This window comes from Excalfactoria chinensis, chromosome 13 (assembly GCF_039878825.1).
Source record: "Excalfactoria chinensis isolate bCotChi1 chromosome 13, bCotChi1.hap2, whole genome shotgun sequence".
Taxonomy (NCBI): domain Eukaryota; kingdom Metazoa; phylum Chordata; class Aves; order Galliformes; family Phasianidae; genus Excalfactoria; species Excalfactoria chinensis.
In genome coordinates this window covers 6,399,123-6,883,804 of record NC_092837.1, presented here as the reverse complement: position 1 = coordinate 6,883,804, position 484,682 = coordinate 6,399,123, and the positions used below count along the sequence as shown (strand labels likewise).

Here is a 484,682-nt window from a genome sequence, read left to right as displayed (position 1 = left end):
TGCTCCTGCTTTGAGGGTCTTTCCTGAGTCTTCCCATTCAAGAAGGAGACATAATGGCTTGAAGCTGCATCAGGGGATGTTCAGGTTGAATGTTTGGAAAAACAGCTTCTCTGAAAGGGTTGTCAGGCATTAAAGGGCATGATTCAATGGGCATGGTGGTGATGGGTTGACAGTTGGACTAGATGGTCTTAGTGGTCTTTCAGTTCTATAGCATACATGTGGCTCGCTGAAGCGGCAAAACAGCATTTGCAGATCAAACAGTAAATAGACTATATTTCTTTGCAAGAGACATAATCCCATTTCTTTTCCTTGCTATGCTCTACCTGGACATTCTCTTTACAGTATTATCACCGCAGTTTGTAAAGAATGAACGTGTCTCCAGTTGTAAGCAAACAGCTATATTGTACACGGGGACTTGAGAGTAGGAGCATTTGCCTAGTTCTATGTTTTTAAAAGTTGATTTATTTTTTTTTCCCCAGCAGAGTAACACTTCAAGGAGTTCTGCAATTAGCATTGCTAATGTTCCAGGGTGGTAACAGCCATGCACAACACAGCCTCTCTGGCACAGCACTGATGAATTGTTAAGAGGAACTGATTCACTTTGCTAAATTAGAACTGATGCCATAGGCACTATGAATGTTAGCATCCATGTAATCATGCAAAGTATTTGTACTTTTATCTACGTTAAGCATGGTACAAGTGTACAAGACACAGAGGCTGTCAGAAAAACACCCACAACTTACCCCAAAGAGAAGTTTCTTATCTCCTTGGTTCCCAACATAAAAAAAGGTGCAGTGACAAGTTCCACACTCTGTAAGGGTAAATCTACTTTTCATAGCATATCATCAGGCATACAGTAGAGCAGGGCATATGGTTTTCTGCTTATTAATGGGCAGAGCTGGTTTGTTGTGCTGGGAGCAGGGCTCTTTCTGTTGTAGTGTGAATTATGCAGTCCAGGGAGAGCAGGAGCTCCTTGAAGCAAGACATGAAGGTAACTGTGAAGCCTGAGTAAGGAGTTGGAAAAGTAAAATATGACCCATATAATTGATATAAGAGGCAACAGGCACAACTAACATACCCTTCCTTCAGATCTCTGGCTAAAGTGGTGTTTATTTTTTAGTGTACCTTTTCCATTTGTAGTCACGTGCTTGTGGTGAAGCACTGAACACTGCAAGTCTGTAGTGCCATTAGATTCAAAGTTCTTCCCAACTGGGGGAAAAAAAAGAAAGTTTAATTTTAATAGTTTAAGAACTAAACCATCCCACGTGTTCAGAGCTGCCAAAGGAATAGTAGAAACAAGGCAAAATATATGAGTTCATTTTACAGCTGTTTAAAGCTTTAATCTGAATTTAATTACTTTTGGGGTGTGGGGGTGGTGGTGGGGGTGTTACTACAGAACACTGAATCTTCAGCGCTTCCCAGTTTGAAAGTGACTTCTCAGAGAAGAGTTTCTTAGGAAGGGTTTCAAGGTCAGTCACAGTTATTTTTAACCAAAAAGAAGGCTGTTGAAAAAGACTCTGATCAACAGAACTCTTGCGTTTTCACTTGGGTTTCATAGATCCATTATAGAAGACTTAGTTCCTTTTTCTAGCTCATTACTTACCTGAGAAGCTTCAGTCCTATCCTCCAATAGGTGCGTGACCTTTGTATGTTAAAACTTTTCTGGGTAGCAACTCCATTCATATAAGGAGCACCTTCCTCCAGCAAGCCAAACCTTGATCTGTCTAATACAAGCAGCAAAACCCCACAGTCCTGGGAAAGATACTGTTTGTTCATTATACTTGAGAATTCATGGATATTTCATTACCGTTAGTGTGGTTCTGGGTGTCAGTACCAACCAGTATTAGTGTCCCAGCAAGGTGTTGGCTGAACTGGAGCTGAAGCCCTTGGTTTAAGGTGCTCTGCTGTAGCATGTTCCTTCAAGTGATTTAACAGTTTGTTTATTTATTTATTAAACATAACCAAGATTGGCAGGTGGCTGTGATTGCTTGGCAATGAGCTTTAGCTCCTGTAAGTCTTGCCTTCATAGAGTGGTAAAGTTGTTTATTATTCTTTCTTATGCTACAACGGGGTGAAATGTTTTGTTAGTCATGAAGTCAATTCTAAATTCCAGAGAACTATTGAGGAAGAAGTAATTTGTAGGTGACCACAAAGCAACAGCTTCTCCAGACTCTGAATTTTTACAGCTTTCCCCATTAGGAGTTTGTCTTTTTCAAGTGGGAGCCTGGATATGCAGGAAAAAGGCTTTCTGTGTCTCCTGTGTGGATTTGGGTCAGCTCAGGAGAAGCAATGAAGGTCAGCTGAGGAGTAGCTGATGTACATGGGAGGTATTTGATTTGTATTGACTATCATGAGTAGTGTGAGCTCCAATGTGTGATTCAGACGGGAAGCTGCCAAACTTCTGTGCCAACGTCTCAGTAGCAACAATAAAAAAGAAAGGAGTAGAGAATACCACAGAGAGCAAGCTCTGGAAATAATCCTTCACAGTGTGACTTTATAAATTGTTATACAAAGAGGGAGCAACTAATTGAAGCATTGTTTTCCTAACAGAAGCTCACATTTTGCTCTCAGTTACATGTCAGCAACTACACTACAGTAATTGGAATAACACCTACGGCAGTTCAGGTACCATGGTGATGAGCGCTAATAGAGACTGGTTAGATAAAGCAGGATGCACAGATGACAGATTGGTTCTGATAAATGTGTTTTAAAAGTCAAAAGGATGTTCACCTGTGGTTTCCTTCTGAACCAGACACTAAAAAAGTTAGCATTATCAGGTTTTCCTCTGAACCAGACACTAAAGACGTTAGCTCTACAAGACTTCTGCCCAGAGAGATGTTCATTTGCAGGAATACTGTTTTCTATACTTAACGCTTCAAAGATCCAACTTCTGTTTTCTCTGGCATCAACAGAGCTTTTACAGGTGTAAATTGTGATCTTGGTTACAAAAGCTCATTTATTATGGGAAAGGTAGTCAATATACACTTCTACCCCATCTGCTCCATTGTAATTTTCTAATGAATACCTTCAAAGATGTACGGGACATAAGCTTTCAGGTTAGCATCCAGGTGCCATTAGTCTGTTTCTAAACCACAGCTAGGAAATCTGCAGGTAAACCTAGCTCTGTGCATGTCTCAGCACTATGAGTATTTGCTGAAGATCTGCTCCCCAGGCACGCACTTCAGAGGACAGAAATTGATTTAAAAAATTCCCTTTTATGTTTTTTTTTTTTTTTCCCTGCTAACATTTAATGAGAATAACAAAACTATTCCTAACTTCCTGTTTTTCTTTTCTCAAGATATCTAGAAGCAGCTATTAGCAAGTTTAATCATTTAAACTTGTGATTTTTCTATGACAAGCCAAAGTTGATTCAGACTTTATTGTCTGAACTTTATTTCAGAAACCTAGGGAGTTAAAATACTGTTTCTTGAAGGGAACTGGGCTGATGTGCCCAGAGCAAAAACCTAACTGGTTTAGATGCAGAAAAAGCAGCCATTGCATGCTTGCTGAAATCCACATTATCTGCTCAGAGGGAGCCTTGCGCAGCATCCACAGAGGATCTGTGGGAATCTGTCTAGGCAGTTCAAAGAGAGATCATTTGGACCTCAAGCACTGAGATTTCTTCTCAGGTGCCCACTGAAAAGAGGTGTTTCAGCCTACTGGGGCAGCAGCATCCCCCATTGTTTCCCTCCTTCCTGCCCTCAGTGCCAGTGTCTCCCACCCAGTGCTTACTCAGCAAGATGTGCACTGGCTGATGTATCTCTTGATTTAATGAAGTGCTGCATCTTTCACTAGCAGATTACACATCAGTGTCTACAAAACTGAGGCTGGGAAGAGCATTTCTTGCAGTCACTTCGAAGTCCTGACCGAGTTGCTTGGCTGCTAACCTGACCTGGTGCTAACCCAGTACTGAAACACAACAGTGTGTTGAATTGTGATGAGCTTCAACCAGTTTCATTTAGAAACCTCCAGAGGAGGTAATGAAATGTTTTGGCTTCATACAGCTGAGCAGTGTATCAAAGCTTCACTCAGTGCAGAAGTACTGATGCTCACCCAGAAAATGGAAGTGTTGACCTATACGTAAAAGATGCATGCTGGAATTTTTAGAAATCAAAGTTTATGAGAGCAATTATGTTTTTTATTTCTATTTTTGTAGGGAACAGGATTAAAGTCACTGCCTGATGGCTTCAGCTGACAGCTGAAACTATATGGTCTGTCAGCTCTCCTTCTTACAGGTGAACAGCCGCATTATCAGGATCTGTGCTTTTTGTAATTGTTCTGGGTAAATGTAGGTTTCTTTTCTCCTGGTCAGTTAGCACATTTCAGAACAAGTTCCAACAGGACTTTTCCTTCAGGACACCAATATAAAAGCCTTCGAATTAGACATGGTGGAAAAGAGATTGTCTCTTCATAAAGGTCTCAAAGCTCATTCGATACAAGACTGGAGCAAAAGATAACTGCTACAGGCTACTTGCCATGTGGGCACTGCTTCATTGTTTTTATTCTTCTGTGATTTTTGTCTGAACGTTTTAGGCAAACAGCATTACATGATGCTCGGGTTTGTTGCAATCAGAAGGGGGCTGCACTCACCCATGCAAAATAGCTTTAAGTGTGCATTTCGCTTAGCATCATAGATACTTGGGAGGGGTTCTGTGTTTGGGTTATCTGAATCTTCTTTGTGCTATTTTACTGTGTATTAGAGAATATTTCCCTAAGAAATCCCAGAAGAGAGCTGCAGACAGAAGTACTGAGTGGAATTGTTGACTGAATCTGTCTCTCCTGCTCCCCAGGAGCCTTAGTTCTCCAGCTCCTCACCTCTGTGGGACCAGCTGCTGAAGTGGCTGTGAGCTCAGGCGGCATACAGTTAGCTTTACATGAAGCATCTGCATGTAAGGGATGTTTCAATCTGCTGTAGCCTCTCTCCTTGCACATAATCAGCCTTCTCATCTTGAGGGAGATGTGTCACCATGTCATGTTCTTTCTGTGCCAGCTCTCTCTCCTGGAAGACTGGGACTTTGTCCATCCCATTTTCCACAATGACTGTAATCCTGGCAGTGTTTATTCAAGCATGGCCCTATTACAATTAGAGCCAAGGGCTTTAGACATCCAAATGATGCCATTGGCAGAGCTTATGCTCCAACAGTGAACTGCCAGAACCTCCTTTATGATTTCAGCAGCCTCTTCCCAACCAATAATTGAACTGCCTTAGTGTGGTCTCGTATCTAAGTGGAAGAAAAGGCTCTTTCCAGCCTTAGCTCTGACTTTCATAGGCCTCCATTGCTCCTTCAGCATACCTTGTCTTTGGGTTTCTTCATGACTGAACAGCCCTTCTTTTCCTTTTGAAGCTTTTAAGCCCTTACTCCAGGCACAACAATCAGCTATCTGAATGCTGGGTGAAGTCCGGAACAGCAGCATCAGAGCCAGAATAGAAAAAGCTTTAATTCCTCTGGAAAGTCCTCTCTGTGCAGCATGTCACAAATCCCTCTCCAAATCCATCTCCTGCTGAGGAACAGAAAACCCATCCTGTTCCTGCAGGAGCTGCTCTCAGCCTCTGGTGGAGGCTTCAGAAGCAAATGCCACACTTTAAAACCTGAGTGCTCCCAGCACAGCCCAGCCTCAGCACTTTTGGCTCAAGAAATGTGATTTCATCACTAATTCTTTCAGCTATCTTCCTGCTTGCCCTTCCTCTTTGAAGGGATTTTTACTCAGGTCACCAGCATCCTAAGGCTTAAATTGAAATAACATTCCCTAGAAAATGTGTGTTAAAGCAAGTTGATAGTAATCTAATGCAGGCAGGCCTTTTCCCTGTCCCAACAGGCCCTTAATGCCTGTTAGTTGCCCTGTTTCATACTCATTTGTAGCTCCTAGTTCTCATTAATCAGCATTGAGGAGCAGGTCATGGGTAGCAGGGATGATGCTTGGGAGGCATTCACCAGCTCTGTGCCCAGCAAGGACTTTCTGCTCTTTGGGTGGAAGATGACTGAATTTCCCATGCCGTGTTTCACATCTTCTATGTGTTTAGTGTAAGGAATGTAGTGAATGAGGAAGGTCAGGGCATTTATCACTAGAACACTGCAGCCATGTTCAATTTCTCACATGCATGCTGAATTCCAACAGTGAGAAATCCTGAGGAGCAGAGAAAAATCCAAGATGAGAAATCACCGCCTGATGAATTTTGCTTTTCAGCAAGTATCACTTAGAGTAAGCTACTTTTCCAATTGTTGACAACCGTGTATTTTATGAGTGTCACATATGGCCATCTCAACACAGAACAGACTCGAATGAGCTGGGCAGTCTGAGGGTCACTCTGTGGACAAATCCCCTAAGGAGAGCCCCGTGTTCTAGTCCAGATTTGGCCCAAATCATGCAGGCAAAGAGCAGTTCCATCTGGACTTACCTCAGTGTTTCTGGACTTGTACACCAGGCATTGCCACGCTGGCATTTACCCATTTGATTCAGTATAGGTGCCCACCTACCTGCGCTCCTGTGGTTGGCTGGAAGTGGTGTGAGGAGTGGTATGGGAGACTGCTTGGGTGAGATGAACTCTGTGATTGCTAATTGTCCATTTGTTTGGGATGGCAGGAGGTGGATTTGACATTTCTGATCTCTTTTTAGTCTTTCCTACAGGAAGGAAAGAATGCGTTGCAGCTGTCAGCCTGCCGCCTGCTACATGATGGGCTGGTGCAGGCAAAGTGCTTCTCACCTAATGGTTTTTGATGCAGTGAAATGAAAACATGTGAAGACAGGTCCTTCTTTAATATGCAATTAGGGGTCATTTTAAATGAGCCATGCAATGTTAATGGAATTTAGCAGCTTATAAGTGTTTTCTAATTGAAAATAATTCATTGTAACTTACTGAATGCCTTTGCTTATGCCTGCCGTCTGCATTCCTGCACCTTTTTATGCTTATCTTGAAGTCCTTCTTGCAGTCCTTGTGTAAAGCAGTGATGACAATATTCTTCTGAGGGCAGCAGCACAGGGTCCTGGGGCTCATTAACCCGTCCTTGGAGCAAGGCTCTCCCCTCAGCCTCAGCAAAGCTCCTCCCCTTGTGATTTGGATTCTCCAAAAGGGGAAGCCTGGAGAGCACAGGGAGAGCTGCAACCAAAGAGAGCTGGCTCCTGGTACTGAGCAATGGCATGTGACAATGCAGAGGGGTGAGAGGGTACTGGTTACACCAGGATGCAGTTTGCTAGGAATTGAGGCTTTTGCCTTAAACTTAGTGTGCAATTCATCACCTGCACTGTGCAATGTCTGAGCACACGGTGCTCCCATTCCACCCTTGCTCTGGGCAGGGCTGCGCTGCCGCCTGTGTTTCCTTTGCCAGCTAAACCATTCATTGCAAACGAGTTTATAAATAATTCACAGCATGCTGCATTCTGTGCTTCAAAGTTCATCGTGTAGGTGGTGGGCTGTAGGAAGTGGCAGTGCTTCTTTCCATTCTTTTCTCTTTGTTCATTGTGTGTGTGTGTGCAGAGCTCGCCCAGCATTCAGAACCTAAGGTTTCACTGTTTTTCTGATAGCTTCTGTATTGCAGATTACAGTCATTTTCAGATTTGGTTATTATGGTTCAGAGCCGTTATGTTGGGAAGAAAATAATCTTTTGAGATAGGGGTTTACTGGAATACCCAAATGCTTGTGGAAGGTGCTAGAACTGACAGAAAAATAACACATCATTCTGAAATGGGCTTCCCCAACCATCTGCAAGCATGAGTTATGCACATACCCTTCCTAAGCAGGCTCTTATTATTGCTAAGCCTGCTGATGCTGGAAAAGTTTTTCAGGCTCTCACCCTGTGTTTAGCCATCGGCTGCTGCTGGGATGGATCACTATGGCAGGTTGTTTGGGGAAGGGGCATGTTAAAATTAAAGCACCCCTTTCACAAGGCCCAGTGCCAGCTCTAACACTGCTTATTACAGCCCTGGGGCCTCATTTTTTCCTCATCACAGTACTGGAGCCCACATACATATGTCATATGGGGCACTATGGTCTCACGGCCTTATCTTGCTCCTCCCAGGAGACTTCTTGCTCTAGGTGTCCTGCTCTGGGGCACTCCACATTTCCTCAGCTGCACCCCAGACAGAGCATCATTTCTTGACACATGCACGTACAGTTTCTTGCCTTTTATTAAATTTAGTTAGATGTACCCAATCAGGCAAAGCAGATCTAAGAGCTCAGCATGTCAGAGCCTATCTCAGTTTAGTGGAGCATCCTATGGCTGACTCGGTGCGTTCAGCTGCTAAGCTCACCTTGTAGGAAGAGTTTAGGGAAACAAAGCAAATTTATTCTGTTTGAAAGGGAGCTGAAAGCAGCGCTGAGGTCTGTCTGTCTACTTGGGGCTTATGCTGTCACGTGTTGCTTGCCCAGAGAGGTGGTTGGTGACCCCATCTCTGGAGACATTGAAGGTCAGGCTGAGCAGAGTTCTGAGCTGTGGGTATCCCGGTTTGCTGCATGGGGGTTGGACTAGATGGCCATTAAAGGTCCCTTCCAACTCAAACGCTTCTACAATTCTATGCGTGGGCACTGAGCTGCTGAGGAAGGTGAGGAGGAAACAGCAGCCCTCAGAGGAGTCCAGCCCTAGCAGCAGCAAATGGAGCCAAATGAGGTTATCTGAGAGATTTAAATGCAGTCTTGTGCTTTTCCCACCCCCTGTACATCCACTGAATGGGGCCCAGCACAGGAGTCTGTGCATTCCTCAGCAAAGAGGCAGTGCTGTGGCTGCTGCCTGCATTGTGGTGTTTCTTTTGAGGCAAGCAAAGCCCAAAAGTGGGGGGAAAAATGTCCCCGTAGGTGTGAAGGGAAAAATAGCACAGCTGGTGTTACACAAGCTTGATTGTGTGGTGGCCAGGACTATGTGAGAGGCTATTCACACACCCTGGTGTTAGAAAGTGCAGATCATATCAGTAGTGTTTATTACAATTGCCTGATAGCATGAATCAAATATTTAAAGGCTGCCTCCACTGCTTCTGACTGTAGATTGACTGCAGAAGAAAGCCAGAGGTTGAGCTGCCGGCCGCACTTCTTCTTTTTTCTCTATTAAATGAAGCCATATAATTTTCCTGTGGGATACATTTGGCACTGGAGCTATTTAGGTCTGATCCTTCATCACTAAATTCAAGTGGATTTTTTTCTGTCTAGTTTAGGGATGGAAGAATGAAGGTCACAGTGCTGGAGAAAACCTGTTAGAATAGAAGTACTTCTCATTGCTGGTTTTTGGACACTTCATAAAAATAAAAATAATCACCCTGATTTAATAACTGAACTTCAGCAGCAGCGACTTGGCTGCACCGGATGGATGGAGATGGGAAATACAAAAAACTCAGCTGCACATAAAATGTTAAGATGTTGAAGTTACCATTTTACAGAGTATTAATCTGGTTTCAATTATTCTTTTCTGCTTTGTTATTTTTTTTCTCTTTTTCTGCTACGGGAGGGGGGGGATAGAAAAGAGACAATGAATTTCCTATAGGGACAGAAAGGAAGAATGGGGAAATACTTCTTAAAAACAGAAAGGCACCAAACCTGGGAAGAAGTTGCATTTTAATAATTATCCAGGGAGTGGGTTTTGCTGCTCGTAAGGCTGAATTCCATAAGTAGTTCCTGCTTAAATCACAGCACGTGTACCAACAGCTGAAGGGAGTTTGCTAATCCCAGGGAAGGATGCAACCACTGCCTGCCCTGGCACAGCACTGCATCACCTGCTGCTGCTGGGAGGTCTCTGGCAGTGTGGTGCTTAAATGGGGTTAACTTCTGAATTACTTTGCTGTCAGTCTGTCAGACACTGCAAACTCAGGCCAAGAATGGCAGCTGAAATTCAGCTGAAAGATGTTTGTGATGTTTCTTCTTCTTGTTTTAATAAACTGCAACCATTCCAAAACCCAGAGAGCAAGAGAAGGGCTGTGCATGTCCACCAAACAGTCCAGAGTGAACTCATTTGCAACCTGGCAATTGGCTTCTACAACACAGAGCCCTACAGCCTGGACCTTGGCAATGCTCAGCTGTGATAACTAGGCTCAAACTCCTTGCACTTGGAAGGCATGCACATCTTATCAGCTGGACTGAATTCTTGCTATTTGTTCAGCTAATGAGCCCCAATCAATGCTCTCATTTACTGACAAAATCCAGGCTGAACAACTTCGTATTTAAAACCCAGCTCCTGCAAAATGTGCTCGCATGTGATTGCGTGGCAAGTACAGAGTCTCCCATGAGTATTTGATTAGTTATCCAATTAAAATAAAACTGATGGATCATTAAAGCAGCACGTTGGTCCACTGTGCTGTGGGTTTTTTTTTTTTTTTTAATTATTGTGGGGTTTTTTTGCAGATAGACTTGAGCTTATGCTCCCCACACTGTGTAGGCAGGGGCTAGATCCTGGGTCTATATACCTGTCTACTACCCAAGGTGGTAACTCAACTTCCCCCATCATTTCTACCTCTAAAGCATTTTTTGGGGGAACGAATACTTCCAGGGACTTGAGGCTGTGAGACAGATGGCTGGTATGACCCAGCCTGGCATATCACAGACTGAGATCACCAATTCCAACCACCTACCCACTACCACCATGCTCAGTAAACCATGTCTCCATGTATCAAATTCACCCTTTTCCTGCATACCTCCAGGGATGGTGATTCCAGCACTTCCCTGGGCAGCCTGTTCCAATGCATTTCTTCTTTCAGAGAAGAAATCTTTCCTAGTAATATCCAAAATGAGCCTTCCCTGAAGCAACTTAAGGCCTACAGAGATACACAGACACATACAGACATATCCTACAGACATACATACAAATGTCTGAGGTCTAACATACATTTCTCATGCTCAAGGGAACAAAAATACTCAACAGCTCTTTCCTTCTTAACAATCATTATTTTATTAATATATTTTACAAGATTGCAGTTGAAATCATTTAAATACAAATTTCTTTTTTTTTATACAGAAAGTGTAATAAAGTTAAAATAGTTCCTTGTGTAATTCATAGCATTATTGCAATGCTTACAAAATTTTGCATAGAGTGTGCAAGGATTGATGTTATTTGATACAAAAAAGCTTTATATTTTCCCACACAACCACACACATACATAAATTAAAAAGAAAAAAAAAAAAAAAGCCAAAGAAATCTGAATTTCCTAATGAGAACTGTGATAAGACTTTAGAATTTGTTTGTCCAGTTTACAATATCAAGATCATTGGTGGCTATCAGAGTAGAGGTCAGACAAGGTATTTAACCGTCATCACAGATGAGAACTGCCATTATCACATGGAACATGCCTTTATGCTGCTGCTGTGGTTGGATGGGGTTTTGCTTCAGCACTGAATGTTGTTTTGCTGTTGGATTTAATTGTGTGGAGCGTTTGTTGGGTTAACATTCACAAATCTATTGGTGTTAATACACAACAAAACTAAGGAAAATAAGGGGCAGGGAAATAATAAAATGAAATAGAATGGATCTGAGTCAGATCCAGCAGATCAACCCCTTCCCTGCACCCAAAGCACTGCACAGTGCAGAGCCAGACTGAGATCTGGCTCATGGCTCAGGAATAGCTCTGATCTAGGGAGAAATCTGTGTGAGAATGCTATCGCAGAGCCCTTCTTCCATAAATGTAGGGTGAGAGTGGTGAGGGCTCAGTTCTGCTTTGTAAGAGGCTCTGAAGGTCAGGATTTGTTACTCCTAACTCTGAAAACCCCCAGAAAGGAAATTCCTGCAGAAAGTGCAGCTCCAACCAAATGCACGGGAGCAGAAGAGCCCCAGCACCTGCCTGGCCTCACGGCAGCTGCTGCCTTTGAAGTGAAAGAAGGCTTCCTAGAGCAGCAACCAATAACCACCTCCGTGACTGCACCCACACATCACCTATAAAATCACCTGCATTGCTGCTGTGTTTTGTTATCTGGTACATCAAGAACAGCACTGACAGTGACTGCACAAGGCCAGAGGAGGACCCAGCTGAGGCCCAGAACTGAGGTTCTTGCTCCCTGGGTACTTGGAACAACCCTGGAAGGAATGCAGTCAGAGTGCTGGGGTGTGTGTGGCGCTTGCAGCTCAGAGTGGGAGAAATGGCAACAGCAACATTCTTTCAACTATAATCCAGCCTTCAATAGAAATAGAGACGCCCACTATTAATTATTCTTCTGCTCCAGCATGAGCCTGCCTGACGATGTTTCAAGGACTCTGTTATGATGAAATCCTTAAAAGAAGAAAGAAGCTGCATTGCTTTAGAAAGGGATGATGCACTGAGCTGTATGAGGCTTCAGGAAGCTTTATCTCCTATCAGCAGCTAAGCCTTTCTAATGGGGTATAATGTGTGAGTACGATGCAACTTTAAATTCTGGCTCCATGCAGAGATGCACACGAGCTGTGCTTTACAGTGAGCCTATTCCTGCCATGGTAGAGCTGTTAAGAAAGGGTGAGGTTCCATTTGGGATGGACCTGGTGAAAAGCTCCAAGCCGTCCTTTTTAATCTTAGAAAACAATGACCTTTTTACTAAGATCACACGTTGTTACTCAAAGCATTTGGGAACAGAGAGAAAAATAAACATAAGGCTTTTGCACAGACTTCTCTTTCTGACATTTACTGGCAGAAAGCTCAGACCAATCAAATGAGACATAAACACAGTTGCATATTGCTCCACAGTGGAGAAATCCTTCCTACTTCCAAACAAACACACACTCACCCCATCCAATGAGAAGAGTGGACTCAAAGGAGATCTGGCTTCCTCCTCAGTGGGGAGCCCACTGCCACCCACCTAACCCCAACCCCAGTCACCTTGTGGCAATGAACTGCACTGAAGTGAGGCTTTTCCTGGAAGTGACACCAAGGCTGACTTTCCTGCAGAAATTAACACCTTTAGCACATCAGCAAGTTAAGGGACTTACTTGCATCTCTGGTTTAAAGTGACTTGGATGGGAAATCTTAGCAATTTATTATGATTATACCTTTTTCTTCACTCAGGATAAAAGTCCCGCAGCTTTAACTATCCATCTTTCCCTGTATAAAGAAAGTGTGTCCCTTTACACGTGGGCACAATGCAATTCAGGTGGCAGGACAAGAGAGTTTTAAATGATAAAGCCTTGGGGCTCTCTGTGCATAACCATGTGCCTCTCAAGCACAGTAAATTTAAAAGCTTTCTAAACACAAGCCACTCACTGTAATTTCCATCTGAGCCCCAAGCCATTGTGCATAGAAACAACACCTTAGCCATCTCAAGCAGCCCAAGCTGTAAGTGCTTCCATTGACGGTAATTCCACTGTGCAGGGAGGATCAAACACAATTGCTACCATATTTAACAAAATGGATGTTATTAATTTAAAGTATAACAGTGTAAACAGACAAAGCAGTTTGCTGCATTACCATGATTAAGGTGATGTTTCTCACCATTTCTTCTCTCTCCCTCCTGCCCGCCTTCTGTATTGCACTCCTCTCCTTCTGAATAATCTCATCACAGTCACATCAGCGTTCAGCTCTGCTCCAACCGCAGCTGCAGACTTGGCTACATCAGCTGTGAAAACACTGCAGCTGTCATGCAGAATTTACCTAAAAGGCCTAAATTTCACCTTAGTGCCAGTGCCCCACGCTTGCTGATTTGGGTCTCTGGAAGTGTGAGGTGACACTGGGGGCTGCAGGCCACCCCAACACAGAAATACTGCTACCAAAATATTACATAGCAATTTCAGAGCTGATGAAAAAGCTTAGAATGGGGAAAATGAAAATGCTACAGTGATTGCACTCCCCAACAAGAAGGGCAATGAGAATAAAGGAGCTGCTGTGTTTGTTTGAGGAGCACCAATCCCTGATTGCCAGAGCTTGACAGGAGCACTCCCTGCATTTGCTCAGGTGAGTTCTGGATGATGACATTTCCAAATTTAAAATGTCAGCCATTAAAAAAAAAAACAAAACACAACAACAACAAAGAAAGACAACAAAAACCATCAGCCAAACAGAACAGCCCCAAACTTTCTTGTTTTTATGGCATGCACTTTACAATGAAATCATTTCAGCACAGTTTCTCTTCCTCACTGAGCAGGGTGACTGCGAATTTCAAGGACTGAAGACCTGGATGGTTTCACGGGAGCATCCTGATCTTGTGTGCATCCTACCAGCATCCCTCATCTGCTGACGCTCGAGTGCACAGCCAGCAACCATTTCTTCAGTTGAATTACACCCTTCAGCCCAGGACAATCCTCTCTTAACATTTTGGTTATTTCCACATGTTTCCAGGTAAGCTTACCTTCTGTACACACCTAAAGAATTTCAGGTTATTTCCATTCCTCTCCATGAAGGAAATTAAAGGCTTACTGCTGCTGTATGCTCTCATATGCATCTGTGTGATAAACCTGTGTTTTTCCTGCCCAGTTCCAAAAAGCACCATTAAAGTTAATGTATTTCAGGTGTGAGGGCAACCAGAGAAAGGATTCATTTCTGTAATCTTTGGTCTTTGTCTCATTGTCTTTTGCAATGTGAAACTTAAAGCCATAACTGCAAATATAAAGAAAAATGTCTTTTGTTGTAAACAAGTGCATCTAACCACGTATATGTGTGTGTGTGCATTCATGCTATGACAACAAAAGGCCATCTGTCATTGCAAACTGTGTATGATGCAAACTGACCAGACATCTTCACAGGTTTCCATAGGAATCCCTCCTCAACCTTCAAATAATTTCTAGGGAGGGTTTTCTTAATTCAGATAATGTTTAGCTGTACTGCAGGTGGGACTGCTAGGTGAATGCCTTAAGCTTTTTTCTTTGTGCACTGTGATACTTGTGATTGAATGAGGAAAAAAAAACCCAAACTCTTAAAATCCAGGCGTTTGACAGCACATGACTGAGAGAAACAAATACAAAACACTTTTGCACATGCTTTTCTAAACATGAATACCTACAGAGGTCGCACACCTGTTTTCACAGTTACTGGCCTTCCCTTTTCAATGACTTCCTTTCATTTTAACATTTCTTTGTACTCTGAAGCCACCCACTTCACTGACGACCAGGTAGTATACTTCAAAACAGTTTAAAAGCCAGCAAAAACAAAGGTACGAGGAGAATGGATGTGGTTCTATCATCGGTATTAGGATCTCTGCTTTTCATAATGGCAAAATCTTTCTGCTTTATGCTCACCCTCCCAACTCATTACAGCAGAGGGGTCACGCATGACATATGCATAAGGTACTGGTGTACAGCTAAGCACTGACAGTCAGTACTGAAGTGTGGCACTGAAAGCAAATTTAACAAGGTCCCCAAACCCTGTAAAGGTAAGAGCTACAATACATAAAAGCATTTATCTGGTTGCCTAAGGAACATTGACACTGGTATCACAGTCTCTTGATTAGCATTTCAATGTTTGCAATGCACATAGCTGCAATGCAGGATCTTGCACAGTGCAGTCAGAGTTCAGCTCCACAGCCACCACAGCTGCTGGCACTGTTTCCTCTGGCATCAGTGCCCTGAATTCTCACCCATCAGGCTCCTGCCCTAGCTCGGGCCACAACGTCATTGGCATCTCCTCCTCTGAGCTCAGCATGAACAAGTTCACCATCCACCCCAGCCTTGCCTTAGCGTTGAGAGGTAAAACTAAACTCTGATATGAGATAAATGTCATCTCCCCTCATAGCAAATGCTCAATTGAACTAAATTGCAGGCCCAATTCATAAAGAAATACACAAACCCTTCCTTGTTTTTGGCATTTATCAAGCAGGTAGAATGTATGTACAAAATTCCAGCTAGGGATGTTTCGACTTGGTTTGCACTCAGGGAAAACCAGCCCATACAGGTAAAGCAACTGTGAGTGGTTTCTGGACAAGGCAGGAAGAAAACTGAATCTTCATCATCTGCCTCTCCCAGCAGGTGAGTTACTCACACCACAACTGCCCCCAGACAACAAACTATGCAGTGTGAGTTGGCTGGATGTGTCTGCATGCTTCTTTTTAAACAAAAATGCAGTTTTCCCCTGGATCTCATAGATGCAATCCTGCTTGCCCTGGTTTGCCACTCACTGAACAGCAGAGGATTACTTACATGGCCAACTCAAGAGCAAGCAGCATCATCTCAACCACAGTCTTAAAACTGAAGCGATGGTCAAATGGTTTTCAAGTCTCTGCATGGGTTCAGTCTCTAGGCACACAGAAAATCATTTCACGCTTTTAAAAATGGAGACAAAACTGTAGAATATATTGAACTCCTTTGCCTAAGCATAATTAAGGTACCCACTGTTCACTTTCTGCAATAAACAGTAGTGGCACAGAAGAGTAAGGCTGTTCTCTAACAGCTTCCCCCCATACATTCATACCAAAATTAATATCCTTATGCAGTCTCATGGTCTTCCCAAGTTGTGAGGGTGCTTACCTCATCCAAGATCCCAGCAGAAAAGACCATCAGGTCAAAGTGAAATTGCAGCAGAGCAGCCCAAGTTTGCCTGGGATGAGGACTGACCACCAGGCACTGGGGATCAGAGTAAGGGACTGGGACACAGCATCCTTGCTGGGCCACTCCTTATGCTCAGCCCCGTGCTACCAACTAGCACTGATACCTTCAGGAAAGGGAAAGTTAACCCAGCTTGTTTTCTGTACAGGGCACTCCTCCTGCAGCATGCATCTTCCACTCATGTGCTTGCAAACATGGGATTTGTTTATGAATTGGGCCATGCTTGATATAGTGTTTGTGATCAGTATTAATTGAAACAGAGGAAAAAAAAAAAGTCCATAGCAAATGTAGGATTATGAATGGGACTTCACTTGTGGTCCCAGAGGTAACATACACAGTATTTTGCTATATTTAACATGGTAAAAAGAAACAACAGTATCACTCTTGGTGCCCCTACAGTCTTAATATATTTCATTAATATCTGTTTTAAGTTAAGTTGCACAACCAGTTCCCAAGACACCCTCCTGCCCCTCCCCCCAAATGAACTAGTTTTTATAACAAGATAAATATGATGTGCTTCTCCTTGCTGAGTGCATTGACTTAAGGCATAGGCACAATTCCCCTCTTTGAACAGAGATGGTATAGTCCTGTGTCCCAATACAATTGTTATCCTGGGTGACCCTTTGCATTCGAACATTGAATCAAGATAATAACTACAGGAATAATTCATTAATAAATAATTTGAATTTGTTAATTAATCTGAAAGCGGCAGAGAAATATGTGTAGATAACTCAATCCTCTTTCAGAAATAACTTTTATGGAGATGTTGCTTTGTTGGGAAGCAACATCCAATCCAAACGCCATGGATATCTTCCCATTGAGTCCAGCCAGTTTTGGATCAGGCCAGAATCAATCATTTAAAAACATCAAACCCTGGTACTCTTCAGACCACATGAAAACATGTGGAAATATGTTTCAAAGGAAAGGGCTAAGTTATTTCTAAAAATTACTGTCAGGGACATTGTATCTCGAAAACTGCTTAAAGAATACCAGCTTTGCTCAGATACCACTAGGGATGGGCACAGATCTGCCATATTTGCACAAGGCAATATTTTCAGTAGCATCTCAGTATAGAAACCTTCCTGTCCTCATGAGATTTACTGTGACTTGAACCCTTTTGTGCCAATTAGTACATTGGTTGCTAAACGGCTTTTACATGCATGTGGGTGCAGTTATGGGTCAGAATTAAAAGATCTGGGCTCATTTCAGTTCTTTTTTTTCCCCCCCTCAAAATTTAATCACTGGAAATAATGCCACCAGATCAGATTTATGGTTTATCCTACCTGCAGTAACTCCTGGACTTCAGTAAGGAAATCTCACCCATGAAGAGATTTGACCACAGAGATTTCGGGGCTTGAATTCTAGAGGAACCAGCATCCAAAGCCTTTGCTTTCCAGTAATCTGAATTTGTCAAAATCTTTCTACAGTCTTAAAAAAAATACCTATTTCACTGTCATCGTCTCTGACATTCGCAATCTCCACAAAATGTAAGTGATTTTGGACTGCATGTCCTGAATAGAAGGAGGACAAAGATTCTAACATAGCACAGGAATTATACATCAAATTCAAATGAATTTCTATGTTTCTATGGGTTTAACAGGTGATGGTCTTTGTTTCTATAGGTAATTGATGGGTAATTTCCAAATCTTACACCTTCTCGGGTATTTTAGATCATTTCAAAATTATAGGTGGTTACAGAGGGTGTGTAGGTTGATCCAGGACACCTGTTAACTGAAGTGACTCGATTTTTCTCTTCTAGCCCAACTTTCATAACTTTTTTCCTTTCAAGAACAAATACAATGCTAACTTTGTTAGCACAGAGATGACTTTAGGTTGGGGTTAGAGCTGACGCGTGACATATGAATAGCACAAGGCATTCATTGCAGGTACAGGCAAGAATCAAAGCCCTTCAGAAAGTAATTCAGCAAGATTAGGACTTTTCTATAGGCAAAGTGCAACCCATCTCTCCCAACAGGGAGCCATGCTTCAGGTGAAAATTAAAAGAGTGCAGTTTAACTCCAGGTGTCTTGGATCACTCTAGGCAACCAGTACAGCACATCTGGCTGTTTTGTCTTCCTCACTGCACCAATTAAATGGTGCAAAAACAATCAGAGACGCTACTCTCGCTTTAGTATGTTGGTGGTTCTACATTGGTTCCAGGGTCTACACCAGCCAGCAATCCCATTACTTTTAGGACATGGTCAAAAACAAGGGGTGATCATTAGACTGTACTGTTACAGAAGGGTCCAGGGGAGCATCGAGCCCGATTCAGTAGATTGTACCAGTAAATTTTGGTGTGGGAAAGAGAAATGCTACACAAATGTAACAGGGTCACCCTGGGATTCCTTGTACTGAAACATCATTTTACACAGAGGATATATATAATTTTATATATATATATATATTTTATATATATATTCACACACACGCGCGCACACAAAAAAAGTCTTTGATAGGCTTTCTGTGTTCTAGTAAAAATAGTTGGCAGCTGCAATCTAGGAGACCAGAATTGGCTTTTGTGCTGCCTGCGATACCCCACTGCAAATTGTCTCTCAAAGGCAGACGCTTGTATTTATCTGGCAGGTGGAGCTAGTGCCTGCCTGAGACAGAAATAACCTCCCATTGGGGCACACACAGAGCTCGTAGATTTTTTGCCTGGACCCTGCAGAAGAGGAAGATCCTTGAGGCAAGTTAGGTAGTTTGATTTTTGCAGAATTCAATGTTATCTGAAGTCGGAGGAGGAGAGAGAGAAAAAAAGAGAGAGGATTAGTGAAAAACTGTTATTTTTGATCTTGCTTTTAAGGAGGCCTCCTCTGGACAACCGAGCTGCTACAAAAACTGGGTGGTCAAGTGTGTGAAGCTGGGGAAGGGCTGACATTGGTGTCAGTGAGCCTACCATGAGACCTCCACTCTTTTGCTGTTAATCTACGTTTTCTTGCCTTATTGCTTCCTGGGACACCAGTGTGTGAGTAAAGCCCTGCAGCACCCAGCAATGTGGTGGAAGTGCCCTCATCGCTTGGTAGGCAGCATGATCAGATCACCTCCATGCAATGATGAACCCTTTCCTGTGGACTCCTGGCACTCTGATCTCATTTCCAGTCATGTTTGAAGGTTCACAGCACTCATTTTTATGTGTACATGTAACACCTTTATGTATATTAGTATTATGTATATTAGAAATTACTTGAATGCCATAACAGAACATAAAAGCAAATACACAAAGGAGGCTTTCTAACGTGACTGAGAAGAGCACAGTAAGTTAACCCGATGGAGCTTTGGGTGTCCCTGTTCATTGCAGGGAGGTTGGACCAGTTGGACTTTAAGGGCTCCTTCCAACTCAGATGATTGTAGGATTCTCTAACCTACAGCCCAGAATATGACAGGCCAACTGACACTGGCTGACTCTTATCTTGCAATTACAGTAAAGATCACTTCAGTTTTAGTATGCAGCCATCTGATTGCCTGAAAGAGACAGGCCAATATTTGTTGTTAAAAAACAAATTAGCATTAAAAACATGAAGGCAACTGCTTGCAGTCATGAAATGCCTTGAATTTCAATTGCAGTATATTAGGTAAGGGTTTTATTGCTATTTTTGTTTTGCTTTGTTTTGTTTTAAACTCCTCGCCAGGGGGATCTGGAATATCTTAAAATGCAAATGTTTAGAAATAACAGAAATCGCAGTAAGAATCTCAGTCTGTGAATCACTGAGGACACTAAGATAGAAAACAGCAGGAGGCTGTACTGAATCTCACATCCTATGGGAAGCCTCTAGTGAGGCTCTCCTTGCTCTCCTTGGGTTCCCATCACCCACATCCTTTGGTGCCTTCCACAGCTGTGGCAGAAGGAGGGGATGAGAATGGGTGTGCATGTTCTCCTGAGACACCAGAAGAGGTTTAACTCAACACCTCTTTTAGTTCTGTTCTCTTATCAGCTTCAGTTATTTTCTCTTTCCCTTTAGAAGTTTTCCCATTGCAACACCCTGTGTCTCCTAATGTTCACATTCTTTCCAAAATGAAAACATCAGCTATAAAAGCTTTTCGGATCAATATGGGTGAATTAAGCTCTTCTCATAGAAAATATGTATGATAAAAGATTTAATTATGTTGGCCACGTAAATCCTGCTTTAAAGTGACAAGGAAACAAAGAATTTAGGAGCGCTGTGTACTTTACTGCTGCATAAATTTGCCTGAACCACAGATGCTATTATCCGAGCACTTTAAAAATAATGAATTAGCCTTCTCCACAGAGTGAGCCTTGTTTGCATATGATATGTTCAATCACTGCTAACACAACCTGTGCTAGGAAGGTTTCACCAGTGCTTTTAGAATAGTATCATGGTTCTATGACTTGAAACTCGTTTTTCAAGTGCTAAGTGAATAAGAAGGTTATAAATCTGCAGAGATCTGTAGCTTGGTTTGTGTTTGTCAGAAAGCCTGACGCTCTTTGCTTACCTCTCCATCTTTGGATTCCAGCCTGAGCTCTGTCCTGCACGTGGCTTTCAAGCTGCCAGCCTCAGCATTGATCTCGATGCCCTTTGGAGCCTCCATCACCAGTGCACGCGTGGGTGACTCCAGTCTGAAAGAGAAGAGGGTCCTACTGAGCCTGGTGGACTGAGGATTTGCGTGTAACCTTGGGGTGTGGTCTTGATAAGTACTGCAAGGCAGACTGGCACCATCCAAAGTTCAGATTCACAGCTGGTTCAGTCAGCAGAAAGAAATCACGTGAGACAACAGAATCATAAAGGATGGAGCAGACCACTAAGATCATCTAGTCCAACCCCAACCCACTCCCACCATGTCCACTAACCCATGTCCCTCAGTGACGTCCACCTTCTTCCAGAACAATTCCAGGGATGGTGACTCCACCACCTCCCTGGGCAGTCTTGTCCCAATGCCTGACCACTGAAATCTTTCCTAATACCCAACCTGAATGTGGTAAAAGATGCCACAAATCCAATCTGCCAGCATTTCACATCAGCTTTGCTGAGCTGTAAATGCTAGAACAAGAAGCGAGGTGCAATAAAGCTTCCACTGTGATTAACTCCCTCATGCAATAGCTCAGCTTTGTAACTAATGAATACTAACGGGGGATATTAGCAAAGCAAGATAGCTACACAGAGAGCGCAACCACTTTTCCTCCTCAAAGCACTGCTAAGCAGGAGCAAATTCATTCTTGTGACTCCCTGTAACGTGAAGTATTTAAAGGTTTAATGACATAAGAAAATGGACAAAAGGAAAGATGGAAATACCCCAAATTCCAAGTCTCCAGTGCTGTGCTCACATTGCAGTGCTCACAGCAGCACCCTCCCCAGCGCTTCAACCCCTTCTAACTCTGGTTATGTGAGGGAGATCTGACAACCCCATTACAGCTCTGGCTAACACAGCCAAACCTTTTAGTTCAGGCAATTGAGGTTAATGCTGTAAGATCTGGAAGTCAAGGTTCAGTCTTTCTGGCTGATTATTCATTCATAGGTCCTGCATGGTACTTGTCTATTCTCTTCTTTATAAAACAGACTCTCATTACTTTCTGTATTGAAAATAACAATAAAAATTACTTCTCCCTCTTTGGCAACTCCTCCTTGTTGACTTTATCACAGCTAATTTTCTGTACCATCAGCAAATCTCAACTGTGAGCTCACCAGCTAAAGCCAGACAGACAACTTGAACAAAAGATCCTTTGCTTTGGGCAGCAACTGCAGTCACAAAACCAAAGCACGAGGCTGCACGCACCCACCCAGCTCTCCTGGGTATCTTTTAGGATTTGACTGCATTACTGCAGCAGTACTTCAGCTGTTTCTCTGCTCTTCACGTACAATCATTTGTGCAAGGCAGTGTATTCTTAAATGGACTCCTGCTGGTACCGAGACAACATTAAGAGAGACTGAGGGAGTTTGGCTGTATTTATTGCAGCCAACAGTTCAATAAAGCAGAGACACAGCTCACTCTGTGTGGCACTTTCCAAGTTATGACCTTCCCTCTTGCAGGTGTCTTCACACTGTTGGGTTTCAAATACCTTTCCCTTAAAAGCCCAAACTCATCCATGATTTCCTGGCTGACTCAACTCAATCTAAACGTCAGAGAAGTGAGGCACAGACAGTGAGCACAGCCTCATAGTTCCCATCCTCTGCACAACCATCCTGAGCTGCTTTTTGTTTGCTTTCTGGAGGGAAGTTACATCCCACATAAACCTTCTTCTGATCCCTCTGCTGGTGTCAGCCCGTGGCTGTTCCCTGCACAAGGAACTGAAGGTTAAGGCGGATGCTGCTACTCATTTTCTTTTTCTTTTTCCTGATTGAATTGCAGATGGCATTGTGGAGAAAAAGCTTGCAAAGAATGATCGACATTAAATAGTGTTACCTCAAATAAGAACCTCTCTAACCTTCCAATTGCAATAACTGCCTTTCCAGTATCTGTTAGAATTCCTTTACAGTAAAAATAGAGCACAAAGCCTTAGTGCTCTGGCACATGCACTCTGGTGGCTTTCATTATGGTGGGAGAACGTACTCTGCTTGCCCCACATTTTCATTGGGGGTTTCTGCCCCTTGCTGTTCTCACCCTTGGTGGCACATACTCCATTACTAAGGACCTTCCGTGTGCACTCAGCCCCAGGATCTCGGCTGTAGGATGCAGGCACATGTTGCGTCCTGCTTCTGCTGCTCCACAGTCCTCCAGAGGAGAAGCAGACCCAGGTCTTAAGTCACTGTGGCTGCATTCACTAGAGGTCATGCCCAAACCAAGGACAACTGAACTAATATGAGGATAAAATAATTCCCAAGAGCCATGGCCAGGTGACTCTTCAGCATTCTGACATCTCCGTGGCTTCAATTTCTTTCATGCCTTGGCTGTCTCAAAACATTTGTTCATCTGTTAATCTTGTAGCTCTTCTGGCCATGGAGAAATAAACCTTCTAAGTGCACAACACTGATCAGAGACCACAGTGCAAATGAACTCAGTTACAGCAGCAGCACTCGATTGCTGCCCTTTATAAGAGCAGTCTCCCACTCCCACACCAGTGTTGTACTGGAGAGAGCTAAGGAATAAGGAATCAGCAAAAAGCATCCTGTGGTGTGGGATCATACAGTGAACAGGAGGGGATGTTCTACTTCCAGAACCTCCCTTACGCACACAATCTGAGCTAAATTCCTGCTTTGAATAAGCAAACAAGCACCTAGAAGTTTAATAGACAACACTACCTCCACAAGTGGAATCCTACAGGCAGAAGAACAATATCTTCAAAACACTGATGAAGCCCCATGCAATTTTCTACATATCCTAATCCCCACAGAGCTCTTGTGCCACGGAGGCACATACATCCCTCTTGAGCATCTCCTGATAGCCCATGGTGTAACATGGCACCAGCACACAACACCAGGGTTCTGCTCTTTGCAGAACCACGTGTCTTTCTTAAAATCAGCTGAGCCAAACCTACCTCTATTTCTCCTATATTACAGGCTCAGACAGTTGCAGTCTTGCTGACATGCTGCATTAACCAAACCCCATCCCTTCAACGTTGCAAGTATCATTTTGAAGCCTGGAGCTTTCATATTTTAGAACCTTAAATTAACAGCAACAGGCAGCTCTTCCAAGAGAGCTTGCAGCTCATGTAGTTTTGCACTTGTACCATGAGTTTGGAATTCTACTCTTTGTAGTCTCTTGCAAACCTGTTTGACAATGGTGTCACCTGTCTGCATGGGACATTTGTCCCAGTTTATCCTACTGAAAGCAAGGACAAAAAGGTCCTGATAAAATTGTCTTTGGCATTAGAAAGGTGTATGATTGCAAAGGGCTTTAATTGGATTACTTTCTGTTTCCTAAATTAATCCCTGAGACATCTGTCTTTAAATCAGGAGCTGAAAAATCCATGCAGAGCCCCAGAAAGGAGCTGAGGAGTTTTTGCTCTAGGAGCATTGAGAAATGTTTACCGAATACTTTCATTTAAAGCAAGCATTTAAGAGACACTCTGCTTTTAAACCTAATTCCATCTTCCAGAGCAGAACCAATCTGAAGACTAATAATGAAAGAAAATGATTTAGCGATGAACAGATAATTTGTTCAAAATCAACATTTGTTTTTCAGTAGGATACTCTGGAGCTTTCAGCAGGATTCACATCTCCCAGCTAGGTGTAAGCCCGTACTTACAGCCCGAGGCTGCAAAGGTGGCTGCATGAATATAGATTGTTTCATTACTTGCTCCTGCTCTTGAATTGCCATCCCACCAATTGGCACATAAGCTCTTTTTTATTGACTGTAGGTGCTGCTTATTTTTTCTCCGCTGTCTTGAGGACCTCTTTGACAGAGCTATGCAAGTAGAGGAGGTTCGCTGCTATGCAGAGTTACACCCATTTCCAAACGTGATGAATTCATAACTGGGATAAAATGATCCTGCCACTGCCAGAAAGTTGTTCCTGTCCTACCTACAGCCTCTTGTCTGGGTGATGACCATGAAAACCTTTCTTATAGCTCCCAGGTTGCCAAGCGAGCCAAAAATGTTCAAGTAATGGGATATTCAAAACTACTGAAGAAGCCCAAGATCCACTTACTACACTAGGTGTTGGGTACTTCTGAAAAACTCCATTGAGTACCTAAATACCATAGCAAATCTGACCCTTAATAGTACTTAGTTCTGCAACAGAGGTAATAGCACTTCGGAGCTCCACCGGGAGAATGGAAAAGTAAATAGATGAGCAGTTGTGAAGCAGTTACATACTGTAATAACTGAGGTCAGGTAAGTACCATAGCCAAAGATGGATGGCAAATGGATAACTGATGTTCCCAAAACTCTGGTATTAAGCTCTTACCTTCATCAAAAACACCGTTCCTCCCACTGAGCACACTCAGCCTGCACAGCAATGTGCAGGGCGATGAATGCAAAGGAAGCCTCTCTCCAGCTCACCATGCTTAATGGACAGTGCTAAATGTGTCTCTTAAGCCCTTTTACTCAAACCTACCACCAAAGCACTCTGATTTTAAAGAGCTGTAATGGCATATGTGCATCCCACACTGAAGCCCACTCCTGCTACTGCTGGAAATCCTGTGTTCCTGAAAGCCAATGAGACAGCAAAACTTTCAGTGCCATTCCTCCTTGGTTTTGAAAACTTCAGGAATAATTTGAAGGAGGTCAGAACTTGGGTCTGCATTGCGGTTCAAGTGAAATTCGTTGGAAAGATCATTACTTACCCAGACTTCTAGTTTTTATTTCCTTCACCATAAAAAGCCACATTAATCACCCCAGCAGCGTGGATTACAGTTCCTTCCTCAGCCCCACTGGAATAATCCATCTTTTGCCTTACTATTATGAATGGATTTTGGAATTTGGGGAGAAAAGGACATACCAGATGTTAGGGCAGTACCACCAGCAGCTAGGGGCTGCTGCTGTGCTTCCAATATTGTTTATATCATTTCCTTAAAATAATAAAGGACAATGTGAATATTTCCTGAGGAAAATACTCGCCAGAGTCCAGCTCTAATGCAAACAAGACTTGCAGTTTGCTCATAGAATACAAGGAATGGCCTCGAGCTTCAGAAGTTCTTGTTCCTAATGTAAGATTTTCCTGCATTAGGCACAAACTTCATTTGCAGTGTGGAAATGGAAAGAGAAGTTTGCTCTCAGGAGGTGAGGAGCATATGATGCAGCAGTGTGGTAACATGAGCTAATTTAATTTTGCTTAGAAACCTCTGGACTGAGAATAGAGCATGTATTACTGCAGCTGTAGCCCATTATTTCTAATGACTCTAATTATTTCTTACGGTATCCATCTGACCAGCTATAAGATTTCACATTGAGCATAAAATTAGCCAATGTTACCACTGTGCCTGCTTACATCTCATACAATTGGTAAATTATGCTAGCAAGTAAATGTAGAGCTCCATCAATTTGCTGGTAATGAACCAGTATCTCAGGTTGAAATTTGCTTTCAGTTTTAATGCTATTGTTTCAATGAAATCAATGGGATCATCCATTCCCAGTGACTTATACTTCTTACTCCATTATTTGTGTTATCTTACATGAATCTATTTACAGAATAAAACACAATAATTTACTCCTCATTAATTGGAAGGTAATTAGCTTTTACTGAAGAGCAAAGGAAGCACGTTTAATTTCCATTTCCAGAATGTTTTTAAATGTTTTAATTGCCTTACGTGTGCTTGGAGTGGAGCAGAAAGTTCAGGAGGGAGAACAAGGACTGGGACTCATCTGGTCAAAACCTTAACTGAAGTTCAGCCAAATTCTTGTAATCTTATGAGGAGCAAAAGGCTTTGTCATGAGCAATACCCATCTGCCCTACGTTTCTTTCCTACTGGAAGGGACTGCTATTCCATGAGAACAAAACGAGCTAAAATACAGCAATGGCAATGACACAAAGCTTAAGGTAAAACAGGAAAAGAGCAAAAGTAATAGTAAAAAAAGAGACCTGGCCTTAGAGTGAGAGTTTAAAAATAAAAACAGGAAAACAAAATCTCTCTCTCTCATTCCTAATCAAGCCACCAAAATTTTGAGTAAATACGTTGTCACATATGGCACAGCACAAAAGCAGCAAGCACTCTGAAAGCTCACAGAAGATATCATCTCTAATAATAAGATATGTATCCCCATTATTTATTCCCTAGCACTGACATAAACCTTGTTTGCAATTATATTTTAATGAAGCACTCCAATTACTGTTTGAATGAGGACATCTGATTACAGTCTCAATCAACATAAATAAATCTTGCTTATGAAAGGTTTCCAGGGTATTTTCTTTAGCAACATTAATTACAGAAGTAAACAAGAATATATGATTATCATGGCACCCAATTGTAAATCCTGGCTATAGCTGTAAATATTCCTTAGTTTGACAGCATGCATCACAATACAGTTTCCAGAGTCTATGCTGCAAATCTGTTAAATGACAATCCCATTGCAGCCTTACTCTGAAATAGATTTTTATGGCCACATCTAATTCCTAATAAGATCTAGATTCTTTCAGCTATCACCCACAAACTATGGTTAATTCCTAAAGAGAATCCAATTAAATCTGCCAGAGACTTGACAGGAGCAGAGGTCTAATGATGCTTTATTGGAAATTACAGTTTTCTAATTGAGCCAGAGATAAGTCTGGTTCAAATGGCAAGGAGGACAACAACTTCACTTCTCTGTATTTGGACAACAGAGATGCTAAAGAGATTTTGTACAAAGCTGAGTGAAGAGAGAGAAGAAGGAATGGATAAAATAATGTGAATTACCCTTGTGTATAAATTATGGATGAAATTTAGTATTTCCTTGGATTATGATGCTGGATGAACTGTCCTGCTTGGGATGTACTAGTGCTGCAGTCCCTGATGAATGAATGCGTGTGGGGAACAAACCTCCCCTTTTGCTATCCTGTCGGTTCTGACCATTTCCTTCTGCAAAAAGGAGCAGTTTAAAACCATTATAGAACAGGTCAAAGCCAGCATTAGGAAGATGCTTAGCTAATGTTGAAAGATTCAAACAGGTCTTAATAAATGAGATAAATGGGAAACCACAGGAGACTGAAGGTGTGGCTCACTGGAGCCCATTGCTGTGTATTCAGAGCACTAAAAGCAATAAAACCAGAGAAAACATGGAGGACTCAAAATACTATTGCGAGTTCTTTGTGAATATTTATCAAGATAAAGCATGGGAATTGCTGAAGGAGATGAAGGAGATGTAATTACGTGGGTTGTCCTAAATGTTTTTTGTGTTTTTTTGTTTTTTTTTAATTATCTTTTTAAGCAATCTCTAGAATGGTATACAGGAAGAAAAATATAGTATTTAGAGGACAAAAAAAGAGAGATCAAATGTAAAAGATCAAATTACTCTAGAGAGAAAGATGTAGCGCGTAATACTATTGAGATCTGGTTTCATTATGAACTGGAGAAGTGGTGAAGGGTAGAGACTGTCAAAGAACAAAGTACGAGATTAATGTTTTACGAAGTAGAGGTATGGCTGAGAAAATTAAAATCATCCGGATAATTAAAAAATGCTGTTGCTTATAAATCAAGGAAGGAAATTATCATAGAAATTGGGAGACAGTCAAAAACGATGTGTGGTAAATACAGAAGCAGTTTAAGATGATGATGATGCATTTTAGGGGCCTGGGAAGGGACTGAGGGACGCAAAATGCATTCTTCCTATTTTAATGATGACGGCAGCGATGCTCTCCTCACCCGGTGGGCTGCAAGCAGATTAGTCTCGTTCTGAATCCCCACTGTGCCTGACAGACGTGAGCAGAGAGCTGTCTGCAGGATTCCCTCCGTCCTGCCGTGCTCAATCTTTCAGCCTTAATTGATGAGCTCCGACATCCAGAGCCATTACAGGACCAAGTGGTGGGAAAGTGCAGCACAACCAGGGCAACAGCAGAATCACAGAATCAAAGAGGTTGGAAAAGCCCACTGAGATCAGCAAGTCCAACCTCAACCTACCCCTGCTGACCATGTCCCTCAGCACCACATCTCTGGAACACCACCTCCCTGTGCCAACATCTGCTTTTTCAGAACAGAATTTTTCCCTAAACATGGAACGGCCAGGGCTGTATCCAGAGCTGCACAGCCCCGTGGGTGCTGATGTCAGAGGCACACTGCCAGTTTCTCAAGGAAGAGGAGTTACCAGCTGGGAGAACAGGAGTGATTAATAAAAGCACAGCAGTTGTAGGTGAGACTGAAGAGATTCAGCCAGACCACAGCCCTATTTATTAATATAATTAATGCCAGGAATCAACCATAGGAGACACCGTGAGATAAAGAAGCAGAGAATCTGCTTTGGTTAGAGGAAAGGCAAGGAACAAATGTCTTTTCTTCTGGAACGATAAAAGAGGGATAGTAAATGACATTACCACTGAGTGGTTGAGTAAGAGCTGGTAACAAAACCACTGCTACTGATGCTACTGGCTGGAACTTTACAGACTCTCATTTCTATTACAGACATCTCAACAACAAGCGTGGAACAACATTACACACCCTGGGTCAAAACTAGTAATGGTCTCAGGCTGGCAGTTCCTTCACGGAGGCTCATTAACTGCATTATGTTAATTGCATGCAGTTTCTCTGTGCTCCCAGCAGGGCCAAGCGACAGTCTCAGGAGCTAGACATGCCCCAGCTAACACATAAAGCACCATCTTCTGTGTGTTGGCTATACCTTCTTATGTAACTTACTGCAGCAAAATAAAACAAATTGAAACAAAACAAACTCCTCCTCCTGTTGGGTGCATTAATGAGAACGCTCATTTCACACATGGAGAAAAATAATTACTTTTTATGTTACTTTAATTGCCTAAACCAGAAATGCATTTTCCAGAAACAAAGGTTGGGCTGGTGTAGGTTTCTAATTACAGGTTGAAAACTTCTAATTAAACAGCATTAATTGGAAGAAACCTTTTCAGCCAGCATTACAGAAGAGGCTGCTAAGATTAGGTATTATCTTGATGCACTGTCACCAAGCCAGCAGCGAAATAAAGAAACAGAAACAGCATGGTAGCTCCTCAAGTCACTGGCATAGCTTGATGCCTAGTAGTGGGGTATGTAAAAGCATGCTGGCCTCAGACCTCCCATCTGCAGCTGTGGGCTGAGCAGTATCATGTCAGCCCAGTCCTACCACCCTACAGGGCTACAGTGAATTGGCACTGGTCAATGTGAACGGACACAAACACTGCATTAGTTTTTGGAACATGTAACAAAATTTATGTTGGCTTCTGCATGGCTGCAGGAGGACAAATGCCACCAGAGCTGGCATAATATTAGAAAATCCAATGGAAAGATGGAACTTGGGTCAGATAAAACTTGCTAGATTGATCCATTTATTAACCTAACATACATAGTGCTCCACTTCGGGGAGATGCTCATGTTCAGGGAAGGCAGCAAAATATCACTGAATCAATTTGGGCCAACTCTGCACTACTTTCAAGGCTTGCTCTTTTCTTCCACTTCAGAAGACTTGCATGAGGCAGTTGTTGTTTTTTAATCTTCTTGTTGTGCAATCCTGCTCAGCAGACCTGCATGTGGTCACCAACAGAGAAAACACTTTCTGGTGGTAAACCAAAGTACGTGTACAACACTGGCAAAGGTGCAGCGCTATGCAAATACTGCAGTCATTATCATCAGTGGTCTGCATGAATTCTTCTACAACAGGACTGCTTTATGAAGAGAAGAAACATTGCTACAGATACCCATTATTATTATTATTATTTGAAGTCCATCTATCATAGGATTTTTACTTGCCACTTAGTCAGACATAAGGGAAAGGGTCAGACAGATTAAAATCTCATGTGAACAGCACACAGGCTCAGACTACAGTGCTTTCTTCAGTGATGATTTACTTTTTCATTGTCTTGATGATTTATTCTGTTCCTTCTAAAAAGATTGGACTTAACAGTAAGTCATTTACAATGAGAAATATTTATGTGAGATAGCAAAAGTAGAAAGGATTTGAAATGGTAGAATACCTGTTGGAAAAAAGGTATGTCTGTGTGCATCACGTACTTGGTGGTATCCTTTGAAAGCATGCAGTGAATTCTGTAAGTGGATTTGAAGAGCTTATTTAGCATGACAAATTGGCTACAACCTGGTGGCTATTTCTGAAAATGCATTTATAGACCTTCTGACACTGATACTCCTGTGGTATATCCATTCATTGTACAGTCAATTTATAATGATTCCACCAAATTAAATCTTTATTAACAATCTTATTGACTCTGGCTTTGACTTTTGGTCCCCCCTTTAATTAACTGCAGTAATGAGACAAGCAATATCCAATGTAACAAGTGAGCAAACATTTTGTTTTAAACCTGCAGTTCATTCCAAGCAACTTCACAAAAAATGAAGGCTGAATTGCTATATGCTAAATGTCAATTTTCACACTCTGCTGAACTCTTTCTGAAGCTTGTCAACCACAAATCTGTAGTCATTTCCCCCCCTCTGATCAGAGCTTTATAGAGCCCGTAGCAGGTTTTTAGTAACTTTTCATTTTTATGCAGGAGTACCATTTGCTGTCCCCAGTATACTTCACAAAATGGCAAATAGGCATAATTTGTACATCTAATGGGATGCATAGGTCAAAGTTGCAGCCTCCTTCACAATTTGCGCCAGGAATACAGTTTTATGTTGGCATACGTTAAGGTCTCAGCAGTGACCCAAACTCCTCAAATTACTTCCCAGGAATACTGAACCACCCAGCTTTCTAGTGTGCTGGGCTTCTGCTCACCCTTTGTGAGTCTCAGCAGATTCTCAGACTTGCTCCATGACTAGAGATGCTTTTCATATCTGCAGGAGAAATTCCATGCCTTGCTGTCTGGCAGACACAAAGCAGCTCCACATAATCATGAGCATCCACACCCTTCCTTGCATGGGCAACCGTGACTATGCATAGAGACACAGGACTTGGCTGTAGTGGATCAGTTCACACAACTTCTCACATACAGCTATTTGATAAAGTTAGGGAAGCAAAGTGGGATCACAGACCACACTACTAGGTTAGGATTCTGAGTGATGTGGGTATGTGAGTACGATGGCAAGATGGTTGGACTTCATGATCTTTGTGGTCTTTTCCCACCTTAACAATTCTATCATTCTATACCACCACTGAGCAGGATAATAACTAGTATTAGAGATACTAAATTCCAGCATATAACAGCCTGGAAGTTAGATGCTTGCACCTGTATAAAAACTATCTAATCTGACAACTGTCTTTGAGAAAAACAGAATTTTTCATGAGTATCCACTGATCTGTGATTTCTCTTCACATTACAGCACTGGTTCACAACCTGTTCTGATAATTCAGAATTTTTTCCTCTGCGCAATCTATAGCATTCAACAGAGAATACAAATACATGAGAAATGAACACTCCTTCTCTGGAGGAATGCAAAAAAAAGTCCAAGATTTCTGAGGGGCAGAAAAGGAGAGCAGGGACCGGTGCTCTGTGGGGCCAGTCCTGAGCTGCTACTGTTTGGGCATGGAGGAGTTAACAGGGCAATGGGAGGGACGGGGGATGTTTGAAATAGTTTTTCCTCCCAGTTCTTTGAAAATCTTCAAGACATTTGAGATTCACAGCAAGTTTCTTGTTTTCAAAGAAAAAATAGGTTGGGAAATGGTGCAGAGAAGAAAACAAAGGGATTGTGGAGGTGGGTGGGGAGAAGAATGAACTAGAGATAGAAAGAGATCAGGCAATTAAAAAAAGCCAACTTGCTGTAAAAGAGAGTACAGAGATGTCTCCAAAGGGACTACTTTAATTCCTGAGTATAGGATGTTTTGCAAATTCTAAGTGTCAAATTCTCTTTAGCTAAAAATGAAACTGATTTCTGTTTATCTTTTCCATATAATCACTCCTGAGTACAACACACATTTCAAGGCACAATTTGGCAATTTTTCAAGAGAGAGATGCTGGACAGTATTTTTCTTAACAGGGAGACGGGCTGAACTTAGTGGCAGCAATTCGACAGCCAGACTAGATGACCTGAGCAGTCTTTGCCAACCTTAGTGATTCTATGATTCCCAATGGGAGATGACCATAATTACATGAATGCAGAGAAGCAACACCCCTGCACTTCTTCATCTGTAACACATGGCTACCGGGAACTCCAAAGCAATGCTGCTTTGGGTGCACATCTCAAGAAGCTGCAATCCTTGCTCTTGGCTCTGCCTCTGCCAGCATCCAGGCTGTGAATTACTGACCCTTGTTTTAATGCACAGAAATAAGTCCTCTTGCTTCTTAGCTCGACACAGCAAAAAGAGAAAGCATTCAACATTTATTAACATCCACAAAACTCCTTCAATACTTTATTGGGCAAGTCCACATTTTCACACTCATAACCTCTCTTGTATGACTCTGTGCTTTTTTTTTTTTTTCAGATAACAGAGACAATTACAACTACTAACGGAGCAGGTCAAGCAGACATTAAATGAAATGGATTAACAAAAATAAACTCGGTATCTCTCAGTGTAATAATTTTTTCCTAGAAGAAGTTTTTATCAGGAAATTTCATTTCCTTTTACCTTACTTTGTTTTCTGAAAAAGAGAGGCATGCAGATAGGACTGACTTTGTGGTTCAAGCACTGGAGTTCTATTTCCATCTGTGTGATGAACTGCTTTTATGACCCTAGGTGAGCACACTCAGTAATCCTTGGGGTTACTGCAGTATAGGAGCAGTGGGGATGGCTCAGCACAGCCCAAGAGAAATAAAACACCCTCCTCTCCAAAACAGCAGATTGGTACAGGCAGCTCCTTGCTGCTGATTTCTCCTAGTGCCCAAGCAAACTCATCTGAAAACTTTCTCATGGAAACTGCCTCTTCCATTGCAGAGCATGGCCCTAAGCCACTGCCTCCACCAGGAGCTTCACCAGATGGTCTCAAGTGGTGGGAATGGCCCCAGGTACAGAGATATAACCTGACTTCCTAAGCACTGCCTTTAAAAGAAGTCAATAGAGTTACCTTGGAAACATAACATGGGAAAGGCAATTGGATTCCAAACCTTAAAAACAACTTTACTTCTTTTGTCTAGCCAAAAACACTCAAAAAATGTGCAAAAGAAAAAACAAATCATGGTCATTTAACCACCATCAAAAACAACAATCAAAGCTGAAAGGTGTAGGGTTTTGTTTTTTTCCTCTCCAGAATTCTTTGTTTTTTCTCAATTGCCTGCACTCTCATGGTATCTCTCAGCAGTCAAATTAACACTATGTATTGATTGCATGCTTGGTAGGCAGCAGGAGAGAAAACAAACCAGGCAAGAACTTAATATCTGTTTGAGTTCCTTGAGCATGTGTGGAATACGGACAGCCTTTTGTGGTGGCCACTACTCTGCTAAAGCTTTTCTAGTGAAATTACTATTGTTGTTTCCATGGGTGTCAGTAAGCAAACACTGCCAGGAAGAAGCTAGGGTGTGCTTCTACCCTACCAAGCAAAAGATACGATAACGTCTTGTATCACCTGAGAGCATCACTCCAACAGGTTTCCAAATGTTACTTGCTTCCCATAGACAAAGAAGCTTCACCTGCTCAAGTTGGCACATTGCATCCCTAACACTGGAACATGCATGATTCAGCATTCCTTTCAACAATCCTATGTACCAGCAGGCAGGATCATTAATTCCTGCTCCAGATCAGTGAATCCAGTCCTCATGTGCTGGCCCCAAGGAAATGAGAACTCCTGAGTCACCTCCATGCACCATACAGAAGAGCCACATTTATCACTGGACCTTCCAATCCAATCAGTACCACAGCCCACTTATTAACATAACTGGGATAGAATACTGAATTGAGTCAACTACTTGTTTGGACACTAAATACCAACGCTGCAGAACAGAGCTCAAAGAAATCTGATGCAGACAGAGAAAGAAACAGATACAGAACCGCTGAGTCAAGGAAGGAGCTGGTTAGAAAATAGCAGGGAGGGTGATAATTGAAATTTTCTTTCCCGTGTTTCAAGAAGGAATGTGTGACACCTGCAGTTACTCACATGCTATAGTACGGGCAGTCTGAGGAGGAGTGCTGACTGTGGGGCCCAATCCCTGGTTGGGGAATTGCTATGGATTGGCGCCAATTTCACATATTTGGAGAGCTTCCCAAAGCTGATAAGATAGACACAAGCAAAGTGTTTCCTCTGATCAGTTTTAGTGTCAGCTCTTGCAGAATTCCCCATTGCTGATTGTCTGCGGAGGGTCACAAATTCCTTTATGTAATAAGCCTTTCAGAAAAATATCTGAAATATTTAAAATAACTGGGCCATTAGAATAGAGTGAGGATTTGCAAATATATTTACACGCCTGCTGGCTGGTCTTTAAAATTCTGATGTAGCATCTTCCTGCCCCCAATGCACATGAACTGCACATAATTATATCTTCATGTAGTATTTGCTGCTCGACCTTCTGGCCCAAGTGATTTCCATTCTGACGTAATTTACATATGGTCTGATTTCCAGTTGATCCTGTGTGGTGCCCAGAGTTAGACTCAATGATCCTTATGCATCCCTTCCAACTCAAGATGTTCAATACCACATCAGTGCTCAAGGGGAAGGAACCTACATAATCCCCAGACTCAGTCAACTTCAGCAACGGGGCACTGAGCTCATGCAATTCTCTCAGTCGAAGGGAGAAGGAAACAGTTTCCTCTACAAAATTTGGCCACTGCTAAATAATTACTTTTCTGTCCCTTAGGTATTAAGCTCACCACAGTCCTTTCCTCCTTGCACCAATTCCAACAGACCTTAATTTTCTTCCTGTTTATTATTGTAGAGTAAACCATCAGGTATAAACAACATTTACTGTCACCCTAAATACAAGCATTTTTCAGTTTATCAGTAAGAGAAGTTCCCAGTACCTGAGATGCATCCTTGGGGACCCTGCAGGGTCTGGCAGCACGCAGCTCCCCATTGGGTTTGCAGAAAGAAACCTGGGGCAGGTTTCATCCAGCACTGGAAATGCTGACTACTCTCAGTATGTTCCCATAGATGACAGTATATGAAACATCTATCCCCTATAAAGGATATCCTTTGTAAGGCAGTCACATCCTAACAGTCATGCTGCTTTAACTGTATTGCTCTACTTAGTTATAATGTGGGGAGAACTTAAGAAGACATAACTGGACGGGCCTGTTTTAATTGTTCCCACGAGACCTATACTTTGTGACCTCGGACATAAATATGAGCTTTGATTGCTGTTCCCATAGTGACTGGCAGAAAGAACACACTGGAGGCTGGACTGGGACTGCTTCAAGCATGCAAGCAGCTACTGGAAATTATTAAGTTCAGAAGCTCTGGAGACTGTAATGTCACTGCAGGCCAGTCAACCTGGAAGATAAACACTGCTGGGCACTATGGAAAAGACTTATATTTGTGTTCTGCGAAGAAAGTGGAATTGGCTGCACTACAGACATTTGGCTTGGCAAATGAGTCCCCTTCTGAGGGGAATTTACTGGTCCTTTCTACTGCAGGAGATGAGAAAGATACTGGTTGTGCTTTCTGTGCTGTACACAGTTACTACCGAGGAACAGCCACCAGTCCTTGGGCTCAGCTGCACTCCTAGGGCATTCTGTACCCAGTGCTGCCAAAGGCTTTGTGTGGGAATGGCACACTTTTGGCACTGTACTCTGAAAGAGCAAAGTGCTGGTGGATGCACTCAGACATGCAGCTTGTCCTGCAGCTGTGACACCCAGCTCTTGCTCTCACTGTGATTTGTGCTGTGAATACAGAAATAGAATTCTAAAAGCTCTAAACTCTCTTATTTCAATATTAAAGAAAATGGTAGTTTCTGGAAAAAAAAAAAAAAAAGAAAAAAAGAAAGAAAAGAAAAAAGAAAAAAGCATGGATACATACTGATTATGTATAAAAGAAGCTCAGAAATATTTGTATCAGCTGAACACACAGCAGGAAAAGTATAGTGGTACTAATAGCAAAGCTACCAGTACATCTGAGTGCTGCGCTCACTGCCTGTCCACACACTGCTGGGCTGTGAGCTACCTGCAGCTGCATCAGCTCACTGGCCACTGGGGGCTGGTACATCACTGAAGGAGGGAATTGCCATCTGGTCAAATCCAGCACTGCCTGTAGATCACTCCAAGTTATAAGCCTATAAAGCCAGACATCCTCAGAATCTCCATGAGTGCATTGAGATTTGACACTGGAAATATGGTTCACTACTGGAGTTGTTCTAGCATGCAAGATAAAGCTACAGTTATTCAGTTGGATAGTGATGCTGAATCTATTCTGTCTGTATACCTTGTATACTACCCGAAGTCTCGTCTCCAGTTTATATACTTTAAAATCCTCAGAAACCACTACTGCTGTAACTTTAATGCCAAAATAAACCAGATGAGACCATAAAGAATAAGTACAAAGAATCACTTCTCCCTTTCTACTCCTCTTTGTAACTTATGCACACAGTTCTGTAAAAATAAAACGAACAACCAACCACAAGAAACCAATGTTAATTCTAACATGCTTTGAAAATGATGTGATCTCTTAACAGAAGGAGCTCAGTGACATGGCCCAGGGAGATACCACTCCATTCTCATGCAACAATCAATTATCCACACCATGGCTGAGACTAGTAAAACCACCACATACAATACAGATACGTTTTGCTTCACACAGAAACAGAGAACTAGCATGCAGGTAGAGGAAAGCTTCCTCAAAGAGGTGATTATGAAAGCAACGTCTTTTGGTATTGCCCAGACATCTGACATATTGCAGCCCTCAGAGAAATGCTTTTAATAGAATCAAAGAAGCTGGAGAAGACCACTAAAGTCACCAAGTCCAACCCCAACCCATCCCCACCATGCCCACAGACAGTGTCCCTCAGCATCACATCCCCACGGTTCTCCAATAGTCCAGGCACAGTGACCCACAACCTTCCTGGGCAGCCTGTGTCAAAGCACCATCACTTTTCAGATAAGAAACTGTTCCTAATTTCCAACCTGAACATCCCTTGGCAATAATAATAATAATATGCATCAGAGAACTTCTTCCTGCAGAGCACCCACTGCACTGACACTGCTTCCCCTTCCACAGGGCATCAGTTCACAAAGTACGATGCATCATCATTGAAAGTGTCTATGTATTTATTAGAGGTTATAGCATAAAATATGCAGGCACCTTGAAATGTATTCCAGGCTGCGACAGCAGTCAGAGTGACTGAATGCATGTCAGGGGTTTATGATGAACTCTGAAGCATCTTCATTTCAGAGGAAATATCCTTTTATATAGGCATCTTTTATTGCTTGATTTATTCTTTCTATCTGTAACTAACCTCTAGACTCAAAGATTTAGCCTCCTGGTGTGATGTTGCTTGAATGCCATGAATCTCAGAGCTCTGCAAAACACTCTGACAAAGTCATTGTTTGGTCCTCTCCCACTGTTCAGAACAGAGGGAGAGATCGAACTGAACTAAGAACCCATTGAATTGAGATATTTAGTAGGAGTGTAGGTGCATCACTACTTCATGACCTACATGAATACTTAAAGGCAAATTATTTCTTGCAGGATACTGTCATGTAATACTAACAGCAAACTCACATAGGTGGTCCCACGTTACCAAAGTTTCTGTACTTTTAAAAAACAACTAAGGAATGAAGCCAACGCTTGCATTATGACATACACCTAAAGGTTTGGATTTGGGGAAGAGTAAAAACACAATGCTGGAAACTGTCCAGCACAGCACACTCAGGACAGGCTTTCTCATTCTACTCCCCACTCAGTTCCTCCTGACCCACAGGAACAAGAACTCATCACCTGGTACAGAGCATTTGGAGGGTTTAGGCAGAAAGCTTATGAAAGACTTAGCTCTTGTACCCACAAAGAACCTGCCAGAAATGTCATCTCTAGTTATTCAGACATATATAAACCAGTCCAAAGCACACACAAATGTGATCCTTCTGGAAGCACTTGGGTTTCCAAAAGGAAATCCTTCAGGTTTACATAAAATCTGCCATCTTTTTGACACAGATCCTCAGCTGATTCAAGTATGATAGGAGACTTAATCACAACATGAATTTATTATAAACCATCTGACATGAACACATTTTTCACTCAATCACACCTCGTGCGTCATAAGAGAATTTCATTGCATGAACCTTAGCAAGCAATTATAATCTTTAACCTCTGGCACTGCATGAGAAGACACTGCATATTTTCTACCAAAATGAACAGTTCTAATAACCTTTCATTAATATCCATTAATATAAATTAAATTTAAGACACCAAATTCTCAAAAAAAAAAAAGTTATTTTACTTCTATCTTTTACAGTGTTAGTACTTAAGGAAGTGGACAGGACACGACATTTTTATCACTGCCACACAGTTCAGCACTAGCAGCATGAACTCTTTCTGTCTTGCTTTCAGCCCTTATTAAATGTAAGCAGATTTTCTCTGAGTTCATTGGCAGGGAACATCGCCTTACAGCAGCACATCTCCTCATTATCCAGCCTTCTCAGCTGTTCTCAAATGCACCAGGAAGCTATTTCCCCCTTGCTTTACAATCTCTTTTATGATCCTTGATGATATGAGTTTTGGGGTTTTTTGGTTTACTTTCTTGCTTGAATCCCCAGTGTCACTTTATGACATGTCCTCGTCCAGCCTTCCCATGCTCACCCTTAACGACACGAAACCAGAGGAAGAGAATGTGTTTCAGTATTGTGAAATGCAAGAGAGAACTTATGAACCAAGGTCAATTCAACACAACGGACAGAGAATTGCAGCTGAGATGCAGAAGTTTCAGCTGGTGAAATAGCTGCTGCCTGACCCCCATTTGTGTCAGTCAAACCCAAGGGAAAAGCTCTTCTTTTTCCACAGCCACCACCCACGCTCTGAGAAATGTCTTCCTCCCCTCTGGAGAACTGAGCTGTGTTTCTGAAAGTGTTTTTCAGGCTCTCTCAGAGACATTCACCTGCTTCTTGGCTTTCATTGGGTCATAATCACATTTCTGCTTCCTCATTTCCTGCACAGATCCAGGATCACACAGCACCGTGAAACACACTGTTTATAATTTTGACTTTTTCTATCCAAGGACACCAAGTCCTTGTGCAGCTGGAGTGAAACACTGCACTATTCTACTTGCCAGCAAAGCCATGTGCATGTATTGTTTTATATATATATAGAGCAGCCACATCAACTGATGAAATAAATAGTGACTGCCATTTTGCTCTCCCACCTTCGACACAACGCTTTCACATATTTGGCATCCAAGAACTGTTGCTTTTTCCCAGCTGCTCACACCAATCCCAGTCGAGCTGGGAACTGTCAGCAGGATCTGGGAATCAGACAGTGAATCAGATGGCCTGAGAGCTTGCCCAGGATGGCCCAACTGGCCACCAAGACTAGCTCTGTAAAGGATTCTGTTTTCTGAGCTGAATCTGCACACATATGTCCAATTCTGGCCCATGGGAGTTGACACTGTTTGCCTAAACAGCAAAACAGCAGCCTCCAGGGCAACACGCATTATGAATTGCAATGATGATATGGCAGTGCCTTCTGCAAGCACCCTGCAGAAAGCAAACCAAGCCCCCTTCTTGGTCTGGTACTGTTCTGCTGCCTGTTGGCCACAGGTTTGATTGCTAAGTCACATCTAGAGATGGGCTCTCATAACTTCAAACACCATTTGATAGCAAGGAATGTCATTCCTTGAGTGTGACCTCAGCAATGCCATTTGGAAGGAAACTATTATTTGAACTGCCAGAGGTGCTATAGAAGCCCATGGGATAAAGCTAAACTGCAATATAAAGGACGGATTTATATAAAACATAAGGAGCAGGGCAGCAGCAGCCACCACACACTCAAATGATAAAATCAAGTTGTGAAGTAACAACACAGCCACCATTTTTGGCTTAGAGAAAACAGCTGTATTCCACGTGGTGCAAATTTGGACTAAAGAATCCCTATGCATGGTGAATATTTATGACTTCTCTTAATAAGATACAAAGCAGTGTTTTCAAAAGAGTCTCATTGTGGTTAGAAATACATTTTTCTTTAATATGGCTCCACAGTCACTATAAATTCCTGTCTGAAGTACAATTAATGCCTTCATAGAAGTGTTCTTTTTGACCAGGATGGGCTTATACAGCTAAAAGCACCTCCCTCATTCACACTCAATAATAACTACGATTGCCTCAATACAGCTGAGCTCAGGCACGAGCACTAAGCAAAAGGAAACAAAACCCTGAGGAGCTTCTCACTCGGGTAGGAAAGCATCCAATCTGCCCTTCCCTATTTTGTTCAGGTTAATGAGAAGTCTGTGTTAAGCACACGGGTTTGAGGAAGTTGGTTCACAACCACAGCAGCCAAACCCTGGCTGGGATTCCCACGCCATGCTCATGGTGCTGCAGGCACTGACATACAAAGCCTCAGCAGGGAGATTGCCCTTCTTAAAGGCAAGGACTGAGCATGGAGTGCAGTACTTATATTCAGCCTACTTTGCTCTTCAGGTTTTAGAAATGTAAGATACACAGCTGGAGGGAAATATAAAAAGACAGAAATATTCAAGAAAGCCAGACATCATTCTACCAAAACGCAAACGTGGTGCTCAGTGGATTGAATTCCTCTCATTTATTTAAGGTAAGAACTACATTTCAAGGAAAATGTGAGATACTCAGCCATTCTGAACATGAACACATCCTAAATATCACACAGTTTTCAAAGGAATTGAACAGAGGATCAGGAGCACAGGTCGGTAAGGTGCTTCCTTTGCCTCTACTTCTCCATTTCATGTTCACTATCCTTGGTACAAATAGCTCTTTTTCAAGAGCAAGTGTTACAATAAACCAACAGTTATTGAGACTCTCACAAAGCATTACAAATCACAGAAACACAGAATCCTTTGAGTAGGAGGGGACTCTTAAATGCCATCCAAGTCCCCTGCAACAAATAGAGACACCCACAGCTCCACCAGGTGCTCAGAGCCCCACCAGCCTGACCATGAGTGCCTGCAGGGATGGGACATCCAGCATCTCTCTGCACAACTTGTTCCAAATGCCACATCTCACAGCAGCACACCATCTCTCAGCTACCCCACAAGGACACAAAGCTGAGAAGGCTCTGCTGCAAGGAAAACATGTTGCCCAGCTTGCGGTGAAACAAATGCTGGCCTGCCGGCTCTTCTCTCTGGACAGTTGTCTAATGATTGCTTTTAGAATGCTTACGGCTGCTGTTAGTCAATAACCTGCAGATCCCATTACAGTCAACACCACAAAAATAGTCCTTAGAGTCTGCAGACCTGGCGCTCCTCCTAAGCACAAGCAATAAGTTATGCCACTCCTGAACACAGTAGCTCTGCTTAATCATTAACAAAATATAAACATCTGTATTATAGAGGCTAGGGGGTGTTTTTATTATTTTCTCTTCCAAAACACATCACCTCAGGGAGCAGACTGAACTACCAGACAGATACATCATGTTAGCGGTGTGCCGCCACATCCTTTTAATCAGAGCACCATCAATATTTTGTATTATATGAATAACTAATTAAGTTTCTCAACTTATTTCCACAGATGTCATTGCAAAAATCTATCTGAGGAATGTCATGTGCACTTGAGAGAAGGACAGGCATTGTAATTAAGTATTAAGCCATTTGACCACTATGAGTCTGCCATGAAGTGTGAAATGGCTATTTTTAAGATTTCTAAGACATTTTTAAGACCTCGCATTTATTAGCATCTATGTTCTACCCAAGGTTAGCAGCGTGCTGCACAGAGTTAAAAAAAGCAAAAACAGTTTACATTTTTGTTATTTAAATGGATGTCTGTGTTTATCCAGCTGTACACAGATTGCTAACACCAACTGGGCTTCTCTCAGGTCCCAGAGGACATCTGGCCTACACACCTTTGTAAGCAGCACTCAAACAGATGCTCTGATTACAGAACAAGTGATATTCTGCTGCTGAAATGGAACGACAATCACAGGTGTAACGCACCTTGGCAGGACACCGATCCTGTATAAACAAAAGATATTCAGCCCGAGATAACAAGCAGGAGTGATTATTAATATCTCCCAGAAAAAGATTTTGTTTGCATTAGGAACCACTTGCAGAATTAATGCAGAAAGCAAATAATGAGCCAGCCTGTACTGATGCATGCAGGAGCCAGGAGAAATTTCTCTGGTCTCAGACTAGAGAAAGGCAATGAGCACACATTTGCTATTTTACTGCTCAATGATATACATAAGGAGAAGAATCTTGTGCATTCTTCAGCCAAAAACGAGAGAGACTTTCACTGCTCTCTACCTCATACACTGTGCCATTTGGCAACAGTTTAGTTTAGAAGTCTGGCCCTTCCTGCCCTATTCTCACAATTCTGCTTTTACTGATAGGCCATGCTCCTGCTGCCACAGACCTACACTTACACACTGGTGCATCCAGAAAGAGCCCCACAGCAGACCACAGGCTGTTTAATCACAAATTCCAGTTACTGTTTTTGCCTGGTTTGAGCCTATCTTACTTTTTTACTCCAGCAATCAAAACACCTTCCTGCCAAACTCACCTTCCTGCCAAGATGGCCTTCACTGTTTATTAGCCCTCCTTGAAATGGATCTGCCTGTCAGTGGGCAGCTCCTGTTAGCAGCACAGTGTGCAGGGCCATGCCGTGATTTATACAGCTGGGAAAAGTCAGCAATGCTCTGTCAGTGCCTCTATCATTTGCCAGGTGTGTGCCTCCTGATTATCTGATCCATATCTAGGCATCACCTGCTAAAAATAGGGAAGGAAAGAAAGCTAGGAGCTAAATCCCCATCTTGTGCTGGGTGTGAAAAGGTGATAGCCATTAAGAGCAAGTATACTGTAGCAAAAAGAGGGAGCAGCAAGTCTCCTCTGCAACAGTTCTATTTTAACAGAAGGAAAACACCTGCAATCATCTGCCTCCTTAACCCCAAGGCTTCTATCGAATGCACTGTGTGAAGTGCTCAATATATCATCCATAAGAAGCCTTATGGAAAGACTCCCTTTGACCTAAGAGGACTGTGGTTTGTCTGCTCTAACAGGCGAATGGCCAGCAGCAAGAAGGCATGTCAACAGCACGAAAGGCCACAACAAAGCAGCTGCAAAATCAGCACAAGTTCTGCTCTGAGAAAGTCTCATTCAACATGAAGCGCTTGAGGAAACAATATTTGCCATGAGAAAACTGTCAGATCACGTGTGGAACCCTAGATTAGCACATCAGGAGTGATGAGGACTTCTGACTTTCAAAGAACCTCATAAGGGTCCACTTAAACTAGCTTGAAGTTTAGAAACTAGGAACCTCTTCTCTTGTTTCAATTGCACGCTCACAAGTAGACACTGGCTTGGTGGGGACAGTGCTAGAAACCCTGCCCTTGTAAATCACTATTACATTTTGTTACAAAACATGGAAAGTAAAGCCCATCTCAAGGCAAAAGCATGTTGTTTTTATGCTGGTAGGACTCTACCAAAATCATTAGGTTTGCACAAGGAGAACAGAGAACAGAACAGCTACTGTAATGCTATAACACGATGGAAAATACATCAATAATAGAAAAGAGGCACAACCCTAGACTACAGCAAATGAGAACAAGCCTAAGTGCCGCACCAAGAGGTGCAGAAATAAAGAAGGAAAAACTGCTTACCTTTGGAAAGCCTCAAATAAGCAGCGATCTCCAGCAAAATCCCTCTGCTTCCACTGCCAACCCCTAAGTGAGGTTTGGGAAGGGCTGGATCCTGGCTCCACCCCTTCCAATCACTCCGGAGCATTGCATGCACCTGTGTTCCCCTGGGCTGGCCCTGCCTTTCACCAGGTGCTCCATCACTGCTTCAGGCTGGGACTCAGCATTTCTGCTACAGCACCCTTATCAGCAAATCAATCTGAAAACAACACCAGTATTTACAAGGCTAAATTGACCTTTTCTCCCTTGCTGCCACCTCACAAGAATTCCCAGTGTTTGCTATAAGCTAAACTATATTTCAAGGTGACATGCTGCTCTTCACAAATGGCATCCATTTCCCACCAAACACTTCCTCTTTTATACAGCTGATTTTTTTGTGATTTTTGTTCCTTTGATCTTCATGAATGTAATGGCTTTTAGACAGAAACATTATTTGTGTTTGTTCTTATTGAAAATGTCTCTGCTGCTTTGTGAAGCACAGCTGAGAGAAACCTTAATTTGATAAGAATTATTATTTTACAAAAAGAGCACTGCTGCATTAGCTAAGCACTGTATTTAAATTGCTTTTTGGTACAATGGGTCTCACTTGGACTATTTGGATAGTTCAATACTGTACATGGTAAGGTAGAATTGCACTAATAAAATCAAACTGCAAGTGCATTTCATCTGTTATTTGGTACTTCCAGTGCTTCATAATTAACTCTGGTCAAAAATTACCCCTTTAAGCCCAAGAGATTAATTCTCCCTTAACTATATTTGTATATAACAGGAAAAACAAACATCCCTTGGTTTCCCAGCCTTGGATGAGTGGTTTATGGTGTTGTTTAACCTACAATAACTGTGGATGAATTCCAGGTCTGTGATTGCTGCTTGTAAAGTGAATTTCATGCTGATTTCTTTTTATTTAACTCCAGGAACATAAACACCCTAAACCAGGGTTTCAGCAATGCTCACAGTGCCTGGCCTAGCACAGTCTGGCTGTGAGGGAGATCCCCATGCTAGGTCTGAACAAGGCAGGTTGAGGAAGCACATTATTGGTGTCCCAACAACAAGGGTCCACCAAGCCCAGGGACAGGTGCTCATGTACAGCACCAGTTCAGCATACACCCTTCCTTCATGTAGTAGTTTATCATTCTTTTGATACTTTGTTTTAATATTGGACCACTCTTTAATTATGCTCCCACCTCCAATTATTTCCCTTCACCCCTACCCATCAGCTGGTCTAGCCCTCTCCTTGATGGATGTCTTGATGGCAGTGAAGGCACTGATCTTGTGATTGTCAGACAGTTACTCTCCTTAACATATACTGCCCTCTTGAAAGACAAATGAGGAAGCCTGGTGATTTCTGTCAGTGTCAAGGAGAGGTTCTCAAGACAGGCTCTTACTTGGGCTCTATTAAAACAATCCAGTGAGAAAAGAGCATCTTGAAGTCAACCTTTATATATAGGCAACCGCAAAGATAGCAACTTGCATTACAAAGACTTGATTATTACAAATATTTAATGTCCCAAACAAATCTCACAAGTCCTCTCTCTGAACTGTTTTGGGATGATGCTCAGCAGAAATTTTAAGCCGTCCAAGAGTTTGAAAATAATTCGAATTTTTTTTTTCTTTTCTTTTTACTGTTTTTGATTGGCTTAGAACCCAATTAGCAAAACATTTAGGAGTCTAAAATTACTTGCACAGAATCACGAAATTGTTTGAGTTTGAAGGGACTCTTAAAGGCCATCTGTTTGAACTCCCCTGCAATGAACAGGGACAACTACAGCCCCATCAGATGTTCAGAGCCCCTCCAGCCTGATCTTGAATGTCTCCAAAACAAAGCATTTATCACCTACCTGGGCAACCTGTCCCAGTTCTTCATCACCCTCATCATGAAAAAAACTTATTATAACCAATCTAAATTTCCCCTCTTTTAGCTTGAAACCATTTCCTCTTGCCCCATCAACCTGCTAAAGAATCTGTCCCTTTTCAACAAATAAAAACAGAAAAATGTTCACAAAAGTGTATTAAATCATTTTCCATATATTTCTACTCTTAGGTCACGACTAAAGAATACACTAGATCACAAAAAGAAAACATAAACCAGTAATAACAGCTACCTCTGCATTAAAGCTGGCAGTTATAAGCTCTGCCACTCCTACTACAACTGACATCGGGCTCTGTAGGATTCTTTTTTTGGGGACACGTGAGCCTTTCTATAGCACGGAGGTCGCTGAAAACCTCCTGAGAAGACTCAGCAGCGAAGTCCACACCTGGGTCAAAGAAATGCCAAACCAATTCTTGCAGCCTGACAACCATCTTATGAGTGTAGTGTGTAAGAAACATCTATGCACATATTGCCACTTCATTTTTCTCCATCTAAATCGCTGCAGACAGAAGTATTTTAAGAAAGGCACATACAAAAAAGGGCCACACAGAGCATGCTGGTGTGCCAGGAGGACAGAGACCTTGTCTGTCCCCAGGAAGGTGACCACCTTGTAGCGCAGCTGCTAATAAATGAATTAAACTATATGAACTGAAGGTCGTTCATCAGCTAAACGAGGACAGAAAGTCTATTGAGAATGTATGTGCCATCATCGCACAGAGTGTGTCAGTCTTTGTGGTGTCTGTGCATGACTGGAGGCCTATGGGATGGAGAAGAAAAAGAAGGGAAGAAGCAGAAATGACTGGCACAGTGGCATGCTGCCTGTGTTGAAGAGGAAATCAGTCTGTCTTTTAAATAGAGGAAGAAGGGAAAGGAGACATACAGATGGTATGGCTCCCAGTGGTGACAGGAGCAGTTGGTCTCCTCTCCTTCTGTTAGTGACAGTTGTTGTCACCTTATTTTGAAGTCTCCTAAAGAAGAGGTGGGAGTCACTAAGCTACTGAAAAGAGAAAATGGATGAAAAATGGATTGTGTAACTAATCTTAACCATTTGGTCTAAGAGCAGTGATTGAGGCTGGTGGCACTGGTGACAGCCCACAACAGCTGACTGTGCACCTCTCCCAGAAACTGCAGCCTAAGAAGGAAAGAAAGGTTTCCACTATTTCTTACAGAATAAAGGTCTTTTAGAGTCAAGCCAGCTACTGAGTACATGTTTATACCAGCTCTGGACCCACTGGCAGCCATCTCACTTGGGCCTGTTTTACTGCAGCATCTTTTAAACCAGGCTTAAGGACACCTTATGCAGAAACAACGCTATCAAAATAGGAAGGTACATAAGAATGTCCCCCAGAATAAAGTTCCTTTATCTATGAAATCTGTGCTGCACCCAATATGCACTATTTCACCTACGAATGCTCCAACAAGCTTCTGTATATGTAGAGAGAGAAGAAGAGCTCTTGATTTGGTGAGGAGTATAGGATTTACTCTCAGGAAACTTTACTTTCTCTGCACAGTGCTACTCACATCTCTTTTCCCTTCAGGGTGGCAGAAAAAAAAGCATTTATTTTTGCAAAGATAAAATTTTCAGAAGTGTATGAAATGCTTTAGGACCTTTCTGGCCCTTTTTCAAAATAAATCCTACTTTCTTTCAAGTATTTTCCCTTAAAAAGGAAAAAAAAGAAAACAACAATTTTTCCAAGGATTTTTTTTTTCAAACAGTCCTGGTTTCAAAGACAGCCAGTTACCCAGCAGCTCTTTACAAGAGCAAGTAAAATCACAAGAATTTAAAGCAGATCAAATATCAGCCCCTTGCATGGATACCACCATTAGTTTGTTTCAATTTCATTTAGCTTAATTCTCTTTGGAAAAGAAACACGCTCAATCAGATTAAAGCTGCTTTAACTCACATTTGCCCCCTTTAATGCAACACCTTACATTTCTTTGGATGGAAGTCCCCTCCCACATTTAGAAAAGTCTTAAGTAAGCAAAAACTTGGACCTAACTCACTACTGGTAACAGGATCTGATTGCAGGGTCTGCATTTCTGCAGGACAGACAATGCTGGAGAGTTTTCATTGTGCTGTTACACCCCATAACTCAGCACAGACGCCAGTACCTCCCTGTACACCCAGGAGAAAGATTTCTCTGTTTCTTTCCAAAGGCTGAGCCCACAATAAGCAGAGCATGTTACAGAGGAGAAATGGTGCTCTCATCACCCACAGTTGCCTTTAGCTCTGCCATATTTAGACATAAACATGGAAGATCCCTTCTTTTCCACGGCATCCCCTTGGTGATGCCATCCAAAGCAAAGCCCCAAGTTCCTGTGCAAAAGCAGAATTGATGCCCAGCAGTATGCGCAACTCCAGCAAGGTGCCACTGAGTTACCATTAAACCATATTCCAAAGTTTACCTTAGTTCCTTGAAGGGGTCTGCCCTGACATTGGGAGTTTCTATAGATTTAGGGAACACTGTGCCTTCTGCTCCTGAAATCACAAAACAAAACAGAAGACAAATTGTAAACATTATAAGCTGTTATCAGGGGAGTGATTGTTAAATCATACCTAGGTGCAATTTTAACCTGACCCCATTTCCCCATTGCCTGACCCCATTTCTCTCTCACACACTCCTTTTGTCCCCAGGAAAAGCTAAATCCTTATCACCTGAAATTAATTGTCTTGATTACAACTGGGATTTGCCTGTAAGCTGCACATTAGGCTGTAAAATGTGTGTCCTGAAATATGGGAAGTGTTTGCTGACCCAACCGATGCAGGGAGCTTGGAACAGATACCTCCTTAATAACCAGTGCAGCTACATCTCTCACTAATGAACCTGGCTGCAGGTCATGAAATTATTTCTTTTGCTGGGTTCTGAGAGACTCTCAAAGGAAAACCAAATTTTGGCTCAATCACTGCAGGCATCTCTTGGGTCAGGCTGTGCTGTTGCCATTTCTGCATCAGGTCCATGAATGAGCCATGCTGTGTCTCTTTAAAAAGACCTGCTTTCCAAACTTCAGTTCTAAGCCAAAAACAGCCCATAAAATAAGCCTTTCCACTGTCTAATTGTTCTAATTTAAAATGTGCATCTAATCAGCACTGTTCTCCCTTCTGCTTCCAGCCACTGAATGTTCTTATGTCAGTGCATGCCAACCAACAGGCCCTGCATGAACACAAATCTTCACCTTTCTCCTGTAGGTATTTAGAGATGATCTCCCAACCACCACAACTTCTTCAGTTCTCCAAAATGTTACAGCCTCCTACACTGCGATCACCAATCATTCATGTTTTCCAGATTTCTTACTGCCATTTTCTGAACCCATTCCCCTTCTAAAACATTTTGCTTGAGACCTCAGCACAGGACACAGCAGTCCCCAGGGGGTGTCACTAACGCTCCATGCTGCACTATGCCACTTACCGCTCTCACTGAAACATTCAGTGCTAACACATCTGTGAATGATATGGTCTTACCCATGGCAGTGAACAAGAAATTCATGTTCATGTTGTCTAAAGCTTAGCTGCCTACCCAGGGAACAAGTCTGACCTACATTCCTACATCTAGACCTACAGCCTTACATGCATTTGCACTGTGACCAACTCATCGTTCATTATCTGCGTTAGTCACTGCAATTTCAGTGTCTGCACGCAAACTGCACCAAGTGGCATTTTTAAATGTCCTTATTTTTTTTTCTTTGATAAAGCTTCTGATGCCAGTTACAGACCCTGATGGGATCGTTTAGATATGTTTGAGATTGTTTTTAATATATGCTATTAATATCGTTACCCATGAGCAGACTGGAAGATGATGCAAAATGTGAACACAGCACCTTTCTGTAGCTACTGTGATAAGGGAGAAACACTCACAGCTTCACTGTCTTTGCACTGAAAGAGACTAACGAAGCCACCCCAATGACTTAACAGAAAAAAAAAAAAAATGGAATGAAAGTAATCACTCGTAACATTTATAAAACAAAAAACAACTCCTTTTTAGCAAAACAAAGTAATCTCAAAGATGACAAAAGCAGTCTAAAGTCTGAAGCTTTATACTTGGGAATTGAAATTGATCCCATGGCACAGTACAGATATTTAGCTCTTAAGTTAACTATAAGCCTTCATCGTTACAAGTTGTCAGAAGCGGCTGCAGCTTGCCAACCATGAAGGTTATTATTATCTGATCTGTCCTCTCTCAACAGTTTCCAAACAATTTAAGACTCTGCTTATCCACAAAATTGCCTTGGTTATTAGCTTTCCAATGAAACTTATCAAAAGATGTAGCCTGCACATGTTGCATAATAAAATAATGATTTTTGAGGTGAGGAAGATGAGAAAGTGCTGCGGAAGAGGTGCGGAGAGATATTCTTGCATTGCTCAACAGGTAACTTTGTTTATGCCAGCAATTTTCATTCGTTTTTACACACCAAGTGTAAGATCTGCAAGTAACCAGAACACCTGCAGGATAAGGAGAACTGGCATACTTCTAATGACCTGGAATGTTCTGGTCTTTCATTGTTTCTTTAAACACAGTAAGCAACTCTGGAAGCAAAGCCAGTAGAAACTCCAACACAGTTATTTCAGGAAGACTGAAAATAAAGAAGCCTGCCCTTTGTTTTTTTTTCACCCATCCCCTGATTTTCCTTTCCCTTCACACAGTCCTTAAACCCTCTTCTTCTGTGTTCATCATTCCCAAATCTGTGGAAGAGTCCCCTATGCACTAGGAACAGAAACAAGACTTCCAAACCTTTCTGCTTCACTCCTTCGATACGAATTAGATGTGAATGCCACCGGCCTTGACAGCATCAATCCTTATTATTCCCTCTTAAACACAGGAGATCTCCCACAGGGCTGCCTGTCCCTGTCACCATGTAGGACAGCAGCCACGAGGGATGCTGATGAGCCAGGGCTGCACCATCCCTCCCTTGGCTCTGGCTGTCATCAGCTGAGGGTCTCTGAGGGCTGGCTGTCATCCAGCCACCAGAGAGACACCAGTAAGCATTTCTCACCTCTCTTTTTCAACCTCATCATGATTTTACCTGTTCCCAGTTCTCTACCAGGAGGCCCACAGTTGGACTAAATGCTCTGGAGAAGTCTGCTCTTTGTTTCACCTTGCTGCCTGATGATTTCATGGGAGGCTCATTCTGCCCTGGACTCTGAGAAATCGTAAATAACAAATGGATGAAGAATCCATTCTTTTCTATGCTACCTGTAATTTTCTATACTTGAAAATGTGCCCAATTCTACCACTTCTCTTTTTTCCATGGATAGGCTTGGTCTCTGCCTAGGGGATCACCAGCTCCCCCTGTGCCTCCATATGACAATAAACATTTGGAAAAATTCAACTATATTAGACATTTGTGCCAAAGTTTGGCCCTCAACCACTATAGAAGTCCCCAGCCAGGCAGTGACAGCATCAGTGTTGGACTGTGTTGAAAGTGAAATCTTTAGGCTGGAGGAAGTGACCTCATTTAAAATTTTCACTAAAGGCCTTGGCACAAAAAGAAGGAAAGTTTGAGGGAAATATGCTGTTGACACTGAATTAGGCTGTCCTGGCTCTGCAGAGGACTGGGCTGTCACGGAGAAAAGAATGAGTAGCCTTAGGGAGTAGAAGACGAGAGAGAGGGTGAAATATAAAAATAGGAATCTAAGGTCATGTGCTTAGAGAGAAATGAGGATTTCTGCTCCACGCTGGATGCTCCCTGAATGGGAACGTCCCATAAAGAGGCCATGGGCTACTCATGATTCATAGCAGTAGGAAAGGGCCAAATGAAAGGCAAGCATGACATTAAACTGAATGAGAAGAGGCAAGACTAACAGGAACATGGGAACGAGAAAAAAAACTGGCATTATTTTAAGAATAACCAGTGAATCCTTGAGTTGAATTTTATGTAGCCTCCAGCTCATCCTCACTTGAGGAGAGTGTGCAGAGAGAAAACACTGTCTGATTGCAGGAACTGAAAAAGCCTGCCCTACAAAAGAAGGCTAGAAAGACTAAGTCATTTAGTATAGCAGCACAACGGTGAAGGAAGGATAAGAGTGCTGTGTATAAACACATTAGGAGGATAAATAACACAAAGGAAAAAGAACTACTGGCTATAGGCCAAAGTTGGCATGAGAGCAAATAGCAGTAAACTGGTTCCACATACATTTAGGATGAAAAAAACAGGTTTTTTCTTTCTTTTTTTTTTTTTCTTCCTTTTAACAGCTTTTTACAGGAACAGCTTTTGTCTACAGTAGATGGGACTGACAACCCAACAGACTCGACAAACTCATGATTACAAGGTGTAGGATCTCAAAAGCAGGGAACAGGATTTGCACGACCAGAAGCTGTTTTACCATCATGCATTCCCACAGGCTTATTTTCATTAATATCTACCCAAGGAACGCTGGGTTTTGGCAAACAGTACTAATGCACAGCTCCAACAATGGAAGACTCAGCTGCTGCAGTCTCCCTTCTCAAGCAAAGATACTCTATCCGTCTTCCCCTTTTGCAAAACATAAAACAAATGTAAATTAAATTTACTATTGTGTAACACAGCTTCTGCTTCCTCAATTATCCTTTATTAAAACGTTTGCTATCCAACATGAAAAATACATAATATAAAATTTCCATTTCATTACCAAGTATTGAAAATTTTTTTTTTCCTTATGAGACTTGCTGCTGCTAAGGGCAGCTCACCTGCAAACAGCCAAAGACATTTAGAAGAAAACAATCATATAATCTGTATTTAAACATACTGTATCATACATCCCTAGGCAATAAACTGTTCCTTCTCACAGTATTATATCAGAGTGACTCCTATTAAAAGCCATACCTGCTTGATTCCCTCTTCTGACACTCTCTAATTTACCACCAATAAATGTTCATAAACAGTTTGACTGAAAAATCCATACAGCCATTTCAGCTTTATTTTAAGTTCCATTTAATGTCCCTCAAAAATGATTTCATCAATGTGTTTCCATTAGCTGGTTCTCTGCCCAATAACTTAATTCCACACAATCAGTCAGAAACTTACAAAGCATATGACAGCATCTACCTAAAATGTTCTGAATCACCATGAAGATTCACTCAGCAAATGCTTTCCCCCCCCCTCTGCCCTCGTATGTAAACAGAGTGAGAACAAAAACCAAGAACCTTAAGCAAGGAAACATTCAGCATTCAATCTCAGTGGACTTTATGCTTTTCTTTTTTTATTTCCTTCTTTCCTACTCTCTTTCTTTCATTCAATCCTGCTTCTTTTCCCATCCCCTTCCCCTTCCCCTTCCTCTTTCCTTTTTCCTTTCCCTTCCCTTTCTTTCCTTCCTTTCCTTCTTTTTTTTCCCCCCTCTTTTATAGCTGAAAACAAACATCACAGGAAAACAGGCCTGCCAAAATAAGACCCTGCAATATCTTTAGTACTTCAGGTATCTTAGAAGCCAACTGCCACATCCAGGGGACAAGTCTGGCTGTGGATTGGACCACTGCAAGTGAGCTGCTGGAGTTATAACCACCTTCTGGATCTCCCCTTGCCCCCCTCTCTCTTGATCTTTGTGCTTCTGGCAATCACCTTGCTCTATAATGTGAATCTAAAACACAGCATGAAATTTGGCTGGTTAAAAAATTAACCAAGTTTTAGATTGAAATAAAGCAGAAGCATTGTGTTCAGTATCTCCATCTTGGTCTGTTGAAGAGGGTCTTTGAAATGCTAGCTCTCTTCATCCCAATTTGGAATTGGCCAATCGATCTCATGAGCTTTGTGACAAAAGACTGGGAGATTACAAACACACCACCAAGGCGGAGGCTCTGGTGTGACCTCAGCAATGGCTGGATGCCAGTAACTCTGTAGGAGAGAGAGGAATTACAGAGGCCCCAAGGAAGATGCAAAATCTCAACCGGAACATGCAACTTTTAACCACTATCTGATCCAACAAGGCAAAAGAGGGAACCAACAGTTCAACTTTCCTAACAGCTTCTTGCTTTTCATGTGCCCTGCAAAAGCATCTGAGCTGCGTGACTCTGTCCTGGCACCATCCCTAGCACAAAGGCAAGGGCCCATCCTGCTCCCCTGAGACATAACCAGGCTCCAGCCCCTGTGATGAGATCCTGATCACACACTGCTCTCTCTACACAAAACTGTTGCTCTAGACATCCACTGCCATCAGCTGGAATAGGGAGAAGAGCTCAGACACAGCGCACAATAGGTATTTTTGGACTAGTGATTGATGCTCCTGCTGTCAAGGGTAGGTGGCAATCAGCTGAACAGCACTTGGGGGTGAACAGAACACAGAGGGAGAAAAATCAGGTTTCCACTCAGGTGGAAATGTATTTGGTTAGTTATTCCCTACATTCCTGTTTTTACTTTTTCTACACAACAGATTACTTTCCCAGTTTGTGCATTCTTTAAACAATAATGCCCACATTCACAGTACATTTTTAGAGGTTGATAGCACTGCTTTATAATGAAACTGGGACCTCAGAGCCATGTGCCAGATTTGTTGATTAGGTTGACTTAACTTTATCTTCACTTTAGAACACTGCCTTAACATAGCACTGTGCAAACGAGGGGAGAAGGAAAAGGATTTGCAGCGATTCTTTTCTTCTAGCTAAGGTCAGTAGAGAATGTACAGGGTGCTGATGATCTCCAGAAACTACTTCTGTTTCCACAGTTATTGATCAGGGCACATTCAGCAATTTGTACATGAAAATACCCATCTGATAAGGTTCTGTTTTCTGCAGATCTCATTGGGGTAATATGTGACAGTCTCAGAAAGGTGTCTGGGCAAACAGGTATTCAGGAAGTAAATCCAATACAATACAGACAGAAATGATTTGCGCCCACTTCTTTTAATTCCTTGCTTTAAAAGCCTTATTCATCCCTAATTTACGTTCTTAAATGGATGAACATAGTAATTGCTGTTGCTCCCCTTGAATCCCATCAAATCTGAAATCAATGAGGTCTATTTCAGGGCCCAACAATAATAGCACGGCTAGGTTAACCCACTGTGCTGAACAAAAGCCATAAAGCTTTGTTCATATTTCTTTCTACTATTGGATAAAAGTGGTTCCTTGCAGTGGTCTGTCTGCATACCTATGTGCCAAAGCGTTGAGGAGTTGTTCAAGGACAATCTGTGTAAGGAATTGCATACACTACCAACAGAGGTGTTTTTAATAGAGATGCAACATAAATTATCTAGAATCTGACACCAAATATATTTTCTCTCTTTCATTATCTGTATCCAAGGATATCCTAGGACTTAGGGATTTGGACTTGGCACTAGATATGCACATGGGGAATGAGTCAGCCCTTAAGCATTGGGCTATGGTTGAGTCAGGCCAGAAGGTCCTTGTGCCTCCAACACTAACAGCTTCACGGGATGGAGGAGAAGCAGTTCTCTGACTCATAGTGCAGAGAAATAGATGAATCCCACTTTTAAGCTAGGACACGTGCAGACAAAAGGATGAGATACAAGATCTCAAACGAGCACACGGGTGATGTGTGTGATGTGTGTGACTATAGACACGCGTTGAACTTGCAGCCTAGCTTCAGTGGTTGAGTCCCTGACAAACATAAAGGGAATAACTGAAAAGAACAGGAGGGCTTGTATCCAAACTGAGAAAAGACATGAAGAAAGCTTGCTACAACCTATGCCGACCTCTGGATATTTCTGTCTCATCTAGTTTTGGGGTCCTTCAATACTTTTTCCTGCAGGTCAACAACAGCAAAGTCATCACTGAGCTCCTCTGAAGCAGTTCTCGGCATTCTTGTGTAAATTTGCAAAGAAACCCAGGAGAGCACCTGAAGTGAGAATACCCAGTGGAAATTTATCAAGGAGAATGTTCTTTTGGCTTCAGACAGATCAGGTTGTGAAGGCTAGAGGAGGCACTCAGGAAATAAAACATAAATCTGCCACACTTTTAAATTTGATTTTGGTGTTTGGTGAGTGTACAGTATGTTTCTTTCATAATCCTTGTGACATTTAATCAATATTAATCTGATGGCGGATGATTCTTCTTGTTCCTTAAACAGGATTAAGGTAACGCAATCTGAACACACGTTTCAGCCTGGACTGGAAGCCTATACACTTTACATAAATGCTATCCTTTTTGCCTGGAATGTACTTTGAAGCAAAAGCAAACAGAAAAAAAAACAGGTATTTGTATTTCTTCCTCCTGACACACATTGTTCTGCCCAACAAAAGACAAGTTTACAAACTGGATAAGTGGGTTTTGAAAAAGAAGGGCGATGTTATTTGAATTCCCTGTTAAAAGGAACAGACAACAGTGCTTAAATAGACCTACTGCCCCAAAGGCAGCACAGTGATCAGAACCGTTCATTCAAGGCCAGCATGCTTGTTCAAGCTGGGGTCATTCTAATTTCTTGCCTAATATAATGGGAGACTTTTTTTCCTCCCCAGACTATAGGAGAAAAGCAAATCCAGTTCAAGCACATCCACTTTTGTTATTTTTAAAAATAGATATGGTTTCTGAATTGTTATTCTATTACTGCTGATTGCAGATTAAATCGGTTTTTCATGCCTGTTAGTGTGATACAGCATAATTCCTAACTGAGAGCAAGAAAGAATTTTCTTGTGGCTTTAATCGCTGACCGGAAACATTTCCCCCCCCCTCCCCACCACTCTAACTTTTGCTAAACATGATTTTTTCCAGCACTACAGCTATGCGATGAGAACAAAGAGATGGGATGAGACTCCACTGCCATGAATGAAGGCTGCAGACAGTGGAGGCTGCTCCCAGCCACGGCAGAGCCAGCGCTCACATCTTTTATCTGCATTTGTCAGCACCTTTCCCCAGCTTTCTCATCCTATTCTCCGTTCCTTTTCTGCAGGACCAGTGACTACATGACAGCTTGGCAATTGCTCCGGGACTGTATTAGTACTACTGCTTAATTACCTAGAGAGTGAACAGTGAATGTTCATAACTGCTTCCTGAAAAAGTTCATACATCTTCAGCAAAAGGTCAAATGCCTGTCCAAGCCTCGTGAGCAGCACAGCTAACGCGGTCATGGCACACTCGTTTCTCTTGCCAGGAGCACAGAAGGGAGCTCGGAGCAACTGCTGCGTCCAGGTGTCTCTGAAGCAGCCCAAGTACGCAAGAGCTCATTTGCAACTGGAGGAACTGGGAAAGGCATCTGACACAGTGCTGATGGTCCAATGTTTGCTTCCAGAAGCACAGCATGGAGCCACAGCCATGCTTTGGCTGCACCAAGCCCTCATGGAGTAGGCTGCAAAATGCAACTTTTCAGCTGCTTTTGCACAGGAAAAAGATGGAGGTCAAAAAACGTTTCAATCTGCTAGAAATGAGTACTGCAGCAACATTTCTCCCTTGAAGAAACTACCTACAGACCTATAGAAAGGATAGGTTTTTTCAGGAGAATGTACAAAATCCAGACACAAAGACTGAAGCTTGCCATCTATCCCCAGGCACAGAGTTGCAGCAGACACTCTGTTAAGGCCAGAAAGCTCCGTTTCCTCTTTGGCTCTGCTCTGATTTCAACACTTGGCTACAACAGTTACTCAGTCTGCCATAAACAAATCAGCAAAATACCATTTTGAAATCATAATGGCTGCTGTAAAGGGCAACTGTGCATGTTCTGACCCATAAATAATCACTTTGGAAGAAGGGTGCAGGCAGCAAAAATGGGTGGTAATTCCTGGAAGTTATTGTATTTCTAGCTTACACCACACTCTAAAATGACTAGAAACAGTCAAATGGCTTTGCAGATTATTTTCATGAAATACAACGAACCCTGAACTCATTAAAGTTACTCTGCTGTAAATACTGCAGCAAACATAAGCTAGAAAGAATATGCCACAAAGCTACAAAAATTGTAACATTAAGGAAATGTGAACAGAGTTCTTTAACCAGGCTGGAATTGCAACAGCAGTTCTGCAGGATTTCTCTTTTCTTCCCTTCAAACTCATTCAAGGCTTCCTACAGATGTTTGTGTATGCGAAGCTTTTGAGACAGCTAGGCAAGTCTGCACAGACAAATTAGTTCACCACACTCATATTAAGTGCTGGTTTTTTCCCATTTAAATCAAAAGTGCTGCAAATTGTTTTTAAAATAATCCTTCCTTGAGCACTAAAACTCAGCACTTGTGAATAAAAGGTGCAGCTACTGGTTGGTTACTTGAAGGGAGCGCATGAAAAGCGTTGGCGAGGCTGAATACTGGGAACAATTTATTCTAAGAGAGAATGGTGACAGGTTGGCACAGGTTGCACAAGGAGGTGGTGGGGTCACCATTGGGGTGTTAAAGAACTACAGAGATCTTGCTCTTGGGCAGTGAGCATGGTGGGATGGGCTGACACTTGGACTAAATGACCTTAGTGTTCTTTTCCAATGTTAATGATTCTATGGTTCCAAGATCAAAGGCATCTTGCAGTCAGCCATGGTACTGGAGAAGGCTGCAGCGTGTGGGGTGAGTGGGTTGCGTATCTGTGGAGGAGCTCCTGCAGTCCTTACAACACTGGGGGACAAAAGTCAACCTACTCTAGGTAGGGCTTTCCTCATAACCTCAGTTCCTCATATTATTGCATGATTCTACAAGAAAAATACAGTGAGAATCACATTTACCAAACAACTAGTGTGGGAACTGTTTGGGAAGCAATCCTTGCCTTCACCTGTTGGAGGTAGGGGATCTTATGGTTTTGAGATTGCCATACCTTTACCATAAGGAAGAAAGATAATCTTAAGAATGGTTAAAAACCGTGGCTGATGTGTAACAAGGCAGCCTGCAGAAAGGCATCTTTGCTGTTTTTAGCTCAGCTCATTGCAATGCATGTGGATTCCCTACAAAGCTTAGCCAAAACAGGAAAAAAAAAAAAAAAAAAAAGGTTTATAAATCCATCATAAATATTAAAATCCAGAGGATACTGGCAAGTTTCCCTGAAAACAAACTTCAAGAAATAATCTCAAAAAAGATGTCATGGCCCCTGGGAGAAGCGATGCTGGCGTGTCATCAGATGCTGTCTCATAAGGCTAAATTAAGCATCTGACCAGATTTTAATTTCTGTAAAAACTCGTGCTAATTTAAATTGCTTTAGATTTAATTAAAAATGCTTTTGTACAGAGATAATAATGTAACCCTGTTAATTAGTATCAAGTGGCATCTAGAGGGCATATTTAAAAACTAATCTGGAGAATAAATAGAGCTAATTAACAGTCAGAATAATGCTTTATGATTGTCCTTTGTTTATAAATGCAGTAATATTCAAGATGCTTATTAAATGAAATTAGTAATTAATAAATATTAATTTTAATGCTCTTTAGTTAAAAGAGTATTTCTTCTGAAGTATTTTTCAATCCATTTGAACATGTTTCAAGTCTTATGGGGGAGTAGGCAGGAAAGGGAACCGCTGTCTGACGAACCACATGGAAATTCAATTAGAAGCAGCTCATTCATCTCCCATAATGCAGACTGTATGGGTTTGCAAGCCCGCAGGGGATACTGAGTAAGGCATGAATTTGTGTCTACTTGTTCCTTGCCAAAGCAGGCACCACCCGGGCTGTCCCAGGGGAAGAGTGGCAGCAGAATCTGCCTTCAAGATCTTAACACTTCGAGAGCAAACAAAGAGTTGTGGTTCAGAGGGATGAAGACTGCTCTGAGTTCTATTGTAGTATTGTTTAAACGTGATTACGTGCTCAATTACTGCAGAATGGAGGACTGTGTAAGAAAGCAGTGCTAGAAGTGATGATGTGTTGCCATCCTCTCCTTGGAAAAGAGTGGAGGTGACGGCTGGGCAATTGCATGCACCCATAGACGAGCTGAGGAGGAAAAGGGCAGTCCAGATTTGGCAGAAGACTCAGTTTCCACACAACTTTTTGCAGGCAAACATCAGCTCCTTCTGAGTCAGCTGCTGGGCTTTGAGCAGGGCAATGGGAACATGCACTGGTTCTGGAAGAGCTCATGTAGATGTCATCAGAGCTCACCATGGCTGAAAGGCTGAGAGATGGCTCTGTCCTCAAACAGAAGTTCCCATTATCCTCCAAGCTCACCCATGACAGCAAACTTGAAGGGATCTGCTAAACCAAATACCATCACTGAAGTAGTGCCCACCTGCACTGTGCATGCAAAGAGAATCAGCTCTCACTTTCTGTATTGTTTAGTGGTTAAAAAATCAGAAATATCCACCCCTCCCCCCCAAAAAGAACCACAGCCACTCAAACCAAAACAACAACAACGAAAAAAACCCAACCATGAAATAAAAGGAACTTTCATTTGGTAATTTGCATCCACATAGTGCAATTTTTGAAGCCTCATCAAATGCAACATATGTCCTACTTTTATCTGCTTGTTATCCATAATGCTGTATATTCCCCCCCTTTTTGATGCCTTGCTCATGATGAAAAACCCTTTAGCTCCTCAATGCTGTGTCCATTTCAAAAAAAACAAAGCTCCTCTTTTGTCATGTCAAGGCTTCAACATTACTTTGTAGAACAAACTTTCAGAATCTACTTTGAAGAGCACACAAAGAAAAAGTAATTATTGTTAACAAGATTAAAAGCTAGCCACAGGTCCAATAACTGATGCTCTAACCTCTGCAAGATGACTTTCATGCCAGATTGCAGACACACGCTTCCCTCTCTAACAAGTACGTGTTCAGCCATAACAAGAACAAGTTGAGATTATTTACATAGCGTAGATAGATGTCAGCAGACACGTACCGGCGGCACCTGAGATCCCAAACACCAGAGAAATGATCAAAAGAATCTGTCTGTGTACTACAAGTTGGACTAGCCTCAAGTGCAGACAAAATCACTGGAAGAAATATGAACATATGGTATAACACTTCCCAGCATGGCAAACAGCCATGGCAACCACTTTTGGAGATATAATTAGATTGGGGAAGCAAAGCTGGAGAAAAACAAAGCCAAGCATGAACTCTGAAAGCATTTCAGCTCAAGGTCGTTGAAATATTCGCCATGTAACATCATCTGTGATAGCATTCTACCTTTTCTTTTCTGATTGCTCTTCAATGCCAAATAAACCCTGAGAAACACAGTTGAAAATAATAAAAATGAAAGTGCACTACGGCGGTTAGTAATACTTCTGAAGCTGTTTATTCTGGAGACTAAAACAAGGCAGGAACTCAAAATAACTATCAAAAATAATTGCTCGTTTCTCCAGAGCAGAAAGCAAATAAAAGCAATGCTTTTGCAAGTATGTAATCTGGAAAGGAGCACTTGTGACTTGTAAACAAAAGTTTCTGTATTTTTTCAAAGAATCAATGACATAAATCTATCTCACTTTAAAGCTTCCAAATAAACAGTTAAGATCATTGCTCTTTGAATTCGTCTGCCCTGTGCAAAGACTGCATGATTTGGGAGTTCAGAAGGGCGCCGTGTGAAGGGGATTGGTGGTACACATGGATGGTGACAAATGCTCCCCAGCTCTGAAACACTGCATGAATCTGGAATGGTCCTCTGCAAAGTTTTCTACTGAAAAAGATGCTGCAGAATTTTCCAGCCTTTATCCCATGAAGCTCAGCTAACTTGGCTATACCTGATGACTACACCAGCCTACTGCGTACCAACAGTGACTTGCAATTTGAAAGAGCTACAGCTACCCTTTCTAGATACAGGAAACCATCTGGAACAGCAGAACACCAAACAGCGAAAAAATAAGGGTTGGATATGAAATCTCATTCATGATGCACAGACTCTTCAGCCCTCAATTTTAAGCTCCTTTATATATACATAGGGTTCAGTGCAGGGGAACTGGACTAGGTGATCTTCAAAGGGCCCTCCCAACTCAAATGATTCTCTGATTCTCAACTAACAATACACTAACACACTAATTAAAAATACAACATACCACCCTAAGCTCCTTCACTGATCCCTCTGTTTTCAGGAACTTACTAGAGAAGTAAGGAGGCCATGGCACTGATAACATTGAGTTTCTCCTCCCATACAGGGGACATTTAAGCATATCCCTGAGCATAGCTGGAGATGGCTCAGAGATGAACAACGTGGTTTTATGTCTGGGTAAGGAAAGCTTAAGCAATATAAAGGCCAGCAAAGTATTCAGAGAATGCGTACAGGATTTTAATTTATACTGACTTTTTTGCTGCAGGCCTCCTCTGCAGTGTTTGCTTTAGGATGGAGGAGAAGCTGCTGATGAGTGGAAAGATTGAAAATACTAAACATTCCCTCTTCACAGAGACACTGGTTGCAGCCATGGAAGCAATGGTACAGTGAACCCATACTGTTCCAGACCCAAGAGAAAGTCATTTACTTTCCAAAGCTGGTCTTAAGGTTGTTTTTCTGGTCCAGATAAAACACTTTCAGGGATTTTTTTTTTTTCCAGAAGGGGAAATAACATGTTGTGTAAGTTAAGAAACTCCTCAGATAGAAACTCCTGGCCATTATGTGTCTGGAGAAGATTCAAAGCAATAAAGACAGTGAACAGCCTGCATCCAATAGAAGCTTTCCACAAGTGTGAAGGAAAGTCAGGCAAAACTCTTTCAAAATTTGAAGAGGTGTATATTAAAAAGTGACTTAGTGAGTAATCTCTTACCTAAAACTCTCAATCTCTCTGCTCCGACTACCACTTCGTTGTCATCTGCAGAAAACAGCAATTTTCCAGAGAGGGTTTTCACCTCGAATTTTTGGCTGTGTGCTTCCACTGCTTGGGGACCTAGAGAGAAGAGATTTAGTACAAGCTTTGAGGCAAAGAGGAGGAAAACCACGTAACAGACTCCATACATTTAATAACCCCATTTGCTGAGATGACTCTAATAGCTCTGCAGACACAACCTGCATCCAATACAACAAGCAGTGATGCCTGTGCTTTACAGAGGGAGACCACACCATAGGGAAGGACACCCAAATAACCCTCAACTATTTCTACTTATGATGTTTTTTAAAGCTTAAATGTCATTAAATTGCCATTAAATATGGCATAACTGGGAAATTTCTAACAGAAGACTGAACCACAAATAATAGTGATTGCACCCAGCTACACTTTGAGAGCAGTGGTTCACCTTGCTTGGGCTTGTGCTGCACTGTAATAGATTCCTGCTTTCATGCCTGCTAAATATGATACTGCTGTCATGCACAGTCCAATGAAAAAAAACAAGCACTACACTAAACACAAAGAAACAACAGCCAGAAGCAGCACTACAAAAGTGCTTTGCTTTAAAGCTGCAGTTTAAGTTTGGTCCCACCTCCTCAGGATGGTCAACCCTGGGACCACTGCCCTCCTGGCACCGCAGAAGGATGAGCCACGAAGGGAATGGAGCTGAGCCATGTGTAGGCTGAAATGAACAGCATGCTCTTCCACATCTCAGAAAGTTTTTAGACAAGTAAAACTTTCCCTCTGAGCGCTTATTTTAATTTCACTGCTTCTCCCGCAGGCTGCTGCGCAGCGCAGAGCTGAGACCCTCTAGGCAAAGTATGCTGTTGTGGAGGCTGATAAACATCAGCTGCCCAAATGCAATTCTGTGCAGGACTCAAACACTACAAAGAGCAGACCTTCTGTTATCCGACCTCAGCTAAGCTTTGCACAAACTGTCATCTTACAGCCTCACACAGCCCAGAACAAACCACAGCCTCCCTGTAATGTGCTGCTATGCAGGAAAGTGACCAGGCTTTGCTTTACTTCTGCCACCTGCCTGATGAGTCTCATTTCTCCAAAGTATTTTCTTATAGGCAGTTTCTATCTAACCCCATTTGTACTCAGTGTTTGCCTGTATTAGCATCAGAGCACACGGACTCACGTGTGCAATCTGGACTACAGAAAAGTGAGACCCCTGTATATCTAATTCTGCAGAAACACTTAAAGAACCTGCAGCCACCCTGAGAAAGTTAAATACTTTCTGAGTTTTAAATTTGATTTATATCTTGTTAATTAACTGCCTCCATATTCATCATTGCAGCACATGCTATGTGGGACCATGCTTTCCCCCCACTTTTGAATCAAAGCTGTTCCAAACACAGAAATGCCCTCAGTGACCAGGATATCACCACAGGGACATCACAAGCTGACTGTGTCCTCCCGAGCAATCCTGAAAAGGAGGCGCTTAGGGGAACCAAATAGCCTCCTGTAAGTATATGCAGAACCAACAGACTAAACAAGTTATGAACATGAGAATCTGAGAGTTTGGGGTTGAATTTATTCCCTTCCTCCAGGCAGTTTTCATGCATGCCACTTAAACCACTGCTTTCTGAAGCTGCATATTTAATTATTTAATACTGTGACTAGAGGCCAAACTGTTATTTAAGCAAACCAAACAACTCAGCCTCATGCAGAAACAGCATGTTTATGGATTACTGGCTCTGCTATGCAGCAATACTTCTCCCAGTCCCCAGATGAATCTTAGTAAATAAATATCTATCCTATATCATATATACATATTAGTATTTAAAGCTCTTTCAACCTAAATAACACATGCATCCACTCAAAGGCTGCTGTGCACTGGGGACTTAAGAAACACTCATTTATCCATCAAACATTCTAATGCATCAGTGTTCTTCATCTGAAGGAGGGCATAAAAAGCAATAAATTGCTCAGGGTCCAAACCCAGCCACAGTCAATCAGCAGAGTTCCCAAGATCTTAGGTAAGCTAAAAGAGTCTCAGGAAAATCCTATTCCTGCTAGGACAGAGATGTCAGCCTGCATGTTCTTCTTGACCCTGCAGTTGTACAGCTAACCTTTCTGTCTCTGGATTGGCTTTCAAATGAAAACGATGGTCTGCTTCGTTATCAGACAGCACCAGCCAGCTGCCTCTCCAGCACTGCTTTCATGTCTCTACCTTTGTTTCTACAAAGCAGAGCAAAGTTTCCATTTGTTCTTCACAAAGACACCTGGTCTCCCCTACGGCAAACTGTGTGAAGCCAGCGCAGCATCCCACAACACACCTGCTTTCATCTCTCTGTAACAACTCCATGCAGCCTTTCCTCCTCCTTACCTGTTACAAGGCGAGTAAGGACTTTTGTCTTCTCATTGAGGATGTTCACTGTAACGTTTCTGGCAGACTGGAAGTATAGTGGGTTGCCCTGGAATGAGACCACAAGAGCAAGCATGTGAGATGAGGACAGCAGCATGGCTAGGGATGGGGTGAGGTGCAGGTTCAGCTGCTTGTGCCCTTGTGTTGATCTGTGTCGGTCTCATCATTGCACGGTAAGGACATAACCCGGAATACAAATGAGCTTATCGAAAAGGAGCAGCCAAAGGTGCCCAGAGACAGGCAAATTTCCTTTCCCACTGCTTTCCACACTGCACACAAGTATACTGGTGTGAGGGGAGTTCTCTGAGACTCCTTATATTTGTGTCAGTTCCTGATCATGGAATCATTAAGGTTGTAAGAGACTGCCAAGACCATTTAGTCCAACAGCCCCTACCAATATTGCTCACTAATCCATGTGCCTACGCACCACATCTCCATGTTCCTTGAACATGTTTATTGTCCAAGATAAAGTCATAGTCACGCCTCCGTTTGGCTCAGAAAACATCCCAAAGACTACCCTTGTTTTAGGGAATGTCAGCTTTATTGGCATTATGTGCCACCCAGCTTTCTATTTTAAGATGTGCAGGTGATGATGGACCTGACCTGAAGTTTGTGGTATTTTAGGAGGCTGATTAGAGCAAAGCATTTCAGAGTCAAATTTGCAATATTGCACATAGCCTCAAATGACTCCAACCCTATGTACATGCACTGACACGTATTGTCATGCCCAGGAAGCTGTGAATGAGAAAACCTTGCTTATACACACAAAGTGCCTTTGGTCCCAGAGCAGTTATGAGCCACCCAGCACTTAGAACCATCACCATGCAGACTGGGATGCTTCAGACCAAACCCATCCCATCAGGTCTGGAGACAGAATCACAGCATCATCAAGGCTGGAAAAGATCACTAAGATCATCTAATCAACCATCAACTCATCCCCAGTGTGCTCACTAAAAGCAACAAGACATGAAGTCTTCCCCACTCCTCACCTGACCACACCAATTTCTGCCTGTTTTTCACATTTATGCTGTAAATACACCACTGAGAAAGGAGCTAGAACAGCTGTTAACACACTGGAGCCACACAGCTACCTGGCACCATCCAACTCAGGTATTTCTCCCACAGCGCAAAGACAAAGGAAACCCACAGCGAAAACCATCTGGCCCCTTCTGTGTGCAAACACATCCAAGACACCTGGGAATTTGTGTTTCCTCCAGGCAGCTCCAGTCCTATGGCTGGATTATCAAGGGCTATTAGCCACCTAGGGCACTAACATGGGGTGAGTCCAACTTAAATCAGACACAAGTCTAAAGTGTGAGGTAGAAACTCACTGCCAGCAGTTCTTTGTGATGTCTTAAGCAGGCAGCTGAATAAACTCATTAATCAGCTAAGCCAGAGGATTAGCAGAGGGGGTGCAACAGCAAGAAAAACAGCAAGGAGATGAAAATTCTATGCCCATGCACTTCTTATACTGCACTTTCTTCCCACTGTTTCAAAAATCTTTCTATTAAGAACGAACATTCAGGACAGGGTGTGTAGGTCAGGCATGTGCTCCTTGCATCTCAAATTTATAAGGAATGTAATTAATATTTGTATAGATGTTTTCTGGGTCACAGCAAAAGAATTCGGCTGTTTGTATACGAAGTTTAATAGGAGCACAGGGACGAACTCTTTGGAGTCATGCACTGGAGCTTCAGTTGCTGGATGAAGAGTTCCCAATGAAAACGAAACCGTAAAACTCACCCCAAACAATGTTACATGTGCACAAATATTTATGAGAATTACATCAAGGTCATCTGGTCCAACTCCCCACAATGAGCAGGGACATCTACAGCTAGCACTGACTAGCAATAACAAAAGCTTCCTCTGACATTAATTCTCTGCAGCCCCTGCCAGAGAATCTAATTTGATCACCACTAGAAATAGCAGTTTACTGTTACGCTTTCATTTTACATGTATAGATGAAGGATATTTTAATGACAAGATAGCTGCACCATACATAAGCCAGAGTCACAGACAGTACTGGAATCTCTATGAATACTTCCATAGAACAGAAAGGTCACATTTTTGACTTGCACCATTTGACTTTTTTATGGAGTTAAGCAAGTAGATAAGAGTGTTTGGAAAAGGCCAGGAAACCTCCTAGGCCAAATTAAGGCAGGGAAAATCATTCAAACCCCAAGACTGGTTAACTTTAAAACTCCGCTACTAATCTGCCTAACAAGAGATTCACTATAGAAGCACTACAACACAAGCCAAGTGTTGCAGAAAAAAAACCAAACTGCCGTAAAGAAGGCTTACAGGGTGAACTAAGAGCTGGTATCCATGTAAGAAAGACTTAAAATACATAGAATCACAGAACCAGAACCTGAAATGTTCATTCCAGCACAGTCATCTCATTCACTGCTTCAGAGCTCAGATTCATGCAGCTTTCAAAAAAACCAAGATTTCTCTAATGGTAGAGTTATGTTTTTATTGGTCTGCAGAGAAGGACCATTTCAAGCACTTACTGCAATGCCTGCCCTCATTTCCATAATTCGTCTTCCATTAAGAAATGAAAACAGATGAGAAAAATTAAATGATTCCCCTTTGCTGAAAATTCTGCAGATTTTGTGTCCATCATCTTCTGTTTACAAAGGTAACAACATGACATGAGTTTACATACTGAACTCTTAAAATGTTTCCCATTGCAAGCTTAGTGATGAATGCCAGCTTCCTTCAATCACACACACAAAAATTAACAGACTAAAGCATTAATTCTTTCTTAAAGTGGTTAGAAATCGTAACTGAAAAGGGGAAACCTTTCAGTTCTCTTAGCATTTCATGTTATCGTGACGTGAATTTAAGCATTCTGGTCCACTTCAGCAAATGGAAATCTAGATCAATAAGGCATCATAGACTCATAAAATCATTAAGGTGGGAAAAGACTGCTAAGATCATCTCGTCCAACTGTCAACCCACCACCACACCCACTATCCCACAGCCCTCAGTGCCTGTAAAGGACCAACAAAACCGCAGTCTGACTTACTGTGGTGTGCTTGGTATATGTGTTGAAATCACAGACCTAAAGTTAGATTATGAGCACGCAAGAAATAGACACAATTGTAATTATAGCACTACAAGTACATACCACAATATACAAGATATACCATATTTCTGAAGTATAACGGGCAATAACCCAGATCAGAGTCTTTCTAGATAAATGATACGAAAGGAATTACACATTATGTTACTCTTGGACATGATGCAAAGAAAACTGAAGTGAACTGAAAGCTGGATGTAATGCTCTTTTGAGTCTAGAAAAATAGAAAAATGAATCTTTCTCTGATTGTCTATCAGTGTATCTGTAAGGTGGAATGATACAAAGATGGTAACAAAGATGATGACAGATATTCAAAAGGTTATTTATGAGGAAAAACTCACCGATATGGACTTAAGGGTTTTCTGTAGGTATGGTGGCAGGAGAATGGTTGGACTAGATGATCTTATAGATTCTTTCCAACCTTGTGATTCTGTGATATGGATGCCTTCATGGGGAAATACTGAGGCAATCTCCACCAGGTAGCAATCTCCAAGAAACACTGCCCTAGTGGTGGTCAGCCCTTAAATGAGGTCTAGAGTCGAGCTCCACCCCTTCTGGGAGCACAGCTAAATTACTCTCACCAGTACTCCCACAGCTGACCCAACACTTGCCTCAGCTGATTAATCAGAGGTTCGGGCTGTGATTTCCCATACAGTGTCTATAACAGCTTCCACTCAGTTCCTCTGGAAAGCATATTTTTGATAAAAGAAATCTAGTATTTCAGATCACACAACAATATTTCCCTGCCTTCATGCTATCTGATGTACTGAGAAATCTCTTTTTCTGTCATTTGCACTTCACTTCTATCACAAATACTGTGCTAAGGTTTCCCTGCCCCTCTCTTTAGCTCTGCTCCCAGTCCAGGTACTGAGATTAACATGCTCCTCATGCTTGGATTTGGTTGTTGAAACTTTAATCTCCTTACAGTGGCCATCTATGAACTTCACTGCTGCGGAGTTAGCAGAGCTATAGCTCATGTTCAGGTCATCCTATGGCACTGCACTGAACCACAGTCTCTCATTTAACTGCCTGTGCAACTTGCAAATTAAATTAGCAGTCACTCTTTTCTGACACCATTTTACACCACAGGTTCTTTCAGCACTCACTTGGATCATTCTGCCGAAGAAACAGAGCTACAGACATTGATGGGAATGGGATAAATGTTTTGCTTACTTCAGATTTTCTTATTTGCTTCTGACATGTTTCAAGCATTTTCCTTTTAAGATGCTGACCCTGCACTGGGTCACGATTCCATTCATAAAACCATACATTCATTAAGATTGGAAAAGACCACCAAGATAATTAAGTCCAACCACCAACTCACTACCCATGCCCACTAACCATGTCCCTCAATTTCTGGGCACAGCTGAGGCTGGGATCCTTTGAGGGATCCACTTCCAGCCCACCACAAACCTACTGTTCACCTTTGTAGGAAATCTTATGTAGCAAACGCTCATCATTCCGATTGTTACACCAACACTTCTTCATTAGCAGACTCAATCATAACATAAACGTATACTGAAAAGAAGCTGCCACACCTATTCCATAGATTAAAATGCTGAGCATAAGCTGCAGAATGAAGGATTTGAATAGTTAAAAAATATGTCAAAATAGTGTTGCTTGCTTACCCACTAAGCAGGGAGGTATTCAGTAAAACACAGAAGACTGAAAAAGGTATCGATTGATTGCTAGGCTAAACACATGGCAAACAAGCCTTAACAGCTCGCTGGGTGTTTTTCTCTGGCTCACTCTGGAAGAGATGCTAAAATTGTATAGATCAGAGACCAAAAGAGAAAAAACACTCTGGCAACCCTCATTTGCAGCTGAAGCAATCCCAGCTAGTTCAGTCTTTAAGGAAATTCAATAACAGATGTTTTAGGGAATTATTCAAAATATGTGGAAATCTTTTTAAATTTTAACAGGCAATTTAAAAATAATGCATCACAATCAATGTCTTTCTATCTTGGGTGGTTAAAAGCAATAGCTTTGATTTGATCTTACGGATTCAAAGAGTCTGCACAGTAATTGCATATGAAGCTTGTGGAAATAATGAAAATGTTGAATTTCCCGCTGGCTTGAAAAACATAATGAGAAAAATTAAAATATTAAAGCTTTATCCACGTCGGAGAGGAAAAGTCTGGAGATGCCACTCAGAGCACCATTTTCTCAGTGACATACAGAAGAACCCCACTGCTCTCTACATAGCTGGGCTGTCAGAGGGCAAAACCTTTTCCTGGAGAGCAAGTGGGCAGCCCTCAATGAGAGCAGAAGCATTCCTTCACCTGGCTGAGAGCCACAAACAGCCCCTTTGCTTCTCTGCACTCTTAAGTGCTGCTTTAAAGAGCTGCTGATAAAGTATTTGTAGGGGCTATAACAAGCGCATTCCTTTCATAATGTCCAAATAGTCCTACTATTACTGGTACATGTAATAACAGTACTAATAACAGAGCTAACAGCAGTGATACATGGCCCTCTGAATTGTGTTTCCATGGGTAGGGACAACACTAAGACACACACAAGGAGAGGGGGTCAAGTCTCAAGGAGGAAGAAATCCCATTGCTGCTGGTGCAGCTTCTTGTAGACACTGAGTTATAAACTGCTTGCAAACATCACTCCTGTACAAAACCTGGGATGAGCAGAGATTTAAACTGCTTCCAAACAGCACATTCAAACTGACCAAATCAGTGTCATGCAGTGGTGCTGCAGCCATTTAATTTCCCCCCAAGAAGCTCATTATTTTAAGATATTCGATAAATATCTGTATAATGCTTAATCTCTTCTCTTAAAAGATCGTTGGGAAATCCTGACAGCAATTCCTTGTGAAGACAAGGACAGAGGAAATGGACTGGAATAACCAAGATATAACCTGTAGCTTGTCTGGGCTGAATACACAAAAAGATAAACAGCTTCACCCAGAACTTACCTTCAATCAGATAAAGGCATGTCTGCTGGCAGGTAGTATAAGTCTACCTTGCCCTCTGCTTTGGCTCTACTTGCTTTCTTACTGGACAGAAAGCAGCAGAGAGTCATAGAATCACAGCATCACTAAGGTTGGAAAGACCACTGAGACCATCTAGTCCAATTGCTGACCCATCCCTACCATGTCCACTAACTGTCCCTCAGTGCCACATCTCCATGTTTCCTGGGAACCTCCATTTACAGTGAGCCCAGCACCTCCCTGGGCAGCTCGTTCCTGCTAGAAATCTCCAGTTTGTGACTGATTTCAAATCTCAGTTCCCAGATGACTGCTGATACAGATAAGATTAAATTAGTATCACCGATACACTTTCCAATATGACTGCACATCCATCAGAGGAAAACAACAGCAAAACTCTCACTGCAAGCCACTAAACGCAGTTTTGTAACCACAAAATGTCCAGAACCCTCTACAAGCACAGATCAAACAAAGCAGTCCTGGACTCGATCCCAAGCGTGCATTGCATTCACTGAGTCCTGCCTTGCAGCGTGCCTTGAAAAGCTCAGGGCTGACCCCAAAAGTGGAGGGGTGAGGAAACAATCAGGTAAAGAAACCTTCAGAATTCCCTAGAGATGTTGCTGAGCACAAACTGGCACCTCCATGAGTCACAGCAAACCTCACCAGAACATCGCACAGACATCTCACACCTGAAAAACAATGGGCAGCATCTGCCTTTGGTTGTGTCAACAAAGTCAGGAAGACAAACTTGGGAGTATCCAATGAACCCCTGAAGTCCCACTTAGCAGCAGCCCGGCTTTCATCTGTATCAGCTGAGACCTTGCACTTCATGCCAAATTGCAAGTCAGCCACCACTGCTTCTATTTAGGTTGCAATACAAACGAAAAGCAACAGATCCTCCTGCTTCTGATAGAGCTCCTCACAATAAGAATGGGATTTGTCCAGGAGCCTTCTGGAGCAAAAATGTAAGTCACGTAGCTAAATCCCCAGGTGCTAGATTGAAAACATCCTTTAATATTATTTGAACATACTTTTTGTTGTTTAATCATCGAGTCTCTGCTGATCTTGACTTTGTCCTTCAAATGGCTGAGTAAAATGTTCATGTAACTAAATCCCTCTTTTAGTAAAACTTCTGATTTGACAGTGTAAGCTTTTCATAACAGAATGAAAGGAAACTGTGGATGGAACTGATAACAAACAGATTAAAACGAAAGCTACAAATGCCCCCGTACGTGTTGTATTTCGTTCTAAAGACGATTTCTATAAAGAAGGAGGCATTCGGTCCAGTGCAGAGGTAACAAAATATGGTCTGTACCCTCTTGTTCCTAGAAACAAACTCTTTCCACAAGTGTCATGCACCCCCATCATGTAGCCTGGATCAGTGGCAGAGCTGACACAGCCCTGACCTGCAGTTGGCACTTGGGGACACAGATCCAGAAAGTCCTGGGTTGACTCAACATGCTGTATTCTAACCTCTGATATTTCTTAAAGTATTCAAATGCTTAAAGCAAAGTCCTCAAGTCCCTTCTATGCAAACAAACTATGGTCATGTTTGCAGAAAGATATACTGTGAAGCTCAGAAAAGTTAAGTAAAAACACTCTGTTCCCACCCAATGCAACACATTTTAACGGCATATGTACTACACACATTAGAGCTTTATATCCAGTACTACAGAGTCCCCTCTTTTATGGCACTCCTTGAAGTTTTTTTTTAATGACGGTAGGAACAAAAGATAAATTTCCCACTGCTGCATTAAAGCAATTACATCTCTGACTCTCCTTTTAAAGTGCAAAGAAGGCAGGTCTATGATGTGAGATCTAAATGACTAGATTCTGCTTGTGGATGGCTACCCAAAAGGTTTTACATCCTTCAAAGTGATTTATTTTTGGCAGTCCAGGGCTTCCTCTCTTCAGAAGAAATCCTGTAACGATCTCATGAACACAACACTAAGAGTGCATGGCTGCTTCCTCAAGATGCTTTATCAGCTGCGCAGCTGATTAAGCCTGCTGACACTAGAAACAACACCAAATAGATCCCCAAGGGATTACATCTGCATCAGCTTCTTTGTCATCCTTTTTTAAAAATTATTATTATTATCTTTTTTCTTTTTTACTTTGCTGGCTCATAATACAAAGAAAAAAGCAGACGTGATGACATCAGATAGACATACACATAAAAATAAAACGCAACTGTGAGCGTTGGAACTCTGTTCTGTGTCCATAGGGGTGGGAAGTCTAGATTTGTAACATCTGAAGGCTGCTGCAGTTCTACAAAACTTTCTGCATTGGCAAGGGCTCAGCTGAGCGCTGCTGCCTGCCTGGGCTGGGACCTGAAAGGATTGGATGCGCTGCAGAAGTCCTCCAGCAAGACAACCCTACACAGCACCCGAGGAGAAGAGAACAGTACGGATTATACAGTGACCAAACAATTCCGAAAATGCTTTGAGCTCTTCACTCCAAGTTCACCCGATGGCATTATACCGGAGGTGATCAAAGGTACTCAGAGGATTACCGCATTGCAGGGAAGCAGCTCTCCCTCATACAGACTAAGCAGGACGAGAGCAATTGTAACGCTCTGAAACAGGACAGCAGTGGCCTTAGATTCTCAGCACATTTATCACCACTTCCCACTGGAAACTAGCTGAGCATTCGTTATTGCAATTTATTTAAAACTTTCTAACCACAGAGGCTGCTCACATCAGACCAAGAGGGAGCTCACACTGACCCGATCCTGTACACACAAGATACAGCAGCAGCACGACTATGGCTCTGAGCTAAGTTACAGCCTATTTCTGCCTTGGGCTGTCCTAGCTATGGTCAGACTCTAGCGGTGACAGATCTCCTGCTGATACCCTGTATGCATGCACTGGGCAATAAGAGAAAGGGAGAGAACTGAAGAGAGCTCTGCTGAGCTTTAAAATATTCTAAATCATCCAGCTATATGACTACCACAACGCTCATAACTTTTACTCCAGACAAGCGTTCATGTATTTTCATTTTTATGGTCTTTCTGGTATGCCTGCTGTCTGCCTTAGACTTCTTTTAAAACTACTGGTAAATCATACCTCAACCTGTATATACGGCGTTTAAAGACAATATTACAATTATACAGAACGAGTGGTTTCTGATTTATTTTCTCTTACTATCAGCGTTACTTGGACCATAGTACAACCAGAATCTCAGTCAGTCACTGAACTGAATATATATATATGTACACTTTTCAGAGTACATATTGTTACTACAAAGAAAGGAATGATAATATTTTCCAAAAGCCTGATTCACCAGAGACACCTGGGTTCTGCAATGCTTGCAGTACTTCTGAAGTGCTTTGTTACCGCATTGTATAATGTCAATATATATAGAGAGATTTTTCTCCTGTATGTCTACTAACATGGATACTGCTGAGCACTGGTGAGACAAGGGGAAATGGTTTCAAACTAAAAGAGGGGAGATTCAGGAAGAAGCTTTTAATGATAAGGGTGGTGAGGCAGTGACACAGGTTGTGTCCAGTGGTGCTCCATCCCTGCAGACAGCCAGGGTCAGGCTGGAGGGGCTCTGAGCACCTGATGGAGCTGTGGGTGTCCCCATTCAGTGCAGGGGGGTTGGAACAGATGGTTTTTAGTGGTTCCTTTCAACTCAAATGATTCTATGGTTCCTCTGAAATCTAACTTTCCTTTGTGTTGGGTCATGGATCACTTCTGGTATTAGGTTATAGATGGCCATGCCAAATTATGTATGCATGCACAACGCAAAACACAGGCAAAATCCTCACAGAGGCCCCTGATGTTACCAAAATTCAGATGCTGCTAATAAGAACGGGATACACTTCCATCTGTCTGGATTGGGAAAAGGAATTCATGAGGCTCTGATTCATCTGCAGCCATATGCTGATACACAGAAAATACTCATGGACACATAGACATATGCAAGGTAGCCAGCAACAGAAATCAAATCAATCACAGATCACAGCATGCGATTTGCCTAATTATGAGTAGCACCTCACATTTTTTATCGACGCAAAAAGCACTTTGTGAATGAGCAGATGGCATTGCAATGGAATGGCACCGTCCTCGACAGTTGCAGATGCAGAGCATTTACACAGCATGCTGAAAAAATGACACAACACAAGCTGCTTCCTGGGAAAAAAGGATTCAAATTGAACAAGTGTCACCAAACAAAATACACGTATTTATTGATGTTCTGAACTTATCTGATCCAGCCTCTCTCCTCAAATCAAATACACACGCACAGGCCAGGGAGTGATGCTATCTAGACATCATTAAAGTCTCTTAGATAGAACTGTCACGTGTGCTGTCTAGCATAGAAAAGCAGAGATGGAGACCAACTTGAGTCTAGTTCCAACCCGCAAACAATTTAAATCCACACAAGCAGAATCAATAGGAAGAAGCCCTGCAGAGAAAGCAATTACACTGCAAAAGCAACTACATTACAGCCCGGCTATGGCTGGAAGGCAGGATGCAGAAGGCCATCCTCGCTGCCGTGATTACCCAGTGGAGCTCTTTCCAACACATCTGGTCTGTGAAGTGACAAGGGTCAGCACGGACACGTTCCCACAATCAGAACATTTCTGCTTCTGGACTGCTGTTACAATTACAGGGCTCTTCAAGATGAGACCTGTCCTCCAGGTTTGCCATGAGCCAGGGGCAAATGTTGGTCTGTGCATTGGGAAATAGGTTGGAAGGGCTCAGTGTGCCCTGATTTCAATAGAACTGTGAGAGTACTAAGCTCATTTCTTAGAGCTGCAATTATTTATTAACTGGAGATTACACACTTGCTACCTTACAGGACACAAAGAAAGATCATGTGACCATTCCTGGAGACAGAAAATTCAGGTTTCTATTCAAATTCCTGCTTTCATTTGTGGTTTATCTGTTTTTTCTTTCCTCTCTTTTTGCTTCTTTCCCCCCACCAAGCAGTTCCAGGCACATACTCTAGTGTGACAAGTTTGAAGCAGCTACAAAATGATTGATGAAAAGCACATTTTGGCCTTGTTGTGGGAATGCTTTTTGTACAAAGACACTGAGTTAAATCTGTAGGAGCATATTTGAGAAAGAAGGACACAAAGAATGGCTAGGCCCATGAGTGTGCCTCTGATAGGAAAGTAATTTCATCTGCTTTAATTATGGTGAGGGGTTTCTGCGCTGGATATATATTTGCACACCACTTTGTTTCTGAAATGATGGATACTTTGCTTTCAGAAGGATGTTCTGTCTATATGCATGACCAGACAGACACATCCCTGCAGGAATAAACACCAGGGCCCAAACCATGACCTGCAGTGTGGTAACGTACATGTGTTAGTTGTTGTCAGACAGGAGGGAGAACTGCAAACCTCCACCCCAGGAGAGGCAGAACATGGAGCAGGCAGGGCAGCACAGGACCTCAAGAGAGAAAATGGCAGATGCAGCTGAGTATGTGACGTGACGTTGAACTGATATGGAGGAAAGATGCTAAATCCTGCTGGACGCTGCAACACAGAACACGTGCATCTACAGAGATAACATGACAGCAGATATCTGACCAGTGGGACATTGCATGAGCAGTAACAGGGAGCTCTGTGGTGAGATTTGACTGCATCTTGCAGCTGCCATTCAATAGACACTCTTGGGTATCAACTTCAAGGCTAAGAGAGCAGAAGAACACACGGTATTGCTGATGAGCAAAAACACATCCCCAACTAACAGCCCTGGGGGCCAGGGAGTGGCACTTCAGAAGAAGTCAGGCTCTCAGATAGAGCAGCAGATGCTCTTTCTATGCCTGGAAGAAGACAGGAAGATTGTTTGGGGAAATGGTGAATAATGGCAAATGCAGCCAAAGAGATGAGGATGTGTAAAGGTAAATAGAGCACAGGAGACATATGAAAGCCCAGACCCAGCATTACTCTTTGGGCAATCAGCAGGGTGGCTCAGTCTGACTGGCTGTTGCCACAGAAGACATCTGCCTCCTGACATTTTTATTCCTGAAGTTCCTGCAAAACTCCACAGGAACAAAATGGATCAATGAAGACATCCGATCAGTGGCTCCCAACAGGAACAGGTGCAGGGAGGGTTTTCTCTGCCTTCTCCTCTTCCTCCTACTAGAACTAAGCTACGTTTCCCAGAATGTTGCATAATAGATAATGTTGCAGAGAAACAGAAAGCCTGCTGCCCTCCCAGCTGCGTACAACATCAAGGTTTATCATTTATAAATAACAGTTGGGATCTGAAGGAAACACACATAGCATTAGTCACTTTATAGAAACTGCTGGGGATTTCAGGAATGCAGCAACATTACAGATCCAATACTTATTATATGGTCTCTATGTAAAAAGTGAAGGATGTCCTGCTAAAACCTGAAAAGGACAGACTCTGAACATTGAGCCAAAGGAAGCAGAAGACTAAATGTGTTTAGGTTCATCCCATTAATGACAGCCATGGCTCTCTGGAAACCAAGTCACCAAACAACCTCAGGTTGATCACTTAATCTTGACCTCTAACAGCAATTTGTGTGCATTTTGATTATGGGTTATCTGGCCATTCCCTGTGTGCCTTCACCTGTGTGAACAACACATCAGTTTATTTGCTTCAAGGAAAATATCAATTGCTCTAAGGCAATAAAATGCTACCTCTACTTTGTACTTCTAACCTGCAAAATAAACCTAGGAAAGGAAAATTTGTTCTTGCTCTTTGAGATGAGCCCAATCATAGGAAAAACAACAGGATTTTTTTGGCTAAAGAACTGTAAAGCTTGCTGGACAAGCAAGCCTCATTCTGTTGGAGAAATGGCATCTCTTCTCCTTCGATCAACCTGATGGTAATTTTATTTGTTTCTCTGCTTTTAAATATTGATGCCTTACAAAGCTTCTCATTACAAAAACACATCTTACTCTTCAGCTGTACTGCCTTGGGCTACAATCCTGTCAGATTTCATCCAAGAGGAAGGCTCAGCTTGTATTAGTTCTTGAATACGACTTCCCTGGCACTGTGAAGAGTGATATGGATGATTCAGTGAACAGCATTCTTCTCTCTAAAGCGGTCACCATCCATTCATGGTGCCATGGGCGCTTTTTTGGCAACTGCTATTGGTTTCTCAGCGCAGAAGCAGAACTTGGGCATTAACTGCCTTTATTCCCTAAATGCTCCATGACAAATTCATCCCTTGTCTAAGTCAAGAGAGAGACAGGGGAAAGGTATCGTAGGTATCGTGTTTTGCTCAGTAAGAAAATGGACTAGAAATACTGTATCAAGCCTTAACTGGATAGAAAAGAAAAAAGTCTAAGTTATAAAAGCCACTTTCTTTGTATAGTAGTGGACTACAGATGAAGAATACAGAATAGTGTCCAATATTGATACTAAGCAAATCCTGGCATACATTTACTCATTGCTTTCATGAACAGACTTACAAATCCAATTTTGCATTGCATAACTTGGAATAAACTTTAAACACAACCTTCCTTTGTAGACCATAACAAAGAACTTTCCAGAGGAGGACATCTTCATCCTTAAATTACTGTAGCTTCCATGCCAGAATCTCAGTGTCTCAAAGGGAAATGCTGCTGTATTCACTCACTTCCAGACTTGCTCAGCTTCCCTTACTAGTATGCTAGTTCTAGCAGGGAAACAAATGCAAAGCTGCATGACGCCACACCTCCAAATATACTGTTTAACCATATCAGCTTTTATTTGAAAACATCTGCCAGCTCTCCCACTTGAGGCATGTGATCCATTAAAATGAACGTGCACATGGAGACAGGACACCTCACACAACTCCTCAGCTCCTGCAGGAGTACGTGAGCAAGCCACTTAGTTTACCCTCATCCCTATAACCTATCCCACTCTACCTACTGACAGCACAAAACCCCCTGGGAGGTGCTGCCTTTGTGTTTGCACAGTGTCTGGCTGAATGGACTCCCACCAGTGGCTTCACTACCATACTTATGCAGCATCCGTAGAAAGCATAAGGCATGATCCAGAGAAAAAACCAATGTACACTTAAATTTCTGCATGAGAATAGCCATACCAACATCAATGAAGTAATCAACATCTGTAAAGAATGCATATAATTAAATATCTGGTTAGACTGAAGACCAAATCAAGGATTCACTGACACACCAGAACACCCGTCTCTGTGACTGGATTTCAAGCCTCTTTTATCACCAACAGTGCATCACTAACCAGCATGGGACTGTCCCTTGCTGAAAGACATTGGTCCAGGGGAGCAGACAGCCAGGCACAGCCCCAGACAAAGAAAGATCAAAAATAGAGATGTTCCAGCCAGGGAGATATTAGCAGCCAAAGAAATCTCACTTTTACTTTCAAAAGATACAAGCCAGTTTTTCCAAGAGCCTCAACCAATTTGTCCTAAAAGAACAGGAGCAAATTCAGTGTTGTTCTTGTTTTACCCTGAGCTCCTTCTCCAAATCCAACATCTGTCATCTAGAAGCAGAACAATCAGAGAAGCTCTTATTACTGGCAAAGGAGCTTGTAAATGAAACCTGGAAGGTCTGATTTTTGCTTCCTGTTGCAAATCAAAGAGCAGCCAACTGAACTGTCTGTAAAACCCGTTGTGTGTGCCTGCACTTGCTAATGACAGCACAGCTTGTCTTGTCAAGTAACACTTGCCATATGAAATACATAACTTTACTTCTGAAACAGTTCTGACAGCAGAAGAGTTGCAGAAGTGTTTGCTGTCCTGTGGTAAGAGGACATGAATCTCTGCTACTGAGGCTTCCTAGAAACATCAGAAAACACCACTCTGTTTCTTTATAATTGGATCTCACTATTTGCCTTTTAGCGCTTCCTCTATCATTCTATCTTCTATCTACACTGTATGAAGTTTTATTCCTTTTTGACTTTTCAGTATTAAGAAGCTGCTTATAATTCTTTGGGATTTCCAAAGCAGCCACGATCCTGACTGTCAGCAGCCATGTCTAGACACTGGAAATCCTTATGCTCAAAGCCTTTGCACACGGGAGAGAGAAATACAGCAGTACACAACTGCACCCCTTTCCCTGAGCAATTTCAGGTGCTTTGGAAAGCTTACCTCCTTCTCAGCCTATTGTTTCTTAAGATGAAATCTGGATTGTGTTTTGGACTGGAAATTCAAGACTACTCTACAAAGGCCTCCAATCCCATGGGTTGGTTCAGGTTACTAATTGTCAAATGCCAGCATAGCTTCTCTATTAACAGTAATGTCTGTCCAGTAAGAACAGAAGGCTACAGAACATTACTGATCAGAAAACACCACTCTGTTTCTTTATAATTGGATCTCACTATTTGCCTTTTAGCGCTTCCTCTATCATTCTATCTTCTATCTACACTGTATGAAGTTTTATTCCTTTTTGACTTTTCAGTATTAAGAAGCTGTTTATAATTCTTTGGGATTTCCAAAGCAGCCATGATCAGTAGGTTAGACTGATGTATCTCACATTCAACTCCAAGTACTCTCTCATAAATAATAATAATAATAGTAATATTAAACACAGAAAAATAAGGATGGTGTACATCTCCCACAGGTATGCATGTCTGTAGGAATAATGAGAGTCCATAATAAATGGCTAATTAAGAGAAATGAGCTTCATACAACCTTCCAAGTTCATTCACAGAGGCAGCACACAAGTTGGAGATGCTGAGCCTAAGCTGAAATAACAGACACCGAAACTGTTGTGCGAGCTGGAGGACAGGAAGAAACTGCCTGCCAAATTCATTCAGCTCAGCCATTTTTTCTTTCAACTTTAAAATCGATAAATCCATGTCTTTTCCTTTTCCTTTTGGAGGAATAAACTAAATCAAATGTTCATTCCTCCCTAGGTTCTAGTGCCTGTGCTCTTGTCTCAAGGATCACGACTCAGCTAAAAACACAGCCTTAGTTGATTTGCAACATTTCTCTGGATATACAGCCCTAACACAACTCAGTCCCGCTGTCAAACTCTTCAGAGCTGAAATGTTCTGGGATCGTGGTAAAAATGCAACGCAAAAGCTCTGAGAGCACAGAGCATCCAGCCTTAACCTCACAGCTCACTTTGAGCTGCGGTGCACATCGCTTGTTTTTATGACCACTGAGTTCAGCTGCAAATGTTTGAAATGAAAAGGGGAAAGGAATCAGATCAGAACAGCAAAACAAACACGATCTGAAGATCACCCACACTTCACACAACCAACTCAAGCAGAGAAATTTCACCTATTGAATGGAAAAAAAAGTCATTCAAACTCAGAGATCATTTGGGAAATTCTCACTCTCCATTTCTGGCTTCAGGGCTGCAACAACTGCATGGCCCAAACTGCCCACCTAGAAAACAAAAACACAGCAAGTGCTTATCCAGTCTGTGAGCATAGATTCTTCTGCAAGGACCACACGGGGTTTTCCAGACACAAAATCCCCACTGATGTTAAGACCAGAAAGTACAAAAGCATTGTGCCCAGGGTTAGTTTAGAGGTGTGCCCATGATGAAAATATAGACAAAAGCCAAGGTAGGTAGCCCACTTGGCACAGCTGATTGACTTTAATAGGTGTTGATTACATTGCTCATATTGCATGAAATTAAAAAGCTTACAAATGTTATGAGCCATTACCCTTCCACTTAAAAGAGCTTATGACATGTTAGAAACATTTAATGAAACCCTTCTCAAAATGCCACAGGCAGCCTCCACGAGATTTCTGCTTTGAAATAGAAGTTGTAGAGCTATTTCAAAAACTTAGCTTACTTCAGAGCTTCCCCTCTCTTTCTTCTGTGGGCTACTCAAAGACATTTGGCAGCTGGTGGGATGCTTGGCTGCCTGTTGTGCTCTCGGTGTGCAGCACATCACACCAGCTCGTTAGCCAAACAACGGGAAACACACAAAGCAAGATGTATTTCTGGTGTGACTGGAAGTACTCCTTCTGCCAGCCTGCAAAATTTCCTTCTAAATTCAAAGCTAAGAAACTTCTGGCCAATATCACTGTGAAGCTAGGGAAATGTTTTCACGGTTGCTGTAAAATTTGCTTAAACTTACACCTTTTTAGCACACTGAAAATATCACAGTAACTGCCCCCAGAGCTCCAGGGCAACCAAAGTTCAACCCAAAGTAGGCTCTGGATTTTATTGCTTGAGAATGAAATTTATTAAGACGAGAGCGTATCAGGTTTATAAATCCCACTGGATGCTCGCAGCCTACTGCCATGCAGAGATTCAAATCTGCTTCGGGTGGTGATGGCAACAGTGTCTGTGCAGCAGGTGAGGGTGCTTCTGTCAAAGTGATGCCTTTTCCAACTTGCTCAGCTGCTTCTGTTTATTTTTACTGCTTTGTCCCTGACAGAAGAGCCCCCCTTGCTCCTCTCTACTGACAGGACAAGAGGGAAGGGCCTCAAGCTGCATGAGAGGAGGTTCAGGTTGGAGATTAGCAAACATTTATTCTCAGAAAGAGTAGCGATGCAGTGGCACAGCTGCCCAGGGAGGTGGTGGGGTCACCGTCCCTGGAGGTGACACTGGCACATATGGCACTGAGGGATGTGGTTCAGTGGGAATGATGGGGGTGGTGGGACTTGGAGATCCAAGAGGTCTCCTCCAACCTTAATGAATCTAAACGTCTGTGATAGTGGACGCACAAGCACAATTCAGGCTTGAGTCTCGAACAAAGGCTTTTGTTCCAAAATCACACTGGCACACGTTCTAACAACAAGGTATTTGGAACACTGCCACAAGGGATAAACAGGGAGAATAAGGAGTGTATAGCTTTCTTCTGTTGGCTGCACCATCACTTGCAGCATCATCCTTTTTTTAACTACCAAGGCTTTTAAAAAATGTTTTAGCATCTGCTGCCAAAAATCAACTGAGAGAAACAGAAAGCTTTGAAGATGTAATTAAAGGAAGCATGCTGCTTCAGAAGCTGACATCGGACAGTGTGAGTTCTGCCTACCTGAAACAGTGCCGTCATCCCTGAAGCAACTGAACTGTCCCTGGGACCAATGTCCCCATGGGCTCATTCTATCATCATGTACATGAGATTGTTCTCTTCTCTGAAAGGTTGGTCACTAAGGGAATAGCAAATGCCAGCAGGGATGATGCCAAGGATGCGGTGTGCAGGGGCTGCTAAGTGACAGCCACACAGTGAGACAAACTTCATTTCCACCCCATGATGGTTTCAGTGAGCGTGCTGAAATCCTTAAGCACTCTGCTGGACCAAATCATTGGGAACTAATTCAGTACCCTCTTATTGCTCTGTAAACTCTGACAAAGGAGGAAAAAATGCATGATTCTGTCCCGCTCCTCAAAAAACAGCAGCCTTCTTTCATGCTATCTACCTGAGCCTTTGCAGAAAGCAAGATTTCTACCACACAGTTTGAGCTTCTTACAGGGCTGCAATTATCTTGCCAACTGCACTGCCTCACCTCATGGGTGAATGTTGCTTTTTAATCCAAATTAGTATGTTGCACTGTTTATAAATATGTACTTGCAGCTGTGAGGCAGGTATGCCCCCAGAGAGGACACGTCATCGTAAAGCCCAAATACGTGGCTTATTGTTTTTTGGTGGGTATTTTTAGCTTTGGGGTAGGTAGACCTGCAGAGCAAATAATACAGAAAAAAATAGCTGCATTACAGAGCTGCTCCCATGCTTTAATTTATACCACTCTTTTTCCAGATCTGAATGTAGTGAGACAAGTGCATTGGCAAAATAATTATTTACCAGTCTTAAAAGCTTCCTTCAAAATCTCTATCATTCACATACTGGCTGGGGAAAATGAAAAGCACAGACAAGCATATTTGATGTACTCGCCAGTCTAGCTTTTATGCTGATGAGAACTTACTAAACACCAGTAAAGGGAATAGCAGTTATCAGCCCTAATTCACAACTGTGAAATTTTTGGGCCAAGCAGATGCCCTTGCAGAATCCCAGCCAAGAGCTGTGACAGGCCAGACCTCCCACTGCAGGCACCAGATATTTCCTTTGGCTTCAGATGAGGCTGGGATCGCTCCAATGCTCTGAGCAAGCACTTGGTTCTCAGCGCTGTGGTCCCATGGTGCGTCCCACAGTGAGTGTGCCTGGGACCTCTGGCATCACCCAAAGAAAGGAAGACATCAGTAGGCACCATACTGTGCACCAGGCTAAGAAAACTGAAGCCTGGGTGTAAAGGTTTGCACACTGAGGCTTTTTTTCCCCAGTGATGCACCCAAAATGAACACTGGAAGGGCCAAAGCAACCTAATCCTATCACAGCAATGTCCTTCTCAGGCTCCTGAAGCTGAGATTATCAACTCACTGGTTGTCACAGTGTTCCTGAGGAAGTAATTCACTTGATTTTACAGTATAATCTCAGCATATGACTTTATGTCTGTTGTTACTGGAATGCAACACACACACAGCCTGCTCTCTGTCTCGCCCCTTTTAAATTACTCACAGACCTGAAAGTCCTCGAAGTGGCAAGCTTCAAACACAACTGCTCTAAAAAAAGCTAAATCTCTGCTTACAGTAAGCTTCAAGGAGTCTGCTCATTAGCAGCTCTTCTGAACAGAGGCAGGAAAATTTCCATGTTGAAAGTTCAATTCAGATGAAGGCAATGAAAGCTGCAGACCACCAAACTGTTATCATTGCTTTCCAGCACATAAAATTAACAATTTGTGCTGCTACGTGCAACTTTCAGTCAAAGTTTGTCTGATTTATAAGCAAGCAGATGGTTCACACGATAGTCCACAATAAATTACAACAGTTAGAAAGACAGCTACATTTTGAGATTGACAGTGCAGCTGAGCTACAGATGGGTTTATAGATGACCTGTCCAATTTTTCATAATCTCCATAATTTATGTGCTAGTAAAGAAATGTGAGGATTCCTAATGCACCTTCTTGACTAAGTACAAATCACTTTTATTTACACAGGCAATACTTCATGGTCCAGTTAACTTCCTAATTAAAGACAGCAAGATGCTCATGTTCCATGCAAGTGGCATGGAAAACACCGTTTAGTTTGCAATATGTTCAGCTGGGAGTTTAAGATGCTCTGATCACTCCAGGACAAATGAATGCATCTATCTAATTTCTCTAAAACAAGACTACAAGGGTGCAAACACAGCTACCACCAGTTGCTATTCATCAGTCTCCAGATAAAATTCAGGCTCATGCAATAACAAGGTTATATTTATATGCAGGCTCTTGAGTGTACAGATGGGTCCTAATCCAGGAGGAATTATAAACCAAGTGTTACTGAGCCAGGGTTTAGGAAACAACAGAAGCAGATACTTCCTATCTTAAGAGAAAAGTATTTGGGGGGGTCATTCTTGAATAGGTGAGGGAAAAGGTGAGTGAACCTGGAAGGTCACTGCTGAGAAGAGGTGCTGGTGATGCAGAAAGAAATGCTGGAAGCAGCTTCTAGAAGTCAGTTCAGGTCTGTGGTTTTAATGACCAAATCTCTCACATGGGACCAAATGACTTCAGTACAATCCTTCTGCTAATATCTTTGAAGGGTAGGCCAAAAGAATACCTCTGTTAGTACCATAAATTGCATGCCACGGTGCCACACATTCATTCTTCCTGGCTGTAATTTCATTTGCAATGTGTTGTCTTCCAAAAGAAGTGCAGCTAAAAGCAACCAGCTACCCCAGAAAGCGATCAAGGAGGACAATATCTACTGCACAAATCACAGAAATAAGAGGTTCCCAAATAGCCACAGTCTTTTGGGATGACACTTCAGGGCTTTTCCTTCTGCCCAAACTTCAGCCTTACCTTCCTGCTAAATTAATTTGAAAAAGAAATCCATTTGAATTGGAAATCCAAAACTATCTTTAAGCCTGAAGGCACAGCTCTTAGGAAAGCATCCCTGGGACTTAGAAGAGGCACCAGTGACAAATTCACGCTCTTACCAGCTATCAGTCACAAAGCACGACTCCTCCCCTGTATTTCCATGCAGCACCATGGTGCTCATGGGGCCCCTCCATCTTCTGCACAGAACAATACCAAAGCTGGCATATTTTTTTTTCTGATAATCTTTTCAAAATAAGCAGTGTCTGAAAGTCTTTTGAGCTTTAAATAAAATCATAATCTATTACTGTGAATAACTCTTAGGTTGTTTAAGCACACAGAAAACACTGCATGTCAGCTTATTTCTTTACTGTGATTTGTCTCTTACACTGTGCACGTTTAAAGCCACATCTCTGAAAACCCAGGGAAGATTACTATGGAATTAGTATGGATATTCATCTGTATCAACACTGAGTTTGGCACTTATTTTAGCAGCATTCATCAAGCTCTAGAGCTGCTTTAATGCTTCCTTCCAACACAATACTGGCTCATACTAATATGCTCTAAGCAAATATTGTTTCAGGTAATCAACAATGCTTTTAAATAATCTTTAAGTGTCATTCTTTGAATGCAGCCCTTTGATTTGCTTACAAGAGGCCAGGTTCACACACAGCAAGAAAGCCTAAGTTGATAGAAACCAACAGGATTGCTCCTGTTGTTTCCAGTTCATTAATTATTCCAGCATTACTATGAGCAACCTGAAATTCAGCACAGGCTTCTCCAGTTTAACTCCACTAAGAAGTTGGAGAAACTACAGATGTGGTTTATGCAACTAAATAGTTAAAACAGCCTCCAGGATTCATCAACTGAAGTGAGCAGAGAGGCTCTGACTTGCTTGGCTGTAGATCAGCTCTTCCTGGCTTTGCTGTGCAACTGCAAAAAGACTAATCCTGGAGGATGGATAAAGCAAGGAGCACACACAGAGGTCTTACCTTATGTTTTCTATTTCTTGCATTCATTAAGCTGTCAGCGGTGAGGAAACTCGTTTCATTATCTCAAGGAGGAGACACCTTCGGTCCCCCCACCTTATTAAAATGTAAATCAGTATAACGGTACATTTAAACAGTAAACTCCCTGTAGCAAGAAAGGGTTCTTAGTTCTCTCAGTAACCAAATACTATTTTCAGCAGTCTAACTGAAGGAAGAGAAATGCATGTAGCAATTCTTCAGTCTATTTATCAGACTCACTGCTGCACGTTTTCCACACACTTTATACTATGGAATGTATGACATATAAGGTTTTATGGTTCTTTTTTAATTCAGGAATGAAAACATTTATAGATATGAACGTTTTCCCATTAACTTTTCTTCCTAAATGATTACACTTGTTGAAATCAATTCCTAGCCATCTTACAGAGGTTACAACCTTCAATAATTAAATCGGATATTGTATTGGATGTTACGTTGATTATGCTACAAATCCCAATTTCTACAAGACCACTGAAAGGCTGAGATAAAAAGGCTGTTAACTTTATTTAATTAGCTATCTGCCATTGTTATCAGAATGGGAGGCTGTTATCTGACTCAACACTTCAGATCAGGAAACAAGCTAGGTGACATCTTCTTAGAAGGATTCTGGAATGGATATGTAATCTTTTCAGTTATTTTACAGCTACTCAGGATAAACAGGATTGCATTAAAAACAAGAAAAGGTATTGACAGACAGTGAAATGTTACCATGAAAATGCTATTTCAATCACACTTGGATTCTTCCTCATTTTCAGTTGTTAACATCCTTGCCACTTTTGTCAAGCAGTCTCACCGAGCAGCGCTGAATTTTAAGCACGCATAATTTTAAAGCACAACATGAAACAGGACTGAGCACACAGAATGGGTTTACTGCACCAGCTAACAGATCAGACCCTTCTCCTAAGGCATCAGCTCACTCCTCTCTGCAGAGAAGGTACAACTAGTTAAATTTGAGCTGGAATTCATGACTGCCTGCTATCCCTATACCTCAGAAACATTAGGTCTTTCAGTTGAGGGCTGCTTATGATTTATCCTGATTGGAGTCACAAAGACCACGTGAAACCTCAGAGGTCCATGGAGAATTTTAACTGTGTCTTACATCAACTAAATCCACAGGTACCAAACTTGCAGCTGCCCAGAGGATGCTGTATCTTGACAAAGTACCCAAGAGACACCCCCTGTCTCTCTCCCCAAATTACGTTTGTATAGAATGGCCAAAGTAATTTATCCAGTAATGATACCACCCTGCCACTTCAAGGTTTCTTAGACTTCAGACTGCAGAAATGTGATTATTCCTTTCCCAAAAACTTACTGGTCTCGATCGGATTTCTTTGGCGTAGAGAGGTTTCAAGAATTCTGAATCTCCTTCCAGCTTCAGTCCCTTATCTGTGATTCTCAGGTTCCCCATTCCATCCTAGAACACAAACAAAACAAAACAGCCCCATTAGTTACAATTATTAAATCCATCAGGTTGTCAATAACTGATTTCCGTCTCCTATTGAAGAGAACATGGAAAACACTGGGAGGTGCCAGGGAATGCAGTTATTTGTGTTATCCTTTTAGCCCTGTTTCTGTGAAAAAATACAATAAAATCCATTGAGAGCAACTTGCAATGCCCCCCAGTAAATCATTTACACAGATGAAAGATGCTCTTTTAAGCCAGTCATCTCCACTCAAAGAGATGCAGCGATGCTCTGCGTTAACAGGAAACTATTCACTGCAATATTCACCCTGCATCTACCTTCTCATTCACGGCAAATCCATACAAAGAACATGTGATTAATTTTACTGAACCGCATATAGATTAACATGTGATTACTTTCACTGAACTGACCGAACAAGTTTTGGCTACGTAGGATTTGTGTGTCCATTTTCTTTTGAAATTGCTTAGTTATGTGTGCCTAAGATGTAACGAAACATCTGACAAACCATAATAGCAAAATATATACATATGTCAAAACTTTGTATGAGTTTTTCATACAGTTTCTATTTAGTAAGACGGGTATATGGATACATTGGCTCAGAGTAGAATGGGGCCCAACTAAAAATGTTTCACTTTTAGCTTGTGAGAGAAAATCACATCTTTTAATAAGATGCAGGATTTACATTCATTTAGGCTCCAGTTGTATAGAAAGTTCTGTGTTTAAGAAACATGATGTTTGTGGGGAACTGCAAAAGATAGATGTATAATCAAAAGTACTTCAAATGCAAGGAAGAGATGGAAGGGGAGGAGAGGGGAGAGGACAAGAGGAGAGAGGAGATGGAGCAGTTCAATTGGGGCCTGCAAAGATCAAGTCCAACTGCCTGACCACTTCAGAACTAAGCAAAATTAAAGCATACTATTAAGAACATTATTCAAATGTCTCTTGGACACTGATAAGCATAGAACATCCACCACTCAAAGACACATCACGACTCAGCAGGGATGCTGGTCACTCACCAGGCATTCCCCTGTTCCAACAAGAATCAGTCCCAGGGTGTTCCCTGCCAAGCAATGATCACTTTCCTCACAACACAATGACTTGTGAACAAAGGCTTAGGAGTGCTGGCTGACTGACTGGCTGCAGTCACATCATTTTGAAACGAAAGGTGTAAGCAAACTTTAAATAGAGACATACGCTGAAAACATTACTGACTGCTGAAGGGCGGGGGGAATGAGAGATGGGTCATAAAGTGCCAGTTGCTAGATTTCCTGCCCCAGCTGTAAAATACTGGCTTATGAATTCTGGGTTGGCGATGGCACAGAAGGGGGTTCATTTATCTCAAGCAAAAGTACGAAGAAAATGAGTGAAATATGATTATGCGCCAAAGAGCCAAGATTAAATTTTGATAGAGGTATGCTTTGCGATTTGAGTGAGCGGGAATTATTACTGCTATCTGCAGACCCTCACGTGTTTTGCTCTGCTAAAAAAATCTAAAAAGTCTTTCCCCAAGTAGACATTTCAGTGAGATTACAAGCCCTGAAGGCTTTCACGCTGCAGGATGTTCTCCAATGTCACATGGGTAGGTATACGTCACACCTAGCTGCAGGAATGACCATCTCTGCAGGTACCAATCCTGACTATTCACAGGGCTCACTGCTGAGCTGTTGTAAAGCAATACTCTCCACCAGTAACTTGGACTGATGGCACTTGTCATCACTGAGGCTGTGGTAAACCACCAAGTTCAGAGGATCACAACTACATGCTCAGTTATAACAGAAATCCAGTATTCCACTGTGTTTCTCTTCCTTTCTTCCCTTCAGCTTCTGTTTCCAAGTACTCCCCCGTGGGATTGTTATATATTTATAAAACACATACATGGACTATATAACTCACAGCTAGCTGGTCTTATGCATCCAAAAAAACACATCAGGTCTATGGGACAACGTTCAACAAGCAGAACTTGAAGAACAAGCAGAACACATTTGTTTCATATTGTACAGGCAGACATATGCTCTTAAAAATACAAAACCATGGGGTCAGAGTAAAGAAAGCACTTCCCCATGTTATTCTTCTCAGCCTCTGACACTGTCATTCTGATCTCACTCACCAGACGTTACCTCCTTCTCTCCATGGTGTTTGGGGTCAGGACACAATGCTTAGCACTGACACTGACTATCACTACCCCTCTAGTGTTCATACCTCTTCTGATTGGAAATGACAGCTTTTTGTAGTGACATTCTGGATCAGCAGTCAAAGAAAACACACCACACAAAGATTGTAATCTGAGCCTAAAGTGAGCGGATATTCCTAATTTCTAACAGTATAATCATTATGAAATAGTATTCCCTTATTACTTCCTATTAGAAAATATCCTGCAGCTTGCAGCATGATACAAAGGTACCAAAAATACAGACATATTCCAAAGAAATCATTGCATGAAAGACCACCCTTCATGTGCTGCTTTGGGTAAAGCATCTTCCTCCTCCCTACAGTATATGGTTTAATAGAAACTAAATATCATACTCTGCTACAGCGAATATATATATAGCACCAGTGCTATGAAATTTCATGGACCTTGACCTATAAAATGTAGCAGGAAGCTGGCTGGAGTGACAGAGACCATGATTTTTTTTATTAAACACTGTGTGATGATTGGTATGTATCCTTATCTGCCACTATGATCCTTGTGAATAAGAAGAAACTGCGTGGTATCGATTATTTGGTACACTGATGTCCAACAATCTCTGTTTCTCCCCTCTTTATTAGCGGACTCCTCAACAGGGATTGACTGACTTCAGTGTGCAAGCACAAACCAGCTTTGTGGGAACTTCCAGGCTAACTGCTGGAAACCAGCAGGCAAAGAGTCAGGAACTTTCCATTACCTCCTGCTTTGAATTATTCAGTTTTTTGGTAGAGCAAGGAGATAACTTCCACATTACTTTTATTGCCTCAGCCACCTCTCTTTTTATACAATGCCTTGTAATGGGCACGCATAAAAATTTATGTGCTGTCACCGACTGCTCCGTGTTAAAATGGGACAGCAATGGTAAAATCCCAAATAACATAAATGTCATTTTGGCACTGCTGAATGATGGAGGACTTTCTTTTTTATTAGCTTGAGAGGCAGCTCGGTTTAACAACCAATTACAATGGATACCCAGCATTGCTGATACCTGAGGCTCAGGCTCTTTTACCTCGAGGTCAGCCCTGGGGCCATATGCACAGGCAAAGCCAGGCTTTTTTGTTTTGTTTTCCTTTTTAACAGCTGTGGGTTACTTTCTACTTTGTTTTTAACTGTACGGTTGGTAGCAGGGAAGTTCAGTTGGCAGAATAAGAAAAAGCAGCCAACCTGACCAGAGATATATAATTACTGTGGAGAATACCTGCAAATTGCATTAACTGTACCAACCTGGGCTGCTGTGGGGGATTTCCACAAGTGTCTGCCACCCATGGTAGCTCTACTACATGAGGCTGGGCTCATGTCACAGCTAACCCACAGCACACGCTTGCTGCAGCCTTTGTGCCGTGATGCTCTGTTCTTTACAAACCATACATTCAGCCTCTCACTGCTCTGCACTTCCTCTGGTATTTCTGAATATAGAAGGAAAATGTGCTGTTTACTGTTCTATTGCTATTGTCCTAAGGATTTTCTAGGGATGCCAGTGATGGCAAACACTATGAGCCCTAGCTGTGTGCTGGCCACCACCAGCCCAGTGTGTGTCAGTGCTGTGGGCTGCTTGGTGAAAAAGCAGTTTTCCTGCACCTCCATCCAGAACCAGTTTTCTACAGCGGGGTTTGTCTCTGCATGGCAGGGAAGGATTTGCTCCTTTTACTGGGAATAAACCATAGTTATGTTTGGTAGCATCCTGTGGGAGAGAATAATCTTTGGAGCCTGCTCATGTCAGATGGCTGAAACACCTGATTATTGTTGCTTGTATTATTGATTGCTGTGCTCTGCATCGCTTCCAGATATGTGCAAGTTATTACACAGCTCAATACATCCGAAGTTAGGAGGAAAAAAAAAACCAGCAAATGCAGGTGACCTGTTTTACCTCACCTTCCTCGGAAGATTTCTGTGCTCTCCCACCTCTATACTGACATTAATTTTTCCAGTTTTCACAGACCTAAGGAAAGTCTGCAGAGATGCACTTTGCTGTCAGTTCTTCACAACCTCAAACACCTACTTGGCTCTAATCGGATCTGCTCTCATTCCTTCTCATTTTCTTCACTTAATTAGTCATTTTTGTAAAGAGACTGCTCTCTAGCTGAGCATCAGCACAATCATTTTCCCGTAGCAGCCAAGAAAGCCTAAAAACCTACCAGTGGGATCAGTTCTGGAAAGTTAGGGCTGGTTACTGTCCTGAACAACTTAAACCTCCAAAATGAGGAGTGTGACAGCTTTGTCATGAAGCTTTGCTTTGAGACCTCACCTACCGGCTCATGTAGGCAGCAGAGAAAACAAACCAACCAACGTAGTGTTACATAGCATCTCTGGCATTACGCTGTATGTACATCCATGCTTTGAATTGCACCGCAAGGTCTCACGTCCACATCTGGGTCCCAGCTCCCTACTCTTTTGTATCCTTCTGGCCTCAGGCATCCTGTCAGATATCTTGCTGGTAGTGCTTCCATGTGAAGATGGTGGGCACAGCACAGTGGAAGTCCACTGAGACATCACAAGGGGAAGGAAGGTGACCCCAAGTGCCTATGTCTTCCAGTCCGTATGTCCTCCAGGGAAGGAGGGAGTCATACAAGGCAAAGATAAAATATTTGCTATAAATTGGTACCCTAAAACAACATTATAACTTACAAGACCAGCAAGCAAGCAGACAATTCACAGAAGGTTCCCTTCAGAAGTCTGTGACAGTGGGTGAAAAGACATCTCTGTACTATCTGGCACAGCAGCAATTGGTCCAAAGGAGAGATGGAGCTCAGTGAGCAAGGACCAACTGTGGGAGGTAGCCACTGAAAAATGACCCCCAGAAGCTGCTGTTAATGCTGTATGAGCTATGAAAACACTTTTACTTACTTCCATCATTTGCGATGGCCACAGAGAAGTCAGATGGCTGCTGACTTGCCATGGAATTATCATAGAATCACCAAGGTTGGAAGAGACCCCCTCATGAGCCTCCTCTTCTCCAGACTGAACAATCCCGTTTCCCTTAACTGCTCCCTGTAAGAACTGTGCTCCAGACCCCTTACAGCTCTGTTGACCAGGGCCTCAAGTCTCTCTTGTCTTTCAAAACTGAACACAGCAATCAAGATGAAGCCTCACCAGAGCTAAGTACAGGGGGACAATTGCCTGTTCCTGCTGTATGGCTGATACAAGCCAGGATGCCACGTACAAAGATAAAAACTGCCTGCAGACCATTACAGTGATATAAAATTCATCCCAAACCAGGTCTACACAAAGCTCAAAGCCCTTCTTTCCAAGTGGAAACTCTTAGTTTTGTTAGTCACTCTGTATGGCTACAGACTAAGAGGCAGAAGGTGCCTCCAGCTTACTCTGAAGGGGAGTACGTGACAGAGTAACATGAAATTAACAAGGAGGGCATCCATCTATCCATGTGGCTCAGTGTCACAATAACCAGCTTGTCCTTAATATTATACAGAGGAAAACATGGCACAACTCGGTAGCTAGCAAATGTGAGCAGGAGTGCTCAGGGGACACAACCCCACTACACAGTCACAGTGTCATGAAGGACACCTGCCATGTGCATAGTCCCACAGCACCTTTCTCCTCTATCACTTCCTCCCATACTGACCAAGTGCTCATCAAAGCCAGCGCTATTTATTATGAAGATTTCTTCAAGAGCTGCGTGCAGTTTCCATTTAAACAAACAAACAAAAAAATGCATTGACTTCAGTGGAGGTTAGGAGAAAAGTCTTAAGCAGCAGAAAGAACAAGTTACAGCTGGCCAAAGGGACTAAATCCCAAACCCTTAAACAATTCCAGACTTGTGCTGGAACCATTTCTAAACAAATCATTCAGCCAGTGCTTGAAGAAAGCATAGCTCAGGATTTACTGCATATTGCTGGAACTGCTTTGGGCAGGAAGTATTTCTTTTCAAAGGGAACTCCAAGTGAGTTTACACAAAATATGATGATGTGTGGCACAAAAAAAAGCCAACCAGGATTTCTATGAAGTAAACCACTCAATTTGAGAGAACACTTTTGCAGTGAAAAGGATTAGCAGATCTTTTGGGAAGATGATTGTGAATCCCGATGTTGTTAGAACAACACAACCTTCACTTGCAAAATTCCTCTCTGGGATAATAATTTTCCCTTTCCATTGACACAGCAGGGAAGAGTTCACATTGGTCCTTCACGGCTCCCAGCTCCCTGTCATAGAACACCTTGGTACTGAACCATTCTAAAATGAACCATGTTCTCTTGAGCATTTTTTGCTCCAACAAATACCAATGTGTCACATCTTGAAGTCAACATATATTCCAAATGCGTTCCTTGAATTCTCTGTCTTTTTCAGTCTAGCTCATTACCATAATTATGCTAATTAGAAGGGAATAGTCCCATCCTGTGAAAACTTGTGCTCACTCAGAAGTGGAATAAAAGAATTCTCTTCTCATAGGAACAAGAGCTCTTCTCATAACGCAGAGATTTAATAATAAAATCTGCACATAAATTCACTGCAGAGCTGGAGGGGTTGCAGAAGCGGGCTTTATACATTACGGTCTAATACTCCTGAATTACAATAATCTGTCAATCACCAAATGAAGGAAAAAACCAACGCTTCTTTTTCTAAACTATTAAGATCTTGGACAAAATATCCTCTGTAGTATCACTCCTTCAAATTGTAACAAGGGTCAATTGAACACATCTGTCTTTATACTGCTGGAAGAAGCTTCCAGGGAGAAGGAGGGTATTTTTTTCCTCCTTTATTTGAGTGAATCTCTCTTGAGGTTTCTACTTACACTGTGGAGTAAGGTGTCTGACTAATCCGGTGTTCAGCAGCTCCCACTGACCAGCACTGAAGCTGGCAGATTAAGGTCTGAGTGTGAAAAAGAAAGTAACAGCTCTCAGAGAGTTTCTGGAGGTGAGCCCTTGAAAATGAGGCCAATTATTGGGTCATTTTTGTCCGATGTGAATGTGCCAAAACAACTCAGGGGCACTAATTAGAGCACAATATCAGATCTGCTCAAGGAAATAAAGCTCACACAAGCACACTGTGGATCCAAACCCCTACCCAAGGCCCACACCAACACCCAGCTTCCCAAAATACAGAGAGAGGCAGAGCAGGGCTGGGCTGTTCCTGCAGTCCCATCTATTAGCACATTTGACAGCCCCATCTCAGCAGACTGATTTACAGGCTGTGAGGACACCTGGAGGAGGTGCCTCCTGCACTGACCTTCTCAACAACCACTGTACCTGCATGATGTACTTGCTGCTATGGCAACATCCGGAGGTAGGATAATCATGATGCGAATCCATATTTTCTGTTGCTTCATTTACTCTCCACAACTATTGTTTCTTCTGCTTCCAAAAAGCCAGGAGAAAACAGCATGGATGGAGAGGAATATTTTCAGCACACCCCAATTAATCATGTCTGAGCGTGGATTTGGCTAACAATAGGCATTTAATGATGACCCTGCACTTGGAACATAATGGCCCCAGGCTACTTCTGCATTTTAGGGAAAGAAAATGGCAATTCAGTCCTCCTAGTGCCCAGATTGCTCCCTGGGCTTGCTCCATGCCAGCTGCTTGAAGCTCCCCCAAGGGGCATATTTTCTAGATGCCTTTGGATAGCCGGGGTGGACTTAGAGCTCAGTGCAATAGGATTAAACCAAAAAATAAATAGGCTGCCAAGCAAAACAATAAACAGATATGAAATAAAATATACTTCCAAAACGTGTCCCCAACCCTACTGATGTAGGGTCACTTCAGGGACTGTCCCAGTGATTATTGTTTTTTAATCAAGTCTTGGATTTTCAGTGAGAGACAGAGTATAGGACAAATTCAATTTAGTTGTACAGATAGGTAAAAAGAAATTTGCTTTGAAATAAAATTCACTGTGTTAAGAATCGATAGTCCTCTCGTTAAGAAGCTGCCTTCAAGACTAAGGAACCAGAACGGAATTTTTTAAGCTGTATTTGTCACAAAAATATATGATTTAGCTCTCTCACTATCAGAATATACTGAGAAATAATTTAAACTGTCTTCCAGTCTTATCTACAGTGTGTATGTGACGTTAGTGGGAAGGCTCTGGGGACAGCAAAGAAATGAAAGAAATGAAAGCTCTTCTCCCAGAGAGGCAGAAATAAGTATATTACTTCTATTGCTTTTTGGACAAATGGCAGCCAATAACTATTCATAGCGGGAAACACATGGGTACGGTTAGGGTCTCTCATCTTCATTAATGGTGGGCAGAGGATGACTCGTCATCACTTAACTCCTCCCAAAACTCCCAGCTCCAGTATATTTAGCAGCAGAACTGACACAGAGCTGCTAACACAACTAATACATGGCGCACACATCTGCGGGTGGCATACACACCTGTGCAGATCATCCCACCATCATACAAGAAAGCTGTGCTAAAGGAGGAGCCTCCCAAGGTGCCTCTCCAGCGTATTCCTGTGTCAGTCCTACAGCCAAAACTCTTCATACACTCTTCTCCTAAGAAACAACGGGTTAATTTAGCAACTTTCAAAAACTACCTTCAGATACACCCTTTTTTCCCCTTCGGTTTGCACTGCTGTCTCCTTTCCAGAAGACCCACTGCACTTCATGCCATTGCTTTCTTCAAAACATTTTAGTGAGCATCTAGAAAGCCTTCAGCAGAATTAAAACAGTTTACAGAGCTCAGGAATAAGCAATGTGCTGTCAGGAACTCCAGTCCAGCAGCGCCCTGCCCTGCAGGATGACGCTTCCTCACATAATTGACCAGAATTATCATTATGGCTGTTTGTACTTGCTGAGCTGTGAAGCCACCAGAAAACATTGAGACTGTCCTCCTGCTGTTTGTTGAGGCAAAAAAAAAGTCTTTTTTTTCTAAGCTGAGCCCATGTGTAGGCTTTTTAAAATTTCATATTCTTTATCTTATTTATCAAGTGGGGCTTATTGAGTCATAGGGGACTTCTGCTGATGCCAAGAGATTCTCTTCGAAGTCAGGAGCGTGGTATTATGTGCTCCAAATAGCTAGGAATGACATGCAAAAATATACAACTGCCACCCACTCTGATTGCAAACTACAACAAAGACAGACATGGTCCCCTTTTCCAACGCAGAGAGTTTTAAAGTCACAGGAAAGTGATTTTTTTCTTCCTAGCGGGCTTTTGCTTTTAGAGAGCACAGCTCTGTGTGTCACTTCACTACAGAAATACTCCTTATTCGGGGACGTTTGTATTTATCCCCCTCCTTCTGTTCCTTTCTAACACAATGCCATCACGAACAAATTGGGTGACTCACAGTCTGCATTCTTATTCATTTATCTGCTATATGCAACCTTACTGCAGCTAATTTATAATAGTAATTATTATTATTATTATTTTACCAGCACCAAAATCATCCAAATAATGATTTTTTTTTTAATTTATTTTTTTTTTCCTCACAAGAAATATTGCCTCAGACGTGGATTTCTTCTCTCATGAACCACTTCTGGCCCTCTGCTGGGCCATGTGCATTTTGGAGGGGATCTGCTGGGCATATTTTTGCAGTGACACCAATGCCTGCTTCCTCCAGCATGACAAAATGAGCACGAGTAAGGAGCACAGCATACTGTAAATGTAAAAGCAATGTATTCTCCAGTGAGCATCGCCAAGGTTTGGCAGAGGCCCTTGGCATCTGGTTCTGCTCCATGGGGAATCTTTCAAAGAAATTAAAGAAACAAGTTGCAGAGTCAGGCTCTGAGGCAGCCAGAGGCACCCTGTGTCTCTCCAAGCACCCCAGGCAGGGTTTGGGAGAAACTCAGGCTTTTCTTACAGTTTTTTGTCCACTTTGGTAGCTGGCGTTTGTCACTGCCAGGATAAGAGTTCTCTTTCCAAAAGAAGAACCTCTGTGGGATAATGACACATGATTGCTAAGCATATTTGGTTAGGGGTCTAAAGTGCACTAGAAGGAATTTCTGTCCCTTAAGAGAACACAAAGCATACAGCATCCAGAACCCGCGCTGCCCCAAGCTATGAGATTTCAGCAGCGAGGAATCACAGAAGCACAGAATCTCCAAGGCTGGAAAAGGCCTCTAAAATCATCCAGTTCAACTGTCCACCTATCACCAACACTGCCCACTGACCCATGTCCCCACATATCATACCTCCACAGTTCTTGAACACCTCCAGGGTCAGAGGGCTGGGAGCTCTGCACCATAACCACCTCCTCCCATCTCCATCCACCTCAATCCTAAACAAGACTTCACGCTGCTGCTTTGGCATATTTGACCACTTCAGAGAATTTAATGTGAAAATACTCAGGGACATAGGACATATTTTTCCTGGGCTACAGATAAGAATGTGGTTTCAGGGAGCTTAAATAGCTCAATGGGACATTTTGGTGACTGCTGGAAATTTAGTACCTTATGATAAATTTGGGATATTAACAGAATATTGCCAGAAGCAATATCTTATTGACAAAACTGCTAGAAAGTTCCAAAGGTAATAAACAAGGAATTGAGATGGATTACTGGTGAAGTGCTTTTGAATATGTTATTCTTTGTCAGCTGTTGGATGCACTGTGAAGTCCTTATGCACAAGGGTAAAACTGCCCAGGAAAATATTTCTTCAATGGGACCATCAGTGAGAGATACCATAGGAAGAGTGGTCAGTGATCTTATTATTGAGGGAGATTTATAAATATCAGTGTTACAATTTATTGTTCTCACTCATTATTTCAAGTTTGTTTTTACTGACACAGTAAGAAATGTACAGTATACTGGTACAGTTATGAGGAAATACCATGGATATTATCTAATGAGGTTTATAAAAAAAAGAAAGCAACTTTTTTTCTTTCAATTAAATAATAAAAAATGAAGCCTTAAAGGCCTTAGCAATCCTGGCAATAAGTGCAATCCATGGCATACTTCTGGGAAATCCTCAGTCAATATTTTTAACATGGGGAAGGGGAACAGCTCCTGAGAAAATGCTCCTAAGTGAAGTTTGCAGCTTAATGGAACAGCTTCTAATCTATGAAACGTTTGCAGAAGCTTCTCACTTTAACAGTAGAAGTCTTTGTAACTTAAAGAAGACCTTATTTAAGAACAAACTTGAAAAGATCTTCTTGGGAGCTGAAGATCCTTTATATATCTTAAGCATAGTTGGAGTTATTCTGGATAGAATTTTAATTTATGTGAATGCTGAAAGAACAGAGGGAATATCTAAACAGGCAGACACAGCCAAAGGAAAACAAACATTAAAACACTAATTATACAGGCACAGGGAGCAAGGAGTGTTTCTGTCATGCCAAAAAAAAAAAAGAAGAAGAAAAAAAGAAAAAAAAGAAAAGAAAAAAAAAGAAAAAAAAGAAAAGAAAAAAACCTGAGATTCAGCTGCAAACTTGTTAACAACCCCTGTTTTCAAAGCTTACTTATGCTTTTAGCACCAGTACTTCAGTGGAAGTATTGAAATTTGCAACAAGAGTATGGAAAGCACACATAATCTGCCTCTGGCTCAAACCCATCCATCCTTCAGCGTTCCTCTGACCTCAACGTTTTCTTTTTGTTCCAGATTGGTCACCTCTTTTCATTCCTCTGCAGCTCTACAGTGCTGCAATACAGGTGTATCACTGATCTATCTACTATAAGATCATGCAGTCACTTTGTCAAAGTCCTTTTAAAGGTGCTCTTTTTTTAATTTAATTTAATTTTTTAAATCCTTCTCAATAGCAATGACAGGGTAAGAAAATTTCTGTAATTTAAGATAATAATAGCTTCGCTTATTAAACATCAGACAAAGTATTTCTGGAGAAGAGAGAGAATATAACATTGGTAAATAGAGAAAATAGCAGGGTATAAAATTCTTAATAGTCATTAATTTGCCTCTTCCAAGACAGCTCCCTGAACGACATGTAGGTGAGTGAAATGAAATGCATTAATTGCGATTGCAGAATTGAGCTCAGAGCCCTTGTTTGGGCATCAGCCATTGGTGGGGCCATGCGGCTGTTAGTGCTTGGTGGTGACCTCATGGCTCCCTGCACAAAACCACACCACGTGGTGCAGATTTCCCTACATGAGCCTTCAGCTCTTTCATTCATCACCGTTTCATTACACGCCTTTCTTTCCCAGCGAAACTATATGATATTCAAAAAGGACTTTGAAGAATAAAGGCAGCTCCCGTTGAATAAACAGCACAGGTCAGTGGGTGTACAGAACTTTACTGGGATCTTGCAACAGTTCCTCATTTTCACTGTATGAACTGAACTTCACTTTGCTCTATCATTAGAAGTAATTGGTTTGCATGCACAGCAGCTATTTTTTTTTTTTTTCCTAAAGAATTTCCTGGTAGAATAAAGCAAAGATTCCTAAATGACTGAAAAATCCTTATTTATCTCAAATCACTGGATAATGCAAACAACTTATCTATACATCAGCTTTTTAAGTTCTCATCTGGCCACTGACTTTGTACATTACTAGTGTCTTGTTAAGCTCGCTATAAATGTTTCAGAAGGGATTATTTAAACTTGTAAGCTCTCCATGCTTTGGCTCCTGTTATCTTTAGGACCGTGTTCAAATATTTGCGTTCAAGTTCCAAGAAACATCTTATCTGCCCCTGCAATCACTCAAGGAATTTCAGCATAAAACTGCCTTCTGTTTTCTGAACAAACAGAAGATATTTGGCAATCAAGTTTTCTTTCAGCTGATAAAATCAGACCCCCAACTCACTGTTCAAAAGCCACACGTTCAAGCATTCACCTCCACAACAACCTGACAGTGCCTGTGCATGGCACTGCTGAACTGCATTGTCTTCTCTGTATTGTCTGAAGTTTTGTGGCTCTCCACATTAGTTCAACTGGCTCACTAACAGAACGTGAATTCCAATTCCTGTAACTCGAACTCCTGTTTATTGCTTTCCATTTTGTAGTTAACAAAAGCTTGTGCCATAGTTAATAGAGGTAATATCTTTAATTGCTTAGCTATGAAACACCAACAGCTGTTTTGGATTATCTACAGAATCTCCTTTGGTTGGAATAACCACAGAGATGAATACTATTAACTCAAGTTAATTAACATTCCTATTTTTTCTAGCATGGGTATTCTGTAGATGCTTGCTCAGCAAAACAACCAGGTCTGTTCCTAATTGTGGCTCGTTCTGGGCTGATCCATTAACTGTTTTGTGTCTTCTCAAGAATGCATGTTCATTAACTCAAGTTAATTGCTATTCAATTACCTTCAGTTATAATACGTCCCTGAACTCTACTGCAAAGAGACCTCCTAGAGATTTTGTATTTTTCAAGTGTTAACTGAGCCATACCGCATGTTGTTGGAAGCTGATTCTATCCAGTTTTGAAACAACAACTTCCACTTATGCTTCAATTGTTTCTTAATAAGATTTTTTCAAATCACCCTTACAGGTAATTGTAGCGGTAAAATTTTGTCCTTGCAATCACATTATGATAATTATTATTACTGCAATGGCCAGAGATGTTTCCTGCAACAATTTATTCATATAACCTCTTTGTTTAGGGAGAAAGGATGGCATATCTTTGACCTGATTATCTCAGAATGCAACTCTTATGACAGCAGATATTTTGTAAATTTTAGTGCTTTTCTTAATTTCCAAGTATATTCTAAGATTTTACCACATCATTCTCTCCAGAAATTTCAAAAAGGAACATTACCATTTCATACAGTTTGATCTTTTGGCTTCCACTGATGGCCAAAGCTTTTCTTTTCACAAACTATAGCAATTCAGATAAACAATAGCATGGAACAATTGACAAAGACCTCAGTCAGCCATCGCAGCAAGAAGCTAAAGCTCTTTAATAGCAAAGCACACCAGAGAGAATAAGTAACACTGGCATCCCTCCACCACATGTATTTAAAAGAATGGAAATGATTGATATCGTTGCAGCACTCAAAGAGAAGACAGGACTTAAGACAATGGCCTTAGGGCACAAATCCTTAAAGACAAGAACAAATGCAAAACTAATTTTTTACTTTAACATAATACTACCACTAAATGCACGAAAAAAAAAATAGCTGGAGCTAAGACTGAAGACAAAGCTTTAGCAATAAATGTTTGTGAAACCCACTGAATTTCATTTGCATATTTCTACTCAATACATCCTCCTGAACTAACAGCACCTTTTCCTGGTCACTTACATCAGACAAGGGAAGAATAATTAGGAACATCTAGAGTTGTTACATCAAACAGGCGCTCTACCTAACAACCACCTCATGAAAAGCTCTTCGCCCCACAGGAGAACTTTATCATGCCATAAACAAAGCAAAGATATCACAATATCCCTCATAATATTCTTTCATCTCTGCCAAGAAGATATTTGCATATTCTGCAGGCTTTTTTATTTATTCCTCTGAATCAGTGAAACTGTTTTTTGGCAGCCGGCAGAGCTCCCAGTCATGGTGCCTGTCAATCTGATAAAGATCCTTGTTTTGGTCTACTCAGCATTACTGGGAAATGGGCAGAGGTGGCATTATCAGCCCTGAGTACACTTCTGCATAGTAATGGTTGCCTGATGGGCACACTGCAAAAAAGGACCTTACTGCTGTATTTACTGTGCTCCCCTTGCTGGGACATTATTACACAATGAAGATGCTGCAGCTCCAGGGGCTGGAGAAGTCCTGATATGAAGGTCAGGAGCAGGCTCATGTTTTACACCTTCCACCGATTGCCTTCCTACTGCCATTGAGCCTCAGTATCCCTACCCATTGATATTATTCTCCCCCTGCCCCCTTACTGGTACAGTAACAAATTCTGGCACTTCTAGTGCCAAACAGAAAGGACAAGCCAATGAGCAGCCACACCAGGGCTGTGCTGAGCTGCATGGCATATGGTTAACACTCCTGAAGTAGCCAACATGCAGTCAAAACTTGCACTGAATTTCACACAAGGCTTCTGTCCGAATCAGTTTTTGCCAGCCTCTAATATCAGCATAATAGAAAGGAAAAATCTCTCGGATGTACACAGCCACTGACCAACATGTCCACTCCTTGACAGTACCTGGGGAAGCAGGAGGTAAGCGATGCCAGTGCAGAAGGTACCACCAACCATGCAGTTCTTGGGGAAACAATTCCCAATGACTTCCCCCACGTGAGGCACTGGGGGTTGCTCCAACACCACAGACTTAGTTACCTTGTAGTTTACAGAACAATCAGCAATGACCTTTCTTAAAACGATGTATTTCTTATTAGTGTGAAAATATATTCAAAGATGACTAGAGACTTGGTACGTCAAATATGAAGGCTGCAAACAAAGCCCAAAGGATATGGATTTTCTAGAACATGCTAGCACCCATCACCTGAAGATCAGGCCCCTACAAAAAGGCTGATCTTGGTCAGGTAGAAGGACCAGACACCATGATCATAAAATCTTAGAATCACAGAATTTTAGAAAGGCTTGTGTTAGGAGGACCTCAAAGATCATCTACTTCCAACCCTCCTACCATGGGTAGAGCTGGAAATTAGGCACCAGCTCAGGCTGCCCAGGGCCGCATCCAGCCTGGCCTTGAAAGCCTCCAAGGATGGAGCAACCACAGTTACTCTGGGCAGTCTGAATCAGTGAATTGAACTGACTGATTTGAAACGCGGATATATTTCACTATACAAAGCAAGAACCCACTGTGAATTTTCTCATACATCTCTTCCAGGACAGCTCTGCCCACATGTTCCAATTACAGAGCCTCTGTTGACACCTCACGGTACAGCTGTAGGATAATTTATTCATAAGCATTTTTGAAAACATTGTACATTTCCAAACAAAGTCGTGCATGCTGTTGATTCATTTCCTACAAATTAGAAAGCTTCATCTTCATCCCTCTCTCCCAATTTTAACTTTCAGTGTTTTAATTGTTTCTTCCTTCATTGCTAGATCAATATCAATCATCGTCCTCAGTTACCAGAAATTGCACCTTCCTGAAAATTATGTTAAATTTAGTTGCTAATGAAAACTGTTTACACTGTTTAAACACAGAAATGAAACCTCTATTACAAACCATAAAAACTGTTAGTTGTAACAAGAAACTTTAATTTCTACCTCAATCTCCTTTTCACCATCTGCTGCCCTAGAAGACCTATCCCGGAAAGCATGGACTAAAGAAACAAACAAACAATAAAAGGGATAATTGCTAACTTTACTTCACAGCACAACAAACATTAAAACAATTAAAATAGTCCCATTAACCGTTACACTGAAAATTATGTTATAAAGCAAACTAGTCCATGTATGCCAGCACATGTCAATATTCCTTCTCTTCAGCCATCCTCTCAAACAAACAACCAGACATCCTGTACAGACATAAAGAAAAGTGGAGTCTGATTCTTGGCACCTGATGCTTGCCATCCTCCCAGACGGAGTAAGGCAAAAAAAACCCCATCCATTAAGATAAATATCACAAACACATTCTGTCACAGAAATAGGTGATAATTCACAAGTCTTATTAGGGGCAGCTGAGGAAACTGGGATTGTTTAGTCTGGAGAAGAGGAAGCTCAGGGGAGATCATATAGCCTTCTACAGCTGCCTGAAAGGAGGCTGCAGCAAGGTGATAGTTGGCCTCTTCTCCCTCATGATTAGTGATTAGATGAGAGGGAATGGCCTCAAGTTGAGCCAGGGGAGGTTCATGTTGGATGTTAAGAAAAATGTCTTTTCTGAAAGAGTAGTTGGGCACTGGAACAGGCTGCCCAACAGGTGGTTGAGTCACCCTCTCTTCAGGTGTTGAAGAAATGTTTGGATGTTGTACTAAGGGATGTGGTTTAGTGGAGGAATATTGGTGGTAGATGGATGGTTGGACTGGATGATCTTGGAGGTCTTTTCCAACTTTGGTGATTCTATGATTCCTCTATCCAAAGCTCTGCGCAGTTCATTAGATATATTTATAAAACATTTTAAATATTAATATTTAAATAATATTTACTCCAGCTACTCCCTCAGAACCAGTTATGTGAAACACTGAGATTGCACCTCTGCCCATCATTCAGAGTTTTTCTCATGGGTTGCCATGTATCTTTGTACAATTACAGACACAACCATGTTCTGGGAATGCTGGATCAGAGAGCTTCAGTGTCTCCATGTGGTGGGATGGAGACAGCTGAGGGCAGACTACTGTAGGCTTCAGAGTAACAACTATTGTCAGGATACAGCAGAAAAAAATCCAGTCTCCTCTTGGAAACCTCTTATTCACACAAAAGCTTCCTTCATAAACTCAAAATCTAAGTAGTGCATGGGGGAGGGAAAGGAAAAGGCCGAAATAATCACTAAACTCTAACATTTTATTTACTTTCTGTGCTGCAGAGCTCAAGTAAACTTAGAGACTCATCTTTCCTTTTTATTGGGTCTAGATGAGATACAATCAGATCAGGTAAAACACTCTGCATTGTGTTTTACTTCTTAACAGCTGAAAATCTTTATTTTCTGTTTTTTCCTGATCTGTCCCCAAAGAACACTCAACACATCCTCATCAGGGTTATAGTACGAACTAAACTGTTTCATTTGCGCCTTGCACATCAGTCATGTCCCAAGGAAGCCCAAGAAAAATCGGAAAAACAGAGCCACACTACACTGCTGCTAAAAAAGTGCCATGAAGTAAGGAGCTAATGAGCCCATTTGAGCAATAATGTGGTAATGTGGTTTACGCCATCTGGAATGCAGAATGAGCTTCTAGTTCACCCTGCTTTCTCTGAGTCTCACCCTCCCCCTGTCCCAGCTACATACACACATACATACATACACACAGCTGTACCTTCAGAGCCTGAAGTAAACCCAGTGACTTCCACAGACAAATCCATGGATTTGTATATAATTATGTACATACATCATCATCATCATTATTATTTGAAAAAAAAAAAAAAAAGAAATTGTACATTAATAAATATTTCATTCCTTTCATAATCTGGACAAGCCTACCTTTTAAGTCAGCTCATTTGCTACTTCAGCTATCCTATTCACCTTCATTTAATGCATACATGTTCCTTTGACTAAATTAACATTTTTGTCTGCCTAATTCCCCTGAAATACCTGTGCTGAACCAATCTATAAGTGACTTCATTACTGTTCACAGGTCCATGTTTGGTACCCATCACTGTCAGCTCAACAGGTGAGGGATTAGGAGAACATTAACTCTGCCTTTTTGGCTTTTCAGAGCAACTGTTGCACTTTTACTGCAGCCAATCCTGGCTTTCAATCGACCTGGCAGGACAGTGACTGATGTTTTAACCATGTGGATTCATTCATTAGTGCTCATTCGACTGGTTGGCCAGTCTGCGGTTCTGAGAGACAGTTGAAACATAATAATTAAGCCTCACCAGCTTAATTACCTTTTTACATTCATCCCTTATCTGGTACAGTTCAGGAGTAATGACAAACAGAAAATATAAATAAAAAACAGTTTATCCAGACCAACGAGCTAATAAGTATGCTAACCAGAAGATGCATCGTTGCTTGTCTAAGAACATAAGCGAAGTTGCTTAATAGGCATCTAAAGTACATTGGCTAATGAAATCATATTGGAGCTAATGAATCTATTTAATTGGGTCAGGCAGCTGCCACTAGAAACAAGTTAGTGAAACCAACCTGCTAATACAGTCTGCTGAGACAGCTAGAGAAGGCCCTTGAAGATGATTCAGTAGACACTACTAATACTGGGACTAGTGGTTATTTGCACAGTGAAATCATGTTGCTTCTTCCCTGATATGCTTCTCTTGAAAACAATCCTCATCCTCTTCCACAATAATAAATAAGTAGTTCTAAACAAGAAATGTCAATGCAAAATTTTATAATGCAGTAAAATTAGAAATAAATAATAATAACAAAAAAAAGAAACAATTATTTAAAAAAAAATAAAATCTAAAACACCAACCTATTGTCCACATGTCAGTAAACCTGCTGGGTTTACTCTTACTGGACTCAGAACCCATCTAGAGTGAGGGTAAACGTGTAGCTGAAGTTATGTGTTAAAGAGGATGTGCTGGTAAAGCCAGAGCTCAAATCTGCAGTGAAAGTCTGCACTCTATGCTTGGTGTTTTAGTCTCTGGAAAGCCTGTGCCAATGAAGCTGCTACAGAACAGTATTTATCTCAGACATTGACTGCTTTGGTCTTTGTTTTCACTCACCTTCTTCTTTTGCTATCCGTGACGCTGAAGTCTTGTGTCAGAGATAATAAAAATTTTCAGGTGTCTGAGGGTTTCTATTAAAGGTCCATTTGACTTTTTTTCCTGTGTTACTATGGAGTATTTTCTTCCTTTTTCTCTTTTCAATTCCCAGTAGTTGAGTCAATATAAGAGAGAACCAAGGCAAGAAAGGTTGGGCTGTCTTTTTCCAAGATATTCCTTGAATATACCAACACAGGACACAACACAGGGAAGTGAGGCCATGCCCATAGACACCCCACTGAGACATTCACCCACCTGCAGCACATGTGAACCTCATCTCATTCATAAGAAACCTCTCAATAGGAAGGCTTGGTCATACGGCTTCCTTGACACCATTTATCCTGACAACTGAAGAACTCGTGAATACATTTTTCTGTTAATGATTTTATAAAGATCTAGATAAACAACAAATATTAGAACATGTATTTTATCCAAGTTTGTTCTTAGCTTTCCAAACAGATTTTTTTTTTTTTTCCCTTCCCAAAATATCCTTTTGAGAACATTTGGGGTTTGTTTTCATTTTCAGGCTCTGCTGAACTAAGCATTTGATTCAGGGAAAATAACAGGTTTGAAAGAAAGGCTCTGGGAAACTTAAACATAACAGATGCTTATTTGCAGACAACTGACTTAACTGAACTGAAAACCCCAGCCTAAATCCTGAAAATCATAAATGTCGGCCAGCTCGAAAAGAATAATAACCACTTATCAATATGGATGCACTCTGCATATAACAGAGTGCTCAGATTATAATATTCATATAACTGTTCTCGGTTTGCTTCTCCTGAGCTCTCAAATTACAATGGGCAGTGCCACATTTCATTTCCCAGTGCGGCGAATTGGTAGTTCAAACTGAACAGACAGGCCCTTTACAAGCTGGTTATTTCCTTCCATCGTCAGGTGAGCATTATTTCCTTTGGAATCAATATACAGAGAAGCTCATAGAGGATATCCCTAGTGGCATAAGTGGCCAACAGTGGGCATCTCTGCAGTTTTCAAAAGAGCCCGTTTAACCCAGGCTGCCAGCTTACACTTCATATATCTCAATCTTCACATCTTTGAAATTACAGAATCTGTGTGATCAAAGTCAAGTCTCAGGCAAAAAAAGAAAAAAAAAAAAAAAAAAAAAAAAGGCTCTCTGAAACTTCAAAGCCGCCCAGACCAGGATTTGGCTTTTCTGCTTGACCACAACCAAATAGCCTGAAGTCTGAAAAACTTCAGCATCATAAATTGACCAAAAAGTACGGAGCTGAGAGAAGACAGGCATTTTAGCAACAGCTGTGAAACTTCAGCTTACAAATCAGCATCAAGTGATGCTATCTTATACTTTCTTGCGCTCTTCTCTGTATCTGGGTAAGGGAGAAGAAACCTACAAGTCCAAATAACTTGGACACATTTTTGCCCTTCATTTAGAAATCACATTTTGTTCTCTGTATTCCTGCCCTTTCAAAACTGGGCCCGGATTACCATCGTAAAACATGAAGCATCCAAACTTTAGGTGCACAGCCTCAGCAAGGTGTTCAGGTTAACGCTGCAGCCAACAAAAATAGAAAGCAGTCACCAGAGGGTGATTCATCCTGCCCAAGTCAGATGCCTACTATGGGATGTACTAAAACAACCCTCTCTTTGGGTACCTGAAATTTGGCAAAGGAAAATTTACATCAGTCTAACATGTCATTCTCTAGAAACTAAGCCAATGAGCCATCCAGTGAGCAGCATTTACAGCAGTGCATTTTCTGTTTATACTCCTAATTCTACTTCATCACACATTTAAACTTGTCCAAGACACACTTAGAGAGACTTTTTGCTCTTTGATTCCCTCAAGATTTCTTAAAATCACAGCCAAAAGCCCAAAGAGATATTAGTAGATTTTAATTGAATTCATTATCCCATTCATTGAAAATTATCTGAGGTAATCTAGAACTTTGTTGTTGATCTCAGTGGGAATCTGGTTGAACATTTTCTGGATAGACAAGATGAAAGGCAACGAGGTGTCTGGCTAAGGCTGTCTGGAAGTTTATGGGTTGCATTTGCAGGTAGTAAGATCCTATAACTACTGGATAATACACCGTATGTAGCTTGTTGGGCAATAGAGTGTTCTCCAAAGTCTAATGAAAGCACTCAGCAGTTTCAGTGAGATTTTATGCACATTTCTCAAGACAAAACATGGATGTTACAGCTCTTAAAATATTCACTGAAATTTGGGAGAACCTTCTTTATTAAATACTACCTGATGTAGATGTAAATGCTAAAAATATCTGAAAAGATGAGAATCAAGCATCAGTCACCATGAAGAGAAAAATCAATTTTGTATAAAAAGTAGCTCTATTCGTCTTAGTTGTGCAACAGAAGAAATTAATTCGTTCACTACATATTGCAAAAGGGTTGTTTTTATCATGTTTCATTTGGCAAGCCAGGCCACAGGAAAGAGACAAAGTTATTGAATGAGATGGAAGGGAAAAAAGGAGGAACAGCAGCACAGTAAGAAAAAAAAAAAAAAAGGGAGACAAGGAGCTAATAATGGCATGCTCAACGAGCAGGCAGGAAAGCAAGAGAAGACAAATCACTACATGGTCAGAGAAGCCAAGGAAAGAGATCAATATAATATATAGTGTGGGGCACAAGGCAGGAAGAAATGCGATGTATAATGAAGGGAAGCATCATTAGAGAACTGGGTCAGGACTGTACACTCTTTGCTCTGCTCTGGCAACACAGAGGGATTCTGGCTGTTGCTGGAACACTGCTGAGCCAGCACAGCCAAATCCCAACCTGAGAACACAGCCCTGACAGTCAGTCTGGAGCTGCCTGTGGCCCGCAGAACCCAGCTTGAGCTCATGGTACTGCTGCTCAAGCCCAGCCTGACCAAAGGATATTTAGTGCAATGCACAGACCAGAAAAAATAAGGGAACAGTAACACAGAGGTGTCCCAGCAGCCCCACGCACCCATGAAGGCTGCAGGACTTCTCAATGCCCTTGTCATAGGCTGGGGACCAGCCCTGCCATCTGCTTTTGCCACCACTTCCTGAGATATGGATGAGACAAGAAAGGCATCACAGATGAGGAAGGCTGAAGGGGCAGTGGAAGCCTGTAGGGAGGGCTGGAGTTTGTCACAGCTGGTGAAACTCACCAAAGCACCCTGATTATTTCAGCTTGGAGAAAGCAAAGTTGCTGTCTGGGTGTTGTTATCAGCTATCCTGGCAAAGAAGTCCCATATCTTTGAGGGAATATAACAGATTTAGATTTCATGGGTTTGGGCTACTTGCCTGCTCCTGAGTCAAGAAGCTGCGAAATGTGGACACAGTCCAATACTGCAGACCTAAAAACAACCGAACTAGTCATCCTTCCCAAGAAGAAGCATCCAAACAATACCATCATTTAAATACTACAGGATAGACACCTGGAGGTACCAGCCCTACTGGAGCTTCCTCAGCTGCCCTTCCTTGAAGTAATACTGGGGAAAACAAGGCACTCCATCAAACACCATGGGATAAAATAACATTGAATAAATTCAATGTTATCCTCATTCAAACATGTTCATGAAGAATAGAGGGTAAAAATGAATACATTTTCACATGATTATGTTTTCTAGGAAGAGTGAACTTACAGCTTGAATATCACACATCCTGCTGCGAATACAATAATGCCATTGCATTTAACACAGCTTTCCTTTACACTCATGCTCCTTCCCATTGCCTCACAAAAATCATGACGTTATACTCCTCTTTTTCCAATAGCCTTTACCAGAATATCCCTTAAATTCCTAACAGAGCAGAGCACTCCAGCACATCCTATTTCTGGTGGTGTCAACTCCATGGAACAGGCAGCCTTATAATGTGTTTACTGCTGGTAAGTAACTGAACTTGAGACCAACAGCACAACTCCATGTGTACTGATGAAGTGCAGTCTCCATTGTATCAACACTACTATCAGAAATCTGACGCTAAGAAAGAACTTCAATAATATTTTGTCTGTTCTGTGACATTGACATTCATTTTTCCTGCCATCACAGCCTCACTTCTACAGTCTGAGTAAAAGTAATATCCCTTGGCCACAGGGCAAAAACTTTCCTTCTACACTTCTTTAATGTATGGTACTACAGTAAAGAAAGTCAGTGAAAATGAGAAGGCACTTCGTGGAAGTGATTATCCTTAAAGTTAATGTTTCAAACTCTTTTTAATATGGTGTAAGTAAGTGAAGCTTTGCATCCAGAATTTATTAAATAAGAAAAGTTGGGCTTTACCAGCGCTATCACAACCCTGAGGTCACAGCAAGAATATAGTCTATACTTTTAAATTACTTTCTTTTTTTTTCTTTCTTCCTTATTCATGGGCAGCTTGAGGCGCATGGCTACATGGAAAATAAAAGTGATGGCCTGACAGAGATCTCTGAAAAGCTCATCCAGGTATTTCACTATCCGCACTGACACAGGGAAGAACTGTATCTCATGTCATTTGCAGACTCCGTTTAATCTGCCAAAACTCCCATTAGTAATTACTTTCATTATTATCCCTGTCCCCCAAAGGCTATTAGCTTTATCAAGTAATTGATAGTTCTGACTGTCCCCTCTCAAATGTTGCAGTCTGAGAGAAAATCAGATGGGATGCCTAAGTGCTGGATGCTTTAATCTAGATGAATCCAAGTCTAAGTCTCTATGTGCAATAAAGGCTTTGGCACGCAAGCAAGTCAGCACAGGAAAAGGGATTGGTGAGGGTCTACCAGACCATTTACCGTATTTCCATCTTGTGGTAAAAGATGGGTAACTCTCAAGAGTATTCTGCAGTTAAACACAGAGTTCGTGTAACAGAAGTTATGCCAGATTTGCAAGATCTCAGTTCAGCCATAAGCATACTTACCTAGAATTAGACTTTTGCTTGGCTAAATTTTGTCACATGTCATAAGAACGAAAAATCCCTCAGCCACATAAAAGGAACAGCACTGCATATTAGATTGCAGTTCTTGCTTCTAAGCGATTTATGAAGAAACGTCTCCCTTCCTTCCTGGCTAAAAGAAAAAACTCTCACAGTTATCATAAAGTAGCTCAGAGTATTTAACAATTATTGATCTCCAAAGGCATGTTTAATTTCCTTCATTTATTGAGCCACTGGACAATATTTACATGTTCCCTGCTCTCATTGAGCTGACTGTACTTTCTAATGCTGCTCCTAAGTTCCCCTACTTAAAAAAGTAAATACTTTCAGTTACTTTCATTATAAGCACATTGGAGTCATTAAAAGATTTAGAATCTCCTGTATTCATCTCTCTGGGTCTGAGAGATACCATCTTTGGCTGTACAGTCTCTTCCTTTCACCCTGAATTGTAGACTCAAAGTTTGCAGGTTGCATTCAGCACCCATCCACGCTTTTGTCCTCCCCAGCGGTAGTCAGAGAGATCAGGCAATTAGTGTGACTAACGAACAATTCCTCCACATGATGATGGGTTGTATAATAAAAGTCTCACATTTTTTTAGACTCTGAATAACAACTCTTTTGTAATTTGCATGGCAGAGAGAAATGCTCAATAATAATGACCACGTATATAATAGGACAAAGACCCACATTCGAGCTCTTATCGCCTGTTCTAACTAATACTCAGAAAGATGATTAAGATGGAACACTGAGGAAAAAAATGAAAATGTGCACAAGTTGTGCTGTGATTTCTCTTCTCATTTCTGCCTCAGTGATTTAAGATCACACCAAAAGATGAGGGCTAATTAAAAGTCATACATTTTCTTGCCTGGTTTTCAGCATTGTAAGCTCACTGAGCCTGGCAAAACATTTCCTAAAGGCCACAAAAAAATCTGAAATCCATCCATCAAAGAAACAATAGCCAGTCACTAATTGATTTCCGATTCCATATTCACCCTAAATTCATCCACGTGTTCTCACATAAAGCAAAAATTGTGTATCAGATTCACTTCACCAAGTTTTCCCTCTCCTTTGGGATGGCGCACAAAAGCACATCAAGGAAAAGTCACCATAAATCTCTGGGATACTGATACTACACCAACCTACACAACATGTTCTCCTGTATCACAGAATTACAGAATGCCTCGGGTTGGAAAGGGAAAAGTTTTTTTAAGGACTTCACAACAAAATTGCTGTGAGCTGCACACAGCACAACACCCTATGCATGGCTCTGTGGGGGTCAAGCCCAGCCCAGCACTTCAGCTGTGCTCTGGTGGAGAGTAACCCTAAGCAAAGCCCAACACAATTCAGAGTGTGCTGTGATTTCAAAAGGCAAACCCAAGTTTGGAAGCATGCTGTGTATGGGGGAGATGGGACAACCTCAGTCCTACAGATACGAGAACAATTTGCTCTTTTTTTTTATATATATATACTGAATGTTCTTGGCATTGTTTTGACAAGATGTTCTGAACCTGCCCGTGGGCTGCCCATGAGACAAGCCCTAGTTAGCATTCAAATGACTGTTTCTGAGTGTCACTTGGGACTATTTTGCCAGAACCACTTTTTGTTCATTAGCATGATTTGAGCTGCTGCCACAGTTGAGGGGAAGCTCAATGAACATCTTTCCAACAACAGGACCCAGCTGGAGTGTAACCTTCAGTCTCAAGCACTGCCCAGCCTGTGGGCTGCACAGCCCCAGCACTTACACACACACACACACACACACAAAAAAAAAAAAAAAAAAAAAAAAAACCAACAAAAAAATCCCTGTTTAAAACTCTTCAGCCACATTATATTATTGTGTTGTTTTTTGTGTTTTTTTTTCCCATTACACATTGTACTTTCCTTCTAATCTGGAAGCCACTTGGAGTTGATGAAAACAAAACCCAAAACAACACCCCAATGAATGCTTTTATAAAGAAATATCATGTTTCAACTTAGAATTCTTGATTTTCTAAGAGAGAGTCAGCAGGGATCTGTTATAACTTCAGCATGGCGGCTCTCATACCTCAGCACTGCGATGGGGGCAATATTTCACACGGGCAGCCCCTTTGGCATACTGCAACCATTCATGCATATATAGCGAATTTGAAAGGCAATGACATATTTATACCACAATTAAAAACATGCTTAGCATTCCCTCAAGACACCTCCCTTCCCAATTACTTCTTGCTAAAAGTGCATTAATCTGCTGCAGCAGCCCAACCACAATAAAGACGACAGTTGTTGCTGCATCTGAAGTTTAATACTGAGTGTGAAAACTGATTCCAGATTTCCATAACCTTGAAATGTCACCACACATGGATGATACTTATGCTTAAGCGCAGCACGCTCTTTCAAACAGCCCCTTTAGAAGTCCTCACACACAAACACAGCCCCGTGCTTTCTGGCAGTAACACATTTCACTGCGAAGTGTGCGAATCCATTTGCTGCAGGAACGCGATAAACAAAACGTGAACGTGTAATCATGCAGCTGGGAGGAAAAGCAATAGATGGGGCAGAGAAAAAGAAAGCTGGGACAAGGAAGAACTGACAAGACAAAGTAATTTCATGCTAACCTTATCACCACACTAAAAATCTATGTATCTATGGAAAATGAGTTTTGCTACACTGCAGCAAGGCCACTTCAACTCACACCTGACCCACACAGCTGCTCAGAACTCTGCTGAAGCACCACACCTTACCACACAGAGACACTACAGACCAAGGACCAAATACCTGTGACACATTCTGCCACTTACAGCACATATAAATCATGCTTTTGCAAAAAGAAACCAGAACTCATCTTGCCTTCTGCAGCTTTTCTGCACTGAAACCCTAACAATCTCCATAGCCATATTATGGTTCTAGACCAACGCATGATAACATGCTGCATCACTTTGCAGCTGGTTTCTGTGTACAGCCACTGCTATTATCTTTTGCTGAGCTACAATAGCTCAGCTGACATTGGGTGCCAACAGAACCCGCTTAGTGACAGCTCAGCTAGTGATCAGTGCTGCAAATCGTTCAGACTGGTTGGAGCTTATCGAAATCCGTCTTCTCCAGAGCAGCCTCCAAAACATGACTAATAGGCTGATTGTCCTCCAACAATATCTATCTTGGTTCCTGCTGTAAAATAATCAATTACACTAAATGGAATTATTTATACGGAATACAAAAGTAGTTTGGCTTTGGTGGAAGTAATATGCTTATCAGATGGATTAAGATCTAATAGGCTTTTCTCTCTGAAAGTAAAGCTGCTCCTGATAGTCTATCAAACCTCTTATGTAAATTACATTGCTCTTAACAATGTAAATTAGATAAAAGAAATATATTTTGTTTACAGACCTCAAGTAACAAGATTTTTAATTTATTTTAAAGCTGTGCCAATAGAATCAACAACTGTATTAATGAAGTGAACTTGCCCTCGCTTATTCCCAGTAATGAAACAAAAGCAAACTCTGCAAAGTTTTTTTTAATATGGAGACTCCAAGAAAATCAAATATTTATGTCTTTGGTCACAGCAAATTAATAAACAGTTTCTCTGTCACGGGAAAAGAAGGCAATAGCTTCCTTAATGCATGCCTCTGCTGGAGCATTTTCTCCAGGGTGAGGTTCCAAGACAAAGGCTGCAGGGAAGGGAGAAGAAAGAGCTGGTGACCCCTTAAGCCACCTTGGTAAACACTACCAGCATGTAAGGATGTCAAATTAGCCCCTGTATGGGTATTGCACAGATAACTGACAAAATGCAATTCCATAAAGTCTTGCTCAGGAATAAAGCTAAGAACATTTACTCCAATTTTCAGTGGCTGTTCTCTTCTTCCTACAGCCTTCCTTCAGAAAAGACAGCAGAGGAACACTTGCACTGCAGCTGAAAAAAGGGGAAATGTGTCTTTGGGGATATATTACAAGCACTAAAAGCACTCTTCATAATACCTTGATTACTCAAAAGCCTAACTTAGGAATATATTTGTATTTAGCATATGCATACATTTATATTTAGCAAAGGGAGTAGTACCTTAACAAAGCCAAACACTGGATCTGCATAGGTCTGAAGCACAGGATGAGAGACATTTGTAGATTCATTTTCAGTATTGGGGTAATACAGCACAACTGCAGTTTGGCTCTGTATGCCTGTTTCACAGCTCTGGACTAATTAATTACACTTGGCCCAGAGCTTGGCTAAACAAAAAATAACAATGCATGCTAAACCAAGTCTTAAATATTTCTCAAAAACCCAGATGACTTCCTTTATGAGATGCAACTAAGCATTTCTGCCAAAAGAGAACAAAGAATTTACGATGCCATTCAGATCCTAGTAACTACTGCTCTTACCTGAGAAACACAGAAAGGAAAAATAAATCCCTGGCTTGATTACGATTCACCGCGTGTATCAGTGCTCTGTATCATGGGACCAGAGTATCCTTTTATCTGTGTTATTCTTCAGGACAGATTGAATAATGACAAGTGGAGTGCTGAGCTGGAGTTCGCTCGCAGATTGGTTAACATCATTTTGTTCCCAGAGCAACTCTCATCAGCTCTTATCAGGAGCTTCCCAGAACTGTTTGAAAGTTACAGGTGGCACATTGAGAAAATTAATTTCCCTGTCCACCTCCCAGTATTGCCCAAATTCTGTTAGCCTTATTCACGTGAAGTAATTCAACCACCTTCCACGAAGTGATGCTGTGTTTTTGCCTAGCTTACCAAAACCAGCAATCTGTAATTCCTATAGACTTAAGCAGGGTGCATTGTCCATTAGATGCACAGACGCAATTTTATTTCATATTTAAGCACATTTTGTTGTTGTTGTTGACCCTTCATTTGCTTGCAGCAATGAGGATCTTTGTTCACTACTGAATCACAACATTAAGACAGAGCCCAGCTCGCAGCTGCTGCTCCCCATGCTGAAACCCCGCAATTGGCACCCACTGAACTATCACATTCCCCACCCATGGTGAGATGCATAAGGGATGTTTTTATGCTTCAGGAAATGCAACCTGCTTCTATTTTCAAAGAATGTAGATTTTCTGAGCTCACTATCAGAATTAGGAAATATATACATGAATCAGGTTCTGTTCCACTCTTTCATGTCTACCCTGAGATTTCGGCTCTATAAATGAATCAAATAGAAATGATACAATCTGAAGCAGTTTGTGCAATGGACTGACCAGACACATAAATTAAGGGAGAAAGTTTTTGGATAAAAAGAACTTCTAACTCAAAGCAAAGGCTGATGTAGCCTTTAATACCGGGATTCTACAATGAATATAGGCTGTATGATCAAACTGTATGCAGGAAGAGCAACTGCCATGAATTTTTAAGTTCATGTGCTGTTTTTAATCACATTTAACAGAAAGCTGCTCAGTGATTTCATTCCTTTTCTGCTTCACTGGAGACTTTAGTGCACAGCAAACAAAAACAAACTCAGTCTCAGCTCTCAAACTTCCAGATTTCAATCAAACAGTGGAGTCACCATCCCTGGAGGCGTTTGATAACCATGGAGATGTGGCACTGAGGAATGTGGTCAGTGGAAATGGGCTGGGGTTGGACTTGGTGATCTTAGAGGGTTTTTTCCAACCTTTACAATTCTATGGAAACTACTCATGGCCTCAATGAGAAATGCTTTCCAACCTTCTGCATAGTCTTAGTCCTGGGACTGTGTGGAGATCCTGTCTACAGCTGCACCCAGTTGGGAATGGTGCACCCAGCCAGTCCTCAACCCTGTGCTGTCAAAGGAGTCCAGTTTGAAAATCTGCTATTAAAAGCATTTAAGGCAGTTTGGGTCTCTGTGACGGAGCTGAGAGAAGGAATTATTTGTGCCTTTACGCCAGCAGATCTAAGGCAAGCAAGAAATCATCAAAGGCAAAGCCTCTCCTAAAGCAGCTCAGCACTCCTGACCCTCGCTAAAGCCTCCCTAGGACCGGTCGCCTCATTGATCAAAGCTGCACATCAGCCCATAGTCTGCGATACACCCACCTGGGCAACAGTAGAGAGCTTATCAAATAATTCAATGCTCAGTTTTTACTTTCCCTGGGTTTAAAGATGTGTGCATGTGTGTTTAATTTATAAGCTGGAGGCAGTCTTATTAAATAAAATTTACAGTACTTTACTGAGAACAAGGGAAAAACACTGAGGCTGCAGACCTCCCCAGCACGGATGCTGAACAGATGTTTTCAACGTCTATTTGCATTTTGAACTGAAATTAAAGGGCACAAATCTCAATGGATTTAAGATCTCTGCCAACAATTTGTGAATACTAACAAATGGCACCTAATGATCCATCAAGACGCGCGGTTTTTCTGTCTTTTTTGAGGGGAAGTAAAAATTTAACTAACAGAATGAAATAAAAGACAGAGGAGTGAAAAAATATCAAGTAATAAAATCAAGAACTTAAAACAGGATCTTAAACCCGAACTACAAAGCTTGACAGCTATGCAGAAGTCTGACAGCAGAGATAGGGTTTAATATTCTCACATATGAGGGAGCTTTGAATCTCATTTAATTTTATCAGATTTAGAATCATTTGCTAGAGGCCAGACAGCCAGCTAGTGTAAATCAGTTGAGCTCCATTAACTTCTACGGAATTACAGTTTCCAATTTACATCAGCTGAGAACCTTGCTGTTATGCTACTATTATTAGCTGCTATTTATAACGCAATTGTACCTACAGCCGTCATCTCAAAGATGTGGCTCAACAGGCTCTCTGACATCGCCTGCAGACATTGGAAGACTGCTCCTCTACCCCACATTGCCCAGAACAGCAAAGTTGAATCCTGCACTACTTCCTCCATATTCTACTGAAAGGATCAGTCAGACTGGAGACTACAAGTTAATATAAAATCTGTGCCTAGTTTTGCTATTATGTATGGATATATATTTAAACACAATAATTGCAGATCCAATAATGACAATATAAATGATAATGTACATTATTATGCAATTGTTCTCTCTTCCAAATAATCTCATGATGGTAATTTGCAAGGGATTATGAAGCAGGGGGGAAAATGGACCAGAGGAATGATATAAGGTTACACAGCAGGCCAGCCATAGATCAACATTACAAAACCATGACAGAAGGGTAAAGGGAGCAACCAGCACCACCAGTATGCCAACTGGTGTCACAGTCACAGTTCTTCACAGTCTGTAGGGGATATTTTCTCCCTGACTCTGCAGGGTATGCAGAAACAAAGGAGGATATGTGATTGGATGTGTATTTGGTCCACTTCCTTTGTTCACTGCTCGACATTCTCACAAAACCAAGAAGAGCTTTCTCTCACCCCACCTGGATTCCCGCAGATCCTGTTTCTTGCTCAGATTTGTCTCCTTTTTCTGCAACACGCTGTGAATGCAGACCCTCATCATAGAGTTGAAATCCCCCTCAGAGATGAACCAGGCTTTTCTCCGCAGTTTGGTACTGCTTGTTCCCCACATCCAGGCAGTGTGGGAGGATGGAGACTGAGATGCACAGATTTGCTAGGACCAGGAGGAGGTAGGCACAGAAGAGACACCAAAGGAACTATCATTCCCATTAGCAAATGCAGCATGAGGCTCGCAATCTCATGGCACGATCAAAACTTTGCAGCATTTTTAATCAAAGCAGCCTGTGTTCATTCCCTGGTTAGCTCCTGTTTTGAAGCTGAACTTCCCTTAAGTTCAAGGGCTCAGGAAGAGAAATCTGGTTCAGAGTTTTCTCTCTTTTTTTTTTTTTTTTTTTTCCTTACTTATGAACTCCTACTCACTAGGCTTCAATCTCACAAAGTGTTTAAGCTTATGCAAAGTCTCTCTGAAGCAAACGGGACTGTTCACACGCCTGAAGTGCAGTCCTTTGCTGGATCAGGGTGGCAGCTCACTCCTTGTCAGTCTTCCCGAGCTCCATGCATTCTGTTCAAACATTTTCTAAGGTACACGGGTTAGTGTTAAATATAGAAAGCCCTCTGTTCAGTTTTGCTCTCCGAGGCTGACACGCTGCTGAGCTGTGCAGCAGTGCTGAGCCCAGATCTGCAGAGCTCAGGGCTGCTGCTGCTCACCACGATGGAGGCTGCTTGGAGGAAGGTACAAGGCAGTTCATCTCCAAACTCACGACTGCTAAAAGAAAGTTTTCTGGTAGGGACCAATAACTGGTACTTGCTTACAGCAAATATCACATGAGAACATCTTATTCTGCTCCTGTCAGTAAGTCGGCCAACTACAAATCCTGAGCTGTTTGCTGCTTTTTTTGCTGCTCTCTAGGAGCGTGATTGAGAGCTCTGTATAGACTGATCAAGCAACCCATTAATATTTCACAGCTAGGCTCAGGTTGACTGGCAGTAATTATTCCACAGATTACTTTTTCATTTGAAGTGCAGCTGGTCATCCATTACTTTCTCCACAGCTTTGAAGGTCCAATAATTCCAATTATTTTTATCAACTGGAGACAGGTAAAGTAGCTCTGTAGAAATCTGCCCTGGCGTAGGCACTGAGTAGGTAGGTGACTGGAAGCTCACCGCCTTCATATATTCATTTGTGATAGCCAAGATGTTGGGGCACAGTGACAAACTCCCTGATTTTCTAGTCTCAAGCAGAGTATTTATTCTGTCTGTAAGAACCTCTACCTTGGCCTGTCCTTAAGCTGGTAGCTGCTCAACTCTCCTGTCTGCTATCTTACCATGGATGGACAAGGCTGGACCATCAGCTGGTTTTCCATTCACACAGAAGCTAGCCAAGTCTATTGTTGTACAATAGTTGTACAAGGCTACGATGGCCAATCTCTTTCCTAAAGGCCACGCAGTGTTTCCACAAATCAGTTGTCTCATCAGTAATGTAACAGTCTGGGCAGCACCATGGGTTTTGAGCTTTTGGAGAACTGTACATGGCTGAATGGACACAATGGTGACCATCACACACTGAAGGTGGCTGCTGAATCCAAAGTTTGAAATGACGGATGGCTTTCACAAGGCATCATGGCATGAATTGCCTACACTGTTCAAAACAAAGCAAGACTTTCAAGCTCTCCCACACCTCTTGCCAGCTCTCCCTTTGTGTACAGCTCCATAACATACGTATAGAACTTGAAATCTGCACCAGACTGAAAGCTGAAAGTCATACCAGCAGAAAGGTTTCACCAGAAAATTGGCAATCAGATCCAGTCTGCAAGTATGCATTTAACGTTGGAAACATTAGCTGGATTGAACCTGACTGCTGATGAGTTATTCTTCCTGGCCTGACTGGAAGGTCATAAACATCCCTGATATTAATGGTCTGGTGGAAGTCAAGGCTCCATGAGGATGAACTGTTCTCTCCCCATTTCTCATCCGCAGAGAACTTTCTGCTCCACTTGTTCGGCAAGCAGGCACTTTGAATAATGTGGGAAAATGCCACTTACCTATTCATAGGGTTCCTCCATCTCACTGCTGCAGTACTGCCAAGCTTGCTTCAGGACAGAATTTGATTCCATACCTATTTTTCTTAATCTAAAGGTCTGCTTAAGAGATCTGTTCTACAAAATGATACTGCTGGTGCTCACTGCTCTGCTCTAAGAGCAGGTACGTTTATTCATCCCTTTGGTGGGAGCGAGATTGCTTCTCCTTGACTCAGTGGGAGGGAAACTTCTGCAGTTTTTTCATGCCATTGCTTGAACATGTGCACTACAGTAGCTTCGCTTATGTTAGGACCAGGATAACAAGACTAACAAAGCAAGGCTGTAGGGATCTTCCTCTTCCCATTATTCTGATCAAGTTCCTTCTTCTCCCCAGTGCCACCCACAAGTGACAGAACGTGTGTGCTAAGTATGCTCTTCTCAATGTCTCTGTGTTCTCCTACATACTTCTCACCACGTAACTCCATGCTGTACTAGACACAGGCAGTGAGGCTTCAGAGAGGAATGAATCCCACAGGCAGATTCAGAGAAGTACATCTGGAATCTTCTCCAAAGACTGCATTGCAATTCCAACCTCAAACCTACACCACTGAAGATGCTTGGGACTGCTCATACACTGCCGTGATGTGAGAGCCTGGATTCTCCTACACAGCACCGTGTGGAGAAATATCTTCCTAAAGCATGGAGGCCTTTACAACCAGCAAATCTGGCTTTATGTGGGCAGGTATAGCACTTTCCTGAATGCTGAACTGGATTTTCCACCTCAGTTGGAAGGCTAAAAATCCACTTTGCCCAATGGTGGTGTGAAATAAATGACAGTCTTAGCTGGAAGCCAGGCTTTCTTATGCAAGGCACCTGAGACTGTTCCTTCATAATGCATTCATTTAAAACACGTGCTTTAAGAAATGCCCTTATTTCAGCTCACTGACTATGAAATACATGCATAACATTCAGTAAAGTTACGAGAAGATAATTTTATTGCCTATAACATCCCATCTTACTGAGTCCCTTAAGGCACACTCCATAATCCACCAAGCACAGGAGTATCCCAGTGGGTTATGTCGACATCACTATGTGAGAAAAGAGCAAGAGAGAGTTCTGGGAACAGCTGGAAGCACTCTGCACTGCCATGCTCAGCTGTGCAGGGCCCTCCTGGGTGGCATGCACCAACACCTGCTTTATCCTGAGCACGGCTGCTGCTGCAGGCTCCCTGCTCCAAGAGATGCTTTCCAGACACAGCCACAGGCTGAGCTCCCAAGCTTGCTGTCTGGAGGAGCAACAGGTTTTCTACTGGGAGTCTGCTCATCCAAATGATTGCCTGGCTCTATCTGGGAAGCTAGGGCTATCAAATATTTAACATATTGAACGAAAGCACTCTTAGCTAAGAGGAATAGCAATTAAAGGCCTGCTGACTCATCATGTATCAAAGGGGAAGCGATTCAGTAGGGAACAGAAATATTCTGAAGGAGTCTGATGCTGGCAGTGTGCTAGGCCAGGAATTCCTGTCTAATGACATTCCATACATTCCATACAAGATGAGGACAATGTTTGCTTAAAATCCCCACTGGGGAACTATATTGACAAGAGAGAAAAGACAGAAAAGAAAATGTGTATTTTGCTGCTTATAAAGAACACATCCCTCTATTCTACAATAAACATGGCAGAAGATGGCACTGTTACAGTTTTAGGCACGTGAAACCTGTCTGTACACAGCAATTTAATATTCTGGAAAACATGCTCTTTCAGCTACCTCTGCAAACTTACCCACTTCTATGTACAAACATCAGATACATTTGTCATATTACTGTAGGGCCAATTTCTGCCCAGTGTCTGAAAGAAAAAGCATCGTGCTGCTTGCTGGCCCTGAATCAATGACTTGACTCTGAAGGAAGATGTGCCCAAGACTGATCACAGATACTAGACCTTAAGGTTGGTCACATCCAATTTTGCTTGAACAGAAGACTGTGTGCAATCACTGACTTACCATAATGACAACACTTAAGGAGAAAGGCTAGAAAGCAAATCTAAGCTCCAATAAAACTCACAGACGAGTCTAATGAAAGTAAAAATGAACCTGCAGGCATTATTATCCATATGATCACAGCTGCTGTGAGTGCACAGATTCTGTAAATAGCAAGGCTATCTGAAGTGACAGGGAACTTTCTGCATTTTATTGTTAGGAGACATTAGAAGTCTAAGAAATGGGAAAGTTCCTGTAGCTGATGATGCTGAACAGGTCGATATTCTCTATACACTTACCTACAAGTGCGTAGAAACGCTCCCTGGTCAGCAGCAGAGCAAGCAGCAGCACAAGACTGAATCCAAATCTGTTCAGTTACCACGTGGATACCAACCTCCTTGCTGCAAAACTGTGCTTAAAAGCAAGTAAACGCATAAGTTAGAACAGGTCTGGTGACTTACAGCTTACCAGCCGTTCTTTTGGGAATTGTCCCTCATGCCACCACGTGGTTTACTTTCCCAAACATCAGAGTGGAAGACAAATGAACTTACTCACTGCAATATCAGCCGTGTGATTTACAAACCACATGGGCCAGTCAAAGCTGCTGTTTGCTCTCTGCTCCAAAACATCCCTCCACTTCCTTTTCCATAAACCTTCCTAGTGTCTGGTATACATCCCCACACAATTACCCACCTGTAGAAGCAGCCACCACGGCAAGGTCATTTAAGGGAGCCTGTGTCTCTCAGCTCAGGTGTACATTTTTAAGTTTGGCTAACCTTAAAGTGCCCCTTAAGCACATACCACTTCAGCCCTAAAACACATAATCATTAACGATTTAAAGCAGAAAGGAATTTAAGTGAGTTAGATATCCTGTAATGGGCCTTTTGACTAGGGCCATTAAGAACATTTTGGTTCAGTTCAGACATAATTTATCATCCTGAGTGGAATTCACCTGAAAGGCAGGCAGCAGCTTCATCTGCTCCTGTAGGGCTTTCCTTAGGAAAAGAAAGAAGAAAATAATGGAAAGAAAAAAAAAGAAATAATAAAAAAAAAGAACTCCATTCAGCTTTTCTGCTTTCCTAAACAGCTTAAGGTTATGAATGCCAGACAGCTTCCAGTTAGGCATTTACTGCTGTCTTTAATAGCCAAAACCTATCAAAAACCTCCCGAGGCTAAATACAGAGGAGAGAGCAAAAAAGTAATCATTTTATACTGCAATCCTAGCTGGGAAAAACCTGCTGAAAGGAAGGTTAAGGTGCTGCAGACTGGTCTCCTTTCCCTTCCTAACTCACCAGTTAGTTAATTATGGCAATGCAGCCTGTAGGCACTCAGGTCACCCGCAGCAGCAGCCAGGCTCACCTGGACCCCAGCATTAATGCACTTCTGGATAGCAACAGTAAATTAAGGAAAAGGCACAGCTTAGCTATTAAACGGCAACACAGCCATAAAATAAGACATTTCAGCATATAGATGTGATTCTTAGGCCGGTGTCAGCTCATAGTGATGCTCCAGTTATTCGTTCAATAGAAAGTCTGACAGCCTTCATAAGCATGGCTCATTCTTACATGGGGAACGTGTAAAAATGCTGATGCATTATGCTGCTGTATATAAACATGAAAAATAGCAAAGGTAAGCCAGAAAAGGTTTAAGTCTTTCAGAATTTAATGGAAAAAATATCCAGCCATCTTTCTGAATGATTAGGGAAAATTACATCTCTATCAAAGAACTGTTGAAGGTAACAAAAAGCTGCAAGGGTGGACAAATTCCTGCTCCATTCAGGAAGTCCTGAACACCATTTCTACAAAGCCACAGTACCTTTGTTGCCCTCAAGTCTTAAATGTTGCTTTTTTCCTACACAGATGAGCACAGAAAGGGAATAAAATGTAAAAGACATCTGAAATACAAAAATGCCATATTCTCACTTGACACCACAAACAGACCAGTATTACCTCTCTCCACTCTTCATATTTTACTGATGTGCATGCCACCACATTTCTTCATTAAAGCACACAGCCTATCCTGGCACTTTATAGCCAGGCTGGCTGACATCAGCCCAGGGAAAGTACTGCACTGAAGCAGGAAGGCTCACTCCCTTGATTATACCAAGATGCTGTTCGATGCCTAACTTGGCATGGCTGTGTATCATTTTTAATGGAACTTTGGTCAAGGAAAACAGGAACTTATTCCTTTATCTCATGAGCACTGCAAGGAAGGGAACCTGCACTCTGAGACTATGGCTGATCAAAAACTTCTAAAAACTCTAATTTACTCATTAAAACTCAGTGGAGACGACTGTGATCAGATTCCTACTGCATAGGATAAAGAAGGTGGTGCAGAAATATAGATTGATCAAGGGACCACAGTAATAAAGCACACACCACATCCCTTGAGACCAACCCTGTGGCACAGAGATGGCAATGGGCTACTGCCACATGACAACAGCTGGAATGCAATTGCAAATACTCTGCTCCCATTTATTTATCTATTTTTTAAATCATTTTAAGAGATTTTCACAGGGTGCAGGCAGCTCTGGTAACCGATTAGTGTTTATTGCTAAGACAATTCATAGAGCTTCTATAAGCCAGAAGGAGTCACGCTGGGAGATCTGCTTTTTGCTCTAAATATAGCAGCACAAGAAATGAAATCCAAGTGGCAGATTTCAGTGGGATTTCCCAGGGAGAAATGCACTGCACACATGGCTCATTAGAGACCTTTAAAACAGAAACAAGAACTACAGATTGCACCAATGCAATCCCTTCCCTGTGCTGTTACCAAAAACATTTTGGATGAATGGTGGTCATTTGCCCATCATGAATCTCATCATCTCTCTACGCTTTTAGTACGTATTTCAGACAACTCATCTGATATGAACATCAGTGATAACTGGCTGAGCTGTAAACTCGGCCATTCAGCTTCACATTTCTTACTGAATGAATTCACTTTAAGAAGAGAAAAAGGAAAGAAAAGCCAAGTACAACAGACAACTGGTTTACTGCCAGTTACTGGGATTCATGAAGCACTGGTCCACAGTTATAGACTCCTGTGATATCTTCCAGAGCTGGGCAGCTGTTTCTGTAAGTTTTCAGAGCAGAGATCTCTAGCTCTTTTCAGCCACCTCCGTGCACAGAGCTCTCTCAACCCCTTTTCTGTGTTCTGCAGTGCATAAATTCCCACAGTGTCCACGTATTTGTTTTAAACTGACATTCCTAACAGGTAAGTGAAATCCATTTAACATGTCAACCTGTGGACTATCACTAACCTAAAGCAACAGCAACAACAACAACAAACCAGCCGGGGTTACACTCCTCTTTCCAATTGCCCACATACTGTCTATATTTCAAAGTTTACAACCGTCTCTCCTTTTACAGCCTGCCTCCAGAGCCACAAACACTGCCACTGCTTCCCCTCTCATTTATACCTGTGTAACCCAGAAGCAATGCCATGGTCTGACAGCGCTGTACGAGGAGAGCTGAGCCATCCATCAAGTGGCTGGCTACTCCGTATTTATTTAGCAAAGTCTGCAGGCAATGGGGAATTCACCAACTTCCCAGCTCCGGGCTCTGACCTCACCTGTAGAACAGATCTTTTTCCCCAAAGTGTGAAACTCTTCCCTCGTGCAGAATGCGGCTGTTGTATGGACCTGTAATGCCTTCCATTCTGGTGACTTTATTACTTCAATGTGGAATGTAGCCATAGTGCTGCTCCTGTGGGCTTCCCAATACCACCTATGGCAAGGTTTCATTGCGGCCTAAGGCTCCCTGTGCACAGCACTGATATCTAAACCCTGGACTCCTAACAGCTTCTCATTCTCATTTAAAGGAACAAAAGGACTGACTAGGCAAACTACTGCAGAAAAACTTCTATTAGAGGAAAGGTGCAATGGCAATAAATGTGGCTCCGCTGGGAAGAAGAAAGAAATTAAACATCTGCTTTCTAACACACAGGATTTTTCTTGTGCAACATATGACAGTGAATCATTTATAATACTAGCAAAGACAAATACCTCTGGTCAATAGGTTTTGACAAGTAACTTCAAATAAAGATGAAATTTACTCTATAATCTACACTTGCTGGTGGTGAACTGAATCATCGTTCCTCCCAGACAATGCAGTTTTCTGTAAAACCACAGCAGAATTGTTGAGATCCACCCAATCTTCTTCTAGACCAGCCATCAGCTGCTCAGCCCGGTGTTCCTCTCCTTCCCAAGACTCAAGGCTTTGCTGAAAACCTAACAGTCTCATCTGATGACGTGTCTCCATAAATACGTCCTTCATTCCTCATTGGTTTGTGTGCACAAATACATAATTAGCAGGAATTCCCTTTCAAACACGCACGAGAAGTAAATACTGTAAAAGGTATTAGATCTCTTAGTTTCCCAGAACAAAAAGCTTTAACGCCTTGTTGTGAAGGACAAAGTTTTTGTTGTCAGAAACAAGGCCACCTTATTAAATAACCTCAATCAAAATCGCACCTACACACACCTGTATGACTTGCACCTACATGAAATACATTTTAGGGCCCAGCATACTTAACTAAAACACCCTCTTATCTCCCCCAGAATAAAGAGTTGCTATTTGTAAACATGCCTGCTAAGAAGTATCAAAGGAAGATCCCACGTTTTCATGTATTTAAATGCAGCTGCAACTTGGAAAACTGTAACAACTCTACAGCTGACCAACAACAATGTTTCCATTTCTGACTCATGTAGCCCTAAGAGGTTGCTCTGAAAGATTTCGGATACAGTTTATGTTTTACTGTATACTATCGAGACCTTGTGCGATATGTGGTGCTAATGAACAACGTAAGAACACAGGATAGCAGAATGTTTTTCAACATTGGTACCTTCAGCATGAAGAATACATAGCAGAAAATGGCCATACCTGCTGCTGCAACATATACACTAATTTCTGTCGTGCCTGTTATCAGATCTGTAATAGGAAAAGGGATTTTAATAGAGCAGAGGGTCCAAGCAGAGTAACTGTGCTGCCAGAAGTGGCATGAAAACACTGAGAGCTGTAATTAGGCAGAATGCACAATTCAAGTGCCACACACTCATGTCTGATACAGTGCCTCATGCAATGTCATGCCTGCCTTAGGCACAGCGCTCGCTGGGATCACTGGGGCAACACAGCGATGTGGAGCACTGTCCATCCTCAAAAAGACTTCCCAGTCCCACTCACTGACATTGCCACCAACTGCCAGACTACAAACGTATTGTGAAGATGATCAACATCCTTCAACAAGAATGCATGGTGCCCATCGGCTTTTCATAAACACACCACAAGCCTGGCTTTTGAGTAATCAAATTGAATCTTAGCTGGTTAAACCACAGTGAGGAATGCTTCAAGGGTCCCTCAGTCACCTTCACTGCACAAGGATAAAACAATTTTCAGAGACCCTGTGTATGGGAGGAACCTTTCTTTTTTTTCTTTTTTTCCCCATGGTGGGGTGGAAACTCTAAAGACTTCCATTAGAAGCAATTACTGGAGATGCAGAGTCTTCTCTGAGGTTAAGCCGCCCTTCATTTTCTCAAGAGAAGCCTTTAATTAAATGCAAATAATCACAAATTTCATATAGCAGATTGCCATAATTTCACTATTAGTTACTGGATCTCATTTAAAGAAAGGAAAGAGGTGGGCAATAGCGCTAGGTGGATGAGAAGTAATGAGAACTCAAGGGGTCAAGGCTGAATTACCTGTGCAAATCTATTCCTCTCCTATAAATCTGTCTGCAACCATATCATTTCAGTGTTAACAGGTCGTCCTTCATGCAAGTGCACTGGAGTGTAGTCCCATAGAAACTTGGGCCTCAATACAAATAATTACCTCACTCCATCTTACCATTGACCACAGCGGCGAAGGCAGGATGGGTAATGGGGAAGGTGTAATTGAAGTGGAAATGACCAGAACTAAAATGTAAGCTGTGATGAATTCAAATGGTATATTCAAGCTCATCTCCATAGCAAAGCTGTGGAAGAACAGGCACATAGAATGGCAACATCCAGCAGTGAGTACTTCAAAGACATTTATCAAATCAGGGATGGGAATATATAGCAGAAAAGATGCATCCAAGAACAGGGGAGATAACATGGTGTCTGCAGAGGGAGGGGGGGAAGCTGCAGTCCATAAAAGCACAGGTTCATAATTCTGTTCACAGAACTGTTAAGGCTTTAGAACATCTTCTGAACACTGCATAAGGTGAATCATGGAACTGTTTGAGTTGTAAGGATCCTGTAAAGGCCATCTGGTCCAACTCCCTTGCGCTGAACAGGAAGACAGCTGCATCAATGCTCAGAGCCCCTTCATTCTGACCTTGGGTATCTGCAGGGATGGGGCACCACACCTCTCTGGGCAACCTCTGCCACTGCCTCACTGCTCTTATTGCAAAAAACCCCTTCCTTCCTTATATCTATTCTAAATTTCCCCTTTTTTAAATAGGGTAAATACACGTAAATATAGGGAGTATATGCTACGCTTTGCTTACTCCCTTTCTCCTTTAATTCAGTTAAACAGAAACATATCACAGCCAACCACAGAATCACAGAATGGATTAGGTTGGAGGGGACCTTAAAGATCGTCAGGCTGCCAACCACTCAGTCAGGCTACCCAAGGCTCCATCTGACCAGCAGCAATGAGTCTGCAAACTGGAGCTCCATGAAAAGACCTCAAGTTTCAGACGCTCTGTGCTTTGCATGGTAACTTACAGTGGTGGCAGAGCCACTTCCAGCCCCATTCCACAGACCGTGCAACACCAAACAGTAAGAAAGAATTTAAGCAGCAGCTTTTTGAAAAGCTGATGCCTTTCCAGTTCCAGGCCAAGCTGGAAAAGGCACAGAGGCTCCACCAAGCAGCTCCTCTGCCTGAAGCAATCACCGAGAAGAGGTGCTTCAGAAGAATTCTATTTTTGGTAGAGAAATGGCTGCTCGGTGTTCAAAGCTGAGAAGGTCACTGCTCTCTGACGTGCAGGGAGTTCAGGAGGGATGTCAGGAAACTCAGAAGGTTTAAAAAACAAACAAACAAACAAACAACAAAAAACCACCAACAAAAAAGCACACTGAACAAGCGAAAGAGGATTGGAGAACCTACTACATGGATCAGCCCTGGTACGTCACTTCTGTGTGGCTTCCCAAATTAAATCATTTCTCCTAATGTACTGTGAGAATATGGGGAGGGATCAGATTGCGAGCTATTCAGACGACTAGCTGATTATCAGCATTCTAGCAGTGAGCTTGTTTTTGTTCTTCCTCACATTTATAATAATACCTTTTACATGTTCTCTAAGAGACAAATCTCCTTCTGCTTCAGAACCGCCAGTCTGAAGATCTTTTGTTGGCACTGAGAAGAATGCTAATGTGAAATATCTTATTTCTTCAGATGAAAGAGAAGCTGAGAACAATCCCCTCCAGAGGGAGGTGGCAGAAGTGGGATCTGGGATCGAGAGTTTATGACTCACTTCCCTGCACAGCCCACCGCATCCCCACTGCTCATTGGGTCCTGCAGGGATCGATGGCATCACAGCCATAAGCCCAATATTGAGGTATTCCTGTCACCTGAATACGTATTTCTTTTCAGAGGTTTTCAAGAGGATAAGTGGCTTAAAAACAATAGAGAAGTGAGAGCTGAAAGCTTGTACAGAGATGGAAGCACAATAGCACGAGCCTTGGTTCTTCATGAAAACCAAGCCACTAATATATTTGAGGGAAAAGAGCCATCAACCTCTACAGCAGGCTGTATGCTACAGCCTGCCTCGTGCAATAAGCAAAGAATAAAAACAAAGAATTACCTAATGATTGCTACGTAGCACGTACCATTTGGTTTAGAAGTACTGGTGGAAGATCCACCATCTTTTTCGTTTCCATGTCATATCTGTAAGCAAACCTGATGCCACGGCAGAAGAACTCAGAGGTTTAGCAGAAAGTACAGACAGTGAGGAAAAAATATGGGCTCCTTTCATCGCTGTGCGCTAACAGGAAGATGAAGGCCTTATGTGCTTGTGCTGGTTGAGAGGAGACACTATTAGGATAATAAAAATGACATATTGTCAGAGACTGAGTTTTCAAAGGTGCAGCACTAGAAGAAATCGATGCATTGTAACTTAGCAAGTGATCAGGACCAGAAGCCTGACACTGTGGGAGATGCAACGGTGGAAGAACCAACCTTGCAACAACATCAGCAGTATCCTAATAAAACTGTTCCATTCCGGATTCCAAAAGAGTGAAGCTGAAATAGCAGAATATGTATCTTTAAAGGATATATAATCCCAATCGCTTTTCATACAGAAACAGAAACTTCAGGTCTCTGAAAATGAAAAGCAGAACATTATTTTACAAATCCGAGAAGAAGGAAATTTGAATTTGGGGTGCAAAACTGCAAATAAAAAGCATTACAATTAATGACGGATCCACTGCAGACATCAGCATTTTCACTGCTTTCTACAGGGTTAAGGATTTAATCTATAGAAACTACTTCACTTAACAGTACTTTAACAGTACAGTCACTCACAGCACTGCTGATTCTGTCAGATCCCTACAAGATTAACATCTTTATATCAGAAGATGCGGTCCATGTGAATGAGAATAGAAAGGAGAGACAAAGCTCTGGGGTAATGTGGGCGGTCTCAAAACAATTACTTGTTTTATAAAAGGAGTAACGTGAATTAAGATGGAAAAGCGCACAGTTCTGTGTGTATGAAGGAGGGGGAAGAAAAAACACATTCACTCTTTCCTCAGTAAGGATATAGTAAAATTAATTCTAATTCTAAACAATTCAGCTGACCAATTAGAGCTGCACTACAAAGCAGAAGCTGAGAAGCAGAGCAGATTTATTTCCCATGTTGGCTTTAGAATTGCACCTAAAAAGACCCCAGAGAAATCATGAAAAGGGAACGTAAACTGCACAGTCATTATATTCTGAGGCAATTTTTAATTAAAAAAAATAGAACAAAGTCTGTTCCTTTAAATCATTAATAAAAGAATCCAGCCTATTAAGCAGATGAGCTTTCTTAACTCAAATCCATCTTTACTGCTGCGTTATTACCCAACTGTTTTCCTGTAATTAAAATGCGGCAGGTAGTTTACACACAAGAGGGAGTAATTGTATCGGAAATAACTGCTCATAACCAAACTTTAAAAGCTTGTTTTTCATATCAACTTCTAATAAAGAAAGCGAGATAATAATGATATTTAGCACTTTTGCCACCTACAGCAGCATTCCGTCTCTAAATTGTTAGCATTTCATTCAGCAATGCTAAAATACACCCCTCGAGCTATGAAGATAGCCTGGCAGTCATTTGTTCCTATTCCTAGGCCCTTCAGAGGGATCTGGATAGGCTGGACTGCTGGGCTGAGGTGAATGGGATGAGGTTCAACAAGGCCAAGTGCCGGGTCCTGCACTTTGGCCACAATAACCCGATGCAGCGCTATAGGCTTGGGGCTGAGTGGCTTAGATGACTGTGAAAAGGAAAGGGACCTGGGGGTGCTGGTTGATGCTCAGCTGAACCTGTGCCAACAGTGTGCCCAGCTGGCCAAGAGGGCCAATGGCATCCTGAACCTTATGCTGCAGGATCCCAAACTGTGTAGTTCTGGAAGAAGAATTTGAATGTGCTGTAGGAACCAATCTGAACTCAGCCTAATCAGGACAGGAAGGGAAGGTCCCCTTCTCTCTGCATCCCAAGGGAGATGGAGAGAGCCAGGTCATTGCCTGCCAATATCTTTGAGGCATTGCCTACAAGGTGCATGCTCAGCTGGCATAAGCATTGTGTGTGGGTTTGCTCAGATCTGAAAGCAGCACATGCCCTCCCACTTTGGAGGAAGCTGTTAGCTTTTGCTCTTGAATTCCCTTGCAGAGTCAAAGACTTTTCTGTAGATTTTGCTTTGCATTATTCTTAGAAGGCAGTTCTCCAGGAATTTTGAACCTTGCAAGGCAACCTAAGGGTAATTATTTATTATTACCTAGTCTGGCAGTATTTGGCAATACATAGGACTGCAGGCTGCTGTACGCAAGCAGCTTCTGTTCCAAAGAACACACAATTCAAACTGGATGGACAGAAACACCATGTCAGAGCAAAGAGCCCTCAGCGGCTTGATTGGCAGATGAGTAGGTGGGCTGTTGCCACTTAAATGTAGCCCCAACAGATTAGAGACACTCAGTGCATCGTAAGCAAGTACTCTACAGTGTGTGCTCATCTACAGAGTCACTGGCAATCCTAATGACTTGCATCACTGGATGCTAATGCAGCTTGACTATGAAAAGTATGATCATTAAAAGCTCTGGTTCAAGCCCTGTAATTAGAATGGCACCTACAAACCTTGAGGGGCTCAGCTGAGCTCTGCACAGCTTGTGGTTGAGCAAAATACACATAGGACACAGCTCAAACTGCCCCAGACCTGCAAGCTGAGAGGGTGAGCCACATACACAGCCCACAGGCATTTGTGTTTTCTCCCCAAACCCGTTATGTGTAAACCACATACCAGGCTCGTCCAAGATCCTTAAGAGCTGGAGTACCTTTACCTATACATCATCAGAAAGTTTAGTACTGGATTCTACCTCAATTAGGTTAGGGCACCTTCAGCGGGCATTTGGGTTTCAACCCAAATTGGTGGCATCAGTCCAGATTCATTCTGTGGTTTGGCTTAAAAAATCAAAGTATAGAGGTACCAACCTCCACAGAGCTTCCTGCAGCATAGCTCCAATGCAAATGAACTGGATAAATGGACCTGACTGTGTGAACCAGCTGTGGAACAGGCAGATGATATTTCGGGTACCCTCCAGGTCTGTTTTTCATACAGCTTGTGCCAGGTAAAATCATTTAGAACAAATCGAGGATCAAATACCACACAGGGAATGAGCAACTGCAGCATGGCACAGACCTGGCTGTGACCAACTGGCCCCATACAAACACAGCACCGCTTTGACAGCCCCACATAAGAAGCCAAAGCAACACTTAAACTTACGCCTTGAATGTTCAGATTAAAGCAAAACCAGGAATAAATTAGTTATGCCTTGCTCATTAAAAGCCACAGACTGGAAACTTATGCTTTGATTTCATGGGAGTTTCCTTACTGAGTGTGTCACAGGGCACGGAGAGGGGAGAGGAAGGGAGTGAAGAAAGGGAGCTCAGGGCTTGACATGGAATGATGGGTGCTGCCCAATGTGCCATACAAACCCCATGAGGTGGTGCTTTTTTCCCTCTAAGATGGACTTGCTTCATCCCCTGCCTTCTCCACACCCCATTATCAGCATTTAAAACACCCCCGAGTTTTTTTCCTGAGCAGGTTTGCTGTGCTCATTAAGATACGCTGAGCACTTACTGGCTATAATGAGCACTCATTAAATTCCAGTAAGTGCCAGGACCATCCTGTGGAGCTGAACAGACTCGGGTTCTGGGAGAGATCACGGGTTGGGAAGATATTGGAAGCATTACATTTTCCATAACAACAAAACTATAAAACTTCCCCCTCCTTTTTTCTCTTTCTTTTCTTGCTCTGCAAGCACTTGGGTAACTCAGACCTGCTAAGCAGCATCTATTGCTTACTGACTGCTCAAATCATTCCCCTGCCCCAGAAGGCCTCTCAGCTCCTCTTATCAGAACAGGAACAAATTAAAGATTTTGCGTATTTGCATCTCCTCATTTGAGAATATTTGTACGTTTGTTATTTAGAGATAAAAGTCTGCTTCTAAAAATTCACTTAGTGCAGTGATTTTCTCAGCCGCAGGGAATGGTGCAGGAGGAATTGCAGAGCAGGATCCAGAGCAGCTGGTGAGGCTGCAGCAGAGCAGCACCATGGGCTCAACGCTCGTCAGGATCACATGCCAGTCAACAGGAACTGGCTGCTCTATTCTTACTAAGCTGTTCAGTCACGTCATTTGGTCCCAACACAGCACAGTAGTGCCATAATTGTAAGCTGTAGGAGTCTCAGATAGACATCTGCTGGGCTCTTACCACTCTTATAGTGGGGCCTTACCAGTTCCAGCTTGGAACAACCAAAACCTGGTTGTAGTCTGCAGGTCCAACTTGGAGGAAGCAACCAGCTGCACGGAAGAGACATCTCCTTCTACCAAAATGCATCCCCATGTTTCTTATCTGCAGTTCTTGCCCCAAAAACTGGGAGCTGTGCTTGGACAGGTAAATGCCTTGAATTTTTGTCACAAATATGCAAATAATTCCGACCCATTTAGTAACAGATCTTTTCCCGGAGAAGACCAGAATCAGAAATTCCTACTCATTTCTCCTTGACTGAACACAATCTTTTGTGTTATGGCATGCATCTCACTACTGCTCTACATTCATAGTCACGAAATGACTTAGGTTGGAGGAGATCTTTAAGATCAGCTCTTCTAAGTCCCCTGCCATGGGCAAGGCTGCCAACCATGAGAACAGGCTGCCCAGGGCCCCATTCAACCTGACCATGAATTTTTTATTTTACAGACTAATGCACTTCAAGAGACCAAGGTGCACACCTTTTACTTGCCCCGTTCTTCTGTTTATTTCCCACTGGCTGTATCAGAGATATACATCCTGACCAGCATGCCCACACCTATATATCATAAAGCAGTTCCCACTGCTGTGCTACAAGTATGGATTTTCATCCCCCAAAGCTGTTCAGCACCTACTGACATGAAAACATACAAATGAGCTAAGAACAGACACAAATACACTTTACGCTGGACTAATTCCCAGTGAGTCACAGAGAGTAAGAGACTATTTAAGGAAACTGAATCAGACAACAACTTGAAGATCAGCGCATCCCAGAAAAAGCCAGCATACAGGCTAGGGAGGAGACTGCTGCTGGAAGGGAGAGGTTTTAATCTAATGACCGTATATGTCAAAATGGCATCAATTTCATAAGAATAAATAACTGGTCGGGTTAAGAATTAACTGCTCACTCTTCCAATCACTCACAGCTTTTAGAGGATTACTGTTTTATAACTGCTTGCTCTCAAAGCACACGTGTATCACAACGTTCTGCACACCTTAACAGCAGACCAGTTAGAGAAACTAACTCAACATGTTCCCCCACCACTGTACTTAGCTGGATACAGTAAGTCAGAGACTGTTTACTCAACTTCTCAAGGCTCATTAATGACATAATGCTGGACACAGCTGTTCAGGGCTTTGCCAGACCAAAGCACAGAAAGAAATGCTGGGAGACTTCAAACACACTATTCGCATCAGAGCCTGGCTGGGAAAGTCCTTGAAACTGATTTGTGTGATTTTAACCTTACAGCTCTCTCATGAAGTAAATCCAGGATTAAAGCCTCCAACTTAATTTCTCCTGAAGATCCTAATGGACCTAAAATCGCTCCACCTGACCAGGGTGGCAACGTCTGCTTTGAAAAAGGGGGCATAAATCATTTCATTTTCACTCTGCTTGGCCAAATTACCTACTGAAAAGCTATGGCCTGCCTTACATGCTAGCAACTTGAAAATAGGGTGTGCCTGGTTGACCATGTCCTGACTTTCTGGCATGTTGAGCAAGGAAGACAAAGTTCACTCAGTAATAAGAGGCACCCTATATTGTGCCAAAAAGTCTGAGCTGAGCTAAAGTGGGCGCTCTAGGCCCAGAAGACACCACCTATCCCTTTGCAATCTATTTCCCATTGCACATCCAGATTTCCCATGCTCAACCTCAGCTCAAAGGTGGCAAGGATAAGCTCCACCTGAATGCCACGGCCAGAGAGCCACTCCAGGAATGTTTCACCATGCAGCTCCTTGGAAGACGTTTTTATGTAACTTTCCTTAAGAAAAAGGCAAATCAAGTTTCACAACTGCTCAGCCATGGAGAAAAAGCAAAAAAAATAATAAATGTGTACGAGAAAGGCTTAAACTCATCCCCATCCCCCAGTTAAAAATATCCCCTTTTATTAATTTTAAAATGCATTATAACTGAATCTTTGGGAGGCTTTATATAAAGAGACTTATGCATATAATTATGTATATACAAATAAGCGCGTGTGTGTACGTGTATATGTGTGTATATATATAGAGTGGATTGGAGGAGGAATGTGATTCATGATGCTGAGCTGATTCCCCAGCCTGGCAGTCCTGCAGACAGCTCTGAGAGTCATCCTCCAGCAGAAAAAAAGACTGTTGGATAAATTTGTGCCTCCCTGTTGCAGCAGCTACCCACGGCAATTATACCACCCCATTATTGAAGCCATATATGAATTCATGTGCAGAGAAGCGACCATCAACCCCCATCATCTTCCCCCCATCCTTCAGGGGAACCCCTACTACTTACAATTGTGAAGTTCATAACCTTCAGAATCCAGATGGTCATAGCAAGGTTCACCAGGATTAAAATCATTAGGAGCAGCACAAAGAAATAGAGGCATCTCTTCCTCCAGCCATAAATCCCAACTTTGTATACTTGGGGCCCTTCCGAGGTCTGCATGGTGCTCCTGTGCGCGTACTGCTCCTGAGGCATCTGAAACAATCACACAAAAATAAGAACATGGATTAAGCAGCAAGACAAATCCGATGATAAAACCAGCTAAGGGTTTGTATCTGTGCCTTTTTGAGGTTTGTGGAGGTTTTGTTCTTCCTTTTTCTCTCAGAGTTTACCAGCTGGGCAGCACCTCCTTCAGAACCTTACTCCTGCATTAGTTTCCTACTCACTGTATGTAGTAACACACTGTAAGAGAATTTTATGCATTAGATGTGTATATACATTTATAAATACACATAAGCACACTGTCTAAAGGTATCCTGTGGAGATCACTCTCAAGTGACTCTCCTCACCACCCCAGGTTTTGCAAGGCTGGCACTCCAGGGCCTCGAAGGATCCGGAGGGGAAAATTCTGCATGCATTTGGTAAAAGCAGTTGAGTTCAGCAGTTTGTTTTGAAGATGCAATATTACTTCGCGGAAGCTTTAATTCAACAAAAAATCACCTCAAATAAAATCACTCCTTCCAGACAATGAAAAAATAAAAAAAAAAGACAAAGTAGAAATGTTTGACTTTTTCTCCCCTACTTTCTTAACTGAACTAACCTAAAACACAAAGTTATCCTAAAAAAACTCACCCAAGTGTCTCCACAGATTTAACAAGGACGCCATGGGCAGGCAGGCATGGCATGGCAATACAACATGAGAGCCAAGAGCAAGGAAAGAGAAAAGGAAGGAAACTCAGCACAGAGAAGAGCAGAAGGGCTGTGCAGCATGGCAGCATCCCCAGGACAAGTTTGGGTTTTGCATCCTGGTCCCAGCTTGCTGACGGCAGTCAGGGATCTGGCTGCTCCACTGCGGTTAAATGGCATTGCAGCCAGTGGGGACAGTGGGCAGCAAATGCACTCAGGTCTGTGCTTATGGAGGTAGATTTTGTCCCACAAAAGTATTCATCGCCTTCTTGCCCTTCAGTTTGGGTTGTTGAAAGTCCCTTTCATATGCTTTTCCCAGACATCAGTTTCTTACATTGCCTCTAATAATGCGCTGTCTGCTGAGTATTCAGCATTTAAGACTCTGGGCAGACAAAAAAACCACCAGACACATTTCTGTGATACCAATTCAACATCAGGGGCTTCTCCCTCAGAGTATTTGGCATCAATGTTAGCATTCAATGAATTACAAAATTCACAAAACAAGAGGAAACAACGCAGGTCTCTCTCTGCAGGAGTTTGATCCATAAGGGCAGAACAAAACAATGGTAGAAACAAGATGCTCATCGACACTGACTTGTGCTTGTTTGTTTGCCATTAGTTTCATGTTTTTTTCCTTATTTCTAGGCAAATGTGCAAACAGCATGTAATAACAGTGCATGGTGGGCGGCAGTGCAGAGCCCATTGCAATGGAAGTGTCAATGGAAGGTGATTTTCTCCCCAGCACAGCTCTTCTAGCAGCACTGCACTCACCATGAAGTTAGCACTTTCTCTTTGTTGCCCCAACACTCAAGCCCACACACTTAAGAAAGGGGCTGCCTAAAGAACAGGCAATCTTTTTTCCCTTCTACATTTTGTAAACCTTTTGGCAACTCTGGGAGTGCTAGGACGTGTGTTTGCTAACACAGGTTGCTGTTATCACACACAGCTTAGGGGGATCAGCCACCTTTCCCTTCCTCCACCTGTTTTCATCACCGCTGAAGTGCAGCCTCAAGTGCTATGCAAGTCAAATCAGGCTCTAAATTCTCCTCAGATGCCTGTCCTGAAGTGGACACATAAAGCAAAGCTGACTAAGCAGCATGCTGAGAAGGACCATGCTCCTGCACAAAAGTGGGATCCAAAAGCAACCTTCCTTCCTCCAGAAGATGGAGGATCCCACCTCCCTCCTTCCTCAGCAGTTGTGTCCATCCCACACACTGAAAACAATGGCTGGAAAACAACAATACACACAGTACTGCTATCAGTTTCCTCTCCGGTCTTGGAACCTTTGCAAGTTTTAGGAACTTACATCCTTTGGGCAACATTCCACCAAGCACACCAAGGAGGTTGGATGTTGCACAACAGTGCAGTGCTGCTGTTTTTTTCAGCTTTCTCATGTGGTCTAAAAAAAAAACCCAAAAAAACAGCTGAGATGGCCACAACCCATGCCTCACTCAGAACCTCAGAACACGTGAAGCTACCATACTCTGGGGGAGAAGCCAACAACTGCATGGCAGATAGGATGTTCTTACTGCGGCCCACCTCAGTCAATTCAGCCAACTTGTACTAAAAAGTGCATCAAAGAAGGAAGGCATGACATGTAATCATAGGAAAAAACCCATTAAGATCATCTAATCCAACCCCAACCCACCCCCACCATGCCCATTGACCCTGTTCTTGATACCACAACTCCACGGTTCTCAAACACCTCCAGGGACAGTGACCCCACCACCTCCCTGGGCAGCCAGTGCCAATGCATCTTGCTGAGACAAAAGTTCCAAATATGCAACCTGAATCTCTGCTGTCTGTATTAACAGCAGCTCTCTATGGAGTAAGGGTACTCACCATAAAGCATTTTTGCTGTTCGTGGGGTACCTGCCCACACAGCCAAGGCTTGAGCAGACCCTGAGCTATTAACAAGGGGAGCAAAGTTGCTCACAGCAGAGCCTGTTTGGTCTTCGCTGCTGCATCACTCCCAGGTACTAAGTCAGCAACTGTAATGGGGAGGCCTTTGCAGTGCAGTGCTTGCCAGAAAAGAGAAGCCATGGTGCAAACATGTGCACTTGGAGAAAACCACTGCTGCAATCACTCAGCTTCTGTGCGAGGGGAAATCTTAAAATACAATAAATTATGATTTCCACTACCTAAGGGAAATTATAACAACAACCACTGTACAGTCACAGATTTTATTGCCTAATATTTTAACAGGGGATCCTGGAGAGCACATATTAAATGCAGCCTCTCTCTTGGAGAATACGAATAAATTGCATCTCCAGCACTCTCAAATCATGAAATAAGTCTGACCAATAAGAAATAGTCTGAAATACTGAGCACAAAATATCTCCTTATTGCAAAACTTGTTTATTCTCCCCCTTGCTCTCTTTTTTCCCTCCTTTTTTCTTTCTTTATTTTTTCTTCCCCACTTGTAACCGCAAGAATGGAGAAAATGCCAGATCCAACTGAGGCAAAACTTTGCAGACATCAAAAGAATTTATAGGAACAGAATATAACCACAAAAAAGCAACTTGGATCCACACAGGAGCCTCATTTTGAGAATTTCTCTTGTTCAAATAAAATATTTAGCTCACAGCTGCCCTAACAGAGACAGAGCAACCAAAGCACTGCAACGTGCATAGTGAACATGACCTAGTAATATGGCATACATTATTACAAGAAAACAACATGGGAATCATAGATGGGATGTTGTTTCCATGTAAACTCTCAGGCAAATGCACTTGAAGCAATATAGGATCTCTCACAAGCCCTTCCTCTGACCTATGACCACCAAAAGAAAAGCTCATGTCTGTCATTCTCCAGCAAGAGAAGAAAGGATAATGGACATCGAGTGCTGAGGTGGGTTAAACAAACGTGTAGAAGATGGGCTGTAAGGTACCTACATAAGAAACAAGCTGCATCCACTGTCAGTAATCCACTCTGTGAGGGACAGAGGAGTGTGCTAGTCATGATTTACGTTTTGGCCAATTCTTTTCTAACATTATAATGATACAGGCAGCAAATTAGGCACCAGAAATTACTGTGAAAGGATATCCAGTGGTTTCATTTGCAGAGCACCCCTTCCTTTTCAATTACCGAGCTAAGGAGAACGGCTGCTAGCTGCTTAATGGGGTATTAGTTTTTGCAGGAAAACATTATAAATGGTCACTCGAACTCATAATAGCCAACAACCAATGCTGAAACAAACATAAGAGAAATCTGAAGGAGAGATGCTCCTTCCAAAAGTCAGAGCTGCATGTGTCCACCTGCCATGGGAAGGCACACATGCACCATACTGGCGTGCCACTACTGCACGTACAGCATGAGAAATGCTGCCTGCCAGGTCTTCACAGTTTAGCCACAGACAGCATTACCATGACTACAAAAGCAAAGCCTAACACCCATGTAATTTGCCAAGGAATAAGTTATTGTAGAATAGCTGTGGCAATGGGTGGTGATGGGCTGATGGCTGCTGATGGGCTTTCCCAACCTTAATGGTTCTATGACTGTGTGTGTAGAAAGCCTCTCACTCAAGACACACAACATGGATTTCCCATTCATCAGGTAAAGTATTTTATATGCACAAGAACAAATAAACATGTCTCCCTTGCAAACACTGCAGCTGTATCGTTTCTTGGACACGTTAGCTTTGGAGGCTCATTGAAAGCTATAAATGAGGTGAGGCACATTGAGAGAAATCAGAGATGTTTCTGTGCCATGGGGGTTTTCTGATCAGTGCTTAAATCATCTTTGTTTAGTAATTGGATAATTTTAAGCTGAAAGATGATGCAGTTGAGGAAGATGGCTTCTCCTTTATGAAATCTAGTGCTGAAGACGTACTAAAGCAGGGTGTGTGCAGGTAGGGGGACACAACAGGTTTGGGGAAGGTGGCATCTATTTCCACGTATTTTTTGCCACAGTGATTTCCTTACATTTGATGTGGAAACAATGAGCCTTTACTTAAAGGAGGCCAAGGGGTGGCCTGTCAAAATAATCAATTTTACATAAGGTGAACATAGGGCAGCCAGAGTCTGGCATTGTAAATGCACGGGTGTGTTTGCACAGAGCTTGCTGCCTGCCTGCATATAACTGAGGTATAACAGCTTCATCAGCAAAACAAGAGCATCCGACCCCAGGCTAAGTACGGTGAGGGGATTACATTTCAAGAGATGAGAGAGATGGGTTCAGGCTCCCTTGGGCTTGGACCTACCTCTCCCACATCTGCCTTCAATTTGTATACATATAACCAACATCCTCTTCTGTTACTCTCTTTGCTTTTTGAAACACAAACCTTTGCTTTGGGGCTAAATCAGAGGTGCTCTCCATCATATCACTGGAAGGCAATGTACTTGTGCTCACTAGCTCTAAACACTCTGTGGATTCAGCCTCTTTACTTTCTCTGTCTTTTAAGTGTACACTATCCACCAGGTTCAAAAGAACTGACATTTCTGGAGTGCGACTGAGGACAAAATTTGGCAAGAAGAGCAGCATTTTGAGCCTGCCATCAACAAGACATTTCGCCTCTTCACTCCCCATAAAGCTCTCTCCAGCTCAACGCCCCCAGGCCCATTGTTCCAGCAGCACCACGACCCAAAAGTAATTTATGACACTGTACACCAATAAGACCACAACCCAAGTCTTCACAAAAGGATCTAGACCAAGAAAAGAGTTTCTGCCTTGCAGATTGGCCAGCAGTCTCTGAGCACTGAGAAGTGGCCCCAAGGATGAAAAATTTGCTGGGGATGTTAAATCTTACGCAGCGTTTTTTCCGCCATGATGGTTTAAACCACGAACTCAAGCCCCTCTAGTGATGGCTATGCCAGAATGCTCACAAGAACTGCATTCCCCGAAGCTGAAATCTTAACTTTGTGCTTGTCCCTTTGCCTCTGTATGTTGTGGGGAACAGGTTCTCCCAACGGCTGTGAAGACCATCACCACTCAGCACAAATCTCTTAGGGGGCACAGCAGTATGGCCAGAGAGACAGAAATTGGAAGGAAATGTCTTAAGGAATGTTTTCTTCTTTTCTGACTACCTGTCATCACAGTGCATCACAAATAGAGTTTTTCAAATATCTAGCCTGACTCCGGCAAGCAAAAGTACATCAACAAACTCTGCTTAGTCTGCACAGTTCACCAGTGCATATTCTGCCTGGTCCACTAGGAAATACCTTATTTTGCATTCCCACCTCTGAAATATCACTAGGAAATTGGACTCAGTCAGCACAAGGAGCTGGGGAGACCTTGGGGATTCATCTGCTGATAAAGCATCTCCAATCTCGATCCCTCAGCGCTCCAGGCTACCCCCTACCTCTAATGTCTTGAGAGCTCATGTTATTTTCCCAGTCACTGGGGCTGACAGCACTCTGACAATAAATGTGCTTGAGGATAAGGGCACCACAAAAGCCTCAACTTACAACCCAGTGGCTTTGAGGAGGTGGACTGAACAAGAAGCTGAAGTCAGGGCATCTCCTCTGCTCAGATGCTGCTCTACATTCACACAGCACTTAGAACAAATACTATAAACATACCAGAGCTTGCCAGAACAAAGCAAAGTAATAGGCAGCTCCATCTCTTACAGTCTCTCCTAGACAAAAGGTGATATCTTATTCAAAAATGCTGCAAGAGTCTGTAAGCAACGCGGTTGCTATTGCTTCTCTTCTCACCAGAAGACAAACATGTCCATTTTCTTACAAAAGTTTCTTCCAACTTTTCGATTTAGGTTAGCTCCCTTGTCCTGATTTTTTTGGAGGGTCAAAATTAAGGAGAACATGGAAAGGGAGACAAACAATTCTGCAATGAGTTCTCTTATGTATTGAGCAAGTCAGCAGAGAATGTCTTTCCCCAAACGCTCTATGATTCGCAGCAATACATTCACACTGCATGCAAACAGCATCCTGGATTTTCTGCCTTCGCACAGCACTTCCTTTGCACTACTCTAATGATGTGAAGCAATCATAAGCCCGTGTCCATCAGTGCCAAGTTCATAAAGCACTTTCCCACTGGAGTGCCTCAAAGCAGAGTGAAAAATGTGAGAACTCCACTGAAATATCCCAGCAGCAGGTGTGACTATGGGCGGCTGCAGGAACAGCACAAGGGATATAATCAATTGAGCTTGAATCACTACAGGAGGTGATACTTTCCAGACCTCTACCCCTGCACACTCTCTCCCCACAGTACAAAGAAAAGAGATATGGCTTGTAGGAATGTGCAAAGCAGGATCAGTAACATGGATTTACATGGCTGGAACCCAACTGGAATGGCACAAAGAAAGAACTGTGGGCTTGAGCACATGCCAGGACCCAGAGTAAAGCCTCTGCAGTGATCCTGGATATATGCTCCTACACGTTAAAACTTGTTCTTCTGCCTCATTCCTCTATTTAATGTGTTTACTTTGCTCATGCATTTGTGCACTTGTACAGACACACTTGCTTTATAGTTTGCTCTTGGGAAGGACCAGAAGAAGGAATGCACATATTAGGGGGTGCCTGTAGCTCTCTTATCTGTATACTTGCAAGGTGGTGAGACCCTCAACTTTCACTTCATAGATTTAATATATTTCATCCACAGGTGCACATGGATGCATGCGCTCTTCAGTTTCTTTGAATACAAAACAAAGCTTGAATACTGACTCTGGTGGGATGCAGAAAGGACACATCCTGCAGAGTGAGACCCAGGAGCAGCTGCCAAGGGTAGGGAGGAAACTGATATCTCTTTCATGTAAATTCAGCCCATTTACAAGACAAATGCGGTGGCAATAAGATGCCCCAAACCTCTTTCCTCCTTCACTTCCATGCCACAGAAAGTTTGTATTTGGGCAGACAATATTCCCTTTAATGATCCAAATCTACTGAATCCCACAGTGCCCAGGCAGAGTTTGCTATGGATGCGCTTCTCAAGCACTACACGGAGAAATTATGTCCCACACAGATCTGATGGTGGCCAATCTCACCTTGCCACTGCGTGCTCTGAATCACCAATGAGAATGACACTTTAATGCTTAACACGCAGTCCTGCTGTGTGCAGGAAAAGCAAACAGTAGATATTCTCCCACAAACTCAACCAGGAACATTTAGCACTGTCCCACTCTAACATTTCATATCACAGAATCATAGAATGGCTTAGATTGGAAGAGACCTCAAAGATCACCTGGTTCCAATGCCAAGCGCTAGAGCAAGCACTAGATCAGGATGCCCACGGCTGCATCCAGCCTGACCTCAAACTCATTCCTTGTTGCAAAAAAAAACCCAAACTACCCAACAGCCAAAGAAGTGCATTTTCAACACGTCAAATAACACTGCTGTGAATATCCGAGCAAGAGGCACTGGCAGAAGCAGGGAAGTTTCCAAAGCTCCGAGCAGTGAACTGCTCCCAACACCTCCATCAGCCCTGACAAACACCGTACCCAACTCCTGCCATATAAGGTATGGATATCTCTGCCAAGGCAAGCTGAGCTTTAATGCTGCAACTAAGAGGATGAGAGAGAGTGCACTGCCTAAATCTGGCAGGTTCCAAAGCAGGGAGTGCTCTTTATCATAAATGTTTCCTAAGTTATTCGGGAAAAGAAGCGTAAATGGGAAAAAGAGTTTGCAGCCACTAAATCAATGCTTTTTTTTCCCTTCTAATCTGCTGTCCGTGCTTTCTGACTGTGCTGCCTGCTGCAGTTTGCTAGTGCTTTATAAAACACAGAAGTAACACGCATAGAAATCACAAGGCAATGACTGTTGCTGAACCACTGCCTCTCCTCACAGCCTGTACCAGGTGACAGGGAGTTAGCAATTGCCATATAGCCCCAGACAAACACGTTTTCAACCCACTGAACAACTATATATGCATGTAACTCCATTTGTCACGACCGAGTAGCATTTCTCAATAAAATCTCAGTGACATACGGTTTGCAGCCAACCCTCCAGCAGTTTCAGGTTATATGCACACTTCCTCCCCAAAGGTAAAAAGTCAGGGATGATTCTGGCACAGTGTTCACCCCGCCAGAGGCGCAGCACCGGAGCTGCTGTGCAGAATCGCTCCTGAAGCAAAGTTAGCCAGAAACCAACACCCAGCCTCCAACTCCTCCAACCCTTCAGCAAATATGCCACAGCCCCACACTCTCCACTTTCTCTCCAAACAAAGCTCTGAAAGCAAGAAGCCTGTTGTACGAGCACAAAAGCAGCACAGTGAATGCACCCGGTGGCTCCAGGAGGGAACGCCGCGGCTCTTACCTCTCTGTTGGTGGGAGATGACAGCCCGGAGCTGTGCCAGGGGATCGGAGGATGCCGTGCTACTCCCCGAGCTGCACGAGGCCTGGCCTGTGCTCATGAGCTGCCCCTGTCAGATTTTCCAGCAGCAGAATTGCAGCCAAGTCCCTGCCCATGCCTGAAGAATTTCCTGAACAGCATTCCCGTTCTTTTTCTAACTGCTTTGAAACCACACTGTCTGTACTTCAATAAGGCTTTGTCAGGCCAAGTTACAGCTACTGGTCTGGCTCCAGATAGCAATTGAAAACACATGTGTTTTGCATTAAAAGCCCCCTTCTCTGTGCACACATTCATACACAGACACCCCTTTCTGCACTCTGCCCGGGACTCTGCATGCCTTGCATCTGCAGCTCGTCTGCTAAATTCTAGCCATTTCTGTTAAAAAGAAGAAAAATGTTATGTTGGTAGGGATATATTCTCTGGGAAGAGAAAAAAAGGGGTTGGGAGGGATTCCAACCCATCACGTTTTGCAGGTATCAGTGGCTGCGTGTGCCCAGGTTAACAGCCAGCTTTGCCCAACCCCAGCAAGCACGGAAACACAGGAAATAAAACTGCAGTTCACCACCGCTCTCCTCTTACCTTTGCCTCTGTCTCTTCCAAAAATTGTGTGAAAAGAAAGCGTATTTTTAGCATCTCTAGACTGAGTTCAGCACATCAGGACTGGATCCTAATCTTGACACATACTCCTGTATCTGCTTATACTAAAAATAATACAACTATTTTTGAGTACTTACATCCCTCTCTGCTTTTCAGCTGTCCTAACCCTTTACAAATATTTTAAGCACCTTGCATCTCTTTAAAGAGATCTTTTTTAAAGAGCTTTAACATTACTCTGGCGTTGGCTTAAGGAAAAGAAATAGAAGATGCAGTCTTATACCTTTCATCAGAACGGGTCCCAGTACTTAATATCTGTAATCATTTCCAGGCAGCACCATGGGTCGAGGGAGCAAATGTGAGCTCGGCAGCTCAAGGTGCCCTGTGTTCGGAATGTGCCCACAAAGCAGAGCTGGAGGAGATGTGGAAACACACATGGATGTTCCCCTTCTTCCACCACAGCTAAGTCCCACCAAGGATGAAACACAGCAGCAGAGTTGTCAAGGTAACAATATAGAAAAGAGACAGTTTAAAGAGAGAGAGTTGTGTTTTTTCCCTCTTAATGTTCCTTTTCAAAACCATACACTCCACTTCTATCAGGTTATTCTGTTCAGTGATTTACAGAAGTGCAGTCCAGATGAAGTGTTTACAAGAGACAAATGCAGCTGAGATTGAAAATAATTGAGAGCCTTATGGGTGGCCTGATCCAGAGCTCACCAAAGGCAGTAGAGAGAGCCCGCTGACCTCCATGAGCTTTGGCTTTGGTCCATAGCAAAGAGTCATCAGGAAGGAGAGATCCACACCCAAGAAGTGCTCATCTCTTAACTCCAGCAAAATGCCACCTGCTGGTTGGCAGTATCACCCATATGCCTTGGCAGTCTGCATGGCCAAACGCTGGCAACCTGCACTAGCACCTGAACTGCATTGACTTCAGAGGGAACATACACCAAACAAGATGCTGCTTTGCAGAAGAAATGACAATAGGAAACCACATGATCCTTCTGCCTCAGTTTGCAAAACTATAAACCAAGCAAAAGGCATGCATGCAAGCCACACATATACAAGCAGCGGCAAGAGCATTTCAAATTTAATTGCATAGTTTGTGAGGAACCCATTTATGCCAGAACAGAAACCACAGACTCTTGGATTGCAGATTGGGAGAGCAATCAACGCAGATAAAAGAGAGCCTCCTAAACAAGCGACAATGGTAATGATGAGATTCTTTGGCTTGGCAGCCAGCAACGGCTGAAACCACCAGTGCCTGAAACCTTCGGAGTCCTTTACTGTAAATAAATTAAAATAGAAAACTATGAACTGCAGATTCACTATAACTAGGTTTTCAGTTGTACGAGACAATCAGGCATCTGCAGAGCTATTTGCAAGATGAGAGCAGAGCGGCTCTTGACTTCTGCCTTAAATTTCCCCACAGTCTTTGTTCAGCAAACTGGTTACATATGGTGACAGGAGAAACTTCAAGGGATCAATGCCTGTTTTAAACTGAGCACATGCTTCAGTGCTCTGTCGCCCAGGGCTTCTTATGGCAGCCTGACTCTGGCAGGACTCAGATCATTTACCACATGGTGTACGGTACTCCAAACTCCATCACTTATCTGTACAAATACGGTCTACTGGTGGTTTTCAAATCTTTCTCAGCGTGGATCTCTAAATATTTGCCAAAGGTGGTGCATACCCCTTTAAGAAACTCCCAGTGAGGGATTTCTATGTCCCCTACACAGAACTCTCTCTTTCTGTCACTTTCCATGGTTTCCTGGGGAATATCCTCCCAGACATCTGCAGACCACAGGCTGCAAACTACTGCTGGAGATAACTTAATCCCTTATTAAAAATGTAAATGATCTCCTCTGTTTATGTGCCGTACTTACCAACTTCAGAATATTTATACAAGTTAGTATCACGTTGGCAGGTAGATACACGCAGAGGTGACAGCATTAATATTGCATTTTTTCCACTGGCATAATTAGTAGGCCAAGTCTATAAATATTTACATTAAATCTGTCAGGCATCACACTAACCTCACTGATAACTTAAGGGTGTCTTACTGTAAACTGCATTAATGTCTAACTATTTTGTCATCAAGTAACACATAAAATACTCCTTCGAGCTAAGCCGTTTCAACTAGGCTGTTTTTATCTCTTTCACATTTGGGTATGGGGTTTAAAGATGCTTCAAGTATCAGAACCATTGGCTCAGGGACTGTTCTTTTTTCTATCTTTGAGCTACCATTTCTGTTCCTGCTGGTGCCACTGATACCAATATACGAACCTTGCAAGCATAGAACTGAAGTTGATGTCGACACAACTATTTGCATAACTACTATTATTTCCCACTTCTGGCAGGGTTATGAGGATTAAAAAATAAACTACTAGAGCACTTTGGGAAGATAGTAACAAATTAACCCCCCAACCAAAGGTCCAGTATATTTGCAGCTCAAGTACTGCAATGCATAGGAACTTCATTTTGTGAGGGAGATCCATGAAGTTCTGCACCGTGAATTTTGTAAGACCTACAGCATGCACAGCATCGTCTCTATTTTTGTGTGGGCACTGCAGAGCAGCAGCCATAGCACCAAATTCCTCAGAGTTCAGGAAGCATCTGGACAACACTCTCAGATGTACAGCCTGATCTTTGGCTGGCCCCATGCAGAGCCAGGAGTTGGACCCAATGATCCCTATGCGTCTCTTCTAACCTGGTGTTTTCTATGATTCTATGACATGCTCTTCTCTACCACACTTTTCTCCACCGTTTCACAGCCATGGATCCATTGGATGTTTTCCAGAGCACCACATTCAGATGCCACCAGAACTGAGCTGCTGGAGCTCTGGGTACCCTGCAGCTTCCCACTCTTTGGCTTCCACCTCCCCTGCACTAACCCCTAGGTGAGGAGGTGAGTTCACCTAAACTCCTCATTAAGCCACTCAGCATTAAGAATCTTGGTATGCAAAGAGAACAGAGCAAGGCCTCAAGGAGACAAACTTGGTCACACCAATTTCTAACACTGGCAGAAAGGGTCCAGAAAGAGGAAAGCTCTTTCTCCAGCATTTATAACTAACCTACAGTTTGCCTTCCGGCGTATTCCAGATGTAGCTGAAAATTATTTAATCCTTACCGTTGACTTAGCAATACACAACTAATTCTGTTTAACTGAAAATATCTGTTTGCATACAAATCAAAACTCATGGGATTTTCATGCCACGCAGATTTCCAGGGGCTCACTAAAACATTCCCAGCACCTTCCTATGAACATCAGTGCAATGCAAACACACAGCAAGTATCAGCACATAAACACAGGCGTGTGTGCACCTGGAGGGAAGGAAAAAGACAAAATGAAATGTGAAATATCTGAAGGAGATAATTAAGCAATCCCTCGTTTGCAGTTTTTCTCTAAATGACTTTTTTAATCCATTAAATCTCTTGAAATATCACAACAGAATAAATATAAACGTTCACATGTTTTTAAACTCTAAATTGAAGGAAATTATCCACATAATAGTTATCATTTTAAACCATCCTCAGCCTCAGACGCCTGTAACAGATCTCCTGCGTATCCATGTGTACAGGGAGAAGCTGAGGCTTATTTGAGCTCCATTTCCTTAAATGCAGAATTAAGGTAACTAATGGATTGGAAAGTTAACTACTTGGGACCAGGAACAGCAGCTGTAGGAAGGCAGCTGTGGGCACTCCTCATGGATTTGCCCAGCTCCGAGTGTTCAAATGGGATACAGGGCAATGTGATGAGAAATGGAGAGGAGGAAGGTGAACCTTCAAATTTGCTAAGGTAGTGGTGGTAATTATACAACAGGAATGGTCAGAGGGGGAAAACCTTCCTCTGTGTGTATCTGTGTGTGCAGGGATGACAGGTCTGATTTGATGGCAGGGAGCAAAATCTTACTGAAGGGCTGTAGATGTGACTGAATGAAGGCACAAGGGTCATCAGGTAATCACAGACAGTGCCAAGATGAGCTCTCTGGACAGGTGAAAAGGAAATGGGAGAAAATGAAAAAGCAGTTGTGTGTGGGTGGGTGTGTGTGTCTGTTAGGAGCCTGTTGCAACTTGAGCTGGAGACTGTGCACACAGTGGTGAGCTGCAAGAGCCAGACCTGCAGCCTCTGCATCCTCACCCACATGTCTGCGTCTTCAGAGATAGATATGGGCTTGTTTTTGCAAGGAAGCTCTAACAGTAGGACTAGTTATGAGATGCAAAATCTTCTAATTCCCTGAAACTAAAGGCACAGAGATGAAGAGGTCTAATGCCTTACAGCTCTGCTTTCTGAGGCAGGCATTCAGGATTCTTTGAGCATCATGTAGATGGGAAATTCCATTAATGGCAGAGGTAACCCTGAAGTAACCTTGCTTCACACAACACTGGGTTATATAGATGTGAGTTATGAATTTCACCCCTTCTGCTCAGTGGGAGTTTCCAAACAGCAGTATGACAGTGATGGAAACAAACCCCAAAGTCTCAATTCCACAATCATTTTATAGGCAAGTTGAGGAACAGGTCAAGACAGCAGTCAGTGCCTCTTATATGAGGCTCAAAACACAACAGAAGTTCAGGTAAAGAGGTCAAGGAGGTTAGGAATTCAAGTAACAGCTATGCCAGAATAACAGCAGGCTCACACATAATACAGTAGAAGTTGATGTGTGTCACCTGTACTGAGAGTAACCTACTCCAAACGGCTATTTACTCCTTGGGATCCTGGACCTGCAAACTCCCTGAGCCCACCTGCAGGTTGTAGTGCACCTAATCAGAGAACTGTGTGCCACATTCCTTTTTCCACAGAAAGCAGAGAGGTATTTACCCACCGGCCGCAGAGCTGCAGCCAGGAGCACATCCAGCTCCTCCCAGCACCACTGTAATTATTCTGATGATTTCAGCCATTTGCAGGCTCTTCTCAGAAATAATTTAAGGCCAGTAGAGCTTGTTAATAGGTACAATGGGAAAGTGTTCCTTTTCATTTCTCTGGTAACATTAATGTAATTATCCTGAATCATTCTCAAACTACGTGGGCTGCAATTTCAAGGCAATATTACTATTACGGAGCCCTGTTCTTCCAGCCAGCATGTGTCATACTCCCCATCCAGAAGTTATTTATCAATAATCAGAAAGGTCTTCATTTACAAACAATAGAGCCTCTTCATTTGCAGCATGACAAGGAAGCAGAACGGGTGCTGCGAAGGTGTACAATTTCCCTGGCTGCTCCTTTGTCTGCGAGACTGGCATAAGAAATGCAACACATTAAAAATAACCATGAAGATTAATTTCATACAGACATAAGAGCAAATACGCAGTTGACCAGACCAATAATTATTCTTCTATTACAGTCTTAATGGTATCCAAATTTATTACTCTTATCTGAGCAGACTCACCCTTGGCTCTTTCAGACACAAAGCTGCTCTCTAAGCTGCAGTCAGATGTATGCCCCAATGAAGGCAAATCTTCACTTTAGCCATCTATAATCATCACCTAGGGGGAAGATTCAGTTTTTCTGCCCTATCTTGTTGTGGTAGGGATTTTTGGAGAATGTCTATACCATGCTGCCTGCATAACGCTTAGAGTGCTTGATGCACAATAGGTGTCCTATTATACATCGCTAAGTTTAACACCACTGAATGCATCCAGATTTGGCTGTACAAAACAATCCTCATAGCCAGCCTATCTCTTACAAAGCAATTAGCAGGACTCTTGCAGAACACCATGAAGGCAGGTTGTTAGTCCATAAACAACTCTGGACGTTGCCACCCGTTTTAATGAGCCGTAGAGGGTCAGTCTGGATATTAAGTCTGTGTGATTGCATGAGCCCCCCCGAGATGGACAGCAGTGGTCTTTGCAGAATCATTAAGGTTGGAAAAGACCTCTATGATCATCTGGTCCAACTGTCCACCAACCACCAATGCTGCCCACTAAACAATGTCTCTCAACACCTCCAGGGACCATGACATCACCATTTCCCTGGGCAGCCTCTTCCAGCATCCAACCACTTTTCTGAAGAAGTTGTTCTTAATATTCAACCTGAACCTCCCTGGCACCACTTCATACATAATATCTGAGCCAAAGCTCAGATAATATGACATCAGCCATTCACCATAAGGCTGAAACGTGCTGAAACATCCACACTACGACACAAAACAAGGAGACAGCAGCTCTAGTAATCCAAATGATGAGTAATCTCTGGCCAAAGTTTGGAAATTCTTTCTCTTTGCTTACATTCTGCAGGAGGTGATAAGATACATACTGCTCATGACAGTACGCAGAGACTTGGATGTAGCAGAATGAAAAATTATTATGCTTGCACATAAATAAAAGCACATACAGTCACATATTTTGAGTTTCAACAGGAAATGAGGGGGAAGCTTTAAAAAGCAAATTAATAAGAACATAAAGCTAAACTGTGACTGTGTGGAATGTGTGAGCCAGAGGGAAGAAAGAAAAAAAGCAATGGTCTGAGAAATAAATGCTTGTTTGTCTATCAGTAATCACGCCTGACCTTCAACTCTGCCAGAGAATTCAATATGGTACAGGCATATCTGTGAGGATATTCACTTCAAGGACCATGAAAAGGCCATTGTAGGAATAATTCCAGGCTCAGGCTTATCTACAGAAATCTAGCCGATGGCCCAGCAATCTCAGCATCTCTATTTAGGTTATTGGCAGGATGCCACAAAGGGTAAGAAACCATTTGATTGGGAAATCCCTTTGTTACCACAGCTATTACCTCCTAATATCTGAGAAGATTCCTTATGCCTCCCCACACCTGACAAGTTTCTTGAAGACTGGATTTGGGTTTTTTCCCCTATAGTCCAAGAGTAGCCATACATCATTTGCACTTGGTCTACTGTTCTCTTTCAAATATCTACTTCATTCAGCAGCCGGTAAGGCTTAGCTCTCACTCTGCATCAGCAAGGGCTGCTGATCCTTCCAAATCTTTGGGTGACTCAAAGACTCACCCCAAGGAAGGCCTCCAAAATGTTTGGACGACAAAAAGAAGAGAAAAACATCCTGCCCTTTCATCTGCAGAGCTGAGAACCTGTTCTTGGCACCTTTTTTTTTTCACTCCTAGAAGATTGTAATTAATGTCTCAGGTTACCCCTGAGCATCCTCCAACTGTGCTGCAGAAATCTTCACTGCAGAACTGAAGGAATGGAACAATTTTCACCTTGTAACGTTCGTTTCTCTCTCACAGACAAATGACCGCTTCATTGTTTGATTCCTTCTCTTAAGTGAGTGTACAAACCCTACAGTTTGACAGCAACAGAATCTTTTTGTCTTTAGTAAGACACGGGGGAAATCTCGTCTCATTCGTACATTTTGGAGTGAAATTTTGTCACTGCCGTGATTAATGTTAACATCATTTCTGCCCTAAATTCTCCATTCTTTCAGGATAAAAATACCCTGCTGGATTCCCTGATACCGTTCAATAAGAATCACAAAGGGACTGAGGGCAAGGAAAGAAGCAGAGAGAGAAGCTTTGTATCTTGCTCTCAGACATATTTTTGAGCAAAGTAGCCGTCAGGAGCTTAAGAGTTGTTCCTTTCTAAAATCTGAGAGACTTTACCTGTCCATTTTTCTCTCAAAATGACAGGAGAAAGTTTGTCTGGGTGCCTCTCAAAGAGCAGCATAATTTTCAAGCTATCCATCTGCAGTTAGAGGTTATCTCCATGCAATCACTAACTGGTAATTAAAAGAGTTTACTTGATTTTGTGCCTAGGTGGCCTTTTCTCATTGGCAGCAATGCCCTGCCTCTCAATTTCTGTGGGTTACAGGTGTACTCGAGCTGGAGCAGACCTTCCATCCACTAAGGCAAGAAATACAGAAAATGATAAATCCCTTCCACACAAAACCCACTTCCAAATGCAAAGATGATCTAATGAAAGGCTTAGTGCTTTTGTAACTCCTCGCCTTACAAAAGATCAGCGTGAAGAGAAATAAATGCTGGCACTTATCCCCAGTTGTGTATGAAGACGTATATATATATATATTTAAGTAGGATGCTACTTAAGCAATGCTTAATGTGTTGTTACAGTGAGCGTAAATATGAATTCTGAAACACCTCCTATCTGAGAACACTGGAGGTTAAGTGTTTCTAAACATGCTGCTCCAGTAGGTGAGCATGTGCCCCTGGTATGAAAGTGAAAGAGCAGTGCCCTGCATTCCCACCAGCGCCACTCAGCAAAGCTTCCTCCTTTCACCCCTTCAGCTATTTATCATCATCACAGAAAATGTGAAGCAACTTCACGCCATGTTACAGAAGTCTCCATCCCTGCTGCCACGCAGAGGTTAAACCAGTCTCCCTGAGAAGGAGCAGCCAAGTCAGGGCATTTCTGTTAGCCTAAATCATCCAGGTAGTTAGGCTTTAAAGGACAGCGGGGGCAGGGGGGAACGTGTATGTTTGCAGGGAGCATGGAACAGTCCCTAAATTTATGGATTTACCATCCCACCACATAAACCTTCTCCCACAGAAGGGCCCCTTTTCACTTACCTATTTTTATTATTGCTCAGCTGGAATTCCACAGCAAATCTCTCAAAGGTTAACAGTCCTGTCCAGAAAGCACAAGAAGCAGCCCTGCTACTGTCTATGAATTTTAATGCTCTCCATTACAACAGGTATGCTATTTTTATACCCGATAGCAGTCTACAGTACAGTACAATACTTTGCAGTATTTTGGTAACTGTGTAAGATATGACAGAGGCCAAGGAAAGGCACAATAACAGTTGTAAGAACCTGCCTGCAAATATCAATAGAAGACCACTGTAAAGATGGAAGAGTAGAGAGTGAGGAATTAACAAACCAGGGAGATTCAGAGGAACTCCAGCAGGGATACTTCCATCTGCCAGCTTTAGGAACCAAATAAATCTCTCGGTGCAGCAGGTCTGCTTCTATTACAGACAGATGGCGACCCTCATGTGAAATTAGTCCATCTCTCTTTGATAGGTTTCAGAAAGCCCCATTGCTGTCTTCCTAAGAGAAATGACACCTTCATGCTGAAAGTTACAGGTTGTTGCAGGCAAAGGGATAGAAATACACCCACACGCTTTTCTCATCTTCTGTACACTCAAGCTGTCCATGTATTTTGCAATAAGGGATGCTTGCAGGCGCTGAGACAGCTCTCAGACACGTGCTCTTTAAACCAACATGTTTTAAAAGATATTAAAAAAACAAAACAAAACAAAAAACTGGCTACCAGAACGTGCTCCATCTTCTGCTAATTCATTGAATTGTGCAGTGGATGAAGTCTTTAAGTGATACTTCAGCCTCCTACATCTCAGCAAAGGATATCTAAACACTTTATGAAGTGATATTGTCACCGGGCCAAAGTCAGACCCTATCAGTTGGTGGTGATGCACTGAAACCCAAACTTGCTTAAACACTGGAATCAAAGCATTTACTAAACCAGCCCTTCTGAGTCAGAGTAAGAAGAAGCATAGCACATCTTGCACCAAGGTCCAGAGTGAGTTTAGCCCCATCTATTCTAAACTATTTGCATTCCTATACTTATTCAAACCCAAAGAGTCCTTAATGATGACATCTGTCACAGCTATGTGCTGGTATCTCTTTACAATTTTCTTAACTACTTCACTCTCAAGAAAATGTGGTCAAAAATGCAAGAAAATTATGCTAATGATTTGCACAAAATTAGACAGATTCAACAAAATCTGCCACTTGGCATGTTTAGCATCTATACACTCTTAATACTAAATTAATCTCAAAGAGATATCTGTATTATTTTACTGCATTGCTATCAAATGCATCTCATCTGGCAAGCGTCATCTTTCATCAGCAGACACTTCTTGGGAAATATTTAAAATCATTATTTTCTTCATAAATAGTTCTCTAACACTCCAGTTTTCCCTTCTATTATTGTTCATAGAATCATAAATGGAGAAAAACTCTAAGCTCACAAAGTCCAACCACCAACCCATCCCTACCATGCCCACCAACCACAACATTCAGTGATCTATCTGCCCTTTCCTTGAAATCCTCCAGGGATATTGACTCTATGGGCTTCGGCCTGTTCTGAAAAGAAACTGATGATGGAATTGGGGATTTTGGTTCAAAGCTCAGCATTGGGAAGGCTGTCTATCAAGAAAGGAAGAAGCCTTATTTTCAAAGTGGAACAAAGGTTTGAGGGGGGGGGGGGGGGGGAGGCGGGGGAGAGGAGTAATAATGTGGCCCACTGTTCCAAATGTCTTCAGCCAGCACTTCTGAAAATTTGCTCAAAATATCAGCTGCATTATGAAGCTAAAGACAAGAGTGAATATGTAGACCTCAGCAAAAAAGACTTCTTAGCTAGAGAGCACTGATGAAGCTAAAGCTACTGGTAGACTCATAATCCTGACTGCCATAATTCACCTGTTGATGAAATTTCCATCCCCTTATCCAGATTAAAAAACCCAACATCGTTAGGAGGAGGAGACAGGCAGAAATAATTGCCTGTTTTCCTATGCAAAATAGCACTTGTGTTATGGAAGTCCTATTAACTTCCATGCGAAAGCACAAAAGCTGTCACTGAAATTAGCTAAGAATGCTTACGTGCATAAAAAAAGAGAAAGGATATTTGTGAAGCTTCTTTCCACTGTCACAGCAGAGCAGCCTGAAATGTCTTCAGCTCTCTACATAAGAACCTCCATTTACTACTCTGAACACAGAATCTTCTTTTCTGCATGAGAAATTTTTCTTCCTTCAGAGTAATGTCCTCATTTCTAAGTCAGAAACTGCATATAAACAATGCAGAATGTAAGCAGAATTTCAAAATTCTGAGTCAGCCTAAGATATCAAGTTTGTTTTCTTTGCAAATGATTGATGCCCTGTAGGAGATATAATGATTACATGGCACGAGGAAGGGGGGAAGAAAAGGCATGTACAGTGATACAAGCATTTAATCAAAACATAACCAAAACACCAAGAAAATAAATGCTTTGGAACTGCTCAGACTGAATACGACAGCATTATTATCTGTAAACTGAATGAAAATAAAACCCCTCCAATAAGAAAAGAAATCAAGAAATTTGTTATACACTAATGCCATCTACCAGACATCAGTGGAAGTAGCAGGAAAAAAAAGTCAAATGAAACAGAGAATGCAACAAATATCAAGTAAGGTTGTGTTCATATCCACAAGCCTTTTCTCAACAAGTTGTCCTGCTTTTCCTTTTTTTCCCAGTATGGACTTCAGAGCATTTGTGAATGGAAATACTTATCACTTCTTCTACTTTGCAAGGCATCAGAAAAAAACAACAGTTTTAAATTCCCCTTCCAAACAACTCTGAGGCATAAGTTATGTTTGCAAAACTTAGAATTATCATTACTCTTCCCCCAGACATGGCCACTCTTCTACACAAGTGAAAAAACACAATGACAAAAACAACTTATTTTGTATCAAATTCCATGCCATCTCATTGCTTCCTCAATCTGTCTTGGTCTTGAAATTGCAAAGACTGCTGCACAGGGCTTCTTCTTTGCCCAAACCTTCTCTAACCACTGATCCAACCCCCATTTTGTAGATACCTTCAGATCATTCATTAACTCCTGCCAGGAAAATTCTAGACGCTTTTTAAGTTCTTCCACTCAATCACCAGGTCTTGTCTCAGGGTTTGTTTCCTCTGGCAACATTTACAGCCTCTTGGAATATTCTTCTAAGCCTATTTGCAAAGGTTTCAGCTGGTGTTTTGGGACTTGCTTTATGTGTGTTTTTATGGATTTTCAAACATGCAGCCTTCAGAACAAAGCAGAAAATCATGAAATCAGTTGGACATTAAACTCTAGTTGTGCTGTTAAGCTATGCATAATAAAAGCCAAAACAGATTTAAAGCATAGGTATAATTTTACAGTATAAGTCCATAACCGTGCCAAGAAACAGCAGCCATGACCCAGGCTTTAGCAAACGTACTTTTAAGAACTCAAAGCTGGTATCCTTCAATTTTCCTTTTGGACGTCCACCAGGAGTAAACAGCAGATGCCTGTTTAGCCTCAAAACAGGGAGAAATAGATGCAGCTACAAAACCTGACAGTGCAGTGCCACAGACACGGCCTCCATCTGCTCTTGTGGGCACAGGTACACACTGAAACTGGGAGCCAGACACAGCTGTGTTTGAAAGCAGCAGAGAATGAGGCGGACTGAACCGTTCTGAGAGAACAGAGAATGTTCCAATTTTAAACACATCACTATCTATGCATGTGTTATTTCTTCCACCACCTTGCTTCTTCCTGCAAGTAAACTCCCTCTAGTCTTGCTCAAAACGCCTTCAACTTTCAGACCCTAATATCTTTCCAGGAAAATGCTTCATCAACTGTAACAGATAGTAAGAATCCGGTTTTTCACATAAACACATTCACACCACTGACACCTCTTTACATCGACTGTTTGTTTTTAATTGCTGTAAAGATGCTTTCCAGAACTATTTATACATCCCACCACACAAATTCTGCAGTATTCAACTCTCTCTGATCTCCCAGAAGGACAGAAACACGAGCTCCTAAGCCACCACATTTAGTCCATCTCTGCAATGGAAAGGATCACACACAAAAAAAGCCATTCTGAATAGCCACTGATTAAGAAATTGCAACAGTGCTGAGAGTTGCAGTTGATTCAAGGTGAGAGGAATCCTGCTGAGCTGGAGTTAGTTGGCAATGCACAAAGAGGAATTTCCATGTTGTCAAAACTCTTCTGCTGTGCCTGATTCTGGCATTATTTCCTACCGACTTGTTAAGAAAAAATGAGCCCTAATCACTCTCCTCCGGCGCTCCCTTTGCTCCCTGGATGAATATTCTTCAAGTGCAAATAAAATGTTCAACAGCAGCAATTTATTTTCTGTCTCTTGCAAAAAGAACTGCAGGTAACAAGGCTTTTGTATTGCGAGCTGGCAGCAAGTGGGCCACAGCAAAGCCTCCCTGCCAGGACTGCATTCCCCTCCTTCTCCTGTCTTTGGCCATCTATGAGGTTATCACCATAAGGCACCAGAAGGCCACATGAACTTGGCAGTGATTTCCTGTGTTTATTATCATCTCCGCTACTTTAAGTGCCTTCATGGCTTTAGGAAGATATGTCCATGCATGAAATTCAGACATGGAGATCCAAACTCTTGCTCTTCATCACTAGATGCACCATACTCATAGGAAGACCCAGAAATAGGAATATCTGCATTATTATTATGGTAATAGCCTATGGCTTAAACAGCCCAGATCAGAAGAAGGCACACCATTACATAAGTTTGAGTTTTTTGTTGAACCTCTTCCCTCTCTCACTATTTGCTGTCTCTGTTTCACTTGGCTTCCCCTTCCAAGCATGCTGGCAGCAGATGGGTTAACAAGAAAATTATCTGGTGGAAAGACATTTCCAATAAATCAGTAGATAGCAAAAGGGAAAGAGTACTTGAGTAATTTTTTCTTCCCACAATTTCATTATGCTCTTGGCTTTAAGCCATCACAAGGTAAATCACCCAAGTTATGTTGCATAGCCATTTCTGAAAGGACAGTTATTTAAATCACAGTTCAAACTACACCTCTTGTTCTGAATGGAGGATCCTGCTTATTCTGCATGGCACTTTATTTCCACTTAAAAGTTTTGAAAACAAGAGTTGAAGTCAAAACTAGAGTTGTAATGTTGCTGCAGATGGCACATCATGGCATTAACCTCAGTGCTGCCCTCACACTCCTCTCTCCCTCCTGTATGAAGACTGACAGCAACACCCCAGCAAACAGCCACACACCACCACCTTCTTTTGCTCCCTTTTGATAACATGCATGGAATAACGCTGGCCAAAGAGGGGATGATTATTCATATTTTCTTTATCTGTGCATTCAGTACTAAACCCTCTCTAAGTTTGCACATCCATCAGCTTAAGTTCACTCATCAGTTATTGGCTCACAGTTCCCCAATGAACAGAGATGTCCAGCATAACACTGGAAAGATTCTTCCAATTTGAGTCTTCCAGAGTAAGAAAATAGTGATTGCTGGCAAAACTATTACAGTTTTGACAGAACTTGGCACTTGCTGCCCTGCACTGGGGAGCCACAATTACCAACTGCTTAAGACCGCCCTGTCCCACTCCCAGCACCAGCATCCTGAGCCCAGAAACAGAATTTCCCCAAGGAAACATCCTAGGAGGGTTCACAGAATCATAGAACAGCTTACGTTAAAAGGGACCTTATGGATCATCGAGCTCCCAACACCAATCAGTCAGCTTTTGTTCTGTCTTCTTCTCTAGGTACACTGTGCCCTTCTGACATGTTCTCAGTTCACAATGACCTGCAAAAGTACTTTGGACACCACAGAGCTCACCAAGAAGGATATCAGAAAGATGATGAGACAGCACGAAAGACATGGTAGGAATGACACAGTCTGCCCCAAGCTGTTGTAGGCTCCTGAGAGCTGCTAAATGCCTTGCTCTACCTGACATTTCTTTGTGCATTATCTCGTATCTTCACTTTGCATTCTTGAACTTTAATTAGTTTAACAACTTGCAGGGGACTTTTTAAATAATATTTTATTTAATCAACACGTTTTTCATTGTAATATTTGGTTGCAGGAGAAGAACACGCTAAGATAATGAAAAGTACTGGAGCAGCTGAAAACTTAATTAAAACACGTAAAACTTAATTATACATCTCATCATTGATTTTGTCTGGAAAAGCTGATATAGCAAACAGGAAATCAAAAGCAAGGAAGTCATGTAGAGAATCACTGATGCAAAAGTGATATATTAGCGAAAAGAATATGTTCCTACTGAGAACAACCATTCACTCCAGGCCCACAATCCAGCACTGAGCTGAATTCCACCTGACATCACAAAATTGCCAATCAAGCATCAATAAGGAGGCTGATTAAGGTGAAGCCAGAAGAGCAGGGAATACATAATACTGCTATCATGTATAGGATTTTATGTGAGACCAGTATCATGTGGTTACTAAAGACAGCCTCTTGGGTATCTTTTTTCTGCCTCTGACACAAGGAGTTCTGCAGCACAACCATGAAATACCATCCCTCACGCTCTGAGCTGATGTCTGGGTTAGGGCTGCACACCGCAACAAGGGGCCACTTGGCAATGCAAAGATTGTAATTCACCTTAGCTGCCACACTAAGCTGGACCGAGAGCACACCTGCTTTCAGTCCCTAGTGTTAGAATGGCAAGGGGAGCAGAGGAACTGAACATTAATGCTATACCCTGGCAAAATTACACAGTGTCCTCTATCTTAAATGATAATTTTCTCTCCCTCTTGTCAGTTCCCAAGCTTGTTTATAAAGTATAATTATATCCTATTTCAACTTACATCAGTAGAACCAGTTAATACACCCTTTTAATAAAGATCACAGTACAGAAGGCCAATCTGGGAGCACCATAAATACTATCAGGAGTCCTATCTTTGGGTAAGTTACTTAACTTCTGAGTCTAAAGCATGGAATTAGGAAAATATTGCTTCATCAACCTCAGCAGAAAGATTATCTAATATTATCTAATATTTATTAAGTGCTCTCGTATCTTCAAGACCACAGAAACATAAAGAAGTACTGACCCAGATAAGGGTTAAAAGCAAAATCTTTCTCTCAGTGACAGCTTAAAATGACCTTGTAATGTTAGGATTTCATTCTCTGCGCAAAGGAAGATCTGTCAGGTCCGTGAGCCACGTTTTGCTATGACTGCAGACGACTTGGTATCAACAGGAAAACAAGGTTAGTCACTATCCAAATGTCAAGAGCTGCCAAATCAGCGCTTTGATGAAATGTCAGGAATACTAACACGGTTTTGGGTCTGCACAGATTTAACACTGCACAGCCAAAAAGCAATCTGGTCACAGGAAAATAGGAAGAAACTGGCAGCAGTGTACACATTATGTACACCTCTTCACTTTAAAGTGAAGCTCAACAAGCTGAAAAACACAACAGAACAACACACGTATTTCCACTTCTGCGTTTTAAAGAAGGCTAGCTCCCCTATGTTGCACAGACATGAGTACAAATATTCTATTTAATGAGACAACCTGAAGTACTCAGCATTTGATCCAACTTGCTACCATGCCTTATGCAGGAAGGTGCCTGCAAAGGGAGCGTTCCAGGCACAAGGCTACTCAGAGGAGTCAGAACGCAGTGCCTTACACAGCTGAATGCTGGAAGGGCAAAAAGCACATTCCTTTTCTGCATCCAACAGCTGGTGAATAGATGCCTGTAACGGAGCAATGCCTGTGGCCAGGTGCCTGCACAGGATGCTCCCCTATTGCTTGTGAACAGCGTAACATTTTGCTGCAGAGGAGCTACGATATTTCCCAAGTGGAGCATGTTGACCAAAGCCGACTCAGTTGTTGCCAAACTACTACTGTCTCTTGCAGCTGACACTACCATCCATACGGTCTAGGTGATACCCTGCAAAACTCCACACGCATCATCCTGTATTGACACATAAATCATTGTTTCTAACACAAAGAAGCCGTTATGTGCAAAGAGTAATTTTGGTCTCACATTTTATCACATAATTTAAGCCTAATTATTTACCCAGGACCACACACACACAGAGAAAATCACGCTGTGTTATTTGCAAACCCAAATAACATCCCATTGACAGCATGGCAATGTTTCATTTTATAATTCAACCTGGTAAGCACTTCCACAGGAGGGAATATAAAAGTACCTCCTGCCAGGAGAGCACTGCCAGGTCTTTTACAAATACTACAGAAGTTTCCCGAGCAGGTGGCCCATCAAACTCAAATAATTGATCCATGTCAGTTAGACCTGGAAGCTCAATAGTACAGCACATCATTACAAGAGGCAACATAAGAAGAAAGTCCATGTGGTTTCCCCCGCAGCAAGCAGTTGAAAGGAAACAGAAAAGCTCTGCTATCTTTTCAGCTTTGTGCACGCTTCCCTTGAAGTCTTCAGGGAAGAGCAAATACTGATAACACAGCTACAAGCCCCTCCCCTAAGACTCATTTATTTTTCTGGAAAAAAATCTAAGAGTGCAGCATTATTCTCTATTTCTTTATGGGAAACAGTTCAGTGAAGGAAGAAAAAAAAGATGACTCTTGGCAGGTTCAAGTGGTGCCACATAAATGGCCCATTTCCCTGTAATGCAGTTTTTGCATGCAGTTTTCATCTTTTCATCACCACTGACAATGGCACATGTCTATTGGTGGCACTGACATGACTGCATCAATCACAACCAGACTAATTTGGTTATATATTTTCCGTAAGTCTTAGATGTCCAGCACTATGGCTCCCTTGGGACAAGCAAAGTCATTCACTAACTACACTACCTGTGGGTCAGTCAGAGACCACTCCATTACAGAGACATCAGTACAATCTAGCAACCACAAAACATCTTTCCTTTCTTATGTTAAATGCCTTTGTTCTTGAGTTGGTTTGGAGACACCATCAGCAACACCACATACAGTACTTTCACCAATGTTTATACAAGTAAATTCCAAATACCGTGAACAGAGCAGCAAGCTAATTAGGTTGGATACTGCTTGGCTGGCAGGAAGAGGATGGTCAGAGATGCTTCTCCCTGCCAAATTTTGTGCCAATGATCCCTCAGCTGGGTCACATCACCCTTTGGACATTCCTGGTCCTCTCTGCTACCTAATGGGGAATTTCAGGTGCTTGTGCTTCCAACCAACCCTCTGACAATATGCATAATATTAACATGATGAAATGACATGGAGCCTTTATTTTTCAGATAGATATAATAATACTTAGCTATTTTCAAAGAGAACAGTAAGGCCTAATTAGATAATTAAGATGAAAGTGCCTTCAAAAAGGCTATGTACACACAAAGCACTACTGTATTATTATGTAGGCAGGCATAGGGAGCTCTTAGAAATTTTCTAGCAGGTTATTTGTTGTTCTGAAGAAGCCTTTTTCTGCATACCACAGGAGGATAATTATTATCATCATCGGATTCACTTCCTGTTTTGTTGCATCCACCCATCAGGAATGCTGTTAAAATGTTATTCCGCTGCAGCGAAAACACTGCTGTTGGAAATTTAGTTACACGTTTGTTACTGGAATCATCATTATTTAGATCTAAACGGTACCAGTAATTTCCAGCACTTTTTATGTGCACTTCCTTGTAATGGGATTTGTTTTTTTTCTGAGTCTGTTGGAATATTACAACAGACAGAATCTGTGAACTTGAACCGCATGGCTGCACAGCTGATTTTGACACTACCACACATCCAGGAATTTACCTCTTCTGTGCACTGCATAAATATACCGTACACAAAAATTCAATGAGTTATGATTGGGCCCATGGAAAGCACGTCAATAATTATGCCACTCTCCACTAGAAATGCTTTGTATGAATGGTGGTACGTGGTACTAGAAGAAGTTGGCCAAATATGCTCACTTATGTTACATGAATAATTCTGCATTCCACAAAAATCCCCTCTCCCAAGGTAGGTGAGGAGGATTTCATCCTGCATCTCCTGTTGTTTGGTTCCCTTCCAACCAAATTTCACATGCTGTGATCCCATTCAGCTCAGGATTGGGCCCTGAGCCACTACATCAATCATGTTTCTACAGAAGTTTAAAGACCATCGGGCCCAGAAAAGCTGGTTTTCAGTATCTGAAGCACAGACAATACCAATTCCCATTTAGAAAAATTCCTCTAGAGAGCATTATGTGTGGCCTGCTCTGCTACGGGATAGAGAACCAATAGGTCCATTTGCCCCATCAGCATAAAGAGTCTTTCACAACTGCTTCCTATCAACAAAAGCAAGAGTTAGAGAACAAATTCATTTCAGACTGTTGAAACAAAAGCACTACCAGGAACCGCCACCACCTCCTTACAGCTTCCAACAGTCTGTATCTGTATTTATTTATTTATTTTACTATGAAGAAACCAATAATGCAATGTATTCCCCAAAGAGAAAATATCTATAAACCTCATTCCAGATAATAAATTTAATTTTTAAGTCGGTTCATTTTGATCAGTCTCCATTATTCTGTTATCAAACCGGGCAGACAATGTATATCTACCCAACTCCAATTGAGTGGAAAACCCTCCATAAAAGAACAGGAAGGAAATCTAAACAACATCAAATATTTATATCATGGGAAAACATCAAGAGATGTTTCTTTTGCAGCTTGTACTGTATATGTTTTACATGTAAATTAAGCTGAGTGGTTCCCCTTCGTAGCTTCAAGCTGTTGCTAACGCTTCTTAGATTTTTCAGGCAGATAAATATTGGTGAAAAGTGTTTTATAACCTTTATACAGAAGATTTATGAATACAAGTGAACTAGAAGTCTAATGTGCTGACATGTGGCCCTGGCGCAGTCTCATTATGGAGTCATTTGTACCCCTGGTTTAATTGCTGTTGTTTGAATGTAAATCATTGTATCCTCTCATGCAGTTCTGCCAAACTTGATTTTAGAGTTGAACATATCAGTTCTCCCAGAGTTTGTGTGGCTTACACCAAAACTAGCATTAGCTTACAATAAAACCAGTGCAGCTTTGGAAGAGAGTTCAAAACACCCTGTTCCGCTCTCTTCCCCAATGCAAATTGGCAATGCTGCTTCCCAGCCTAGCTCTAATTATAAAAATAATCTGTTTGCTATTTTTAGATGCTTAAGCATGTTGCTTCAATTCAGCCCTTGTATTACTCCTACCCAAACAACAGAGAAATGCTTGTACATGACATGAGGTGAACTGCAGTACCTCCAGCAGCTGGCAAATCTCATGTCAGCAATTCATTCCGATTTCCAAACAGTATTACAATACATTAATGCTTGGGATGGAAATTGGCCAACACAGTTTGAATGCGGTACTTAAGCTATGACATTTTCTATTAGCAAAAAAAATAAATGTAAGCCAATATTGCAATGTATTGTGCATACAGCTAGAGACAATGAATGCAATGGACAGCCACTAAGTGAAACCATGGACCTGGATCTGAGCAGATGACAAAATCTTGCATTTTTCTTACCTGCTTCCCACCCCAAATCTCTGGCTGACTATAAAAGGAAACTGAATTGGTTCATATCATACCATCACCAACTATCAGCAACACCATCACCCTGCTGGATATTTTCCAAGCTCACGTGCTACTGAAAACTGCACAATGTTTTCAAAAGAAGTTACACACATCTTTAGAGGGCAGATCCACGGTGGCCTAAATACAACTGCAGGCTCAGAAAGACCTTGTGAACTACAAACCGTCACAAAGAAGGAGCATATGGCTTGGGAAGGATCGCTTCATCCATCCTGTTTACTGGTTATATTTCAGCATCACTATCAGTGACAGGCAAAGAAAAAAGGTTGTGGACACGAGCCAGATTTGTGCGATAGTTCTTATACATTTCATATCCCAGGACCTCTGGGGGTAACCCTTCCATGAGAGGATCAAATTGGAAGGTGCTCTATAGGGCCAAATGGCAGACAGTCCTGGGCAGAGCTCAGCCCAGTCAACCTGAATGTCTGTGCCATGGGTCTGAGATAGGAATTTACCTGCAGCGTTTTTAGACATCTTAACAGAGAAGAGGGAAAAGATCCTCTAGCCCTGACCTGTAAATCCACATCTGCTTTATGAGACGCATGCTTAAGGCTCATTAATGTGTCTTATGACAAAGCCACACATAAGTATCTTACTAAATTCACATGGATTTATTGAAGCAACTCAATAATTTATACAACAAAAGTCTAAAAGCATGAATTTCTCTTGTTTAACCTAAAGGCATCAGCTTTGGCTGACAGCTATAGAAGTCTTTTCTGGCTCAGACACCAGGGAAGGAAGAAGACACATGTTCATTGTGCTGTACTTGATAGGTACCTGTCATCTCTTTCCTTACAACTTCAACCAGGTAATGACCTTTAGCTGTGCTCGGTACAGTCACATTTGTAAAAACTATACGTATGGAGTACACAATCCTTTTCACAGTCAGCTATACAGCCTAGCTGGGATATTTTCTTCCCTCTTGAGGTTTCTTGTTGCAGTTCACTGTGGTTTACTCTGCAGCAGCCCAGCCCTAATACAGATCAGACTTGCTGGGTTTCCTTTGGAAGGTGCTGCACTGGAAAGAGCAGTGCAGAATGTACTGCATCACACAAGGTTTACATTGTGCTTGCTTCAAGACATCTTCAGAAAACAAAACATTTCAACATGGAGTTTTGGCAGATGTATGTCCAAATTCTGAAAGGGGGACAGAGAAGCCTTGAAAAGCAACAAGTATAACCTGGCCTATTTGATTTCTTTATCACATTCATTCTCCATTATGCAATGTATGATGCTTGCAGGCCTGGCACCTCATGGTGTCCATCAGGACAGGGAGCAGACCCACGGCATGCAGAAGCTGTGCTGAGAGAGCTGGCCTGGCTCAGACAAGGATGTGGGACAGCTGAAGGGAAGCTTCCTGCAGTGCCTTCAGCATCTCCCATCAGCATTTTCAGTTAGAATTTCACAATTCTGCTGATAAAATGAAGTTTGATGGAGGAAGGAGGAAAGAAGATACCCTGAGCAGGTACAGTTGAGGTGCTGACCGCAGAGCATTGACTTATTGTCATTTTATGTTCGTTTTTTTAGCAGGGAAGGTTGAACTTTGTAATACAATACAGGAAAGAATAGCAGTATCTGCTGAGCTGGATTCTGTTCAGAGTTTAAAGGGACTACAATGATCTGCACTCACTGGATACCCAATCCATGGTTTCCATAGCCTACTAGAATTTAAACCATTCAAGCCGCAAATGACCTTTTACCAAAACAGCCTAATTGCAACTACACAAATTAATTTTAAATTGAACATATTTTTACTGTATATATATTCAAAATGTAGGGAAATATAATTTAAAGAATTTGGACTACAATTACTTTGTTATCTCCAATATTTCTCTCTTTTAAATGAATAACATTTGCAGTTCATATTTGAAAAGCAGGGCCAGTGGTGGGAACAGCATGTTTTGCTCCTGACTAGGAATAAGCAGCAAGAAATGCACCAGATCTGTCCCCAGAAAGCAAATTGCTGTTTTGATGTTAAATCTTGCAGAAGGGAAGAGCAAGTAAAGCACCCAACTCCACATCAACTATGGTGAGAAATCTCCTAAAACATCTTGGTTAACCAGAACATCCAACTTTGTCCTACTTTATCCTGTATCTGGTGTCAGCAGGGCCTTAGGCTGAGTGCAGAACCACAAGTTACTTTACTCAGATACAACCTCTAAAGAGACCACAACACCAGGCATATTTATCCTGTACTGCATTTTTCCAGCCCCCCCCCCCCCCCTTTTTTTTTATAATATTGGGTAGTTGCAGCACATGCAAGATTCCACACAAGACAGGCAGATGCCAAACGCAGCAGAATGAAAGAAGAGGAGCAAAGAAAGTCTTATTTATGTGAATCGGGGATTTTGTGCTCAGAAGTCCCAAGAAGGGAGGCAGAACAGCCAAGGTTTTGTTGGCTTTCAGTTCTTGCTTCCTTGAAGAACACTTTTCTGAGTTCTGCCCTTGATCCTCATTCTTGCCCAAAGAAATTCTGTGCCCCTAAAACAGCATTTTTGATGACATTACTGTCCTAAGATAGAGAAGGGCAGAGAATAAGAGCAGCCTATAGAACATTTCGATTTATCTCCCTCCATTCTGGTCAAAGAAACAAAACTTCTGGCAGCCACACTGAGGAACAGGTGTACACTTTCATCATCACCTCTTTCCTTGTAAGCTTGGCCAAGTGGGAAAGGAGAGCAAAATCCCCGTATGAAAATCACACAAGACTGCCCCCACCCCAAATTTAGTGTGGGAAGCAGCACGTGAGCTGGGATAAGCAGGCTTTAAAGACCTTTAGCTGGCGATTTAATTCCCCATTCCCAAATCCCTGTGATCTCTGTGACCTGAGCACCCACAGTGAAGCACAGCCCAAGGGAAAGACTGAAGTCTATTACTCCAGAAAAAGTGCTTCACCCCCTTCTTGCCAGCACCAGCATTATCTCCATGCGGGGTCCATCACCTCAAGTACGATCGATGCTTAAAACGTTTGAAAACAGGACTGTCACAGCCCGTGAAACACACAGGATCTAATGTCTGCAGCAGTACAAAAGCACTGTCTCCAGAGCACTTAACATAATGACAAGTCATGTGAGAAGGGAACATTTTTCTCCACGCTGCCAATTACATTGGCTCTGCTGATGGAGCATCTCTATCCCAGCATCACACACAGAGTCCCTCTTTGCCTCTGCAGCCCCAAGAGCTGTGAGTCCCCAGTCCTCACTTCATTTATTACCAGAATGATCATGCTAATTAACCTAAACTGCACAGGGAAATTTCAACTGTAGGCAATGAAGTCTGCTGAAGGCATCGGGGCATCTCCCAAAGAAGAGTTCTATGCATGGCAAAGGATTTCACTTCCCAGCTTTTGTTTTAATAACTTGAAATTAGCAAAACCAATCATGCAACCAAGTGGCACTCTCCTTAATTAAGGAAGTCAATTTAGAATCAATAAAAGGGCAATTAATCTGTTGATGGCAGCAGCTCTGAGTTATGCTTATAGCCTCAAAGAGCTGACCCTGCGACCACCAACACTTCACCCAGGGCGTGAAGGTTTCCACATGCTGATCTATCAGTTTATGACAGACACCCTGTTAGAAAATGCACTGATAAGCTGTCAGGGAATGCTGAGTGAGAACTGAAATGAAAGCATTTGTCTTTTGCAAAATTACTGTACTTCATCTTGTTCTCGCTTTGGATTCCCTTAGAGGTACAAAAGCTTGCTGAAGAAAGGATTCCATGGCATGCAGCCTAGGCGCTCTCATTCAGTATAGCAGGCAATCATAGAATCATAAAGGCTGGAGAAGACCACTAAGGTCATCCAGCCCAACCATCAACACATACCCACTGACCATGGCCTTCAGTGCCACATCCACGCTTTTCTTGAAAACCTCCAGGGACTGAAGATCCCACAATTCTTCCATGTGCCCCCCCTTCTCCTGCACAGCTTTGTGCCACAGCGTAGCAAGGGACACCGGTCCAGGGCACAGCAGCTGCGTCACACTGTGTTCAACAGGAGCCAGCAGCACATGGAGCAGCTCTTCATTTTCTAAGGGTTTGCTGACAGCTCTCTGGCAGGTTTTAGAGGAGCACAGAATTTAGCACAGTCCCTCTGTCCAGGACAGCCTCTTCCTTTCAGTCTTCTGCAGAGATCAGGGAGTGCATGTTTTTCAAGGGGAAAAAGGAGGACAGGAGATGGTATAAATCTCCTGGCTCACTTCCTCACACACACCTGGGCGCAGATTGCTGTGGCACAAGGAGATTTATGTTATCAGTGATACACACAGATTGGCACCAAGAGGAATAACTTGGCTTGCTTAGGACCAGACTTCAGCAGCTCGTGAGGCAGCTCAGCCCTGCAGAGGGCAAACGCAATGAAATTCAGTAAAAGAGCAGAGTTGGCTTTGTGGTGTGATTCCCTCTGCAAAGACAATCCCTCTGACTTCACTGCCACTTCATTACTTATAGAAGAAAGAAGAAGGGGCTACCAGAGCATGCTATAATACCACACTCTGAGCCCTTGTAAAAGTATAATATTAGAGAATCTGTTAAGCCAGACCCAGTGTAAGCAGGGGTGCAACTAAGCTGCCATCCAGGGGTGATATAAGAAGCTTATCTGCATTATTCAGCACTACAATCCACTGACAACTGCAACAGTCACTATAAGAAATGTCTTACTTCCTCCACCATATCCCCACCCATCTGTAGCTATTTACAACACTCATCAGTCCCCAGTACAGGTGTTGTTTCCAACCCACGCCACAGGAAATGGGATGACTGACCTCTAACCATGTCTGTGAACTCTGTCTGGATGCCATTTCAGTTCTGTTCTCTCCCTGGTCTGGGGCACTGAGCTGGCATTTCCTCTCCCCAAAGCACTCTCTCATCTTTTTGGTACCTCCCTTTGCCTTTATGCCTAATCTCATCAATTTGAAGTCAGGCATTCCACCTCCACTAGCAGAGCTCTCCGGTGTGAGCTGACTAACAGACATTAAATTGTTAGTCCAATGCTCTCTCAGAGCAAATGTTAATAGAAGCACATCTCCAGAACTCCTACCAGTGTTTGCCCTGATCTTCCATTACCCATCTGTCAAAGCCCAGCTGTCAGTTATGAGTTTAAATGAAAGTTCAGAGGCACCTGTTAGTTTCCAAAACAACTTCTGCCTCTCAGGCCTCCATTCAGAAGAATGGCTGTGCTTGCCAAGTACCAGCATTTGAAGTGCTGGCAAGAGATGTAAATGGGCACAATATGAACAGGGAACACTCAGGCAATTCATAAATACCTGTGGGCAAATAAATCATGGCCTCAAAGGTGAACGCATGAAGTTTGCTCTGCAGCTCATGGCTTGGTGGCAGCCAGGTGTGAAGGAGGACCATGCAGAGAGCCCTCACCCCTCCTCAGAAACTCCCTGCTCTCTCCAGAGGCCCCAACTGTACAGATCTGAACGTACTGTTTGAAGTACTGACATATGAATTTAGCCCTGCAGAAAGCTTTGAATAGCAAGCAGTCTCAATGGGAAATCCAGACCCAGTAAACCCTCTGCGAGGCCCTGGCAGACCTCAGAGGAAAAGTGACCTTTGCTCAAGCAACTGGCAAGCACAAAACATCAGTCACAGCCTAGCACCAGGTTAACTTTGCCAAGAGTTTGTATTCCTGCTGCAGGCTGTTACTCCCATATATTTCCAACCATTGCAGCATGTTTTCCGATTGCTTTCAATGGCTTGTTTCAATTTGAATTTGAATGCCACACATACACTGAAAAGTAAAAGGAAACAGAATACAGTCTGCATCTTTCTGGTAATTTCTGAGTACTGACAAATGGCAGTGCATGTCACAGTGTGTCTTTCAGAAGGGCAGAGTAGGACTGATGCCTTAGCAGACATCCTAGAAGTCTCCTAGACTCAGAACACCTTCACTTTTCTCACAGGCATAATTACAGCAAAACATTGCCTACAGATTTCTATTTCTGATGTTCTGTTTTGAATAAATTTCACCCATGCCAAGCTAAATAGTTTCTGGCCACCACATCCCAGCTGTACATTGAAACTGGTCAGAAAAGTAGTTTTATAGTTAAATAACAATTTCCCGCACAGAAATCATTTCCTAGCTCCATTATTTGCTATCAGCTGGCCACTCCGTGCTTCAGGGATTGATTTTGATACCCTGAATAGAAATGCTGTTCCCACTTCTGTGCCCTGTTACCAGATGCTTGGCAGCTCAGCTCTGCCTTGTCCTCAACCCTGTGGTTCCATTCGTAGCACCTATCAGTGTCCCGATCCACTTTCACCTTGGCTTAACCTTCATCCCACCGGAACACTTCAAGCAGAGTTAAAAGCCAGCCTGGCAGTTGTTCTTAAACAATCTAAGTATGCAAAAATAAAGAAGGAGTCATCTCACAGGTAGCACTGTGCATATGCAACAGGTCCCTCAGAAATCTGACTCATTCCTTGTGCCAATCTCTGAAACCAGACCTAATAAATCACCATATGGCTATAAGCCAAGCAATACATCTTTCTCAGTGGATGGCAGAATACAAATGCAATAATTCATCCTGATTATGTTGTTTGATTACCGAGACTTAGAAAAGGCTCAAAAAGAATGTAACTTTTAATTATGCCACTTTATGGCAGTTCATCGAGAAGGCAAAACTCAGGGCTGTGCAAATGCTTGCCTCATTCCTGATAAAGCCTAAAATATGTTTTGGTGCCTTCCATTGCCTCTGGGCACAGTCTGTATTCATTCTTGAAGATCTCACTGTTGATTTGCTATATTTTGCTACTGTTACCCTGGCAACCCTATGCTACACAATGATCCAATTTCTTTGTTTCTCTTTTAACTGAGGAAAAAAAAAAAAAAAGTAATTAGATACTTCCAAATAAACAACACCTGGTACCTAATGAAAACCCATGTGAAGGGTAACATGGTTGCCGTTGTGCAAATTGTGGTTGACCAAGAGTTGCAAATAAACGCATGCCAGAAGCACCGCATTTCCTCTGCATACATTATGCTGAGCACAACTGCATATTTCTCTCTGGGAAATCCTTGACATAAACGTGGTGGCATAATGCTGAAGGAATAAGTTGGAATATGAATATACAGTGGATATTTAAATATGCTTTCTGTGTTTAACTGAGGGCAGAAATGTCCCTAAATGGGTGGGATGGGCATTGGTTTTTTGTTGCTTTTTTTAACACTGAAGACTAATTAATATATTTATGCAAACCCAATGAGGTAACTTCACACAGGCAGTAACATACATTTGTTTTGTCCAGTGGAACACAAATTGCTTTTAATATGCCCATCTCCTACACTACACTGAAACATTTAGCAGCATCCATCACTGAAGAAAAGCATGATGAACCCAAGACATCCCATGCTTGGAGTAATAAGAAGCCCTCTGTTCCTAGAGCCATAGCAACAGGAATATTGTGGTCCTTTCAGTCAAATTCTGTTTCCCATTCCCTTTCTGGTTCTTTCTCCCCCAGACCATGGTGAATATTTGCATGTGTAAGAGCATGAAATAAGAAGGGCGGTGCACATTGTATAGATCCTTCTGAGTTCACTTATGAAGGGACAATGGAAAAGGTGAGAAAAATCATGAAGATAATGCTAAGAAGACACACTCCAGAGATGCTGCACAGAGAAGAGCAAAAGGATTTCAGAAAACCTTGCAGATGGAGGAGTGAGAAGTGACAACACTGCTATAAGCCTGGGGGACACAGGGCGGCAGCGGAGCTGTCAACATTAATGGGAGGAGGAGGAGGCTGGTAGGATTTTGAAGGATAGATAAAGGGTTCAGTTTTAGAGCTGCTGGGCTTCAGTTGTCAACAGGACATCCAAGATCTGCTGAGGAAAAGCAAATGGCAAGAGAGATGTCTATGAACCATCAGCTCAGGATGGCAATTATAGCCTCCATGCCATGAGCTGCTGTCAGCCCCTCTCCTGCTGCATGGGTGGAAACTCCTGAACACTTGCCATTTTCTACCCAATTTCCGAGAGGAATTCATACAATCCACAGTTTGTGTCCACCTTCTCATTACATTCATGTGGAAATTAAGCAGTTTAGCTTCCAGAAGGCAGGATTTATCCAGGGTGTGCAGGCTCTGTAATCCCAGCACCCCTCCCACAGCCTAGAGCCACACACTGAACCTGCAAGTCACAAGGAGCCAACCTCATTTCCAGGTTTCAGACCACCAGGCCCAGCAGCCAGTTGTCAGATTGGACAGATGCATACTTAAGAAGTGTTTTTAGGCAGTCACCCCATGCACAGTAATTTTAAGAGCAAGCTGATTAGTGTCATAGTCAAACCAGGCAGCATTTCAGGCATCCTGGGATAGTTTTCCTTCCAGGGCAATCTGAAGCATATCACTTTATTAAACATTGATTTACAAGGACCACACTATGTTGTTAACATCCCCAACATCTGATTAATCCTATTTTTTTTCTGTTCTGTCTCAAAATGGCCATAGTCTCACAGCTCTTCAGCACTCATGCCAAAGAGGAAAAAAGCAAACTGATTTATTTATGTGTAACTTCCCACCTAGATACAAATCACAGCCAGCAGACCAAACCCCCACACGTTTGGTCTGCCCACATGGCCTCATCCAAACCCAACACAGTTACTGCAGGATTTTGTAGCAGATCATATCTCCAATTCTCTACTTTTTTGGCAGCCAAAATGCCAGAGGCAACCATCAGCCACTGCCCATACCAAGTTCTGTATCTGTGCATCACGTTTCCCTGGAGCCATTGCAATACAGCAGGACCATGTGATGCCTTTATTAGAGCTGCAGTGCATACGTTGCTTTGGGCTGCTTTCACATTGCACAGCAGTGCTAGGAGAAGAAAGCTACAGTCCTTTGAATCAAACATCCAGTCACCAATTCCAGTGATTGAACGGCCCTTTTTATTCCATGTATGATTTGCTCTTAAAGTTTTAAGAGGTAATTCCACATACCAACTTGATTCCAAAAGTTTAGAGAGATTTAAAAGCAAACATTTTTTTCCTCCCAGTCTGTGAATGGATAGTGAAATGTGTATCACTAACTCTGTCACAAGATGAAGAGTGCTACCTTAAGGTACAACAGTGCACGCTGACCAAGATCCTACAACTGCAGCCCTGGTACCTCCATCGCCAGGGGACTCCCCCTGACCCACTCCCCCAGCCTCCAGAGTAGGAACCCAGCACCCTGCTCCCACCAACACTGCACAGGCTCAGATGAACAGCCTGATCAGTGTGGGAAAGGGAATATTAACCCTGAAATACTTTTCTACCTGCATTGGTGAAACAGAGCCCTATGAAATATCCTTGCAAGGAAACCAGAAGAAGGAATGTACACAGGGCTTCCAAAATCCTTTAAGCACCCCACTGCTAAGCCTTCCATCCAGAAACCTTTGCCTCAGACACTTCAAAACCGCATCTGTGTCAGGTAAACCATGCTTGAGAAGAAGCCCAGACTGCTTCAAGTCTTCTCCCCTTGAGAGCACACTGCCCTCCTGTTACATAATAGAGAACCACCTTCCCTCCCAAGTTCTCGCTTTTATTCCAGGGAAAGGAATACACATGGGTCGCGTGTTTCACAATATTCCTCAAGGGGTTCTCAGAAAGATCTGATGCAGGAATTCTCCCTGGGAGAACTGGTACACAAAGCCAAGCCAATTCCTCTGAAGCACAAAACAAGCAAACAACCCCAACACGTAACTGTGGGCAGTGGGTATGGATTTTAGATGGATGTCACATTTCAAAGCATAGCTTAATAGCATTTACTGTTCAAAAACAATCCTGTCTTATTATTATTTTTAGTGTATTTCTCAGACTTGTCATTATATACTTCTGATTTACAGTATTAATGCCAGGCAACTGTGTTGCCCTTATTCTTCCCTGCAGGGTTACGTGAGAATATTCTTTAGAGAGAGTATCACACTGGGCTAAGGTTAAAAAACAATCAAGACATGTAGCAAGCTCCAAGGTGCCTTCCCATATCTCTGAAATATAAATGATTCCCTGGCATAAGAGATTCTGAAATACACAGCCATAAAGTCAAAGCTCTGCTAAGCAAATAACAAATAAAAGTGGAAGCTCTCTTTCCAAAGGCTCTGAATCACACTGACAGCTACGGTATGTGAGAAGCTGAAATATTTCCCAAAAAGCCAAAAGCTGTCAATGGAAAGCAGCAAAGTACCGGCCAATTCCAACGTTTTGATTATAATTCACACAGAAATACACATTGTGGGGACAGAACTACAACTTAGAAAAATGGCAGTATGTGTTTCTTGGAGACTTTTATATCCAGGTGCTAACAGCTGAGAGTCTTCCACTTCCATGCCAACGACGATCAGTTACTAACGAGTACCATCTAAATAATATCCAGAACATCAGGGAATTTCCTCCTGTGTCCTGAAAGCAAATGCCACCACTGGACATAACTGGTCAAAACTCACTGCCTCCCTTTGCTTTAAACAGTTTGGTCTGATAACAATTAAAGAACAAAGTCAGCATTTGCAGAAATCACCGAAGCTGGACATGTATCAGTATGAAATACCTGTGTTTCAACATTCAAAATGAGACCATGAGACTCATTTTTCTCCGATAAGAAAGTTTCTATTTTGGCAAAAAAGAGACAAAGTGATTTAAAAAAGCCCAGCAGGACAAACCACCTCTTAAAGACTCAGCAAAGCACACCACGACAGTATACTTGAATATAACAGATTCTGGTGATAAAAGCTAGTCTTGTGAAGACATCACCGTTCGTGAATCAAATACATTAATTTGTATTTCTCTGTGCAGATGCAAATTCCTCCACCCACAAACAAGGCACAGAGGGAGCAGTCTGAGGAACGTGGGTAACTTCAGCACCTGTGCTCCAAGCAAGCATGCTTCCCTGTCTGCCTGAAAGCTAAAGGAAAGAAAGGCAGGCAGCAGAGAACGCTCACCCAGCAGGTTACTGTGCAAAGCCACATGTTTCAAAAGCAACCTACAAGGAGACCAGAGGGGCAAGGCTCAAAATCTTACAGGCAAGGACAGGCACGGTTTAGTGCATCTCATCTGCATCTCCACCCAAAGCAGCAGGAAGGAGTTTGCAGTCGTCACGTTATCAAGTCTGCAGCCATGGATTTCTTGCAGACTCCAAGATTTCTAAGGGGAGCAGCAGCAGGCATGCTGGTTCTTGGAATCCACACCGTGCCTGGTATGCATGTGGTGGGCACAAACCCAGGGATGTCACCCAGGAAACTCACTGAAGAGCAGAAATATTGATCTGACTGGCCATTGGCTGGACAGCAATCACTAACACATGGGAAGAATAAATACGCTTCTATACCTTCTTTAAACCTCGGTTTCTGTTAGTTCGACCTATGTCACTGCAATTGTCTTTTCCAGTTGTTTTGTTTTTTTCCCCCCAGACATACAAAGCCACCTTGAAGGTGAAGTATTTGCCAGGAGACATAAAGAAGTAATGTCAAGGGCCTGACACACAGCATGAAAGACAACATGCCAGACCCTTCCTAAGTTCTGAAACGTAGCCCACCAGGCATGTCCAACAATTTCTCTTCTCGTTTCAGTTTCCACAGGCAGTTTTTAATTGCCATGAATTTGACTCCATTTTATTTTTTTTTCCTCCTTCTCTTTTTCAAGAGACTGAGAATAGAAGCAGCATTATATTCTAGATTTCATAAATCAAGCTAAAGCTGTATAGCCGCATCTCTGCTAGAAGTGTATACAAGAGATTATGCAGATCATTAGACAGCTAACTTTAAGTGCTGTATCATGCTGAAATGCCCATTAATCTATGCCACAAAGGAAATGCTCCATAGTAAAACAGCAATCAACCTGATTTGTTTCATGGAACCCCACAACATTTCCAGAGGAAGTGCAGAGCACAAGATTGTATTTAACTCCTGGCAAAAGCTTTACTCCATATTTTCTGTAGTCCTCTACAAGCAGCATCAGCTGCCAGAGGGACAGGCTCGAGAGGCTGAAAGGCACTTTCAGCACAACACAAACACAGCACAATGTCTGTTAACATTCCATAGGTAACCATTTATCAAGCCCATCATAAAATCTGGCAAGTTTCATATTAAAAGTGTCAGAATGAAATAGGGAATATCTCGAGTGAATTAAAAAAAAAAAAACAAACCAAAACCACCCTAACTGCAAAAGTAGCCCTTGTAATCATGTGCAGCCCTAACAGACTAAGAACTAATAGACACCAGCTTCATTTGTCACTGGCAGTTATAATAGATCTTGGTTACATTGCACACGTAATTAATTTTATACTTAACTCTGAATTCAAATTTGCTTTCCAATCTTCTACATGTAACAAAGACAGAGCTTTGGGAAACACTGTTGAAAATATCCTTTAAAAGAGAAGTACCAGGGGCCCAAAATACAACTGGAAACCACCAAAACCTTGCAGGCATGAAGAGCTTTCTCTACGTAAGTAATCTTATAGTAGATGGACCTTTTTGATTGCATTTCCAAACAGAGCAATGTTTTGTGACTTAGTTTTACTAGACCTTATCAAAACAGCACAAGGAACACTTCTTTTTATCTCAGCTGTTGATAGTCTACCAGTATATCAATAATCTGGTGCGGACTGGTTTGCTATGAAGTCAGAGATGTTGCAAAGCAAAACTGTCCTAAACATATGATCTGTGGATGAAATAAAACCAAATCTGTGCAGGAAAAAAAAAAAAAAACAACACCCAAAACCACCAAAAAACTGTCATTGGCACAGGAAGATCAATAAAAAAAACAATTATAAGGCTGAATACATTAAGCTCAGTGCAGTCATTCCTGACAGAAGTCCTACTGTTGGTAATTGCATGTATTTAGTCTTGTAATTGTTAAAAATATCACACTGCAAGTATCTGATATTGAGATTCTGTTTCTGAAAAGCCATGGAAAATTCCCAGTAGAAATCTCAAGTTTTGTTTTAACATGAGTTCCTGTAATACTTTATTCTTTGCTGCTTGCTCTTTAACTATTTATCACTTCTGGATCAGAGATCTATTTTGCAGTGAAAACAACTTCCAAATCACTGCTCACATGCTTCTTTACCACAAGAAATGTAAGAGAGCAACTGAACCCCACTCCTCTCCCTAGGCTCCCTAAGGACTCTAGTGCAGCACATGTCATACAGTGAAACGAGTTATCTGCTAAGGCTTGTGTTTGGTACGCTGTTGAACCGAGCCACTGCTTGTCCATTCTTCTTTCCAGCACAGAACTTTGAAACTAAACATCAACACACGGCAATCCTTAAACAAGGAAGAAGTTACTATCCCTGCTCAGCACTTCCACAAAGCAGCTTTACCAGCCTCCAACATGAATCAGTAACTCGGGGGAGTGAATGATAGCTGATGGGATCTCCTGTAACTAATTTTCTATTCCTCTTAGGTAGACTGTGAACGTATCTAATCACACAAATCTCACAAAAACCACGTTCCTTGGTAAGAACTTTGAAAGTTGTACATATTTATAAATCTTCAGAGAAGTTGTCAAGAAAAATTTATTGCATCGCATCTAACTTTACAAACTTGACCTTTTTGGTGTCTGATGATGTGAGATGTTCCTCACAGAATGTTGCCTACTTGTCTAACCTTGGATTGAAAACCTTCCCTATGTTAACAACCCATTTAACACAATGACGTTCTTCACACAGCCCTTCCAGATGCCTTACCCAGCTGTATCTCATGAAGTCTGGATAAAGCTGATAGGTCACAGTCTCAACTCATGGCCCTTAACCCAACAAGCCATCGACCCATTCCCCAGAGCCTAAGAATTAGGTCAGAAAGGTCAAACCTTACAACTACACTACAAAAACCTCCGCTGCACAATCATTCCCAAGCACAAGAGGAGCACGAACAAGAACATACTTTAAGGCTGGCAATTTGTTTGCTGTCCAAAATGAGGCATTCCCTCCCATTCAGGAAGGTGTGTGAGGCACAGGGCTCTGCTCCTACTCTCCTGTGGCCTCATTAGCAGAGAACTCGCAAGCAGAGCAGCCAAGCGGCGTCCCAGATTTCCACCCGCCAACTCTGACATTTATAAAGCACTTTCTGTCGTGACAACATCAAAAACTCTGCATTCTTTCAAATCTCATAATAACTCTCAAACACCCCCAGCACAAGGCTGAAAAAAATATATATAAAAAATTGAAAATGATAAAGATCTTATTATATAAAACTGGAGGAATGATAGGATTCCCCTATCTCCAGTCTTCCTTCGAGTTCTGCACTACACTTTGCCTTTGGAACACACTAATCACATTGCCTCCTGGACAGGGCTCATTTGCAATCACTGCAGTCCTTCCCATCAGCTCTTCTGCCAGCAACTTTCTCTGTCACTTGTGGCTCTCAACCATCTACTCCTCTGATTATATTTAAATGTCAGTAGGAAACAACTCCGCTTTGCATGTTAGAGCATCACCCTCCAGACGGGCTTAGCAGAAGTTGTGTCAGGACTTGTAGTTTAAATTACATGTTCTGAGTTGTATGAAAGGATCATTTTGTTTTATGGATTTTGCCATAAAAACTATTGATCAAAACAATGTTTCTCATGTGCTTGTACAGCAAATTGTATAGAAGTTACCAGTGCAGACAGCCACTTCAGCTGGTACATGTTCATACATGTTGAATTCTTACACTCTTCTTCATTTACAATTAGCTATTAAATTATTGTACCTCATACTATGGCATTCTCCCTTCCTCTAAATGGCACTCTTCTGTCATCTGTGGTGTGCTGGGTTTCTCCTTGCAGCCTCACGTCCAGGGGTGGACCTTGTGGTGCTACCTCTACACCAACAGCATCAGTAATCATCGGGGGCACCTTGTACTTCACATCATTATTAATCCAGAGCGACAGCACTGAGCTTCACCTATTTTTGCTCTGACTTAAGAGCCAAGAGCTTGGCCAATACGTGCATTAACAAACACACGCTGCATGCTGAAGGCAGTTAAGCTTGACCAAAGCAAGGGCATTACCATCTCAGCTCACAATGTGTGCACTGGGGCACAGAAAATGCTGAAGGAAATGCTAAAAGCAGCCATAAGGTAGCCAGTTCCCTCAGAAAGCCTCCTCCTAACTCCCAGCATTAATGACCAGATAATCTTCCAGAAATTGAATATCTGTGTCCTTTTCTACTTTCTTCGTTGCTGTACTAGTATCAAGCCTTCGATTTTGTAACCCCAGATGCTCTTTTAATCTATATTAATTCTCAGCTTTCCTTGACTCTGGTTAACTTAGGCTTGAGAAATCTTCTTCAGCTTACCTACTTGTGATATTGCTGAGAATAAAAAAGACAGCTGAATACTTGAGACAGGCTATGATTCTTCTGTCTTCTTTTAAGGACTCTATTGATAGTTCCTGGCTTAGTATGCGTGACAGAATCCCTGATGTACGTGTGAATCAAAGCAAAATAATAACAGGAATATATATAAGGACAAAAGGAATGACTTGAAGCTTCTGGGTTGGAAGTTACCATTCAGTTTTGTTAGTTATTCCTCGCTGGAATTCAGTTATATGTATTTTCCTTCAGTTGATTCATGGTCCTTTGCTTTTTTTTCTCCCCTTGTTTATTACAAACATAAAACAGCCATTACATCCAAGCTGTTCAAAAAACATACAATTGAGAACATTTCAACAATAAACAATGCTTGCAGATGTACGCTATGGAAACCATAACCAAAAAGCAAAGACTAACTCTTCAAAGCAAAGAAATCACAGACAAAATAGGCAGGAAACAATTTAAAAAACAATAAACCACAAACCACCATTCCCAACATGCTTAATAGCATTCCAGGGCTTTATAAAAAGTAACGATCATCAACCATGAGAGCAGACTTTTAATTAGCAAACGGATGTACTCTAAAGAACAGAGAACCACGTTACGTTGTTTTCAGAGTCTCAGGTGTGCTTATATACGACCAAAATGAAATCTTTCATTCATTCCTAAGCCGGGCCTCTGCATGCAGCATAAAATACAAGTTCTTGTTTACATAGCTAAATTGTGATTAATGTGCGCCATATGGAAGCACGGTCCAACCCCAGCAAACAGTTCTTTCTCCACAGAAACATGTAATGGGTTTGTGAAACGGGCAACCTGGCTCTTGGTAGGGAACAGCACAGAGGATTACAGCAGAACATTCACCAATGGGCTGGCAGGTTTTAAAATAGCAACACTAGCAATTAGAAGAAATACAATATAAAACTTTAACTAGGCAAAATAATTTTGCAAGCAGTGCTTATGAATGTAGTAGATAATCAGGACAGGTACTTAGGACATGGGGATTATGTGTGGCTTTTCATTAATACAAAGAAGGCGGGCGATACTTCATCTAGCAAATTTCAAAATGAAACTGAAAGATTAAGCTAGCATGTTAATCTGTATCAGAAATGCACAGGAACGTATAATTAATGCATTCTCCAGGCTGCTTGTGGCATGACAGAGAATGCCAGCAAGCAGATCACCAGCTTGTGTAATCTAGCACAGTTCTGGGTAGCAACAGCAACGCATAGCAGCTAAAATCGCTCTCCCCACTGCCCCAGATTTAAACAGCTTTCACATTAACACATTCTAACTGCATGTCTTGGCATACAGTTGGCACAGTTAATGGTAAAGGGCAGTTAAGGGCATTCCCAAGAGGCAGTACTGTCATTTAGCCTTGTGAGGAGAGCAACACCATCTGTATTCTAAGTAGTATCTGCACTTTTGCTCTGTTATCACCTATGTTGGCTCTGATGCTGGAGCAGATGCAAATTTCTGGACCCCTACTAAGCCTCACTAATTTGAAATAAACGATGTAGAAACTTGATTGAAAGGGCAGAATAAAATCTGTACCTATGGTGCATACTGCAGAGAAGAAACTGGTTCCAGAGTAATTAGCAGAAATAGATTTCATTTTTTATTGTTATTTTTTCCCCAGGGTTAATTGATACAGGAGAGATCCTGAAGCTGCCATTTGCTCTCGAGCTCTCGGATCAGAGAAACACAAGTGGTACGGCCTACTGTGTCACCTCCCCATACAACGCAACCATAGCATGCACATGTTGACTTCAGGACTGAACATATCCTACTGCTTTACACGCCTGAAGCAACTGTTTTTTAGGGTGTGTTCTTTAAAGTTTGTTTTCTTTTGCAATACGATAGGCAGAATAAAAGAGAAAAAAAATGGACTAAATATTAATTAAATCAACCTTTCCAGCTCTTCACAAGCAAAAAAAAATCGTGTTAATCCTGAAACAAGGGATAAATTCATAGCTTACAGCGTTGAAAAGTCTGTATGGTTTATAAGAGTGCAGCACCAATAGCTTAACCAATCTGTGTTGAGCTGAGCCAACTTAGACGCTTTCTGTAAAACCACAACTTTTACTTCCCTGTCTCTTTTGTAGTGCTAATCATGGCTACTGAGCAGCTAAAAGCCAGGTCAAAACGAAGGCCAGCGGGTTTGATACGAGATTACTCAGCTTTTGGAGCTTAAACCCCTACTTGACCTGTGACTGAACAGCCACTTATCCTGCAAAGCATTCAATTTCTGCCAAATTTTGCCAGTTGAAAGAGTTTTATAAACAAATGCATCATTAACAGCTCATTCATACAAATCGTTAGGAAAAAGGAAACAACAACAACAGCACTCAGAAAACAAGAACCGTAACAAGTAAGCTCTAACACGTTCAAATAACTGACATTGATCTAGAATGCATTTATTTTCCTTTCTGCATTAATAAAATCTTCCAAGACAGGCTACATTTCTAGAACTGAAACAGCCCCATAGAGAGACTGTCTGGTTTCCTGCACCCTCTCTATAGACTTCCAAGGACTGGTGTCTATGGAGGAGTAGATAACCTGAGATACGGATGCACAGCAGGGGAGCGCTGCATCGGCATTCCCACCTGCGGGTCAGCATTCCCACCTGCAGCTTGTTGAGCTGCCTGTGATAACACAGAATAGAACAACAGGATTGTCTGAGTTGGGAGGTACCCTGAAAGGCCACCTGGTCCAGCTCCCCTACAATGTATAGAGCCACTCACAGCTCCAGCAGGTGCTCAGAGCCCCTCCATCCTTACCTTGGGTGTCTGCAGGGACAGGGCATCCACCATTTCTCTGAGCACCCTGTGCCAGTGGTTACATCTGTGACACAGTTTCACAATGTTGTCCCAGTACCTGTTTCAGGTTTCCCACTATCAGCCAATACTCTCTCAGTATAATGGTTAGACTGAGTGGCTGGAAGCTTGGGCCCAGCTGGCGCCTCTCATCAAACTCAACTCAGGACTGAGCTGCTGTTCCTGAAAAACTTCTGTGGGATTCTCAGGAAAGGAGCACTGGAGACAAAACCAAAGCTATTTCTTGTCCCAAAAAGAACATTTGGTCCGAAGTTAAACTATACCAAAGCCACTGTGAAAATCACACCTGAGACTGCTGTGTTCTTGAAGCTTTGCACAGTTTCACTTAGCAGATCATGGATTTGCACATGGCCTCATGCTCCATGCAGAGAAAACCAATGGCTCAACTTGGGACTGCTACGTGCCCCAGTCTTTGCAAAGCAGTCAGGGCACAAGCACATCCAACCTTGTGGCTGCTGATTCACCCTGTGCCTGGTCCCTAGCTGGTGCTGCACCAAGCAGCTTCACCAGACCACTGCTCTCAGCAACCAGAGCAGAACAAGCTTCATCTGAGGGATTTTTATACACTACGAAGGCCAGAAAAGCCTAAATCAACCAACAGGCTTGCAAAAGTCTGCTCCATATTGCTTCAATTCTTCTTGCCTCTTTTTCTTCCCTCATATTTTTCCTTTCTTTGCCCTGCTCTGATTGGAAACTCATTTAATTGTCAACTGAGGTGACAAATGTCCTTTGCCTCAATGCCCCTTCCTCAGTAACGGATGCTTCCTTTCTGTATCACTCCGCTTGTAGAATTCATTTTGTTAATTAAGAGATGGCTGCATTTATCATTTCCTAATTTTTATTTTACATCTTTCAAGCTTTTCTTTTTTTCCTCTTGGCAAGCACTACTTGTGCTATTTATTTTATACACTGATGTTCAAACATAAAAAAAAAATATCCTTTCCTCAAAAAAAAAAAAAAAAAAAGCATCAGCTTTTCACTTCACGTTGGTACCTTAGCTAACTTTCACCTGGTGTTGCTATTCCCTTTAAAACAGGGACGTATTCACTTTGGGTCAGAGTGAAAAAGAAGGATACGCATTTATGTTTTCCTAAGAGGCCAAAGACAACACGCTGCCTGCTATGGCAAGAGTCAGTGAAGTTGAAGTCATCTGAACTGAATTAAAAAAACAAATAATTTGGGGGGGTTCAACAGCACATGCCAAAGTTTTTGCACTGCTACCTCCTACACCTTCCCTCAGCACTGCAGCACCATTATAAATAGGACTTTCTCCTGCAGGAAAAAACCACTTACTAGAACATTACAATAATACCTGTTGGTTTTTTTCCCCCCCATTGTTTTCAGTCTGTTCTCCTCTTCCTTTCCTTCCCACTCTCCTCCATCAATACTGTAATGATAGCAAAGCAGAAAGAAGCAAATGCATTTCAGTGCTATGTTTGGTAGACAGACAAGCAGAACACAGTTGGCATTGACAGTATTTGGGATTTCCTGGCAGTCTCCCAGACAGATGCTAGCTGGGGTCAATGCTAGTTAACCCACAAATTCAAATGAAATGGAATACATTCAATCTCTTCGATCTGCAGGCCTTATAATATCTGCCATCATCTAGGTTAATAAGGGTGTCTAATTGAATTAAGATAGCGATTGTTTTGATTTAGGTTTGCATGGTTAGCAAATCACACTTCCTGTGAAAATGGCACTTAAAGGAGAAGAAAGCATGGTTTCTGTCTGGAGCAGAGAACCACCCACACTCAGGTCCTGCAGTGCCCAGCTGGAAGCTCCCATGAGCTTTTCCAGGCCCAGGACATGACCATTGCAGCACTGTTGTGGCAATGAGCAGCCATCTCACTGCACAGCAAGGACTTGAGACATTGCAGAAGGTTCATCTCACTTTACATCTATAATGAAAGTGTCACTACTCGGACAAGTGACTTAAATATCCTTGACAGTCAGTGGAGACAAAGAAGCCTTTCTAGCATATGAGTCATCAGATCCATTTAGATGCATGCCTGGAAATAGAAGCATTGTGCCTCAAGAAAGGATCTGTTTCTGCACGTTGATTGTGATGGCGATCTCTCTGATGAGGTCAAAAGTTGGGACCTTTACTTTTGGGAGATGTCTAAATTAATGAGGTTAATCCCACCCCTTGTGTCCAAGACCATCACATACATTAGGAAATATGTGACCTGCTAGATAGGGCCCCAGAACATGAAATATCCTAATTAGTCTAGTTCTTCAATCCACCTCAATCCCAGTGTTAGGGCACTTGTTAAAAGGAAGAAAAAAATATGTTAAAATATGATTCAATGTATTCTCCTATAGCTTCAGCTTTTGGTGAACCTCTGTGCTAACAGGGTAGGTCACAGTACAGCCAAAATGTCACAGTAAATGATCTCATGAGGGAATTACATGGGTCACTGAAGGAAAGAGCCAAGAAAAGAATTTTATACCTGTCACTCGCTGTATAAAAACTTTAGACAGTCAGAGCAGATGCTCTGCTACATACCCAGAAAAGACAGGGAAATAAAAGAGGAAGGAGGGAAAAGAAGGCAAAGGGAGATTGTTAGTCTTCTATGAAATACAAGATGATTAAATACTGTCAGGCTTTAATCCCTGCTGACAAGCAGAGCTGCATGAGAGATACGGGTTGATTAATTACAAGGAAAAAAGGCTGTGGCATAGGCATATGAGGCAGAAATACCAAAAGGAGAAATGACTTATTTATTTATTTTTAGATAAAAGATATTCGCTAATGAAATGAGCCACTCGGCTGGATCTAAAAGTTCCAGCCCTACACCTCGCTGGAATCAGAGATCTCTTGTCTGAATTTGCCTTTCACAAGTGAAGTGAATCCAGGACATGAGTAAGGCTTCCTAGTCAATACAATGACATTTATTAGTGGTGTTGGCAAAGGACAACCCTGGTAAGGCTGGTGCAACATAGCACTGCAGCAACAGGACTCATGGCGAGAAGGACTGATGCGGGGCATTTCTTAGAGCAAGGTGTGAAGGTTTTGAGAAGCCAAAATGCCAAGAGATGCAATTCAGTGGGTACCGACCGGTAGGGAACAAAAAACCAGCTGCCATTGCTTTCTGCCTTCTTCTACATGAGCCATCAGTATTTAGGAATGTAGTATCTAGGCCCTACCTAGGTCTGGTATGACACTGCTGAAGTGAGCTTTTGTCTTGCAGCTTCAGTTAAGTATTAAAGAATAGTCAAAATAGAAAGGAAATAACAACATTGTTCAATGGCACATTTTTCCTATATCCTAACAGGGGAAATAGCTCATTTGAAATAATTCATTTTAAAGCTGAAAAAAATGTAGGACACATTCCCATGCCCTAGGCTAAGGGAAGCCCAACTGAGATAGCATCTGCTACAGGTTTATCTCATATATACTAGTAAACTTCCCCAAATTAAAGCTGGAACCATCAAGCAGTTTGAGCTGCTGAGAAAGATGCTGTAATCAGGCATCTTACCAGGAGTGAATGCATCTTAAAACAAAGAGACTGAACAACGTCTGCATTACAGCAGGCATTCAAAAAAAGTTTCTTAAATCTGAGCAGGAAGAACCAGCTGTGCACTTTCCCACTCCTGATTTCCAAGCAGGAGAATCTGTCCTTGCTGAAGGCACCACCACCCATGAATCCACTGCCTGCACTGGGCTGTGCGGATTTGCAGAGCTCACCGCCAGCACGACCATATGCTTGCATGTGAGTCATGTGCAGGCAGACTTATGACTTCCCACACTAGTGGTGGTGTGTTGCTGCCTGAACATGCTGCGCGTCTGGACAGCTGAAAAAAGAAACCTGTTTGGCTTGGTTTTGCCACCCCACGGATTCGTGCAGGCCCAGGACCTCCAGAGCTCCATCTCTCCTGCCAGCAGGATCAGAGGATCACCTGCACACACTGGGTTTGCCTTAAAGACACTTCTATCCTCTCTGAGCAACTCAGACTTTTCAGACACCAGTTCCAACACCAAGAAATAAGAGAAGATGGAAAAATCAAGGAGAAGGAAGACACCAGAGGGGGGAAATAAAGAGAGACTGGAAAACAGAGACAATCTGTTATAGCCCCGTCATTTCAAACTGCAAAATTTCAGTCTGCATGCACCACTGATTCAATTACTGTATACAGCTTTACCCTTCAGCAGAACTAGAATTACAGAAAAACCATTTTTAAAGGTTAGTGGGAGAATTTTTCGTTGGCAATGACCTGCTTCAGTAGGGGCACACCATGCACAGCAGTAACCGTATCTGCCTTACTCCTCCAAAACAGATATTTAAATCCATTTGGGGCTACAAGTGACATATGTCTGGTGATCTTAATCTACTCCCTATAGCGAACAAAGTCAAGGAACAAAATCCTTTGATTACCAGTTGCTGCGCAGAATACTGAACCTGACATTGTGAAGCACATTTTACTAGAGAGGAGCTGATCCCTACAGCATGGTTAGGAGTATATTTAAAGGGAAGGGAAAAAAAAGTAAAAAAAATAAAAAGGCAATCACAGCTATGGGGCTGGCAGATCAAAGGGACAAGGTTTAGAGCTCTCTGCATGGGGAACTCCACTCCTTGTCTCACAGTCATGCCCTTTCCCTCTGAACCACTTCTCCTAAGACTCCTTTGTTGTTCTGGCTAATACATAGGTACGTATACTTACATTTCAAGTATATATACTTCAAGGCTGATATTTTGGGCTATGTGGGACACACCTGGTGCCAGATGTCAGAGAAGACACCAAAGGGGCACCTCCTCAATCCTGTCATGAGTGCAATTTAAATCACTTCCCTAAAGTTCTTCTAAATAGCATAAGGAGAGAAGTGCTATTCTGATGAGAAATGAGCGAGGTCGTTCCCTAAGTATCATTTCTAATCACATAACTAATGCTAAGAGCACTGCCAGCATTTGCTAAAGGTAGAAATGCAGATTATATTCAAAATAACTTTTTTTTCCTCCTCAAAACAGTGCATTTCTCCATTGTGTTCCATGTACCAAAGATAAGACCTCAAGCATGCGGAAGTTCATCCACAGTTCAGACTATTGAAAATGGTCTGATAAACATTCTCTTTTAAATCTAGGAAGACTGTGTCTATGCTTTGCCAAAGAAGAGCTTTCCAAAGGGAGCAACAAAAGCATCTCTGGCAAATCCTGCGCCACGTGCCTTCACTGCATCGCGAGGAGGGCTGAGGTCTCAGAATGCCACCAAGACGGAGAAAAGATGGAATTATTGACTATTTACATAATCAGCAACAATGAGACGAGATACAGTGAAAGCAGCGCAAGCATTACTAATTACATTATTCTTAACATAGCCCACAGCGTTCTCAACCCAATACAGAGTTCTCCATGGGATTTTTCTTAACTTATTTTTGTTGTTGTTAATTGGTTAGATTATAGCCTTCCAAAAACTCTGGGCAAATGACAGCTTATTTCCTCAAGAAGGCTGCAGCACAATTGGGCTAGTGAAACACCAAGATCGTTTCTGTGGAATATATTCCCATTTCCCATCCTAATTACTGACAGATTAGTTAGTGTTGCTGGAATTACAATAATTTGCCTAAGCAGCAGGTTTTTAAATATAGATGGAAATTGTATTCATGAGTCCCTCTTCCACGCATTATTCATACATACTATGTGTCTGTTTACTCTCCATGCATGAGTGGCTATTTTGTCCCTAAAGATCCAAGGTAATGTGATAACAAGGATGCTACAAGCTCATACACACTTCCATATATTCTCACTTGAAAGCATTTGCATTTACAGGATTCTCATCACGCTAATGCATGTCCTCCAGCTGTCATCCTGTTGCATTCAATGCTAGTAGTGGTGCCTTCCTTCTCCCAGCTGTACATGCACCTGCACTTTGGGTGTTGCTAAGTCTTTCATTCTGCCTCAGACTCCTTCAGAAAAGATAAAAACTTTCACCCACCTCCCTGTTGGAGGAGACAGGTCAGCTGGAGGAGTCATCCCAGTTCCAAGCCCCAAGAAATCCCAGCACAGAGATGGAGGTCCTGTGCTCCTCCACTGACAGCAATTCCCCCAGCCCAGGCAATGAGGCCAAAGTCCTGAAGCAACCACTCCTAACCCTGCATCGAGCTCACTCTTTACAGCCATACCTCCCATGTGATAGAAGCAAGATAGCCCAGCAAGCTCTTGACTGAACAGCCTTTTACAGCTTTTCCCAAGTATTAAACTGCTTTGTTTTGTTCTTTCCCCACATCCATTTCGGCCATTGTAAAAATCACTTTTTAACCCTCACCGGAGCACAGAGTGACAACCAGAATTAAAATCAAGCCATTATTTCCCTGGACCATTACGAAAGCTCAAGTCTAATGCTCCTGATCAGCCCAGCATGGTTCACTGGGTTGTAAACGTGTGCTGGTGCTGTGCTGGATCATGCTGGGTCCGCATGTGCAGCATGAGTCTGCCTAGGAGATCAGGTTGATGGGAGATTAACCAAGCAACCACAAAGGGAAATCAGCTGCTGAACTCCAACCAAAGGCCACAGGCAGCCGCATGATTCATATTTTGAAAATCCTCCTTATCCATCAGGCTATTCTAAGGAACAAGATGGGTTAGAAATACCTCCAATTAAAGGGAAAACTATATTAAGTAATTTAGGAAGAGAGTTCACACCTGTTAGAAGTCCAAAAAATGAGCTATTTTCACTATTCTTACATTACTTTGTCCTGACGAATAGGCCCATTTGGAACAGCAGCAGTATATTGTTCCAGGATCAAGCATTCAGCACGGGTAATACGAAAAGGACAGCATTACCACTTCCATTTTACAGGTGGCACAATAGGAGGGCTCAGCTGACACCTTTCCTATGGTGACAGAGAGGATTACATCCTGGGAAAGCAGAGCCCCCATTCCACCTGCGACTGCTGAGTAACACTTATGTATGGAGGCAGCAAGCAGAAAATATTGGCGGGAGCCATAGTGTGGTAATGCACAAGTGTGACAGGAAACCTGAATAATCTCTTATCTTTTGATATAGAAGCAACAGGGGCCCAATTCAACGCAATATTCCAACAAGTTTGGTTAATGCACCAGAGACTGCTTGATGATAATTTTGCCTGTTTCCAGCAAACAGACCTTTTGAAGTTGGTGCATGTGATGTCAGTTCCATTTTTCAAAGGGGCAACTTGACAGCTGTGTTGGAGATAATCAAGAAACCTGGGGGCAATTAGGTTTGAATGCTGTGACAGTGGGAAAGTATATCAGCCTCCTCAGTGCAGCCACTAGTTTCTCTGGAAAATGTTCTGTAATAAGGCACAAGGGATAGCATCATTTCTTCACTGAATATTCCTGTGATTTTGTTGTTGTTGTTGTTTGAAACCATGTAAGGAATTACGCACAGATTTGCAAAGCCCAGTCACAGCTTCACACCCTGCTTTAGTTCAAGTAAACATCATTATCGTTATAATCTCGATTAGACAGAGAAAAGGAAGTTGTGCAGACATCACTGTTTTATACAAACTTAAAAACAAGTATGACAGCAGATGGTGCTGACAGAGGGCACTTTGATTTCTCTGCTACAGCCATAGCTAATACAGGAACGTGTGGGTCACTGGTGTAGCCCCTGACTGCCTCACACCTGGCAGACTATCCTTCCTCCCCAAATGCCAGGTAAGGCTGATGGAGAGTTGCTGGAAAGATGGAAAATCCAAAGCACGGAGATGCCGGTTGAATTATTCACAGAAAATTTGTTCCAGAAACAACTACTCAACGTGGGTTCTGTTTTTCCATTCTGTTATTTTCTTCTGTTGGTACACTGCAATTTCCCATTTGTTCACAAACATTTACGAGTGTATCCTCTGTGGAAATTGAACATTCAAGGTCTGCTTGGAGCACCGTTTTCTCCCGATGCAGCATCTGTAGCTCAGATTGTTACAACGTCAAGAATGAAATGGACTTTGCTATGCCACAGAAATCTCACCGGTAAGTTATTGCCTGAGCCTAAAAGCCCATATAATAAGTCATAAAAATATGTATTTTCGTTACATTCCAGAGCAGTTCAGCAAAGCAAAGGTTTGGGGAGTTGGACCATGACACAGACTACTGACGTGCTGCACAAGGGAAAGACAGAGCTGAGTGCAGAACTGTCATCCGTCACCTCCCTGAGCCCTGCTCTTCCATGCGAAATGCAGCTGGTCCAACCCTCCTTGTGCTCATGGTAAAAGCACTCTTATAGTTCTCCTTTGCAGCGCCAGGAAAGCTATCTGAATCTTTGATCTTTTTGCTTAATGGTCTTGCACGGAGAGAAAATGGAAGGAGAAGTAGCTCAGGGTCAGGGGGGATCATGCCTGAGCAATGTACTGGGGGACAAGAAGAGAAGACCACCCCACCCCTTCCTGCTGTAATCCCCTTCACTCCCCACACCCTCGTGATCTCAAAATCAACTCCAGCAAGTCTTTACAATACAAAGCAGAGCGGCATCAGTTTCAGCAGAAGTTCTGCAGCACCCAGAAAAGCACTGACTGCACAGTGCCCCAGCCAGCATGCCTCACCTACCAGAAAAAGGCACTCAGACAACCATCCAGCTCCTGACAGCTTCCAGATCCTTCTCTCCTTCTCCCTTAAGACTCTAAGCACTCGTAACAGTACCAAATACAAGCTCCAGCCAGTATTGCTTTACATTCAATTTGCACAAGTGTAAATTGACTACTCAAGGCACTGGAGAATCAGCTTTCTTCAGGAGCCAAAGGTGAAGTGATGCTCTGTTTTCAGTTGTACAGCCTCTTTTCCTTAAAGCTCCCTGCGTGATACAAACCTGCTGCCCTTTGCCTTCCCCTCCCAGGAAGGTGAAATGAGATTTCCATACCACCACCTCCACTGCTACAACACATAGCACCAGATTTCTAACAGCAGAGTGAAGGGGGAGAAAACAAGCAACTCATGATGTAAGACTACCTGTTCATTCCTCTTCTTCCCTAGTTCTGCGCTCAGACTTAATGCATGACATAGTTTGGTTTGATATGCAGGTCACTCAGACATTCTTCTCACACATATATCAGGTGCTGCTGGAAAATGTGACCATTATCCATCAAGTCCTTTGCTTTAGTCAGCTTCCAGCAGAAGAGTAATAGATGCACTTGTGTTGTCACATCATCGTTCGTCCAAAATGTCAAGGAAAAAAGCCCTGAACATTAACAACTCCCTAAGGAAATCAGTTCTAAAAAAAATAGTTTAAGAAAAAGTGAGGGAGATGGAAAGAAAGATGCAGAGCATCCCTTTTTCACGCAGAGAAGAGCAATTACTAGCTGTATTCCACACAAGACAAAGAGTACCAAAACTGTGGTTTTACTTCTAATGAAGTTTACATCGTGTCTGGAGAAAGCAACATGTAAGCATGTTGGTTTTAATTTCCAGGATCCAGAATTAGAAATGATCTTCTCTTTGAATATCATGCATTAAAAGAGACGTATCAATTTGATGGGTAAGTGTAATCTCTTCCCAAGGCGCTTGCATTAAGATTCAAACAGCTCAGGTATCAGGCAGCACAAATCTTCATAGACAGTAAAGGAAAAGGGGAAAAAGCAGAAAAGAAAATGATGAAATCAAAGATGACAAGAAGCAGCAGTCAAAGTCAGGAGGAAGAGAAGGTTGGGCACACAAACTAATCAAGGTGACACAGTGGTATTTTCCTTGTGCAGCCAACTTCTATGATCTACTTTTGAAGGACCTGCTAAAGTTAAGAAGGACTGAAGCAAAGCTTCAAACCTTTTAAAACTGGGATATAAAACATAGAGGGGAAAAAAAATAAGATATTTCTCTGCTCAGATGCAGGGAAGGAAAGACATACTGAATGGTGGAGAAAGAACACCTGGTCTAGAGCAGCCTGATAGTAAATTTTGGTAACTCACTCATATCCCAAACCAACCTGATCTGGGACTACAGGAAACCCTGTAGAGAAGCAGCCCTGAATGCCTCCAGGGATGGGGCACCCACAGCTCTGGGCAGCAGTGCCAGGGCCTTGCCAACCTCTGAGTAAAGAATTCCCTCCTAACACCGACCCTCTTTAAAGTCATCAATTATGTCCAAGAGACATGATCATAAAAAAACAGAAATAGAACAGAAGTTAGACAAGGCTGCAGGAATCTGTTTCCTAGATGAGTAACATCACCAGCTCAGCTACCTACAGCTGCTAAATCCTTGACCTCTCAACTCAAATGTGTGCAGCCTAAGCTGCAAAATCTCCAAACTGGGACCTTACCGCTCCTGTCCAAGCTTTGTGGATCTTCAGACAGGCGAGGTATGGCCACAAGCAGCACTACAACTTCCCTCCAATTCCTCGACTGGGTTTGCATATTACTGATAAGTAATTGATATACAGGAAATGAATGCAAGGCCTGGGCTACGTCTGCTCCTGCATACAAATACAGACAGCTGAATAGGAATCAACAGCAAACACTGCAGCCCTGCCATTCTTATGGCATTTCCAGTACGGACGTGCTTAAAATATCTCAACATAAAGAGTTTCACTTTGTACAAATGATGCTGGCGTGAGCGTTCGTTGCCATTTCAGAGAGGAAACTGCAGAGGGCTGAGGGCGTCAGATCAAAACAAAGATAACATTATGCAAAGACTACTCTGGATGAGAAAGCAGGGAAGAGAGAGGCTGAAGGGGCAACACAATAAGAAAGCAAGATAAAGAGAAAAGGCACAGAAAGGCAAGCACAGCTCTCCACACATTCAGCTGTTAGGTACAATCTTCCTATTTTCTCCCCTGAGCTCAAAAAAAGCCCAACGAAATTAATCTCTGCACACAGCCTAATTTTGTATTTAGTGCCAACTTTGTGCCCCCGACAAACTCCTGCATGGCGTGAGATGCAATACTGTAAACAGGCTCATTTTTGTTACTTTATCAAATTGTGTTAACTTTCCCTCTGCAGCATTCCGAGGCTGGCAACACAGAGACGTGCAAGAAATGTAAATCACTCCCTTTTGATATGATAACCATAGCAGTGAATTGCATCCCAGAAATCAGCTCAGGATTATAGCTGAGAACTCGCTGAAAGGCACTTAGCTGTGGCTTTGTGCCAGAAGGGTAAATTTCAGCTGGCAGGTCGGCAAAAATGGGCTCAGGACTCAGGAAAGACGAACAATACATAACATGCAGCTGTGGCTGCCCAAACCTCAGAGCCAGTGGCCTCTGGGTCAGTATATAATTAAAGGATGCCAACAGGTGTCAAAAACAAGTGTATATTTATGTATGCAAATGTATGGGTGAGGTATATTAAATATGAATAAGCACCTAGGAAAGCAACAGCTAGCAGGCTGTAGGATAAAATCTGCCAGCCAGCTACAGATGCATACATAAACAACCACACACGAAAATGGCATATCCTGCATAAAGCTATTTGTGGCAAAGCCCATTATTATAATCATTTTAATCGTGCATTGTTTATTAAACAACTTATCAGTTTCAGAGATTTGGTGAATGTTGGAATGCAAATTATCAGAACATATACGTGAAAACAAGGCAATTACTTACAAGTGCTACTGCTAACAGCTACCTGTATTAAACCCTGGACCAGGACTCTGCTGAATGAGGTACTCACAAACACACAACTAAAAAGCTGTCTGAACCCTAAGGAATTTGCAGCTCTTACAGAAAAGAGGCAGCAGATGGATATAGGCAGAAATAATCAAGAAAGAGCAGTTAAACAAGTCAGGAGCTAGACTGAGCAAACCAAATCCCTGACTGCTGAGAGCCTCGTACAGACATCACAACAAAGAAGAGTTTTGATCTTCAGTGTCCCACAGCACGCACAGCTCAGAGCACCCCTCATCACCACTGCTCTATCTGCCATCCTCATGCTTCCTGGCAAACATGTCCTGCTCATCCACTACACTTCATCTTTTAGAATGAAAACTCCTTGGGAAAAAAGACTATCGTATGTGTATGACCTCACTCTCCAGCCTCCAGTGTGGTAGGGTTCAAAATGGACATAGAGGTAGGTAGAACGGTTTAGGAAGGACATTGTTCATTAATAATAATATATTCTTTTTTAAATAACTGCACCAGAGTTTGTACACAAATCTAAAGCCAAAATTACCACACAAGAAAACACATGGAATATTAGCGGCATTCATCAACGTTTGAGCAATAGTACCTCCTGTTGGTTTCTATTTTTTAATTTTATTTCTTTTTCTTAAATTCATTTTTCCCTTGACACCTCCCATAGAGCAACTGAAAGAAAACACTGCTTTGAGTCAGCGTTCGTGCAAACTTCACTCAGTAGAGTTCGGTGTGTCCCACATCTGTTAACGGTAGCACTTTTTCCAGTAAGATACAGCAAGGCAAGAAGCCAGTTCCCAGGTAGTGGCAGGCTCAATAAATGGTGGCTGCAACTTCCACTCTCAAGCATGCAATGTGACAGATTTTCCAATACAATTCAAACTTCAGAAGTGGGAAAAATAGCATGTAAATGGACCTTGCTTGCTCTTAAATCACTGCTACCAAACCTGAATCTCTTTTAAGCCCAGCAATTTAAATCAGGCCTATTTAACTTGCAAAGGTAGGTCAGGTTTTATTGATCACCCCCAGTACTAATAAATGCGCTCTTAAAAGAATGAAAGCGATGACAGACATGAACAGCCTGGTTGCTAAAGGCTCACTAGAAATAAGAGACAACGCACTTACAGCCTTCAAGCTGTGTTTTTATCTGTGTAGGTTCTATATGCACCAGAATGCCATATATATTGCTTGCTGATTCGTACCAGAAAGTTAAAAGGAACAAACAAACAAAAAACCACACCAAGACCAGATCCTTATCGAAACAGGGGTGAGGAAGCACTTCTATTCACTACAAACACAGCCGCAAACTTCCACAATACTGTTAGAGCAGCACGAGTGCAATTACCTTCTCAGTTGTTCTTCCTCAACTGTTTTTAATGCAATATTTCTGCATTTCCTCCTCAGTGTCCATGCTATGACCTGAATGTTGAACTATTAACAACTGGTGCTAAGAAATAAGGCAGGCTTATTGTTATGCATATTATGGCATTACCTAGAGGTGTGCTTAATTAATCAGAGGTCGCCCTATGCTTTTCAGAGGACCAGAAAAGAAGCACGTTTGTAACACTGATTAAATGTTTAAATGAACAAATGCAGGCTATTGGAAGAACTGAGATGCTAAAGGAGCGAGACAGTAAATAAATGGAATAAATATATATGACCTCGTTGTGGGCCAGCAATCATCATCATAGCAGATATAGCAGAAAATAAGGGAAAGTTATAGCAGAAATCAGGGAAAGTTTAAACAAAGATTTGCAGCACTTTCCGCCCATATGGACAAGTGATATCAGATACATCACTCCCATTCCAGTTACTTAATACTCATTTTTATGGCTTGAAAGAAATTCCGTGTCTGTAAATATTACATTTAATCCCATTTAAAACAAATAAACCATTGCACTTAACATGCTATAACAGAGAAAAGAGTTTGGGATTTGTACAACTCAGACACGTTCTTTAATCAACCCATATCTAAGTTTACTCTTCCACCTAATGAACAGGGGAGGTACATGAACAGATTCAGTACCCAGTATATGCTCTGAAGCTATGCTGTCAAACAGAATCAAAGAATCACCATGGTCAAAAAAAGCCTCCAATATCAGCTAGTCCAACCGTCCACCGAACACCAATGTTGCCACTAAACCATGTCCCTTACTATCACATCTAGATGTTTCTTGAACACCTCCAGAGACAGTGACTCAACTACCTGACTGGGACAGCCTGTTCTTCCTAGTATCAAACTCAGTCTCCTCTGAAACAACTTGAGGCTGTTCCCTCTTGTCTTACTGCTGGGCACACAGCCAAGCATCAACCAACATTCCAGGTTCTTTTTCCTCTGCATGGTCTTCCAGCTATTCTGCCCCAAGCCTGTTGCATTTTCTAGCATAGCTAGAAATAACATAAATCCTAATCACCAACTTAAAGCAATTATTTGCTGTTTATTAGCCTACAAAGTAAAGGCTAATAACTCTTATTTTAGCAGATAAAGTCAAATTACCTTGACTGAAGCTGGTTAAGTGTTCAAAGACAAACAGCTATGGCCTCATTTGCTTTTTGTTATTTCTGATGAAACATCAGCTCAAAACTGAAAGATACCTGGTAGTTATTTAGGCAATGGGAAACTTGGGCACTTATTTTCCAGGAAACATGGCCTGCCTGACAGCTCTTAAATGAATAAAAGTGATATTATTACAATTATCATTAGAAGAAGATGTCCCTCATCAAAATGTGTCTGGATTTTAATTGACAAGGTCTGGGTTAATGCTGTGAAAATGCCAATGAAAGCAAAGCCTGTGGCTCAAACTAATTGTCAGCACTGAGCAACCTCAACCTCTAACCCACCACAGATTTATCACTCTGCGCACACTGTACTCATGACAAGAAACGTTTGAATTAATCATTAACAATGAGAAATTCCTCCCAGACAGAAAGCAAACAAAACACAGGGCTGCCCACCACCTTCCCTTGCACTGGATCCAAGGAGAGGTGCCTGTAAGCCTTCCTAACGAGAAATACTTTTTTGCTGTTCTTTTCTTTTAAGACCATCGCAAGAGAAACTTCCAGTGCTCCTGAAATGAGGAATGAAGCATTGGTCTGAATGAGCTGCAGTGCACACATACAGCCCAATGTCCTTCCACTTCCCCAGCCACCATCCCCAGCTAATGCCAGAGCTGGGGAAAGACAACATGGGGTCACACATGAGCACAAACACCACTGCCAATACTACGGGGTTTCTTTAGTCTCAGTAATGCCTACACAATTGGTCCACTGTCTGACAGTCCTTCCTATGGACTCATCCCAAATGGTTCTCATTCTGGATTACCCAACCCACACTCATCATTGAGACCACCCCACCTGCTCACTGCGGGCAGCTCCCACTGTGGCCACTGGAAAGAGTCTAGATAGCAGGCAGCCCAGTGAGCTTCCAGCCTCAGGGCACTGAGCCACACTGGTACAGAAATCAACTGGCAATGGTACTCCAGCTTTGCCACCATAGTTTCCAGTGCACCAAAGGTGATATTCAGCTCCATACACAGTTCCCTGTAGATAGCTGTTGCCCCTTCCTAGTAACTAGGAGGCAGAGACTGCTGGCAGCACAGGGACACCCTGCTCACTTCACTGCTCCATTTCTCCTTCCATTCACACCAGCTATCCTGCCTTACTAATTTTCCCTGTTTTCTATATATACACACCACAGTAACTACAAGCTGGAAACCTCCCATTAAATGATGCCAACAAGAAGTCTCCATTCACAGCTAACGTTTGGCTGTATACGTTTGCTCTCCTTTCCAAATGTTTTCAGTATGTTTCAGCTTCCCTTCATTAAATATATTCATAATTAGTTACAGCACATCTAAAAAACTTGTACAAGAGGTTTGTGCTTCCAAACACAGATCACTTGGCTGCAAAAAATCAGTTCAACAGCATCAGAAAGTGGTCTGCAGTGATCAGGAGGTAGAAGTTCATACAGAGAAAACTGGGAGCCACACCATGGGGGTTGGACTTGACTTCTAGCAGACAAGAATTTGACTCATATTTGGCAAGCTGATTTCTTAGGCTATCACTCTTCAGCTAAATACCAAAATAGTCAGGAACTGTGACCATTTGTGATGATGATCAGTACAAAGCGGAAACGTCTGGTATCTTAACCGAAAACTCAATCTAAATATTTTTTCTGGTCTAAAGAATCAAGTAAGGCAGCACAGGAGATCCATAACACTTCACATCAGTTACTGCTGTGCTCTTTTTTCAGAAGTTGTCAGAGCTTTCCAAATGTCTAACGCGTTCAAGCTCTTTTGTGCACCATGCAGAACTAAGGAAGGGCATCTTTGGCACTTCAATAAATTGTGCTGTGTCGGTTCTGCAGTGCTCAACTAAAACTAGCAGGACCCAGCATGCAATTATGAGACCAGAATGGCTCCCAAAGTACACACGGTGCTGAGACTTCCAGCAATTATTTCTGTGATCCTTCAGATAGAGGTTGTTCAGGGACAGAACTACTCCTTTAGGTAATTACATTCCCAGGGCTATATGGGGCCTGTCAGACGTTCCCCTCTCTCCATCACAGGCCAGTTTTGTGGTTCGTTATAAAATAAATATGTCATCCTGATGGGAGTTTTCTCAGTCATTCTCAAATGCAGAAAAGATAACAAGCTGCGGCTCAACCGAATCCAAACACAACCAAGTCACTGCTACACAGAAACACAGCATGTTGCTTCCTGACTGAATACTGCATGTGGGACATGAGTGACTTCCCTAGCAGAGACTTTATCAGCTAAGATGTGCAATTAAGCTGGCGTTTGTCCAACAAAAGGTAAAAATGACTATTCGGGTGGTGTCGCACCATAAGCAGAGCAGTGAAGGCTCTGGAGCATCCTGAATGATCAGTCCCATGTGTGACATTCTCCACCAAGCTTTGCTCTGGCAAAATTCCCTACTCGAGGAGGGAAATGCAGCATTCTCATTTCGTTTCTGCATTACTGGATGTAAAGCTTGGAAAGCAGAACTGCCTTAACCACATGGCAGGAGGATGGTAGTTCATAATTAATTTTCCACATCAACTGTTGGCCGCCCTCCTCTACCTCTCTGCTAGGCTGCAAACTGCCAGTGGATACTCATCCAAGAGCAGATATACCACAAAGCAAAAAGCATGATTATTATTAGCTGTGCTTTACAGAGCGGGCTAGCCTAAAATAAGAGGTAAGTGAGCTGGGGCAAAGGCAGCCCTGCCTGAAGCTGCTTCTCATCCAAGAGATGCAAAAAAATAAGGGGAGAGAATAGCAGAACAGGGAAGATAGGCAGACAAGGGAAGGTTGCAAGCAGATACAGAAATGTGTTCTAAGAAAAAAGCTTTCAGCCATTCAACTCCAAAGCACCTGCAGCCCAAAGAACAGCCACCCCCATTCAGTCCAGTTTGCCGCCACCTGTGACATGGCCCACAGGCTGCCAAGCAGCTCAGTAGTGGAAAAGGGGCTCCAAACTTCCTCAGCTTCTGAAGAGAACAAAACTTCCCTCCCATTCAGACCTTGGTTAAAATTTTCCACTCCTCACACCTGAAATTTCTCAAAGACCAGAATGCAAAGTAATTAAAAGGAGGCTTTTGGTCCTTCCAGGAGAAAATAAACCACTGCTTCATCACCAGAAGGCAGAGCTGCGGGCTGACAGCTCAGAACAAGCTCTTTTGTGTGACTTTGGGCAGATCCTTTGACTTCTCAGTATTTCAAGAGCACAGGTAAAGGACTACTACTATATTACTGTTCTGTGATTGATATCTCAAGAATTCTATGGCAGTTTCGGAGTTTCTTATTTTCTTTCAGAAACCCAACTCAGTTCTACTGGCGCTATCAGCTTTTAATTCATTTTACACCAAGATATTTGTTATCAGAAATTGTGCTTTGATATGTGTCAGGTTGATGGATTCAATAAAAGCCCTGTCAGGAGCAGAGCTAACAGAGTGGTGGCATCAGTGGAATTGATACGTTAACAGCTAGTCTGCTGATCTTGTAACAAGACACATAAGCATAATAATCATTTTATTTCCTAACTCTGGCAAAATTGTTCTGGTAAACACTGGAAAACACTTGATTAAAAATTACTCAGAGAAACACGCTCATGTGTGGTCACCAATAGGAAAAAGCCATGCGTAAATGTGATCCCATACACAGCTCTGTATTCCAGTTTGGTGCTGAAAATTCAATTGAGAATAAAGCTTTTATTTTAAACTTAACCTCAGGAATTCAAGCAGATATCCCCAGCTAATCCAATCAAGTATTTCCTTTGATAATACTGGAGCAGAATTTTACTACCATTTTCAGATGCAGCCAGTAGATCTCAGATGCACCCCTCATCAAGCCATAGGAAAGCCACATTATGGCTTATTTTGACATCCACACACACAGACATGAAAACCAGTGTTTGTTTCTGATTTCATAATATAGGGTGTGAGAAAGGGTTCAATGCACAGCCAGAGGTCAAGAAAGGCTTGTATATACCAGCTACCCATACTGTCCCATCTGCACTGTCCTACAAATACCACTTCCTACCTTGCGATGAACTACAGAGTATTTGAGTGGGGATAAAATAAAAGGGGGGGGGATGTTGAGATTTTTAAGAAATAATATTACAGTTAAACAAAGCAAATGGAAAAGTTCCAGAGAGATTCATCTGAAAGAGCTGGATTACACTGAGGATTTATGTCCATGTAATAAAGACAATTAATTGCCACGAGATCCATAAAACATTAAATGAACATAGGTTGGTTTTCTTCTTTCTTTTCAATTTTTCTTGCAAGATGCAATTTCTTCATTATGTCTAATTGCTACTTACAATTCTTCTCTTATACATTTATTGAATCTGTTTTTTTGGCAGAACTGAACATTTTACTAACCAGATTCTACTCACCTAGAAATAAGCAATGCAAGAAACAGCACTACTCTGCATTTTATCCACAGATGAGATAAAAATAATTCCTTACACAAGAAGAATGCCATTGCCATTAGTATTGTTAAAAGGGGATCCGCTTGTCTCACGTGAGTAAACATGCTGCAAAGATGAATGCATTCATCTAACACCATTTGGGCATATGCTGCCATTTCCAGCAGAGATACTGAGGAAATGTGGGTCCTGATGTCCCTTGGTGTTACCATAATCACTTAACTCACCACATGAAAGAAACTGGCTCAGGTCAAAGCAGTAACCTGAAACAAACAGATCTCTACTCAATTCTGCTTTGCCACATAGCACAGCCAAGGCCATCCCTGCACCTCCAGCTGAGGATATCAAACACAACTTCTGCATTGTAGGTGCCCACATTTATTGCAGCAGAGCTGGTCATCTGACCTTTAAGAATCTCTTCCAACTCAAATGGTTCTGTGATTCTGTGACTCATGATCACACGCAAATCACAGATGCTTGCTGCTCAGAACTAACTGTTCCTTATCCCCATGTTATGACTGGCGAATAAGTAGCACTTCTGCCTTACAAGAGCATTATAGGAACAGATAAAGTTGATGGTAGTCAACCATTCCAGTAACACTGAATAAACCCCATGTTTCCTTAGAGGCTTTCAAGACAGTCTTCTTGGTTTTTTCCCTCCACTAACACTAAATATGGGTGTGATATTGCTGATATATTTTTGCCTCAAGAAACCACTGCTGGTTCAGTCATGAAAGAAGTCCATACCTACATGTTAAATAAAAAACAATACCACCACCTGATACCGCTTTATTAAGATGTGGGAGCCAATACTTCAAGAAGTTTTGTTCTTTGTAGGAATATTTTTGCCCCCAACAAAATAACCTGACTCATGTAATAGAAACCGTAGTATCAGAGGCTACATGACATAAAATGCTTCTACAACATAGGACTTTCTAAAATATGTTCCCTAAGTTCTGGCCCCCATTTCTTGTTAAAAGATGAGTTGCAGTCTTCCTTGCTATGTTTACAGCAGAACAAAAGAAACATTCTTGTATGATATAAAAACTTGAATACATACAAAAGCTACAAGAGCCACACAGCGAAGAGAGTATGCAAGATTATGCAAGAAAGGGGTATTATTACTGTCCTTGGCAAGCAGCGAAAATACACCAAGCACAAAAGAATGCATGGAACCGTATTACAAATTGAGTACTTCTGCACTGTTTGCTTTCCTCTCCAACCCTCTGAACTACAGAGGAAAGCGAAGCACAACAAGCATGACTTTCAAAATGCAGACGTCTATCAACAGGCATACATCATCAGCAACAGAACACAAGCATCAGTGAGCATTCTGGACATCAAGCACTTGATATCAACATGCACCCCCTCAAGCTCAAGACTCTAGCAAGACTTCAGTCTTGATGATTACTCTCCACATTCAGAGGGAGAGCAAAGATTATTTACTGAGGCAGTAAAGACATGGCACATATATAGCAATAAAAACAAAGGTTGCTAACTTCCCATTTTTATCAGATGTGGATACTCAGAAAGAACAAAAGCTGGTGGAAAATGACATACCTTACCAAACATGAATGTTGGACTCAACTCATTTCAGAGCAACGTTGGCGTGAAGGTAAGTTCCTCAGGACACCACCAAACACTATTTCTTTCTCAGCTCCCCAGAGGGTCCAGCTCACACCTCTCCTTGTCACTGAGGCAGATGCAATGTCCTCCGGTACGTCAGAGCCTCAGCTGCGAAAGATGCTGTTCAGAAACAGGAAGGAGAAGAAGGTGTGGCATTAAATTCTGGGGTCAGTTGTTTGGCAGATTCAGAGCAGAGCATAAGACAACATCTGATAGAAATAAAATGTCAAGGCAGGACAGAGCCTGTGACAATCCATCACGCATGGCACCTTTGGAGGGCAATCTCTGAATGCAAGAACTATGGTGCAAAGCTATTCTTGCCTTACAAAACTTTAATAGTGCCACTGCACCATGAAACGAATGCTAGCTTGGCTGCATTTTATTCTAGTCTGATATACTAAGAAAGTAAGTAATACATTTCTCCATAGGGAATGTTTTAATTCATTATAGCATTTTCACAGAATAACAGAACTTTTATATTAAAAGCAATGACACAGCCTCAGTCTTAATACTTTGCACTGCTAAAAACTGCTCTCATTTAGGAAATTCAAAGCTTCTCAATGGGCAATTACATTAGGTTTTATAGTTAATGGGAAGCAGTGACTGTCAGCCCAACGCTCAACAACATGTTCCTGAATTCAATTGTCAAAGACAGAAAAGCATCCTAATGATTTCTGGGAGGGTAGGAAATCTCTATCACCATGTTTTCTGGCTTCCTATCACAGACCACAAGCAGCTTGCAACAGCATCCAAACTACCTTAGAGAAGCACTGGGAAGTTCAAACATTCATATGCCCATTGCTGCCATTGCATTCATCACCTCTAATCCCTCTGGACTGCCCCAAACCAAAAGTCCATACAGCAATCATTGTCACACAGATGAGAACAACCAAGTCTATTCACTTTATTTACTCCTTCATTTCTTGGCACACTGCAGACCTTCTGCACCACTTGAACTCAGACAAGGACAAACGTGAACCTTCACAGCTTCTGTCCTCTTCCAGGCTAACTATCAAGCCTTTGGTTGCAAACGGCACATGAAAAATCAGATTGCCAACTGGAATGGTTGCTAAATGACTGATGGCTGCAGAAAGGGAAGATGCTGCAGCAGCTTAACCTGCAGGTAGCAGCAAGACCCAACTCCACCTCTTCAAAGGGATTTCTGTCTCTGGGGGGCCACAGTTACAATGACTTTTTCATTTTTCTTCATAAAAGCCTAACACAAAAGTCATGAAGCAAATCAGTTCTGCATTCTTGTGCATTAACTATAGAGTCATCTGAGTTGAAAAGCAGAAGGAACAACAGGAGTAGGCTGTCAGTGCAAACTGAGTGCCAGTGCCCGGTCTCAGTTTGGAAGAGATGCGTTTTTGAAAGCTCCTATTTAGAGTACAGCTTGCCAACGCTCATCTGAAGCAAATCTCTTTGGTAAGAATTTGGCACATTGTCTTAATGCGCCGCTATGCATGCCCTTGGAGTTTCTGTGCTGTCTGAATTCCTGCACTGCTGGGTGGACCATAAATTACAGCACAGGCAAGAGAGTGCACTTTCAGCTCTTGGCAAAGACAAAAAAGAAAAAAGCTTTCCACATCTAACCACTACCATTAAGAGACTGAAAAAAAAACAGCAGCACTAAGCTGGAAAATACTGCCACAGATGCCAGCCAAGCATCTGTCCAAGTCAGACTCACACTGTGGGGCAATACAGATGTGCAGTGATGCTGGAGGGTGGGAAGTAACAGGAGCTGGGGCAACGAAGGAGATAAACAACTTTGGTCTCAATAAAATGCAGTGACTATATAATATTCAAGCACATTCCTAAATTAACAGAGTTAAATGTATTAAATCAGTCTTCAAGTCACAGGAGCAGGAATATAGATGTTCTCATTAATCAGAAAGACAGACAAGAGTTTTCCAGTAAAAAGCAAATTTCTCTTAGAGAAGTTTCAGTCCTTTGCCGAAGGAAAGCATGAATTACACAAAATGTCTGCATACTTTAGATGTAACAAATCAGATCAAGTCTCAAATTTGAAGACACAACTTCTATCTTAAAATGTCCTCAGACCACAAATCAATGAAGGTTAGGAGACCATCCCAAAGGCAGCCTTGCTATACCCTCTGTCCTGTTCTTACACTCAACTGCAGGCACCAGCTATTTGTCACTGTCAGGGCGAGGACAGGAGCCAGCCAGACCTTTATCTGACCCAGTACAGTCATCCTTGTCTTTGGGTGTCATACAGCTCAAGGTATGGACCTTGTGGCTATAATCATGCATAGTGAGATGTATACATGATCATAATAGTGAGAATATGCAACTTTTTACAGGGCTAAAGGAGGTACCTACAAGCTGAACAATTTATTGGTAAGTGCAATTTACTGTACAGCATGTATTCAAATTACTGTTTGTCTCTTCAAAAATTAATTACAACATAGCTAACTGCAATGAGGACATTATTTGGGCCTGAAAAAATTACATATTTAAGGAATCCAATGACTTAAAAGTCTGAAACTGTATATCTTGTCTTACAGTTATTTTGTTTTTACTCCTGCTGTGGTCATTAGAAAATCAAAGCTTTGTGTGTGTGCAGACCCATATGGATTCATACAACACTCTAACATACACAACACGTGTGCATGCAGTCTCCTTGCTCCCCTTTCCCTAGGGCCACACATAGGCAAACACACAAGACTAGTACAGGGGAGCTCTACTGGTAGAAGCATTAAAAAAGTTGTGAAACAGGCAGGGAATAACACAGGTTTATTGCTAGACATTTAACAAAGTCAGCCTCTTCCATAAGGGCAAGAAAAAGATCCCAGAGCAGACTCTGAACACAGCAGGAAATAACACCTATTCATTAGCAGACATATCTTCTAATTACAGCCTTGGACATTAGCCCCCGTACGGCCGAGTAAGCAACAGCTGTCGCATTTTGCCCGTTCCTCAGTATCAAACTCACTGTTTTCTAGAGAGCTTCAGGACAAATATAGCTTAAGCAACCCCAACACACAAGCTTCAACTGAAAGCAAAGGTATTTAGCTATCTCAGAGGATGCTCGTGACTCCTCACAGCTCATATCGTAATGGAAATTGGCTCTTGTGTTTTACTGGATTTGTTTCTCTGCTCCTGTCGCATCAAGGAAGCTGTAGGATCAACAATTCATCTTGTCAGCTCCATCTCTGGTAAAGATCTTACATTAATTTAGTGTAGAGGTGACACTAGTGAAGAAGAGAATAAAATGAGGCTTTGAATCCCTCTTTCCAGAAGGCTAATGGTAAAAAATTGGTAGCAATACTACTATGGCACCTTTCCAACTATAACACTTACTGCGCTGCCCACGATCGTGTCCCAGACATACTTTGTCATTCACGATGGCTGAGTACAAAACATAAATAAAACAGAAGTCACCAGCAATCCTGGCATTCGGCTGTTTTGAGGCTTCCCCCCCCTTCTCTGCCAATAAAACTAACAGTGAAATAGCTGAGCTGCAATTCAGGTGATAACGTCAGTGATTTGGATAATTGGTGGAGGCTGGCAGCGTGATGGACGTCCTCAAGAAATGAACTCAATGCAAGCAGTAACAAAATGGAGAATACAGTGACTAAATATAATGGAATGCTGTGACGTTACTGAATGTTAGCACTGCTTTTTGCCATCCAAGTGCAAACTAAAGGTATCCAGCAGAAAAGAAACAAGGACAGCGATAACCATGTCTGCCAGTAACGTCATCATAACAGTACTTATGTTACATGGTAGAAAAGTAAAATTAAACTGACACACAGCTGTGTGATACAACTTTGCTGATATAATGACATCTAACTGGATTTCTCCTCACTGAGTCCTAAAGGAAGGCTCCCTGCAGCAACTGGAAAGGCCTCCAAGAAAATGGGCTCATGCACCCACTGGGAAGACAGGAGTCACCACGATGCAGTTGGGATGTGCTGCGAGATCCTCAGCTGCCCCAGGAAACACCACTTGTCAATTGATGCCACAATGTAAACCTAATTCTGTTAACCAGGGAAAGACTTTATTTTTGGATCCACTCCAAGATAAACTTCAACACGAACTGAGTTAGCATACTGAGACTCTTCTGGAATATATTTGGATCTCTTTTCTACATTCTGTACTTCAGTTACACGCCAGGACAAGGAATGCTGCTCATTACTAGAGGACTCAAATACCCTCGGATCTCTTTACTGCAGCTGATAGCGTAGAAGCGAATCGTATTACAGGATCAGGGCATTACAGCATAAGCTTTTTATAAACATACTGTACTTCTCTCTATATATATCAAAGGTATTCGCTTGACCACTAACTCTAATCTAATTCAAACTCAATGCATTTGTACTTTGCCACCCATATCTCAGGACTGACTTCTCTGTATCTCCTTCACACTGGCTTTCACTTCTCTCTGAATGCTGCAGATGAAGTTTCCCAGTGGTTCTGGCACTGTCCTCATTCTGCTCTCCCTGAAATCAGTGAGATTTATTACTAGTCTGCATTAAGACTGCTCATAAAAAACTGTTTTTGCTGTCCTAATCTGTCACTCTCCAGAGACTTCTGCTTTGTATTACTGCTATTTTTCATACTTTTTTTTTTTCTTCTTGGAAAGTGAATAAGTAAGTGTGTATCTCCATCTACTGTTAAATGTCATTGCTAAGCAAACCTTTCGTCCTTTGCTAAAGTTGCTTATCTCTGAAGTTATTTATTTAACTGTAACTTTATTGTTTATCTCTGTGGAACATATTGGGATAAGCTGGTATGCCAAATGTTTGAGGAAAATACAAATCTATTGGATTCTGTGGCAGCTGGAGGACACACAGCTGTCAGGCAGTTGTCAGCCTGGAATCTGAACACGGTTTTCCATTATAAATTCAGATTATTCTTCTCAATGTTTCGATTTTAAAATCCACACATAGCGTCAAACCGATGCATTTGCCAAGAGTCTCCAACTTGGCTCTACTTTGATGCACTGAGCCAGGTTTAGTTAGTAAGAACAATTGCTTTCAAGCACTTTTCACACTTTTGGAAGTTTTGTTTGACAAATTAGCTGTATACAATGTACTTTAAGCTCTGGAAGCCACAACAGTGCTGTGTTTTTTACAGTTATAAGGGAAAAGTAAGAGTCAAGCAAGTTCATAAATGACACACAAAGGCAGCCTTATTTACTGCAGGGATCTGAGACATTTGCCTGGAAAGTATATCAAATTCACTGACACTTGAAAAACACCGAGCTAACTCCTGAAATGTGGCTTTTCCATGTTGGGTCGTATATTTGAAGAAAAATAAACTCAACTCAAGATGGAAGCCAGCATAAAAGCCTGATAAATCTCAAGAGCCCTTAAATGCTTTAATTTCGGTCAGTGGTACAAGGACAGCGGAGGAGGTACACAGAGATGTGCCAGAGCAGCAGGGACAAGGACTATGCTGGTGTCTGGGGGAGGCAAGGAGAGGCCAGAGCAAATATGGGGCTGCAGGAAATCTCTAATGTTAATGCCAAGTTTGGAGAAGGCTGGTGTTTGTTTAGAAGGACTGCCAAGGAACAGAAGTGCTTATAAGTCCCTGAAGTGGACCTTCTGGGGGTACAGCACATGCTCAAATACATTTAGACCCCCTTACTGCCTTCTTCCCTCTCCAAGCACACAAACCTCTCCAACCAACACTTTCTCAACCAGCCCTACACGTTGAGCTACAGAAAAGCTTCAGTAATAAGTACAAAATGCTGAGCAGCCCAGTGCTGTTACAGAAGACATCTTTGCCTCAGATTCCATATCAGAAATATCTTCAGAGTACACCCACGTAAACCCCTCCTGCTGTCTGCTCTTGGAGACAAGTTAGTTGGATTTTTCCAAAAAGTCTCCAAACTAAACTGAAATGTTCTCATTCCGTGATAAAATAAGGCAGTGTCACATTGCTTTCAGTTGGTAAAAGCTGGTTTCCTCACCATGCTGTAAATCCAAATGAATGGAGCAGAAATACAGCATCCAGCAGACTGCACTGCTGAGCCACCACGAGCAGCAAGCATCTGAACTGCCTTCAATCTCATTAGGCTCTCAGTAGTCTTAAAGCAATCTTTTGATTTGTGCTGAAAACCAAAGCAGCTAAAAGTAGACTATCAAATGCAGAGGAGTCTAGAATAACCTTGTTACAAAACACACCGGATTCTCTTCAGACACAGCTAAAGAAAGCTGACTCTGTGTGAAGGGGTTGATTATTAGATCCCAGTCAGAAATGTGTCACAGAGCCCAGGTAGAGCTTCACATGAAGCTTCACAAGAAGAATCATTTAGCCACTGCCTGTACAGCAAGCACACAGAGCACCTGAACACCACTGACATCCAGACATGGACAAAATGTAACTACGAAATACAGATGGAAGCTACTCAGCACAGTGCAGCATTTGAAACAGAAATCTGCCATATCACTGATAGTCTTCTACAGATACTTTTCCATGTAGTGTTAACTGTCCTTACATGATAGCTGTGCCATCAAGTTGTTGGATTCTCAAACTCTCTTGCACCCAGTGTTCATCAAACCACCACATGACTGTGTTCATCTAGCACCTCTTTGGAAATACAACCCCATAAATACCATGCAAGAGTTTACTGTGCTTTGCTTAAGTAAAAAAACAACAACAAACCATCACGATGCAGGACTGCATGTATAAATCAATCAGCACAAATTCATCTGAAGGGGATTTTCTTTTTTTTCCCAGTCCACTCACCCTTAAACAATTGGACACTGCAAGAAAAGCCTTCAGCTATCCATCTGCATAGCACTGCGAACCGTTTGAACAACACTAACAAAGTTCACTGGCCTGAATTTATCTCTGGTGTAACTTCACCAACTTCAGGGGGTTTTTGCCAGTGATAAATCTGCCCTCTTGGTTACAGGGCAAAAAAAGAGATGAGTCTGAAATCACAGCTTTGAGAAATGTCAGTGAACAAGTTTGGATGTGGGCAAGCCTGTGCATCAAGAAACGCTTCTCATTACAAATGTGCAAAGCATTGGCAGTTTGCAAAAGGCTGCTCTTGGGAACGTTTATGAAGAGCTATAAATAGACTGCTCGGCCCGTGATAAATTATAATCTGTGAAGCCTGCAAGATTAGAAAAGTCTACAGCTCTGTTTCCTCAGTGTGGGCTTTCAGGTCTTATTTGACTAAAGACAAATTTTCAAACCTCATTTATCTTGCATGGATGCATACGTGCGTCTACGCATACATGCGTTTCAGAGTCACTTCTGGATGCTTCACTCAAAAGTAGTATTTTAAAAGCCACAAAATGACACTGTTCACAGAAATTAAAACAGCATGCAATTTCATGTTTAAAAACAGCAAACCAGAGGAAGAACCAATTCCACATATCGTGGCTGTTTCAGACATGCTTTAACCACCACTCTAGGGTACCTCTAGAAATCTTGCTCTGACCTCTAGCACCAACAGAAGCTGTAGTCATGGCCATACTCCACTCTTCCATAGCAGCTACTGAAAGCAATGAACTTCAGCAGCTCCGATTGGCATCTGCATTATGAACAGTTGCACACTGCTATTAACACATCTGCTCTTCCCAAGAAGAGCTCACTAAGAACAAAGAACAGCATATGAAAATGGCACGAGCACACCACAGAAGTCCATAGCAAGAAACAGCAGGGGTGGGGGAAGAAAGAAGAATCAACCTCCAAGCTGGTGTCAGTCAGCCCAGAGCTGCTGCAGTTAATTACTAGTGAACAGTTTTTATGATCTTTTTAGATCCACACCTTGTGTATTCACAATTCAACAAAGAGATGTGACAACTATTCCTCAGCAATAAGAGTTTTACAGCAATCATTACAATTGCCCCCGTGTCAGAGACTGATGGGAATTAGGCCTTCCCCCTTCTATTTCACTGTGGAAGGACAACTACAAGTAGTTGAAGTATATATTAATGGTTCTTCAAATAAAATACTTGATTACATCGACTGCAGAGTATTCTCCTTCACATTTTTGTAATGAATCTGACCGTGAAAAACAAATTTATGTCTACAGTTTGCATCCTTATAAACTCAACTCATTTGATGTGAAAAACCTACAGTTTAATTGCTTGATTTAGATGTGGCTGCTAAAATGCGTGCTGAAACATTACTCTTTTAATTATGTTAATTTATAACTGAAAACCTAAATTTACAAAGGCAATAACATTAATTATTTACTTGCCCATTAAAGCTGAATATTTATTACTAAGCTAATTGGTTTCATAAGTCTGCCAAAAAATTAAAAACAAGTTTATGAACTGATTTATATTGGAATGATACCCCCATATCTCTCAGCAGGTTCTGTGCATTTAATGGGTTATACTGATATGCATTCGTTTATACTCAGTTATACTTACTATTTTTAAAATATTCTTCCCTTGATTAAAATGCCAGTTCTGACACAGAGCAAGCTCTTTCTGTGCTCAAAATCCTATATGCAACATGATAGACTTCCACAGCTCTGTAATAATTTATCTTGCCTTGTTGTTTGAATGCTTACTGAATATAGGACTACATGGGGTTAAAATCAACCATAAAATGAAACAATAGCTCAAATAATCACCCCACAGCAGGAATAGCGGGGCTGTTAGGAAGCAATACCAGTGGTGAAGAGTCTCCATCTTCACTTAAATTTAAGCTTCATTTCTGCACACGACGTGACTAATATATCCATTTGTGCCTGCATCCTCAAAATAATACAACTAGGTAACTCAAGCCTACAGAGCAACTTGAGTGCTACCTTAATGTGTGATGAAGGGCTAATTTTTATTACTGTCTAGATGGAAAGTTTCATTTTACCTGGCAATCTCTCTCCACTCCAGCATAAAGTTTTCCCTTCTTATAATATTCCTGAATACATTACATTCCCTGGAGGCAATCAGATTACTATAAAGCTGCTGTGGCATGTCTCAGCATGAGACAGAAATGCTGTGATCTACATTTCTACTCACGTACTTCTGGAAGTCCCCTTTGACTGGGGCTACCAACCAACAGTTGGTCTGCAGAGTGCATTACATAAGCAGAATAAAAGAGCAACCCCAGGGACATTTGTTTCTAAACATTGGAGAATCAGAAGTTGTCGTAGGGTACAAGACAACTGCAGGGAACCGGTACGAACTGGCAAAGTAAGGAAGAACTTGTTAACACTGCAATCCAACCTTGTTAACACCAAAATCCAACCTGTGACACCAGAGACATTTTCTACAATTCATTTCAGTGCTAGAAAAACAACAAGAAAGTGGTGATATTTCAAGTGAGAACATTAAGTCAGTTCAAAACTAGACCTGCTCAATACGTACACCCAAACACAGTGCTTTATGACAGGATGCTGCTGTCAGCCCTGCACCTAGAAACCCAATGTGACACAGGTGATAGCTGCGCTGCCCTCAGCACCTGCACCCAGGTCCTGTTTGTGCTGTTTTTCCTTCATCCTTTTGCAAGAGCATTTATTTTGCACCCCAAGACCTGATCCAAAGGCTGCTGTCATCAGTGCAAAACTTCCCATTAATTGCTTGGTGATCTCAATTGTTGCTGCGGTTTGCACTACTTCCTATTTGGCTCATGGCTACAAGCTCACGCATATTAAACCATCCTGGTTCAATGTCATAGCATTTAGACAATGCCCTCAGACACAGGGTTTGGATTTGAGTGGTCCTGTGTGGAGGTAGGAGTTGGACTTGGCGATTCTTGTGGGTCCCTTCCAAATTTGGATGCTCCATGATTCCACATAATCTTGTTATCTAAAGAACATATATTTATAGACTAACAGACCAAAATCCAAGCTTTGGGGAAATACTAATTATTCAAAAAGCTACTGAGTTAAAGTCAGCGTAAAGCTTGTGTACTGTGGAATGTTGCTTTGAATTTTCAATTACTTTTGAAAATGCCTCTTTTTTTAAATCCAAGAAACAAAAAGCCCAATCATGCAAGCTTCTTTCTACAAGAAAAAAAAGCTATTCCAAACTAAAACCCAAGCCTTTTTTAATGACCAAGGAGGCAACTAAATTTAGCAAACTCCAGAAGTCCTGTGCTTTTCCGTTTTGCTTTTAGCCTGGCTTTGCTGAACCTGGCCTCTCCATCACTATTAAGGTATTAATGGTTTGGCACTGAACAGTGCCAACATATCAGGCTGCAAAATTCAGATTGAGTCTGGCATGAAGCAAGAAACCTCGCGGATAAAGACCTGGTACGAGGCAGTCCTGGTGAACAAGGATAATGCTGCATGACACTCAACTAGCAGAAGAGAAGGTGGCAAACAGAAGATAATTTTCAAGCATGTGGTATTTTTAGCAACAATCAGCCAAAACGCCTTAGACATCAGTTTCAAGCCACTTAATCCTCTTAATGATATGCTACGGCATTTGTTTATGAATAGGGCTTTGCTTTGTTTTCTATGTAAAATTCCCCTTAGACACTCAAATTCAGTGTTCTTCGTACATATTTCTGTGAATACACTGAGTATTAGGTTGGAGTTTAGTTATCACAATGCTAAATTACTCCATCTAGGTCATTACTAATTCCCCTAATTTTACCATAATTCACCATCATCGCAACAATGCAGCACCCTATGGATACATTTATTACAGCGCATAAATCCTGTGCTCATAGAAGATGCTGGAATGCCTAGTCTGCAGTCTTCGTGAAAAGGTCTAAAGGAACGCTTAAAAAGAATCATCTTCAAGCCAACTTTTCTAAGAGTTACTTCTAGATTCCCATCCTCCACCCAGCTATTACGCTGTTGTGTGATGTTAGGTAAGTTCTCTGTGCGTGATACTCTACTGCAGTACAGGCTATAGCTCAAGGCAAAACTCTTTCATAGTAAATACACCAGGGAAAGGGATGGTGAAGAGAGAGCAAAGAGTCTAACTGCTGTACACAGCAACTTTCATTAAAGGAAAGCATTTATGAAAAATAGATAATTAGAAAGATCATAATGCATTGTCCCCTCCCTGTTTCAAGGACATATCTGCTCTTAAGTATTTAGCTCAAGTCAGGTGTGTTGGGCAACAGAAGGCCCTGGTCAGGGAATTCCTTCCTACTTAGCAACGTGAATCTCTGCTAAAAGCATCTACTGATTCACTAATCAGAAAGTTTGAAAGCTACAAGTCTGAGCTCAGATCTCTCTCTTACAAGACCTCAGTGCTTAACAGAGTAACAGACACCCACCTGAAGATGGAGCGCTTCTTGCTTTCCTCTGTTTTGGATTAGTCACCCATCCACAGGAGGAAACTACAATGGTTTGGTCTTAATAAAGTATGTTGGATATTACTCATTGTTCACAGGTACCTGCAAGTTCAGTAACCTATTCTGTACCTTCTCAGGTATTTACAAGGCTCTGTTTCCTCTGTACTGCCCTCCATGGTGACAGCTACTATGTTTGCCTTCCTTGAGACTTCTGACAACTTCGCTGTTCCCCGTGAGCTTCTGAGAGTCATCATAAATAATTCTGCGGGTACATTTCGGAAGGCCACGCTGACCCAAATATATCATGCTTATCTAAATACTCCTTATCTTGTTCTTGCCTTTGCTCATAACCCCTTGTTACAGGGAACACTGTTATGGCTCTGACACAATTATTAACCTTCCTGCAAAGAGCAGTGCAAAATAATGGCATCTGGTATTTCTGTCTTCTCTGTCTCCTCTGTTATTTGTCTTTCTTTCCTCTTACTTGCAGTGCTTTTGTAAGCCACTTCATAACCCTTTATAGCTGTCAGTGACTTTGTCTCCCAGTCCTCCCAATTTTGCCCTATGTAGTAGCACAACTGCTGTTCTTCTCAGCCGTACATCTTCTGCTTACCAGCTTTGCACTATTTCACATTAGTGAAAAACTCTCTGAATATCCATGCCAGTTCCTTTTGACTTTACTTAGTAACAGACTGATAGTAAGATGAGATTTATGGACTTCAAAGGGCCTGGCTACAACTATGGATGCAGAGACGACCTGTGAGCTACAATATGCCTCCTCTATGCACTGCTCCAATGCAGAACTTCCAAACAAGCAAAAAAGCTTTTTTAACTCATTACCGTCTGCCATCACAACTCAGAGGCAAGCTATATAACATATCCTGTATTTCTGGCCTCCCAAGCTGTCTCCCAATAGCCCACAGACCAGCTGAAAGAAATACTCTTGTAAAAACTTCTCCAAACCAATTTCAACCAAATTGCCACCTGTCCTCCACTTCCCATCCTCACAGTTTTTCTCTTGAATATTCTGAGGGCATCGCTTTTTCTTCAGTGCCTTCTAGACTTTGCACACCTTGGTCACAAATCCCTCTTCATCTCCTCCATTCTAATGAATATAAACATAACTTTCTTAACCTCTCCTCATAGTTTATAACCCCTGAGTCCCTTTATCCCCCTTGTTAAAGCTGTATCCGTAATCAGGGTGTCTAGAAAGATCAAAAGGAGTGAACAAGAAAGTGCCTACTAAATACAAATTGTTACATGAATAATCAACATCTGCCTCCCCCAGCAAACCCTTCCCACCCTGTGGCAAGCAAAGGGGTGAACCTGCGCACTCAGTGTCAGAGGACAAGTCTGCTGCTGATTCCTGCTCATCGAGTGACTTGGCCAGGATGGCCTTTGGAGCTGCAGGGTGCACCACTCCTCCCAAGCACACACACTGCAATATTCAGCTTTCAGATATTTGTGCTAACCATGACAGCTACGCATATAGATTTGCTGCAGGTAAATGGAAATTCACACCTGCCCGTTTTATAGGTCATATAAAACTGCCCTCCATCTGCCTATAAATGGACTGTTTGGCGTGGATACACAGGTATGTCTACCCCATATACCTAGGAACATGTTTAATAGTCCTTTTAACAAGGAAAAGACACACTGGCCTTAACCACATTTTATTACAGATTCGCTGATGAAGACAACATGCCATCTGGCCTGCAGCGCTCGCTGTGGGCAGCGTTTATTACTTGTATGGATTCTTGACTCCTCCACTGATAAGCAGCGTGGAGGCCTCCAAGAGCAGTCACAAGAATGACCAGGGCACAGAAGATAAACACCTTGCAGGGGATATCACCATGTCCTTATGGATTATGCTATATGATATTTAGAATCTGGAATCTGTCATAGCAGATTAGATGAGTGCTCCGTTTAGACCAGAAACCTGAATCAGACAGTGGAAAAGCAGATGCTTCAGGGGACTGTTCGAGGAAACTCTGCAAACAGTTACGGAACAACTAAACCACCTGGGTCATTTTCTTCCTGATCTTGATAAACCAGAAAGATGGCAGACAACCTGAAAAGGCAGAATTTCTGCTGCCTCTCTTGTGCATCTTCATTTTAATTCGCACCAATGCATATTGCATGGTCAAACTTCAGCTCTTGAGCTATTGCCCTTGGTGGCACCTTGTCACAATTTGTCCCCATCCACTGGCAACTCAACAGCTCCTCCCAGACCCACAATATATGAAGTCACAAGCTTATGACCAATCTGCTGCTTTTTCAGGAGTTCCCTTACAAGATCTGCTCACACACTAGTGAATCACTCCCAATCTGTTTTGCATAAGCAAATTTAAGGTACTTTATTATGGAAATGTATGCCAAAACATCTTCCCCCAGAATTTCATGCTGTCATGGTATGATGCAGTTACACAGGGCGGAGAGTGATGCACATCTTATAGAACTCATATCTTTGACCTGTATGACGTGGCACAATGATCAACGCAAGCATAAGAAGTGAAAGAAAATTCATTTGTCCTTGGCATGCTCTGTATCTGTGTATCTGCTTCTCAGCAGGTATAGCCAGTAGTAACGATCTGCAGAAGGAAACAGTACTGAAACTGTAGCTCATGACAAGCTTACGACTCTATTTTTCTTTGCCATTATTATCTATCAGAAGATTGTTACTATGAAGTATTATCTGCATATTTTATCACGCCTACATTTACACCAGAGGAGCAAATCAGTGGATGAAAATAACCTTGTACTCCTCCAAGAAATCATCACTGCCTTTACAAGGTCTTTACCCTGATATTTTTTTTATCTTTCTTTTTATTTTTAATCTAAGCTATTCCTCTGCTGCAGAGCTCTGCCCGGACTGTCCCAAATTGGGAGACTGGGGACTGAGGCTGCAGGGAAATACAGCTTAACCACTTGTAGTTTGGGCCTGTTAAAACAAACAACTGTCTCACTCCTCTCAGGAAAAGAACAATTTTCTCTTCCCTTTCACCAAATGACCAGAAATTCTGACTGTAACTTCATGCACAACAATTTGAGTAGTTACCAAACCTGGCTCATTATTACTACAATCTGGACAAAGATTTCACATTGTTAGAAGCATTACTTTTGTTCTCTTCTTTGGATGTATGGCTGGACGTCATAAAAAAAACAACAGTTCACATAAGCTCATCCTGAGCCACAACAAGGTAACAGCATATCCAGTAACTATCAACACACGCTCTGAGTCTTGTCCTTAGGCTATAGGATAGGCTAGGATAGAGTCTACATAAAGGTTTAACTGGGAAATTACATAACCATGAAGATCTAAGAATAATATTCAAGGACCAGTTCATGAAATAAATTGCCAAGTACAATCTCATAAATGCAAAGCCATCTAAAAAGAGGTAAGAGATTCTTTTAGACTTGGCTTCTGGTTAAAGAAAATAATAATAAAAAAAATCCTATTTCCTTTTACTGGCAAAGGTACTGGCTTGACAGCCTTGAAGAGTGATCTACTTATTCAATGTAATGCTGGCAGCAATGGTACGCATTTCACAAGCAGTTCTTCCAAAGTGCCCAACCCTGTGTCTATTTTCAGTTCCATCAGTAAGCTAAAGGTTAAAGCTATTTATTTAAACCCACACCCACATGCCATTTAAATTGACCCAAATTATTGTCTGAGCTGTAACCTCTCTGTATCAAAGTCCCCTCAGGGGCTGATTCTCCATTTCAGGCTCTGAAAATTCCTCCCTCACAGGATAAAAGAGGGGTAAGGAGCATCTGCAAATAGAAACACAGCAGGAATATGGGTAGGCCTCTTGGTGCTGTGGATACTGCAGAAAAGTTTAGGTAGTTGGATAATAAAACTGAAGTCTTTAGCTTCAGTCAAGAACGGGATGACCAAAGATCTCACTGTCATTCACATTTTTAGGATGCCTTAAGAAGAAAAACATTACTCCTTATGTCTGCCTTCACGTTGCAGCTAAAGTTAAACCTAACCAAAATAACCCCAAAATGTAGAATGAAAGGTGGCCCCACAGTGTCATCTTGCAATGAAAATGATGCTTTGCAAACAGCTCTCGCAGTGCCAGAAGATACAGAGAACTGACGAAGAGCAAAAGCCTCTTGAAGTCATGCACCAGTTACATGAGCCAAGTGCCATCCCAGGAGTGAAATTATTCTCTAGGTTGATAAAAGGCAAAGGGAAGGCAGCATCTGGTCTACAACATTTCGCCTTTTCTACACAGTTTTATGCTGTACAAAGCATGGTAAAATCAGAGCTTCCTCAGCCCCAGGAAGACGGCTCAGGATGCAATGCAGCAGGGTCCCCATATAACAGGAGACTCCTAATTACAAAACCTCCATCTTGCCTGTCAAAGCAACTGCACAGCGTACAGTGCAGCTCATGGAGGAGACAGAGGAACACATGCAGAGATAAGACCAGAAATCCATCTGCAGACGTAAACTTCTCTTTGTCTACCATTGGTTCCTGAGTCCAATTCCATCCCACTAAAAACAGATGTGCTCTGAAGTTCAACATCTGTCCAACTTTTGGTTTGGAGCCATTCACACAAACATTTGGCACAGAATTTCAGTGCCAGTGGATCACAGGCACCCAACTCCATTAGTGTGAGCATGTCTGGACACCAAGATTCACTCACATCAGCACAAAGCACAACGAGGGGGGAAAAAAACCATCTAAAAAAGCCACCAAAAACCCAACAACTCAAGAAGTTTAAACTTAATTTGGCGTTTGCTACATGCGTAAGAGAATAAGAAACTTCTCTTTCAACCTGCGCACAGTACCTCAATGTATCTTGATACTGTTAGTTGCTATTCAGGTGACCAGAGGCAAAGACACAGTATACTTAAGATAAAAACATTATTAAATCCATCGGAATCACAGAGCAAGACCAACCACAACAACACTGTGGCAACAGGCTGATGAAAAACAAAGGAAGATGACTCCACACTGATGGATAAACCAGAACTGCTAGGATAAACAGTTTCATCAGTTTGATGCTGAGTAAGAAAGCGATAAAGAACAGATTTTTAATCACTGATTACAGGGCAGCCCCAGCCCTGCAGAATCACCACATTCCGGGCTGTGTGGGGGTGGCACAGCTGGACATCTCACTTCAGAAACAATGGTAGATAATTAACGCTGTTGCTTCAAGTGCTTACACAATGGGTTGTAAATGAATTATTATTTGCTATAGAGATGATGGAAAAAAAGTTCTCTCTCGTGTTACGGATGTGGTGTAATCTCACAGGTGATGCTCTTGGGAGACAGAAGCACCTAATGTCATGTTTAATTCGTCGCCTCACTTGGATTCCAACATACGTTTGTTTTCCTCAGGAATAAAGTCTTCATGAACTGGGGGTGACTTTGAAACTTGAACCAGGATTAGCCACAGTCAGCAAGAACACATCCACAAGAGTCTGACAAAACCTCCTGGGCAGGAGTTCTCATATACATATTTCCTAACTACAGTACAGCACCCGAGGACACAAACAACTCTAAGAGAGAGTAAAATCAGAGTGCTCAGAAGAATAGCAAGGAAGAATTATTGAATGAAGAATAGTGCAATGCACTGGTACACAAAACAAAACAAAAATCATTCAGGAAAGTAAGTGGATTTCCCAGTTAGAAGAAAAAAGCTCACCGAAATTCTCAAATAGTAGAACAGGGCTGATAAGCATTAATTCTGCACTAAATTAAATTACATTAAAAAAAAAAAAAAAAAAAAAGGAAAAAAAAAAAGCAAGAGCAATGAGCCCTGATAGGGAAAATGACTGAATTAACATATCAAAGGAAGGAGATAGCAGAGTAATCCAGAGGGTAATACAAAAGAAAAGTTTAAGGGACACCTTGGGATAAGTTTTCTTTCAAGTACTGCACTTCCTAAAATAATAGGAGGGTTATCTAAACATGCCCATCATGCATCACAATTATTGCATGACAGTTTTACTTATAGAAAGTTCATTACATAAGTGGAGAGTAAGTGCTCCCGTGGAGGAAGCCTAATTAGGCAGCTCACATTACAGGTGAGATTCGTGTCAGGGCTCTGGAAGCCACGTTTTTATTTCAGACTCCAGAAGTGCACCCAGGCTGCTCACGGTCCCCAAAAAGAGTCGTTTGGTAGCAATTAAAACCTTTACAGCCAGTATATTGTTATATGGCATATCCCTGTTCACTGCGGAGGAGTCGGGCTAGATGACCTTTAAGGGTCCTTTCCAACTCAAATGATCCTATGATTCTATATTATATTATGCTATGATTAGTTTCATTGTTCTAAGTGTCAACTCTTCTCCTCCCCCTTCCCATTGCCATGGGCTGTGTCTGCCTCAGACCCCAGCTGCAGCAGCTGCAAGATCACCAACAACTGATAGTTCACATGCAAATTTTGTGGCAACATTTCCTTCTCGGTTCGTGCTGAAATAAAGGCCTTGCAGGCTATTAAAACAGCACAAACAAGCTTTGAAGGCAATTAATTAATTGTCACTTTGCGGTCATTCCTGTTGCACGATGCAGGTGCAATTCCTTTGAAGGGACACAGCACTTGTCTGCCACAGAGATGAACCTGACTTCTGTAGTAAATTATATCCTAATAAATAATGTGATTGCTGGAAGACTAGAGCTGGCACTGGCTGAAGAGATGCCCGGTTTCCACAAAGAAAGAGCCTGCCCGTGGCTGTACAGGATGGAAGGAGCTGCTCTCCTTCCCCAGCCCAGCTCCACAAGCGCCCAGCAGAAGCAGTAGGGAAACCCAGGGAGGATTTGCTTGCCTGAGCTTTACTGCAGCCAGGTGGAAAAACTGAAAATGAGGGGAAGCTGACATTCATTCCCCAACTCCATTCCTCAGCACGGGTGACAGATGATGCAGATCTCTCCAGATGACTGATCTACACCCAATAATCAAATATATTGCAGATATTATCATTAGATGAAACTCAGTCAGGAAGTTTAAATGGAAAAGGAAATCAGATAATTAAAACCCTGCCCTTACTAATACATTTTTTTTTTTCCAAGTGACAACATCCATAAAAACCTCAGGCAGAGACATAAAGTGAAGCTGAGAGAGATCCATTGAAAACCAAATTAATATTTTAATTCTGCCAACACAGGAAAAGTCTCTAAACGAGATGAAGTTCAGAACGAATACCAAGTGCAGTGATTTATTGCCTTTTCTCTGTAATTTAAATGGCTGTTTCTTTAATGTTTGCTAAATTCCTCCCATAGTTTCAGCCTAGGTTTCTCTCAAAAGAGAGCATCCTGCAGCCTCAGTGCTCTCAAACAGTGCTTCAAGAAAAAGGAACACACAGTTGAGAAGAAGGCAATGGCTTTCCAGTAGCCATGTCAAAAGTCAACTCAACCAGAAGACTAAGGATGAAGTCACTAATAAAGCCTCCTTCACCTCTGTAGCTGTGCACCTATTCTCTAAGCAGTATGAATGTCCTTGTTTGCCATACAGCCCACACCAATCACAAACTGCAAGACGTATGATGAAGGATACTGCCCTAGTTGGAACCTGGCACAAGGAATTCCCAGCCAGATCAGCTGATTACCTACACCTGAATAAACACACTTGTAGGGAAAAGCTGGAGGAATTATCTTAAACACCTCCTCTCAAAAAGCAGCAAGCACTATCACTTGTACCTGCCAAGCACCTTTTTAATGCTATCTAATTAACTTACATAAAGCTTCAAAGAAGAGGTGAATACCATTGCCCAGGGCTATATGGGCATAAGATGTTATCAGCTCCCATTGATCAAAACATTGCTGATAGTGGGAAGGAGATCCAGGTATGTGCATCCCTACGGCAGGATCCTACACCAGGTCGTGCATTAGTTCTCCTATGTAGGTTAACAACTTTATATTTCATGCTGTAAATGATGCTGTCCTACTAATTTGGATTAAAAAAAAAAAAAACAACCCAAAACCAACCAACCCACATCACGGAGAGGAAAGGAAGATTCAAAAACAAGCAGAAAAATTATAAGCATTTGGCTGCTTTTAAGGAGACTACAGCAAACACTAAGGGTGAGGTTGCTAAAATTATGGTTTTAATTAACTGAAGATTAATTGTTAAATTAACTTAAATTTAATACAATTGAGTGAGGTAGCACATTCATACAAACTGATCAAAAGCACAGTTAGCAGCCGTGTGCAGATCCATATTTAATAATGTGATTTTAATATTCAGTTGTCACTTAGAGTACAACTGCCTCTATTAAATGTGTGCGATCGTTACAATCGCACTGTCAAGCCTTCCCAACATCCCCATCAGAGAAATAAAATTTTAGGGACGCTATTCCTCCCATCAAATTTATACACTTTGATATAATTACATCAGCACATCAAGTACCCTGAATAGCAACATTTTATGACAAAGGACAGGAGAGAGTCATGCTTTTAAAATAACTTCGCTGTCAGCTGTGACTTCCACACCGAGAAACGACTGAAGGAGGGCAGAACTGCAGCAAGCACCGCATGGCCTCTGAGACCCCAGAAGAGCAAAGTAGGGCAGCTCTGAGCTGCCACCATCTATGCCCGCATCCCAACCACATGGCAAATGTGGCAGCAAACCACAGATGAGTACCAAGGGCCCTGGTCTGAACCAGAAAGTACACTTTGAAAACACCAGATATGAGAACTAGGAAAGAAGTTGGATGAAAAGATCATGAAGCACAACCATTCAAAGGAAAACCAATTCTGGGGACTTCAGAAGGATTTTCATTGTACGTTAGCATTTAATAGCATCACGGTCTCCTAGAAAAACAAATTTCTGCTCCACCTGAAAATCTCAGGTCAGCCTCAGTAACAGTTCTGTTACTCTACTGATTTTCTGTTCAGATGGAACATGCTTAGAAAGCTGCTTAATATCTCAGTACCTTTTCTTAGACAATGCATAGCATCTCTTTCCAGAAAGGACCTACAACTGTGGATGCTCTGTCATTGGAGATACTCAGAACCAGGATGGCTGGAGCACTGGGCAATCTGGTCAAGTACCAGATCTGGAGGTTGGTGGCCCTGCCTATGGCAGGGGGGTTGAAACCTGATGATCCTTGGGGTCTCTTCCAACCCAAGCACATTCTGTGACTGGCTTAAAAGTTACACTCAAAGTATTTTAGGAGTTACTTAGGGGCTAGATCACAGCTCATGTTAATTATGTCACACCGCTGAAGGGAATCAATCTGTGTGGATGCCTCTCAGCTATGAATTACCGGGAGCAGGAACTTCAGTTTGGTTCAGCAGATGCCACAGACAGCAGATTTTGCATCTGGGATGTGCTGTGCCTCTGCTGAGCAGCCCTGTGTGTCTGCCTGGAAGCCACTCCTAAAGCCACGCTCTTGGCAGCAGCAGGAGCAGCTATTGGTATTCCAATCACACCCCAGCCAAAGCTACCACCAGATGTTGGCAAAACATCTCGTATCAGACTCTAGGACATCCAGCTCGCTACCATCTTACATGACGTAAAGTGAGAGCAAAAGGAAGTTACAGCAAGAAGTAGAAAAGCCTCACAACTCAGCTAAAGCACCCATCTTCTGTATAATCCTCTTTGGGCAAGGGTGAACTTTGTGCACACTGCTGGATACAGCTCTCAGAAAGCGCCTCTGCAGCACAGATTTATCTGTTGCATTTCAAAGGAAGAACTCTTTGTAATTTAAGTCATTAACAACAGCTATTCAAAACTGCCCGGGAAGATACACAGCACCCAACCACCTCCCAAGAATAACACAGTAAGCTGGAAATATTACAGCAATGTGTCACTTTCACTTTTGTTCTAAGTAAAAAGAGGGAAATAGAAATGAAGTATCATATCGAATACGCACGCTGTTAAATTCTAAGTATCTGAAGGGCATCCATTTTGAAGTGCATTGTATTTTGACATCTCATTATTTAAAGAGAAATCAGTTAGCTGTGAAAGAATAGCCTTTTTCCTAGTGAAATCTCATCTGTTCACTTTGCAGCTTTTCAAACTTCATCAGAAACATCTCGGTGAAGCATGAAGTGCCCTGAATGCTGGACAATGGTATCAATTGCGCATCTATCAGAAAGAGAGGGAAAAGAAACAGGCAGATTGTCACCTACCCAATACCTCTGAGCATTTAAATTGCTTTCATGTAGTGAGAAATGCTGACTGCTTCCACCACTGCTGCCTCACACAAACACAGTGCAGGCAAAATAAAATTAAATTAAAACGTGAACGTGTTGCTAAAGGGGTAGAGGAAAAGTGTTACGTGCACAATCTTTGCACAAAGAAAAATCTACTCTGCCCGGAGTTGTTTGTCTAAAGGGACTGCTCTATTTATATACAAATATTTACACAGCATTGAACAGCGCTGCATTGATCTCTTATTGCTCCGAATACATTATATTTTGAAAAGAAATTCTGCTACTTTCATTAGTTTTCAGGACTATCCATTGCGGAAGCATACGTTGCTCCAGAACACAAAAGATTAGAACACATCCTCCACTGTGTGATTATACCCCATTAAAACAGTCCCATAAGCCCTTGCAGATAGTCAGTCTAGGAGAACTACACTGGGATCAAAAATATATTTATGATTACCAATGTTTTCAGAACCCTGAGCTACACAGCCTTGAATTACCTTGCATTTACCTGTGGGCAGACGCTGTGGATTAACTGGGATACAACAGCTTGTTATCCCAGAGCCCACACACAGCCACTTACTCAAGAGTAGCTTAGACTTAAGAGGCGAATCAATAAGGTAGATCCCTAAGACACCATCCCTAAAGCATAGGGAAAGGTCTTCTCAGATGCAAGCAATATATTAAATAACATTCTTCATAACAAAGATACTAATTTCTCACACATCTTGTGTCTGCCAGAGAGGAAAGATCCTTCTGTGGTATGGCCAATGCTAATGGGAAATCCCACCGATGACTGTGCAGTGGCCAACATTGTCAAGTGTCATTTTGTTTCTTAGTTGTAACAAGCCCTTTCTTACTAAACTGAGCCACAACATAAGGAAATGCTGGGATCTTTAGCCCATCTTGCTTATCTTCTCATTAACTGCACTTAAATAAAACGGTACTGAAAACACAGTCAACATTTTTCTTTGTCGTAACTCTTAATTTTTCAGTCAACCCGATCTCTAACCTGTATTTACAAAACAGCTTGAAAATATCAGGGAGAAAAATGGTACATACAAATATTGGAGCAGGAGGTGAAGGAAAAAAAAAACAAAGAAAGGTCTTGCTTTAAAATATCACTTAAAAATAACAAGTCGGGTTTCCATTTAGCCGTCAAGCATACATTTCTCATGGGCACAGCTGACAGAATCATTAAGGTTGGAAATACCAGTAAGATCACCCAGTCCAACCATCAGCCCATGCCTGTGGTCACTCTAAGATTAAGGCTGGTTATCTTTAGAATTTTCACTCACTTAAAAGGAGAAAAAAAGAAAAAAAATGGAAAAAAAAAAAAGGGGGGGGGGGGAAGAAAAAGAAATCCCACTATTCTCATATAAACAAACATCCACTGCCTATCAGAACAATACTGGAGGCATTTCCATGGGAAAGCAGCAGTGTGAAACACATCTGCCCTGGATCGCAGCGCTGCCCCAGGAGGCCACAAAGAGGCGAAGGATTCAAACATGAATGAAGTGTTTTCCTTGCACTGTCCAGTGTAACTTCTCAACACGCCCGGCTGTCTGCTGAAACTGTCTGCTTCAGCACAACACTTGCCAGAAATTATTAACACTCAGATTTCTCATGGAGAAAGATTGGCTCCTCTGCACTGCTGAGATTGCTGGTAGAGGAATAAGTGGCTGCCCAGGATACTCTGCATACCTCAGTGCTTTATTTTACCCCGTGATAAAGAAATAGAAAAGAATTTAAAAATCTTTTTTTTTTTTTCTTTTTTTTTTTTTTTCCTGATTCAGCTGCCTTGTACAGCTTTAGGGAGGTAAGGAGAGCAGCAGTTTTGTTCTCATTGAGCAGTTCAGGCTTCTGCACACAAAGCCACAGCTAACTACAAAAGCCATCTTCCATCCCCAGCTCCCGGCACGTTACAACTTTCCTGTTTTGGGGTCTTACTGGCCTCAACACTGCAGCATCCCTAAGCAGCTCATCATCTTTAACAGATTCATCCTCACAGATCCCTGGGAAGAAGAGAGTCACAGTTTTTTCATCTTTAAAAATGGCTTTTATGTGCTCTATTTTCCCAGGAATAACTTGGGATAACTTGGTTTGACCCAAGTAAATCCCAAGTATTCGGCAGTGCCAAGGGGAGGAAACAAGGACTCAAACCAATGGCACCAAGACGCATCTTTCTAACCCCTTACCAACAACTCTATCCCCATCAACAATGTGCTGCCCTTTCCCTTACTTCCTTCAGCAGCTTTTCAGCAACCTTCAACATAACCCTAAAATACCAAAGAAAGTGATGTGCCCAAATCTTATTAAACATCTGGGAGTTTACTCACAGTGAGCTTCTGGAAACAGAATACTCAGAACAACCTGTGTGCAATCGCTACATCAGTCCATAGCCAGAGCTCACAGTTCTTGTTTGCCTTACAGTGATAAACAAGCAGTAAAACAGCATTTAATGGCAGGTCCTCAGGCAGTAAACAACAGCTAAGACATGGCACAGGTCTCCAGGAGCCACCAAGCTCCCTGTCCTGCCCAAGATGGGATGCTATTTGTCCTTTCAGATGTAAGTTAATCCCCCTCTTTAAGTTCCACATACAATGCCAACAGCAGCATGTTTCAGTTGCCTCTGGGTCCCCAGAAAAGGAACTATAACGTTACTTAAGAGTTTTCTCAGATATTCACTGCTGTTCTTACAAAGAATACTACTATATAAGTCAAGTCATTTTATTACGCAATTAAATATATTTTTTCTGGAAAAAAATTCTAATGAAAATACACTCTTTTTTTTTCGTTACCAAAACTATTATCACTATTGTCCTCCAGATAAACGCAGTTGCAAAGCTATTTCAAAAGAGGATCTGAAATTCATTCAGAGCCTTTAGAGACTGCTGTGTTAATTTGGCTGCCACTCATTTGCCCTTAGGGCTGAATTCAGCTAAAAAGTAAAGACATTTTCCAAATCGCTTCAAGCTGCAGGAGTAGATGTCTCTCAAATCCCCAGTGGAAACTGGGGGGTTTCACTTTGCTTTACCTCATTGCAGTTACAATAACAGACCTCAACGTCCTTTGCTCAGAGTCAAATAACGCTTTGAATGTACACAGCCAAATGTTTAATTTACACGTGTGGTTTCACCCAGTGTTACCTGACCCCACTTCTGCACCACAGCAAGCACGGAAAGGTAGAATGGCTTATACTAATTTATTTAATAATTGAGTATATTTATGTAAGGATTAAAGTGATTTGATACAGAAGTTTATGGCAATGAAGGGGGATAGAGAAACGTACAATTATTTGGCACTGTAAGACCACTGTGGGAGGTTCAGGTTGGATATTATGAACAATTTCTTCTCCAAAAGAGCAGTGATGCATTGGCACAGCTGCCCAGGGAGGTGGAGGGGTCACCATCCCTGGGGGTGTTCCTGAACCATGGAGATGTGGTACTGAGGGATGTGGGCAGTGGTCATGGGGGGGGGGGGCTAAAGCTGGACTTGGTGACCTTGGTGGCCTTTTCCAACCTCAATCATGCCATGATTGTGACCACAAGTACTTATACACTCCCAGCATTATGTGCTGCTAACAGCCTGAACAGACTAAAGAGGAGAGGGAAAAAAAAAAGAAAGCATATTAAATGAACTGTTGAATGACAGACCCAAGAATACGCTTAACTTTCTAAGGAGCTATAAAAAGGCTTAGTCAACTTGGGCTACAGCTGGAGAACAAGTAATGCACTGTTCATTTGGTCCTAAAGAGGAATGAAGAGGAAAATAACTACTACAGATCTGGAGATCTGCCAGCGCTTGTTTTGTTTCACGCTTCTGACGAGAAAATGAAAACAACAGACACTTCCCCCCCCCAAATTTACCCCTATTTTTAAATCAATGTTCTAATTTGTCGAAGTACTTTTAGAATAATCTTCTTATTTCAGTGTGAAGCTTTTCCTTTGCAGTGAAGAGGAGCACATGCAGAGCTTCATATCTCCTGGGAGAAGTAAATGTGGGCTGAACAGCACCCCACAGCCCTGCATGCTTCTGAGCCACTTCCCTCTGCTCCTGTCCATGGCCTCCTATCCAGTCTCCTGCCCATGTCTCAGTGGACACCCAAGCATCGACCTGCTGACCAAGCCACCTTGAAACAGTACATCTGAATGCCCCGTGTGTATCTATATGGCTTGCTCTGAAAGAAAATGCTCGAAGTTCCAGCTCCCAACTATGGCATTACAGCACCCAAACAACAGAAGTAGCAAAGAGAAACAGCACTTAGAAGAAAACTGGGAACAGGCATGATACAATAAGTACCCGCTATCATTTGTATTGCGGCAAGTTCACATATGTCTGTAAGTCTGAGACTCTTTCTCCCCCATTTACCAACCAAACGCCCAACAAGACCAAATGTTAACTTGCAGCCCAATCCTGGTGTAATATACACAATTTGCAGGCAAATACAACAATGCAAAAAAATTAATCTGCATTGTTAAGGGTACAGGAGCAAGAATAAGGCCAGGCAAGAAGAAAGTTGCAGTGAAACAAGACACAGACGGATCTGCATGTCTGCAACAGTCAGGACAGCGGGTCATGAGGAAGAGAAACAAAAGAGCAACTGCAATATTGCTCCTGTTGGAAAAGATGAACTTCAGCTAATCATATACTTCGTCTGGATGTAAGAGAAAAAATTAAACCTCTTTTGCTTCTTTAGAGTCAATATTTATGTTAAGACTGCAGGAAACCAACTATGGGATATACCCGGAACTAAAGAGCAGACCATTCTGTACCTTGTGATGGATTGCAGCAGTCTTTGGCCCCATAAACAAAAGATGCGGATTCTACCGGCTGAGACATGTTTTAAACAGAACTTCATGTTGTTTTTCTACAGTGTAACATTTTATCCAATTAATCATCCCACTCTCATAGATTTTACCTCCTTTTTCACCCCTAGGTAGGTCACTGGAGAGAGATGCTAATTTGTCAAAGTTCTCATGCATTTGCTTGCTTATTAAAAAGCGAGGAATCGCACTGCAATTTCAAAATCCATACCATATGAGGAAACTCCAGCACCAGGGTCTTAGCGTGACCTCTTTGTGCTGTTAGAGGGGAAAAAAAGTCTCCATTTATATTAGAGATTAAAGTCCTTATCCCTGTGCTGCCTCAGACACTACATCCTTGCTCTCCAAGGGTATTTTGTTGGGGAATTCTTATTTATTAAATAGCTACAAAAAAAGGATAGAGGAAATGACATGCCAGGTCCATTATCCCTATCTGATTTCCTTCTGTCTTCACTCATTTTAATTACACAACGATGGAATTCCAATTTTATTTTAAAATAGTATTAAAATAAGTGCTCTCCAAAAAGAAGGAAAAAATCTGTATTTACCAGGAAAGCATGGAAATTATCATTCAAAGGCATATACTGAGGATTAGAATTAGAAAGTGCATTTCTTTGCTGTGAAGGATTCAGCCACAAGGGAGAAGACAAAAAGAAACTAAACAGCCTCTTCCTTCTAATAGATGTTGAAAAAATAATGAAAGAACAAAAATGTGAAGGCTCCGTCCAATTTCATACATCCCTTTCAGTACATGGGACTTCAAGCGTAAAAAAAAAAGAAGAAATAAAACCCTTCTGACCACTCTGAGCTCCCCCAGGAATACATTTCAGTTGCTAATAAAAGGACCTTAAAACGCAGAGGTGCGTGTTGGCAGCCAAGTCAGCCGGACCACCACTTGACAACATGTTTCAGCTCTTAATCTATCCATAAATCTTCACACGCTCTAAATGAGAGACTTCAGACAGTGGCCGCTGGCCACCAGCTCTTCAATAATTCACTGCCACAGAAATATATGTATTTTTAAGCTTGTGTGGAGCTGGTGGCCATCCTGGTCTTTGAAACAACGGGGCCAATTTGGTGGGAGGCAGTGGACTGCAGGCAGCCTCTCTGCATGTTACCAAATGCTGAGGGCAGCTCCTGCATCTGCCCTCTGCTCCTACACATACCTCGGGTTGCACGGCAAGGGGGAAATATAAAAACAGACTCATCAATGTAAGAAGCAAATCATGCTTTTACAAATACAGGTTTTGAATAGAGCGCGCTTGAGATGAGTAAGAGGTTCTCACTGCACTACACAGAAACACTTCAGACCTCCAACACTTAAAAATCAAACCTCCTAAAATGGTGGGAGTTGGCAGGGCGAGTCCAGCTCTGCTTTTCTCCTTGGGGTCCCGATCACCTCCTCTGCAGCAGTTGAGGTAATGCCTTCTGCACAACTCACCTGCTGCTATCTGCAGTTCATCTGCTCTACAACCCCCTTCAGAATGAATACATGTTTAGCTGATGCATCTTGTACTCTGCCATTTATAGTGGGAGACTAATACCTTCTGAGATTAAACCGTCAATCACAGATGCTGCTCAGTCCCTGGGGGAGAAGCTCCGTTATGCAAAGAAATTTCTTACTTGGAAAACTTTCAACAACAACACACTACATGTATGCAGATCCTCTTCCTGTGACTTAATATGAACAACAAACAATATAATAAATAAAGAAAAAGCGTGAATTTTATTTTCATCTTCGTACAAGTACAAAGGCAAAAGAGGAGGTCTTGTTCTGGTAGAGGCCAGGACTGGTGTGGAGGAAAAGTGGAGGACTGAAAAATAACTGAGCTTCACACCCATGGCTGGATACAAGTTTTGAATTTCCAGGAGAACAGAAACCCTACACAGAAGATTCCAAATCTACCACAATACTACATTTCTCTTGAAGAGAGGGGCCCATCAAATCGGAAGGTAGAAATACAAATCTATTCAATGCTGGCTGGGTTACACTAGACTTGCTGTAAGTAGTTAAGAGGGTGCTGTCAAATGATTCAAATTAAATAGATGCACGGGCTGGAAGGTTGGGAGGAAGATCAGCAACCAAGCAGTATGAAATAGGAGGAAAATGGGAAAACCAAAAGACATGACTGAAAACACACCTGAAAGACAGCAACATCAATGTCACCCTTTTTCTCCACTTCTGAAAACCTTAAACTAAAGCACAAAAATCCACCTCTACGCAGCCAAAGGGTCTCATTCCGGTCCTTCTGTGGCAGCACTGAGCCCCGAGCCCCTAACCTCCAAAGGGGAATCCTGCACAGAGCACATCCTTGAGTGCCTAAATACATGTTTTCCTGCCTTTAGGAATATTTTGTAATTAAGATGTCCTAAAAAAACTAACATTTCCTGCTCAATCAAAAGAAGGAGATGACCTCTGCTACACAAAAACTAAACTTTTCAGTTTTTATGGTGCACAAGGGTTCCCAACTTCAGGATGTATTACATAGTACAACTCTTCAAAGCAATGGGGACAGATTCTGGGGATTCTGACTTATATCCACATCCCTTTAAAAATTATGAGCCTGCAGGCAGAGCAGCTTTGAACCAAAAGCTCACACCAAATCAAATGCACAAACTGATCAGAAATGTGTTTTATACATAATTATTACCCTTAACACAACCGAAATCGAAATCCTTAAATGGCCCGAGATGGTGAGTCACAGCTTCAAGAGCCTCTGCATTACCCAGAGTTTCTCCATGCCTCTCAAGAAGGGAATACTAAGCGAGCCCCAAACCAGCAGCTGTCCCTTCTTCAACACCAAAGGAAACTAAGCCAGAAACAAACAGAGATGAGAAACGAGTTCTCCACTGCAGCTGTGATTAAATGAACCAACTCTCCAACACTAGGACAAATATTGTACTTCGCTGAGTTCAACTGCATTTTACTCTGGCAAAGCTGATCATGAAAGCATGAGATAATTTGCAATTATGCACTTAAATCATCATGTTTTTGAAATGGCACACAAATTTAATGGCCTCCATACATTGATATATAGCATTTGCCATATAAGGATTTTTTTTTCCTTCAATGCAGTGAGCACTGCAGAATATCAAAGTTCTTCCAAGTGCTGCTTCTCTTTTCCTCTCCAAACTTGCAGGATGAATCTCAAGGCTGAAACCTTTGAAACCCACACCTGTGGGCTCTGTTCACACACCGCTGCCAAATGAAATCTACCAAAGCAGGAGACACTTAACAGTCTTAAAACACCACTTCAACCCCCAACCTCAGGAAATTCAGCAACACCATTACCTTCACTTTGATGTTCACCTATATATTTCTATGCCACGTGGGAGAGAGCAACACCCACCTCCTCTTTGTACTTCTGATAGATTACTTTCCCAATATGATAGAGCTATACAGCAAAATAACCTTCTAGTTAAGGTTTACTTTATACTTAAGCTTAAGCCTTAATTCCCTGGATTTGCAGTATTTATTCTGGTGAAATCATGATATTCCTATGAAGCCGTGGGAAGGCTGGGAAAGGCTGCACACAAACAGTGCTCTTGGATTGAACCTGGGTGAGCAAAGGGCTTTATCTGAAGACTATATATAACAACAAGAGCTTCTCTGAAGCTGAGCCTTCTTTTCCCATGCCACTACAGAAAGCGCAAAGCACAGAGACAGAGCAAGGTGATTCAGTGTTGGAGGAGCCTCCAGTCCACACACCTTGCTGCTCCACTCATCACACACACACCCACTATCTGAGGTCCTCTCAGGGAAGTTCTAGGGCTGAAAAGACTCAGTATAAAGCTGCAGACTCGCTGCTGCATGGTCCTCCTCTCCCAGATTTGCATCTCCAGCTCTCCTCCTCTCTCCCTCCCAAGTTTCTCTCCTCTCTGTTATTTTCCACCTTTGAAGACGTCACCAAGTTTCCTCATCAGCATGAAACGCTCACTGGAAAGAGTCAAGTTTATTCTGTTCAATGTGCTTTTGCTAGATAAGCATTTGTGAACTGCTATTTGTCTTGCAGAAGTCCTGCTTCCTCTTGATACAGGCCAGCAGCCCGCAAGCTGATTTCTGCAGCCTTCTACTTAATTCCAAGCCTTGTTTCTCCTAGCCAGCCCTCCCGATTACAGCCAAGTACTGTCCTATCCTGATATGCAAGCAGTCACACTTTTGTCAGACGTATTTATATTTAAATATTACGAGTCTTTGTCGGGAGAAATGTTATTTTTTTCCTTTTGTGACAGCCGAGATGTATTACACTGCTGTGTGATGCGCAGCAGCTTCCTCAGAATGCAGAAATACTGCCCCACTATTTTTTCAGCAGAAATTGAAAGTAGGCTTAAAATCCATCGTGAATCTTCAACCAAGTACAGAAACACTGCATATTTCCAGGATTCTCATCCCAAGCGCAACTGAACAGCAATGGTGTGAAAATAAGTGCTTCTTGCCCAGCAGTTCCAAAGGGGAGGCCCCTCCACATAATAATGTACCTGCCAGCAATGGGCACCACTCACACGGATGCACTGCAGCAAATCAAACACCAGCCTTTCAGTCTATGCCAAAATTCATTTGTCAAATGCTTTCCTACCACTTCTTAGAAGCACACCTGCAATAGGAGAAGGAAGCTCGTTCTCAAAGCTAGTAGGACCTCTTGATGCTTCAAGGGAATCAATAAAATTCCCATGTATTTCAATAGACTGGCAGGAAGGGACTCCAAAGATCATCAAGTTCCAACCCCCTCACCACAGGCAGGGCCACCATATCCAATACTTGACCAATACTTGACCAGTCTGCCCAAAGGCCAACCCAACCTGGCCTTGAACTGCTCCAAGGACAGAGCATCCACAGCCTCACTGGGCAGCCTGTTCCAGCACCTCCCCACTCTCTACGAAGAGCTTCCTCCTGACATCCAATCTAAACCTTATCTCCTTGAGTTTCAAGTATGCTAGAAAACAAGACAGCACTTTTAATGCTGGAATACCACCCCCTCACTTAACTCTCTGCACTGAATCAAACACTGCAAGGATGAAAACCCAAAGACACTGCACCACAGAGCAGAGCAACTTCACAACTGGCATTCCAGCAGGTGTAGCATCCCAGGCATCCTAGGCACAGGCATTTCTTGAAAGGCTTGAGAAAGAGCAATGAAAGAATAAGAAAGGAAAATGTCTTTATGGGCTCAGGGCAATCCTCCCCCTGGAGCAGCGTAGTTTCTGTTGAGTCAGATTTGTCATCTGCTCTGCAACAAACTTGTCTCCACTGTCCATTCTGCAGGTATGATTCAATCGGGGCTCCCAGGCTCCCTGGGGAACCAGAGCTGTAGTGTGAAATGCTTCCGCTCACATGTAATGGAGCAAGATCGCTCACGCCATTATTTTAAATGGTTTGAGGCCACACGGTCCTCAATTTCATTAGCTGCATTTATATACAGACCTTACACTTAACAGTGTGGAACACAGAGATGTGGAGATGTTACATGTCATCTTTTCTTCCCACCACTAAAAAAAAAGTACAAAAAACACAAAGAAACTGAGACAGTCTCCACTCCCAACAGCAGCAAATGAACAGCATCAAGTACAGCACCAGCTCAGGTGTTTCTGTTTGATGTGTTATATGTATGGGAAGGTTATTTGTGCACATACACCCACATCTCTCACATCAACCATTTGCTAGAAGAAGAGCAGAAGAGCATCACTCTTTTACAGCCAGAAACACATTGCATACAGTGGCACTATCTGGCTGTGTTGGACTGGGAGCCCCAGACTCTACCCGCACCCAGGAGTTCATTCAAGTTCAGGTGTTATGTTTAAGCTAATTAGCTAAATTACTGCCAGAGGCTGAGTGGGCTCTTAGAGATGAGGCAGACCAATTCATTTGCAGCCACTGTGCTCTCACACAGCAGGGTACAGGAGCTGGTTTATACCAAAACCAAATAAGGTTATTTCTAAACTCAGACACAGACAGAACATTGCATGTAATAATCCAAGAAGTACATGTCTGCACACTGGGAAACACCTCTGGAACTCTCAGGAAGTATAAACGTAACAATACAGATTCCAAATCAAACAGCATAACAGGACTGGGTTAGGAAGTACCCTATCATAAAACACAAGCAATGGAGATTGATGTGGCTGAAGAGGTGGGAATAATCCATGCTCACAGACATTTCTCCTGGCAGTGCTCTTATTTCACATCAGTTTGTTTACTTTTAAAGAAAACTACAGATCTTTTATAGACTCCACAAAGGACCATAATAATCCTACATGGTTTGTTGTTAATCACAACAAGGACACGGTCAAACAACAGATCCTGGCAATACTTCTTCACTACTGCTAATTTTTGTTTCGTTCAGTTCTTCTTACACAACAGATTTTGCATTTAAGCAGCTGGTAGTGATTTTCAGCAAGGAAAGTTAAAACCTTCTTTCTATTATCCAACAAAGCAGTAATGATTTTTTGTTAATCCAAAGGGGGGAAAAAAAAAGAAAGCAGTTTTATTCACATACAAGGTATTGAAAAGAGAAAGGGAAGAATCAGCTGGGATGTGAAGTTATCCTGCAAGTAATGCCACATGCAAAACCCACTGCAATAAATAGGCCAAGCACAAAGACAAATTTTACTCATCTACCTCACTAACAGCTGCATGGAAGCAATTTGTTTCATATTCTTCCAACCTTCTCCAGGGTCCTTCCCCTCTCTGTAGCACCAGTACTGTAATAGTGCATGAAGCAACACTATGTGAATATTCAGTGGAGCAATCTTGTTTTGAGATGGGATTTCTGGTTTAAATTTAATCTCTGTTTTGCTTGAGAAGATAAAGCCAATTAAGGGCTGGAAGAGAAGGCAGAAACTCCTTGACACTGAAACCATCTCCCTACAGACTCTACCAGATTTCAGTCCCCCACCTCCTGAGCTCACTATGGCCATTGGCAGAGGTTGCTTCCATAAAGTCACGTGGATAATAAGACTCCAAATAGTTACAGATTTTAAACAAATACAGTACTGTAACCACCATGTCCACCCTACAAAAAAAGTTAAAAAAGAGACAGGCATTCAACACAAGCAGCATCCATAGACATCCCCACCCATTCATTGTACTGAAACCCGAGGCAAGAAGTTCAGACCACAGTCTAAGCCACACAAAGCTAAGGCCAGATAAAATAAACATCAATAAGAGCAAGCAGCAGGATCCATATTTCCTTGCTCAGCACTCAGCTGCCTAAAAGGAAAACACTGCAGAAGATGGCAGGATCCAACCATCCCTAGGCCTCTCGAAGACAGCAGCTCTAGATGACTATGGACGGGCAGATGGATGCATATGGGAGAGAGACCATCAGAGTGCCTAGAAGGCCTAACGGCACATGAGGGACCAGGGATACAACCCTGGGGGATGCTACGCAACACTATTTGTACTGTGCTGGCACATATTAGATAAACAGAGCAGAGAGTCAGTGCAACCACCCAGCCAGGTCTGGACAACAGTGATGTGAGATGGGAGAAACACGCACCGAGGCCATAAATTTATGGGATGGGAAGAGAAGTCTCTTCAGCACAATATTTACTGCCTACTCAGTATTTTTTTTTTTTTCTTTATTTTCCTATGTTTGTTTGACCTTGAATACTCCCTGTTCAGTATTCCCTGAGCAGTCCAGAGCTCTCTTTCAGTACCCAGCAAGCCTTAGTCCTTCCAGGCTTGCAGGTGAAGGTGTTTTGCCTGCTCTAACATCAGGCACCAAATATGGCAGCTCCCTTCTTTCCATAATGCACAAGATAAGGCTGTAACAACAGGCTCTAAAGCCCTCCACATACACACAACAGATGATTATTCATTAAAAGTCAACATGTAACGTTTATATCATCCCAGCCACACGGAGAGGATGAAGTGCCTCCCCCAGGCAGCATCACCTCACTTAATTCACAGTGGGCCACTTTGCACCGCTTCCGATAAAACCTGCAGTTGCTGGCATCCTTTGCATTTCAAGCTAGTTTTTCCTCTTTCATAAACAGCGTTCAGAAAGGAGACGAAGGCATACACAGCAATCCTGCTAACGCTGCAGAACGCGCTCACCTTTTTCACATGCGTACCCAAAGGTATTTTTCCATGAGATAATATTTTGCAGGCTCTTTTGGACCTGCAGAAAAAGGGTTTCGGTGAAATAAAAACATCTCTTATCTTAAAACAACTGTCAGTTTAGGAAACAATTGACTGAGCGGCAACTGTGCCCTGGGTACATGCGTTGTTTGGTATAAAGGCACTCCCTTCAACAGGATCCCAGAAGTCCAATTAGTTTGTGAGCATCTACCTCCTGCTGACCCCTCCTGGCAGACACCCCCTGCAGTATTCGTGCTTTTCAGAATTGCATCTGGGCTAGAAATACTGGATAATTATTTTTAACACAGCAACCATCAGCATTCCCAGCCTTTCTGGACTTCTGTGCATTCATCATATTCAGCAAGGAGAGCACTCTAGATTAATACAGCGATACTGAAATAGCGATGGAGAGATAAGCGGCACAAATTGAACAAACGGTAGATGAGAAGGCTTTTAGGCACATTCCTGATTCATTCTTACATATTGCCCACATCACCTCAACACACATTCGTACTTAATCATCTGTTGTACCCTGCAAAGATAAAGTCATATGGCCAGATCGCAGCTTTAGTTATACTGAACTGGTCTGATTTACAACAGCTGAGAATCAAGCCCCGAAGCTCAGGACAGACTCTGTTATCTTTATTTCATCTCCTGGATGAAGACCAGACCGCACTCACTGAGATGATTCACTCACTGCCTCGCTCCTGGGCTCACAGCCCCCAACCGCTCACACTGGAAGCACAGCAGTACCTCCCAGTGTATTACTGAGAGGAACAGCCTATTTCCCAAAGCTCAGGGTGGGCTTTGCAGTGGCTGTGTGTGAAACAGATCCTGAGGCAGACTATGGAGGAAGACCGTGATGAAAGACCACAGCTCTCTGGGGAGCATCTGTGCACCTTGTGCTGTCTGCCATGATGGACTGCAGCACAGCTCCCTCACTGCAAGCTGACCTGAAAAGAATAAATAGCAAAATCTCAGGACTGCTCCATGGGGTCCAAAGCAAACTTGGATGACTTTCTATGTAGCTTGAATGTGCCCAAAGCCATTGTTGAGATTGCCAGCTTCTAGAAATAGAGATGAAAGCCAGGAGCTGAGGCATCCCCAGCAGCACAGCTAGGTTTGCAGCCTAGCACACCAGTACCAGGGAAGGACAGCACTGACCCAGCAACAGATAAACACTCTAAGGAGGAAACTGGCTGTTACTGCAGCATTCACTGGAGCCTGAAGGAAATCAATTCTCCTCCTAACTCCCTCCATTCTGCCTCAAAGCCCTACGAACAGACACCACTGAGACTGAGCCTGGAATCCCAGAGACACACAAAAGCACGTTCTACAGACATTCACACTTTGAGCACTGAGTGCCAGCACTAATCTGAGCATAAATATATATTGCAGTTGAAGTGTACACACATTCAACAATTTTCAAAGGTGATCAGCCACCCCAACCCAACTCTCTGAAGCATAGCTTGTAGGATCCCAATTGCTAGGCAGCTTGCACCAAGGTACTCATTTGTCTCCTCTCTGTGATTCTTGAATTGTTAAACATGAAAGAGAGCAGTAATTCAGTATTGTTCCATCGCTTATAAAAGCCAAGCAGAAAAAAAAAAAGAAACACATCAAAAATAATCTAGGCCAGTTCATTTGACTTATGCATGCAATACAAAACGCAACAAGTGCCTTTCAAGCTGTCTCACTTATGATAACACAAAAGTTGCTGATGGAATGAGAATTCCCAGGTAGTTATCAGGGCATTTTGCATATCATTTGTACTTCATGCTGCATTAGTAACTCTCACATCATGTCAGCAGCTTGAAAAAAAAAAAGGCAAAAAACCAACAATGAATTACATCTCTCCCAGTTTTTATTCTGCTTTTACTGAGTAATCTCATCTCTTATCTCAAATGATTCTGCATTCAATGCAAAATGCTTTTTCTTTCCTAACGTAAAAAAGAAACCCAACTCCTCTGAATTATCCCAGTTTACTCAAATAGTCATCAACAGCAGAAACAGCTGGTGATCAGATCTCCAAAGTATGCAAGCTGCATCAGACTACTAGTTACCACACTACTAGCAAACCAGATGAAACCAAAGTTAAGGCCACCTTCTGCTCTTGAACTGCATGAGAAGGAAGAGGATCCAGCATCCCACAGGTGAGACAGATACACAGAGCTGCATTTCAACAGCCAAAGGTGACGCCATCGAGAAAAATACATTTTTGGATGATAACCCTGACTTCAAATCCCTGTACAACACAGCTTCTGGAAAGAGAACTGACTGCCATGGCCAGAACTTGCATCATATAACCTCAACCAGCCATGACATTAAATAGGGATGAGATTTTTCTTTGGATGAACTGCTCTCAGGCAGGTGGGGTTTCTGTTGTCTGTTCCAGCACACTATAAAAATTCCTCCCACTATCTGACAAAAACCTGTGAGGTTTGTGGGGTGTTTTTTTCTTTCTTCCTAGATGCTTTTAACATATACAACGTATTACATTCATCCCAGTGAGCACAGATCCTGTGAAAGGGAAAGGGGAAAAAAAAACCAAACAACAACCACTTGTTCTTATGAAGATTATCATTAAGTTGTAGTTTCTGAAATGTAAAGGAAGTTTCATGCTACCTCCTATATCAAGTGGGCTGGACACAAACAGTCTTAAATCAGATGCTGAAAAACCACATTATAAAACAGAAGAGTAGAAATAAAAAAAGAATTCAAGCAACTGTTGCTAATCTAGAAAGTTACAAGTAAGAAACCAGGACACACACACACAATGGAAACAAAAAAGAAAACTGATCTTAGTAGCTATTGGACTGCGGGCAATGAAAGAACATTCAAACAGATTTAACTGCCTTTCCACACAAAATACTTCGAAGCAAATAAGTAAATCTCCACCACTGAAGATTTTTAAGAACAAGTCAGTTATCTGTCAGGACAAGCTAAGAAGGGCAGGTCCTGCCTTCAAGGCAAGGGCATGAACAGCCTGAGCTCCTCCTATCCCTTCTGACCTTGTTCTTTTATGTGCAAGGTGTCACAATGAGAGGAATTCACGTGCACAGCACCTGTTCAGAACTTCAGGCTAATAACTGGCTGATACCCAGGATACCAAACAGTGCTTATAGCAGCACTGTGATACAGTGGCTTCTCTTTCTGCCTTTCTGTATTTAGGGGGGGGTCTTTAGTAACATAACAGACTTGAAAAGATAGTAAGAAAGGTTAATTATGAACAGTCCCAGGTTTGCAGAAGTGCCCCTTTTCTGTTGGAATTATGCCATTTCATAACCAGCTGTGGACATTCACATACACAAATTTCCAGGGTAAACACATAAGTACATCAAAGGAAAGACTACCATGCAATGTGAGGCAGGTGGGATGGAGCAAAGGAGTGCACGTATGCCCTGATAACCACTTGGGAATTCTCATTCCATCTTTAGCTTAGGAAACTAAAGATAGACAAAACATTTATACATTACAGCCTCAATCAGGCTTCTGCATCGAGTTTTAAATTATTTCCTGAAGGATCTTTTGAAATCCCATGAAAACCAGGGAAGTTTTAGGTTGAGCAACCATCCATTTAATTCCAGCACATTGAAAGTGATGTAATTGAACCACCTGACTACATCCTGTGCCTTTATTTGATGTATTGGAACTGCGTTAAATATGAGTGGCCATATTGCTTGGACTAGTCAAAAAGAAGTTACACACTGGAAAAAATATAACAGTAAACTTCAGGAAAAGATGCCATGTGGAAACGGTTTTCCTTTCCCATTCACTGCACATGCATTTTGACGACAACGACACATTTAGATGAATAAGAACAATTTTGCACCATTAGGGAAGCCTTAAACAACCCCTGACTGCTTATACCGTCATCTCGTAGGCTCTGGCTAAATTGCAGTTATTTTTTCAAAACAAAACTATGAGGCCTCTGATATAATAGAGCAATTTGAGCAGCGAAGAATACAACACCTGTAATTCAATTTCATGGCAGCTGGTTTCACAACATGTTTCTATAACACTGTTATGATATAGGAAACTTCTCTCAGAGCGTAGCAATTCTTCTTTAAGTAAGCCAGGCTCTCAAGAGAAAAGCGGGCTTTAAGTAGACAAATACTATAAGCAATAAGCAATTTGTATCTCCATGCCAGTCCTTTCACGTCTATCTCCAGTTAGTCCAACACTCTTCTGAGAGTTTAAGATTTCAGTTTATATTTCATACTGAGAGGCTCTTGTCAGAAAAGGTAACAATAAAAGTCACCCAAGATCTGTAACCTTGAGTAAGTTTCCAAGCAGAGGAGCACAGAAGAGCTTCCGTTCCCATTCATCTTTCCTACAGCAGCCACCACATACCAAAAAAAAGCTGTAAATCCCAGGCATACGACCTTCCCAAAAAGTCAAGGAGGGAGCAGGGGAAGATGAAGATATCAATAATGACTCGTCAGTGCAAGGAGCACAGCAAAAACATTCTTCCAAAAAGAGAAGTCTAGCACTGGCTCAAAATCCTACAGCTGAACTGCACTCTACTGTGAACCTTCCTCATCCTACACGCAAATAATTAGGTCACTTTCTTTTAAGAGGAAAATTCTCTAGAGAATAAGGTCACGTACACAAAAATAGAAATGTTTATAAAGAACATTCTACTTTATTCAGTAGTGATCCCTGCTAGCATCGCTTTACATACTCAAATTAGGAGGAAACAAAACATCCAAACAGGCAACCCCTTGCAGGCTTGATGACTAGATTAAACACCAAAACAGTGCTTCTACGAGGGTTTTACAGAGGTAGACCTTATGATGAACTCTTCCATCTTCTCTCCCCAGCTGTCTGTTTTTCATGTGTCCCTCTCCTACACCATGGCAGAGGTTTGGACTTTGGTTCTATTCTGTGCTACCAATTAACCCCAAAGCAGAAAACTATAACCAGAAATGCATTAGTAGTTTCACGTCTGTTTAAACTTACACTTTATGACATTTCAAACAGAAATATATACATATATATATTGCCTTGGGTATCAAAAATTCAGTTTCAAGATTTATCAACAATTCAATATTGATGTTCCCCGTTTGTAAAGAAAATGACTTAAGGTGTCTGAACTCTAAGCATATCATCATTAAGACCTCAGTTTGAGAAAGGCTCTTCCAGTTCACTCTTCTTAATTTTTACATTATCAGGAATCAAAAGTGGCAGGTATCCTGAAAAGACATGAAGAAAGAAGATCCCTTCTGTTTGCCCACTTCAGGAAACCCATGAAGAGAGATACTAGGCAGGAGAGCAAGAGCTAATGAAAATTGTTGTACCAACCTGTGTCATTACTGAGCAACAATTAATCACCTCTGTAGTTAGTTACCCTCAAGGCAGTAATCACTACTAGAAACATACACATAGGAAATAAGAGTCAACTGAACTAATTTAATCCCCTCTCCAAACGTTGATTTGGATGTTTCTACATGCTACATCAGGCTGAGCATCAAAGCTTCAGTAGGGCTGTTCTTTGAACTCAATAGGAAACTTGTAGCCTTTCTATCTGAAGACATTTCATTTCTCTTCAGCAGTGACTTCTTCCTATAGCCCTTAAATTAGATTGGCACACTATCCACCACTAGAAACATGAGGAAAACTACAGATGAACTGGACTGTGTTGAGCTTCTAACAGTATGTGACACTTTGCTACGTCTCAAATGCAAAATATTAAGTAGATCTAATACACAGTGCTCTGGGGATGAAAATACAACTTCAAAGAGATAAGATTTAGAAGTTACTATAAACCCACTGGCATTTAAACTAATTTGGTAGTATAATGCACACATCCTGATGAGGACCATGGTACTCATCAGGAGCCTGCAGGAAACCAGGGTTTCCCTCATCTATTTCAGATAGGGCTAACCACATTCCCTCTCACCCAGCTATGAGATAATTACTCAAACTGAGCTGAAGCTCCTTCTGGAGTCAGCAGAGAAAAACCACCCCATCCAGCATACACTGCATTATATATTATGTCCTACGATAGAAGTTTAAGGCAGAGGGGTTCAACTGCATCTGGATGTTTGACTGCTTCCAACAACTACAGGGGGAATACAGAAAACTGACTAGGCTAAGCAAGATCAATCCTGTCTTTTTACTGCAAGTTAATCTAAGCTGGGTATGGATCTTCCTGCATCTTAAACCTGCAGGTAGAAGCCGGGATGCCACATCTCCATCATTCACACTGTCCACAGTCAACTTGGAATGAAATATGCAGAAGAGGCTGTCTTCAATAGCATATGGTATAATAAAATATTAATTTCAAACAAAGCTTTGCAATATTGATTCAATAACAGCAATAAAAAGGCTGTATATATCCTGAAGGGGTTTTTTTTTTTGTGATCAAATTTGTCTTATAAGCACACTGATTTACAGAAAGTCACCATGCAGCCCCATCATCACTAAGCAGTTACAGCAGTAACAAAAGTACATAAAAAAAGCCAGAACAGAACAAAGTATCCTTGATCTCGGTTGAGAACACAAAGCAAAGAAAGCCTCACCAACTGATACAGCTTTACACAAAATATAGCATTTACTGAATATTTCACTTTTTCAGGGCTCTCAATCATTTAGCTTGTTGTCATCTTCCCTCACTGTCAGGCCTGATGCTGATTAAAAATTACTATCCCAAGCCCATCTCCCTCATCGAGCTCCTATGGTATGTCTTTTACAGGAGACCTTGGTGTCAACCACTACAAGAGTTTCTTCCCTTCTTCTAGCAGAACAAAGAACCCAACCTGAATGAGGCAGGAAAACAGAGTTGCCTTTTATTTCCACACTAGTTGCTTCAGCTGAAAGGACAGGATTTGCAGGGGGCAAAGCCATCTCAAACAGCCCACGTTTTGAATTCTTAAAAGAGCCTTTCAAAGGTATAGTTCTTCTGTTGTCATGTCAAGCTTCTCTTTAAAAAGATGTGGGAGATGAAACCCCTTCCAGAGCCCAGAAGAGCTCTGCTGGCATTGCCAGGAGGAGGTGGGCAAAGAGCAGCATCTCTCACAATTAATTTAGCAGAAACAGAAACGTAATTACAAATGCTGCCTTTGTTTGAGAAAACACAGGCAGAATGTTGCTCCCACTGAAGGCACTGAGAGATGGGTCAGGTTCCTACTAGACAAGCATGCATTTCAAACAATGAGCCTTCACTGTCTGCTGGCATAAAGCATCACCCCAGTTTATATGTCATACAAATGACTATTTATTAACACAAACTCTGATCTTACTACTGTCACCGTCATTGACCAACTCATTAAAATGTTCATTTACTTTTAAGACAGCAACAATATAAAGCAGTTATACGCACATATTGCTCAGACTGGTAATATCAGGACAGAGACTGTTGTAGCAAGCATTTGCACAGCATCTAACTCCATCAGCCTCTGGCTTGCTTGCTTCCAGTCAGCACTTTTTGAGCTGTAACAATAACAAACAGAGAAAAAGATAAAGAAGAAAAAAAGAAACAAACCACCAAGAATAGCACATCTACTTTACAGATAAGGATCCGAGAGCCAGGGAAATTAAAACGTATGACCAGGGCTGTTCTTTAAGCACACAGCATAACTCTGTACTGACAGCAGCCAACAGGAGACCCACCTCAGTGTGTAGCCTGTAAGCGTACATTTTTTTCTCCAAGTTAAACTCCCTATATTTGTTCCCTTACATACTACGCAAATTAACTCTTTGCATTCTCATATCAAAAGCAATCTCAGACAACATCTATTTCAAGTTTCAAATCCGGTAATTTTCTGCCCCACTGCCCAGGTTCCTTGCACTATGAATCTTATACTCGCTGGTTTGGTTAAGTTTTGCAACTGCTTCATGAGCCAACCATGGCTGCAGAAAACATGCTACAGTTCAGGCAGGATTGGTACTACGTATTTACATCACTAACTCTGGCAGCCTCCCCAGTTTCTCAAGTTTGATTCAATCGCATCTCCTTAAATCTGATTAAATCCAGCCAGCCTCTCTAAATTATTATTCCTCATTGGTCCAGTGGTGCTAAACGCTCCCACATGTGACAGCACTCTAGCTTAAAAAAAAAAAAACAAAAAAAAACAACAAAACCAACAAACAGCTGCAAGGCCATAAAACCATCTTTAGCAAGCTGGTTACCTCCACGATAGATCTGCCAGCAGCAGCGAGAGCAATGCAAGTCATGTTTGCTGGTGTCTGCACCAGCAACAGATGGGCCACGTAGGACTGCAGGAGCCTGGAAGCAGCTCAGCCTGCGAATGAGAGCTCACACACAAGTATTCCAACACATCTTGCTCTGTACACACAGAAGCCTAACAGGCATGGCCTAAAAGCCAAGTGTTAAAAGTAAGACAATGAGTTGGAAACCCACACATGAGAAATAGAGCCGTTAGCTACAAAGCCTGTCGTGAAGAGGGCTGTTGTTCCAGCTGCAACCACAACTTACTGTATGCATTTGGACCACTTGGAAGCACACGCTTATTAAAGTAGGGCTTTTTTTTATTTCTTTTTCTAAACATTTTTATTAACTTTTTTTTTTCTTCAAAGAGTGTGCAAGATCCGAGCAGCCTTTCTACCACAAAAACAAAACGCTTCTCTCCATAATCCCAAACACTGCAGTGGGAGGAATCCAACCCCACCACCTCCCGCAGTGCAGTCTGTGGATAAAAGACCATCACATCTGGTATTATCTGCAGACCTTGGACCCCAAATTCATTTTTAGAAACATGATTGTGAATTTGCATCCACCTGCAATGAGCTGTAAGCTGAAGCAGACGAACTCCTGCCTGTTTCCCTGGTGCAGGTGGTCTCCTTCAGAAAATGTTCTGATCATTTCGCTAAATTAATGAGAACCAGATGGTTTTTACTCTTTTGTCTCCCTGAACTATTGTTCCCCAACTCATACAAGGCCACATACACATCTCAGTAGTCCCACAACAAAGATCAAAAATACTGAGAAAGATTTCAACGCAGGATCGAGCAGGGAGAATAAACATAAGAAAAATCCCTTGTAAAACAAAATATATTCCACTGGTCAAATTAAGAATTACTCCCTCGCTAAGCAAACAACAGATTTAGTGTTCTTTCCCATGCGCAGCCCCAAGTTTGACCTATTTATAACAGACACACAACAAACACGTGCAGATTTTTTCTTTTCCAAGAGCATATGCTCCTCAGCAATTGGAGAGTCTCTTGGAAAAAGAAATTATTAGCAGGTCATCAGAGATTGCTCTGCATGTTACTCAGCTGAGCGTTCCGTCTTCCAAAGGTAAACAGACTTTTCAGCCACAGCAGTAACACGATGCAGGCAATCACCAGTCACGTTGAATTGCCATCAAACCACTGACGTTCAGTAAATTAAAGGCCTTGTGCCATCAGCCACACTCAGGGCCTGTTTCAACCTGGGGATGTTCCATTACAGTTTTCAAAGGAGCTCCATCTTTTCAACTTGGAAAATTGCAAGCAATTGTATTCAGCAAGGAAATAATAGAAAACTCATACATGCCGGAGAATAAGAATGAGCAGTGTAGAAAATATCAAATAAAGACAAGGGTCTAGTGATGATAACAGCACAAAAGAAATCTCAGTGTAGACATATGGGGCATCCTGCTGCACGCAGAACCACTGCAATCCAAAGCAGCAGCATTCTTTGTAAAAGCAGTTGATATCATCTACCATGTATACTGGAGGCCAAGCAGCAGAAGGGACTTCTGTTTCCTCAAAGGACAAGTTTCTGCCACAGAAGCCTGACTGCCCATGTGCTCCTCCTGCTCAAACCTCTGTGCCCAACAGAGTTCAGCCAATGGAGATTTGCAATCCTCAACACTTAAGGATACTGAAGTTTCCATGCCCAGGGATGTGAAAACCAGTTTCACCCCTGTATGGTGGACCTCCTATACAAAGAGTCTCCTGGATGGTGTAACATCAGAATCTCAGCTAGGACTTGTAGCTTTACACATCTCCATAGTGTGCATTGCTCTTTCCTACTGGAAATCATTGAAAGAAAGAAAGCAGATTTGCTTCTGTAGTATCCTAATAAGAACGCTCCCAAGGTGGTCCTCAGAGAATTGTCCTCTTCAGAGACATCCTTTTCTTGGCACCTCTGACACACAGGAATAAAAGTAACATAAAACCCCAATGTATTTGCAGATCTGATTCATGAGCCACAAACTTCACTGCAACATTTCAAGCTTCAGTCAAACCAAACCCAATGACTCCGCTGCATCCTCAGCAGCATCACCTGCTGTCACAGGCACTTATGGTGATGCCTCACAAAAGATTTCCAACAGACAAGCACAAAACCCCCAAGCTTGGATTTCCTGTTATAGACATGTTGCTTTGTTTATTAGTGGATAATTTGTTTATTGTCCTTTTCTAAACTGAAACTCAAGAGGGGCTGTCAAGACTGAAAATTCAATCTAAACAGATTCAAGTAAAAACACTTGTTCTGCAGAGGATCCAGTGGTTATTGGAGAATGGTAGCTGGCACCTGTGGTCTTTGCTAAGGCCATTTCAGACAGTGATGAAAGAGACAGCGGGATGGGCTGGCACAAGGTGTCACATTTGCTTGATAGAGTGGTCCAAGTGTCACAGACCTGCAGGCTGTCATTCATTAATGGTCTGTGTTGCTGCAGAGCAGGAGGCACATGCCACACAGCAAAGCACAGTGCTTGCATGAGCCCAAGCTGCTCAACAGGAAGCATTCACCTGTGTGCTCTCAAACTTCAATAAAAATCACATCTCTTCAGGAAGTTATTTTTATATATGAATGTGTATACACACGCATATATATAACATATTACTGGCAAAGAGCATAGGGTGCCGAAGCGCACAACTACCAAACTGTCATTCCATATTGCATGAAAAAATTCTGCAATTCTTATGGATAAACGACTCATAAAACATTTCTTCAGGCTATTTAATTCATCAGCTAGCTGGACAGAAAATATGCTAGGATGTTAATTTAACAGAATTATTCCTCTCTCATAAGGTAAATGTTAGATGAAGATCATTAGGCAGGCTGGCAACCCTGTCAGCTTCCTTCTGCCAGTCAAACCCACAAAGAAAAGGAGCTGCTAAAGAGGATCTGGCAACCCAGAGGCTCACAGCCTTCTTTGAGCAGACACTTTAGTTGCCACATTTCCCATACTTCTGGAGCTCGTTTGAACTTGTTACTTTACCCTGTAATTTCATTTCCTTATCCTTTAAGAATATGATTTCAAAAGTCAAACATCCACATGAAAATCCATCAATACATCCATAAGAAAAACAAAACCTTCTACATAAACGCTGTTGTGTGTGTCACATCACAGCCAGGCATCCTATTCTTGGCCATAAACTTGATAGCACATCATCAAGCAAAATAACTGCCACAAATTCCGTTAGTCTTTTTCCCCACAGGAAGTGTTATTACTTATAAGTAGATCTTGACCTTGCAAATAAACTAACAAAGGCAGGACGTAGTTTAAGAAACAGCCCAGAGTTTCTAGCAGCCACGTGACCGAAGGGTATATTCCTCTTTGGTTATAACAGAATCAAAGCAATGCCGTACCTTCATCTCCATCTTCAAATGCAAAAATCCCTACCACAGAAATACTCTGTGCGCTCAACTCACTGCAGTGTGATAATGTGACAAAGCAATATTGATGCTATAGGTGCGTTATTTGTAGCAACAATAAGCCATATGTGTCCAAACTCGCCCTAAACTTCCAAGCTGAAAGGATGGTACATGAACTGAAGTGGGTTTCATTTCCCATGTCTCAGTCCTCTTTCTAGATCTTTCCTTTTTTGTTCTCTTAAGAACATGATAAATTCCTACAGCAGGGTTTATAATTTCCTGAGTGTCCAGTACCAGTACAGTCTCCAGAGATATTTCTTCATCATCTAACATCACCATCTCCCTACCTGCGCTGACCACGAGGGTACAATGAAAAAATAAAATAGAATTAGTATGAATGCTAGTCAGTCTACTGTGAAATGGGAAAGAAAGAAGAAAAAAATAGGATACTCAATTCACATGTGGGGAAAAGAGTGAAAATGCAGATAGAGACCAATTCACTCCCTTTTCTTGTCCATTCAAAATGCTATAGGTTCTCAAGTCATTCACTCCACTGTTGAGCAGGCTTCTAAATGTGCATAAAACAACACAACATCTGGATTTTTATTCATCTATATCCTTCCCCAACATTAAGAATTCTTCTATTTAATGTAGCAGAGCTGAAGCCAATATAGCTCCCTTGTGTTTACTTATCTTCATGAAGAAGCTATTGAAGCATCTCAAAACTCACACCCCTCTGGGTCCTAAACAGGCTGACATGCATCTCTCCCCTTTCTATTCCATCTCTGTTCAATTGGGCCTGCATTATATTGTTGCTGTTTCACGTCTGAGCCCATGGCTGTTCAAAGCCTGACTGTTCTATGTGGATAGTGCTTTTGTATAAAAGATAATAAAATTTATTCAGCAGCTCTTAAAAGTCTCCTCACTCAGAAAAGCATGTGGGGAAAAACGGCCTTTCAAAGCTTTGAAGCTGTATTCCAAAACATCTGTTCATGTTTCAAGGAGTTTATAGCTCAGATCCCAGAGCTCGTATCAGTAGGTTGAAGAATCCTTCAAGCTCCGGTATAGCCATTTTCAAATGTCCTCTTGCAATCAAGCATATAGGCCTGAGCTTAAATACAAACTGTAATGCCTCTCCCTTTCTCCATCTTTTAGGGGCCTTTATCTAGTTCTTATGGCAGTCTTCGCCATAATCCCTGTTATTACTTCCCAGCAAGAAAGGTTTGGATTTCTTCAACATTAAAGATCCCAGCTGGAAAGTCAACAGTCAAACTGCATGTCACACAACAGCATTTAAATGGATGTATTAATCATCAACATGGCCACCTTAATATTTAGCACCAGTTGTAAAAGGTCTGCAAGAACACAAACAGCACACAAAAACACATAGGAACTGATGATCCTGTCCCACCCCACGGCTTGTTGCACTAAACATTCTGGAGAGCCACAAACACAGAACAACCTGGGACAAAACACAAACTCTTCCTCATCATATCAAAGCAACAAAAACTCAGCTTACAAGAAACAACCCTGCTATAAAGACTACAGTGACATCTCACACCAGCGTGCTCTGTGCTATTTCCCACAAAACAGACCACAAATTACTTCTACTACATGAAAAAAATAACGGCCGTTCTCTCCTCTTTGAGTTCCCCCCCAGGGAACCTGCTAGGATGAAAAATAAACACATCCCTCGTATTGCTGAGCATGAAAGTTACCTCGGCTTCAACAAAACAGAAAGCAGATGCTCTTTTCAAAAGCCATGAGACAGAAGTCAAATTAAAGACAACTCTCAGTTCAGCAGTCCTTTCAAGCTTTTTATTTTAGAGCATTAGCAACCACTAAGAACTTCTCAGGGAGGTCATTTCAATTTTATCTCTAGAGTGGATGGAAAGGACTGAGATGATGTTCACTGCTGGGCTAAAATAGATGAGGGAAAGTGTCTGCAAAGAGGTTTCACTCCTGCTTATGAGAGTAAACACTTGGGAGACAGAAGGCTGTTGACCCTGAAGGATGGTGTTGGCTTAAAAACAAGAGGGTGCTGTGCATAAATGTATACTAGATAACAGGAGGTTCTATACCAGGTCTTCATAGGGAGCAGTGGGAGTGAAGTGCTTGTTATTCCAAAAAGGACTTCGACCAGCTAATGAAAGGGCTCATGTGATGCCATTTTTCATAAACAGCACAAAAACTGACTCAAAAATCCTAGTGGTCCCTTTCCAGTCACACATTCAGCTGGTGAGGGGTCCACATGCACAAGGAGCAGAAAGGAAAGGTAATAGCAGACCCTGCGTGAAACTGTGGTCTGCTGATGAAAATGAGTTTTGCCAGGACAGCAGGAGAGCCTGATTTGCACTCAGTGTGCATAAGGTGGACTGCTACAGCTTTAGAAAACAAACACCGAGATACTCTTTTCTACACCATATGATGATGACTGACTCAGCCCAGCTGAAAAGGAGGCAGATAAAAAAAGAAACTAAGCTAATGACTTCACAGCCAGGTAACACAGCTCCCTGCAAAACCTGGTTTCCCACAGCAGTGAGAAAAAGAGACAGCAGACTTCAGCACTAACCTTCAACAAGAATAACTCTGCCCCTTTAAGCTTCTAGTGACCCTCCCTGAGCCAGGTCTGCAGCAGCCCATTGGGGATGTTTTGTCACTGAACTGCTATGGAGGAAAATGTAGAATTCTCAAGAAACAAACCAAGAGTAATTATCCCAAATGCATACGGCTGGTCATGGGCACACACCCTGCGATGCCTCCAGCCTCATGCAGAAATATTTGCCACCAGCACTTCAGTGCAACAAACTTCAGCAAAGCCCATTTCCTCACCCATGCATAAGAAGCAGCAGCTGTCAACACTACAGTGACAAGAATTAAGTCTTTAATCAGGAGTGGAATAGGACGCTGGGACATAACTCACCATTACTTTAATATTAACCCAGCGCCTGCTTAACCTACATTGCTTCTCAGTCATGCTTTTCACTTACACCCTGTGTTCCAATGAGTTTACAAAGCCTCTTCTGTTGGAAACTGCTGACTAATCTTTTAAAAGAGTTCCCAGATTGCAGAAGATGCTTTGCTTTCGTATTTTTCATCCATCATACCATATATACATATAGCTTTAGTGAATAGGCCTCAATTAAGTTTAATATAAGCACAGCACTATTTTCACAAAACCAAAACTTCTCTCATAATTTGGAATGATATTTTTAAAGGAATGCCAGAACCACCCAAGCAATTCTTAATCTACCTCCATGCCTCCCAGAAAGGCAATCTGTTGTGATCCAAAAACAATGACAGAAAGGAACCGTATCAACTACCTGATGCTCAGTCGTACGTTACATCATCATCTGCTACCCAGCAGTGTCTACATTTTCATTTTACATTGTCTAGCCTTAATTTCTTGCTGTTGATTATTCATATGCCTTTCTCTACTAAATTAGGGGCCTGTTATCTGTCACAGCGATACGCAGAGAAGAGCAAAGCACAGCCCTGCAATTCAGCCTGACAACGAGAGATAACTTTTCCTCATCCAACAGGAGCAGCCTCCAGTGCTGATGGAAAAGCATAGGGCTTTTATTTCAGCTGCACCCATTTATACCAATGGGAAAGATGACCCCTGTCTCCTCAGCAGCCGTTTACAATAGATGCCAAGGAAAATGACATTTCCAAGAGTATTTATTAATAAAATGTAAATTATAACGAAGCTGATGTCTAGCACTTATCTCACATTTCTTTTTCTCACCTTTCCAGACTATGTTCACAGTAATGAAGCAGACGTTCATTCTGCTCTTTATGCTCCATTCGAAATTTCTGTGCTTCTCTACAGCTGCTGCAGTCAGTGACTACATAAATGATGAAAAAGGTTAATATGAAATTACAATAAATCAATACAGTAGAGAAATATATTTTTCCTTAAGTCTACTAAATGAGTCCCATTCCTTTGCTTCATCTCCAGTCACCATTCATAAAGTGTATTCTCTTGTAAGCACGGTTTCTCATCAGAGAAAGCAAATTATTTTTTCTCTGAAGAGCCAATATTCACGCAATGCTGATGGATGCTAACATTCCTTACATCACAGTTTCCTATTTAGAAATCTTCTCCCACATACACATCCTGCCAGGCTGCGTTGGTGGCATAGCTTAAAATAAAAAGTTGCTCCTTCGCTATAGTCATGTACCATCTTTTCTTTCTTAATTTATTAAAAAGGAAAAGAAATCAGGAAGGATGTTTAAAATATGCAGCACATTTTCTTTAAACATCCTTCCCATTAGAAACTCAGTTGAGTATCAGAGAAAAGCTGTGAACTTACAGACCAACATCCCACAGAGGAAAAGGAAAATACTTCATCAAGCAGCTGAATTCAATGTCTGCAACATCAATGAGAACACATTACTAATGGGATTCCTAATGACTGCAGGGTTCATACTGCAGCATCTCAGGTTGGATGTGTGAGTATTTGGACACAAGTGTCATCATCCCTACACCACTTAGAGGACAGGAAATTCAAATACTCCAGGGCAGCAAATATCACTGTATTGAGACTGCCCACAGCAACAGATATGAACTGCAAAGAACTCTGTTTGAGGCATCTGGAGCTCTAGCTGTGTGCACACAAGCTGACCTGCCTGCATTTCAATGGGAATTTTGAGCTGACTTTAAGTCACTCACAAAAGTTGTGAGAATGAAGAACTGCACTGAAGTTGTTCTATAAAGGCAGCCAACAGAGAGGCATTCTTCTGTTAATGCAGTCATTACATGAGAACGATGTCAAATGCTAGCTTTCATGCCAGCTGAAACTTCGTCTTGGGGAAAACGTTCTTTGAAAGTTGCAATCACTCTCGCCGCACTGAAATCAAGCGTTTAAGCCAGACGAATTATTTTAGGTTTTGTTTGTGTTTTTCCTCCTTTAAACAAAGCCAAACTATCTTTTTTCTAAAATATAAGGATTCCACTTAGTGCTTCACACCAGGTACTCAAGACCAGTACTGCAACTTCCATCCAAACCTCAGTCTTGCAATACCTTCCCTCCCAGATTCTCAGCAATATTCCCTGTTTGACACTCAGTTCCCTACTTCCTTCTGCATTTTCCTCTGCAGTGCCATCTCCTCTTCCAGTTCCCAGTAAGGTCACTGCCTCCCAAATCTCTCCCCTAGGAGATCATTTGGACACAGACAGTTTTTAATTCCAAGCTCAGCTAAAAACATTTTGATAATGGAAATAATCCGTGGAGTATTTTAGACTGAAATGAAACGCATGGGGAAATACGGCCAGACTACCCCAAGCACAACTCCCCTTAAGCTGGTGTGACAATCAGAAGTAACGGCGCAATCAGAATCCCCTGCAGTTCCATCATTAATAAGACACTTTGCCTACAGTGCCTACAGCAGCCATGGAAAATTGCATCAAGGTTTGTATGGCATTTCATATTAACTGTGGGAGCAAGACTGAAGGTCAAAGCAAGTGCACTGCATCTGTCTAAATTTTTACCCATAGCATTGGAAGATGAAGCCAAGTCAGCCCAGAACTGAAGATGTAACATGAGATGGAAGAGATGGAGGATCTGAAATTCTGGAGCAGTTTTTAAGCAAGGTGTGGTGTATCTAAATCTAATAAACCTATAGCTCCAATGGAACGCGCAGCCATACGCAGTCAGCTTCTCTTTCCTCCCCATTAAAGCACAGTTCCCTTCCACAGATGAGAGCTATTGGGAAGGCTCTGTGCCAGCCAGGGAAGAACAGGCTGAGATGAGTGGGGAAAGATTAATCAAAAACTGAGAAAGAGGAGGACGCCCATGATAGCAAGCAGCAGCTCTGGAGGGCAAACGGATAGGAAACTTCAAAAACAGATTTAGGGAACTGGGTGGCAAATCTCCAAAACCTGAAAATCACTGCAAACACAGGTTTCTTAAAGAAGGAAGGAATACCATTCTCAGTTTTTTCTTGTTTATTTAAACCTACACTAGTGGTTGGTGTGTCTGATCACACTCATCTGCAGCGCCTGAATTCCACAATCCTGAAAATGGAATTTTCACTGGGCTTCATCTATCATTCAGAAAATGAGGGTAACAACTCCATACCCAACACATAGGGTCTTGGTGCCATCAGTGCCTTAACAAATGACAAACCATGCAAATGTCATTCATATAAGCAGAGAAAATATCAACACAGTCACATCAAAACTCAGAAGTGGTTCTGGTTCCAGGGTCTTCAGTAGAAATCAAGTCATTAAGAACCTCTTTGCTTCTTCTGAGAAAGCCATATGATTTCCAAGCTGTGTCAACAGAATGGCTGCTTTCGGTTATGGAATTTAAGTATTTTCTTCCTAACTGACAACATTTTCATCCTCATTCTCAACAGGCTGTGTCACACCACGTTACCAGCAGCCTCGTCCTCCCATTCTGGTATAGTGCTAACCAACCTGCTAACCCCAACTTTAGCTGACACGAATGTTACCAACTGCTCCTATCTAGGTTTTGCTATGTTTTCATTCTCATATCGATAGACATTGATAAAATATTGCAGTCATATCAGTTACTTTCTACAGAGGCACAAGAACTCTGAGACACAGGGGGAAGCAAGTCTAATGCAAACACCTACTGACTTTGGAATTAGTTTTGTCAGCAACAGGTACCGTAACAGGTGATATGCAGCTTAAAAACCCATCTCCTTTCCTACAACCAATAAAGGGAAGGATACTATTATATAAACAAATGATGAAGGAATCAATACATTAATAACACTGCTACCTAAGAAACCATATAGAAGTACAATAAGCAGTTCTTTGAGGCTGAAAGATCTTGCAGAATGACAGACTGAATGACTGGATTAGAAAGATCTGGGACAATTAGTTTCTCATATTAGACTATTTAACAGCAATTTCACAGTTTACTTCCCTGAAGGCCCTGCCATCAGGCAAGAGCTATGGGGCCAGGCAGGCACACCTCAAGAGCCACAATGTCCTTTTGCTTTAAGAACTGCTTGTCCTGCTGAGAACTTTGCAGCTCAACAAGTTATCAGCATTTGGGTGCCTTAAACCCTACCCCATCCACCACACAGCAGGGGGAAACATACTTCTCAAGTGCGCTTCCATTGTGAGGAGGCACACAAAGAACAGATGGTAGCATGGAGCAACAAGTTGGAATTTCTCCTGCCTGCTGGTGTTCCAAGGAAAAGCATTTGTGTCCTACACAAATACTGGTTTTGCTACATGGGTGCAGGTACAGTGAGAGCTGGTGACAGAGTGATATTATAGCAAATAGGAATCCCTAGGTTACTCAGCACTTCTGTATCCAAAGGTCCCTTAGAGGTGTTCAATAAACGTGGCACAGAGGGATGCGGTCAGTGGACATGGTGGGGGTGGGCCGGGCTCAGACCTGGGGAATCTTAGTGGTGGTCTTTTCCAACCTTAATGATTCTGTGATTCTATTTCTTTGGAAAAGGAGAAATAAAGATTTGATTGTGGGTACCACTTGTCTAACAAGCAGGGACATGCAATGCTCAGTGCCTCTCCTGACTTGAAAACAGTTCCTCCCATAGAATCCAAAGGGCCCTCACACACCATTCGAAGCAACTCGTGTGGGACTTCACCAGAGATGACTGTCCTCTTTCAGAAAGGGGAGTGAATTAAAGTCTGAAGTCTAATCATGTTAATAGCCCTGCCTGACACTATAAATCACTGAAGCTGCATTTTCTATGTGCCCATAAATTACTGACTGCACAAGATTCCTTCCCCTTAAAAACACAGTTAATAGATTTGCACCAAGTCTTCTTTTTAAACACACTGGCTCACACTGACAGCTTCCCTAATGCTCTAGGCACTGATTTCAAGTTTCATAATCAATTATATCATTTTGCTTCGTGGCAGTAATTTGATTACTGCTTTTGGGGTGTGACAGGCATTTGAGAACATTTCTGCCTGTCTTCATCCAAAATTGCTAATGTTCCTTCCTTCCATCCTCCCCGCAAAACCTGTGCAAAATTGATAAAATAACATCAATAAATCAAGACACTTGCATTTCCCTCTGAAGTGACTATATTTCAGATTTCTTCTCCGAAACACAAGCAAGGACGTAGTTCATCTAGCTCAACAGCATGAGCAAAAGAAGTACCAAATGATGGGTTTTGTGGCATTTATTGCCAATTGCGTTAATATGACTGACTGCTGCAGGCTGCCTCTTCTAGACCACCCTATCTTTGAAATCACCACCACTACCACCTAACATTTAGGTAGTAATTTACTACACAGGAGCCTCTGCCACTGAGCCCACATCAGATATGAAACTATAAAATTCAAGGATTAAAAAAAAAAAAAAAAAAGATTTAATTCACACTTGCTTCTCATGTTCAGAATCCTTATTAACCAGTCCATATGTTACATTTCAGCCACACGTTGTAAGTGTAAAACTGTTCAGGTGAAGCACTGGAGAAATAGGGGTCAAATAAAGGGGTCAAACAAAGCTTGCCACTTCCCAACTATTTCAGAAGTTTTAATGAGGGCAAACGCAGGAGGTGAGAAAGATACGTATTAATCAAGTTCTATAGAAAGATGCATGCCTGCAGGGGAACCAGCTGATTTCATCAGTCACACGCTACATAAAAATACTAAAATCCACTAACATTCCCACAAACACTTGAAGAGACTGCAAGCAGAATATGGCTGACAGCATTCATCCACTCTTCATCCAGGGCAAATGTATTTTTCTTTAGGTTAAGCCATTATTTTCTCTCTTCTTCAAACCCACATTAACACAAAAATTTCCAAAGGAAGACCAGAAGCTCATACAAGCATGTTCGCAATCAGTGTAAGTGATGATTTCTTACATGTCAAGCCCACATAAACCCCTTTTAAACCAAACTACTAGAAAATAAAGCTCTTTGGTGGTAGCACAGCAGCAGCAGCCTGCTTTGCTCTTGCAGTTTCCATTCACTGAGCTAACAAAGATGTTCACAAATTAAACACTAAAGCAATTTCAAATTTGAAGTTAGCATCCTGACTTGAAGCTCCACATATGAAACCTGCATGTTGCTTTTGCTCCCAGATGAAAGCCACCACTGGCAGGAAATAGACTTGGGCCGTGTCAGAGAGCTGCTGAGAAGGCTGTATGCATAGGGGAGAGCCGCAGCAGTGAGAGCTCTTAACATTTTGCTGCTCCCTACCTCCACCCATTTGTTCATGGTCCCTTTTGAGCTATTAAGGCTCTACCATTTCTCACAAGGCCCAGGAGTGAGAAGTGCAAGAATAAGATCTTTCAAATCAAAGAGGGGCTGAATAGATGCTACTGCAAATGCTTCTATCCCCACATTGCTATGGGCCACTGTTACAGCCTGTGAGACAAAACACAATTCAGGATTTCAAAAGGAAGCTGATACCCATCCAGAGTTTTCTCACGGTGATGCTACTTAATCTGCAGTTCTATCTTTTGGGGAAGAAAGGAAGCTTCAAATATAAACCATTTTTATAAACACAGGACTTAAAAGCCCAAGAGACAAAGTTCTGGGTAAGTGCCAGAAGCGAGGCACTTCTGCCTTGCCATCACAGCCAGCTCCCATGCCCTGCCAAAGCTGGGGAACAGTTCAAGGCAACAGCAGCTGGAAACTAAGAACACAGATTTCACTGAGTGTGAGAAGAGCAGCGCAGCTCAGTGGCACCAAGCAGCAGCTCTGTCCTTTCTGTACCAGCCTCTGCAGCTCCATTGCAACATCAGAAATGTATTACCTCTTCCAGAACACACTCCCACCACACACTCAACACATACAGAAAGCACCCAATCCTTTATCCCCCACCATTGCCCTTCTCTCATCATCTTACAGCTCCCACTGCTGAGAGGCAGTGCCAATAGGGAGGTCCTGCTGCTGCAGATACACTGTGCACAAAGTCCGCATGCAAGGGGGGCTCCAGGGGAGGAGAGACAGAAGGAATCGCACACGTTTCATCCTGCTGTTTTCTAGCAAGAAAAGGAAGGGAGGAAGATTCTGTTCTACTCATTTTGAGACCAGGAGTGCAGCTTTCCTAAACAAGGCCTTGACAACTTCAGACAGAAACAAAAACTCTTGTGTTTCCTACCTACCACATCTTGCACTAACAATCCCCCTCTTCTGATACAGAGGAACCTGGTGACAGAGAACAACAATGAATTCACAAGAGCAAAGGCCCACAGCTGTCATTTGTTCTTCCTCACATGCATTAACTTCAAAGGAGAGCAGAGTCTAATGCCACACACAGGACCCCACCAGCCAGGCTGTGGTCATGCAGCACAAGCCTGGAGACTTGCAGCATTCAACAACTTTCTGTTTTGAAGCTCCACATTCATCATGGGATACTTCCAGAGATTTTGGTCTTAGATCAGTGATGTCCCATGGATTAGTGTGCATCAGCCAGGATAAGAGGGTTCAAGGGTTCCTTAACCAAGGACATGTGAAGGTGATTCATACTGCAGTTGACAAACACAGAATGGCTTACAATGAAGGGGACCGTAAAGACCACATAGTTCCAACCCACTGCCATGGGCTGGTTGCCAGCCAGTATCACAGGGCTCCATCCCACCTGGCCTTGAACACCTCCATGGATGGGGCATCCACAGCTTCCTTGGGCAACCTGCAACGTTCCGTTTTTCCTCAGTGGAAAGGAGACTATAAGACTGGACAAAAGCACTGCCTGTGTCAGTCTGTCCAGAAGTTCCTGGCATGCTCATGCCCCACAGAACCAGGCACCAACCTTTAAAGCTCACAGACCACCCTTCTGCTCAGCACTACTCCAAAACTGAGCCATCGATTGGGAGGTCCTGCTGCTTTATCCAGGATCACAAAAGCTTTAGTCACCAAATAAAGTGGTATCCATGAACCAACATAAATAGCCTTTCATCTGTGGCAAGAAAGCAGGCAGAGGGTAATTCTTGTCTTTATTCACACATCCCAGTTTGACTACCGTGATTTCAACCACTTTACCTTTCCAGCTTTTCTCTGCAATGCATACCATATCATTACCCCCTGAGAGGCCACTTTACACTTTGCTCTCTTGCCTCCCTGATCCTGTTTTGTTGTATAAAGTTATATGAAAAATAATACATAAGTGGCTGCATATCCTGCTGTGAAGTTGCTTAAAACATCACTCAGGGTTTCTCTGGAAAATTCTCATGCCACTAAAACAACAAAAAATAGTTGGTCATTACACCTCAAACTTGACAGTTTTTCCTGCGTGAAAACCATAAATTAAGTAAGAAAGATTTATTTATTCAAATGCATGGGTTTGCCTACCACCCAAACATCTCTGACAGCTGTAGAGATGACAGTAACCTGCTCCGCATCACCCTCATGGTTGTCTTGTTATTTCAGGAACCCCAAAGGTACCTCCTGAAAAATCAAATCACTCCGTCCTAATTAGAAGCTTCTGAAGACCAGATTCAATTGGGATACACGCTTCCCACACATTACATACTAATTCAGAAAGCAGGAAGCTCTTCTCTCCCCTCCACATGAGAGGCTGCAGTCTTAAAAACAGCAAGTTTAAAACCCAAATGGAAAACTCTGCTGGTTAATAATGAAACACAGCAGTAGTTTGAGACGTCGGAGTTCCTGAAGTAATAAATAAAAACCTGACTGCAGTAGGACAGGTTTTGAGAACCCTGCTCACAGCCAGACTCACGCAGAACATGGCTTTGCCCTCTTGATACAAAAGTGGAGGTGACAAAGAACTTTTCCCTTGCACAGCTGCTGTTACAGGAAGAGGTATAACTTCATTAAAGGCACCCAATTCTCTTTCCAGGGCTGACCCTGTCTTCTCATCCAGCAATGAAAACCAGACAGCTGGTTAGCAATCAGGTCAAACACCTCCAGGACCAAGCTCGCCCAAGTTGCTATAGTAATATCAATTGGCCTTATTTAGGTTTTCTGCAGAAAACTCCCAGCACTAGAAAAACATCACACAGCCAAAGTCATCCAAATTATGTGAGTGCCACTGTTGGACAAGCAGAACTGTATGGAAGGGAGATGAGCCCTATAGAGCTTATTACTCTCACAGGGATCGGATCATTTATTATAGATGTAAGATAGTCCAACTGCTGCTAGCTAAGGCAGCACCTACCAGCAGCTGATAGATAACTACAAGGACCATTAACACTTATTTCCAATTGCAGTTAGTCTTACCATTTGCCATGAAAATTTAGTTTCAGCATATACCTTCCTATGAAAATAGAATGAGGCCATCTGTAATGGGCTAAGAATTAGATCTTATCCCCAGCCGAGCCTGTAAGTCACTGACACAACTTTTGCACAGCACACATCCAGCAACTCGAGGCGAATAAGTTGAAATAATATCTGCCTATGTGCTATCAAAACCCCCAAAGTAGGGACTTCTTGGCAGCATACATTATTTAGGCAGGAAAAATGGCTGTTCCTCATAAATCACACAAGTGCACATTTTCCTAGAAAACACATCAACTCTCAATTTTCACCCACTTGTCACTAAGTCTCACAATGGAGATACTGGTTCATCTCATAAGGACACTTCATTAACCCTCTATACAAGTGCATAATAAAGCAAATATAACAAGCACTGTATTTTAGTTAAAGATAACCAACTAGTATCAAAGCATAAGACCTCACTAAATCAGTGTTGCTTCTACTGGTGTGCAGTTCTAAGGATGCACCACATCACCCCACGCTTTTTTCTGACACAGTGTAAATCAGCCTAATTCTGCTGAAATCCTCTTGATTTATAGCAACAGATTTTGTGGCTTGGTGATCTAGTCCTTTACTTTCGAGCTCTCAAAATGAGACACAAATACATGCTTTGCCTGCACTGAACAGTGAATACACATGTAAAGAGTTCCTCCTTTCCTGCATCTAACGTTCACAACATCAATTCTTTATGCAATTAGAAGGCAAAAAAATACTGCAACCCTGACCATACAAAAAGGGGAATGTTCAGTGAAAACACAACACAATTCGAGATTTGTATGCTGTGCTGAGACCACATTTTCTATAGTGCTGTACTCCAATTTCTCATCTACAGTTCAAGTAGGATGTCAAACTTCAGACAAAGACTAAAGGCAGGCATCTTATACTCCCACAGCTGCTTGGATTAACAATTTGAAGGCTACAGAATGATTCAATCACCGACTGTAGTTATGTACAAATGGACATTAAGTTTCCCTGCCAAGCTGACAAAATAAGAACTAGCCATTTGGGAAGCTACATAACAAACTCAACACTCCAATACAATGCGAACTTCATAACTGGGCAAGCCATGAAAAAGGGGAGTTATTAGAGCACATAATAACACTTTCCCTCATTTTGTATCTTCAGAACCAGATCAGACAATACTACCAGCCTACATCTGATCCCATCCCTGCAGCACATCCAAAGCCTGTGCACACAGCAGGCAGGTCAGCAGACTGTGCTGGTACCTCGCAGACAGACAGACAGGTTCATCATTAACCACCTATGCACCTAGATTAAAAATTATTAATAATCTGTCTGAATTCATTGAATGCTAAGTCACTTGTACACTCTCAGATTTGCCTCAGAGTGCATGTGTTATTATCCGGACATGTTTTGCTCAGTTAATTTCCTGATCTTCCTATGAAAAGGGTTTGGGTGGCAACTTGGTCTCTGAACTTTTCTGCCTCAGGCAGGTCATGTAAGCTCCCATTAAGAACTCTGATGCAGAAAAGCATCTACCTCCACTGTGAACCAAAACGCACTTTATTCAACTCAGCAGAGCATTACATTCAAAGAAGGAAGTAAGACAGAAGAGTGCACCATTACAGGAACCAAGCTTCCAAGGCCTTGATTCCAATGGAAGAAACACGTAAACTGAGCCATCCCACAACCTATACAGTAAAAGCTGAAGATGAAATGCAAAAGAAGGACAAAAGGTGATGGCTTTCAATTGCACCAGGAGAGGTACAGGTTGGATATTAAGAAAAATCTGTTCTGAGAAAGAGCAATAATGCTTTGGCACAGATTGCCCATGGAGATGGTGGGGTCACCATCCCTGGAGCTGTTCCAGAACCACGGAGATGTGGCACTGAGGGACGTGGGCAGCACATACAGTGGGAGTGGGTTAGGGTTGCACTTTGGGATCATCATGGTCTTTCCCATCCTTGATGATGCTATGATTCTTAAGGAAGCATTAAAATAATTAGTAATAATCCACACTGACAAACGGTGGAACTACTCTATGGAAGAAGTTCTATTAGGTACACTCTGGTTTGTGTTTTGAATGCTGAAGGCTTATAGAAGAAACCTGCTTCTACACACACTGCACAGAAGGCTGGAAGGGCTTTGGATTCATTTAGTTTTATGCCAACTGTTGCGGAAACTTCTAGCAGCATATTAGCAGCTCCAGGGAAAGTTATTTTGACACATTTGTACATATGGCATATAACAGAAAAATGCTTCAGGAATGACTTCTGCACACAGAAATAAGCACCACACCAAATTCCTAGGAACTGCTCCTTTGCCTTTAAAAAACAAAACAAAAAACAAGGAAATCACTGTCATTGAGAACTATTTCCAGCACTACTGGGCTGCCTTGAGTACAGCAGCTTTCAACCTCTTTTGAATTACCTCGTTACACTAATTGGCATTAACACCACAAGCTGCCAAAATAAAGGCATGCTGAGAAGAGCCAAAGGTACAGCCTAGATGTGTCTCTTTCAATGTTCACCAAGCAATTGTGTGCGCTTTTAAGCTGACATGGCTGCTGTGTAGCTACATTGATCTCACATTGCCTGTGTCAGGAGGAAGGTGTCAAAATGACATCCTCATCTGGACTGAATTATGGGATACCAGCACCATGCAACGGAGACTGCAGAGCTGCACCACAAGCAGGATCTCATGCATTTGTTATAATGGTGAAATAACAATAATTCCAAAAGTAAGACACAAAATGTCATTTCAGGGTCCCTCCTTGGCCTTGATGGAGAATGACTCCAAGTATTCTAGCTCAATGATGTTTATTCTCTAACTGAGAGATACGGCTCAAAAAGACCATCAGCACTCACTTCTGAAACTCTGCCTTTTCACTTACCACCTCCAGGCATTCTCTATCACTTACGTTATGTACAATCAATACTGACCTCATAACAGGAAAGCACTGTCACTATTTGTAATGCAGGAAGTTTTCTCTTTAAGAAGAAAACAGTTACTGATCATCTAACTACCTCTGCGTACATAGCTACCTATCATAGGAATGGTTATCCTAAAAAAGCGGAAATGCTACTTAATTCCACCTCCAATATGTTTAGTGGGAGAATCTATTTAGGTACTTACTAGTGACTACTTTATTTTTAAAATAAACAAACTTCTTGAAGCACTGTTCCCCATAAAGCAGCCAAGGAAAAGAGTAAAACATGGAACAGCTAAATTTGATCAACACGGTTTGACAGGGCTTCCTCCTAAATCATCCCTAATATGCTGAGATCTGAATACATGTTGACGCTTCGAGATACAGTTGCGTGAGAGTTGTCACATACAGAAGAAAACTGTTTGTATATGTACACTTACATATGTATTCCTTTAATGTGTCCAAGCAGATCATGCCACAAACAGATCCTCATTCCCAGAGTGTGGGCTTTTCTTTTTGTTTGGTCAGGAGCAGGGGTCAACTTCTTCTCAAAGACATCGCCAGTCATTAGCTAAATAAAACTACTGGCTTCAAACAGACAAGGACACATTTCCCCTATTAACACACACAAATTAGAGGCATTATAAAGTCCTGGGACAAATAACATCTTTTAGAGAAAAGACGTGCCAGGATACCCCCCATGTTCTCCACTATTAGTACTTAAAGAATAAGATGTTAATGAAAAGCAATGAACTTGTGCTAGAAAGCATTAATATGGGTACCTAGACAGGCAGGTAGGTACGTTGATGTATCAGGCACACAAAGAGCTCAACCAACATCCTGCTGAAGTCAACAGCATTTACGTTTGCTGCTCAGAAATGACAGAAGCTAATGTGTGCACATTAGGGGTTAGAGACAAGAACATAGAAACAATAAGCTGAGTGCTCTTAAAAAGACAGCTTAGTGGGGGGTAACTTCCTTAACCATATACTCTTAGCATCTCTGATGGCTGCTTAAAGTACCATTCTTTTCTTTACATGCAAGTAAAGAAACAGTCCACATTTCTTCACCCAGGTCACTTCCCACCTTCACAACTGAAGCTGTAAATATTGAGCTCTTCTTAACAAAGGCTTCCACAGAGAGTGGACAGTTTCTTATTTCCCCGGCACCCTCTCAGCACCTCCTATTCCCACACATCAACATGCTCTTCTCCTCCACTATGTGCCAAGCACAGCTGAACACAGCTTACGGACTCCAGGAAGAAGAACAGATAAACCCCAAATCTGCAGCACAACAGGGGATGGGAGCTCTATAAACCTGAGTGACGGAAGGGAATGGCAACAAACCAAAAGGAGAACTGGAGGAATGAAGCTATACCTGAAGTTAATTACAGAGACTGATATCCCCAACTCTGAGCACTCGGCTAAACGGCTTAGAAATTTAGGAAGTTCTGACCGCACATCGCCAAATGCAGGCAAAAATCATTTTACTTCCCCTGCTGAAGTAATTCAGTACGGCACCTCCAGGTTTTATTAAACTCATTTCTCTGCTCCTCTCAAAGAAAGACTTTCATTAAATACAGGTCAGAACTAAAGCTGCAAAGTTAGCAGGAAGGTTCTGTGCTGCTTCCAAGCTGCAGGTCCTCACAAGTAAAACCAGTTCTTGCACCAGGTCAGTCAGTGCAACACAATAGGAAGAAACCAACACCATCAATCTGAAGAAGGACCTGCAGGTCACATATATGATCACAGACGGCACAAGACATTAAGGTTGAAGAAAAGCTGCACGCAGAACTTGCTAATATGAATGCTGAGTAGATTTGGTACCTGCAATCAAGAGCTTCCAAATTTGTTTCACCTATTTAAATCTCCTTCTAGGAGGCAAGGCACTCCTTTCAGAACACTATGGGTCATAAGCCTCAATATGGGTCAATACCTCAAAGGATCAATAGTGTCCTATTAAAATTATACTGTCATTTATTCAAGCAATAATTTTAAGGGATCGATCTCTCATTCTCTACAAACATCAGGCAACCTGATATCTTGTTATCCCCTGAATCTTGTTCTCCACAACTGTCAAGAACTTGAAGGCTGTAAAGTCCTGAGCAGCAAAAAAAGGTGCAAATTTCCTCCGTTGAAAAAAGTTTAACAAAGGAGGAGTCAAAGATGCCCTAAGCTTCCTGATAAGCAGACAGTACAACTGCTCTTCCACTTAAATCCCCAGAATCCTCCTTATGCAATAAATGCATTAAAGTCTATTGATTTTTTGTGACTATGAAAGGTCAAGTCAAAACAAAGCAAGAACATTTTGTAATGAATAGGGTTATAAAGGTGAAAAAGTCTTAATGAGAGTAAGAACTTCATGTGCAGGTTGAGGAGAGTGCGCTGCCCATCTCTTGGTTGGATGGATGTAAGCAGTGAGCAACTCCATTGGGCCCAAAGTACTTCAAACTTTGACTGCCTGTGGCCCTATCCTGACTTCAGAATTTTCTCATGGGTATGCAAGTATAATTTCAAAACTTCAGAAATTAGAGTTTACTTAAAGGCCAGAAACAGCTTCTCTGATATTTTAGTACGGCCTCCCATTCCATAGAGACTAAAAGGAAGCATGAAAGAACCACCTCACAGTAGAGGGGAGGAATAAGAACCAAGACTTTCACACACTTGAGCACACCAAGTCAAAAAGTCACACAAACATATCTTTCACTTTAAATGTTATGACTTAAAATCTTTCATACAAGGTAATTCTCAAGAGTCACATTTTCTTCCCCAAAATTTCTCATCCCATTGCATTCAACATTATCCAAAATGAAATACAATGCTGTGATTAGAGGCATGCTTAATTACCGTTCAGCAATAAAAGTTTATGAACCAACATTTTATTCTAGCCCCTGCATTGTCTTATTTTTATATATTCATAAATATGCAAAGCCATTAAGATGATTATTAATTGCAGCAGAATACAATTAGAAGGCTTTCAGCAAATGCAGTCATTGACACTGTTGTATCTATTCACTGCTTTGCCAGTGTGTCTTCAATTATTTAGCTTTTGGAAGGTCTCTGTTATCGTGATATAATGAATGCTGCACATAAATAGTTCTGCTGCCTAAAAGATCTATTACTAAATTAAGTTTGCAGGTGTATCATTTTAAAAAACCTTCACAAAACTGATTACTCTCACAGCCTCGCTCTCTTGTTTATGCTGCTGTTGAGTTCATAATCAACATTTTTTTCTGGGACTCAAAGCTATCCCCTTCCCCTCCCTCACATCATTTCTCTAATACTTTCATAGAGGTTCTATAACACCAACAGCTAATTCCCAAACAACCTATTCCAAGAAGATTACTCTCCGGCACCATCCCTACCACACGCTCTACATGAAAATGGTTGCTCTCATTGGGCTTACATTAGGGAAAAGACATTCATAACACAACGGATGGTGTACAGAGAATTCAGAAATCCGGAATTAGAAATCTGCCTTTTCAGGATGTGATACTTAAACAGAAAATGCCTTCTGAAGGACAGCAGCCCGACCTTGTTGATGTTCACTGCACCAACCTCACAAGCAGCCTCTAACAAGATAGTTTGAGCACCTCGCTTTGGTACGAGGTGGCAGCCTTCATAATGATCAGGACGTTGTTACGTGTCACAGCATGCAGCCATGCATCAAAGCAGCAGTGCTCACACCACCTGTGTGTGCGCCACTCAGCCACAGCTGCTGGGCAGATGTGACAGTTGCAAGCACTCCTAGAAACCCCCTCAAGGGTCTGCTGGGATTTGGCATGGGTTAGGAGTCTCTATTTTGATGAAAGTAAAGCAAACTGAAGGCCCATCTGGGCAGTCGTGAACACCAGACTTCAAAGCTTTACCTTAGAGACAGTTCTGTTCCCTCCATGCACAGCAGTAGAGGGCTCATGGGAACACTAGCACGGTCAGTCACTCTGGTCTGAGAAGTAGTTATGCTTTTCCCTGGTGCTCAAAGATATCAGACAGATGCTGCTATCATATGATCCACTATCTCATCTGAGTCCATCCTTTAATTTTGCAACATATGAAGATATCGAAAAACCACTGCATCCTACAGTTACCAGGTCGCTTTTACTTATTCATGCTCCCTGCATTATTCAAGAGATTAACAAAGAAAAGAGAGAAATTAATAGTCCTATCTACTTTCCATAAAGGATTGCTTACTCATCTCTCTCTGGTCTAGGGCAAAAACCAGAAGTGAGACCAAAAAAATGTTCATCATCATCAACACGTGTCCAAACTTCAAAGCTAAAGGCACAGAGAAGGTAAAAACAACCGTCACTCCTATGCAAAAAGAGCACAGCTAGTGATGAACCAAGTCCTGGCCGGGATGGTAAGAGTACAAAGGCTAGTTTGGTACCACTGCTGAGCTGGGCTCATGTGAGCTTTGGTAAATGCTTCAGTGCCTGTCCCGTGTGCCTTTGGCCTTGCCCTCAGTTGCAAACACATAGAGCAGCAGGCATAAAATAAATAAAATCTGTTCTAGGAAGGAAGGAAAAAACAAACAAACAAAAAAAACTGAGAAGACAAATCCTGCACGCCAGCCACACTGCATAACCTATTTCCAGAAGGTATTTAGTACTGGGGAAAAGAAGGGAGTGCAGATGATGGAAAGGCACCAATGCTCCACTCCCGTCTGCACGAGGCTGGGAGAAGCGCCGGAGCCAACACCAGCACTGCACGCTCACCGCTTGACTCTGGTCTCCTTACCCACTGATTTACAGCAGGCGCACAGCAAGGGTGCAGCATCCGTCACACCACCTCACATCCATCACACCGCCGCACATCCATCACGTTCCCACCTCGCGACGTGAGGACAGCCCTGCGCAGCACTGACTGCTGCTGCACCAGTTGCTGTCCACCGGCATGCAGCTCGCATCCACCAGCACTCAGACCCCATTTGTTTCCAGCCATTACCATAGCAGGCTGGATTGGAGCCAGCCAAAATGCTGGAGATGAATAAAAGGAGCGATTAGCTAAGAGGAGGCAAGTGTGCTGGCGGACACCGTCCTGACTGCAAGAGTTATTTTTTGCTGCTAAGACCGAGATACCAAATTTACATCCCAATTTTATTTATAGCTCCTGGATTCATACTGCAGTTAGCTACAAAACTGACAAGCACATTTTAAAGGCAGTCAACATTTAAATAACAATTATAAGCTTGGCATCAAGCTTCTAACTACTTTGGGAAATAAGGGCCTATTTGACTGGGAGGCTAATATTTCTGAAATCTTTCACATTGGCACATCAGAATTTAACACGTTAAGAAAGAATTAAGGGAAAACAGCATGTTTTAATTAAATCCTAGTTATGTAATTTTTTCCTGAATCAATCTGGAGGAATCAGAAAGATTAAAGCTGAAATTCATTACTAAGATGGCAAGTGAGTCCAAACACAATTCCTGCAATTTTTGCCGATTAAGCTTTAAAAACAGATTAAAACTAAGTCCCATTTATAGGATGGCGAGTGAATACAAACTTATTAATTTCAGATCATGAGGTTTTAATGTAAAAATAATCAATGAGAAATTACGTTAAGTTTGCTTTTCACATTCATCAGATTATTCTGTAAAGACGCCAATAAAATGAAATCTCTCCTGATACTCCATGAGACAAATGCAATACCTCCCAGATTACAGAAGCTGCATTCCAACATACTAGTCAAAATCCAGAATAAAACTCATACTGCAAATGAACAAAGTACTATTAAATTAGACCCAACTGTGGAACAAGAGGCTGCGTGCTGTACGCTTCTACATCTCGGCAGGGCTGGATGCTTCTGGGAAATTAGCCAGGTTGATTACCGTTATAAGAAATCTTTCTGTTGGCTCTCCAACCCGCTGATGTCAGACCCTTCCAATTCTGAAAGAACTCTCATTAGGTTACAATAAAAGCACTAGTTGAAGGATTGCAATGAAGTGAAAGTACAACAAGGGAGGAAAACAAAGCTCCTATTGCTCTAGTCAAACTCCGAACTAGCACTGTCATGGGGTAATCAAGTATCTCAGAAGATACGAACTAAAATAGGTTGGACACCTTTCTTCAGGATCATCAACACAGGATGGAAAGGAACCGCTGAGGCACCAAGTTCAGCTTCTCCTTCTGCCAGCAACCACAGTCATACCTCCTGAAAATCCCACACAACTTCTGCCTCTCCTGTGCCTTGATGCAGAGCACGGCTGCTGGGAGCCTCAAAACCAAGCACTGCTGATCTCCAAAGGATCTTACACCAAACAGCCCAAAGAACACAGCAAAGCCAAAGTGCTGTTTCCAGCACACAGGGACAGCTCTGCAGGATGCTGGCTGCACAAACCGCCTGCAGTGAGCTCATATTCTGCACTTTATAACGCGCCCAACACCTCCTTCACTCCCTGCCCTCCAGCCCCAGATGGGGGATTTTATTTTTCTGCCATTCTAATAGCACTGAATTACACACAGGTTCTGGCTGGCAGCCTCAACTGACCTTTTTAAGGGCCTGAAATAGATTTAACATCCCTGGCAGAGGAAGGCTGGCACGCTCCTTTCACGCGGCCAAGCAGGGTTCAGTCCCAGCACCACTCTCCCACAGACCAGATAGGATGAAAAGGGCAAGTCTCTTAAAATGTGGCTCTGACTTTGAAATTCAGATGACAAGGCTTCTGGACATATGGTATTTGACAGCCCCGTAACACAGCAGCTTCGGTCACCGCTTGAAAAATTAATCAAAGTTTCCATAAAGGCTCTTCCAATTCTGCCTTAATAGCTTTGCTGAAGGGGTCTGTGGGTGCCAGCAACCAGACCCCTTACAGCACACACGTGGATTTAAGCAGACACGGCAGCTCCTCCTGCAGCCTGAAGCTAAAATGAGTTTCCCCTTCCAATTATTTTTTTAAGTGCCTAATTCAGTACAGCACATCAAAATCAGGCGCACAGGAAGCAGCGCTCCTTGTACAGATAGATGCTTACATAGGGCAATTAGTTGCAAAAAGGCCAAGACCTCAGAAAAATAACACAATGGGGCCGGTCAACGTTTTAATAAGTCAAGAGGAGGGAGGTTTGGTAATGATTGAACTATTAGTACCCAAGTTAAACTTACACTTTCTGCATTACATTTCCCCTTGAACTGGAGACAAGTCACGACACAAGCTGTCATACCCAGCCCTAAGGGTAGAAGACAGAGCCCAGAGATTACCGGGGCAGTTGTAGCAGTGTGCACAGACTGCAGTCACCACAGCAGGGGCTGCTCCCAGCACCCTCCTCCCCACAGCTCTGATTGTAGCAATGACACTCAGACACTTGGAGACTTAACACAGATATTGCACAGTGCAAGGCATCCCGGAGCTGAACCAGAACGCTGTGCAATCAAGTCGGATGTTTGTTTAGCTCATCCTGGCCTGATGCTTTGCTTTTATTGGGCAGTCTTCTTCTTTACTCACCCAAATTAAGCCCTAAAGCTAACTTACAAGGAAGCTACATGAAATCCACAACACACCACTACCAGAACAAATTTAATCAATTTTGGGAAGAGATGAAAAGGTGTAAATATAACAGGAATATAACAGGAACTCACTGCTCCATGCCAGCCTGCAAAACACCCAAGTGTATAAGGAAAAAGGGATGGTACCGAGGTGTAGGTTACTTAGAGCACATGAAAGAAAACCTCTCTCTTCCAGGATCACCCTCTCTTGGCTTTCACGTGCTGCATTTCTTAATCACCTTCATGTCATCACATTTTCTCCTTTTAGAGCACAACCAGTGGCTCTCTCGCACCTTAAAGCAATGCCACGTGCAGACTGATCACTTGCATGCCTGCATGAATACAAGAACACCCACCATCTCCCACCCAATCACCCCCTAACTTCAGCTGTTACCAAGTACCAAAACTCATCAGCGATCTCCATTCAAATGCAAAATCCTCCTTTATAACTCATCGGAGCAAATGCTCAACTCTTAATAGTGCAGGTCTCCCCATCTGATGGAGCTCATTGTGTCTAAGTGCAGGATCTTACCATTCAGAGCTTTCTTAAGCACTGCGTTAAATTTGCCCACAGGTGCTTGTAAGGGCTTTATGTCCTCCCAGAGCCATTTCGTCCTCAGGACAGCTCTGGAGAGCTAAGGGGAAGCTGGAGAATTTCTGTCGGTTTCTGGCTTTTGTTCTGGGGGTTGTTTTTGCTTGGGGGGGGGGGGGGGGGGGGGCGGGGGGCCTCGTGTTGTGGATTTTGTTGTTGTTCTGGGTGGTTGTTGTTGGGTTGTGGGGTTTTTTTTTTTTGCATGTGGGTGTTTCTGCATTTTTATTTTTTTTCAAGTTCCGCCGTGCCTTACATTCACAAATCTCCTTCACAAGACTTTGGTTTACTTCACAGCAGCAGAGGTTGACCCTAAATAAGCAAGCAAATACACACATCTGGTATCTCGTGTGCTTCCCATGATAATTAAGGTTATTACAGCAGTCATTAGTCAAGGCTCAAGGCAACACCATACTACGTCCTGCACAAACAAGCAAAACTGCCTTTATCCCAGACAACTCCCCATCTCGCCATCTGCTGTTGTCCTGATTTATCTTCTTTAGATGAGTTAAAAAACGTTCCCGATGCTGTATGTGTTGCAGCACTGGGTATGACTCTGGCACTTAGCAGCTCCTCCAACTTACTTTCTTTAATTGGAAGTTTCAAATCCACAAAACGGATCTGAGTGTTGAGTGAGTTTTGCTTTGAGAAAGTTTGGAGGTGAGCAGGACCCATTTAAAGAACAGAGAGAAAAGGCCTAGAGGGGACAGATGGAAAAATAAAAAGTAAAGACTGAGGCTATGAGAAAAGAGAAGCATGTGAAAGGTGTAATTGAAGCCAGTCTCTCAGAATAAGTAAAACCCATCCAGCGAAAATAAAAAGACAGTGTAAGGGTAAAAACGAAGTGTGATAGTGCTGTCACTTTGGGGGCTCTGAGGGATAAGTAATGAAAAGTGCTGTATTAGAGATCATAGAAAACAGGGCTGGAATGGACCTCACGAGGTCATCGCGTCCATCTCTGTGCCCCAAGGCAGGAGCTGCTCTGCAGATATCACTCATGACAGATGTTTTTCTATCCTGTTCTTTAAGAACTACAACGATGGAGATGCTGCAACCCCCCCAAGAAATCTAACGTAGTATATCAGCTTAGAAAGTTTTTGTTACTGAAGCAAATCTCACTTGCTGCAGTTTAAACTTGTTATTTCTGGCTTCATCTCCCATGGGCCAGAAAGAAAGTGTCCCACACAGCAGCATATTCCCAGGAGAAAAACACAACCATGTCCTCACCAACCTGGCTTCAGCAACGCTGTAATTTTTGTCAGTGCTGTTCCTGCTTTCTCCATTTCCTTTGCAACACTGAGTTTTTAAAACAGACATCAAAGGTAGAACCATGGTAACACGGCAAAACCTTTGCTCATCTGCCCTGCCTACAAATGGTCAGAACCTGGAAGACCATCCTCTGTTCTCCCTAAGGATGAGGTGAGAATGGCTCTTCTTTCTCTCTCTCTCACTACCACAGTGTATTTCTGTGATGTTACAGCCCCACACAGGGCAATTCTCCGAACTCCCCAGCAAACAACATTCAAACACAGTGGGGGGAAAAAGAAGAAAGGCAGAAGGAAAAGCAGCCACCCACCAGGATTTCAAGAGGCAGCTCTCTGGGTAGTGACAGGATATAAAAGCCAAGTACTGCGGTCAATGAAAATGTGTTAGCATGATATGTATATGGCTAGCCAAATTATTACCAATTGTATTATACAGGATCTCTTCTTTGACCCGTAACGTAGCAGCGCTAAGAAAGGGTCAAAACAGCTTTTGACAGCAAAGCACCGGGAACTGAAGAAAGAAATATATTCCCCTAATAAGCATGAAATTACAAACAAGTTCTCTGGGTATTTATACAAGACAATTACAGCAACATCGTGGGAACCAAAGATGTGAGGACCTCTTTATCCATGGGTTTGGGCGGGTACTCTTTTTTGCACGTCCCAAAACTGTCACATCTTCAAGCTGTTCTCCCTAAATTTGTGGACAAACATCTTCTCTTTGATGAGAACTCAGATTCTGGCTTTACCATATCACTATGACAGCTAAGATATTTATGATAAGAGCTAAATATCATGGAATTTGTACCATTCGTGCAAGCACCACCAACAGCAGGCTTCCTTGGACTCTGAGTCCCAGATACTCCTTTTTTCCTCTTACAAGTCTAATGACTGACTCTGCTTCCTAATGCCAATTAAGCGTCCAGGAAAAAGGAAGGAGGGAAGACATCAAAGCTGTCACATTCTCTTATGCCTCCCAGCCAAAAGCTTGTCCCCTTTTCTGAGCCTTTTATAGTCTAGGCAGATCTCAACAACATTACCAGCTGAGTGAGAGCTCTTGCCTAAGGAGCTGCCTGCCTAAACTCCTCAATTTATTAGAGCCTACCGACATCAGGGAGCAACGGGTGCAGTCAGCAAAGATGAACTGAAGAAGAAAGAAAATAAAAACATCCATTATACACACAAGCCCTGACTGTGGAATTCACAAATATGCAAAACAAAGCACCCTGATTAATCGTTAATCTTCACACGTAGCCCTTAAAAGCCATACATTCACTTTTTCAATCTGAAGGTCACAGCCAAGATGATACAGTCATTCAATCCCACAGCTTCAAAGCACGCAGAACTGAATATTCCCCCTTCTGGACCAGTTCCTTCCTCTGATCTCTTTACATACATCGACTGAGAACAATTAGGAATACACATTTAGCTGGATCGAAATTAATGGACCAGCAAAAGAAGTACCTGGCATTTGTCTCGCTGATAAAGCCAAATTCCTTAGCAAGGAGAAACTCCCATTCAAAGTAATGGGAATACAAAACACAGCTCGGCTATTTGGAATAGATTTTTAGAAGAAAGTTGCTTCTATTTCAGTACCAAAGCGAGCAGTCAGACCTTCCCAGCAGTACCTCCACTAAAGCACTCACCGGGTGCTAAGCTTTTACGGATAACAGAAAGGTCTGAAATGTGCTGGCAAACCTGCAGTGTGTAAAGGCTGACATTGAATCTTATGGAGAAGAAAAAAAAAGCCTGAACTGCACACAAAGCCTGCATCCCTTGTTTCCAAGAGGAATTCTCTTCCTGACCCCAAAATTAGCCTTACCCCAGAGCTCAGTTATATCTGCCACTGTTTCCAGCTAAGGAAAGTAAACAATCTGCAGTTACCATGAAGACAACTACAGGTGCTCACAGCCCACTCTACTTGAGAATTAAGCTTTGAACTGAACACTTCAGTGCATGAAAACTGGACATTACTACAAAGATTCAATTTAAAAAACTAACACAGGATTCCTACTTTGTTCTTCAAACTCTTTCCAAAGGAAACACACATTTCAATCAATTATGTCTCTCTATTAAAAGGAGCAATCTTTCAAAAAATAAATAACAAAGGAGAGCAATACTAAATGGTCTGGATGTCACAAAATGAAACCAAAACAACATTGCTGGGTTGGTGGTTTTTTTCTCCCTCTACTGGATGAGATATTAGCATGCCAGGGACATAAGTGATGCAAATGTACTTGGATATCAATCTACTGTCTTTGCTTGGATTATTCTAAAATGACAACCCCGGTGTAGTCAGCTTTCTTTTGATAGTTTATTAGGAACACAACTCCTGTGGAATCACCAAACGATGGTCAATATCACTGTGCTCCCCCGTTCACTGTTTGTTTTATAAAGCACAGCAAGCTGGTACTAGAAACTGCACAAGAACAAATGCTAGGATAGATCTCTCCTCACCATCATCTACTCAAACCTTTGTGCTATGTATGCACACACAATGGATGAGCTCCTCCAACTGCCTCAGTCAGAGGTTATGCCACATACCATCACAGCAGCTGCCCATCAGAGCAATTTTCTCCCCCCTTCCTTAATTCACATCCTTTTCCTTTCTACGTGTTTCTATGCAGAAGCCAGAGTTCACATTGTGACTTGTTAACTTGGAATTGATTCTGCTCAGATAAGGAATGCATCCCAAATTTGTTCCAAAAACACCTATTACTTCTTCCCCCTTATTTTACTGATTTGTTTCTGAACTATCAAATATGCTCAGTACTGACCAAACATTCAGTCACAGCAATCCACATTAACTATCACACTGCATTTTGGCACATTATAATAGATCAGTTTAAAAAAGATTCCTCTCCAAGAAGAGGCCGATTTTGAGAACACACAACATCAGTCACAAACAACAGCTAAAAATCTGACCTCTCTCTCTTACAAACAGCTTGTATGTTGCATTCAGCATTTCTTTGTTAACTTTTCCACCCCGCAGCACAGATAGCTGCATTCTAGTTTACAAATGCATAGAGAAGGCTCAGCATTTAGCAGTGGTAAGAAAATTGTTTAAGACCCCTGAGGGAAGGTGCTACGTAAGTACATTCGTACATTTGGTACAGTTACAAGTCAGTTCAGTTTGCTGAAGCTGAAAGAAAACAAAGATCTTTCATCAACCAGGATTTCTATGTTTGTATGTATTACACAGACGCATCCCTTAACACTTCAGGGAGAGAAATCTCTAAGGAGATAGCTGGCCTGAAAAGGACAAGGTTAGCTTAAGGCAAGCTGTGCAAGGTATGCTCAAGTATATGCTATATGGGAAAGAACAGGTAAAGATGCTCATCTTTCTGGGATTGGACCAAAAAATACCAAAATGTTTCGATTTTAGTTGCATTCAGCCTCTCTGTCACTATAAACAACAAACATACATTACTCTTGCCAATGGGTGTTCCCTTCTTCCAGCATATGCTTAGAAAAGCTGGTGGGAAGTTTAGAATTCAAAGAAACAAAACTGCCTCACATGATACTTCTCATAATAGAAAAAGAAAAGAGCCCATGCTGTGTAATTATATGAAGGTAAACAACTAGGAAGGCTTATTGTAAACTGTAGCCTATGCCGGGTCATTCCTCATGCTGACGAGCTTCCAATAGAGAGTGCCTGCAACATGTGCTCTCCCTTTTCATCTCAGATTTCTGCATAATGCAAATTGCAGACAGAAAAGGCTCCAATTCCCATTTAAGTTATGCAGCATCAAACTTTCTCCCCCCCCACCCACACACAAAGTTTGGTACTCGATGTGAAAACTCAGTAATCAGGGAAAATAAGGCAGAAGAATTAATTCAGACAAACTACACATTCACTCTTCTCTGACCTGCAGAAACTTGGAGAAATCAGGTGGATGGAAGAACTGCTGGCAATGTTGCCAGCATATCTCCCTGATCTCCTCAACCTTGGCAGAATCACAGGGGCAACTTTACACATGGATGAACTGATCTTGAATAATCTTCCTAACACAGCAGACACAAATAGGCTTTCCTCCAATACCAGAAAAGCGTGTCCCACATGTTTGTTTTGACTAATATTACTGAGGACAATCCAGCAATACTCCTGGAGAGTCTCCAATTGCAATGCAGGGGTCAGTTAAGTCTTGGGGGAGAAAATGGGTGGCTGAGAAGCCTCTAATACCATTTTCTAGTCTGGTTTCTCTAAGATCCTATAGAAATGCAGGTCCATTTCTAATGGGTCCCAAAGGGTTGAAGAAAGAAAAGACCCATTCATATCCAGGTCACAGTTTAAAAGACAATTACAGGCCAACCTTCCTTATCCCAAGGACAACAGTATCACTCATAAAATTGGGGTTAACCTTCGCAGATGAGCTTTTGAGGCATCTTCATCTATCTACAAAAAGAAAGCCAGCCTAGGGCTGACAAGCTGCCCTAACCTTGCACAGATGCAGCCTTAACTCAAAACAACACAAGGATGAACACAAGGCTGAAATGCTTACTGAGACAGAACTCTTCTGCACTTGAATATTAAGACATTTATAGCAATACACATTTTTTCAGTGATAGAAATAAGGACAAGCATCTGCATTAAGTGCATCAACTAACCAATTTATATTCCCTGGTTCCACAAGAAAACTGTACCAGCTGATTGTCCTTATCCCCAGGGATTCAGAAAAGGACAGAACAGATGAGAAGGAAAAGCAAAGGCTACCAGTGGTTAGCCTCCAAAATCAGAAAGAATGGTGCTGTAGGGAGCAAGTACTCAGCTCAGGCCCTGGAGTCTCAGCACTTTGCACTGAGATTCAGCAGGGTAGGCACCCAGCAATAGATACAGTGTTGCCAAAGTTTTTATTTTCAAATGAAGTCCAAGAAGTACAGATTTCCTTGACTCTCCAGTGGCTTCAATTATGCACCACATCCACCAGGTAAGCTGTATTTCCTGAGCTTCAGCATTTGACATTTTGAAATGAAATGTCATGAATAAAATCTGTGAACCACTCTTTGCCCTCCCTCTCTTGAAAGGCATCAGATCACTGCTTCAAACCACCCCCTTTTTTCTCCTTCCTCAAATTTTGGTTTGAAAAACCAAAGCCACCAGCTCAGGTTAGAGCACACCTTCCTTCTACATCATGCCAAATCTCAGAGTTCTTGAGTTAGCCCCTGCCCACCTGACAGCTTCCCTCCCACCCACTCTTTATTGTCTTATGCTCATCCTCCTCATTTTCAGGGTGTTTTCTCTTACACCCTGAGCAAGAGATGCCAAGAAAACAGAAACTGAAGGCACAGAAATAAACTCAATGCTGTGAACTTTGAGACTGTCTTGAATGTGAAGCAGGGACATACGAAATCAATCTGTTTGTCAAATTATCCCATTAGTATGACAGGTTTAATGCTACCATGCAAGTGATTGACTTCTCTGTGGTCCAACTGGCTGATTTACCAGTAAAACTGAAGAACAGTCAGCTCTATCGCCCTTCTAAAATGACAGCAATGGTGAACCCATCTCCTGAAAAGTAGGTTTTGGTGTCTTTTCCCTGCTTTAAGATGGAAATAACTTTATTCCCAGCGTCCTTTTCCTCTAGTCTGACAAAAACACCACTTTGCAACTCCAATCTATCCTGTCTCATACTTTATTTAGTTTGCCTCTAAATGTATGGCCTTTCCTGAAAGGTCAATTGTTCCTCATCCAGCTGATGGCCTCCTGATGGAGCCCGATTATTACCCTCTGTCGTTTTATATAAACTATGGTTGAGACACCGTTGGCATTATTAAGATGTGATGTCCTGTTAAGAACTGGAAGAGCTAATGTGACAGTTCTGAGCTTGGAGAGAAGAAAATAAAACAAAAAAAGAAGAAGAAGAAGAAAGGTGCTTTTTTTTTCCCCCTCCAGTATTTGCCCTGTGCTGTCATGCTGTGTGAAGGGGCCATCTTGGCATCTGTTATCCATTCCCCTGAAGGAGTCCTTCACAAGAGTGAATCTGCCTGCAAAGACGACGGGAGGATTTTGAAGACAGCATGTGGAAAGTTGCCATCGGTCTTCCAGAAATCTCTACTCTAAATCTCATAAGAGCTGACCCGGGGCATAGGAAACCACAGCGCTTCTGAAACACAAAGTAATCGCTCTGAACTCTCTTTCAGCCATTTGCATTTTCAACAATCTCTCTTCAGAGAGCTGCCCTGCGCCTACGGGAATATTTGCCTCTGTTCACAGCTGACTTTTAATCTAAGATGGAATCTGCTGGCTTTTCTTTTATAGTTGACAGTGAAGTTGTGGCTCTGTTAAGATAAGTGTTCTTTTTGTTGTGCTTCTTCTATAAAATTCCTGGAAGATGCGCCCTCGAACAAATCTCCCAGAGTACCAGGGCAGAAATAAAGTACCGCCGCTATTACCGAAAGCGTTCAGCAAATCCCACACAGCCTAAGAGAATCCAATGGCCCACCATGAATAAAGATGCCCGGTAAGGCCAAATAAAAGCACCAAACAACCAACAAGCACTGAATTATAAAGCTCGAAATCCAGAAATATCTATTAATCCCTTAGATTTGTCACCCTGATGTCTGCGATGTTTTCTTTCCCCTTTTGAATCTAAGGCTCTCCACGTGGGAACTTTCCTAATCTGATGAATTTAAAATACATGAGATCTCATTCATTTACAGAAACCAGTAGGAACTGAACAAAAGATACATTTTTTCTACACATTAAAGGGAGAAGGGTTTTTTTTTGTGCTTTTGTTTTTTAAACCAATGACAGAAATACTTTCAACCCACAATAACAGAGATATTCTTTCTATGCCTTCATGTTTTTTATGCTCAGCTGAAGCCCATCCCATACCCTATTAGAAGCACAGGCAAGATGGCAGCTAAAGTTAGTTTTTCACATGAAGAACAGCAAGGAGAACGGAGAGACAGGAACTCCCAAGGAGACAGCACAATACAGACAGAAACTTCTGCTAATCCTAAGGGACCACTAGGCAGGTATAAAAACCAGGCCAGGGGATAACTTATTAGCTTCTGCAAGGCCCCTTCACCCTCGTATCAAGCCAGGCTGCATGACATGCAGAAAGCCATTTGGAACACTGCCTAAAAGCTTCCAGTCTTATCAGCACTCCAGTCACTACAGCAAAGTGTTTTCCAAGCAACTCAGCAGATGAAGGTTAAACACAGAAGCAAATGCACAATACTGGAAGAGGGCTGCTAATAAGATCACCTCTCATAACAGGGCAGTTTTCACCAAAAGAGGAGTAAAGGGTGTTGTGCTAATGAAGGAGCAAAATTGCTTCTGCCAGGTTCTCAGCAACACCAGGCAAAGTATTCACAGACAGGCCAACAGTCATATACAAAAAGAAGAACTGAACTCACCCAACTGGGGAAGGGGGCTCTCCGGCTGCACAGCACTCCTCAGCAAACAGCCCATATCCAAGTGATGTTCTCTGTTCAGCAGCTGGCCCTGATATGAGCCCAGCAGGGCTCCACCCCTTCTGGTCAGGTGGGGAACACAGGTGCAAACAATTTGCTTGGCCTCCCTGGGCCAACCACAGCTCACCTTCACCAGGTGCTCAATCACCAGGTCAAGCCCCAGCCTAACAGTTCCCTACAAAGTGAAAAACAGACACCTGGAAAGTACCAGAATCTAGAACTGGTTAACTCGCAACATTGTCTGTATAAGAGAATTGGCTCATTTCAGTGCACACACATACACGAAGACATCATGTAACCCTTCCAAATTCTCTTATCACTTCTGAGTGGCAGTGCCAGTAGATCTGTGTGAACAACACTTGAGCCCAGAGCCCACTGTAGCCCAGCAAACAGAAATCATACCATATCACAACTAAAAAGCCAAAGTAATTCTGCTTACAAGATGCAAAACTTTATTATTTCCTATTGCTAGCTCTTCCATTGCAAGGCACAGCTAAAGCAGCCTTATCTCCTTGGCTTGACTTCTGCTGATGGGGGCTTGAGAATGTGTAGCCCTAGCAGCCACATCAGTTCAATTGTTCAGGTACAGACATGCTGTATTAGAACCAAGAAGACAGCATAGGGAGCCAGGCTTAGCACCTTGGTGAGCAAGGTCCCAAATGGCCATAACCACAGCAGTGTCTACGCTACAGGCACTGTGCAAGACTTCAGAAACAAAGCACAGTATTTGAAGAGAAACAAATGGCTTTAGGAGTTGAACTTCCCTTGAATAAATTGCATGTCTACATTTTTTTCTGCAAATTCTCCATCTCCACGCTGTTTGCTGAAGTTGTTAACAAATCTACTTCTTTCTCTAGAAATATATTATCACAATAAGAAAAATAAAGCAGGTATGTGACTTCTTTATTAGTTGGAGAGTTTCTTAATGAGGTGATACTTTAAACTTTGTACGAGAAGAGTTCTTCAGACTACAGCACTTCGAGCATATGGCTATTAGCAAGAATGTGTCTTTTATTAGTAGTCTTCCAGTCAGGAAAGTCTGCTGAACTCGAATGATGACTTAGTGTCATGGGAATCACATTTCTTTTCCACTGTTTTATAGCCACTCATCTTGAACTGACATTGTTCAGCACTCCTCACTGCCGGTGTCAGATGGTACATCAGCATCCAGAGCAGCCTCAGCATCTTCCGGATGAAAAGTTTCTATGATTAACTTTAGAAATGTCAATCGTTTGCCACGTTCAGTATTCAGACTTGTTCATCAGTTAGTAATAACATTCCTAGCTGAACAGAAAATGTGTTCTGAATAAGTGCCGGGGAAAGGAAAGCTTAAACATTTGACAGCAGTTAAAGATGAAGCAGACCATACTTTTCATTTCTGAAATGAGGATGCAGTGATTTCAGCGGGCTTCTGCACCAGAAAAAGCTGCAGGATTATGGAAACAGACCTGTTCTTCTGCTTTTTATGACAACTACAGTTCTATATTTCTCATCTCTGTCCTGCAATTAAAAGGGGAAGATAACAGAAATAGCTGAAGAAGAGACAAGAAAAGAAAAATAAGCTGCTTCCAGCTGGTCCCCTCTTTTCTGTGCGTGTTGTACTCATTTCATTACTAGATTAGAAGCTTCTTCCAGTATCATCTCCACAGGCTTTGAAATTATCACCATCAGAAAGTACATCACAAAAGTTATTTTTAAGACTACAGACTGTGTTATAGAGAATCTCCTTTTTGTGTGTGTGGTTTTTTGTTGTTGTTGTTTGTTTTTAATGTAATGGAGGAAAGGCATTTGTTAGAGGAATAAGACAGGAGGGGGGGAAAAACATCATAATCAGAAGATACAGAAAAGAAGAAAAAATCTTGGAATGCATTCCTGCTCTCTCAGCCTGAATACCTCTCTCTTCCCTGACTGGTGTCAAATATGATCAATCAAATTAATTCTGCGTATACTAAAAATGAGCTCTCCCTTTCCTACTCAGCTCTGAAGTCGCGTGGAAGTCAGACTACCATCAACACTCATCTAGGCAGATCCCCCAGCAAATCAACCGACCAATTTCAGATGCATCCCAGTGTCCTCAAGGTGCATTGGTCAGGATTCCAAAGCAACCACTACTAGACCTGTGATACTTGCAGTAGCAGCGCCCGCAGCCGCAGCCACTCCTGTGATGCTCTGATCCACTTCTACTGGTAGATCTCTAAACACTCCCGCTCTCCACTGCAGCCCACCATCACGGAACCTTTGCTCCACATGCACTGTTCAACGCTACTGCAGTGTTCAACACCCTCAACAACAGTTTAAGACAAGAAAATGTGTACCAAGCCAAACTCAGAAGTAAAATACGGAGTTTAAAAATACCACTGACTGGCAAAGAGAATTCATGTCCTGCTTGGGTGTTAACAAGAAGGAAGAGGAAAAAATAAAATAAAATGCAAAAGTGAAAAAAAAAAAAAGTACACATACAAGATAAAGCATAAGACCAACATTGAAGTAAAGAGTTCTCCCACACACAATAAACTGTCCATGCATTATTCACAAGTTGTGCAGCTGGGGACTGTTGCACCTCTTCTAGGAAGAGGAACAAAACCCACATTCAGCTTTCTGATAGCTCTGCACTTGCAGCAAACCCCTAGAGAAAAGATTCAGGGAAGATGCTTAGGTGTGAGGGTGGTAAACAAGTCCAACCATGCAATAATTTTGTCGTTGGAGTTTGGGTTTGTTTGTTTCTCTTAGCTTTCTTCCCTGCTCTTCCATTTTAGAAGCTGGAAACTCACCCATGGACATACTAGACTGAACTGGCCTAAATTTGAAAATGTTTATAGGTATCTGTAACGAGCAAAAGAAGAAAGGAGGAAGAGCCATTCCTAGCAGTCAGCTACCACTGCCCTGCTTAAAAGAGGTATCAAGTGGATTAGGTATTACTCCACTTCTCAGTGCTGTCCTTCAGATATACTGAACCTTGATCAGACTATCTTCTACCCATCCTTCTGACTATTCCCCCCTCAAAAGGACCTCGCATGCATGCACAACCCAATAAACATTAATAAGAACATGTAAGGGTCAGGTGAAAGCCCAGAGTCAGAGCTCTGACAGAAATCCAAACCGAAACAGACACTGACTATGCACAACAGCAAGGGAAGAAAGTCAGCTTTTCCCCAAAGTGATATTTTAATTCAGAAAGAAACCTCCACTAATCCCAGGAAAGGTTTATTATTATCTGTGCGGCAAATGGGTCTGCAGTTGGTCTACATAAAGCATTAGCTTCCTACAGGGCATTTTAGACTTTAAATGATGAAGGACCAGACTTAAACTAGAAATCAGGTGGAACACTGTTCTTTCCTTTAATTTTATTTAAGCATGCCAAAAGGCAGGGAATGAAAGTGCAACGGTAACAAAAAGAGCTCAGTGGAAGGCAGGGAGCAGGAAGGATTCCTGCAGGCAGGGATCTGCACAGGAACATTAATGTCGGTTGGACCAACCTCCCTCTCTAGGATCAACCCCTGCAGAGTACTCCAAAGCATAATCCTCCCCAGCCAGTGCCTGGGACACAAGTTACACTCTGTCCAAGCAGGAAATACAACGTACTGTCAGTGTAGTTGTCTGTCTGAAAGGTAACTGTGTGCACAATGTCTCACTGGCAGTAAGTGACCCCACTTATTAAAGGCTTTTTGCCACTGGGGCATGATATTTTTCAGTATGTTCCCACAGTCAACAGTGTGAATGAATTCACTAAAGTGAACTTGGCTCTGCCAACAACCAGCTCTATTGACTTTGGCAAGATCTTTGCTCTGCAACAACTCCCACATACTTTGTAAGTGGAAAGGAGCATCTTGCATTGTGCACCAGGAGGAAACTTAGCACAAGGGAATGAACCAACACTTGGGTAGCAGCTCCCAGAACAAAAACAACAACAACAAAAAAGGACAAGCCTCTATGTTAGAAAAATAAAGTTTATACTGTGGGCCGTAGGTATATGTAACCAGGAGTGGCCTTCCAGTGGGAAGTCTGACCTCTCAGGCTGAGCCCTTAGAGACAAGGATGACATTCAGGTGCTCTGAGGTTTCTGAAACCAATCAAACACACAGGGTTAACAGAGACAAAGACTGCAAACCTGTTAGAAAAGAAGAGCTGACCCTCCAGCATAGCAGCATCCCAAACCCTCCCCTCCCAACTCCTCACAATTATTACTAAATAATTTCCTCCAAAGCTCTTCCTGTGATGAGCTTCATTGATGTCAAGAGGGGATCGAAAAGAAAGATAAGAGCGAGGGGATGTGGGTTAGAAGAGGTCAAAAATGCCACCGCACGCTGTTCACAGATTCACAGGAATGTTTCATCATCAAGTTGTTTTTTTTTCCTTCGCTTCTTGCACTGTAGTGTGTGACTTTCTCCAGAATGCTCAAAGGTACCAACAGTCAAATTGAAGACATAAGGAAAAGCGGTTACAATGCAGGCTTTTCTGAGTGCTGTCCACTTTGGAACAGAGAGCAGGGCGCTGGAGAGTGGCCATCATTAGGAAAATGGTCTGCTTGAAGAAATTTTCTTATACATGAAGAGGTCTGAAGCACTTAACACAGACTGAATGTATTTTTAGAGACCTTGTCGGATAGGAAGAGCTAGATGGGGAATTTTACAAAACCTGTTCCTTTAACCTGAAATGCGTAAGCTGTACCTACAGGCTCTACAGCTATCTAATGTTCTCATCAACTGAACTACAATTAAATCCATACACTGATACCCACCGGATGAAGTAGAGGTAGACTGCAGAAATTGCTCCCCTCTGGGCTGATGATGGCTAACATACAAAAGCTGATTATCTTTCCTATAGATTACCTCTATACCTTCAGGGTCTGCAATTCTGCTTTCTTTAGTTTTGTACAGTTCTGCTTCGGTTACAGTCAATGAGCAGTTTCCTCCTGTTTCTGACCACCTTCTTCAATAATGAGTCAGAGCCGCAGCAATCTCACTGAGCATTCAACACTGTTCCCAACAAAGCTGAGGGAAACTGCTAGGATTCATTCCTCTGTCACCTGGAGGACATCCAGCCAGGTGTCTCCAATTCATGCAATCTGCTCAGCTCCTCTGACTCACCGAGAGCTTGCTCAGAATTTTGCAGTACACACCCTGAGAAATCTGCAGGATTTAGAGCTCCACCGTGTCACTGTGGATTTGGAAACAGATTTAAGCAGCGACTCAGGGTCAAGATTTCAGTTTGAGACACATTCATCGTGATCGGAGTGCCTTCCAGTTAAACGCTGACCTGCATCCATCAGGCAGTGTGAGTGCTCAGCACACAAACACCTCTGCAACACACTGACTTCGGCTTCCTCACCAGCAGCAGGTGTTGGTATGCCCAGCAGCGTTCATCTGGGCCATGCAGCACAGCATACAAAGTATGCAGTCACCCCCCTTTACTGATCACTGTGCAAACTCAAATTACCCATAATCACACTGAAATTCAAAATGAGAAGCAAATAAGATCCACTCTTAGAAAAATACAAACTAAACCACAAATACTACACCAGTCAATCTTGACTTGTCAACACACTAATTTATTTTCATGCTTTCTACTGCTTGCATCAAAAAACAGACCAGCAGGCTATGGGAGGGTTTGGAACAGGAACGCGATCATTCAGAGATGAAAATCCACTGAAATGAAAATCCAAATACAGTGCAAGGCCCCAGCCAAGCACCACGGCTCTATCTGCTGTCTACCACTGCAGATCCCCCATGCTGCCTCTTATTTTTATCACCAAAGTACTTAGCTTCATTACTCAAGGAAGCGTAGATGATTGATCTAACAGGGATTATTCCTTTCTCTTATTCGGTTGCTAGCTAATTAATTAATTTAATTAATTAAACCGAGTTGTTTAAAGCCTACTGCAAAATTGTGTTATATACGGAGAGCGTAAAATACAACGTGGCAAACAGAACTGAAATTTGTAGTCATCAGTCCATCCCCACAGACCCTTCCATTGGGAATCATGAGTTTGGTACAAAGGGCTGTCCAAGCATCACAACACAGTGCTGCCCCCCATCCTCAGGGTATCTTATCTTTAGCTCACCCAGCAACAAAAACAGCATCACTGCTGAAAACCAGTAGTCCTGTGTAAGAATAAGCCAGAGGAACACACTGGAATTTGTGCTGCAGTTTAAGAAATGGGAGACAACCCTGTAAAATAAACAGCAAACTTCCTCGGCTGGAGAGGATTTAGATCACCATCAAGTTCCAAAAATTGCATCATAAACTAAGGGAAGAGTTTCTTATGCCTCAGATTATATCAATGAACTGGCTTTCAGAAGCAGGAAGGCATTAGAGAAAAAAGAAAATGGTAGTTAAGAAGCAAATAAAGTTGCTGAAGTGACCGTGGACTGTTGCCAAATGCAGCATCTACACCAGCTCAAATATAATGCAAGAAGAGCTTTTAAAAAATAAAAGGATATTTAAACAGATAACAAGAGCTTAGATCAAATGGCTGTTGCCACTTCTGACTTCCCAACAGCACTCCCTATTTCTAGTGCATTCCCGTTTGCCATTTTGATTTCTCACATCTATTCATGCTCGTTTTGGATGTAGTAGCATGACTGCATGGGTTATTTCTTCCCTCAGTGCACAGCCAATAATATTCTCGGCTGGAGAATGGCAAAACGAAAGCATTTTCTTTTATTCTTAAGTAACATTGTGAGGAATGTTTCCACATTGAACATTTAACCTGTGGTTATAAAAATTAATCCATGTCTCCAATGATAAGCAGGATGAAAATATGGCAACAATTTGTGCCAGGGAAATGTTCTGAAGAAGAAAAAAATCAGAACACAGAGGATACTAAACAGTTAACATTCAAATTACACAAATGATGAGGAGTGCAATGTACTTACAAAATTAAATGTACCTGCTCCCTGGGTATAAATCCAGCACCATCTATTCCAAGCTCCATATATTAAATTTTATTCATGAAGTTCAAACTAAGATCATGCTGATAAAATGCCAGACTGCATCTGCACTCCCCGGCAACAATACCAATGATAATTCCTGTTGCTCCTTTGCTAAATTCAGTATCCTTATGTTTTATTGCAGCCACACCAGACCCTTACCCTAGCCAAGTCTGCACTGCCAGTTGGCATCACAGTCCTTCCAAAAATAAACATACTTGTAGTTCTGCTATCTTGGCTCAAAAACATCCATTTCTCTTCAGCTTATGATCAGTCTGGTCTCCAAAGCACTGCTGGCTGTTCTAAAACGACCCCAATGTCTACAGATTAGCACAAAGCAACTGTCACAACTTCAGGTGTCTTTCCCTCCCTCTTTTTAAATGCTCTTTTTGGAGGTGTCACTCATTTGTATAGGCTTAAACAGAGACTTGACGTGTTTTGGAATGCTATGTTCTGGGCCAATTAGAAATCAGAAAACAAATGGGAGTATCACTTGGATTTTCTATTCTGCACTGCATAGAAGACAGGAATGCCCGGATTTAAAAGACAGACTCACTGATACCCAATATCTAGGTTTCTATATCTAGGAGATGAACATTATGCTTTCAGGACACAACAGGTCAAACTAAGAGCACTTGAGACTGCATTTTTTGAACCAGTACTGCCACAACCCCCACAGAGTGGCCGCCAAAGCTGTGTTATATGTCAAAACACCTCCATCTACACAGACCAAAGCAACTCAGGGAGGCAGGCGATGGTCAGCTTCATACATTGCTCATTAAACAAAGCCAAATGAAGGGGAGCATGGTGGTAGGGTTCCAACTGCGCCAACATGTTACATGCAACATTCATGTTAAATAAAATAAATAACCAAACAAGTGGTATAGAAAACACCAGAATGCATGCAAGAGCCACCACCAAATGTGTCAAGCAATTAAAATGACAAAAAAGAACAGCTGTTCCCTACCTGCACAAAGGATGAGACAAGAAAGAGTAGTTTAATTCACAGCAATGGAGATGAAAATATATTTTTATTTTAAAAAAAGAAAAGGAACAGCAGTGTATCTGATGTGGCATTAAGTATGCACCGAGTAAGAGTTCTGTTCACGGGACTCAGCCTTCAGCAAGGAGAGGGCTGTTTTAAAGTAAACATGTTACCATAAGCACTGAACACTCAGCCCGAGTTTAATAATAATTATTATTTTACCACACATGTTAAATGAAGTGCAGGTGCTGGGTTTTCCTTGCTGTTCCAGCTGAAGAGTACAAAATATGCTTCCATTTGAGTAAAAAGGTGTGAAGACAGAGCATCTCCTGCACTTTCCTCACTGAGTTCTACAGGTGGGAAACTCAATTAAACCACTCCAATCACTGACGTTTGTGCCAGCAGCTCACCTGAGCATGCTCAAAAGTGAAGATGGAGCATGGTGATTCTACAGCTTGGCTTACAAGCAACAAGAAAGAGAGGACTTTATGAATGAAAGAAGGCATAGGAGACACTGTGCCAGATGCTTATACAAACTTACTGCTGTTTGGCTTCAATCTTACATGAAAACCATTTAGAGGGTCCTCAATTAAAACAGACAGACATAAGAGTAATCACGAAGTTAATGACTTGTTCAAAACAGATTTCAATGCAGTAATAATTTTGTCCTGAAACTATATGTGATAGGGTTAATAAAATTCAAGGAACCCAATATTTGTCTTGAGTTGCTGGATTGCTTTCTGAGCTTTTAATGGCCATATTGCCAAGCACAGCTTCTTTCAAAACAGACTGCAGAACAGGGACATCACTTCCATTTGCTGCAGCAGGTAGGTAACAGATGATACCATAATACTTCAGCTAACATCTTTCACTTTCCCTGTTTAGAAAGAAAACATGAAGAATGCAAATGCCCTAAGCATTTGTACCTCCTTTCCTCCTTCGATAGCCAGTTCCTCACAGCAATCTCTACCCCAGAAGAAAAGACCTTGCCATGCATTTTGTTGCCATTGTAAAGCACGGTAAAGCATGAAAAGTGAAATGATCCATTGGTGAATACTTAAAAGTCTTGCAATATGGGACTGAACAGAGGTTTTAACACTGAAATAACCGAAATGCAAACTGTAAGTGGAATTACTCAAGGGGAGGTGAAGAAGACACAGAATAACCCCCAAAAACAAAGCAAATGAGAAAATAAGCCACCTTCCTCCCCCCCAAACCACATTTACTTATTTATTTCTAACACTTCTTTGTCCTTTAGGGAATGAAAGGGATAATGCAGAAGCTTTCAAGCAAACATGGAAGACAATTTTCCTTAAGTTTATGTTCTGACATTATCTCATGCCTGGAATATACATCCTATCCATATTTACCTAACCCATGGCTCAACTATTAGCCGAACTACTCAAACTGTTCACGTTGAAGTGGTACGTATCATTTAACACAGAAATATCTCAAAGGACAAAAAGCCACAAAACTTGTAGTTCTACTGAGAGACACCAGGAGTGATTTGTATGAGATGGATCCAGATTACAACTAGAAATAACATGCTGTTGACTTTTTAGTTAAAGAACATTTGAAGCATAAGTATTCTTAGTCTCAATTAGCTAAGAGTAAAGACAGCTCTTAAATTATTATATCTCTTTTTTAATTAAGACTTTAATTAAGCAACAATCCCCAACAAATTGCTATATGTAAAGGACTGACCAACTTGCTAGATAATTTGATGCTGACAGTGTTTAGAACCATAACTTCCCCATCATTTTCTAAGCCTTTTCTTAAGCTACCTCAAGAAGTCCTCATCAGCCATGCAAAACTTTGAGATGGGCCTGTAAGAGCAAGTTATTTTTAGTGAATTCCCACACTTGTTAGCGTTGTTAACTTTCAGCAAGCCCATTCCTCAAAACAAACCAGAAATTCCTTAACTCAGCAACTTGCACAGAGCAAGGTGGTACCTCTAAATGTTGGATGACGTAGGACAGAGCCAACCACGTTCCTATCTTCATCCCGAGCAAGAAAAGCACAGCCACTGCACCAACGAATCCCAGTAATGCTAGAATGCATTCATGAATACAGAAGAGCCCACACGTTTGCTGGAAACAGCTGAAAATAACTGTTTGAATTGCTGAACAGCAGTTTCAATTAATAGGTCTATTTTCCCCACCTGTAAGCAGAAGATTTGCTTGCGTTAATAGAGCTGGACTTACAAATCCCCGCTCGAGTTGGAATACTGACATTCTCACTGCTGTGCCTTCAGCCAATTCACAGCATTATAACCTCTGCCTATTTTGCTCAATCTCAGGAGCTTTGAACGTAAATTTTAAAAACCATACCTTAAGAAAAAAAATACATTGTTTTGCTTTTGGGGAGTTTTTAAATAACAAGCATACCTATCCCAATGGTCCAATTATGAATAAATCTAAATAAGAAAACAAATCTTAATACCAGAGCATACAGATAACACAAATACAGCTTATAGGTCAGATATTAGAGAAGACACTCTCTTCAATTCCAAAGAGAAGTCATTTCTGTGCTTACTCCCTACAGCACTTCTAACTAATGCAAACCATTACATTTGATCATGCAATACGAAATACCACTAAATCCTACAGGGGTGAAAATCAGAAAAAATAAATTGCTAAAAGATTCAGGTCACAGCCAAACAAATCGGTGTAGGTGAACCTCAGTCTCAGTTGGGATCCAGTTCACTCTGAAGGTCACTACAGCACGAGTATCTCATTCCACAAGGCAGACCATAGACTCTACATATGATCAGTAGAGGTACAATACCAATGCCCAGTTCATTCTCACCAAGAAGACAGAGACTGAACACACCTATGGGAAAGCTGAGGGCTCTTTTCACTCAAAGTATAAGCAAAGAAATGCTGAGACTGAGGTGGGAACACTGGTACCACTATCATCAGATGTGAATAAAATTCCCTGAGGATCTAAACAGCCAACCATGAGCTCAGATGCTGGCCCAATGCAGAAGCCAGGACATGGCAGATACAGCAGATGTTGAGATTGAGTTTGAAGCTCAAACAGGCTCTGCGTGCAGCAGCAGGCACAGTGCAGTGGGTGCAAGACGCACTGCCTTCCCACTGAGATCAGGACCAACACGATGTCCACAGCTTGTCATAAACACCGTCTTGAGTTATTTGGGACCTATTTTCAAAAATTTATTTTCCACAAAACATGTCAAAATTATCTGTGGCAACTCTTCAAGCTGCATCGGCTTGATTTAGTCAGTCAATGATAGCAGGATTTCAGGTGAGCGCAGCAAGTCTCATCCTCCTTAGGAGGGTACGATGGAAGAACAGATGGGAACATGGTACTGGTGGGATAGCAGCACCACTTCTCACTGCCAGTACCTGCATTTCACAGAAAAGGGAATTTCCATTCCAAATGAATCCTTTCCATTTTGAACTGACATTTCAAACCAAGCAAGGAAAAAGTAAAAAATAAAAAAGGTCAGCATTTCTATCTAGCAGAACTATTTAAATGTTGATTCAGAAGTATTGATATCTCCCTAACAATATCAAAACAATCTAAAGCATAACTGTGGTTCTGAATAATAAATCTGAAAGTGAAAAAGACATCAAGCACAAAAGCAGAACGAGAATGTAGAAACACTTTCCCATCAAAACGCAGGCTGAGTATCTCAAGCCCACAAATGGTTCACAACCAATGAAGCTGCACTTCCAGAAGCTCCCACTTGTTCCTACATTTTCTCTGTTACTCTGCTATGTGTCCAAGGGTTGGCGTTAGGCTGTTTGCAATGCAGTGCCTGCACAGAGTTTAAAACCCAGCTGCCCTGCAACAACTCTAGAATGATTCAAACCTCTCCTTCCAGTTCTGCTGTATCCTTATATAACATATTATTACAACTAAAGGTTATAAAGTATTCATTTTAACCTAAAGTGAGACGGGAAGGAAACAAACCATCATTTTGACCTTCTTTCTCACATGACTGAAATACCATAGTCAAAGAAGCAAACACAATTCCTCTCTGCAGCTAATGCAGCTGGGAAGTAATGGGCAAGCTTTGAGGCGCTGTGCCCTCTCACCTGCCTGACAAGAAGCAAGGACATTTAAGCTGAATATATTTAGGTACGAAGGCTCCTTATTGACTGACTGTGTCTGTCAAAAAAAGAAAGCAATACGAGACCAAGCAGAGTTGGCTTAGTGCAAACGAAGGGGAGGGAAAATACATGAGATTATCAAGAAAGACTACATAAGACAATGTCGTAATACATGAGCAACAGCCCCTGATCAGGAAAAGCCACTGTAAACAGTGATGTTAAAGGAATTTCTGCCTTTCAGCTACTACCAATGGCAACAACTTCAGCATGATTTGTGAAGACAATTTCTTTGCGAACGAAGAAGTTTCTAAGAAAGCTCAGCCTTTGCTTTAAGATGTGCCAAGATTAGCTAATGGAGGCGCTCAAATGCACTCAAAGTGCAGGAGAAACCACGTGGCTACGCACTGCCGAGCACCACAGAAGACAATGCTTCAGACATCTTCCTGTAAAGCAACACTTTTGTTGCCCAAGAAAACCTTCCAATTGGTCTTATTAAGGATTTGAAATATGGTAAGGACTTTTTCCCTGTGCAAATACAACTCGCCTGAAGCTGAGGAAGAAACCAATCACAAGCTTGACTGCACATGTTTCAATACAGATGCTCTCTCACTACATTTATGTTATTATATCTTTATACAGACATCACTGCTGTCTGATTTCTCACCTTCTCTCCACACCTCCAGTGGTTAATGAATCATTCACACGATGAGATTTTCTGGAAAAGTTAAGTAAGAAATCCTCTGGGTGGAGGAAATAAGTTGTTACAATAACAAGCAATTTACTATCTGAATGCTACGCATACTGTATCATCTTATTTGTATTTCACAGTTAATCTCCCAGCTCACAAAAGTTTTATCGGATTGGAGGCATGTGCTGTATTCCCCTTTATAAAATTTTACAGTCCCATGCTATTCTCAGGGCTTGTTTTATAGGCACAATTTGCTGCTTTAATCTCACCCAATTGTCATGTTCTAAATCACGGTGTATAAAAATGTCTTAAAAGGAGAGATGCACTGAAGGGTAGTACTTAATTACACTTACTGCCTGATTTAAATGTTATCTGCGCTTTGCCAAGTGCCAGGCACAGAGTAACCCAGCAGTGCAAATCTGCATAAACTGATACAAGTCATTATTGGGCTTTTAATAGCAACCCCATACTCCTGTGCAGCATTCTGATGAAGGTGCATGCCCCCTCCTCCTCCCCTATTAGCTTATGTGAAAATTAAGCACAGAGGCTGAGGAAGCTGCTAATTGATAGGGCTTTTCCAGCCACTCTTTTCTTCCCTACTTGTTTATTTTGATCTCCTTGCATAAGTCTTTACTGAGACAGTCTCACTGGACACCTCTATGAGCCCAATGTTTCCTAACAAAACTGCAAACAAGAGCATTCCGAATCCTTCCCCTTCCCCACACCCCAATATTCCTCTTGAGCACACCAAAGGACTGATCTGCCTCCACACCAACTGCACAAAGTATGCAGCTAAAGCCTCCAGCTCAGAGAAGCGGAAACACAGCTTAGAGCACAGCATATCCAAAGACTTTCTACTTCATGCTCCAGTCTCTGTTCCATTCCACCAGATGCCACAAGTCAGGACAGACTTTGCTAAGGTTCATCATATTTAACAAGCCAGTGGAGGTAGGACAATTCTCCATCTCCCAGTAATCCATCCAGCACCTTTATTTCTGGTCCAGAGATTCCATTCACCCTTCTTTCTTTCTTTGGTTGTTCCTTTGCATGGTTCAGGCCCAAGAAAGTCTGGGATGGATTCATGCACCCAGCAAGCAGATTGAGAGAACATTATAGTGATTCAGTCTCAGATACTGAGCAGCTTTCTACTAAAACCAAATTTCTAACTCTGTTCACAGCTTGAACAACGTCTGAGCAGTCCCCATTAAGCACTACTATCACTTACCCATCTCTGTAATATGGCTCCATTCATTCCACTATGATTTTTACATGCAAGATGAAACTACAATCTTGTCCCTTAGGGGTATACGAAATATGCATGTGCTCCTGTTACCAGTCACACTGACCTTAGTTCTACCTTTGCAAAATTAAGCAACTGTTTTAAGCAGTCTTCTGGCAAAAGCCTTGTGGGTTACAGCAGGGACACCCTTCTCAGAAGCATTAGTCATCCTCTCACCTGATTTTAAGCCTCTTCTGGAATTCTAGAGGTGTGACATGCTAATCAGCTCCAGCTTGGTGGGGAGCGGAAGGCGTTATAATGTCTCGCAGGGCAGAAGAACCCCTCTCACAACCCAGCCTGAGCATATGGATGAGGTGGCTCAGCAGACAGCTGATTCTACAGCTCAAAATTCAGTGTATCCCAACCAGGGCTCTGGTAGAATGACTTCTAACAGCTCCCAGAGCCCATCCTGTGGGACTCTGGCAATGTATCTTCCTTTGGGGATTACAGAAGGAAGGGCACAAGGCAGCAAAAAAGCTACAGCACTGGGAAAATGCTGTTCCCAAGAACCTCATTCACTCATTTTCTCCCATAAAGAAGAGCTGTATTTTCCAGACTACTGGACTCTGAAGCCATGTGAAAAAGTTCAGAGCTCTCTCAGGGGATCCTATCACACCTCAGCAGTGTTTTTAATTAAAATTTTGATGACAAAAGTGCACAGTCTTCTGCCAGTAATTTAGAGAGTTAAAGATGACGCCTAACTCCATAAAGTCCGAGAGCCACTGAGTTATAAAACTGTAGGTTTGAAAGTAATGAGCTGCTGGCTTCAGTTTGTTCTGTGACTGTGAAATATTTCCCCATGTAAGGGCTCATCACAGTGGCCACAGACTTGATGTCTGCAGAGAGCAATCAGCCGCGCTGCTTCCAGCAGCAACCTCTCCTTCAGAGGGAGAAGCACATTGCAGGAGCACTGCAGCAAAGCCTCCACCTTTCCATAGCAGCCATACCACTGCTGTAGTGAGGATGGTCCTACACTAGGTCTCACACACACCAAGTTCACCAACTTTGGGGCTTCTTCTCAGTTCCAATGAATTCAACCTTCCCCTCTTCCCCCTCCCAAGAAAAGAATATTACAGGATTAATTACTTTGCAAGGTCTCCACAAACTCTCCCGTCTTTGAAACATCTACAAAAGCTCAAGTGAAATTTCAGGGATAAACACGCAAACTCCCTTTTAATTAAGCAGTGTGCCGCTCTGCAGGGGGTGACGGAGAGAGCAGATGCAGGGGGGATTGCCAATTAAGATACAACTTCTTTGATGGGAAGGGTACAGCCATACACAGGAGGAAGGAGAAAACTTGCCATCCAAGTCATTATTTTAATTGGCTGCTCAGAAAGATTATGCATTCCCCACATCTGATGGTGCCAAAAGAGTATTACTGATCCAAAATACTAAAAAGCCATCAAAACACGTTCTAAGCTGCTTGTATCAAGTTAGTACTGCCTGCACTGCTCACTCTTCCTCTTTGAGAAAGCTGTAATGCGGGAAGCTAATTCTCAGGGTTAATTAGACAGAGAAATAAAGAACTTGCAGACTTTTCTTCCTGTTATTGGTAATTATTCAGCAAAGAATAGGCATTCTTAGCAAAAAGTTCTTGAAAGGAACATGCTGGTCTATTTCGCTTTTGAATACATTAATAGCCATGTGCACAGATGATAAAAAAGGCTGGGAAATTCCATGCATCAAAGATGCCCTCAGAGTGAACCCAGGGATGACCAGTCATCTTCTGCATAACTTCCACTGCTCTGACATCCAAATATTTTCTTTGCACTGACCTTTACTTTCTGTGATCCTCGTGGCGATGCTCCCATTTTCTCAGCTTCATTTAACAGCTGCGTATTAACTTTCACTTCTGTTTTTGTTTAGTGTTAATGGAAATGCAAATCAGTTTTTTGCAGGGTTTGTTCCATGTATGCTTTCACGGGGGTAAGCAAGACATTATACTGAGAAATGGCTTGTTTGATTTGCAGCTTACTTGGGAATCTCGATTTTGCCTCCTTACTTGCTATGTTGCAACCACAGAGGTCAGAGCACTGAGCAGGGGTGAATTCAGGCATGGAAACCCAGAGAAAGCAGCAACTGCTTTATCCAAACCTCCTTCCCCTGAAGATGATATCTCTGCCATCCATTCAAAACACCAAAGTAGATGGGGAAATAAATAAATAAATTCAACAGAAAATGACCCCTTGTCTTTGGGTATGGAAGAAGAGTGCAGTTCTTATCAGGAATGGGATAACCAGAAATGCCTTTCTGCCTTGGGGAGACACCTCAGTCTGCAGAGGTAAACTGGTGCAGAGAAGCAGCCCCCTTCAGGTTCTCTCCATCTGGCAACTCAAATCCAGCAGTATAATTAAATTTCACAATTGTAAACAGAAAAAAAAAATAACTCCGGCCTTCGTGGTCAGCCAGAATAGCCTGTAAAGGTGAACCATGTAACCATGTTGTCTCAAATACCGAAGCTGTACTGTTTTTGTTGTTGTTTTTGACAATCTGACAAGGCAAAAATGGAGAAGTCACCAATTTGCTGGTTGGAAGATCCATCAACAAACATGCTACTGAGAGCCAGCAAAGCCTTCCAGGGGCACAGCTCTCCTAACAGCCACTGCATCCCTTAATCCTCCTGTCAAACTAAACCCTATTACCCACTCTGAAGTGCTCTTTGAAGCATGTTGCTCTGCTAGATATAGCCCTCCTCCTCATTTCTAGTCCAAATTGATTCAAAGCCAAAGTACATCTTTTTATTCTTGCTCCAGTACTTTGCATTAACTAATTTACTCCTTCTCCTCCTTTGTACTCCTCGCCAATATGTTTTTAATTAGCGACAAGGATTCTTCTCAGCATTCCTCTTCCTTCACGCATCTCCTGTGAGAGCTCCATCAGCTTTCCTCTGGCCCTGGCCAATCTTTCTCAAGAAACAGTCGCTGTAATACCTGTATTATTCTGACAGACTCACCACCAGTGATACTTCTAGACATCATTAGAAAAGCTTTATTACAGACAAGAGTTGATGGACCAGTTGATACATGTATTACTCCTCTGCTTCTTTTAAGTATGGAGCTTCCAGCTTACAGGACAAATCCTTGCAAAGCCCTCGGTGATACTCTACCAGCAAGAGTTCATTTTTTAAAAGCACAAGCAGCATCTGGCAGCAAAATTAGCTGCAACTCCACAAACCTCTGTCATTACAGATCACAGAAACTTAAGAATAGAAAAATCTATTTCTTTGTTTTCTCATTGGAAAACCTTCCAGTCCAATCTTTAGGACAGGAAAGAAGCATAAATGACTATTAACAACATCATCCCTTCCCATGCTTGCTTTGGTGGCAAGCAGTTTGTCTTTCCTGGCTGTTGCAGTCACTGACCACACTGCACTCAGCATCACTTTTGGAAGGCCCTCCCCATCCACTACAAACTGCACTGAACATCCAGAGTCAACCAGCAAGAAGAGGTGGAGAATCATCACAGGCAGCTAATTTCTTTAAGACCGGATACCCACACACACAGGAGAGAATCAGGCTCCAATTCAGAGCTCTGGTTCACCCTGCAGAGGCTCCAGTGACTGCACTGCCTTGAGGTTCCCAAATCAGATGCCTGTACCTGAATGTGACTACAGCCCTTGACCATACAATTTTCTATTTGAAGTTACGGTGATGTGGACACCTAATGTGGCTTTTAATTTGTTTAGCTGCTCTGTGATGGCACTGATGCAGAGATGAAAAATACAAACTAGGAACTATTATTTCCTTCAGAAATGTTGACTGTACTGTCAAGTCTCAAGAGTTTTGGGGTTTGTTTTTTTATGAGACTCTGTACTAAAATATGAGACACTTTGTGGATACAAGCTCACAGTATTTTTAACTATCTTAGCATCCCATTTTTCACTTACTTGATCTTTCAGCTTCTAAAATTTAGGTAGAGACAAGTCTCTCCCACAAATGCAGACAAAGCAAACTTCAAGAGAACATGCTATGTTTAAAACCACTTCTGGGTTCTTTGCCATCAGTGCTGAGTGCAGTGCTGTTGTGTTTCTGTCCTTAGCACACTTATCCTTTGAAATAATGCTTTTATTATTGTACAATTAAAGTACAGCACCAAATCCTCACTTTCCCCATTAAAAAAGCCTCTTAAAACACAGTGGTTCTTTGAGGAAAAAGAGGAAGAGTGGCTAAACCTGCACATAACTCTCACTGGACTTTATCTGGCACAGAATATTGTCAGAAAGCAGAAAATACAGGCTAGTCTCACATTATCTACAATAAGATAGACAGTCTTTCATTTTAACAAGGTACCACTGCCAATATCAGCCCTTCTGTGTAAAAAACTGATGCAATGATTCTGTTATTTATACGAGAGCAATGAAACCAAGCAAGATTGGATGCAATCGAATTGCACCTTCCAGCAAGTGGCACACATAGGTATTCATGCAACACTTTGGTGAAGCTGGAGGAGCAGCTTCCAACCCATACCAAGGCATTAAGCAGTGTCCTGCCCCAGCCCAGCCAACAGGCAGGCAACACAGCACATGTTGAGTCAAACAACCCTTCAAGCCCTAAATGGGATCACAAACTCCACAAACAGGACAGCAGGTCAATTCTCTTTCCTCTTAGCTTCTGCTCTACTGTTGACTTCCTGAACAAGAGGTGAATTATTTGCTGTCTTTTCTCAGGAGCACTGCTCTAACTGATCTCATTCAACAATATATTACTCTTCAGTCCTTATTTCCATCTGCATGTAGTACTTCTACCCCTCAGCATGAAGGGCTAATTAATCTAATGGTCATCTGTATGGGAGATCATGAAATATAGCGTAAGGACAAGCAATTAGCACTGGAATTAAACAGAACAGACAAGTATTGGCTGGCCAAAGGCATAAAGAGCCTGCTGACAATTGCAGGTTCATCTCCATCTTGACCTCATTTGAGCTTGTCAACCACAATGGGTACTTGTTAATTTTTTTCCCCATTTAGCTGTCTCTGGAAATTCATTTAAATCAAACCTGTGATTCTCTCTAATGTTCTGTTCTGCCAACACAAGGAGGCTCAGGCAACTTCCTAAGAGATGCATGCAGAAAAGAGGCATCCAAGGTTGGAAAGGCAGCCTATGGAGTGACCAAACATTTGCAGAAAACTCTGGTTTGGCTTTCAGGTTTTGGAAGGCACAACGAGCAAATCCACCAGGCTGTCTGAGCTGCATCAACAGGAGCAAGGACAGAACAGAGACATCACTCACAGTACTGCAGGGACAGCATGAAGACAGGGTTGTGGGCAGTATGCATTCAGAAACTCCAGCCCTGTCATCCACAGCAGCCTCTGAGATCGTGTGGAATCACTCTCACATTCAGGGCTCTGCCTTCTTGGCACCAAATAACTGAAACTGCAGAAATATTTATTTCAGCAACCATTGCAGCAAGATGTTCATGACTTTGAGATCACAGCTGCTCTAAGACAAAAGCCGCTTCCTTCCAATTCAGACAGTGCAGATCCCAGAAATAATAATAATAAAAACAATCAAATCAAGTTGAATTACAATCTAATTTAATGGGAAAGTTGTTCACTGATTGGCTGTTTCAATTTTAGCTTCGAACTACTGTGATATCACATGAGCATCTTACAAAGCTGCTCACTCAAAAACAGGTGACCTACATCTCATCACGAAGATGACAGCATGGATGTTCCCAACAAGTATCCCTCCTGCACTCAGGGTCACTGATGTGAAGCAGAGAGAAAAGGTCTTGATCAGTCACACAGTAGAGACCAAGCTGATATGCACCCAGTGTGACTCCAAACAAGACTCACCCCACCTATGTGTGTGTAAGGTGACAGTGTTGGTTAGTGAATGATTCCCGCTGCTGCAGCAGGGAGGTTTAATAGCTCTGTTAACCCCAGCACATAACATCACAAGGAACACACACCCACATAAGGAACTGTGACTTCAGCAGAGACCAACGGTGCAAAACAAGTAAAATAAATAAATGGAAAAGATTTGGGAATCTCAACAGGTCCCTTCCGAGGTGGGTATTTATGAGGACCAAGCTTTCTCCCACTGCTTTTCATTACAGACTTCATATATATATTTCAGATTCTCCCACTGAGAACACAGATAAGCTTCTAACATAAAATTCTCCATAAAACAGAGTTACAATACAAGAGCAGTGACAAATGCTGGCATCAGGAGCCTGCAGTACTGCTGTTTTGTTGGAGCTTTGTAGAGAAATGAACAAAGATGTAGAGAGTGAAGTCAAATTCTCTTCTCCCAAATTGAAGGTTCCAGAAACAAAACTTACAAAACCTGAAGCGCTCATTAAAGTCACTGTATAGACAGATTATGTCTCGCTACTTCTACACACTGACTTAAAGCTGTAATACAACAAGTTCCGTCAATGTAAATTCAAGTGTTTGTTTTCATTCCCCTCATAATAAATGCATTAAAGCTTATTGCCATTCATGAAAAATAGTTTTATCTTGCACACTGAAGGGCTCAACATTTCCATGGCAGTGCCATGCAGTGTTAATACTTAACCACATGTCAACGCATTGCTCCCGTACACGTATGTAAAGGCAAACCACGGAGAAAGAATCCAGGGAATGAAGGGATAGAAAGAAAGGACATCTTAAGAGCCAACAACCGGTAAAAAGTTAAAAAAAGGGAATACCAATAAAAAACACTTGTCATGGTGATGAGAGGTATTCATGAATCTCAGTATCTTCGCCATTGCATGAGTTCACATATCCATTACAAGTCTGAGAAGTGTCCAACTGTACTGACAAAAGAAAACAATGAGCAGTGGGCAGAACTGTAACCGATGCAAAAGGAGCAGGAGAGTCTCCAGGCACTTTGATTGGAGAGCGAAGTGACAGAGTAAATTAAATGTTAATAAATGCAAAATATTGCACTGAAAAATGGGTATGGCTGTCCATGTAGACTGACAGGCTGTGAATTAGCTGCTTTAGCTCAGAAGAGAGATGTAGTCACTGCAGACAGTTCTCTCTGGAAACATCAATTCAGCAGTAACCAAAAAAAGAAAACTTCAGAACTCTTCAGGCAAGACAGAGACTGAAATGCACAGCATCATTATGGAACAGAATGAACTCCTGATCTACCTGTTTTTAAAACACCCACACAATCATAGAATCCCACCTGTAAAAGAAACATACAAAGACATGCAGTTTTCTTGGAAGGCATTACGATAAGCCATAATGTGCTTAACTGATAAATTGAAATACCTGGGCTGAGGTGTGTAAGAATCTCCACCCTGGAATCACAGGTATTGGTTAACCAGTCAACCAATTGGCTCACAACAAGCCATAAAATTCTACCTTTGGTCTTACTAGAAAAAGGGAAATATACAAGGCTTCAAGTAATGGAGTAGATAAAATTTAAGATACTTCTTAAGGTACAGGAAAAAAAACACTCTGAAGTTCCCCTATACCAACTCCCATCCCATAAGGACAGGTGCATTACACAAGTTCAGATAGACACCGTATCCTCCGTTTCTACATGAAATGCTCCACCTTCCATTTTTCTTCCTCTGCAGGCTGCTAGAAAGGAAGGGCAGCTTTTACACATGAAGATTATATACAAACAAGTCCTAAACATAGCACTGAGCAGACATGTATGCAAAATACCACATATTACACATGGGCTGGGTTAGAGCACTGAGCCCATGAGACGACTGGTGCTGCTGTAACACCAGAGGACTATGCTGGGTGAGAAACCAAGTTCAGGAAGATCAGAAGCTACAAACAGGGGTTCAAGCAGATCAGAAGCTTCCCATAAGTAGAGGAAAAAAGCAAGTACCAAAAAAAAAATGCTTCTGGCCCTGCAAGGACACTCTTGTACAGCATGAGAAGCATATGGAGAACAAGAGATTTTGTATCATTAATTATAAAATATCCTTTTCGCACTTTAAAGCCAATGCTTGTATCCTCAAGTTGAGCAAGGGCTGAAGACAGCGCTTCTCACTGAGGCAGCTGCACTTACAGCACCCCAGCACATCCATCTCCTGCACCTCAGTGCAGCAGCAACACTGCCACCACAGCTTTCCACTCTGTGTTCATGACTAATCACCAGCTGCTGAAGGTGTGAGGTTTGGGGAGAACATCTCCAGCCTATTTCAGCTGATGAATCTCACTGATTGCTCTTAATGCTTTCTCTTAATGCATATAGTAGAATGACTAACGTTCTGACTCCCTGCACCTTCTGATGCTGAGAACACTCCTCCTACATACAAACTGTGACCCCACTAAGCCACACAGGATACGCTGTAGTTGTTTACATAGCTCCTATGCTGCATCATTTTTCCAGAAGATTTAACTGAACAAATGCACTTCTGCAACAACCAATTAAAAGGGACACTGATGAGGTTTTTAGAACCACTCCGAGCATAGTCTGCACTTCATCTTTAAACCAGTTCCATCCAAGTCAGACAGCTTTGCTGTTCAAGCCAAAACAGACTACTAGCAATATCCTATATTTGAAATCCTCCATCTCCTTTTGCTTTCTCATAGGCCATTAGAGTGCAGGTGCTTTTTGCCTAAACCAGTAAAATATGCTCTAAGTGTGATATTAAAGCATGTGACAGCATTACACATCAGCCTGCGCAGAGCCCACGCTATGGGGCTAAGAAGGAGACCCAGACTTGGGCAGAGGAACAAGAGCTGCTCAGCAGCCAAAGAGCTCAGTCGCTGGAGTCAGGCACAAAGGAGGAGAACAAACAGAAAAAGAAACAGAAGAAAAAGCAGCAGATTTGTTTTCCAGACAACTCAGCCAATACATCAAACCTTATATTCATGCCTTTCCAAAAATCATTATCCGTTGATAATTAATTACAGCATGGCTGACTCCACTCCCAGTAATTTCACTGACACCAGGGTCAGTAAGTTCAGCCCCATCCCTATTCGCCCACTCAGCCCTACTACCTGCTGCCAATAGCTCCCTCAGACCTAACATCTCCTTTCAAGTATCTATTTCCAGCAGAGCATAAAACAATCAAACTATTGTCAGAGCACTGCTGTTTTGCCATCACATCCCCCACCCTAATATGAGGGGTTTGATACATGATGCAAGGCAAGCCTCTAGTCGCACCAAGCACAATGGGTTGCCCAGTAAAACAGTAAAATAATCTCATAATCTCAAACATTTTATTCTGTTTTCTTTTTAAAACACAAAATACTATGGCAAGCTCTGTATACAAAACCACAGAAATAATTCAGCCATGCAGGACCATCCTGTAAGCAGAAAACTAAGCTTCGTGTTATGATTCTTCAGCCTTACCGAAGCAATGAAATAGCAGTCAGGTTAGACAAGGCATTCTTGCTCTAAAGGCCATTTTGTATTCATGTTTTTAAGCAGTAACATACACTAAAAAACCTGAAAGTTGGAATAACGGTAAACTGGATGATATAGAAGAGTTAAAGTTCAGGGTTAAGGTTTTACTTGAGCGTGACAGCAAAAGCAGCAAATTGTATCCTTGTTCAGAAAGAAAGCGTAAGGTAGAAAATCCATTTACATCCTGTCTATGTCCATAAAGTAAGTCACAAGAGGAGCATAGCTGTGCATGCTGACACTCCAAAAAGAGTGCACGCTTCCTGCACCACAGACTTTATAATTAAAAAAAAAAAAGCAATGCACAAGTTATTTTCTAAATCACGGAAGCCTTTCCTACCCCACACCAGGGCTGCATGCTTTGCACACGCACAGCTGTCAGGATGGATCAAGCTTCAGTCAGCGACGTGGCTCTTCTGATCTTAAACTTAACACAAGGTAAGAGAACAAAATCTGGGGGCTGTGGCAACACACACTTTGAGAGACTTCAGAAAGTTACTGGAGCAAGACAAACTGCACAAGATTCTTCTATGAGAAGTCAGGCTAGCAGCAGTCCAAGAGCTCAAACGAGCTCTCATTTAATTAGCTCTTTGCCATGTACAGGAGAGGTTGTACGAAGTGCCCAGTGCTGCATTCTCATTTGCACTTTGCTGCGATCCATACAGCAGCAATTCAGCCCCGAGTGAGGCAGAGCTCATTACCCAGCAGAGATGAGCTCTCCTGGCAGCGAGCCGCTCCTCCTGCACACAGCATCAGTCCCACTGCCTACCCCAGCAGGGCACAGTGGTACCCACAGGCAGTGCAGGTGCTCTGCATGCTAGGGTGGGCCTGGGAGACCCAGGCCAGAAGCAAGGATACAGACTGCTGTCTGACACCGCGACAGAGTGAGTTTTATTCATCAGGAACAGGAATGCAGATGATGGGATGTTCTGCTCCAGCTTCAGCACCTCCCAGGAACTCTTGCTTTACTGGGCTGGGTGCATGCTCTGCCACTGCTGGAGCTCCTTCCAGGATGCCTTAAAAGAGGGTTAATACCCTGACCACGATCCTCTGCAGATTCTCAATTCATGCTCTAGAAAGTCTCTTTCATTTATTAAGAAAACCTCCACTGCAACACTGCACAGACGAGCCCTCTGCTCAAGGAGGGAAACACGCTGGAGCCCCAGGATACTGGAGCAGCCTCACACAACCAGAGCAAGCATCCTGATCTGCTGCAAACTTCAGCAACAGGGAACCTCATTGGCAATACCAACATAAAGCATCCGATGCAGAGCAAGTCACTGTGCAGTGACCAGTGGGCATGGACTGAGCCAGGGCCTCAAAGCATCACTTTGCTCAACCCAACCACAGGAACTTCCCGATGCTTCTTTCCCCTTCATGCTTATCAGCTTGCTTTTATCCGGCAGTGTTTTAACAACAGTTTTCTTATCGTATTAAACTGACATCTCTGATTTAAAAAACAAAAAGCCTAATTCTCCCATATTTCCACAGATTACGCTACAGGGGAGCAGATCTGTACCGAACCATGCTGTCTGTGCAGATTTCACTCCTTGACACAGGACTGTTCTCACCCTCAAAGAACACCACCACCAAAAAAATACATCACACAAAACACACACAGCTCCATGGCAATCTTCTGCTCATGCCAGGAGTGCTGTATCCTGGATTTGGTCATAATGCAAGCTTTTCATTGCTGTTGTTTTCTTAATCACAGCCACCTACCTTTTCATTCGTAACAGTCCATTAACCTACAGACTGATGCAGCTACTTCTGATCAAGAGGTGAAAGTCGCAGCTTAGCTCAGAGCTTTAAAAATAAGAACAAAGAAAGCTAAATATATATATATATAAATCAGCACAGAGGGCAGTTTGGGGACTCCCCTTCCTGCCAGCAGTCAGAGCAGTGACTGCCTGCTGGCATCGAGGTGTCTCGCGCAGTACGGTCTGTTCTCCCTCTGCTGAGCAATCCAAGCACTACAGAGAATAAGGAAGAGCCGTCGGTGAGTAGTGTCAGCATTGCGAATGAACCAACTTTAACTCTCAGGCTAACCACTGAACAAGGACGAATGCCCACAAAGAGCTGCTTGGGGCCAGCGTGCCTGCAGAGATGTGCACTGCAGCTGGACTCATGGCTGAGCATGGGGCTGTGGAGCAGAGCACACCCCGCTGAGCAACAACACCGCCAACACAAGCCTGCAGTGCAAGGACCTGCTCAGGAGTTCCACTGTGTCAGAACTGGTCCATTGGCTGTAAGTGAGGCAAAGCTCCAGCAGCACACAGCACCTCCCTGGATGTGGCCCCAGCTCTGCTCTTCTGCATTCATGGATGCTCTCCAAAGCCCAGACCATTAGGACTAAGCAGAGCATTAATGGGAAGTCTGCACCCAAAGGTGAATGCTTCAGTGCTTTCATTCCCTTGAGGGAGTTCACATGGTCCTGTTGTGTGCACACTGCATGCAGGAAAGCAGGGCAGCCCCAAAGCCAAAAGCCTTTCCAAAATGCCACCACATCAGGATCAGAACAGTGCAGGTAGCAGCACAACACAGGGGACGGAAAGCCAGAGCTCAGAAATATACTAGAAAGCAGCCCAGCTTGCCCACATACAATGCACTAGATTGAGCGAGCTCCCTGTGCATCACCAGCTTCTTGAAAACATCACCAAACTCAAAAGCAAAAATACTTAAAACTTAATATTCACTGATAAACAGAGCACAATGCTGAGATGCGACATGTTTTCACCCCCACGAGCAACCACATAACCTCCCTTTCCAAGAAGAGGAGCAGACAGATGATGACCCAGCACGCTTCCTGTACTGAAAAACAAGAGTCTCTGTTTTTCAAAGGCTACAAAAACAAAGATTGTTAAGCTGTACTCAAATTTAACAGAAAAGCAGCTAAAAACGGCAGAAATCAACTTGGGGAGGTTGGAGTGGATCATCTCAGAACCAGCACAGTACAAAGTGCATGCAGGTATACCAGGATTGAGAACAACAGATGGAGGCAAGGAGTAAGAAGGTGCCAAGTTCACAGGGAAAGGCACAGAAACATAAAGCAGTGCTTATGTTGGCCCCAGTCAGCAGAGCAAGAAGAGTTCAACTCTGCAATATTTAGACCCAAATTGAGAAGAAACACTGGCATTCACACAGCATCCACCTTAGAACTTTCCGAGGGTGGGAGACTGCGGCAAGGGAGGGCAGGGAAGGCCTACAAGTTAGCAAAGGTATTGAAATAGGAAATTGTGAAGCTATTTGCTGCGCTTAGTAACCTGTTGTCCAGAAAAGTTAGTGGCATGTTTCTAAACTACTTCGGCTGCATTCAGCAAAATTTCCTTGTTAAAATCAGTGAGAAACAAGCTGTGAGCTGCACGGAGCATCAGAAAGCTGCAGATGAAAGATGGAAAGTTCCTCCTGTGCATTCTCTCCTTGCAGTTACTTTGTAAATCCAACTTTGCCATTAAGCAGCACCTACCTTGTCAAAACCCCTGGGAAAGCACCAAGCAGCTGTTAATTCATTTCTGACATTCACTTGGGAAATATTTCTGGGATGAGGAGCTGTGTGCCGGCATGAGTTCTGCCTCTTTTAGGATGCCAGTGGTCAGCAGCACAAAGGCAGGGAACCAAGGCTGGACAGCCACATGGACTGCCAAAGACAAATGGGCTCTGATGGTGAGAAGAGCTTTTAGGCTGACACCTTCATCCTCAAGCACCCCTAAGGGACCCGACATAAACAAATAACAAAGCCTCAGGTTCTCAGAGATGAAATAAAAGCTGGAGTAGACAAGAGAGAAGGTTGTTTGTTTCCCCCCCACACCCTGTGGTGTTAGAGGGCTGCCCCGGGGGTCTTAATGCAAGTGAATCTTTCTTATTGTTCTCTAGTATTCCCAAAATAATGTCAGTGAGATGCTGGCACTTTTGCAATATAGAGTGACCATTTCCCAGCAAGCTCAAGTTGGTCTTTATAAAAAAAACTGAAGAAATGCATTATGACTTCAAAGAAAAATAGCAAGCAAAGAAACAGAAGCAGCAGGATAACACTAGGTGGGATGGTTGGCTCTCAGGACAACTTTGTACTACTTTTCTTTTTAAGCATGAAGTGAATCAAGAGCAGCATAACCAGGGCTGCTGGTGCAGAAACATACCTGCAGCTATCCTGGACCATAAGAACATCAAAGAATTCCAAAGTGCTCGTACCATCAGACACCATTTAAAGCCATTTCCAGATCCAGAGTCTCCTCTCATGAGGGAAACACCTTCCTGTCCTTCTGCTTCACCACAGAGCCTACAAAGCTCTCCATGCATTCAAGCAGCTCCTAATGCACCACCCAATAACCTATCACCCAGAGGATCCATGCATGCACACTGTGTCCACACGTCACATTAAATAAGGAGCAGCAGATCACATTACATAATGCCTTTACATAATTACAAACACCTGAACAGCCGGCCCTGCCTGAAGGTCTGAGTGCTGGCTTGCCCTCAGCCAAAGGAAAGGTAGGCAAGGAGCCTTCCAAAGCTATGCATCAACATCCAGTCCTGCCTTCAGCGGTGAATGGGGCAACCTATTCCTCCAATATCCTGCTCATAGCGCTCGCCTTGAAACACAAAAGAACCGCTACTTCTTGAGTTCCAAAAGCTGCAAGCAACATCAGCCTTTCTAAGTCACCTGCAAAGAGGCAAAAATAAAGGACAGCACCGGCACACAAGCCACAATTCCTCAAACAAAACACTAAAAGCCTCCAGGAGGCACCATAAGGAGCAAGCCGATGTCTTCATGGCACTCCAATTTCAATGACTTCAAGGGGGGAAGACAGAGGTAATTCCTCAGCAGCAACCAGCATATTGCAACAGCTGTACCTCTGTTAATCACAGAGCTCAGGAGCAAAGTTCATGCACTGTATTACTGACAGGCGAAGATCTCTAAAGAGCTTTTACTCTCAGTCATCTCGCTGGGGCCGTTTCCAAATCATGACTCCTATTTTTCATTTATCAGGATCACTTTGCCTCAAACTGGCATTCCGAATAAAATTCTTCCTCAGAAAGAGCAGTAGTCTGTAATACCAGCCTGGATCCTCAACCGATACACATCGCCATGAGAAGCCAATGGAATTAGGTTAATTTATACCAAACGAAACACAACCATGACTTCTCCTCTTTGAAATGATACTGCAAGTGGGGAAACTGTGCTCATTTACAGCAGATGTACTCACAGGGCACAGGAGTTCATCCCCACACACAGGGAATGTCACAGAGCACACGGATCCATTAACAGGAGGGCTCAGAGCAGCAAACTGATGCACGAACGTCACCACGACCTATTCTGCTCAGCACACAATTGAGAGCTGTTCATTTCTCTTTTCAATGAGCCACTACGCGAGTGTTGATTTAATGGCTCATTTATCAACCCCTCTGAATATTAAGCAATTCATTTTGCCTTAATTTGGACGATTCAATTTCACCCATCCTTTCTCCCCTGGAAAAATGTGAACTGCTCTCTAGGGAGAAGCTGTTGGAAAAGTTGACTTAACAGGCAGTACTTGGGAACCCATGGGAGCATGGAAGGTTACATGGAATACTCTGGTAAACCTTTTGTGTCTGACTTTCTTTTTCCCTTTGCATTTTATGCTATACCTGAAATTCACATGTGTTAAAGCAAAGACAACCCAACGAGCATTCCTAACACTGCAGACTGAGATGCATCTTCCGCAGTATCTGCTACCAGACGAGAAGCCCACCAGAAAATTAAGCACACCGTCAATACAACCAACAGCCTTCCTCAGCGTTGCAATTCTTGAGCGACCGAGTTTCTCTCTTGAAAAATCCAGTTACTTTCCTTGAAACTTTTTTTGTTGGAAAATACATCCATTATTAATAACAATACCGCGGGAAACACCCACGCACAGCAGCAGCATCTCCTGCTCAGAAGTTTGCATCTCGGAGCGCTCCGGCAGCGCAGCGCACACCGACCGGCACAGCTGCCCGGAGCTGAGGATCGACCTCCCGCAGACAGCGCACCTGTTGGGCAGCCCGGCTGAGTCCCGGGGCTTCCCGAGGCGCGGCTCCGTTTTCACCCCAGGCTGCTCAATCCCTCTCCGGGCTATTAGCACCGGGCTCGGCGGCTCCATCCTTGCGGCCCCGCAGCCCCGGCGGGGCACTGCCACAAGTCTCCTCGGGAACCCCCCTGTACGCACACCGCAGAGCTCAGCGCCGGAGCCAGGAGGCATTTCCCGATGCGAAGAGCCACTCTGCTCCCCGGGAAGTGGAATCAAGAGCCGCCTCACGGAGAGACGCGCGGGGCAGCGCTACCCCGGCACGGCGGTAGACCCGAAGGTTCGCCGCGAAGGGCAGCCGGGGCCGGAGCCCGAAACTCCACCAAGTGCGAGCCTGCCTGGCCGCGGATAGGGCAGGGCACAGCCCGGCCGTTCCCCTCCGGGCGCTGCACTCACCTGGGCACCGGGCGGCCGAAGGGGCGGGGGTGGGGGGACCGGCTCGGCCCCTCAGGACATCACCGCCGCCGGGGCCGCCGCCGGGGGCGGGAGCGCGGGGGCCGGCGGCGGAGCGGCTCCTCCGGCAGCGGGGGCGCGGCGCTGCCTCACGCCGCGGCGCTGAGCCGCGCCGCCTCCGACACGCGGCCGCGGCGCCCCGGCCCCGGTTGGGGGGGCAGCGGCGTCGGAGGCGGGCCCGGTTCCCGTGGCCTCCCCTCCCTCCCGCCTCGCCCCACCCGCTCCGCTCCGCCGCGCCCGCCCCCTCGGGAGCGCTCCTGATTTTTCTTCCTCTCCTTTCTCCCTTTTATTCCTTCCTTTCTTTTCTCCCTTTTTTCGCCTCCTTCGCCCCACTTTTATCTCTCTCTCCCTCCTTTTTCCCCCTTTTCATCCGTCACCCCATTTATCCCTTCCCCCCTTTTTTTCATTCCCTCCCATTTTCCCACCCCCCCTTTTCCCGCCTCCCTTTTCCCCTCGTTTCTTCTCCCTTCCTCCTTCCTCCCTCCCTCTCTTTTTTCCCCCTCCTCCTTTCCCTCAGCCCTCTCCCTTCCACAAGCTTTTAGCAGATCAGACCTCGAACAGCCGCCAGCTGCCTCTCTCGGAGGAGACGGCCAGGGGCTGTGGTTAGCAGATGGCCCCGGGGGAGCAGGCTGCATGCAGCGGTGTGCATCGCTCCGCATCTCCCCTCTGCACCAGCCTCGACCCGGCGTGGCCGCCACCGGAGGGCACTTCCCTGGGCATCCCTCCTCTCCCCCCCGCCCTTGAAGGTTTTGGATAAATCAGTGCGGTTTTTCCAAAGGATCCAGCTGGAATGGAAGTGCGGTTCGTTGCTCACTTAAGCCCTCAGCCAGCCCAGCGCTGGGTCTCCATTTCCCAGAACACCCAACGTGCAAAGTGAGGGCATGGCAACCCTCAGGCAGCCTGCACTCGGCTCCGAGCCCTGCTACGCAGGCTTCCGTACCAACAGGCTTCATAATTCCACTGTTCGAGTTTCATTCATTACAGATGGGATCAGTGGAAACACTGTTTTCACCATAAAATGTTGATTATTTTGCCACTGTATACAAATGGTTTGGTTTTATCAGACCAATGAATGCTTTATCTCATGTTCTGGAGCTCAAGATCAAAGTTCACAGTAAACTCAGTGGTTTCTGATGGATATTCATCGGGACAAAGCTGCACTTGTATTCATGGATTCCTGTCTAGGCCTTTCCCCATATCAATGTGAGTCCAGACTACCTTAAAATTCCAATAAAGTGCCAAGATTTGGTTGATAGAATCACAGAACGGCTTAGGTCGGAACAGACCTTAAAGATAACAGAGCCCCAACCCCTGCCATGAACTGGTTGTCCCCCACCAGCTCTGATTGCCCAGGGTCCCATCCAGTCTGGCCCTGAGCACCTCCAGGGATGGGTTCATCAGAGGTCTGTAAAATCAGCACCAACAGAATGACTTTAACAAGACCCCCTCAGATTAACTCGTAGAATCATAGAATATCCTACGTTGGAAGAGGCCCATATGGATCATTGAGTCCAACTCCTGGCTCCACACAGGACCACTCAAAAATCAGACCACAATGCATGGAAAGTGCACTAAATCCTGCCCTGTGCACACATCTCTGTGCATGCACTCCTACAACGGAGACGTTGCTCAGCGTTGCAGTGTCAGAGGTGCAGCTGTAAGACTATTGCTGAAGAATTCTGATATGCTCCTAAAGTATCTGCATTTTTTAAGAAGTACTGGATCCAGTTGGCCAGCAATGGCAGAGAATGCTAATTCCACTTAGTTACAGGAAAAAAGCAATAAAAGCAAATATGTTTCCCTAAGGCCCCAACCCAGAGTGATGAAAAATCCAGGCCAGCAAACATATTTTGTTCAAACCAGTCTTCAATGTCATCTCTTTTCCCACTGAAAAACAAAAGAGGGAGCAAACCTATGGCAAACTGAAGTATAAATGACACTCCTCAGATCTACTAATTGTACCCAGATATAGCCTCAAGCTGGAGAAACAGGGACAGTCCCCACCCCAAAACTGGGCAAGCCCTATGCGCAGCTCAGACGTGCCACAAACACAAATGCCATACCTCCTTAGCCAAGAGTATTTAAAGTTATGAGGTCAGTGACAGCAGCAGCTGCTGCTCCTGACCTCAAGGGAATCACGGTTCTGCTTAACACAGATTCCTGTCCTCCCATTTCTCACTGGTTTTCTGGGATCTGGGTTGACCTCAGAGCTGTGGGAGTGGGTTCATGCTCCTGCCATGGCCACAGGTGGCATCGTGCTACAGGGGCAGAGGGAAAGGCAGCGCAGGAATCACTTGTCCTGGTAGGGACAGCTCTATTCGTTTTCCCTGCCTTTAGGAAGGAACAGCTGCTGTTCAGGTTTGCCAGCACCCAGCATTCAAAAACTGTGAGTGAGAGACTCAGAAACAGGATGATTGTCTGTAAAAGAGGCTGATGCTGGGGGGGGGGGGGGGGGGGGAGGGGAAATGAAAGGGAAAAAAAGTCACTTTTTATTTAGTTTGAGTTCCTGTCTGCAGGGATCTTCTCACAAGCCTTTTTCTCAGTTCATGAGGAGCAGAGATCCACCCTATATTTTTCTTCCCTTTTTTTTCCCCTTCCTTTTTAATGAATGCTGGGATTCTAACATAATCAACTAATTCCAGGAGCTGAGCCTTGAAGATAAAAAAAAAAAAGTATACCATGTTGCAAAGCTCACAATGCAATCTCATTGCATTGGAATTGGCAGCAGTTCACTTGGCTCTGAAAATAATAAAGTGGGAGACTGAAATGACAAACAAACTGGAGATCCAAACCCAAGTGCCACCAGGGAATGCAAAGCAGATGGCCAGCTAAAGAGGACCAGCCCAAAGAACTGCTGTAATCTTCCCTGTAAGATTACTGACAGCATCTGTGGTTACCTCCTTCCTATGAGCGTGCCCGGCATGCTTTGGACCTTGATGTCCTTGTCACGAGTTATTAAGGCAAGTAAACAAGCGGGAGCCCTCTCTATTGCAGATCATTTGTGTGCACCTTCTCGTAGCAAATGTCAGTTCAAGAACATTGGAGAGCACATGCAAAGGTTGGGGAACAGCTCTTTGCAAACTCACGTGCCATCTTGCAACTCACTGGTCACTTAGCTACTGTGAAGACAATATTTGTGTGCGCTTGAACTGATTATTCAGCATGCTTGTATTAAAATACCTGCTCTGTTTCAATGTGCCATGATGTTATTTTGTCAGAGGAATTTGTTTAGAAGCAGCAAAATTAAGTTTGTGCTAACCAGGGGCAGGCACGATGAAAATTAGATTTGGGGACTCCCCATAAATATGCAAGGGTGAGCGTATGAGATCATATGTAGCAATTCATTTTCTGAAAGAGGGATAAGAAAACTAAATTACATTGTCTTCTGTCACATCCAGTTTGCTCAGCAGAGGGAAGCACACAAAGATCAGCTGTGACCATGGGAAGTAAGCAGCGTGGTAACAACACCCTGCAGAGATCCACTGGGACTGATCCTTCCTGCTTACCCCCAATCAATGCATTGGTTTATTGGAGAAGAAAACAATTATCGCACAGCAGTTTCAGACTGCCAACCCCAGCAGATTCTCTCTGCTGCCAAATAGGATTTCTCCTTAGTTTATGTCTAGCACTTAGTAAGGCTGCCCAGCCTTCAAGCATACAGTCATTTTCTCCGACTTCAGTCTCTTTTCGCCAGCCTGGGAATGCAGCACTGAACCCTAACTAAAACTCCATACTCCTCTCTGTGGTTGCTTGCAGAGAACAGGATTTTGAACTCTGGACTCAATGGGAAAAGTTTCTCCACAGGCGCAGCTAAATCCTACCCACTGTATCGGTGGGTGCATCTCCATTGCCTGTTGGTCCAAAATAAGCAGGATATCATCATTTGGGGATGACAGGGAATTAAGAGTCCCTCCTGGATGAATACAGCACTCCTGTCCCCTTCTCCCAGCTTGGTGCATGACAGCCTGGCAGCCACAGAAACGCACAGAGTGAACAAGGTCTTCCTTCCCCACCAGCCAATAAAGATAATTACACAGGCAAGCCCACATTAATTTAGGTTCAGTCCTTTTCCCTCTCAAATTAACATCCATTTGGCTACTGGCGCTGACGTTACCAGAAGCTGACCTGGCATCACAGAACAAAAATGAGATTGCTGCTTTCCCTCATCAGGGGCTGAGGGAAGTGCAGACCTAACGAACATGAGCAGCCAGGGCAGCTCCCAGCACTGCTGTGGGGGCTCTGGGCAGCAGACCTGCACTACAGCGGGTAACTCAGCACAGGGCACACAGAGCTGTCCTGTAAACTGCCACATCCCTCTGTTGTCTCTTCTTCAGCTACAAATGCCCTCAGTCCCACTGATTTCCGTTAGCTGGCCACTCCCAGCCCTGTTTCTACAAACAGAGAAAGTAACTGTTTACAATTCCCGACTCCAGGCCTTCTGCCAGATAACACTTGCAGATGCACTGCCAAGGCAAGCTTCATGCAGGAGAAAGAAAGGAGGAAAAAATAAACCCAGTACAAATGGCAGATGAAATAGACCAGCTCCGATTCTTACCTTCAGAAGCAGACTCTGCTCAAAGCCCACAAATGCTTTTACTACTCTGGAAGTCTGCAAACTATTTTTAGTTCCCCTCTGGGCTGCCATATAGGGCCAGCAGCCCCCTGCCTGCCACCACTGATCTGCCCAGCAGAACTGCAGGCCACCTGCTGCTGGTGAGTCACCCTGAGTCGAGCTCATGCGATAAAGATAGGCAAAACAGAAATACAATTGCTTATTTTCCTCCATACCCCGTGTGTTTGTGCCTCCCTGTGTTCAAAGCATATAAAATCCATGCAAAGGTGATTACATCTGATCACCAGTTCACATTCCCTTCAGACCAGAAGCTCTAAGAGGTAATAACTACAGCAGAAATATTCTTGTTTATACTTGTGGCATGAGTACCTGTGTGTTTACATCTACACACACTTACACATGTATGCATTCATCCTCAGAGTGACCGTGTTCTTGCAATCTCCTGCTCTGGTCCATGCAAACTTGTCTTTTCTCTGAAAACAAGAATGAAATTCAATGAAGCTCCATCTTGATCCTGTCTTGCACCCACAGTAAGAAAGAACAAGCTTGGGAAATAGGCATGCCTAGGGGACACTCAGCACAACAGCACTGAGAAGTGAGACCTCCCACATGTTCCTCAGACAAGCCTTCAGGGAGAAGGCAGAAGTGGCTTCGTGGTTGTACAGTGGCCATACTCCCCTTTGTTTGCAGTGACAAACACACTGAGAGCAGCCTCATTCTGCACTGGGAGTCTGATTTAGCTGTCCCCCCCAAGCTATGAATTTCATCCTTACAGGCTGCAATTCAAAACCTTTAGGAGCTGCAATAAATAGCTGCTCGGTCTGGCTTTGTGATCTCTGGAAGATCTGTATTTTCTTTCCTATCACTCTCTTTCTAATTTATTTATTTATTTTTTAAGCAAAATGTGAATTTTGTGTGATTTCTGTAATATATAATGTGTATATCAGTTCACGATGGCACTCACCAATCTTGCCCTTAGCTTACCCTGCCCTCCTTACACTCTACAATTTAGCCACTCTTATTAAAGGCAATGGAAACATTGGAAACATTCCAATGAGTGGAAATGGGAAAAACATTAACAGAAAATACAGAAAACCTCTGAAAACAGCCTTAGTTGTCATGGCAGAATAAGTCCAATATGGGAAGCTGTCCCTTTTACATATACTAACACAACCATGTAAGCCTGTATGTCGCCCATACAGAAGAACATCTGAAGTATTCAATGGATAGAGAAAAACTTCCTGTAGGTTGACAAAATCACTGTGTTGATTGTATTCCAATAGAATGATTTTAAAATGTATAAGATAGTTCTGTTCCCAGAGAGCTCCGCAGATTTCCAAATACGTTTCTGTAGAGGTGATCTGCTGTGTCTCATTGTGTTGTGATACGTTTTGTTATGTTGCTTTGGTTTTTGTTCCCCTCTCCATCCTCTTCCCCTGTTGATCTGGAAGAGGAATGGTAGAACCCAAGGAACTGTCCCAGCCTGTCTGGTTCTCTTTCCCCAAGAGGAGTTGGGTTAGACAGCAACAAATGTCAAGTTTTCCCTCTTTCAGCAGCTTAGATTGCATATAAATCCCATAAAAAACACTTCAAGAGCAAAAGGAAGCTCTTAATATTTTTCCCTCACATGTGCTCTAGGCCCCAAACAGTTTAGAAATGTATTTCAAGCCCTGTAATTTAAAATAACCCCTGGCAAATCAACATCTCGTTACCCAAAACAACCACCTGCCAACACCAACCCTGAGCACTTCTACACCAACTAAAGGTGAAATCCCGGGGTTCTTTCCTCTCTGTTTCCAGCTGCCTATGCAGTTTCGGGGGGGGGGCAGCCGAGCAGCGGGATGTGGGGCAGGCAGCCCCTGAAGCAGTTCAGGCAGTACATCAGCCCCGCGCTCCGCGGTGCTCTATTCCCCCCTAGTGACCGGATCGCTCCGAGGGCACTGAAATCAGCCGCAGCCTTCCTGCTCCTCAAGGCTGCTGCATCCCCAGACACAAGCAGGAGAAGCTCTGACTTTGTGCTTCATGTCCTGCGATCCATCCAGACAGCTCCCTGTGCAGCCGTAGCCATCTCAAGGGACAGAAACAACCCATGCAGTGAACTACAACCCAAGCATAAGGGTCAGCTCTCCTCACCACCCCTCCAACCACAGCCTGGGCGTGCCACTGACACATCACCTAACACCACAGCTCTATATATATCCATAAAGCAAAAAAAAAAGTAGGAACAGAAAGAAAAAATAAAATCCAACCCACATCAGCACGTCTGCCTCGAACCCCAATTAGAAAAGAATTGTTTGCCTTAATTCTAAATGTATTTAGAATATGGAGCATATATTTCCAAAGGATGTTTTGTATTTACAGCGTGTCTGTCGGGTTATACTGCTGCAGTGTAATTGTTTTCCTGCTGAGAATTATAGCAGTGAAGTTACTCTGGGTGCGATTACAGCTAATTATAGTTTCGCTTCAGAATTTAAAGGCTCTCCTGCAACACTCCCTCCTTCCCACTTAGACTCCATGGCCTCAGAGCACATCGTGGTTGCTGCCCGTAATTGGAGTAACCGAGGTCTGTGAGGTCGCTGCCAGCTTCGTGGCTCTTGAGTGCATTTGAGATTTAGTTGCTAGAAATGGGTAAAACAGTACGGTAACAATGTGAGGGGAAATCCGTGACAAACACCCTGCACTGAGACCAGAGGTGAGACAATCTCAGCCAAATTTCACCTGGGGGCATCTTTAACCATGAGAAAGTGGCACTCCTCAACTGACCAGGTGATGGGCAGACTGTAGGCATGAGAACTGTGCAGAATTTGTACCCAAGCAGGGACTATTTTAACAAAGAATGCTTTTGCTCAGGGTAGTTCATAGCTGAGGAGCAGGGAGATGTTTGTCCCCGTGCACAGACCCAGCACAAGGTGACTGCTCTGGTTTCAGAAGGAGAGCCCTGGGAGAGCCTAGCTGAGGCAGTGGGAATGGTATGAATTCACTGACTGCTCCCTGATGAGAAACGCTTCTTGACGTTTTTTCATAACTGTACCTGCTCTTTTGCATCTAAATCCACAGAGTCTGATGCTGGAATCTGGTTTTCTTCATCAGTCTCTTCCTTCTGCCATACCTCTGCCTGTCACTGCTGATATTGTGAGCATGGTCCTGAGCTCTGGCCACATGGGAGCAGCACACATGCAGCTACAACCCAAAAGGAGCAGGGAGCCCATTCCATGGTGAACCAGCTGGGGTGGCCTCAGCATGAGCTCAGCACATGGTGGTGGATCTACCTGGACCTTCAAACCCTTGCAGCTGGATGGAGAAGGGCTCTGGGGCAGCCCCGATCTGTCTGCATCCAGATGGTGAGGCTTTGGGAAGAAATGCACTCCACTGCTGAGCTGCACCATGTGTTTCCAAACAAAATGTCAGTGAGTTTTCCAGATAAAAATGTTAAAAATGTATGAGCAGCAACTGCCGCATGGAATGGAGCTAATAACCCTGGTAGGGCTTTTTTTTCCTTTTGAAAACAGGGGACATTGTGTTTAGAACCAACGTGTTCTTATGCAATTATAACTTCATCAGGCTGAAGGCCAGGAAGAGTCATTAAATCTTCACTTGACCTTGTAACAAACCTTTGCATTTCACCTGGCTGTCTCTGATCGCACACAGCTATAAGGCTGAAGGTAGTCAACAGCAGAGAAAAGCAGAGTCTCACTCTGAAGCCATTTTGTTCTGAGAATTTGTTCCAACAACTAAAATCAGCTTCAAGCTACAAACAAAGAAACAAACAAAAACCACAACACACACCTCATTTAATTATATCCCGTTCAGCTTTCAAACATCGACCCTTCCAATTCTGTTTGATAAATTAGAGAGTCTCTTAGGACATCATATTTTTTTCCCAGAAACAGACTCACATAGGAAAAAAGTCACCTTAAGCATATTTTGGTCTAACAAATCCACTGGGCTCTTCAGGTCTCCTATTATCAGACATTTCATCTGACTCCCACATAATTTCAGCCACATTTCCTACATATTCTCCAGCTTTTCCACATCCTTCCTAAGTTGCAACACAGCCTGTTGCCATTTCAGACCTGGTTTTAACAATGCTGCACACAGAAGGAAAATTACCTCTTTTCCTGTTTTTCACTACTTGACCCATCATATATTTAAAGGCCATACAAACTCCTCTTGCAAGTCCATCACATGGTGTTGATGGACAGGGAGGGGCTTTTAAGCGTGCCTTTCTTCGCACAGGCATTACCCACAGGTCAATGCAGGGCTGTGTCCTTGGGCAGACCAACATCTAGTTTGATGGATTCCTCATCATCTTTATCAGAAGATTCAGGTTCCTCAGTGCCCATTTTCCCTTCCTCTTCTCAGCGTACCACCTTCTTGTTCTTTGTGCTTAGCAAATGTTTTCCTCTTGTGTTTTGCTATGGATCACTGACACAAACACTGGAGAGCTTTGGTACTCTGACTTCACTTTCATCTTCCCCAGAAACCATAGGTCCGTTCAGTGCCAGTTCTCCATTGAGAACTACTTGTTAAGCTCTGTCAGACACCTCTTAATCCATTTAATGTATATTCTAATGTCACTGAATAGTGCTAATGTTTAATCAGCATGTTATTCAGCACCAAGTCAAACACCTTACAAAAGTCTAAATGCACTAATTTTATACAATCGCTTTTGTCAACCAGACACGTAATATAATCAGAGAAGGAAATTAGGTTTCTTTGATAAAGTTTGCCATAAAGCCATGTCGTTTAGACTATTTACTAATTCAGTTCTGCACCAGCTTTTGAATTATTTAAACCCAAATGATTACAAACTAACTAACCTGCTTGGGTCTTAGAAAATACTTCCTCCAAACAACCTTCTCTCTGAAATGAATGTAGATGCTTTTCATATGACTGAGTGTTAGCTCACTCCTGAGGCAGCTCTTTGTTTCCAGCAAGTGGACTTTTGCCTTTTGGAAGCTGAACTCTGGTGCTGCCTGCGCTGGATACCTGTGCCTGTTCCTCCCAGTGCCCTTCACAGCCACCCTGCTGGCAGTGCCCCACCAGCACTTCCAGGGGAGACAGACAAAGAATCACTCCCACAACTTGCATTGCAAGAGCTAAGAAATGACTTTGTCAAGAGAAAAAAATGCAACCTGTGGCACTCCTGTGGTGTGCACCTGGCTGCACACCGCCCTTGCTGCAAATCACTGTGTGATTTATGGCCCTGGGTATATCTGTGCTTTAACTACATTAGGTCAAAGTCTTTGCCTCAGTTTTATGGGCATGGATGGACGTGTTTAGGAACGGATTCAGCTGCCCAGAGGTTTTTAAGCCTGTTTTCTACATAAAGTTCAAACACAAAGACATGAATATCTTTGTGTCAGGATCCACCTCTTTTTGTCCAGATTGGGTTACCTGAAGGAGCCTGAAGATATCTGGGAACCCTGGTTCCCTTTGCCTGTTCCCCACCTTACTCCTTTAAGCAAGTCAAATTTGTCCTGCCAAAAGCACTGTTGCTTACCTCACTGAGTAACAACAAAACCTCCAGGAATTGGGCAGAGAGCTGATGTTTTGTACACAAAGACACAATGGTTTCTGGAGCTCCTGCTGTTATTCAGAAATCACACAAAATGAAGCTGAGGCAGGGAGGAAAGCAAGGCAAACAGGTGAAGCCTTCATACTTCACGAGCATGCCTCATTTGCTCTGCTGTAACTCAAAAGTGTAATGGAAAGAGCAGGGAGGAGAAAAAAGAAATGAAAGAGTAAATTATATGCAAGCCACTGGAATTATCACTTAGCTTTTGGCAAAATATTGACTCCTGAATGATCTTCATCAAACCCCATAAAAAGTACAGCCTCTAGCTGATGAATCTTGCCATGGGCATTAAAAGGGGATGCTGCTGAAAATGTAAACGAAGGGGAATGGAAAAGAAGGCTTAATTTTAATTAAGTAACCTGCATGTATGTCTGCATTTGGTCATGGATCTCTTGCGACTTGGAAAAGAAGGCTGCTTGAGGGCTTGAGTTTTGTTTGTTTTAAATATTCATGGCATTTCAAACATCTCCTGTGCTGGGCTTGGAGGACCTGATCACATGCAACAAAGGCAGAGGTGGAGCTCCTGCAGTGCACACCTTGACAGCAGTGCAGCCAACACCGTGCAGCCAAGCCCTGCCCTGCTGCAGCAGAAACCTTCCCATGGAGAATTGTTGAGACCCTGTGCAGGGGCTGAGCTACTCATTTTGAAAGCCAGATGAATAAATGTACAGCTGTCTGTACCAGCAACCTATATGTTTTTAACTAGTTTTTCCTTCTGACATTTGACCATAATGTGGGTTTTTGCTCAGCCTTTAGCCCAACTGAAAAGGAAAGAGTGCACTATGGACAAGGGGTAAGCAATGGGGGAGAAGAAGGTATTTGTTATCTAGAGCAATAATTTATCACTTCCAGACAGTGCGGCAGGATAAAGAATAGTCTTGTGGATAAAAAATTGATTTGAGACTGAGAGAGGCAGGTTCTGTCCCCACCTGGTAGAACTTGGACCTGCCAAATAGAGACATAGAATGGAAAACAGGCACCCTCTGCCAAACGTTGCCTTGGGGGTGGTCCAGTGTGACAGGGACACGCTGTGCTGCAAAGCCCCAAGTAAAATCCCAAGGAAGAAATCTGCATGACCTAAAGAACCCTGGACTTTTTCATCATAAACAATGTGCCAGAAGGGACGCTGAGCTATTGCACACGCTGAATGCCATTTCCAGTTTCACTCTAATCACGAATCAACACCAGTTCAACATTAAACCAGGAAGAAATTCCTTCATCCAACTCGTGTTGGCATCAGGCAATCCTCCCAATAATCTCTCCCTGAGACTCCTTTTTTTAAGAAGTGATTTTTAAAAATCACTTTAAGTGATTTAAGAATCCTCCTAAATGTCAGCTGCAGGCAGGGGAAGATAGTTATTGGTCTGTTTTTAGAGAGAATTTTTGGCTCAGCTTCTTCTTCCTACCCCGCTCATCACTGATGTATTTTTAAATGAATCCTAAAATACACACCAGGAAACTCTATTAAATAAAAATCATGAATGGCATGCAGACTGTGCTATTACTGTGCATAAGAAGATAACAAGACTCAAGAGACTGCCCTTTACATTCTGCCGCTCTTGCTGACTACAGACCTGGACCAGCAAATGCACACACCCCATGCTGAAGGGAGATCATCACGAGCTCTACACAACATGCCTGGAAAGAAGTCAGAGGAATAAGAGATGGGGGAGAGAATTGGGATCCATGAGCCGCAGCTCTCAGTCTGCTCAATTAGCTAAGTGATTGGTCATGCACAGAGATCCCAAATGCATCGCTGGTTGGTTATCAGCAACACCGGACATGAGATAGAGAGGCACTGGTCTCCCAGTGCAGCCAACTGGAGGAAAGGATTAAAATTCGGAAAGCTATTAAAAGCCAGGCTCTCACCTCAGGACACAATAAAAGAAAAGCTTTTAGATCATTCCTGGCAGAGGAGTTGGAAAGCTGCCACGTTCACACAGAGTAACTATGGTAATCCATATCGGGTTGCAGAAATCATCCTCAGCGTACAGTCTTTTAAGCCCTCCAAGAGGCCTTCTTCCTAATCTACTTAAAAATAAAGGATGTTTGAAGGTCAAGCAATACCAATCACGGGATCAAAGGCACTGAATGGGGAATGGGTCAGGGCTCCGTGTCTCTGAGCATCGGCTGCTGTGCCTGCCAGGAAGGAGAGCCCCAATGCAAGGGACAGCAGCTGGGCAGGGGCAGACACCCACGGCTTGTGCTCTGCCTGCCACGTGAGCTGGATCATGCCATTCGCTAGGAAGGCTACACGATTAAGATGCACTGTGGAAAACCAGCGCTTAATTGCTTTGATGCTCAGGTGATTGAGAGCTGAATACATTAGTGTGTCAAAATTACGGAACACAAAGGCCTTGATTCTGTTCTTTTCTGTGCCAGTGTAAGCGAGGCCCTGAGTTCACCTCAGTGTGCATCTGAGGATTGCTGGAGCTTATTTACGTCGGCAGCCACTGCCCTCAGCAACACTTCAGCTCTATTTAAGTATTTGAGGTTGCGGTGTGCCTGGTGGAAAAGAATCTGCTATCGTTCATGTAGGCAGAATGAGGAGTGGAAGAAATCAAGTTTCATTATATCAAAATTAGCTGAAAATTAAATTCCAGTGCTTAAATCCCCATGGTGCAGCCCAATCTTTTGCCCTGCTTCACCCAGCTGTGCATGCACAGCAGACTTCTGACATCCATGTCACCTTCATGAGCGTTCCTATGGATCCATCAGTATTTGAACGATCTTTGCGTGTCTCTGAACTCTCTTGAAACCAAGGGCAAGTTACTGTGATAAGAGCTGGACCCAGAGTGATCAAGAGAAACAAAAGTGGACGTCAAGAAAAAGGTTCTGCACCAGAGTGTGGTGGGCATGCAACAGGCTCTGACAAAAACTAAGGTCTTCCTCAGGCATGGGGTCATTTTTACTTCCTGTTTTGCAAAATGGTTATACTTGCATGCACAAAGCTGCTGAATGCTCATCTGCCTTGTTTGCTCATATGAATACAACGAAGGGCAAACATCTGCATTTTGGGAGAAAAAACAAAGAGATTACCAGAAAAAATATGCAGGCAGAAAGCCTTACTGATTCCAGACACTCAGCTTTGGAGATGCTTTGAAAGTTAAGGCTACAGAACATCCATTTTAGATGGCGATTCCACTGTGAGTATGGGTTGGCATGCCCATGCCTTCCAGCCTTCAGAACTGCAGCACACCCAGCTCCTGTTTCCCAGGGAGGGAACAAGGGACAATACTTCCTCCATCCGTGAGCTTCACTTATTTGTATCATAATGACATGGCGACACATTGAAGGTATGTTCTTCCTCAGGCAGCTCTGCTGGTGGCTGCTGAGCAGACATCATCTACAGGAAGACCTGCGTATCCTCTCCATCTTTTCCTTGCTATGCCTGTGAGTTCTTTGGATCAAGTCAACAAAGAGCCTGGCTGCCCAGAAACATTCTGCTGCCTCCTCCAGCCCAGGCTCTACACAGGTCTTTGAGGAAGAGCCCAATGTGGGCAGAATGCAGCTGTACAGAGCCCCTCTGCAAGAAGGCAAGCACAAACATTCATTCTGCCTCAAGCAGTCCTTTGTACATGCCACTGCAAAACAGGCAATTGTGGAGTGTCAATGAGTGTTTAATTATAGAACTACTTTGCTAAGCTGAGCATCCTATGAGGAAATTACATCTAGGGAGCACAAGCACAAATGAGACTCTAACTGTCAGCTTTATGGATGTCTGTTGTTGGGATACAGCTCCTTCAGCTGTGATGGAAGAGGCTTATATTTGGGAAAGAGATATAGAAGCTAATGCACATGCTTCTTGTACACACATTTTCCACCTGGAAAATGTCTGCGAGGACATGGTCTGCTACACTGTGTTTCTGGCACAGGAGGGAGAAACAGATGGAGAGATTGTCTAAAACCCTTTCTTCTCCATAGTTAATAACCTGGAGCTCTTCTAATATCTAGCATGGGTAGCTTGCCCTCATCACTATATGCATGCTCTTCAGAGGAAAGCCAGCTATGTTCACGGGCAGGGTAATATGAAAATGCACAACAATTTTACGACGAGAGCAGGATAAGCTCTTAAAACTGCAGTGTCCTTTATGAAATGCTGTTTACAGCAGATCTGTCACGAGCATCAGTAACTCACCTACCCATCTGAGCGCTGCGTGACATTTTAGTGCCAGTGGAATTGGGAATGAAACCAGCCGCATTTCAACACAAGTTTAGAAATGAGGAAAACCTTTCTTTTCTTCTTTCTGTCTTAAACCCAAAGTGGAAGACTGCAGTGTTTCTGAGTAATGAAATTTCAGCACATTATCTCATCTTCAGTAGATAAGATCAGGCTTATTAGGAATTAAACAAAATGTTGAGGCTGTTAAGTTTTCCTGTGAATAAAAGGTCCGTTTCAGTCCAGCTTGACCTAAGCTGCAGTACAATACTGCTGGTGGAAGAAATTCTCTTCCTGCCCCCTGCAGAGTTGGTTCTATGCTCTGAAGTATGTGATTTTATTACCCTTAATTTACCATGCCAAGCTACAAATAATAATGACCATAAAATTATCCGTCTCTTGTTAAAATGCAGAAGGAACACAGGGCCTCATTCGACAGCGAATTCCAGAGGAGAGTTTCATGCTGTGTGAAGAATCACAATCATAGTGCCATCCACAAAGAGCAAGAAATGCCGACTGACAGGAGGCAATCAGAGCATCTCCCCAGCTCTTGCTGAAGCGAACGCTTCAATAGCTGAAACAAAACTCTTTAGCTCCTACAAATTCCTCACATCCCTTTGGTGCCTACATCTCATGGCAATGAAACTTAGGCTCCCAAATAAAATTCCTACCTGTTACCTCTCCACTGTAGGAGCTGCCACGGGAAGCCAATGCTGTTAATTCAGTCTGCAGCTAATAATTCCCTGTTCATAAGTCACCTGTTTCTCTACGTCTGAGGGGGAATATTGGGGAGCTACTGGTAATAGGTGAACGGTTGGACTGGATGATCTTTTAGGTCTTTTCCAACCTTGGTGATGATTCTATGAATACAGACTTTTCTTGGGACACCAGGACTCAAGGGAATTACCTGTAGTTAAACATCTGATTAATGACTCATTAGGAATCAGCAACGCTGTTTATTCAGTCCCTGTCTGAGTGTGGTTTTGCAATTATGTGCTTTTGAGACTGCAGGTGTGTGAAATATTCATAACCCAAATGGAAATATGAGAGAAGTGCAGTTTACACTCACTCAAGGGCTGGCTGTTCCAGATTATAAATATAAAACAGAAAAACAAAGGTGCAATTATTGCAGGGCCCAGGGAGTGCCCAGACACTCACAAAGCTCTTTACAATCACATCAAAATAAATCGTTTGGGATGGAAATTTAGCATCTAAGTAGCAGAGCCTCCTACCCTCCTCATGCCAGAGGGGATGAAACACAGGGCAGAAGGAGAAGGAGGCCGATACCAAGCAAACACTCGCACCTAAAAAGTTTCCCCATCAGCTTCAGGTGGGGCAAAATCCATTCTGAAGGGCTTAGCTTTTCCCTGTGGCTGCTGTGCCTTCCTCAAGGCCGCTTTCTGTTTCTAATTTATTTTACGCCGTTGTTTTTTAAGAGGGTTGTTTGAGAATTCCCTCGGGTCCCTTCTATGCCACGCTGCCACCTCGCAGAGCTCTCAGCGGTGCTGTACAGCTAAGCGTTACTCACAGGAGGACGGCAGCGGATAGTCAAGCAGAAGCAAATCTAAAAGCAGTGAATCGTCAAATGTGAGGAACGCAGGAGGGAGCTGACAGATGAAGGACAGTGCAGAGTCCCTAAATCCACAGCGTGCTTCTGAAAGGGAACTTTTTTTTTTCTCCAAGAGAAGCATTTCTATTAGCCACTCTCCACCACCACAGAAATAGGAAGGATTTATGTGTTTGCCCTCACCAATTGCCCAGGGTAAAGTGCTTTGTGTCGGTCTAAAAGATGACAGACGTGTTTGCAGATGGCAGGAGGCACAGGGTGAAGCCTGAGCTCTGCTCTCACCAACTGCAAGGCACTGGACAGATCTGGTCTCAATTCCCATTGCTACAGCCTGTGCCCCACGTCTCTTGACCTGTTACTATGCACCAGGAGCCTCCTCTCTAACATGCACAATGTAACTGAAGGCAGTGGCCAGCTCGCTCTGACTCTTCCCCAGGCTGAACAAATCCAGAAAACTTTGGTGCTTCTTTCTCTTGGCCCATGGGTAAGAGCAGCCTGAGCGAGATGCTGAGGATGGACATCTGCAGTATAAGCCAAGAGCTGAGATTCAACACTTAAAACCAGACTATGGGAAGGGGATAGAGGAACCCCCAGCCTAGAACCATGCTGACGACCCCAAATCTTTGGACTGAACATGACCACTACTCACAGAAAGATACCCAAATCCATCTGAAACGTGGAATAACTGATGGGAAATCCACAAAAATAGTCTCTATTTCTCCCTGTACAGTGGTAATAACAGCATTGCCTCGCTCTTCTCCAGTTCCACACTCAAGGTCCCTGGTTTATTTCTCAGCCACTGAAGCCAGCTCACATCAAGATGTTTTTCATTTCAAAAATACAGGCACCTCAGCCAACAAGAGGACCAATTTTCTTGGTTCCCAGACCTCCCATTTTCCGAGTTGTTCAAATGAGTCTGGTTGCTCAATGGAACCAGATTGCTCTGAGGAACTGATTTATTGTTATTTACTAACCTGCTCATTTTTTTGTCATCTGCAATTTGTTGTCATTAGTAATTGGATATTTTCTTCTAGTTCATTGATAACGGCGCTCTATGACACTGAACCAAAAATAGATTGCTGTGCAACAAAAGAGAAGCACCCACAGCGAATGTTGGTTCCCTGTTCTCAAACACTGTAATGTAGCAGCAATATCTGTAAGAGTGAAGGCCCTTTATACCCCCATTTAAAACCAAAACCAACCAACCAAAAACAAACACTTTCGGGAAGCCTCCAAAATGTAAAATTGGAGACTTCTGTACCATTGCCAAAACAACAACAACAGCACAACCAAAACAAAATCATAGATCCATTGTTCTGAACAGTCTTTTTTTCCTCAAGAAGGCTTTTTAACTAAGCCTGGGCTTTTAAGTTCTGAAGGATAAGGAAGTAACAAAGAAATATTTCCATTATTGCCCTGTTAAATCTTTCCTTTTGTTGCCATATATGCGAAAGTCTGGAGAAAGTTCTTCCCCATTAAAACGTCTCCCATCTGGTCAGATGTGAGGAGAGACACTATTTATTGGGAAATATAATTTCTGGCTGTATTGGTTGTTAATATACAGATGGTAGCAAAGATGGTAACAAATGTAAAGAAGTGATAAGCAAAGGGAAACTCACCAGTGGTGGTGCCTTAGCCAAAAAAGCTGGGGTGGTCCTCACTGGAAAGCAATCTCCAAGAGATGCTGCCTTAGTGGTGGTCAGCCCTTAAATGAGGTCTCAGTAGAGGTGGAGTCGAGCTTCACCCCTTCCGGGAGCACAGCTACATCACTCTCACCTGTGCTCCCACAGCTGACCCCACACTTGCCTCAGCTGATTAATCAAGAGGTTCAGGCTGTGATTACCAATCTCCCATACACTGGCAAAATAAAGGAGGAAGTCTGGAGAAAAAAAAAAGAAGAACCCTGACAACCTTCCATCTCATTCTCATTTTGAAGCTTGACGTTTGCTGTGTTGGATCAACATGAAGTGTTAATACCCCAGTGGTTTCCTACGAGTTTGAACTGTAAGAGCTTCCTATTATAACAGGAATCTTTGTCAGGCTTTTCAATCTTCAACAGAAAGGTACTCAGAGATGTGCCAAATATTAAACATGATTGTCAGTGCTATTTTTTGCCCGTTTGTTTGTAATATCACTTGATTTGCAATGGTTGTCCCTGTCCCATAGCATCCCACCAAGCAGCGACAGAAGAAGTGGTTTGGGGCAGTGACTTAGCAACAAAAACACCAAGCAACCTGCAATTCTTAACCAATCTTACACTCTGAATGTCTTCTGCCACCCGACCAGGATATTTGTGATGTATTTCTGGGAAAGATAAGCTTTGAAACAACTTCAGAAGAAGATAAGGATGAGAGAAGGATGTTTTCCTGTGTTTTCTTGCAAGTATTTTATCTTTGCAGGGCCCACAAGCAAGCACAGAGAAGCAAGCTGTGAGCAGTCTCAGGGAAACCACATATTTAGCGTCAGTAACGTACTTCAGTACCCAGCTACATCAGGGCTCCTGATGCCTTGTCAGAGAGGCTGGTTTCCTAACTCTGTAACTCTCATTTTTACCATGGGGACTCATGGAGCTGCTCAGTCATTTGCAGTTCTCTCTATGCCAGGCAGCTTCTTTTTGAATAACATCTTTCTAAGACTGATACAGAAAAGGTCATATACTTTTTCTCAGCTACGTTAATAATGCTATTCGAGGCTTTAAAAATATATAGCAAATGACAATAATTGTCAAGGTTTAGATGTATGTCTAGTGAATCCATTGCTGCCATTAGGAGAAAATTTGCCATGCCTCTGATGGAGCCAGAAATTCTTTTAAACAAAAGAAACTGTAGTGAATATAATAGAAAAAGGATGAGGCTTTTGTTCCCACTGTCATATCAAATATCTCCCTTTCCCCACACCAAGTCTAAGAACTATAGCACGTTGGAATCCTACCCATTAAACAGCAGGGAATATAATCATTCCGCAGAACTAAAGCACATTTCTGAAATGGGAGGTTTCCCTAATAGAGTCATTAAGATCAGAGCCCCTTCCCAGGACCCACAGTCCTGCAGAGCACAGACAGTGCTACGCTCCACGATATTCAAAGCCCCCCAGACTAGGGAAGCTGTCCCTGGGAAGCTCTTTTTGGTTTCCTCCGTACAAGCAGTCAGGAATCTGAGGTCTCCTCATAGTCACGATGTGCTGTGCAGACCTGCCCTTCATTCCAGGATTTCAATCACAAAAACACAACCAATGCTCTAATTAGCAGCTTTGCTGACTTCATCTGGACTGCAAAGGACTGAAGAGTCACAGCCAACCTTTGATTTAAAATCAAGAGGGTTACAGCCCAGCTTTCCTTCAAGAAACAGCCATTTCTGCTCTCTGGTGCTCATTAGGAAGGAAGCTCTTATGCTGTACATTTGCCTTATTAAAGGGCTGCGCTTTACCAGCAGATCAGATACGCCCATATGTTAAATTCCACCCATTCTCTTTTCATGCCCACTGGAAATCCATGGGGACAGGGGAGCAATGTCTCCACTGATCCTCAGTTCACTAGGAGGAAGTTTCATATGGAGAAAAAGGGATGTTGAGACGAAGGTTACTCTGATGGTTACATAAGAGCTTTGCTTTTTTTCACTTCTCTGTTACCACAAAAATCCACAACAGGCCCAATTTAGCTAGGCCCTACCCCAAGTGCCTTGCAGCGTCGGTAAAAGCAATTAAGAAACACTATTCCCAAAGCTGTCTTCTCCTCAATTATGTCAACGAACAAAGAGCTGTGACTGTGTAAGACCCTCTCTATTAAACAAACTGAGCCTACTTATTTTAGCTTTGATCAGGGGAATGAAGTCAGTGGGGAGCAAGAAAGGCAGAGCAGCACATTCTTCGTTGGACTCATGAAGCAAGAAAAGGAGGAAAAGAAAATGGTGATGCTTCTTGCCCACGGGCATTAGAAAGGAAACTTGCTCCTTCTGCATTGCCACTGCTCAGTTAAGTGGGGCCTCACCCAGGGCTGGGGGTATGGGGCTGTTGTAGTTAGCATTAAGAAATCAGAGAGGAACAGAGAAACTCTCACTGGGAATTCTTCTTCTGAAATTTCTCTCGTGTTTCTGTTCAAAGCAGTCCACAAGAGGGTGTTCTTTGGTTCATATCCTGATCAGTTCTACTTTCAGCAGAAGATGTCATTGATTGCTGTGCCCCTGCCTCATTGCTTTAGAAAGTAAATAATGGCAAGGAATTAGGACTTCTTGCACTATGCTGTTCTTTTTTTTTTTTTTTTTTTTTTTTTTTTAACTGGAATATTTAGTCTGCTAAATAAAAAGTACATGTTCCATAAACCAATAGGACAGTTCTCTCTTTCTCTGAGATTTTGTTACTAGCAGTTTGTTCAGCATAGGGTGTGTTTTGGTTTGTCTCTGGTTGTGCTTGTTTGGACTAAAATTTTTGGCTGAGATTTTGTGCTGAGACAGAAGAAACCTTGTCCCTCATCACAGAGCTCCCCCCGACCTTTTGCAGTCACTGCTGGAAAAGCCAACGTTGCATTTCTGAGCTAATGAAACATTCAGCAGTGTCTGGGCAGGGAGGGTTGCTACCAACTCACCCTACTGGGAGGTAAAGAGTATGACAGTGGTTCTTATCTAAGAAGCACAGCATCTGTATTAGCTATTTTGACATCATTCTTAATACATACCTACTCTTGCATGTAACAGCCTAAAAGAAGAGAGCTGTGCTGATTCCTCAGGGTCAGGAGGAAACAGTCCGTGGAGTGGCTCCATTGAAGCCTACAGCAAAGCTGCAGCACACAGAGAGCTTGCACATAATTTCTGGCCAACTCCATGCTGATCAAGCTGGGAACTTCTTCAGAAGGTTGTTTTCTTTAATACATAGATTTAATGCTTGCAAAAGATCTGGGTGGACAGCCCGTAGGCATTTGAAATGAAACTTGCTCTATCTGTGTTGCCACTGCCTTCTTATCTGCAGAGTTTAACTCAGTGCTTTCAGAGGTACTGATGGTTGGGGATATCACAAGTTGAGGTTATGGCTCTTTATGTAAAAATCTGCTAGACTATTATTTCATTTCAGTCTCCTATTTATTACTGGTTGCATCAGCTTATAAATTGCGGCAGTAAGTTGTCCAGAGCTCTTAATGGCATGTTTGACTGCTGCTTTGAAAGATCATCCGTACAGTCATCAAAATAATATTAATAGGTCATTACTTCAATAAAACATACCAGAGAATGATAAGAGCATTAGAATTAATAGGATAGTGACAGTGAACTCTTGGAACTTCTTCAGCGCCTTGTATCAAAACACTTTCAAAAGATCAGCGCCATTAGCCTCATTTTACAGCTGGAGAAACCAGGGCAAGGAGCAACATTTGGACTGCCAAAGAAGAACAAATGCAGGTATTTGAAAATCAGGTGAAATTGATGTTTGTCCCAGGCCGTGTCCTAGAGAATTTAATTTCTCATCACCTCCTCTTTTTGAGTCCGAATCACTGACAGCTTAAGGCTGTAGCTGCCCATTAACACCCTCACATCACCATCATTTGCTACTTGGTGCCCTTAGCCCTTAGGATTCTAGAAGCCCCAAGGCTTGCTCGCATTGGCATTCACTGTGTACACTGATGGCTTTTTTAGGACTTGCCTTAATGGAGATATATGGGAAAATTAATCCAAAATTTCTCTCTGAACTTACTCAGAACCAAAACAGCCTCAAGTGATTTAAGCTAATGAAGGCCTGACGGAGCCTAACTGCACTGAGCCTTAGTGCACTTCAGTCACCCACTATTCCTAATTTTGGATCAACAGCGTTACAAACAAACACTCTCCAAAGCAGCAACACCAGAAGGACAACAGGATGTGGGTAACTGTCAATAAGCATTTCCATATCAACAATTGTATAAAAGCCAAGTCCTGATCAGGGAAAACAAGAGGAGTTTTGCACCAGAGACTTGTGAATAATGAAATCAGGGCCTTGGCAACTCAGAAACACAATACAAGATTCGCTGGCTTCTGGATTCTGAGGAAAAGCAGAAAAAGAAGTGACTGAATGCAGAAAGTGCATTAGGGAACGTGTACTTGGACAGAGCGCTGAGGGGAGAGGAGCTGCAGATATGGGGAGATGCAACCAGTGAGAAAAGGAAATGTCCAATAAAGTCAGCAGATTTTTCACCACTCTCATGACGCAAGTGCAAGCTCTGCAGTATCTGGTAGGGCTCCTAAAGCTCCAGCATTCCCATATTTTTCAGTTTCTCACGAATTCCAGCCCAGTCCCAGCAGGGTTATTCAGGACACAGCTCTCCCTCCCCAGTGCACGAGGGGGGCAGGACATTCCCAGGGGAAGCACAGCACGGCCCAGGGCCCTTTATGTCCCAGGAGGAAGGGGCTGATGATGCAACAGCCATCATTCAAATGGATTAAAAGCTGGGCTTTTCTGCTCATTTGCTCCTTTTGAACAGAAGCAGCACAGTGCTGGAAGCAGACCAATGCCTTACAGAAATATGTCAGTTTCTCCTAGCTCTGTCATCTCAGCATCACTTCTGATCTGCCCTGCATACTCAAACCAGATCACTGTTGAACCTCTCCAATCCCCTCTGCCCAAACAGAGTCATCTGTCTTCCCTCACAACTAAACACCTCACCCAGCTCTCACCACCTTACGCTGCAGATCAGCTCTCATTTTCTTTTCTCTAACATAGAAAACTGCCATTTTGCCCTGCTTTTATCCCCTGAGAAGCCAGCGTACAGATAGTTTTCTTAGCTCCCCTTCAACCCAATCCCTGTTGCGCACCTCTCCCTGTGCTTCCTTCCCTTCAATGACCACACTAAACCCAATCTGCTCCCTTCTGTACTTCCAATGCACTTCACAACATCTATCTGCCGCAACCATCATTTCTCACTGCATTTCAAGAGATCAGCTCTCACCTTCAGTCAGCCCCAATGCCATATGGAAGCAGCCCCAAATCCTTCCCTCACCCTCCTCAGCACAGCTTACTACCATGAAACAGCAATTTCTCCCTTCTGTGCCAGCAACTCTTGGCAGATGGCACCACCCTGTTTATTACAGGATAATCCTTTTTAAAGGAGGATAAGGAAAAAGAAATGCACGGAAAGTTTAATAAGGGCTTTGAAATGGAGCTCCTGAATCTTAACAGAGACTGGAAGTCATCCCTGGGGTCAGCGTGTGAGGTCCTTGCTGCATAATCTCTTCAGAAATGTACCAAGATGTTGCTTAAATGCAGTCAGGGGTTCCTACCAAAAAGCTGTTGCAGCCTCACTGTCCCAGTGACTAGAAGACTACTTTGGATTCCCAACGTGCATTTAATTATGGCCCTTTGCTCTTCCCATAGCACTGCTATCCAGTGTGAGCGGTCCCTTCTCCTCCCCAGTACTTTACAGACAGTAATCATAACCCTGCTAAGCCTTCGTTTTGCTATGATAAACAATCTTTGCCCTTGTAGCCTTCTCTTGTAAATCAGGCTCTCTGTTCTCCTGATCCTGTAAAACCCATCTGCACGCGCCCCCGCTTTTATTCGCATTTCTGATCATGGCTATTCCACAGATGGCTGTACCATGCCCAAACATTAACAGTTACTTATCTGCACAGCTCACACCTTTCCTGACATGCTCTGTGCCCTTTCTACAACTCATCACAATAGTGGCCATAAAAATTCCAAGCAAAATCTCTGAATCTGCAGAGCTGATGTCAGAGGAAAAGGCCTGTACACGGTGCACTCCCTCTTCCCCTGTCTTACATACAGACACTGTTTGCTATTCCTCAGTCACACAGTGCCACCCTTGAATTGATAGATTTATTAAAAACTCTTACTACCAGATTTGCAATTTCACACATCAGTTCTTCCAGCACTTTAGGACCAAAAGTTTCCAGTCACACCCCAACTTCAGTATATGGAAATCTTCAAGCTTTTATTCCACTCCTGTAGATGCAAACTCCATTCCCATGTGCTGTTTCCCAGTAGCCACTGCATTTCTCGCCCCATGCAAACTGGTTACCTTGAATTTCTGTGTGCACACATTGAGATAAGAACTCCAATGCAGTGAGTGATTATTCTCTGCCTACTGAGAAAGTACTGTATTGGATTTTTGCAGAAATGTTCAGAAACACATAGGATATATTGAGCATTTCAGAAACAGAGCAGGTGTATTAAGATGAACAAGTATTTTTTAAAAACCTCTATGTAATGCTTGAGGTGGTATAAGCACCATAGATCGACTGCACCATTAAACCAGGATCTCTCCCAGGATTTGAGTTTGCTTCTGCAATAAAGAGGAAAAGCAAAGCTTGTGGCAACCATAGCCACAGTAATTGCCTGGGGACCTTGTGATAAGCCAGAGCCCAGAAGATGAAGGAAGGAGGGAATACTACCAGAAAATAAAATAATAGAAAAGGTGAAAACAAATATTGCAATACCTGAACAGCTATTTCACTGCTGCAGAGGAAAAAAAAAAAAATAGTTTGCTTTCTTTTAGAGCAGCATCTTAATGCTCTTGCTTTCACTGAAATCAATGGAGAGCACTGGAAGAGTCCATTAGCATTGCAGGCAGGTGCTGGGCTATCTGTTCTCCAATATCCACTGAAGCCCTCAAATTCTGTTAGCACAGCCCTCTTAAAGCCTGTCTGATATGAGGGGGACTTGAAGCAGAAACACTTCAGGCTCCTCCAGATGTGCCAGCTGTGCAGCTGCAGTGATGCCTTGGCCATGAGGAGGGATGTGGCTGCATGCCTCTGTGAGCATCCCAAGTGGAAGCTGGGCTGCAGGGGAGCACAGGGATGGGGCAGTGGAGGGTGAAGGATTTAAAATGCAACATATGTGGGTACAAAGAGAATCGAGCCCGTCTCTTCTTCCTATCTCACCCTGGGCAAATCACTGCGTAAGCAAAACCCCAGCCAGGCTGGGTACAAATCACAGATTGCATCTCCCTCCACCTCTCTCCTGAGGCATTCCCTCATAGGAGTGGGCTCCTCCTGAAGCTGTTTTACCACACCTGGCTCATGCAATTGGGTTGTGTGTGCCCTGGGAGTGCACCTCTGCTAAATCACTCCCCAAGTCCCTAAAGTACAGTTCTGTTTTATGGCCGATGTCAAACCAAAACATTTCATGCTAATTTCTTACAACCTATTCCACTGCCTGCTTCGCTCCTATTTGATATTTATTCCCCTGCCAAACGTGCATTTATTTGTTGACATTTTTATTAAATTAGACCGCAATAAATCTGTCTGCATTTATGTTTATATCCCTTCACGCTCAAGTATTCAAAGGACCCCAAAGTAAGTTGCATACATTAAATGCACAGCTAAATGCTCATAAGCATTTTGCAGAGGGTAAATAAAGTCAAAGTACTGGTAATCAAAAAGGATAATGATCCAGCATGGCTGGGCTGAATGGGGGCAATGTTTGTGTCCAGGTGCTTCATCTCCCCTCCCCTGAGCACAAAGGTAAACTTCTGGGGACAACTCTACTTCCAGACGGTACAAATTCATGTTTGTATTCTCCTGTCGATACAACAGAGAATATCTCGTGTTTTCAGAGTGAAAAATATCTTCTAATCTGTTGCAGGTTACAAAATGCTGCTGTGAGATGGAATGCCACCGAGTTCCAGCATGCTGCTGGTGGTGGAACGCCAGCGGGCATTTAAAACATCCTTAGCTCACCAAGCTCTGGGAAATACAGCTGTGCCCAGGGAAAGCAAGGCATGGAGGCGTGTGATTTGCCTGATGTCACCCATCAAGCTGTCACCAGAGTCAGGAATGAAGGTCAGACCTGCTAAATCCCATATGAAATACAGCAAGGCACCAGATCAACCATCTCGCATTCGTGTCATCTTCTTGTCAATTCCATGCAAAGGAGTGTTTTTACGCCGTATCTTTTTATCGCTACCGTGAAAGCAATAGGGAGAAGAGTAAGTGAAGAATTCACAGCACAAGGTCACCCACTGCTGGGGCTGTTCCCTGCTGTCCCTTGTTGTGGTGGTCACCACACATGCCCTGCAATTCAAGGCATCACAGCAGCACGCTCCAGAGGGGCATGGTGCCTTATTTCTCCCTCCGCACCGCTCACACCAAACCCTGATGAAAGGAATGCAGAGAAATGCAGAGCAGCTCCTCCAACTCAGAGGGCTCTGAACGCAGGAAATTTTTGCTAAATTACAATGTCTCAAAATTGGCAACAGCGCACTGATTATGTCTCATTGTGACTGTGATGTCCTTGGCGATGGAGCTGGGAGACCGCAAAGTGAATATAATGCTCCTATATGTGACTCTAATGACTGATGATGCTCTGCTGTGGGCAGCAATTTTGAAATAACTGAGAATGACGACAAAGAGTATTGCTTTTGTCTTTTTGCTTCAGAAGAACTTTATGTGTAACTAAGGAGTGCAACACAGCACTGCCAGCTACGCATTGCTAATAGGGGAATTTGCAGCAGTTTGTGCTAATCTGCCCGGTATCTGATCTTGCAGGGCTGGCACAGTGCAGGGGAAAGGTGGGTGCTCAGCCCTGGATGTGCTCTCTAATGCAGGATGAAATCTCAGGACAGGGGGACAGCCAACAAGTGCTGCAGACCACGCGATCAAAATCATACATTAAATTAAATGTAGATTTTATAAATGAGGAGCCAGATGCTTTCCTCACTCTAGTTGCCTGCTGTCATCCTGATAGCTCAGAGCAACTGTTGCACTGAATAGAACAATCGCTTGATTGGGAAACAATTCCCTGAGAGGGGAGAATCATATGCTGCTGTGACATGCCATGATGCTTTGAGACCTAAGTCAGTATCACTGCTCAGCACCTCTCTGTGCCACGGAGAAGTGCCAGCGTGCTCAGGAGTAAGTGCTGCTCAGAGTCAGTGAGTGCACTGGGGACACACACAGTGTCCCACATGAGATAGGAATGATGGAGCACTGCTCCTTCCTTTACCACCATCTGACTGAGCACGGAGCACTGCGGTGCAGATAAATGCCTCTGTCAGTTGAATGGAAAACACTGTGTGTCAGCAGTCATCACAAGGAGGGGAGAGGTGAAGAATAACTCGCAGAGAGAGGCTGGATGCAGACAATTTGCACCGGGTCTGGTGTAGTTGTGTGCAACTTTTCAGGACTTAGCCAGGTTGTTCAGAGAGGTTTGGTGGTAGTGCAGCAGAAATAGCTGTGTGGGCACTGCTACAGCTACAGGGCTGAAGGTGCATCCCAGCCAGCAGCTCTGACAGCCCTCTGTGGAGGAGCCAGGACAGGCTCCAATGGGACCCCATGTGTGCACAGACCATTCCATAGGAACATCCATCCACAGGGACAATTTTTGCACAAAAAATCTGCATCTACCAAACTGCAGAGCTCCTTCCTCAGGCCTGATTTTACTTTTAGAGAGGTTTTTTTCTTTTTTTTCCCCCTTCTTTCCCACAACTGAACATTGCTTTTCTTCAGGAGCACTGGGGAACAATTACAGCAGTGAGAAAACAGCAAAAATAACACCAACCCAGCATATTCCTCACGACACTGACAGCCAGAATGCTGCTTAGTATGGCAGAGAGCAGAAACATTAGCAGGTTTAATAACCAAACAGGTGAGCACGATCTGTACTTCAACCACCAGCAACCACTTTCTTTGCTAGAAATACTTCAGAAAGCCCAAACACCCCCATCACCCCTGAACACGCATAACCACGCTCAGTAATTTGGCACCTGAGATGACAGTTATTGTATTTTTGCTACTGCTTCATTTGTGGCAGCACTGCGGTACAAAAGCATTCAGATATTGTTAGGTTAAAATATGTGTTTCCCCACTGGTAATTAGTACAGGAAAATCAGGCTAAACATATTAGTTTGGGTTGGCTTTCTCATTCTCTTCCTGTAGTTTTACACTTCACAGTCTCAATAATTGTAGCCCTTATGAACAATTATGTAAAATTATGCAAAATGCAATATGATCGAGGTATTAGACTATTATTATCTCAGCTGCATATGCATGAATCATTACAACAGAGCACCTAAGAACCTCAGAATTTGCTGCCAGCTCGAGTTTATCCAACTTTTCTTGTCTTCTGGAAGCTCGCGACAATTAAATCAGACTTTGATCAATGTAAAAGAGAAAAAAATATATCCAGCATCGTTATTATGAGTGCTCATTAGGAAGCAAAAGATTGGTTTGGTTGAATTGTGCTTCTCTGGTCACTTAATTAATTGACTAGCTTCTTACTTTGTTGAAGAGTCCTTAGTGGAGCAAGCAGGCAGCCGGGTAAGGGACGGGTGTGTGAGGATGGGCTGGTGGGGAGCTGAGATCTGGGCTCAGCTTGATAGAGGGCTTGACTTGATAACAGATGTTTACTGGGTCACCTATTGAATGCATGACAGTTACAGACTGGTGACACATGAAAGGATATTCAATGATTTAGATCTGAACGAAGGCAGGCATAAAAAAAAACAACTTTTACAAATGGTTTCCCTTTGCTGGTAAGCTGAGCAAACACTGCATTAATGTAAAGCTACACCCCAGTCCTGCAATCCCACCTTAAAATCAATGGGATAGCAGACAGATGAGGAGTCTCAGCATCTCTGATTACACTCCGCGATGGGTTTTAATTCCCCTCTGCGCTGAAGGATAACTATTTCCAATGATTTTAGAGGAATTAAACTAATATGCCAGGGAGAAGGAACTCCGTGACCTGTTTCTTTCCTTTCTATTTCCTATGGATGCGTATGGTGATTTGTATGTAAGACAAAGCTCTGGAGACAGCTCAGGAAATTCTCATATAATCCACTCTCTCCTAAATCTTACAAGAACCATGAAGATCGTATTACGGTATTACAGAAAATAATAGGGACTTGAAATTAGGGGGAAAAGTCATAGAGAAAAATGAGGCTGAGCCAGGTTGTATGGAAATTACATAAAGTTGGCTTTTTTCTCTGAAAAGACGGGGAAATGGAACAGAGACAAAGCAGTAATAAATACATGAAGAAGAGCGAGATGTACCAAAAATTGAATAACCACTATGAATTGGTCAGGAGAAAAGGCCAATTACTTATATGCGAGTCCAAAATGGAGAAATTCTTGCTGTGGCCATTAAAGATACTGGGCTGGATTTGTATTTCACCCAGGCATTTCTGTACCCATCCTTGTTCCTTCTCCCAATCCTTCCCGCAGTAAAATATACCGACTTGCTGACATCCCTCACTGTCATCCAACACCCACGTCATGGAAACTGGACAATGCTTTCATCTGACAACAAGAAACCAGACCTGAGATAACACCAAATGAAGTGGCAACAAGGGCAAGGAGACAATGATTCATCAAGGAAAGGAGGCCACAGAAGTTCCGTTTCCCTAGTTCATAATGCAGGAGGCACTCTCAAACGAGTTGTGATAGAGAGCTGCAGCTTTTAAGTAAATTGTGGTGGAAAACCAACACCTCTTCTTGCTATTCACATAATCAGGCACTTTCAATGGCAAACACAGGCACTCAATATCCATATCTGGAGCAGAAAGCCATCTCCTGTTTCAGGTTATCACCTGCAGGGAATGGCGATGGGGCTGTTTGTATCTGGAGCCTGGCTGCAGATGCCCAGGTCCACAGCAACTGTGTAAATAGCAAAGCCAACCCCTTTAAACTTAATATCAACAGTAATAAATGTAAGAGCAAGCTATCTACCCAATTGTCTGGAAAAAAATACCGTGCTCCCCATTTGCAATAGCAAGACAATATTCATAGCAGTTCAATAGCAACAATAGCTGTTGTTCAAGAACCTGGTCGTGCTTTGTTTTTCCCTTAAAAAGAGGAAAGAGAAAAAGGGAGAAATGTGTGCAGGGAGGAGACACGAGCATGAGAAGTGGAATGGTAACGTCTGTTCCTTAAATGACTTGTGGTGAATGAGATAAGAGATCTACATTCTCTAAGAATAATTTCTTTAAATACCTTTTGCTCAGGATTCCCCCCCAGGCTGCTTTTCATCCTTCTTCATTAAAAAAAAATAGCATTAAATTTATTAAAGAGTCCCAATTAAACTGGTAACTTGCTTCAAAGAGCATCCAGGCTTAGGGGGATATGTAAAACGTTAACAGTGATGGGAAGATTCACCCGCAAAACTGATTTTAAAAACAGCATCTTTCTGACTGGTACAATTTGGCTCGCACACCCTTAAGGCATTCTCCCAAACCTAACTGATGCTTATTTTGGGAAGCAGCACATAAATGCTCCGATTTAAGGTCAAGTCGATGGCAAAGTTGGCTGGAACAAATGCAAAGTTCTCATGATAGCTTTGGGAGACAGCAAAGGACAACTTCATTTTTCTAAAATTCCCGTTTTTCTTAGGTCCCAAACTGATCTGATTCAAGGCTGTCATCAGACACACCTACAGAAAGCCTTATGAATTTACCTTTAATGCCATCTACCCTGACAAGTGAGTACGTTGGCTTCTTGTTTAAACATGATTGGCAGTAAGCACACCTACTTACAGAGTATGCAGTCAGTCCTGAACAGAGACAGGTCACAGAAAAAAGATTTCAGGCCCATCTGCCTTAATTCTCAGGGTCAAAACTTCAAGAAAATTGCCCATTGCTGAAAGTGGACAGATCCTTCTGTTTTTAGAGCAAAACTTAGAGGACAACATTGAGGAAAAAGAAGAGGAAGAAAGGCAAGGCAAAGGCAAAGGGAAAAGGGAAAGGGGGAAAGAGAAGAAAAAAAGGAGATAACTGACCCTCTACCTTCATCATTTTATATTCTGGCAACAAAAAGCAAGATAAAAAGACAAGTATTGCAAAAACATTCAGAAGATATATTTAGACATGCATTCAGGCTGTGGAGTGGGAAGAAGTGAGATGGGTGGCTCAGGTCTGAACTCTATGGAAAACCTGAGAGACAAAAATGGAAGGGGGAAATTGCAGAGAAAGCCGCTTGTTATGAATCTCATACAGTGAGAACGGATAAACAGGGCAAGGAGAAAACACTGCAGATCACTCAGGTCTCTGCTGGTCCCAAATGGGAAAGAGAGTAAGGGAAAGCTCTTCCACCTGAGAAAACCACCTTAAAACCAGAGCTCTCTACCCTGTTTCATATCTTCTCTCTAAGAGACGCTGCATAAGGAGACAATTTATGCAGCCGTACAAATGTCACATTCATATTTGGACATTGATGTAGTCCTTTGCTTTACATTCACCTCTTGCATTTCCTTCATTTCTAATCGAATGCTAATTTCACATTCATTCTTCATAGACAGATTTAGACAAGGCACCCAGTGCTGAATACTTAGGGGGTTTATTATTATTTATTTTTTATCAGACTATGTCATTCCCAGGTAAAGGATGTGCTGCCTGCAATGTAATTATGTATTCTGGATAACGCTAGCATTGACTGGGAGGCATATAAGTCAATTGCATATTGTATTGTGTATTATTTTATATTTATTGTTTGCTGTCAAAGTGTTTTTGAGAAGCAATGCTTATGAGCTGTGTGTACTTTGCTATAAATATGGGGTCTTCTGGAGAAGGTACAAGGATCAGGATAAATTTAATTTGACAATTCTGTCAGAGGTAACCTCTACTTTTTCCAATCTGCCACTTGCAACAAACAAGCCAAACTGGTGCTGAATGCAGAGGAAAAGAGCTGGAAGGACTCAGCAGTAAATATTAAAGAGGAAAGATACAGGAAGGTTTGTTTCGCAGGCTAAGGAAGGAGCACAGTAAGAATGCACTTTCCCAAAACAATGTATTACCAGCCCCCCCCCCCCGAGGTAATGCCTCCATGTTTGGCTTTTCCTTTCTTTCTTTTTTTTTTTGCCCCTTCTTAATTCCTCTTAGGAGAGTCAGGTTTCAAATGGTACCCTTCTCCCTCCTTCAATGAGGCAGCATATTTCACACAGGAAAAATCAATTCTAAGTGGGAATGGTCTATATTGCCACATTTATATACAATAATTCACCCCTTCTCTCCATTGTATGCATCTCCATCCGTGATAAATAACGAAGCCAATTTCAGTGGGTGAGATGTGACAGCAGCTCTACAGACTCTGCCCCAAGGCTGCCTCAGCTATTTCCCTTGGCGCAGGCCAACCAAGACTGTTGCAAAGTTTTTTCCTAGCCTGGTACACACAGAGGGTTTCAAAGTGGAGCAAGAAGAGAACAGTTCCCTGGAAATGGTATAAAATACTTTCGTTCTGCAGTCCTGACTGATGCCCTTCCCACCTCCCCCTCCATATTCATTTCATTATCCTCCAAACCTTCACAAGGAATAATGAAGAGATGCAATGGCTGCACAAGTACACCGAGGTCAAACCTGCTCGAACTTGCAACTTTACCTTAACTATTCCATCACGACAACACATTGACCTGATCTCCAAGTTGATTAGATAAATCTTGAACACGACTCTTAATCACTCTCCTTATTCCAGCTTATCTTTTACCAAGGATAGAGCACAGTTGCTTGGCTGTTTATCATAGCATTGGCATGTATTATCTGCCTTGAAATTTCAAACTCCACTTGCCCAGAGATGTGGAAATTAATAGGCATCCGAGCCACGTTTTTAAAGATAGAGCAGGATTTTGCCTAAAGAAAAGCCTTTCTAAGAAAAAAAAAAAAAGAAAAAAAAGGAACAATTATATTTATTTTGTACAGATCTCTTACCAGCTCTTGTTTGCTACATTTGTTGCTTTTGGAAGTGTTTTTATTGTCCTAGAGTAACAAACAATTACAAATTATGTCCATTCCCCATTTTTAGGAACCCTCTTGCATTAAACCCAAGATGGCTCCCAGGAATTGTCCAAAGCTTCAAGGAAAAGCGGGGTTCACAATGACAACCCAGCCACTGCACCCAGTGGCAAGAACAGAATTCCTTTCAGTGCCCCCAGAAGACCTAACAGCAAGAAAAAAAATCACTTTTCTGAAGGACACAGTGATAGAAGGAACTGAAAACAATACGGACCTTCAATGCCTAGGGAATGAAATATAATATTACAGTAGGTCTCTGAGTCATATAGCAAACATGCTTTATATTTCTCACATTCTGGCTTTTGTTGGCTTCAAAGGATGAATCCCATCACTAATTTTGGGCAGTATCTTTTAATTCACCTGAGGTCCAAGCTTTGCTTCTGCATGCTCTCACAACAGTCTTTAGCAAGGCCCGTTCTAGAATGCAAAGCTGTGACAAGATGCAATGTTTCTGCCTGAAGGCCACTTGGGAGCTGGAGGAACAGAGTGTCAGAAGTGCTCCAAAGCCTGGAGAAAACCTTGCAGCAGAAACATCACCTTTCCCTCTAGTCCTGTCCCTTCACAGTGCCTACTCCTTTCCAATGTGCATTTCCCTTGCTGTAATTTTATTTTGCTATCTACATAGTGATGAAAACACAGGTCTGTGTTTGGGTATCTATTTTTTTAAGTGATATCTATAATTGACTTCCGAGCACAACAGCGTTCACTGGGTGAATTGATTTAAAATTGCTATAATAATACTGCAAAATTCCTTTATTAGTGTTGGGAGTGTGTCAAGGAGAATCAGTTAGATTGCCATCTAGGATAATAAATACTTACAGACAAGTGCAAACAGCCCTCAAAAAGCAGCTATTTTACAACTGCTTTCTCTTTCATTCTGCATCTCCTACAGCCAGTAGCCCATCATCACTGTAAATTAGCTGGGAGCCATCTGAAGGGGTCTGTTTTTCGTGTGTATGTGAAAAGCACGAGGAAGGGGAGAGGAAACAAATACAAGAAATGGTGAAGTGAACCAAACTGGTCATTCCTTATTTCACAATAACTTTAGAGAGAAAAGACCAATTCTCTCATTCATATCAGCAAAAGTTCAGACAGCATCAGTCCACTAACTCAGGGAGCAAGTTTGGATGCAGAGCTTGATGGTCAAGCCTCAAATCACAATCCAAAAGATCCTTCCAAAGGACCCAAGAACATCTTTCATTGACTTCTATGGGACTTGGACCAGACCCACTGTCTCACAAGGCAGAAGTCAGGATGAGAGCTCTCACACTGTGTGTGTGCTGGCAGCTCTGCCTGCCTGACCTGCTGAACACAGACTGCTTACAAAAAAAATGTTCATTCCCTGAAGTCCACACGCCACAACAGTTATACGACTGATAAACAACACTGATGCCAGGAGAAAGTGATTATCATAGTCTTCCTTATGTTTTTTTCTTTTCTAGATAAAGTATTGCAACTTTTTACACAGGTAGTGCTGGGACAAGGGGGGATGGCTTTAAACTAAAGAAGGAAAGATTTAGATTAGATTTTACCAAATCTTCTCCATCAGAATTAAGGCTGTATTTGTCTTTGTTATTTCTACTGCCGTTGCTGATCCAACCTCTATGCAGAGCTATCACAGAAGCTGCTCCAAATGCAACATATCACAAACCTGAACTTTATATCCCATACAAAGATCATAAACAACTAAAAAAAAAACAAAAAAAACAAAACAAAAAAAAAAAAAAAAAACATTCCTTGCTTTAATTAATGCAATTACAGCCAGCAAATTTCAGATTCTCTGGTGACTCAGACCTCAAGCAAAGCAGAGTTTTCAGAAATATATAAATCCCATGGGATCCATTTTGGTCCTGGAATTCAGGGTTTATCAATACCTATTACATCCCTGCTAAGTAAATTGTGTCAGGTCCCTACATTGCAGTGATAATTGGTGGGAGTATGAGGGTCTGTCTAAGGGGGCTAGCCTACCTTATTCACAAAAGGAACTTCATCGCTATAGCAACAACTGCATCCTATGATTTGCTTGCTACAAACATGCCCAGAAAATATTCTGAAACGATCCATGCAAAAAACACAACAGTTACCTTGACCTGGCGTGATTAATGTGTTCAGACCTGAATTATTCCTGCCACAGTTTAAGCATTTTGAATTCAGAGGACTCCTACGCAAACAGAAAAAATCCCACTGCACTTCCAATCAAGAGAAGAACCCTTAGTTTGAGTTCTTACTACCCATCCATGCCATGCCTGAATTTCCCCAATGAAATGGAAGACACAGTTAAAGTTTGGTTGGGTTGGTTGAGAAAGACCACTGAGGCAGCAAAAGGAACAGGACTTTCCTTCACAGGACTTGACCATGGAGCATAGCTATGCCTTCCTGGCATTACTTGTGTTTTAACATCTGCTTGCCCAGGACTTAGAAGCCACAGTGAGAAGATGCCCACCTTCTGTTGAGAAGGAAGGAGCGTTCCACTGCTCTCCTGCTTACAATTTTATCAGTATCTTGAACCAAGTGTGCGAGGGGACACAGAAGCTTTGCCTATGGCAACTGTGGGATTATTCAGTTTAAGCTCTGCATTCCCCAGTTTTGCTCTCTGTGTTATCATAAAGGAAGCATTCAAATAGAAATGCAGATTGAAGCCAGAAATTAAAGTATATCATAAAAATGTTTGTCAAAGGACTCCAAGGAGAACAAATGCAAAGGTATCATAATGAAATCCAAGGCACTGGCACTGGGGTTTCAGACACAGACATCACAAAGTCCAGCCTAAGCAGAAGCAACTTCTCCTGACCAGGAAAGCTCGTAAAGCAGCAGCAAGTAATGGGGAACATGGCACAATCCTGATGTCCTGTGGAAATTTCTCATGCTTTACCTCTTATTTCACATCTCTCCATGTCAAAACACTCAAGTAATGATACCCCTGCCTCAGCTGAGCAATTCAGGAAGTTTCCCTATTGGGGAAAGTTTGAGTTTGTGTATTCTGGAGGATTTACATTTGAGGCAACTATTAAGAATGAGGATAAGAACATTGAATGAATCTCTATAGAAGGATTCACAACCAAACTGCACAGTTTCTGAATGAAGAACTGCCTACCCTCCCATGAAAAAAGTCATTTACTAGCTGAGCATCTTTGAAACTGTTTAAAAACAGAACTGCAATCTCAGCAAAATAATAATAAATTCTTGCAGCCTTGCTTCCCTTCTATGCAAATAAACATTAAGAAAGAAAAAGCAATGTCATGTACTGAGGTCTGAAAGCTGTCAACTACTGCAAGAATTTCCTCCCTTGCACTACTACTATTTAAAACAGCATGGCACCAATTTGTGAAATGAATGATCAATTGTGGTGAAACTGATTCAGTGCCTTGTAAAGGAAAACCATGACAATGTATCACTCTGACCCATCTGTTCTATGGACATAATCTTAATTACAAACATAGGGTCACATCCCAATAAATCAGCAAGGCTGCAGTGAAGGTGCCTATGTTTTATGCCAGATGAGCATTTACTCAGAGATGCCTATGAACACTGTTCAACAGAATCTAGGAACAAAAAGAACAAGGAGAATGCCATGAACACCTTCGTCCTCACAGTGCTTCATTGTATTGAATGAACCTAAAGCTCTGCATTGGTAAAGTACAGGTCCTATACCTACAGAAACTAAAACTTCAGTGGATCAGAACTTCATCCCATACATATGACACAATGAGGCTCTAAAAGGGGTGAAGGACAGGCCACATAAATGCAAAGTACGCATCACATTACAGAAGAAATGCCATGAGATCAATCACAGGAGTGCAGAGCTGTGTGCATAACATGAGCATCTTTAGTCTCTAAATAAAGGTAACTTGTTAGAAAGGACAGAAAGGAGAAAGAGACGCCTTATTTTCCTCTTCCCCAAATGGAATTCACAGAGGTGATCTCATTAGCTCATCTGTGTAATTTACACTTCTAATATGACTAGGGAATAAAACAAATATTCAGAAATAAGCAACAGGACTGGGACAGAAGAGGGGAAAACCTCAGAGCCCTCTCTCATCTGAGCTCCTTCTTTCCTTGCCAAATGTTATATTCCCTTCCTGGGAATCCCGCCAAGTTTATGTCTCCAGATGCCACATTGCAGCAGGCTGCCTGGAATCCCTCCTACCCGCCTCCACATCACTCAGCTCAATAGGCAGGGCAAGTACAGGGCGGAGAAAGTATTTTATCCTTATTAATTTACAGATGAAAAATCAAGGCATGCGAATATCCAATAAAAAACAACAAATCTGAAAAATTATAATAAACTCTAACCGTCTTGCAGACAGACTCTTCTTTTGGGGGAAAAGAAAATAAAGGAAATACAAATCACTTGGCTGGGTTGAAATGAGGAAAAATTCACACCTCCTAGTATTAACCTATGGTTCTGGGAGGCAGTAAAAAGAGAAGATCAGTATGGGCATGAGGGAAGCCCCGATAATAAGCAAATGTAATTATGATGATAAAACACGTGCAACTGAAGCCCAAAAGCATTAACTTTTAACTGAATATTTGGCCACAGGTTCCCCCCAGCTAAGTGTCCTCATTCATCTGAGCCAGGTCTACTTATTACTGTGGGATTCTCTCAATGCATCCATCAATGCATCTGAAGCCCAACTTCAAGCAGAGGAATTTCCTACTGTAAGGACTTCACTGTCTGTGAAGGCTGAGGCTAAGAGATAAGGGCTGATGCCTGGCTTGTGGATGGGTACACCTAGACAGAGTTCCCTCTCCCCTGGCACAAGAGCTGGACCATCAGCAGGTCACTCTCCACCTCTCCTTGCTCCTAATCAATGGAGGAAACCTGGTGAGACACTCATTCAGTGTGGATGCTGAACTTGGATAGCTTGGTGCCCAGCCTAAGAGCTGATATCTTGCTGGAAGCAAAGTAATGGAATCCATGCTTACGAGGAAGATATGTTCATCTTCAGTATTTCTGACACTGAAAAGAATGTACCTGCTTTAAATACAGATAAATCTGGTTGAAGACGGAAATGTAACTAGACCTAATTAGAGAAGAGAACGGGTGTAATGTGAGGCTTACTCACCTCACAGCTTCCTTTCATCCCCTTCCTATATATCTCCAAAGACCACATCTATCCCATCCATGTTTCTCCACCTAATTTTCATTTTAAAATGTGCTTTAATGACTGCAAGTAGGTCTGCAGTCCAGAAATAGATGTCTCAAAGCACAGAGGGCATTATGTTCCCATCCACCTCACAGGGCAGGCTGGATCAGAGTCCAGACCCAAATTACCTGAGTATTAAAAAAGACCTCCATGCAGTATATCATTCCAGTTCCCTTCTGGACCCCGTTTAACAACACCCAGTTGGCCTCCAGTCTCAATCAGGACCACTCTTGTACCTAATTCACTCCATTCCTCACTATTTTTCTCTCCCTTCTCCTTCCCCTGCACGAAAAGCGTCTGGTAAAAATTTATAGTGGGTGGGATTTTGATGCACGCATCCCATTAAATTTAATGGGAACTGAGCATCTAAATCCCTTAGGCAGCTTGAAAATTTCAGCCTCTATTACTAATGCTCTTCTCATTATAACAAGATTTGTACATGACAGCTTGAGAGCCCTGACTCTGCTATTAGTGATGTGGTTCTGTACCGTGCCGCTCACGGCACACGGTGCTGGCTGCCATGCTCACAGCTCAGCTTGTCACCAGCTCTACAGAGCACGCCAGACCAGGGAGCAGCCTGAGGTTTCATTCTGATGAGTGAACTCTCTCATAGGGGGATTTCCACAAGAAGAAAAGATAGCGTCGAGTAAATCTGCCTTTGTTGTGATTTTTTGAGAACCATTTAATTGTTAATAGTAAACACCAACATCCAACAAGCAGCCTACTGAGGGAGGAACGTGGCCATATTGCACAGCTGTGGCATGATATCCAAAGGAAGAGTTTTTCAAGGGGCGCTGTAGACTTTGCTGTCAGAATTCTCAGATTCTACCACGTTAAATTTTTCATCAGCATCTGCTAATTTACCAAAATTGTAATTTACCGAGAGGGCACGACTGCAAAGAGAATGGGCTATTAACATTTCATGCACATCCTGCAGGTTTTCACTGGTAAGATATTTAACCATGTTTGTGTTAATAACACCTGACAGGGCAACCGTTCTCATTCTCATCAGAGACCTCTTCCTGTCCCATCGCATGTCACTCCAGCCCAAGCGTGCTGGGGGAGCACAGGGACTAGAAAACCTCTGGGAAACAAGTGAAAAAGTAAAGATTGGTTGGATTTCTGTCCTAACACCCTGCCTTCTAGTGCATGTGAGACTAAGCTCTGCACCCCAACCTTCAGATCTGTAAAGAAGAGCTAGTGGCTCCCTGTGTTTGGAGGCCAAATTCTCAGAGAAGTCACTGGAAATTCAGACACTCAAAACCTTGGGACATCTGAGCCCACATTCACAGTCTAAGGGTCTGATCTGGTAATTGACTTTTTCTATCTTTCTTTTCCCGTTACTGCTACAGCTGAGACTGAAGCTGAGGACATCAAGAGTTTCCTTGTATGGGTATGAAATTATTTACATAAATTGGATCTGGGCTTCTGGTCATGCTCCTGTCTAGTGTCAGTGATTACAACAAAGGACTGGGAGCCATCTTTGCTCTACTTCATTCACTGCTTTGACATCAGCTTGCCTCCCCCACCCAGATACTCAGTGCACAACTGTTCATTGCTTTATGGCTTGTATGATTTCAGTAGTCTTTCCCATAGTCATGGAATACAGGAAATGGCACACTTGCACAAGCAAAAATAGCATCTAAGCATTAAAAGAAGAACCTTTTTCATGGGGTCTTCTGGACTCACTACTGCAAGAGGTCTCACAGAGAAGCAGAGAGGTCTGCTTCACTGGGAGGAAGGCTGAGGGGCATACCAGTAACGCTATACTAATAACATGCATGCTAACCTCAGAGATGAAAACACACCAACACTTCATCTTTTCATCATTAAAATGCATGTAAAAGAAAAAGAACACAACCCAATGCCAACACCAGCTGGTATTCACAGGCACAGTACCAAGCTGGGCAGACGAACCAGCTGAAGGACCCTGCACAGCAGAGCTGCCTTGCTCAGGAGCTGTGGTTCTCACTGTGGTGTTCAGATCTGTGCTGATCTCAGACTTGGCTGTCTGCACAGAATTATCAGACAAGGGTGACAAAGAGCATCTAGAGGTTGTTGCCATGCAGAAAAACTCCTAATTTTGAACAAATTGGATCAAGTTGGTTGAACGGAAACACATGACAAAGTCAAGGTTGAACACAAGTAAGTTCAGCCTTGCTTTTTAGTTCAAAAAGCTACAAAACTCCTGCTAAATTCTTCAACTTTAACTAGGCAGACAATTACTTTTATCTGCGGTTACCACACAGCATTTATTTAGGCAAAATCATCCATGGACTTCAGATGGGAGCTTTGTCTCCAGTAAACAACAACATGGCTCTCCAAGTACATTAATATTAGACACTAGCTAGTTAGATAAGGCTGATAAATTGGCTCTTCTATGCCAACAAGGGACAATCTCTACTGGTGCTGTCTGGCTTAAAATGCAAGGACTGGTCCTCACCACGAAATACACAAGGAGGGGGATGGGGGAAATGAGCACAGAGAGAATGGCAAAGTTAAAAGTAAAGTCAATGAAGAAAGTACATAAAGATGCTGAAGCTCTTTAAGATGCACATTTGGGCAGAACAAAGCCTTCTGAGCATGCAGCACTCTGGGGTTCTGTGCTGATGTACTGCAGAGGATCAAGAAGGAACAGCAATGGCAAAGGTGTATGAGCCTACAGCTGGATATTTCCACTGGTGCCGAGATACTTGTAGCACCTTGGGAAAGCTCAGATTGGGTGCAATAGTCCCTGAGGTTTGGGATCACAGCAGTCAATCATCATTCTCTGCAGAACTCCTTTATTTTAGCAGCCTGAGGGAAAGTCAAAATCTCCTCCATCATGTGTACTCATGTACTTCACAGATTGCATGACAAAATTCCAATTAATTAAAGAGCTGATAGAATTGGTGTTAAAAAAGCCTGTATCTCTTCAGGACACTTCAGATAAACCAATCATTCTATCTTCAGAATAATAATTGTTTTTTCTTTGAAGACAGAGATGAAAAACAAGATGAGTCACTGTTATATGTGATACGATATGAACAGAAACCTGTTCAGTGTTTTTAGAGATATGAATGATACCGAAATTGTAGTCACAGAAAGGCTTTGGGAAAGCTCAGTAATAGGAAGGGTTTAATGTTCCAGATGGAGACAGTAAAGCAAATGCTACTTATTAGAGTGGGCCTCAAATCTTGGTTGTGGTTATCAAAAGACTTTTATTTTGCTACACAGACACTGAGTAAACACGATGCTTAATACTTAGCTTCAGGGGGCCATAGAGTCCAATAGGAATCTTTCTTATAAAAAATAACTTTGTTACAAGTGAATCGACATCAGTTGATTTTCTTGAAATTAAAATCAAAATGGAAGAAAAATTCTCCAAGTACTGCTTTTCCAAATGGGAGAACTGAACACCTAAGAGCACTATTTAGGGAAATTATCTGAAATGCGGCGCTTAGTGACCAGAGTGCAGAGGAAGAACCGAGTGTCTAAGTTACAGATTCAGCCAACACTTGGAAATGACACATGAACAAAAATCCTTCTCATCTTCCCAGCACTGAGAGCAATACTCTCAGATTTAGCTTGAGTATATGATGAAAGTTTACAGGCCAGTGAGAAAAAGTCCAGCAGAGAACCACAAGAATCACCAAAGTTCTCTAAAAACATGAGGAAAGCATGAGAATCAGACTCAAGGGGCTTAAATAAAAGCAAAGGAGATTTTAGTTAGAGATTAAGGACAACTCTCTAGCATGAAACTAGAGAAATGCTGGGCTAAACTCATCGGTGATGGAAATCCCCGTGCACGAAGCTTTGAAGAACAGATCAGACAGCCAGCCACTAGGAGCAGTTAATTACATGTTCACCTCCTCTGAGGCAGAGAGATGGATTAGATGATATCCCAAGGTCCCTTCCACTCTTTTAATTCCTATTTCATCTGTGTAGCATCTCCTGCTTCTGTACTTCTTTAATGAAGCAGAGGAAGGAGACAGAAGAAGGGAATACTGCATATGCTTAGTGAGGAGGAAGGACCCAACAAGAAGAGGGAAAAGAAGAGTGAAGTCCAGAGGAAAACTAACTCATGACTGAGATCTCTGGCAGGAGACAAGAGAAAATACTTTACACCTCGTCCATGAATTTTCCTACTGAATCACTCTTTGGCCTTGTACGAGCAATGGAGTACGTAGCTTACACACAGCTTGGAGCTGGTTGGAGCCACAGCACAAATCAAGCACCCCTATGTTTTATTTGTTTCTGTCCCTCTGCTCTTTACAATCTTCCCTGATTCTTCAAGCCAGATAGCTTCTCTATTGTACCCCACAAAAGAGTCACTCCTGATGAAACAAGAAAGGGAAAAACACTGGGCAGTTGGTATAATCTACTTTCTTAAAATTACTAATTACTACGGTGAGTGCAGTGCATTTCCCAGGCAATCTCTGGCTGTGCTAGACTAACTCAGCCATGTCACACTATTATTGGGCCTTAAATCTCTGCTTCTCAGACTGTTTGTTAAAAATAAAGTGTTTCAGCAGAAAAGGGAGAGAAACAACTGAGATGATTCAGCCTACTCAGGGTGCTATATATTTCTTCTCCTTCAGTACCTCTGAATTGTAGTTCCCAAAGCAACCAAGCCTCAGTTCTTCAGCCACAACCTCACACCTGCCAGGGAAAGGGATAAGAAGAGCTTCACACAGATTTGTGTGCTCAGTAATCCTTGTTCCACAGCTGTTGGTTTCCACAAGAGGGCAGAGGATGAAGTCTGCGGTGTGTGGACTCCTGCAGTGTAATATATGACTGCACAGCAACTGTTTGCCATAAAGCTGTGTCAGACGTGTATTATTCCCCTATATCACCACAGTATTCTTTACCTACAGCGTTATTATGATATACAGCATCTTGGATCACTTCTCTGGCTGATGTGCTGTATGTAACAACTCCAGCACAGCACTTGCAATGCTGTTCTGTGCCATTTGACTCTCTGCAGCACAAACTAGACTAGACTGCCCAGAATAGCAATACCAGGCAGTGAGATACTTGCTAGAGTTTGTGCAGCCATCAGTTCCCCTCTCCTTTTTCCACAGCGCTGGTACATGCAATTAGACATGAGCCAATGCATGGATTTTATTATTAAATGCTTTCTTACTTGTTTCTCTAGAAGAAATAAAAATACAATGTAAGCAATCCTATTTTCAGCAAGAGAAAAAGCTGCTGGAATGCTGGCATAGAGTATAATAGAATACAGTAGCACTGTATTTCATTATGATTCAGTGTGTTTTCATTTAGTTGCTAGGGATTCAACAGCTTAACATGAATTCTAAAATAAGATTAGCATTCCAAATAAAATACTTTCGAAATATGTGCATTTCCCATTTCATTATAACGAGCTTCAATCAATGGCTGTTACTGCTTGTGGGCCTACTTTGAATGATGGAGGGACACAGATACAGCAATTTGGGACCAGTGTTGTATCTAGACACATTAGAGCAAGGGGACCAGATTTTCTGTCCTGTGATGGGCTTCACAGCCATCAGTGTCGCAACATAGGAGAGCTGGCAGCAGCCTTCAGCTGTTATGGGACAAGAATGTGCACGCGATGCTCAGCTGGACAGAAGGAATGGTGAAAAATGAGGGGTAACGCTCCCTTACAACCTGCAGGTAATACAAAGGAGGAAGGACTAATGCATCTGAATTTCACTGTAACTGCTCATCTCAATAGGTCTTGAATGTTATTAAAAATAATAATAATAACTATCTTCTTCCCTGCTCTGGATCAAGGAAGACTCTTTTATCTAACATCCCCAGCAGCTCTGATACTCCTCGTACTTCATTCATCTGAATTACTGACTAGTCAGACCATATAATTTGCCTTTTTCTACCTTGAGAATTGTCTCAGTGGTCAATTGTCCTTTCGGGTCACTGAGACTGGAAACAGCCAAGAAACTAAGCTTGGACACAAGCGAGAAGGCAGTATCCAACAGAACAAATTGTTCTGATCCTTCACAGGAATTTGAAAAACTGACACAGTATGTTGGCAATGCACACAAGGAAATGGCACAGCACAAACCCACTGCTAAGAAAATAGCTACAATGTGTACAGACATATATGTGTGTGTGTGTGTATTACATATAATACATTCTGGTAGCTGCAAAGGGCTGAAACTGATTCCCTCCTCAAGCAAAAAGCATTTGATGCACCCATTGTACACAAAGCTTATTTACCCTGCTGTGGCATAGCTGCAATGCTCCCCTCTCAGCAGGACCAGGGCTTCCACTAAGTGCAAAAGGAACCACATGAACAAATAAGCCCTCAAGTACGTGGAAAGGACTCATCCTTGGCACCCCTGAGGGCCTCACCTTTCCTCCCATGCTCTGCAATGTCACGTCTTTGCTGAGCAGGAAGGAAAACCTCTCAAAATTCAGCCCATGATGGGACCACCCATGGTAAGAAAAATGAGTAACGCTCAGAGTTATGAAGTAGCCATGACTTTCTGACAACCTTACTCCCAGGGGACCATGTTTGTATTCCTCTGCTGTTTTCTCTCTCTCTTCTCATTTATTAAGACTGTATAAAATGCTTACCAAGTGGACTGTGGGTTCAGAGCTGAAGGATGATGTATTTCTAGCTAACGGCCTTTCTAAAGAACTAACTAAAAAAGAGGTGGTAGCATTAAACAGCGAGATAGCTCTGCAATTAGTGGGAGTCATATGGGAATGGAAGAGTGATATACCGGGGCCAGGAAAGTGCTGGAAAGAGTGAAAATGGGGAAGAGAATATGCAAAGGAGAAAGAGAAATAGCACAGAGATTGGTTTGTGCAGAAAAACAATCTCAGGAACCAGACCGGAGGAAGGTGATGTGCACTTTGTGGTGGCATGTCTGCGGTCAGCGAGTGCAAAGGGAAAGGGTCAGCCCAGCTGTGACTTCTAGAAGTGGGGCATATCCATCAGCTAGCAGGCAAATCTATGCCATCCCATCACTCAGTTAGTCACTCGATCCCTTACAGGAGGGAGCAATAAATTGGAATGCCTTATCGCTGAGCATAGGAAAGGGCAGAAAATATGGTGACATGAACACCGCTAGCTATTTCTACCACTGGGATGAGAAATTCAGACAACATTACATTCCTGTGTGTGGTTCCTGAGCTGCGATAAGACTAGGTATTACCTACCTCAAGTGAGCTTCAATAAGGTGGCTGTTACATAGATAGGAAAATGTAAATTCACAGGTCTGAGTCCTTGCATGAATGAGAACAGAACTTTGACCCACATCACTTAGACTGAGGAAATGATATCCATAACATCACCATGGTTTTCCATATACCCTGACAGTCTTTCAGCAAAATGGTACAAAATGTTTGTTTCCCTAAGCTTCACAAAACAATATCTGCCCCAATCATTACTGCACACCATAGCTGCGTTGGACCTACATTGCACCTGTAAGCAAATCAGCCTTACCACAACCAGTAATTATGTCAAACTATGATCTCGTCTGGCTCTCTGGCCACACCATGCAATGGATGATGTTTAATTAGAAATAAATTGACTAATCCTACAGTACTGAAAAACAAATTAGAAACTTGTCTAGATTACTGTAGATATGCACCCAGACATGAGATAATTAGGCTGCTGTAAGGCAAACTGCCACAAATTTCAGACTGTTCTGCCACTCTTCCCTCATCACCTAAGGGCACACAGACACTAATGCATCCCTTTCAAATGGCCTTCCGCAAGGTGCTCTACGTGCCATGTCGCAAAAGGCAGAAGCAAACAAGTCCTTGGTACGCAAAGTTACTGAAACCAATGATGAGAGAGAAAATTGATGTGTTTTATAAAGAGAAATCATATTTTAACACAGCAGTTTATTAACTCAACCTACAGAATGGCACCAATTGATCCAATGACAGAGTGTCAATACTCTCTTATTCCGTGCAGCAACAATTACGTTTCCCTCTGCTTTAGCCCACCTTGCACTGAATACAATCTTAAAGATTCAGGAGAGGCGAGTTCAAATTACTTTGATTTTCACTTTCTGGTTGTATTTTGAAATGTTTTCCTGCAGTGAATTTGCTTGTTGAAAAACACTGACTTGAAGAGCTAAAAATATTTTCTCGGAAGGGGCTTCTTTCAGAGAGTGAAATGGTTGGTTGCTATAAATTGGTATCTAATGTCTTCAGGGTGTTTATATCTACAAAGCCAAGACCTAATCTGCCTTTTTTCAGATTTTTTTTTTCAAGTTAAGCATTAGAAAGAATTAACTAGAAAAGCTATAGCTTTTCACTCGTTTTCCTATGGAGCTATCAGAAAAATAAAACAATCCAATTCATGCAATTTTTCTCATTAATATTCCAATAAATCACTGAAATAAACTGTGAGTTTTACCTTCACTCTCTCTCTTTCTTCTTTTTTGAGTTGTTTTTGCTTTGATGGCATACAGGACTTCCTACCACCTCTGAGGAAGCAAACTCCCTTATTCAGTGGAACACATGCACAGGAGATGGAAAAGGAGAAGCACTTCTCTCATATGGCTGATGCTCACTGCCCACACTTCAGTCTCCCACATTATCTACAGACTTCTTGAACAAAGTTTATCCTTGGCATAACTTTACTGGTATTATGTCAGGGATTGTCTTCATCCCAGCTGTGCAATGTGAAAGTGCATACTAAGTAAACCCTTAGGTTTGGAACAAGATAGCTATACTCTTGTAATACTGACATATCCCAAACTTCTTCATTATGCTTTAGGGTAGACTATGTTATTCAAGCAATGGGTACCTCATCACATCACTTCATCTGCAAACACCTTATTTTAACCAGAACCAGCAAAACTCTCTGTTTCCCACTATCACTTAAGCCATTGCTAAGCTTTGATGCTGGAGGATAATTACTAATGTCCGAGCTTTGCTACCTGTTATTTTGCAGATGTAGACCAGCCCCTCCCAGATTTTGTGAGCTGTTATTCTGAATCAAATCCCAGGCATGCAAAAACAAGGAAAGCCTCCACACGTCCACACCCAATTTGAACAGGAACCTAAAATGTGCAACATTTGAGCATTTGCATACCTCCTGTATCAGTGCTGTTTGCAGAGCTCTGTGGAAAATTGACACAAAACCTTTCAATCTGGCTATTTTCTACTGCTCTCGTTCTGGTCACATCTCATTCCAGAGCAGGGGCAGAGCTGGCACAGTCTCATCCTCTTGGCTCTGTCTGTATACTGCTTTATACGTCCTCTGCTAAGGCCTCCCTTGATCTTTTGCTGGCTAATCCTTGGTGTTGAAGGGTAAGAAAAATGCCCCTGCTACAAAGGACACGAGAGAAATCCACCGTGTTTTCCTGGTGCTTTGGTTGCTAGAACTGACCTAGATATCACAGAGAGCAGAAGGAGAAAAATGCAAATACCTCTCCCTCTATACGAAATTATTCAACACAACAGAAAATGAAAGGATCTGAAAGGTGAGAGATGATTTATAAGGGCAGATGTGGGAATTATTCCTTCCACTTCCCCAGCTGTGGGTTTCTGATATGCACAGCTGTGTCCTCTTTTTCACTGCTTGAACCACTACAGCACAAGTCCCCTGACTTTTTCCTATCAAAATCTTTGCCTCACCTTGCTGCTGCTTATTAAGGCCCCCCACTCTCATTCCCCCAGATGCTAAAATAAAACAAGGAAACCTAAAAGAGGCCATGCATCTCTGCATAGGCACATGTGTGTGGCAAAGACAGTCTCAAAAAGAGTCTTTCCTTTTCTCCTTTGTTTTTGAACGTTTGCTTAGGAAACAAAGAAACATCCTTTTCCCATTTCAGAGGCCTATAGCTCTGAACCGTTACACTGCAATTATGTTTCTCAAAAGCAGATAAATGGCAGGTGAAAAAAATTAAACCCACTTAAGCAAGGCAGGCTTAAAATATCTGCAATGAACCGAAATTACTGCAGCGAGTCCCCCTTTTGGTTTGAAAGCCCAGAAATCATCATCATTTGAGCTTTTCCTGCATTTCTTCAACATGTTGTAATTAAGCCACAGTTTGTGGTGTCTCTCAAGTCAGCCAGGTTTTTCACTTCTACCTTTGCTACCTTTGCACAGCTGGGCAGCCAGATCATGGCTTTGCATCATTGGCTCTAAACAGCTGAAAACACACAAAAAAGTCAGGAATATCCAGAATACCCTGGTTTTCTCTCCAGAGATCTGCACCAATATATTTAAGGTCAATATACGGAGGACAAAATCATTGCAATGCTTTCAAGTAGTTCAAGTTCATGCACACATGCACAAAAAGGTCTCGTATTTCAGAGCTGCTGATGGGGCAATTAGAGCAGGTCTAGGCAAATACTTCAATCACACCTGGCCACACCAGCTCTGCAGGAGCTATCTCAGTTTGCATGGGCAGTGGGACCAGCAGAGTTTTGCAGCACAGAACAACCATGCCTCAGTCAGGATGCAGAGAAGGTCCCTTCACCTTCTCGTGATCCCCTTTAAATGTACACCCAGAGGAATTCACAGAGCCTGCACAACTTTCTGACCAGAGGATGCTTTGTGAGAGCTCAAAAAAAGTCTTTAATCCTACCTCAAACAACCACAGACAGCTTTTCAGTTTTTGCTCTTTCCCTTCTCCCCTCTTCCTTCTTAATTTGTGTAGAAGGAACATTTCCAGAGGACTATGACTATGTAGCACCTCCAGAAGTGGGTCCAGGTGTCCAAAGCATCACTACACCCCTGAAGACCCAGCACTAGTGAATTTAAGCTCTACACATGGGTCAAGTGACTGATAAGTTCCATTTGCCACCCCTGATCAGTTCCGTTTACCACACCAGCAACTGAGTTTATGCTCCAAGCAAACACCATAGAAAAAAATGTGATTCAAAACACAACTCTGCTTCCATCTGCAAACTGAGATACAACGCCACGGTTGTTCCAGCAAGAAAAGTCAGATATGCAGCACTGCCTTCAAGCTTTTACATCCTTCCTCAAAGATACCACATATTTCAAACAAAGCCGTGTATTTATAAACTGAATCAGCTTGCAACAGTTTTCCATACCATCTACTTGTAAAAGTTAATTATAGATGATACACATATTTGATGGAAATCTTTAAAACCTGATAATAAAAAGATTTGTTATAGAGTTATAAAAATGTTATGTTAGGTTTTTACAGCCCATCATTAGTATTGTAAAGCATAGTTATGTTCTCATGCCTTGTTAGCTGGCAGAAACAACCAGAATCTGAAGGAAATCATGAACTTTCTTTAATAGAGATCTTAAATTGACCCATTCAGAGAAACATCTTCTTAAAGGTTATGAAATACTCCTGCAGTCTCTGCTACTCATTATAAATAGGTTAGTAATCAGCAGAGACTTCAAAGTCATAATGCCCCATCTCCATCGGGTACGTAGTTGCTATGGTTCAAAAGCAAATAAGTTCTGACATCAGGAACAAAAGAAAAAGCTTCTGTTGATTTTTTTTTTTTGCAGCAAATTTAGAACGGTGCTCAACTCACAGAATTGAAGCCCACCGAGCCCACGGGGTGGAGGTTTGCACTGGTGTGAGGATGGATTAGTAGGTATGACATTTACCAAATGCCAGTAAGAAATATAAACAGAGAGGAAAACACTGGATCTTTTTAAGGTTGTGTGGATACACTGACCAGCATTAGGCTTTATACACACAGGGAACCTCAGGAGGACAAACTCAAATTAACTTCTGAAATTAATTCATTTACGGTAGTAACTAGAAACACGGCCAGCTTAAGTTCTGATTGAGAACAGCCAAACTGGAATCTTCTACTCTTCAGAGGCGAATTATACCAAATTCATTCAAAGCCACTTACAAATATGAACTAGGAAATTCACATGAGGCTCTACTGGATTTATTCGATTCATAGTTTAAACTGTTTTGGACAAAGCCAGAGCATCTCCACATAGCCAAGGACTCATCAGTGTGCTACACTACTCCCCGTGCTGCCCACCTTGGTCTCTGTTCCCTTTTGCTATTACATATTCAATTGGCATTTAGTTTTCCTGGAGTAGCTGTAGGAAACGTATGGAACCCCAAGCCTATGATTTGCATTTGTCTGCACTATTAATAACAACACACTGGAGTAACAAAAGACCCGCCAATGCCCTGATAGACTGTGAGAAAAAGGAAAGTGATTTATTATTATTTTTTAAGCTGCATTTTAAATCAGCTCATTACACATATTGTTTTATTTTGCACTGCATAATATCAGCATATTCTATTTGCTATTCACTGGGGGTTAAAACATCCAAATGGATCCTGATTCCGGGCCTACAGTCCAAGTTGTGATTTAGTTAAGCAAGATCGGCCAGATTTTCTCCTGGAAAAAATCCATTCAAAATCAGGAAAATTATTCCTCCCAGCACATAATTTGGCTTGGAAATGATATTTTCTTTCAAAGTAATTTAGCAGAAGCCTGTGCGAATCCAGGCACATTTCCACTAACTATGGGGGTTTCAATATAAAATCAAAATGAAATCTGTAGTTTTCCCAGAAGGCTCCTCATTTTCATTTGAGCCAAACCCCTAAACATATTTCTGATGTATAACCTAGTTGATGGTTATTTCCTATTCTATTATTTCGCTTTTTTTCCCCCTTCTCCTTTACTTCTGTTAAAGTCTATCTGGAAAACAAAGAGTGGCTACCCCCTGCAAATGACTTTTTCCTCATTAATTTAGCCTGTCCACTGTAGAGAGAGAGTTCTGGGAAGCACTCATATAAGGATACAGAAGCCTGCAACTGGGATGCACTGGAGATGGGATGGCACCCAGTAATGGATTCACTAGAAATTATCCCCTGGAGCAGACGTCCAGTGAACACACATCTACAGTCAGAGGGCAAGAGGAGACTGAAGGGCAGTATTAATAACTTGGGAACCCTTTGTATTAAGCAGAGATAGGAACAGGGAGGGTATTGTGGAACCAAACCCTGAAGTGGTGTCAGGAAGCTCTGATTCTCAGAGAAAATCCCTTAAATCAGAAGATTCTCTGCTGTATTTGTACCCCTTGATTTTGAGCTGGTTCAGGGTTTCAGGTGGAGGAAACTGTAGGGGCAGGATTAAGGACCGCACTTGGCTTCTCCACTTAAACCATGAGCATTAGACAATCAACTTATGGATGTTTTCCAGTCAGAACTATCTGCAGGTTCAAAATGTTGATAATTGCTGACTCTAAACTGTTGATAACAAATAAACATTTACTTCAAGCAAAAAACTAAAAAGCCTTTATCTTGAGGAGTCCAGGAACACAGCCAGAACCACACAGCTTAATGGATTTCACAAGTCAGCCCCATCAGGGGAGGAGAAATTATTATACCTGAATTACCACACTGAAAGGTCCTGCTGCAAACTCTACCAGAAAAACCTCATCAAACCAGCACTGCGGACCGCAAACACTTACCTCCAAGCACAGCATGCAGAATGAGAGAAGATCAGCCTGTAATTAATGCCACCGAAGAGAAAATCTCCTTTTCTCACAGTTCCCATCCTGCCATGTGCATCCCAAGTGCTGAACGCGGGATCTGCCAGCTGGCATTTGTCGCAGACAAGATCTGGAAACAGAAGACCCAAAAAGCAGTTGAGTCCCACCATGATCCAAGCTCCCCTAGAGACGCCATCCTTCTCATGGCTCAGGTCATCCTTCAGTGTGCACTAGTAGATGCCATCACTGGGTTACAATAACTTAATTTACCAGTTAAGATAAACACAGTTCAGGGGCATTCCAGTGGCTGACAGAGACCATGGCTCTGCCCCAGCCTGGCTCCTGATTTGCTTCATTTTGATGAAGCTCTGTTTTGCATTCTGCTCATGGGAGGGGGCTAGAAGGGCCACGCGTGTCACTGCTGTAGTCACACAATGGGCATCCAAGTGGGGAAACCTCCATCCCCTTGTTTTTCACAGAACAGTAACCATCAGAGTAAGGTTAGGAAGCAGGAACAGATCGTGATGCACAGTCAGAAGGTGCACTGATAAATGCCAAGCCTGACATACACACGCCATGAGCATCACATACCTGAACACACAGATCTGTTGACATTTAAAAAAAAATCAATAAGCTTTACACCCTGCTTAATTTGCCTTTGCTGTTAGGGCTATGTGACATAAATTCAACAGCACAAGGTACAAATTGTGACATATATGACATATGACAGTGAATGATTATTGTTCATTCCACAAAATGTATTCTAATGGCACTAATAAGATCACTTTATCTCTCTCTCTTGATGCTGACACAGTCTCCTTGCAGTTGATCTCTGTCTGAAACCAAGGGGGTTATCCAGAATACCATGCTCAAACCAGAAACCCAAATATTCCTATTTCCCATAGGGCTGCACTTCAGAGAGAAGCTGCAATAGTTCTTTTTTTTGCATCCCTACTGCCTTGTCTTTTTTCCAGCTTTCATGTTTCCCAAGATAAGTATGTTTGTCACTACTTAGAATGAATTACATGCAGTAAATACAGCCAATGTGCTCTGCTCTTGGCTTGGTGAAAGCTCCTTGGCCAGGTTAAAAAACCTGTTAAAGCTTGCACTCTAAGATTTACAGTGGATATAAAAACAGCTCCCAGTCTTGGGCTATACTGTGGTGCAGACATGGCTGAAGTTATCCTTAGAAATGGGATTTTGGTTCCTGAACTCCTTTAAAAAATGTTGCTTCCCTAACACCCGCCAGGATCAAGTTGGTATAAACTGCCCTGCCCTCAATTTCCTTTATTTTTGGGGGTGATTTCCAGTCTTCCCTGCCTAGAATATCTGCATGAAAGTTATTCCATCACTTCACTGGAAATAAATGTTATTTGCCCTTGCATCCAAGAGTAAAAGTGGTTTGCTATTCCCACAATACAGACACAAAACACCCCTTAGTTTGCCTCTGCCACAGCAGCACATATGTCACTTCCAATCGAACTAACTGCTTCTCTGTTTATTTACCTAAACTCCCAAACCGATATAAAGATGAGAGGGAGGAAAATAAAAATAAAACAAATAAAATAAAATAAAATAAAATCACAGAAATTTGACTGTGTCATCCAGTCCTTCTTTTAAAGCTATCAGTTCTACTTGCAGGTGGAGGTAGGCTGGTTTTTGGAGAGACAAAACTCGGAGCAAGCCTAGGAAGGTAGTGCAGGGCATGGGGGAGAAATGTTCTTAAAACAAGCCAAGTTCCTTTTTCAAATATTAAATGCAATTTTAAAGCCTCCTTCATGTGCCTGCATTAAAGACATGGATGTGAGCTTGCAAAACTTCTGGAATTTCTGTAGCTTCAGCTAACTTGTTTATGTCTTTCCATGTGTCTACCTGGGCCCCGCTCCTCAGGTTGAGAGTGGAAAACATGGTGGGACTTTATAACGCCCTAAAATGGTGATTGATTTTCCCTCTCATCGTCCATTAGATTCCAGCAATGATTCAGGATGTTACAGGCTGAGGCATTAACAGCTGTAAGCGCTCATTAAAAGCACTGAGCCCCATGCTGGAGCCAACATAAGGAACAGCGTGCAGCACCACATCAACACCTATTTAGTTTTACAGTGATATCAGATTGACCCAGGACAATGGTGAGACTCAGCAGAATGAACCAAAATGTCTCATTGAGTTAATGCTTATCTCTTTGCTCTGAGTTCACCTTTCAAGAATGCTCCATGCAACCAGCAGAGCTGGACTACTCTGTGGGCAAAAACTCCATTATTGCAGCATGCCACTCTGGAGGGGTTGCACACAGCTGGCTGCATGTAGTCAGCTGCCAGGAAAGCACTGCTGCTGGAAGAGGGGATATGCAATGGCTGCAGAATCAGAGACAGAAGGAGAACGAAGAGCCCTGGGCAGCCCTTACAGTGCACATCCAGCCCCCATTGGCAAGCACATCACTGTGTTTTGCAATTTGAGAGCAAGAGTAAGAGGTTACGATGATGAACAAGCACATCAGAGCTGTTCATAGGGTGAATTCACATCCTTGAACAGTGAGAAATTATCATGATTAGCTGGTTGGAATGATGAAAATTTTGCAGGGCAATCTGAGATCCGCGAACAGGGAGATGCGATGATTAAGTGGGTCTTGTCCACCATCTCGTCGGGGGGGGAGGCTCCAACTACAAGGTCATTATTAGCACAATGACATCGATAGCTATTAACCTGGCTGTAGTGGCATTGGGCACAGAACGATCTTCATGGGGAGAGATAGAAAATTGTTAACAACAGAACTTAGTGGTGCTCTTGGGGTGAATTAAGATGTATGAACAGAAGCAGAATTAATGCAAGTGCATCAGCATTAACTGCAACGTGACCAGATTCACAGGCAGAAGACTCAGTTTGACAAGGTGCTTTCATGTCAGCTTGGTAGATGGCTCCCTGTTACAAGGTCTTGGGAAGCCATTGTGCCTCCAGAATTCAAGGTTAAAACATTACCCAACTTGGCAACCAGTGACATCAAGCCAAAAGGAGAAGCAATTATCTCATCTAGATCAACCCCCCCAGTAACTCAGATCTGCACAATTCCTTTGGTGTCTGCTGGTCAGTGCCAGATACATCAATTAGTTTGCGGAGGAACATTAGAAACTATGTTGTTGGTCTGGTCTCCAATGCAAGGAGGGATTTATGGGCTTTCACAAAGTGTTAGTGAAACACTGTTCTAAAGATTCAAGACAAGTCTGGGCACTCTGAGTTGACACAGAGGCAATGAGAAAGAGCCACGCACAAACCACCTTTACCATCATGGATGGCAGAACTTGGCATGAAACACTGAGACCATTCAACACCAACACGCCCCAACTGTCCAGTCTATCTGACACTTGGGCTATTTCAGAAACTTAGAAATGTACTTTAAGTGCAATAGAAATGTCAGAAGCAGCAAGGTAGAGAGCAAGAGCTGCTACTAGATACTCAGAAGGAAATTTTCACAGACAACATCAACCACTGCCATATTAGTCCAATTAATTTTAGCTTACCGTGTACTAAACTAATTCCTAAAGGCTGCAAATGGCTTACCTACCCTTGGTGAAGAATAGAGGGCAACATGTTGGAGGTGTAAAATACACTCCTTTTTGAGACCAGAAGGAAAGCAAGAAAACAAAGCCAGCAGGGGGTTGAAGTGTCAGGAAAAACTGTCTCCTACAAGTTGGGTACAATGCAATTCTGTGTACAAACAGCCAGCTAATTATTTCTTACTGCATATCAGGCAATGCTGACCTGATTAAAATCATAAATCAGCCAATGCTTCAGTTTTTATGCTGCGAGAATCCATGTCTGTGTTTGCATATTAATTAAGATATGCTAAGTAATCAAAAAGTGTTTGCTAGGAAAAAGAGAATAGATTGTAACCTGGCAGGAGCAAACAGGAGAGCGTGGTGGAGCAACTTTTCCAAAATCTCCCTATGTTTACACTGTACGCTTTGAAATTACGAGCTGTTTGAAACCACCTCTGATTTCCTCTCACCATGTTTTAAGGGAAAATGCCTCTGTTGTTTGTATCCTACAACTTCTTTCCACTTGGTGGGAAAATAGCATGAAGGCCGTTGTCAGGCTAGAAAGCTGCATAACATTTATTTTTTCCCCCTATTCTTCAACATATGCTATGCAATATCAGATTAATGTCACTATTTCAGCAAAGCTTAGAGTATTGATGTTGAAACGTTAAAGCTATTTCATCGATATCAGGTTTGGAGAGAGGTCATTTATGGTCATTAGAATAGAAGAGCATTTATTCTGGACATCAGAGAAACCCCCACGGGTCCTAGAGATCATGCTGCAATCTCCATAATGCCATTAATATAATGGCCTCTTTCTTCTTTATTAGACTTTTATGGCTAAGCAGGATGTAAGGAAAACTATCAAGTCAGTGGAGTCCAGCACCCTACAGTTGCTCTTGTCACAGAGTCCATATGCTGTTCTCTGTTGGTTTTCTTGAGTGAGAAACAACCTTCATTAACTGCTATTGCTGAGCCTTTTCTCTTAGTAGCTACAGGACACTACGAGGCTAATATCTCCAGCAGGATGCTGAAGTACCCTGCCCCACTTACAGAATACAAAGCAGCCAAAGATGCTCTACTTTATTTTAACCCCACATTACGCTAATTCAACAAGGAACATCTAAGGCTTGGGGTATTTTTCCCCATCTCATTGTAGGTCTGGCACTGTCAGAGCTCAAAGCCAGGATGACCTCTCCCACTGCAAGGCATGGGAATATTTCCCATGCAGAACTCAGCACCCTCAATCCTCAGCCCAAATGGACGCCACTCAGTTGCCCACTTCAACCTCCCACCTTTCTGCCCCATTCTTACATTAACCCAGAGACACGCAATACATTGTCCTCTTTTCCTCTCTACTTCCCATAGCAACAGGTGAAACCACAGTGTCAATAAAGCCCTACAGAAGTGCCAGTCAACTGGGTCAGGCTGCAGGGCCCAATCACAGTGATGAGCCCCAAAGTGATTTATGCAAAACGTTATGCTAATTTAGGCAGGAGGTAGATGTGCTGCATCTGTCTGTCTGCGAGCAGTGTTGCTACGTTTGGAAAACACTGCTGCAAAAGAAACAACACAAAGACAGATGGGTTGAGCCAGCAGCGAGTATCTAATCCCAAAAAGTGATGATTTCCCAACTACAAGACGAGCCCAGAGCCTCTCAATGGAATAACCTGCCGAGACTCAGCTCGCTGCCCGCTCAGCACGCGGTTCCTGCAGTAACATCATCCTGCAGGGCAATTTTAGAGTGACTAATGGCATTGCCTCTGCGCAGGGTGAGGTACTTTGTTTAGCAATGGGCTTCATTCTACCAGGAGATTTCAGATAGAAAAAGGCCTGTGAAGATCAAAAGGAATAAATTTCAGGTTTGGAATACAGCTGTTTCACTCCTTGTGAACTGCTTCCCTCCACAGTACAACACTGCAATCAGTTCCTATAAGACAAGCCCAAACCAAAGGACTTCACCAAAGGAAACACCATTATCTGCTATGTAAGGGCATAAAATTAGCACCTTGAAGGGAACTTTACCCATAACATGAAAGTGTTTAAATTTTATAAATTCCTTAATGCTTTTCCCCTAGCATGGGTCCTTAAATTGCCCTGCAGAGAGCACTATTTCTATTCTACAATTCCTGCCTCTAAAAGTTTCACTAAACCAAGCAGGGAACAAGCTAGTTCCAAAGAACCCAATAAAAAATGGCAGATAAAATATCTGGTACACTCCTGTAGCAAGATAAGTTAGGAAACCTGCAACCTGCTCAAGGACATTTGGTGCACAGGAAAAGAGAAGGAAAAAAATAAGAGATAGAAAAGAAAGAGACAGGCTAAATCATCAGTTAAGTATTCACTGTAAATTATTTACTCAGATGTAGTTAATTAAGAAACACTCTTAACGGGAACATTTTTCTGTCCCTTACCCCTGAAAATTAAGCTGTGTTTGAAATCTTCAAACAGACACAGCTGGGCCCCACACAGCTGGAGCTTCTCTCCAACCAGGTTTGTGCTGCTTCTGATACAAAGACTGCCTACCTACAAGTGTGGCAATGGGGCTGATGCAGGAACAAACCTGGATGCAGCACTGCACACATACATTTTGCCATGCTCAAGGTTAGAGCTGGCTTCTGCCTTTCACACAGATGTCTGAGAACAAGACCTCAGCTGGGCCATAACGGTGCTCTCTCTGCCTGCACATTCAGCACGCAGCAATTTAACTTCCCACTATGCATGATATTTGCAGAATGTGATAAGGCAGAATCATTTCTAAATTACAGACTGGTGCTTCTGCCAAGTTTTCTCCTCCTTATGCTTTTTCAACCGGGTGTTTCTTATGCAGCGGTTGTACTTTATCACTTAGAGAACACTGTAAGTTTTCTTTCAAAAGCTTCCCGAAGAAAAATTGAAGACCGTATTTTATTCAGTTTTCCTAAAAATATTATTCCAAGCTAAGTGTGCTGCAGCGTGGATCCCATTGATCTGCATCTTTCCCAGGTAGATAACGTATGGCACAGGCTTCACACAGGTACAAAAGAGCAGAGCTCTTACATTGTTGGAGCAGGATCCAAAAGCCCCATCTCTCCACTAAAAAGAGAACGGCAGTTTGTTTGAATCTGAATGGGGAGTGGATGCCTCTCTCAAATATGTTTTTATTCAGAAGCCAGAAGCTCGTTCCAAATGCTGTGTACAATAAGTTATATGGCTCGTGTTTTACAGCTGGTAGGAATAGCTGGGTGCAATAGCTCCTGCTAGAATGAAAACTTAAAATAACTATTTAAGGAAGAAAGGTTGTATTTTTTGCTAAGATTTTACATTTTGCACTTCTGTTTCACTGGTCATTAAGGAGGTTGCACAGGCATTCTCTGAACTCTCCAAAAAAAAAAACAACTTTCCTTTGGCTATTCCACACAATGGCCATCTATGGAAACACACAATCATTAAGGCTGGAAAAGACTTCTAAGATCATCTTGTCCGACTGCCCACCTACCACCAATACTGCCCACTAAACCATGTACAACATCTCTATGTTCTGGAACACCTCCAGGGCAGTGCCTCCACCACATCCCTGAGCAGCAATTCCAGCACCCAACCACTCTTTTGAAGAAGTTATTCCTAATATGCAACCTGAAATATCCCAGTGTGTCACCCTGATTTATCCGCTTGCGCCTGTCAGCAGTGAGCAATCTGAGCTGGCAGATTAATTGAATAACGTATATTGCAATCAATTTTTCACAATTCCTCTTTGGTGCTGTAATCCATATAAATGTTGTATGACTCCCTTGGACTTCCAGCACAGAGCTCAGATTGTCACAGCCACAACAGAACGGAGTACCAAGAATGAAAATGGATTTCACATTTTGGTTTTAGAAAATATTTACCTTCTGGATATCTTTTCATTAGTAAAGCTTGACCACAGAAACATTTACAGAAGACAAACACAAAATCCAATGGCAGCTGAATCAAAATGGACCGCCGATTTCAGACAGATGTGAAATGATGCTTTCTGTTCAGTGTAAGCTGCTCTAATATGGAGCTGAGGCTCTTTGTAGCTGTCTCACATACGAAATTAACACGGGGTCACAGTGGTAGCGTAAGATGTTGCTCCCAGCTTAATTTAGACTTGTACATTCTTGCAAAAAAAAATATTTATTTCTCTAATCTCTTTTAAAATACAAGAGGCCTGAAGAAATTATGTATGTCTATTAACATAGTTTGTCTCAGTGGGGACAATGTTAATCACCAGATAGCATAATGCCTTTCCTAACTTTTTAATTAAACATTAAGCATTTTAACAACATTTTGGCTACTCTGCCACAGCTACCCTACTGCAGGTCATGACAGGGCATCTGACTTCAAATACAGCTTGCTGTTCATTGCCGATCATCCCCTAAAAGACTGATGGCTGTATTAAACCTGAACATAAAGCTTCTGGCATTGCTCTGCAATCTACACAGTTGGAGAAATTAATCTATTCTCATTTATAATGAAGGGAAACTCAGAGTTACAGTTGAGCTGAAAAGAAACTTTGCGGTGGGTAGCGCAAACCACCAACACTTCTTGGTTCTGCTTTCACTAAATGTGCTTGTGCTCACCCCATGCACTACTCTTTTATCCCTAGGTTCTAAGTGCCATGTACAGAGCTGTCACATCTAGGAGGTGCCCCAAGAGCTTGTTTTAGTTGTTTAGTGTTCCCTCATGGCTCTTCTTTCATCCCCATGGCTCTTTTTTAAGCATGAAGCAGCACAAAAACCAAGAGTTTGATTGTATGTTGTTGCTGCAAACCATCACAGGGCTAAACAGCCCAGTGAAAGATGAAGCTTTTCATAAAGCTGCTCATGCTAAGCCTTATGATTCATCACCACAACAGGTGCTAGTTATTCAACATTCTCTTCTTCCCACATGCTCCCATTTGAAGAATGAAATCCTGGCACAGAGACCTTCCATGATTCCAGCCAGACAAAAGAGCCAGCCAGAACATGCAAAGAGGTGACCTGTATCTTCTACTAAACTCTCTTATTTCAGGAATATACCTTGGTATTCATATGCTTGCATCATGCTCATTTCTTCCGTTGGCAATGTGTTACTGATTTGCATCCATTTGCATTTAGTGTCATGGCCACTGAACTAACCGCATTTACCAATTCTTTCAAATTAGCAGCAACTACTGTGCTGGACTCAAAATTATTCTACTCTCAGCTCTGGCACCAAAGCGAACACAACTCATTCCCTGCATATTTCTACCTGAGATGATGTATGAGCACTATATATTTACCGAGGGCTGCTCCTGATGGCCTTTAAAGCCATGCTGAATTTAAGCAGCAGACTGTGTCAGTAAACATTGTGCGTATCGTACTCTTTCCTCTCAGAGCACAAGAGAAATAAAATATTCCCTACTAACTTCATGCCTGTGTTCCGCAACTGTGACACAAGAAAGCATAAATCTACCAGAGCCACAGGAGATCTTGCTCAAGTTCCTTTTATTTTGATTTACTAAAGATAACATTAAGTAGGCAAATGACTTTGATTCCCCTAAGAAATAGTAATAAATAATGTGTATTAGGAATAAAAACACTGACAAAATTTACTTGGATTTCGCTTAGGAATAAATTACTCTGGTTTATGGCCTTTAAAACAAATGCACGAACTGTTAAATACCTGAAATTCCTGTGCCATCATGTGAAATCTAACAGCCAAATAACGAAACATTATTCCTCTCCGCTGGCCACGCAACAGATACAAATCTAAGAAACGATGTGCATGTCTCAAAGGAACATTAAAGACCATATTTTCTCTTAGTCATATTCTTATACAGTGGTTAAGTGCAAAAAGGAAAGATGTACGTTTTCATTCCATCCATGCTATGGTACTTCGGTCCTAAACACCATCTAAACACTTCGGTCCTGAAACACCATTTGTTTCAATGCCACATATATAACTGTGCTTTGATCCTGCCTGGAACAACTTCATGTAGTCATAACCTGTCTCTCTGCTTTTCTCATGCCCAATTGCAATGGCTGGGAGCTGCTCAGAGGGTGGTTGTTGGGGAAAGAGATGCCTTGAGGGCTGGCCCAGAAGCTGGGTTTGCCTCTAGAGTTTGCAATGAGAAGACTCTGCTGGAAAAGGTTCTTGAAGGACACTTCAGAAACTCATTCACGTCACTTTCTCCTCCCAGGCAAATTACCACCTACAGCCCAACAGCTTGGGCAAATTCACAGCACCATCCCTATCAGCCGCAGACGCAGCCTTCGAGAGCTGGAGGTGCTTACGGCCAGTTGGCAATTAATTTGAAACAGATCCTGTAAATCTGTTGTTTTAAAGTTTGGTAGCTAATTTGCATCCAGAGGCAATAATATCCCTGATCACAGTATTGTGACAGTTTCCTCTTAAAATCCCTGAAGCTTTAATTGAAAATAATCAGCGGTGGAAGTTGTTCTAACAATTCACATTCACTGACGTAAACAAACACAAGACTTGAAAGCTGTGCATGCTTCTGTTTGCATCTGCGGCTCTTTCACCAAAAGGCATGTTGTTGATTCCATTTATTCCAAACACAGCATAAATGAATGCTTAATTTGGAAGCCTGCAAGTAACGAGCATGCTCAATTACAGCAGCAGCATCTAGGAGCAGGCTTGAAATGGTGTTCCTGAGTCACTAATGCTATTAGGAGTTTCTATATGCTAAGCCCCAGACGTACACACTCGGAAGTTCATTGGTAGGCGTGTTCCACCCACTTTGGAACAGACCCGTTGCACTTCAGGCACTAATAATTCTCAACAGCACAAAGCCTCTCTATGAATTATCCTCATTACTACAGCAATCCTTCATCAGTTCCCAGCAATGTGAATTCAGTGCAATAACAAGTGCCAAAGGAGAAACTACGCCTTTATCAATTCTCTTATCACAGGATGTAGAGACCCTCTGTTCTAACAGGCCCTTTCTCCTGCTGGTGTAATTTCTACAACACCATGTACGGTTTCTAAATTTAATCTACAAGCACACTTCCATTTAATAGGTCAGCAGTCTTTCTTCCTTCTTCTTGCCACAAGCCTTGCCTTAGGCCAGTGACTGCAGACAGGGCAGCTGTCACGTCTCAGCCAGGTCTCTGGCCATTTTTGCTTCCAAGAGATTGCCAATAGCACAGAGGAGATGCAGTTAAGTCTGTCTCCTTTCTTTCTCCCTCCCCATTTCCCAAAAGCAGGTCAGCTAAGGACTTAGTTGTACTTTCTCAGGGTTGGATGCATTTGAGGCCACCCTGGTATCTCTGCTGCTTGCCATACTGACTAATGCTAAACATGAATCCTTTATTTCCTAGTTGTCTTTCCCTCATCCCTTGAGCTCTCTCCATTCCCCCCACAACATATACTGAGGTGGTAAATGCATGTTTACATGTCTTCCTGATTTTTAATGTTCTACAGCCTACTGTTCAGCACACAAATCACCAGCAGCTTAGAATTCCTACAGGAAGGACACAGAAATCTAAAATCCCTTTTTTCTCCTCTCTGGACATAATCAGCCACCTCCTGCCACTCAGAAATCACCCACTGCACAAAGAATCACAGCACAGCAGATGCTGGATGGCACCCTGGCCTTGAATGATAGAACCCAAGTTTATTTAATGACTTGTAACTAATCAGTTCTCCTTAACATTCAAAGACTGTCACTGGGGCACAGCAGAAGAAAGGAGATACCCCCCAACTGCAGCAGCCTTGTGATGTGCCATAGTGCTCCTTCAGACATCACCTACATAAAGCAGGCAGCTTGCAGATTCAGATGTGTATTTCCACCTAGTCTGCTGACAGCTCTCTGGGTAAAGCATCCCAGCAGCAGAGGATGCATTGTACAACAGATCCACCATGAGCAGAGGACCATTCAGAATTTCTTGAAATCTTCCATCTCCTTTCCTTACACAAAATGCACACACACTACAGAGCACCTAGAGCCTCTGGGACCTTGGAATAGGAAAAGAACTTTTTCTTAACTTGAGAAGAACTTTCCTCTTTGCCTGGTGATGATTTTCCAATTGGTTAAGGCACATGGGAATGTACACCAGGTAAACCTACCCCCGCCCCTACAACACAATTCTGTACCATGCATGGACACCTCGCCCCTTTCACCAGCATTAAATTCACACACAACTGAAAAGCAACAGAACCATACAGAGAGAAAGTCAAATCTTTATGCCTGAGCAACACAAATACCTACAAGGGTACCTCTCCCAACCTGGTACAGCTCATAGATCCTTTCACAAGCTGAAGGGCAGAGATGATGCTCCCTTTTTTCTCTGCAACCTTATCCCTTTCGGCTGAGCACCTTTGCATTTCAAGATGTCATGGAAGAAGACAGACAGAAGTCAAATATTTTATCCTGGGGAGATGGGAAGGCCAAGGGAGAAACAAAAGAGAGGAGAGCTAAGACCAAGATGCTGAACTGGGACCTTCTTCTCCCAGCACTGCCCAAGGGTTGGAATGCAGCAAGGAAGAAAAGCCCAGTTCCAAGAGCCAAAGCTGTAATGAGTGATGACCCTTCAGGACTGAAGTAATCACAGCAGACAGGGCTGTCATATTTTATCTGTGTAGAGACTTTTAATTTTGGAGGACCTTTTGCTAGTCACATCTTTAAAGGTATTCCAGAACAGCACTGCACTGACCTTGGAGCTCACCTACACAGAGCTCTTGCAAAGCACTCCTTGGGAAAACCAAAACTTCATTTTTCTATAGTTTTGTGATCTACCATTGCCATATCAGAAAGACACTTACGGGGTAATACTTAATGGTTACAGGTTTTCAAGCAGTCTTTCAATTAAAATTTAATAGGGCATTTATAGTTTCTAACGTCATATTAATGAAATGGCTTCAAATATAAATCCCAGATGGCAAAAATTCCTCCACATTTATGTCTCTGGTTCTGCTAGCCAGAATGCAGTGAAAATATTTTAATCATCTGTACAGGTCACTGCTTATCTAAGAAACAAAGAATTATTGTAAAAATTCAAGAACGTTTACAGCAGGAATTTAGAGAGCTGTAATTTTTTCATGTTTAAGGAAGAGTGCAAACTATTTAGTTCCACTGAACTGCTAACACCTTCAACTGAGTTCTGACACCATACCTCCTTTCTGCAGCAGGAATGCATCATTAACTCCAAAGTTATAGTCTGAGGACCGTGAAACTCAAAAGAGAATCTGGAAATTCCTACCCAGCTCCAGGGTGTTTCTCTGTGTATACCCAGGATGCAAATATAAGTGAGAAAAAAGATGAAAAGTCATCTTGGAAATTTCAGTACCAGCAAGGCTGTGCTGAATCCAGTAAGTTTAAAGGTAGACCTGATGTCCTGATGAGGTTAAAAACCAACAACAAAATTCCCCTTCACTGCTTTTCCTTCAGCATACAAAGCACATCAGCAGGACACAACTTCCTCACCAGCATTAAAGAAAACAAAGGAAAATTGCAATTCCAGGAGGAAATTGTGTGGTGCCATCCTTCAGCTCTGAACTGAGCACTCATAAGTTTCATTGCCAACAATCCATAAAACTTGCTGTCAAGAACTCGGTGTCCAGAAGGCATAAGATGTGTCAAAAAATGCTTTATGCTGTTGCTAACACACTACAAAAGGCCTGATCACTAGATTAAACTAGAGAGCAGGCTGGCACTCTCTGGAAAGAAATTTGGATGAGATTGTAATGGTAGCAAGAAGAAGGGCTTTGATTTGTGCAAAGGGGGGTGGATTAAAAGGGGCTGCACAGATTGCAGTTCTCACAATCAAAGGATCCAGACAGACAGATGGACTGAGCAAGAGCTGCAGCTGATTGCTTCCAGCTAATGGAAGGGCTCTGGCTGTCAGAAGTAGAGGGAGATAGCAAAGGTCATGTTTCCCAGTGCTTTACTCCACCTCTGTCCCTCAGATGAATCAAGTTGAAGCACTTTTTCTTGCTGATCTGTGATTTGAACAAGCATAGCCTCAGGACAACTTCAGTTTGTGCTTGGGTGCCCACAAGCCCAAGAAGCTGTAAGGGCAGGCAGAAATGGCAGGAGGACGTGCGTGTGTGTGCTTCTCCTATGGCTGTGTCCTTTCCTTCTTCTGCATCAGGGCAGAAGGGAGAACACGTAGCCTTGCATCACCTCATGCTTCCCCTTGGCCCAAGGAAATCCTAGCAGTGTATCAGCTTTGTGTTACAGGAATGGTATTAACAAAGTGCAATGCAATGGAGAACATGGGCAAGTCAACTTTCATGGTGCACATCCACTGGGGACAATTTTAAGGAAAGTCATAAAATGGTAACAGAATGACTGGGCCAACCTGGACAGCATTTCAGTGATCTGCACAAGCTCCAGTATGAGACCAGATAATTCCTCGTGCTGATAAAGCACCTTATAATATGAGCAGAACAAAAAACAAAGAACAAAGCAGAACAGACATCTTGAGAGGTAGTGCACATCCACATCTCCTCAAGGTCCGGTTAGGACCAAAAACATCCACCTAGCTAGAAATGAAATAGTTGCAAATCTTTCAGGTAATATTACTCTGACAAACCCAGACTAGATAAAAGAAACCCAATTAAACCTGGAAAATCTGAAACTCTCAGATAAAATATTCTCGAATGCTAAAAGGAATTTGTGAAGCTCCATTGCCTTAACTTCCTCTAATAAGCTGCTCAATAAACTTCATGAAAACATATTTTATGTACTGATAGTATCTCAAAGTATGAAAGGTTTTGCAGTTGTTCAGCAATCAGTTACCAGCTGGATTATGGTCCACTAATGCTGTTAGATTTCGTTAAGACAGAAGGCAGCTTTTCAACCATTTGTTATTTTAATGAAGAGGAATCTAACCATAAGCCTTGTTAAAACTTCATTTAATTCATTACAAAAGAAACAAAGACATTTAGAAGTGAACATAAAAAAAAAATCTCAATCTATCAGAGCAGAAATTATAGGGTCTAGGGAAGCTTTAAAGGAGCATCTACGGAATAAAATGGCCCTGCTAATTAAAGAACTGTATCTATTCAGGTTTGACATTTAGGGACTGTCTTCAACAGGGACTGGAGTACTCCGCATGATAGCACTCATAATGACGAAGAGAAAAAGGGAGAACCTTTACAATGTCGCAATTCAATCAAGTCACTCCATCTATTCCAAATATCATCCAAAACTTTGCAAGGGTGATTTTTTACTGAGGTATTTCTTTTTCCAAAATAAAATAAAATAAAATAAAAATAAAAATAGGGGGAACAGCAGATGCAACCTCACTGCCCTGAGATCATGGGAAAAATATTTCCTTGCAGAGATCAGTAGCAGCCTTAGGAGACAATCCAGTGCAAGGTAAACGTGATTCAGAAACATGGCTGTCCTGCTAGGAGAGGTGGGATGGGAAATCAGTTTGAGAAATTTCATGCACAGCCCAAAGAACTATGGATGCTTCATTTTTGCTAAGCTTAGCAATAGGACATCTAAGGCAAGCAGATGATGGCTGAGCTCCTTTGCCACTGCTCTCCTATTTGCAGGGTCCTTTACCCTAGTATGTGCCTTTCCAGATCTGTTGCATTGTCTCTTACCTACCAACTGAGTAAAAAAACCACACAGAGGTCAAAATAATCTCCTTTTCTAATCTCCAGACAGTTTTGATGCCACACATTACCTCAATGAGCATTTCTTTTATGGCTAGTACATTAAATTCAGCTCTAGAAGCACTAGAAAATGGCCATTTCTAGTTGCATAAAAGTGCATGTTTTCCAAAGGACTGAACACTAACTTCAGTCCCTACAGTTCTAAACCTGCAAAGCAACACACTAAGAATTTGTACTCAATGCTTCAACAAATAGGTCTAGATTTGCCTTTACCAACGCAGGTAAAAACATTTATCTGCAAAAATAGAGCATTCTTGCAGAAGAAAAAAACTGAAATGCTGTAATCTCAATCCTACGGATTTCAAGGAGCCAGCAACATCATTTACAGCACAGGTTTTTGCATTCCCAGGGGAAGGACATGCTATCCCAACTCCCATGGATTATTACCCCCTTCAGCAACTCTAATCACATTCTCACTTGCTATTTTCAGATAGACAAAGATTCCCTTGAGGATTTTCTGCCTTCAAGGATTTCTCCAGAGTTAAGTTTACTGGCCAAGTCATCCACTAAACTTGGAGAAAGTTCAGAACTACCTGTCAGATCTTCATTCCATTTAAATTAATGATAAAGAACAGAGCACAACCTATCTTGTTCTATCTTCTTTCTTCTCTTTCTTTCTGATAGAGAACATTGCCTAAAGTTATATCTTTATCTAAGGTTAAAGAACCAAGAAATTATAAATAAATGAGTATGTTGCTTTGGGTCCTTCTGAAATGCTTGATATAAAAGTACATTCTCCAACTCCCAGCTTCTTCCACATCAAACCCAAAGTTTACTAAATATCCAGCTGTTTTGAGACCTCCTACCTTCAGCATGGTTTCCTAAAGAAACATGTCTTGTGCAACCATGTTCTTTACCCGACTCCTTACAGTAACTTTTGAAACAAGCACTCTAAGTTGTTTCTCAGAGTTCTTTTTTCAGTCCCTTTCCCCTCAAGCTGAGAAAATATTAACATTTGAAATCGTTTTATGTAATATCACTCTTGCAAGAAGCTGCTGAAATGGTAAATTATGTGCCATCTAGACGGGCTAAGGAATTTTTGATAAGAGAGTGATTTTGAATGAAAAAACGGATACTTAATTCAAAGTCAATTAAAAATCGAATTATAAAGCATCTAGATGAGAATCATATAATGGATATCAGCACAAGTCTATAAAGGAAAATGAAGAAATGAAGCTTGGAATTCTTCTAAAGGGTCAGCAAAGCCTTGAAAACCATCTTTACCATAAACTTTTTTTAAAGCTTTTCCCAAAGTGTTTCATAAGACTTCATTAATGAACGCAAGCAGCTATAAACTCTATAGTTATAGAAACAGAAATGAGTTTGGAATAATAAACTAAAGAATAAGACTTTAGGAAATGGGCATTTCTCATTGTAGCATAATATTAGCAGGTGTTGTTCGATCATCTCTAATGATTGGCTGGACCCAGTTCCTTGATAGAGAAGATTCTGTTCCATGTTTACCATAACAATGGGAGATCGTTTATAAAGAATTATGCTTACTCGAAAATAACGAATAGAATTTAATTCAAACAGTCCAGTTGAAGATCAAGCAAGAGAAGCTCTAACTTAGGAACTCCTGTGTAGAGAAAGACACGTTCCGGATGTCAGAGTCATGATGACTCAGAACAATTTTGGTATGTATGTAAGTATTTTCTTTGAAACCACTGAAATCCATCTCATAAAGCACCGGCAGATAGTAATAATTGATCATATTTTTCCCCCCAATTACATACTATATATAAATAAGGACTCCAATCATTACTGTCAATTAAGCATGTCCAAAGATGCCCACATTCATAGACTACCTCCTAGGAACTGGTGAAGGATAAAACCAGGCAGCTCCCCTGCGTTACTTAACTGATCTACAAATGTCAGATCAAACCCTTGTTCTTCCAGCTGATGGGAAGAAAAATGGTCTGAACTAATTTTCATTTAAATTTCTTAATGCACTGCACCAGTTGTTTGTCACATCCTGACATGCTGTCATGTTGTTTTACAACATGATGCATCATAATATGATATGAAGGGAACATATTTCATTCAGAGAAATGCATTAATGCCTTTAGACTCCTGTGGAGTAGATAGGTATTTGCATTATTTCTTAGCATCTGATCCAGATTTATTAGAACAGGTGGAAGTACAGCATGAACTACCTACACTGCTTTCTAACTATTATGGAAAGCATCGCCTTATGAACTGCAGAGGTACACATGCCACTAAATGCATGCAACTACACCAGGTATTAAGTCAACTCTTTGCAATGTAGGGTCAAACAACTCCTACTTCAAAGAAGCAAAAAACAAACTCTCCTGAAGGTTTTATGTGCTGTTCCAGAGTATGAGATGGCTCTTTTTACTAGCACAAGTGGGAGAAATTGCTCTGTTTGTGAGGGCAGCAGTACACTACACAACAGAAGTTGATTTTTTCCTTAAAAAAAAACAACAAAAACCTTCAAAACAAGCCCTTAAACTTCAAGGGAAGTGACCCATATTTTTCCAAGAACCTTCAAATATATCCTTGGACTCTAGGTGAAGCTTTCCAGCTGATCTATCTCCAAGCCTCCCACCAGAAGCGACTGCCCTGCCTCCCTCCCTGTGGGCTCTCACTAACAGCTCCTGCCCTTCACCTCTGCAGGGCAGCTGCCTACTGAACTGAACCAGCGTGCTGCTCTGATTGAAAGCAACGCTTCCTCTGCAGAGCTCACTTTTAGTTAGGTCAACACACAGACACAACTCACTGTGAGACGGCACAGATGTAAAAGGTAGAGAAAAAGGGGGAAGAAATACATGTTTGTCAGCATGGAGAGGAAGGATACCCTTTAACTGCTATCTTCTGAGAAACTCAAATTCACAAGCATGAGAAGGAAATTACATATACTCTATTCCACATATTTCCAAGAGAAAGTACATGTGTTGTATGCATAGCCTGAAACTTTCAAGAGTGCATTTGTGAATGGTAGTTTGAATTTCAATCAATCATTATTTCAGCCTTTTCCAATTTCTGTGATTTAGTAACTGGACTCATTTCTCATCAGTGCTTTTAAGCAGAAACTTGACAGGTATTGAAAGAATTCTTTTATTGTTGCCACAAATAAATATTTAAGATTCACAAATAGGATTCTTAAAATGCCCACTGAGCTTTGACTGCAGCCTGAGGAAAACTGTAGCATGAAAAGCACTCCTTAACTTGAATAGCCCATGACAGTACTGGCCACTCAACGCAGAGAGATTAAATATACAACAACTAGTGGATTAACTGGATCAGTTACACATGGTCCAGATCTCTGGATCCTCACTGTTCAGATTTCACTAATGCAGACAACAAATTCCAGATAGCCATTCAAAAGATTTCATTCAGTGATTGTCCCCAGCCCTGCTCACAGCAAGTATGTGAAGCTGGATCATCAACGGAAAGATTCTGGAAGTGCTAGAGAAACCACACCATCGCCCTCCCATTCCTTAAACCACTACAGTGCAATCCAAACTGAGCGGAATAACTGTATTCATACAGTGTAAGTTCATAACTTAGGGGTGATGGGTTGATGATAGAACTAAATGATCTTAGTTGACTTTCCCAACCTTAATTATTCCAGGACTCTTCCACACATTTTCAAGCAAACCCAAAAGAGTCACTCGCCATAACTAATGAGCCAACGTTAGAGCAATTCATCGTGCTGGGCTTGAGATCAGCGGGAAATACCGCAATGCAGGCAAGAGTAGGGGCTCCTGCATTCACTTCCCAGAGAAGCAAAAGCCAAGACATCCCCTTGCAAGGAAGAATCATTTCACTGTCAACATTTGCACCAGAGCAGTGAAGTAAAAAGAGGTGAAATATAGCAATTTTTTTTTTTCACTTTTATTCATGCAAATAATTCTACAGGTGAGCTCTGTACAGCCCAGGGTAATGCCATGTCCCAAGTCAATCCTCTAAGTACGCTCTGACAGCATTAGCATCCATTCAGTCATACTCCTGCCACATGCTTACTGAGCTATGAGAAGTCAAGCCCTACACCATGATCTTTCAGCTTAGCATGCGTGCTCGGGCTGTCTGAAAAGCGGAACAGCATAACCAGAAAAGTTAACTCAGTCTCTGAGACACAAAGAAAAGAATAACTCCAGCTCTGCCTCAGCTGCTCTCACACACTTGTCCCTTCCTATCCAGAATGGCAGGTTTCTCCAGCTGAGCGCACTTGACAGAGTTGCCAGCCACACCAACCGTGCAGCCGGCTCACTTGGTGACATATTCTTGCCATCACCTGCAGAAATGCCCTGCTTCCCCAGCAGCAGCTGCAGGATTTGACTGTAGCTGACAGTAGACTGTAACATCTAATGGACTGGTGCAGAGTGCCTGAATGCTTAAGGCCTTCTGTCATGTGTCAGTGCCATTTATGTTAAGAGATCCATTAGGAGTGCAATGATCTAAAGAAAGGTCAGCTGTCACAATTAATGCCAGAAGTGTCACCTTTGCTTAAAACGATTTTGCACCAAACTCCCTAGCTAACTAGATGGCGCTGATATCCTTGTCTTACAGCCAAAGGGCTGTCACCTCAGGTTGGCACACATGTAAGGACATCATTTGCCATTGCAACATGATTGCTACGCCTTTTCTGAGTAGGTCTTATCAAAGTCTCACGGTACCACCATAATTCCCAATGCTTCCTCTGTGCAGCACTCAGACTTATTTATCATGGACACAAGCTGTCCAGGAAGGTGGGGTCACCATCATTGGAGGTGTCTGAGAGCCATGGAGATGTGGCACTGCAGGACATGATCGATGGGCATGGTAGGGGTGGGCTGAGGTTGCATTAGATGATCTTAGTCGCCTTTTCCAAGCTTAATGATCCTACAGTCCTTTGGTCTTACACTGGAGCTAGGTATGAACTGAAGAGCTGTGCAGCCAAAACAGCAAAGCATCAGGAAGCATTTAGCAAGTTTCTAGACAGAAAACAAGAAATGCCAGCTCACCTCTCTAGCTCCCATTTCTACTTCTCCCATAAAGAACAATAGTCCTGCCCACTCAGGACAGAGGAACAGGAAGCAATAAGCATAGCAAATTAAATCAGAAATAACCACAAAAAATGCTAGCTGAGTTACAGCACGGAAAACAGGATTAGAGGCAAGGCAAAATCACTGCAGCGGAATTACTGTTCTGGTGGATGAACTCGCATGCGGGAGGTAATCTGATTCAGCCTAGAGCTTCCTTCTCTGGGACTGTGACTCCAATGAAAGCTGTTCTGAGCCTCGGAAAGTGCTAATGTCCAATTGATTCACTCTCAGTTATAGAGTCAAGGTGTTAATGACAGCGTACAACCACGGTGTTAAACTTGTAGGGTCAAATTCCAACTTAACTGCTATCAGTGCAACAGCTGCAGCTGGTTTCTGAGAGGCAGCTATGACTTCAGCATTCACTGTTCTATTATTTTATATAATGCATGATATAAAAGTGCTAATGTTTCATAGTCAGCATGCAATTACCTGCTATTCCAGAATCCTAGTGTTTTTGAATACCTGACATGCACCAAAATAATTAGCTTCACGAAAGGTGAAGTTGTTTGTGCCAAGATACTGCTGGCTTGGGATTATTTGAGCTGCAAAACTTGCATAACAACTACTGTTGCTCATCTATTTGAGGAACAGGGCAAGAAAGATTTTAATAAACTATTTTAAACCACAATAGCAGATAGCTAAATCACCAGGAAATGCTGATGCACCGTTTTTATATTTCCAGTCCTTTGAACTAATTCCATAAATTACAAAAATAAATTTAAGGCCTGGGTGCCTTGTCAAAATAGACTGCGTCTGTATCAAATCGCACTGTTTTGTAATAGGGATTGAGTATGGCTTAATCTTGTCAAAGAAGGTTTATTATGGCACTCTCCAGACAAGTGACCTTAACGTACTTGAAAGAGAGATGGCATTAATATGATCATCACCCAATTACTGGCTGAGTAACACTAGAACTCAGCTTTTCTTTCCACTGATAACAAAGAGGGAAGCAGGTCTGTAGTTTATCAGCACAAGGAAAGGATTTGTTGTTTTGCAGATATTTAACTCCAGGGGACTTTCAGGACTGTTCCATCAGATTCTTTAGTCCTTGTTTCAACCCCCACCCCACTGTATTTTTTTGTAAATCACAGTGAACGCAGATCACAATTCAGGGTGGCTACACCTAATAACAAACATACATAGGTCTCTCCATAAGTAATGCCTCCTATTTATTTCCATGGAAACTACAATAGATACAAAGAGCACAATAACAACAATGTTCGATACTGTAAATTCTCAGCTACAAAGCACTATTTTACAGCACAGCCACCACCACTAGCTAAGCATTTTCATCAATGATGAACAAAAGCCTGCATGCCGCACTAGTAAAATCTGCACTACTGGGGGTAACCACTATCACTGTCACCACTGCTGAAAAGCACCATCCATTGCTTCACTGTGCTCACATCCACTGTTTGCTCTCCATAAACATTCAGTAAGCATTGATGCATGTCAGTAGGTGCCATTTTTCTTCACAGAGGGATTTGATTCCACACTTTTGCTTTGTCCACACTTCCATGTCAGACACCATTGTGTCAGGCTGCCCCTCTGCTGCCAACCATTGCATAGCAACAAAACATGATGGAATATTGGTGGGAAGCCTCAATCTCTACTTCCATCTCACCAACAACCACCTCTGAAGTTGTGGGCCAACATGATAAAATAGGAGGCATTACTTCTGGAGCAGACCATGTATGTAGGTAATTAAAGACTCGCAATAATGGACCCTGACTTGGTGGCTTGGAATTGAATAGCGGTGTACAGAAAGAAAGAAAGCTAATGACTACATCTTCCCTGGAACCAGTAGGCTCACGTGCAAGAAAAGAAACTCAGAACAACTTTATTTCTAAAGAAATAACTAATTTGCCTGGAAATTTTGCACCTTATGCTCAAAACTATGCAATTAGAAGTTCGTTCTCACAAAGCCAGACAGCCCGGTAAAGCCAGATTGCTCATTTCTGCTAAGCTTAGGTACAGAAGTTTCACTGTTTTGAGAGAGAGCGCCGGTCTGTCAAAGAGAATGCATCAAAAAATAAGTCCCTCAAACCTAAAGAAAATAAGCATGCAGATGGAAAGGTTTGTGATTCTCAGTTTCTGGCCTTTTCTCTATCATCAGCATGGAAAAAATAAGGGGAGGAAACAGACATCTTGATACATTTCTTTAGTCATTTTTTTTCACCACCAAACCCATTCAATATCAGCCTCCTCCATCCATATGTTTCTACCCCATCCAAAAAAAAAATTAAAGTGTAGTTGCTCAGAAGTGGTGGTATTTGATGGTTTTTTTGCTACTCAAAATATGTATTTCATGAAATGGAACAATAAAGCATTTTATGAAAGTTGCCAATTCTTATTGAATTCTGTAATGCTTTTCCAAAAGGCAAATTTCAGAGGCAGAAATCAATGCTTCTGAAGGTAGATCATTAAGGACTTGAAAATGTACACTTCTATTCATAAATGATGTGGAAAAAGAGATGAATAGTGAAAAGACAAAATTTACAGGCAATACAAAATCATTCAAGATAATCAAATCTAAAGCAGCCTGTGAATTATTGCATAAGGGATCTGCAATACTAAGCAGCTGCATGGGGAAAAAAAAAACCAAAACAGATGAAATCCAGTTTCATTAAAAGAATGAGTTGCACACTGGGATAAATAACTCCACATGCACTTAACAATGTGCTTTACAATAGCCATTGCCATTCAAGGTAGAGATATTGGAGCCTTTGGTTGGTTCTCAGCAAAACTCAGGTCTGTTCTCAGCAGTATCAAAACAGCTAGAAAAACAGTAAGGTGGGCTCAGAGGGAAAACAGTCTCCTCTCAGCACAACATAAAACTCATGTAGTGTATCTGGGTAAGGCAAAGAACAGTTTCCAAAGAGGGTCAAGGGCCTTTGGAAAGAAGAGGTCTAGGAGGACCAAAAACATGATCTGAAAGCACTGAGTTTGGGCTCTAAGCACTAGAAGATGGGAGAAGGGTCTCTCTATACTTGCCCTGCTGTCCACTCCATTCCTTTCCCATGCAACTGTTTTTGTTACTGTTTCATGTTGAGGCCACATGGATGCTCCTCCCAGATACGGTCAATGTCACAAGATGAGAGAAACTTCACAATGTTTCAGCAACACCCAGAAAGCAGAAATCTGCGGGTGGCCCACAGTTTGAAAACATCAAGATACCCATTTTGAATTGAGTGTGAGGTGCTAAGTGAACTGGCTTAGCAGCCCTTAAATAAAGCCATCATTTCTCCTTTTATCCCGAACTGTGTTTTACTGGGATGAGTGGGACAGGAGTAGTTTGTCTTTTCAGCATTTCAGAGATGCACATTCAGTGTTTGAGGTTATGGGAAGCGGAAAACCTAATTTCATTCTTGATTGATTCATTTATTTTATATATATATATAATTTTTTTTTATTATTATTATTATTATTTTTTTTTTTTCCCCAGTGGAAGGAAATACTTATTTAATTGTTTCTAGTATTTGACCTTTCTGTTTCATTTAGTTAATGTTCGTGACGATGAAACAGCATTCATGATATCCACACAGGGTAAGTATTGAAGGCTACAGTGTGAATGATTTCTGTGAAACGTTATGCTGTTATGGACACCCTAGCAATGAAATCTGTTTGAAAAACAGTCTCGGCTTTTGATGTTTCTGAGAGACTGATTAAATTTAGTTTCCCTGTAGCTCATGATTAGTCAGGGGAGGGGAATGGCTGTACAGGATATCTATGGAAATCCATCTTTTGGACCACGTCAGAGCTGCTGGAGCTGAGCACAACAGCGAAAAATGCATGAAATAAAAATGTTCTTTGCCAATATCATCAAACAGCAGCACGTTGACTTAAAATGTCACCAAAAACCTTGTCTGTCCTTGTTTGCCATTGGAATTTGAGCTATTTTTAGCAGCTCTCAAAGGTGAAGGATATGACCTACTTTGAACTAGGGAAGATTTCAACCTGAGAAATGGCAAATATTTTGCTTCATGTAAAGAAAAAAATCTCGCCCTCCATAATAAAAATGCAGTTGACAGGAATCACGTGTACTAAAAACAGACACTACTTCCAAAAACTAATTTGCAACAGATGCAGGTTTTCATAAAGATCCTCCATTTGACAGGCATCACTGCTGCTCGACAATCTGCTATTAGTAGTCAGCTCCATAGCACCCAACAAGAGCCCTCCCCCCAGCTGGCTGTGTGGGTCTGCACGTCCCTGATGTGACCCTGGTTTGTCCCACTGCCCAAAGATTTCCTTCATGACTATAAGTTTAGAGACCAGACTAGAAACACAGATTTTATCCACATCATCAGCCTGAAGAAAAGCAAAACACCAGCCACTCCAGTGTGATTTGGAGTCAGAGCTTCCTTACTAGTTAGCGGACAGCTTCTGGAACCCTACAATAGTGGAATTTTATGTCATATATATATGTGTGTATATATATGTGTGTGTATATATATATATGTGTGTGTGTGTGTATATATATATACACATATATATACACACACACACACTTATATGTATATATACACTTATATTTAGAGGTTTTCCTGCAGCCTTTTATGCTCTCAGAGAGGGCAAAACTCAGGTTGGAGTTGTTTGGTACTTCACTACTTCCTCACGCCAAAGGTCAAAAACACTGCAAAAACAAAAGTCATCTGATCTGACCCTCAGAAGCATCTCACCAAGCTGAATGAACACTCCTCTTTCTCAGGCAAAGGAGAAAACAGAGACCTGGAAACAGGGATAAGTAGAAAAGGGCAGGAAAGGGCCAGATACCTGTGAAATGAGGTCAGCCAGTACACTTGTACCTGTAAAAGTGGGTCAGTGGAAGACATGCTTCTTGTACTGTACTCGAAATTCTTAATGAATGATAGAATGGCTTGGGTTGGAAGGGACCTCAAAGATTCAACCTCAAAAACAAGTTCCAACCTCAAAAACAAGAAAATCCCTGCTGCCTTCTGATGCTTCCTTTCTTCCCTGCTCTCCTCTATATGCATCCCCTCTCACCGGCACACTTATCTAATCAATCTTCATCTGCCAAGTACACATAATTTTATCTTCAGGGCGCGCTCCTATCAGAGGCTCATACATACAGAAAACAAACAGATAGATGTCATGCGTTTTAAAACCAACCCCTCACACACTTGTTCAAAAGCCCAAAGTGGCAAAACACACACACAAAATTATAGAGGACAAAAAACACCCTAACGTATGTTTGACGCATATGTTACTTTTAATTGCAGTCCGTATCTTTGGGCACTTTCATTATTTTCCCAAGAGCAGGGAAGATAAATGAAAGACAAACCTCGTTAACCTCTGACCATGAAAATCAATAACTTTCAATAAAATTTAAACTAATTTGTTTTCAAAAGATTCCGCAAACAACTTGGCTTTAACATCACGCACTCCAGTGCTAATCAGCTATAAGATATTATATTTTTCCAGATAATTTTTGCTAATGTAGTGACCAAGCTTACAAATCTGCCTAAACCTACAGGAATCTTTGCACATCTATGAAAGTTCATTACTGTCATCACTCTGCGGTGGTATAAGCAAACAGTGCCCAACTTGCCCTGTACTCACACCTACTCCAAAGTGACAGCGCAAACACTGCGCAGAGCACGGCTCTTATTTTTAGTTCTGCTTTGGGTCATCGATTCTTCTTCAACTGCAGAATTGATTCATGTTACACACTTTATCTCACTGAATTCTGCAACCACTGAATGCAAAAGTACATTCCTGTCGGGTTTTGTTGGTTTTTGTTTTTTACTATTTTTTTTTTTTTAAGCCAGCCTTTCCAGCATAGCACTGGAAAAGGCTGAATACGGGCTTGTTTCTGTGGATGTACAAAAAGAAAAGGGTGAAACAAATGCTTAATATTTATTCTAGTTCACGTTCTGCCCTCAGAGAACAGCAGAAACTGTGGTAGTCCGCTAATGAAGTGCTTAAGCTATCAGATTCCTCCAATTGCTAGGGAGAGGATATTTGTATAGATCCCTGCTATACAACAAGAGGAAATCCATTCCTTACCTCAGTGGAGCATAAAATACATACATTTCAGAACTGAGCTTGGTGTTCTGCAGAAAGAACAAATATAACACTGCTGGAGCATGGCAAATGCTGATAAGAAAAACAGATCAGTGAAGAGAAAAAGCAAGCAGTCCCCCCAGATGTAATAGACAAATTCCCACTGGAATACTACCAAGGTTAAGGGAAGAACATCAGCTTACAGAAGAGCTATCACCACTAATACAAGAATTGATCCTTCTAATTCCTGGGCAAGGTTAGACGCCAGAATAGAAGGCTCCAGAAACAATATTTCTGGAGGAAAATAATAACAAAAGGAACGTTGCCAGGTCGTTGGGGAACAAGATGCCCTCCCTCTCCCCCCCTCCCCCCCCCCGGGCATATTTCTCCTCCTTGGCCACTTCATCTTTGGTTGCTCTGCACAGAACTCAAGGGCAGTCACTGGATGCAGGATGCAGCAACATGATATAGGAGACACCTTGCTATGGAAACCAGCTCAAAATGCCCAAACCAGTTCTGCACAAGCCAGTCTCTACTGTGTGGCTTCTCTCTCTCTGCTGAATTTCTGCTGCTTCAGAAATCCCTCACCTAACTCACATCCTTGTTTCACTGAGGCCACTTCCTCAAGTTAATTGGCCCTCTAAGAATATTTCTTCTGCTGACTTTGAGAACCTCGGTGGGAAAACAAAACAAACCAAAACACCAAGCAAATAAATTAAATCAAAAGCTGGGGAAAGTTGCAGACATCTTACTGCAAACTCCTCCAAACAAAGCAGAACCTTTTTCAGAGCCTTAACAAGAATTCATCAGCTTGCTACTCTGACAGCCCAGTTGAGGAAAGGAAAGAGACTACCATGTAAGCTCAGTAAGATAGACAACAAAAGCTACGTGATGAGAGTCACGTTGGTGACTCAACACAAGAGACTGGTGAAAGCGCGCAGCTTGCAGAACAGCAAGGAAAACACACCCAGCTCAGCTTTCCAGAAGTTGGAAGGGAAGCTGATGATTGATACCTTCTCTCACTGCTTTCAAGTGAAAGTGGACAGAGAAGTTGGACTACACGTGCTAAAAAATATGATGAAGAGGTACCCTGTGAGGACAGACTTAAGGACAGACCAGTGATCTTCCACAGTAAAGAGCTTCCTTAAGCAGAAGAAAGCAACTAATTCTCAGAACTGAAATGAAGTACAATCAGCCACTGTTCAATATTAGATAAGGAAAATCAATATTAGATGTTAGACACTGGATTTTGATTAAATAAAATGTATCTACTATTAGACAGAAATGTTCAAAGAAAAACTCAGTTGTATTTGCCATCAGGAACCCATTTTCCACGAGTAAAAAGATAAGGCTGGATTTTTCGAGAACAGAAGATGACTGCTTGTCAAAAATACACTATGCAGCATGAAAAAACGACCCAGACATGGGTCATTATTTCTTTCCTGGAGGAGCACGACACACAGAGTCATCCAAAGGACAACAGATTCTTGTTTCTTTCCAGATAAGCACAAGTGCTGATAATTCAGTTCCAACTTCCCACTAATTTTTCCATCTGAGAGGCTTCCCTCTACTCAAATTGGAAATGAAAACTCCCTGGTACCAGACAGTGCCGCATACTGAATGCCCACATCAAGTCAAATCAAACAAACTGACCTCACATCATTCTCCCAAATGCCTGCGATAATTTCATTGCACTACCCCCAGTGGGGTTTTTACTGCAAAATTAATAAAAACTGACTCAAATCTTTGGAGTAGTGAAGTAGTGTTTGCACAGCAATTACCCTACAAACATTGACCATGAGCAGTCTGCATTACAGGAAGCAATTCACTTATGCTGTGGTTGAGAAACTTGGGCAATATCAAATAACTTTCCCCCCCCCACTGATAGCTCTATCTGCTGCTTAGCAGAAAACAGGATTCAGTCTGGAAAGCAGAAGCACTCATCTAACCGATCACTGTACACTAAGCAGATCCTTGTTTTTCCTTCCAAAAGTTTTCTTCAAAGGGAATGGTTGAGAAGTCAGCCTAAGGATTATAGCAGAATGCTACAGCTGGAATTCCTGACATCTACATTCACCAAACGATTCATTAATGTTTGTAAAACCATTTGACAAGCTATATCTATCTAGTCACCAGCGTCGTTACACTAAATTTTGGAGAAGTGAGTTCAAACCACAATGCTGAGCAGCGATAAAAGTAATCCTGTTGGGTTTAGTCTGATCTAGCACAGTGAGTGCTTCAGTGTGCAAAGCCAGAGAGGGTAATAATTTTGGAGCCACCTTTATTTCATATCCAGTGTCACATTTCAGCTTGGATATTAGGAGGAATTTCTTCTCCAAAAGAGTGCTGATGCACTGGCACAAGCTGCCAAGGGAAGCAGTGGGATCCCCATCTCTGGAGGCATTCAAGAATCATGTATACATGGCACTGAGGGACATGGGCAGTGGGCATGGTAGGGGTGGGTTGATGGTTGGACTTGATGATCTCTTCCAACCTTAATGATTCTACGCCTTCCTGAGACTATTTTTCAAAGGCTGCATCATTTACTTGCTTTTAAAAATCTCAAATTAAGTTTGCACCCTGCACTTGAAGCTTGGCTTGTTGTGCCTATTGCATTTAGAAGTTCAAATGAAAGCAAGAATTTCAAAGCATTAATCACCCAATGAGCAAAGAATATTTTCTTTTTCTTTTAAAGTCAGATCCAATCTGTAATAATTTGAATCCACTAAGGTTAATTTTTCTGGCTCCTTATGGAAACTGATTGACTGCTCGTACAGACCCAGCTCACACTGCATAACCAGCTGGCAGGAGGATGCTGTGTGAGCTCAAACCTGGCCAACCACACTGCATTGCATCCCATAGGCACCAGGAGCTTACGCAGACTTTTCTTTTTCTACACTGCCTTGCAGATTTAAGTTGAAGCTTTCAGAACTAGATTTACCAGCACAAAAACCTTAACAAAACAGCTATTCCCAAGAGTGCTCATCATGATCTGAGGTCTTCAAAGACAGATTCTGCCCTCAGTTTTATAAACTCGGACAAGAGGCACTGAATTTTGCAAAGCTGAATTTGGACAGAGAAGCAGCAGAGACTTCCAGGCACTTCTCTACAAGGCTGGGAGTTGAAGATGCGTGAAATCAACCTTAGCTTAGCAGTATGCTGGTGTGACTCTCACCGAGTTCATTAGGAACAAAACACAGCTACCTAGCTATCTCCATAAATACCTTGAACATTTCCCAACAGTGGGAACAGATTTCCCATCACATCCTCTGAGCTTTAAAATGCCCTGCTTGCTTTTTTCAAGAAGGAAAGAAAGAAGATTGAATGTGCAGCTCACAGAGTTCTTCCATGCACCATTCACATTAGGAAAGCTTTCAAAGTTCACTGTTTTAAAATCATAGCAATTCCATATCAATCCTGTTATTAAAGGAACCAATCCGTTTGATCCCCATATCGCCTTGGAAAACTAGCTGTTTGATAGCCATTTCTTTTACCATTGTGACATTGGTGAAGATTTAGCAGTCTAAATGTGCACCTGTGGCCTTTTAGCACAATACAACAAAGTGGTGTGTTAGTGTCAGCATGGCTCCGGAGCAGCCTTACCAGAATTGGCTTCATACATTTTGAATGAACAAAGCAGGCTGACATTCCATTTATGACACTGTCTTTCCTTCCTTCCCACTTGCAGAGAGCCTACCCTGCTTATTGCCAGCATATCTGTGTTTTTAAAAAGTTACACAGAGAAATTTGAAGTCATTTATAGGAAAATAAACTAAATTCTTCAGATTTCATCAGCTTCTAAAATACAAAAGGGCTGCTTTCTTCCACAGAGCAGTAACTCAGGAAAGCACTAAATATACGCTCAAAGTATGTTCCCTTCTGGTATAGCAATTAAGGTGTTTAAGTGATTCATTCAATGGGGGTGGACATCCAATTAGAACACAAGTGTACAAATCATGGGAGTTGTGATTTTCAATTGAAAATAAAATCAACAACAAGGGATTTTTCCTTCTAATTTTCACATAAAAAATACAAATTTATTAGGTCTCGTTTAAAATTATTGAAGACTATCAAAAGAACATTATTCCAGCATTGATTCAAAACCATGGGGTGCACTATCAGCATAATTAAAATGAAAGTATCTTGGGCTATTTTCCTATCCTGCTTTCATATTATTGTCTAATTGTTCAGAATGTCTGTTTGTTATGGAGGCGAAATAATTAAGCACAGCACGTTGAAACAAGGGAGATCATAAAGCCAGAGTTGGCTACATTACTAACACTGATATCAGTGTAGAAAAACATTAAAGAAAGGATTGGAATTGTAATTGAAAATAATTGGATGATCCACTTCATTTGCCTGACATCAGGACCATCTATGAACTTCATTGCTCTTTATCCCTGGATGCTCCCTGCTCACCTGTGTTCTCAAAATGGATCTTCTCAAGAGAAATTCTGGATCAATGTTAAAGATTTGTTTGCATTAGCTATGGCTTGTCGTAAGGCCTTGAGCAGTAAATGGTCTGAAACTCAGGTAACTACCTCCCAGTTAGCAGGTCGGACTAAAAGCATTCAAAACACAGAAGACTCCTATGAAGCCCAACGCAGTATCCCCTGGAATCATTGCAGGTATTTCCTTTCTAATTAGCAGCTGAGGATAGAGCTCTCCAGCAAGAGCTGCTCTCCTAAAAAGAGCTAAGATGGTTCCTCACCTATCTGGAGGCGATATAAATTCTCTTTTTATTAACATAACGAGCTGAGGCTGGTGTTGGAAGCAACTTTAAGAGTGTCAACAGAAGCTCTTTATTGCTGTCATTGTGAAACCCAAGCACTTCATGTACCTCCAGCTCTCAGCAAGTTATAACACAACTCTGATTTTGTAGGTCACCACTTGGCAAAAATCAGAACTCGCCACTCAGCAAAACTCAAATCTGAGAGTCAGCAACATGGAAACGACCAAGTCTCAACTTCCAAAACTACTGAACTGTACAGCCTCCTCAAGAGCCTAGCACTTCCTAATCACCACCTCTCAAAACTTACTGCTAAACATGGTGAAAGTCACACCTAAAACCCTTCACAAACCCTAAAGGTGTTTGCCCAAATCTCAATTTAAAACCAAAGAGTTGTCAAAGTTCTCTATATAGCCTGGTGTTGCGATTTACATGGCCTGCATGTGAGGTCTTCGAGTCTCTTTTAGATTCAAACAACAACTACAGGGCTGTTGGGTAGCCAGATTTGAGAATCAAACCTCAGGTAGCTTGTTCTAACAGCAATAGCACGGCTGCTTCAGGGGGGTGCTGCTCCTGTCCATACGCACGCTGCAGAACTGTGTGCACCAGGGAGGTCATTAGTGTGGGCCCTTCAGCAATTAAGTCATGGCTGCTGACCTTTCCAAAGTCAGCTGATCAATCTGCAGCGCTCTCCTAAAATCACAAGCGCCGTTTATTGCTGAATAATTTACACCGTTTCCTAGCAAACTGTCTGTACAGTTTATGTTTATAAAATGAACTCTCCCACATGGACTGCTTTAACACCCCCCCGGGATCTTTTCAAACCAGCCACTCTCTACAGTCATGCAAAGGTTAAAATAAGGTTAAGTTGCAGCATTTACATTCAACAAAATACTGCACTGATTCAATAATCTTTGCCTGAAATGATGCATCAGCAATGAGAGTGGCAGCTGTGTTTGACTGGTGTGGCAGCAGGCTGGGACCAGATAACACCCAACTTGCCATCAAGTCTCTCCCAGGTCTTGCTGACCTAGAAGGGAGATGGATACACTCCCTTTAAGTGAGACAACATGAATTCCTCTCCAGATTGGGTGAAAGAGAGAAGAAAAATAAAAAGGGGGAGTGATGAGGTGGGGGGGGGCACATAACCTGATCCCTGATTCATTTTAATGATCCTGTAGCCTGAAATGAATAACTGAAACCATAGTTACTGAGCAACTGGATGGCAGAGAGAGGACCATACAGCTCTTCAGCGAGTGTTTTAACACCTTCCATAGATTTTATTAGGAGAAGGGGTTTAGAGAGGGCAGGACAGAGAAGAAATGGGAGCCAGAGGGCACAAGGGAATTTGGAGCAGGACAGTGGAGAGGAGCAGGACCATAGCAATCCATCGATGCTACTGCCTGTGGCACTGAGCTATAGTGCAGATCTCCACAGCAGGACCACACCATGGTCACAGCACTGCTGCAAGAGTTGTGAGGATGGAACACAGCTGATGGTAACAGCTGGGTTCCAGCTATGGGGTGAGCCTGGAGCAAGCCATTCCCATTGTGCCATTCAGTGGATGTAAGGAGACATTTACCACTGGCCTCAGGTTCAGCAAATTCAAAGAATCATTCAAGTTGGAGGGGACCCCTTAAAGATCATCTAATTGAACTCCTCTGCAATGAACAGGAGATTCCAGCCATCAGATCAGAGTTCAAACAGAAGAACCAGGACACAAGGTCAGGGTTTGTATCCTACCCAAGCTGTAAACTCAGCACAACCTCAGGCAAGTCACTCAGGTCTCTCATATGTCGTGAGCCATACTGCCAAATGAGTCCTCTTTCAGGAGGAAGGTGGTGGAAAATACAAAAGCTGAAGGCTGAGTTTAGCAGTTTCCTGAGAAATCACCTATTCATACATCCTGAAGACTGACAGGCTACTGTACTTTGCTGCTCTCCATTTCCTCACTAAAGCACTCCAGCCACCAGAGCCAACATATATGGCTGCACCCAGCACTGCACCTCTGTGCCCCACTTGGGTTGGCTGCAAGATGCCACATGGGATTCCTGCCCAGAGAGTGATGGATGCTCCACTCCACCTTCATAAGGACAAACAACTCAAAAACCCATGGAAGCACAGAATATCCCCTTAATCCATTGGCAAATCAAACATCTGCTTTATAATGGACACTGAAGTACAACCACATGCCTAAGGAGGTCATCTCCTAATGCAGTACATCTCACCAGCTGATGGCTGAACCAAGTTGTCACATTTCATTACATTACTCTCCCTTATACTTTCTATCTGTAAATTATTATTTCTCCCCAACTGTATTTTGTAGGGACTTTTAAGACTTCCTTCACTTTCTCCAACTGAATAATTGTTCATTACTCATAAACCACACAACAGTCTTAATTTTTCTGCACAATGTTTGGACTCATATCTATTTCACTGCTCTTTACCAGGAATATATTAACCAAGACAGAGTGAGAGATCTGAAACTGAAGGTGTTCTCCATGCAACAGCACATAAATGGTAGAGTGCAATAGAAGGCAAAAAGCAATACAAATTCAGAATAATTGGAGGTCTAAGGAAACTTATTTTTCAACATCAAAGCAGCATGGGCTTTTTATTAGAAGTCTTCGTGATCCAAAATTTCTTGGAGATGTATCAGTTTAGACAAGCCCTTAAGTAAGAAAGATTTCTCATGTCTAATAGAAATACTGTGGTCAAATAATACAGATTCAGCCACTCCAAAATGACCAAATGTTAGTTTTCCACATCAGCACTCCACTAAATGAGCTGAGATCTACACTACCTCCCTGCAGATAGACGTCTAACTCCTAACAGATTGATTTTATGATTCAATATAAAGAAATATTCCTTGATCCTGCAAAGAAACGTAACATATCCCAACACGCTGTTCTGTCAAGTAGACATTCAGATTCTCTGTTCTGCATCAAACAGACGAGAGCAGCTGGACTCCTGGTTATTCTGGAGTGAGGCCTGGGGCACAGCACCCAAGTGCAGGTTAGCATCCATCAGACTGACTACAAAACTCCAGCGCCAAGCAGGGCCCCACTGCTTGGGGCTGCTGCACCCTGGAGTTGTGTGAATAATAACCTGGGGAGGTATTGCTCCTGAAGGAGAAGTCAGTAGAGACTGCTACACTGAAGAATCTACTGTGCTACTGTCTCCCCAAAAAGCTATTGGAATTAATACACACGCACAAAGATTTCAAGTTATTTTTGATAACAGCACCAGCAAATTCTTCCTGAGGGCCCTTTTTCTGTTAGGTTCAACCACCACAGGTCATAAGTGCTTCCTTAATAGGAAGCCTGCAATTAGCAAAAATATCCCCAAGTCCCACATTTATTTACTGTTCATTTTTAGCTGACCAAGGTGCAGAAATGGTAACACATACCTTCTGTGACCACCCACCATAAAGAGCAAATAAACCAAATACTAAGAATGCTCCATAAGCCACTGCCAAATGCTTTCTGATAATAAATCCTGAAAAGCCAGAAATAATTTGTGATAAGTTTTCCACCCAAAAAATAAAAGCTGAAATCTCAGCTAATAACTCAGTAACGACTTCTTTGAATTCTGAGCCTTGTCTATGCTTGCAAACTTTCTGCACTTTCCAGAGAAGATGTTTTTCTTTAGTCTTTTTCACCCTCTCGACATCAGTTCAGCTGATAGCCCACACCATCACAGCTACTTTAGCTACATTAGCTCACTCATGTAATGTCACCTCCAGTTAGCAGCAGGCAGTGGGGAAAAGAAAACATGACATGATGTAATACTACATGGTCTTGCTGAATGTAATGCAAGCTGTCAGAGAATTGTAGTGCTAGGCTTTAAAGTGAAGCAGGAAGATCTATTTGTGAATGTAGTTACTGAGGAGCATGCCTTAAGGGTATCAGTAATTTATCCCTCAATATTCCCCAGGAAACCAGACTTTTCATTGTCTAGATGGAACTTTTGTGATCTTTCCCTGCCTTCCATATTTCTCTTTCACTCTGATGTAGCCAAATACTCTTATGCTTCTTTCACCCAGATCCATGACCTTCTCACAAGGAACTGCAGAACCCATCATCAGGGTCCAGAGTATGAGACATTCAAATGACACACTTTCATGGAGTCTCCCATCTGGGGCACTAAAATGCAATAATCATTCCGGACAGGGAAGGCTCCTAAGTGAGAGCCTCCACAGCTCACTGTTCTTCAGAAGACAAGGCACAGTGTGTATCGAGAAACAAAAGCAAGCTAAGGAGCAGCTCCTCCAGATCAATCCCCTTTCATTCCAATGAGATCTCATAAGCCACTGCTCAACAAGGGAAAGGGACAAGTCTCACTGTTTCCTATTTGGGGTCATATACTGTGTAGATCAGCTACAGAAAGGGTTGCTCAATCTATGGTGAATCAATGCATCAGAGTAGAGCCACAGAAGGGAGGAAAACTCTTTAAGAAACTGAAGACTCCTTTAAGCTAGTCAATGTCTCAGAAATACAGTGTTGTATATAAGCGAGCTGAAATAATAGTTTTGTTAATAATAGTTTTGCTATTTTACAGCAAACACGGACACCTCAGAAGGCCTGCAGCCCTCTGGCTCCCCATGTGCAAACCCAGAGAACACACCTGGCTGCAGCCAGAAGCTGGCAGTGACCAGGGGCAAGTAAAAGCCTTTCATTCTCATTTTGAGTGCTGTACCCTTCAGCTCCCAAGTTCACAGCTCATACTCAAAACTCCTGATTTTGACACTGATCTCCTAGCCTACCTGTCACTTTATTCACACTTTGTGCTGATCTGTAAATCTGTAAAGCAAAAATGAGAAAGGAGATTAAACAACTCAGTTCTGAAACAGCTTTGAGTTGGAAAAGCATTCTGGAGGGATAACAATAATCAAATACTTTCTATATTCATCTCCTAGATTTCACAAACTGTAAGATAAAGGGCAAGTCAGTTTCTGTGCTGTTGCCCAGGATTTATACTCATTTCCAAAGGGATTTATAGACATGCAGGAGTCTCAGGAGTTACCTCCTGCTAAACAGCCTTTTAGTTTGATGAGTATTTTGCTCTGTGGTCACCAGTTCATAACAATACTGCTATTTTGTAGGGACAAAGTCGATCCCCAGACAATGTTTGCATGTGGAAATAATACAACTTTTACAAGAACAGCTCACGTAGTTGGAAGTTACACGCATGCTTTTCTTCAGAGCAAGCAAGTCAAAAGCAATTTGTCTGACTAGAGATATTGATCAGACCCAAAGGAAGAAGATAGCTGGGTAACTGAGGAGCAGGGGCAGGATGTTAGTATGGGAAGAGATGTCTCCCACTGAAAAATGGCAGCAGGTAATTTATCACCTATGGAACACAATGCGATTACCGGAGCGAAGGAGAAAAGTCATAGCCGATGGGTATTCACCTCTTTCCTTTCTATTTTGGCTTTTATGCAAAAGTTCCATCCCATCACTCACCGGCGTTCATCTTCTCAACGACAGCATAGGTTTGTATAATGAACAAACAAATAGAATAGAAGTAGCTAACGCTCCAGCTAGAGACAACAGACAAGTATCTACTCTCGACACACTCAATGAGGATTTCAAATCAAATAGTTCTCATTTCTGATGGAGATGACAGTAACTGAAAAGCTATTTCTTGCATATCTTCTCATTCCATAAACCAGTTGCTGAGATCAGACACCATCTGACAATAACATCAGCACCCCATTAACACTTCTGACTGAACATGGGCTTTTATGGGTCCAATGATGCAGCAGATCCCTGCCCTGCCTTTGCTTGCACTTGTGCGCATCTTGTATTCATTTTCAGGTGCTATTCCAGATCGCAGACACAGCAGAGTGAGGCAGCTGCTGCCCCAGGGTTGTGCGATGCAGGTACTTGCAAGGCTTCTGTGCACTGCAGGCAGGACTGGGAAGCCTTCAGACTGCAGTGTGCTGCTTGCTGCAGTAATACGAATGTTTTGGAATAGTAAGCACTCTCTAATGAATGAGTCAAAGTTGAAACATTCAGATGCTTGCACTGTATTATAAAAACAGAAAGACCCACCATTGCCTCATCAACGTTTGCCTGTAAAAGACACAACATGCTATGCTTTCAAATAGGGCAACAGTCATCTTGCAAAGGGATTTCAAAAATCATAGACTACTTTTCACATCTTTCTGGCTACTCCACAATTCCTACGATAAATCTCTGCACAACAACGATGTTACAAATGGCTAAAGCTGCTGGGGACAAGTGGGGATTTCGGGTGCTCGACAGCAATCCCTGACAGAGGTGAATGCCTTTCACAGCACGCAGTCCCTGCTTCTCCATAATTTGAGTCTATTAAGCCAAGCACCTTGGATCACCAATCACCCTTCAAAGCCCTGACTGTTCATCACAGCAGCACACATTTTCATAAGGACAGAAAAGCTTTAGCATCAGAAATATGAAAATATACCCAATAAATTTGTTCCTAGGATCTGTTTTTAAAGTCAGAAGCCTAACTATTACTTCCAGCCTCTTTGCAGGGGCTGTAAGAGATGATCATTTTGCCTTGTAATGGTTCTGACATAAAGCGTGTATCAAAAACTGCATACTCTTCATATCCATCCAGCTGTGTTGAGCAATAAACATGATAATTATGCAGATAAGGCTTAAATAAATTCCTACACCTAAGGGCAGCCGAATGCTTCTTTAAGCAAAACAATAATTAACCCTCCATGAGCACAGACCTTTGCTTCTTCCTAAGGTGCAAAACCTGAGTCTTGGCACCTCCGAGGCATCTGGCACAGATACAAACAGGTCAGCATACTTCAGGGGAAACAGCTCCAAGGCTGTTCCCTGTGAGGTTCCAAAGAAGGTCAAGAACTACAAGATGTACTCATTTCTGTGCCTTGTCACTGGATTTGAGGTGTCATTCGAACAAATGTCAAAGGAACTGGAGGTGAAGGAAGAACATAAACGCCCACTGGAAGTACTTGCTGAAAAACAAAGAGGAGGTACAAGCTCAGCACCAAAGACCCCGGCAGTAAACTGAGTAGCCCAAGAGCTCAAAAGTACAATCAAGCTACTGCAGCGTCACAGGCTAGCACCCATTGGTTGACTGACAGAACCTGCTCATGTGCATGATTTAACTCATAACTCGTGAAGATTTATTTATCTTAACCTCTTCCGTTAGGCTGAGGACTGATGTGTTTTATTTTGTCTTGATGCAGAGGAAATGTCTATGCTGATCCTTCCATGGTTAGGAAGCAGAAGTTACCAGTCACGGAAAATTCTTCATCTCTGTGTTCACTAGTCAGAGCCCTTTCCTTCCATAATGTTTCCCAATGGGTTTTGGAAGCCATCCAAACCTTTTATCCCCACCAAATCACAGGTTAGTTCTGTACTACATGGAAATAATGCTGCTTCTGAGTTTTTAAACCTGCTGTGTGATTCGGATGCTCCCTAATTCCCTTTTTGTGAAAACCAGTGAATAATCATTCCCTTGCACTGCATCCCCAGAACTCACAGCTTTCCAGCTGGCTGCTAGAGCCATTGTGCATCAGTGCCCACCACAGCCCTGCCTGGGTACAGATGGCAGGGGCTCTGAGTTGGGACTGCTCTTGAACTGTTGGGAATACGGAGACATAGCTCACATTTAACAAGCCTCCATAGCCAGACCTGCTCTCTCTGCTCTATGCAAATAATAACAATAAAGAATTAAAAAAGAAGGAAAATAGAGATAGATCTGGCTCACCCTGCATTTCATTCATGGCAACACCGCTGCATCTTGCCACTCTTTGTTTGATTTGTAACAACCCTGGCTATGATGAGCTGAGAATAACAGACTTGTCCAGATCCTCACTCTGCACTTGGGAATCTTACCTATAAGTTTTGAGCACGGATGTAACCCTCTCAAAACAGAGCAGGTTTTAAAACATGCTGAAAGTTTCCTGCTCCCCATTATATTCTTCAACTCCTTCAAAAGCCTGTTTCTGCAGAGCCCCTGTTGACTTCATCTGTTCTAAGAAGAAAGGAGGTCTCCGGGGCCATGTCATGCACAAGGAACCCAGATCCCAGGGGAGGCTGGAAACTCAGCACAGTCTCCTTTCAGAAGCCAAGGCACAATTATGACGATTTCCGCAGAGGGCTAGCAGTCCTGAAGGGTGCCATGCTGTGACAACAACTGAAACCCCTTTCAGATCCATTTTTCAGAGCCTGATGGCTCTGTCGCAGCTCACAGGGATGAATCAGGCATCCCAGCAGGCTCCCAGGGCACAAAGGGAGAAGTGCCGCAGGTAGTCTACGTGCGAGTCAGTCTATGCCTGTACCAGCTGCGAAAGAAACACTTCGTACTAACGTCATCTTTACAGCTATTCTTGTTTTTCCCTTAGACAGGTGTCCCAGGGCTTGCTGCTTCTCCCTAGCCGGGTCTCTGAGGCTTCACATACTTTATTCTCCTACACATAAGAATCTAGAATTTAGACAATTGAGTGTGAAAGATAACTGAGGTATCCAGAAATAACAATGGAAGTCTTTTATCAGCTTTCCAACCAGTAGAGAAGAGCATTTCATTTGCATGAATTACAGCATTCCTTATACTCGCATGGAAATATCTTCAGCAGCAATGGGATGCCTATGGATTCCACAGGGAGCAAGGCTGAAACAACGTAATGAACTCTTTAAAATACATATAACTTCTTTTAAAAGCCTTCTACAGGATGCATTTCAACTGGAAAAGGAGAAGAATAACTTGACTTCTGGCAGCAGAATTGAGATCCAGAGAACAGACTGTGGAAGTCTCACCTCCTGCTGCGCAGAGACCTACCAATGGTAACTCAGTACATTGCTTGCCAGAGTTGGGCGATCTCCACACCTGGAAATAGTTAGATAACATAAACTAGAAGCTAAAGGACAGAAAATCCCATTTTCTGTAAACTCACTGCATCTCCCTTTGAGTTTCAGTCCTGAGCAGCAGCTGGCACAGGGCAGCCCTTCCCTGGCTCATCATGGCTCTCATACAGACCCCTCACTGCCAAGGCACATTACTTAACAATTTGCCGCACTGAGATACCTCATGTTCAGCTCCCTGGACTCAGGCCAACCCCCAGCATCTCCCAGCATCTCTGAGTCATGTGCTCCCTCCATGAGACTTCTGGACACCCCTAGTAAAGGAATGGTGGTACCTGAGGCCAAGCAGAGCTGAATTCCAGCCCTTGTAAAGGGCTTGCACTGCCCAGCAACAGATGGCAGTGTATAACTTCTAACCAGCATGAAAATGATGTTTTCCTCTCACCAACCAGAATATTGATAGAAATCTACTCATTTTTTCTAGTTCCACTGAAGTTGATTCCATTTTTCACTCTAAAACCACAGTCTTTGCCATGATGCTGGAGCAGCCAAACCCCAAGTCATACCACCCCATTCTCCTCCTTTGCTGCTTCCTTTTCTGAAGTACCAGATCACGCTTAGTGCCTTCTCATTCAAAATTCTCACTTTGGAAAGTTGCTGTTTTGGTATCTTCATTGCTGGGATAACAAAAGCACTGTTGCAATAGTTTTAAACTGGAAGAAGATAGATTTAAACTAGATATTAATGAGTTATTTACTGTGAGGGGGGTGAGACACCAGAACAGATTGCCCAGTGAGGTTGTGGTTGCCCCCTCCCTGGAAGCACTTAAGGTCAAGCTGGATGGGGCTGTGAGCAACAGGGTCTAGAGGGAGGCGTCTCTGCCTATAGTGTGTGTAGCGGGTCCAACTGGATGGTCTTAAAGGTCCCTTCCAGCTCAAACCATTCTGTGATTCTGACATGATTTTATCAAGAATAAAAATACGTGACTAGTGATGCAGAGAAGTGCATTTCCAGCAAGGAAATATTTTCCTTGGAATAGTCTCTTCAGAAAGGCTAATTTGGAAGTTACACAGGCAGCCATGATCATCCCTACATCCTCAGAGAAACAAGCATACTCAGCATGTAACCAGTGTCTCAGACACGTACCATCCAATACAGCTGTTAATTAGCACTGCCTGTTATTTTTGCAGTATTTTATAAAAAGCAAGTAACATACACACATCTTTATAATTGTAATCTAGCAGCAGGGAGCGGTTTTGTACCAGACCAGCACTTTGCACTGTCAGCCTCAGAACACATTCACAATCCCCCTGTATTACAGCCACTTCCAAAACAGCTTTGGGAGTCCCTGGTTCAGTGTTCATTATACATTTAAAAATAACTTCTACTCTCTAAAGTAGAAGCCAGAAGCTCCCGTAACTTAGCAACATAAGAATGTGCCAACAGTGGCAAAAGAAACCCTTAAGACCCACCTGCTCCCTCGTTGCTCCTATTCATTTGCCATAAGTTTGTTACTTACTGATAAGCAAAGCAAACAGCACTGCCGTGACATGCAAGTTCCACATTTGCCCACCAATTTCATTGTTGACAGAATGGCTCATAAGCAAACAAGGAATTAATAGAGCCTTGTATACACGAGTGAAAGTTGATAATATCAGTAATATTGTCTGTCAACCAAGTTAATGCAACCAATTCACTAATTACATGAGCAACACTGAGGAGTTAAAGAAAGCCACTTGCTTTGAAGAAACTTAATTCCCTGTAATCAAATGCGAGTACAGCTATAGCAGTCTAAATATTTCTTTCCAATGTCATTTCTATCAAAACACGCGACCTGTTATCTTCTGATTATTAAATCTGCAAAAAAACAAGATATCTTGTTCAGACTTGGATCTAAAGCCAGGAATAAGAGGAAAACAGTGATACAAATGAGAAGAAGCCACAGAACTTTGCACACCAAACATTGGTGTGTGTGTGTGTGTGTGTGTACCTTAATTAAAAAGTACATCTCAGATACTTTTCAAGTGAATGATTTCTCCTGCTGACTCCTGCATTTCAAGGCTACGCGAATCTGCATCTTTGCTCTCTGGGGCCGTATCTTTTAAAAAATATGAACCTGAAGATGGACTTCTTAAATGAGATTTTACTTTTCTTGATTCCTGAAGGGGAACCGCTTTGAGATTACATTTCAGAAAACATTAAAAACATTGGACAGACACTCAGGCATAGAATTGAGAGTTGAATTTTCAGCCCTTTTCTTACTTTCCTTTCTCCCTCCCTTTAAAAAAAGAAATCAAAAAGATCTCGTACACAGTCCCATCCACCAACCAAGAGGCCACGCAAGGCTGAAAAAGCAATCGAAGCTTTAGTAAGTGATAAATTGTCTTTTACACTAGTAATTAGGTTGGAGACAGCACTGACTTATTTCTGAAAAGATCAGTGAATGGTTGAAGCCTCTACTCAAGTCTTCCTCCTTAGAAAGTGGAAAGCTGTTCCACCTTATGTTCCCTTTAACAAATCTGCCCATAATGTGACATAATTGCAAGTGATGCTGGTCACTTGATGGTCATTGGCACTTGCTTTTCAAAGCTTCTCAAGTAACGATTCTTCTCTGTGGTGGCATCAGCACAGCCGGTTTGTGAGGCAGAGCTGATGGGAGAGCTCCAGACCTCACAGCATGTGGGATCCTCATCTGGAACAGACCTGCTTAATGGTTTGGACTGCCAGCCTGCCTGTTTTGCTGTAAATATTGCAAAGTAGGGGAGAGATTTATTAGAGCAGCCCAGAGGCCACCCAAATCAGTGCACAGCCTAGAGAGCAGGCACCATCCTTCTCTCATTTGGGTCTTCATAATACTAAGGGATCTGTCTTAGGTCTGGAAATTGAATTAATCTTGCATTCAGTTGGAGACAATGCCTTTCAGAACTGTTTTGCTTCACTGAATGCTGTAACACAATAAATCTACACGAGTTTATTCTGATAGCAGAGGAGCCCAGTCAGGTTTTGTGCCACACTAAACCTCCTCTTGAAGCAAAACAATGGGTGGTGTTGGGTCTGTATGCCATTTGTCACAGCACAAGACCAGGTCCTACATGATGGGCACTGCACTGGGTCCCTTTATTTCCCACCTAACAAGCAGCCTTATACAAGCTGTGCAGACAATGATCTCAGTCAGACATTTAGAAGAATCTCACTATTATCTCTCTGTCATTCACTCAGTCTGCTTTGGCACAAGCAAGTCCAGCTGCTTCTTAAAGACGAAAGGAAGAGGCTGTAGCAGCATCCCCGACTTAGCCTTCTTAACCAGGAACCTCCTCTGGTGCCTCCAATTAGTTTTTATCCCTTCTCAAACAAATCACACAGATTTCCTTGTTCCTTAGCTAATGACCTTGTTAGAAAACTGGAAAACCATGGAAATGAGTGGGAACTCTACAAGGAGCTCTGCATGAGCAGCACATTCCCCTTATTGCCCTGACAAAAACCAAACCTTGTTCATCTCTGAACACAGCAATTTCCATAACACAGGCCTCAGAGAGGACTGCAGGGAGAGAACAATGCAGCAACTAAGAAAACAATGTGCCTTAATTTCTTCCCATCTCTGAGTTACTCCTCATGAGAAGCAATGAAAGCTCAAGTAACCAGACTGCTACAGGTTCAGAAAATAGCCCCACCTCCAAGGGTCGTTGCTCACCTACAGCCTCAAACACACCTGCTGTGTGCCACAGGAGCTGTGTATTATGTAAATTAAAAGCAAGGTCAGTCGACCAGCCTTTGGCTATATAGCAAGTGCCAGAGGTCCACCTTCTGGCAGCAGTTTTGAATATCCACTATTTCCACTTCACTGAGGAGACCTCAACTCCCAGCTCTGCTCTGGTTGACCTGGAGCTGTGACACCTTCCAAAGATTGAAGCTCTTTATTCCCAAATACATTTTCTCTGTGTGACAGCAGCACGCCTCTGGATGAAGAGAGGTGCCTGCTGCAGGACTCACTTGTGCCTCACAGAGAAGAGGAATATTATAAAGCTCTCCACTTTTCAATGAGCTAAAAACCAATATAACTCCAAAAGCCACTTTCAGCCCCGACATCAGGGAATGCCAAGTATACTGCAGGAAGAATATCTTCTAATACCCAGAAGGTCAGACAGAAAATTGATTTTTGATTATTAAACCACATAAATATGCTGCGTATCATAGATCATCCTGCACTTTCTTTAGTTCTGCTTTTTCTTCCCCTATCGTATAGGACACCTTAATACGGTGCAGCACAAAGGACATTAAACCTCCAGCAGAGAAGACACCTCTATCTTGCCTTAATTTGTACTGCTTGTATCAGAAAGGCATTTCCAAGATTTAGACCAGGAGATATGAAAGTAATCTCTCTGGAGTTAAACTAAGCTACCTACGGGCCTGATGTTCTCATGGTTTGCTTGAGCAAAACAAATGTTTCATCCTTATCTATGTATTTATTTGCTAATTAAAATGCATGGTCTACATTAAACACTTTTTACCCAAGGGGCCTTCAGCAGTGCTCTTTCAACAGTGGGAAAAAAACAACTACAACAACAACAAAAAAAACCAACCAGCAATACAAGGTTTAAGATATGCTACATACAGAAGCCACTCGTTAATATTCCCAAAGAGTAACATCATCAAAGCAGGATATTAACACTACAGGTCTATCTATACAAAAGAATTGCCAATCTAAACACGTGACAAGTGAAATCAGAAGCAGCCAGAGATAGACACAGGGAATGTACTCAGATCTTGTCAGTTGTTCTGGAGAGTTAAGCAATTCTATGTCACAATTTGCATTTTTCCCCGGGTATTCCCATAAGTATGCAAGAAAAAAACCCTGCAGCACGAGACAAAATTAGCCAAAGCAAACGGGGAAAGGTTTGTGATGCTGCTAGTGATGATTCTGTTATACCCTGAATTCAATTAGAAAGAGGCAGCTAAAATAGCAGCACCTTGCTGATGAGGCAAATCTTTGCCGGGGTGAAGGATAAAATAGTATTTCTGAAGTCTGTTCATGCAAAGGGTTTTACAACCCCCAAAACAACAAACTGAAGTACGAGTTTCCTTAATGTGCTCTGCTTCTGAAGCCCTCAGATCAGCCCAAAAGCATTAATTATGGGTGCGGACCAGCAATTACAAACAAAGGAGTAATCAGATCTTTCTGATTTTCTTCTTATCAGCCAGCTTGCCTTCATGGTATTTTAAGATAATGAAATTTACTTTATATTTGCAACAGATTAGGGCTATGAGCATGTGGTCAGTTAATCCAGTACAGCTAGCAAGCAGGAAATTATAAAGTACAGTAATATACGGACTTTTAGTATCAAGCTCAACAGTTATTTAGAATGGTGAATGCCATGAAAAAGTCTCTTTTGTCCACTGACCGGTTATTCTACATTATTCTTACTTTTCATCTTATACTCGTTTTACTGATGGGCAGAATGAGACAACAGCACGGTACTGAATCAAGGCCAGGCAGCACATCAGCAGAGAGATGGAAACCAGAGAGCAGCATTCCGGCTTCTAAACTGTTCCCTATAAAAACTGGGAGAAGAATTTCTTCTCAGAAGGAGCAGCAATGCATTGGCACAGGCTGCCCAGGGAGGTGGGGAATCACCAACCCTGGAGATGTCACACCAAGTAATACATGTTAGTGGGCATGGTGGGGATGGGTTGATGGCTGGACTAGATGATTTTAGCAGTCTTTTCCAACCTTAATGATTCTGTGATATCATCCTTACTATATTGAATTGTATTACGTTATAGTCCCTATATGGCTAGCATTCACATACCTTTCCTCTCAGACACTGGAAAACTCATTCCCCCAGACCTTCCACAAACTCAGACAATGTGTCCATATTTCAGTGCCACACTCCTGTCTTGTGTTATGCTCTCCTGCTGAAAAGAAAGCAGCTTTGAATAACCTTGGGATTCTGCAAACTGAGAGCAAGCACACCTGCAATGGAACATTTCTAACTGGACAAGGGAACTGCTGAAATGCCAGAGCTGAAAGCATTTTATGTGCAAGTAACAGAACAGAAGATAGCTGTTTGGGCTTGATTTAAAAAAATAAAATAAAAATCAAAATGGAATCCATTTTTGGAGGCAGAATTAACTGACAGCATATATGCAACCACTTCAGCTGTTTACCAAGTGACTAGCGCATACAAATCAAGGTTGTTCGATGTCTAAATGCTAATGTCTTCATAGACTATGCAAGCACAAATTTGCACCTGAGGAAGCCATTTTCTTTAAGCTTTAACAAACGTGGCTAAGAGAAAGGCAAAATGAATATTTCAGGGTGTGTATCTCGAAAGCTTTGGTGCAGTGGCTCAGCTCCAATTAAATTCAGTAGGAGCCTCACATCTAAAACCTGGAGCAGCGCTTTGAACAGTCCAAGGGTTTGATGTCAGAATACGACTTTCAGAGTCAATTGCTTTTGTTCAGCAGAAGCCTACATAGAAGAATGAAGCATAGTCTCTTCTCTTACCCAAAGAGAAGGCTGAGAGAGCAGTAAGAAGGGTGATAGAAGTTCAGAGAGAGACTAATACAAATGTTTGTCCAGCAGTGTCTGAGGAGCCACAATGACATTATGTGTAATGGAAATAATTCAAAGACGTTCGGCTTTGGTTCTTCCTTTACTCAACATCAGAGAAAATTCAGAAACAATTTTCATTTTCTTTGAACCAGTGAAGCCCTGAAGGATAAAGGAAGCTCCTGCATAAAAGGATCATCCATCCACTGATCCAGTTCTAATCATCATGATGGTAATGCTCTTACTTCCAAGCAGGATTAATCTGATTGTTTGAATAAACAATTTTGCTCATCTGTTGGGAGCACTCAGAAAGCATGGATGTCTTTGGACCTGAGTGCATCAGTGCTTTACTCTGGATTGAGTGTGTGCTTCTGAAGATGCTCTCCTGCTTGTCTCCGCTTGCTGGGCTGTGGTTCTCATCACTACAGCCTGTGCTTGGAGAACTCAGTCTTAATTTGAGATAAAATTAGCTTGAAATGCACTCCAGGAGTTTACCTAAAGTTCTCCCTTCAGCTGGTGACCCACAAATCATGGGGCCAGGTTACAGCTACCTGAAGTAAAAGCCCCTGAAACATGTGCGTTGTTGGGGTTGGACCTTCAGAACCATTTTGTTCTACAGATGGTGGTCCTGTTGAGGTGGACTATGCAGACATAGCCTCCATGACCTCCAGAGCACAGCTTCTGACAGAAAAAATTTCTTATGAAAGATTTTGTGGGTGCTAGAAAATCATTCACTTTCATATCAGACAAGTTAGAACCTACTGATGGTGGCATTAATTTCAAGAAGTCCAATTAAAAAACACCAATTAAACTAAACTGTTTCTAGTAGGAATCACTTTCACTGGCACATTCCCCTCAAGCTCAAATGTGTTAAGTGACAACTTTTTGTCTCAATATTTTGCTCTGAAGATGTTTTCCCCCCCTATCATTTTCAGAAATTTATGTTATTTCATGACATGTCTGTGGCACCGTGTCTACATATCATTATTGCAAGTTGTCATGTCACATTCTGCAAGTCTACTGCTGCCATGTCAAATCATCACGGAGCAGAGCAGAGCAGTCTCTTTCCTTTATCATTAAGGGCAGCTGCTGCTCTGCGCAAATTGAAACATCAATACACTGCAGAAGGGTTCCAGGCTACTGAAAACAGTTGCTCCTGAAATTAGTACACCAAATGCTTATCTGCTTTTCTTGTTCGAAGTGTTAACCTGTATCACTTCAACACAAACAGGAGGCACTTTGTTCAAGCAAACAAAGCGGAAGGGTTTCAAATATCCAGAGAGGCTGCATTATGATCGTCTAAACAGAAACAAAGAATGAGAGAGAAGGTCATATTTTTAGATACTGTTTGTATCCAAAAGTACAGGCAGGAATCACAGAACTGTGAAACACTGTCATAGAGAAGCCTTTGACATAGCTAGAGATTTAAACTCGCATCATTTGCATTCCACTCTAGTGCTGTAACCATGAGCCATTCATCCTGGCACAGCAATGAGCTACATGGAGGAGAAAAAGAGGAAATGAGAGAAGCCAGTAAGATTCCAACACACTGGAGTAATGGTTTATATTTTCAGGCTTTGTCCCTGCCAATTGCTCAAGTAGGGTCAGTGAAAAACAGAATTCAGAAAGTAAATTTCCCAGATATTGTCAAAAGGGTCATAAATTCCAGTTCCCTTAGAAACCTTTGAAAAAGAGGATTCCTATTGAGAAGAGATGCTCATACACATGCAGCTCCCAGAGCCCTTTGGAAGCGGAGGTGGTCAGGGAGAGTCCTGTGCTCCCTGAAATGATCGCTTATGCTTACTAACAGGATGTAGGAGAAGTCACAGGCACCCAGCATTGCAGATCATTCCCCTTTCATCTCTTTAGTGAATAAAAACGCCAGGAGGGATCAAGTACATTGTATGATGCTATAGAGGTAACAGCCCTTGATCCACAATAAAGAGTCACTGTGCCAAATAAGCAGTGCAGGGGCTACATGAAATATCATGCGCTGGATACAACTCCGTTCAATACGGACATTCTTCAGCACATACACAACTTCTCTAGAAATACAACAGGCTTCACTGTGGCTAAAAGGCAGATATAGGGCAAAAAGACCCATGCACATCCTATTCAAAAGCTTAGGGATCACAGCGCCAGTGACTGAAAGACAAAACATACCAAAACTTTCAGATAAAACAATAATTAAGAAAAAAACTGAATCTGCTTCTGTTTACAGCAGCAAATAGGATAGGAATAGAAAGCTTAAGGTTACCTTTGCTTTCCTACATTTCTGTGCCATACGTATGCAAAGGAAGGAGGATGGGGAAAATTAAGTTTATGACCACAGTCTCCCACCAACAGCTTCTCAAAAGGATTCAAATTTAGTTTTCCATTAAGTGCACTGCAGTACTTTGATCAAAAGTTCACAAGTGCATGGAGGTTGTTTACATAAAATACAAACAAGCAAAGAAAACACAGGAAACTCATGAAAGGAGGAAACTGCAAATAATAATAAGAAAAGGCAGCGTGATAAAACTGCAGAAAAATGGCTTTCACAAATATCCTGACCTCTCTCTTTTCCTTCTCCCATTCCAAGTTCAAAACACGGCCCAAACACCATTAGAGTGACAGATGCTACAACTTTATAAGGCATCCCCCTCAAAGACTTGCAGGAGAAAAGGAACCCACAACTTTCCTCTCCCAAAAGGATTCAAACACAGAACTCCAAGGCAGCAGTCATTCAGAGTGGGCACTGCTGCTCATCATCCCATCCCATCAGGGGTTTGGGGGTTCCAGTTCTTTGCTCAGCAGCTGGGACATTTCATTCTCAAATGGGAAAATATATTGACTTATTTGAGCCCTGAAACTACTGGAAGGTATTTTAAGAACCTCAGCAACATTACAAGGAGTTTCCCAAGCAATCCCCTGCTAGTAAAACAATTCAGGAGTAACACTGGCTGGGTAGCAAGAGAGAAGATGCTGCTTCAGTCTTTTTTTCAATTGGATTGGAAAAATACTGATTAAAAGTCAGCCTTACACATCAGCTCACGGTAACCTGCTTTTGCACTTTCTTTCTCAGCAGACAGTAATGCTACCTTTGAAGATAACCATTCATGCATAAAATTACTAATAGAGACCATCTATCTGACGAATGTCTGTTCCTTAATAATTTATATCACTTGATCTATTTTCAAAGGTTAGCCTTACATTAAAATTACAGTTCTGAATAGGTCAGCCTGTTACTTAAAGATAAATTACTCCACCTCTTCACGCTGTAGTGTTGTGTTTTGTGTTTGATAATGATAGGCTCTTTATTCCCATGCTTTCCTCTGCTGTCTGAAGAGTAGCACAGCAAAGTGCCAACACAAACGAACATGTCCATACCTCCCTTTAGTTCCTATTTCCATTCTTTTTCATAGAGTCATTAAGGTTGGAAAAAGCCTCTAAAAGCATCTGTCCAACCATCAACCCATCCCCACCATGCCCTCTAATCGTGTCACCTAACATGACATCCATCCTGTTCTTGAAAGCCTCCAGGCACAGCAACTCCCCCACCTCCCTGGGCAGCCTGTGCCAATACCTCAGGCAGTACGAACATCCCCAGCTTACAATCTCTTACCTGTTTTTAGCAGAGGCTTAGGAAAGACTCAGCACTCCAGGATGGAGCAATGAATCACTGATGCGTGATAGGACTATGCTAAAGTCTAAGCTTTATCATGCTGTGTGTGAAATAAAATGCTGCATAGCTGGTACCATTAAATTCTTTGTAATTAAAGGATAATTTTCGTTCTCCTCTAGATAGATAAAGTAATAAAATGACTATATTTAAAGAGGAAATGCCAGTGTAGTGTTGGTGCATTTAACGACTACTCAGGAGAAGTGCATTGTAAATATAGTGATAACAGAGAAGCTCCTACTGTTTCCTGAACAGAAGAATTTTGTGCTGGTAATCTCATCCCACTGACGTAGTCTGGAAAGTTACTGAACAACAAAATACTTTTAAAATAATACCTGGTATGTGTATTTTCCTCTGACTGAAAAGAATCATAGAATTTAGTATTTCCAAGCTGGAAGGGACCCATAAGGATCATTGAGTGCCATCTGTGAGCAACCAAAGGTGCAAAGCTCTTTTCAGGCAGCGCAGATATCCACATACCAGATTAGTGCACCAGTCTGTTAGCTCTGCAGTAGCAAGATGAAATGATGAGTTAAGCTGCATGAGTACAGCTCTCTAGAAACAGCATCCAGTACTGGAGGAAGAACGTGCAGAGTAGGAAGATTCCTCCCAGCTCAAAGCTGCTCTCAAGTATGAGGCTGCCTGGGAGAAGGACAGAGCTCCATCCTATGGAGAAACCACACAGGCAGGAAAATTGAGACAGAAAGTAACATGGGTCATTCTGAGGAATCTCCCCTAAATCATGCTCCATTCACTAGTCCAACTGGAATAACTAGCTTTTGCTTTGCAGATATAAATGAAATGAAAACCTGCATGGAACACTTCTGCCTGCTCCCAGCACAGTTCTCAATGCAAGTGTGGCATCACTCTGGGTGCACTCAGCATCCTGAGCGGAATGCTTTGTAGGCCACAGGCAGCCAGCACAGATAAGGCAGAACTATCCCTCTGCTTTTTCAAACCCTGGGCAACAAGTGATTCATAACGAACCAAAGCAAAGTTCAGAGGGCCGCAGATCTACAAAAAGTAGACCAATGGAAATAACAGGGTAAAGATGTATTACAATTTTCTAGCTAACTAGATATGAAAGGTTGCAAAAATGACCATATCCCACTGCTAGTCAGATCACCAGCTCTTACACATATTGGCAAAGACAAAAAGGCAGCTCTGAACAGGAGGGTCTACCCCAACATGAGGGGTTCAGAAGATGCAAAAATGGCACTGGGCACTGCGGCCCTCAGGGCCAGGCTGCAGTAGCACACTTTTCTTCTACTAGCAAATCTGAAATCTCACGTTCAGTCTGCTGGTCTTTATTTCCATGTAGATGGTTTCAAGGTCTATTTATTTCAGGGCTTGCAAAGCATAGAAAAACCTACATTGTAACATGTCTTCACCACAAACCAGGCAGAGCCAAAGGAGGATACTGTTTCAAATGAATCAATGCGGATTAACCCAGACCACCCGCCCAAGCAGTAAATTAATGCTGCCTTCTTTAAGTATCAGGTCTTTCAAAGTGTGGCCGATACCTCCACTTTCCTCGTCCCAGAGTTTATAGACCTCTTTCTATCATGGCAGGATAGAACAGCCACAGTTTAAAAAATGACAGTAAAGAAAGAAAGAATTAAAGCACGTCCAGCACATGCTCTGGCTTCTCCTCGTTAATCTATGCCAGCAACAGCTGAACAAGACAAAGCCTAATGCCTGCAACCCTCCCAGTCCATGTAGAGTCCCAGCGCTCAGCCAGCAGTGCCATTTCCTGGGTCTTGGCACTACTCTCATCCTCCCTGCTTGGGGTCTCTTTGGCCTTTCCTTTGCCATGGCTCTTGCTGTGTGAGATTATCCGCATTTGTTCATTGTTCTGTGATCATCTGGAGGCCACACAGTAGGATGGCTGCTGCTTTAGCATGTACCAAATCAAATCAGTTCTAGCACAGTAGCTGGCAGGGCAGGCTCTCATGCCTTTGTTACCCTCTCAAATGCCAAGGCACTGAAATGCCAACACTGTCTGAGCACACCCAGAGCCAATTACATTAGCCTTCTGCCAACCTGGGGCCTTGTCAGCTCCCAGGAATTAATTTGTGTTCTGCTGCAATGCACAACCAAAGTTTTAGGTTTCTTGGCCAATTTATTACAATTAGACTTTCTGCATGCTTGTTTTTTTTTAAAACAATGATCCCACCGAGTCTGCAGTGCTAGGAACTGCCTGGTGCATTTCTCTGCTTCTTTAGCTTCTTTACTTTGATGCAGGTGCAAATACCACCTTTTCCATCACCGTCCTCTCCTGCATGATAATATGAGTAAATTGAAGCAACCACCATAGTACTGCACTCTTGGACAGCCTGGCATTGAGGGTGAGATAAAGTCACAGGCTGAGAAACACATGGATTCTTCACTTGGGGATTTTATTTGCAATACCTTTCATTTGATCAAATTATCTTCACTTAGTTTTTCTGTCCATTTTCTACTAATCACTGCAAGGAACTGAACAGTCCAACCCTATTCTATTGCACGCAGCAATTAGGAAAACAACCATACAACATACCCTCCCACAGTGCTTACCAAAACACTGCCTGAATATCCCTGCATGGATAATACTTTCTGAGGCGTGGGCCCCATCTGGAGAACAGCCAGAAGTAACCATCAGTGAAAGCAGTTCACTGAACCCTTCCTATCAGGTGCCTGCCATGCAAAAGCAGCAGCACTTTGCTAAGATTTACCAATCCCATGGATAGCACAAGTTAGCACCCATCAGTTTTACAGAGAGATGCTCCCCATTTCTGGGGGCAGCCGACCAGTCAGTCTCTACCAAGCTCTTGGTACTGGTGGCAGCTGACTGGTATAGCATCTGTCTCCTTAGCACTGTGGCCATCTATATAACAGCAGGGGACAATAATGCACCACAGATCAGTATAGCCAAGGTCATTTACAGAATGCAAGGAGACAGCCACAGATCAGTTCCTCACAAAGAAGATTCCACATGCAGAAGCCAGAGGCTTCTTGTGTTCTCAAGCCAACTCAAACCCCTTCTCACTTGCCAGTCACCTGTTCAGGCTGCAATCTGTGTTTTCCCACACAGGGCCTAGATGCACTTTCTACAAAAAGCAGGGGGAACAGCATTAGGAAATCAGCATTGCTGATAGATGGGAAGAAAGGATGAATTTACAGCATTAGAAGAAGGAAGGAAGGAGCTTTCAGGAGGCTCCTCCTGAGGCCAGCAGTTGGGTAGGCTGCCTCAGGGCTACGATGTAAAGATCTGTGAGGAACAAGTTTTCTTTTGCCCACAGGGCAGTGATCCTCTTTTCTTTCTATGCCAACAGCAAGGCCAGCAGTGGCCAACTGCCCCAAAGACAAGTTTGGGAAAGCTAATTCTTCTAAAGTTTCATCAGGAGACCACGAGTGGAACCACACGCAACCCAGATCCTGACCAAGTTTTTACCAAGAATGCGCTTCATTGTCTCCCATACAGAAATATTACTGCCTACATTACTTGCACCAAGATAACAGAAAACCAAAAATACTTTGAGGGACTGCCAAGCATTGAATGTAATTAAGTATAAGTTACAGATACATGGGATTATAGTATTTTGGCTGTACTTATTTCTCATCTTGATCCATTTGGCTACCTCAGAACAAACCTTACTTACCAGCCACCCCAAGAAGTTTGTTCTGCAAGAAGTTTGCTTTTTTAATTGAGCATAAGAATTATTCCAAGTATGGCACTTGAGTTATAAATCTAACTTTATTACACCTATATATGCTAAGGAGCTACAGAGAAGTGGATGTTCCTAACAGGGGATCCTCAAAGACCTCTGACAAGCATCCATGTGCATCACACTACATTGTGTTTATTTCTTGGAATGTTTCATTTCTATGCTGTACATCATACACAATGTGTTGGAGAGAGGGGCCACACTTCCCTTTGGGATCTGTTTGTTCCTCTGAGGATGTTTTGATGTGACTGTCTCAGTCATTTCACCTTCAAGCAGCCCTCTTTCCATAGCTGACCAGTCTCCCAAAAAACACCAGAGATTTTCAACCTTCTTGATCTAAGGCAGGCAGATGAGAAAAGACATGATGCAGGCAAATGTCACATTTGTGTCACTGGCTGAAACATTGCTGCCAGGATACATTATTCAGTATCTAACAGATCTACTGATACAAGGCTGAGCTGAGTGCTCCTCACAAGATCAGCCATCCATGGCATTCCCACAGCAGGTGGAGAGACTTACAGCAACATCCCCGGGGAAGCAGAAGGGACTATCTAACCCTGCGTGCCCACATGGTGCATGGAAATGTTTACTAAAATAATAAAAGGGAGGGGAAATTTTTGCTCCATGAAGAATTCCCCATAGCGATCCTCTGTACTGTCCTAATTGTCCAGACAAGGTAGCTGTCTCCTGGAAGTCAAACTGAGTTGGTCTACTCTATATGAAAATCCTTGCTATATGCCAGTGAAAACTTTAACCCAAAGAATTTATTTCACCACTGATACATCACTACTGGTAAAATACTTCATACTATGAAGGAGAGAGAAGAACGAACACTACCAGCTCACATCTTCACTCCTGGTGCAACTGCATTATGGGTGCTAAGGACAGCAGCCCTTCCTAAAGTAGGTCTGAATCTGAAAGCAGAGAGATACCAGGATGCAGTCACCTCCATCACACACACAGCTTCACCTCCCTTCAGACCAAGAAGAAAAAGATATTGTTAGGTTCCAGTAAGGTTTTGCCCTCAGTTCTCCTCTTAACTAGCTTTGTGCTAGAACTCATTTTGGGGGTAATGGGAAGGAAAATAGAGTTAGACCTTTTTAAAGGGTTTGCTAATTAATTTATTCATGAAACACTTCAAGGCCTGAGTTTTCCATCAAACACCAGAACAGGCTTTGTTAACCAGTACCCACCTGCAAACTTTTCTAAGACAAGATGCTTTTTTGGAAAACCAAGATACTTTCCTGTTGTTTCAGTACCTTTTTAAACATCTTAGACAGCCCCTAGAAAGACACTAAGTGCACCAGAGCGAACAGAAAAGTAAGTATTTAAGCAATGGCTGGAGGAGTTCCAGACAGGACTTAGTGTCCCCCAACAGTTGGGAATATCAGGGAAACCATAGGGGGAAAAAAGAAAAACTGAAAAGGAGAAACTAATCTTCTCCTCACACCAGCCTAAAGATTAGAGAAGTAGCAGGAAGTAATATCTGCAGTTCTGATCAGCAGAGCTGTCTGCTGTCTGCTCAACAACACATCAAGCCAGGCACCAGCCCTGCTAGTTTCTCTCTGTCTGCCCTACTTACCCACTGTGCAATCAGAATAGATTGTACAGCACGTGCAGATGACTAATGATGGCAGTAATTAAGAAGGTGGATGGTTTTCACCTGTAAAGCCCTTGCTGCTTCTCTCTGGACCTCAGCATCTCCTACAGTCAGGTAACTCCTTATGATCCCTGCAGCAGTGATTAATCTTTCTACCAGTGAAGGCACAGGATGCTTTGCTTCTCCTTGATGCCTGGGACTGGGGGAGCGCAGCTCTCAATCCTAACCAAGGACTTGCAGGGCAGATACTGTGCATGAAATCAGCGTCTGAAACTAAACTGTCAGGAAAAAGGCTTTATTCAGGGAGCAGAATACCAGGGCAGGCTGAAGTGAGGTGAACATCAAGCTTTTGTTTGCTTAAAAATGATTGAGATAATATTCTGAGCCATTATACCTCTGGCCAAACAAAAAACACCCTTAAGCAGACTGTTTGCTTTTGTTTGGGGGTGGGATATGAAAGACTTTGATCTTTTGAACTAAAGGTGAGGTGATAAAAAACACCCAGGTGATAAAAAGCACCCATAAAGAAGCACCCAAGTCTTACCCTAAGTGTGTCAGGGGAAAAGCAATTTCAGAGTGTCACTGAATCCACGTTCAAGAATGAGCAGGGGCCAGGAATGGAGGAAGCCCATGGAACTGTGAGCAGGATTCTGCTCGCTGCAACAAGAGCCCTTCAGATGGGTTCTGCCATACTGTTCCTAAATTCTTCCTAGGAATTTGTCCATGCCATTCCCAATGGCAGAATCAAAGTGAGAACAAAGCACTAAGTAATGAGCAAGTAGCTCAAAGCCATCCAGCCCTGAGAAAAGTCTGGACAGGATGCAAGATCTCATGGCACATAGGCATACAGGCCCAAAGGCATGATGTGAAAGATGCAAAAAGACAAATCCGAAAGCTTTGGCAATCTTTCTTCCATCAGGCAAACAAATAGGTATTGGCATCTATGTCTGGTCAGGCTTTACCTGGTGAATAATTGATGCATTTGCATGTGTTTTCATTCAAACGTGACTTTAAATTTTCAATCTCCAATATTTCCTGATATTCTGAAGGATTAGAAGTTGAAAATGGTGACGTACAATCAACAAAGAGTCCACATTAGTAGAGACACGAGAGGAAAATAAAGAGCAAGCACGAGAAAGAAAGAGTGAAAGGGAAAACAAAAGGCAACTCTAATAACTGTTGCAGGAACTAGACAAGCATTTCCTTCACACTGAGCTGTCAGTAAGTAAAAACATACTGTGGCAGGCTGTAGTTTACCTTTGCTTGCATGCAGGCTTGGGAGGCTCAGTGGGACTAATTATGAAAATATGATTATAATGGATTAGTAATTCTGTCAATCAGAGACATGCATCTGGTAACAAAAAAGCAATGGGTAAAAATGCCACAGGACAGGAGAATTTAATGCTGTGGGGTAGCACCAAATGTGCATCTCGTGGGAGAAAAAAATTGAATTATGGTGGGGGGGGGATTGCTGAGATTGTTTATTAATCAGAAAACGTGTTTCAGATTGGTGGCTCAGGAAAGCATTAAAAACCAGCCGCACACATTTCCACCCTTTCCCCTGAAAGAAGGCTTTGACTCGCATGGAAGAGGTACAAGTTCAAGCTTCACTCGATATTTGAGCCAGAATTGGCCAACGTCAGCATTAGGCTGAGGATGTTCAACCCAAGTTTGCCATTTCTGGGAACTACTAAGGACATTTTATATCATATCTAAATTAAACAAACAAACAAACAAACTGGGTAAGATACTGCAATTTTGTTTTAAATTTGAGAACGAGGAGAGCACCTTTGAAGCTGTTTCCTTACTGGGCATCCTACCTTCACCCATGTCTCATTTGCTATTTAGGACCCTGAAGGAAAGCTGGACGTTCAGGGTGTCTGATGAGCTGTCTCCTTTTCTATATAAAAACACCATGAAGTCATTTATTCTGTAAAACAATGCAAAGCTTGTAAATAACTGCAAGCGTTTTTGAACTTCATTCTCTGTTTTACAGCTCTGCCAATACGTGTCCTAGTAACTTGGCCAGCACTTGGCTTATTAATGTATTCTATTGCCATTTTCATTCATTGCTTGCTTGGAGGGTTGAGGCAGTGCCTGTGTTTATGGGTCAGCCTGGAAGGTGCATGTTCCTCCGAGGGAAGCAGCAGCCTCCTGGCTCAGCCTTTGCAAGCTGATGGAAGCCAAATACAGCTGAGAGTAGATCCTTCTGCCCTGGAAGCAGTCATCTGAAATACCTTCCCTGCCTACCAGGCTGGAGGACTAAGAAGGACCATTCTGTCAGTCTACAGTGCTAGACAACTGCCCAAGCATTACAGCTGGCCTGGCAATGAATATATCGTCTCTTTCATACAGTCAACATAAAATCACCCAATTTAGCATCCTTTTCCTAATCCCAGCTGTCTGCCCCAGGTACCGGCACCAAAGCTGAAGGATGAAGAGTTTCTACAAAAAAAATGGAAGAAAATATTGACCATGGAGCAGGGCTGTGACAAGCCACTGGAAACAGACAAAAGGAAGATACAGATACCTGTGTATTCTCAGACTGCCCTTTGACCTGCCATTGTTGCCTTTCCTTTGCAGGCACTTCAGGCTAACTCTTGGAGCCGCTGAACTGCTAACTGATGGGACAGAAAGGGGGCACAAGCACTAAACTGAAGCACAGAGACCAACTCAGAATAGTTTTGCTCTCAGAGAAAAGGAGAGCAAACAGTCAGGCCCTCTCCTGTTTTTCCTCAAGTACAAGTACCTTTTGCTCACTGGAACTGCTCTCAATTTATTCTAGTGTGGGAACAGACACAAGCATTGGGTATGAGCCTTCCAGCAGTACCAGTGCAAGGATGGAGCAAAAAAGAACAGAAAGGAGATGAGCTAACGTGACCAGCCATCAGCTAAGCACAACTGAGCAACTTGGAAGGACAACTTGTGTCTCCCCACATGAGCAGCTGATGGCTGTTACATGGCACACGCTGCAATCAGAAGCATTTTCCCTGAGCTTTGGTTTCACATTAAGTAGCCATTTCTACTTATGCATCCTAAGTAAATAATAATTCATCTCTTCGTTCAGAGGCACAGCCAAAGGGATCATGTAAGCAAGCCTAAGCTGTGGCAAAATACTTGTGGTTTCTTGGTAGTATACAATCCTGATAAGGGCATTCTGGATGTCACAGTCTGCTGCATCCAGTTCAAGCACAGTGCCCTCAGTCGTCCACCCTATTGGATATTAGAGACAATCTTTCAAGAACATTTCTTTCTTTGAAGGCACAGCAGTGTCTGTCACAGCCATTGCTGTCCCTGCAGTCACTCAGCACACACCTATGCTGCCACTGAGCCAGAAGCTGTCAATAGCCTGGCATTGATTTCATTTTCAGGATCACATATTTCACTGCAAATGGCCCAAACAGACCTAATAAAACAGTCCTGAATGAAACAGCCTCTGTTACAACTGGATGTACCTACAATAGTTGCTGATGAGTTATTACAACCACTGATCAAACCAGTCTTAAAGATGGTAGCTTTGCAGTTGATCTTATTAACCTGTACTGTTCATTGCCTTGTCATTTCTGTGGGCTGCCCAGCCGTGCCAAGGCACTAAAGAAGCAGGCAGAACTTGAGACTTCTTCACACAATTTTGGAACCTCGACCACAAGCTCTGAGAGGCCATATCCTCTGTGACAACCACAAACCCTCAGTAGACAGCAAGCAGGGAGGGTGAGGTACAAGGATCTCCCCAGTAAATAACTAAGAGTCAATTCCTGATATTAGAATCACTTTGACCAATATAAACTACTATACCATCTTGCTCTTAGAAAGCAAAGTTTAAAACCATCAGTTTTCATGATACATTCAGAAAAGAGGATTCTCAATACTTACTTTCCTCTTCCTTCCCTCCCACCCCCCTGAAATGATGTTCCTGTATGCACTTTGTATGGGATTCATTAGCCAAATCCAGGACTCCAGGAATGATGGAGCAGCAGGATACAAACAGCGCTGATCTCAAGAACATCACATATTTCATTGTCCTACTAAAAGATAAATTTAGTGCATTACTTACACAGGCCCTCTCATGTGTCTAATGAGACTATTTTCATGTACTTGGTGGCAGGCACAAGTAGGCTGTAATAGAAGCAGCCAATTTTGGAAGAGACATCAGATTAATCAGTGGATATTCTCACTCCATTGACATGTTCTCTGCTGAAAGGCACAAGCCTACTCAGAGACCTGCAACACCAAGACAGAGGCCAGACGCTCATAAAGGCAGATCCAGCAGGTCAGATTGGAAGTCTATGTATTGCTTTTTGAGCTACCTGTATAATATATATATAAATATATATATATATAAATATATATATATATATATATATAAAAGGAAAAGATCTTATACAAGACAAAGTAAACATACATGAGAGCAATGACATAGCCATAGACACCAGCAGCACCCTAGGGCTGGGGATGCGCAGGGCATCTCCCATGTGGGCACCCACCAGGTGTGCTCAGAAACTGCAGGGAATGTGCCTCAGCCCTTGAGTTCAGTGAGGTGTTTCCACTGATTTTAAAAGATTTTTAATTAATTCTAAAGCTCCTGCCTTTGTATTCTCATATCTACTCCTGTAGTGGGCAGGTGATGGGTAGCAGTGTTCACAAAATGCAACATGCCAGGCAGAATGAACAGTTTCCCCAGAGCAATGCAGCAGATAACCAGCACTGAACTTCCAATGGCTCAACTGCATCAGGAATATCAGTGTTCTCAACCACACAGATGGTCCAACTACTTCCATATTTTTAGGAAATGACAACAAGAGGAAATATTTTAACATAGGAACAACACGGGAAACCCTGCAAAGGAAAAATCACTGGAAATCAAGAGCTAAAGCCAAACCATCACCATGTGTTTTCTTCCATTTTTATTGTCTTCCTATGTATCAGGTTTCTCTACTTCAGCAAAATGGAACTTTGCTGATATTTCATTACTCCTGTGAACACTGATATATAAATAGCAATAATACTGTCTCTCAAGGACAAGTAAATGTATTTTGGTCATTCGGTCTGAAAGGGAAGATATGGGGGGAAAAAAAATAATCATATTTGGTCTGAGATAAAACAAATAAAACCTCTGCCCAAAAGAAAGGTGGACAATCATCCAATATATGAGCACATGAGAGAGGTGTTATTACACAAACAGCTTTTCATTAGTGAAAAGGGGCCAAAAGCCCAAATCAGTCTGTTCTGCTTGCATTATGCAGTCCACTCAAACATACTCATCCTACCACCTCTCCAAACACCTACCACACTCGGAGGCTTTGCTTCCATTTACTATCTTGTATCCAGATTGCAGCATCCCCCATTAAAAGGGAATGTTTCCAATCGCTCATATTCGTAAGACTCATTTTCATCAGATAATATCTTTCATATCCTCTCCCTACCTATTTCCTCTGTAACTAATTCCTACAAAGCTTACAGGGACTGTGACTTCAAATACCGACTTTGCCAAGGTCAAAGAGCTCCGACGCTCAGCAGAGCTGGATGCTGATTCTTTTTCATCCCTTCCTGCTAGGAATAAGAGATGGAAGAAAAAATTATTTTCTCTCTTATTTTTTCAAACAATTTCCTCCAGCCGGGGTGCTTTTAAATGACAGCATTGCTGGTAACCAGGAAAAAGGTAAAAAAAAGGAGAAGCATTTATGACTCCAGTTAAGAGCTCCAGCCTCCTTATTTATGGGGCTACAGATTCTGCTACACACTGTGAGCAGTGCTCAGCGCTTCCCCTTTCCCTGGGAAAACAGGACCACTCACAGGCTATAGGAGAACTTATCATAAGATGCATGGCAGACTCTGCCTGCTGTTTGTCAAGGCGAGGCAAGCAAAAGATTTTATTGGTATCATTTTATTTCCAGTTAAGTTCCATAAAATCAATCTCTAGGAAGTTCCAGTAGCTGATGTCTGCATTTACAGACTAATGCAGTGAGTGGGCATAGCTTGAAATAGGTGGCTGTAAAAAGAGATAGCAGCAATGCAAATTGGACTGAATAAGAGAATTATACCCCAAATCATCTGCCTGTAAAAACAGCAATGGCCGAACCGAGTGGAAATGAGATGTCCCCTGCTTCATCTGTGGTTTGTAAATATCATGGAAACAGACAGACGGACAGCACAGCATGGAAAAGCAGGAGCCTTCCTTCTAGGAACTCGTTCTATGCTTTCATAACTTAATTTCTACCTAGAGACATCACAGGCCCCACATTACACAAAATGCTTACACATGCAAAGCTCTACAACCACACATAAAAACTAGACGTAAATTCTAATAGACAAGCACTGGTTTTTGAAGTTGTGGGGGGAAAAAAAGAAATATAAAGGGTCTTCTTAGGTCTCCAGGTACAGTTTATTATGCATTCCACAGAGTCGCTCATTCAGTTCAAACTGGAGCTGAATCCTTTTGCTTTCTCTGCAGATACAAACAGGCTCCAAACCTACTGCAAGTTCCAGCGTGCCATCCCTGCTGAGTAGGCACCACTACAAAGTGCTGATAACTCAATGCTTCCCTTTAAACATAAAGCAGAGCTCTGAATTGGGACCTGTGTGTGGTTTTCTTCTTTTTATTTAAATAGTTTAGATCCCATTTTAGCTGCTGCCTGAAGCATAATGCCTGGAGGATAAGCGAGAGGGCAAAAATCGAAGTCAGAGGTACTCTGCTAACTCTAATTGTATTTATATTTCAAGTAACTCAAATCAAAACTCAAGGAATTTGAAATAAAAGCAATGATCCCCAGGATACCCCGCAGCCAAAAAAAAGGGAGATATCCCAGGCAGATGGTGCCTGTTGCTGCCGTGGGCTGAGCAGGGCCAGGAGCAAGGCAGCACACAAGACCAGCACTCATCCAACCTTTGAAATAATGCCTTCCTTGTGAAAAACAAAGACCAGCTTAACACTCATGAAAAAAATGTTCTTCCAAAGTGATAACAACATATTTCAGAAGTAGAGCTGGAAAAACAGACAAGAGGCGCACACAGAAATGGTCTGGGTGGGTCAAGAAAATGGAAACACCATCCATAAACCCAACAGCTGCTGTTCTACCTCCCCAATAGCCTGGCTGTTGGTGCCCAGCCCCAGGACTGCTCTGAGCTGAGCCCTGTCCTAGCTCCAGGTTTACCTGTGCTCAGCAGAACCCTGCAAAGGGATCAGGGCTTTAAATCTCACGCTCCCTATAAAAAAATCCCACCAAACCATGTGTAGTGCACATCAGGTTTGGGAAGAAGGGAGCACAGATGCCTGGCTCCGCCATGGCAGCTCTAACCTGTTCTTCATGCTATTCTCTACCCAGAATTGATGCTCCACTCCAATTCCTTTCACACCTTCTCACTTGGGCAGGTTTTCCACATCAGCATGCAAAAATACTTCACAGTAAGGGGGAAAGAGGTGTTAAAATGGGTCTCTGCTCGCTGAAAGTCCTTAATCACTTTTTGGAGACCTGTGAAGGTCAGCCAGCAACAGATTGGGAAGAGGCATCCAGAAGGACTGCATGCATGCTCCAGAAGCACACTGCCTTCATGTGCTACATCCGACACCCCCAGAAGAAAAGATCAGGCTTTCCGCTGAGATCTGCCCAACAGGTGAACCATAATCACAACTTCTAACTCTTAGGGACTCTCAGTGCAGGACTCCCACCTTTCCTGGCTGCAGCACCCATCACAGGGATCAGCCTCAGCCAAACTGCCCTTTGAGCAACTGCACCAGGCTGTCCTTGCTCAGAGCTACTGTTCCATTTAATGGGGGGGGGGGAAAAGCCTTTTTCAAACATCTCCATTTCTCTGACTCCTCCCTGTTACACTCACCTCCATTCCTGTTATTTATTTCTCTGGTATCTCTCCAGTACTGTAGCATGCAGAATTACAGACTTCACTCCAGCACCATATCAATCACTTTCAAAACTGGACGCAGCATCCAAAGAGATTACTTAAAAATTTCAGTTAAAGGAATGAATCGGAAATTCCCTTCAATACTGGAAATGCTTCTGGTGCTTCTGTACACAAAATGCAGCAAATGAGGGCGTCATTGGCTTTGTGTACAGCTGTACTGCTAGGAACTGAAAATTATAATGGGATAAATGTCATTTGCTGCAGTTTATATGCCAATTGATGTGTGTATTTTGGACTACAAGACAAAGGCCCTCTATGTTTGGTGCTGCACCTGGTACAACCCCCATGAGATGGGCACAAAGACATGCTGGGAGGTAACTGAGGTTCAGAGTAGGATGTTCCTGCAGTGCTGGCACAGCTTTGCCTTTCCAGCTGAAGACAGGAAAGCAACCTTCCGGCTATCCTGCAAATCTGGGTTATTTTTTGGGGGGTGGAGACCAACTGGTCTTAGGCAGTAAGCCTAAGGACGTAGCTTCTTTCACAACACGTTCAGAAAATCATTGGTTCAAGTTCTGCTGCCATTAATATGGCAACTTTAACTGCCCTGGTTGCCAATCTGCTCATGGCGAGAAGGATCTTAACAGAGAAGGAAAATACATCCTACCCTGTGTGGTATGCATTTAGCGTGAAGCCAGGAAAAGATGAATCCCCGTGGCTGCTGAAGAGCTCCAAGTTTACCAGTGTATTTTATTTTGCAACATTTAGCAGGATGAATTTTTAACAGCAGAAAACTCTCCTTAAAAAAAAAATAAAAATGAAGCTTTCCCTAATGACTTACAACTTGCAGAGGTGAGCAGAGAACAATCTTTCACTACTGAAATTTTAACAATCCTTCAGGGGATGAACAACAAATTGTTTTCCAGGTCAATTCAGGCCCCCAGTCTGCTTGATATGTGAAGAGTCCCATCTCTAGCAGATAACGGCGTTAAACTTATCATGTTAATCAGGTCAGGGGAGGCAAAATAACCACCAGCAAAAAATACAACAGAAATTTGCCTGGAGGTTACAGACAGCCTAGAGGAAGTGCACAAATAGCATTCAAATGAAAGTATTTCAAGAAGCTTCAAAGTACTACAGAATAAAACCACGTTTTCCTTCTCCCCACAGGCAAGAACTTGCCATCAGTTGCAATGGGATCTGACTTTTATATCTGGAACACAAAAAAGAATGGACAGCTAAATGACCACTGGATGTCTTCAGTAATTTGCATTTTGGTAGACAGCAGCTTCCAGCAATTTCCCTTTTCTTGGTGGAATGAGAAGTAGAAGCCAGACAACAGAAAAGTATAGTTATGTCCATTCACTTAAGATTTACTCCCAGTAACACAGCAGCACGCACATCTCCCATTGCTACTGTCACAAATGCAGATAGGACCTTTCATGTGTGCAAGCCCAGCTGTATTCAGACATCACAGAGCACCCAGTGCTCACCGTGCTTCTGCCTCGATAAGGCAAATAACCACCTCGCAATAGATCAGCTTCTAAGGAAATAAATGCATATATGACCTTAATGTGACCTTTTTGTTTTTATACCATTTCAAAAAGAAAATTGCATCACATCTCATCTGGGCTCAATCTGGGCACATAATCCATGAATAGACAAGGTTCATGCAAAGCAACGTGTCAAATAAATAGCTATATACAAAGGCAATGCTATCCTGAAGTTTTACAAGACAAATAACCCAAAGCTGTAAACACTTTTGAAAAATAATTAGCACATCAGTTTTCTTGGGTCCCTGCATCTCTTCACAAGTCCGCAGTAAAATTAAGTAACCTTACCTCAGGCTACCTTTAGTTTTCTAGCACCCTTTGAAAGCTTTTTGCATTCATTAATATTTATATTCCTGCACCAAGTAGCAGCTCCACTGTGGAGCTGGGTTGCATTGAGCTTGCTGGCCTTCTCATGGACACCCACTAAAGAAACAGCCTGTGCTTAAAGTGCTGGTGACCTTGATTTATTTACAGTTATAGCCTATGCCCAGATGTAGAAACCTGAGATATCCCCATGCAGCCCAGGTGCTGCAGAGCCCACGATCACTCACATAAGTGCTCACAAGCCCTTGGATACATGTGTATTCCTCTTCTAGTTACAACAAACCAACAGCCAGATGGGAAACACTTTTTCCAACTAATCAGCTACATAATATATCATTGAATGTCACTTCATTAACAAATTTGATTTCATTCACACCTTGTCACAATAGATTTTTATTCCACTAAGCTCAGCATAATCTACACACCCTTAGGAAGAAGTACACGAGATAACGGTCAGTAGAGTGGTTGTTAATGTGCATTTCTGGCACTGCTCTTGAGGTCTGAGCAGCAGAGATCACTGCTGTACATGCTCATTGGTTTCCTAAGCCTATAGCACAGCCACTTGCAGTAGGTTTTGTGGCTTTTGGCTGGGCTAGCTCTTATTTGCTGTCCCTAATGTTCATTTTGCTTGCTTCCAAAAGTCCTGCTGTAAGCAACCAACCCAGCTACAGGATCCAAATGATAACCAGCATTCATCTGCTATCTGCTCTCTGCAACAGCATCACACAGCAAAGCGTTACGCATTTAAATACAGCACTATGTCAGAGACACTCCCCTGTTGGCTGCAAGCAAGGATTACTAAATCTCAGGTGGAAGGATCACACTTTGCTTCTTCACCTATGTGAAAGAAACAAATAGATGCACGAACAAATGAAGAAGGAAACCAACTGGGATGGCACTGGGCAGGTGATTCATCCAACCAAAAGTCCTTCAGTGAGGCAGAAGACCTCTCTGTAAAATGAATTCCCTTCTGGGTTATTGCCTCCCAAAGCAATAACATAAATCCACCTAACATTTAAGCAAAGGGATATTGGATTTGACAGATCAACAACGATCATGTTTGTCTACAGAGTTAAAAGGTCACTACTGAAGACCCTGTTGAGTAAAGCAGGTGTGTATGGAAAGGGGCCAGATCTCACAGGGCAGCTAAAGGAGATTAACCTTTGAATAAAACAAAAGATATTAAGAAATCATCAAGGCAAAAGCAATCCCACTGGAAGCAGCAGTTTGTTCTCTTTTCATTGCTAATAAGATATACAATAAAAGCCTACATTGTTCTGCAGGGTTTTTTGTTGCTGGGACTTTGTTGTTTGTTTGTTAAGCAAGGATCAGGTGAGAGATCACGCAGTACAAACACCACGAAGCAGGCACCCCCTGAAACAGACCTCATGTTGAAGTAGAAACCAAGCAACAGATTCAGTCTCACTGACCTCCACACCCATCCTGTTCACAAATTGCTTCTGACAGATTCTTAGCGATACCAGGCAATAGATTCACAGATAGGTCAATAGTCATACACAGAAAAAACAGCTGAACTCACCCAACTAGTGAAGGGGCTCTCCGGCCACACAGCGCAGCACTCCTAGACAAGCAGCCCACATCCAAGAGATGCTCTCCCTTCAGCGGCTGGCCCTGATATGAGCCCAGGGGGCCTTCACCCTTGGTTCTCCCCTTCTGGTCAGCTGGGAAGCACAGGTGCAAACAATTTGCCTGTGCTCCCTGGGCCAGCCACAGCCCTTGACCAGCTGCTCAATCACCAAGTAAAGTCCTGACCTAACAGTTACTCTACAATCTGCCATTCTCCAGTCCCAGCACCTCCAGACACACTGGTTACAATTTCCAGAGCTAATATCCATGTCAGTCTGGAAACACATCACTAAGGGGCAAATTTCCAGAGAAAACTTGTCTAAACACCAAGCTTACACCAATTCTGTTCCAAGTATCAATTGCCACATCTGTCTTAGAAGTCTATCTACACAAAAATCAACAGGATAAAACATTAAGTAGTCAAGCAAGGATTAACTATGCTCATCTGAGGAGAGTTTCTTAATCCTGAGGTCGCAGAGCTGCACAAAGAAGAAAAGAGCCAAAATGCTGCTCTGACACGCAAGTAACGAGCACCTCTTACCTCCAAAATCAGCCCATTCCAACATGATTTTGTTAATCTGTTTACCACTCGAGTTCTGCTCTTCTCCTCTCTTTGGTCATGTTCCTTTTATGTTGTGTTGGCTGCCTTCATTTTTTATTTATTGCATTTCACCCTCATTATGATTTTCCTCTGTAAGGTTTTTAGCCGACTGCATGAATCTCACCTCCCTGCTGACCTGCTGCTAGAAGCTGATGGACAGCAGTGCTCATTATTTCACAGCTGCCCTCCATTTGGAGAAGCTGCACCATTTATGAAGGCAAGTGTGGTGGTAGCACAGGAGTTTTTCAGTCTGAGCCAGAACCTGTTACTAAAATCTTCAGTATTTAATTGTGTAGGAAGATTAGGAATGATCTCCTTATACAGATACCTACGTCCATACAAAAACATCAGGTCATGAATCTGTTAGTGTAAGCAGATGGATGTCCCTAACCTACACCTGTGATTTCTGCTGCAGAATCATCTCTGAGCATATTAGACAGCCACTGCAATTGGGTTAAAGCAGCAGTGAATATAAGACCACAGTTTTACACCTGGTACGTACCTCATTGACATTTTCAGGGATGTTTTGAGCCAGTTTCTAAAGACCTGAGCTTTATTCTGTACATCTGTATGAATTCACCTCATGCCACTGTATTTCAACCTGGGCTCCAAAGCATGAGCTGCACCTGTGTGTACCATACAGGGATCACAGCCACTGGCACAGAGCCCAGCAGGGCAAGAAACTGAGCATGAATTGCAACACAGAAAGCCTTATCGAGATGCATGACACTGGGATATCATTGTTCCCACAGTGTCATAGGGTTGAAAAAGCGACTTTGGTGTGTTCTTGTGCTGGAAGCAAATTACCAATGAAAAGAGTAGTTAGACCTGCTGGACCAGCATTCTGGCATCCATCACAGAGGACGGCAGCAAAGGCAGGGAGAAGATCCTCGGGGACAGAGAAGACTAAAGGAAACAGTGAGATATTTGCTTTGGAGCCTGAAAATGGTATGTTTTCCTAAATGAGCAAAACTGCAGATAAAATGTAAAATGGCACCTTCATCCATGTTCTGTAGGAGCTTTTAGAAAACTCCCCTCTGCCTGCAGAGGGTCACTGGTAAAAGGAGAAGGAGGAGATAATCGTGGGAGAAAGAGAGTAAATAAAGAGGAGTCCAGCTGCACTGTACAAAGGAGCACAGTGAGATACCCATTAGAGAGTATTACACTCCCGTGTACAGAAGGGAAACATATGTCAGGCACCAGTGCTGCCGAACAAGTTCTCACCAACCACACGAGCAGGATGTTAAATATACAGTGCAGCATCACAGCAGAAACACGCACAAATAGGAGCACGGCAGTACTTCAGTATGATGGTCTGCACTTAGAAGTCACTTACAGTAGAATGAAACCCATTTGGTATTTATTTTGCACAGGTACAAGTCACAGCTCCAAGCAGATGGCTGCCTTTAGCACAGAACGAGCACCTGAGGAGGGAAGGGGAAGGAAGAAGCTGCAGCAGGCCATCTGTTTCTTAATTTTAAAGCAAAGGGCACAAAGAACTTTGAGGCTCTACCAGCCACATCCATGCTGTGCCATACCCTCCCAATTACTCAATTGTCAGCATCAGTTAATTTCCTTATTGTTGTGACGTGATGCTTTCCCATACGATGCCTGAGAGCCACAAATGACTGTACCATGTGTCATTGCTCTCTTCTCCAGAGAAAATGTTCCCCCAAGCCAAAATACTTCATTTGCAAATCACACCTGAGCAGAAGTTGATAGGAAAAACTGGCTCCATCTGTACTTACAGCATCTCTTTGGCGTCCGTGAGACATAAGCAGCTACTTAAATGCTCCACAAACCAGACCATTGGAGCACTATGTACGCTTCTGTCAAACAAATACATACATTAACCTCGCTCCAGACAGTAAATGTTTATATATTACAAGTTATTTATGAAAGTTTTTTGCTTTGCATAATTTACAGAGGACATAACTAAGTTAGCAGCTGGTAAGGCATCGTCTCACTCTCCCTGTTATAATACTAATACCTCCTTTGGTAGGGAATCACACCTGATTTTGTACATGGGTGCTCTGTCCTCAAGCACCAGCAGCTTTAAACTACTGTGTTAGAAAGACGAAGAGTGATTTGGCAGGTTTCCTGCATTAGCATTTGCTTCTGAAATAAATAAATATATAAACATGAAAAAGAGCAATAGAGCAATGCCAGACTCCCACCTGATGGCCCCATTTCCTCTGCACTCAAACTGACCAACTTTGCTGAAAAATCTTTTGGCAGCCACATTTTGGTCATGTAAAACCCCTGTTACTACATCCAGTAGGTAAGGTTGTGAATCATTAGATCATTAATGTTGGAAAAGACCAAAGATCATCTAGTCCAGCCCTCAACCCATCCCCACCATGCCCACTAAACCACATCCCTCAGTGCCACACCTACCCTTTTCTTGAAACTTGTACGGATTGAGAATCTAGATATAAAAATGTGACACTCCTAATGTCATAATGCTGTTCTTCAGGTAGGTCTGAACAGCATATACCTTGCCCAGAGTCCTAGGTGCCATGCTGATATAACTGCACATACCACGGATGCACCAGCTGGAAACAAGGTGTACACATCCTTGAGAGACCTCTACAGCTCCTGCAGCTGATACTGTTTGGGCAGTTGGCCTCAGTGGTGCCTGAAGGTTTGCCTACAAGAACCCCTTCTTGCTCTGCTTTGACTCATTGCACCTGCTCTGACATAATTACACGAGCTTAGCAAACGTGAATGTGTTTTTACTTGCATAAAGGTGTTTTAGAGCAGCAAAAATATTCCCATACAGGAATATAAGTGAATTAGAACAGTACAAGCTCCTTCTCACCTGTCTAATTGCCTCTACACTACAGAAGCATCAGTGTAGTTTATTTGGTTTTTGAAAGCTTGTTTATAAATGTGGGGCCCAAATAAAGACACGGAACAAAAGCAGCCATGCCAGGCAATTTTGTCTGGCTTCAACAGAAGCAAAAGGACTAGAAGCATCTAAATAAGATAGAGGATTTGTTCAATGAGTGTTAAAAAGCCGGCAAAAATAAATGGAGAAGAAATTACAGCATTAGCTGAGGCTAATGGAAGAACAAGGAGAAGTTATTTTAACATTTCTTAAGTAAATTAAACAGTGAGGATAAAAACTCATCACTGAAGAAGCTAATCAAAATAACATAACTTTCAGTTATATACGAGGGAAGCAGTCCTAGGTAGCTTGAAAGATAACCAGGCGCTAATTTGTTACAAGTAGAGACACACATTGTACATGTGAAATTCATGAAAATCTGACAGCAGGAATCAAACGTGACAATTTGAATGACAGAGATTCCCCCGTTCAACTCTCCACAGACCTGTTGTCATCGCCTCTCTGACAAGAAGATCAGAAAGGAAGACAACGGTGACCTGAGGGGCCCTTGTTTCACCTCCTGTCAAGGTAAATGTGCCTGAGAGAATCCATCAAAACATTAAATTCTTCTTTAATCTCTTGGGGGAAAAAAAATATTGGTAAGAAGTAAAATAAACAAACATGTTGAAATTCAACTAAGTCATTTCTCCTCTTCTCCAGCAAAGACCCCATTTGTCCATGGATTATTTAAGTTAACTGACAGATAGTTTTATCAAAGCCTTGTCTGCAGGAAAAGAAAAAGAATAATGCAACTTTAAATGCTGCTAACTGCAAGAAGGTCATAAAGATTTATGGCTTACCCTCCTGTAAATACCATTCTTTATAACTGATCCCCAGGAGATTTACTGAATGCTCAATAACCTTTCTCTGGTGGATGCAAGCAAAATCATCAGCACCATCTTGAAACTTAGTTTATTCAGCATGCCAAGAGCACTGTGCCTGCAGATTGACCTCAATAGCATCTTTGCTTCTCTCCCCTTTCCTCAACTTGGTGGTAATGAAGATGCTGTTGTGATGGAGAATCCTCCCAGCCGAGGCTGAACTTTAAATGTACTCAGAAAGAGTTCTCTGAGCCAAATATCACTGAGCCAGCCTTATGGGCCCTGCACAGAAGATGAAGTGTGTACGCTGGGCTCTGAGAGATGACTGCTGGAGACTCCTCTGCCTCCAGCTACAAGAAAAACAAAATGTTTGCACTGAACTAAGCACTGACTTGGAAAATGGAAACAGGAGCCACATCTGCTGTTAAACCATTTGCAGTTTTCTCAACTTCACTATTACCAAAAGATCCCAATATTAGAAAAAGAGCAGACAAGCAAATGGAAAAGTGGCTGAGGTCTGTCCAGTTCCTAGGTATACTAGCTGAAGTCTGCTGAAATGAGTCTGACAGACTGGTTCCAAGTGGATGCAAGAAAAAATGAGGACAATATTCAAGAGAAATGCTCTTTTCAGTGGTCACTACTCGAGCTCTGTATCCCCATGCAGCCCTGGACACCACCTCTTCCCCCTCTCTCCTTGCAAGAAGAGGAGAAAGCATCAGTACAGCTGGCAGACACACGCTGGGTGTATCATGCAAGCATCTGGTTCCTCCTGTTCCCCTGATATCTTCTTTTCAATGAGCTTCTGGAAAATGCAGAACTCATAGCCCCACACATGTTACTTAAATACCTCTGCACTCTCCTGGCAGCTTTAGGCAGAAAGTTAGGAGCAGTCCCCCATGTCTGGACACAGCCTGTCCCAGTGCTGAAGATGACTCTGATCCAAGGCACAGCTGGTACCGGTTTAATGCAAGTCATGCGCCTTGCAGTGTTCCCAAGACAGATGCAAATAGATCCAATGCTTTAGGGGGCTGAGATTTGGTGTACTGGTTTCTAACCCCTCACTAACTTAGAGCAAAATTAAATCCCGCCTGTAAGAATCCATCTGTTATTTCCAGTCACCCAGCAACAAACAGAATATTTAAGGAGTGATTTATGATTTCATTTATTTTACATACCTCAAAATGAAGTATGCAAATAGCTAAATATTTTAAACTAACCAGTGAACAGTTCTCAAGCATCTGAAAACATCTGCACCTCCCTCACCCACACGCAAGACATTCCAAGTTTTTAAGTAAGAATATTGGGTTTAAAATGATTCTGTTTTCAGAGAAATCGTGTCTAGAAGGACATAATCTGGCCTTCTCAATAAAACAAATAAGTAACAGCCCCTTAAAGCAGCTCCCTGGGTAAGTATTGGAAAGCCTAGAAGAAGAGTTCTTTGTTTCCCAGTCCTTCAAATAAATATGTAAATGGCACAAATATTAAAAATAATAATAATAAGTAAAAGGTCAAAGTTGTTTTGAGGTTTAATCAAGCAGAAATACTAGCTATGATAAGGCCCTGGGGAGTCAGAGCACCGCTGACATTTTGCCACACAAAAGCCAATAAGTGGCACCTAAAGCTAAGAGAGATATTAGAAAGGTCTCCAAGTATGAAAAAAAGGTCTACACTAATCAGCCTGCCCATTCACTCACATTTGTTTATTATTTCCACTGATCTCTCCACCTAAATCCCTGGTGTTGCTAATGATCTAGTTCATGCACTGAATAAGTCAATCTAGATCAGGGCAGCAAAGATTAATGGAGTCTTTGCTGCGGAAGTTTCACCTTCTGTTCATAGGAAATATTGGAAACATTTTCAACAGTGGCTTCACACAAATAAACGTTATTCCTCCCTTCTCAAGCTGAGGTGACAAAAACAAAAAGGTTTTGCCTACAAAACCCCTTTCTTTGCCAATTTGGAATGCTTATGCTGGACGTTCTAATGAGAAAAATGTTTCTTCCTTTGTGGCTCCTTGGGGACTTTGTCTTCCCAAGAAAGAGTGCACTGGAAGGTCATTGAAGAACCAGCAGATCTGTGGTCTCTCAGCTGGCAGAAGAGGTCAGAATATAGTACAGAAGGTACAGAAATGCCTACCTTGATGGACTACAGGCAATAATAAGGAAAACCATAAAAAACTGTGAATAACCAGCATATTTGACATTTCTTGGTGTATTTCCTGGAATAAAGTGTTGAAAGCACTCCCTAAAACTTGATGGGAAGAAATACATCAGAGCAGAAAGTCCTGCTGCTACCCTTCCATTCTATCATGTACAGAAGGACCCTTCAACTGCCACACAACTCCCAAAGTTTCCATTCAGTGACCCCAGATGACAACCTGTCCCCAGACAACAGGATTTGGGGATCCCAGTCTTCTTGTGGCACTGATTGGATCTCAAATCCTCCGAACAACTCCTACACCTTGTTGCTGGGTCACAGTACTATCCAGGGACAGCTTCAAGTTGCGTTTGGTGATATGTTCAAGGGACATCTAGGACTATAGCAGGATGGAGTAGGCTGTGTGATGGGTTTGCAAGATAACATAGCAGAAGTTAAAGCTGTTTCAAACTAACAAAGAGAAAACAGCAAGTTAAGTCTAAATGAATCTGAACAATTTATTTGAACTAAATAGTCTTGAAATTTGTGACATGTGCTGTATTCCGATACCACAGAACAGATGCCCTCATAGAGAGGATTCAGTTTATTCCCAGAGATTTCTTGACACCAAGTCAAGAACACCAATACTGAAGCACAGTGATCTCGTGTGCTGTATCATACCTTGTGTTGCACATGCAGGGACATGACTTGAGAAGAAAACATTCAACATAGCTCTGCTGTGTATCTTGAGATGATCAACTGAACTTGAGGGGAAAATAACCCAGAAAACAATTATTCCATGGTAAAAGAAATAAATAGAAGAGCTTTGTTAGGAAGCAGGCAGAGAAAGAAACGAGCATATGGAGAGAACACGAGTTGCTTTCTTCCTCTCCTTGCAGCTTTCCTGAACAACAGAGGAATGAGAGGAGCCACTTTGCATTCCACTGTGGTGGGGACTTCACAAAGCTAAATTATATCACTCTGCTACACTGGTTGCTACTATAGAAAGATGATAAACAAATAACATCCTGAGAGAGCTCAGGAAGAAGAAAAGAGGCCAGTCCCATTGTTCAGAGAGATGAAACTGAAAACGTGAGAGAGGCAACAAGGAGCGAATCTATTATCCTGTACAAGCCTGGTGAATGCTTAAAAACAGACCAAAAAAACCCACCCCAAACACACCACCACCCCCACACACAGCACTCGCATGCACTCAAGCCGTTCATCCGGTGCCAACACAGTGAGTTTCAGAGGGCCAGTTCTGATCTTCATGAAATACAGCAGATTGTAGCCATTTGTGTAGATAAGAGAAGCCGTGCAATAGGAGGAGAGTACCCTCCTCTGTAGCAGTACCATGAATCAACAACTGATATAGTGAAGCTTTCAATGGACTACGCTTGGCTCACACCACATTTGTTCTTTCTAACTGGCAGCATCCACAAAGTACAACAGAAGATTGTTTCAGTTTGAATCAAGATTGTTGGTGTTAAATAGGAAATCTGGGTCTGTGGTGGATTCTCAGGATAGCCATCTGGAGAGCACATCTGGAGAGAAGTTAACCAGTGGCTGCATGCCACTGCAATCATTCCTCCCTCAAGTTCTGCAGACAGAGCATCAAAGCAGAAAGCAGGTGGTTCTTCCAGGAGGTAAATGAGCCACAGAAAAGGGTCAAAAAGCATGACATGCATTTGATGAGGATTTTTTTTTCTTGCTCATAACAATTGTCAGAACAAATTATCCACTGGATGTTATACCAGGTTACCACGCACCCAACATCTCCATGGTTGTTGTTTTGCATAGAACAGAAGTTCAGTGAAAAGTTTCCTCAGATAGGCATTAAGTATTATATTTCTCACATAGGTAGATACACTGAGAGAGCTCATCTCATTCTGTGTAATTTGGGGACAGGAAATACAGGTCTTTGGGCAGTCTACCAAGGATTTCAAAACATCTCATTCTGCACCAACATAATGTTAGAATTCCTTGATCTAAAACAAAGGTGTCTGCATGGGATGCAAGCAGTGTGAATTAAGTTTGCACTCTGACCCCCTTCCTCTCACACATTACCACATATTCTGGGGTGGACTCCATCTGTCCTGTAGGAATGGCTGAACTTCACCTACATCTGAAAGCAACAACTATCTTTTCTTCTTCAGCACAATACATGGTGAAGTTGCAGAGGTTCAAACCCAGAGGGAGAACTCTAGAACCCACAGCTCTGGCCAGAACACTCACAAGATATGCAAAAAGGTTCAGTCAGCATGGATATTTCTTCATGGCTTCCCAAACCCCTCTAGCCTGACGTACTGCGCTTGTTCCAGGCCTTCTGAGAAAAGCTGACATCTTGCCTTGGCAAGCACACCAAGGTCTCCTTTCCTCATCTCCTACCTAACAGTAACAGTCTCTCTCAAATCTTGCTAATGGACCTAAATGCAAAGGAAAGGAAGAAAGACCAATATTACCATTTAGGTGTTATGAAAAAAAAAACAAACAAAAAAACCAACCCTGCAGTGGCCTAGAGTTCATCCTGGAATGAGAAATGATGTGAAAAACCAGTGCTGTAAAATTTTGACAAGTTGGTGACCTTTCAACATATACTGTAAGAGATTACAGCCTGGGGAGTTTGCTCCTCAGATGAGTTCCTGTCCATGTTTTGTACTGAAATAAACTGAAGCTTTAACTACTCTTCTGTCTCAACATTTACAGAAACTTACAGGACGTGGACAGAATATATGAACAAAGTGGCGGCCAGAAGCTCTGAATTTTTAATGTGAACACTCCCTCAGAGGCACGCGGGGATCAGAAAGACATGGTCCATAGCCACAAAGGGCTTTTGCAGTAGATATTAAAAATGCAGCAGTAGGAGTCCAAGGATTGGCAATGAGACAGGAAGTTCCTTCCTTACCAGTTCAGCCCTGGCCTGGCCCAAGAGAGTTCAGAAAGTCGTTCCTATTTCACACTTGATGCAAAAGAAGGTGAAGCCTTCACATGTTTGTCAGTCTCTACGCTGCTTTGAAAATAAAACTAGTGGCTCAGGCAGAACTTGCAACAACTAGATCTTTCTCTTTAGCCTGGTATCAATACTTATATTTCTTTAGAGGCTCGTTTTCATATTGACTGTTGTGCAAGCCAATGCTTCCCTTAGAGAACTTACTGTCCAGCAAATAAATTAAACACTAGAAGAGAAACAAGAGGAAAGGATGTCAGCCCAAATCTCTGTCTCACTTGTGGTAGCCTCTGCACTACTATTACCAGGTATCTGGTTAGTCTGCCTCATCCTGAGTCACTCACATAACCCAGGTAACATATAATGTTAGTCACTGGGATGCCAGGCATTGAAATGTGGGTTTTCTGTCCTTTTTCCTCCTATTTCTTTAAATGAACTGAAAAAGATGTTATTCTGAAACTGCTTTTAAGAACTGAAACATAAACAGGATCAAGAGTCTCCTGCCTGCACCACAACTCACCAAGCCCACTCAGACACCAAATAATGGAGTAGGCACTACCAGACATGTTGGCTGGCCAGTGTCCCCAGAGGCAGGGCCACATGTCTGCAGAGCCAGCAGAGAATGGAAATAGTTCCTACAGCAGAACCTCTGTGGCTTTAAATTGAAACTCTTTTCCTCCTCATCCTTCTACTGATAAGAGCAACAGATGACCAACCAATTGGATGCAGGTCACTCAGCCTCTTAACTACCAGCTTGTTTAGGCAGCAACAACATATGATGCTTCCAGAAGTGGAGAATGTGACTGCAATCCTTACACTCAAAAATCATGTATTCGATTTCACCAGACATGTTTATTTCTGCGTGACATCTTTTACTCTGATAAGGCTAAAAAATTCCAGTTATATCACTGCACAATTGATGTTACAGCAGGCATGAGACAGAGCCAATGCTTACTGGTTACGTCCTTACGATTGCATGTATTTCACCTGCCATCAGTTCTTGTATTTTCACATTTGCTCCTGTGCAGAACACAAGATCATTAAACTCTTATCTCATTCAGGTTACCAGAACTGCTCAGGCACTTCAGGAAGCTGCAAGAATAGGAGGCGAGCTTAAGAAACTCTGGTCTTGCAATATTTACGTGAGGTTGAACATAGAACCAGATTCAGTTCTCCATTCTGTAAACTAAATTCAACTCTCCAGAGTACTTTCCTTCCAGCTACTAAACTAACTTTTCCTCAAGTTCTCCTCTTTCAAAAGCAATTCCCTATGGCATCTGTGCTGCAACACATCCTGAGAAACACCATCAATTTAATTCATATTAATGGTAATGAAAGTTAAATAATAGATGCCGCCCACAGTACTTACAATTCAGTAAATTCTGCCACGTTGCTAGAAGAACAAAGAAAAGGGAAAAAAGAGTAATTCTTATACAGAAGAGATGGACGATTGGCTCTTTAAAACCAAAGCCATCTCTGGACACCATGCTGTTTGTTGACATCTATCTGGAGTGAGTCTTCAGAGCAAAACAACAACCACACCGGGGTCTAGGTGTTGCTGCAGGTAGATCTGCCAGCAGCTCACAGGGAACAGACCCATGGACAGCAGCCACTTTCCCTTGCCAAGCAGCACAACAAGACTTCATCCCACCTCCATGCATTCTGGCACCTCTTGTGCCACTGACAGGCCAGATAGAGCCAGCACTATGGTCAACAGCTCAAAATCCAGTAGCAAAGATAGAACATCAGCTCATTTCTAGAGCTGGGAACCAGAGCTGAGAGAGAAGGGACCAGCCTACAGGAGAGGCACACGGTGCTTCCCTCCAGCAACTGCCCTGCAGCAGAGAGCAAAGCTTGCCCCAGGACTTTGCCTTTTGCAGGTGGCTGCCTGCACCGGCACAGCATTAAGGCTGCAGAGCTGCAAAGTGTATTTTCTGTGTACTGGAGACTGGCTGCTAAGTGAAGCATCAGCGCCAATTCGTCACCACACAGTTGCTCAAATCCTCTCCTGTCCTCTGCCAGCTGGAGCTGAGCGTTCTGGGTAAAGTGCCAGCAGCCGAAAGGTTAATAGCAACAGGATTGCAATTCAAGCCTTCCGAGATAAATGAAGGCAGAGTGCAAGGCAAAGAGGGGGGAGAGGATCCTCGTTGTGATTCTATGGCAGCCTTTTTCTTCCATCATCATCATCTGAAAAAGCACGCTTATCAAATTCGCCCCCCAGCAGGCCCAATGAAGAGAGCAGAAGATAAAACGTCCCCAAACACATCCTCTCCTGCAAGAAGTGGCACTGCACCTATTGCTATGACACAGCAGCAGCCCCGAACACATCCTTAGCAGGGTCCCACAGCTGTCAATTAGCTTCATCTGAGAAACCTAGCACCTCACTGCATGCAACATACATCATCAGAGCCAGATGTGGGAAAGCATACTGCCACGGGCTCAATCTAGACTGAAGCGACTGCAGAGGCATGGCTTACTGCTCCAGGATGCATGAGCTCCCAAATCCCAGCACTAGCCTTGCCACTCTCCCTACCTCACACTGACACAGGTCAGTCCCAGAGCTGCAGGGTCTGCTTGTAGCATACAGACCCAATGGTCAGTTTAAAACACACAAACACAGCTCCTCAATAGTTGATGACAATCAAGGATCTGTTTCTTACTGCTGTTCCCATGTAATCATTTCACAGCTGATGTTCACACACCTCAAACAAAGCACTCCTTACTTTTATAAACTCCCAGAGCCAAGCAGTCAGAACTGGGAGTGAAGAATAAAAGAAATGGAGGAGAAAAACGCAGGGCCATAAAAAACAAGGATGATTTTTTTTTAAAGCTTTTAACATACGCACTTTTCTGGAAAAAATAAAAATAAAATAAAATTGAAATTTTATACATAAGGAATACAATAATTCCCACCCCAGTTAGTATTAGAGAATAAAGCTAGAATGAAAGTATTTAGATTCCCATTACACAAAATGTTGCTGCCATGTATTTCAGAGAAAAATATGAAGCACGTGACAAATCCTACTGATGTCAGTTACATACAATGTTATTTATATTTTTGTCTGCTATCTTCAGACCTTCTTTTATGTGCTTCTTATTTCTAAAGGCAGCAGCAGGTTTTTGCTGGCTAGAGGAGGATAGAAGCCAAGCCTTGCAAAAAATTATGCAAGCATATCCGACTCTCCAGGTACTTACAGTTAAGGATGCAGCTCTTAGATGCAGCTGCCAAATCTTTAACAACAACAAAAAAACCAAATACATATTTATTTTTACTTTAACTAATGATAAATTTCTACATTAAGTATTTACAGTGTCTTTGGTATTAGGAATCAACTATGTTGCTTCACCGATTTCAAATCCAGCCCTGCACTTTGTATTCTGTGGAAAACATTTCTTCCTACGGTACCTGCCAAGAATTTATACAGTACGTTTCTCATTTTCCTGCCACCAATTCTGAAATGAAATCTAGTTTTAAAACATATTCTCATTTCTAGCAGGGAAGCCAAGCTAACACCAGACCGCCATTTTGGAATAGAAGCAGTATTGTAAGACAAAGTTACGAACACAAGGAGAGCGATGGGTCTACAGACTTATTGACACTTGTTACCAAGCTGTTATCGTATGCCACAAGCCAACCAAAAGCACCTTTCTGCCACACTCTTCATGACTTTTCTTTAAAAAATAATCTACTCTACTTGACAAGCATCCATTTGCCTTATTTGTAATAGAAACTTGCAGCCACAAGCGTAGGCAATTCATTTATATTTCAATTCATTATGAGGGGTATAACAGCTCTCCACGGCAGACAGAAAACACAAGAGCATTTAGCTGTTTCGTGTAAGGTACGGGAACTTTGTGGCAGTCTAAATAATTGAGAAACATTTTTTTTCAGGATGGATTTGGTGCACAAGGCAAACATGAGCTGCACAGAATGAAAACATTTAGGCAAAAGAAAAACATTTAGCAACTGCTGACTTCTTTTGAAGAGGTTGGAGAAATGCAGAAGCAGCGCTATGGAAAGCCAGCAGACCTCAGGGCAGCCCTCAGGCATTGAGCTCATCTGACTGTGGCAACTGCACCCATTTACATGTTTATGCTCAGTACAGCCGTGATCCCAAAATGTTGGGAGGTACCAAGAAGACCAAATTGATTGGTTCAGCTCATGAGACGTGACCTTGTCACACGTGCTTTCTCTGGGAATAAAAATTGTACAATCATAAACCAATTATTATTGCAAGTAGTAAGCATAAATGGCGAGGCATGTCCCATGCTCTTCAGAGACTGGGAAAGCCCTAACCCTGGTGGGGCACCAAATTAACCCCCAAAGCTGCATTCTGCAGCACAATCAAACCCCAGCAAATGGCTGTAGGATGTGGGTGCCTAATTTCCAGCTGCTGCTTTTGAAAGGCTCAGCTGAAAGCTGGATGTGTTGCAGACATCACAGACCAAACAGGAAAAGAAAAAGAATGGAATAAAAATGGCATCAAAAGACATCATGAGTCTGTTGGGACACAGCAGAGAAGCTAGGAAGGGAACAGACAGGGAGAGCTGAATTCCACATCACCAGATATATCATAGGCCACCACTGGAGCTTACCAGGAAAGGAGCAGGAGTAGTGTGGAAGCTGCCCTTCAGTAGCACAGCTTTGGTCTCACCCACAGAACTGAGTCATGCTTCTGACTGGCCTTAGCATGTGAGCCTACCACCTCGATTCTTCATGCATTGATTTGCTCATTATGTTGGTTTTTCTTTAGCACCACAGTAAAGATGGGCATGGTCTCCAGCAGCCTATGCCCAAGCCCAGACCCATCCCAAAGCTCTTCTGACCTCAGTGCAAGTGGGTTCTTTGCCTATGGGAGTTGCTAGAAACCAAGCAAAGAAAATATTCTCAGCAGTGCTCCAGCTCTGAAGAGCCATATGCCGAAGATGAAAAGCTCAATGATATCAGGGCCACTTGTATGCTGATTCTTTTTGTTGCTGTTGACTGATTTGTTTTTCCCAAATCTTGAATTCAACATTCCTTTTGCTGGGAAGTGATTTCAGAAAGCGGGAATGCAGCTGACCACAGCAATACAACCATCACACTGCTAGAGGGGAACAGAGGAAATGGAGATAGTGCTGCAGTATCAACAGCGCAATATCTCCTGAAATCCAGGTTCCAGCAAGAACGTCGGTCCATTTAAGCAAGTATTGAAAGAGTCAAAATTCATTGCACTTCATATTTTTTTTTCTTTTTGCACTTATTTTCCAGCACATTAAAGGCAGAAGCGTGAGGATGTTACACTTCATTTAAATCATCCTTGATCTTTACTTCACTGTTTGTCTTGCTTGTTCTAAAAGCTGTTCTGGCTTCCCAAGGTAGTCACAGCACCTGGGAGAGAACAGCAAAATACAGAGAAAGGACTAAAGGCTTTACACTGCTTTCCAGGGCAGTCTTTCTTTTTCTCTACATGAGCTGCCGTTACAATATACAATCCAGTTGATTCTCAAGAGAGGTAACCCAGACTTCTGTGATAAAGCCAGAAACAGCTTTAGATTCCTGTAAAGCTCACAGTCTAAGCCTGTGGCAGGCAAAGGGTGTCCAAATGCTTTTCTGTGAACTACGTCTCTGGAAGCACAAAATATTGAAAAACAGACACACGGCACTGAATTCTTCTTGCACTTTTTGCTTGCAGTCTGGGAATGACTGACTCCAAGAGGTCATGTAAACTCCTGATTTTCTGGACCATGAAGTTGTGGCACTTTGTATGCATTTTTAAAACAAAAATCACACGTGGTGTTCTTTTTGTTCCCTGTTGTCTGAATCTTAATGACTACAGCACAATGCTTTGCTCTTGAAATAGCTTTTGTTTTGTTCACTGTCCCCCCCCCTTTGCATAGGCACATTCTTGCACAGTCACAGGACTCTCATGAGCATTACCAGATACCCCAAGACATTTGATAAAATCACGACTGTTAACAGCTGCGATTACAGTCATTCCATCCTGCCTCCCTGATTTTGTTCTTTTCCCTTTCATCCACCAGATGTCAACTATATTAGGCATCACACAATTACAATGGCTGCTAAATCAATCCAGATGCCTATTTTCAGTGACCATACTGAATCCTTTAAGAAGAAGGACCAGGGAGCTTTGCATTTTGTGCAGTACAACATTTCCTGCTGTCCTCAACCTTTCCTCTCTGCACAGCCCTCTGTCTACAGGATATCTTTGTGCAGAACAGCTCATAGGGATAAAAAGGATTGCAAAACTGGCAGAGGCTCTGCGCTTCTGTATTCTTCTAATCCTACCGTGGGTGACAAGGACCAGTTCTTTGGGGATGACTAGTGAAGTCTGAAGGCTGCTCTCTAATTTGTGCTGCAAAAACCCAAAGCTGCAGCAAGGATTAGCTTTGTATTAGCTGCACTGGTTAGTTACTTTTTTCCTTTCACCACATCTATTTCGCACTGTTTCAGCTCTACGAGGGAAAGAAATAATACTCACAAAAGCAAATACTTAATTCTGACATCACAGAGACACTTGGGGGTGACTTACACCATCATTTGGGCCAAATTGCATCTGCAATGCAGGTAACAACCATTGTACCATCTGGCCCATAGAACACACAGTAGCAAATAAACATTGATGGAATCAAAAATAATTCTAAGCTGAACTTTTCAGAGCCAACTAGCAGCGCCTGGAAATATACAATACAAATTAATTCCCTTGCTCCTCACTGCAGCGCGTTTCATGAGATACAAGTCTGATCATTGAAGACTAAATAGGATTTATGCAAGGCTAGAATGTTTTCAGGGAACACACACACACACACACACACAAATGCCCTGACAGCAGCATCGCAGCAAGTCTAGGAAAAAAGGACTCCTAGCTACCTCAGAGCAGGGATGAGCTGCTGCCTTTACATACAGACAACCAGCAGCAGCCTGAGCACGTGCCAACCCACAAGGTCAATACACAGACCACCACGTTCAATGTCATCCCTCCAGAGCCACCTTCACTGTGCAGACCACCACCCTTACAGCACAGGGCTTTGTGAAGTTGTACTGCAGGCAAACACAATAGTTTCGGCAGCTCCGAAGCATCAAGAGTTGAGCACCGTCATTAGAAAATGGACAGAAGGAACTGATTGTTTATTAGTTTGTTCACCATAAGAATTTCCTTTCCAGACAGGAAAGGATGTCAGAATTGCTCCATGCTTTTTACAGAAGCCAACACCAATTCAGCTTTCCCATTAAAGACAACTCCTGCCTTCAGCCCTGCCAGCATCCCTATGGGCCAGCACTCAGCCTGAAGCATAAGCTCCACTTTCACTCCATCCAGGAGCTCACCAAGTTGAACGCTGAGGAGAGACAGTTTGCCCCAAAGCTGCCTACCTATAGCCAGCAGATTATCACACGCACCTCCTGATTTGAGAGAGGCTTTCATGCTCCACTCCTCTCTGCTTGCTAACTGGATGACCTTGCCCCTCCCACAGCTACTCATAGATGTTGAGAGGAGACAGTTGCAACCCATTGCTAGGCAAAGAACAGCCCCAATTTATTAGACTGACACAAGGAGAACAGATCTGCCCTGCTGTCAGTTTTTGTATCTGGTTTAACTAGCAGTCAAGGCAGTCATACAAAGAAGGCCAAGTCATAAATAGTTTTCCAGTGATTTTACTGGAATATCCACAAGCCAAATCCATCCATGTGGAGAGAGGAAAAAAGACACCTACTGACTCAACACTCTATAGGCAGAGTGGTGCAAAGCACTGACATTTCTCCCTACCATTCTGAGAAAGGGTCGTTATGAAATACTGCGCAGTGGCACAAATCTCCTTCTCCTCAACCTTTCTCCAGCCTAGTGTATGCTGTGCACGGGCTTGAAGGATAGAACAGCTGCAAACTTGAAATAAAAACATGTTTCTAAGATCTACTTCTCTTTCCTGTCTTCAAAATTTGTCAGGACATCTTCCTTTCTGGTTTTATTAAGGGAGTAGAGACAGGATGAGCAGAAAAGTAAAACTGAAGTCTTGCTGAATCCCAGAAGATAGACTTGACCCTGAGTTCAACTGTCAGAAGCATCTAGAAGGCCAGATTTCTGACTGCCTGATACCCAGCGGAGCAAGAGATATAAACACATGCCCCAGTGCCAAGTGGATGCGAAGTACTGCCAAATCAGATGCAAAGGAACATTTTGAGCATGCCTGGCACTGGTGTGAATGATAAACCAAGGTGCAAAACAATGTAAAAATCAGGCTCTGGGAGATATCTTCAGGTGCACCAAGAATTTGCTGGAAGGGTGTTTAAAACTTTAAGCACATAACTCTTGGGAATGCGGTTGTTTTGTCTATAGAACAGAGCTGTCAGCAGCTAATATGTTTTCAATTTGTGAAATCCATGCCATTGGAGCAATCCTCACTGGGTGCCTTTTATTTACTTCCTTCTTGGCAAAGTCCAATTACTGAGATGCTCCATGAGTGATGCTCCCGGCCATCCCAGGTGACAGGCATCTCTACTGGTGAAAGCAGCAGCTTTTGGGGCTTTTGTGGATGGATCCATCTCATCCTTCTATGTTTGTCCAAAGAAAAGAAAAGCACTAACTGTCCTGGGAAAAATCATGGTTAAGTAATCTTTCTACATAGAGAAAAATGCAGCAGAGCTATTACCTAGAAACATTTCCTTAACAATACACCCACAAACAACTCTGAGGTTCTTCATATGCCTCAGGATGGCCCATGGTCCTCTGGTGTTTCCAGGAGATTCCTTCTCTTTTCTACCACATGGAAAATAACTGCACAGAAAAGGAGACCCAACTCACTTGAAATTGGACAGAGCAGCAATAGGACACAAGAAGCACAGTGGCTCCTTGTCCCCTATTCCCCATCAGGCTATACTGGCATTAACAGTTCCATTTTGCAATTTGAGTTGATTAGAAAAGTCATCTTGAGAGCCACCACCCTGCAGCAATGGGAGGGAGAGAAGGAAGAGGCTCTGGGGCTGACAACCTTCACTGTAATGCAGTCAGTCTGCAGCCTGTAAGGAGAAGACCCCAGGGGTGCACAGGATGCTGCGAGTGTTTAAAGAAACCTGTACTTTTAGGAATCTATTGGTCATAGAATCACCAAAGTTGGAACCAAAAGGTCATCCAGTCCAACTGTTCACCTATTACCAATAGCTCCCATTAAACTACGTCCCTCAACACAACATCCAGTCGCTCCTTGAACGCCCCAGGGTTGGTGACTCCACCACCACCCTGGGCACCCCATATCTGCTCTAGCCCAAGAACCAGTCAGCCAAAGCAAGTCCCCTTCCTGGACAAAGGGAAGTACAAAGGGGACCATTTGGTCTTCAGCTCACCATCCTTTCCTCCGTGACCCAGATCCCCTTTTCTATAATCAGTCATCTTCATCACTTTCCTCTTATGTGTGTATGTATTTTTAATAGAGCTTTCACAACATCTGGTCTCTTTTCCTGAGCACTCACACTTCAGAAGGGTGCTTTCTGAGAAACCACAGCACTGGCTTTGTTTCCAGCTATCTGTCTTTCATCCCTTTTCTACTTTCAATAGCCCTGTCATATATACAGTTTTTTTGATCTCTAGATACAGGGACAGCTGCATGCTAACAAAGACCAGCAAGAAATAAGGGTGAGAGAAAACAATACTCCTGGAAGGAAAGAGACAAGATGAATTCCAGTATCCTTGAGGATATTCTGGTTGAACCCAAATATGTGTTTTTTCCAGACACAGGGTGGCGTATCAAAGACTAATCCTCAAAGCCACATTCATCCAGCATATGCAACCATTTCTGTGACAGCCGCTCTCCTGAATAGGTCTTTCCCACAAAACTCTCAGAAACCTTCAATCTGGAGACAAACTACCTGGTGGATACTTTTACTGAACCCATAATTAGCTCATTCTTCTAATAGTGTTTAGTGGAAGGCAGTGATTTACTTCGACACAACCTAGTGCTGTAATATCTGAAAGTCTTATATTTTTGTTGCATATATTGATGGGAAAAGCCATTAACAATTCTGCATCCGCCTTATTAGAAAGGCTGCCCACATCCCAGCTCAGACGGAGCATAGCTTGATAAAAAGGCTTAATACATAAATGCTTGTTTGTGTTTGGAAAGCTCCTGGAGCTTTGCCAAACATTCAGCGTGCCGAGGAAATACAGAGAGACAAGGGCCTGCTTTTAAAGCGATGCTTGTCTGCAGCTCTGTATTATCCTGAGTGACATTCTGTCCAAGTACAGTAATAACACGTGTCCTTGCCTGCCACTGAAAACAGATATTAATACCTGATGGAAATGATCTTGCTTCTGGGAACATCCAGACCTGGGGAAAAGAAAAAAAAAAAAAAAGGAGCATTCTGCTTGTAAAAATTCTGATTTTTTCATGTATAATGAGCCATTTTCCAACAACAAAAGCCTCTCAGATACTAGGTTGTAATCTCCTAGCTGCTGCCTTGACAGCCTTTTAGCAATGCCTATAACTTATCCACAGATGTTTCACCATAGATTTCAAGAAGGCTGAACATCTATCATCCCAACTCACAAAGAGGGAACCTGGAAGCAGAGAATGGGTTTGTGCTCATACCAGTGCTCATGAAGCAGGGAAGAATCAAGAAGATCCCCACCTGCCAGTGCACGGGGTTACTACCAAGCCACCCACAAAGCTCTCATCCTGAAGCAGGGAGAAATCACGAGCATACATTCTTTATCAACTTGGCTTTAACTGAAGTCAATGAGATGCATGCATGCACAGGAGGAACAATCAAAGTCATGCTCAGCTGACCCACTGAGCTAAGTTGACATGTACATCTAATCAACATTCCAGGTAATATCACTGAAATACGACATCTGTTTCTTATCCTGCTTCCTTTGCTTCTCTAGTTAAAAGGCATCAAGGTTTAGGGAACAGTTAAGGAGTGAGCCAACAAGGGACAAGTCTTTGGAGAAACCCAGAGGTGGAATTATACCAAACAGAGCCCTGCTATCAAACACCTCCCAAGAGCAATGGACAAGACTTTCTGACAAGTGACAGCAAACTCTCTGATCCCACTGCAAGACAGTTACCCTAAAATGCATGCTTACACCTGCACAAGTATTTGCATGGTTGTGAAAGGTGAGATTGTGCTAAGCACCTTTGACTGCAAAGAGCACCATTCAACACAACAGCCATAGGGGTCCTTGTTTCCCTAGGGCTCTCTACAGTATGGTGAAAGAGGGGCTGAGGACAAGCAGGTCTGTGAATCCAGCAATGGGGTGGTAGCAAGTGGGCAACTGCTCACTGCTGAATAAATGGGGGTGAGGGGTGCAATTTGATGAAACGATCAGGCAGGCAGCATGTCTAACACAAATTGAATAAAGTGTTCTTTTACACCACTGATTTATGGAACTCCTTGACAAGTTATTGCAGAAGACAAAGGATTTTAAAAGGATTTAACCGGGGACTAGACAAAGTCATGAAGACTTAGTACCTTAGGGTGCTGATGCCAGCACTGGCTTGAAAGCCTTTAAACCAGCAGCTGAAAAAAAAGTGGAAAGGTTTATCTGAGGCAGGTTCAGCGTGTGTTTATTTCTTACATCTTTCTCACAGATTTTGGCCTGAGGTGGCGATGCTGTGTCCACACTGTCTCTAGCAGCAAGCTGGGGAAGAGGACAGGACAAAGCCAGAACTCTGCAAGGCAAGATGGCAGGACTCAGCCCCCCACTCAACACTGGCCTCCAGACAGCAAGACCACTGACTTGTTTTCTCCTAGATCACCGCTAAGGAGATTTCTGTGCTTTTCAAAGAGAAAGGCTCTGATATTGCCTGCCCATGGAATCACCTTCCTGCACATCCATGGCCAAGGCCAGCCCAGTATAGCTGGCTCACAGTGTGACCGGAAGACCAGTCAGAGCCAGCCTCCAACGAGTTCCATACAACTTTTTAGATTATCCTTATTAAGTCTAAGAAGATATTTTAAGGTCTTTTTCTCTTCTCATTAAAGTCTCTGTCACAAGAATTACTTGTCACCAGAAGTTTAATCTTCGGCAGAGTCCAGCCTTCACGTGTTTGCATTCACAAGATGAGGGACAGAACATGAGGAGGAAATTGGACCAAATTAACCTGCTCCCATGACGATCCACAATAATAACAAAAGTGGAAAATGGCAGAGAATTAAACTGTTCTTGACAAAAACTGTAATGACCTCCAAGAATGCCTCTAAAGTAACTGTCCAAGTAATAGCTTCCAAGTGTAATTTCAAGGATATGCTATGCAAACTCGCCTTGCAGAATTTCAAGCTACTGGTTAACAAGCCTGCAAAAATAATGAATGAGAGGAAGGGGCAATCGATACTATAATTAGCAACACAGTAATTTGAAACAGGGGGATTTGGTTAAATAAGGACAGGTAGATTGGATCAGGGAACACTCAAAAGTAAAGCAGAAGAGTTTTAATCTGATTTGCTTTTAGCACTGGTAAAGAAAACACTTCAAAGAAGTTGTGCAATAGGGCATCTTGCTTCATTTCAAACTCAAAATAGCCATTGGGGAAAAAAAAAAATAACAAGCAAAGCAAAGTGATTTCAGATAGGGTAGCCTTAATTAGTCAACCCCCAAATAGAGAAATAGCATCCATCAGTGTCAGGGGAGAATGAGAATGAAAGGCCATCCGAGGCTGGGCCAATCCTCTGAACAAAAAAGGATGCCCAAAATAAAAACAGTTCCACCGAGTAAAGTACAGAGGCTGTATGCTTCATTTTCCTTTTGAAAGCCAACTGAAGAAGCCAGGGCTGTGTCTTTCTGGGATTAATAAAGGAATAGGAAAGAAAACCTTTGTTATTGTCCTTATAACAAAGGCTCTGCCACCATCTAAATGCTCCTGCTCAGAATCAATATTTCTGAAAATGGAGTCTGTGTCTGTCACGCCATAGAAGAAATTCAAGAGGTTGCCCCTGAAAAAAGAGATGAAAATGTCATCTTTTGGCTAATGCTGTGTTCTGAAATTCTGGCCACAGGCTAAACAACAGTAACACAAAGGCACCCTGGCCATATCAATGCACGACTGTTCCACAACTGTTCACAGTACAGGGACAGTAGAAACGTAAGTCATTCCTTCAGATAAAACCAAGTCGCAATACAGCATTGTCATAATTCACCTCCTTAATCTAGTCAAATTCTACAAGAAGAAAGAAAGCAATCCTTAGAGGATTTGCACTAATTTAAACAGTAATATACTACCCAAGGGCTTAATACTGCTATGCTAGCAAAGATCTCTAAAATGTAACGTGACAGACTCCCAGATTTCAGTTCAGTACAGTGAGCACTTCACGTGGGATTCATTTGTTTAACGTCAGATACCTCCAATATGCATATTTACATATGAAAATTCATTTGAAGTCCGCATGTGAAGATCTAGATAGATACTTCTGAAGGGAAATCCCTTTTATTCCAGGACGGATGGAGAAAAGTAGCACCGCACATGACTAATGCTTAAGATCAATCCCATTTTTCCAGCCTAAAATACTGGAAGCTCTGTGGCCAAAATACAGACTCTTCTTCCATTTTTGTGTAAACTAAAAAGCTGAGAAAGCCTCGGTGTCACTTCACAAAGACAGAGCATAGTGTTATTCACAAAGTCACTCCCATCACACAATCCTTTTAGGAATCATCCTCCAACTTCACAAGAATCAAGGACACTGCATGCAACACTTCGGGCCAACTTTCTGTTTCTTTCTTTAGATACTTCTCCTACATGAAGTATTACTTTGTTTTAGGAGACAGGCCACGGCACACAGTTGCAGTCAAAGCTGCCTTTGCCAAGTGAAAGGAGTAGGTAGACGACTGTGTTAGATGTCTTTCACTGGTCCTTTGATGCAGCTTGGCTTTGAGGCAAAGGAACAGCTTGCTCTGAAGATGCACGGGCAAGCAAAGGTTTGGAAAATACTCAAATCTTGACGTTAACATCCCAAGATAAACCCTTGGACCACAACCAGGTCAAACCATGCTGTAAAATTAAGGAAAGAGAGAAGCAAAAAATAAACATGAAGTTAAGGCTTGGAAATGGTTCCATGTGTCAGTGGATGGGTTCACTGTTGGTCTCTGTGCTTTTCCCAATTTGAAGATGATTTTCGTAAGAGTTTAAGGCAGAAAAACCCTGCAATTTAAATAGACCTTTCTGACTGTCAGTTAGATTGATTACAGTTTTCTGCAAACAATACATTTTTAAATAGTTCTGTATAGGGTTTATTTCACTCCCAACATTTTCCCTCATATAAAAACCTCGTAACGAATGCAATCACAATTCTATTCAGTGTCTCTCCAAAGTCTTCCTCCCTTCCTTTTCTCTGGCCACCTGTTAGCTCTTCCTTCTCTAAATTTAACTCTCGTAGCTTTGTTCGGTAACCTTTTCCTCATGCCCTCATTATCTGAATTCTATTCCTGCTGTGGTAAAGCTGTGGGGGGCTGGATTTAGGTTGTTATTTTGGAAATGGGTGGGGGAGGAGATGATGCATCAGTCCATCAGAAGATGTTTATTTATGGATTTATTTTTTTCCCCCCCTAACAGATCAAGGTCTCTACCACCTTTTACAAGGAGCTCAGTGCAAAGGTAACTTTGGAATATATTAAAATACATCTGATTCATGACTGTCTGTTACTTTGGCTAGTAAAAAGGCACTGATAGTCCTTTACAACTGCAAAAGGACTATGTAAGCATGCTGAAATTGCAGCTCATTTGATGTTCATACAGGAGACTGTGGGGAAACTGTACAGAACAGAGACAGGGTCCTGTGACTGTTGCATTTAACAGGAGCAGTCCTGTCTTTAGCTGCTGCTGCTGCTGCTTGTCCCCATCTCTAAACACTTGCCTGGCACATTCAGGACCACATCCCCTTCTATCTATCTACCACAACACAGTATTTAGGAAATTGCCTCTATGAGGATGAAGGTGACCCTCTTCTCACTCTTTCATCTCACTGACTACAAAGATTCCTCACACCATTAGCCAAGCTAGCTCTGGATAATGACCTAGAGTCTCTCCACAAATTGGTGATGATATCCAGCTACCCTACAGAAGTGTTTGCAGAATGAAGAGACAAAACTACCTTACTCATTCTTTGTAGACATAACTGTCCTTGCTGTAGGATCTCAATTCTTCTTTAAATAGTGCAGGTCCTCAAGGTTTCCCTGAGTTCAGAAGCCCCACTTAGTGGGAAGAGACCACAGATGAAGCAGGGTAACAACCATTTGTGTATTGTTCTCCTGGGAATATTTTACCACTAGGATACACTCATGGAAATGAGAATCTGGTCTCAGGTAGCATGACCTCAATGGAAGGAATAGTTGCAGCCGCTCCAAGTATTATGTTCAGTGTACACCCAACACGCTCTTTCAAGAACTCCTTGATTGCCCTGAGTAAATCTAACTTTGAGCAAGTACTGCTTCAAGATTTCTATGGAAACAGGCCAATCCACATAGAAGCCATACAGCTAACACACAGCGAGGCTACCAAAATAATTAACTTGGATGCAAGTAGGAAAATAAAAGCTATATGCATATTTCAGCGACAGCAAGTGCATGAAAAACCCCACTCCCAAAAAGCATATAATGATTTTGAAAATACCAGGAGTTTGCATCACAACACAGAGGGGAAATATTTTTTGAAGCGTTAAGTCGCTGGCTTGACACCAGGCACTGGTTTAATTTCATTTTGATACTTGATCAGAACCAAAATGACTCACATTCCCCATGAAATACAAATCTGTACACAACACTAGTTGTTAATTACCTTCCCTGTCTCCGTTAAAGAGCAAAGTGACAGTTTCAACCTCTCCCTGGGTGAGCATTGTATTCTCTCACTGCCTCCATCCCTTGCCAACAAATCTGTTGTTACAACTCAAGTGGCACTTGAGATATTCAGCCTAGCATTTCAACAAGAGTATAATAACCAGTAATTTGACAACAAGAAGCCATCTTTCGAAAACTCAAGCCACTTGGAACTGCAGTAAGAATAGACAGAAGTATTACTTTACCACGCCTGCCCACAAAGGAGCTTATTTGGCCCTGCCCAGCATTGATCACTTCAAGGCTAGGATCTGTCATCCCCAAAATGGAGCCAATGCGCTAGAACAGCAACATTGATTTGAGGGGCTTTATCCTTCATTTACTTACATTGCTACATAATTGCATAAATAACATTTTGAGAATAAGGAGTCTCAAAAGGAGATGATATTTAGCCACATGGTGCCTGTTCCAGGCATCCCCAGCTCAAAAACCCCTATCCAGCTCCAAGGAGGTCCCTTCAGTGACCAGAATACCTACAACTCTGTTGAAAACAGTTCAGCAAAATTTCTCAGACTCCTGGAAATAAATGCAAACGTAGCAATTGCCATCAACAAACATTCAAACAAACCATATTCTAAAAGTTACAGCAGCTTCAGACACGACCAACAGAAATTTAGGTCTCCTTGTTCTCTGAGCTTTGACCTTTTGGGAGACTGATGGTTCTCTCAGGACTTTTTGTACAGCTGTGAATGGCAGAAGCAATTTTGTCCAATATAAATGAATGTTTTGAAATGCCCTCCTGGGGGCCTTTATAGATAAAATGAAATATTATAAGATTTAGAATATAATCATAAGGAAAAAAAAGGCAATGCTGAAGTCACTACTCATTTACAGTTGTGGCAGAATTGCATTCATGTCTCACCTAAGAAACTAAGGAGTACCATAATAAATTAACACATTCTTGATAATTAATTTCCTTATGAAGGAAACTAAAGAACAACAAAGAGTACTGAATTTCAGCCTTGCAAGGTTAATTGTACAAGATTCATCCGCACAAAAAACACTGACCAGTTAACGTCTGCCATTTTTCCCCCATAAAATTGTTCAAAGCTAGTTATTCAATTCATTGCATTTTTCATAGGGTTGTTCATCACATTTTACCATTGTGGTGAGTGACTAATGACCTTGAAAAAAATAAAAAGTAGCCATATGAGCATTAGCAGAATAATATATACTCCAGATTAAGGAGGGAATGTTTAGTATCTGCTCAGTGAAGTATGCAGTTTACTCAACAAAGAATGATTTAGATGGAAAGCAATGGGAAAACACGGGATGTTTTTGAGAGACAGAGTAGGCATAAGCAAACGTGGCTCCCAGTAAAGCAGGATCTCAGCCTCCACCATGGAAATAGTAATGTACTTCCATGCTTGAGCTCCCTTAGCCTGTACCTGTTCTATTTAACTCTTTGAATCCCAGGTCATCACAACTAACAGCCTGCATTGTATCTGTTCCCACACACAGGGGAAGAGATGGGAACAGCTAACAGGGTAACACCAGAACCTACTCCTTTCCTTCTAACGAGGAATTACTGCACAGTGAATTGATAAAGATACCAGAAGCACTCTCTACTGATTCTCTGTAGTGTGGCCTGTCCACAGGCAGCATGCTCAAAACTGTTAGATCTTATCCCCCTGAAGCAGCAGTCATTTTACTTCTCACAGGAGCAATCAGCTAAAAGCTAATGCTACTGTTCTGACCCAGCAGCATTTTACATCTACTTAACAATCCCAGAGATCATTATAGTTGCAATCTATCCAATCTCTGCTTTTTGGTTGTAGCCAAAAAAGCTGCCAAATAAAAAGGAGTTATTCCAGATAAAAATGTTTTCATGGATACATGTTTAACTGTTGCACCCTGAAATGCCTTTGAAGTAATAAGACAATGCTCAGAGGTTGGCCACATATAGATTACTGAGCTGGAAAATTATTTTGGACCTAAAGTATCTGTACTTCAATTTTATGGGTAATTAAACCTAACGTATTGCCATTCAGAAAGCAATTAAGTCCAATATCTATATGCGCTGTCCCCTTGCAGTGAGCGATGGGGAGGAAGTGGCAGGATTCACCATGTTGATTGACCATTTCTGGGACTTCTTTGAGCTCTTAGGTCCCCTCATAAAGCATGAATCTGGCAACGTGAAGAGGTAGAGCAAGACTATGCCCCTTATACACCTTGCACATGTTATCAATTGCACAGTCATGGCAGGTTCATTAGCAGACTTAGGAGAGAAACTGGACAGGAGATTTTCCTGACAATTAGACAGCTTTATCTGGGTATCATTGTACTGAGGAGACAGCAACGGCCAAAGAGAAGACAAACTGGGATGCAGCAATTATTTCTGTTCTTTCTGATCTTCTTATCAAACACACTGGGCACCCTGGAAGTCTTTATGCATTGTTTGTTGTTTTTTTTTTTTTCCTGTTCTCAGAAGACACCAAGTCAGTCTGACTAAAGGCAACAAGTCCATCAACAGAGACACTGCAAAATAACCCTGGCTGATAGCCACATATAGAGTGAGGCTCTTGAATTAATTCTGAAATACCAGAAAAAATGAAGAAGGAAAATAAAGAAAAGCTGAGTAACATACTGACATGACAGGGAACAATCCTAGGTGCACGTGAGTGAAGTGGGCTGCAGTTCATGAGTGGTTGCCCCCAAAGCCCACCACCTGCCATGCACAACTCTAATAGCAGTGAGGCACTTGCTATAGACAGAAGCTCTGTGGGATCCCTGGGTGCCAAGCACTGCACATGAGCCATGGCCACACAGAGGCTCACACATGGCTCAGAAAAATAGAGAAAGGCAACAGATGTGACCCAATGGTTCAAGACACGAAGCACAACAACATACAACCTGCCCCTAAGGTCAGCAAAGGCTCTGAGTTGAGATCTTCTAGGAGGTGTGGGGGAGATGGGCTTACATCAAAGTCCCCATTAACATCACAGTATTTGTTTTAAATGACGTTATTAAATTTAATAACGCCTAGTACTGGGACATAATTGTGATCAAAAGGTTTGCACAAGGTTAGAAAGAAAGTTGGTTTCAAAGTCACAAAACCAATCTAATCTCTCGCTGTGCAGTCCTACACTTTGGGAAGAAGATAATTGTTACTAAAGCTCACCAGTGGATAGCTGCTATGAATAACAACTTAGGCATTATACGCACTCTCAATTACTATTTTTTCCAGTGTAACTATGAACCAGGGAAAGAGACTGGTAAGAAAAAAAGAAGTAAAATAAGATTACCAAACAATACCTCCATGAATATCACATCAAATCACATCTCAGAACTTCTATTACAATCATACTGATCTAGCCAAAGCATTGGTCATTTTGATAAGAGAACTTAGCACCAAGCAGATTTTTTGAAACATTTTTCTCCTCTTCTGTTATTTTTCCTGCTATTATTTGAATGCATCAGCTTGCTGCTTCTTTCGTGACTGGGCAGCTTAGTGATAAGCTGGAGCATTACAAATGTTTTCTCCATCTTTGAGAGCAATATGCAATATCATTAGATTTCCACAGTTTGCTTTGGCAGTGATACGTTCCACAGACAAGCTGGTCTTCCTATTGAAGAGATGGGACTGGCTCTGAGTAAGCAAGATAGAAGAGGAGCATTAGTGGAAACCTATTATCTCTGTTCAATTTTCCCAAAGAGTAACCAAGGCTTCTTCTGCGAGAGAGAATAAATGAAAACATTTATCGTCTGATAAAAATTAGTAAGCCGCTCTAACACCTGGCCATACTGGCATGTTTCCTTGCTGATTACGGTGCTACAGAGTGGCTTCAGATTATGAGCAGCACTGACAGCATCAGCAACCACTAAGCATCCCAAGCTGCACGTATTTCACCTCTTTTGATAAGCAAAACCACCCAAAGACCAAACCAAAGGCATTTGTGCCAGTGAAAGACTATGTGTGCTTGCAGTAGAGCAATAGCTAACATCTCAAGAGCTGTGCACCAGATTTGCTGACAAAGGTACAGAAATCCACCCACAGCCTCTCCTCCTCCTGCCTTCCTCCCACAGCACTGTGCTCAGCCCAGAGTTAGGGTCAGCCCACGCAGGGTCATACAGCACTGGCACCAACACTGGAAGGATTTACCTGCTGTTCTGTTCCACTCTCCTCCTCCTGCAGAGCTGGCTCTTACCAAATCACTGCTGCCCATGCTGCGTTTGGGCCACAGATTGTTGCACTCCAGCAATTGTATGTTCAACCGTGACAGCCCTTCATGGGGGCTTCTGCAAGACAAACTTTCTGAAGGCACCAAGCTTGTGGTTTGTTGTATTGCCTGGCTGGGTTTTATGCCCTGTATCACCCACAAGAACATCGACACCTTATGAGCTCTGCTAATGGGCCATATTTCTGCATCACATCCCCCAGAGCTCCTGCACGCAGCAGTGTGTGACACATCAGGAATTTCCTAATTTGTTGACTGTCACAGGTTTGCTTTCACCTCCATGGAAAATCTGTCCCAGGAGTCCAAAGCCAGATTTTTATTCTTGACTGCAATGCCTCCACGTTCAGCATGTGCTGGTTAATGACAGCGTGTAATAATAACAGCTCTTGGCTTTCAGCTGATGATATATTAAAGACAGGAAGGTGAGATTTTGCTAGCTGAAGGCTTGCTCTGTATATCTACAACAAGCTTTACACTCACAAAACATAGGGCTCAGGTGGATCAGAATCAGTACCAAGCTGGAGCCTGCAGCAGATCCTGCTATTATACAGAATGAGTCTGCAGTGTTTTTATGAACAGAAATCATTGGTTGCTATCTGCTTGTACCCTGCCAACTGTATTCGGTCTGCTAGGACAGAAAGTTAAGAACTAAGGAGAAATATTCTTTGGCAAAATGTAGGAAATGCTACAAGGCATCCTCCCAGATGCACAATAAAGCAAAGAAAAAGGCCTAAGGTTTCATCACATGCTTATTGTCTCATTTCATACCTGTACATGACAACAAGGAACATCTATCCAAACTGTCAGACTTCTTTCCCTTGTGCAGAGGGACACAAAAGGACAACCCAAAGGAGTCTGAGTTTGTAAATGCAAGCTGGATGGCAATTAGAACGTCTTGCACAAGATCACCTAAGCAATCATCTCCTAACTTCCAAGCAACACCCAGCTACCCCAGCAAGGCAGCAGGGACATGCTGGACTTCAAGTTATGAAGCCTGAAAGCCTTTCAAACTTTAAGTCCTTTGGATGGATTATTACTCAATATCTATATAATCTACTTGTTCAAGTTTAACTCTACAGATGGTTATTTTCCCCAGCAGTGCGCTGGGGATGGCACAAGCACCCAATGGAGAACTCACCTGTGATGGATCTCACCAGCAAGGACAGCTGGGCAGAGCCTGCATCTCCTTGGCATGCTTCAAATCCAATCTGTCCAGAGATGTGACACAGTCATGCTGTTATCCAAGGTGAAGATTTAAGCTCCAAAACAGGATCCCATAACCCCCTCTTGCAAAGTCAAATGGTAGAAGTCCCCTTCAGCTCACCAACAGTGCTGCCCTCCCTGTAGCATCCATCAGGGTGAGTGGCAGATGCTGGATTCAGTCAGCCCTGTTTGGAGCAGCTCCTGCAGTGCCTATGGGCTGATCATCAATCATTCAGAAGCTGCTTTGTGTCCAAAAGTTCTGAGGGGCCCTTCTACCTATTGCCAGCCCCACAAGCGCTATGACTGTCACACTGGGTCTTGAAGGCAACAGCAGAGTGATATGCCCTATCGTAGCTGTCATCTTTGCTTTAAGGATCTGCCACTTGTGGCATTGTTTGATCTGAGTCAGACTGAGTTACACACTTTTGGAAACTGCGTCCTCAGTAGAGAAATAACTGAAGAAGGAAAGCAGGTGGAATGGAGGACACTGGCTTTATTTTACACCCTCATCCACCAAGGGAGAGTTAGCCATTCTGCTACGACAGTGACCAGGTCAAGGAGCAGTCAGGTCTATAAACTCAAAGCCTGGATGAAACAACAACACGAGGTCTGTGCTAACACTGAAGCCCTTTTTAGAAACTACAGACATGTACAGGCTTTGGGGTAGGCCAAAATGGGAGGTGATGATACAACTGGAGAAGATGATGGGACACAGAAGGTTCAGCATTGTTTGCTGTCATGCAATAAAGTAACAGTAACAGCAACTCAACTTCAATGAAATGAATTTTACACGTTAGGGCAGAGTAAATGGCTGCTCCCATCTCCTTCCTACCAGGAAAGTGAATCTGGGACAAAGTTATACTGATAAGTAATAATTTAACTCCTGCTTAAAATATGAGCAGAAAAAGCCTGGAAATGTGCTAGGATACAGTCCATGCATTCTGCATTTCTTTTCCTATCTTGGGAGAAAAAAAAAGAATGAAAAAACACATGGAACATCTCCACAATTCATCTTTCCTGTAGCTGCTTCACCAAACTGAACTCAGCATTTGGCAGTAAACCCATTTCAGAGAAGCTAAACACACAAGCCATTAACCTAAAGGTGAGAGGAGCCATCTAGACCACTGCAATGGGCTGTTAGGTGCCCCACGCTCAATGCTTCTACAGCAATTAAGTGCTGTATTGCTGAACGTTCCTTCTAAAATTCTGTTTTCATAGCTCTACAATGTCATATTTCCTTAAAATACAAGGGAAAGCCATACAAAAAAGTCTACAGCCACAGAAAGGAATGCAGAGTGATCCCAGCAGAGAATCAAAGCAAGCAGTGAGCCACCTTCCTCATTCCTTACTGATTAGATTTCTTGTTTTAAATCTGTTTAAAAAAGAAATAAAACACATAGCAAGAAGCCAAATGACCCCACATTCGAGGGGATAGCTGCAGAAACCAAACCCTGCCCTGTATCTGCCTATTGACAAGGGGATGCCTAGTGCATTTCTGTGACACGGTAACTCAGATGCTTTCAGACTGTGGAACAGCCCAAGTCTTAGTGAAGCTGCAAGAGCCTTACTTGTTGCCCTATGATAGAGCATCTCTCATTGTTAGGACTCTGGATTCCAGATTCAGCCTGTGAGAACCACCACAGTGCCTGCATGAAGATGGACCACAACCTACAATGCATTATGGCACTTTGGAACACGGCAGCATATCACTGCAGAGAAGGAGCAAATGCAAGCATTGACTGGCTAACAGAGCTAAAGTGACCAAAACAGAGCCCTGCAGGTGACACTCCATGGACCCTCCAAAGATCTCCCCATCTGCCAGCCTCCTTCCATCAGCAGGAATATACCCACCAAGCAGAACATTTGAAATGAACGTGTTGTCTTCTTCCCCAAACGCTCGTGCCTCCCTTGCCCTGAGTAACCACTTAAACACATTAGGTGACAAATGCTTTGTTGTCAAGCACCGCAGAAGCCCCACAGGACACGTCTTCTGACATCTCTGCTGGTAAACCAAAGAGTGACATAACAACATGACAAGGGATTTAAAAAATTAAGTCTTTCCAGACAATCCCTGGGGGTGCTTCTGCTATGATATGCAGGCTGGCAGCGCTGCTGCTTGAGCTGCCACGTCCCCACATTTCCTTGTTTTACAAGAAATGGATTTCACCGGTTAGTGAATCTTTAATGTGACAAAAGGAGGGGACGAGGCAATGGTGCTGGAGTGTTTCTCTCCAACAGCACCCTGCCATAGGAGGTATGTAGCAAAGGCTGCCTATGAAGAGTGCTCACATAGCTCTCGGGCCTGCCTCTGCACAACCAGTCACTCAAATCAAATCAATAAATAAAGCTTTCAGAAGGAATGGATTGCAGTCTTTGGCATGCGGGCCTTTTATGCTGGGAAGTGCTAGGAAGAGAAACAGAATTGGAGGAGGTGGGCCAGACAGAATCATAGAATCAGTAAGGTTGGAAAGACCGAGTCCAACCATCAGCCCATGCCTGTGACCACTCCTGACCATACCAATCCTCTACCCTTTTCCTGAGTGCCTCCAGGGATGGTGACTCCACCACCTCCCTGAGCAGCCTGTTCCAAAACCTCACCAACACGGGACAGGCAGGTCCCACTCTGTCCCTTCCTGACTGTTTGAAACAAGGCAACGCATTCCTCAAGATCACGCAGGATCCTTCATGGCAGTCCACCAGCATCTTTCAGTCTCCACCAGCTGAAGCTCTTATCAATGCCCACCTTCTCATTTCCAGTACCTGCCACTGTAAATCATACCCCAGAGCAATGCTTAAAAGAGAAGGCATCTAAATCACAAAATAAAACAGGTCAGAGCTGCAATTATGATCAGTGAAGCAGGCATCAGTATGTTGTGCATAATTAAAATGACTGTAGGACTTCTCTATAAATATCAGCCAGAAAAGTGTCTCTTTGTGTGTGGGCATAAAAATGAGATGCAGGAAACAGCCTGCTATGATGTGACAACATGACCTTGGAACAACTTTCTCGCCTCCATACCAGAGTAATTACACTGTTGAAATGTCTGATTGTGTCCCTCTTGCCATCAGCAGCAACCAAGTCTTTGCAGCAATAAAAGTGTAACCGCCAGTAGTTCAATAAGGACCCAGACAGAGAGAAACTAATTTTGTGATGGCTGCTGCTCCTTCAGCTTCTCTGAAACTGCTGCTCCAAGTGCAAAAGCTCTTGTTTTCTCCTTTAAAAGTCTGAACTCGGTTTGGAGATGAAATCCACTCAAGATGATAAATGGTTACCATGCAAAGCTTGTCTTACACACATCTTTAAATATTTTACTTACTGCTCATCAATCTTCCCCATCCATGCAGCATTCTCAACTACTTTGCAGAAACGGAGCCAGCTCCTTTAGGGAATATGGGAAGCAAAATATATTCCCCACACTTCTCAACACTATGATGACAGTAACTATAGAAATGTTAAATGAGAGGGTGCTGTAAAGCAGAGAGCTGCTCCAGATCGCTGCATCATTACCAGATGGGGCTGTAGGACACGGGCTGGCTCCCACTGGTCCCACAGGTGATGGGCAAATCCCTGCAGTCAACACCGGATCTCATGAATCCCAGAATGTGGGCAGTTTCATTGGGAAGAACTAAGAAGAGACCAACAAACTGAGCCTGAAGCGTTATGGCAGGCCCCATTACAAAACCTGACAGGTGAATCACATCACTGTTAATTGGCAGTGTAATAGAACTGCTCCTTTCATCACAGAGAACTAAAAAGGTTGGCAAGTGGCAACACGCATGGTATGTTTTTATTCAAAGTTATTTCAAAAATCAAATTCTTTAATCCATAACAACTTATCTCTCATTCAATAACCCAGTAATCCCCCTTTGATCAGCGTAACGCCTGGACACATTTTTATTGACCCAGTAGTAAACTCACGGGACTTACCATTATTTTACTACAAATGACTGGATATATTTTTCCCTGCAGTCAAGTATTTATCAGGCAGAAGGCAAATATGTGATTCATTGACTCATAATGCATTACAGATAAATAATAATGAAAGATCTATGCATCATTCTTGTCAACGTGCTGAAAAGATTTGCTGAACGCTCAGAGGTCAGGGGAAAAAAAAAGTCGAAAGTGTTAAAACCTGCAGGAAAAGAGAATGGATAGTGATGCAAAGGCTTACGACCAAGGGGTACTGACACATGGCCACAAAAAGCACGCTATTACTACTAGCCAACACACGGCCTGATGTCACATCTCAGAAACACAGCGTTACCACTGTGTGTTCCAAACGAAGAGCTCCAAATGACCCCACAACACAAGGTACAGCTGCAAAGCATTTAGGAAGGAAGTATTCTAGCTTAAATAAAATAGGGTTGAAGAAATTTCAGGCTATCTCTGCAGATCTTTCAGAAGCTGAACGAGGAAGAGAGCGCTGAATAAATTAATCTGTATAAATGATTTTTTTCTGTATGAAATATTAATGTGCTGGCCAACTTTCAAACGTCGCAAATCAAAATAAAGGCCCACGATGAACTGAATTGGAACACTGAAAGAAACTAAAGCAGGGAACAGTTGTTATTTTCAATCACTCAAATATAGATCTTCCTTATAAAGAATAATGGTGCATCCAAAACGGTCATCTCCTTAAAGTACATAAAGCACTAGAAAGAGAAGGACATAATACATGACTTATTGTTGCAGTGTTGTCAGGTCACAATTTTCTTTTTAAGGTGTTATATTGCTTGAGCTTCTGTAGGGAATTCTCCCTAATAAATCCCCCTTTTTATGTTCCTTTTTCAGGACTATCATTTAAAGGATGCTATTAAAAGATTCAGAGAGCTTCTGGAATAACTGCTTGGATCTGGTAACCCCCGGTAGAAAGGAGCACAGCAGCTCCCTGTCACACGCCCCACTTGAATGATAACTAGTGCTGGTGTTAGACATTTGTCAGGGAGTCTAATAAGCCATCTGGATGCTAAACAGACTCCAGATTCAGCTCCTGTAGTGCTCTGGAACACTCGAGGTGTGACAGGGAGAGTCTCTCCTAGCAGCAGGATTTGGGAAAACTGGGAAGACACAAGGACATCAACCTGCTGCAGGGTTGTTGGGGGCACAGTCATCATCAGAGCCTGTACCCAATGGAGGAAAGAATCTCTCTTAACTCACACACATTGCTTTGCTTTTGTCCTGAAGGAAACTTATTCCAGAGCAAAGCAAACATGACACATTCCGTCGGCTTACAGACTTAGCACTGCTGCGCCCGAATTTGGTCTTCTCAGATAGACATAAAGGTGTACATATCTCACGTACCAGATTCCACCTAACTAGCCTGGATATACACCTACCCTTGACCTTCAGCTGGGTCAGCATTGGATTATCCTCCCCATGCACACACAGGTGAAGCAGACAGTCCTGCATTTCAGCCCTACTCATAGCAGGAACAGGTATAATGTCAGAGGGGAAAGGCAAAAAAAAAGAATCAAGTTTGCAAAATATTCGGCCAATGCAACCTGGTGCAGAACAAAGTAAAAAGAAATGTTCTTAAGCCTCAGCCTCCACAAGAAATGAATCCCATAGAGCCCTTGGGTATGGTTCTCCGCAGGATGGCTGTGCTGTACTGGATCACCTGCCTCCTGCTGCCCAAACTCAGTGAACAAGCAAGAGCTGTTCCTCAAACGCTGCTGTATCAAAGCCTGTTAACTCCCCATCTGCCCTCCTCTACATCCTTCACCTTTGCTGGAGACAAACTCCATTCAAGGCAACTAACAAAGAAAGCTCATTTCCTTTGAACTTATTTACAAGTTTTACCATTAAACTTGCCCACATTATGCAAGCAGCTTGCAATCTTCCCTAATTCTCTGACTTTAATTATATAATTGAACAACCCAAAAACTCATTTTTTCCAGGAAACATTAAACATTACCATCTTAATGAAATTCTTAATGAAACGGTCCTCCCTGCATGCAAATGACTGGCACTGGATTTGCTTATCACACTGGTAGACAAAAGGACAAATGCCCTTCGTTTTGTCAATCGTCAGGAGTCACAGCCCTCTCTGCCAACACTCCTAGATAACACAGAGGGAATCACAGACAGGAGGAAGGCAATGTGGAAGGGTAAAGGAGTGGCCAGGAAAGATTGCAAGTTGCAGGAGGCCACAGGGAAGGAAAAACACAAATAAAGCTCCCAGACATCTCCTGTTGCCTCTCGCCTCCCTGGCCCACTAATCAGCAGCCCTCTGTTCTGCCAGTTGTACAGGAGAATTCAGCCCTTACCAATGGGGCATGGAAACATCTCTGGTCACAGAATCACTAAGGTTGGAAAAAAACCACTAAGTTCATCTAGTCCAACCATCAGCCCATCACCACCATGCCCTCTAAACTGTGCCACTCAGTGGTCCCACATTCTCTTCTGCTGCCTTACCACTTCTCCAGCCATCCCCCCAAACACCACACAAGACTTGACCTACATGCTGCGGTACAGTTCTCCCAATATGAGCCCATCCTGCTCACTGTTAGCATGTTCTTACAGGGTGATTTTCAGCAGCTGAGGGATGGTGTGGTACCAAGCTCAGCCCAGCTGAAAAGTTTCCATCACATCTTTCCATTGTAACCACTATTTTGTTGTGCTTTGTGCCCAACAGTTCAAAGACACCAAGAACATCTTTCATTACTATTCCTACCCAACCACACACAGTTCAAAGACACAACCTCAGTGTCCACGCTTCTGAAAACAAGGCAGAGCCCAGCACTACAACAAAACTCACATCACCAAATCAGCTCGCTTGACTCTCCTCAAAATCTAATTCTTCCTCAATCTAATTCTCACTGATGAAGAGCAGAATGGTTTTATTCAATAAGCATCAGTTATTTTTCTCTCCACTCTCCTGCTTCATTGCACTTTCAGTGTCCTGCCCCCTTTAGTCCAGTGATGTTCCTCATTGTGCTACAGCTCCCAGATAGTTCTGATTATTTATTGATAATAAATGTCAGGCCCTGGGTTCCTTTCCCTGATTTATACCCTGAACTGCAATTACGTGGCACACAGACACAGTAAACCTTAAAACAAAGAGAGAGAGGAGGTTATTAATTTAGAGGGAAAGAAGGAAGATATAAACGAAAGGAAGAAGGAAAACATAAAGAAGTTAAGCAGAGATGTCAGTAGTGCACTATGCAACATCATTATCTAATTGCAGGTGACAGTATCCCAGCACTGCCTCACCTCTGGGATGGGAGTGGAAATCTTGCAAACTTTAAAGATTCAGCAGCACTTTGGAATTGGGGATCTAAACCAGATCTCTGCATGTTCTCAGTTAAGGCTGTTCTGCTGCCTCAAACTCCTGCTACTGTGAGATGGCTGTTTTCCCCCAGATGAGGGCAACGTGGTCTGTTCAGTTTTGAGGCTAAAACATGTAAAAATCCGAGTCAGCTACAAACATCTGACAAACCAGATGATTAGCAGGTACAAGAAGATACACAACCCATGCAACATCAACCAAAGTGAATTCCTCATACAGCTCTGAAGCAAAACATTGGGGAGCCTTGCTCTTACAAGCCAGTTCGGCCCCTTGATTTCTCAGTTGAAAACATACTCGGAGTTCTGTCCAGGTTCGACTCACCCAGCTCTCCATCTCTGCTTCAAGTAACATTTCCCCAGCCATAACCCGACCCAGCATTGCACTGGGAATGTATTTGTGCTGGTACCACAAATCCTTTTTAAAACACAGATACAGAAAAAGGCTCTCGATCCCGTGACAGCTGACAATCCTGGGCAACAACAGGAGAATTCCAGCTCACAATTAGTGGTCGTAATGCTCAAACTTTCCAACTGAAATCAATTGATGCATTTGCCCAGAAGGCTGAGAGAACATTCACAAAGCACAAGGGATCAAAACATGGCTCTTGAGACCCGAATCTACTCATTAAAGAAAAATAAATTGAAGCAATTTCACGAGCTTCAGAAGGAATTCAATCCGGTGTACAGTTTACAAGCCACTTTCACCAAGTGCTTTTCATTCCAAGCACTCTACAGGAGAGAAGCATCATTACTTGCTGTAACCCCAGAACTCCCCCCTGTTCTGGTTTGCTTTTCTCTATATGATTCTTCCCACTCTGTGTATTCCCTAGTTGTGCATTTTTGTCCATCACATTGGTTTCTGTCCTTTGTATCCCACACTGTATTCCTTGGCAATTATTTATAGAGGGACTCATCCACCCCAAAACCACATCCCCGGCTGTATGTCAGTACAGCTCAGGCTGTTTGTCTCTCAGGAATTCAACCACCTTTCTGCTTGCGGGCTGCAGCACTGCACTCACAACAGTTCATCCTCTCTGCAGCAGCAGAGCTTGATCCCCCTAAATATAAGATTCCCATCCAGTCTCCAAATAGAGCAAAGAACTCTAATTTGGTAAAGATGAACCTCTGAGCCCAGCACAACACCCAAATCCTCCTTTCCTCTACAACACAGCCAGGCTTTTTATTTGTCCCAACAGAAAGAATGTTTGGTTTTTTTTTAGTGCAGTAGCATTTGTGACAGCAAAATACAAGAGCTCAAAAAATAAACCAAACCCTAAAGCCACTACTGCAGCAACCCCTCAAACAAAAGCACAACCCCACTATGCTCTATAGGCCAGGGTTTTTTCCTTCTGTCCCACTCATATTTTGTTACCTCATCCTTTTCCTCTGTCCTCCATTCCTCTCTATTTTTAAAGGAAAGGAACACAATTTTCTTTCTCTTCCGCCTGCCCCAAAAAGGGGCTATTTCTGCCTTCTCCCTGGCACAGCTGCTGCCCACACACCCCACAGTGTCAGCCTCCAACTGTCCTTCTCTGCAACCAACTCCAAGATTAACTTTCCTTCCTATAGAAATTCATGCCCGTGCCCCAAACCCAGCTTGCTCCTGTGTTTGAGAGAAGAGCTGCTCCATCACAAGCACAAAGTTACCCGCAGCAGCTGCTGTACCTTTTCATGCAGCTGAAGCACTCTTGTAATTCAACAAACCCCAGCTAACCCTTATCCAGCAGAGAATCTGTAGTGTTGGGGTGGGAAGGGAACCATTCAGCAATGGGAAGGGCAGGCAGAAATTGTCATGGAGATGCTCCCAAAGTGCTGACTGTGCTGCTGACCACCAGGAGCAGCCTCCTGGCCATGCTCCACAGCTCTCCCCAAGAAGGATGCCCTTTCTGAAGGAGGCATATTGACAGCAAACAACAGTCCCACAAACCTGCAGAGAAAGGTCACCAGCATCCATCTCATTTGCTCTGCAGAGATTCTGTGGATTGCAATAGAGCAACTGTATTATTCTGGCTAATGAGAACGTAAGGTTTCATTAATGACTTCCACAGTCGCTTAAATCCAACCTTAGCAAATTAATTTTGCAAAACAAAAAGTGACGAGCCAAATAAACTCCACCACAGCTTGACAGCCAGTAAAATTATGAGTTAATGTTTGTTTAGAAAACAGACCACGAAAGCATAAGAGGAAGAAAGGAATGAAGGATTAATAAAGTATTCAGCCAACAACCGGCTTTTAAATCAGCTCAAGAGACAGGGAGGGAAGTCCCAGCTGCTGCCACAGATTTGCAGTGGACAAGGAAGATGACTAACTGCATGGGTTTGGAAATCAAAGAGATATAGCAGCAACTTTGCCTGCCCCAAACCAAACTTCCAGCCCCATCTCTTCTCATGTAGAGAAAACAGCGGGACTGGGTCAGCAAAGGGAATGGATGTCACTAAGGGGCAGCTCTGAGTCTTGCCCTGAGGGTTAAAGGCAGGCAGCTGCACAGCTCCTGTTTCACAAAGTACCACCGCAGGCTTTAGGATAACAGATCAGTTTTACTACACAGCAAGTCTGACTTGGATAAAAATGAACTTCGTCTCCATAAGGAATGCAGAATAACATCTGAGAAGGGCTAAAACCAGAAGGCTCCACCACTGACCCACTGCAGCTCTGCGTGAGCACCAGCCCCGTCACACCATCACGGAAAGGCAGCGCACCTCGGGTAACAAAATTAAGCATCAGCAACGACCCATTTCCTTGCACAGCGGGGAGCGGCGGAGTTAATCTGGCTCTGAGAGGGAACACGCTGCGGGCTTCCCCACGCCGAGAGGCTTGCTGCTAACGCACGCACCGCCCACACTAATCCACCTCGACCCAAAACTGTTGACCGTTTCTGTTGAAAGAAATAAGTGGGGGATTAAAAGGAGAAATCCTGAAATCCAACAGACTTGAAATTAAGCTGGCAAGGAAAGCGAGCTGCTGAGAAGCAGCAGTTTGCACAGGGAGGGATGCACGGAGCTGCTGCAGGTCAGGCTGGTTGCGTGAGGGTGCAGGAGCAGATCCCAGCCATCCCCTCACCAGCACCAGGGTTTGGGTGTTTGATCCAATCGTCTGACATTCACCTCCCAGCGAATGTGTTGCAGTGTGACAAACCACACAGCCAGCTGTTCACACTTCACCCAACTGCAGTGACAGCTGCTCCCCACGCTCACCGCCACCTTCTCCCCCCGCCACACTCTTTCCTTTGCCTAAATCCACAGCCATTTGTATCTCATTTGTTACCAGATATATTTGCACACATCTTCCTTTACAAAACATTTTGGCAGCCAGGTCCCTAGCTGATGCTAACCAGCAGAGATCTCTGACCTGAATCAGAGCAGTGCTCATTTATTCCAGCTGAGGATCTGACCCCACAACTTCCAGTGCTTGAGCTGTAATAGAAGTAGGATCAGACCAGGCCACTGCACACCTGGGAGACTTCCAAGATGCTTTCAGGTGCTACAGAGAGCAAAGCCAGCAATTCTGTGGTTCCTAAATTTTATTCTCTCTCAATCAATACAATGGTGCAAAGGGATCTTATCCAACATGTGTACTCTTCCAATTAACATACATGCCAGGAGCTGCCATGAAGTCTTGTGGCAGGGTAAAAATTCCAGGGACACATCTGGTCCATTTCCTAACTCAAACCTAATTTACATTCAGTTTTTCACTCCAGAAAGCAGAAAACCCCACACGCCTGGCAAGGCGCTGTGCACAGACACTGAGCTCCCCCAGTCCAAGACTGGGTGTTCTTTCTAAACACCTCTACAAGTTCCTCCCCCAGGCCTGGCAGCACGACCTTCCCCAGCAATCTCATTTCTTACTTTGCCTATCACTATTAACGTCTTGAGTTAACTAATTGAATGTAAGTTGCTTAATTGAAACATGTGAAGTGCAGCACTTGCTTCTAACACAGCAGGAAGGGAAGAAGTGAATTTCAGAGCTGTCTGCATTTTTTTCTCCCCTACCTTGACACAGAATGGGATGCTCAAAACAATATCATGGAGACTATGTGAGTTCCTACCTAAGCGCGAGAGAGGAGATCTTCCTTCTGCACAACAGCACTGCTGTAAGTTTTGTTTAGCTTGCGTGGGATACAGTTAATTACAGTAATTTATCAAAGTGGCACAAGGTAACATTCACACACAAAGTTTTTCCCGCAGTCAGAATCCTTACTTTTATACGAGGCTGGGTTGTGCTAATTGAATTTTCACTTGGGTAGATAAAATCTTTAACAACTCTGGAATAACGAAGCGCTCTTTGTTCAACGATGTGAATCAGAATGATTTACAGCACCTTTCACATAATCATGTTAATTTTGCTTTCATATGATTAATTAAAACAATATGTTCTTTCTTTGTAAAATAGAATTAGCGCACCCAAGGAGACAGGTTGCATTGCAAACTTCTTTTTCTGATAATAAAAGCAATTTTCACGCACCATTTTTTTTGGCAAAGAGAAGTAAACATGCTTAAGTGGGCAAGAAAACTGCAGCCGGGGTCAGATCCCTTCCTGGTGCATCATCAATGCACTGAGCACATTGCACCAGAGAGGATTTACCCCCATTGTTGTGAAGCTGGCCTGAACGTCCCAACAGCAGAAATCCCTTCCCACTGCCACAGACCCTTACAGGCAGCTGTCACTTCTTGAGCTGCCCCAGCACATCTGGAGCCAAACTGAACAACACATCAGCATCAAAAGCTCAGAGAATAAACTGGATCATGCCTGTGGTCCAGATTCAGTCAAACCTGTGACTTCTCAGCACAGTTAAAGCTTAACTAGGAGTGGGCTCTTCTACCATCCATACTCAGTTCAGCATCCTCCCCTACACAACAATCACCCACTCTTGGGTGAGAAGTCACTGAGTGCCACTGGTTGATGTTACATGGGCACAGTGAGTAATGGTATGAATGCGCTATGAATGATAACAGATACTTGGCGGAGACAAGAAGCCATCCAGATTCAGATGGTGAAGCTCAACAGATTGAGAAAGGAGACCACACTGAGCCCAGCATCATGCAGAAGCAGCACGCAACTCATTTTACGCAGCCCTTTTCAAGGCTGGCAGAGGGCTTTTTGCCCAATCCTGGAACCTCCCAGAAGACAAACCATGAGCTGTTTGCGCTTCCCTAACAGGCCTAAAAATAAGAACATAATTCAGGGCCTGCAGGAAGTTCTTTGGAATGAAAGGACTATGATTTCAGCAAACAGCAATTGCAACATAAGTCAGCACGTACGTCATGGCTGTATGCAATTGGTCACCTGCCCATGATGGCCCAAGAACTCACCTGCTGACCACTTCATCCAAAGGATACAATGGGACCTGGAGGAAACAAAGCACCTCAACCAAGCCAATCAGCCACAAGAGGGGAAAGCCTGGATAATGCTGGAAATGCCCCAGACAGCCCTGGCTGTAGCAGACCATTTGATAGACACCACTTGTGTTGCTAATGAAGCAGGTGCCAGATTAGCCTGGCAGTGCTCAGCAGTTCCTGCTATTGAAGTGACCAAACCACAGGTAGGTAACCAAATAATGAGCAGGAACTGCAGCTGCAGAAGTGGTCATCTAGGACACATGCAGATGTCACAAGCAAATTCAGCAGGGCCTCACCCTGCATACTGGGTAGTAGAGAAATAAGAATCACCTCAAAAGCTGGGGCTTTTTCTTGTTTGTTTGGAATTACACTGATTTTATATGACTGTGTCTTGGCAGAGTTATTTAGATTCTCTCTAAGGTAAATCCTAATGGAATACCCTGGATAATGAGACCTGCTACATGAGAGTGGCAGAGCAGATCCCATGGTGGGCTCTGGAGGAGAGGCAGCTGCTCTGGCTGATGGCAGAAAGGGAAGAGGGAGCCATAAGAGACTCTCCAGTGGCACCAAGGGGCTGATTTTGCAACCTGATGTACGAGGATGTACACTCATGACTGTCATTACTATTAGCAGTGATCATGGATGGCTGAACTCCCTGCATACAGCACTGAATATTTACCTCCGTGCGCTCCTGTTTTATTCCACTTCAAGCCTGCACTGAGGCGCTGGCCCACAGAGGTTACTCACTTCAAAGTTTCTGTACCAAAAAGTCTCTAAGCAGAACAGTACAGGCTTTCTCTATGAGAATCACCAGTAAACCCAGGGCCACCAACCACGAAGGAGAACCCTCTCAGCACAAGCATTTGACAATTACACCGAACAAGGCCTCTTCTTCTTCTTGTATTTCACAGGTTAAAATACTTATATCGCTATCAAACAATTAGCTACATTTTTCACCTGCCAGACTGTTGTTGTACTGCAGAGACACGCATAACCAACTAGGATCAATGAAGTATCCATGGTGTACAAAGCATCCATCTCTACACCTGTTTGCTTGCTCCAGCAGAGATGGGTGTGTGCTTGTTTTAAGAATTCCTGTCCCTGCAAGAAAGTCAGCGTGTGCACAGATCTCTGCAGGGCAGAGGATGAGCAAAACAGCAAACCACATGTGACAGGTCACTTAATGCATTTCATGGCAGTGCTTAGGGCTGTAGTCAAACTATCTACTATCAGACTCTAATTCAAGCATCACCACTGCTTCTCTTCCGTGGCTGATTAGCAAGCTGCAGTCTAGGAGCCCTGGCCAATGCCTGGCCCCAATCTCTCCATGCTACCCGAGCTCAGGCTACAGCTCGGCCGCAACAAAGGAAGATGTTGTGGCCCTCAAATGCTCTTGTGCTGAGAGCAGAATAAAACAGAACACACCTGGAAAAGCACAGGGAGAACAAAGCAAGGCTGACTTTCAGCTTCAGGTGGTCCAACCATGGCCAGTATGGTCCGCATGTCCTCATGCCAGTGGAGCCAGAGCCCACGCATGCTGCAGACCATGGCCACCTCCCCACTGGTTGGCATTTCTGCTTCTCTAAAATTAAATTAATGACTGAATTAAACTAATAATTGACTCGCTTCCAAATACAGTCTCCTGGTACACTCGACTTAGAACAATCTTCTCCTGGGAGGCACCGGGGAGCTCTACTTGTATTACTTATGGAATCGGGGCTAATTAAATTAATTTTTTGATGGAATGTACTTAATTTCACAGATGGCGGCTGCCTGTTCCTCACGAAACCAGGGCCACACAGTTGCCAATAACTTCTCACCATCCCCATGATTAAGAGATAATAATGGCTGCAATTATTAAAGTCACCTTGAAGGTGAGGCCTTCTGTCACGGGGAGAGCCATCGGTGGGCCACCATCTGGGAGAACACTGTGGTCAGTACCTCGCTGCCATCACCTCAGCTCCCACTGAGGCACAGAGGGCTCAAAGAGAAGAGCTGCACGCTGCTGTGCTGACATTATAAGGCCTCCAGTACACGATTAAATTAGAGCCTCGCTACTCCCTCTAGGACCACATACTGTTATTTGCAATACAGTTGAGCTGCACTTAAAATGAGGACTTGTGAAAGGAATAGAGTACCATAAAAAGAATTAATTTTCTGCACTCCAGATCAGAGCTGCAGCACTCAAGTCAGTCCTTTGGAGGTGAATAACCAAAAAGCAGTAAACCTATTAAAAAAGTAAATTTTCACTACACGAAAAAGGGCGAAATAGTGACCTGCCACATGAATAGCTCAGTTCAATGAATACATTTGCTGTTCCGCAAATCAAAGCACATTTCCCAGGGAAAAGAACCTTTTTTTTTGAAGAAATGCCTCTTTTAGGATTAGGTATGTTGGAACTGCAGCTCCACTTTACAACATGGCTGTGCATTAATTAGCGGGTTTGCAGTAGAGCAAGAGCTATGGATGCAGTTAGCAAGAAAATCAAAGAGGATGATCAGGATGGTTGGGCAGTGAAGAGTGGCTGAGACTGCTCTGCATGCAGTGTGCTCTGGAGCTGTCACCTTCTGTCAGTGACACATAAGGGTGGCTGCAAGGCTTCAGGTGGAGGCACTGCTTAGAGAATAGTGCTCCTTTTCCCAGGAACTCTGTTGCTTTGATTTCCCACCTGCAGCCATTACACATCCAGCCTGTTCACACCTTCACCACTTGTTTCTCATGGGTCACAGCAGGGACTGGCTGCTGTTACAGGTTCTGCCATCAGGTTCTCCCTCTGCCTGCCCAGGGCCTGTGCATCAGTTGTGCATCTCTTGGGCAGTCTCAGTCCCAGTAATCTAAAGCTGCACTATTAAATGTAAGCCCTGGGATAAGTCATGATTAAAGTTCGGGTTACCCCTCAGCCTGACACTGACATAGTCCCAATCCAGCCACACAGATGAAGGTAGGAAGCTCAGGCCTTTACAAGCAAACAAAGGTTTCTAGCAGCTACAGTTATCAGAAAGTTGAAGAGTCAAAGTTAAAACGGTACAGTAAGCCACAGTTATGTGAACCCACAACACCCCCATGGTGGTGAAAGCAAAGTCTGCCCTACCCACATCGCACACACATTCATGCAGTCCCTCTATTCCTCCATAGAAACATTTTATTTACCTTAAAAAAACTGATGTATCCTGATTCTGATGAGCTCTTGCTGCTTCTCACTCTCTCCCTTGAGAAGGCTCTTTCAGTGAGCATCCAACAGAGCACGGCACGGCCCTGCCTGGCAGAACCCAGCTGATTGCCAGGCTTTACACATCAGCAAAATCTGTCTTCTTTTGGGTCACTTAAAGAGCTCAAGAGTCCAACAGCACTGCTTGCAGTAATGCATTCCTCCCCCTTCCTTCCCCCCTCAAACACCCTTTCAATTTTGCTGGACTAAAGGCAGGGGTAAGGTCAGGCAGCCGACAGGGCTCCTGGGATACTGCAGGGGCCATAAACCAACCAGAATTAAAGCAGGATATATATGCCAGGTTATCGAGCCCATTTCCTGCCCAGCGCAGTTTAGTGGCCCATGACACATTCCCTTGTGCTTTATCTACAGGTCCTGAGTGGAGCTCAAAGCCATTCATTCTGGTCACTGGGATTCTGCAGCTCTCCAGGTGACCTGCAGGCTGGTTTGATCCTACACCTGCAAAGATCATCTTGCCTAAGAAAAAGCATGTGGTGTATAAAGGCATAGATAAGAACTCACTCCTGCAGAGACAAGTCCCCAAGGTTTCAGGGGTTTATGCACTACCAGCAAGTTCAGCACTTGCAAGATCTGCCCACACCTCCAGTGCTTTAAAATCCACACTAGAAAGGAGTCTGCATCCCTCCATGGTCCATCCCTCTCCCTCCCCCCTTTGGATTTTCAGAAGGCTGGAATGGAAGAAGAGGAAGAGAGGGGGAAAAAAGTCATAAAACAGGACCAGTTCCAAGAATATCAGCTATTTGTCAGCTCTGCAAAATACCCACTAATTCATAGAGGAGAAGTGTATAGGTTCTTGCAGAGCAATATGTCAAAGCTTTCTCACTGTGATACCTAGCTTTATTTGGCCTTCATATTATGGACCAAATTGGATTTCTTTGGTTCTGGATTAAACCCATAAGGGTGATGTACACTGTGATTTATTACCCTAAGTGCTTAAAATGCCTCCCACTAAATTTGTTGTGACCTTATCATACTATTAAAACCCAAAGTAAATAAGTGCTGCAAGTAAAGGTTAACAACACACCAAATAAAACAAACGGCAGGCACAGGGGATGGGACCTGCTCACATTGCTGGCATGCTCCAGGGAATGGTATCACTGCGTGGTCTGACAGCATGAGTGGAAAGCCCATAGGGCACAGAGCTTTAGAGATGGTAGAGAGACAGTATGGGCTTTAGCTCCCCAACCCAACAAACATGACAGCCCAGCTGAGTGCATTGCAAGGATGTGTTTTCCTGAGCTACTCCCAACATCCGTGCCTGCAGGATGCACTATTCCTCAGGTTGATTCAAGACAAAAAGAACTGAACCTGCCTCCACACAAGGAAAGAGGTCAGAGCTACCCACTTCTGGAGCAGACAAACCATAACAACACATCAACATAAGAGATATTATTGTCACGTTCAGTGCACCAGTCAGCATCCCTTTCCAGACAGAATAATATTGAATCCTTCAGGAATAGTTCTGCATCCACAAGAAAAGCCTTCAGAGAAAGGAATCTCACACTGTGATTTGAAAGCAGTCATCAGGACAATTTTACCCCAGCATTTTAAACAAGAATGCAGTCTTTCATCCATGTATTTTCCCTATAATAGTATTGTTTTCTGACAGACCACACCAAGGTCAACTTAGGTTTCCGTCCTTCCAGTACACAAAGTAAGCCTACAAGAAAACTGGGGAGGGCCTCCATTAAGGAGTGCAGTGACAGGACAAGGGGGAACAGCTTTAAACTGGAAGAGAAGAGATTTAGGTAAGATGTTAAGAGGAAATTCTTTACTCAGAGGGTGGTGAGATGCTGGCACTGCTGCCCAGAGGTGGGGGTGCCCCATTCCTGGAGGTGCCCAGGCCATAGATGAGGCCCTATGCAGCCTGAGCTTGTGGGAACTGATCCTGCACATGGCAGGGGTTGGGACTGAATGGGCTCTTAGGTCCCTTGAACACAACCACACTATGATTCTATGATGCCTTCTCATGTATCTCTCAAACAGGTTCAGGTTTACCCAAATAAAAACACCATTAGGAATTACAGAACCTCTTGGAGAAACGCCAGCAACAACTTACAAACAAATCCACATCAACTCAAGCAAAACAAGCAAACCACCCTGAAACAGTATCTTAAATAGACTCCTTGCTGCTTTGTAGAGGAAGATAGTCTCAACCCTGGGTGTTTATCATTACAAGAACAGGTTAATAAAGTAGAGCTTCGTGCAACTCAGAGCAACAGGAAACATGGTCCCATATTTCCCCCAAATCAGAACCTGATCAAATGAAAGCAACATTTAAACATACTTCATGATGAAGCCTCAAGAAAGTGTTTGAAGTCACCAAGCGAAAGAAAACCAATAACAACTCCTGAATAAGATCTGAAGCTGGTTGTGTTACTTTGGCCCCTGCACTCAGCCTGGTTACAACAGGGGTTTGGTTCCATAACAGAAATACTCCTGACATCCCAGGTGAGTGTGAGCTTCTAATGACCTACCCCAAACATTAAACTGTTTGATTATAAGACATAATACTTCAGGCCATGTTTTCTTTTGATATATCAGCAAAGGCAAGGGAGACTCAGGTCATTAGAATCTCCTTTTTACTTATTCTCACAATAATTGTGATAATAAATTCATTACTTTCATAATTACTGCATTATAATTTAGTTACAGGGTCACATTAATTTCAAAAGTCTTACTACAAGGCATCATCCAAACAAAATAAGAAACAATTAGAATTAAATTAATCTAAAATCCTACTTGCAAGCCATTACACAAGCAAAATAAGTAATACAAACCATGAAATTTATCTAAAATCCTATTAAAAATGATGACTTTGAGGCCAAAAGAAATAAAAAATATTAGAAGTACAAGAAAAAAAGCAGAGTTTTTCTGCTGTGTTTCTCCAACAGAAGCAGCCAGTGAGCCACAGTGCCAGGTCAGAGAGGCCTGGGATATGGCAGGCAATGAATCCAGCACCCTTCCCCCGCAAACCCCCCACAGCCTCTGCAACCCCCCAAGGCTGGTCTTAGTCCACCCTTCTCATCCAGCCTGTCTCTGCCCCCTAAATACCCTCCTCAGGTCATCACACCAGCCACTCACCATTATCGCAGCAGCAAAGTCTCCCGATGCATTCGAGCCCTGGGGTGAAGAAATTCCTTTCCTCTAACTGCAAAGAAGCCCCATGTCTGCCTTCTTCTCCCTGTGAGCCCCAGCACACACCTGCATCCTCCCCATGTGATCCCAAGCACCACCTGTGCTTCCCACCCCCCACAGAGTGCCCCCACTCTGCTGAGCTAACCCAGCACCTCAGCCCCTAATCACAAGCACCTGGGTGGGCTCAACGTGGTGCCCATTATACAACACCAGAGTGTTTCGATGAAAAAAGCCTTTAAAACAATTAGCACGTGCCTGTTTTGGCAAGTATTTATGCACTTGCAGAAAGCATTGCGGGTCTAAGGTTATTATTTGTTCCCTTGGGCTTGTGAGATCTTTGTGGTGAGATCTACTACCTTCAATCCTACAGTGCTTTACTGTTTGCTGCTCGGGAGAGCGCAGCAATCGGACAAATCAGTGGGAAAGGTGCTACAACAAAGGTGTGATGACAGAAGGACCAGCACAATAAAAAGGTGCTACAAAGGAAGGGAAGAAGATCACTCACCTGTATGAGAAGATTCCAGCTTCGCAGGCAAAAAGCTTCACAAAAGAGAGACTTCCAGAAGCAGCTCCTTCCCCAGCAGCAACCAGCCCTTCAATGGGGGGTCTGAGAAGTGCAGCCAGGCTCCACCCCTTCTGGCCGCACAACTGAATGGCCTCCACCTGTGCTCCCAGGGCCGACCGGGTCCTTTCCCAGCTGCTCAATCAGGCCATGACTCAGCAGTTCCCATTCAAGGAGCACGTAGCTACCCTCTGCCTTGGGCTGCTCTTTGAGTTTCCCTCCGTGAAGCCGTAGCAGTTTGTAAGTTAAAACCCTCTAGGTCTTTCATGTTAAGCACATGTCAGATTGTTCTTGCTGGAGAGATGCGTTTTCTCCGCAGCCATGAACTGGTGTTAAGGCAAAGAAAAGCTGTGCAACTAATACAGTGATAACCCTAATGCACTTCCACAGTACTTCTCATTATCTATGTCATATACAGTAGTAGGATGAACATCACAGATCAGATTGGCATCTGTCATGCCCCACAAAGGGCACGAGGTCCTAACGGCACTCTGTTACATGAGGAACTTGATCTGTGTCCCGTTTTACATTTGAGAAGGTGTCCAAGAAACACGCATTAAAGCAAACCCTTCACTCCACCCTTGTCAGTTAACTCCTGTCTCTGCATTCCTGGAATGAGTCATTAACTTCATCTGTTCAGTTCCAAAATCTTCAAATTCAGCTGCAAAAAAAAAAAACCCAAAAAACGGAACCCCTTTGATCTCAGATTGCTGCTAATTCATAATTGATAACCCAGACTGGAAGGAAGGGGAAAGCTTCATCCCCATTAGTCGTTCCATTTAATATGTGCTGGTGCTTCAATTATGCAAAACTCAACTCTCAGGGTCTGACTGCCTTCCAACATGTGAGTCAATGGGGGAAAGAGAAAAACCTAGATCGAATTATTCCAGCTGTAAATCTTTGTAATAGCATAGATGTCACAAGAGTGATATCCAACGCTGAACAATTCTGTTTACTTTCTGAGCTGTTGCTCCATAGAATTCCCAAGGCATCCATTAATGACTTCAGAGAGTTCAACAGAGAAGGACTCATTCGTTCCCTCTTATATTTTTTGGTCAGGTCATTATGCTGCTTGCTGTAATGACCCTTTTTGGCTCAAGGCACTAAAAGCCTCGGAATAATATATGCCCTGGTAAGCGAGTAAGTGAGAAAGAATAATTAACACAAGTCATTTTGTCCTTTACTTTGGAGAAGGCAACTGTCAATTCTTTTTGAAGACGTTTAAATTATAAATGTTAAGAATATGAGTGCAAGGAAGAAAACAGTAACGTGCAGACATCACTCGGGCAAAACACGGTTCTCTATGGGGAGACCAGCAAAAGCAAGACAGCACAGCAGGGAGCTCAGTTAAAATGGCACGGATGCATACACCACCTTACACAAATACCCAGCAATGAAAAGTGTACATGTGGCTGTACCTAGCAGCTGGTCGTGTTTAAAGAAATGCTGTTTGACTTGATAGTTCTCTTGGATAAAGCTGTACAAACTCCCAGGAATCAGAGGAAAATAAAGGACGCAGTTGCATGGGTGCTGTGCAGATGAGGTGAACTTCTTCTTAGCACATAAGATGTCCCACTGAAATCAGCTGGGTCACCCATTCGGGCTGTTTAGGTCTGATAGTTGTCCAGAATTCACACACATCAGCACAAGAAGAGAAAATGTACTTTAGTTTCCTATTGGTTTGTATAGAGTAACTGATGGAGATCACGCTGCAGGAGAAGAAAAACTCCAGCTGGAAGTTTTCCTGCACCAGGTCCATGATAAGGCCTCTTTTCTGGACCTCACCACTACTCCTTCAGGGGCTGATAGGATCCCTGCTCTCCTGAACTCCTAGAAGTTTCTCTCTTCCTTTCTGTAGTAAACCACGCTGAGCAAACAAACAGCTCACAACACAACTTCACATCCTCTCTTTCCTTTTCTCTTTCTTTACAGTGAATTTCCCACAGTGACAAAGTCAAAAGCTTAGAGCAAATATAGGGAACATCTTCACTTGCACTTTCTGCCAGAAAGCCATCACCTAAACATTGCATTTTCTGTAACATTTTAAGTGATAAACCATTAACCTTTAACAATACAGAATCCATCAAGTTCTCCAGACCTCCCTTGCTCAGCTCGTACTTCCCTGCCGAAATCCCTTCAGTACTTTCAAGTCATGGAGTAGACCACGTACTTTGCCATTGTTTTTGCACACCTGGCATTCTCCTTCCCCCCCAAGCGTCCCTTTCTTTCTCAAGGGAAAGTTATATCACAACCTTCCATCAGCTGATGAAAAACTGGTTCTCTGGGCAGTCCAGATCCTTTCTCAGCCCCCAGGACAAGGCCCCCCTCACACATTACACAGGACTGGGGCTTTGATCCAGTTCCTTCCTTACCCTTTGCATCTCCTCCTTTGCTGCATGTTCTCCTGTTGTTCCTATTTCTCCACAGACACCTTCCAAAAAGAAAAACAACTCGGCACCTCAAAGACATTTTAATAATTCATATTCAGCTTCAGTTCCCAGAAGTTTAATAAACGGTACTTATTGGAATACAATCATTTCCTCTTGGAACGGGCAGTTTTTAGGAATGAAATAACAATAATTGTCTCTAAGAATATGTATGAAGAACAAACATTCAGCTTTCCTGGTTTTGTTGTTTGGTTCATGTGCATCAAAGCCTTCCCTGCTGCTCCCCTCGCCTTTGTTTTAAGCAAAGATTCTGCTTTTAATTGGGTTCAAACCAAAATGTGTATGTAAAAAAAGCTATACGCAGCAACCAGCTCATCCCAGAATCCATGGAAAGTAACAGCAGGGACTGAAATCAGAATATTTCAAGAGCTCTCTTGGATTCATAGGAAAACAGTTTTATTGCACTCCTGGAGGAGCCTCTTTAGCCCTCTTGGGATGCTTTCAGACCCACATGAAGTTCAGTTTATCACCAAGAGGAAACAATAGAGAATACAGTAGCCTATGCAAAGCTAAAATAAACCAGACATTGTTAAGTAGCATCTACAATAAACACATCTACTATCACACACCCTTAAGCCTTCAGTGTTTGTTGATCCCAAAAGTTTTGGGCCACTAAGCAGAGGTCTCAGAGGCCAACGTGTTCTATTCAAAGTTTTACTTCTTGTTGCTTACAACTTTCAGATCCCAAACTAAATGAGCCGAGGTTTGGCTCCCTGTAGATGAAGGCCTCACATTTGCACTGTACCAAAAGAACTCCTCGAGTCCAGAGTAATTCTTCTGTGCCGTGCAGTTTTCCAATAAGATTTAATGCTGTCAAAGCATGGAGAGGTCTGTGGTGAAAGGCCCTAAAGAAGCACAGTTCAATTTCTTCTTACAGATTCCACTTTTCAAGCTTTTGATGTTGTTGTTATTTTCTTCCCTAAAAGAGAACTGAAATTACTTGAGCATTAACAGGTCCCGGTTCTTTAGCAG

The 484,682-nt window shown here is 42.5% G+C and overlaps 1 protein-coding gene across 5 annotated transcripts; it reads right to left on the bottom strand.

Annotated features, from left to right (window-relative positions):
* Positions 1–10,850: 10,850 nt before the first annotated feature.
* On the bottom strand, positions 10,851–313,470 carry SGCD (sarcoglycan delta). 5 transcript variants are annotated; one of them, XM_072348262.1, is made up of 9 exons: positions 313,333–313,470; positions 205,962–206,147; positions 138,170–138,355; positions 88,356–88,457; positions 65,251–65,338; positions 62,859–62,978; positions 48,765–48,837; positions 20,859–20,982; positions 10,851–19,132 (listed from the first exon to the last, which is right to left on the bottom strand). In XM_072348262.1, the coding sequence occupies exons 2-9, from the start codon at positions 205,971–205,973 to the stop codon at positions 18,959–18,961; spliced, it is 879 nt and encodes a 292-aa protein (XP_072204363.1). In that variant the 5' UTR covers positions 205,974–206,147; positions 313,333–313,470; the 3' UTR covers positions 10,851–18,958. The 5 variants fall into 5 exon arrangements, with proteins under 5 accessions (XP_072204363.1, XP_072204367.1, XP_072204365.1 ...); XM_072348266.1 differs by having other exon boundaries at positions 10,851–13,489; XM_072348264.1 differs by having other exon boundaries at positions 205,967–206,147.
* Between the last annotated feature and the right edge of the window lie 171,212 nt (positions 313,471–484,682).

Excerpts from the sequence above, each read along its gene's own strand:
- SGCD (XM_072348262.1), bottom strand. Across the intron at positions 88,458-138,169 it reads AGGTTATGAACTTCACAATT|GATGGAATGGGGAACCTGAG; the intron begins GTAAGTAGTAGG and ends TTTGTGTTCTAG. Across the intron at positions 65,339-88,355 it reads AAGAAATCCGATCGAGACCA|GGCAACCCACTATACTTCCA; the intron begins GTAAGTTTTTGG and ends GTCTCATTCCAG.